This window comes from Bubalus kerabau, chromosome 4, assembly GCF_029407905.1.
Source record: "Bubalus kerabau isolate K-KA32 ecotype Philippines breed swamp buffalo chromosome 4, PCC_UOA_SB_1v2, whole genome shotgun sequence".
NCBI classification, from domain to species: domain Eukaryota; kingdom Metazoa; phylum Chordata; class Mammalia; order Artiodactyla; family Bovidae; genus Bubalus; species Bubalus kerabau.
The window spans coordinates 33,503,589-33,961,476 of record NC_073627.1 but is presented as its reverse complement, the minus strand read 5'-3'; the positions used below and the strand labels follow the sequence as shown (position 1 = coordinate 33,961,476).

Here is a 457,888-nt window from a genome sequence, read left to right as displayed (position 1 = left end):
CGGATTTGACTTGGCCGATGGGCTGACGGAATAGGCTCCACGGTCTCTTTCATTCACCTAAAACCGCATCACAGAAATCTTCTTAGTGCCTAAAAACTGCCTGCTCGCTCTCTCAGAGCCAGGGAGCTGCTGTGTCCATAAGCACAATAATGATTCTCTTCTGCCCGCTGGAACTCACTGGTCCCCACTGGGTGGCCCTTCTCTCTGCTGACTCCCCTGTGCCCCTCCCCCAAGCCCCAGGACCTGGCAGGTGTTCCCTTCCTTCAGCTGCCGCCCCAAGGTTGGGAACCCCGCCCCTTTCCGGCTGGCTGACCCGCCCACAAGGCCCTGCCCCGCCCCCAGCCCTAGAGTCCATCCCTGGGTTCTCTGGGGCTTCCCTCTGGTAATTCCAGAACAGAGTAGGGATGGGGTGCAGGGGCTTTTGGGGTGGCTCTCCCCAGCAACCCAATGATCTTCACACTTCCTCCAGGCCTCCAGGTCTGTCTGAACCGTGACCTGCCACTCTGGCCTGCCTTCCCCTCCCTGGCTCTTCTCCCAAGAGGCTCTGCCCCCTGGCTCAAGAGCAGCTGTGGGGAGGCCACTGTGACACCTTGGGCCTCGAAGGCTGGTCATTCCTCTAGCCCAGGGCTCCCACCACATGCACCAGGCAGGACAGAGGCGCTGGCTACTAGGTGGACAGCCCAGCCCCAGGCAAAGGAGGACCCCAGGCGGTTGTTCTGGTTGTTCTGCACCTCGACCTCTCCACTCTCTGCATCACTGACTCCCCACCCCACGACCCCCGGCCCCTGTGCTTGGCCCTGTCTCTGTTTAGAACCTGCTCTCTGCCAGTTTCCCCTCCTGCCGCCACCCTGTCCCCCTCGCCCCACATCTCCCATCTTCCTGCAGCTTCAGGACTCTCTCCTGGCTGCTGCTTCTTTCTCCAGTGTCTCCTTTGGATCTACCTGACAGAGACCAATTAGCAGACGCAAATAATGGCACTCCAGGCTATTGGTCTGGGGGCTAACTGGGTACCTCCACAGTGCTCCCCTGCAGGGGGCGTCCAGCCTCAGGCACATCCATGCCCTCAGCTCTGTTGGGGGGTTGCCCCCTCCCCCGCAGCCCATCTCAGCCTCTTCTCTGCCTCCAAAGGGTGTGGGGGTAGGGGGGGTAGGTGGGGTGGACAGGGTGTGGCACCCCCCTGGAGAGCAGACAGTGAACAAAGTAGAATCTACTACCCAGAGACCAGAGCCTGGTCGGGGGTGGGGGGGAGAGAAGGCTCCATTCTCTGGGCCAGGATACCTCCCTGGGCTGAAGCTGGGGGAACTGGCTTCAGACTATTGAGCAAAGGTATAATACTACAAATATGACAGCCGCCACAGTCAGACTCCAAAAGCAATGACTTTAAACTAGCTTTTAGATTCCCCAGTTCCGCATACAACATGTATGACCCTTTAAAAAGCAGGGGTGGGGCAGGGAGAACACCCCAGGGTCAGCCCTGGGAATTTTTAATCTAATCCACAGAGAAATCAATTGACTGATTCCTCCTACTTTTTCAAGAATTCCAAAGCTCTTGTCCTCCCCTCCCTACCACAGTGCTCACCATCACATGAATCACGAGGGGGACTGAGGCTGGGGGTGATGGACACTGCCCTGAGGTCCCCAAGGGAGCAGTGTCACTGGGGCTGTGAGGCTGTGAGGTCAGGGATAACTCTCTGCTTCCCTTCTTGACAAACACATAAACCGTCTCAAGGGCTGGTCCCTAAGGGTTTATGAAGAGTTTGCTCCAGAAGATGAAACTAAGAGGGCTGGGCTGGAAGGAATCAGCTACTCCTGGAAAGGAACACGTGTCTGTCACAGCCGCTCCCCTCTGCCCACTGCTCTCTAATCCAGTCCTTGGCCACTCCCCTTGAAGGCTGGTGCAGAGCGGGGAAAGGAGGTGGGTGGATGTGAATCTGTACAAACATAGACCTGAACCAGAAACTGGTTCTCATTCATGTCTGCAGCATCCTCTCTGCACCAAGTTCTCCAGCCCTCAGGGCAATGATGCTTCTCCCTAGCCCTGTGTGTCTGTCTGGGGTCTGTTTGGTAGGTTGATTCTGAACCATTTTTCATCCCAGTGTTCCTGCTACCCAGTTTAAAACCTCTGGTTGTCGGCTGGATCAAAAAATTTCTATCTGACCCTTTACTTCTTTGTAATGATTCTTCTGCTTCACCCTTGAGTCTGGAAGGAGGGAGGGAAGGAAGGAAGAAAATAAGAGAAAGAGGTCTACAGACAAGCTCCAATTCAGTCCCCTCATTTCAGGATCTATACAATGATGTCTTAACTGGGACACAGCAATATCTTATCAGTTGTGCCATCCATGTTTGTAGGAAGAGCAAAGCTGCATTACTGGACAAGTTCTTTTAGCAGAGAGGAGAGAGTTCTGGGGCTGGAACCCAGGTGTCCAGACTTTCAGCACCACCAGGCTGGTGGCCGCTACCCCACATGGAAGTGCTGGCCCTTCCTCCACAATGGAAGCCCTGCTCTCCCACTAAGGGTAGCCCCAAGCCTGATGTTTCCCTCGGCTTGTCTGGCTCTCTGAGTCTCCATTGCTCTGCTGGGGAAACACTGGGGTCTGCATGGGTTCTCTCCTGCCCTGAAGGTTTGTGCTGGTCAGCTTGGCCTTTGATGGCAGCTGAGCCCTCACTGTCTGTCATGCCCTTCCACCTTTCCTGCCTCGCTTCCTCCAGTGAACTCCTGGCTCCGGGAGCTCGTAAGTCACAAATGCTTTCCCAAGAATTCCTTTAATCCCCTAAATGGACTTTTACCCACAGGGCTCCCCAGTGTCTTGGGTGATGGCCTTGCCTTCTACAAAGCTCCCATCCCTCTCTTCATTCAGATGTCTCCTCCCCTCTTTCCACTCCCAGCCCAAAACTGACCTCACTCTTCCGTGCCCTTCAGCCCTTCCTCCTCTCGTCTCCCTGGCCCTGGTCTTCTCCATCCCCAATTTCTTTTCCCTGGTCCTGCTGCACTACCCCCGTGGTTCTAAAATGTGGAGCTCTCAATGAAGACAGTCCCAGAGTGAGATTCTTCAGGTCTCTGTTGGCCTCATTGGTTTATCCTTCACCTCCTACCCCCATGAGATAAAGGATGGAAGCTACTCTGTCAGAGGCATCATGGGCAAAGACTGGCTTTGGTTCCTGCAGCTGGCACATCCCTGAAGCCCCTGCCCCAGCTTGCTGCTAGCCCAGAGGCTCCTGCTCTGGCCAAAGATTCATATCCTTGAGGGCTCTCGGCCACTATTTCATCTCAGTTATGCCTGTCCTGCTTATGTGTATCATAGACCTCCCTTTGTCTCCAAAAGATGAGAGAGGCTCATGACTGTCTGAGCTTGGAGAAATATCCATTCCAGTAAGCCCAGTAACCCTACCACCAAACAGTCTACTTTCTTCAGAGATACTCTGTCTGCCCCAGCCTTCTGCCTCAGATTCCAGTCAGAGGCAACTGTGAACATGACCTTCAGGTACGGCTGGTGAACAAGATCCTAGGAAGCACCTGCTCTATTCCCCACACACTTTCCTCCACCCCCCTCCCCAAATCTGGGAAACTTGGCTCTGGAGTATTTTCTAGGAAGGTCATTGCGCTTCAATGATGTATCTTTCAGGGTTCCTATGTATTTTTTTAATATATATAAATGCAGCATTTTAGTGACAGATTTGATACGAGAGCTGTGTCTTCCTGCACTCTGTATTTGATTTCTGAAGGCAGCATACTACAGGAGGAAAAACCACGGGGCTGAGGCTCTTGGAGATTCAGCTTCTGTGTTGGCTTTGTCTCCGTCTTGCCATGTGACCGAGGACCAGCTGCGTTCTCCCTCAGCGCCTCCTTTTCCCATGTGTAAAGCAGGGGCTTTGATCAGATGAGCTCTTCAGTTCTATCCCACTCGTACATGTAGGGCTCCCATTCCCTGTTAGTACCCCCTCCTCTCAGCACCCCTCCCCTCCCAGCTGGGCTGCACACACCCCATTCCACGTGCCCCATGGCAACATGGTCAGGTGCCCTGGGCAGTCTCTGTACTCCTTCCCAGAGCCTGGGGTGGGCCCCGTGGTCACGGCTACCCCAGGACACTCTCCCATCTGAAGATGGAGGGGCCCACCCGTTCAGTGGGCTACCAACTGTGTGTCCTGGAATCCATCCCCACCCCATATAGACACACCCGTATCACCCCAGGTGTCTGAGTCACTGGGGAATTCTGAAGTGCTCATCTTGATGTGGTCCTTAGAGCTGGAGGGAGGCTGTTCTGATTTCTGAGATGGCATGGGCTAGAGGGGAGAGATCCAGAGGTGGGCCCACGATGGCACAAAGTCTGTATCTGCTATCAGCTCGGTGATGCATTCCAAGCCACGGGGGAGACAGAATGCATTGCAGGGACTCTGCAGCGATGGGTGTCACGTCTCCCACCAGAACCTGTGTCCTGAAGACTGAGTCCGGACACTGTGCTCTGCACCACCTGGAGGAGGGGGAGGCACCCCCCTGGGCTGCTAAGAGGTGGGCACCCACCCCATCCTAGTACCTCTCTAGCCCCTCCTCTCGTGACACTACCATCCTCCCGGTGAAAGCCTGAGAAGAAGCCAGAATTGAGAGTACAAGTGAGTACCACCGAACCCATCTTGTAAATCGGCAAACACATCCACCATCCATCAGTCAGAGAAAGGACATCCTGCGTTTCCTTAACGCCCTCCCTCCTGGGGGAGAGGAAGACCCCTGCTCCTCTCTGCTGCCCACTCCTGCCATGACCTTTGAATGCCACTCCCTGGGAGGACTCAGTCATTTGCTTCGTAGTGGCAAATATTCCTCTAGTTCTATAACTTAACTAGACATTTTGTAGTAAAGAATTCTTAAAATTCTCTAATTAAAAAAAAAAAAAGCAATTCTTACTGTAATATTTTTAGTTTGGGGACACAATTTCCTAAGGGGGGATTAATGAACATTTTTATGCATTAGCCCAATTTATGGATTCCATGTTTATTACATATGGTAGTACTGACGAAAAGTACCTTTCTATCTGTACCTTTGCCCGTTTCTTCATCCTCATAAGTAAGCTTCATGGTGAGCAGTGCTCCTGTAACTGCCGCTTCTGTACAAATCTCATCGTTCTACTTACCCATCAAAGCACATTCTATATGTACTGTAAACAGGTATCACTTTAGTAAGATTTAGTCTTAAGGATTTTTCCACTTTTGTCAGTAACAGATATTTATGGATTAAAAAAACAATAAAGCCGTTTCAACATAATTTATGTCTCTTAAAATAGCCAAATAGTTTGCTCCTTCAAACACAGAGCCAAAGGTAATTAAAAAAAAATCACAAAAGGATGTAGACGATCGTTGACGGGAGAAGAAACAAGGACTGACCGCGGGAATGAGGGAAATTTTAGGGCGATGGAAGGACTGTAAAACCTGATTATGGTGATGCTCACAACTGTATAAATGCACTAAAAGTCATCAAATTGTATAATACAATGGGTGAATTGTATGATGTGCAAATTAGACTTTAATAATACTTTCAAAATGGTGAACAAAAGAAACGTGGGAAGGCAGGCTTAGGATAAATGCCAGTGGATAAGGTGCACCAACTCAAAACAGAATCAGAAGCTACAGTCTTGTCTGGATGTCCCTCGTGGTCCAGTGGTTAAGACTCTGCACTTCCACTACAGGGAGCGAAGGCTGGATCCCTGGTTGGGAAACTAAGATCCCACAACTTTGTATCCATATTCATCTACTCTAGCCTTATTATTTTTGGACATTAGGTCTTAGTTTGCTTTTTAGTTGACTACAAATCTGTTTACTATTCTCATACATAATAACACATAACCACACGTATTCTAAAGCCTCTTTTGCTCACTATGACAATCATTATTAGGGTGGAATCCATAGTTTTAGAGTTAGTGCTTGCAGTTGCCATGAGTGACCAGAGTAAAGGTGGCTAAACATCCATGCCATTTTAACCAAAGAATCAGACTGTACAGTGAAACTGATCTAGATTTGGAGTCTTGCTCAAGACCTCTTTCTCTGGACTCATTTTCTATTTTTATTTTCTTTGGCCCATATTCGCTTTTGCTGCTAAGGTCATCTGTTGTTCTGTTTTTCTGAATTTTCTCCATAACCTAGATACTGGTGGGCTCTGCTTCAGCAAACAAAATATTGCCAAACAGGACATGACTTTTTGCCAACTTCAGCACCTCCATATTTCCTAGAATTCACAGTCAGTCATACTCACTTACCAACTGCCTGATTCCTTTGTAATCAAAACCCTTCTCCTGGGCTGTGTTGAGCTTATATATATATATATATATATATATATATATCTTTATTGGGACTTCCCTGGAAGCCCAGTGGTTAAGACTCCGCCTTCCAATGCAGGGGTACAGGTTCGATTCCTGGTCAGGGAGGTTAAACCCCATGTGCCTTGCAGTCAAAAAACAAAACAGAAAATGGAAGCAATACTGCAACAAATTTAACAGAGTTTTTAAAAATGGCCCTCTTTAAAAAAGCACAAAAATCCCTTTATTATCTCCCACCAATGGCGTTCTTTACCTAGGACAAAGTTACAAATCTGCTTACTATTCTAATACATAATAACACATAACCACACATATTCTAAAGCCCGTTTTGCTCACTATGCAATCATTATTACAGGGGATTATGTCTGAAGTCCTGGTGTCTCTAAACCATGATGACACACAGCAAGCACACGCACATTATAAGTTTAGCAAAGCTTCCTTACTCTAAGTTCATTACTGGAAGGAAACCCAAGGGAAAAAAAATTATGAGATGGTGAAAAAAATTTTTTAGAGACATGAAATTTAATTACAATGTTTACACATACATGGGGTTTCCTGGTGGCTCAGATGGTAAAGAATCTGCCTGCAATGCAGGAGACCTGGGTTCGATCCCTGGGTTGGGAAGATCCCCTGGAGAAAGGAATGGCTACCCACTCCAGGATACTTGCCTGAAGAATTCCATGGGCAGAGGAGCCTGGCAGGCAACAGTCCACGGGGTCGCAAAGAGTCAGATATGACTGAGCAACTAACACTATACTACTACCTCACATACCCAGAAGGGTTAAGTTAGACTATCAACATGTTCCCTCAGAGAAAAATCACTGGAGACCTTCCCTACTGAATAGGTAAGAATAATGTGCAATTAATATAAAAACAGTCAAAACATTTGAGTCAGAGAGTTCTTAACATAATGGTGTTTGAAGGATTCTTCTCTTAAACTGGTTAAACATCCACTTTTCAAAAAATTTTATTTTATTACAGTTGATTTACAATGTTGTGTTAATTTCTGCTGTACAGCAAACTGATTCAGTTATACATATTTATACACACATTCTTTTTCATATTCTTTCCATTATGATTTTATCACAGTATATAGAATATATATGTAAGAGATTAAGGAAAAAATCCAAACTTTTTAGCCAACCCAATAGTTCCCTGTACGATAAAGTAGGATCTTATTATTTATTCACCTTATATAAAATAGTTTGCATTTGTTAATCTCAAACTCCCTTTCCTTCCCTTCCCAACTTCTCCTCCCACTTGGCAACCATAGCCTGTTCTCTATAAATAACCACTTTTAAATATCATTAAACATGAACCATTTGTTCAAATTCTCCTCTTTGATTCTCATAGATAAACCTCAGTTTGGCCTCTATCACCATTGTCACTAATCCCAAACTGGTGAGATCTATAAAAATGAGATAAAAATGAGGTCTTAATATACCATCATTAATAAGCTAAGGCCAGAGAAAACTCATGTTGGAAGCATTGAGATGCCAGGGGTCTCAGTCAGGCTTTCACCTTCCACATCACTTTGAACACTGACCTTTCTCCTCTGGCTGAGTGTGAAGGAAGCACAAAACCTCTAGGGAGGAATAAGAAAGATTTTCCTTCAAGATTCTAAGAAGAAATCCAATGGCACTAATGGTTAGGGCTACAAATGTGTCAGGAGTGGAAAAGCCAGAAAGAGCAGAGGTTGGAATGAATGCTTAGAAAGTTATAGAATGAGTGAATCAGTAACTTTTACACCAGGGGTATGTGGCCCAATGTCATCACTGGTCCTTGGTGTCCTCATCTGTAAAATTTAGGATATTAGATGAACAAAACAAAATGAAACAAAACCATGTCTGATACATTCTATCACTGAATTAGCACAGCACAATACTCAAATTTCATCTGGGCTTCTTGGTAGCCCAGTGAACTTGTAAGTATCCCATCCTGCTTGGCCTTGCCATCTCAGCTTTCCCATCCCATGAGACTAGAGTGCAGTCAAAGAGTACCAGACTGGGTATCAGAAGTTCTGGTTCACTGTATTAGCTCTGCCAGCATTTTGCTGTTACCTTGAAAGACATCTTTCTCCTCTCCAAATCTCAGTGTTCTCATTTAAAACAAAACAAGTGGTCCAGACTGCTCTAAATTTCTAAAAATCCTTCTCATCTTTTTTAGCCTGTTTCTGTGACTTTGTCAAGACTTTGCAGGGAGCTGGTAAGCTCAAGTAGCATTAGTCTCAGCAGAAGGGTACAGTGGGAGGGCAGAGTGATGGGATGACAGAAGAGAACCCCTGGCAGGAACCATCACTTATGAAATAGCATTTCCCCAGTGACAAGCATGGCTACCCTGCGTCAATGAGACGGCTACGGAGGAAAAGAACATGTTAAGCTTCTGGAAGAATGAGGTTCTTAGAAAGCTGCCTCTTCTGTTTAACTTAACTTATTGTGATTTCCCAAAACCAGCAACCTGTCTATTAAAAGAAGAAAATCCCAAAGAATGCATTTCCACAGAAAGTCCTCAACAGTTCACTATTTTTTTGTGTTTGCCCATGGATACACAGCTCAGATGTGTGTTTCAGGACAAGGGCTCGCTCCGAGACGAGAAGTTGTTTCGCCTCCAGCTTCAATCTCAACCCCAAGGCCAAGTTCTGGAGATACGCATCCAGTGTAGAATACTGGGACCACTGTTCCCCAGTGTGTGTACACTAATGATTCTTTCTTGGGCCATGGATAAGAACTACTCCTGCTGGTTCACCATGGCAACCATGGAAAAGACCTCCCCCACTACCCAAATGATATTAGTCCATACATCGGTCTTCATTTCAGACGTGGAGAAAAAACAAAACACTGTAACTTAACCCAGTGTGTCCACAGCGACATCAGTACCATCAGGAGCTCATGGCAACGCACATTGCCAGTCCTTCTCAAGAACTACTGATTCAGACTCTCTAGGTGAGCCCCCAGAGTTTGCTTTTCCACAAGATTCCTAGGTGACTCTATGCACAGTAAAGTTTGAGAAGCCCATTCTTGGCATTTTTTTTTTCAGTTTGAAATTCTATAATCCTATGATAATAACAAGTTGGAATTCAGGGAATCAGAGCAGCCTTGATTTATGTAGCCAAACAATTTCAGGCAACCAGCTTCAGCGAAGAGGTCAGAACAAAGATGAGTTTACACAAGCATTTACTGTACAGCACAGGGAACTATTTAATATCTTGTAATAACCTATAATGGAAAAAAAATCTGAAAAATACATACATATAACTGAATCACTTGGCTGTACACCTGAAACTAATACAATAATGCAAAATAACTATACTTCAATCTTTTTTTAAAAAATGAATTTATAGAGGATTAACTATTTGGGAAGTAAGAAACGGAAGCAGGGTGTATAAACTATCTGTGCATGCATGCATGCTAAGTCACTTCAGCTGTGTCTGACTCTTTGCGACCCTATGTACCATAGCCCACCAGGCTCCTCTGACCATGGGTTGCCATGCCCTCCTCCAGGGGATCTTCCTGACCAAGGGATCAAATCTCCATCTCTTATGTCTTCTGCACTGGGAAGTGGGTTCTTTACCACTAGCACCACCTGGGAAGCCCAAAACTATTTGTAGGAAAGTTTAATAGAAGAACAGATAGGTTGATGAGAAGTTTTCAAGACTGCACAAACCTGCTGCTGCTGCTGCTAAGTCGCTTCAGTCGTGTCTGACTCTGTGCGACCCCATAGACGGCAGCCCACCAGGCTCCGCTGTCCCTGGGATTCTCCAGGCAAGAACACTGGAGTGGGTTGCCATTTCCTTCTCCAATGCACAAACCTGAGAGTGTTCAAATTTGAAGAGAAAGGAGAATCAGGTGAGGATGGGGACCCAGGACCAGATCCATTCCCTGGGGTGTAGGAGGAGCAGAGGAGGAAGAGCAGCTCCTCTGGAACTTCTTAAGGAAGCAAGACAGAGGCCACTGTGAAGGAAGCAGGAGGGGCTGTGCGGGGAGGTTTCCCTGGAGGGTCCCAGTCTTCTTGGCTATGGATGATGCAGAATCATCCTATTCTGCTATAGTGATAAACAACTCTCAATTTTCCCTCATCAAAAAGTTATTTTCTGCTCGCACTCTGCTGCAGATCAGCGGGTGCTTCTTTCTGTGGTCCTGCCCTGTCCTTACTCGAGGGCTCAGCAGCAGCTGGAGCCCTTACTATCTGTCACGTTCCCCGTCCCCCCCAACCCCCCACCACCTTCCAGAGAGAAAAAAGAGAGCTGTGGAAGGTCTGGCCAGGATCCTTAAAAGGCAGCCAGAAGTGACACATATCAGTCCACTATGGTCTGCTTACACAGTCTCACCCACCCCAGAGGAGCCACGACGTGTGGTTTTATGACCTTCCAGCTAGAGGAGGAGCAGGAAGTATCCAGTGAGTAGCATCAGTGACCATCACAGATGCCATGCTGTGCTGACAGCCAAAGACTGGGAATTTACAGAGGCAAATGGTCCTCCTCTGTGGCAAAACCCTCAAAATGTTCTCAGGGTTAAAGCAGGTGAAACTTTCCTGCAGCAGATTTATTCTATATAAAGCCAGTGGCATGTCCATTGTTGTTTAGTCCCTAAGTTGTGTCCAACTCTTTGCGACCCCAGGGACTGTAGACTGCCAGGCTCCTCTGTAAATGGAATTTCCCAGGCAAGAATACTGGAGTCAGTTGCCATTTCATTCTCCAGGAGATCTTCCCAACCCAGGGATTGAACTTGCATCTCCCACATTTGCAGGTGGCTTTACTGAGCCACAAGGGAAGCCCAGTATGTCCATAGCCATTTCAAATTGGTTAGCAGATGTTTTAATCAGGAGTCATTTGGTTATAAGAAACAAAAAGTCACTGAAATTAGTCAAGGCAAAAGATGATAATATTATTTTAATAGTAGTAATAATATTTAATTTAATAATGATTATTTATTACACTAAATGAAAATAAATTTAATACTAATTATCATTGTTAGATATAAAAGCATCTCACAGGATCTAACTCTTGAATGTATCAGTCAGTTCAGTTCAGTCACTCAGTTGTGTCCAACTCTTTGTGACCCCATAGACTGCAGCACACCAGGCCTTCCTGTCCATTACCAACTCCCGGAGTTTGTGCAAACTCATGTCCACTGAGTCAGTGATGCCATCCAACCATCTCATCCTCTGTTGTCCCCTTCCCTTCCTGCCTTCAATCTTTCCCAGCATTAGGGTCTTTTCAAATGAGTCAGTTCTTTGCATCAAGAGGCCAAAGTATTGGAGTTTCAGCTTCAACATCAGTCCTTCTAATGAATATTCAGGACTGATTTCCTTTCAGAATATATAAGTGGGCCTATTCAAAGCTAAGAAGTTGAAAGCCATCCAGGGACTTCCCCAGCAGTCTTGTGGTTAAGACTCTGCACTTCCATCTCGGGGGTGTGAGTTTGATCCCTGGTCAGAGACTTAAGATCCCACAGGCCCAGCTGTGCAGCCAAAATGTAATAATAATAATAATAATAATAATAATAATAATATACTAGCTTTCAGTGAACTTCTTTGAAAAAGAGACAGAAAGTCATCCAAAACCATAGCAACACTCTCTCCCTATCTCATTTCCTTCTCTCTGCAAATTTCCATTCCTCTCACGTGTTTCCCTTCACACATGGCTGAACCTGACTCAGGCGACATCTGCAGTCCTATCTGCATAATCTCCTAGGTCTAACCCATGTAGCAAGCTGACACAGTCTCTTTGTACCTCAATTCCAAAAAGTCTGGGAAAAAATCCAAAAAATCTCTATAAACGATTCCCCTTGTGTATTGGTTATCCACTGCTGCATGACAAAGCTCCCCAAATTTAATAGTGCAAACAACAATTCTTTACTGTTGCAATCCCTCATGGTTCTGAGGGTTGTGTGAGATCAACCACACAAGACTCACTAAAGGGTCCCTTATGTGGTTGCTGTTGGGTGGTGGCTGGGATTGGAGGCATCTCTGTGGTTTCCTCACTCACCTGTCTGGCTGTTAGGTACTGGTCACAACCTCAACAGGATTACCTATTGGAACCCTTACATGCGTCCTCTCCATGTGGCCTGGACTTCCTTACCACATGGCAGTTGGGTTCCCAGAGCAAGTATCTAGAGATAGGATGAAAGAGAGGGAGTAGGCATAGGGAAGATATGGAGAGAGTAAGTCAGGTAAAAAGCTGTAGCATGTCATGTGCTGTAGCCTCAGAAGTTACATAGTATACTCTCTAAGTCATGGAGTTCTGTCCAGGTTCAAGGGAGAGGGGACACAGATTCCACTACCTAAAGAGACTGTAGCAAGGTTTCATTGTAAGAAAAGCATGTTGATGGAAGGGACGGCTATGACCATCCTTAGAAAATGCAATCTGTCACCTTTTGGGTCAAGAGTCTATCCCTGGTCCCATCACTGTGGTCAGGGAATCCTGGATCACATACTCCACCACCCCTGGAGTTGTAGACAGCTTTCTGAAAAAGAAGCGGAGGATGAGCCCATACCCTGAGCAGTGTCTTTACAACTGGACATTCTTGAGATATTAAGAAAGCAGCCCACAAACATAGTATCTACTCCTTAATTCCAACCTTAAGACTCCAGAGAAGACAATGAACAGGATGTGATAACAGTGAATTCTGTGAAATTGCATTAAAATATTTCCTGACAACAGAGTGATGATTTTAAACTGATGGCTCCCCCCCCACCCCCCGCCACCACCCGTTTCCTTTTACCCCTACTCTATCTCCCACCAGTCCAAACAACAGTAACCCACCACCTCTCTGCTCCTAGAGAAAAGCTAGAGACCAGAGGCAGAAGGCTTGTTCAACCTTGACTCTCAAAATTGACTTTTGTCAAGCTCACAGGAGCAAAGCTTGTCATGTAATTGCAAGAGCCACAGAGTGGAAAGAGAAATTGTTTCCTATGATATTGAAAGCTGACCTTTAAGTATCAATGAGCCCTGCTTGATAAGAAACCACAGTAGATTGCATATAGAATGTGGAGGGAGAGTCCTTCCCGGCTGTACAGGACAGAGAGAAATACCTTCCTGCATCAAGAGAAGAGATTCAGGGAGAATCACAGAAGACAGCAAGAGAGCAAGACACTTGTATTTCTGAGGGTCCTGATCATCACCACTGGGTGGGCTCCTATGGATGGGGGGACAAGGGTGGGGAACAACAGAATCCTCCAGACAGATTGGATGATCTGAGGTCAGAATAGACTTCTGCTCAGCTTCGGGGAGGAAAATTCCTGATAAATATGGCAGGTATGGCAGCTTGGCAATGGTAGCAAGACAGATCTATATAGAGCAAACCCTGCCCAAGCAAGCCCTTCCCCCACCTTGAACACCAGGCTCCCACCTCTCAGAGGCACTCAGGTGACAATGAGTGCCCTGGCTAGGAATCTGAAGGATATGTCTGAAGATTAGGAATTTCAGATCCCACAACAGCATGGAACCACTGTTAGAGAGAAAAGAAGAAATATCTGTATTTCTGAGTTACAGTCATGAATTTTAAACCTGGGACACCCATATCCTGAGACCCAACATCTTTCAAGAGTGGTTCATTTTTTACCTCTTCATTTTCTTAAGAAGGATTGACATATATACAGTACCACGTGTAAAACAGCTAGTGGGAACCTGCTATAAAGCACAAGAATCTCAGCTCTGTGCTCTGTGTGACCTAGCGGGATGGGATGGGGAGCTAGGAGGGAGGTCCAAGAGGAAAGAAAAAAAAAAAAAAAATATATATATATATATATATATATATATATATATATATAAAATAGCCAATTCACTTCATTGTACAGCAGAAACTAACACATTTTAAAGCACTTATATCCCAATTTTTTTAAAAGTATTGAGGATCCCAAAGAACTTTTTCTTGGGTGGGACATATCTATATACATTTATTATACTATAGATCAAAAATGGAGACCATTTAAAAAGTTATATATTAAGTCTTTTTAAAATAAAAACAATAAATCCATGATGTGTCAACATAATAACACACTGCTGTGAGAAATAACTGTTATTTTCCAAAAATACAGTAACAAGGGTGGAATTACTTCACTCTTTTGCAAGTTTCCTTGTATCTGACTTATGAGAAGATATCTAGATTTTGATATGTGCTTCTGCAGTTATCAGATACTTTATACACCACCCCTCAGAGGTAGGGGAGGTGGAGGATTGACATATATGTACTCCCATGGGTAAGACAGCTAGTGGAAACCTGCTTTAAAGCACAGGAATCTCAGCTCTGTGCTCTGGGTGACCTAGAAGGATGACCTCACCCACAGAGGAACTGGCTGGAAAAGCTGCCCCTTCTCCACTGTCACTGGTCAGCCCCTCTCTTATCAAAGGGACACTGACAAACCCCAGTATACCTGAGCTTAGGCCAGGAAGATGCTTTAGTGTCGCATTAATTTGGAATTGTTACTGTTCTAATGAACTAGGCATATTAATTATTAAGCTGTGAAGTGACCAAATGACTTCTTATTTTCTAAGAATAACCTGGAAAGTAGGGGACAGAAGGAAGGGATTAAGTTGTAGGACTTACTTGCTTGATATTATATAAACAATGTAATGATTATATAGATAAACACATCTGGCGTGGGACCTTTGCACAATGTCTTGAATCAAAGTAGAGGAAACATTCATGGAAAAGCCTCAAAAGAGGATCATAAAGCTGTAAGAAGGAGAAACCATGACATCTTCAATGGGCTACAAGAAGACAAGGCTTTAATGTCAGGAGCAGGAAAATCCTACAGAGAGCTGGCATGGGAAGGGAGAAGCTGGCACACAGATATGTGACTCTTCGCCCTCCATCATCCTGGCCTCCATGTGGTGCCCCACACGCCTCTGGGCATTAGACACCACCACATGCCAACTCGCAGCGCAGGTGCATAATGCAGACCAGACCAATTGAAAGTGAAAGTGAAAGTCAATTCAGTAGTGTCCAACTCTTTGCGATCCCATGGACTATACAGTCCATGGAATTCTCCAGGCCAGAATACTGGAGTGGGTAGCTGTTCCCATCTCCAGGGGATCTTCCCAACCCAGGGATCGAACCCAGGTCTGCCACATTGCAGGCAGATTCTTTACCAGCTGAGCCACAAGGGAAGCCCTCACCAGTCCGATTCTTTCATTTCTAAACCAAAACTTAGAGAGAGAAAATTCCCTCCTTCTCAAGGAATGGGTCTTGATATGAATTTAGGGCTATGAGTACCCTTGTCCCCCACAGTATGGAGAAAAAATGCAGAAAAGAAGAACAGTGATAGTTGGCAGTAAGTCAAGGCATGATTCCCAAGCACTGGGCATGCAGTAGTTCCTGCTCACGAGGAGACAACAGGAAGGTTGAATGAGTTAATATATGCGAGGAGACAACAGGAGGGTTGAATGAGTTAATATATGCACTTTGCATATATTAACTCATTCAACCCTCCTGTTGTCTCCTCTTGAGCAGGAACTACTGCATGCCCCACTGTTAAGGGGTCTGGCCTTATCCCAAGAAAGAGATGGCACTGAAGCCCCTAGGAAGTATGGTGACAAGATCAAGGCTCTATTTCAGAGGGATCCCTAGGACTCTACTGCAGGGAGGGATTGGAGGACTTCATGCTGAAGGGAGGGAGACCAGGGAGACTCATGTGGATCCTGTGCTGAACCGGAACTTTCACCCTGTCCTCAAAATTTCAACTGCACAGGGCAACACAGGGGTCTCTTGAGGACTGAGTCATTTTCTGATGATTAAAAACCATACTGAGTTATCCACATCATTAATGTTTTTTACAAAAATCTATAGATTAGGACTTATGTGGTGGTCCAGTGGTTAAAACTCTGCCTTCTAGTGCAGGGGGCACAGGTTTGATCCTTGGACTCAGGATCCTACATGCCACACAGTGAGCCAAAATATATATATATGTGCAAACAAGTATACCTGTACATATATGTATACATACACATAAGCTAATAAACTACTTGGCAGTAGCTAGTATTTGTCACAAGTCCCCCTTTTCTAGTCATCGTTCATCTAGCACTGTGATGTTTATATAATACTTTAATAAACTCTGAATCAGATGTATGTATAAAGTGCACAGATAAAAGAGTAAGTAAATAATAGCAACAAATCAATTATCACTAAGTGGTGGGGACTCTATTTGATTTATCGTTATTTCTTTAAATTCTTGATAATTTCTAGTTTTCTATAATTGGAAAAGACACTGATGCTGGGAGGGATTGGGGGTAGGAGGAGAAGGGGACGACAGAGGATGAGATGGCTGGATGGCACCACTGACTCGATGGACGTGAGTCTGAGTGAACTCCGGGAGCTGGTGATGGACAGGGAGGCCTGGCGTGCTGCGATTCATGGGGTCGCAAAGAGTCGGACACGACTGAGCGACTGAACTGAACTGAACTGAATGAGCATACAGTACTTTTATAATCAGAACATAATCAGCATAGGCAATGTTATAAACATCATAAGATCATTCTGTATATAAATGTATCTCCGTGTGTGTGTGTGTGTGTGTGTAGCAAAATGACTGGAAGAAAGTTGCTCTTAACTATTAAGAGTGAGTTACTCTTAACTATTGGTGGTGAGTCTAGGTAATTTTTAAATTTCCTTTTACTTGCATGCATCTTCCCAATTTTCCATAGTGAACATGCATTCCTTTTATTATGGAAAAAGTAAAATTTATCCTTTTAATTTTTAAAATAAGTGGGGCTGGAGGACTCAGTTGGAATAAAGATGCCACATGTTTCCAGAAAACAAAGTAGCAAACATAACCATCCTCCAGCAGAACCTCCTCTACAAGGGAGCCCCAGTGCTCATCCAGGGTTTGGCTTAAACGTGGTAGATTCAAGCACCAAAGGGAGAAGGTGTACTGGGCACACACCTTAAGGGGAAGAGTCGAGCATCACCTGCTCTGACCTTTGCCCCCCTTTTCTTCCTTTCCTGGACCCAGCTTTGACAGCTCTCTGATAGGCAGAGTCCATCAGTCCCACTCGCAACTGAGGAATTGGTAAATCGACAGTTGCCACAGGGGTCGGGTGGGCAGAGTGAGTGGCTGCTGTTCCCCTTGGAAAAAGCACACCCTCTCTGGTTCTCCTAGTCCCCCTCACTCCCTGCTTTATCCCTTATAAGACAATAACTCCTTCCTTCAAGGAGACACAATTTCTAGACTATCTGTAATGTCGGCCCAATATAGACAAGTGAGACCCCTCAGGAGGGAGAGATGATTATGAAACCAGACAGCACAGCACACCTCCAGTGAGTTGCTATGACATAAAAATGCCGGCCCAGAATGGCCTGTCTTTAATACATTAAAGAATGAAAAGTACACTGATTTTTAAACGTAGCAATTCATTTAAAATGAAAACACTCTCTGGGCCAGTGTGTTCTGGCTAAACACAACATGTCTGTGAACCATGGTTTGGTTGCTCAACTGAAAATACAGAAGCTCCAAGTCAGTTAGTCAGAGCTGGGCTTCCTTACCCTCATACATCTATGGCTTAGCGTAATGGCTTAGTCACTAAGTCATGTCTGACTCTTATGACTCCATGGACGGTAGCCCACCAGATGCCTCCATCCATGGGGATTCTCCAGGCAACAATATTGGAGTGGGTTACCATTTCCTCACCTTGGGGTCTTCCTGACCCAGGGATCGAACCAAATGCTTGTCTTCTGCGTTGGCAGGCAGATTCTTTACCACTGAGCGACTGAACTGAACTCTTTACCACTGAGTCACCAGGGAAGCTCCAACTCATCTGTCCAGCTCAGTTCAGTCGCTCAGTTGTGTCAGACTCTTTGCGACCCCATGGACAGCAGCACACCAGGCTTCCCTGTCCATCACCAACTCCTGGAGCTTACTCAAACTCATGTCCATTGAGTCGGTGATGCTGTCCAACCATCTCATCCTCTGTTGTCCCCTTCTCCTTCTGCCTTTAATCTTTCCCAGCATCAAGGTCTTTTCAAATGAGTCAGTTCTTTGAATCAGGCAACCAAAGTATTGGAGCTTCAGCTTCAGCATTAGTCCTTCCAATGAATATTCAGAACTTATTTCCTTTAGGATGGACTGGTTGGATCTCCTTGCAGTCCAAGAGACTCTCAAGAGTCTTCTACAACACCACAGTTCAAAAGCATCAATTTTTCGGCACTCAGCTTTCTTGATAGTCCAACTCTCACATCCGTACGTGACTACTGTAAAAAAAACCACAGCTTTGACTAGACAGACCTCAATGTAACCCCTTGGAAAATTCTTCTTGGGGATATCTGTTATATCCTAGAAGTAACTTGGCCCATCTAGTTTTGTGTCTCCTGTTAGGAAGGGCGTTGTCCCCTGAAGAAGAGGAAGAGAGTGTAAAAGAACTAAGAACTTCCTCTTTCCTGGAGAAAAATCAGGAAAGTTATCTTTGCATATGATAGCAGATAACAATGAGATAAAGAATCAAGGATCTTTTCTCTTCTCCTTAGTTCCAGGCACCATGAAGAATAGACTTCATTTTCTAATCACAACTCTTTTTTAGCCCCCTCCTCATTCTACACCCACCCACATGAGCAGCTCAGGGGTGAACAGAAATTTTCAGATGTTTGATAATACATGTCCTACTTCATTTCATGATGCAGTCACGACTGAAGATATATATTTAGAAAATATGTAATCACCCCAGCGGAAGGGTTAGCACCCCAGGCATCTGAAATATACTATTTCTTTCAAAATCAAGAGGCTCATAGCCGAGGACTAAAGTGAATGCCAAGCCCTAAGAATCCTTGCAATCACACACACACACACAAAAGAGCTGAGAATGTGAGCTTTCTGCAGCTTTCCTTGTTCTGCCCACCTGTTTCCTGGGGTGGAAAATGTACAGTTACACTCTATAGATTATTATAATTAAGTGGTGTGCGAAATTCGTTTCTTTAAAAATAGCTTCATCGACTCTTCACGGCGTATTTCTGTGAGACAAGTCTACATGAAAAACAAGTGAGGATGGTTATTGTTCAGCACGTTTAATTAAGTAAGTATTTCTTTCACCCTTCTGGGAATTAAACATTGAATGGTGAATAAACACAGGGAAATGTGCCCGTGTTAATTTCTGGTTCACTGCCTCGATTTAAAAGCAGGGTGAAAATCAAGAACGGAGTCCGTGATCTGGAGTCCTTATATGACAAACAAAGCAATTGAAGTTTCACCCTTCACGTGTCCCGTAGGAACTGTTCCAGGAAGAGGCCCTTTTGTGTTTTCTCTCCTCAAGTGTCTCCCTGATGGATTCCAAAATACATCTCCATCTCTCCTCTTTCCTGGAGAAATGTTTCTTTCCCTGACCGTTGCTTCAGTTGTGACTCATAAGTAAGAGGGACAGTAACTGGCTTCCTGGGGAGGGGATGTCTTTGCTCACGTCACTGAAGAGTCCAGTGTGGACTCAAACAGGGTTGTCAGCAACTGCTTTCTCTTCTCCATTTCTTTCTTTTTAAAGTTTATTGCTTTGATGGGCATCCTTTGACAGGCTTTTAAAAACTGTTTTAATGCTGGGTTAACAAACAGGCAAAATAGATAAGTACATGTTTTAAAACTCTTTATTTTATACTGGAGTATAGCCAATTAACAGTGTTGTAATAGGGATTCATGGCTGAATCCCTTTGCCGTCCATCTTCATTTCTTGCTCCATTTTCCTTTTTCTTTTTAAAAATTTTTTAACTTTTTGGCTATGCAGTGCAGCATGTGGGATCTTAGTTCCCCGGGGACTGAACCCATGGCCCCTGCTGTGGAAGTGTGGAGTCTTAACCACTGGACCCCTAGGGAATTCCTTTTTGCTCCATTTTCAGATGACTCTTCCCCTCATGGTACCAAGGTGGTCCCATTCAAATCAGTTCAGTTGCTAAGTCATATCTGACTCTTTGCAACCCCATGGACTGCAGCATGCCAGGCCTCCCTGTCCTTCACCATCTCCCGGAGTTCACTTAAACTCATGTCCATTGAGTCAGTGATGCCATCTAACCATCTCATCCTCTGTCCCCTTCTCCTCCTGCCTTCAATCCTTTCCAGCATCAGGATCTTCTCTAATCAGTCAGTTCTTCCATCAGGATCTTCTCTAAAGAGTCAGTTCTTTGCATCAGGTGGCCAAAGTATTGGAACTTCAGCTTCAGCCTCAGTCCTTCCAATGAATATTCAGGATTGATTTCCTTTAGGATTGACTGGTGTGAAGCCCTGCCCTTATCCTTCTAGGTTCAAGTCCAAGAGGAATTAGAAAGACATTATTTATCCCAACAGTCAAGCCAAAGCCTTGGGTCTGACTCTGCTCTTTTGATGGAGTCACATGTTGTTTAGTTGCTTAAGTCGTGTCTAACTCTTTTGCTGCCCCATGGACTACAGCCCACCAGACTCCTCTGTCCATGGGATTTTCCAGGCAAGAATACTGGAGTGGGTTGCCATTGCCTTCTCTGGGGGATCTTCCCGATCAGGGGATTGAACCCACATCTCTTGTGTCTCCTACATGGGCAGATGAATTCTTTACCACTGAGACACCTGGGAAGCCCCACTGGGGTCATATGTCCATTGCAAAACTGGTGACTGCCCCGAGGGAATGGAATAATCCTGTTAGCTTAAGCCAAATCACATAGATTCTTTACCCATTGAGCTATTGGGGAAGTCCCCCTACTCCAATCCTAACAAGAATTCTCATTTCTTTTTTTTTTTTTTTAATTTTATTTTTAAACTTTACATAATTGTATTAGTTTTGCCAAATATCAAAATGAATCCGCCACAGGTATACATGTGTTCCCCATCCTGAACCCTCCTCCCTCCTCCCTCCCCATTCCATCCCTCTGGGTCGTCCCAGTGCACCAGCCCCAAGCATCCAATATCGTGCATCGAACCTGGACTGGCAACTCGTTTCATACATGATATTTTACATGTTTCAATGCCATTCTCCCAAATCTTCCCACCCTCTCCCTCTCTCACAGAGTCCATAAGACTGTTCTATACATCAGTGTCTCTTTTGCTGTCTCGTACACAGGGTTATTGTTACCATCTTTCTAAATTCCATATATATGCGTTAGTATACTGTATTGGTGTTTTTCTTTCTGGCTTACTTCACTCTGTATAATAGGCTCCAGTTTCATCCACCTCATTAGAACTGATTCAAATGTATTCTTTTTAATGGCTGAGTAATACTCCATTGTGTATATGTACCACAGCTTTCTTATCCATTCATCTGCTGATGGACATCTAGGTTGCTTCCATGTCCTGGCTATTATAAACAGTGCTGCGATGAACATTGGGGTACACGTGTCTCTTTCCCTTCTGGTTTCCTCAGTGTGTATGCCCAGCAGTGGGATTGCTGGATCATAAGGCAGGTCTATTTCCAGTTTTTTAAGGAATCTCCACACTGTTCTCCATAGTGGCTGTACTACTTTGCATTCCCACCAACAGTGTAAGAGGGTTCCCTTTTCTCCACACCCTCTCCAGCATTTATTGCTTGTAGACTTTTGGATCGCAGCCATTCTGACTGGTGTGAAATGGTACCTTATAGTGGTTTTGATTTGCATTTCTCTGATAATGAGTGATGTTGAGCATCTTTTCATGTGTTTGTTAGCCATCTGTATGTCTTCTTTGGAGAAATGTCTATTTAGTTCTTTGGCCCATTTTTTGATTGGGTCATTTATTTTTCTGGAGTTGAGCTGTAGGAGTTGCTTGTATATTCTCGAGATTAGTTGTTTGTCAGTTGCTTCATTTGCTATTATCTTCTCCCATTCTGAAGGCTGTCTTTTCACCTTGCTAATAGTTTCCTTTGATGTGCAGAAGCTTTTAAGGTTAGTTAGGTCCCATTTGTTTATTTTTGCTTTTATTTCCAATATTCTGGGAGGTGGGTCATAGAGGATCCTGCTGTGATGTATGTCAGAGAGTGTTTTGCCTATGTTCTCCTCTAGGAGTTTTATAGTTTCTGGTCTTAGGTTTAGATCTTTAATCCATTTTGAGTTTATTTTTGTGTATGCTGTTAGAAAGTGTTCTAGTTTCATTCTTTTACAAGTGGTTGACCAGAGTTCCCAGCACCACTTGTTAAAGAGATTGTCTTTAATCCATTGTATATTCTTGCCTCCTTTGTCGAAGATAAGGTGTCCATAGGTGTGTGGATTTATCTCTGGACTTTCTATTTTGTTCCATTGATCTATATTTCTGTCTTTGTGCCAGTACCATACTGTCTTGATGACTGTGGCTTTGTAGTAGAGCCTGAAGTCAGGTAGGTTGATTCCTCCAGTTCCATTCTTCTTTCTCAAGATCGCTTTGGCTATTCGAGGTTTTTTGTTTTTCCATACAAATTGTGAAATTATTTGTTCTAGCTCTGTGAAGAATGCTGTTGGTAGCTTGATAGGGATTGCATTGAATCTATAGATTGCTTTGGGTAGTATACTCATTTTCACTATATTGATTCTTCCAATCCATGAACATGGTATATTTCTCCATCTGTTAGTGTCCTCTTTGATTTCTTTCACCAGTGTTTTATAGTTTTCTATATATACGTCTTTAGTTTCTTTAGGTAGATATATTCCTAAGTATTTTATTCTTTCCGTTGCAATGGTGAATGGAATTGTTTCCTTAATTTCTCTTTCTGTTTTCTCATTATTAGTGTATAGGAATGCAAGGGATTTCTGTGTGTTGATTTTATATCCTGCAACTTTACTATAGTCATTGATTAGTTCTAGTAATTTTCTGGTGGAGTCTTTAGGGTTTTCTATGTAGAGGATCATGTCATCTGCAAACAGTGAGAGCTTTACTTCTTCTTTTCCAATTTGGATTCCTTTTATTTCTTTTTCTGCTCTGATTGCTGTGGCCAAAACTTCCAAAACTATGTTGAATAGGAATGGTGAAAGTGGGCACCCTTGTCTTGTTCCTGACTTTAGAGGAAATGCTTTCAATTTTTCACCATTGAGGATAATGTTTGCTGTGGGTTTGTCATATATAGCTTTTATTATGTTGAGGTATGTTCCTTCTATTCCTGCTTTCTGGAGAGTTTTGATCATAAATGGATGTTGAATTTTGTCAAAGGCTTTCTCTGCATCTATTGAGATAATCATATGGTTTTTATTTTTCAATTTGTTAATGTGGTATATTACATTGATTGATTTGCAGATATTGAAGAATCCTTGCATCCCTGGGATAAAGCCCACTTGGTCATGGCGTATGATCTTTTTAATGTGTTGTCGGATTCTGATTGCTAGAATTTTGTTAAGGATTTTTGCATCTATGTTCATCAGTGATATTGGCCTGTAGTTTTCTTTTTTTGTGGGATCTTTGTCAGGTTTTGGTATTAGGGTGATGGTGGCCTCATAGAATGAGTTTGGAAGTTTACCATCCTCTGCAATTTTCTGGAAGAGTTTGAGCAGGATAGGTGTTAGCTCTTCTCTAAATTTTTGGTAGAATTCAGCTGTGAAACCGTCTGGACCTGGGCTTTTGTTTGCTGGAAGATTTTTGATTACAGTTTCAATTTCCGTGCTTGTGATGGGTCTGTTAAGATTTTCTATTTCTTCCTGGTCGAGTTTTGGAAAGTTGTACTTTTCTAAGAATTTGTCCATTTCTTCCACGTTGTCCATTTTATTGGCATGTAACTGTTGATAGTACTCTCTTATGATCCTTTGTATTTCTGTGTTGTCTGTTGTGATCTCTCCATTTTCATTTCTAATTTTATTGATTTGATTTTTCTCCCTTTGTTTCTTGATGAGTCTGGCTAATGGTAAGAATTCTCATTTCTCCTTTTAAGGAAATCTGCTTATCAAGTCACCACTGGCTTTTATCCATCTACAGCTTAGCATTCACATTCTAACCTCTCATTCCTCCAGACTGCCCTGTGTATTCAAAGCCGAGCTCTTGGAATTAAACCAAAGGAGCAACACAACATAAACCTTTTCTCCTCCTTAAGTGCTTGGCTTTCACAATAAAAGAAAAGAAGTAGCAGGGCTTTCATCGCTGCTGTCTCTGCTCTGTGTTTAAAAACGATTGAGAAATTCAATGGACTGTTTCAGGCTGCGGTCACACTCCCCGAGGCATTAAATGTCACTAACTCTCCAAGTAAAAGAGCCGCAGGGCAACATCCAAACACACAGGAATAGAAAACCTCAATTAGTATTTCAAAATGCACCCCCTACTTGCAATTGTTAGCACACGCTATCAGTTTCCATGATCAGAAAACCAGACCAGAGAGTGCCAACGGACTCAAAGATTCCCTGCAACAATAAATCGTGCTGTGAAGAAACCCGTCATTATGCGAACCAAACAGGCTGTCATAATTTCAGGCAAAAATCCATTCAATGGGACATTATCTATATCCTAAAACATTTTTAAAAATCACAAAACTAAAAAGGGAGGACAAAAACTTCCTTAAACAATCATGTCGTTTCAAAATGTTACCTACAAAGGATCAAAAATCAAGCTGGCTTCAGAATTCTCTCCAACAATGAGTTTTAGGAAACTGTGGGATAATTTCTATATAGCTTTGAACAGAACACGGGTATTATCCTACAATGGTATACCTCTCTAATTCTGGGCTGGAGATGTGGGTTTGGGGGCCATTAGCAAGGCAATGGCACCCCACTCCAGTACTCTTGCCTGGAAAATCCCATGGACGGAGGAGCCTGGTAGGCTGCAGTCCCTGGGGTCGAGAAACGTCGGGCACAACTGAGCGACTTCACTTTCACTTTTCACATTCATGCATTGGAGAAGGAAATGGCAACCCACTCCAGTGTTCTTGCCTGGAGAATCCCAGGGATGGGGGAGCCTGGTGGGCTGCTGTCTATGGGGTCACACAGAGTCAGACATGACTGCCGCAACTTAGCAGCGGCAGCAGCGGCAGCAGCAGCAGCATAAAGGGAAGAATTGCATACAAGTTCATACAAGGAGAGATTTTAAAGTGAGAGGACTAGGAGCTCTGAGAGATGCCACAGCAACACCTACATGGAAGGGATGGGCAAAAAGAGAGAGTACGAGAGGAAGTGGCTGACAAGAAGTTGCTGTTATGGAAGCAAAGAGATCAGTGAATCTGGAGTCTCCTGGGTTGAACGGAGCCAAGAAGTCAAGTAAGATAGATCTGATGAGAAAGAAGTCACCAGTAATAGACCTAAGTAAAAATTTGTAAAATTGATCAATTAACGTTTTAAAAATATTTGATATTTAATCTTAGAAATCTAATGAATTATAAGCATTTATTCCCAAAGTCCCATGGATAGAGGAACCTGGAGGGCTACATACAGTCCATGGGATCGCAAAAGAGTTGGAGACGACTCAGCAACTAAACGACAACTGAAATGAACTGCCCCACAATGCTCAGAGTACAAGAAATGACACATCCTTTTCTATTGTTTATAATTGTGAAGTATATCATACTTACAAAGAAGTAAAGAATTATGATGTACAGTTTACGTAGAATGATAAAATGAAAACACGTAAGCCAGGTTAAGAAATAAAACATTACCAGGAACATAAAAGCTCTACTATCCCATGTCTCTTTGACCCCAACAAGAAGGGATCAAAATCTAAATTTTGTGATAATCACCCCCTTCCTTTTCTCTGCTGCTAAGTCGCTTCAGTCGTGTCCAACTCTGTGCGATCCGATAGACAGCCCACCAGGCTCCCCTGTCCTGGGATTCTCCAGGCAAGAACACTGGAGTGGGTTGCCGTTTCCTTCTCCAATGCATGAAAGTGAAAAGTGAAAGTGAAGTCGCTCAGTCCTGTCCGACTCTTCTCGACCCCATGGACTGCAGCCCACCAGGCTCCTCCGTCCATGGGATTTTCCAGGCAAGAGTACTGGAGTGGGGTGCCATTGCCCCTTTTCTCTAGATGACTACATACATATATCTGAAAATACATTCTTTGTTTCATTTAGGTTGAAACTTCTAATAAATATACTCTAATATACTCATCTGTAACTTGCTTTTTGTTCAACATCATGCTTTTGAGATTCATCCTGTTCATGCGTGCAGCTATAGTCCATTCATTTTTACTGCTCTGTAGTACTTTATTCTATGAATAGGGCGTGTGTGCTCAGTCACTTCAGTTGTGTCTGACTCTTTGCGACCCCATGGACTATAGCACACTAGGCTCCTCTGTCCATGGAGATTCTCCAGGCAAAAAAACTGGAGTAGGTTGCCATGCTCCCCCTCCTGAGGATCTTCCTGAGTGAGAATCAAACCCGCATCTCCTGCGTCTTCTGCACTGAGCCATGGGGGAAGCCCCTATGAATAGTATACCATAATTTATTTATACATTCTATCATGGATGAACACTTGGTTTGTTTCCCCTAATTTTGCTATTATGCACAGCATAACAATCAATATTCTTATATGTATCTCCAGCGTGGAGCCCCAAGTAGTCTGGACTCTCCTTCTGTATGTATCTAATATATCTGGCCCACGACTGTCTGACATCTTCACTTAGGGCATTCAAGGTGGCTGGGAGGAGACCATTCTAACAAGGCACGCATGTTCTTTGAATGAAAACAGAATCATTACTTTCAAATATTTGATACAGAAAGGTTGATTTAGATTCAGTATCCACTAGCAGCACACAGGAAATCTCAACAGAACATTTGTCAACAAAGAAAAGGAAGAGCTGTTAGATTATGTAAATATAACGTCACCTGTTCACTTTCGAATAACTCTAAAAGGCTTTAAATTTTGCATTACTTGCTTGCATGAAGAAACCTTGTCAATGACCACTATCCAGAATGTACAGAGATCATTATTTAAAAGCGTTACACAGGAATTGTGCCCAGCCATTTCAAGCAAAATATCTGATATACAAAATGCAATGCCTACTGAAGCAAGTTCAAGCCTCTTAAAGAAATGACAATTATTTCATGTGAACAATTACACAGATTCAATATCTTCCTTAATACCTTCATAGTGTCCAGCCTCTCAAAGAGCACCCAGTGGTTCTTATGCCCTGGTATTCACATCCTGGTGTGGTTCTCTTTCACGGGGAATAGGGTGAAAGTCTGTAACTAATGGGATTATTGTAGAAATGACAGTGTGGGACCTTCAAAGCAAATCATTAAGAGACACTGGGACTTGTCTTGCTCTCAGATCACCAGGGCTAGGGGAAGGCAGCCAAGGTGTTACGAAGACATTCAAGCATCCAGGGGAGAGCGCCACATGCTGAGAAACTGCAGCCTCCTGCAGAGAGTTAGCACTAACTTGCCAGTCATGGGCATGAGGCATCTTGAAAGTGGTTCCTCCAGCCCCAGTCAAGCTTTCAGATGATGTAGCCCCTGATGTCATCTTGTCTGAAACACTATGAGACATCCTGAGCCAGAACTATCCAGCCAAACTGATCCCATATTCTTGACCCACTATAAACTGTGTGAGATAATACAATAGTCTATGGCTATTTTAAGATGCTACCTTTGGGGGTAATCTGTTACACAGCAACAGATAACTAACACACTTGTAACTTTTACTTTTCATACCATAATTCCACAATAGAAAGACTATGTTGATTGTTTTCAATAAGTCCCATACAGACGTCCCCCTCAATCTCTTTCTAAAATGGAGACAATGTAATGTTGAACAGAAAAAAAAAAAAAAAGCAAAACCTGACACCGCCAGTGTCCTGGAGCCTTCACTCTCAGACACTTTTGAGTCATCACCACAGGCTTCTGTGTCTATTATTTTATATACTGGGGCAAAGGGACATAGAGAATGAAGGATAAAATGGGTCATGAAGGGGGAGGGGGAGGCAGGAATTTTGTCTGAAGAGTTTATAAGAACTTAATGGCCCTAAATTCTCTCTACACACAAAGCATGAGCAGGACTCACATCTGGAGTTGCCGAGCATGAAAACAATAAGGATGCCTTTCTATCTGAAAAATTAAAACCCAACTAAACTATGATATGTGTAAGAAGCCCCCAACATTTCTATTTTTCCCTAATGCTTTTTTCAGAAATGTCAACTATCAAATCCATTTTAAAAATTGTTTCAGTGCTTCTGCTTTGCCCATTCACTCTTGGTTGGTCTGCCTACTGTTTAATCCAGCACTGAGAAAACACACTCTACAAACTTAAAGATTCATGGTGTAAAGTGGACACTCTTAATCACAGCACCTTCCATGCCCCAGTAATTATTAAATCAATCATTTTACTTTCCGGCCACTGGCTTTTCCTGAGGGGCTCTTATTAGCTGAGCCTCCTTGAATAAGTGCTTCTTCTGCTAATAATCCTTGGAAGCCCATTATAAATGTTCTTTTTACTCAGAAAGTCTGCATTCTCAGATTGGTGACTAAAGTTAGGCTGGCGGGACAGAGAGGGACTCATTTTAGACCTGCAGGCCTCCAGCTGCACAGGTTGTCCCCTTCCTTGTCCCATTCTCACCTAACAGGCACACCACGGGCCAAGCTCTTTATATCCTGATCATGGAGGACTTGGCAGGTGACAAATGCTAATTTCTGAGGTCAGGGGAGGTGCTTCACATTATATCTTTCTGAAGACAAGATCCAGACATAGACAAGATCCCCATAGGATGGGGAGGCCCTGAAGACACTACATATGTAATAGTGCTTTGCTGCATTTACTGATTGCTGGGACTTGCCTAGCGGTCTGGTGGTTAAGACTGCATGCCCCCCAATGCAGGGGGACTGGGTTCAATCCCTGGCCAGGGAACTAAGATCCCACATGCTGCACAGTGCAGCCAAAAAAAAATTTTTTTTGAAAAGAACTAACTGCTGCCATACTCACGGAAATTAATGTGATGTCAGAGTTCGAGGCCCCATTTGTCAGATTAAGCACACACTTAAGAAATGAACAAAGCAGGACAGTAAAACTATTTTACTTTTTCATAATTGGTATTAGAATTCTAAAGCTAAGCTGCCTAATATGACAGCTCCTAGCCACGTGTGGTCATTTCATTTTAAATTAATTAAAATTAACTAAAATGAAACATCCAGTTCCCCAGTAACACAGCACATTCTAAATGCTCAGTAGCCACACAAGCACTGTTATAAAACATTTCATGGAAATCTATAAAAATTTGGCTGAATTCCCTTACATTTGACATTGTTTTACCTTTGCATTACACATTTTGGGAGCAGGTGGGAGAACCATAATACTTTCAGTGACTGGAGACCTCTAAAGAATTTAATGTGACTTTAGCCAGCAGCCTCCTTTACCAGCATTTATACCTTTGATCGCGCCTCCACGTACCTCATCAAAAAGCCATTGCCCTGGACAGTCACACGCGAGCACCTGGAATCCGCTAGATTAGACTGGAAACGAGCCCCTCAGATGGTCTCCTAGCAACAGAGACGCGACCCCGCCCCTTTCCTTGCCGAGCCTCTCCTACCTTATTGGCCTTGAGGGGGCGGGACCGGGAGTCAAGTGTCCAATAGGAGGGGAACGGAGGAGGGAGTCCTGGCCGCGTCCCCGTCGCCCGGGAAACCGCGGCATCCTGCTTTGCGCGCAATGCCGAGCGCGGAGGAGCGGGCCTCGCAGGCTGAGGACAACGCGGACGGGGAGCCCGGCGCCGACCCAAGGCTGCGACTCCTGGGGACCTATGTGGCCCGGAGCCTGCGGCCGCCCGCGGGTGCCTGGGAACGCTGCGCGGGCTCGGCCGATGCGGGGCAGCTGCTGCACGCCTTCCTGGGACAGGGGGCCGCGGAGGGGCCGCGACCGCTGCTGGTGGTGCGGCCCGGGCCTGGGGGCCTGGCGGTGCGCATGGGGCTGGACGCGGGACCCGAGGCCGGCCCGCCTCGGGCTAAGGGCCTTTTTTTCCTGCGCACCAGGCCTGAGCCGCCAGGCCCCGGCAGCCTCCGCGGGGCAGTGCTGTGCGGGGACCTGCCCGCCGCACCGCTGGAGCATCTGGCCGCGCTCTTCTCAGAGGTGAGAGTAGGCCCACCGCCCCGCGCTGGCCGCCGCTGGGGAGGGGGACGGGAGCAGGGGGCAGGGCCGGAGAACCGGGGCGGGGCCTCGACAGCCGATGGGAGCTGAGTTTGAGGAGCCGCGAGTAAAATAAGATGGGCGGGGCAATGTTGGAGGGGCGGAGCTGGCGGGAAACTAGGACCCTGGGCTGAGCTTGAAATGGAAGCTGGGGGAAATCTGAGCCGGGGTCGTGTCGGAGTCTGGACGTTAGGGAGCTTGCTTCATTCCTGGTCTGGATTCAGGCCAAAGTCAAGGGGAGGCTAGAGTCGGAAGAGGGCCTGGATCCTGACCTCTTTTTGAGGCGCTATCTCTGAATCCCCCCTGTATAAACTGGCATCGCAAATGATAGGGAATATTAGACCCAGGGGCACCTCCTATGGATGAAGGGAAAGAGTTAAAAAGAAGAGGTGGTTTGGTTTTGATTTTCATTTCATTCATGAACCGGAGGTCAGCCCTGTCCTCAGGTAAGCAGCTGAGACATCCAGTATATGAAATGCCCAGCAGGCATTTGGATGGGTCCGCCTGGAGCACAGGGAAGGAAGAGCTCCAGGGATTGGATTACGGGGGCTTCGGTGGCACCACAGCAGAAGACTCGAGAGGGCAGGGGTGCCTGGGAAAGACTTTGGGACATTTAGAACTTTCTGGAATGTGAGTAAAAACTTTCCTGAAAGTGAAGTGGATGTGCCTCTGGAGGCTTGATCCCCTGTTGTATCATGTTCCCTGTGATAGGTACTGTGGGGAGCACCAAAGAAAAATGACAAGATCCCACCTGTGGACGTCATCATATATATAAAATATTTAAAGCTAGTAGACTTCCCAGGTGATACAGTGGTAAAGAAGCCAACTGCCATTGTAGGAGTTGTGGGTTCAATCTTGATCAGGACAATCCCCTGGAGAAGGAAATGGCAACCCACTCCAGTATTCTTGCCTAGAAAATCCCATGGACAGAGGAGACTGCCGGACTGCAGTCCATGGGATGGAAAAGAGTTGGACACAACTGAGCAACTAAGCGCGTGCATGCACGCGTATACACACACACACACACACACACACACACACAAAGTTGGCCTCAGTGCTTGAACTGGGTACTAGAGGCTCTCTGCTACATCAGGTGTTGGGCCTTTGGTTGCTCCATTAGGAAGCTGTGGGGAGCAGGAGTTCCAGAAAAGGGTCACGGATGACCGAGGAACTCAAGGGGACTTGGGGAAACTAGATTGTTCAGTAGATATGGGAGTATTTCAATATTTTCTTAACCCAATGGCTTTATTGCTGTTTGTTTTCTGAACATTATCCATCCCTGTAGGAATCCAAGCTTGGTTCATAACCCTTCTTGAACAGTGATGATGGGAAGAAGTGCATGAAAATGAATTCACCGTTACCAAATGGGAAAAGGAGGAGGGATAAATTAGGAGTTTGGGATTAAGAGATTAACTATATATAAAATAGATAACCACCAGGGACCTAATGTATGGCACATCGAACTATACTCAGTATCTTATAATAACCTATAATGGAGAAGAATCTAAAAAAGAATATATATATATATAGACTTCCCAGGTGGTGCTAGTGGTAAAGAACCTGCTAGCCAATGCAGGAGACATAAGAGACCCGGGTTCAATCCCTGGGTCAGAAAGATCCCCTGGAGGAGGGCATGGCAACCCATTCTAGTATTCTTGCCTGGAGAATTCCCATGGACAGGGGAGCCTGGCAGACTACAGTCCATAGTGTCACAGAGTCCGACATGACTGAAGCAACTTAGCATACACACATGCATATACATATATATATATATATCACTTTGCTGTGTACCAGAACAGAAACTAAAACAATATTGCAAGTCAACTATTCTTCAACAAAAAGAAAAAAAAGAAGATAAACAAAATGCAAAATAGAGGAATAGATTTTTAATTTACAGAATAAAAAAGGTTTACTGATATGGAAAAAGAAGTGCTGTTGGGTTCGTATGACAGACAGATGCATGTGGTCTGAGAGCCCTGCGTGTTCACCTCCATTGCTGAACTGGCTCCTGAACAAGGAAAAGGATTAGGATAAACAGAGAGCAGGGTAACTTGAACAAAGGTTCAGAGATGGAGCTACACCTAATGTATGTAGAGGACAGCGGGTCATGGCCAAGGAAATGCAGTCCAACCGGAAAAAGTAATTTTAAGATACTTCAGACTCTTAGGGACTTGCGGTCCAGTGGTTAAGACACCATGCTTCCAGTGCAGGCAGCACGGGCCCCATCCCTGCTTAGTGAACAAAGATCTCCCATGCATGCATCGTGGCCAAAAAGTAATAAAAATAAAATACTTCAGACTCTTAAATGTTTGAGAATTTTTGTTGGTGAATTGAAAGAGGCTGGAAACAAAGAGTGTTCATCTGTGAGATACTGGGTGAACAAATTAGGGTCCATCTATAATTAAAGGGAATGACTGATATGAGACAGCCCTTAATTTTCTCTTTATTGTGAAAACATTAAATTCACTCTCACAACAATTTCCAACCTCATACCCAACACTGAGCAACAAATCTCCATCACCCACCGATTGCGCATGGCTAAAAATCTCCAGTCATGAGTTACTCCCACCTCCCCCACCCTCAGCCCCTGGCAGCCACGTTCTATTTTCTCTGTCTGTTAACTCAGCCTCTCCAGGTGCCTGGCAGAAGTGGAATCAAGTAGTATTTGTCCTTATCTGACTGGCTCATTTCACTCAGCAGACTGTCCTCAAGGAGGTTCATTCTCAAAGTAGCACTGTGATGGACTTGCTTTCCTTTTTAAAGCTGAGTAGTATCCCATTGTATGTATATATACATTTTCTTTATCCCATTCATCCAGGGATGGACAGTTAGGTTCCTTTCACCTCCTGGCTATTGTGGATAATGCTAAGATTTAAGAAAAGTTTTTAAAGGTGCAGAAAGGTATGCTACCATTTCTGCTAAAAAGAGAAGAGAGGGAGGGAAGAAAAAACCTTCATTTAGAGAGTAATCCCTAGGTGGGAGGAAATGGGCAACACAGGGAGGTACAGGGATAGACTGAAGACTTGATTTCTACTGTAAAGCTTTAGTACTTAAAAAAATTTACACCATGTAAATGTGTTATCTGTTTTTAAAAATCTAAATAAAATATTATATTTTAAAAAATATCTCAGGCCTTTACTTGAATTTCTCAAAACCTCATAACAGCAGTCCCTGGGCCACACAACCCACCCCCGACCAGTCTACTTCTTTCACACTCCCCAAAGAGGATCCAGGGCTAATTCAGGATCTTGCTCATCTCAGTCTCCTGAGCCCCTTCTCCCCTCCCAGCTGTCCTGCCCACTCTCATCTCCACCTTTGGCTATGAGCTCCCCTTTCCTAATACCTTCCCATAAAACTGCACTAAAAGCCAAAATGTCTCCAAGCCATAAACTGTAACTTTGTCTTTGCCCTATTACACCAATATAAGGTAAAAAGCAAATAACATTCAGGAAGCGTTTGGAGAAAGAAGTGAGGGAATATGGTAACCAGCCCTCCTGCTCCCCTTCTTCCTCCTCTCTGGCCCTTTATTCACTGCAGCCAGCCAGGTTTCCTTTCCTAGGGCCCTGGCGCTCGGATACTGTGTTGTAAGTATGTGGTTTTGGAGAGTGAGTGTTACCCATCCTTTCCAACCGTGTGTCCAGTCGGGTGGACCTCCAACTGGGTCCTTCCCTTGTCCAGTGCCGGCTAGTGCCAAGTAAAGGAAAACAGGTTCAGCAGAAGTGGGAGAGGTATGGCTCTGAAAAAGCCCACGTTCTCTCCAGGTGGGAAGTGGGGTGTCCCGCACGGCGCAGGGTGGACAGCGAGGGCGGGGCTGAGTGAGAGGAGCAGGCATGCGCAGAGTCTCGTGCGTGGTGGACGCATCGTGGGTGGCGGCCCTCGGCCGTTTTGGACTTTTCTGGTTCCAGTAGTTTCTGTACTTTTCTCCCTGGCCATTTCTGGAGATTCTGCCCTAGTTCCTGTTAACTCATTGTTGACTGGGGGATTTTTGAGGAAACTAATGCCCGTGGCCGGAAATTTTATTTCAGCAGGCCAAAAATTAATTCTGTCATTTTCCTCTCTGTGGGTTACTATATTCAGTATAGGCACACCTTTAAAGTCTTCTGATTTTCAATATCGTCTTCAGTCCACTGTTCTGTAGAAGCAAAGGAGCGTCCTCCAGCACCGTGAATTTCATTGTTACTTTCAGTATCAGAATCAATCACTAAGGTTTTTTGTTGGTCTTATATTGACATCGTGTGAATCAGAACTATATTCTGCAGAGCTGCTATTTTCAGAGACACTATTATATATGTCGTTCAGATAGTCAGGGAGCGTATATGCATAAAATTCACCGAAAAAATTCCTCTTCACTCACAATTTCGCCATGCGCCATCTTTGAAAATTTCACATTTAGAATATACACAAGATTGGAACAAAGAACTAACGGAGCAAAATGTGAATGATAACGACATTCATAAGTTGTATCATGAACCCTTAATCAATTTTAAGCTCTTAACAAATTCACTCGGTGATGTTAATTGTATCACTCTCTAAAAACATACTGATAGGTTTTCGGTCAATAACGTTTGGGTAACAAAAGACATGTTAATACGTCTCTAGTCAGTAATGTGTTAAGCAAGTACAGCTGTAGATGAATGGGTTGGGAGCCAGAAAGGGGAGGCTGTAGGTTGGTTTTCTGTAGAAGTGTGGGTCTCCCGTGGTCTCAGCCTGCAATGATTTGGAGCAGGGCTTGCGTTCCCCGCCAGAGCCTGGGCTGGGTCGTGGCAGTGAAAGCCCCAGTGGTCAGTGACACTGGGCCTCTGACTTTGCAGAAAAGAATTCCCCAAAGACCGTAAGTAGTGAAGCAAGTAAAGTATTTACTAAGAGGAAAAGAGTACAGTACATGTGGATAGACACACTGGTGGACTCAGGGAGAGAGTCGCTGAGTCACACCCTCGTGGCAGTTTGGATTAACTTTTATGGGATATTTCTTCCAGGTTTCCCTTGGCCAGTCATTTTGATTTGACTGGTTCACTGCCCATATTTGGTTTATCTCAGGATCCTCTCATGTCCAAACATCCCTTAGCCAAGATGGATTTTACCGAAAAGGCATGTGGGTAGAACATCCCTTGCCTAACTCCCCTTTGGGCTCGAAGGAGCCTTTTCTGCGCACGTGAGGTCTGGGAAGTTGCCTGACTTCCAGAAGAAGAAATGTATAAATCTGTGCAGGGTCCAGCCTCCTCCCTTAATTGCCCTGCTGTTCTCATCTTGGAGTTTCAGTCCACAGGAAATGAATCTCCAATAGCTTTACCCCCACTCCCCCAGGGCAGTGGGTGGGGGGCATCTGCCTTCTGCCTCAGACCCTTTTCCGGAGACAGGAGCATGGATTAGGAGTCTGGGGGATCCAGGTTCCAATCCTTGTTCCGTCAAGTTTCTGCAGTGTGATGTGAGCTCCCCTCAGTCAGAATCAACACACCTTGCAGGCTTGTCGTGAAATTCAAAATAATTTATCAAGACACTTGAAACAGAGTATGTTAGCATCCCCAAATCCAAGCTCATACTCCTTGCCACACGGCAGGCTGATAAATCAAGAGAGAAGACACTGGGGCAAGGAATAGTGACTCTATTAGAAAGCTGGCAGTTTGAGATGATGGACTGGCAGAACCCGTTTCCAAGGGAGAATTTAGGCTTCTTTCTACTAAAAGGGGAGGGAGTGTGGCTGTTCATTGCAAATTTCTTGGTGCCCGAATCCTTTATTCTTGCAGATGTCCAAGTGGATCTGGTCACATTGTAAGCCTCCAACTGGACAATTATTATTCTCTGTTCTGCATTTTTTTATTATACCTTGAAAGGTCAGGCTTGGGAGGCAGAGCCTTGTGAATGGACTGTCATGTGTATTTCTGGCTGTGGGCAACCTCCTTTTATTAATACAAAGAGGCAGAGCCAACATGACTAAGACAGGCAAGAGAGTACAAAAATAGAGTAAAAGGAACTGATCGCACGTAGAGTCAGGATTCTTCTCTGTTACATTGGGCTTCCCAGGTGGTGCTAGTGTCAAGAATCCTCCTGCCAATGCAAGAGAGGCAAGAGATGTGCATTCAGTCCTTGGGTCAGGAAGATCCCCTGGTGAAGGAAATGGCAACCCACTCCAGGATTCTTGCCTGGGAAATCCTCTGTCCAAGGGATTTTCCTCTGTGGGAAAGACTGGTGTCTCAAAGAGTTAGATGTGACTGAAAACAAGTTGTTACATTAGTTGCAGGTTTTCCTTACAAATGACAAGAATTATTGTCACTCTACATCCCACTTAAAAGCTTCCTTACTTCTCTGACCCCTCCTTGTCACCTGCTCTAACCCAAACTCATCTCTTCCCAAGGATTCATCCCTTCTACCTCTGAGCCTGGAGGTGGGACAGGTAACCTTGCTCCTACTTGCTGCTTCTAGATTCAAGTCAAAAAATATCCAGCTTGAAGCTGATGCCATTAGACAAAGCTACCCTCTCCCCCCGTTGCTGTGTCATAAACTAATGGCACTGCCTTCATTTCCCCATGATTGGGCTCCCACACACTGTGACTTTCCTCAGCTTGCTCCTGTATTAACATGTGGCTATATCAATGGATATCGGGCTTCCCTGGTGGCTCAGTGGTAAGGAATCTGCCTGCCAATGCAGGAGATGAGGGTTTGATCCCTGGTCCAGGAAGAACCCCTGGAGAAGGAAATGGCAACCCACTCCAGTATTCTTGCCTGGAAAATCCCATGGACAGAGGAGCCTGGTGGGCTACAGTCTATGGGTCAAAAGAAGAGTTGGACATGACTTAGCAAATGAGCTCATGTGCGTGCGCGCACACACACACATGTACACACACATACACACATTACCAAAATACTGATATAACAAAATATAGTAATAAAGTCTAAACTGGCAATAAAATAAGCAGATAAAATAAATACATAAATAAAATGGTCTCTGAGACCATCTGTAGACAGAAGATCATGCTTACCTGCATTTGTCCTGCTTTTTTTTTTTTTTTTGCCTCTTGGCCTTTGTGACAATTTCAGTCACTTATATTCACCCTGTGATGAGGAAGGGATTCTTGCCCTAGGGTTCTGGACATGGCTGAACACACAGCACTGGACAGATGACACTGCTCACAGGTTATTATCAGAGATACAGTCCAGAGGAGGAGGACCCTGTGCCAGGCAGGGCCACATAGGGATTGCATGTGGGAACAGAGTGAACGACCAGGAAGTGTGGGAGACAAGCTTTGTACTCTCCAGAGGGTGTGGGGCCCACTGGTTCCTGGAGGAGGATGGGATTGGCTTGGGGGAATATTCTGTTGGCTGGCAAGGAACTGAAGCCCACTCCCCAGGGATGAGAAGCAGACGTGCCTGGTGCCCTTGATAAACAGGGATGTTGGATGAGGGACCTTCTCTGCAGGAGCAGAATGGGTAGGGAAACTTGTGACTGGTTATTGCAGCTGCCCCCCACCCCCAATTTTACCAGATGTCAAGGCAGTACATGATGTTTATTTCATAATGTTAGGTATTAGCTGTTAGGTCTTAGCAGACAGGGAGACCTGCAAAAGGTTGTACATAGCTCTCTCGACCTTTCTCAGAATAGTCTTCGTTTTAAAAAAAAAAAAATTATTTTGTATTGGGGTATTATAGCTAATTAGGGCTTCCCTGATAGCTCAGTTGGTAAAGAAACCACCTGCAATGCAGGAGACCCCGGTTCCATTCCTGGATCAGGAAAATCCACTGGAGAAGGGAAAGGCTACCCACTCCAGTATTCTTGGACTTCCCTTGTGGCTCAGCTGGTAAAGAAACCTCCTGCAATGGAGGAGACCTGGGTTGGGAAGAACTCCTAGAGAAGGGAAAGGCTACCCACTCCAGTATTCTGGCCTAAAGAGTTTCATGGACTGTATAGTCCATGGGGTCGAAAAAAGTCAGGCATGGCTGAGCAACTTTCACTTCATAACTGATTAACTGCTGAAGCTTCAATACTCTGACCACCTGATGTGAAGAACCAACTCATTGGAAAAGACCCTGATGCTGGGAAATATTGAAGGAAAAAGGAGAAGGGGGCAGTAGAGGATGAGATGGTTGGATGGCATCACTGACTCAATGGGTGTGAATCTGACCAAACTCTGAGAGCTAGTGAGGGACTGGTTAACAATGCTATGATAGTTTCAGGTGGACGGCAAAGGGACTCAGCCATACATATACATGTATCCATGCTCCCTCAAGCTCCCCTCCCATCCAGGCTGCCACGTAACATTGAGCAGGCTTCCCTGTGCTACACAGTAGGTCATTGTCGGTGGTTATTGTTTAGTTGCTAAGTTGTGTCCAGCTCTTTTGACCCCATGGACTGTAGCCTGCCAGTCTCCTCTATACATAGGATTTCCCAGGCAAGAATACTGTAGTGAGTTGCCATTTCCTTCTCCAGGGGATTTTCCTGATGCAGGGATCAAACCTGTGTCTCCTACTTGGCAGGCAGATTCTTTACCACTGAGCCACCCGGGAAGCCCCCTTGTTGATTATCCCTTCTAAATATAGGAGTGGGTACACATTGATCCCAAACTGCCTAACTTCCCCCGCCCCAGATAGTCCTTCTTTAGGGTTTCAGAAGTTGCCCACCTTTGTTTCCCGTGCACATCTGTTCCAGGTTGTCATCCCTGTCCTGGCCAATGAGAAGAACCACCTAGACTGGCCCCATGTGGTTTGTCAAGATGTCCAGCGGCATGCCTACAGCCTCCAGGGTGACCTTCTGGTTCTCCTTGAGCAAGCGAGGGGAAAAACCCTGCTGCCCCTTCCAGTCGGCTCAGAAAACATGGGCTCTGAGGGTTCTGAAATCGAGGCCACGTAAGTACCGCCAGGCTGGCCATATGGGCCTCGGAGATAGGGGACATGCTGGTTTATCTGAATGTTTTCTCTACGACTTTTCTGTCCCTGACTCTGCACGTCTCCTTCTTTTGCACATGAGCCCACTGTTGGCCAGCATTCTCAGACTGTGTGTTCCGTGCTGATTACCACCCTCACCAGTACCCCCACCCAAGTCTCTCAAGGCTGTCACGGCAACGTGGCCTTCTTTCCACCCAGAACTATCTGAGGACTGAGGGCAGCCACACTGATTCCAGCGTTTCCCTTATCAGGACCGTGTCTCATCGTTGGCAGAGACCCAGGTCCAGTCTGGGAGACAGCACGCCTCTTCCCAGCATTTACTCAGCACATCGTGTCGCTGTCCAGACCCTCTACCAGCAGCAGCTGGAGAGTGTTTTCAGGTCCTGGGGACATTTTTTTTTCCCCCAAGTAGAAACAAATCAGCTTTGTCGAAGCTTGAGATCCTTGCCTTCTGTGACTGGAGAGGCATTAAACCCCATGGCCCTTCTCCTTATAAGAGTGATACCCACGGTCAGCTTCCACTTACCATTCCAGCCCTGAGCTATCTTTGCTTCTGTTCTGTGGGGATTTCCTTCTTTTTCTTTAGAGTCAGGCTATGTACCTAAAATAACATGTATATTTTTTAATTGTCTTCTAGTAAGCCTTCTGTATGTTTGTGGCAACGCTTGCCTTCACGCGTTCAGTCTGCACATTGCTGGGACTTGCCAAACGTACTGTCTGTTCAGGGCCCATGATTTGATCTGCAGAATGAGTGATGCATGGGATAGAAATATACTTTACAGTGAGTTTTTTTCATACTGGAAGTAATTTGCTATGTATATAATTTGAAGCAATCCCAGTTAACTGGAAAACTTAGAGTGGCTTCATAAAAATATACAATTTTCAAAATAAATACCTTCAAACGACCCTTCTTCTGTTCCTTCTCTCTTTGAATATAACAACATTCAGTGTGAGTGTATAATCATTGTGGTGTTTGTCTCCCTTTGTTCAAATTTGATAATTTCCCAAGAGGCTGGATCCTATTACTGGGAGGTGAGTATATTCTGCCTTTAACATCATCCATAATCACTTGTGCCATATCATTGCTTAGCAAATATGAACTTAATTAAATGAAGCGAAGGTGGATTTCTGGCATGAAAAATGCAAATGACAGATTCTGTCTCACCCGTGTCCTGTGTTCTCGGCATGCCTGTGTGTGTGCTAAGTCACTTCAGTCGTGTCCAACTTTTGCAACGCCGTGGACTGTAGCCCTCCAGGCTCCTCTGTCCATGGGAGGCTCCAGGCAAGAATACTGGAGTGGGGTTGCTGTGCCCTCCTCCAGGGGATCTTCCCCACCCAGGGACTGAACCCCTGTCTCTTACATCTCCTGCATTGGCGGTGGGTTCTTGACCACTAGTGCCATGAACAGCTGTCAGTTCAGACTGTATGAAAAGGCAAACCAGAATGTATTTTTGATTTTTAATCCTTTCCAAACATCCCTAGTTAGTTTTTTTTAAAGATGTATGAGGGAGAACACATGGGAATTCCATCTTCACTGGAAAAGTGAGGACAATAGTAATGTTCGGACATCTGACAACTTGCCTGATGGAGGAGGAAGTAACCTATTTCTTCTTGCTGAGGCGGTCAGAACTGAGACCAGATGAGGGACTAGCAGGGAGATGAACCTGGTCCTGGATAGAGACGAACTCTTTCCCAAGGACAGCTGATCTTCCCAAAGAATGCACTGACTCATCAAGCAGGGAGCTGGCTGGCATTGGTGGGACTCAAGTAAGGGTTGGGGCTTCCCTGGTGGCTCAGAGGGTAAAGAATCTACCTGCAGTATGAGAGACCCGCATTAGTCCCTGGGTCCCGAAGATCCTATAGAGAAGGGAATGGCTACTCAATCCAGTATTCTTGCCTGGATAATTCCACGGACAGAGGAGCCTGGCGAGCTACAGCCCATGGGGTCACAAAGAGTTGAACACGACTGAAATGACATAGCCCATAGAGTTAAGCTCTTCCCTGCATCCCAGGAGACTTGTCTCTTTCGCAGCTTGGATTCTACGGACAAGTCCATCATCTATGCCATTGAGTCTGCAGTGATCCAGTGGAGCCACCAAATCCAGCTGGTGCTCAAGAGAGAGTCTTCGCAGCCGCTCCTCCAGGGGGAGAACCCCACCCCGCAGGTGGAGCTGGAGTTCTGGAGGACCAGGTGGGCACAGAAACGCCTCAAGAAACGAGGCATGACTGTTGAACCTTGGCGAAAGTGTCACCTCCCAGTACACAGAAGAGCTGCCTTGACTCAAGTGACACTAAGCTGTTGGCTCTAGGGCTGATGAGAGAAGCCTGGGGGTGGGACCGGACTCAGTAGCCACCTCCCCCAGCCCATTTCCACAAATGGCTCCAGCCCCATTTGTGTCCCATGCCGAGATGCCCCATCCTCTTGCCTGGTTTCCTGACCACTCTGCTGCCCTACTGTGGGGCCCTTCTCCAGCAGCCTTGCTCTGACAACACCCCACCCAACACCTCACTGTGAGAGCTAATGACCTCCAGCTGCTGAGCTTCTGAGCTACCAGATGGTCAGCAGTGTTCCCTGCTGTTACCTCCTACAACTGCTCCTTTGAACCTGTGTCCAGACTGAGGCTCTTGCCCTTGCTATTCGGGGAACAGAGGCCCCGGCTCTTTGGACTAGAGCATGGCCTCTGTGGAAGCACCCCAAGGCAGACCTCCTCTCTCCGTCTATCTGAAGGCCAGTCATGGCAGCATGACTGTGTTCCCTGACATTGTTCTGGACTGATGCTTCTCCTTGTGTTGCAGGTGTGAAGATCTGGAATACATTTATAATCAGCTGAGAATGATAAAGAGGAGGGGCATGGTGGGACTTCTGGATAAGCTTCAGAGCAGCTACTTTCCAGCTTTCCAAGCCATGTTCCGAGACATTGGAGAAGGTGAGGATCCACAAGTATTTTCATACTTTCATACTCAGCTTTCTTATTTAGTGCCGGATTATCTTCCTCTCTGATTTCAGCAGCTGCTAGTCCTCGCAGCCCTCCGACCTGAGATGGTTTAGCACATTGGCAAGAATACCAAACCTAGAAGCAGGAAAGTAGCCACCCTGTGCTATATTTGCATTTCTAGAGCTCTGAGACCCTGGCAGAGTCACCTAACCTCTCTGAGCTTTTGCGTGTAATGCATACGCTTGCCGCCTGCTTCCCTGGGCTGCTGGGAGAGGATGTAAGTGTGAGTTCTTTGCTGACTGTAAATCATAATCCCTCACCTCTGGAGTCCATGTGCTTCCACCCCCAGCTCCTTGGAAAGTCTCTGTTCCATTTCTACCTCCATTCTGCCTTTTCTGTTCCTACTTGTGTCAGAGGGGACTGCAGTTTCCTGGTCATCTGAGCACCAGACAAGATCGGCCCTCGTCAAAACTGCAAATCCAGCAGAGTCTATACTTAGAAGTAGGTAAATCCTTTCAGGGCTCCCTCTCCCCTCATCAGTGCACTTCACTTCTTTCTCCTCTCAAACCTCCTCCGGGCTTTTGGGTATTGTAGGTTGAAATGTGCTTCTAAGGGTGTTTGCAATTTCATGCTATTTAAGATTAATCTCCAGAGAAGGCACTAGCACCCCACTCCAGTACTCTTGCCTGGAAAATCCCATGGATGGAGGAGCCTGGTAGGCTGCAGTTCATGGGGTCGCTAAGAGTCGGACACGACTGAGCGACTTCACTTTCTCTTTTCACTTTCATGCATTGGAGAAGGAAATGGCAACCCACTCCAGTGTTCTGGCCTGGAGAATCCCAGGGACGGGGGAGTCTGGTGGGCTGCCATCTCTGGGGTGGCACAGAGTCGGACACGACTGAAGCAGCAGCAGCAAGGTTAATCTCAGCAGTGATTCTCAAGTGCTTTTTCTCTATCAGAACTCTTTCTTTAAATGCAATCTCCTGTGTCAATCCAGAATGTAAAACTTACCAAGGTGTATTTGCTGTGCTAAAGAGGGAGTGTCCTGTGTCCAGAGCCCGCTGGTGGAACCCTGTCCCACTTTCTCTTCCTTATGGTGTGGGGTTTGGAAACCATGCAGATGAAGGAATAAAAGTACCAATGGTGGAGTTTCTGACTTGTGCTTTATAACAGAATTTATAACAGAGAATAGCTGGCTTAAGGAGCTAGTCTCTGGGGTCCTTCTGGACCCTAATTTCTCATCCCAGAGGCCCTCTGCCAGCACCTAGAGCTGGCTTGGAATGGGGTTCCTACTGGGGCCCCAGTCTGTTGCTTCTCTGAGAGGTTTTGTGTCTCAGAGCAATCAAATGTTGTTCCCAATTTATACTCCAATTCAAATGAGGTAGTGTCCCCAGAAGTGATCTGTGAACCACTGTTAGTATGAGAGAGAGCTGGGGTAGATGTCTGGGCAGGTGTATTTTATTTTTTATGTTTTAAATTTAATTTAATTAATTTATTTCTTAAATTGGAAGATAATTTCTTTACAGCGTTGTGTTAGTTTCTGTGTTCAACATGCATCAGCTGTATGTATACATATATCTCCTCCCTCCTGAGCCTCCCTCCTAACCTCCTCCCCATCACACCCCTCTAGGTCATCACAGAGCACCCAGCTGAGCTCCCTGTGCTGGACAGCAGCTTCCCACTAGCTGTCTGTTTTACACATGGCAGTGGATATATGCCAATGCTACTCTCAATTCATCCCACCTTCTCCCTCCCCCACTGTGTCCACACATCCATTCTCTATATCTGCATCTGTATTTCCTGCCCTACAAATAGGTTCATCAATACCATTTTTCTAGATTCCATTATATATACATTAATATACGATATCTGTTTCTCTTTTTCTGACTTTCTGTATGACAAGCTCTAGGTTCATCCATATTTTAAAATATGCAAAAGAGTAACTCCTTTTTTTGGCATGTAATGAGAGATTTCCATTTATGGTTTTATAGAGATTTAATGGTTTCATTTTATATGATTTTATTTAGGTTAAAATTAGAGTCAAATTAGGGAAAGGTATGAGGTAATACTACAGGTTGTAGGCAGTGATGACAAATATCATAAAGGGGGTATGCCAAGGATGGAAATTTGAGGCTCTGGAATAAAACATAAAAAAAGCATATTTATGAGTTTATTATTTAGAGCCCCAAGTATATTTTTCACATTAAAAGATTAATAGAGTACAATCATTCACATTGATTAATAGTAATAAAAGATTTGGTTCCCCAGACCGCCTTCTAAAAGTTTTTTGCAAAAGAATATATTATGGCAATGAAAAGAAATTAGAAAAAAAAAGACAATATCATCATAATTGTCTCAGAGAAATACCACTGTAAAAATAGAAATCCTTGAAATATATAACTCAATCCAAATAATGGAAGAAGAGGAATTTTGATCATAGTTGCCAGGTACAGACTTGGTCAGAAATTTTATTGGGATCTTCAGAGAATAAAAATATTTTAGCTGGCACCTGATTTTCCTCATTTCTAATTTAATTTCAGAGTTTTTGTCCTTATTCTGCAGATAGTATGTGCTTTGCACATACTGTATGTCATGATCAGGGTAGTTCTTTGGCTCACAGATGGACAGAAGAGAAGGGGAGGAAAAGATATAGTCCTGGATTGGTGGGCACATGGGGAGTAAAGAAGGAGGTTTAAAGAACGTAGAAAAATGTGTGTGAACGAGATTTTCTGAAGTGCAATTGATTGGGCAGCAAAGAACCTTGGGAACAGTAAGGGTACCTGGGAAAGAAAAGACCAGGGAGGTAAAGACCAAGCAGGGAGTTCCTGCCTCTGGCCGCTAGGAGGCAAGGTTGGCACAGTGCGGACCAGTTGCCAGTCCAGCATATTTGTGGGTAGAAGCGTGTGGAGAAAAGGGCTTCCCAGGTGGTACTAGTGGTAAAGAACCTGCTTACCAATGCAGGAGACATAAGAGACATGGGTTCTATCCCTGGGTCAGGAAGATCCCCTAGAGGAGGTCATGGCAACCTATTCCAGTATTGCCTGGAGAATCCCATGGGCAGAAGATCCTGGTGTGCTATGGTCCATGGGCTTGCAAAGAGTTGGACACGACTGAAGCTACTTAGCACGTGTATGTGGGGAGAGAAGTAAAGTCCAGAGGTTTTCTGGAGCTGCCATGAAACTGGCTCTCAGGTTCCCATGAGAGCCCATCGCATGCAACCCTTGTCAACACCCACTCCCCAGCACTCAGTGACATCAAGTTAGTAGCTTGAGATCAGACACGGTGGAAGATTAGGAGTATTTACATCCCAGAAATTGGCAAATGCTAAAGGCTTTTGGGATCAAGGCTTTTGTCCCAGAAGAGCTTGTGGTTAAAGATTTACCAGCAAACCACACATATTTCTGTACAACTGGGGTTTATATTTGAATCTGTTTGGTTTGGTTTTTTTGGCCACATTGCCCGGCCTGTGGGATTTTAGTTCCCCAACCAGGGATCAAACCCAGGCACTGTGCAGTGGAAACACGGAGTCCTAACCACTAGGCCACCAGGATATTCCCTATATTTGCATTTTTTAAAAGCTGTTAACCAATGGCACCCCACTCCAGTACTCTTGCCTGGAAAATCCCATGGACGGAGGAGCCAGGTAGGCTGCAGTCCATGGGGTTGCTAAGAGTCGGACACGACTGAGCGACTTTACTTTCACTTTTCAATTTCATGCATTGGAGAAGGAAATGGCAACCCACTCCAGTGTTCTGGCCTGGAGAATCCCAGGGACGGGGGAGCCTGGTGGGCTGCCGTCTATGGAGTCGCACAGAGTCGGACACGACTGAAGCGACTTAGCAGCAGCAGCAGCAGCAGCCTAACTCTGTATCTTTCTTCATCTGCCTTGTGAGCCAAGATGACTGCACCCTGGAGTAGATGAGCCAGCCCTCAAGTGTTGAGCTCTTGAAAATCAGGGGAGTGTGTATTTGTATGATTAAAGGAGATTTTTCTTATTAAAAAGTACAACATGAAAAGGAGGCTCCCGTGGTGTGATGCTCTTGTTTCTCTTCCCTCAAGGCACAGATGAAAGCCTGAGCATGTGCTCATTGGAATGATTGTTGGATTCTGACACCCCCAACCCTACAGTGGTTCTGATACTTCCATAAAACCCTCCCATTTAAGAATTGCTGTTCTAGTTGATTTACCATGACATCTGTCTTTTAAAAATTGGGTTCATGTAGTCCTTCCCACAACTCCATTTGGGGTATAAAGCTTGATATACATCCCAAACCTTGATGTACACACCCCAAACTCCCATGTGTAGTGAGCCCCACAGCCATCAAGCCAGGGGTTCAATATAATAAACTCGGGTATAATCCTGCTTTTGCTCAGCCGGGCAGGGCTGACCAATTAACTGGTAGACTCAAGGCAGGTTATTTAGGTCTTAGTTGTTGTTGTTTTTTTGTTTGTTTGTTGTTTGTTTTTAATTTTCAGCAATTTTTATTGGATGGTACAGTGGTTTTATTTACTTATCTATTTATTGGGCTTCTCTGCTAGCTCAAGTGGTAAGGAATCCACCTGCCAATGCAGGAGATGCAGGTTCTATCCCTGGGTCAGGAAGATAGATCCCCTGGAAGAGGAAATGGCAACCCACTCCAGTATTCTTGCTTGGAGAATCTCATGGACAGAGGAGCCTGAAGGGCTACAGTTCTTGTGGGGTCCTGCAGAGTCGGACACAACTGAGCATGCAACAAATTACAAAAAATTAGAAAAAGAAATTTGTTATTTTTTGGCTGTACCACGCAGCATGCAGGATCATAGTTCCCTGACCAGGGATTGAACCCATGCCCCTTTCATCAAAAGTGTGGAGTCTTAATCACAGGACAACCAGAGAAGTTCCTAGGTCCTAATTCCTTTGTTTACAAAGTGGAAATAATGAAGCTACCTCACATGATTTTCTGAGTTTTTCTATGAGTGGGATGGTGTTTGGTATATTGAAACTGTTTACTAAACAGTGTATATATTTTGAGTTTCTTTTAGGATGAATACAGAGCTTCATCCACATAAAATAACCCAAGACCATCTGCTGTCACATGACAGTGCTGGGTTACCTGCCCAGGAAAGAACCAGCCTTCCTAAACACCCGTTTCTGGGTCTTTGCATCCCCTCTAAGTGGCTCTGCATAATTAGCACCCAGAGCTACGGTTTTCCTCCTTTCCCCTCTCAGCCACCACAGGACGGCAGATGGAAAGTGCTCTTTTTCCTCGGCTTCATTCAGTGGAAATGGCAGGAGGTTTTCCTGGCTTTGAAGACCAGCAGAGCCTTGCCATAATCAGCCTGAGCTATTTCTCTATTCCCTGTGACTTGTCCTCCGTAAGAGCTCAATGAGATTCTTTATTGGCAAATATTTATTAGAGATGTGATCGTGCATGCAACACCTCCTTTGGTACAAGCACTGAGCTAGCCATCTTTGCTGCCTTCACAAGAACCCTTTACATGAGTGACTGTTCAGCCTGTTGTTGAGATTCAGACAGGATAGTCATGCCTGAGGTCACACATTTGATGTATCGGCATTTGAAGGCAGATCTTTCTGACTCTTAAAACCCGTCCTCTGTCATCCATCCCATATTACCTCAGAGGTAATACCAGCAAACAGTCACCGAGCATTTTCTACACACACAGCACCAGAGGGCCTGGGCTTGGGAGGGCGAGGAGGCCGTCCAGATACAAGAATTCTGTAAGAGAGGCTCCTCAGACCCCTCTCCCAGCTGCCCAGGGCTCTTCTGATTTCAGTGTTTCCTCACAAAAGCTGGCCAGCCCTCTCTGCTCCCTCAGCCCAGGAAGAGATCACAACCCTTGTTTTCTGATCCTTCATGCCCAGGCCCCAGGGCTCTGTTTGGCGGGTGTGAGCCTCAAGCTGGTACTGTGATGGGTTGTCTCCCGTTCCTTCCAGCTTTGACGGAGGCGCAGGACATCTACACCTACCTGGCGCCACTGCGTCGTCAACTGGAGGACCTCGAGAGCCTGGAGTTTCCCGACGTGAAGCCCCGGCTGCGGCCCCTGCTGCACGTGGTCTGCCTGATCTGGGCCACGTGTGAATCTTACCGCTGCCCAGGGCGGCTCACAGTGCTGCTGCAAGAGATCTGCAACCTTCTGGTCCAGCAGGTGGACACCCAGCAGTCCCCAACCCCACCCCGGGGGCTGGATGGTCCAAGTCACAAGAAGAGTAGAGTGTGCACCATTTTTTCCCAGAGCAATAATGAGGGCCCAAAGCGTTCTCCTCTGGTGGCTCAGATGGTAAAGAATCTACCTGCAATGCAGGAGACCCAGGTTCAATCCTTGGATCTGGAAGATCCCCTGGAGAAGGGCATAGCTACCCACTCCAGTATTCTTGCCTGGAGAATTCCATGGACAGAGGAGCCTGGCAGGCTACAGTCCATGGAGTCGCAAAGAGTCAGACATGACTAAAGAGACTTAGCAGAGGATTCTCAGACTTGAATTGCTTTATCATCATAGCCAGTAACTCCCAAAACTGTTCTCAGTCCTGCTGGGGTACTTTGGAGGACCTGGGTTTGGGCACAGGGTAGAGATGGTGAATTTCAACCTCCTGAAGGATCTTTATATATGTATATATGATTTTGTTTATATATTTATCTGGCAGCACTGGGTCTTGGCTGCTGCATTCAGGCTTTTTTTTCTACTTGCAGCAAGGAGGGGCTACTCTCTAGTTGCAACGCACGGGCTTCTCACTGTGGTGACTTCTCTTGCTGTGGAGCACAGGCTCTATGGCACACCGCTTCAATAGTTGCGGCCCCTGGGCTCTAGAGCACAGGCTCAATAGTTGGGATGCACTGGCTTAGTTGCTTCTCACCATGTGGCATCTTCCCGGATCAGGGATGGAACCCGTGTTTCCTGCATTGGCGGGTAGATTCTTACCATCTGAGCCACTAGGGGAGCCCAGAAAGCCAGTGAGTCACAACAAAAACCTGGAAAGGATACCTGTCCAGCCCCAGCTGTCCCAAGAGAAGTCTGACTGTGTTTCCTTGTCTCTGACTGGTCACTCGCCATCCCTGAGCCAGTCACTGACCGTGGCTAGAACCCAGGTCCCAGTCCCTCTGTGGGACTACAGAATGGGGTCTGACGTTTCCTGTATTAGGCTTCTGGTAAGTTTTGCATGGGCAGTCGCTCAGTGAAGAGCTGTAGGCTGGGCAGAGTTGAGGACCATCCTGTACCTGCAGCCAGACTTAGTGCCACTCACCTGTCTGCCCTCCAGGCCTCTGTTTATCTCTGCCCAGAAGACCTCCTGAGAGGTGAGGTGGAAGAAAGTCAGAGGAAACTGCATGTGGTCGTGGACACCCTGAGCTTCTTCAAGCAGCTGTTTCAGGACAGAAGGGAGAATCTCCATTCTTACTTCAAAGAGAACCAGGAAGTCCGCGAGTGGGATTTCCAGTCCTCTTTGGTCTTTGTGCGACTGGATGGCTTCCTAGGGCGACTGGGCATGGTGCAGGTGAGTGTTCTCCTCCCGTCAGGCCCCTGGTTCCTTGCAGGAGGGAGCAGCCTAGGGATCCAAAAAGTAGCAGCAGCAACAAAGAATGAAATGTCATCATGTGCAGCATCATGAAGGGATCTAGAGAGTGTCATATCGAGTGAAGTAAGTCAGGCAGAGAAGGAGAAGTACCATATGATATCACTTATGTGTGGAATCTAAATAAATAATACCAATGAACTTATTTACTACACAAAAACAGACTCACAGACACAGAAAACAAACATGATTACCAAAGGGGAAAGAGAGGTGGGGAGGGATAAATTAGGAGTTTGGGGAGTAACAGTATACACCATTATATGTAAAATAGATAATCAGCAAGGTCCTACTGTATAGCACAAGGAACTATGCTCAATATTCTGTAATAACCTATATGGGACAAGAATCTGAAAAGTATATGTGTGTATATAAGCCACCAGGGCTTACCTGGTGGCTCAGTTGGTAAAGAATCTGCCTGCAACACAAGAGACCTAGGTTTGATCCCTGGGTCAGAAAAAAATCCCCTGGAGAAGAGAATGGCTACCATTCCAGTATTCTTGCCTGGAGAATCCCATGGACAGAGGAAGCTGGTGGGCTACAATCCATGGGTTGCAAAGAATCAGATATGACTGAGCAACTAAACTACCACTACCATATATGTGTGTATGTAGATATGTGTGTATGTAGCTATGTGTATATATATATATATATATGTGTGTGTGTGTATATATGTGTGTATATATATATGCATATATATCTGAATCACTTAGCTGTACACCTGAAACTAACATAACATTGTAAAATAATTTTTAAAATAAAGTGTAGTATTTAAGATTTCAAAAAAAGAAAAAAATGAGGAAGAAACAAATATTTATCAAATTAATTAATTTTTAAGAATAGCTGCCTTTCAAGGTATGTGGAAATCCTATTTTATTCTCTAATGGAAATTAAGTTTTCTCTTATATCTAATTTTCATTACATTTTATGTATGGAGAATGCAGTAAGAGAATTATAGTGTATCTGCAATTCCCAGGCTATGTCATTAGGTTAGCATTTGGCCTTTTCTTTATTCACGTCTGTCTGCCTAAAGGTAGGATGACCAAATAAAAAGTGAACAAGTGAAAACCAGCAAAGCGCAGAGTAAGAAGAGGTCCGAGACAACAGGGTGATCAGCCTCGCGTTGGCTGGAAGAACCCGCGATTCAGTAACTTTCTTAGAATAGTCATCATGTGGTGTAGTTCTACTAGAAGTTTAGGAAATTCTGATCATAGTCTCAGGAAGGAGTCTCAAGGAATCTGTTGACAAATTCAGTTGGTTTTCAAATTACGCATAATCTTCTTGCTAGAGGTCTCACAGGAAATGGCCAGTGAGCTGACCTGGATGCAGCTGGCCATGCCCACAAAGCCACTACCTTGAACTTCTCCACTTCCCCACCATCAAGGTGGCTCCAAAAACTACATGACTAGCATGAGTGCTAAGTTGCTTTAGTTGTGTCTGACTCTGTAACCCTGTGGATGGATGGTAGCCCGCCAGGCTCCTCTGTCCGTGGGATTCTCCAGACAAGAATACTGGAGTGGGCTGCCATTTCCTCCTCTAGGGGATCTTCCCAACCCAGGGATCAAACCCAAGTCTCCTGTGTCTCCTGCATTGGTATGTGGGTTGTTTACTGCTTGCACCACCTGGGAAGCCCAAGACTAGGACGAATCCCTGTACAAATGAAATACGACTTTTACTCTTCTCCCCCAGTTGTTTAAAAGTCAATGCAAACGTTAGTTTAAGGACCAAGGTAAGAGTGTGATTAGTGTGATTACCATGTGTTTTCATGCTTTGCAGCTCTGTATTCACTGATGAAACTTTGCAGGGAGAGTAGTGGATATGACAAAACAAAATACATACTTATCCTAAAATTAATTTGGGAGATGCAGGGTCAAATTCAAGATTAGGACAATAGCCAAGGAGTCTGAGAAGGAATCAGAAGCCAGGAGACTGAGAAGGAATCAGAAGCCAGGAGACTGAGAAGGGATCAGAAGCCAGGAGACTGAGATGGAATCAGAAGCATGTTTCTATCCATGATCAGCAGAGATTTGGGGTGAAGAGAAGGGCTGTGTTGAGAGGAGGTAGTGATAATCGCATGGCAGAGATCATGCGATTATGAGGATTAGAGAAGATAAGACGGAATCTCTTCACTTCAGGCCCCAAAGCATAGTTCCAGCACTGCCATGCTCTAGGCACCATGCACCAGGCTCTGAGCTGGGGCCCCGGGGGCAGGACGGTGCCTAGGATACAGTTTTCCCTGTAAGAAGCCCACGGACCAGAAAACATGAAGAAGGCAGAGATTGATGGAGGAGATCCAGGGATGGGAAGACAATAAAATCTCGAAGCTTCACTGAGGTGTATTAAGTGCCATGATAAAAGCAAAGTGTGTGTGTGTTAGTCACTTAGTAATGTCTAGCTCTTTTTGACCCCATGGACTGCAGCCCACCAGGCTCCTCTGTCCATGGGATTCTCCAGGCAAGAATACTGGAGTGGGTTGCCATGCCCTTCTCCAGGGGATCTTCCTGATCCAGGAATCAAACCCAGGTCTTCTACATGGCAAGCAGATTCTTTACCATCTGAGCCACAGGGAAGCCCAATAAAAGCAAAACTGGTGTGATATTGGGAGCAAGAAAGAGGGGTTCCTAACCCAGAGGGCCTCTGAGAAAGTGGGGAGTACAAGAGGAAATAAATTTAGAAACTGGAGTAGGAATTCTCTGGGGAAACGAAGACTGGTGAAGGTGGGAACAGAGACAGAAAATGTATGAGCCAGAAGGCCAGACCCTAGATCTTATGAAAGATGCACCTTAAATCCTTCTCTGGGATCACGGAGAATATAAATAATTGATGCCTAGCTTTTTCCTAAATGCTTTGTTTTTGGCACCATTTCCACTACAGCCCTTGAGGAGCAGCCTCTCTTCCCCTTCTTCTCCATTCCATCCCTCTCCTCTCCAACACCAACCTGTTCACTCTCTTTTAACTGGAGGTGACAGAGATTCTCTCGCTCCTGCCTGCCCCGGGCACCGTGGGGACCAGGGCAGACAACCGCCTTCACAGTCTCCCTAGCCCCGAGGATGGTCCTCGCAGTGGAAGCCAGGGAGCAACGCTCAGCTCTGCAAGGCTGTTGGGCTGTGGCCTGGGGCCCTGCACACACGTTAATGATGTGACTTTGCATATAGACAGCTATCCTGAAGTTGGGCGCCTAATCTGCTGGGTTTATTCAGTAACCACATGCGGCCCTGGCCACTAGCCTCCCCAGAGTCATTACCCTTGCAAGAGTCCACTCTCTGGTTGCTTTTTCCTTCTGAATCAATGCACAGATACATAAAAAGCAAAAAGCAGTTGCCCCAGTTTAATTAGAAGGTGAGTTGAATGTCACCTGGTCCTGCTCCTGTTCCTCTCATAAGTTTTCTGTCCCTGGCTCTGGTTCACTTGTCTGCTCTTAGGCCAAATGCCTCCACTTCTTTTGTCCACTCATTTTCCCTCTTCCTTCCTCTTCCCTCTTCCTTTTCTGCTGGTCTCGCTCCCCTTCTGTTTTCTTCTTTCTCTTGTTTAGTTTCTCTTAACTCTGTTCACCCTGTGTTTCCCTGATTCTGCCTTTTCCTGTGGCTGTTCCTTTCCTTCGTCCGGGCATTTCTCCTTCTTTCATCTTTCATCTCCTAAACATTTGCTCAGATATGCCCCCTGGCCCCTGTCTTCCCTGTCTCTTCCCCACTCAGCTCAGTGCAGCAAGACACAGGCTATCGATCGGCTCTGGGCATATTTCACATCGCCCTTTAGTTAACATTCTGTGTATCTCTGTGATCGATGCCTGTTTGAGATGAGGTTAATCTGTTTCTCTCCAGCAAGAATTAGCATGAACCCAGCCTTATTCATCTTGCCGTTCTGTATACTTTGTGGCCCCTAAAACATGGGCAGCTGCAATTAATAAATACATGAAGCCAAGTTAATAAAATGATTTCAGTGCATTTCCCTCTCTGCCTGCTCACAAGAGTGAGGTTGTTTAGGGCTGGTTTTTAATCTCCATTGTTCTGTTTTCCCTTCTGATTTGCCTGGCCTTTTTTTTTTCTTCGCTCTTTGAAACAGGAAAGTTTGATTGTGCATATGGATGTTTCTCCTCTTTTGCCATTCAGTCGCTCAGTCATGTCCGACTCTGCAACATGGACTGCATGCGGCACGCCAGGCTTCCCTGTCCTTCACCATGTCCCGGAGCTTACTCAAACTCATGTCCATTGAGTCGGTGATGCCATCCAACCATCTCATCCTAGATCGTCCCCTTCTCCTGCCTTCAGTCTCTCCCAGCATCAGGGTCTTTTCCAATGGGTCAACTCTTTGCATCCGGTGGCCAAAGTATTGGAGCTTCAGCTTTAGCATCAGTCCTCTGGGCACCTGCTAAATGAAGGTGAGGGCAGGACTGCTTGGCCAGAGGTCCTGACTTGCTGAGCCATCCTGCAGGTCTGTCTGCAGAGGCATGTGGAGTAATTGCATTCTCTGCAAACCCTGTCCTCCTCCTCCCCTTCCTCCTCCTCACCATCCATGATGCAGCTAATCTCTTAGAGAGCCAACCCCTGGGAGGGAAAGGAAGAATAGACCAAGAAAGAATTAACGTCTTTCAAGAGCCAATCTCATGTCAGAGCTGCAGCCTTACAACCTTGGAAAGAGCTGGGTATCAGTACCTCTAACAAATGAGCACTGTTACGTGTGACACAAAAATGAACTTGCCCAGAGTCATAGGCTCAGCAAGGCTTAGCTGGGATTCATACCCCAGGGTACAGGGTTCCAAGCACTGTCTTTCCACCAAACGCAGACGTCTCCCAGCAATTATAAAGATCTGTTCCCCTGCCTCCCTCCCTCCCTCCCTTTTGAGAGTCCCACATTGGTTTTGTGGTTTTCTTCTGCCCTGACACACTCTATTCTGTATTTGCACACACTATTTTTACCACATGATTTCTCGGTCTTTTTTTTCCTGAATAAGTCATTTGGGTAAAATTATAATTCCCACTCCACGAAAGGGCCTTACTAAGGAAATCCCGAAAGTATATACAGTCTTTGCAATTTAAAGGAACAGTCAAAAATCAAATGGAAAAGTCTTCCGCTGCCTCTGGGTTTGTTTCCCCACCCTGCCTTCCTGCAGTGTGCTTCCGTGTGCACCTGTGCACCCACACATGACACACACCATACATACAGACACACAGTGCACACACACGCACACCACACTATGCATGCATACACACACATACACACCACACTCACACATACAGACACACTGCTCATAGACCCACAACACTACACATACAGACACACACTGCACATAAGCACAGCACACTTCACACATACACACCACACTCACACATACAGACACACACTGCACATAAGCACAGCACACTACACACATACACACCACACTCACACATACAGACACACACTGCACATAAGCACGGCACACTACACACATACACACCACACTCACACATGCAGATACACACTGCCCTTGTGCACACAGTACTACCCATGCATTACATGCACCACACACACATTGCGCATACACACCACACACACATGTGTGCATACATACACTGTGTACATGACGCTGCAGGCAATACGTGCACGCACACACACATACAGTTTGTTGTTGTGCCGTAACATTGCAGATTCTGCAGCTGCTCTGTTTGTGTTTCCACCCCCAGCCTCTCCCCTCCAACAATGCAGTAAGTAAGCAGCTTGGGGAGAACCCCCATCTCTTTCACTATGAAATTGCTGTAAAGCTGTGATTCTCTTGAAGATGGGATGCTTTCTTGCTGAGGCTCCATGCGCAGTGATTAGCAGGCAGTTAGGTAATAAGCTGACCTAATCTACCACATTTCCCTTGCTCTTTCCACGTCTCCAGCCCCTCCGCCAGCTCCTTTCATTCGGTCTAATTGGGCTGCTTCCCTTTCAGCCAGGCCTGAGCGCTCGGTCGCGTAGACCATTAGCTGCATAAGGTCGACCGCCTTCAGAAGGTAAAGAAAACAGTCTTTTTCCCAATGACCTTTTGAGATTCTCGTCTGTGAATGTCTGCTTTGTGTTTGCCCATAATGAATTCTGAAGACATTTCTTTTAAGATGCGCGGCCTCTCCTGAGAACAGGCTTGCTGTTTGTGGGGCCACATCACCCCATTAAAGGTTGCACAGTTTTCAGAAGAATAGGGCCCAATCAATCCAGCCAGCTGCCCGGAACCCCTCTTTGTGGCTTCCACCTGGAAAGCAACACCTGAGTATCAGCTACTGTGCACATCTCGTAGCCACCAATCTGATCTAATGACATTGAGGTGATGCTAATTAATTACAGTGCCTACTGTTCATTGAGGGCTTCCCTGGTGGCTCAGATGGTCTGCCCACAATGCAAGAGACCCAGGTTGGATCCCTGGGTTTGGAAAATCCCTTGGAGAAGGAAATGGCAATCCACTCCAGTATTCTTGCCTAGAGAATTGCATGGACAGAGGAGCCTGGCAGACTACAGTCCTTGGCATCACAAAGAGTCAGACATGACTGAGTGACTACACTTTAACTTTTTTTTTTTTCCCACCATTTATTGAGGGCTTCCCAAGTGGCTCAGTAGGTAAAGAATCTGCCTGCAATACAGAAGTCACAGGGGATGCGAGTTCAGTCCCTGGGTAGGAAAGATCCCCTGGAGGAGGAAAGGGCAACCCACTTCAGTATTCTTGCCTGGAGGATTCCATGGACAGAGGAGCCTAATGGGCTACAGTCCATAGGGTCGCAAAGAGTTGGACATGACTGAAGTGACTTAGCGTGCACACACACCATTTATTGAAGTTGTACAAAGGCACTTCCCATGTAACTCTGTAACTCATATGCAGATCAGGAAAAGGAGGATTAGAAAAATTAAGTGTCTTGCTTAAAGTCACGTAGCTGGTGAACGGTAGAACAGGGCTGTGTGAACCCAGGGATCTGTGCCCCAGCACTCCTCCCATGATGCCCTGTGTCCTACCCCTGACCTTGACATTTTCAGCCTGAATACAGTATCATGGATTTTGTGTGTTTACAACAGTGATGGATAAAAATGAATATTTTAAAAATTTAATCTAAACCTCTCATGGGTTTAAATGGCCTTTTATCTGTTTTGTGAGGACTTCTAAATAAACAATGGAAAGAGCTTACATTTAAATATTTTAAGAATCAAAGATATAGTCACCATGATTTCTGTAAGTCTGTTTCTACGATTGTAATTCAGCTTCCTGCCTGATGCAGGAATCTTCTTTATGATATCTCTGTGACATGACATCAGACTTTCAAAATCCACCTAGAGGGACTTCCTGGCGGTCCATGATTAAGACTCTGAGCTCCCAGTGCAGGGGGCATGGGTTCAGTCCCTGCTTGGGGAACTAAGATCCCGCATGCTGCATGCTAAGCCACTTCAGCCATGTCCAGCTCTGGGCAGCCCTATGGACTGCAGCCCTCCAGGCTCCTCTGTCCATGGGATTCTCCAGGTAAGAATACTGGAGTGGGTTGCCATTTCCTCCTCCAGGGGATCTTCCCGACCCAGGGATCGAACCCACATCTCTTACATCTACCTGGGTTGTCAGGCAGGTTCTTTACCACTGGCACCACCTGGGAAGCCCCCATGCTTCATGGTGCAGCAGAAGAGAAAAGAGCTGTGAAATCCACCCAGATCTGGGGAGCTTAGCACCTCTCTTAGCAGCCCAGTGTATGGCTGGACCTTTCCAGGCATAAAATGGTTGTGTTCCATGGAGTAGAACCACACAAAACTGCCATTTCTTGTAGGTCAATATGGTCAAAAATCAGAAATTTTGTAAGTTCAACCAGCAGGTTGACCCCAAATCTTCTGCTTTGTCCTTTTCACTTACTTTCCTTAGTTCTGCCCTCACCTCAGGGCCATGCAGGGTTCTGCCTCGCACTTGACCACAGCTCATCAAACGTTCAAAGGCACAGTTTTGCCTTGCTTCCTAATTCTCTGTTCTTGTCTTAATTCTCTTTATTTTATCCAATTGCTCTGAGTCCAATGTTCCTAGAGTCTCTACCACCCTGTCACCTCTCCTGGAGGTCCTGTCGCTAAGTCCAAGGTCAAAGATGACATCTTCCTTCATTCAACAAATATTTCTTCAACATCCGGGACTCTTCCAGGGATGGAAAATACAATGGGATCTCTGGGGTGTTTACAACCTACTGAGAAAGGTGGATAGGAAATAAACAATATAATGTAATCCCAGATAGTATATTATAATGCCAGAGAGTGATTAAGAGTTCTGAAGAAAAGCTTATACAGAAGAAGGGCATACAGAGTGTAGGAGAAAAGTAGAGTAAGAGTCTCTTTTATTTGGGGGAGGGGTAAGGAAAGGATTAAGACCTTGAACTGAACCCTAAATAAATGTATTGCCCATCACGTGTTTGTTAAGCAACATAAATATCCATTGTTTCTAGTGACCAGAGTTTCTCCAAAAATAGAATGATTATGTAAGTATTCTTTTGGGGCTTGCCTGGTCTCTCAGTGGTAAAGAACCTGCTTGCCAATGCAGGAGATGCAGGTTTGAACCCTGGGTCTGGAAGATCCCCTGGAAAAGGAAATGGAAACCCACTCCAGTATTCTTGCCTGGGAAATCCCATGGACAAAGAAGACTGGCGGGCTACAGTCCATGGTGTCACAGAAGAGTCAGACATGACTTAGTGACTAAACAACAATATCTATGATTTACCTGTTAGATTGAAAATGAAGCAGCTTTCAGTGACCACCCAGGACTGTGCTTCAAGAATTCTTGAGAAATAAAATATAACAAAATTATCATCTAGTTTTCTGACATAATCAAACACATCGAAATGCATCTGTCTTTTAAAATGGTTAGAAGGTACCTCCTAAAAATTGAAATTAGCATCCACAAACATGAAAAATGGGTTCACATGACATTCCACAACACAAACACAGTACATTTCTCCTATCAGAATGACTCAAATTACTACTAAAGTCCATTTCATTTGAATCAGGTTGATTGCTATTTCCTTCCTGCATACAAAGTCAAACGTGTGTTTGAATAAAGCCTACCCCCTTTCCCCATCTTTGGGAGGATCTCCTGGTTTGGGTATACGTCTTCCTTCAGTTGGCTGTTTCTTCCTCCTCCTTTCTCCCAGTTCAGCCCCTGACTCATCAGTTCAGTTCAGTTCAGTTCAGTCACTCAGTTGTGCCCGACTCTTTGCGACCCCATGTACTGTAGCATGCCAGGCCTCCCTGTCCATCACTGGAGTCTACCAAAACTCATATCCATTGAATCGGTGATGCCATCCAACCACCTTATCCTCTGTCATCCCCTTCTCCTCCTGCCTTCAATCTTTCCCGGCATCAGAGTCTTTTCATATGAATCAGTTCTTTATCAGGTGACCAAAGTATTGGAGTTTCAGCATCAGTCCTTCCAATGAACATTCAGGACTGATTTCCTTTAGGATGGACTGGTTGGATCTCCTTGAAGTCCAAGTGACTCTCAAGAGTCTTCTCCAACACTACAGTTCAAAAGCATCAATTCTTCAGTGCTCAGCTTTCTTTTTAGTCCTACTCTCACATCCATACATGACTACTGGAAAAACCATAGCCTTGACTAGATGGACCTTTGTTGGCAAAGTAATGTCTCTGCTTTTTAATATGCTGTCTAGGTTGGTCATAGCTTTTCTTCCAAGGAGCAAGCCTCTTTTAATTTCATGGCTGCAGTCACCATCTGCAGTGATTTTGGAGCCCCCCAAAATAAAGTCTGTCACTGTTTCCATTGTTTCCCTATTTATTTGCCATGAAGTGATGGGACCAGATGCCATGATCTTAGGTTTCTGAATGTTGAGTTTTAAGCCAACTTTTTCACTCTCCTCTTTCACTTTCATTAAGAGGCCCTTTAGTTCTTTGCTTTCTGCTGTTAAGTGTGGTGTCATCTGCATATCTGAGTTTATTGCTTTTTCTCTGGCAATCTTGATTCCAGCTTGTGCTTCCTCCAGCCCAGCGTTTCTCATGATGTACTCAGCCTAGCTGAGCAAAAAAGGGACTTAGACGGCTGTCCATGGCTGTAAGGATGGGTACCCACCTGAAAATGCAGGAAAAGTCAGCCACTTTTTACAACTTCCCAGTGCCTCTGTCTCTGCTGCTGGGCTTGGTATCTTGGTGAGAAGCAAGAGATGGGCTGCCCTCTCCTATCCTGATGGGTTAGTCCAGAGCAGTGGCCAGTGATATGGGCATCCCCTGGAATGATATCAAGACCTGCTGGGTTTCCAGTCTTGGGACACTTTTCCCTCTTCTTGCCTTTTAAATCTCCTCAGGGTGGAGGACTGCCTCCCAGGGATCCCTGTCACATGTTTGCCAAAATGACACAAAGGTACCCCAGTCTCCCTCTTTGCTGCTGAAGAGCTAAGCACACAGATTGGAAGGTACAGCAGGAAGCATGCCTTGATTTAGAGACTTTGTGATTTTCAACGGGTAGTTGTGATAGATCAGTTAGATGCAGAGTTAGATGTGTTCTGAAGGCTCCTATCCTATCAGAAGTGAAGCGTCCTTGATGGACTCAAGCAGCATCACCGCCCCCGCCCCTCCACCAGGGCTCTAGGTTGTATTGTCACCTGTCACTTGATCCAGAGCCCTGCTGGGAACTGCCACGTCAATGGTGACAGTAACACATACTCACTGCCTATTTACTGGGTGCCATCCTGAGCCTACACTGACTTGATTCACTCACTGTTGTTATCCCAATACAAAGATGTCAGGTCATCACCCACCAACACCCAGCTGGCCACAGGGTCTACAGTCCCAGGTACGCTCAGCAAGGGGACCCCGCAGATGTCTTTTCTTGGCAGAAGTCGTTGCTGAGAATGTTGGCGCCACCTCTGAGCTTGTCCTCAGGACTACTCAGAGGATCCACTTTCCTGTCAGTTCCTTCCAAGACAGCCATCATTCTGGAACCACACAACATGGTCCATTTAAAATTGGTTTCTTAAATGGGAATAAAGCCACCGGCCATGTAAATAGTGTTATTATTGTATTTTATTATTTATGAGAGAACACAGAAAGAGGTTGAAGCATAAATTTGGTTTTTGTGTGCGAGTAAATTTTATTTATTGGAATTTTCTCTTTGTTATCGCATGTCACCAAGAGTTATTTATATCAGCCCAATCTTATAAAAAGGTTACAAAACTAATCAAGCTTCACATTTTCCTAAGCAACCGCCACCCCCGTATAATTTCCAGCCCTTCCTGTACCAGTTTGCGCATCATCCGCTGTTGTTGTCATCCTCGTTATCTTAATTCCATTGCAAATTGTCTTCACAGGATCTTCTGAAGACAACTTTGGATTTCCACAAACTGGAAAAGCTTGAGTTCAGTGGTATCAGAGGAAGTGCCTTGAGCCAGCAGGCCCAGCAGATGTACACCGAATTTCAAGAGATGTACAGGGTCTTCTCAGACTCTTCCTACGACTGCTTGGATCTCCAGAGTGTGGTAGGGCTTGGAAGAGCTACCTTGCGAGCTTTGTCTCTTTTTCTCAGATGCCTGCAGCCTCTAGCCTGGGTATTTACTTGCATTTCCCCTGTGCGTTTTCTTTGGCTCTGTGGTCCCCATGGTTTTATTGGCAGAGACCACAATTAATTATCCTTTGTGTCAGGAGAGAAGTCAGGGGAGGGTGTTTTCCAACTGCTGACTTCTTCGGACTGAAGATACCCAGGGTTTCAGAGATGCTGAGATGGAGATGGGGTGATGGTGGAGGCAGCAGCCACTCTGCAGCTCCCAAAGCTTTAAGCTTTGAGCAGCATCTGCTGTGTGAAGGCCAGGCACACCCAGGCAGAATTTCATTAGTGGCCCGCAGAGGGGTAAGTGACGCAGTAGCCCAGTTTTCTGATCAGACTCTAGTTCCCTAGAGAGACCTCAGGATGAGGCAAGGGCCAACATTGCATTTTCCAGGATCAGGATACGGGAGTCCACATCCCACCTGTAGTGCAGGAGAGCTGAGACCAGCAAGTGCAAGACTGCAGGAACCAAAAGAAGCAAAAGGGTTGGTACAGAAACAGGGAATGGAGTTCCCGGGAAGGGAATGGCTGGATTACTGGAGAAGGAATTTTAGGGCATTTGAGGGAAAAGGAAAAAGCAGTTGAACAAGAATCTGCTCTGAGCACCCTCCACTGTCTGCGTTCATGCTCAGTCATCACTTGTGTCTGACTGCAGTCCCATGCACTGTAGCCCACGAGGTTCCTCTGTCCTTGGAATTCTCCAGGCAAGAGTTCTGGAGTGGGTTGCCATTTTCTCCTCCAGTGGACCTTCCTGACCAAGGACGGAACCCGCATCTCCTGCATTGGCAGGTGGATTCTTTACCACTGAACCACCTGGGAGCCCCCTTCCATTGTCTAGGGGGATCTTAGCTGGCCAAACCCAGGAAATGGAACTTTCTAAAAGTTCCATTAGTTTAAAGTAGGGAAAAAGTTGGCTTACAAAGCAGGATCTATACTGTATGTTTTCTACCATGTGATAAAACAATACAAAACAAAATCCTGTACATAGAGAAGTGTGCTCCAATGTTAGTATGGTTGGGTTTGGGAAGTAGAGAAATACTACTATGTTTTCCTACTTTTCTTTATCTTTTCATAAAAGTATGCATAGCTATTGTAAAGCAATAATAAGAGATAATAATTTCACAAATTAGAGATGTTTCTCTGAAAATCAATGTTCTCTGTAAATTGCTACATTCGAAGAAAGACCATGCTCTGTGTTGCTGAATAAAATACAGTTAATTGGGACAGGCTTATACTAAAAAAAAAAAAAATTCTTTGTTGATCTGAAATTTAAATTTAACAGGCGTCCTGTAATTTTATTTGCTAAATTTGGCAACCGTGGGGACAATGGCTAGCTGCTGTCTTAAGCAATTAAGTGTAGTTAGAATAAATAGTGTATAGTTGTTAAATTAGCTTACTTTTCTCCTAATAGCCATATCAATTTGTTTACACTGAAAAGAACAGGATTTTCACTTGAGGGAGGAAGGGAAGTCGGGGGTAGTGATGAAGTAGCCCCATTGCTGGGGCTGTTGCTGCCAAGGTGGCTTTCAGGGTGGCCTGAACTGGTGCCGCAGGTGAGAGAGAAGGGGCTGCAGGAGCTGGAAGTGGGGACGTAGAAGAGAGGGACAGGGTACCAGCCTCACCTCCTACTCTTTACCATTTTGCCTCGAGTGACTCACACAGTAAAGAATCCACCTGCAATGCAGGAGATGTGGGTTCAATCGATCCCTGGGTCAGGAAGATCCCCTGGAGAAGGGAATGGCTAACCCACTCTGGTATTCTTTCCTGGAGAATTCCATGAACAGAGGAGCCTGGAAGACTACAGTCCATGGGGGTCGCAAAGGGTCGGACACAACTGAGTGACTAGCACAGGCTAATACCAGAGAGTCTAGGAGAAAAATGCTGCAATAATAGGGCAACTGTCTATGTGGATAAACACTGAGGCACACCATAGTGAACTGTAGAAAATCAAAATATATCCTTGGTGTGACAGAATAGGAAAAAGCATTCCAGGATTGTCCTTCAGAAAATCATGTTTTCTTATGTCCATTTGCTGTCTCTTCAGGAATTTGAAAATGACATCTCTGACTTTAATCAGAGAGTAGAAGACCTTGACAGGAGGCTGGGGACTGTCTTTATTCAGGCCTTCGATGACGCCCCTGGCTTGGAGCATGCCTTCAAGGTTTGTACGGGAAGGGGAGCTACCCCTCCTTTCTCACCAGTGCTGCACTCTCCCTGCCCTCTCAGACAGGGATAAGCATACACTTCCAACTGTTTTGTTCCTGCAGAGAGGAATTGTTGCTGTTGGTCTAGTAGAAGCAGTACTGTGTGTGTCCCAGGGCTAGGGAGCCTGGAGCCTGCAAAACTGGGCTTCTCAAGTTGACAGCTCAGGCTTTTCTGCAAACTTGATGGTATAAAAATACCTTGTAATTGAATTTCTTCTGGATTGCTGTCTTTGGGCCTTACCTGTACCCTGGGTGCCTATTAAAAGTGAAGAAGCCTGCTGTGGTCACCAGGGCTGTTTTGATGGCTGCTATCAGGTCAGTTCAGGCTGGAGCAAACCACTGAAGCATGAGTAACTAGAATAAGATGATGTGGACCCTTGCCCTAGGTTGCCCAGATCAGATGGTGCAGGGCTGTGCAGGAGGAAGTTCAGGATGATGAGTAGATAAATGACTACAGAAATGAGCAGTCTAGGTCCTGAGACCTGAAAGCTTAGGGAGACAGAGCAGGGCTTCCATAAACTATGAAGAAACTTACTCTGTAAAGTCTGAAGGATTAGAACCAGGACTAATCAGGTTACCAGGAGGCAGAGTTTGGCTCAAAAGAAGAAACAGATCTCTGCTAATGCTATTTAAAGATGGAATAAACTTCCTTGAGAGGTAGTTAAGTTTTTAGGCGCTGAACATGTCCAAACATAGACTGGATAACTGATGGGACAATCGCAGAAGAGGCTTAAACCCAGGATAGTGAGTCCATGATGTTCTAGAACACTGGATACAAGTATATTTATTTCACTCAAGAATATACATATGTATTACATACCTGCTACTCCATAACTCACATAGGAAGCATTTTAGAATTTCTCCAACTATTTAATTTCAAGAGAAGGGCTTATATGAAATAATAATAATAATATTTGCCATTATGTCATAATCATTACTCCCATGGACTTCCCGTGTAGTGTTAGTGGTAAAGAACCCGCCTGCCAATGCAGGAGATATAAGAGACACAGGTCCAATCCCTGGGTCAGGAAGATACCATGGAGGAGGGCATGGCAACCCATTCCAATATTCTTGCCTGGAGAATCCCATGGACGGAGGAGCCTGGCGGGCTACAGTCCATAGTGTCGCAGAGAGTTGCACATGACTGAAGTGACTTAGCGCTAATTGGGATGTTACCAATTCAGGTAACTGGTGATTCTGGAACCCCATTTCTACCTTGAGGATGTCCAGCCCCATCTCTTTGGTAAATCCCTGTGCACCGCGAATTTCAAGATGTCTTCAAGGGTCTCACATATACTCTCAAGTTGCTCTGTCTTTGACATCGTCTTTGTCTACAGTCTCCCTTAAAAAACGTCCTCTGCCCAGGAAGGTGCTTTCGGGATCTTATTATTGCTGTCCTGATGATCCCCACCATGACAGCATTTCTGTTTATGCCAAGGGCATGTTTCTCTGGGTTCCCAAAACTCCAGTCCTTGCCCATCGTGATGGAGCAAGATTCTGGGCAGAAACAGAGAAAAGCCTTTCCAACTTTGCACACCCTTTACTACCAGGTCCTGAAGCAGCATTGCTCACACCCTGAGTCTCAAAGGACCCTCACAGGAGCAGACCCTTTTTCTTTGGGCTCTGACACCTCTTCTCAACAAACTCCCCCCCAGCCTATGGACCTTGTAGGAGAACTGTAACCATTCAGTCCCTTCTGCCTGCTTGGTTTTTCTCTTTGGAGCCATCTCACCAACAAGAAACCAAAGCCCTTCCTTCCTCATTTAGCCCAAACAAGAGCTCCTGTGTTCATAGCTTCAGGCAAAGAAGTGCCTTTTCAGGTTGTGTAGGGACTGAGAGATCCCCTGAGTCCAGATACCCCGTTACTGCTGTAAGACCATCCGACCACTAGGTGTGCCTCAGTGGATGTGACCCGAAGCAGTATGTCAGGGTCAGAGAATCCGAGCTGGACGGTGCAGGCTGGCTGCAGTGGTCCCTCAGCCCACCCCTCCCAACAGGATGTTTGAGCCAGAACTTGGTGAAAACCACTTGCTTATGCCTCCGTGGAGGGAGAGCTCTTTTCTGCTGTCTCCTGGGATCTGGGTGATTTGGGGTTGGAAAACAGGGTGGTCCCAGAAGTCATGTATTGTTGTATCCTAAACACAACTGAACTCATCCACTTTTCCCTGACCTTGTCTCAGGGCAGCATCACAATCAGAGAAACAGTCTAGCAACCAGGAGAAGACGAAAAGCACTTCAGCATTTTGATCCCGTTGTTCCCACCAAGGGGGCAGGGCAGTCATGATGCACAGAAAACATCTTCAGAGGGTCCTCGAAACCACTGCCTTCTGGGGGCAACTGCTCTCTGAAACTCTTTTCTTGCCCCTACTCTCAAATTTTAGCCCTCCTGATTCTCCCCAACAGCCAGCCCACTTAGCTTCTTGTTTCTTCTCCATCATCACCCTCCATCTCTGCATCGGGTCTTTATGATGTATGTCAGCTTACTCTTTCTGATACCTCTCATTTTCTCTTTGTGTTACCCTCTACACAACTTCTCACAACACGAGAGGAGGGTCCAGTAGGTCATTCAGCACACAGGGATCCCTCCTTCAGAAACAAAGGTGAGATGGACAGGCTATGAATATCTGCCAATTCTGTTTTTTTTTTTTCTTCTGCTGATTCTTAATTGTCCATCCATGACCCTCTTACCTTGGAGGACAGACGTATGAAGGAAAAAACTGGGCTAGAGGATTAATGTAACGATGGAAAGGTGGGGTCTGTGACATTTCCTCATCTTCCTCTGCCTCTTTTGCAGCTGCTGGACATGGCAGGAAGCCTCCTGGAGAGACCAGTGGTAGCATGGGATGCCTCTGAAAGATACCTTGTGCTCATCCACATGTTCAGCGAGGATCTGGACGCTGTGAGGCTGATCCACAGTCAGCATGTCCAGGAGGAGGCAGAGCATGGTAAGCTTGCTTCCAGGAGACTTGGATGGGGGCGTCTATTAGCAGAAAGGGCGCAGGTCCTCTGGTTACACGTCTGCTGTGGCTCTAGGACATTCTCCAAAAGCACAATCTTCTTGCTTGAAGATCCAGACCATCTTGTGCGATAGTTGAGTTCACTGAACTGTGCATTTCCCCGTGTCTGGGGAAGGTTTGGCAGATTTCACCCAGACCGGTGAAGTCCTGACTGCTGCCTCTGGTCAATGGAAACCTCAGCGTAATGTATAAGCTGAACCTTGATCCATACCGCCACACTGATTAATCTTCAACATACCTCAATTCCACAGTAGATTTGCACATGTTTGAGAAAAGGTTCTCATCCCTTTCAGTGCCATACCAACCATGCTTTCGGAGGGAGGAGCCATTAGGAGTCTGACAGTGGGCAGTTACACACCGAGGTGTGGCATCTCTGCTGTTATTGCAATTCTTAGATGCCCTGCCTTGTCTGTTTGAAAGTCAACCAGTTCAGTTCAGCTTTGCAAACATTTCTTAAGGCCATGCTGTATGCAAGGTCCATTTGTGGGCACTGCATGCAGAGGCCGACCAGGATAAGGGAGAGAACAATTAATCCTAAAAGGTGGTTCTTCAAGGAACACAATTGGCATAAATGGAGTTATAAAGAACTATAGCAAGGGACTTGCCTGGCAATGCAGTGGTTAAAACTGTGTCCTTCCACTGCAGGGGACATGAGTTCAATCTCAGGTGTGGGAACTAAGATCCCACGTGCCAAGGGGCACAGCCAAAAAAAGAAAAAGAAAAACAACAAGAAAAAAAGATAAGGTAGCAAAACAGGATGAATTGGGCTGCGAGGTGGGAGGAGAGTTAATGGAGATGGGGGCCTTGTGCTGGACCCTGAAAGATGGGGAGATGGACAGCCAGAGAGAAGAGGCCATGCCTTGACTAGTTGGACCTGCCCATAACCAAACGAGGCGTATACAGGGAGATCATGTCAGCCATTGAGCTTGGGATCAGGTCGTGAAGTTCTCTGAACACCCTATTAGGGAATCCAGAATTCATTATTCAGGCAATGGGAAATTTTCAAAAGTTTTAAGTGCTGGAGTAACAGGACCACTCTATCTATAAACAGGTTTCACAGTAAGGTCATTAAGGATGGAGTTCCCTGAGGAAGTCATCCAGAAATTCTGTTGGCCTCAGCTTTACATGGACCTTGCATACATGGGGCTATCCCCAGAACGTTTGGGACCATCCCTAATGTGTATGGGACCACCTCCATGATACAGGGGTTGTTCGTGAGCAGAGCAGGGCTCAGGGCGAGAGCCACGCTTCAGTCTGCTGTGCCCTGTTCCCAGGGTTCTCCTCCGTGCACAAGAACATGCCCACTGTGGCCGGGGGCCTCCGCTGGGCACAGGAGCTGAGGCAGCGCATCCAGGGTCCCTTCGACAACTTTAGAAGCATGACACACCCGTGAGTACCCCATTCTTGAAACGCAGGTTCATTTCACACTTCCGCTGTCTCTCTGATTTTCGAGCATCATTTCGACTCACTTCCTTGAGGCACAAAGATCATCTTCTTTTCTTTCCATTTCCAACAATCAGCCAGTGTCTTAGTCCATTAAGAAATACCATAGATTGGGTGGGGGGGAGCTTATAAATATCAGCAATCTCACTTTCTCAGTTCTGAAGGCTGGGGAGTCCATGGTCCAGGTCCCAGCAGATTTGGTGTCTGTTCAGGGGGACCTGCTTCCTGACTCACAGATGGCCATCTTCCCACTGTGTCCTCAGACTTGGCAGGAGGGACTCAAAAGCTGTCTGAATTCTCCTCATACAGGCACTCATCCCATTTGTGAGGGATTTACCCTGTGACCTAATCTCCTCCCAAAGGCCTCCTTTAGGCTTCAACATGTGAACGTGGGGAGGACACAAACATTTAGTTCATAGCAGCCAGGTAGCTACTGGCCAAGGGCTTCCCTGGTGGGTCAGTGATAAAGAATCCACCTGCAGCACAGGAGATGTGGGTTCAATCCTGGGTCAGGAGGATTGCGTGGAGAAGGAAATGACAACCCACTCCTGTATTCTTGACTGGGAAGTCCCATGGACAGAGGAGCCTGGCAGGCTACAGTCCATGGGGTCACAAAGAGTCAGACAGGACTTAGCGACTAAATGACAATAAACAAACCAGGCTGGGGTCTGAAGGGGGCCTCCACCACACCATCTAATGCCAAGGAGAAACAATGCAATGTGAGAAATCTCTCAACTGTTGGAAAGAAGCTGAAAGCCCGGAGGTCCCTGTAGATTCTACTTCAATTCATGGTGAGGAGTCAAAACCACTTTCAGTAGCCAGTTCATAAATATATTACAGAGTATACACACAAATGTGAGTTCATGATCAAAACAAATGGGAATTTTGTCTCACAAGCGTGAGACACCCAGCTTTAGAACCAGCAAGTATTCCTCTTTTTTTCAAACTCAATACTAGTCAAGCCATCCAGGGTCACATCTGCCTGTAGGTCACATCTGCCCACTGGGAGATCCATCTACTTCATCTTCACTGTCTGAGGGAGTGCTTCATTTTGCAGACGGAGACACTGAGGCAGAATAGAAATGAGGTGACCTGCCTGGAGTCCAGAAAGAACAAAGGCAGAAATGGAACAGGCATCTGGGACTCAGGGGTCCTTGCCCAGAGCTCTCCCCGGGGGCTCCCTCAGCCACAGGGAGCTTGATCCAGAGTCCAGCTGAGCCCTCATCTTCTCCAATATGCTCCCCATTTGGAGGTGGGAGGGAGAAGATATGAGAATGGCCAGGGAGGGTGGCAGGGCTTTGTCTGGGAATGTGTCCTGCGGGAGCTGTCCTGGTCTAGTTCCCTGGGGCAGACTCCAAGGCGTGTGTGCAGGAGTTAACAGGGATGCTTTAGGGACCAGTGCCTGGGGCAGGGTGTCAGGGGGATACGAGGAGAGGCGGGAACCAGGCAGAGGAGGAGTTGAGCTGTAGCACAGCTGCATGCAGGCCTCAGCCTGCCCAGTGGGGAAGTCTGACCCTGTACGGTTGCCTGGCCTTTGTCCCCCTACATCAGCTGGTCATTGGAAGTGGCTGTGGGGTGTGAGGGGGTGTGGCCTTGGGAGAGGAGGCAGTTCTGTCTGGTCGGCTGAGACTGTTCCCAAAGAGGGAGGTGTCATCAGCACCCGGAATTCTTGGTGAAGGGAGATTGGGGGTGGTGGGTGGTCCCCATGAGGGCATCTGAGTGGCACCGCACCATATCCTCCATGCCTCCCATGAAAATACCCACTTATTTTAATCATGAACTCACATTTGTGTATCTGCTCTATCATATGTTTATGAACTCATTTGTCAAGTCTTCACCATGAAGTAAAGCAGAATCTACAGGGAGTTTGATGCACTTATTTCTGTGGCTTCTCTAGCCTGCTAGGGGAGTCACAGGGGCTGAGGTGTGAGAAGCCACTCTTGCCTCTAAACTTGTTCCTTTTATTTTTTTAAATTGGTGGCTTTACACTGCTGTGTCAGATTCTGCTGAATAGCACAGTGAATCAGCTATGGATATCCATATATCCCCCTTTAAAAAAAAATTGTCTTTCCCATTTCCCTACAGAGCACTGAGTAAGGTTCCCTGTGCTACACAGTAGGTTCTCATAAGTTATCTATTTTATACACAGTATCAATAGTGTATGTATGTCAATCCCAACTTCCCAACTCATCACACCACCACCCCCGCCCCCTTGGTATCCATACATTTGTTCTCTATATCTGTGTCTCTATTTCTGCTTTGCAAATAAGATTATCTTTACTATTTTTCTAGATTGTGCATATGTGCATTAATATTCAATATTTTTCTCTTCCTGACTTCATTCACTCTGGGTGATAGTCTGTAGGTCCATCCACATCTCTGCAAATGACTCCATTTCATTCCTTTTTATGGCTGAGTAATATTCCATTGTGTTTTTGTACTACATCTTCTTCATCTGTTCTGTTGATGGACATTTAAGTTTCTTCCACATCCTGGCTATTGTAAATAGTGTTGCAATAAACAATGGGGTGAATATATCTTTTTTTGAATTATGGTTTTCTCTGGGTATATGCCCAGTAGTGGGATTGCTGGGTCATATGTAGCTTCATTCTTTTTCAGGTAGAAACTGAGATCTGGGGTCAGGAGACTTGTGGAAACCCCAGGGCTAGTGAGGGGAGGGCTGGTCTGAACCCACCCCCTGGTCCTCGCTGCCCTGCAGACACCTCTGCTCCTTCACCAGGAAAGGGAATCGAGTGACTGGGAAAAAAGCCAGGAAATCCAGTGCTTTCTCTGCAGGCATGAAGGCATTTATCGAAGCTCAGGGGAGCTTGTGAAGAAATCCTGTGTTGGCTTAAAGAGCAAATGGGTTTTAAAGAATCTTTGCAATAAGCTGCCTCGTTTTGCCAGCAGAACAAACAAGATCCTCCAACACAGTTCGTGTGAAGGTTTCTGAAAATTACAGACTCTTCAGCTTTCCTAGGAGCTGGACTCTCTTTTTGTGTTGTAAACAAGCGTCAGAACCAGGGAGCAGGTGTGGGTAATAGCACCTCTGTGGTCCTCAGTGGACCTGGAGAAGCTTCTGAGCATGTGTCTGCCCACGTGAGCATATGAGTGTATGCACGTGTGTGTCTGTGTGCATGTATGTGCGTGGTGTGTGCTCAAGTTTGGGGATGCAAGAGGTGGGAGGGGCCCTCATAGAACATGGCAGGGCTTCCCTGGTGGCCAGTGGTAAAGAATCTGCCTGCCAATGTAGGAGACACGGGTTCGATACCTTGTCCAGGAAGATCCCACATGCCTCAGAGCAGCTAAAGCCCTTGCACCACATCTACTGAGCCTGTGGCCTAGAGCCTGCGAGCCACAGCTACTGAAGCCCACGCGCCCTAGAGTCTGTGCTCTGCAACAGGAGAAGCCACTGCAAGGAGAAGCCTGTGTGCCGCAACTAGAGAAAGCCCATGCGAAGCAACGAAGATCCAGTGCAACCGAAAATAAATAAGTTAATAAAATAAAGAACTCACAAATCACCTCCGCTCACCACCACCCCCCCAAAAAAAACCATGGCAATGAGTAATGAGCAGAATTTCCCATTACATGTCCTAGATGGATTTCAGAGAAGAGAAAATAAGTATATATTCAGTTATGTGTATAACAGTGCTTAAATATGTGGGGATGTGTATATAAATAGTTGTTTTATATATGCATTGTTATATGATATACATGTATATAATGTTATATAGTTTTTGTTATAATGTATAATGTTATATACAATTTTGTTCTTAAATTCAGGAAACTGCAGCACCTAGAATTTTTCTTTCGTGTCTCAATCTCCCGTTAAGTTCTTGAAGGACTTCATTTTCCCGGGGCACGACTGACTGGCCAGGGCGAGGGGGCTGGTGGATCCCTGGAGGAGAGGGGCAGTCCTGTCACCTGACCGGCTGCCTGTATTGGGGGAAGCACACCTGCCCTCTAGTGGCCAATGGAGGATGTTCAGGAGGAAAAGCGGCAGGCTCATTCAGGGGCCTTTGCCTTGGGAAACTGGACCGGAAGGTAGTCAATCTCTACTTTACAGGCTGGCTGCAGTTGGTCACTCAGATCATTATTTCAACTTCTAACTCGATGTCATTTTTTTCTCCCTCTTTTGTACGGGTAGTTGCATGGAATCTGCCGAAGCAACGCGTATGATACAAAAATACGAAGACACGCTTTCATTGCTGGAAAAGTAAGCCGCTTCTGCGGTTGGATCTTTTTGTAAACTGAAGCCCCCTCCCAACACCCGTACCCCTCTTCGCCCCGCCCCCCGCCCCGCTCTACCATGCCCCGTGCATTCCCGAGTGTGTCCATGTTCCCCAGCAGCGGCGAAGCGTCACTCCGTGTTTTATGTTATAATCGCAATACCTGTGAATACAGTGCTTCTGGGTCGCAAACACCAGGTCTCCGGGGGGACGCGGCTCTAGTCTAAAAACAGCTGCTTTTCCAGTGTAGTTTTGAGGGGAGTGAGTTTCCTAACTCGGCAGAATTAGAGGTGCAGTGCTCCCCGTGTCACCCCGAGATCAGGGTCCCAGGAAATCAGTCGCTGCTCGCTAAGCAGAAGGTGCCAGTTGGCACCGCACGAAGAGACAGTAGGTTAGAAAAAAATACTGCCCAAGTCCTTTTATGGAGAAAGTACAAGAAAGAAGCTTTTACATGGGCTCACAATTGTCTGGTCTCTTGAGGGGACAGGGTCCAGATACAGCCCATGTCTTGCTGCTTCTCTCTGATACTGGCTCGTCTCCTGCTTCAGGAGAAGAGGGCTGCAGACATGACAATTATAATTATAGTTGTGGTCACACTTAGCATCGTGGAGACGCATTAGCTGGGCCATCCCCACCTACCAGGCCACCCACGTTCTGTCCCTTCGACTTCCTGAATTCTAGCTTCCAGTCTGCCCCCTCCTCTGTGTCCCCACCCCCTACATCTTCAGCAGAGACCAGAGCATCTTGGGCCTGAGCTGCTGCAGCAGCTGCTCCGAGCCTCCCTGCTCTGAACCTCTGTCCCTCAGCGCCCGCGTCATCATCGCATCCCCTGTCCCCACACCCCGTGTCCCCACACGCCCCCATCTGGGAAGCCTCTCAGTACCTCCATCATCTCCTTAATGTGAAATGAGAAGTGCTCCCTGGGGACGTCCCTGGTGGTCCAGTGGCTGGGACTCCACACTCCCAATGCAGGGAGCCCCAGTCCCATCCCTAGTCAGGAAACTAGATCCCCCATGCCAAAACCAAGAGTTCATATGCCTCAACTAAAGATCCTGCATGCCACAGCTAAGACTGGGTGCAGCCCAATAAATGTTTAACAAGAAGGCAGAAGTGCTCGCTGATGTAGCCTCCCTCTCCAGTCCTGGCCCTCACCCCCTCCTCCCTCTGACCTACCATCTACTCACTGTCCCCAGCACGCGGCGCACAGCCTGCTGCTCCTGCTGTGAACACTCACTCCCCCATCGCTGCCCAGCCACCATTCATCCTCTGAGACTCAGCAGACCGTCACTTCGGCCCCTCCTGTGTGAGGCCCTCCCCGGCATCCTCTTTATCACCCCTACCCACTCACCTTCTTCTGCCACTTGAAGCCTGCTGCCCTGTACACTCCCTGTGTCCTCCACTGACCTGGGGTGGTAGCACTAGCTACATTTGTCGTGGGGTATTTATTCATCACTTCATCTCCCAAGCCTAATACATTAGTGGTGTGAAATGACTGAATAGTGCATGTCCATGAGCTATGTGAAGATTAGTATCGGAGGAAACCTTACTCAATAACTTCTTCCAACGTTTCCTAAGTCTGATGGCCACTTCCCTTATCCCCCCAAGGTCACATGGAGCCTCTCTTTCCACTCTCCCATGATTTAAGTTATGCCACCTTTAGAAACAAGGGGTTACATGTAGAAGCTGCCGTGCCTGGCGGAGTCAATGACTCTGACTTCATAATGTACTCAGATGTTTTACAAATTAGCATCTTCAATTCCTGAGACATACGTCTTAAAAGATAGATATAGAGAGTTGGCGTCCCTGGTGGTTCAGTGGTAAAGAATCCTCCTGCCAATGCAGGAAACGCTGGAGATGCAGGTTTGATCCCTGCGCCAGGAAGATATCCTGGAGAAGGGCATGGCAACCCACTCCAGTATTCTTGCCTGGAGAATTCCATGGACAAAGGAACCTGGTGGGCTATAGTCCATGGGGTCACGAAAGAGTAGGACATGGCTTAATGACTAAACAGCAATGATAGAGATGCTATTTTATATATACATCTATCTATGTAGATATATCTTCAGTTAATCATTGCCAGATGTTGGGAAGCTGGGAGGGTGTGTATGAGGTGCCCGTTGTCTCTGATCTCACAGGTATGAAACAAGACTTTATGGGGACTGGTGTCAAACAGTAGCAGAGAAGTCCCAGTACAACCTTTCACGGCCACTTCTGAGACGTGACCCGGAGACAAAGCAGATCACTGTCAACTTTAGTCCACAGGTAAGTCGATGGAAGGAACTTCCTTTTGGTCTCTAAGAGTTGCATTTTTGACTCTGTTGATTTCAAAGGCCAGCAGGCTTTTTATAAGAATATGCAAAAGGTGGTCCAAAGAACTTGCACCCTGGATTTCATTTTTGGGGGGAGTGAATCCTAGGGTATAGTGTTTTCTTAAGATGTCTACTCTTCATGTTTTCCTCCAGGGTCCCCCAGTGAATTTGCTCTGATGTCACACAACAGAAAGTACTGCAAAATACCACTGATCTTTTGGTATCAGAGTCAACTGGGCCCACCTTATCTTTTATTCTGTGGGTGTACATTTGAAACGACCCTCTCTACTGCCATATTATATAAACAGTCCACACTTTTATTCATTTTTTTTCATTTTTTACATTTAAAATTTTAATATCTATCTTGAGCTTATTTCAGTATAAACTAGGAGGCTGAGGTCATTTCCCGGCTAAAGGATGAGCCTTTGTCTCAGTTTTGTCAGGACAGCAATGAGAGCTGGCCCAGAACTACTGGAAGGAGAACTGGGAGCCCAGGAGTCTTGATATGGAGGTGGGGCTGGGGATGAGGGGAAGCTGGCTAGCTCTGTATTTTGTCATCTGTCCTTATATGTATCAATCCTCAATCAACTCCGAGATAACACAATAAATTAGCAAGGGATGAAGAATGGGATGTCTGGAAACCCCGCCAGAGGCCTCTGTCTTTTGCACGGGACCACATCAGCTTGGCTTTTCCCTTCTGCACTTCCCACTAAACTCAATGCCTCCCCTCAAGAAGTTCAGAGAGGCCTGTGTGACATCTATTTCCTGACCCCCTAGTATATTAAGCCTTTAGAATAAGGCTTCCCTGGTGGCTCAGATGGTCAAGAATCCACCTGCAATGTGGGAGACCCAAGTTTGATCTCTGGGTCAGGAAGATCCCCTGGAGTAGGAAATGGCAAACCCACTCCAGTATTCTTCCCTGGAGAATTCCATGGACAGAAGAGCCTGGTGGGCTACAGTCCGTGGGGTTGCAAAAGAGTCAGACATGACTGAGCAGCTCTCGCTTTCACTTTAGTATATTAAAGCACAAAGCATGCCAGGAAAGAATTACAGAAACTAAGGGATATTTCCAGTAATTGTATTTCACAACTAAAGTTGTAAAACACGCACCTCTTCTCAACTCTGCCAGTGTCTGTGACCTTGTGGGGAGGAGGAAGATGGTCTTCATGCATGTGGGTGATCCTAATCCTTCCCCTGACCATCCCCCAGCCCCCAACCCCCGCCACAGAGCATGGCTCCGAAACCAGGGACCAACTGTTCTCATCATGGAAAGTGATAGTCACTCAGTTGAGTCCGACTCTTTGCAACCCATGGGACTATAGCCCACCAGGCTCCTCTGTCCATGGGATTCTCCAGGCAAGAATACTGAAGTGGGTTGCCATGCCCTTCTCCAGGAGATCTTCCTGACTCAAGCATCAAACCCAGTTCTCGTGCATTGCAGGCAGATTCTTTACTGTTGGAGCCACCGTGGAAGCCCCTGTTTTCATCATCCACATGCCCAAAAGCATCAAGCTAGAGCCCTCCTTGGCTATCTCTGGCGTCTTCTTTCTCAGGTTTTCCTCTTCTTACTCTTTGTGATTTACAGATTCGGTAAGTCTTAGTGCTTCCTGACCATCTTCCTTTTGCCTAATACTCAATTTTCCCTTGCAGAGAAGATTTAAGGAACTAGTAGAAGTAAAAAACAGACCCAGAGGCCCTCTGGGGTTTCCTGGTCCTGACCTATGTTGCTGCTATTCAATACCACTGAACTGCAGGAAATCATGTCGACTCTTTCCTCCAGCTGGTCTCCGTGCTGAAAGAAATGAGTTATCTTCAACCCCAGCAAATGACGCACATCCCTGAGACAGCAGCAGCCATGTTCTCCTCCAGAGAGTTCTACCGGCAGCTCGTGGCTAATTTGGAGTTGACGGCAACTTGGTACAACAAGGTTATGAAAACTCTGCTTGAGGTGGAATTTCCATTAGTTCAGGAAGAGCTGCAAGATATCGATCTTTGCCTGAGAGCTGCAGAGGAGACTCTGAACTGGAAGACAGAAGGTAATAGGCCTCCACCAGGAGTCTGGGGAAAAGGCTGAGAGTCAAGATTCTAATAAAGTTGGTAGAACCTCAGTTTACTCCCTGGTTAACCTGATTCGGGTTTGAAGCATGGCTCCATGCTCTCGGATATGCATCCGAAGCAGAGAGGACATGGAGGAATGGTGTCCCTCTTCTGCCTCCTCTGTGTGGCTAGGAGGTTTGGACATCTTTGCTACCACAGTCTGGGGAGTTTGCATGAACTCACCCGTAGTCTCCAGCATATACCAGGCACTCCATGGAGGAGGAATTACAATGTATTAGGTGGCACAGTGATAAAGAATCAGCCTGCCAATGCAGGAGATGCATGACATGTGGGTTTGATCTCTGGGTCAGGAAGACTCCCCTGGAGAAGAAAATGGCAACCTACTCCAGTATTCTTGGGAAAATCCTGGGAAATCCCAGGGACAGAGGAACCTGCCGGGCTACAGTCCATGGAGTCACAAAAGAGTCGGACTTGACTGAGCGACTGAGTGCAACAAAGTACACATCATTGTAACCCTCTCTCTCTCTCTTTTTCTTTTCCAAGTAGTAGAATTCTGGGTGATTTATTTTTTTCTTCTTTCTACTTGCATTACTTTTTCTTAGAAAGTGAAAGTGAAAGTCACTCAATCGTGTCCGACTCTTCGCAACCTCATGGAATTCTCCAGGCCAGAATACTGGAGTGGGTAGCCTTTCCCTTCTCAAGGGGATCTTCCCAACCCAAGGATCGAACCCAGGTCTCCCACATTGCAGGCAGATTCTTTGCCAACTGAGCCACAAGGAAAGCCCAAGGGAAGACTTTTTCTTAACTGGACCATAAGTATCTTAAATAAGGGAACTATGCCCTTACTTTTCTTATATCCTCCAGTTCAATTCCATAAACTTTCATTGACTGATTAATACATGCAGGGTTCCATGTGCAGGACTGTGGGGGAGACTATGATCTGTGAGTTTTAGGGGAACACCACCCCCACCCTCAAAGAACATGTAACCAGGGTTAGCGTCAGGGGTGGCTTAATGATATTAGCTAGGATGGGAAAAGCTCTGATGATAACAAACTAGCCTGTTCAGAAAAGTCTTATAAAACCCACAAGTATGAAATCCCTATCTTTCAGAGCAATCACACCTTTTGCTCTGCCACTATAAGCTATTTCAATTAATGCTGTTTCTTTTGGGGAGCAGGTATTTGGGATTATGTCATTCAGATCACCAATAGTATTCATGATCTCGAACAAAGAATTCAGAAAACTAAAGACAATGTGGAAGAGATTCAGAGCATCATGAAAACATGGATGTCACCAATGTTTAAGAGAAAAGATGGGAAAAAGGAATGCCTTCTCTCTATGGATGATCAGCATGATCGAGTGGAAAAATATTACTGTCACATCAAAGAATCTGGCCTGAAGATCCATGCCCTTGTGCAGGTAATAACCCGCCTCTCAGGCACACATCCCACCAGTCCAGGAAGAGTGCCAAGGAGAGTGTCTGGGTGCTAGAAGTGATTTGGGAATTAGAACAACCAATAGGTGCTGTGTCTTCTGCAGTCATTTATAGAGGTTAAAACTGATAGCAAAAGAGCTAAAACTAATGGATGGAGAGAGTGCCAAGTCACATTCTGGTATCAGTGTGCCAATGTTAAAACTATCTTAATAGTGACACCACTTAGTTGCCACATACCTTAACGTCACACACAAAACCCCAACAGGTAGAAGGAGATGCCAAGTGCAGAATCCTAAATTATCTACTGCACTAACCACCCCGAACTCATCCCCACAACATAGTGCGGCCCTCCAGCATCGTCTTCATGACCTAGGCCTACTGAGCCTGGAGAGACACAAGATGCATGCGATAAAGAGAAGGAAAAACGCAGAGCACTGCTCTTCCCCGGTGGCTCAGAGGTGAAGAACCCAGCTGCCAATGCAGGAGACAGAGGTTCCATCCCTGGGTCAGGAAGAGCCCCTGGAGGAGGAAATAGCAACCCACTCCAGTGTTCGTGCCTGGGAAATCCCTTGGACCGAGGAGCCTGGTGGGCTACAGTCCATGGGGTCGCAAAAGAGTCGGACATGACTTGGCAACTGAGCGTGCATGCCCTTCATGCAGTAAGGCTCTGCCCTGCATTGTGAGCAGGGAATCCTTGTGTCTTATCACCCAAAATGGACAAAGGAAAAGAGCTGTAAGTCATAAATGGCCACCAGCTCCACTCAGTCCTGCTGAGGCCGTGGGGCAGTTTTCATGCACAGTCAGTAGTGAATCAATCAAATGTTGTACTTTTGACCTTTTAAATTTTCTTTATCTGTTTTCTAGTTTACTAATCTATTCTTTATCATTTCTTTCTTTCTAGTCGATTTGGGACTACTTGCTCAATCCTTCTTTTCTAGCCTATGAGGGTAGAAACTTAAGCATATTGATTCCAAGCCTGTCTTCCTTTCTAATACAAACATTTGACGATATAAATTTCCCTCATACTACTTCTTCAGTTGCATTCCCCAAATTTGTTCTGCCTCATTCTCATTTCAATTTTAAACTGTTTCTCTTGTGATTTGTTCTTTAACTCAGTGGTCACTTAGGAGTATATTGTTTAATTTCCATGTATTTGGAACTTCCCTGGATAGGTTAGGCTTCCCAGGTGGTTCAGTGGTAAAGAATTGGCCTGCAATGCAGGAGATGCAGGTTTGATCCCTGGGTCAGGAATATCCCCTGGAGAATGAAATGGCAACCCGCTCCAGTATTCTTGCCTGGGAAATCCTATGGACAGAGGAAGCTGGTGGGCTACAGTCCATAGGGGTCTTGAAGAGTCAGAGACAATTCAGCGATTAAATCACCTCCACCACCTGGGTTCAGTTCACGTCACTGAGCGACTGCTCAGTCTTGTCTCACTCTTTGCGACCCCATGGACTGCAGCACGCTGGGCTTCCCTGTCTATCACCAACTCTCGGAGCTTACTCAAACTCATATCCATTGAGTCGGTAGTGCCATCCAACCATCTCATTCTCTGTGTCCCCTTCTTCTCCTGCCTTCAATCTTTCCCAGCATCAGGGTCTTTTCAAATGAGTCAGTTCTTTGCATCAGGTGACCAAATTATTGGAGTTTCAGCTTCGGCATTAGTCCTTCCAATGAATATTCAGAACTGATCTCCTTTAGGATGGACTGGTTGGATCTCCTTGCAATCCAAGGGACTCTGAAGAGTCTTCTCCAACACCACAGTTCAAAAGCATCGATTCTTCTGCGCTCAGCTTTCTTTATAGTCCAACTCTCACATCCATTGACCACTGGAAAAATCATAGCCTTGACTAGATGGACCTTTGTCGGCAAAGTAACGTCTCTGCTTTTTAATATGCTGTCTAGGTTGGAAGTGATTTTGGAGCCCCCAAAAATAAAGTCTCTCACTGTTTTCTTTGTTTCCCCATCTATTTGCCATGAAGTGATGGGACCAGATGCCATGATCTTAGTTTTCTGAATGTTGAGTTTCAAGCTAACTTTTTCACTCTCCTCTTTCACTTTCATCAAGAGGCTCTTTAGTTCTTCACTTTTTGCCACAAGTGTGGGTCATCTGCATATCTGAGGTTATTGATATTTCTCCCGGCAATCTTGATTCCAGCTTGTGCTTCATCCAGTGCAGCATTTCTCATGATGTACTGTGCATATAAGTTAAATAAGCACGGTGACAATATACAGCCTTGACGTACTCCTTTCCCAATTTGGAACCAGTCTGTTGTTCCATGGCCAGTTTTAACTGTAGCTTCTTGACCTGCATACAGATTTCTCAGGAGGCAGGTCAGGTGGTCTGTTATTCCCATCTGTTTAGAATTTTCCACAGTTTGTTGTGATCCACACAGTCAAAGCCTTTTGGCATAGTCAATAAAGCAGAAGTCGATGTTTTTCTAGAACTCTTTCTCTTTTTCAATGATCCAGTGGATGTTGGCAATTTGATCTCTGGTTCCTCTGCCTTTTCTAAATCCAGTTTGAACATCTGGAAGTTCACAGTTCACATACTGTTGTAGCCTGGCTTAGAGAATTTTGAGCATTACTTTGCTCAAAGTAAGCTACCACCTGGGTAGCTTAATGAAATTGATACTGTGTAATTCCATTGTGGGCAGAGGAAATAAACAGCACACATGGGAACGTGGCAACAATTCAAACTGCCCAGCCATCTTTTGTAGTGTTGCTGTATATATGCATGTGTGTGTATAAGATATACCCCACAATAGAATATTATGATTTTGTTTTAAACTGTTAAATTTCAGTTATTAGGAATTAATCAATTCTTGTTTTATGATTTAGACTATAGTCTATCTTGGGCTTCCCTGATGGCTCAGACAGTGAAAAGTCTACCTGCAATGCGGGAGACCGAGGTTTGATCCCTGGGTTGGGAAGATCCCTTGGAGAAGGGAATTGCTACCCACTCCAGTATTCTTACCTGGAGAATTCTTTGGACAGAGGACTCTGGCAGGCTTCAGTCCATGGGGTCACAGAGAGTCAGACAACTGAAAAAGTAACACTTTCACTTTTCTGCATGGCCTATCTTACTGGGTGTTCCTTATGCAATTGACAATATGTTTATTCTTTAAATGTTGGGTGTAGTGTTCTATAAACTATCAGCTAGTTCAAAGTGGTCGATAGTATTGTTCAGATCATCTGTGTGACTCCTCAGTTTTTTTCTCTGTTTGTTCTGCCAATTACTAAAGGTAGAATGAATAATGAATGGGCAAAGAGTCAGACATGACTGAAGTGACCTATCACAGCACACAGTACACGTGGGAACCTGGCATCAATTCAAGCTGCCCAGCCATCTTTTGTAGTGTTGCTGTGTATGTGCATGTGTGTGTATAAGATATACCCCACAATAGAATATTATGATTTTGTGTTTTAAAAACTTTTGGGGGAAAATCTTTATAGTGTTTTGTATTTACCCACATAGTCACCATTTCCAGGCTTGTTTTCCACTTCTGCAGAATTGAGTTAACATCTATGGTCATTTCTCTTTGGCTCAAAGAACTTCCTTTAGTATTTCTTGCAGTTCAGCTATGCTGATGACATGATCTCTCAGTTTTTGTTTATCTTAAAGTGTCCTTCTTTCACCTTTGTTTTTCAAGAAGAGTTTCACTGAATATAATATTCTGTGTAGACAGTTCTATTTTCCTTTCGGAAGTCATTTCATAATCTTCTATCCTTCAAGCTTTATGAGGAGAAGTCCGCAAAATGTATATCTTTGTCCCTTTATATATAATATATTGCTTTTCTCAGGTTACTTTCAATAGATTCTAAATGGATTTTTTTTAATAAATTCTTTGTGTTTTTTTTCATTTAACCATGATGTGCAGAAATAAGTTTTCTTTGTATTCAGGCTGCTTGAAGTTTGTGATATTTTTATCTGTTTTTCACCAAGTTTGATGAGTTTTTAATCAAATTATAACATTCTCATCTACTAATTCCAACATATATTTTATTTTCTGAGTCTTTTTTAATGTGAAAGAAGTTTATTTTTTTCTCATAAAATAAGTCTAAGAAATAAACATCCCAAGATTGGTATACCAGTTATTTTCTAAGTCTGTTTTTACTGATTATTTTCTCTCTTGGTTAAATGTCACATTTTCCTGCTTCTCAGCATATCTAGTAATTTTTTATTATGTTCTAGACATGTTGGATGCCATTTTGTAATCTGGGTATTTTATTTCCCTTAAAGAATTGGTGGTTTTGTTTCAGTACGCAGTTATCTCACTAGTGGTCAGCTTGATCCTGTTGCAGCCTTATTTTAAGCTTCCTTGGGGAGAATCTAAAGAAGCCTTACTCTAGAATAGAGCTCTAATCCTAAAGCATTGCATTTCTGGGGTCTCAACTGAAGTCCTGGGTTATCTGTTATCTTTTCATTATTTCTGATAAAACACTAACATTTTCCAGCACTATATGACCTTCACAAACCCATTCAACTTAGAGTCTCCAGTAACTGTTCTCTGCCTAGCCTTGCAGAATCTTGCCCTAAATACATACAGCTTAATGCTCAGTCAGAGACCCAAGAGGACTCAGCAGCCTCAGCAAATCCCAATTTCTGTCTTTTTCTGTCCAGCAGGAAGGGTGCTCTAATTGATGTCCACTTCTCTATGCCATGCTTTGGAAAGTGCCTCCAGGTAGAAAGTCAGGTGGTTATGAGGCTCACCTTGAATTTTCCTTTCTCTTAGAGATCATATCCCAATACTGTTATCCAGTTACCCAAATAATTATTTCTTGTATCCAGTTCTATAGTTGTTTGTAGCAGAAGGGAAAGTCTGATCTCATTCTTCTGTCTTAGCTAGTATCAGAAACTTGAGCTATTTCTTCCCGGTTTATAGAAAAGTCCAACATGTTTGCTCCTTGTACCATAGTAGACTTGATGTAGGAAGGTACAGTTAGCCATCTTGATATGGTGACAGTAGAAAAGATATAGAACAGCTCTACAAGGCAGTTATAACAACTACGAGTTTTTAGCTGTAGAAGCAAACAGACGTGAGCATGTTAGTCAGACCTCAGAACAAGCCTGCATTCTCACTGTACTGTCATTTGCAGATGATGGACTCCCACTAAATCTTTAAACTTCTTAGGAAGCAATGGGGTAGGTAATGCATTTTAGAAAATTTTAGAGTTTTGACATTTAAAAGCAGAAAAATGAGATTTACAATCTGGCAGTGTTTCCTAAAGGGGTAAGTGTGAGTCACCTAGAAAATTTACTTTTGCAAAGTGGTAGCCACTTTCTTTGAAGATATAAGATAAATGGAAAGTTACCGTAAAAAAGGCTGAATGATGAAAATGATGGTGAGTAAATGGGACACCTAGCCTTGCCATACTGCCAGGTCGGAGACTGTACCATGTAAAAAGAAGGAGAGAGAGCCTGTGTGTGTGTTTCTGTGTGTGCATTTTCCAAGTCACTCAGTATGATAAAAGTTTTTACTTAAATGCCAACAATACTCTCCAACTCATTTCTCTTTCTATTTATTTTATTGAAGTATGATTGATTTACAATGTGGTAGTTTCTGCTTACAGCAGGGTGATTCAGTTATATGTACACATTCTATTTCATACTCTTTTCCATTATGGTTTATTACAGGATACTGAGTAAGTTCCCTGTGCTGTACAGTAGGACCTGTTGCTCATCCATCCTGTATGTAATAGTTTGTACCTGCTAACCCTGAACTCCGATTCATCCCTCCCCCACCCACTGCCCCTTGGCACACACAAATCTCTTCTCTGTCTGTGAGTCTATTTCTGTTTGGTAGATAAGTTCGTTTGTGTCATGTTTTAGGTTCCACATGTAAGTGATATCATATGGTATTTGTCTTTCTCTTTCTGACTTATTTCACTTAGTATGATAATTTCTAGGCTCATCCATGTTGCTGCAAATGGCATGATTTCATTCTTTTTTATGACTGACTAGTATTCCATTATAAATATGCACCACATCTTCTTTATCTATTCATCCATCAATGGACATGTAGGTTGCTTCCTGTCTTGGCTATTGTGAATAGTGGTGCTATGAACATCGAGGTGCCTGGATCATTTCAAATTAGAGCTTTGTCTGGATATATACCCAGGGGTGGGATTCACTCCAGTTTATTTCTTCTTAGAAAGAAATATTTCTCCTTTTCTAGGGAATGCTTTACTTGCTTGAACCTAGATTTCTTATGTCTTGAACTGTAATGCTCTTTACCTTTAGTATTCATTCTTCTGCCCACCCTGCCTTCTGCTCTGATGCAGTTTCCTCTGCAATGTCAGTCAGCATCTATGAGGCACACGCTGCCTCTGTCAGCATCCCTCCTGAGAAGCTGGCCTGACCCCACCCTCCTTTCTCAGGGAGAGGTTGCAACATCATATTTCCATCATGGATTAACTTTGTGTTCCTTTCAAGCAAGGGTTACATGCATTAGATAGGAATGGATCTGATACACATATACAGGCATCTCTCATTTCATTGTGCTTAGCTTTATTGTGCTTCACAGATACTGCATTTTTTTTTTTCAATTGATGGTTTATTGCAGCCTTGCAATGAGAAAAGTCTAGCCATGCAATTTTTCTCTTGTCAAATTTTTGGCAATTCTTACAATATTTCAAACTTTTTCATTATCATCATACTTTGTATCTGTGATCTTTGATACTATTGTGAAAAGATAATGATTTCCTGAAGGCTTGGATGATAGGTAGCATTTTTTAGCAATAAAGTATTTTTAATTAAGATATGAATATTCTTTTTGTAGACATAATATTGCACACTTAATAGACTACACTATAGTGTAAACATTACTGGGAAACCAAAAACTTTGTGTGACTGACTTTATTGCAATATTGGCTTTATTACAGTGGACTGGAGCCAAACCTGCAGTATAGCCAAGGTCTGCCTGTAATAGAAGACTCTTCACAACAGTGCAGTTTTTCTCTGTGTTGTCTTCATTCCCATTCATGATGATAAGAGCAGTCCTTGCATATTATTAAACATGGTTTATATCTGCTCTTCTTTATTTTGTAGGAAAACCTGGGTCTTTTTTCAGCAGATTCAACTTCTGATATCTGGAAAACGTATGTTAACTACATTGACGATATGTTGCTGGATGGATTCTTTCTTGCCATTGAGTGTTCCCTCAAGTACCTTCTGGAAAATACTGGTATTTAGTGGCTTATGGATGTGGGTTATAACTGGGAAGATAACAGTCATAGCATCTGTTGAGTTACAGTGAAGTGCCATTGAGTGCTTGGTGACTTTTCCCAAAAGGTGTGAACACTTTGTGAAGTGTACGCAGTAAAATAGAAAAGGCATTGTGCCTCTATAATTGTTCAAAGATAAAACACTTCTCCCTCTCCAAAACCCAGATGCTAAACCAGGCTCTAACACAGTGAAACCCGTAGCCAGGGTGAAAACACAAAAGCCGATTTACTCTAGGGACCTCCCTGGAAGTCAGTAGCTAACACTTTGCACTTCCAGCGTGGGGGGCATGGGTTTGATCCCTGCTTGGGGAACTGAGACCCACACACCTTATGGCATGGCCAAAATAAATAAATAAATTTCATGGTTTAAGCCAAATGTACTCTATCTCCGTGGCCTTTTGAGAACACAGGGAGTTTGTAGCAGCTGGCTTATGTAGAAGAAACAGATGTTTTTCTGTGTTAAAAAAAAAAAAAAGAGACAAGAAGCTGGGGATGAGATAGCTTTAAGAAGGGAAAGGTATATTAAGGAGGCAGCAGGCATTCTTTGAAGCTGTTAAAAGATAGCTAAGGGCTTCAAATTTATGGTCACAGGGCCAAAGATTTTATAGTAAAGGCTAACCTGGTTAGTAAATTATGGGATGGAAAGGGGAGAAGAGTTCAAAAATAAAGTTGAATTAAACCTTTCACATTCTGGTAGATTCTGACATGCTCAGCAAGACTGAAGGAAGAGGTGAGGATGAGGCGAGATGAGAGCTTAAGGCGCTGAGTAGAACCCAAGGAGAGAAATTAAATGCAGAGTTAGAATAGGTGGGCTGAGACCAGGTCTGGGTATCCAGCCCCTGTAAGAAGCTGACGACGCAGAGAGGAGCAAGGCCAGCGCTGGGGTAGCTCCACCCCATGGTCCTGGTAGGTGGAGTGACTGAGGTCAGAGGCAGGGTCTCTGCTTTCACAGTACAAGGAGACACAGAAGCAGGAAATGGGCTCAGGCCTAGTCAACAAAGTGGGAGATCACCTTCTAGAACCTCGGGCAGTGAACACAGGTGCTGAGACTGGAGAGCTGGTTCCTAGGGATCAGTGCCAATGGCACTCATCTTAGTGAACTGACCCAACCTCGTCTGATAGTGGAGCTCGGAGACTCGTCACTCAGCTCTCCTCTGGAAGATGCTTCAGCCACACTTGAGTGCAGACACTGCCCAAGGGACTTGCCCCGGGTCAGTGTCTGTCCAGCCTTCCGGATCTGGGCTGTCTGATGTGTCACTTGTCCTCCTCTCATGGAAAGGAGAGCCAGGGAGCAAGAGGGTGAGGACAGGGGATGGTAGCCAAAGTCGTCTTCCCTCCATGGAAGTAGGAGGAAGGGAACACACACCCTCCACAATGTATCAGCAGTTAAGGGGCAGGAGCTGGCCTTAGTAGCCACCTGAGCTATGGTTGAAATGAAAAGGCGCTGGTTATCAAGGTGAGGTGAAGGAGCCTGAAGAGAACAGCCTTTAAGAGGAAAGCCACCGTGACCCTTCACCATAGCCCAGCTGGACAACTTCATTCTCCTGGTCTACCTTACTGTCTCCACCTCTCACACTTGAGCAAACCAGTTCAGTACCATTCCCATGGCTTGGTCTGGCTTCCCAGCCACCTCTCAGAATCCAGACCTTGCCTGGGTTAACTGCTACCCACTCCGTCTGGAAACATTCTTCCTCTTCTCAACTCTTAAAGAGATTCGCTTGTGCCAAGGATGTGGAACCACCAGGGCCATCCAGTTTGTACGGTAATTGTGTTGGTATTGCATCTGACATAGGGATTATGGTTTCCTGTGGAGTTTCCCAGGTGGCGCTAGCAGTCAAGAACCCACTTGCCAAGCAGGAGACGTAACAGATGCGGGTTCGATCCCTGGATCAGGAAGATCCCCTGGAGGAGGGCGTGGCAGCCCACTCCAGTATTCTTGCCTGGAGAATCCCGTGGACAGAGCAGTCTGGTGGGCTACAGTTCATAGGGTGACAAAGAGATACGGCTGAAGCGACTGAGCACACACAGCCCTCGCCTTCTGCAAAGGCCCAAACTCTGTGGACTGTATTTCTCTCTAAATAGATCTACTTCTTGAGAAGAGGGAGGCTCATGAGGGAGGGGAGATATAATTATATAAAATTATGACTGATTTGTGTTGTTGTATGGCAGAAGCCAACACAGCATTGTAAAGTGATTATCCTCCAATTAAAAAATTAAAGAAATAAATCCACTTCTTACCTAAAATATATATGTATAAGAAAATAAGTGGTTATTAATAAGAGTCTAAGCATTTATCTTGTACTTGGAACATCTTGTTCCATATTATATTTTGATTTAAATTTAGCAAGGCAGTTTAGTCTAGCAAGTAATCAGGAATTTGTTAATTATTTATACTGTTTTTAAAAATTTTATCACTACAGGACTACAGAATTAAAACAAGTCCTGTTTTTACAGAAAAGGAGCAGATGGGGAGGGATTGTGACTGCCCTTTTTTTCCAAGCCTACACGACCTTGGACAAGCACACCCTTGTTCCCCTAGTGGCTGCCGATGGAATTGCCTGGTTTGTGCTCAGGATGATGTGCACAGCTTCCAAGAAACTGGCTTTGCAAAACCAACACCTTCTCAACCAGAGGCCGTATTGCCCCATGGGAAGCTTTGGGAGTGTGGAAGCGTTCCGGCTTGGGTTGATCAGTCACAGGACGTGCCCTCTGAGGACAAGGAGAGTAAATGCCCTACCATGCCCTGATGCCAAAGCTCCAATACTTTGGCCACCTGACGTGAAGAGCCGACTCATTGGAAAAGACCTTGATGCTGGGAAAGATTGAGAGCAGGAGGAGAAGGGGACGACAGAGGATGAGATGGTTGGATAGCATCGTCGACTCAATGAACATGAATTTGAGCAAACTTCAGGAGATAGTAGAGGACAGGGAGGCCTGGGTGCTGCAGTCCATGGGGTCACAGAGTGGGACACAACTGAGCAACTGAACAACAAGAGCAGCAATTCCAGGACAGCCGTGAACAGGGAATTGGCCTGTTCAGAATGCCAGCGGTCCATCCCCCTGTTGATCAACACTCCAGGACTGCCACCTTCACCTTTTCTGGGGTTTTAGCAAAGTTTATATTTTTATTTCCTCAGACTGGAACAGCAACTCTAAAGGAAAGAAACGCTCAGAGTGCTTTCAAATCAGTGTTATGTTTTTGCCACTTACCCACTCTCTTCTGTTTGTTTTCTTTGTATTTCAGAATGTAAGGCAGGACTCACCCCGATATTTGAAGCCCAGCTGAGCTTAGCCATCCCAGAACTGGTTTTCCATCCGTCGCTGGAGCCTGGCGTGAAGGGCGGCTTTTACGACCTGGTGGAGGGTCTCGTCACCGGCATCTTTAGCATGGCGTCCTTGGTGCCCCGGCTTTCTCCTGAGAGTGGCTCTCCCCACTATCAGGTACTGGCTCTGCGAGCATCTCCCCCGCCCTCCCACCAGCCTGGAGGCCCCTGTGAAATGCTAGTGTTACCCATCCACTCCATCTTGCTCCCCCAGGTGGACTTGGAGGCCAGGGCTGACCTGGCGGGCCTGCGGGCCGAGCTGATGGGGCGGGTGCAGGCCATGATGGCCCTCTGCAGCGACTACCGCAGGACCCTCAGCCAGTATTCCTGCCTCTACACGGAGGACCGGAAGGAGGCTCTGGGCCAGTTTCTGCTGTACGGCCGCGTGCTCACAGCCGAGGAGGTGGAAGCCCACGTTGAGGACGGCATCCCAGAGAATCCTCCCCTCCTGCATCAGTTCAGGACACAGATTGACTCCTACGAGAAGCTCCATGAGGATGTGTGCAAGCTGGAGCCCATCCGGGTCTTTGACAGCTGGATGAAGATCGATGCGCGGCCCTTTAAAGCATCTCTGCTGAATATAATAAAAAAGTGGAGCCTCATGTTCAAACAGCATCTCGTGGACCATGTCACTCACAGGTAACAGAGTCCTTCTAGCTTTCCTTCCAGCTTCCTGGGCTGTCGGGAACACCATGTTTTCAATCGATTTGACATTTTCCCCCATAGGTTCACTGGTTAAATGAAGAGTTAGAACAGCTAGATGGAGGTTCCAAGCTTTTGGACACCAGCAGTAACTTTAGTCCTGTCCTCTTGTTTGTCCATCAGACCTGGCCTCTTCCTGTTTTGTTTTCTCTCCGGTGCCCAGTGTCCAAAAGGTGCTCAGTACGCAGTAAATACTGTTTGAGACAATAATAGCCGGTCAACCCTCCCTGCACAACTCTGGCTGCGAAATCTCTTTAAGCCTGAGAAGCAGAGGGTGTCTAATGGGCCTCTTAGATTTTATTTCTCCCATTTACTCCTTGTCTCAGATTATCCAGCTGTGCAGCATGGAAGTCCCTAAACCTACATGCCCCGATGGTGTTTTTTTTTTTCCTTATAATTTTATTTATTTATGGCAGTGCTGGGTCTTCATTGCTGTATGGGGTTTTTCTCTAGTTGCGGAGAGTGGGGGCTGCTCTCTGGCTGCAGTATGAAGGCTTCTCACTGCAGTGGCTTCTCTTGTTGCAGACCATGGGCTCTAGGGTGTGCAGGCGTCAGTAGCTTCGGCTCTGGGGCTTGGTACATCTGGGTGATGAGCTGCTTCACCCCATGCAGGGTGGGGTGGGCACACGGAGAGGGATCCAGCCAGTGATGGTTCAGGTCAAACCCCATCAGAGAGCCCCTGTAATTGCCCAGGTAGACACTATCAGGGTTGAGCATGGGTGTGACCTTGAAGACCAGGTGCTCCCATAGAACATGAGCAATAGAGTGCTGGCTTATGAGGAAGTCAGTGATCCCCTGACAGACAAATGAAGAGGGTGTTTCTCCTGGGTGGACTTGTCCTGTGATGAATACTACCTTCTGCTCCCTCCCAAACATTGTCCTTCTCGGAACTCTGGCTGTGCAGCTGACTGGATCTGCAACTCTGCCTGTTCCCTCGTGGACTTGGACCCCCTCCCAACTCCACCAGCCCAGAACTAGACTCTCAAAGCCTACTGCTGGGCCTAAAGGTAGATGAGATAACACTTGCCCTTCAGTATGGCCTCCAGACTCTTCCACCCCTGTTCTCTCTCAAAATCACCATCTCCACTGAGTTCTTCCAGATGGTACCGACTGCCACCTGTCTCGGCTGCAGTCACTGGCCAAGCTCTTAGTCATGCCTCCCCTTCGTTGTCCGGCTCAGTCTCCCTCTCCCATCCTTCTGCTGATAATCATGCTCAGTGACTCAGCATCCACAGGGTGTCTTGATCACACCTGCCTCTTGTTTTCTCGACCTCTCTCTCCAATGCCTTTCCCTCCCCACCCCTCTGTTCTGTGCTGTGCTCTCGGTGGAGTGGAGGGAAAGGTGAGAAAATTCACGCTTCCCCTTCAAACTCTCAGGATGAAGCATTCTGTCCCCTGACCACCACCTGGTGTCTTTCCAGCTCTCTTACTTCGCAGTGCTGCTGTGCAAAGTTCTTCAGACCCATCAGTGTTCCCAATCCACTGTTTCCAACACTTGATCAGGACAGCTCAGTGTTTATCACCCTTGCTCCCCAGCCCTGTCCCCATCTTGTAAAACCCCGACTGTCTGAACTCAGCACTCCATGTCTGTACCCGAGCAATTCATCCTGATGAAGGAAAAACACGCCAGTATTCTGACCAATCTCAGGTTAAATTTATGAACATAAACTTCAAGCAAGCCCTGAACATTTTCACATATGCTTCCTGACTCCTCCAGATGCTTTTTCTCCTCTCTTGCCTTAAGCCTCAAATATCTTCTCTGCCCTTTTAGCCTCGCCTCTCATTTCCCTGGAAAATGAGAACCAATCACCAGAGAACTAACTCAGCTTTTCACCAATAAATCTACCAACCTACCTGCATTTGAAGCCGTATATCCAACTACCTCTTCTCTTACAGTGAATAAGCTGCTTTTCGAACTGTAGCCTCCTCTTATCTACTTGAAGACTGACCTCCTTAAACACTGCCTTCATTCATTCTCCCCATCATGCAAATATATTGTCCTATCTGGCCTCTTAAAAAAAAAAAGAAAGAAAGAAAGGAACACAGTCCCAGGAGTGCTCCGCTATGGCACCCTTTCTGTGCACCCTACTTCACAGCACAGTTCCTCAAAAGGTGTCTCTATACTTGATCCCTGAACTTTTTTTGTCTTCCGTCCTCTCTCTTCAAGAAGTTTTATTATAAAATGTAATATACATAAGATTTAGAGAAAAATATTAAAACAAATACTCAGATTTTCTTTATCCAGTGAAGAAACAGGACATTAGCTATATTTTAATATTCCCTTATGGAAGGACTTGTACGCACTGCTGTATTTAAAATGGATAACCAGCAAGGACCTACTGTGTAGGAACTCTGCTCAATGTTATGTGGCAGCCTGGATGGGAGGGGAGTTTGAGGAAGAATGGATACATGTATACGTGCAGCTGAGCCCCTTTGTTGTTCACTGAAGCTATCACAGCGTTATCAATTGACTATAGTGTGTGTTAGTCGCTCGGTTGTGTCCAACTATTTGTGACCCCATGGACTGTAGCCTGTCAGGCTCCTCTGTCCATGGGATTCTACAGGCAAGAATACTGGAGTGGGTTGCCATTTCCTATACTCCAATACAAAATTAAAAGTATAAAAAAAATAAAAATTAAGTTTTAAACAGTGTGAAAAATAAAATTCCCTTATGGACTCTTCCCTGATTAAATCCCTCTTCCTCCCTGCCAGTTGTTAACCCTGCCCTAAATGTAACCTAATTCTTTTTTCATGACTTATATATGCATATATATGTATATATATTTGTACACACATATACACATATATTGAGATTTGCATTTTAAGGCTATAAAAATGACACTTCTGTGTCCTGTCTCTCTCGCTCAGCGTTGATGCTTGAGATTCATCCATGTTGAGAGTGTAGCAGTAGTTTCTTCATTTTCACTGCTACAGAGTATCGCATCATCTGAATATGCCACAATTTATCTATCCATGCAGTGGTTGACATGGCTGGTTCAGATGGTTTCCTCCCAACAGGATTGCCATGAGTTCTCATCTACAGATATCGCAGTGTACTCAAGCCGACATCCCTCTAGGGTGTATGCCTGAGAGTGGAATTGCCGGGTCAGTGCGTGTGATGCCTGCTCTCTGCCAGGTGCCTCAGCCATGTGTGAAGGTGCCTGCAGCCCCACACCCTTGGCACCTTTTGATACAAACTGTTTAGTGCGGGCCCTTCTGGTGGGAGCTTAGTGGTATCTCATAGTGATAAATACCTTACATTACTCTATGAATAAAGTAGCTCATCTTTCTGTGTTTTGGGATGAGTCATTGTGTTTCCTCTTTGGTTATTCATAGCTTTTGACCATTTTTTATTGGACTATATCTTTTCCTTTTTCATATTTGGAAGTAACACATATTTTAATTCTTTGGTAGTTGTATATATTGCAGATTTAGTCTCCCATTTTGCAGCCTGTCTTCCCTCTGCATTTATGGTATATTTTGATGAAGGGTTCATTTTTATGTAACCAGATGTGTTCATCTTTTCCCGTGTTGTCGTCTTTTCTCTTGTTAAATCAACCCTTTCTTGTCCTGAGATCCTAGTGATACTCTCCTATGCTGCTGCTGCTGCTGCTAAGTTGCTTCAGTCGTGTCAGACTCTGTGCAACCCCAGAGACGGCAGCCCACCAGGCTCCCCCGCCCCTGGGATTCTCCAGGCAAGAACACTGGAGTGGGTTGCCATTTCCTTCTCCAGTGCATGAAAGTGAAAGTGAAGTTGCTCAGACTCTTCGCAACCCCATGGACTGCAACCTACCAGGCTGCTCCGTCCATGGGATTTTCCAGGCAAGAGCACTGGAGTGGGGTGCATCGCCTTCTCCGATACTCTCCTATATCCTTACCTAAAAGTTTTACTTTTTGTGTTAAGTAGCTCTTTGTCTGTCCCTGCCTTAATATGAAACTGTCCTAATTATCATAGCTCTGAAATAAATCTTAGCTTCTCAGGTGGCTCAGTGGCAAAGAATCTGCCTGCCAATGCAGGAGATTTGGGTTTGATCCCTGGGTCAGGAAAATCCCCTGGAGAAGGAAATGGTAACCCACTCCAGTATTCTTGACTGGGAAATCCCATGGATGGAGGAGCCTGGAAGGCTATAGTCCATGGGGTGGAAAAGTGTCAGATACCACTTAGCGACTGAACTACAACAATAAATCTTGACATCTGGCAGTGGAGTCCCCACCTTTTTCAGTTTCATTAGGGATGTCTCAACTTGGCCCTTACTATTTTACATACATTAAAAATCAGTTTGTAGAAGAGAAGATTCCATTGAGATTTCGATTATATTTGCTGTGACTGTAGATCATTTTGAGTAGAATTTTCTTCTTTATAGTATTGAGTATTCCTAAGAACATATTATCTCACCATTTATCTTCTTTAATGTCTTTCAATGAAATTTTATAATCATTACCTTTAAAGGCATTTTCACATCTTAAGATTTATTCCTTAATATTTTATTTTTTGTTTCCTAGTATAAATCATATTTTCCACAGAAATGAATTGATTTTTGTATATTGATTTTGTATCAAGCAGCTCTACTAAGTAGCTTGTTAATTCTAATAATTCATCTGTGTACTCTTCGGGATTTGCCATGTACATAATCATCATCTACAAATTTATGGAAATTTTATTTTTTCCTTCCCTTTTGTTTTTAATGCATTTATCACTATTTATCTGATCACCCTGACTAGGATTGTGAGTATAATATCGGATAAAGTGATAATAAGTCCTTGTCTTGTTCCTGTTCTTAAAGGGGATGCTTTCAACATTTCATTACATGGTATAATATTCTGTGAGGTTTTTTTTTATGGATTCTCTTTATCTGATTAAAGATGTAAACTTCTAGTCCTAATTTGTTAAGAAGATTTAGCATAAATGGTTATAACGTTTTCTCGAGTGCCTTTTCTAACTCCATTAACATAATTCTGTTTTTTTTCCCTCAATATGTTAAAGTTGTGAATATATTTTTTGGTTTCTAATACTGAACCAATCTATCGTTACTAAGATAAGCCAAACACAACATATTGTCTTTTTCAATATATCCATTGGTTGGTTTTGTTTGCAGATGTTTTATATAGCACTGACATGTCTGTGTTTGCTGAAACTGGCTTTCAGTTTTTCCTTTCTATATTGTCTTTGATCTTGCTCCATGGTTTTGCTAGCTTCCTAAAATGTGTTAGGAAGTAATCCTTCTTGTTTATTCTCTGTAAGAGTTGGTGTAAGATTGAAATTCGCTGATCCTTGAAAGTTTGATTTAAATCTCCTAGTGAACCATCTGGCTTGGTGTTTTCTTTGTGGCAGGATTGTTACCTGTAATTTTTCTAATGTTTATAGAAATATTAAGTTGTATTCCTAAGTCATATTTTTCTAGGGTTGTATCCATTTCATGTAACTCTTCATATTATTGTCATGAAATTTGTATTATTCTCTTACCTGTTTATGTATTAGGGATGCTCCTCTTTAGATTTCTATTCATTTCTATTGTGCTTTCTGGCTTCTTAATTAATCTTCCAAGTGATTTACAAAGAGTTACCTAATGAACCCATTGATCTTACTTATTATAATTTGATTTTTATTTTGATAAGCTTTTCTTTTGTGTTTATTATTTCCTTCTACTTTCTTTGGGTTTATTTTCTGTCCTTTGACTAACTTAAGATGTTGCTTATTCATCTTGAGTCTTCATCTTTTTTCATGTAACACTTAAAGTTATAAATTCCCCTCTAAGTACAATTTTATCTACATCTCACAGGTCTTAGTATGTAGATTTTCTTTATAATAAAGCTCTAAACATTTTTAATATCCATTAAGATGTGCTTATACTTTTTTAATCTTAAAACATGGATTCTTCTAGTTACATTTCTGTTATTAATTTCTAACAATTTCATTGCAGTCAGATAAAGTGATATAGTTAATAGAAAGCTTCTGAAATTTGTTGAATTTGGTCAGTTTTTATAAATATTCTGTGTACATTTTAAAAGAATATGTATTCTATAACTGTTGGGGGTAATGTTCCATGCATGCTTATTGGATCAAACTTGTTTTCTTCAAATCCACTACAAACTCACTGCCATTTTTTTGGTCTGGTTAATTTATCAATTACTGAGATAACTGTTAAAAAATCTTCCACTTTGATGGTAGAATGTCAACTGCTTGTACTTCTGCCACTTTGTGTTTCATTTATTTTATGTTTTATGATCATACAGAGCTTGACTTTTTATATCTTCCTGGAAAATTGAATATTTTTAGCCACACATTAAAAATCTTTTATCACTAGCTATATTTCTTGTGTTAAAGTGTGTTTTGTCTTGGGTATTAATGAAACAAAACCAGTTTCCTTTGTATGACATTTGCCTGGTGTCTCTTACCTTACCCTCTGGCTTTCGATCTTTCTGTGCCTTTGTATTAGAGGAGATCTTCACAATCGGCATGGAACTGAATGTTTTATCTACCTTAATATCCCTCTGGTAACTGGAGGGTTCTCCTCGTTAATGTCTATTATGCTGTATTTGCATTCATTTGTACCATTTTGTGAGCTTTTGTTCTTTTTATTTTTCTTTCTTGCCTGCTTTTGGATTGAAATTTTTTTCATGTTTTCTTTTTCCTTTTTCCTATTCCATTTTTTCCCTTCTGCTAATTTGGATGTTGTGCTATCTAAGTCTTCTGTTCTAATAGTTAACCATAGCTATTCATAAAAACATTCTTAAAAGAAATAAACTAATCGGTACCGTTACTCTTTTCACAACCAATACAAGGACTTCAGAATGGCTTGATCTCTCCTGTTTATCCATAAAATTATATCCTATAATTCTAAGTAATTTCACTTGTGCTCTATTACTTATCTAAATTCCACAAATTAGACTTTATTTTTATACACTCACTGTTTATTTGACTTTACCAACACCTTTGCTCAGTCCATCTTCCTACATTACTGACTTGCTGTCTGAAGCACAACCATCAGAAGGCTCATTGAAAGGTTCTTTTGGTGAAACTCTCATTCTTTCTTTGTCTGAAAATGCATGTATTTTGCCTTCATTCTTTAAAAAAAATCAATTTGTGGGAGAGAGAATTCTAGGATAACCTATTTTCTGTAAATTTATTGACAATATTATTCCATTGTGTCCTGGGTTCATTTTTGGTCTTGCATGGTCAGCCACCAGCCTAGACTTTTTTTTTTTTTTAATAAAATTCTGTCTTTGCTCTTCAGCTAATTTTAATATTTTCTTTTTCATTTTTGGTAATCTGCAGTTTCATACTGAAGTACTTATGCAGGGTTTTTAAAAAATATTAATTTCACCTTGAGTTGGTTGGGCTTCCTTGGTATTACATTTGGTGTCTTTCATTAATTCTAGGAAATTCTCAGTCAGGATCTCCTCAAAGATTGCTTCTTGTCCATTTTCTCTATTATATCCTTTTGGCCCTCTTACTGCACTTTTAAATATCCCCCATGTCTTTGAACAATTTTCAAAGTTTTCTTTTTTTTTTTTTGTCTTTCTTCACTGCAGTTGAATAACTTCTCCACTTTTTTCAAACAGCAGTCTAATTCTCTCTTTTAGTTTTGTCTGAATCTCCTGTTTAATCCATTCATTGAGCTTTAAATTTTCATTATACTTCCCAGGTTTAGATCTTATATTTGGTTATTTTACAGTTTTGCTTACTCATTTTAATACCCTCTCATTCTTTGCTCAAATTCATTTTTAAAAATTATTCATTTTTCGAGTTTCAGAATACATTTACTAGATTCATGGTAAGGAATCTACCTGCCAATGCAGGAGATGCAAGAGACATGGGTTCGATCCCTGGGTTGGAAAGATACCCTGGAGTAGGAAATGGCAACCCACTTCAGTATTCTTGCCTGGAGAAACCCCATGGCCAGAGGAGACTGGCGGGCTACAGTCAATAGGGTCGCAAGGAGTCAGACTATGATTTATTGATTAAACAACAACAAGATCTTAAGATAACTTTTGATTTGTCAACGAATAATGGTTTGTTTCTTCTTGCCATAGATCAGAGTTAACATAAAAGCCTATGTAAAATTATGTGCTTCTTTCTCCTGTAATTGCCCACCAACATAGCATGATGTGATCATTTTTGCATTGCTAGAACACATATTAAAAGCTTCTCTTCATGAAATAATGTCATCATAGGCCATAATTTTCATGTTATCTGCTTCAGTAAGTTTTGTCACTTCTTGAATCCATCAGTCAATACGAGGGTCCACATATTATCTCAGATTCTGGGCATATTTGAAAAGCCACTGAAGTTGTTTGCATTCCTGACCCTGAGACAATGCTGAATTTATGCTTGAACTTAAAGGCAGGTTGGGGCTGGGGTAAGGGTATGGTGACCTGTTGAGAATGTAAGAGTTCATCTAGGCTTCTGAAGGGCAATTCCTGAAGAAATCATTTCTGTACTAACTGATACATTATGCTTAAAAGGAAGAAATTGTTTTTCTTGGTCAATCTAGAATAGATGTCTGAGAAATAGCAGGAAAAGCACTTGTTCCTGGTATGTGGGTCAGAAACAATAAAGCAATCACCTAAATAAGAACTCTTTTGTCCTTTGACATATCAAATGTCACTAGTTTATATTATGCACCCAAATTCCAATATCTAAAATCTTCAGAGGTTTAATACAGCTGTTTCTGCTGGTTCCCACTCGTGGTGACCTCTTTCCTTGTGCATGATGTAACTTTCAGTTATAAAATCATGTTCCTTGGAGCTTTGTCCTTTGAGGACTGGATTCTTTCTTCATTCCTCCAGAAAGGATGTTCATTTTTTAATTAAATCATGAGTCCCATCTAACTCTCACTATAACCAGTGAGAAAGAAGTGATCTTTCTAATCTTACAGATGAAGAATCTGAGGCTCAGAGATATTAAGTGACTTGGCCACACATCTAGTAAGTGTCAAAATTAAACCCAAGTATGTATGATCCTATAGGCCATAGTATTTATTTTCCACTTAAAAAAATAATTTCAGATTCACAAAATAATTTGTAATATATTCACTGTGAGATTACTTCACTTTGAAATGATTTCACTCTGAAATAATTTCAGACTTACCAAAAAAGCTGTAAAAGCAGTACAAAGACTTCTCTTTTACCTTCACTCTACTTTCCAAAGATGTTACCTCGGTAACATCCAAGGTAACCATGGTACAGTCATTAACACTGAAGTTAGTATTGATGTAGAAGGTGTAACTAGTTTGCAGAGTTATTCACATTTCACCAGTTGTCATAATAATTCTCCTTGTCTCCTGTGTCTCCTCCATCATGGAAGGCTCAGTCTTTGTCTTTTGTGACCTTGACACAACTGAAGAGGGTTGTATCTCTTCATCAGGCTACGGAGAGCTTTCCATAATAACAGCTATTATGTTGGGGAAATAAATTCTTTTGAGGAGTGGAAGGGGAATGGCCGCTCACATTCTGTTTGTTCTCCATAGCTTGGCTGACCTTGAAGCATTTATTAAAAACAGCGAGAATGGCTTGCTCAAGAAAGTCGAAAAAGGAGATTTCCAAGGACTGGTTGAGATTATGGGGCACCTGATGGCTCTTAAAGAACGACAGAGCAGCACCGATGAGATGTTTGAGCCTTTAAAGCAAACGATTGAATTGCTGAAGACCTATGGACAAGAATTGCCGGAAACAGTGTTTGAGCAGCTGGAGGTCAGTGCAAAGTTTATGTTTTCCTAATAAAGGAAATAGAGGGAAAGTTTGGGGATTTCCAAGTGAGATGAACACGGTGAAGTCAATGAAAAACAGGGCTTATGATAGCTCAAGATCCATGTTTTGGAAGTAAATGTGTATAATATGTACCACTGTCTTAACACTCACTAAATATGAAACACTGTAACACTGGAGAAATATGGGAAAACTGATGTGGATGAAGTGTGTGTGGTCTTTTTCCAGAGTTAGGGATGAGCCAAATTTTGATTCAGAGAGGGGGGAAGAAAAGGGGGTTTGAGGAATGTTATGATGATCTAAGAGGAAATGTGGGGCATACAAGAAAATAACCAGACACTGTTGGAAAATACAGAAGAGGGTGAGGCTTCCTGGGGCTTCCTGGGTGACTCAGGAGTAAAGGATCTGCCTGCAGTGCAGGAGATGCAGGTTCGCTCCCTGGCTCGGGAAGATCCCCTGGAGGAGGAAATGGCAACTCCCTCCCCCTCCAGTATTCTTGCCTGGGAAAGCCCGTGGAAAGAAGAGCCTAGCGGGCTGCAGTCCTGGGCTGCTGCAGTCCTGGGCTCGCAAAGAGGCGGACACGACCCGGCAACTAAACAACAACAACTAAGTTTACGGAGGAGAAGTCGAGAGCGAGGAGGATTGTGCTGGGTCAGAAGCAGGTGACCGTCGGGAGAGCGGGCAGCTGGGGAGCCCCGTCAGGGAAGGGGGCCGTTGTGGACGACGGCCAACAGTGCTACCGCGTTTGTGGGCCAGAGACTACGATGTCTGAACAGTCCAGCCTCGGGTCCGGTGTCGGGGGGAGCAGAGTGGGGTCTGACCACGCCGGGTCTCCTTGGCAGGAGCTGCCTGAGAAGTGGAACAACCTTAAAAAGACGGCGGTTACTGTGAGGCAGCAGGTGGCCCCCCTGCAGGCAAATGAAGTGACCCTCCTGCGCCAGCGGTGTGCGGCCTTCGAGGCGGAGCAGCAGGCCTTCTGGGCGCGATTCCGCAGAGAAGCGCCCTTCAGGTAGGGACCCAGGTCGCCACCACGGCCCCCTGTCCTGGAAACACAGCAGCATCTTACGTCACGGGTGACCGCCCCATGGAGCCTGTGTATTTTCCTAACAGAAGACCGGTTACTCTTCTTCCCTCCCGTTTAGGTCCGCTGGTTAGACCCGGTGCTCATGTTCACAGAGTCCTGTTGTGGCCCGTGTGGGATGAACAAAGGCTGTACAAATACTTAAAAAAATATATCTAGAAGCGTCTATGTCTCCAGGTCTATAAAGGGATTGTGTGTAGTAAAATTACTCATCTTTTACTAAACTGTTAGTATTCTAATTTCTCCCAGACTCCTACTATTCACTGAGGGAATTTGAAAATAATTTGGGGGGACTTACGTGGTGGTCCAGTGGTTAAGACTCCACACTTTCAGTGCAAGAGGGGTGGGTTCAATCCGTGGTCAGGGAATTAAGATCCCACATGCTGCACAGTGTGGCCAAAAAAAAAAAAAAAGAATTCAAAAATAATTTTGGAAGGCATTTCAGTAGCCTAACGGCAGGATTCAAGGTGACAGATTTACTTTAAGATGTCCTTTCTCTGCTTAGCAGTTAGTGCTCAGACTGCTCCCTGCTTGTGGTCAGGGATCTTTACATAAATAAAGAAGGTGTAGGGTGGACAACGCAACACCATTCACCATTCACATGGGCCCGCGTGCACACACACAGTCCTTCTTTCAGGGGCTCCCTCCCCTTGTAGGGAAGCCTATGGGGTCTGCTCCTGGTCTGCTGCTCAGGGTCAGACGCTCCAGCTAGGGGCCAGTTCTGGTGGCCCTGTGTCTACTGACAGGCCAGCTGAAGCAGACCCTCTCCCCTCAGTCCAGCTCCAGAGTTTGCTTTCTGTTTCCCCAGCTGGGCTTCCTGCTGCATCTCCTCTCTGTAGTTTTGTGTAGACATGCCTGGAAGTCTCCAGACTGAAACATGCTCTGTGTAAGGAACCAGGAAGCTTTTTATTTTCAGGTTACTTACAGAAATATGACCTTAGGCGATACATGCTAAAGTGACCAGTGAAGCAAGGAAAGAAAATCCCACAACTTTATCAGGAGTTAAGGCGACATAATGGTTAAGCACATGGACCCTGGATTTAGCAAGCCCTCTTAGCAAGCCCACTACTCACTTGCTGAGTCAGGGCAGTCACTTACTCCAGGGCTGTCACTCCGTGCTCTGTGTCCTCATCTGTAAAGTGGGGGTATTAATAGTATCTACCTCGGAAGGCTGTTGATAGGATTAAGCAACACATCTTGACAAGCTTTAGCACAGGACCCAGCACCCTGGTAACCAGCCATCTTGGTTTACCTGGCCCTGTTTTGGTTTTGGCACCAAAAGTCACACATCTAGGGAAGCCCCTCTGTGTCAGGCAGACTGAGACCCTTGGTCACCCCACCTGGCACACAGTTAGGGCCTAACTCTTTTTATTATTCATCATCAAACATATATGAAGCAGCTGGTCTCCAAAGCATCATACCTGGGGCTAGACAGAATGAGATGAGTATGTCAAGAGACAGGGAAAGGGACTTCTCTGGCGGTCCAGTGGTTAAGACTCCATGCTCCCAGTGCAGGGGGCATGGGTTTGATCCCTGGTCAGGGGACTAAGATCCCACATGCTTTGTGGCCAAAAAAATTTTTTTTAATTAAAAAAAATAAATAATGAAGTACAGAACTTGAAAAGTCTCATACAGATTTATTTTTAAAAAAGAAGACAAGAGAAAGGAAAAATGTATAAACTGTGTTTAGGATAAATGTACAACATAGCACTCTAAAGCATTAAAACCACCTGGGAGATTTTAAAACTTCCACTGTCCAGCCTCTCCTGCAGACCAACTAAATCAGACACTGGGGGTTAGACCGGGCATCAGTAGTTTTTAATGCTCCCTGGGTGACTCTGATGTGCAGCCAAGTTAGAGACAGCCACCCTAAGGGAAGAAACTGGGCCCCTTTTAAGCAATCACACCAGGGCGCATAACTCCAGATGACTCGGCATTCCTTTAGATTTACAGCAGTCCACAACCTTTTTGGCACCAGGGACCAATTTCTTGGAAGACAGTTTTCCGCAGACTGGAGCTGGGGAGAGTGGTTTCGGGGTGGTTCAAGCACATCACCTTTATTTCCAATTACTTTATTTGCACATTACTTTATTTCCAATCTAATGCCATCAGTGATCTGATAAGAGGTACTAGTCCCCAGTCCGGATGTTGGGGACCCCTGCTTTTAGAATAAGCACCTTGGGAGCTATGCCCTTGTTCCAAAGAAGCATCTATTGTGCAAAAACATTTGTGGAACTCCTTTGGGGACTCTTCCTTCCAATTCTGAAGCACATCCCTTTGACTCTCCTTTGGATGTGCAATTGAGCACAGGATCAAAGCTGGTAAGGCAGGCGGGCAATGAAGCTGGGTATTTCTGGGCAGTGCTGACGGTATCCACGCTAGGGCAACAGCCGTGAAGGTAATGACACTGATACCTTTACATCATCTGTCTCTTTTTAAAAAAATTTCAAAAAATGAATTCCAAATATCTGTGGTGAGATGTCTTTCCAAACAGGCTCCCAAGACTGCCTGAACAGAGCAGCACTCTTTTTGCTGCTGTGTTTCTGTGTGTCTGTCGGAAACCTTGATCTCCCCTTCCTAGTTATATCACACCTTGTGTATTGATCAGCTCTTTTTTTTTTTTTTAATGTGATAGCTGCTTTGGTTTTTCTCTCTTTGCATTTGTATCTATCTGCTGGCTATGAGGATATTACTACCCTTAACCGAGTCTTTCAAATTCACATTTTTTTTTAAATTGGAGGACAATTGTGTTACAATATTGTGTTGGCTTCTGCCATACAACGGCATGAATCAGCCCCAAGTACACATATGGCCACTTCCTCCTGAACCTTCCCCCACCCCCTACCCCATCCTACCTTCTAGGTTGTCACGGAGCACTGAGTTGAGCTCCCGGTGCTGTACAGCAGCTCCCCACTGGCTATCTATATTATACATGGTGATGTATGTACATCAGTGCTACTCTCTCAGGTCATCCCACCCTCTCCTTCCCCTGCTGTGTCCAAAGTCCGTTCTGTATGTCTGCCTCCCTCCTCCTGCCCTGCAAATAGGTTCATGAGTACCATTTTTCTAGATTCCGTATATATGTGTTAATATACAAAATTTGTTTTTCTCTTTCTGACTTCCCGTCACTCTGTATAACAGACTCTAGGTTTATCCACCTCACTAGAATTGATTCAAATACCTTCTTTTTTATGGCTCAGTAATATTCCATTATATATCTGTGTGTATATATGTGCCATGGTATCTTTATCCATTCATCTGCCGATGGACATCTAGGTGGCTTCCATGTCCTGGCTATTGTAAATGGTGCTGCTATGAATATTGGGATACATGTGTCTTTTTTAATTATGGTCATTTGTTTTTCTGGTATTGAGCTGCATAAGCTGCTTGTATACCAAATTCACATCTGTTAATTTAACATGCAGATGAATCTTGGCAAGAGACTTCTTTGAAAAGAACTGCTCACAGCAGTGCAGAAAGTCAAACATGACTGCAATCTTGATGTATTCCTCTTCTTGTCAAGAAGACTATCAAGACTAGAGCAGAATCATGGATTTATTACTGAGGGCAATCTTTGTGGGTGTCAACACATGGGTTTACTTCTTAAGTTTCGTGTGCACGAATGTATGTGTTTAAAGTGTTTTAGACGTTGTGTGTGGCAAATGAGTTCTGGTTCCTTTGCCTTCAGATCACTCACAAAATTCTAAAATGCATCTTGCTGAAGGCAGGTCTCGCTTCCTGATTAGATTACAGGAGAAATGTTGATCTTGTCTTTGGGAAGAAAAGGAAAGTGTGAGTCTTTATGGGTACAGGATGAAGTCAGGTCCCTAGGGGTGAAGTTCTTTCTCCATGTTTAAGTTGAGATTTTCTTCCTCCTTCTATTCTTAACTTGAAGCTATGTCAGCATATTCCTAGCTGAGCTCTCTCAGTAATCAGCTAGATCACTGTAGCCAGATTCAAGCACTTCTCACAACTCTTGAAATTGGAGACTCATTCTCCACGGTTGAGTGACAGGGATGCTCCAGGCTTCTAGCAGCTCTCTTGTTCAGGCTTCCTGGCTTTAAGAAATGGTACCGTGTCATCCAGTTGGCATACCCATATCAAGACCAGGATAATCCAGGTCTTGATAAAAGCATTTGGTCCCTCTGAGCTCCAGCTCATTGGAGGCCATCAGTGTTTCTAGCTGGCCAGTCCCCAGATTCTATGAATGGTGGGAAGGACTGTCTTGAAGACACTCTCCCATTGGGTGCTGCATGACAAGCAGCAAATCAAGGCTTTCCAGACAGTGTAGCAAATGTGCCTTCATCTTGCTCTTGAAGGGTCTCCTGTCCCTTCAAAAGCTGAAGGAAAGGGCAGTATTAATCATTGAATCTCTCAGGGATGTATCAGTATCCTCAGACACGTCATTAATTCAGTTTGACCCTGTTCTTGCAATTGATATGACTCACTCACATGGTTCAGGCTTCCATAGAGCAGAAGAGGTGTGTTCTCAGCATGAAGTCAGCAAAAAATGACATGTGCTAGGATATTCAGATAATATGGATTCCCTGATCTCAAGGACTGATAGACTCAGGGTCAGTTTCAAAAATGAGTAACTGAGGACTTCCCTGGTGGTTCAGTGCATAATACTCTGTGCTTCCAAGGCAGGGGATGCAGGTTCCATCCCTGGATGAGGAACTAGGATCCCACATGCTGGGAGGTGCAAGCAAAAAGAAATTAATAATCAGACATGTACATTGGGCCCAACTTTGATGCCCACTGGGGAGGCAGTTCACAAACCCCACAGAAGCTGGTGCTTCAGCCAATGGACAAAGGAGAATTAGCCATTTGGAAGAAGAGAAGTGGAAAGCAGTGGTATTCCAGGCAAGGGAAGCAGAACATGGAGAGAGACAGGGGGATGAAAACATAACACACAGCTGGAGGACTGCACATGTGTGTGAGTGGGATGCAGGATGCGGGAGGTGAGGAGCGAGAGGTCCAGATGACCAGGCTTAGACCATGAATGAGCACTGCGGAGTCCAGGCCTGGGAACAACATCATGTAGACACTACTCTTGTGACTGCAGAGAACCAAGTGGATCAAGGTAGACTCAAGGCAGGGGCTCCATGGTGATGGGGGGCAGAGTGATTGCAACAGCCCAGGTGAGAAGCAGGAGGCCTGAACTGAGGCCATTGCGGTGAGCATGGAGAGAGGAGGATGGATGTGAGGGACCCTCAGGAGGGAGAATCAGGAGGATTGAGTCAATTATGGGAGCTGGAAGAATCGTCACTCAGTTGTGTCCGACTCTTTGCAACCCCGTGGACTGTGACCCGTCAGGCTCTTCTGTCTATGGGATTCCCCAGGCAAGAATACTGGAGTGGGTAGCCATTCCCTTCTCCAGGGTTTCTTCCCAATGCAGGGATCAAACCTGGGTCTCTTGCATTGCAGATTCTTTTACTGTCTGATCCACCAGGGACAGATCCAGGCGTAATTCTCTGTCTTCTGTCCGGACCAGTAAGTGGAAGGGGGTATGTGTTGCTGCTCCTTAGATGGGACCATGGGATGGGAAAGGTCACCAGGTCAGAAGGAACAGGCTGAGTTACAATACCCTTAAGGTTTCAAGCACAGGTGTGTCACTGCTCCTTATATGTGCAGTTATGGGCCCGAGGTTGATGGTTTACCAGCTGCTCACGTCCCAAGAAATCATTTAAGTCACTTATTCCTCTTTCTGTCTGTGCCCACATCTAGGGCAGGCCCAAATCCTTTTTTCCAAGATCACACACATGAGCACCTTATTTCCATTTCTCTTAATTATAGCTTTGCTCATCCAGACTTTCTAGGCATTTCTCTTTTAGATTAAAATACTTGTGCATTATTATTTCAATTTCAAAGACTAACTACACCCTTTTCCCTCCTATTACTTTCTTGTTCTCACATTGTATTGTTCCCCCAGGCTTTGGAGAAGTGCTTCAAGTTTATTAGGTGCATTAATCAGGTCTGTGAATATCCTGACAGTTTGCACCAGAGCTTTGAAATGGGAAGCGGGCTATTTGCTCCCCTGTCTGGAGGTTCCTTTCACTACTTAGGTCAAATTAACTTTTATATGCGTTCAGCTATAGGGAATGAATGTCAGCAGATTCAAACCATAAACAAAAATTATGCCACAGGGCAAATGAAGTTTGGAATAGGTTTGACAAATGATCACCTCTTACAAATATTTGAGGATCCAATATTGATTCAAGGATGTTCGTAGGCACTGTGGAAAGAAACATTAGGAAGATCATTTATTATCTTCTGTGCCTACCCCCCAACACTCTGATAACTCCTGTCTTACCTACTATTTCTGAACAATACTCTGTTAATAAATTAAACAGAATGTGGGCTCTTAGAATCTGTCTGATATATACTAACACCAAGAAGCCAAGTTCACTTTCCACATTCACTCTAGTCAAGATAAAAGGTAGAACCAACACGTTCCAACAATTAGTCTTCGAAAGAATGTGCGGAAGGAACCTTCATGCTGGGTAACCTTTCCTGATGGCTCACTTGCCGTGAGGATGTTACCTTCCTTTCCTTCTAATTCTTTCTCCACTGCTCTCATAGAGGAGAAGGCTCCTTGCCTATACAGACAGAGGGTGCTCTTCAACTCTGAGAACTCCAGGCCCTTCTGAAGCCCTTGCTGGCTGGACAACAGTGAAGATACACAACGGTATTCAGTCTTAAGATGAAAATCCACCACCAGAGCATGCCAGCCAAAACTATTTAGATGGAACAAGTGGGAATCAAACATAGCAAGCATCAAAGTTAATCTGACACTAATTTAATGGTATGCATAACTGTTATTGTGTTGCATGGCAATTAGGCTTAAGTGGTGAGCAGTTCAGGTAAATGACTTTAATTAGGATTACTTTCCATCCGTCAAGTCAAATATTTCCAGAGACAATTGAGAGAAGAGGCAGTTCAAGGAAAGTTTCTTGCATGTCATCATCTTCCCACCAAACAACACACACACAAACACTCACACACACACACACACACACACTCACACACACACACATGATTGCAAGAAATGGCCAATTCTCTAGTCATTCCTTTTCCCTCTCAACTTCTTTATATTGGACTCCACAATTCCTTATTCTAATTTTAGAGAAAGATGGTGTTCACACTTAAGTCATGGTATCCCCAATATCTGGGGCTTCTCAGGTGGCACTAGTAGTAAAGAACCTGCCTGCTAATGCAGGTGACGTAAGAGATGCAGTTTCGATCCCTGGGTTGGGAAGATCCCCTGGAGGAGGGCATGGCAACCCACTCCAGTATTCTTGCCTGGAGAATCCCATGGACCGAGGAGCCTGGCTGGCTACAGTCCATGGGGTTGTGTGGAGTAAGGCACAACTGAAGTGTCTTAGCATGCACATATGCATCCCCAATATCTAGCTACCACTTAAGCACACAGAAACAGGAAGACCTGAGACTGGTGATGGGAAGAAAGGATACAGGGAGGCTAGGGAAGGAAAACCAGAGGCTCCTTGAAGGTTGTTCTGGGTGCTCCTGACCCACATGGGAACCTGTGAATGAGCAGTTCTTACATCAAAGAAGAGGTTCTGCCAGGAATGTGGGTTGAAGGGGCCAGAACATAAAGGGGGTTCATGGGGTGAGGACCAGGAGCAGCAGTGGGAGTCCTGAACATGGGGAGAAGAGGAGGAGGAAAGATGAACTTGAACTGTAAAGTTTGATGTAGCCTTTATAGGAGTCAAGTGCAGAGCCAGAGGCCACTGCAGGACACAAGCGGAGATGAGGCCACTTGAAGGAGGAACTTGAGAGACGTGGGGCCTGATGGGAAGCACACAGTTCGGGAAAGCCATGCAGCGCAGGCCTGTGGTCAGGACTTTGTGCTCCTGCTTCAGGGTCCCTCTCAGTGGTTCTCCCACCCAGAGGCACTGCTTCCTGAAGGTGATGCAGGCCGTTAGCGTGAACCTCACCACAGAGAAGGAAGCCAGCCCGGGGAATATGAAAAATGCTGGTACCTGCTATTTACAATAGCCAGGACGTGGAAGCAACCTAGACGTCCATCAACAGATGAATGGATAAAGAAGCTATGGTACATATAAGTGTTAGTTGCTCAGTCATGTCTGACTCTTTGTGAACCCACGGACTGTAGCCTGCCAGGCTCTTCTATCCATGGAATTCTCCAGGCAAGAATACTGGAGTGGGTAGCCGTTCCCTTCTCCAGGGGATCTTCCTGACCCAGGGATCAAACCCATGCCTCTTGTGTCTCCTGCTTTGCAGGCAGATTCTTTACCACCTTAACCCCCAGGGAAGCCCCAATGGAATATTACTCAGCCATAAAAAGGAATGCATTTGAGTCAGTTCTGGTGAGGTCAATGAACCTAGAGCCTGTTATACAAAGTGGAATAAGTCAGAAAGAGAAAAACAAATATTGTATATTAACGCATATATATGGAATCTAGGAAAATGGTACTGATGAACCTATTTGCAAGGCAGGAATAGAGACCCAGACATAGAGAATAGATTGATGGACACAGCCGGGAAGGAGAGGGTGGGATGAATTGAGGGAGTAGCATTGAAATACATACATTAACTGTGTGTAAAACAGATACCTCCTGGTGTGACCTTTGCCTTCACAGCCTCTGCAGTAACAGGACAATGCTCTTTTGTGTCAAGTGGGCTGGACACCAACAAGTGAAACAGAGTCTAAAGGGGGCTCAACCAAAGGGTTATTCCCCCACTGGACCTGGGGAGGTGAGGAGTATTTTTATTATCCTCTCGGATGTAGAGGGCTTCTCTGATGGTTCAGTGGGTAAAGAATCCGCCTGCAGTACAGGAGACACGGAGATGCAGGTTCAGTCCCTGATTCCCTGGAGTAGGAAAGGGCAACCCACTCTAGTATTCTTGCATGAAAAATCCCATGGACAGAGGAGCCTGGTGGGCTACAGTCCAAAGCGTTGCAGAGGCTTGGACATGACTGAGCGCACATGGATGTAGAACACATCCAGACAGGATGTTCCTCTCGCGTCCTCCTTCCTCCTGCTGGTTATGCTCATCCCACTCCTACCTACCCTAACTATCTTGCCTTCGCAAGCTTTGCTGAAAGTCCCTGCTCTTTGCTAAAACACTGAGGATTTAAAGGTTCGAGCTGCCGTGGCTCTGGTGATTGTAGGAGATGGTCCCTGAGTTCTCCACTGATAAAGGAGAAACATTGTCTTGTCTTGCAGGTTTGATAGCACTGGCCCTCATCAGACGTTGGATGCCTGGCACCTGGAGACCCAGCAGATGGAGTCCACCATGGCCTCCATTTCCGCGTCCGCCAGCTTGTTTGAAGTCACCGTCCCTGACTATAAGCAGCTGCGGCAGTGCAGGAAGGAGGCGTGCCGGCTGAAGGAGCTCTGGGACACGATTGGGATGGTGACCTCCAGCATCCATGCCTGGGAGACCACCAGGTGGAAGGATATCGACGTGGAGGCCATGGACTTGGAGTGCAAAAGGTTTGCCAGGAACATCCGGAACCTCGACAAGGAGGTCAGGAATTGGGAGGCCTTCACAGGCCTGGAGAGCACTGTGCTGGACACCCTGACCTCCCTGAGGGCTGTGGCCGAGCTGCAGAACCCGGCCATCCGGGAGCGGCACTGGAGGCAGCTGATGCAGGCCACAGGCGTGACCTTCACCATGGATGAGGGCACCACCCTGGCCCACCTCCTGCAGCTGCAGCTGCACCGCTTTGAGGACGAGGTCCGGGGCATTGTGGACAGAGCTGTGAAAGAGCTGAGCATGGAGAAGGTGCTGAAGGAGCTGCAGACCACCTGGGCTGGCATGGAATTCCGGTACGAGCCCCACCCACGGACCTGTGTGCCCCTGCTGCAGTCCGACGAGGACCTCATTGAGGTTCTGGAGGATAACCAGGTCCAGCTTCAGAACCTGATGGTGTCCAAGCACGTTGCCTTCTTCCTGGAGGACGTGTCGGGCTGGCAGAAGAAGCTGTCCACCGCCGATGCCGTCATCTCCATCTGGTATGACGTGCAGCGCACATGGTCTCACCTAGAAAGCATATTCATCGGATCTGAAGATATCCGGGCTCAGCTGCCCCAGGTACCTGCTACAGAAACCCTGCTCCCTCTGTTCCCAACTCCCAGTCAAGGGACAGTCCCCCAGCCCCTGCATACTCTACACCATTCCTTATCTGCCTCCCTGCCTTGGCTTCACCCAGGGGTATCTCCGACAATCATAGACCTTTCAAAACACCAAAAGCCAGGCATAGGAAAAGAGAGAAGGTAAAACGCCTGCCAGTCAGCTTGTTCTTGGGCTTCCCTGGTGGCTCAGTGGTAAAGAACCCACCAGCCAAAGCAGGAGTCCCAGGAGACCTGGGTTCAATCCCTGGGTTGGGAAGATCCCCTGGAGGAGGAAATAGCAACCCACTCCAGTATTTTCACCTGGGAAATCCCATGGACAGAGGAGACTGGTGGGCTACAGTCCATGGGGTCTCAGAGTGGGACTCGACTTAGCAACTAAACAACAGCAAACAGTTTGTTCTTAGATGGGTAGGAAAAAGAAAGGAGAACCTGGTTTAAAAAACAAAAGAAGTGTACCAGAGAAAGGAGGTCAGAAACAGGAGCTGCTCTTGTGTTGCTCTACACGTAATGACAGTGCGGGTACCGACTGGGAAGCCAGTGTCATTTCCAGGCAAGCTGAGTTCCTTCCCTGCAACGAGCTATTCTGCAAACCTCCGGCCTGTGCCAGCAGGCTCAAACACTAGTCTTCAGCTAAGTGCTAAATGAGGAATTTCTCTAAGATATGCATTCTTCTCATTACTACCGTTCTAATTTGTTCGTCCCTTCTAATTGTCCTAATTAATGTACCCCCTCTCTCAGTGGACTCTAATCCATTTAAAAAAAGATTTTTGCAAACTTATCCCATATCCCACTCCAGTATTCTGGCCTGGAAAATTCCATAGAGAGGAGCCTGATGGGCTACAGTCCATGGGGTCGCAAAGAGTCAGACACGACTAAGCGAATAACACTTCCGTATCCCTCAGCACAGTGAGTTCTTTGCTTGCAAATTAGTTTGATTCCAAAATGTCACATGTTATCCAGACCTTGTTTCAGAGTTAAAGCACATTCTATCAAATCATTTTTCCACCTCATCCCACAAAAACACATTTAGTATAATGATGCAGATTAAAGTTTGTACATTTGCAATGAAAAATAACAGAAAATAATTCCACTAAAGCTACTGTCATGAAACTAAATCAAATAAGCCAGATTTTATTCGTCTCCAATGCTAATTGATTGAAGAAGGGCAGGTTTGATGAGAAGCGGGGGAGAATGTAGGTGGAGACTTTTGCAGACATTTTTAAAAGAGGCACCTGAGAATTTACAATAAAAAATAATAATTCATATCATTAACTCCTCAGGTTTATGTGTAAAATGTGTAAATATATTTGTCTCCTTTGTAGTGACAATATGGTAACAAAGACAACTCTGAAATACGACAAATCAGTCATCATGTTACACCCTAACTAGTAAATATTTTCATTCACTATGAATATTTTCCACCTTTTGTTCACATATATACATGTTTTTACACAATTGCTCTCAGGGTAATTACAATTTTCCAGTCAGTTCTTTGCATTTCAAACATTTATGTCAGATATTTCTGATGCGTGTGCATGCTCAGTCCCTCAGTAATGTTCTGACTGTTTGTGACCCTATTGACTGTAGCCCGCCAGGTTGCTTTGTCCATGGGGTTCTCTAGGCAAGAGTACAGGAGTGGATTGCCATTTCCTACTCCAGGGAATGTTCTTGAACCAGGGATTGAATCTGTGTCTCTTATGTCAATTGCGTTGGCAGATAGATTCTTTACCAGGAGTCACCTGGGAAGCCCCTTATTTCTGATCCTTCCTTTCTATTTATTTATCTTATTTTTGGCTGTGCTGCGCCTTCACTGCTTTGCTTGTGCTTCGTCTAGTTGTGGTGCACAGGTTTCTCACTGTGGCGGCTTCCCTGGTTGCACAGTATGGGCTCTAGGCATTTGGGCTCACAGGCTTGGTTGCCCCGAGGCACGTGGAATCTTCCTGGACCAGGGTTGAAACCCGTGTCCCCTGCATTGGCAGACAGACTCCTATCCCACTGTACCACCAGGGAAATCTTCTGATGATTCTATAATCTTAATAATTTTTCATTTTTAACTGGTGAAAGATACCTCACTTAAGGAATCGTAATTTAAGTCTTGATAGGAGAGAGGCATGGGTCACAAAGGTCCCAGTAGACTAGGGCCAGCAGCCCAGGCTTGAGTCCCTCTCAAGGACCTTAGGGAAGTTACTTGAACTCTCAGTGCCCTGGTTTTCTCATCTGTAAATTGAGACTAAGCCCGGTCCCTACATCCAGAAATTCATTAAAGCTGAATGTTCAGCACATACCATTATGATTGTTGTTATGTAATCGTAACCACACAAGCTCTCACCAGGTACCAGGTGTTGGGCTGAGGTGCTTTGCATTTAGTATTGTCTCAGTCATTTCAACAACACTGTGAGAGTGTGTGTATTTGGGGAAAATGATAATATTTAATTACTTTTGACATCATGGGCTTTCCCAGTGACTCAGATGGTAAAGTGTCCACCTGCCAATGCAGGAGACGTGAGTTTGATCCCTGAGTCAAGAAGATCCCCTGGAGAAGGGAATGGCTACCCACGCCAGTATTCTTGCCTGGAGGATGCCCTGGACATAGAGACCTGGCAGGCCACAGTCCTTGGGGTCACAGAGATTTGGACAAGACTGAGCAACTGACACTTTCACTTTCATTTTGACATCATAATAGCACCTTTGCTGCCGAAATGCTTACTTTGGTTATAGAAACTTTTGCTTGGGCCCAGAAAGCACATAGGATCCACCATCTGCCTGACTTAGGAATTATGTAGTTTATGCTAGCAGTTCTCAAAGTGTGGTCTGAGGGGTCCCTGAGACCTTTCCAGGGGATCCTCAAGGTCAAAACTATCTTAATAATAGTACTAAAATGGCATTTGCTGTTTTCACTCGTTCTTCTATTAGCACACAGTGGAATTTTCCAGAGGCTACATGTTGTGATATCACAATACACTGGTTGCAGAAGCAGGGAAGAGAATCTGTCCATCTTCTAAGTCAGGCATTAAAGAGATTTGGCAAAAAAAAAAAAAAAAAAAAAAGTGCAGTGATGCCACTTTTTCCTCTAAGTTATATTATTTTGGAAAATATACTTATTTTGAATTAAAATATGTGTTATATTAACATAATATGCTTATTACTGTAATTTTAAATGAATTGACAAATATTTTTTTAACATTTCTCAACTTTAGCTTCTAATGTAGAATATGCATTGATAGATATAATATTACCGCATAAATGAAAGCTCTTTGCACTCCCCAGTAAGTTTTACAAACATAAAGGGGTTTTAAGATCAAAATGTGTGAGAACCACTGATTCAAGCTAAAGGTATTTCCTCCTTTGGGCCTAATCTCTGTGTTATACAACCTAGGAGCAGTTTTCAAAAGCAGGCTTGGTACATGAGGGTAGCTTCTTGGAGTTGAAAGGAGTGGGGGTTAATTTTTTCCACACTTTAATTTGCAGGATTCTAAAAGATTTGAAGGCATCGACATAGACTTTAAAGAGTTAGCTTATGATGCTCGGAAAACTCCGAACGTAGTGGAAGCCACCAACAAGCCAGGTCTTTACGAAAGGCTGGAAGATATTCAGAGCAGGTGACGGCCGGTGTGCAGCTGCCTTTGTAATGGAGAGGCTTTGTCTCTGTTTGTCTCTCAGGTCCTTACCTTAGTTAACTGCCCGAGTGAGAGAGTAAGCGTGTGTGTCTGGTCGGGTACCTTGATTTGCCTGTGTGCTTGGGTAATATGGGATATTGTTAGAGATGTTTATTCTGATTGAAATGTACTAGTAGGGGTATATGCACATGCCCACGGATGTTCCATGTATACATCACTCCTGAGGGTAATCCACAAGTCACACTCGTTTGCATTTAGGTAACAGCCACATGCCTCTGGATCCTGATAAACCTAACGAGGAAATTCTCTGTGCCCTCAGGCTGTGCCTGTGTGAGAAGGCCCTGGCGGAGTACCTGGACACCAAAAGGCTTGCCTTCCCCAGGTTTTACTTCCTCTCCTCTTCTGATCTTCTAGATATTCTTTCCAATGGCACAGCCCCTCAACAGGTAAGCGGGGAAGTGCTTGTAGAAAGTCAGAAGGATTGAGATGCTCCAGCAGGAGAGTTTCAAGTTCCCCATTATGCCCATTAAGCAATGTATCCATTTGACCTATGTTGCCATCAGCACGGTCCCTAAGCTCATCTCTGGCTACCCGCTTTTTTTTTTTTTTTCCCTTAAACCTTTCTAGGTAGCCCAGTTTATTTCCAGTTGGATCTCTGTAGAGATCAAAATTTAAATTAAATTTTTGAAAATTTCTATATGCTTGGATGCTTGCTTTATCGTTCTCTAACACATGATGAGGTGTTTGTTCCCTTTCTGAAAACTGGGGCTTTCACTATCTTGGAAACATTTTCTTTCAGTATACTTTTGCATAATATTTCTTTTTTTTCTTAGTTTTTTTTTTTTTTAATATGAACCATTTTTAAAGTCTTTATTGAATTTGTTATGATATCGCCTCTGTTTTACATTTTGGTTTCTTGGCCATGAGGCATGTGGGATCTCAGCTCCCTGACCAGGGGTTGAACCCACACCACCTGCATTGGAAGGCAAAGTCTTAACCACTGGACTGCCTGAGAAGTCTCTACATGGTATTTCTATTCCGGTTATGTGGATAATTTTTTCCCTCTGAGTCATCATATTTCCGTAGGTTGAGATTATTATCTTCATCTATTCATACATTTTTGTACATACTTATACACTTCTTTCTCTCTCAGTCCTCTTCCTTGGCATTCTTCCATGTCCCTCAGATTTATCCATGTCCCTCAGATTTATCCACCGTATTTAAGTTGTGTGTTTTTATTTGGTCCTTCTGTGTTGCTAACACTGTTAAAAACCACACTGCACCATTTGTTTTCTTTATTTTTCTACCTCTACCAATTCTTCTTATCTTCTACCTCAAATTTTATAGAGTTCATGTTTCTTTCATTTAATTGAAAGCAAAACAAGGTGATATTTTTTCAACACTACTTCTGTTTCCTGTATTAAGCTTCTAATATATATATATGCTTTTACTCTATTTCTTGAGTCTGGCTTTCTCCTTCTTTTAAGTTGTGGGATAATTTCACGGGTCTTGTGTTAGTTGTGTTTGTTGCTTTAATACACTATTTGTTCTTGTATAAAGAAAAGTCTTTATCATTTGTTCCAAGTCCCTGGGTGGGATCTCCTCCAGCACCTTCAGTTTACTTCAATACTCTTAGAATCTCTCCCGCCATCTCATAAGTGAGAGAGCTCATGGCCATAAATGTAAGGGTTAAAACTCACAGTTCTCAGGAGGCCCCTGTATTTCAAAAAAGCTCTACCTGGGGCAGCTTCCTGTTTGTCATTTCTTCACCTGCTGTTCTTCTCACTGCAGGACCACAGCATGGTTCTGTCTGGCACCCTCCTAGGATTACGGCCCAAGGCATCACTGCCTCCGTATCATGAGATGCCATGCTTGGGAGAAGCTCTGGCACAACCAGGCTTTCTGCCTGGTGTGAGTTTGCTGGCCCTTGCTCTGGACCCTCCAGAGGCTGGTCTCCCGCCTCAAAGTGGTTCCTACATCTGAGTGACTTCTTCCACAGGCCATGGTCACCACTGCCCTTGATCCTCCAGATTTGGGCATGTTAGCAGCAGCAGCAGCATTCATCTGTAGACTCTCCTGTGCCTACCCTCCTGCAGCACAGTAGTGTTTTCTTAGGAAGAGGGCTTATGAATTAGTTATTGCTCCAGTCTGTTCCCATCTGTAGTAGATCAGGCAGAAATTACTCAAACCTTTGTGGCTTCGTTGGTTTGTAGTTAACGCGTGTTGCCCACTAGATCTGTATTCCCTTTTATTCAGTCCAGCTAAATCCCATCTTCACATCTTCATCATTCCCTAGCTTCCTTCTAAACGTTTGGTACCCAACACTTTAATGGTTGTCACAGGGTAGCCCTTTAAGCAATACAATAATAATAAGTAGCTTCTAAGCAATAATCATAAGTGACTTCCTGGACATGCTCTCCACTTATAGGTTCAACGCCACCTTTCCAAACTCTTTGACAATATGGCCAAGATGCAGTTCCAGCTAGACGCCAATGAGAAGCCAACCAAGACCAGCCTTGGCATGTACAGCAAGGAAGGAGAATATGTGGCCTTCAGCGAGCCCTGTGACTGCAGTGGGCAGGTAACGCGTGCCTCGCTCTCTCAAGTGTCTGCAGTCAAGCATCAGCCTTCGGAACGGCCTTTGTGACCTTGGACCAGAACTGCTGTCCGTGCCTGGGGCCTGCCCAGTCCTCTGACTTGAACCGACATCGGAGCAGCTTGCAGCGCCCACTTCCCTCTCCCTGGGAAGGACACATGTCAATACCTATATATCTTCCTCACTCAAAGTCCTGTGCAGAGAGCAATAAAATGCACATAAACAACTCCCTGAGTCAACAAGAAAAGGGTTTGGAAATGATTAGCGGCACCAGGAGACTTTAACATGACAAGCCCTGGGGCACCCCACTGGGGAATCTGGGTCACTGACACCTTCCCCAGGAGAAAATGCCCTTTAAAATCAACCATAAACCTGAGCGTTCACTTCTCTGTACACATACACCTCCTGCAGCCCTACCCCGTGGAGAGCCCACTGCCACCCTGCTCCAGAAGCTCCACATCTCCCGGCACAGTTCAGGAAACACACAACAGGACACCCTTCTCCCCTTAACCCCCCGACCCGTCTTTCACCATCTTCACCAAAGTAGACAAGTCTTTGTTCATTATCCTACTGCATTTTCCTCCTTTGCTTCTTTTTTCTCTTCTCTTTCTTTCCCTTCCATTTTCTCTGTGCTGTTCTCAGTCATGTCCCACTCTTCGCAACCCCAAGGACTGCAGCCCTCCAGGCTTCTCTGTCCATGGGATTTCCCAGGTAAGAATACTGGAGTGGGTTGCCATTTCCTACTCCAGGGGATCTTCCTGACCCAGGGATCCAGCTCAAGCCTTTGAGTCTCCTGCATTGGCAGGTCGGAGAAAGCAATGGCACCCTACTCCAGTACTCTTGCCTGGAAAATCCCATGGACGGAGGAGCCTGGTAGGCTGCAGTCCTGGGGTCGCCAAGAGTCGGACACGACTAAGCGACTTCACTTTCATTTTTCACTTTCATGCATTGGAGAAGGAAATGGCAACCCACTCCATTGTTCTTGCCTGGAGAGACCCAGGGACAGGGGAGCCTGGTGGACTGCCGTCTATGGGGTCACACAGAGTTGGACACGACTGAAGCGACTTAGCAGCAGAAGCAGCATTGGCAGGTGTATTCTTTACCATTAGTGCCACCTGGGAAGCCCCCATTATCCTAAATATCCAAAGAAACATGGTCCCTGGGGTGCTAATCCAGTCCAGAGTAAAGCCTGGAGAAAAGATCTTCTTCAGAGTTCCACATTCATCCAAATGCAGCTTGGAAAGCAAGTCTAGCATCTGAAAATAGACATTCTCATTTTTATGAAACAGACATTGGGGTTTGAGTCAAACCTTGGGTGTTCTTTCTGTAGACTCAGAAAGCATTTAGTTGGAAAATATAATCCATATGCGCTGTGGACAAGGTCATGAGAATCCACTGACTTATTTACACCCCTGGGTCAGGAAGATCCCTTGTAGTAGGAAATGGCAACCCACTCCGGTTTTCTTGCTTGGGAAATCCCATGGACAGAGGAGCCTGGTGGGCTGCAGTCTTTGGGGTTATAGTCAGACACGTCTGAGCATGCAAGCACAATCCAGATGAAGATTTCCCCCTAATCTCTGGTCAGTAGTCTTGTCTTCCCTAAACCTGCTCCTCTGCTCTGTGGGTCCCAGTGGGCACACCGCCCCCTCCCCCGTTGTTAATTGAGCCTCGGTCTCAACTACCATTGCCCTGCATTGCACAAACGAACAGTTTCTCTGTGCCTTCGGGCAACCATGTGGGGTTGCACATCTTGCCTGGGCTCATCTTCCTCAGTGCCTCCGTCTGAGTGGAAGAAAATGTGCGTCCCTGAGCACATCTTAGGAGCCCTGAGTCTAACCCCGAGCTCTTCTTCCAGGTGGAAATATGGCTGAACCACGTGCTGGCTCGCATGAAGGCCACAGTGAGGCACGAGGTGACAGAAGGTGTAACCGCCTATGAGGAAAAGCCCAGGGAACAGTGGCTCTTTGACTACCCAGCTCAGGTATCCTCTGATCCATCCTCAGGCGCTCTCCTCCTCCAAGGCCTCTGTCAGCCTCCTGGGGCTGCCAGGCTCACCCATACTTCAGGGTCAGGAGAGGCTGGTCGGGAAGGGGTCAGCAGGAGGGACCAGGGAATTGTTAGCCATGACGCAATTCAGCTGTTACCTCGGGGCATTAAGGTTGTCCATTTTACTCCATTAGCTGCATAGAGCAGGGAGAACACATAGACAATTCAACTCACTGAGCCAGCTCTCTTTGTATGTGCCAAGCTCCCTGCTGAGCACAGGAGACACCAGCAGGAAACAAGACAATGTAATCCCACCCTGATGGAGTTTACAGACTGGCGTGGAAGTCAGCCACCTAAAGATGGGACCTGGTGTGATGGTAAAGGAAAGTCGGGGTCCTCTGGGAGCTGGTTAATGGGGTCTGGGGACGACCCTCCTGAAGACATGATTCTAGGCTGAGGTTTGAAATAGGAGTTGCAGGTGAAAGACAGAGGGAAGAGCACCCAAGTGTGGGAAAGAATGTGGACAAAGGCTCAGATGCAAGCAAGAGTCAATGTGTTTGAGGCATGAGTAACAGGTGGAGGGAGCAAGGGGCAGCAGATGGATTCGGGGGAGGAAACTGGGACACAGTTCTTATAGACCATGCTTGGGAGTGATGTGATTCCAAGATATATCTAAGTCCTTTCCTGGGATCTCAGGAGGGTAATGAAAGAGGGGGAGCTAATGAGGTTACTTTTTAATGACCTTGGCTGCAGTACACCACCCCTCCCTTCCCTGTTAATGTCTAGTATTGGGCTGGCCGAGAAGTTCATTTGGGTTTTTCTGTAACATCCTACGGAAAAACCCAAACAAACTCTTTGGCCAACCCAATACTACTGCTGGGACATTTGGGGGTTACAGATATCTAGTGGTGATTGAAGCCATAGGAGTTAGGTAAGAGTGTGTAGACCAAGCTGAGGCTGCAGATCAAACCCACGAGCATCATCCAAAGGCTGCATAGGCAGAGAAACCAGGGCAGCAGAATGAGAAACAGTCCCTTTTCTGATGGAAGGAATACCTGGGAATGGTAATCACGGAAACTAAAACAGAAGGCGTTGATAGCAGGTAAGAGGTCAGTTATGCCACACACGTATAAGAGGTCAAGGCAAGTAAAGAGGCTAAGGAACATCCATGACCTTGGTGAGGCCATCTTAGTGAAGTTGTAGCGAAGAGATCACACTGCCGGTAGTTGAGAAGGGAGAAGAAGGCGGGAAATGTTGACAGTGAGAGTAGACAGAGCAGAGAAATAAGCCAGTGCTGCAGAAGGAAAGGGGCCTCCCAGGTGGTGCTAGTGATAAAGAACTCACCTGCCAATGCAGGAAACATGGGTTCAATCCCTGGTCCGGAAGATCCCCTGGAGAAGGAGATGACAGCCCACTCCAGTATTCTTGCCTGGGAAATCCCACGGACAGAGGAACCTGGTGGGCTACAGGAGTCGCAAGTACAATTGCACATCACGTTCAGACCATTCTGACAAGATCACACTGCAGGAGGAACCTCTAAAAAAATCCAAACATGTCCTAAATCCAAAGGCAAAAAAAGAACAGGTAAATTCAAGAATAGTACTTTTTACTACAACAGAATTCTCTGCTCCATGAAGTGAATAATTCCCACCAGGATTCCTTGTTTGCCTGAATCAGAATTTTGAGGCAAGAAAATGTGTTTCTTCCTGCATTCTGACAGATTCATCTAGAGCAGTGTCTCCTGAGCCAAGTGGGACCACAGAGGATCCATGTCTCTAAATTCTTCACCATGCAGAATCAAAATTATGCATTTTCCGTATTAAATCTTCTGTTTCTCAGCAAGCAGAAGAAAGGTTCATTTAAATCACTTTTTCCATTTATTTATTTTGAATCTCTGAAGAATACAAATCAAAGTGTTGTTGTTGTTTGGTTGCTCAGTCACGCCCAACTTGCTGCGAACCCATGGACCATAGCCCACCAGGCTCCTTTGTCCATGGGATTTTTTAGGCAAGAACACTGGAGTGGGTTGCCATTTCCTTCTCCAACAAATCAAAGTGGCCACACCGAATTTCAGTGTCATCTTTCCTGACCTGCGAAGAGTAGACCTTTTAAAGTTAGAGACACAGATGTAAGAACGGACATGTGTGGACACAGGGCAGGAAGGGGAGAATGGGGAGATGGGATTGCCATGTATACACTACCATGTGTGAAATAGGTAGCTAGTGGGAAGCTGCTGAATAGCACAGGGAGCTCAGCCCTGTGCCCTGTGATGACCAAGAAGGGTGGGATGTGGGGTCCAAGATGGAGGAGACATATGTATACATATAAACTGATGATTCACTTTGTTGTACAGCAGGGACTAACACGTGTTGTAAAGCAATCAGACTCCAATTTAAAGAAAGAGCAGGCTTTTCAAAGTTAAAAGTTTGAAGAGATTTTTAAAGATATAGTGTAAGTACTATGGGCAAGAAAAAAATCTGCCACACATAATCAGCAGTGGCTCACTCAACTACAAAACTTCAACTGTAAGGGTTTCCAGAAGAACAGAGCAAAGACTGAGTATCATTGAGATGTCCAATCAAGACTTTGTTATCCTCCCAGGCACAGGAAAGGTGCTGTGGCCTGAGAAGCAAAAACAGAAAGGTCAGTGTAGCAATTTCTAAAAGCAACTAACATTGACCTGAGTGAGCCTTTAGCTGTTCTCAACCAAATGGTACATTTTTCAAGAGCAGAAAGGACTCTCCCCACTTGTGTTGTACCCACTTTATATCTCCGAGGACTTAGAAGCACATGTTCAAGGGAACAGTGCTGGTGGAAGAGGGAGGGAAGGGATGTCCATCACCCACACGATTATATTCTCAGCCCCTGCTGTGTGAGAGTGGGCTGGTTTGAGAGACAGTCCTGGTAATGGCTTTCCTAAGCAACTCTTGGTGCCATAGGTGGCCCTGACCTGTACCCAGATCTGGTGGACCACAGAGGTGGGCATGGCATTTGCAAGGCTGGAGGAAGGCTATGAGAATGCCATGAAGGACTATTACAAGAAGCAAGTGGCCCAGCTCAAAACCCTCATCACCATGCTCATTGGCCAGCTCTCCAAGGGGGACCGTCAGAAGATCATGACCATATGCACCATCGATGTCCATGCCCGGGACGTGGTGGCCAAGATGATTGCTCAGAAGGTGAGTCCCGGACTTTCAAGAGTACCACTCTTTGTGGGTAGCTATACCACAAGTATTGGGATTTGGGAGAAGCTCACATGTGGCCAAAACACAGGGGCTCCAAACTCTGCACCAGTCGGGGATCTGGGAGAGGATCCAGGTGGCTGCTCCTACCGTAAAAACCCCAGCAAAACAGCAGCATCCAAGCGGCTCGTGCTTTCTGTGCCATACCAGGTAGTGTGCTGCTCTCCTGAGTGGGCACAACACCCGAGCCCCATGGATCCTGCGGCCACGGGGCCACCTCCTACCTATTGAATCTTGTGATTCACCAACCTACTCTGCCACGCCCTCTCTAGGTAGATAACGCCCAGGCCTTCCTCTGGCTGTCCCAGCTAAGGCACCGATGGGATGACGAGGCCAAACACTGCTTCGCCAACATCTGTGATGCCCAGTTTCTATACTCCTATGAGTACCTGGGAAATACCCCTCGCCTGGTGATCACGCCCTTGACAGACAGGTGAGCACTAGCATCAGCCACTGACACAGGAGCCTTCTGCTGTCTGGCTCTCACCATCCACGGTCACTTGCCATTTGTCTGTGAGGCTGCAGGGGGAGGGCCAGACTTAACCCAACAGATGCAAAATAAACTGAAATGGCATAGGACAGAACCCTGATCAGAGCAAACCCCAGAGCAAATCAGTGGGCCACGTTTGTTTGTTTGTTTTTAATTTATTTATTTGGCTGTCTTGGGTCTTAGTTGTGGCATGCAGGATCTCTCATTGTGGTGCACAGATTCTCTAGTTTTGGCACACAGGCTCTGGAGCGCATGGGCTCAGTGGTTACGCCAGGCGGACTAATGGTCACTGGAAATGCAGAGATCACTAAAACTTAAACTCCAGTTTTGTTGAGGGAAATAAGACATGTGTAGATAAAAATTTCAGAAGTATAAGGGGAAGGATTTCCCTGGTGGTCAAGTGGTTGGGACTCTGTGCTGTCAATGAAGGGGGCTCAGGTTTGACCCCTGATTGGGGAACTAGGATGGTGCATGTTGCACTGCACAACCAAGAAAAACAAAAGTTTAAAAAAATCATGCCGAAGAAATGATGCTTTTGAACTGTGGTGTTGGAGAAGACTCTTGAGAATCCCTTGGACAGCAAGGCGATCAAATCAGTCAATCCTGAAGGAAATCAGTCCTGAATATTCATTTTAGGGACTGATGCCTAAGCTGAAGCTTTAATACTCTGCCACCTGATGATAAGAACTGACTCATTGGAAAAGACCCCGACGCTGGGAAATATTGAGGGCAGGAGGAGAAGGGGATGACAGAGGATGAGATGGTTGGCTGGCATCACTGACTCGATGGACATGAATTTGAATAAACTCAGGGAAACAGTGAAGGACAGGGAAGCCTGGTGTGCTTCAGTCCATGGGGTCGCAAAGAGTTGGACATGACTGAGCAACTGAACTCACTGAAATAAATAGCACAGGGAAAATGTGCAAGGTCATAGTACAGAATAGGGCACAGAGCCACTCACTACAGGCTTCCAAGTAAGTGGCCTCTGAGCACAGAGGATCTCAGCCACTGTAGGAAGAAGAGGACCAGGAACACTCCAGGGAAGACAGTGTCTGATCTGGACCCTGAAGGCCCAATAGGACTCTAATAGGATTTCAGTTGGTTTTCGGATGACTGGCAGGCTATCCATGAAAAGCTGTGCACATGTCACCTTTTCTACTGAAAAGATACACTGTTGTTGTTCAGTCCCTCAGTCGTGTCTGACTCATTGTGACCCCAAGGACTGCAGCATGACAGGCTCCCCTGTCCTCCCCTGTTCCCAAGTTTGCTCAAATTCATGTCCATTGAGTCAGTGATGCTATCTAGCCAGCTCATCTTCTGTCACCCCTTCTCTTTTTGCCATAAGTTGGATCTATAGCATCCATTAATTGTTAAAGTGGTCTGGGATGCCCCAAAGTTGAAGAACTAGGGATTAGCGTTCTGGTTGGAATTTTGTGGGCAAAGATGTGGATATAGGAAAATTTAAAGCATGTTCTTGGAAGAGGGACTTTGGGGGAAGTAGTCAGGAATGAGCCTGGTAAGATAGGAAAGAGTCTAACTGTGAAATGTGAAAATCATATTCTTTATCCAGTAAGGAGTGATCAACTATTGAAACTTTTTCATCAGAGGAGTAAAAAAGGACGAAAACTTGTAAAGATTCATCTGACAAAAGAATGTGGGCAAAGGACAGAGAGGACAGGGAGATAAGGTCATGATCCGTGTCAGAAATGGTATATTAATTCTGCAGAGATTTCTATAAATTCTGTTAAATGCTGGTGCCCTTTCCCCTTATAATTCCACTGAACATTAAATCTCTTCTTCTGCAAAAAGACCTGCGTATGAGTGACTGGCTTACCCAGAATAAGCAAACTGTAGGTAATGAAGACACATCGTAAATTGTGATGGTTAAAGTGGCCAAATAGAATCCGTGCCATCTTCTACTTAATTTTCTCTCTGCCTATTTTAAGTATTATCGCCTGTATTCTGGCTAAATCCTCAGATATATTTCCAAATAACAATTAGTGAAATTGTAATCACTCTGCTTGAGGAACGAATAGGGGTGTGGGAACTTCAAAGTCACTGGAGGTCCCAGCATCATCCATAGAGGAAGACCTCCTGGTCCATCTCCCCCCATGCTTTTCATTTTTGTAATTCATCTTCCACCCAGAGTCCCGCTCAAACCACTCATTTGTTTACTCTTGCATCTCTCTGTTTCATGGGAGCTTGTAGAGGTCACATCACTGTCTCCAGCTGCTCCCCACCACATTTAGACTAAAATATGAATTCCTTGTGGAACATCGTAATTCCTGCCAACCACCCTGAGGCCTCACAGCCTGCAGTCCAGCCACACTGGCCTCCTCTGTGTTCCTCGATCCTTTTAAGTTCATTTCAAGGTACAACCTTGAATACGTGTGGTCCCTTCTGTCTGGACTGCTCTTCCCTATGCTTTCTGCTCCACTGTCATCCTCTCATCCTTTCTTGTTCTGCTCTTCACTCTGAGGAGACCTTCCATGACCACTCTTTCTAAAAGACAACCTCTCCCACCTCTCAAACACAGACACACACACACATACCCGTACACACACAAATAACATTAAGGATCCCCCCATTTATCCTCTCTCTAAGGGCTTCCCTAGTAGCTCAGCTGATAAAGAATCCACCTGCCATGCAGGAGACCCAGTTTGATTCCTGGGTCAGGAAGATCCACTGGAGAAGGGATAGACTACCCATTCCAGTATTCTTGGGTTTCGCTTGTGGCTCAGCTGGTAAAGAATCCGCCTGCAGTGCAGCAGACCTGGGTTTGATCCCTAGGTTGGGAAGATACCCTGGAGAAGGGAACGGCTACCCACTCCAGTGTTCTGGCCTGGAGAATTCCATAGACTGCATAGTGCATGGGGTCACAAAAGAGTCAGACACTACTGAGCAACTTTCACTTTCACTTTTCAGCATCTCCCACATTCTGAAATGAGCTTACCTTCTGCCTTCTTGGCAACAGTACCCTTTGGAATGTAAACTTTTTCCTCTCAGAGATCTTTGTCTGTCTCATCTGTTGCTATTTTTACCAATACCTAGTAGATGTTGAGGAGAAGGCGATGGCACCCCACTCCAGTACTCTTGCCTGGAAAATCCCATGGACAGAGGAGCCTGGTAGGCTGCAGTCCATGGGGTTGCTAAGAGTCGGACACAACTGAGCGACTTCACTTTCACTTTCCACTTTCATGCATAGGAGAAGGAAATGGCAGCCCACTTCAGTGTTCTTGCTTGGAGAATCCCAGGAACGGGGGAGCCTGGTGGGCTGCTGTCTATGGGGTCGCACAGAGTCGAACACGACTGAAGCGACTTAGCAGCAGCAGCAGCAGCAGTAGATGTTGAATTACTATCTCTAAGTGAATGAATTTGGAGAAAGCAGTGGCAACCTATTCCAGTGCTCTTGCCTAGCAAATCCCATGGATGGAGGAGCCTGGTAGGCTGCAGTCCATGGGGTCACTAGGAGTCAGGCACGACTGAGCAACTTCACTTTCACTTTTTACTTTCATGCATTGAAGAAGGAAATGGCAACCCACTCCAGTGTTCTTGCCTGGAGAATCCCAGGGACAGGGGAGCCTGGTGGGCTGCCGTCTCTGGGGTCACACAGAGTTGGACGTGACTGAAGCGACTTAGCAGCAGCAGCAGCAGCAGTGAATGAATGATAGTTCATTGTTGAAAACCCAGGTCGTAAGAATGACAGAATTGGGAAGAGGGGATTGACTCAAAGGAGGGGTCCACATGGGACTCCGTCTATGCCTTGGCTCCCAAAGAAGAAGCAGACCCTATGCTCTCTCCTGCTCTCAGCTGGGCACCCACCCTGCTCCCTGCCCCAGCTGAGGACAGAAGGCAGACAGCGTCAGTTCAGGGGGAGAGGCAGATTCCTCTGTAGCTGGAACAGTAAAGGCAGCAGCAACTCTGAGGGTTCGGGTGTCTCAGGGGTTTTACTAGGGCTTCACTGGATCATGATCAGTTGGAGGGGCTCATTCGCTGTGGGTACAGGGAAAAGCTTTCCTACCTGGAATTTGATTCACAGGGGACCCTCTCACATGTCTTTGCCTTTGTGGTGATTCTCAGCAAGACACCTGTTCTAAACAGGAAGGGCATCCGGAAGGGTGTTCTCTCTGACAGTGAGGTTTTTTTTGCCTGCCTTGGACTATGAGCTAACAGTTTGGGAATTTATATCACTCAGAGCAGAGAAATGAAGCTATTATATGTTTGAGCAACTTGATTAATGTCTGTCTCTAGCTTTGGACTCTATGTTCCACAAAAGCATTGACTTTGATTGGCTCACTGCTCCATGGTGCCCCAGGACTCAACATCATGTCCAGCAAGTAACAGGCATTTGAGAAATATTCATTGTGTAAAAGCAGTGAAATGATTTCTGAGGCCTGGGTTGATGCATTCAGCTCCCCATACCATTCAGAGTATTTCCTTCCTCTCCCCTGGCACATCAGACGTTATTCCAAGTAATAAAAAGTGCATGACTTTCCTTTTCCCTGGGTCTTCACACCTAACCATGCGTTGAAGGCGATGATTGCCTCTTTTGGAGTTAGAGATCTCTGGTACTCTAATGCTGAAGGAAATGGCAACCCACTCCAGTGTTCTTGCCTGGAGAATCCCAGGGACAGGGGAGCCTGGTGGGCTGCCGTCTATGGGGTCGCACAGAGTCGGACACGACTGAAGCGACTTAGCAGCAGCAGCAGCAGTAGTACTCTAATGCTGAATGCCTCCTAGAGGGACGGGGTAAAGTTTGGACAATGACTTATTACCAAAATAGGCATTATTACCTCTCCTATGGAAGAATGCAAATAGGAACTTGATTTACTGCAAAGATCGGTGAATACTGTACAGAGCTTGACCTTGTTCTGCACATGAGATGCTCTTCTACTGTGGAGTGCATACTTATACGGCAAATTCCATTTTCTCATTGACTTCCATTATTATCTCAAGAAATGTCTTGGCCAGAAAAAAAAAAAAAAAATCGGCCTCCACCCAGAAAATTGCATTTTAAAGAGCATTGAGTTTTTGCTGGTGTCCTGCTTAAGTACATTTAATTCTCTCCTGCCAGAGGAATTAATCAAATGGACAATTGATCCGCACAGCCTCTGCACATTCATTCAAGGCACAACCACATTACTGCACGTCCGACTGATTATGCCTGTTTCTTCGGAACGTCCCACCGCCTGGATGGGACCAGAATGTATAAGTAGGTACAATGGCTCAGCCGCTGTCCCAGGACTTGAACACAATGCTAAGTTGAAGGGCTAAATGGAGATCCTTTTTCATGCTGAACAAAAGCTGTTCTCCTAGGTTGCCTCTTCATCTTTGGAGGATCTCCCGCTTCACTCCCCTTCCCTCACCTTCACACACAGCCCCCTACTGGAAGGATTGTCTTAGTCAACTGCTTATCCATTTGCAGAACCTCTTGATTTCTTAGGCACTAAGGCAAGTGGGCGAGATATAATTGATGCAAGAGTCTGACAGTGATTTTCTGAATAGGCCACAATTACCAAAGTCATGGTCTTCCCAGATGGCACTAGTGGTAATAACCCATCTGCCAACGCAGGAGAAGCAAGAGACGCAGTTTCCATCCCTGGGTCAGGAAGGTCCCCTGGAGAAGGAAGCGGCAACCCACTCCAGTATTCTTGCCTGGAAAACTCCATGGACAGAAGAACCCGGCAGGCTACAGTCCGTAGGGCTGCAAAGAGTCAGACACGACTGAGCACACACACCCATAGCAAAATGATACCCTCTGTTTTCAAGTTTTTATTGAAACATAGTTGATTTACAATGTAATATTAGGTTGGGGTATACAGCATAGTGATTTCAGTGTTTTTATAGATGATACTCCATTTAAAGTTATTGTAAAATATTGGGGGTGGGGTGGGAGGGAGGCTTAAGAGAGAGGGGATATATATACACATATAGCTGATTCATTTTGTTGTACAGCAGAAACTAACACAACACTGTAAAGCAATTAGACTCCCGTAAAGTAAATAAATAAACGTGCTGTGCTTAGTCCCGCATTGCAGGCCGATTCTTTACCATCTGAGCCACCGGGGAAGCCCAAATAAATAAATACATTTTTAAAAAGTTGTTATACAATATTGATTCTATCCCCTTTGCTGTACATCACATCCTTGTATCTTATTTATTTTGTACATACCAGAGAGGCAAGTCTTAATCCCCTTCCACTATATTATTCCTCTCTTCAACCCTCTTCCCACTGATATCTGCTAGTTTGTTGTGTGTATCTGTCTGTTTTGTTATATTCATTCACTTTATTTTTTTGGATTCTACATAGAAGTGAAAATGTACAGTGTTTGTCTTTCTCTGTTTGACTTAACTTCACTTAGCATTATACCCTCCAGTGCCATCCATGCTGTTGCCAATGGCAAAATTTCATTCTTTTGAAAACCTTTGCACCATGAAGGAAACCATCAGCAAAATGAAAAGACAGTGTACTGAGTGGGAAAAGATACTTGTAACCATCACCCTATTCAAAGCTTTGAGTCTATCAAATTGCCTCAGCCTATCTGTTCTTCCTCTGTTTCATCATTATGTTCATCCATCTATATGCTGTACTTTTTAAGGACTGCAGCTGTATTGTGGGTTGTAATATTTTTATAGCAAGGTATCATCTATTTGCATTTTCCTTTTTTTTTAAGCTCTTCCTTTCTTCCTTCAAATGAGCTTTAATCATTTTGTCAAGTCCCAAAATATAAATGATTAGGGTTTTAATTGGTGAGGCTTAAAACCTTCAAATTAATTTTGAAAACATGGCCTCACATCTTTGTAACACGTGATCTATTTCTCTTTGTTCATACCTTTGTTAGGGGAAGCACACTGACTGAAACCGCCCGCCCTGGCCAGGCACCATAGTAACCATCTGCATGAGTTGTTTTATGACAGGAGGTCCTGGCAAGGAACACAGAACTAATAAGCTACCACCAACCGAAAGTGTTCGGGAAAGGTCAAAAAGGGACCCCACATGTCTGACCACCTCCCAGAATCCTCCTCACTGGCCTCCATCTTGGCTGAACAAGGTGTGCACCACCAGGAAGGACTCTGAGTCAGAATGATTGGCTAAGGACAACCCGGAAACTAATCCCATCACCATAAAACCCGAGGTTGTGAGTTGTGGCAGAGCAGTTCTCCTGGGTTCCCTTACCCTACTGCTCTCCACCCGGGTGCCCTTTCCCAGTAAAATCTCTTGCTTTGTCAGCACATGTGTCTCCTCAGACAATTCATTTCCGAGTATTAGACAAGAGCCCAGTTTCGGGCCCTGGAAGGGGTCCCCCTTCCTGCAACACCTTCAGTTGTGTTTCTTAGAAAGGTTTATAAACATCTTCATATAGATTTGAGTGTTTCTTATTGTTACCTCTGCTGCTGCTGCTGCTGCATATCGTTACCTCTAGGGAGCTTTAAATTTTTTATTCCTATATAAGGTTTTTTTATTATATATATATATAATGAAATTTATATATATTTAAAACAACTTATTGAGCTTTCTTTTATGTCAAAAATTTTACCCATCCAAGTGTATAATCAATGATTGTTAGTAACTTTATCAAGTAGTGTAAACATCACCATAAATCAATTGCAACATTTTTATGCTCCTCAATAAGATCCCTCATGGATCCCTCATGGCCATTTATAGTTAATCCTCATTCCCACCCACAGTCCTGTGCAGTCACTAATCTATTTCTATCTCTATAAATTTGCCTATTTTGTACATTTCTTATAAATGGAATCTTACAGCATGTGGTCTCTTGTGTCTGGCTTGTTTCATTTTATGTGATGTTTGGGGGTTTTTCCTTATAAAATATGTGTCAGTAATTTGTTACTTATTATCTCTGAACAATAATCCATTTTACAGATAATGACATATTTTGCCTATCCAGTTATCTTAGGTAATTTTTAGTTTGGGGCCATTACAAACAGTGTTTCTGTGAACATTTGCTTGCAAGTTTTTGCATGGACATTGTGTTTTAATTTCTCTTGGGTTAATACCTAGGAGAGGAGTTGTTGGGTGGTATGGCAGTTTTATGTTTAACTTTTTGATAAATTATTTTCTGAAGTAACTTGATTGTCTTATATCCCCACCAGCAATGTGTGAGGCTTCCCATTTCTCCACATCCTTGACAACATTTATTATTATGTCTTATAATTGTAGCCATTCTAGTGGATGTGAAGTAGGATCTCATTTGAGTTTTAATTTGTATTTCTGTAATAATGATATTGAGCATATCTTCATGTGCTCATTGGCCATTTGTATATATTCTTTGGCATAATTTCTGTTCATATCTTTTGTCTATTGTTTGATTGAGCTGTTTGTACTCTTACTGAGTTCTCAGGCTTTTTTGTATATTCTGGATATATTGCATATGTGTTTGCAAGCATTTTATCCCAGCCTGTTGCTTATCTTTTCATTTTCTTCATGGCATCTTTTGAAGTGCAAATGTTGTTAATTTTGATGAATGAAATTAAGCAAAGATGTCTTAGTTACAACAGCAAAAATATAGTCCATAAAAGAAAAACCTGAAAAACAGAATCTCATCAAAATTCAGTTGTGTATAGGAAAAAGTTGGTCTTTGTAAATTTATCTCCTATTCTGCCCATCTACTGCCTTGCAGTAAAAATTCTTTAAAACATTCCACCGAGGACCTCAGTCCTACAACTGGTAAAGCTTAATTTGGCCAAGAATTCAAAGGAGACTGGAAGCAGGTTCTTTCCCCAAGAGGGTCCAGGTAAGAGTCCAGTCAACTGGTTCCTTGATTTTGACCCTGTGAGACCATCAGTAGAGGAGCCACCTGGATTCCTATGTATAGAAATGAGATTATAAATGGGTGTTTTTTTTAAAAGCCTCTTTGTGTGTGTGTGTATACCAATAGGAAATGAATAAAATCAGCTGTGATTTCACCAACTCTAAGATTAGCCAAACCACATGGCTAGAATAGCCTCAAGTCTATTCATAGCTGAAATCAAGATATAGCACCTTTGATATTTTCTTTAATCTGCCATTTGAATGAGTGTATCAAAAAAAAAGAAAGAAAAGGGAAAGCTACATTTCCTGTATTTATTATCTTAACAGATAATACCTTGAAAGTGGATCAGCTTTCTACTTTCCAAGGCACTGTCTTATCTCTTGTCTCATCTTGTCCTCACAAGAGCCTGGTGGGTCAGATAAAAACAAAGCCGGTAGACATCGCTTGCCCGAAGAAAATAAAACCAACTTTAGCTCAATACTAGGAAGGCCTTTCAAACAATTAGAACCAACCCATGGTGGAAGGGGCCAGCTTCTAAAATAATAAACCATGTCTTACTGGAAGACAAGGCTGCATGACAGTATTTGAAGGGTTTAATGGGAGGCAGCGTGGCATGGTTAAAGAGCCAAGCCTCTGAGATCTCTTCTAACATTAAAAATCTGTCTTCCAGATAAGCAATCAAACTAAATTAATGCATATTCATGTTGGGGTTAGTCAGTGATTCCCTGCCATTTTCATAATTGCAGTTGTTTTATTTTTGTTTATTTTAAAGTTTGTTTTTTAAATGTGGACCATTTTTAAAGTCTTTTTATTGAATTTCTTACAATATCACTTCTGTTTTTTTTATGTTTTGGTGTGTTGGCCAAGAAACATGTAGGATCTCAACTCCCTGACCAGGGAACAAACTCACACCCTCTTGCTTTGAAAGGCAAAGTCTTAATGTACTGGACCACCAGGGAAGTCTCTGCAGTTGTTTTTGAGGCAGCAGATCTATCTAAATTCCTTTGTGCAAAGAAAATCCTGTATGATAGACCCTCAGTGACACATTTTTTCAAAGGCACCAAAGTTTATTAACCTGGGAGGATTTCACAAAGGCTTTGCAGTAGAGGCAAGCTTTGAAGTTAGTATGTCTGACTGCTGAGTCCTTGCCTTGAACCACAACAACGTGATCTGCCCTCTCAGTAGGAAACAGGAGCAGATTGAAGCAGCGACTTAGACATTTAAAGAGATGGACAGTCTAATGAGACTGCAGACAGAATCTTGGAGGAGGAGTGTGTGTCCCAAAGAATAGGACATCCTGTTGGCTCAGTGGCCCAACCATAATGCCAGTGCCCCCCACCCCTCCCAACACATACAGAGGAGAGGAATACTCTTTTCTTTCCTTTGTGTTTTCCTCATGGCCCAAGCTAAAGGCCCACTGTCCCTGCCTTGGTTACTAGAACTCCTTAGACAGCCCACCTTCCCTCCCTTAACCTCAGTCTCTTTGCATTGTGCATGCCTGCTCAGTCATGTCCAACTTTTTGTGACCCCATAGACTGCAGCCCACCAGGTTCTTCTGTCCATGGGATTCTCCAGGCAAGAATACTGGAGTGGGTTGCCATTTCCTCCTCTAGGGGAATCTTCCCTACCCAGGGATCAAACCCATGTATCCTATGTTTCCTGCATTGGTAGGTGGATTCTTTACCACTGAGCCATCTGGGAAACCCACAAATCTCAATCTATCCATCTGTGATTTAAGGGGATTGGATTAGTTGATCTCAGAAATTCCTTCCAGCTCCAGAGTTCCTGTTATTATGGGCAATTATATATATATAATTGCCCATAATATATATGAGCAATTGCCTATATATATACACACACACATGCTGCTGCTGCTGCTAAGTCGCGTCAGTCGTGTCTGACTCTGTGCAACCCCATAGATGGCAACCCACCAGGCTCCCCCGTCCCTGGGATTCTCCAGGCAAGAACACTGGAGTGGGTTGCCATTTCCTTCTCCAATGCATGAAAGTGAAGTCTCTCAGCTGTGTCCGACTCTTAGCAACCCCATGGACTGTAGCCTACCAGGCTCCTCCATCCATGGGATTCTCCAGGCAAGAGTACTGGAATGGGGTGCCACTGCCTTCTCTTAAATCACACATACATACACACACACATATGTATGTATGTATTTTGGCATTTTCCCCCAAGTGCTTCTTCTGGAGATACTCAGAAGCTCAGTAGATGCTCAAAAAGAGATTGACACCCAGATCTGAGTATTTGTTTTGGGAGATTCTTGAGTTTCCTATGAGATTTCTATTTTTGTGGAACCTTGTTCTTCTGGGCTCTCAGATTCCTTGAGAGCTTTGCTGCTGCAGCAAGATGAGGTCTGTGTTGCCCCCTAGCTGAGAAGAAGAGGCAGCCATGGGACAGTAAAAGGTTGGGAGAGTTGGCTGGGGGCCAGGATTCCCCTGTCCAGGCAGTTGCCATTCGTCCTGGGGATACTCAGGGCTACAGGAGGTCTCAAAGGTCTGGAAGAAGCCTGAGACTGGCAGAAATGGAAGGCCTTGGGGCCAGTGTGGAGGCAGAGCTCAGCCTAAGAGCATAGGTTTGGTTAAGGCTGCACGTAGAACTCTGAGGATGTAGCTATCAGTGTTGGAGAGAAGCGTTGCCAAGTGATCACAGTGACTGAGGAAGGTGAGGTGGGACCTAGCTTTTCACCTTAACCCTGACTTGCCTTCCCTTGTGGCTCAGTCAGTAAAGAATCTGCCTGCAGTGCAGGAGACTTGGGTTGGACCCCTGGGTCGGGAAGATTCCCTGGAGGGGAGAGCATGGCAACCCACTCCAGTACTCTTACCTGGAGAATCCCATGGACAGAGGAGCCTGGCAGGCCACAGTCCATGGGGTCACAAAGGGTCGGATATGTCTCAGAAATGAACACTTTCACTTTCTGACTCACCTCACCTTCTGGCCCACCTCACAGATCAGGAGCTGTAGGGCTTCCCCCATGGCTCAGTGGTAAAAAATCTGCAGTGCTGAAGACATGAGCTCGACTCTTGTGTTGGGAAGATCCTCTGGAGAAAGAAACGACAACCCACTCCTGTATTCTTGCCTGGGGAATCCCATGGACAGAGGAGCCTGGAGGGCTACAGTCTATGAGTTTGCAAAGAGTTGGATGTGACTTGGTGACTAAACAACGACAGAAAAACAACGTGATGCAGTTGCATGAGCCCAGCTCCCCAGGGGTTAAAGGCAGCCGGCCCATCCTCTACCTGGGCAGACTGCCTTCCTGGGTTTCTTTGTCAAAGGCTGAAGTAGCTATGGGAATTTCACACTGAATTAAGGGAGAATTCAGGAACTCCAAAGCTTTTCAAAGCAATTTTGGTGGCAGTGGAGGTGCACTCACCATCTGGTGAGAAAAGTGTTAAGTCAGAGATTCTGGTCAACTCTAGCATCAGATTCAGAACCAAAGAGTTCATTTCAGAGACACCCCTTTCCTCAGACAGCCCCACCCCCCATCTACACTGCAGGTTGAGAGCTTCTGTATTGATTTTCTAGGTATTAAAAAAGCCAATGCCACAGTTTTAAAAGCTCTGTTGAGATACAATTTACATGTCTTAAAGTAAGACACCCATTACAAGTGTACAAATCAATGATTTCTAGTGAATTCTTAGACTTGTGCAGCCGTGATCACAATTTAGCTTTAGAATATTGCTGTCACCCTGTTTGCAGTCAGACCTCACTCCCATCACCCTCCCTAGGCAGCCCCTGATGTGCTATCTCTGTGTCTTCTAGACATTTCATAAATGGAATAGTATGGGATCTTTTGCATCTGACTTCCTTCATTTTAATGTTTTTAAGGTTCATGCATGTTGTATGTGTCAGTACTTGATTCCACTACTTTGTTAAATAGCATTCCATTGCGCAGATATATTGCATTTTGTTTATCCATTCATGGTTGATGGACACCTGCGTTGTTTCCAGTTTCTTATTGTTATAAATATTGCTGCTTTGAACATTCCTGCGTAAGTCTTTGTGGGATCTTTTAGTTTGGGCATTTGAACTCTTAGGTGCAGCATGTGGGATCTAGCTTCCTGACCAGGGATGGGACTCGGGCGCCCTGCTTTGGGAGCACGGAGTCTTAGCCACTGGACCACCAGGGAAGTCCCTTGTCATTAACTCTTGAGTCAGCTCTTTGAGGCTCAGGGGGAGACCTGGGAGACTAAAGCAAAAGCCATTTATCTTAAAGGACAGGGACACAGGGACTTGTATGCACACGGTAGAAGGGACAAAGGATTGTTCGGGATCCCTTTATTAAGGCACGAAGTCCATTCATGAGGACTTCACCTTCATGACCTAATCATCTCCTGAAAACCCTGCCTCCTAATACCACAATCTTTGGGGAGTTAAGATATGGTCTCAACATATGGATTTAGCAGAGACACTAACATTCAGACCATAGTGCTGAGCAAGTGAGAATACCTCTTCACAAATGAACTTAAGAGTACTTGGGGTGGGGCAGTGGGGACGATGGTGAGAAGTGAGCTACAGAAATAAGCGAGGGCAAGGTCAAGACAGTCAGGAAGGTGCCATTTAGAAACCTCCTCCCACAGCACAGAGGGGAGCAGACTGGTGGGGTCTGGGCTTTCCTTTACAGAAGCTGTGTCAAGCCTCTTGTGGCCTTGAACCTCAGTCCTGTCTCACTAGGACCAACCTCCTCTGCCTTTCTGTGTTTGGCAGGTGTTACATCACCCTCACCCAGGCCCTGCACCTGACCATGAGCGGGGCTCCAGCAGGACCTGCAGGCACAGGCAAGACAGAGACCACCAAGGACCTGGGCCGGGCGCTGGGCGTCATGGTCTACGTGTTTAACTGCTCCGAGCAGATGGATTACAAGGTACAGGCCCAGCCTTGGAGGGGCTGGGGCTAGGTGGTGGCCCAAACCATTGATCAGCTTTATCCATGCCGCTCTGGCCAAGCTCAGAGACCCAGACCAGGAGGTCTCTGCTTCTCCACAGGAGACATGGGAACCCTTGGCCCTGGGAGCTGAGTGACCTCCTGTTAAACCTCACCACCGTGGAATCCACTTCCTCTAATGAGCTCTGCAGCCACAAATGGGTGACTTACCCTCTGAGACCTTCCTTCCATCATCTGTAAAATGAGGAAGCTGAACATATGTCCAAAGGCCTAAATTCACTACTTGACCCAGAACCACAGAAAGGCTCATAAGTGGTTGATAATGAAAGTCTTCACATAAAAGCCATAGATGTGCTCTTCTGTAAAAGTGGGCATTTTTCTAGAATTTCTCAAGGACACAATACTCTACAAGGGCAGATTTGGCTTCTGAAGACAGACTAGAATAACCTCTATTCTTTTTTTTTTTTAATTTTTGGCTGCACTGGGTCTTAGTTGCAGCACGTGGGCTTTTCTTGCTATGGTTGCGTGCAGCGTGTGGGATCTTAGTTCCCTGACTAGAGATGGAGCTCCCGTCCCCTGCATTGGAAAGCAGAATCTTAACCCCTGGACCACCAGGGAAGTCACAGTAACCTCTGTTCTTAGCAAAAGATACATAAAAGACAAGTACAAGGCTAATATTCTTCATTCAGGCACGCTTCATTTTTACATTATTTTAATATCAAATATATTCCAGGCACTGTGTCATAAAGAAAGGCAAGGGAAACAAGACAACCATTAGGTCACCTCTTAGCAACATTCTGCTTACAGCTAGACCTTATATAGATTCTTTGTTATAAAAGCATAATAATAGGTTATCTCACTGTCTCATTTTTTTTTCATTGTGTGTATTTTTGTAGACTGCCAGAAGTCCCTTTTGAAAATAGGATGGCATTTAAATAAATTTAGGGTGGAAAAAGAAAATAATTAAATTAAGTAGATCAAATATTTATAGGTATAAATGATGTGATACATTGATTGCAAAATAAATTCAATTTTAAAATAGTTTTAGAGACTGCAAGATAGCACTTGCAGTTACCCTATACAGAACTCTTTAAATGGGATTGATCTGCTGCAACTTTAATCATTTCTCTTGTATATAAAATTTTGCTGCACAGAGTTGCAGAATCCTGTAGCACTGTGTTTTCTCACAGAAAGCAGACAAAATGAGGATTCAGGCCCAAAATAGCTGTGCTCCCATAGTCTATGCACTAAATTTTAATATGGTTGCTTTTATTGATGAACTCATAAAGATAACGTTTCTCTTTAAGCCAGGTTGGAAGAAGAAATATTTTTCCCCCTTTAAAGAAACAAGCTAAGCTTTAGGAATAAACTTTCTAGATTCTTCTAGAGTTAAGCAATGGCAGCATTTCTGAGATAAACATACTCTCCCAAGAGGAACATTCTGGAGGACACACTTATTTAGATATGGAAGACCTTGGATGTTGACTGAAGAAGGAAAGGCATATTTCTTAAAGTCACAGCTAACATGGGAAACAGGAAGAGATGAGTTGGCTCCATGGTCAGAGGTCACTAAGGCCATTTTACTCAATCCTTTCAAAACTTGATTACTGAACTCTGACCCCCACCAATTCCTCTAAGAGTATGGGATGAGAGGACGAGTCTGCCCTCAATTTGTTTGAACCATGTGAAAGTTCAGCCATGTGTGTCTAGTCCAGACACAGATCAGAGCAAGAACAGTAAGTATAGCTGTAGTGGGACACAGCGAAGGTAAGGTGACCACTTCCTGGACACCAGACATCCTTTGTAACCAAGCAGCCTCACTAAGCAGCGTCAAACCCCCTCTTCCCTTTCTTGTTCAGCTATTCAGATAGAGGAATGGGCAGATGGATAAATGGAGATGGAGAGATAGATGATTGATTAATCAATAAATAAATGATAGAGAGATTGGTGCTTCCCAGCTGGCACTAGTGGTAAAGAACCCGCCTGCCAATGCAGAGATGTAAGAGACGTGGGTTCCATCCCTGGGTGGGGAAGATCCCTGGAGGAGGTCATGGCAACACACTCCAGTATGCTTGCCTATGGACAGAGAAGCCTGGCAGGCTACAGTCCATGGGGTCACAAAGAGTTGGGCGTAACTGAAGTGACTTAGCATGCACGCAGAGAGATATATAGGTTAGATGTATGCAATGGTTGTTGTTGTGCAGTTGCTGGTCATGTCCGACTCTTTGCAACCCCATGGACTGCAGCACGCCAGGCTTCCCTGTCCTTCACCATCTCCTGGAGTTTGCTCAAACTCATGTCCATTGAGTCAACAATGCCATCCAACCATCTCATCCTCTGTTGTCCCCTTCTCCTCCTGCCTTCAATCTTTCCCACCATCAGAGTCTTTTCCAATGAACTGGCTCTTCCCATCAGATGGCCAAGTATTGGAGCTTCAGCTTCAACATCAGTCCTTCCAATGAATACTAAAGATTGATTTCTTTTAGGATCGACCAGTTTCTAACCAGTGGTCTTTAAGGAACCAGGAGTTCTATAATAAAGGGGATAGAAAATTATCAATACTTAGACATGTAATGGTAAGCCTAGCACGGATGGTAATTTAATCTCTGTACATCTCTTTGCAGTCTTGCGGCAACATCTACAAGGGCCTTGCTCAGACTGGTGCCTGGGGCTGTTTTGATGAGTTTAATCGAATCTCTGTGGAGGTCTTGTCAGTGGTGGCGGTGCAGGTACAGGGGGGCAAAAGTTGATGGGAACATGTGGTCTTCATGCCAAGCACTGAGGACTTCTGCATCCTCTTGATTTCACCCTCTCCTCACCCTTCCCCCTGTTGCCTTTCTTCTATCCACTTAAATCAGGCATGGGTGCAGCATAGGGTATCCACAGGGCCCTACCAATACATTTACTGGCCTTGATTCTCCATTTCCTCTTCTGTAAAATGGGAAGAAAGAACATCCATGCACCTACTTCTTGGGGATGAGGAAAGGCTCAGCAAGATGGCAGAGCCCAGCTCCTTAGAAAAGGCACAGAACTGTCTGTCATGAATACTCACACCCATGGTGGTCCAGTGCAACACCTAGTACTAGAGGTTACCAACAGGCTGTCTCCATGTGTCCCTGCAAGGAGCCAGGGGACAAAAGGGAAGCAGTGAGAGACAGATAGACCAAAGTCAGCAGAGGGTTAGTCTTGGGCTCCAGAGATTATATGACCAAGTTCCACATATAGCTGGGATTGTGAAAGAAGCAGGTTCTTGTAGAGTTAGCCAGACAAGGCAGGGAGAAGTGGTTACGTGTGTCGGCTCTGAAACCACACTGCCAGTGTTCACTTCTGGTCCTGCCACTTACTAGCCATGTGCCCTTGGGCAAGTCAATATCTCAAATTCCACATCTGTAAAGGGAGTTAATAATAGTACCTACTTGTTCTGGTTGTAATAATTATTGAATGAGTTAACTTAAAGCCCTACACATAGTGGGCACACAATAAATGTCAGTCTCTGATATGATGGTGACGATGGTGGTGGCCATGGTGATGGTGGTGGTGGTGGTGACGTGATGGTGATGGTGGTGATAGTGATGGTGAGAATGGTGGTTGTGGTCATGGTGATGATGATGGTGATAGTGGTGACGATGGTGATGGTGGTGATAGTTGTGATGATGGAGAAGGTGGTGGTGGTGATGATAAGGGTGATGATGATGGTGGTGGTAGTTGTGGTGATGGTGATAATGGTGATAATGGTGGTTGTGGTCATGGTGATGATGGTGATGGTGGTGGTGGCGATGATGATAAGGGTGATGATGGATGGTGGTGGTGATGCTGGTGATGATGACAATGGTGATGATGATGGTGGTGGTAGTTGTGGTGATGGTGGTGATGGTGATAATGGTGGTTGTGGTCATGGTGATGATGGATGGTGGTGGTGATGATGATAAGGGTGATGATGGATGGTGGTGGTGGTAGTTGTGGTGATGGTGATAATGATGATAATGGTGATGGTGATAATGGTGGTTGTGGTCATGGTGATGATGGTGATGGTGGTGGTGGTGATGATGATAAGGGTGATGATGGATGGTGGTGGTGATGATGATAAGGGTGATGATGGATGGTGGTGGTAGTTGTGGTGATGGTGGTGATGGTGATAATGGTGGTTGTGGTCATGGTGATGATGGTGGTGGTGGTGATGATGATAAGGGTGATGATGGATGGTGGTGGTGGTAGTTGTGGTGAGTATGGTGAAGGTGGTGGTGGCGATGATGATAAGGGTGATGATGGATGGTGGTGGTGATGCTGGTGATGATGACAATGGTGATGGTGATGGTGGTGGTGGTGATGGTGGAGTGGCGGTGATGATGATTACTCTCATTATTACTTGAACCCTGAAGGAAATGGGCTGAAGAAAGTAGAAGGTTGGAACACACAGGACAGGGAAGAAGGGTCCACTCCCTAGTGTCTCTGGTCTCCTCTACACCCTTCACTCCTTCTCAGCTGGCCCAGGTCCGGCTGTCTTAGCAAACTTAGCATCCTAACTGATGAGGCAGTGCCCAGCAGCCACTGTCCCCAATGTATAACAGACAGATACTGAATTTGCCTAATTTTGAAACTGCCCAACACAAGGGCAGTAATGAGGTCTCCAAGATCAGTTGCCTTTTGCTTCTGGAGTTAAATGAAATCAATTCAGCCTGGAATTCCCTGATGCTTTCACATTCTCATCCAGGAATATATCTAAGGACACATTCTCAAGAAAGTGGTCTGACAACCACCTGGGCAAAAGCTGAGCTACTACTGTTTAAAATCATAGACCCCAGAGGGGAAAATTGCACTGTGCTCACGCCGCAGTGCAGGTTGGCATGTTGGTGCAGAAGCCGCAGCAGGTGTGACAGTCCCCCGCCCTCCCCCTCCTCCCTGCCTCTCCTCCTCTCCGCTCCTCACACGTCCATGTCCCTCTTCCCAGTGACTTCTACAAAAGTGAGCATGCCTCAGTGTCCTCGTGGGTGGAAGTTTTCATTTCTCTGTCAGATTGGTTAAGCAGAATTACGTATCCAACTGGGAAAGGTAAAGCAATTCCAAGAACAATTATTTTTTAAACATATAAGATACTACTTGCCTTTTTTCTGGAATTTTGCCACTACTTTTGCAATCAGCTCCCTAGGCTTTGGGTTACATGGGCCAGCCATTAACCTGCGCCTCCAGCCGGGGTCCCCTCCATGCTCCCTGATCAGATTCAAGCCCTGACTGTGTGTTGGGCTGTGGCTGGAAGCAGTTAGACACAGCAGAGCAGCTAGCAGGGGCTCTAGAACCCAGCACAGCAGTGTTTCAAAAATTAACGCACTGAACAAATAGATGCTAGTGTCTCAGAGCTAGGGGAGCTCCCATGAAACACCATTTATAGAGGAGCCTGCTACTGCTGCTAAGTCGCTTCAGTCGTGTCCGACTCTGTGCGACCCCATAGACGGCAGCCCACCAGGCTCCCCCGTCCCTGGGATTCTCCAGGCAAGAACGCTGGAGTGGGCCTAAGGTCTAAAGTAAAAACACAGAAACATTTTTTAAAATGTAAAATGTGATGAGTGGGTTGCACTTCCCAAAGAAAGCAGACTTCAATCTGCCCCTAGAGAGAAGCAGGGAGTGAGCCAGGCAGGGTTTTTGATTTTGACTTTTTAATTTTGTATTGGGGTATAGCTGGTTCACATTGTTGTGATAGTTTCACCCCACATCCCTCGTTGGGTGATGAGGGCGATGAGGGGCCCCAGGGCAGAGTGGTGCTGTGAGCGCCATGGGAACCAGCAGAGTCTGGGCTGTTGGGTCAGCGTGCCGGTCTCTGGAGGCCACCTCGGCCAGGATGCGTGGACATTCTGTGCATGGAGAAGAAGTTTCAGTCTCAAGCTAATTGGTGCGAGCTCAGCAATTCTGTCATTAGATCTTCACTTGGGAAAGCAGCTGAATCCCAGTTGTGGAACTGCTGGGTGTTCTGGCAGAAACTGCCCTTCTGGACACTGACATCCTCATCCTTGGGGGATGGTCTGCTGCCTCCAGCCCCTCTTCCTGTCTCTGTCTCCGTCTGTCTGTGTGTCTGTCTCTCTGGTCCAGCTGTCTGTCTGTCTCTCTCTCTTTCATAAGTGTTCCAGTTCTGATTCTCTCTCCACCTCTCCTCTGTCTCTGTCTTGTTTATGATCCAGCTGTTCCTCTCTCCTGTCTTATACACACTCCAGTTATTTCACTCTGAACCTCTTTCTCTCTCTCTCTCTCTCTCTCCTTTGTTTATGATCAGCTCTGTTTCTCTCCCTCTGCTTCTCCCTCTGGTATATGGCCCAGCTCTCTGTCTCTCTGTTATTTATAGTCCAACTCTTCCCCTCTCCTTCTCTCTTATATACACTCCAGCTGTTTTGCTCTCTGTCTCTCTCTCACACACACATATTCAAACACACATCCCTGCAGCCCAACCTCCACGGAACCCTTGACTGTTCTAAACACCTGAGTGCAGCTGATACACATGAGGTTCATTCAAAACCTTTCACTGGCCCCGACTTCCCAGTTCTGCAGATGTCCTAGGGCCTGGCTGGACAAGGGAGGCCCTTTTGCCTTCTCTCCTTCTGCTGCTGATCATTTTTGTGCACATTTTCCCAAAGCAGCAGGTGTGGAAATAAATAGGTGAATTTCATTTCTGTCTCTGCTTCACTGCTCTAAGAATGATCTAGAATCTACATCTGACCAGGTCAAGCTTCAGCGTAAATCCCCTCTGGCTCCAGACCACATTTAAGAAAAACTCTAATCTCTTTAGAAAGACAGGACTAGCCCCTGGGCATCTGGCCCAGCCTCCCTTTCCACTGTAGCTCTTTCCTCTCCTCACCAGACACTCCATCCCTGCTGGACTCACCTGTGCTTTCCAGGTCTGTTGTAGAAATGTAGATGGGGGAGGAGCTGAGAGACTTAAGACCAGATAAGGACCACACTGCAGCGATGGAGGACAGGTTAACAGATTCCTTGTTAGTTGCTGTTGTTGAGCACCTTTGTGTGTGTGCTAAACTCCTTGTGGACTTTATTTCACTTGCTGCTTAGAGCAAGCCCGGGCAGTAGGTCCTGGTGTTCCTTCTTTCCATCTTGTAGTAGCTGAGAGCCCAGGCTCCAGAATCCACAGGTCTGGATCTGATGCAGATACCAGCACTGAGCAGCTGTGGAGGGCTCAGCAAACTACTCCCCTTTTGGTGTATCCAATTCTTTACAGAGAAAGAGGATGATGGTAGTAAAGAGCTCCCCTCAAAGGATCCTGGTGGGGATCCCACGACTTAATCCAAAACTGCTCAGGACAGCAGTCAGTATGGGGGGAAGGAACCAGTGTTCAGAGCTGTCCATCTCCAACCTTTTAGGCACCACGTGATAGGCATGGGCATGGGGCTAGGGGCAGCCAGATCCTTTAGACACACACTCAGTGCCCATTAGTAAAGGGTCCAGGGCTCAGGCCTCAGGCCTGTCCTTCAGTGTGACCCTGGGGTCCCAGCCTTAGCCACCATCTGACCCCTGGAACACAGAGGGGGCGTTTTCCCATGACTTGTTCACCAGGTAAAAAGCATTCAAGATGCAATTCGAGACAAGAAGCAGCGGTTCAACTTCCTTGGAGAGGAGATTAGCTTGAACCCATCCGTGGGCATCTTCATCACCATGAACCCAGGCTACGCTGGTCGTACAGAGCTGCCCGAAAACCTCAAGGCTCTGTTCAGGTGAGCGTTCACTCTGCCCTGGGCATACAAGGACCCCAGAGACAAGCTTCTTTATTCTTTCCACTGAAAACATATGACATATATGCTAGAAGAAATGTAGAACATATATTAAAAAGTAGATTATATAAAACACATTTAATGCCATCAGCGGTACAATGGTTTTTTTGCCGAATTGTGCTCTGCTCTTCTTTACAGGCATGGAATTTATGCATTTGTAGTGTATGTTTGTGGTCTACACACAGTTTGGCATTGTTCTTTAATTTCATAGTTTATCACAATCCTATCATAAATAGTTTCTTCTTCTGTTAAATATTCTTAAGAAATCTCATTTCATGACTGTGTTTTATTCTATCAAGTGCATGGTCCGCAATGTAGTTAGCAAGTCCCCTGTAGTTAAACGTTAAGACTGTTTCTGACATTTAAAATAAATTTATGCATCATGGTAAAATATACACAAGTAGTTTTTTTGTATGCATGATTATTTTCTTTGGCTAGGTTCCCAGAAATGGAATCACTGAGTTAAAAGGGAGAAACATTTTTAAGGCTCTCGACACACATTGCCAAGTTGCTTTCCACAAACAGTAGTGCCGAGTGACACTCCTGGAAATGATGCATGGTTGTTGTTCAGTCGCTCAGTCGTGTCCAACTCTTTGCAACCCCACGGACTGCAGCATGCCAAGCTTCTCTGTCCTCCGCTATCTCCTGGAGTTTGCTCAAATCCATGTCCATTGAGTCAGTGATGCCATCCAACCATCTCACATTCTGCTGCCCTCTCCTCGTTTCGCCTTCAGTCTTTCCCAGCATCAGGGTCTTTTCTAATGAGTTAGTTCTTCCCATCAGGTGACCAAAGTACTGGAATTTCAGCTTCAGCATCAGTCCTCCCAATGAATATTCAGGACTGATTTCCTTTAGGATTGACTGGTTGGATCTCCTTGCAGTCCAAGGGGCTCTCAAGAGTGTAGCATCAGTTCTTCACCAATCACTCTTCTTTATGGTCCAACGCTCACATACATACGTGACTACCAAAAAACCAGAGCTTTGACCATACAGACCCTTGTCAGCAAAGTAAAGTCTCTCCTTTTTAATACACCATCTAGGTTTGTCATAGCTTTCCTTATAGAGAAATGCAATTAAAGACACATAACAACTCTAAGCTCCTATTACATACCTAATAATTTTAAAATTAAGTAATTGTAGGGACTTCTCTGGACTTCCCAGGTGGCATTAATGGTAAAGAATCCCCACCAATGCAGAAGATGTAAGAAACATGGGTTTGATCCCTGAGTCAGGAAGATCCCCTGGAAGGGGGTACGACAACCCACTCCAGTGTTATTGTCTGGAGAATCTCATGGACAGAGGAGCCTGACTGGCCACAGTCCATAGTGTTGCAGAGTCGGACGCAAGTGAAGCGACCAAGCACAGCACAGCACAGTGCAGGGACTTGTCTAGCAGTCCAGTGGTTGAGACTTCGCCTTCTGATGCAGTGGGTGGGATTCAATTCCTGGTCAGGGAGCTAAGATTCCATGTGCTTCATGGCCAAAAGCCAAAGCATAAACCAGAAGCAATGTTGTAACAAATTCAATACAGACTTTAAAAAAAAAAGAAAAGAAATACAAGGGAAAGAAATTCTTTAAAAACTACGTAACTGTAAAATAAAATGTTACTAGAACTAGAAGGAAAAATCACAGTAAATTCTTATATACAGATAAAAATTCCCTTCTGTATTCTATTTCTCATTTTGTGGCAAGGTGGGGTTAACAAGTACTGACTTCAGTTCTTGGCATTAGGCATTGGCATTTGTATGCAAATAAGTGTAGAATAATCTCTGAGGGTCTGAACTTGGAGGAGACAAGTTTCTGGATGAGAACTAGAGAGATCAGAGAGACTCGGTTCCTCAACAGTAGCCCCAAATCTGTGATAATTTGGGGCTAATTACTAACCTGTAACCTGCTAATTACTCAGGCTTCACTAATCTGTGCCTTGTGTAAGGCACACTAGACTTAGCTTGTAAGACTTGAGTCATAGCTCCAACTCTGTCCCCATCTGATCACATCATCCATCACCTTGAGTGGGCAAGTCCACTCCCTGTTTACCCTTATTAATTCATTTTAACATTGAAAATCTTCGATGAAATCATTGCTAAGGTCTCAGTTTCCACCCTCACACATGCCTTCATCTATGATCTCAGCCAGTGTCTCTTGTCTCACAAGCTCCCGTCCAGGCGTGGCTGGGGACCCAGTCAGCCCTATGTCTCCCTCTCACAGGCCTTGTGCAATGGTTGTCCCGGACTTTGAGTTGATCTGTGAAATCATGCTGGTGGCCGAAGGATTCATCGAGGCACGGTTACTAGCCAGGAAGTTCATCACCCTTTACCAGCTGTGCAAAGAGCTTCTCTCTAAACAGGTAACCCTCCCTGGTTACACCAGGTGACCACTCAAGTGTGATTGTCCCAGCTCTGGATGGGTTCTGGAGCTGGGGTATTAGGGAGACATAACACCTTCTCATAATAGATTCTTTACTGTCTGAGCCACTTATCAGACTTCCCTCTATGGGCCTCCCTCATAACTCAGTTGGTAAAGAATCCGCCTGCAATGCAGGAGACCCTGGTTCAATTCCTGGGTCGGGAAGATCTGCTGGAGAAAGGATAGGCTACCCACTCCAGTATTCTTGGGCTTTCCTTGTGGCTCAGCTGGTAAAGAATCCGCCTGCAATACGGGAGACATGGGTTTGATCCCTGGATTGGGAAGGATCCCCTGGATAAGGGAAAGGCTACCCACTCCGGTATTCTGGCCTGGAGAATGCCAAGGACTATACAGTCCATGGGGTTGCAAAGAGTTGGACATGACTGAGTGACTTTCAGTTTTTCAGTTTCATAATAGATAGTCACTGTGCCCATAAGCATATTCAAAGCTCTGCAGACTTCTATAATAAAGATACTTCTATAAATAAACTATAACAAGGAAACTTCTGTAATAAAGATACATGTTTATTATCTTAGCTAAGATAATAAAGATACATGCTTATTATTAACTAAAAATTTAGCTTAGCCCAGCATTTAAAAAATAAACCTGTTTGGCCATAGCGCTCCATTTTTTAATACAATACTTAGTAACACCTCGTAGACTACCAGTGTCCCATAAGAAACATTGCAGTGGCCAGTGAAAGCCCTTGGAGGGAGTGGTCTCTGCCTGAAGGAACATGAAGAAAACTGGGGAGAGAGAGTCAGACATCAAATGGCACCCCAGTGCTCTTTGCTTCTGGCCCTTAAATGTGGCTTCTTTCCAGGCCAGACCAGAAACTAGGAACCCAGAATCTTCATCTGCTGTGTCATAGATCTTTTCTTTTGCCCCCGCCTTGACCTCCTAAGTGACCTAGTAGTGACATATGTCATTCCGCTGACACGAGCCTGAGCCCGTGGGTCCCGCGTTCCAGCACCTCTGGTCTCAGCAGCCCCCTTCCCCCAGGATCACTACGACTGGGGCCTGAGGGCCATCAAGTCTGTGCTGGTGGTGGCCGGATCCCTGAAGCGAGGAGACCCTGACCGGCCTGAGGACCAAGTCCTGATGCGCTCGCTGCGAGATTTCAATGTCCCCAAGATCGTGACTGACGACATGCCAGTGTTCCTGGGCCTGATCGGGGACCTGTTCCCTGCCCTGGATGTCCCTCGGAGGAGAGATCTCCACTTCGAAGCCCTGGTTAGGAAGGCGGTGATGGAGCTGAAACTCCAGGCTGAGGACAACTTTGTGCTCAAGGTACATGGGGTTTTTCCTCCCTCCCGAGATTTGTTTCTTAATTCTTTTCTTTGACAATGGGTTACACTTCGTCCTTAATCCAAAGGGCTGCTCTCAATGTACAGATATTCACCGACTTTGCAAAAACTCAGTTGACTTCACTAGCTCTTTACAGGGGCTTCCCTGGTGGCTCAGGGGTAAAGAATCTGCCTACGATGCAAGAGATGCGGGTTTGATCCCTGGGTCAGGAAGATCCCCTGGAAGAGGAAATAGAAACTCTCTCCAACATTCTTGCCTGAGAAATCCACTGGACAGAGGAGCCTGGCGGACTACAGTCCATGGGATCTCAAAGAGTTGGACGTGGCTGAGCAACTAAACAACAGCAACAGCTCTTTAGAGGGACACCCACAGTGTGGAATGTGTCTTAGGAATGCAAGAGAGGGACAGAGCCTCTACCGTCGGGGGTTCACATTCTCACAGAGGAATGAGACAGGCTCAGTTATATCATGTTCCTTTCCCGTGAATTACTTCATGCACCATAATAACATTGATGCATCTCAGAAATGTTACTTTCTGCAAAAGTGTTCAGCAAAAATAACAGGGCAGATAAGGCTTCCCTGGTGGCTCAGACGGTAAAGAATCTGCCTGCAATGCAGGAGACCCAGGTTTGATCCCTGGATGGGGAAGAACCCCTGGAGAAGGGAGTGGCTACCCAGTCCAGTATTCTTGCCTGGAGAATCCCATGGACAGAAGGGCCTGCAGGACTCCAGTCCATGGGCTCCAGGGTCGCAAAGAGTTGGACACAACTGAGTGACTACCACTTTCACTCAAAATGTACAGAGTATTGTACCCAAAGCCCTAAAAACTCAGCAATGTGTTATTTCATCAAAAAGCCCTGGTTTGAGAAGGCGTCCTGCAGTCTTTTAAAAGTGATAATATTAACTTGGAAATAAAAGGAATAGTCCCATGGAAGTGTGAAAACTGGGAAGGAGATATAACAGTAAATTTCTGGAAAGATGAAGAGAGGATGGAAGAAGACTGACAGATCAAACAGAGCAGAGGGGGTTGCAGGTGTAGAAAGAGCTCAGGGGACGAGGAGCCAGGAGGCAGCCAGTCTGCCAAACAGAACCTCGGAGCAGCTCTGGGCTCAGAGCAGGTAGGAATGAGGAAGAGAAGTGAAAACAGCCAGGAGGGGGGAACATTAAGACACATCATAATGGGATTTCAGAAGTCAAGGGTCAAGAGGAAAAAATGAAGGTTTTGTGGCTGGGTGATGGATTGAGGTGTACAGGTGACCCATGAAGGAATGAAATTCAGGATGATGTCAGAACCTCTCACCAGCAATATCAGATAGTACTGGACAAGGAAACCATTCCTTCAGATTCTGAGGGGAAACGATCTCAAAACTCCATTATGTACCAGATTATCAGATATTTTCAAGGAGTTACAGATTTTATTAATATTACACAGGCATCCTATCTGATTAAGCTATTTGAGAACATACTACAACAAAACATGGATGAAAAACAAATGTCATGGGATTCAAAAATTCAAGAATCAAATAAGGGAAGTCTTTGAATTATTGCTGTCAGCAGACCTAGAAAGCAGTTAACCCAAATCAAGGCAGCATTTCCATGGTCTCTAAGAAAAAGGACCTCAAAAGTAGACAAGGCATATAAATGGGAAAGAGAATCACTGAAGAGCTTCAAGCAGTCATCTACCTGGTATGTGTGTGTGTTGAGGGATGAGAGACAAAGTTAGAAGCTGATTTGGGCCAGATTGCAACAGGGCCTTGTAAACCAGTGTAAGGATTTGGGATTTCATCACCGAAACTTAGGAGAACCACCGAAGGGACAACCTGATGACAGGATCACATTTTCATTCCAGTAAGCATACAAGAGTGTAGAAAGGTGAGCCTGAAGGCAAACTACATCAGGAGTGATGATGCCTCCCACGCAACCACTGTCCCCCAAGGAGCTCCTTGACGCCAGCCTCATCAAGCCATCTGGTCAACCACATCATGCTCTGTCATGCCACAAGCCTTTGTGCTGTTTCCTCTGCCTGGAATATCCTTCCCGTTCATCTTCTTGGCAAACTCCTACCCACCCTTGAAGCCCCAGTTCAAATGCCCCATCCCCTGTGAAGCCTTTCGTATTCCCTTTATCTATATAAAATCCACTGTTTCTTCCTATCTGTTGCCATAACATTCATGTTGACGGGGTTCTCATGGCAAGAACACTGCAATGTGTTGCCGTTCCCTCTTCCAGGGATGGGTTGATGCTTTCAAATTGTAATGCTAGAGAAGGCTCTTGACAGTCCCTTGGACAGCAAGGAGATCAACCAGTCAATCCTAAAGGAAATCAACCCTGAATATTCATTGGAAAGACTGATGCTGAAGCTCCAATACTTAGGCCACCTGATGTGAAAAGCCAACTCATTGGAAAAGATCCTGATGCTGGGAAAGATTGAAGGCAGGAGGAGAAGAGGGAGGCAGAAGATGAGCTGGTTGGATGGCATTACCAATGCAAAGGACATGAATTTGGGCAAGCTCCAGGAGATGGTGAGGGACAGGGAAGCCTGACGTGCTGCAGTTCTTGGGGTTGCAAAAAGTCAGACATGACTTGGCTACTGAACAGCAACAACAGTCTCTTTTCACAGCATTTAGTAAATACATCAGCCATAGCAGTTACGCCCTTCTTGCATGTGTGCATGTGCTCAGTTATGTCAGACTCTTTGCAGCCCCATAGACTGTCACCCACCAGGCTCTTCTGTCCATGGGATTCTCCAGGCAAGAATGTTGGAGTGGGTTGCCATTTTCTCCTCCAGGGGATCTTCCTGACACAGGGATTGAACCCACATCTCAATTATCTCCTAACATTATAGCAGTTTGTCAATATGACTTGCTTCTCTATCAGACTATGAGATCAGGGAGGGCTGGAGGGTCATCTCTAAATCTCTCTCACCAGACACACTCTCTAGCACTTAGTGGTTACTAATAATTACTCACATGATGAATAAGTGAATACATGAATCATGTTGCCCCACATTTAGGACCCCATTATATCCTGGGGGGAGTAACCCTTCCTGTGTTGACCTCAGGTCTCACTTCAGGCATCAGACTGGCTCACAGGGGAGTGGTGGGGATGTGGGTGAGTGACCAGCGGTCCCTCTGGCCGAATTCTGTGTCTCCCAGGTGGTCCAGCTGGAGGAGCTCTTGGCGGTGCGGCACTCCGTGTTCGTGGTGGGCAGTGCAGGAACTGGCAAGTCGCAGGTGCTGAGGTCCTTGCACAAGACCTACCAGATCATGAAACGCCGCCCTGTCTGGACTGACCTCAACCCCAAAGCAGTCACCAATGATGAGCTCTTTGGCATCATCAATCCAGCCACACGCGAATGGAAGGATGGTAAGGGCGGGATGCTTCTGTCTTAGATACTTGGGCTGATGAGAAGGCAGTGGGGAGGGTGTGGAGGAGGGAAAGCTGAGCTGATCAGTTTGGGGTGGGAGGAGGTGAAACGAATCAAAGAAACTGATTTTGGCTTGGAGAGGAGCCTCATCCATTGGGGGTACTTTCTCTCCTTGGGGATTTTTCAGCTTGTCGAGAGGATAAACAAGGCAGGCCTTCTCAGCTGCAGTTCCATGATTCTGGACTGCAAGTCATGGGGTTCCCACATTGCCTGGCAGAGGGTGTGACATGGGTCAGGCAGGGAAGCCCACCTCTCATTCCCAAAGGAGCAGGCAGTCTAGCGTCCCACAGAGGGTACCTCCCTGTCAGTACCACCCCAGGAGTGATGGGGAGGCTGCTACAGAAGACTCGTCTCAGGAGCATCCTGGGACCACAGGAGGAGTGTATAGGATGGGGCGTCCCAGGCGGCTCTGTGGTAAAGAATCCGCCTGCTCTGCAGGAGGCATGGGTTCAATCCTTGTGTCGGGAAAATCATCTGAAAAAGGAAATGGCAGCCCACTCCAGTATTCTCGCCTGGAGTGTCCCATGGACAGAGGAGCCTGGCCGGCTACAGTCCATGGGGTCCCAAAGAGTGGGACAGGACTTAGCGACTGAGCACATATGCATGTGTGCAAGTGTATAGGATAATGCAAACACTGTTCCCTTTTATATGAGATCTTGAACATCCATGGATTTTAGTGTCTGCAAGAGTTCCTGGAGCCAAGGCACTGGTCCCTTCTACAGTGATTCAGATTGTCCCAAACCGGTGCTCACTTGGGGCTGACCTCAGCGTCACCTTCTGAGAATTGAAAATTGTGATAGGTGTTGAAAGGGTATCCTGTCACTGGGAGAGAGCAGAAAAGAAAATGGAGAAAACTCTCCACAAGCTGATCAGATCTCTTTCCAAAAGCAGTGTGGCCTCCTGAATGAGGTCATCTCAGGTCCCTCCTAACATCCCAGTGACTACATCAGGGTATACTGCCTGTTGTTGTTGTTCATTGGCTCAGTCGTGCCCGACCCTTTGCAACCCCATGGACTATATAGCACGCCAGGCTTCCTGTCCTTCACTATCTCCCAGAGTTTGCTCAAACTCTTGTCCATTGAGTCAATGATGCCATCCAACTGTCTCATCCTCTGTCGCCCCCTTCTCCTCCTGCCCTCAATCTTTCCCAGAATCAGGGTCTTTTCCAATGAGTCAGCTCTTTGCATCAGGTGACCAAAGTATTATAGCTTCAGCTTCAGCATCAGTCCTTCCAATGAGTATTCAGGGTTGATTTATTTTAGGATTGACTGGTTTTTTCTCCTTAATGGCCAAAGGACTCTTAAGAGTCTTCTCCAGCACCACAATTGGAAAGCATCAAATCTTCGGCACTCAGCTTTCTTTATAGTCCAACTCTCACATCCATATATAACTACTGGAAAGACCATAACTTTGACTATACAGACCTGTGTCAGCAAAGTGATATGCCTGGATTCCTCTAATTTAGGGTCTTCCATCAGAGGCCTTGAAAAATGGGACTTAATGAGTAGCCTCTCTAATTTTTATTTCACTATTAATGAGGCTTAGCATCTTTTCCTTCTTAGCGGTCTTAGTAATTGGCTCTTTTGTAATTTTATTCCTCCTTATTATATTCTTATCAGTGTATAAGTGTTTTTTTTAATACATCAAAGACATTAAACTTTTATCTGTTATATGCACCACTAATGGTTTTGATCTGTCTTCCATTTGTCTACAGATACTTCATGACATGTTTGCCATGTACTTTAGAAAAGGAAATTATGTCTGTCTAGTCTTTTTAGCATCTGGGATTCCTATTTAGTTTATGATTCTTTCTAATTTTAGAGGCATAATATCATAAATTTGGACTTAAAGATTCTTTTCACATTAACATTTTTTACTCATCTGAAATTTATTTTGGGGCTCAGCTGGGCTTCCCAGGTGGCACAGCAGTAAAGAACCCACCTGCCAATGCAGGAGATGCAGGTTTGACCCCTGGGTCAGGAAGATCCCCTGGAATAGGAAATGGCAACCTGCACATAGTCAGACTTGAATGATCACAAAGTATGAGGTGAGGTAGAGAATCAGCTTTATTTCCTCCCAGATGGATAATTGACTGTGAAATTTCCATTTATTAAGTAAAGTATCCTTTATCTCTGAATCTAAATTCCAACTTTTCACATGTGTAGTTTTCCTTTGGTATCCCTGGGATATTGGTTCCAGGAACTCCTGCAGACACTAAAATCCACAGATGCTCAAGATCTCATATAAAATGGAGTAGTATTTGCTTTATCCTATACATACTCCTCCCGTAAACTTTAAATTATCTCTAGACTACTTATAACACCTGACACAATGTAAATGCTGTGTAAATAGTTGCAAAAACAATGCAAATGCTGTGTAAATAGTTGCTGCTGCTGCTAAGTCGCTTCAGTCATGTCCGACTCTGTGCGACCCCATGGACTGCAGCCTACCAGGCTTCTCCGTCCATGGGATTCTCCAGGCAAGAACACTGGAGTGGGTTGCCATTACTATTGTTGCTAGAATATGCATGTTGCTAGAATATGCTAGAAATAGTTGCTAGAGTATGGCAAATTCAAGTTTTGGTTTGGGGAAATTTCTAGAATTGTGTTTTTTTTTTCCCGAATATTTTCAATCTATGGCTGGTTGAATGCACAGACTTGAAATTCGCATATTGAAAGGGAAAATTGTATTGACATCTGATTCTGGGTTTTCTATTCTATTCCATCACCTATATCTAATCCTGTACTAATGTCATTCTATCTTAATTATTATCATTTTATATCATTTTCCTGCCTGATGAGGTAAATCCCTCCTCAATACTTTTCTGTAATTTCTTTGCTAGTCTTAGATACTTCTTCCACCTTAAATTTAAGCTCACATAATATAATTCAAATTTTAAAGTGTGAGAATTTTAAAGTTTTATTAAATATACTCATTAAATATGGAGAAATCTACAAAAGTTTATAATAATCATAAATCTATGTTCCCTAAACAAGAGATCTTCCAAGTAAATGGAATATAACTTTTCAAAAATTTTAAGAATTTGATAAAAAATAGAAATACAGTGGTTTATATTAATACATGGAGAAGGTAATGGCAACCCACTCCAGTACTCTTGCCTGGAAAATCCCATGGATGGAGGAGCCTGGTAGGCTGCAGTCCATGGGGTCGCTAAGAGTCGGACACGACTGAGCAACTTCACTTTCACTTTTCACTTTCATGCATTGGAGAAGGAAATGGCAACCCACTCCAGTGTCCTTGCCTGGAGAATCCCAGGGACAGCAGAGCCTGGTGGGCTGCTGTCTATAGGGTCGCACAGAGTCGGACACGACTGAAGCAACTTAGCAGCAGCAGCAGCAGCAGCATATTAATACATATTTTTCAATATTAGAAAGATTCAATAGACAGAAAAATAAGTATAGGCAAAAAAGAATTAGGAAATGCATCATCAAACACAATGTAACACAAAGATATAGAACTTTGCATCTTGTAACTAGAAAATATTCCTTTCTTGGTAGGTTCATGGAACATTTCCAAAAATTTAAAGTTTAGCTGGGCACAGAAGAAATTGTAATAAATTCAAAAGTATCCATTTTTCAGGCCACTTTGTTGGATACTAATACAATAGAATTAGAAACAAATAGCAAGAAAATGACCAAAAATAATTTTATTACTTGCAGTCAAGAAATACCAAGCTCCTGGATTAATGGGAAAATTTAATTGTAATCCTTCTTGGAAGCAAAATAAAGAATGTTTATACAGAGACCTCTGGGACACATCTAAAGCCAATAATGAAAATTTCTAAACTCTCATTATTACAGAAGATAGGCCAGAAAAAAAGGAAATCAGTATCCATTTTAATAAATTATTCAAAAAGTAATAAACTAAACCTGAAGAAAGATGGGAAGAAACTAATGCAAATAAAAGCTGAAATTAGTGGGAAGGAACAAAAAAGTATAGGAAAGATAAATAAATATAAATATCAGTTCTTTGTAAAGACCAATAAGTCCATCGTGAGCATGATTAATGGGAGTAAGAGAGAGTAAAAGTAGACAAGATAAGGAGTTAGAAAGAAGATATAACAGTAGATATAGACAAGATTAAGAGAGACACAATTAGATCATACATATTTGAAAAACTGAAATAGATGATTCCCTAACCAAATATAATTTTAACAAAATTTACTCAATGAGAAGTAGAAAAAGTAAACTAATGAAATGAAAAGTTTTTGAATAGTAGCTGAATTAAGAAAAGATAATTCCAAAATCATAAAAAGCACACCTCTTGTTTCATTTTGTGAAGCCAAAACAATTTTGATACCAACTTTTGTGCAGAACCAAAAAGAGTAGCCCAACTTCCATTAAAATTAAGAATAAACCAAAGAGATCTATTACCAACATTATTATTCTGCTTTGTCTGTGGAAGTCTAGAAAATGCAGTTAAAACAATAAAATGGAATACGTGGTATAAACTGGAGGAAAAAGACAATTATTAGTTTGATGATTGTACAGCTTTATATCTAGAAAATTCAAGACATTATTGAAAAATCGCTAGAATCAATAAGAAAAAGTATTAAAGATAACTCAGTATAAAGTGAAGTACACCAAATTTAGAAGCTTATCTCTGTACTAACAGTAGCCAACTAAAACTGAAAATACAGGGGGAAAAATTCCATTCACAATAACAATAAAAACAAATGCTTAGGAATACATTTAGCCAAAGAGATACATTGAAAATGCTGTAAAAATTTATTAAGGAACATAAAACAATATTTGAACAAATGAAAAGACATACCATATTATTGACTGGGAAGGCTTAGTATTATAAAAAATCAATTCGATCCAAATTAAGATATAAATTTCATGTAATGCCAACTAAAATCACATCAGGCCTTCTCTCAAAGCCTGCATTTGGCGAGATTTTCCTGGCCGCAGTTTCAAAGAATGAAAACCTTACCTAAGAAGGTTTCATGTAATTCCATCATGTCACAGTTGCCTGTTGAAATGATTTGCTCAGTCCCTTGTCACTTTACAACCTTGGACCATTTTTTTCTCCAGGGGATCTTCCTGACCCAGGGATTGAACCTGTGGCTCCTGCATTGACAGGTGGATTCTTTACCACTGAGCCACCAGGAAGAAGGGGATAAATATATGTAATTATAATTGATTTGCATTGTTGTATGACAGAAAGCAATGCAACATTGTAAAGCAATTTTTCTCCAATTAAAAATGAAAAAGAAAACAAACAAGGACCATCAGGTTTTCTTCTAGTTTTGCTGTTGTCATTCTCATAAAAAGATTGGGACACAGAAAGAGCAGAACCTTGGGCATGATCAGATTTTTGGTAGAGTAGGAGAAAAGCCCAGTTCTGACCTGAATTTCCTGTGTACACCTCCTTCTGAAGGTTGTAGCTGATAGGGAAAGTTTGTGTTAAGAGAAAGAAGATTGATGGTGATCTGGAAATTGAGATATCTGTGGTTCCTCTTAGGACTGTTCTCTTCTATCATGCGGGAGCTTGCCAACATCACCCATGATGGGCCCAAATGGATTTTACTGGATGGTGACATTGATCCGATGTGGATCGAGTCTCTGAACACTGTCATGGATGATAACAAGGTACCAAGGGGGAAGGGGAGCCCCATGTCATCCCCAGTCATCAGTGAAACCAGCTCCCCAGGCACATTTGAAAGCCTGGATTGCACAGTAGGGCTGGCTCTGAGTAAGGAATTATTACTGGTGTCTTTTAAAATTTTTGGGGGGGCTTTATTGAGACAGTCAACATATAACATTGTTATAATTGATATAAAACATTGTGTACGTTTAAGGTATACAACCCGATGATTTGAAATACTTGTATATTGCAAAATGATTACCACAATAAGGTTAGTTGACAACTCCATCACCTCCCATAATTACTTTTGTGTGTGCCTGGTGAGAACTTCTAATATCTATTCTTTTTAAATTTTCTTAAATTGAAGTACAGTATGGAAATTCCTTAAAAAAAAAAAAAACTAGAAGTAGAACTACCCTATGACCCAACAATCCCACTACTGGGCAGATACCCTGAGAAAACCGTAATTGAAAGAGATGCATATACACCAGTGTTCACTGCAGCACTTTTTACAATAGCTAGGACCTGGAAGCAATCTAGATGTCCACTGACAAGATGAATGGAAACAGAAATTGTGATACATATATGCAATGGAACATTACTTGGCTATAAAAAAGAATGCATTTGAGTCAGTCCTAATGAGGTAGATGGACCTAGAGCCTATTACACAGAGTAAAGTAAGTCAGAAAGAGAAAGACAAATATTGTATATTAACTCATGCACATGAAATCTAGAAAGATGGTACTAAGATCTATTCTTTCAGCAGCTTTCAAGTACACAGTACAATATTGTTAGCTACAGTCACCATGTCTTACATTACTTATTCATCTTATAACTGGGATGTTTATAATTGCCCACGCAATACTCCCATCCCTGGCAACCACCAGTTTACTCTGTTTCTGAGTTGTTTTTTTAAGATTCCATACATAAGTGAGATTATCTATTGTTTGCCTTTCTCTGTCTGACACTTCATGTGCCATAATGCTCTCCAGGCCATCCATGCTGTCACAGATAGAAGGATTTCCTTCTTCTTATGGCTGAATAGCGTTCCATTCTGTGTGTGTGTGTGTGTGTGGCATCTTCTTTATCCATTCATCCACTGACAGACACGTAGGTTGCTTCCACCTCTTGGCTGTTGTAAATAGCACTCCGGTGAGCACAGGATGCAGATAACTCTTCAAGATCCTGATTTCAGCTACCTGTAAATGGCAACCCACTCCAGTATTCTTGCCTGGAAAATCCCATGGACAGAGGAGCCTGGCAGGCCACAGTCCATGGGGTCGCAGGAGTTGGACACGACTCAGTGGCTTTCACTCTCACTTCATCTTTAACAGGTGTCTCAGAACTGATTCATCCCATACAATAACTTACAGTTATTTCAGAGCCATGCCATCACTCCCGTGTTTTTAGCATTGTTGTAATTTCCTTTAGAATCTTCCACATGTAGATCAATTCAGTATTTAGAGCTGCAAAGAATCTTAAATCATTTATTCAAATCTTTTTTCTAAAAGGGATTTTTGTTTGTTTATAAATAAAGGAAACTGATGATCAGAAACATTCTGAGCCTGTCAAGTGTCCTCAGTAGTGGTCAATCTTTATTTTATTTTTTAATAAACATTGAAAACTGACTGCCAATAAAGAGGCTGTAAAGTTGGTAGCACTTAACTTGTTTGGGAAGCACACCCAGATTAGAGGTTTTACGGTGGCTTGAACATGTACGGAACATACTCTTCCAGAGGGAGCCCTTTAAAAGAAACAGTAGTTACATGAAACCTGAGTTCTTTTCCTTTAATTATCAGTTTTTTATAATATGGTGTGTTGTTGTTATTGGTCATTCACGAAGTCATGTCTGACTCTTTGAGACCCCATGAACTGGAGTATGCCAGGCTTCCCTGTCCTTCACTATCTCCTAGAGCTTGCTCAAACTCATGTACATTGAGTCAGTGATGCCATCTGACCATCTCATCCTCTGTCACCCTCTTCTCCTCCTGCCCTCAATCTTTCCCAGGATCAGGGTATTCTCCAATGAGTAGGCTCTTCACCAGAGAAGGCAATGGCACCCCATTCCAGTACTCTTGCCTGGAAAATCCCATGTACGGAGGAGCCTGGTAGGCTGCAGTCCATGGGGTCGCTAGGAGTCGGAAACGACTGAGCGACTTCACTTTCACTTTTCACTTTCATGCATTGGAGAAGGAAATGGCAACCCACTCCAGTGTTCTTGCCTGGAGAATCCCAGGGACAGGGGAGCCTGGTGGGCTGCCCTCTCTGGGGTCGCACAGAGTCGGACACAAGTGAAGCGACTTAGCAGCAGCAGCAGCAGGCTCTTCACATCAGGTGGCCAAAGTACTGGAGCTTCAGCTTCAGCATCAGTCCTTCCAATGAATATTCAGGACTGATTTCCTTTAGAATTGACTGGTTTGATCTCCTTGTTGTCCAAGGGACTCTCAAGAGTCTTCTCCAGCACGTCAGTTCAAAAGCATCAATATGGTCCAGTTCATTCAGATCACTGACATCACTTAAACTTTTCAGACAGCTTATTTCCTGACTCAGTACACAGGGATGGTGATGAAGAAGCTACAGAAGGAGAGACAGAGGACTTTGTAGAAACTTTCAAAGATACTTATAATCGTAATGCCTATCAGGAATAAAAGCCGAACTCCCCTGAGCTGGCCTCACACCCTAACTCCTCCCTGCCTGCTGTGCCCCTCCCCCGTGTCCAGGTGCTGACCCTGGCAAGCAATGAGAGGATCCCTCTGAATCCCACCATGAGGCTTCTCTTTGAGATCAGCCACCTGCGCACAGCCACGCCAGCCACTGTCTCCAGAGCAGGTATGGACCACGAGAGGGAAGAGGCGCATACCTACTCAGCTGAAAACAGGTGCCTCTAGTGATACCTGTTTCACTGGCTCTGACCAAAGCTCCAAGCAGGAGTCAGACATTGACCTTCCAAAACTCTGGCCTAATCCTCAGCCCTAATCCATACCCATGAAAGTGAGCCAGTGCTCTATAGCCAGGATCAGGTGAGTCTCTCAATTCAGAAATGTTTACGGTAACAGAAAGAGGAATAGCCCCTGAGCTGGACAACTACTGTCTTCTGCACAGAAATGCCTCGAATTAGGCTACTTTCAGGCCAGTTCTAGCTTCCATGGAGGCTAGTGAAGATGATTGAGCATTACAAGTTCTCACTGTATCTTGATGCAAAAAGACTTTATACCTAAACTTTCCTGGTTAGGACATGGACTTGTCCTTTTGACGGGCTTCTCTGGTGGCTCAGTGATAAAGATTCTGCCTGCCAATGCAGGAGACATGGGTTTGATCCTTGGATCAGGAAGATCCATTGGAGGAGGAAATGGCAACCCACTCCAGTATTCTTGTCTGGAGAATTCCATGGACAGGGGAGCTTGGCAGGATACAGTCCATGGGGTCACAAAAGAGCCAGACACGACCGAGCAACTAAACAATATCCTTTTGTGGGCCACCATGAATGTGCACACTTCCTCACCATGACAAGTGTTGCTGATCAATCACAGTCTTCTTTCCTCCTGAGCCTGGATTTGGCCTCAGGATCTTTCTCAACACTGCTGTCCATCAGCTATTATCGGGCCATCAGAGCTGACCCCAATAGCAAACCTTCTCAGATCTCAGCCAGATCTCTGTTATTTTCTTTTTCAAGATTTTTTTTTTTTTTTCCTGTGGACCATTTTTAAAGTCTTTATTGAATTTGTTACAATATTGCTTCTGTTTTATGTTTTGGCTTTTTGGCCACAAGACATATAGGATCTTAGTTCCCCAACCAGGGATCGAACCTGCACCCCTGCACTGGAAGACAAAGCCTCAACCACTGGACTCCCAGGGAAGCCCCTCTGTTCTTTTCAAGGCCAGTCTTCTGTACATTTTTTTTTAACAGAGAAAATAACTCTAGGGTGAAGAATATCCTGAGCTCTATGGACATGTCACTAAGCCATATTCTCTATGCTCCCAGGGATCCTGTACATTAACCCGGCAGACCTGGGCTGGAACCCTCCTGTGAGCAGCTGGATCGACAAGAGAGAGATCCAGACAGAGAGAGCCAACCTAACCATCCTATTTGACAAGTACCTTCCGACCTGCTTAGATGCACTCAGAACCAGGTAGGCCAAGCAGTGAGGAAGGCGAAAAATTAAAGCAGCAACCAAGAGCCTATTGGCTCATACCTGGTGTCCTGCTGATGTTCTATCCTGTCCCCAAAGTCAGACATCCCCAGGCAGTCCCCTCCAGGTGTGGCAGACGGCAGAGGGAACATACATTAGGATGGAGTTGAGATGCCTGTTGTCAGTCCAGGCAGGAAGAGAGGTGCGTGAAGAGAGGGAGATTTAAAGAGCCTTCTGTGAGTGCTGTGCAGGTGTATCTGGAGGAAGGCGCAAGTTGTAGTTGTTGTTCAGTTGCTAAGTCATGTCCGATGCTTTGCAGCCCCGTGGACTGTAGCCCACCAGGCTTCTCTGTCCACGGGATTTCCCAAACAAGAATAGAGTGGGTAGCCATGCCCTCCTCCAGGGGATCTTCCCAACCCAGAGATCGAACCCATCTCTCCTGCATTGGCAGACAAGTTCTTTAACCCTGACCCATCTGGGAACCTAGATGGCTTGCTTATCAGCCACCCTGGGCGTCTCTAATACCAAAGCTTTTGCTGCTGCAAAGCCGCATGAGTTGTCAGATCCACAGACACCAGCAAATTTCCATAGTCGTCCAACAGCACCACTAGGATGGAATAGTCCAGTGTTTTAGAACATATCTGGGTCTCTCTCTCTTCAGATTTAAGAAGATAATTCCAGTCCCAGAGCAGAGCACAGTCCAGATGCTGTGCCACCTTCTTGAGTGTCTGCTGACCGAGGAGGACATCCCCGCAGACTGCCCCAAGGACACCTACGAGCTTTACTTTGTGTTTGCTGCCATCTGGGCTTTTGGCGGAGCACTGGTCCAGGACCAGGTAAGAGGGTGTGTGCTGAGGCTAACACCCACGCTAGCCAGCCGAGATTTGGTAGACGGAACAGCTAAATGTCAGAATTAACATGGGGGCATCAAACCATTTAGTTATGTCTCCCTGATCCTGCTGAAGACGTCAGCCCCCTTAGGAGAGCTTCCTGTAGTGAGACAGATGAGACTGAGCTGCGTTTTGTTGCTTTTTGATTCAGTGAATGTGTCCCTAATTTCTTCGACAGTTGTTGATTGAATTTGAAAAACTAGAGGTGTGAATACCTTACGTAGAAAGATGTGTGTTTTAGGTGGAATGGTGCTGTGCTGTAGAGGCTTGAGTAGGAAGATTCCCTTCCTAAAAACCTTCTAGAACAAGCATGCACCACTCTGTACCAACCATCACATCTTCATCAGCCCTGAAACACAGAGCTGTCCATAGAAGGCTTCTGCTGTTGTTCAGTTGCTACGTCATTTTTTACTCTTGATAACTCCATGGACTGCAGGAGAACACTATGCCCCCCTGTCCTCCACTATCTCCAGGAGTTTGCTCAAATTCATGTCCATTGAGTCAACGATGCCATCCAACCATCTCATCATCTGTCACTTACTTGGCCTCCTGCCCTCAATCTTTCCCAGCATCATGGTCTTCTCCAGTGAGTGGACTCTTCCCATCAGGTGGCCAAAATATTGGAGCTTCAGCTTCAACATCAGTCCTTCCAGTGAATATTCAGGGTTGATTTCCTTTAGGATTGACTAGTTTGGTCTCCCTGCAGTCCAAGAGACTCTCAAGAGTCTTATCCAGCACCACAGTTTGAAGGCATCAACTCTTCATTACTCAGCCTTCTTTGTGGAAGAAGAACCATGGAAAGTTAGACCAAAGGTTAATCGACATCTACGAGTATAAAAACGAAGTGGTATTTATCTCATGGTGTTTACTGCTGTGGTTTCAGGCTGTTTGGGATCCTGTTCTCTAAGCTTTGTGTATTCTCAACCTTTTACTTTACCGAGTTTTCTCCAAATAAAAGGTACTTTACCTGGAAACAACATAATTGAGGTTAGGCAGACCAGTCTTTTACAACTGACTCTAGCTACCAGGGTAGCTTAGCAGTAAAGAATACACCTGCCAATGCTGGAGACACGAGATTGGTCTCTGGGCTGGGAGGATCCCCTGGAGAAGGAAATGGCTGTCCACTCCAGTATTCTTGCCTGGAGAATTCCATGGACAGAGGAGCCTGGTGGGCTACAGTGGCGGGGTCGCAAAGAGTCAGACACGACTTAGTGACTGAGCATGCGCCAGCTACCAGGCAACATCCTGTAGAGGCTGAGAATGTGGACTCTGGATTTGAATTCTAACTCTGCCACTTGTTACCTGGGGACCCTGGACAAGTACTTTAACATCTCTCTACCTTAATCTCATTACTGGTACAAAGAGCTAGAAAAATTGACCAAGTGTCTTTATCCTGATCCCCAAAACTTTGGGTACAAGGGCAGTGAAAGTGACGATGGTGGCGCCCACTTCCTAGGACAGAAGTAGGGGTTAAATGAGGGGTGCTGCTCTAACTGTCCACATGTAAAACGCCTAGAATACTGCTTATGATTAACGTTCTCCTACTCAGGGCTTCCCAGGTGGTGCTAGTGGTACCCACCTGTCAGTGCAGGAGACGCATGAGACACGGGTTTCATCCCTGGGTCAGGAAGATCCCCTGGAAGAGAGCACAGCAACCACTCTAGTACTGTTGCCTGGAGAATCCCATGGATAGAGAAGCCTGGCCGGCTACAATCCATAGGGTCGTAGAGAGTTAGACGTGACTGAAGCGACTTAGCACGCGTGCACCATAAATATTCAATTTTATAGCAAGTATCTGATGCTTTTCTCACAACAGGGGATTAAGCCAAGCTGCAGTTTTTGGAAAGTTATGATTTACTCTTTCTGGTCTGGGTTGATTATGGGCTCTTCCAAAGAAAACGGTAGGGGCTTCCCTGGTGACACAGTGGATAAAAATCCACCTGCCAAGGCAGGGGACTTGGGTTCGATTCCTGATGCAGAAAGATCCCGCAACCAAGCCCCTACACCATGACTACTGAGCCTGTATTCCAGTGCCCGCGCACGGCAACCACTGAGCCCACGCTCCTGGAGCCCACGCTCTGCAACAAGAGAAGGCACCGCAACGAGAAGCCCGCACACCGGAACTAAAGAGTAACTCCCACTCACCACAACTAGAGAAAAGCCCACGTGCAGCAACGAAGACCCAGCACAGCCACAATTAAAGAAATAAATAACTTTTAAAAGATGCAGCCCCTGACGTTTTGGCTGCTAAAATGTCAGCAACCACTGCTGGGCTCCTCTCTTCCACTGGTGCCGAGCAGGCCGTGGGGTATCAGGATAAAGACACGTGGTCACTTTTTTCTATCTCCATGTAGAAAAATTTAAATCCACTCAGCTCTTTTTAAAAGCCCAAGAGAAAGCCTCCCTCCAGACATCCTGGGCTCTGGAGCACTTGGAGCTGTCGGAGGCCGTGCTGGCCCTGGGGGGTGGGGGGAGGCAGAGCACACAGTAGAAAGCTTTCAGCAGCAGGGACTGTCCAAGACCCCCTCACAGCCTGCATTCAAGCCAAACACGAAATAGCGCTGTAAATAGAAAAGTATGAAGGTAGCCAGAATATTCACATTAGGAACACCCATGGTGCTTATATTGAAAAAGCTGTTAGTAACGAAAAGCAGAATAGAATACAAAGCACAGCCCATACCTGGGTAGACATTCCAATAAAAAGAGGGAGTGGGCAGGTGGATCCTGGCTAAATACTTTGCAGCAATCACAGGAAATTCTCTCTCAGAAGCAAATGCTTCTCAGCGCCCTATTGGGCACCTGGGTTCAACTCCCAATTCTTCTCTTTAAAAATAAATAAATAAATGAACTTTTTATTTTATATTGAAGTACAGCTAATTAACAATGTTGTGATAGTTTCAGGCTGAGCAAAGGGACTCAGCCATACATATACATGTACCCATTCTCCCCCAAACTCCCCTCCCATCCAGTCTGCCCCATAACACTGAGCACAGTTCTCTGTGCTATACGGTAGGCCCTTGTGGGTTATCCATCTTAAATATAGCAGTGTGGACATGTCCCTTCCAAACTCCCTAACTGTCCCTTCCCCCACCACCATTCTTTCCCCTGACTCCCAATTCTGCCATCTGCTGCTAGAATGTAACCGCTGGGCTTTTGCTTTTTCATGCATAAAATAGGAGTAATTTTCAGTAGCCAGGCTGACTCAGAGCATCATGAAGATCAAACGAGGTGATACCGTGCTTCCAAACTCAGCTACATTGCACCACACTGTATGTCAGCCTTCCTGTTGTCAAGTTCAAAGGGCAGGAAGAGGACCAGAGACTTGTTGGAATCTAAAGGACCTGGAGTTCAAAAGGAGCCCCTTCACTGAGGTCGCTCAAAGAGCAGAGACACTCAAAGAGTCAAACTGAGAAAAGGCCGCTGGATGGCCCAGCAGAGGTGACCTTGTCTTTCTAGAGTCCAGTCAGAGTAGAAGGTTAGGTGTAGCACCAGGCTTCAGGAAGCCAGACAGAGCAGACCAGGGAATGGCTTGGCTGAGAAACTGACCGGGTAGCTCAAAGTGGAATTGAGAATGAGGAAAGAGGGTCCCCCACCAACCTCCTTCTTTCTAGAGTTGGTCTGTGTCTTGGGTTCTCCATATAAACCTAAAATCTGGTTTTCATTAGGAAGCCAAACGTCTTCAAGAATTTTTTTATCCAAAGGTAGACAACTGTTACGTTTCCATGAATAAATACTGTCAGCCAGAAAACAGTTGCTGTCAGGTATGACACATTTTTTAAGCTTTGTTTTGTGTTTTCTTTTCACTTAATTTTCATTGGGAATGGTTTTTCAGTAGCACTCTTAGTTCTGCTTAGGTGTTTTACACTTTTCCATAGTGTAATTCCATTTAAGAGGTTGCCTAAAAATCGTTTTAATTCATAGGAAGATTTTAATATCTGAGAGTACTCAAACTAAGGATGTAAAATTCCTGTGTGTGCATGTGTTACTTGCTCAGTCGTGTCTGATTCTGTGACCTCATGGACTGTAGCTTGCCAGAATCTTCTGTCCATGGGATTCTGCAGGCAAGAATACTGGAGTGGATAGCCATTCTCTTCTCCAGGGGATCTTCCCAACCCAGGGACCAAACCTGAGTCTCCCACATTGCAGGCAGATTTTTTTTTACCATCTGAGCCACAATGGAAGCTCATAAACTTCCCATATCTTCCTATTATGATGAAAAAGCACAGAAAGCACAACCCTTGAAATCATATAACATTGGTTATTTCTATTTTTTGCACCTATTTTAAATTCTGTTAGTGTATTTAAGTAAGTCAGTGTTAGTCGCTCAGTCGTGCCCGACTCTTTGCAACCCCATGGACTGCAGCCCACCAGGCTCCTGTGTCTATGAGATTTTCCAGGCAAGGATACTGGAGTGGGTTGCCACTTCGTTCTCCAGGGTATCTTCCCAACCCAGGGATTGAACCTGGGTCTCCTGTACTGCGGGCAAATTCTTTACTGAGCTAGTGTATTTACTTCATTGTAAATATTTTTGAGGGTACCTTTGTATTTTGCTTTTGATCTTGGATCTACAATTTGGATGTCAACAACTTCCCTAAAAAGCACCAGTATGTTAAGTTCTGATGTCATGATCCCGATCTGGATTATTCATCTTTAATCTTGTTTTCAGTCTCTATGTTCAGCAGTATTTTTAATAAAGAATTACAGAGGAAAAAAAGAATTTCATCCAAGGGTCAAACATTGGGATTTGTTTCCCCTAACATTTCTGATTGCAGAGGACAGATATTAGGAAGATATTTTTTCCCCTTAATCTGAATTCACATCAGAATAAGAAGAGCAAACAAACCTGTCCTTAGAGCCTATTTCCATTCTCTTTTTAAGGTGCAAGAATTCAATCCTATTTACCAAGTAGGCAGCAAGTTCAGTTCACTTTAGTTCAGTTGCTCAATCGTGTCCGACTCTTTGCGACCCCATGAATTGCAGCACGCCAGGCCTCCCTGTCCATCACCAACTCCCGGAGTTCACTCAGACTCACATCCATCGAGTTGGTGATGCCATCCAGCCATCTCATCCTCTGTTGTCCCTTCTCCTCCTGCCCCCAATCCCTCCCAGCATCAGAGTCTTTTCCAATGAGTCAACTCTTCACATGAGGTGGCCAAAGTACTGCAGTTTCAGCTTCAGCATCATTCCCTCCAAAGAAATCCCAGGGCTGATCTCCTTCAGAATGGACTGGTTGGATCTCCTTGCAGTCCAAGGGACTCTCAAGAGTCTTCTTCAACACCACAGTTCAAAAGCATCAATTCTTCAGCCCTCAGCCTTCTTCACAGTCCAACTCTCACATCCATACATGACCACAGGAAAAACCATAGCCTTGACTAGATGGACCTTTGTTGGCAAAGTAATGTCTCTGCTTTTGAATATGCTATCTAGGTTGGTCATAACTTTCCTTCCAAGGAGTAAGCATCTTTTAATTTCATGGCTGCAGTCACCATCTGCAGTGATTTTGGAGCCCCAAAAAATAAAGTCTGACACTGTTTCCACTGTTTCCCCATCTATTTCCCATGAAGTGATGGGACCGGATGCCATGATCTTCGTTTTCTGAATGTTGAGCTTTAAGCCAACTTTTTCACTCTCCACTTTCACTTTCATCAAGAAGCTTTTGAGTTCCTCTTCACTTTCTGCCATAAAGGTGGTGTCATCTGCATATCTGAGGTTATTGATATTTCTCCTGGCAATCTTGATTCCAGCTTGTGTTTCTTCCAGTCCAGCGTTTCTCATGATGTACTCTGCTTATAAGTTAAATAAGCAGGGTGATAATATACAGCCTTGACAAACTCCTTTTCCTATTTGGAACCAGTCTGTTGTTCCATGTCAGTTCTAACTGTTGCTTCCTGACCTGCATATAGGTTTCTCAAGAGGCAAGTCAGATGGTCTGGTATTCCCATCTCTTTCAGAATTTTCCACAGTTTATTGTGATCCACACAGTCAAAGGCTTTGGCATAGTCAATAAAGCAGAAATAGATGTTTTTCTGGAACTCTCTTGCTTTTTCCATGATCCAGTGGATGTTGGCAATTTGATCTCTCGTTCCTCTGCCTTTTCTAAAACCAGCTTGAACATCAGGAAGTTCATGGTTCACGTATTGCTGAAGCCTGGCTTGGAGAATTTTGAGCATTACTTTGCTAGAGTGTGAGATGAGTGCAATTGTGCGGTAGTTTGAGCATTCTTTGGCATTGCCTTTCTTTGGGATTGGAATGAAAACTGACCTTTTCCAGTCCTGTGGCCACTGCTGAGTTTTCCAAATTTGCTGGCATATTGAGTGCAGCACTTTCACAGCATCATCTTTCAGGATTTGAAATAGCTCAACTGGAATTCCATCACTTCCACTAGCTTTGTTCATAGTGATGCTGTCTAAGGCCCACCTGACTTCACATTCCAGGATGTCTGGCTCTAGGTGAGTGATCACACCATCATGATTATCTGGGTCGTGAAGATCTTTTTTGTACAGTTCTTCTGTGTATTCTTGCCACCTCTTCTTAATATCTTCTGCTTCTGTTAGGTCCATACCATTTCTGTCCTTTATCGAGCCTATCTTTGCATGAAATGTCCCCTTGGAATCTCTAATTTTCTTGAAGAGATCTCTAGTCTTTCCCATTCTGTTGTTTTCCTCTATTTCTTTGCATTGATCGCTGAGGAAGGCTTTCTTATCTCTTCTTGCTATTCTTTGGAACTCTGCATTCAGAGGCTTATATCTTTCCTTTTCTCCTTTGCTTTTCCCTTCTCTTCTTTTCACAGCTATTTGTAAGGCCTCCCTAGACAGCCATTTTGCTTTTTTGCATTTCTTTTCCATGGGGATGGTCTTGATCCCTGTCTCCTGTACAATGTCACGAACCTCATTCCATAGTTCATCAGGCACTCTATCTATCAGATCTAGGCCCTTAAATCTATTTCTCACTTCCACTGTATAATCATAAGGGATTTGATTTAGGTCATACCTGAATGGTCTAGTGGTTTCCCCTACTTTCTTCAATTTGAGTCTGAATTTGGCAATAAGGAGTTCATGATCTGAGCCACAGTCAGCTCCTGGTCTTGTTTTGGTTGACTGTATAGAGCTTCTCCATCTTTGGCTGCAAAGAATATAATTAATCTGATTTCAGTGTTGAGCATCTGGTGATGTCCATGTGTAGAGTCTTCTCTTGTGTTGTTGGAAGAGGGTGTTTACTATGACCAGTGCATTTTCTTGGCAAAACTCTATTAGCCTTTGCCCTGCTTCATTCCATATTCCAAGGCCAAATTTGCCTGTTACTCCAGGTGTTTCTTGACTTTCTACTTTTACATTCCAGTCCCCTATAATGAAAAGGACATCTTTTTTGGGTGTTAGTTCTAAAAGGTCTTGTAGGTCTTCATAGAACCATTCAACTTCAACTTCTTCAGCGTTACTGGTTGGGGCATAGACTTGGATTACTGTGATATTGAATGGTTTGCCTTGGAAACGAACAGAGATCATTCTGTCATTTTTGAGATTGCATCCAAGTACTGCATTTTGAACTCTTTTGTTGACCATGATGGCTACTCCATTTCTTCTGAGGGATTCCTGCCCGCAGTAGTAGATATAATGGTCATCTAAGTTAAATTCACCCATTCCAGTCCATTTCAGTTTGCTGATTCCTAGAACGTCGACATTCACTCTTGCCATCTCTTGTTTGACCACTTCCAATTTGCCTTGATTCATGGACCTGACATTCCAGGTTCCCATGAAATATTGCTCTTTACAGCATGGGACCTTGCTTCTATCACCAGTCACATTCACAGCTGGGTATTCTTTTTGCTTTGGCTCCATCCCTTCATTCTTTCTGGAGTTATTTCTCCACTAATCTCCAGTAGCATATTGGGCCCGTACTGACCTGGGGAGTTCCTCTTTCAGTATCCTATCATTTTGCCTTTTCATACTGTTCATGGTGTTCTCAAGACAAGAATACTGAAGTGGTTTGCCATTCCCTTCTCCAGTGGACCACATTCTGTCAGATCTCTCCACCATGACCCACCCGTCTTGGGTTGCCATACAGGCATGGGTTAGTTTCATTGAGTTAGACAAGGCTGTGGTCCTAGTGTGATTAGATTGACTAGTTTTCTGTGAGTATGGTTTCAGTGTGTCTGCCCTCTGATGCCCTCTTGCAACACCTACCATCTTACTTGGGTTTCTCTTACTTTGGGTGTGGGGTATCTCTTCACAGCTGCTCCAGCAAAGCACAGCCGCTGCTCCTTACCTTGGATGAGGGGTATCTCCTCACCGCTGCCCTTCCTGACCTTCAACATGGGATAGTGCCTCTAGGCCCCCCTGCGCCCACGCAGCCACAGCAAAGTCAGTGCCATTTCTTCCAAGTTCAGATTCATTGTCATGCGCCCAGCTCCCTGGTCTGTCCTGCTCTGCAGAAGCATTTCCTAAATTGCCCATTCTGAACCTCCTCAGGACTTTTCCTAGGTCTGTGTGTTCAAAGAGTGGGTTGGCTCCCCAGGAAGGTAGCCAGTAGCAGTGGGCATTTGTGTGTACCTGTGTGGGGGTGTGCTGTGGGTGGCGTGGGTGTTGCGTTTCGGTCTGAAAGAAATAGCCTGAGTACTCAGGTGCTCAGCCCTGTCTTAGGGGCTCATGCTCTAATATGGGTGCATGTAAATACCGTGTCTCTGTCTATTCCTTCTGTCATATATATATAGCTTGTCTCCAACGCCCCTAGATTTGAGGATTTTTGCTCTGGAAGGAAATTCAGAAATACTCTTTTCTAGAATCCTCACTTTATAGATGAGGAAACTGTGACATGAGAAGACGTGACTTGCTGGTGGTTATGTACTCCACTCCCCGCTGAGATTCTTATCGCTGTTTCTTCCTGTGCCCCCCATGTGTCTACAGTCACATTTTATTTTTTAAAGATTTTTTTTAATGTTGATCATTTATAAAGTCTTTATTGAAGGTGTTACCATATTGTTTCTGTTTTATACTTGGAGTTTTTTGGCTAAGAGGTGTGTGGGGTCTTAGCTGCAGGACCAAGGATCAAACCCACACCCCCTGTCCTGAAAGGTGACATCTTAACCACTGGACTGCCAGGGAAGTCCCAACAGGCACCATTTTATTCCTTCTGTCCCCGACTGCCGTCCTGGACATGGCTCAGAGTCTCGGGAGTCTAGGGGGATGTGGTGGATCGGCCTCTGAGAGTTCCTGGCTGCACTTGCCCTTCTTGGGGTCTCAGGATCCCTCTCCCCTCTGTGTTCGTATACCTCCCTTGCTCCCTCCCCTCCACCTGCCAGGGCTCTGAGACTCACCAGGCCCGGGCGACCCAGCCCCGGGGCCAAGCAGGTGCACACATATGCACTCCAGAGCAGTCCCCGCTTCACTGGGCCTGGTCCGGGCTGGTCTCGGGGGACAAGGAGGAGCCGGCTGTGCTCCTGGGCCTGACCTTCTGCCTGATGCAGGGCAGCCTCCCCAGACTTCTCGTGCTCTGCTGAGCCTTGACTCCTGACTTGCTTTGTTTGGGCAGCTCGTGGACCACCGGGCAGAGTTCAGCAAATGGTGGCTCAGCGAGTTTAAGACCATCAAGTTTCCCTCCCAAGGAACCATCTTTGACTATTACATAGACCCAGAGACCAAGAAATTCGAGCCTTGGTCCAGGCTCATCCCGCAGTTTGAATTTGACCCTGAGACACCTCTGCAGGTGAGTGTGACTGAGCGGCAACCAGGGATATGTAATGTCCCCAGAATCTGCGGTGGCTCTCGTGGCAGCCCCTAATGGATTCCCAAAAGGTTTGACCTCATTAAGAATTAGCTCCTTTTCTTTTCAGAGGAAATTAGAGGTTCAGTATAGTGATGCATGCGTGCGTGCTAAGTTACTTCAGTCCGACTCTTTGCGACCCTATGGACTATAGCCTGCTAGACTCCTCTGACTATGGGATTGTCCAGGCAAGCATACTGGAGTGGGTTGCCATGCCCTTCTCCAGGGGATCTTCCTGACCCAGGGATCGAACCTGTATCTCTTATGTCTCCTTCATTGCAGGCAGGTTCTTTACTGCTGAACCACCTGGGAAGCCCTCAGCATAGTCATAATATCTCCCCAAGCCTAGGTAACTTAATTAGCAGGCCCCCCTGCAGGCATGCTGAGACAAGGCAAGTCGGGGTTGACCAGGCAGAAGGCTTTAAAATACAATCCAGAGGCCGCAGGGAGGCAAACATCGCTAATAGAGGGGGATGGGCATGCCCTCTAACCACAGCATGAGTTACCGGGAGGGTCTCTGTCGGTAACGGGGCCCTCCTGCCTGCAGTAGTGAGCCCCCCAACCCCAGCGCGATTCCCTCTCCTGAAATGCCCCAGGGTGCTCTGACAGCATGTGAGTCTCCCACTAGCCCCCAGTTCGCTCCTCCTGTCTCCTGCCACACCTGCCCCGTCTCCCCCGACCCCAGGCCTGCCTGGTGCACACCAGCAAGACCATATGCCTCTGCTACTTCCTGGAGCGGCTCCTGGCGCGGCGGCGGCCTGTCATGCTGGTGGGAACTGCGGGCACTGGCAAGTCGGTGCTGGTGGGGGCGAAGCTGGCCAGCCTGGACCCCGAGGTGTACCTGGTGAAAAACGTGCCCTTCAACTACTACACCACATCAGCCATGCTGCAGGGTGAGTGTCAACACATCAACAACCAAGTGAATCAGCTGCTCCTCACTGCTTACAAAGTCAGGTACTCACTCATCAACGAGGGAAGAGAAATGGGCCTTTAATCAAAGTGCCAGCAATCTGGGGAGACGGTGGATTCAGTGTCTCCCAAAAACTACTTCCCAAGACTGCTCCATGGTGAAAACGTTTAAACAGAAACAAGTCATCTCAGTTAATCACTGAGATGAGGATGGGGGAGGTCAGAGTCATGGCCATCTCCCCACTGCATGCAGGCTTGTCAGTTCCAGAGATCTTCTTCTAGACCAGGGTCTAATGCCTGATGATCTGAGGTGGAACTGATGTAATAATAATAGAAATAAAGTGCACAGTACATGTAACACGCTTGAATCATCCCGAAACCATCCCTCACCCCTCAGTCTGTGGAAAAATCGTCTTCCAGGAGACCGGTTCCTGGTGCCAAAAAGGTTGAGGACCGCTGCTCTAAATGTCATCTTGTTCACACAGTTTGATTTGTTTGCAAGATGACTGAAGAGGAATCTTGGGAGAGGTCTGGTCATCTGTTAATTCGGTTCAGTTCAGTCTCTCAGTCATGTCTGACTCTTGGCGACCCCATGGACAGCAGCACGCCAGGCTTCCCTGTCCTTCACCAACTCCCGGACTTTGCTCAAACTCATGTCCATCGAGTCAGTGATGCCATCCCACCATCTCTTCTTCTGTTGTCCCCTTCTCCTCCTGCCTTCAATCTTTCCCAGCATCAGGGTCTTTTGCAATGAGCCAGTTCTTCGCATCCTTTGGCCAAAGTATTGGAGCTAATGCCCCAGCATCAGTCCTTCCAATGAATATTCACGGTAGATTTCCTTTAAGATTGACTGGTTTGATATTGCAGTCCAAGGGGCTCTCAAGAGTCTTCTCTAACACCACAGTTCAAAAGCATCAATTTTCGGCACTCAGCTTTCTTTATGGTCCAATGCTCACATCCGTACCTGACTACAGGAAAAACAGCTTTGACAATATGGACCTTTATCGCAAAGCAATGTCTCTGCTTTTTAATATGCTAAGTTGGTCATAGCTTTTCTTCCAAGGAGCAGTCAATCTATTAATTGCTTGTTTGCCATTTCTACTTCTTTGATCTACGGGAAGAACTGACAAGTTAGTCCAGGTATTGCGTGATGAAGGGATTTGAAAGGTGTGCTCAGGTCAAAGGCAAGTAGAGCATGGGGGTGCCTGGTTTAAAAAGTGAGTTGCAGTATGTGTTTGTGTGTGAGTTGCTCATCATGTCCAACTCTTTGTGACCCCATGGACTGTAGTGCTCCAGGCTAGTTACACTATAGCTTCACTAAAGAGACAAGAAAAGGGGCTTCCTGCTGAGGGCGATTTCCTGCAAGGAGCTGCTCACATAAAGGGCCCAGGGGGCATGGAGGAGGGGACCTGATGTCCTCCACTCTGAGCTGAAATGGAGGTCAGGCACCTCCCCGGCTGACTGCCCTCCCACTCCTCTCTTGCCTGTCCCCTCCCCTGTCTGTCCCTCTCTCCAGCACCTTAGCAAGGCTCCCCTTTCCCATCCTTTCTCCTGAAATGCCTCCCCGGCTGCTGAACTCCTCCAGGGCAGGAGTTCCACACAGAGCAGGTCAGTGCCTTGATGACAAAGAAAACAGAAAACCCACTGAAAGATTTCCATGGGCTTACAGACTCCTGGCACCAGAAGGGTCTCTAGAGGTCATTTCATGCACCCTTCACACCTTATATGTGGGGGAACTGAGGCTCGGGTTCAAGTACGTGGCTGCCTAAGGTCACCATGGTGCGACAAGGCTGGTGTGGCGCTCCAGCCTGCTGAGCACGCAGAGTGTGCGTGTCACAGGCATTTACGTGCTGGGCTCTCAAGCGGACGGGGGCCCTCAGGGATCCCAAGGGTCACTGCATGTGCCTCCCCAGCCCCAGCCACTTTCTTCTTGACCTTCACTGACTTAAGTCTCCTTTTGTTTAGAAACACTCCTCACACTGACCCTAGAAGCAGCCTCCTTTTGAAGAAGTGCTAAAGCCAGTGTCCCCACAAGAGGAGGGTAGTAGCCGGGCTGGGGAGAAACCCCCCTCTCACTCCTCACACTGGAACAGCCTCACCCCACCCTCTGGAGTCTTAACCACTGGCTCACCAGGGAAGTCCCCAAATCATTTAATCTTGTACAAACCTGTGAAGTAAGTCCTTTTATCATCCCCATGTCGTAGATGAGAAAACCAAGGCACAGGGAAGTTAAATAAGCTCCTTGAGGCTACACAGTGAGTGGGTGGAACCAGGGTTTGAATCCAGAGAGTCTGACTTCAGAGCCTGTGCCCTTAGCCACTAGGCTATACCTCCTCCCCTGAAAATAAAACGCTTTGGAAATTGAAATAAATATTTGATAATATTACTCTTACCCCTAGCGACACTATTTGAGTCTAGAAAGATTATTTTCTAGAATCCTATTGTAATGATTCTATAACGTAAAAAGTACTTTGACTAGAGAGTAAACATTCATTGCCAAGAAAAAAGAGATGAGTTTCATATCCTTGATTCTGAAAAATGCCAGATTCCCTTACTTGAAAATTCCCATCCATCACTTTAGTCACAGTCCAAACAAGTTTGTTCATTTGGCTTCTTAGCTGAAAACATTTCAGAAGTAACAAAATGGCAAGAGGAAGGGTGCTTAGCAGTTATAAAAGTTGGAACAAGAAAGCTGGTACCCAAGGGGAAATAGAAAACGGTAAAAAGGAGATGCAGGAACCCACAGGGTGGCTGCTCTGACGTCAGACAAGATGCAAATTGTCCCCCCACAGCAAGAGTCCATGTCTCTGTTCTGGTTTTGGCCATGCGGCATGCAGGATCTTAATTCTCTGACCAGAGATCGAACCCATGCCCTCTGCAGGGTAAACACGGAATCTTAACCACTGGACCTCCAGGGTTGCCCTCCATCACTCCTTCTGAAGCCCAGCATTTTTACTGCGGTTTGTGGTTAAGACCCTATGGAATTATGTTGAATGTGATGTGGTACAGTCTGCTTTAAAAGGCAGGCAGTAAACCCAGACAGATGTGCAGAGTGAGTGTTTATAAGGTAATGAATGTAATGATGGCAAAAGACAGGAAATAGCCCAGTTATCCATATGATAGAATGCTAAGTGTTACTACAAAGAATGAGGACATTCTGTATGAATTAAGCTGGCTCCGTTTCCAAAATCTTTGTCAAGTGAGAAAAGCACAATACAGAACAGTGCGTATAGTATGCTCCAAATTATGTCTTGTTTAAAAAGAGACATATAAAACGTTGCATACATATACACTCGCACATCTATGCTTATACATCCTAAGAATATCTCCGGAGGGACACGCGAGCAACAGCATTTGCCCTTGGCAAGGGGAACTGGATGCTAAGAGCGGGGATGGAGAATGACTCAAACTTTTTTAAAATTATGAACTATTTCAAGCATTCGGAAAAGTACAGACAAGAGTATAACAGATGCCCGTGTACCCACCACCCAGACTTCACAGATGTTAACATTTCTGTCATCTTGCTATGGATCTTAGCATTTTAAGTACAGCTAATGCACCACCCCTCCCCCAGCCCTTGCCCCATCATGCCCTTGGAAACCAGGCTAGGACCACTACAGCTGATGTGCCGTCATTCCCTAGTTACGCTTTTGATATATGTATGTAGCCGTGAAATACACGATGTTGTTGTGTGTATTTAAATTTTAAGTATGTATCATATCATAACTTCCTTTGGTAACTTGCTTTTCTCATCCTTGTCTGTTTTAATGTGTGTGGAGCGCTTCTTCACTGGTTTTCACTGCTGCATAGAATTCCCTTGTGTGACTAAATCACAGCTCATTTACCCATTCTCCTACTAAAATGCAACATAATTTTTCAACATTTTCCATTTATAAAATATTTTTTTAGTTATAATTGACATATAATACATGGTATGCATTAAAGCACACGATCCAATAAGTTTTTAAATATTTACCCACCATGAAACCATCACTATGATTGAAATAATGCACACATTCATCACCTCGAGAGTCCTTCACCTCCCTGGTAATCCCTCCCTCCCTCCCAACCGCCACCCCCCCAACCCTGCTCTATGTCTAAGGCAACCACTGATCTGTTTCTGTCACTATAGGTTAGTTTGCAATTTCTAGAATTTTATATAATGGAATCGTCATACAATAGCCCTCCTTTTTTTTTTTTTTTTGGTCTGGCTCCTTTCACTCAGCTTGATTTTGAGATTTACCCATGTTGTTGAGGGTACGACAGTTCATTCTTTTCATTCCTGAATAGCAAGACAAAATAAGTAAAACACTCAGAATGATTCCTAGCATACAATAAGTGCTCAGTAAATGGAAGCTGTTATTCTAGCAATATTAAAAATCCTTCTCAAATTTAAGTTATAAATACTATACAAAAATCCCTGAGCTGCAACTGCCAAAACAAAAGGAGCATGAGCAAACCCCTTTTGCTTGAAAAAAAGACGTTTAGCATAAGCTGTGCTAAAGCAAAAATAATGTTTTTGGAAAAAATGTTCCAGCTTACAAATGGGCAATAACTTCACCCAGCAGGTCAATTCACTGAGGTCTCCAGAGTAGTGTTTTACAGCTCACTCATCCTGCTAGTCCATCGGATGCCATTTTTCTCAAATCAGATGTTCTTTTATAGAGAAGGCAGCTGCTTGATATTCCCTGCATCTTTCCTCTCTTATCACTTTCAGCTCTGGGGTCTCCATTGAGTACTTTTCTAAACAGATTCAAAACTCCTTCAAATGCAAACAGGGCTTGTGTTTCAAGGCATTCACATTGCTTATCAGTGTGGATAGCACATGCTTCATTTGAAGTTTTTACTATGCCAAGCCCCTGTATTATCAGTAATGCTTTTGACTTCAAGCAGCAGACAGCGTATTAAAAAGCGGAGACATCAGTCTGCCTACAATGGTCCATATAGTCAAAACTATGCTTTTTTCAGTAGTCATGTGGATATGAGAGTTGGACCATAAAGAAGGCTGAGTGCCCAAGAATTGATGCTTTCATCTTGTGCTGGGGAAGACCCTTGAAAGTTTCAATGCTGCTGCTGCTAAGTCGCTCAGTCCTGTCCGACTCTGTGCCACCCCATAGACTGCAGCCCACCAGGCTCCCCCGTCTTTGGGATTCTCCAGGCAAAAACACTGGAGTGCGTTGCCATTTCCTTCTCTAGTGCATGAAAGTGAAAAGTGAAAGTGAAGTCGCTCAGTCCTGTCCGACTCTGTGCGACCCCATGGAATGTAGCCCACCAGGCTCCTCCATCCATGAGATTTTCCAGGCAAGAGTACTGGAGTGGGGTGCCATTGCCTTCTCCGGTTCAATGCTATTGAGGCTATAATATCTATTATTCTCTTACATACTCCCTCAGGGTAGCAGAGTCTCTGCTGCTCCAGCCATCACATCCACATTCCAAAAAAAAAAAAAAAAAAAAAGATAAAGGTAAGAGTTAGTGCCCTTGTCAGGAAATGATAGCTCTCCAGGAATCCCACTGATTTATGTGTCTGTTCAAAATTGTGTCACATGGCCAGGCTAGCTGGAACACAACTAAGGAGAAGGAAGACGGAAGTGATGTCCATCACGGATCTGATGACAGTCTCTATTTTTACAAAATGAGAAAATGAGGCTTAGAGGTCATAAGTGACTTCCCTCAAAGTTGCATAGTGATTTAATAGCCAAGCTGTCTTATTTCATTGAGCTACTGTGTCCATCCACTTTGATAAGTCATGCGTCTACATTTCCATAAGAGAATGCCAACTTTGCTTCCACTTGTCTAATATCTGGAGCACATGGGTGTCTCTGCCTTTGACAGTAAGTAAAAGAGGCGCTTCACTTGTTCAGTGAAACTCTTAGACTTAACCTGACCACTTGCCAGCAGCTGCACCAATCGCAGGTTAATAGCTCTGGCATCTTGGCTGAGGAGGTAGATCTGTGTCTCTCCAGCTGCTCTGAACACCACAGACCCAGGCCCACTACTTCCTTTCCCTTCACTGAGTTATCATCTAATGATCCACTCTTGGATGTTGTTGAAGGTTAGGATGATCAAAGATAATTTAAATTTTTAAAAAATACCTCCTGTAAAAGCCTAGGTTGAAGACCATGCCCATTTTGCAGCCCAATACACCTTTTATAAGTTTCCAGGATACATGCCTTTTAGAATTGAGTGCCTAAAATTTGTTTTGCTACAAAAGTAGAGATGGGTTTGTATCAGTGATCTGGGATGGCATGGCTACTGTAATTAAACACAGATTGAGTTCTAAGCTTTCAAAGAGTCAGTTCATAAAGGACAATGTGGCCATTCTTATTTCATTACAGTAACTATATCACCCATGATTAGTGGCTCAAATAAGTTTCTTCTACTATATAGTTTGGAATCTCTTTTTATCTTTTTCAATTGGCCTGTTTTATGTCTATTGAAATAGCTTAAGTCTTTTCTCATTCATTTTGGAAATACAAGTGATTTTTAAGAACTAAAGGAATTTGCAATGACCCATCATCAGGACAGTTTAGAAAGGGAAAAAGAGGAGTAAAGAACTGGGTCATGGCATCGAAGGGCTTATATTTGCAGTGCAGTGAGAGTGAGCCAAAGCAATGCTCATCACAGTCCCAAATTCTCCTGACATCCAACTGCGACTTGAAGTATTAACTCAACAAATATTTGAGTGCGTAATTACACTAATTAGATGGGAGCTCGGGTGTCTGAGTCTTTGTGTAAAACAAACCCATCACCTGTTCATTAAAAGTTAAATCTGGACAAGACCTTGAAAGATCTGATCAAACTCTCGACCTCAAAGGAACATTACATTATCAGATAGATAGCGCTCAGCACTTGCCTGAATATCTTCCGAAAAGGAGATGCTGTGCTGTGCTTAGTGGCTCAGTCGTGTCCAACTCTTTGCAATCTCATGGACTGTAGCCTGCCAGGCTCCTCTGTCCATGGGGATTCTCCAAGCAAGAATACTGGAGTGGGTTGCCATGCCCTTCTCCAGGGGATCTTCCCAACCCAGGGATCGAACCCAGTTCTCTTGCATTGCAGGCAGATTCTTTAACATCTGAGCCACAGGGAAGTGCAAGAATGGATAGGCTACTGAAATGGGTAGCCTAGCCCTTCTCCAGGGGATCTTCCTGACCCAGGAATCAAACCAGGTTCTCCCACATTGCAAGTGAATTCTTTACCAGCTGAGCCACCAGGGAAGTCCAAAAGGAGATGACACAGAATTAAATCATCAAAGACTTACCTTCTAGTAGGCAAGATGCTCTACTTCAAATGGGGATTCAAAGCATAAAGAAATTGAAAACAATGCATTTAAGACTATAGGGAAATCATCCCATAAATTTTAGCACCTCCAAATTATGGAATGCAATGCAGCAATTAAAAATCATGTTCTAGTAGGCTAGGTATTATCATATAAAAAGGTTTATAATACATGAAATGAAAAACAACATACACAGGCAGAATATACAGTATAATTCTTATTTTGTAAAGGAAAAACATCTAACAGAGCAAATACACTAGAGTGAAATAGACCAAAATATTGAAAGTTACGCTTACTGCTAGGTGATAGAATTATGGGAAATTTTCATTTTCATCATTATGATTCTCTATGCTTTCCAATCTTTATATAATGAGTATGTATTATTTTATAATCATGCAAAATGTGTTATTTTTTGAAAGAACAAATGAAGAGCCCTTACAATATAACTAAAATGCCTTAACGTGAAAATTCGGATAATACTAAGGAAAAAGAGTTCAAACACAGAAACACAAATCAGGCCAATGCAAAGTGAAGACATGATTAATTATTAACCACCTCTGTCAAAAAACTTGGCCAGGAAGCGTGTTAACTAAACCAGCGATTTTTGAAGGACAGGAGCCAGGTCATAGTAACGTTTCAGAAGCAGTGTGCTATGGTGGGTACATAAGTTTCCATAGTCAAGGAGAGCTGGGTTAGAATCCTGACTTTGTCCTCAGTAGCTGGATGACCTTGAATAAAGTCCCTTTATTTCCCTAAAGCTCAGTTTTCTCTTTTGTTGAGAGATTTTTTTTTTTTATGTGAGATGTTTTTAAAGGTGATAATAATACATGCTAGGGCTGCTCTGAAGGCGCAGTGATATGGTGCATGTCACTTCCTCCGTACAGACCCAGGTCCCTAGTGATGCCCAGCAAATGAATGACTGCAGGGCTCTGGTGCTCAGAGCCTGGAGGAATCCTGGGATGAGTGAGAAGGGCTCACAAGGTCTCTCTTCCCCAGCCATGTGAAAGAAGCATCGGGATCAGTATCAAGAGCCCTGGGTTCTAATTCCAGCACCACATTTAGCCTGTGTCAGCCTCTGATTCTTTAGTTACAAAGAGGGTATGATAAACCTTTCTTTGCTTATTCATGGAGTTTACCATCATATAAAGCCATGTATTCATTCATTCTTTAATCAGTTTTTGAATACCTTCCTTCGTGATAAATAATATCCTAGGTGCTGGGGTTATGACAATGAGGAAAAAAGAGAAAGATTCCTGGCCTTTTAGAGTTTATAATGTGGAGGCACTGAGATAATAAACAAGATGAATAAGTAAGATATACAGGATATTAAGTGGTAATAAGTGTTAATGGAGGAAAATGAAGTCAGGGCCAGAAATAGGAGGTTGGGGGTGGGGGGCTTTAATTTGTGCTCAAGTGCTAGGGAAGGGCTTCCTAAAAAGATGGCATTTGAGTAAGTAAATGCCTGATGTAAGTGAGGGAGCAAACTTCTGGCATTTAGGAGAAAAGATTGCAGACAGAGGAAGCAGCCAGAGCAAAGACACCATGGCCATGGGTGACTAGTGAGCCAGAAACAGGATGGTTGGAGCAGAGGGAGTGAAGGCAGGAGCAGTGGAAGAGAAAAACCAACACGGGAGGTTTGCCCAGGTAACCAGACAGGCTTTTGCTCCAAGTGAGATGGGACGCCACTGGGGGGTTTAAGCATGGGACTGGCACAGTGTGATTTACATCTTACAAGGATACCTCTGCCTGCTGTCTTGAGAACATAGCGTAGGAATCTAAGGGCAAAAGCAGGAAGATCATTTGGGAGGATGTCATGGACACCAGGTGTGAGAATCAGTGGACAAGGATGGTAGCAGTGTTGTTGTTCAGCCACTCAGTTGTGTCTGACTCTTTGCGACCCCATGAACTACAGCAGGCCAGGCTTCCCTGTCCTTCACCATCTCCTGGAGCTTGCTCCAACTCATGTCCATTGAGTCACTGATGCCATCCAACCATCTCATCCTCTGTCACCCGCTTCTCCTCCTGCCTTCAATCTTTCCCAGCATCATGGTCTTTTCCGTGAGTCAGCTCTTTCCATCAGGTAGCCAAAGGATTGAACTTCAGCTTCAGCATCAGTCCTTCCAATGAATATTCAGAATTGATTTCCTTTAGGATTGACTGGTTTGATCTCCTTGCAGTCCTAAGGACTCTCAAGAGTCTTGTCCAGCATCACAGTTCAAAAGCATCAATTCTTTGGCACTCAGCCTTCTTTATGGTCCAACTCTCTCATCCATACAATACTGGAAAAACCATAGCTTCGACTATACTGACCTTTGTAAGCAAAGTGATGTTTCTGCTTTTGAATGCTCTGTCTAGGTTTGTCATAGCTTTCCTTCCAAGGAGCGGATGTCTTATGTAAACCCACTTCTGTTCTTCCAGTTCTGCCTGAAAGCAGAACTCAGTACTGTTTCATTCTAGATAAGACTTGGAGCAGAGGTCAGCCAAGAAGGGATCCAGTGTGTGTGCCTTTCCAGGGGAGGCCTCTCTTTTCTTAATCATCCTTTTGAGATAATCTGGTGTATTCCAAGCCCACTTCTTCCTAACTGACATGCTTTTCTCCTCAACCCTCCTCAAGTAGCATAAAAAGCTTAATCAACCCAAATTACAGGGTCTGCTTAATTCCAGGAGTTGATTTGAATATCATTGCTTCAGGAGGAGGAGAAACAAGTCTTCCTAAGGAGAGAATTTCCTATTAGAAGGACTGTTCACAAAAGCGTGTCCTTGGCAGCCCATTAATTATATTTCATTTTGACAGATCTCGTATATAGTTGTTATGTCTTAAGGGGGGTTAGGAAGGTGTTGGGTGATTAATTGGTCGATAGTATATGTTAATTGCATGCTAATTAAATTTAAATTTAATTCCTATTTGGAACACTGAATTTAACTCAGGACCAGAAAATTAGAATATTCAAGCTTTTTTAAAGGAACATGTCTTTCTATCTGTCACCTTCATATGTCTGTTGACACTTCCTTCTTGTTTACAAACTTGTTTTTCAAGAAAAGGGATGAGACGGTTCTTAGAGCCTCTAGCCGTAATAGTATTGGTTCTTGCAGTACATAAATATCTAATTGGTTTATTGAAAAAATATATATATATGTATACCCTGTTCTTAGATTTGCTCTGAACAAGTTCTGTCAGGCTGGGAAAATGTACTCTTTGATTCCTTCCCTCTGGCTGGATAATTGAAGATGCAGCTCAGGACAGAGTCTGTACTTAGTTTCTAGAAAAGCACTAAGATGCTCTGCTACCCCAAGGCAGAGGGCAGGGCATCCATGACACTGGGGGCTTCTGGGAAATTCCCTGGGTCTGTTGTTTCTTCTCTCCCTCAAGGAAAACCCCAGGAGGGGAACACTTTGAGAACACTGTTGACAAAATATCCAGGATTTCCTCTTTTACAGTCCAGGGGCAGGAGGGGAACCACATCCTTCCTCTCCTCCTCTGTCCTAGGTAGAGAAGGTGTGTGTACGTGTGTGTGTGCACGTGTGTGTGCTAAGTCACTTCAGTCATGTCCAACTCTTTGTGACCCCATGGAATATAGCCCCCCAGGCTCCTCTGTCCATGGGGTTTCCCAGGCAAGAATACTGGAGTGAACTGCATGCCCTCTTCCACAGGAAGCCACACAGGTGCCACCTGGGAAGTCCACCTAGGATCTGGTTGTTTGCAGATTTCCTTGAGGGTAGAGTACTAGGCCTTGGGACTTCTGTTTTTAGCCTGCGAAGAAAGCCGTGGACCTCAAGTATGGTAGAAGGAACATGGGTTTTGAAGTTTAACTGATTGGGATCTGTACCCTGGCACTACCTTAGACAAGTTAATTCATTCTTCTGAGTCTCAGTTCTGTCATCTGTGAAAGGGGTGATGGTTCTAATCTCGCAGCACTGTTTTAAGGCTTCAGTGAGACCATAAATGTCTGTGCAAACCTAACACGTGCACAGTCAGATGGCCAAGGCCTGGGCGCTTCTGTTGCCACCCCTGGCTGGTCATCACCCGCCTCCCCTCTGGTCCCGTGGAGCTGCCTGCCCCTGGACGCAGCTCTCGCGTGCACGCTGCGCTGTGGCTCGTCCTTGACACTGGACTGTCTTAGAACTGGGCTCTGAGCTTTGACCCTCCTTCCCTCACTAACTGGCTCTCTCCTCAGCTGTCCTGGAGAAGCCTCTGGAAAAGAAAGCCGGCAGAAACTACGGTCCCCCAGGCAACAAGAAGCTCGTCTATTTCATTGACGACATGAACATGCCCGAGGTGGACTCCTACGGGACTGTGCAGCCTCACACGGTCCTCAGGCAGCACCTGGACTATGGCCACTGGTAAGCGAACACACGGAGGGACTCGGCTGGGCGGGGGACAGGCCCAAGGCCGATTTGTCCTGCTGGAGCTGCAGATCTGAGCTCAGTTCTGGCACCAGAGAAGGCGCTGGTCAGAGAAGCTACTGAGCTCTTATTTAAGGGGAAATGCCTATCCTTTCTTTACCACTTATCTCTAAAGTTACCTTCTTCAAGCTTCCAAAGCATGATTAACCAAGACCCCCCTACCCCGCTACCCACACCCCACCTCCCACTGTGGTTCTGTCGCACTGAGCAGGGCCTTTGATGAGAACACCTAACATATGCCTTAAATCAGTTAATTAATTAAAAAAAATTTTTTTTAATTGGAGGATAATTGCTTTACCATATTGTGTTGGTTTCTGCCATACATCAACATGAATCAGCCATAGATATACATATGTCTCCTTCGTCTTGAACCTCCCTCCCACCTCCCACCCCATCATACCCCTCTAGGTTGTCACAGAGCATCTGATTTGAGCTCCCTGCGTCATGCAGCAAATTCCCACTGGCTGTCTATTTTATACACGGCAGTGTGTACGTTTCCGTGCTGCTCTCTCAATTCGCCCCACCCTCTCTTTCACCCACTGTGTCCATAAGTCTATTCTCTATATCAGCCGTTGTCTCTCAGAACATCGCACAAGCTCCATTGTTATCTCCTGCAAGTGTATCATTTTTAATGGCAAAAGGTCTAAACTTACCAGAAAGAAAAAAAAAAAGTCGGTGATTTGAGACAACTCTGGCTTACCATCCTACCTCACACTGAATCCAGTAAGACCTTTCTGGAAATTCTACTGCATGGCCTTCATATGGTCACCTTTCTGCTCCCAGAAATACCCACTTCATGCTTCTCCTCTCTCTCCAAGCTTGCCACCCAGCCTCCGTGGATGACCACACTCACTGCCTCCATCTCTAGCTTCCACGTCTATACAACTTACCTGCCTCCCTGTGCCTCCCCCCACCACATCTTCCCTGAGGCTTAACCGCCCACCAGCATCTTTGTGTCTACTCTTTCCGCCTCTGAAATCTCACTTCACCTGTTAGTCCTTCCTGATCACTTCCTTCACATCAATATTTAAACTTGCATGAATTTACCTAGTGATAGTGAAAGTCGCTGAGTTGTGTCCGACTCTTTACGGCCCCATGGACTATACACTTCATGACATTCTCCAGGCCAGAATACTGGAGTGGGTAGCCTTTCTTTTCTCCAGGGGATCTTCCCAACCCAGGGATCGAACCCAGGTCTCCCTTGTTGCAGGCGGATTCTTTACCAGCTGAGCCACCAGGGAAGCCCAAGAATACTGGAGAGGGTAGCCTATCCCTTCTCCAGAGGATCTACCCGGCCCAGAAATAGAACCGGAGTATCTTGCATTGCAGGCGGATTCTTTACCAACTAAGCTATCTGTGTTCAAAAATACCATTTTCTGACTGCTGCTCTGTCTCCCTCTGTGTTACCAGATTCTCTCCCCAGTTTCCAGTTCCCTATCTCCCACTCACTCCTCCAGCCACAGTGATTAGGTTTCTGTCTCCCCCACTTTACTGTTCTTACTCAAACAGCTGTATCTTTACTGTGACGTCCTGCAGACCCCATTGGGTCACCATCTTTCTTCTTCTCCGTACACACTTGATGTGGTTGACTGCTCTGTCCTGGAAGTCCTGGCTTTCTGGGTACCACACAGCCTTGATTTCCTCCTACCTCTTTGACCATCTCTGTGGTCTCTCCTTCCTGTTCTACTTCCACAGACATGGTATCCCTTAGGGATTTGTCCTCAGCTCTTTTATCTTCTCAGTTTCTACCAGTGGGTCTAGTCTTTTTTTAACCTCTCAAACACATGAGTGATTGGGCACGTCCCAGCTCAGCTTCACAACACGCTCCCCTGCCTGAGCCCTCTCTCACCTGCGGCTTCTGACTGTCCCAGGTATGATCGAAACAAACTGTCCCTGAAGGAGGTCATGAACATTCAGTATGTTTCCTGTATGAACCCCACCGCGGGCAGCTTCACCATCAACCCCCGGCTTCAGGTAAGGGGGGAACTGTGACCTTGGAGTCCTAAACATCACCTTCCAGACCAGATGTTACTGGTCTCTGTGGGAAAATTGGCTCTCCACCCATCCAGCCTCTTTACATGGTAAATCATACAGGATGTGGACTTGCATTTCCAGGGAGACAAAAAAACACCTCAACCCAGACCCCCTGAAGCTTTTTTCTTTTTTTTATAATTAACTTTCATTGGAGCATAGTTGATTTGCAGTGTTGTGTTAGTTTCTGCTGTACAGCAAAGTGAATCAATTATATGTGTGTATACACACACACACACACACACAAATACACACACACACACACACACACATCCATCCTTTTTAAAATTCTTTTCCCATATAGGTCATTACAGAGTATTGAGTAGATTTCCCTGTGCTATACAGTAGGTTCTTATTATCTGCTTTATATATTGGAGTGTGTGTATGTCAGTCCCAATCTTCCAATTTATACCTCCCTCCCGTTCCCCCCTCAGTAACCATGAGTTTGTTTTCTACATCTGTGACTCTTATTTCTGTTTTGTAAATAAGTTCATTTGTACCACTTTTTAAAGAAGCTTTTCGAGCCAGATGGACTCATAGGGTTAGTCTAATTCAACTTGGCCTTCAGAATGAGAGAACTTCAGAGGGGTGAATGACCCTGCCAAGGTCACATGCATTCTCAGTATCATGATCAGATTTGGACCCAGAGTCCAGGTTCCCTTCTCCTTCTGCTATGCCACACTGACATCTTTGATCAGAGGTCCAAAGCCCTTCATTCATTCTAGGCTCAACTAAGTTTGGGTTTAATGTGAGAAGTGTGGCCAGAATGTAGAATTCAAAGCCCTCCTAAGAATTCTTGACCACTGTATCCAAATCCAGAAGAGGTGATTTCTGTTCTGTGACCACAGAGGGTAACTCATGGCCTCCTCCCTGTGGCTCTGTTTTCCCGAGCAGCGTCACTTCAGTGTGTTCACCCTCTCCTTCCCGGGAGCAGATGCCCTGTCCTCCATCTACAGCGCCATCCTGACTCAGCACCTCAAGCTGGGGAGCTTCCCAGCAGCGCTGCACAAGAGCGTCCCCCAGCTGCTCCATCTGGCCCTCACCTTCCACCAGAAAATTGCCACCATGTTCCTTCCCACAGCGATCAAATTCCACTATATCTTCAACCTCAGGGACTTCGCCAACATTTTCCAGGTGAGTCCGACATCTCCGAGACACCTTTGGAGGCTTGACAATGACCCTGTTCCCTCCATCCTTGGCCAAACTCTTTGACAAAGGCAGAGTTCTTATGGGATGATGAACATATAAGTAAACAGAGTACCGTAGGATCTGTGTGGGTCTATTCAACAGAACAGAGTTCCGGGGCTTTCCTGGTGACTCAGTGGTAAAGAAGCCACCTACCAATGCAGGAGACACATCAGTCCCTGGTCTGGGAAGATCCCACATGCCTCAGAGCAGCTAAGCCCATGCACCACAACTGTTGAGCCCAGGTGCCACAGTGCCCTAGAGCCTGTGCTCCAAAACAAGAGAAGCCACCGCAATGAGAAGCCCAAGCACCTCTACTAGAGAGTAGCCTGTACTCTCTGCAACTAAAGAAAAAGCCCTTGTAGTGACCAACATCCAGCACAGCCAAAAATGTTTAAAATATAGAATTCTATTAGTCGATTGAGTTACTTCTCAGTAAGCCAGATGCATTTTTTGAGTTGGTTCCTTCAAGCTGAATGCGGCTCAGCATTTCAAAGATAATGTTATGTAATGATTTCAGCCTAGGAAAAGAGAGTGGCACGGAAGAAAGATAAAAATATTTTGCACGCCCTGTTGGTCCACCCATCTTTCTTGAGTTGCAAGAGAACGTCCCCCAAACCATGCAGGAGGGCTCTGCCTCCTATAGAAGCCATGCGGTGCTACTCCTAGGAGACCATCCTCCAGCCTCTGGGATGCCTCAGTCCTAAAAACTCCGGGTTATTTCCCAGGTCAAAACCATTTCAAAATAGTGATGCTCTTCTTTTTTTTTTTTTTTTTTTTTTTAATTTTATTTTATTTTTAAACTTTACATAACTGTATTAGATTTGCCAAATATCAAAATGAATCCGCCACAGGTATACATGTGTTCCCCATCCTGAACCCTCCTCCCTCCTCCCTCCCCATTCCATCCCTCTGGGTCGTCCCAGTGCACCAGCCCCAAGCATCCAGTATCGTGCATCGAACCTGGACTGGCATCTCATTTCATACATGATATTTACATGTTTCAATGCCATTCTCCCAAATCTTCCCACCCTCTCCCTCTCCCACAGAGTCCATAAGACTGTTCTATACATCAGTGTCTCTTTTGCTGTCTCGTACACAGGGTTACTGTTACCATCTTTCTAAATTCCATATATATGCGTTAGTATACTGTATTGGTGTTTTTCTTTCTGGCTTACTTCACTCTGTATAATAGGCTCCAGTTTCATCCACCTCATTAGAACTGATTCAAATGTATTCTTTTTAATGGCTGAATAATACTCCATTGTGTATATGTACCACAGCTTTCTTATCCATTCATCTGCTGATGGACATCTAGGTTGCTTCCATGTCCTGGCTATTATAAACAGTGCTGCGATGAACATTGGGGTACTCGTGTCTCTTTCCCTTCTGGTTTTCTCAGTGTGTATGCCCAGCAGTGGGATTGCTGGATCATAAGGCATGTCTATTTCCAGTTTTTTAAGGAATCTCCACACTGTTCTCCATAGTGGCTGCACTAGTTTGCATTCCCACCAACAGTGTAAGAGGGTTCCCTTTTCTCCACACCCTCTCCAGCATTTATTACTTGTAGACTTTTGGATTGCAGCCATTCTGACTGGTGTGAAATGGTACCTCATAGTGGTTTTGATTTGCATTTCTCTGATAATGAGTGATGTTGAGCATCTTTTCATGTGTTTGTTAGCCATCTTTATGTCTTCTTTGGAGAAATGTCTATTTAGTTCTTTGGCCCATTTTTTGATTGGGTCATTTATTTTTCTGGAGTTGAGCTGTAGGAGTTGCTTGTATATTCTCGAGATTAGTTGTTTGTCAGTTGCTTCATTTGCTATTATCTTCTCCCATTCTGAAGGCTGTCTTTTCACCTTGCTAATAGTTTCCTTTGATGTGCAGAAGCTTTTAAGGTTCAAAAAAATAGAAATCATTCCAAGCATCTTTTCTGACCACAATGCAGTAAGATTAGATCTCAATTACAGGAGAAAAACTATTAAAAAATCCAACATATGGAGGCTGAACAACACGCTGCTGAATAACCAACAAATCACAGAAGAAATCAAAAAAGAAATCAAAATTTGCATAGAAACGAATGAAAATGAAAACACAACAACCCAAAACCTGTGGGACACGGTAAAAGCAGTCCTAAGGGGAAAGTTCATAGCAATACAGGCACACCTCAAGAAACAAGAAAAAAGTCAAATAAATAACCTAACTCTACACCTAAAGCAACTAGAAAAGGAAGAAATGAAGAACCCCAGGGTTAGTAGAAGGAAAGAAATCTTAAAAATTAGAGCAGAAATAAATGCAAAAGAAACAAAAGAGACCATAGCAAAAATCAACAAAACCAAAAGCTGGTTCTTTGAAAGGATAAATAAAATTGACAAACCATTAGCCAGACTCATCAAGAAACAAAGGGAGAAAAATCAAATCAATAAAATTAGAAATGAAAATGGAGAGATCACAACAGACAACACAGAAATACAAAGGATCATAAGAGACTACTATCAACAATTATATGCCAATAAAATGGACAACGTGGAAGAAATGGACAAATTCTTAGAAAAGTACAACTTTCCAAAACTCGATCAGGAAGAAATAGAAAATCTTAACAGACCCATCACAAGCACGGAAATTGAAACTGTAATCAAAAATCTTCCAGCAAACAAAAGCCCAGGTCCAGACGGCTTCACAGCTGAATTCTACCAAAAATTTAGAGAAGAGCTAACACCTATCCTGCTCAAACTCTTCCAGAAAATTGCAGAGGATGGTAAACTTCCAAACTCATTCTATGAGGCCACCATCACCCTAATACCAAAACCTGACAAAGATCCCACAAAAAAAGAAAACTACAGGCCAATATCACTGATGAACATAGATGCAAAAATCCTTAACAAAATTCTAGCAATCAGAATCCAACAACACATTAAAAAGATCATACACCATGACCAAGTGGGCTTTATCCCAGGGATGCAAGGATTCTTCAATATCCGCAAATCAATCAATGTAATACACCACATTAACAAATTGAAAAATAAAAACCATATGATTATCTCAATAGATGCAGAGAAAGCCTTTGACAAAATTCAACATCCATTTATGATCAAAACTCTCCAGAAAGCAGGAATAGAAGGAACCTACCTCAACATAATCAAAGCTATATATGACAAACCCACAGCAAACATTATCCTCAATGGTGAAAAATTGAAAGCATTTCCTCTAAAGTCAGGAACAAGACAAGGGTGCCCACTTTCACCATTCCTATTCAACATAGTTTTGGAAGTTTTGGCCACAGCAATCAGAGCAGAAAAAGAAATAAAAGGAATCCAAATTGGAAAAGAAGAAGTAAAGCTCTCACTGTTTGCAGATGACATGATCCTCTACATAGAAAACCCTAAAGACTCCACCAGAAAATTACTAGAACTAATCAATGACTATAGTAAAGTTGCAGGATATAAAATCAACACACAGAAATCCCTTGCATTCCTATACACTAATAATGAGAAAACAGAAAGAGAAATTAAGGAAACAATTCCATTCACCATTGCAACGGAAAGAATAAAATACTTAGGAATATATCTACCTAAAGAATCTAAAGACCTATATATAGAAAACTATAAAACACTGGTGAAAGAAATCAAAGAGGACACTAACAGATGGAGAAATATACCATGTTCATGGATTGGAAGAATCAATGTAGTGAAAATGAGTATACTACCCAAAGCAATCTATAGATTCAATGCAATCCCTATCAAGCTACCAACAGCATTCTTCACAGAGCTAGAACAAATAATTTCACAATTTGTATGGAAAAACAAAAAACCTCGAATAGCCAAAGCGATCTTGAGAAAGAAGAATGGAACTGGAGGAATCAACCTACCTGACTTCAGGCTCTACTACAAAGCCACAGTTATCAAGACAGTATGGTACTGGCACAAAGACAGAAATATAGATCAATGGAACAAAATAGAAAGCCCAGAGATAAATCCACGCACATATGGACACCTTATCTTCGACAAAGGAGGCAAGAATATACAATGGATTAAAGACAATCTCTTTAACAAGTGGTGCTGGGAACTCTGGTCAACCACTTGTAAAAGAATGAAACTAGAACACTTTCTAACACCATACACAAAAATAAACTCAAAATGGATTAAAGATCTAAACGTAAGACCAGAAACTATAAAACTCCTAGAGGAGAACATAGGCAAAACACTCTCTGACATACATCACAGCAGGATCCTCTATGACCCACCTCCCAGAATATTGGAAATAAAAGCAAAAATAAACAAGTGATGCTCTTCTAACTAGGGATGGCCTGTGTCTGCCTGGTGCTTCCAATTGCTCGGCTCCTCACTATCAAAACCTCCAGAGGGCAGTGCAGCAAGCCCGGCCCCTTCTTCCCCTTGCTCAGGTAACCTGCCCTCACATCATGGGTCCATAGCCCTCCCATCCTGGAGGAGAATCTGCAGAAACTACTTCTCAGAGGGACCCCTCTCCAGGACAGCTCTGAGCCATTTTTGAGGGAAAGTGCCTTTTATACCAAGCAGAGGCCACACCTGTAGGGAAATGTCAACTTGACCAGGGAGCAAGGCTTGACCCTCCATGGGGAGCACATTGATAATTACCCAGGGTGAAGAGCCGACTCATTGGAAAAGACCCTGATGCTGGAAAGCACTGAAGGCAAAAGGTGCAGAGGGTGGCTCTGGGTGGCAGAGGATAAGATGGTTAGATAGCATCACCAACTCAATGGACATGAATTTGAGCAAACTCCAGGAGACAGTGGAGGACAGGAGAGCCTGGTGGGCTATAGTCTACGAGGTTGCAAAGAGATGGACGTGACTTAGTGACTGAGCAACAGCAACACTCAGGGCACTGCCTGTGCAGGTAGGACTCTGGGAAACCTCAGACTAGCAAAAGTCCAGGCACTGAGGCCATAGGGCTTGCGGGTTCCATGGTCATAAGGAGCAGAAACCCACTGAACATTAGTTCAGTGATCTGAGAGTAGCGTTCCCAAAAGGCTCACCCAGAGGGTGGACCACTGAGCCCCACAGCCAGGCCAAGTCTCTGAGCGCACGTGTGACCTGACCCAGGATGGTGCTCCTGGGTCAGGTGCCTCCAAACATTCACTTATTAACTTATAAATGAGGAAACAGACGCACAGAGCTTTCACTGATTTGCCTAAGAGCACACAGCCAGCCAGGGAAGGAACTGGACTAGAACCTAGGTCTTCAGGTCCCCCCTCCAATATGCCATTCTGTCGTCATCCATCCTTTTGATGAAACAGCCTAAGACAGTTAAGGCAACAAGAAGGACCCAGCCCCGTGGCCCTCAGACCTGGACAGTGGCAATGTCTGTGCATCTCCACCCTCACCTCCCATTTATCAAGTATTCATTGAGAAAGACTTTTAAAAATTTTATTTATGTATGTATTTATTTTTGGCTGCTCTGGGTCTTCATGGCTGCACTCGGGCCTCCTCTAGTGGTGGCAAGCGAGGGCTACTCTCTAGTTGCGGCGCACGGGCTTCTCATTGCGGTGGCTTCTCTTGTTGCTGAGCACAGGCTCAGTAGCTATGGCACACAGGCTTAGTTGCCCCACAGCACAGGGGGTCTTCCTGGACCAAGGACTGAACTTGTGTCTTCTGCTTTGGCAGGTGGGTTCTTAACCACTGGACTACCAGGGAAGGCACTTTTTCTTTTTTTTAATCACACAAGCCATCTCTTAAATCTCACCGAAGCGGGATGAGACACAGGTGTCACCGTCTGCATTTTCCAAATGAACAAAAAGGAGTTAAGTCGTTAGATCAAATTCCCATTGCTCGTAGTGGCAGAATGAAAGGGAAAAGAGGCATCAGGTCTCCCTCACACGATGCCCTGAGCCGGCTCCTGCCTGGACAGCACCTTGTCACCTGCGCGACCTGAAATTCATACTCTAGACAGCCCTTTGGGACACACATCGTTATCCCAATTTAACAGAGGCTGGGAGACGTTGCGAGCTCGTAGATGACAGCGTGAATGCTCGGGGAGGTAGAAGAGTACACACGGTGTCGGTGGAATAACACATAGGCGGGAGCAGGCCTCGTAGACGTCGCCAAGCCACAAGATCGGGCAGGGAACTTTGAGACCAGAGAGGATCTTTGTAAAAGGTCCAGCTTCAGTCTGTAATAAAGCTGGCACTTATTGAGCCCGTCCTATGCCCTCTGCATCTATTAGCTAATGATTTAATCCTCAAGACAACCATTTCAGGTGCAGCACTGATCACTTCCAATTTGGAAATGACAAAACTGTGTCACAGACAAGTCAGTAGCTCGAGTGTGTTCGCGTAACTGCCAAGCAGAAGCCTCCTACCCCAGATGAGTGGGGGGGTCAGCTCTCTTGTGTGGGGATTCAGGCTGCCAAGGTGTCGTGAGGAAAGAGGGTCCCAGTCCAGCCTGTGTTAGCTCCTCCCTAGTCAGGGAGGAACTAGGAGGAGAGGTATGGTGTGGGGCTAAGTCTGTTTCTTTTCCAGAGTCAGCCAGCCTGAGTAGCAATCCCTGGGCTCTGTGTCCCAGCCCTACCTCTGCAGCCTGCCAGCTGTCAGCTCCCAGCCCCAAATGTGGGAAGTGCACCCCCACTGGAGAACCTGCCTCCGTCCATCCACACAGCCCCTCACCCTCCTCCTCCAGAACAGAGTTTTGAGCCCACAGCTTGGCTACAGCTTCCCCCTCCCTCCCCTTTCCCAGCCTGCTTGCCTAAAGGCCTGACAGGAGAGCTGTAAGGAGGGTTGAATGCCCGCAAGGAGACAGGTGCTGTCTGGAGAACACGCCGTTTTCCTCCATCCAGCTTGATCCAAGCTTCCATCATTCAGCCCTTCTCTGAGCTTCACTCACTCTGTCCAGGATCCAGACATCAGGACAGAACTTGATCGTGCTCTGAGCAAAAATCATTAAGCATTCCCATCTCAGTGCTACACAAAACTGTCTGAGTTGGTGCAAAGTTTGCCCTTGACACACTCTCATCGACTCAGCCCTTAATTGTCAGTCAGCCTGAGCATCTGGCTGTAACGGGGCTTGTAAACTTGAGCTGATGGCTCTCCTCGCTCCCAGAGTCAGCACTGGTGGCGGGGCTCCTTCTCCGCTGTCCACACCTCACACAGGGCTGGTACCCAGGAGATCCAGGAAGCAGACAGGGGCCAAAGGGACCTAATGAGATTTCTTTCTTTCTCTAAAATAAACTCTTTTAAAAGTCTCACATCCAAGCCGAAAAGCGCCGAAGTCATGAACACACATCTCAGTTAATTGTCACGAAATCATCACAGCTACATAACCATAGCTCAAGTCAAGAACTACTTTCCCAAAAAATACATTTTTTTAAAAAAGAAGTACGTTCCCAGCATCCCTGAAACCCCTTGTTTTTCTTCCTTCTGTTCACTCTTTAAAAAAAAAAAAAAAATGAAGCTTTTCTTTTCTTTGTACTTCCCTATTTATTTGGCTGCATTGGGTATTTGTTGCCGCAACTTCCCATTGTGGTGGCTTCTCTTGTTGTGGTGCGTGAGCTCCAGGTTGTGCAGGCTTTGGTAATTGTGGCTCCTGAACTCTAGAGCCTGGGGTCAGTAGTTGCGGCAAACCACCTTAGTTGACCCGTGGCATGTGGGATCTTTCCAGACCAGAGACAGAACCTGTGAGTCCTGCTTTGGCAGATGGATTCTTAACCACTGGGCCACCAGGGCAGTCCTCTGCTCACTCTTTTCTTCTTCTCTCAGAGCTAAAATACTATCTGGACTTCTAGCCCCATACGTTATTTCAGCCTATTTTGGGACTTTATATGCAAATTGTATGGAAAATACGCTTGTGTACTTTTGTTCAATATTATGTTTGCACCTATATACACAATCATGCCATTGGTAAAAATGAATCATAGTAACAATTCCTTTCTTTCTGACCCTTAAGTCTTCCCATTGCTTTTTCTTGCCTGCCGCCTCAAGGAAGAGACGTAGTGAGAGTGGCCTTTCGCAGCATTCCTAATTTTAAGGGCAAGTGTTTACAATAGTTGGCTGTTAAGTGTGATGCTTACTATAGATTTTCGTGGATGCTCTTTACCAGTTTAAGAAAATTTCTTTCCGTTTATAGTTTACTAAGAGTTTTTTTTTTTTTTATCATGAATGTATGTTGAAACTTAAATGATTTTTCTATATCTGTTGAAATCACTGGTATTTATCTTTTTCTCTTTTTTTTCTGGAAATGGGATAAATTACATTGATTATTTTTTAGTAATCAACCCAACTGAGTTGTTAACATGGTGAACTTACTTGATCTTCTGGATTCCACTCATTATTTTTTTCTCTATAATGTTTGCACCTATATTAATATGATTTTCGTATCATTTTTCTTTCTTCCAGTGTTCTAAGGTTAAGAAGTCCTCATAAAATGCATTGGGAACCATTTCCTCTATTTCTACTCTCAGGAAGAATTTTTAAGACACTGTATTGTACCTTTATTAAATGTCAGAAGAATTTAATGATGAAACCATCTGGAGTTTTTTTGTGAAAGATTTTCCATTATAAATTCCATTTTTTAAATACATATTAGGCAATTCACATTTTCTCCTTCTTTTTGCATCAGTTGTGGTCAGATGTCAGTGTCCTCAGCTTCTAATTTATTAGCATAAAATTGTTTATAGTATCCTGTTGTTATCTTTTAAGTATCTGTTTTATCCGACATGTGCTCTCTTTTTTTGTTCTGGCTATTGATTATGTGTACCTTCTCTGTTTTTCTCTTTTTATCTTCAATCAGCCCTGCTAGAGAGTACGGCTAATAGTGCTAGTCTTTTCCAAAGAAACTGAAAAAGAGACGTATGTCAATATTATGTGTTTGATTTTATTGGTTATCTCTATTTGATACATTTTTGTATACAAATTTATTAAAATTTGCTCTTTTCTTTATAATCTCTTTCTTCCTACTTACTCTAGGATTGAGGTAAGTTTGTTCTTGTTCTTGTCTCTTCTTGACATGGTTACTTAGATCATTAATCGTCAGCCTTTCACCTCTTGTTATGACTGGATCTTCATGCCATGCAGGTGAATCTGAGCATCATTCTGTCTGTAGCAAAAGTGTTAGTTGCTCAGTTGTGTCTTGACTCTGTGACCCCATGGACTGTAGTCCACCAGGCTCCTCTGTCCATGCATTTCTTCAGGCAAGAATACTGGAGTGGGTAGCCATTCCCTTCTCCAGGGGAATCTTCCCAACCTAGGGATCGAACCCAAGTTTCCCTCATTGCAGGCAAATTCTTTATTATCTGAGCCACCGGGGAAGCCCATTCTGTCTGTAATGACGTACAATTAAAGGACTCCTTTTCTTGTAAGATAAGACAGAAGTCAGTGAGGGCAAAGAAGACATCGATGAGCTTTAAGTTATAGGATTTGAAATTGTCAAGAGGCTCTGACCTCAGTGGTCTCCATTTTTCCATAAAGGAGGTTGGAGCACTGGCGAATAGTAACAGGGAAGTGATGGAAATTTGAAAAGAATAGTAAATATTTAGAATGATCCCTGAGGTATATAGGAAGAAGAACTTACTAGAGGTGAATAACTAGATTGCTGACCTGTAAAAGTTAGCTATATTCCTTCCAGCCCTCTGTTGTCCTTCTGATTTGAATTAACAGTCATCACCCAGATTAGCTTTCACAATGGCACTTGTAGAGTTGAAATGCAGCCAAGAAGCCACCTCACCCATTTCTGTGGTGATTTGGAAAGTAGTGGTTGAAATTCCAGGATCTCAGGTCAGGCAGACCTGGCTTCAGAGCTGTGTGGTTTTGAACTAAGGCCACTTATTACCCTATACCGTAGAGCACGCTTGCTTTCTTTCTGAATCACACCCTTCACCTTATGCTGAATAACTATTGTAAAAATTACTTTGTATGTATATCACGGTGGTTAAGTGAGCTTTGTCCGGTGCCTGTTGCATAACTGGCTTCCATCAATAGTAACTGTTGAAGTTTTAAGTTGCTATTCATGTTATTTTTTTTTTTTTTGCTGTTTATTCTCCTTACAGGGTATTCTCTTCTCCTCCGTGGAATGTGTCAAGTCCACAGAGGACCTAGTAAATCTCTATCTGCACGAATCGAATCGGGTCTACCGGGATAAGATGGTGGAAGAGAAGGACCTTGATCTTTTTGATAAGATCCAGGTAGACGCGGTCAAGAAAATTTTTGATGTGAGTATTGCCCTGTGAATTTCTGCTTACATCTGAAAAAGAATGGTGATTATGCAAGGATCACCAAAATGATAAAAATCTAGCCCTTAAATTGAAGAAAATCATATTTAGATAAAGAAAGAAAGTCTGTCCTTAGTGTTACAAAGTGGAAAATTCTGGGGCAAGAAGAGAACCATAGAATCTCGGTCTTGTGAGGTCTGTGAAGACCATCTGACCATATCCTTGTCCTTTCCCCAAATTGGTCATCCCAGCTGACACACCAGCATCCTTGGAAATTCAGAGTCTTGTCTCTGCAGAGCCAGCCACTTTGGAACTGCTATTGGCTGGAAGTTTGGAACAAGTCTGAAACTTGGAACATTTGGAACAACTCTAGAGACTGAAGATTTATTTAAATAGTGATTTAAAATTTATTTCCTGGGTTATGCCCCTGCTGTTGAACAGCATGCTGATCACCTCTTCCCGAGTGAGTCCTCCAGTCTGAACCTTAGAAGGAAAGAGTGGCAGGTGGGAACAATTGCTCATGCTGACATACACCCCTCCTGATGCATTAGAAAGCCTGTTCTTTCTTGGACTCACTTTCATAACAATCTCCACCTCTCAAAATCTCAAATATTTGGGTTTTTATAAGTAAACAATTCCTTTCTGGATTAAAAAAAGAATAGCTGTCCCTTTGAAACTTCAAGGATGGCTTGGTAGTGATGAGACAAAGACCCCCTGTCTTTTAAGTCAGGTGAGTGGTACTGGGTATTTTATCTTCTTATACCTAATAAGGTTTGTCTCCACTCTGTGTGGAACCAGACCCAAGAGTCGGTCAGGAGGGTCCTTGCCCCTGTGTCTCGTCACCAGGACCTCGGAGAGACTGTGGAGCAGACCCAAAGCCTGAACGTGTATTGCCATTTTGCACACGGTATCGGGGAGCCCAAGTACATGCCCGTCCAATCGTGGGAACTTCTGACCCAGACGCTGGTGGAGGCCCTGGAGAGCCACAATGAAGCCAACACGGTGATGGACCTGGTGCTCTTCGAGGACGCGGTGCGCCACGTGTAAGTGTGCTTCTCTCCTTGCCTTTCTTCAGCGGTCTCCCCTTCCCAGTGTCAGGCCTCACTGGGGCATTTGAGGACACCTAGATAAAATCGGGAAAGCAGCAACTGCTTCTGCCGTGAAGGTCGAGATGGCAGCTGGTAGAGCAGCTTCTGCCACTGACCTTGGGGGGCAGTGTCGTGTTAGACTCTGGAGGAACAGGATTTGTGCACATGGTTGCCATTCACAATCCTGGTCCTGACCACAGTGACACCAGGGGAGAATGGGAGGTCATCAAATAAGGCAGCAGAAGGCCTGAGGACCTGTATTCCCAACCCACCCTAGTCCAGTGAGATCGAAAGTTTTAAGTGCACACGTTTCAAAAATCAACTGTCCTTTTAAGTCTTGCTCCTGTCAAGTGAATGGGATTCCCAGGTGGCTCAGTGGTAAAGAATCACCTGCCAGTGCAGGAGACACAGGTTCCATCCCTGGGTCAAGAAGATCCCCTGGAGAAGGAAATGCAACCCACTCCAGTATCCTTGCCTGGGAAATTCCATGGACAGAGGAGCCTGGTGGGCTACAGTCCGTGGGGTCACAAAGAATCAGACATGACTTAGTGACTGAGCATGACCTAGGCACACAGGCTATCAAGTGAACCATGGAGAATGGTCTCCAAACCTCCCAGACAGTATGTACTGACACCTGAGCTGCATTTACCACCCTTCCTGCCTTCTACAATCACTCCACCCTGCCCCCTGCTGCCCAGGGTCTCCAACAGCAAAATCCGCTTGGTCTTCCACTTCCGAATTCTTACTGAAACCTAACTGATCCCTGGGTTAAGGAACGTGTGTTTTTTCTTCCCCCTTCTATATGCCCCAGGGCCTAGAAAGAGGTAGGGACCCTCCTTCTCCCCTCACTCCATGCCGGTGGCATTTCTCTTCACCAAACAATATAGTGAGAAGCACAGATAACTAAGCTTATGGGCAGCACTGCACACAGCGCCCAGGATGGAGTCTGTACACACTTTCCCAGGAACCCACAGGCCCGGCTGAGAGCCAGGTCCCAATTCAGGTCCTCATCCTGCCACTGATGGGTAGTAGTACTGCGCAAAGGACACAACTGCCCCAAGCCTCAGTTTGCTCCTCCAGAAAGTAAGGATTTTTAAGGGTCCTGCCTGTCGAGGGCTTTGTGCTGCATAAGAGTCCCTGAGATTAGAGTCTTTGTCTTTTCGGCATTGTTTTCTTTCCCTCAAAGCACCTTTTCCCTCCTACCAAGTTCCTTCACCATTCCAGCACATTCTCCTTCTGCTTCTTTGGAAAGCTTCGCACTAGATCGTTCCTCCTGCTTTTGGCATGATCTTTGTCTTTTTCTTTGTTCGTTTGCTCCAACGTATGTTTTTCTGCCTCCTCCTCTTCCTCTTAGAATCACTTCATGTTTATTAACAAAAAAAGGAAATTCTTTCATGCCCCTTCTTTTGTGCATCTTATTGGTTCTCTCTCTCTCTCTCTCTCTCTCTCTCTCTCTCTCTCGTGTGTGTGTGTGTGTGTGTGTGTGTGTGTGTGTGTGTCCAGTCTTCAATAAGCCAGTTTCCTCCAGCTGTGCTGTGGTACATCTTCAGCTTTTGTTTTTAATCTCCCAGAAGCTCAGTAATGGGCTTAACTCAGACTGCCTTGGTTTTCTAGCCCAGGCACCCTTTAGAATATTGATCTTCCTTTCAGATTTTGTGATTTAAATGCAGAGTCCTTTGCCCTCATCAGAGGTTGTTAATGAACCCCCAGCTGGCGTCCGATGCTGACAGTTGCAGACTTCACCATTCTTCTTTGAAAGCTTCAGCTCTAACGATGCATTTCCATTTAGCGATAGAATAGCATGGACCATGCTGAACTGACTTCAGGCCTTCCAGAATAGAGCTGGGTGTTGGGCGGCCCACCAAACCTACTTGAGTTTTTCCTTCCCCTTGCCTGCCTCTCTCCTCATCACTTCATCCCTTGTTGCTGTTCAGGTGCTCAGTCGTGTCCGACTGTTTGTGACCCCATGGACTGCGGCACTCCAGGCCTCCCTGTCCATCACTGTCATCCTGAGTTGGTTCAAATTCATGTCCATAGAGTCAATGATGCCATCCAACCATGGCATCGTCCATGGTTGTCATCCCCTTCTCCTCCTGCCCTCAGTCTTTCCCAGCATCAAGGTCTTTTCCAATGAATTGGCCCTTTGCATCAGGTGGCCAAAGTATTAGAGCCTCATCATTAGTCCTTCTAATGAATATTCAGCATAGATTTCCTTTAAGATTGACTGGTTTAATCTCCTTGCTGTCCAGGAGTCTCTCAAGAGTCTTTTCCGGCATCACAGTTTGAAAGCATCAATTCTTCGAAGCTCAGTGTTCTTTAAGGTCCAACTCTCACATCCATACATAATTTCTGGAAAAACCATAGCTTTGACTATGCAGACCTTCATTGGCAAAGTGATATCTCTGCTTTTGAATATGCTGTCTAGGTTTGTCATATCTTTTCTTCCAAGGAGCAAGCGTCTTTTAATTTCATGGCTGCAATCACCATCTGCAGTGATTTTGGAACCCAAGAAAATGAAGTCTGTCACTGTTTCCATTTTTCACCATCTATTTACCATGAAGTGATGGGATCAGATGCCATGATCTTTGTTTTCTGAATGTTGAGTTCTAAGCCAACTTTTTCACTCTCCTCTTTCACCTTCATCAGTTCATCCCTGCACCCCGCCCCTCTTTTTTTGAATCTGAAGAGAGGGCCTGCACATTTTTGCACCACTATCTCTCCTTTTGTCACCGTAGGCAACCCTTTCTCATATAGACACAAAGCAGATGACTCCTTGCAACTTCTTCACCCCCAAATGTGATGCTTAGGATAAGGTCTTGGGTGTTCTGCTTCAATTTAACAAAAACTTCTTGAATCCCTTCAATGCGCTAGCACCATAGAGAAAGTAAGCTGGGAATACACACTCTTCAGATGTCTAGAAACTCTGGTTTAATAACGGATCTGGAGAAGTATACATCTGTCTGGTACAAGACAGAATATCAAAACTGAGTAATTATAAATGCAAAAGTAAAATCATAAAATGAGCTAAAGTAGATCAGTGAAAATCTCCTGAGTGTTTGCTGTATTGTGTGCTCAGTCACGCCCAGCTCTTCGCAACCGCATGGACTGTAGCACGCGAGGCTCTTCTGTCCATGTGTGTGTCCAGTCTTCAGTAAGCCAGACTCCTCCAGCTGTGCTGTGGTACCGCTTCAGCTTTCGTTTACTTGCCTGCAGTTTTCCAGGCAAGAATAGTGGGATGGATTGCCATTTCCTTCTCTAGGGGATCTTCCCGATCCAGGGATTGAACTCCAGTCTCTTTCCTCTTCTGCACTGGCACACAGATTCTTTACCACTGGGCACCTGGAAAGAATATTTAGGGGAATAAAATGTCACTAGATAAATGTAGTGACATACGACCTGTTCACAGTGGCTGCATCACTGTGCTATCCATCCCCAAACATATGGGCTTAACTTTCAAATTCAACTCATACAATCTGACATGTTCTTATGGTCCAATATAGTAGACTCAACTTTTGACTACTTCCACCTAAGAAGAAATTAGTGCCACCATAATGGGGTGGTGGAGAAGGCAATGGCACCCCACTCCAGTACTCTTGCCTGGAGAATCCCACGGACGGAGGAGCCTGGTGGGCTGCAGTCCATGGGGTCGCTAAGAGTCAGACCCGACTGAGCGATTTCACTTTCACTTTTCACTTTCATGCATTGGAGAAGGAAATGGCAACCCACTCCAGTGTTCTTGCCTGGAGAATCCCAGGGACGGGGGAGCCTGGTGGGCTGCCGTCTATGGGGTCGCACAGAGTCGGACACGACTGAAGCGACTTAGCAGCAGCACCAGCATAATGGGGTGGGGGAGTGCAGTTTTTCAGCATTTATCAAAAGCCGTGAAAACGGTCTCACTAGGAATTCATCCTGTGGACATAATTAGAGATATAACCCCAGGCCCTTCTTGTTGCCATCACAAACCCCTCCTGGCTGCCTTGGGCTCTTCCTCCACCACCTGTGCTTCACCAGAGGCTTTGGCTTAACGCAGAGTAGGGAGACTTTAGTCCACTCGGGCCAGAGGCGAGGCCAAGCTTGGGGACCATTGTCAACTACAAATTGGCGCTTGCCAAGGGCATTTGCTCTCTGCCTTTGCAGAGATTGAACCCTGTTCTGCTACAGCTGTGGACCTTCAACACCCCCTGAAGAGAGTCCAGGTTGGAGAGTGAGGCACTCTGTGCTCCAGGAAACTGGTGGAACAGGTCTTTAGATAAATATTTTCAGAAACTGATTTCATGCTCCCAATCCTTGCATCACCTCATATCTAGAAAAGCACTGAATCCCTTCACGGTGACATCAGCTCCTCAAGACTAGCAGAAAACCTTGGATTACTCTGAACTCCCTCTTTACCAAAATCTTATCTAGCGATCTTTCCCCATGACCTCTTTGGAGCAGCCTCTCAGAGGTCTCTGCGCTGCTGTCTCCCAAGCTGCAGTCCTCATTTTGCCCCAAATAAAACTTAACTTGCAACTCTCACCTTGTGCATCTTTTCTTAGTCAACCTCTTAACTGAGTCTTCCCAAGCTCAGCCCAGGATGTGCGTGCAAGGGTTCCAGGTCCCCCAGACCATTCCACCTGCTCCTGACGGAGGGGAATCTGATCGAAGCCCTGTGTCTCTGCTTCTCTCTCAGCTGCCACATTAATCGCATCCTGGAGTCCCCCCGGGGAAACGCTCTGCTGGTCGGCGTTGGGGGGAGTGGCAAGCAGAGCCTAACCCGGCTGGCGGCTTTCGTCAGCTCCATGGACATATTCCAGATCACGTTGCGGAGAGGCTACCAGATCCCGGACTTCAAGGTAGGAGGGTCGGCGGCTGCAGGAGGAGACCTAGCCTCTCCCTAGCTGCCCAGCTCCCTGTCACCCTGCGTTAGCTCTTCGGCTCCCTCGCCCAGAATCTCCTCTTCACAGTCTGTCCACCTTCTTCTTAGACTCTGGGCTGGTGGCTGGAGGGGCTCATTAGACCCTGCCTGAGAACCTGGCCTTCCCAAGCTCTGTATCTGGGAGACCTCCGCTGCTTTAGTGACATCTGTAGAGCCTCAGCTCTCACCCAGACAGGAAGCATATCTATTAATACATCAAAGTCAACAACAACAAATTTTCTACCAAATGATTGTGTGTGCATATGTGTGAGTGTGTTTGTGTGTTCCCCCATGTACATATATTTTTTGCAATACAAGTCTTTTCCTGGAGCTAGTCATAAAAACACAAAACTCTGCTATCATAAGATATAGTCATCTGCCCAGGCCTGGAGGTCCAAGTACGTGGTGACTCTTCTGTCAGAACTAAAAGCGTTTGCTTCCCTCCTGGGGCAAGTCATTCACTCGTGTGATGATATAAGTTAACACAGGTGAACAGGGGACCATCCTTGTCTTTGGAAAGCTCATGTCTCTTGGCACAAGGCAGGAGTCCTAGAAACTCATTCAGGAGCCACGGTGGTTGTGTGAATTAAAGATCATCACTATTTATTCCACTTTTCCATCTATGGGATCAAGGCCTGGGAATGAGGCATATTTTTCTGCCTGTGAGTTCAAAGTCACACTCCTCCTTCCCTCCCATTGCCATCTTTCCTTATTTCCTGTGAGAACAGACAAGAAAGCGGTCCCGTTCCTAAAAAGTGGGTGGGGGTCTCTTTTCAAGGAGGCCCTCTTCTCAGAGGTCTCTGCCATGGTTTCTGCAGGCGGACCTGGCAGGCTTGTGCCTGAAAGCCGGGGTCAAGAACCTCAGCACCGTGTTTCTCATGACCGATGCCCAAGTGGCTGACGAGAAGTTCCTCGTGTTCATCAACGACCTCTTGGCATCTGGTAAGAGACTCTTTGCACTTGAATATCTCTAATGAATTCCTGCTGGAGTCAGAGTCATTCCCAGGTGGAGGCTTGGTTCAAGGTCAGAAGAGCAAGGCCACAGAAATGAGGGAGAAAACCAATACAGGGGAGACTTGATTCATGAAGGTCCTTCGAGGACTGGTGCTGGGCCTGCCGGCTTTCACTGTCCTTACACTCCAAACAGACAGTATTCTTGGGGCTTCCTTAGGTGGGACCAGATATGACAATAGGAAGAAGAGCAGCTGAAGGGCCGGCTGACCTGCTGAGTCCAGAGAGAAGGTGCTGTTCCCTCCTACACCCAAGACAGAGGAGATGGAACGTGTGCAGTATTTCAGGGAGGTTAGGTGTTAGCTGCAAGATACACAGAAAACATGCACCCACAAAACTTAGACAATAGGGCAAGGTTAGGTTGGCAGTTTAATTCACCAAGGACTCAGAACTTGAAGCAAACAAAGTAGAAGCAGAAACGGACAGAGGATGGTTTTCTTAGATTACAAAGAACTTGACAAAGGCTGTCTCAATGTCCCTGTGACAATGTGAATGCAAAATAGGACTTCACTGGGAAGTTCAATTCTTGATACTTTGCTGTCCTTATTTCTTTAGGGATTCAGGACTTATGTCAGCCATTCAAGAAAAAAAAGTTTATGTATACATATATATGCATCTATAAACATACTAATATATAAAAATATGTACATATGCATACCCAAGATATAGATAAGTGTGTATATATATATTTAAGGACTTCTGTGGTAGTCTAGTAAGAATCTGCCTTACAAAGCAAGGGATATAGGTTCAGTCCCTGGTTGGGGAGCTAAGATCGCACATGCCTTGGAGCAATTGATGGCAACTAAGTCCAGATGCAGCCAAATAAACAAATATTAAGTGTTAGGAAAAAAATTTAAGGTATATGCATATCCAAGAAGATAAGACAATATAGTACAAAAATTATGCATTTTCAGAAATTTGGGGGGAGATGTATATATTTATATTAATTAAAAAGAGAACATTATTTCTTGACTCAGTCCAGATTTCACATCTACAAAGCCACCTCTTCATCTGCGCTGATAGAATAGTCTGGGCACAGGTGTTCTGAGCACAATTTCTGCCTCCAGATTTCCAGCACTTCAGAAAGCCTGTTTCTCCCCACCTCCAGGCTCTCTGACTAAATCTTCCTTAGTCTATAAAGTCCAAGGACCAAGATCACCGTGTGATTCTCCAAAGTCTGTTCCATGTCATATAAAATACCTTTCAGGATGGCTCCTCCCATGCGGTCTCTAGGAGCTTCACAGCTTCACAATCATTGACTGCTCCACATTTTGTTCCCATGTACCCAGGGCCGTTTTACTGTCACTTCCACGATGAGCCCTGTCCCTGGTTTGGACCATGCACTAGCAGGCTCTGGGAGAAGACTTTGGCTTCTCCCTGACGAGGACCAGAGTCCCAGGTTCCTTGCTGTGATGGTTCCAACCATTACACCGACTCCACATTCTCATTTCTTTCCCAACCTGCCTGATTTAAATTACCTTTCAGTCCAGGAATTTGTTTATTAACTCTTACACCTTTCCTCCTCCAATCCAATAAGTGGTTCTTTTCTCTTTTTTATAATTTATTTTATTTATTTTTAGCTGTGCTGGGTCTTTGTTGCTGCTCGGGTTTTTCTCTAGTTGCAGCGCACAGGTTTCTCCTTGTGATGCGTCTCTTGTTGTGAAGCACGGACTCTAGGGCTCTGGGCTTCAATAGTTGCAGCATGTGGGCTCAGTAGCTGTGGCTCCCAGGCTCTAGAGCATAGGTTCAATAGTTATGGTGCATGGGCTTAGTTGCTCCCAGGCATGTGGGATCTTCCCAGACCAGGGATCGAACCTGTGTCTCCTGCATTGGCAGGCAGATTCTTTACCACTGAACTACCAGAGAAACTGAAAGGGAAAGTCACTCAGCCGTGTCTGACTCTGTGCAACCCCATGGACTGTATCAGTTCAGTTCAGTTGCTCAGTCGTATCTGACTCTTTGCGACCCCACGAACTGCATTCCGCCAGGCCTCTCTGTCCATCACCAACTACCAGAGTTTACCCAAACTCATGTCCTTTGAGTCAGTGATGCCATCCAACCATCTCATCCTCTGTCGCCCCCTTCTCCTCCTGCCCTCAATCTTATGCAGCATCAGGGTCTTTTCAAATGAGTCAGCTCTTTGCATCAGGTGGCCAAAGTACTGGAGTTTCAGCTTCAACATCAGTCCTTCCAATGAACATCCAGGATTGATCTCCTTTAGGATGGACTGGTTGGATCTCCTTGAAGTCCAAGGGACTCTCAAGAGTCTTCTCCAGCACCACAGTTCAAAAGCATCAATTCTTCAGTGCTCAGCTGTCTTTATAGTCCAACTCTCACATCCATACATGACCACTGGAAAAACCATAGCCTTGACTAAATGGACCTTTGTTGACATAGTGATGTCTCTGCTCTTTAATATGCTATCTAGGTTGGTCATAACTTTCCTTCCAAGGAGTAAGTGTCTTTTAATTTCATGGCTGCAGTCACCATCTGCAGTGATTTTGGAGCCCAGAAAAATAAAGTCAGCCACCCTTGCCACTGTTTCCCCATCTATTTGCCATGAAGTGATGGGATCAGATGCCATGATCTTCGTTTTCTGAATGTTGAGCTTTAAGCCAACTTTTTCACTCTACTCTTTCACTTTCATCAAGAGGCTCTTTAGTTCTTCTTCACTTTCTGCCATAAGGGTGGTGTTATCTGCATATCTGAGGTTACTAATGTTTCTCCCGGCAATGTTGATTCCAGCTTGTGCTTCCTCCAGCCCGGTGTTTCTTATGATGTACTCTGCATATAAGTTAAATAAGCAGGATAACAATATACAGCCTTGACATACTCCTTTTCCTATTTGGAACCAGTCCGTTGTTCCATATCCAGTTCTAACTGTTGCTTCCTGACCTGCATACAGGTTTCTCAAGAGGCGGGTCAGGTGATCTGGTATTCCCATCTCTTTCAGAATTTTCCACAGTTTATTGTGATCCACACAGTCAAAGGCTTTGGCAGAGTCAATAAAGCAGAAATAGATGTTTTTCTGGAACTCTCTTGCTTTTTTGATGATTCAGCAGATGTTGGCAATTTGATCTCTGATTCCTCTGCCTTTTCTAAAACCAGCTTGAACATCTGGAAATTCACGGTTCATGTATTGCTGAAGCCTGGCTTGGAGAATTTTGAGCATTACATTACTAGTGTGTGAGATGAGTGCAATTGTGTGGTAGTTTGAACATTCTTTGGCATTGCCTTTCTTTGGGATTGGAATGAAAACTGACCTTTTCCAGTCCTGTGGCCACTGCTGAGTTTTCCAAATTTGCTGACATATTGAGTACAGCACTCTCGCAGCATCATCTTTTAGGATTTGAAATAGCTCAACTGGAATTCCATCACCTCCACTAGCTTTGTTAGTCCATGGAATTCTCCAAACCAGAATACTACAGTGGGTAGCCTTTCCCTTCTCCACGGGATCTTCCAGTTAGGTCTCCCACATTGCAGGCAGATTCTTTACCAGCTGAGCCACAAGGGAAGCCCAAGAATACTGGAATTGGTAGCCTATCCCTTCTCCAGTGGATCTTCCTGGCCCAGGAATCAAACTGGGGTCTCCTGCATAGCAGGCGCATTCTTTACCAACTGAGCTATGAGGGAAGCCCTTGAAGCCCTGTCCTTTTCTTAAATACTGTCTTCTTAACATCCCACCACCTTCTACAACAGTACTTCAGCTCCAACACTGCCTCACCTTTTATTATTTTACCAAATAATGAGATACGGGTCTAACTGCCCTTCCACCCTGAAGCTGTGCCCTAAAGTCTAATTTCTAAAACAATCAAAAAGGTTGAATTGTGCTTCTTAAGACTTACAGCTTTGAAGATGCCAGGCAAGTTGCAGACTCACTCTGTATCTCATTTGGCTCCAGTCCAGCCGGGTCACCTTCTCCTATAATAATGTCTGAGACAGGAGACATTACACTTTTACTAATTGAAATTTTATTCCTCAATGAAATATTTTTAATTTTGCATTTGGAAGACAACTTGGTTCAAGTTAAATGAATTTCTGAAACCCTGCCCAGTGAAAACTTACTGCAGTCAATCTGCTCCAAAGTCATGGAATTTCAAGCTCATATTTCTTTTGTATGGCTTTTAGACAAAAACAGGATTTGCGTTAAAGATGTCTATATGGAGATACAGTGAAAAGTAATACTCTTCTAATCTTCCTCCCTTTTTTCTTACTGTTTTGACAGGGAGAATTGAGCATATCTGAGTTATAATTTTCCCTGTCAGATAATTTCTGACTAGAAATTAACTTACTGCCAATCCAGGTAGAGTTACAGAGGTTCCTCAGGGCCTTGTCATCCCCCTAGTTTTTTAATCTTATGAGATTGTGCAGTCAGTCCATTCTTGGATAACACAGTGCATGTGTGTGCATGCTCAGTCATCAGGTAATGTCTGACTCTTTGTGGCCCTACGGACTGTAGCCCACCGGGCTCCTCTGTCCATGGGATTTGTCCAGTAAGGATACTGAAGTGGGTTGCCATTTCCTAATCCAGGGTATCTTTCTGACCCAGGGATCAAACCCACGTCTTCTGCATCTCTGCACTGGCAGGTGGGTTCTTCATCACTGAGCCACCTGGGAAGCCCAGATAACATAGTGTTGTCAGTCGCTCAGTCATGTCCAGCTGTTTGCAACCCCGTGGACCGCAGCATGCCAGGCATCCCTGTCCTTCACCATCTCCTGGAACTTGCTCAAACTCATGTCCATTGAATCATGATGCCATCCAACCGTCTCATCCTCTGCCATCCCCCTTCTCCTCCTGCCTTCGATCTTTCCCAGCATCAAGGTCTTTTCTAATGAGTCAGCTCTTCACATCAGGTGGCCAATGTATTGGCGCTTCAGCTTCAACATCAGTCCTTCAAATGAATACTCAGGATTGATTCCCTATAGGATTGACTTGTTTGATCTCCTTGCTGTATCTCAAGCAAGGGACTCTCAAGGGACTTGAAACTCTAAAGAGGGACTCTCAAGAGTCTTCTCCAACACCACAGTTCAAAAGCATCAGTTCTTCAGCACTCAGCCTTCTTTATGGTCTAACTCTCACATCCATACATGACTACGGGAAAAGCCATAGCTTTGACAATACAGACCATTGTGGGCAAACTAATACCTCTGCTTTTTAATATGCTGTCTAGGTTTGTCATAGCTTTTCTTCCAAAAGATAACAAGTAGAGGCAAGGAAACTACTAGAAAACTATGCATTGGGCTATCTTGTCATCAGCTCATCTCTCTCTAGTTATCTATAAATCCTGTTAGATTGAGGATAAGGTACAGTGAGTGAATTCCACTGATTTAACACTCCAGTGATTCATCTTCCTCAGTGACTTAAAGTGGGCTCAGTGGGCTATCTGCTTTCCTCCCACACTTCTTTAGCTCACTCTTTCATCCCTTGAATTCCTGACACCATTTCCAAGATCAAACTGTATTTTTAATTCAGCACTTGATTGGTAAATCCCACTTCTGACACTAGCCAAACATTTCAGAACCCATCATTATGCCACTTGCATCTCAGATTGGTTGCAGACTGACAGTAAGAAATCCTACGCTCAAAGTTAAAATTTAAATCAAATTTCTGATTCAATTAGCAAAAGCCATATAATTGTATAAGAAGCAGGGTGGCTACACAAATCAGACTGAATGAAGCCTTTCAGTTTCTTTCTTTGGCTGCCAGAGTCCTTAACGGGGCTCTTGAAGCTGCTGGTGAAACGATGCATGAAATATTGGCCCTTGCCGAATCTGAAAAGTTCAATTCCTACTATGTCCTTGTTGTCCTATATAATAATTCCTGAATAATATACATTGACCATCAAATCCAGATATTTTAAAAGTCTACAAAATTTGTTCTCTCTTGGCCCTTGAACCAAACTCAGCATCAGCAAAGCCTCTGCTGCTGCTGCTAAGTCACTTCAGTCGTGTCCGACTCTGCGTGACCCCATAGATGGCAGCCCACCAGGCTCCTCCATCCATGGGATTCTCCAGGAAAGAACACTGGAGTGGGTTGCCATTTCCTTCTCCAATGCATGAAAGTGAAAAGTGAAAGGGAAGTCGCTCAGTCATGTCCGACTCTTCGTGACCCCATGGACTGCAGCCCACCAGGCTCCTCCGTCCATGGGACTCTCCAGGCAAGAGCACTGCAGTGGGGTGCCATCGCCTTCTCCACAGCAAGGCCCCATCTTAATCTAAATGGAGAAAATAGAATATTTTCCTGGCTTTGGGGGAGCGTACCTCTGCCTGCAGGTTCCAGCAGTCCAGAAAGCCCATTCTACTGCAGCCCTAGCTAAGAGACCTGGTCTGCACCAGGTGTGGTGTCTTTTCCTCTCCTTCCTTTCCCAGATTTCGTACTTAATTTTACTTCAGGATCTTGTTTTGGAATTTCCCTTTTGCTTTTCAAAAGGTTTAATTGTTCACTCAAAAACTAATGCTTCTCTTCCGTGGCTCAAATTAAATCACTTTGCATCTACTCACATATTCAAAAATCATTTTTTAAGCGTCCATGTTCTAGTCAGTAGCCTCTATGTGGTCTTTTGAAATAGTTTATGAACAATTGAGTCCCCTCTCTTGCAAAGCCACGTGCCTCTTCATCCCTGTCCTTTGTACATGTGGGCCAAATCTCCTCTTGGAATATATTGAGTTGGTCAAAAACTTTGTTTGGGTATTTCTGTAATATCATATGCAAAACCCAAATGAACTTTTTGGCCAACCTATTAAAACATGAAGAGATTCCCCTGGTCTTCCGGGTGGTCTAGGATTAGATGCCGGGTTGATGCATTAGTGATCTGCGCACATCCCATGAGAATGTGGAGTCTGGAGGTTTTTGTAACGATATTGGCACTGAGTTCTTCTTCTCCCACGAGCAGTTGGAACTGGATTTCCTGATGGACCATCTGTGTTTTATACAAATCGTATTTGACCCAATTTCCCTGGAAGGAACAAAGACAAAGTATAGGGCAAAAGAGAAGCTGTCAAACACGCACCAGGTCTTCTAAACATCCTTTCTGGTCTCAGTGGATCTATTTATAAGGTGCATCCACCCCATAAGCCATGGAAATCTAAACCAGCACCTGGTTGGCTCCAGCTGCCAAACAAAAATGCCCAAAGGATAATGCAAAAAGATGCTTGAGTAACCAACCTGTCTTTAATTCATGTGGTACTAAATCCTCATACACATTGAGACCAGGTCTCTGTGCATTCTCCTACATTACTATATTCTCCCTCACCACCTGTACCCAACAGGTAAGCAGTTGCCACCAATTTCAACCCCTGTTTCTGAATCCATCCTTCTCTGTCATGGCTACCACTGGTTTTTTTCATCTCTTGCTTCAACAAATGCCGACACGTCTTTTTCTTTTTAAATTATCTTATTGAAGTATAGCTGGGCTTCCCTGGTGGCTCTATGGTAAAGAATCTGCCTGCCAATGCAGGGGATCCTTCCTGGGTTGGGAAGATGCCCTGGAGGGAGAAAGGGCTACCCACTCCAGTATTCTTGCCTGGGAAACCCCACGGACAGAGGAGCCTGGCAGGCTACAGTCCACGGGGTCTCAAAAAAGTCAGACACGAGTTAGCAACTCAACAACAAACAACAGAATAGTTGATTTACGATGTTGTGTTAGTTACCACTGTACAGCGGTAATTAGCAATCTAGATATATATACATTTTTTCATATATATATATATATTATATTCTTCCATTATCATTAATCGCAGGATACTGAATACAGTTCCCTGTGCTTCACAGTGAGTGTGTGTGTGCATGCTCAGTCATGTCTGACTCTTTGCAACCCCATGGACTGTAGCCCACTAGGCTCCTCTATCCCTGGATTTTTCCTGCTAGAATACTGGAGTGGGTTGCCATTTTCTCTTCCTGACCCGGGGATTGAACCAGTGTCTCCTGCACCTCCTGCAGTGGCAGGCAGTTTCTTTACCACTGAGCCACCTGGGAATCGCCTGTGCTATACAACAGGACCTTATTTATCCATCCTATATATAAAAGCTTACATTGAAGACACTTCTTAACTCACCTCCCTACATCCCAGGGAGCTCCACTACAATCCATTCTCCTCGCTGCTTCCAAAAAGGTCTGTTTAAACCATAATTCCTTCATTAATTCCTAAGTGAATGCAGGATAAGCTGTCTTGTACAGAAAGGCAAAACAAAACAAATCCGCCTTTGACCTGCTTGCTTCCTTCCTTGCTGGCTTACCTGCCCCTTATAATGTAGCAGTTCCTACCTCCTTGAAATAACATACTCTGCTGTACCCTGACATCCTTACTGACTCACACTGTTCCTTTTGAACCTCGTGCCCTTCTCCTTCTTTGTCTAGATTAACTGCTACCCATAGTACAAGACTTATCTTGGGTGTTCTAATATCTCTCTGGGAAATCTTCACTAATCCAGTGTCACCTCAAGAACGAGAAACATCCTCATGTGTCCCCCTGGCACTCCGTGGTTGCACACACCACCGTTGTATTGCACCGACATTGCAGACTTATGAAAGGCAGAGACTGTGATGTCTGCTATTGGTGCATTTTTTGTTATGAAATAATCCAGAGATGCAAAATATAAGGATTAAATACTTACCACTCAACTTAGGAAGTAAAAGATGGCTGGTGTAATTATAACCCTCTGTAAAGATTGTTATTGTCATCATTTATATTGTCAGTTCTGAACAGAACTCCTGGCCCTTAATTAGCACTCAAGGGGTATTTGTTGAACGACAGTGTATAGTATCAGAAGGATGCTGTGCCGTGTTATGTATTACTTTTCATTGTTTGGCTCTGCTAAATCGTAGTTGCCCTGTAGCATGTAGGATCTTGGATCCCCATCCAACATGTCTTCTGCATTGGAAGCACAGATTCTTAACCACTGGACCACCAGGGAAATCCCTAGGTATTATTTTTGGACACGTGCTTTGAGAAAGTTTCCAGCCACGTAGAACAGAGGGCCAAGGGTCCTGAGACAGTCACCACACCCCCTATGTTTTCTCCCTTGAAACCAGGGAAATGTTTTGAAAAATATTATTCCTGGGTGGGGTCAAAGACCTTAAGCCAGTGCAAAGTTGACTGGTTCACAGACAATAACCCTCAGCTTTGCCCTTTTTTATCACCAAGCTCCAGACAAGATCCATCTTAAACTATCATGATCTCCTCCCCCCAGAGCAGTTGTGGGCTCTCCAGACCACACAAAAATGATGATGAGTCTGACCTGCAAAATATCAGGACATGTTAATGACCGCATGGAGCCTTTCTGCACTTGGTGGCAGAAATAAGGCTTCCCAACTTTAGGTCTCAGGAGGAAACTTTTCAAATATTTAAATAGCCTCTGCCTCTGTTGACATCACAAAATCCCCTCTGGCAGTTCAGTCTCCTGCTTTCAGCATGACTACCTACATCGCACAGTAAGTGACAGGAATGTTGTCAGGAGAAATTGGAGGAACAAGCCTGAAAACGCAAACTTTGCTCCCAATTCAGAGGTGCGCAATTCCATCTGGTGCTCTTCTTAAGGGATTTTGGGAATCACGTGGCAATGGCCTGAGTGTTTTCAATATTTTGGCACTTAAAGGTATCACAGAATACAAATGAACTTAATCTCCGAAACAAAACCAGACCCACAGACATAGAGAACAGACTGGCTGTCAGGGGGGAGGCAAGGGGAGGGATGGACTAGGAATTTGGAATTAGCAGATGGAAACTATTATACACAGAATTGATAACAAAATCCTACTGTAGAGCGCAGATAACCATATTCAATATCCTGAAATAAGCCATAATTAAGAGAATATGAAAAAGAAAGTATATATATGTATAGCTGAACACTTTGCTATACAACAGAAACTAACACAGCATTGTGAATCAACTACACGTCAATAAAATAAATTTTTTAAAAAACGTATCACATAAACCTGGGTGAGCCTTAGAGAAACACGTTTTCTATAAAGGGTCAGAAGGTTAACATTTTCAGCTTTGCAGACCATATGGCCTCTGTCACAAATACTCGGCTCTGTCATTGTAGTGGGAAAATAGCCATGGACAATATATTAACGAAGGAGTATGGCTGTGACCAATAAAACTTTATTTTTGGACAGTAAAATTCGAGCATCATGTAATTTTCATGTCATTAAACATTATTATTTTAATTTTATCAACCATTAAAAATTGTAAAAACCATGCCCAGCTTGAGGGCAGAGACAGAGGTTCAGATTTAGCCTATAAATCATAGTTTACCACCTCAATACCCAACGTGAAGGGCTTTCCTAATGGCTCAGTGGCTAAGAATCCACCTTGCAATGCAGGGGACGCAGGTTTGATCCCTGCTCAGGGAAGATCCCACATGCTGAAGGGTAGCTAAGCCCATGCACCACACCTACTGCAGCCCATGCACCTAGAGCTCCACAGCAAGAGAAGCCACTGCGGTGAGAAGCCCGGGCACTGAACCTGGACAGGAGCCCCTGCTCCTGCACCTAGAGAAAGCCCATGCGCTGCAGTGAAGACCCAGCGTAGCCAAAAATAAATAAATAACTTTTCGAAATACGCAGCATGTTATCCACAAAACACCAGAGGACATAAATTCTACCTATGTTAAATAATAGAAAGGTGAAGAATGCACACCAAAGGCAATCCAAGTTCTCACTGGAGGACTATAACACATTTACAGATAAGAAAATGCAGACCCTCAGAGGGACACAGGAGAAAGAAATCCAGGCCACTGCGGGCAGTCAGCCCCGCAAGTAGGAGTACACTCACATCGATTCCATTTAAGTATTTCTCTTTTTAAAACTTTCCTGGGCTCCTCAGCTCTCGCATGAGTGTGTCGGTCCCTTCAGTCGTATCCAATCCTTTGAGACCCCATGGACTGTAGCCTGCCAGGCTCCTCCATCCGTGGGATGCTCCAGGCAAGAATAGTGGAATGGGTTGCCATGTCCTCCTCCAGGGGATCTTCCTGACCCAGGGATGGAACCTGAGTCTCTTAATGTCTCCTGTATTGACAGGTGGGTTCTTTACTGCTCACACAACTTGGGAAGTCCCCTTAACTCCCAACACATGCTAAGTATCATTTCATTTCTCTAGCAGTTTTCTCTCACCCCATATTTTTATCAAATCAGGCTGAAATGGATTATTCCACTAATAAGACCTCGATTTTGACAAGTTATAGCACTGGTTATTTTATATGCATGCTATGAAATATCTTAATGAATGGAAATTAAATCAAATTTGTCCAATTAAGGGAAGAAAGTAAATGATCATTTTCATGATAATTCTTTTTTTTTTTTTCATTTTTCCCATTTAAATAATTAAGCTTAATTAGTATGAACTACTACCCAACTCCTGGCTGGATTAGTGTTGTCAGACTCTAAAGACCAGAAATTTGTTAAAAAGTTGGCATGAGTTCCCTCCAGATACATTAGTTCAAGGAAGTGCAGCTGCATCTGTGGCAAATATTCATAATTTCCATCAGTTAGAGAGGCTTCCCTGGTGACTCTTTGGTAAAGAATCCCCCTGTCCCCCTGCCAATTCAGGAGACAGTAAGAGACATGGGTTTGATCCCTGGTCTGGGAAGATCCCCTGGAGAAGGAAATGGAAATCCCACTCCAGTATTCTTGCCTGGGAAATCCCATGGACTGAGGCGCCTGGTGGGCTACAGTCCCTGGGGTTGCAGAGTCTGACAGGACTTAGCAATTCAACAACAGTGGGGGACTAGGGTCCTACATGCCCTGAGGCGAGGCTGAGAAAATTAAAAAAAAAAATTGCCAGCTGCCCTCCAGTGTAGTTGTACAAACTTACTTTCCACACAGATAGCTGTTTCTTCCCAACCTCGCGGAAAGTTGGTCCATCTGACACACCAGTTTTTGCCCGGGAGGATGAAGTGGGATCTCAGTCTGGTCCTCTCACTTCCCACGTGTGACACTGGAACATCTTTTCAAGTGTCTCTTGGCCACTCATCTTGTTCCTTGCCTTTTTATGTAGTGTGCTCTTTGGGGCTTTCTTTTTCTCATGGATTCGTGGGAGGCCTCTGTATTTTCTGGATACCTTTGTTCATTATACAGTTGGTAAATATCTTTTCCAAGTCTGCTCCTGACCTTTGTCAATGCTGATTTAGTTTTAAATGTTGCAAAACAGTCTTTTTGTGTTTCATGCTTTTTGTACTGCTTCAGAAATCGCATCCTAGCCAACACCATAAAAATAATCTTTTGTGTTTCATCTTTAAAATACTACGACTTCATATTCATGTCTTTAATCCACCCAGCATGTATTTTCGCACAGTACTCTAATTTTATTTTTTGTTATTAGTATTGAGTTATCCTAACATGCTTATGGATCTGCTCATCCGTTTTCAGCATACTGATTTTGAATATGAATTTCCTGTTTACCTCTGGGTCCATTTCTAAGTGATTCACTCACAGTTCTATTTATTTACCCAAGAACCAATTTCACGTTTTTAACTAACATTACTTTGCTGCTGCTTCAGTCGTGTCTGACTCTGTATGACCCCATGAACTGTAGCCTGCCAGGCTCCTCTGTCTATGGGATTCTCTAGGCAGTAGTACCAGAGTGGGTTGCCATGGCCTCCTCCAGGGGATCTTCCCAATCCAGGGATCAAACCTGGGTCTCCTGCGTTGCAGGCAGTCTTTACTGCTGAGTCACCAGGGAAGCCCTAACATAGCTTTATAAGGAAACAATTTCTGACACAACAAATAAATCCCTCCATCCTGCTCTTCACAACTATCTTTGCTGCTCTTTACCCTTTGCTCTTCATATAAATTTTAGAATATGATTGTCAGGATGGTAAGAAACCCATTTATTTATTTTGGAATTGCATCTTTATGATATTGGTAATACTGAGTCATCCACTCATGAACATTACGTTTGTTTTGGGTTTTATTTATGCCCTTGAGTAGTATGTTACAGTTTTCACATCAAGATTTTGCATACTTTATTTATTATTGCCTGTCTTATGATTGTTGTTGGTATTCTAAAGTAACTTTTAAAATAACTTTTTTATATGCTAAAGCACAGAAGTGCCGTTTTATTTCCAATGTTGATTTTGTATCCAGCAAGCTTTTGTTTAACACACTAATGAGTTCTGTTATGTGTATATTCTCTTCGATTTTCTATATGGAAATTTATATTTTGATGATAATAGCTTTATTGTTTCCTTAACTATCTGTATACAGTTTATTTGTTTTCCTTGACTTTTAGCCTTTGAGGTTCAGTTGCTCAGTCGTGTCCTACTCTTTGTGATCCCAGGGACTGCAGCATGCCAGGCTTCCCTGTCCTTCACCATGTCAAACTCACGTGCATTGAATCCATGATGCCATCCAACCATCTCATCCTCTATCACCTTCTTCTCCTCTTGCCCTCAATCTTTCCCAGCATCAGGGTCTTTTCTAATGAGTTGGCTCTTCGCATCAGGTAGCCAAAGTATTGGAGTTTCAGCTTCAGCATCAGTCCTTCCAATGAATATTCAGGATTGATTTCCTCTAGGATGGACTGGCTGGATCTCCTTGCAGTCCAAGGGGCTCTCAAGAGTCTTCTCCAACACCACAGTTCAAAAGCAGCAATTCTTCAGCATTCAGCCTTCTTTATGGTCCAACTCTCACATCCAGAGATGACTACTGGAAAAACCATAGCTTTGGCTATATGGACCTTTGTGGGCGAAGTAAGGTCTCTGTTTTTTAATATGCTGTCTAAGTTTGTCATAGCTTTTCTTCCAAGGGCAAGCGTCTTTTCATTTCATGACTACAGTCCCCATTTGCAGTGATTTTGGAGCCCAAGAAGACAAAACCTAGGACCTTTGTATAATGTTGATTAGAAAACATGAATAGCTTAGAAAACAAGACAAGTCATGCTTGTCTTGTTTTCTCTTTTTTTAAACTATCTACTTTATAGGACTATAGTGAGAATTTATTTATTTATTTACTGCACTGAATGGCATGTGGAATCTTAGTTCTCTGACCAGGGATCAAGCCTGGGCTTGATCTTTGCAATCACAGCGTCTTAATCACTGGACTACCAGGAAGTCCTCCTTGTCTTGTTCTTGATTAAAAAAAAAATATTTTAGTATTTCACTAGTAGACAGATGTGATGTTTGCTTTGGTTCTGCTATAGATACCTATGATCCAGTTAAAAGAAATCTCATTTATTTATAGTTTGCTAACAAACTAAGTTTTCAGAAATTTTGTGCAACTTTTTTGATGATTGTATTATTTTACTTCTTTAATCCATTAATACAGTAAATTTTTCTCACAGATTTTTCTTAACCATCCTGGCATTTCAAAGATAAACATTTCTAATTGATTGAAATTCTAATTGAAATAATTCTAATTGCATTTCTAATTGATCATCATACATTTATCTTTATATATTAAGTTCAGATTCTTTAAAAATATTTGTCCATTATATACTGCCTCACTAATAACACTAGTTTATCTACTTTTCAGAACTTAGCCAACCTGGTAAAAAATAATAATAATAATAATAATTAGGCATCTGTGCTCCGACTCTTCCTAGGAGAGATCCCAGATCTCTACTCTGACGATGAGGTTGAAAACATCATAAGCAACGTGAGAAATGAGGTCAAGAGCCAAGGTCTGGTTGACAATAGAGAAAATTGCTGGAAGTTTTTCATAGAGCGAGTCCGACGGCAGCTGAAGGTATGAGAGTCTGCTGCTCAGGGTGCAGAGGACAAGAGATGACTCCCAGGAGCCTCTGTGAACATGTTGGACACAGCAGTCCTTATTGGCCACCTTGGGAGTTGGGGAAAGGGGGATGCAGTTCCCTCTGATCCCGAGCACCTGTGTGAGGATGCTCTTCTCACCTGCTGCTTCCCAGCATTCCTTTTTGCTAAATAATTTTAGATTGGAGTGTAATTGCTTTCCAGTGTTAGTTCCTGCTGTACAATGAAGTGAACCAACTGTATGTATACATATACCTCTCCCTTCTTGAGCATCCCTCCCACTCCACTCCCCATCGCAGCCCTCAGATCATCACAGAGCACAGAGCTGAGCTCCCTGTGCTAGACAGCAGCTTTCCCCAGCTCTCCATTTTATGCATGGTGTGGTTATGTATCAGTGCTACTCTCCCGTTCTGTCCTCTCCTCTCTTTCCCCTGCTGGCTCCATGTGTCCATTCTCTATGTCTGCATCTCTCTTCCTGCCCAGCACACAGGCTCATCAGTACCATTTTTTTAGATTACACATATATGCTTTAAAACACAATATTTGTTTTTCTCTTCCTGACTTACTTCACTCTGTATGACAGACTCTAGTAGGTCCACCCACATCACTATAAATGACTCAATTTCCTTTTTTATGGCTGAGCAACATCCCATTGTATATGTGTACTGCATCTTCTTTGTCCATTCATCTGTTGATGGATGTCTAGGTTGCTTCCATGTCCTGGTTATTATAAATATTGCTTCAGTGAATATTGGAGTGCATGTGTCTTTTTCAATTACAGTTTGCTCAGGTTATGTACCCAGGAATGGGGATTGCTGAGTCCCAGTATTCCTAATCCCTTGGCTAGAAAGGCTGGCTGAGAGTTTACAGATATTGTCTCTGTTGATATGCCTCCCAATGTCCTGGGAAATAAAGAATCCAAGGCTGTGTGGATCTCTCTCTAAGTACCTTCTGGGTTCTCCCCATCTTTCTGCCTTCTCAGGTGACTCTCTGCTTCTCCCCGGTGGGGCCCAACCTGAGGGTCCGCAGCAGGAAGTTCCCCGCCATCGTGAACTGCACGGCCATCGTCTGGTTCCACGAGTGGCCGAAACAGGCCCTGGAGTCTGTCAGCCTCCGCTTCCTGCAGAACACGGAAGGCGTTGAGGTGAGAGGGCAGAGGAGACACCCCTCATGCTCCTCTCCACCTCAGCGAGCGAGGGGTCCCCCATCTGGCCCATTGAGCCAAGTGGGCGGTCACCTGCCATCAGCATGGCCAGATGACCTCTTTATTCCCTGCCATTTGATTCTAGACCACAGTCAAGCCATCAGTTAGTGAGTTCATGGCTTTTGTCCACACAAGTGTCAACCACACCTCCCAGTCCTATCTGAGCAACGAGCAGCGCTACAACTACACAACACCCAAATCATTCCTGGAGTTCATCAGACTCTACCAGAGCCTGCTGCGCAGGAACGGGAGGGAGCTCAGGTCCAAGATGGAGCGGCTGGAGAATGGGTTGCTGAAGCTCCACAGCACCTCTGCCCAGGTAAGCCGCGTCCTTCCAGTCCTCCTGTCCACAGCAGGCTCGGAGGGAAGGAAGGGCGGGCAGCCCCTTCCCAGAGGACGGAGACCACAGTCACACTCTGAAGACCACGCACGGTTCTCCAGAGGCTCCAGCGCCATCAGACAGTGCCTGTGGGGCCTGAAAAGCTTTATCAAAAGTCCAAGCTCTTGTTCTGTGTGCTAAGTCTCTTCAGTCGTGTCTGACTCTTTGCGACACTATGGACTGTAGCCTGCCAGGCTCCTCTGTCCAAGGGATTCTCCAGGCAAGAATACTGGAGTGAGTGGCTTGCTGTACCCTCCTCCAGGGGATCTTCCTGACCCAGGGATCGAACCTGTGTCCCTTATGCCTCCTGCATTGGCAAGCAGGTTCTTTACCACTAGCACCACCTGGGAAGCCCCAAACTCTTGTTCAACTCATCCAAAAGAATCTGGTCTAGGAACACAAAGGCAAAACACATACACACACTGAGGAGCAAAGAGAACAAAGAAGCAGTTTGTTCAGGGCAGAAGCAGAAGCTACACACTCAAAGAAGAGTTCAGGCATGCTCAGAGTGAGGGGTACACCGCAGGGTTTGTTGATCCCCCTTTTATTTTTAACCCTTTGACTAAGTGGGTCTCTCTGATTAGGGGTGGAACAGTCGTTGGGGGAAGGTCGAGGAGTGGCCTGGATTGCATCAGGTGGCATCAGCTGCCATGGTCCTGTCCATTCATCTCCTGAAGTCACTATGCCTGCATTCAAAGAGATGTTTTCCCTTCAGTTCTACGTACTAGTCAAGCACCACACATAGAAGGTCGTACAGGGTCATCAGCAACCTGTGTGTGTTTTTATTGGAATATAATTGCTTTACAATGTTGTGTTAGTTCTTGCTGTACAATGATGTGAATCAGCTGTATGTATACATATACCTCCTCCTTCTTGAACCTCCCTCCCACTCCACCCCCCATCCCAGCCCTCAGATCATCATAGAGCATCGAACTGAGCCCCCTGTGCTAGACAGCAGCTTCCCACTATCTGTTTCACACGTGGTAGTGGATACACGTCAATGCTACTCTCTCAATTCGTCCCCCAATTCTCCTTCCCCCACTGTGTCCACAAACCCATTCTCCATGTCTGCTTCTTTACTCCTGTCCTACATTTTTATTTGCATGTGTTCCACAGTTTTCATGGTCGATTTCCTTGCTCAGATGCTCCAAGGTTTCTGTTTTAGATGCCACTTCTTCAAGCATCATGGCCTCATTAAAAGCAAAACAAAGAGGTGACGTTGTTGTTGTTCAGTCGCTAGGCTGTGCCCGACTCTTTGTGACTGCATGGACCACAGCACACCAGGCTTCCCTGTCCTTCACTATCTCCCGGAGTTTGCTCAGACTCATGTCCATTGAGTCAGTGATGCCATCCAACCATCTCATCCTCTGCCATCCCCTTCTCCTCCTGCCCTCAATCTTTCCCAGCATCAGGGTCTTTTCCAATGAGCTGGTTCTTCACATCAGGTCACCAAAGTGTTGGAGTTTCAGCTTCAGCATCAGTCCTTCCAGTGAGTATTCAGGGTTGATTTCCTTTAGGATTGACTGGTTTGATCTCCTTGCAGCCCGAGGGACTCTCAAGAGTCTTCTCCAGGTGACACTGACTCTGCCTAAATGCCTGGTCCTGTCTTTCCTGCCTCACCATGAGCCCGGGCTGAGCTCGCTCTTGGTGGAAGTACACACCCTCAGCTTCAGTTTGGGAGGTTCCCTCTCACGGATACCAAAATCCCTGGAAATACTCCCTTTTTTTCTTTATCACATGTTCATTTTCCTCTACTTTCTTTTAGTCTCCTACCCACAGTCTCTTCATCTTCAAAATCCAAACAGTTGAATGGCTGGGAGCAGTGGTTGCAGGGTTGGGCCAGTTTTCTTTGATTTCTTGCATCTTACGATGTTCTCTATCAAAGAGCCTTTGCAACCGAATTCCTTAAACAAACCCTGTCTCGTGTCATGCGTGTTCCTCTATGCTCCTAAGTGGTTATACCTCAGAAGAAGACCCCTGTCATCCTGTCTTTGTTTTATTTTTCTACTTACTCTTCCAAATGGAACAAGTCCATTTCAGTTGTTACTTTACTGTTGGAGAACTGTGGATGACTCGGGCACCTCCTCTGCCCTGCTCATACCCATCAGATACTGCTGGGCCCTTGATGGCCCTTCTTTGTTCTCTGTTTCCCAGCAGCAGACCCAGCCTCTCATTAAGGTGGTGGAATTTCATGCATTTTCACAATTAAACTAGCATTGTAATCAATTTAATTCTTAATTTAACTCTGCCTTCAGAATAGCTCTGTTGAACTTCCTCCTGACTTGTCCTTTTTCTCCACTTTCTTTTTTCTTTTCTTAAATTTTTTTTAACTTTTAAAATTTTTATTTTTAAAATCTGTACTTATTTACCTATTTATTTTGGTTGCACTGGGTCTTCGTTGCTGTGCACAGGCTTTCTCTAATAGTGAGGCACGGGCTTCTCACTGCCGTGGGTTCTCTTGTTGCAGAGCGAGGGCTCCAGAGCTCAGGCTCAGTAGTTGTGTCGCACGGGCTTAGTTGCTCTAAGGCACGTGAGATCTTCCCAGACCAGGGATCAAACCTGTGTCCCCTGCATTGTCAGGTGGATTCTTAACCTCTGAGCCACCAGGGAAGCCCTCCACTTCACTTTCTCAATTCATATACGCAATACATCTAAAGGATTGCAGTTTATTCAGTGGGATGCTGTCAGCCCTTGCAATCTATACACACAGGATTTTTCCGCTCAGGAAATTTTCCTCCTGTGATGAGGTTTAGCTCATTTGGTCGGGCCTTTCCTGCAGGAGCAGTGATGAACTGGATAGGTTCTTTGCACTTCATGTCTATTGGCTTCTCCCTCATTGCTTTCCTTCCCTTTGGCCTTTTCCTCTACATTCTAGGAAGTTTATCCTCAATGATACTAATCAAATTGTGGGCAATATTGCTTCTGCTTCTTACGCCTCCAGTGAAGACTTTAATTATGCTATTACATTTTCAATATCCCCACAGACCTTCCTCATCTCATCCTTTCCCCTTTCTAACATTGCTTTTGTATTTCAGCCTATTTTTCTGCAACCGTATATCACAGGAACCATTCTACTGATGATGCCGAACAGCTTTCTCGATGTCTTCTCTAAATCCAGTCATGGGTCGTTTTTCAGTTGCATTGTTCCTCTTAGTCTTCTGGATGCTCTTCCTTCCCTTGTTCTGTATTTATGTGAAGACCTTCTTACCCCTTTGTTTACCTCCAGGCATGATGAGATCTATTCAAACTCAGTGTTTGTCAACAAATGGTGTGTGACAATTATCTGCGATGCTACTCTCTTTCTACTATGTTCTTGTAACCAAAACTCCTTAGAGCTACAGTTCAAAGCAGCTTGAGGTACACAGTGTCCCCAGCAGCTTACTTGGTCATACCTTTGTTGCAGTAAGGTAGTGTCTTCTCACTCCAATCACTTTCTTATTCTCTCCATCTCGGAGCCTCTAGAAAACAGAGTAAGATAGACTCCCAGAATGCAGTACTACCAGATTTATTTCGCCATCTCTCACCTCTTCCTCTTCCTGTCTCCCCCCCACCCCACCTACAGTGCCCTCAGAACATCCTGTATCCCCACTCGCCCCTGTTCTGCAAAACACCCATCTCTCCTCCGGGAATTGCTGATCATTCTACACAAAAGACCGTTGCTGGGGAACCATCAATGGGACGTTCACAGAGCAGCACCCAGTGTTCTGTCCTGTACCAACCCTGGGTGTCTGAGCAGATGATAAAGACAGTCTGTTCTCCTGCTTTAAGCAGTCTCTTTAATATGAAGAGGACTGATTATACCATTAGGTGAATCCAGCTCTCTCTGCCCACCATCAGTGGGGAGTCCTCCCATGTCCTGGCATCCTCCCATGTCCTGGCATCCTCCCATGTCCTCCCATGTCTGTTCTTCTCCTTCTATTTTCTCTGCTTCAATGAATAATATGTCTATCTACCCAGTTACCTAGCCCAGAAACTACAGTGTTATTTTATACACCTCCTCTTCCCTCACTGCCCACATTTAAGCCTTAACAGCTTCTACAGGTTTTCCAAGTACCTCTCAGGGGCATGCCTTTCATTATGTCCCCTATTTAGACACATCTTACCTGGATTATTTCAATAAACTGAACCTTCAAGTCTCTTACCCACCCCAAGCCCACTTCACCCACATCCTCTCGTCTCAGCCAAAATCTTCAAAGTCACCCCCGACCCTGCTCATGTCTCTCTTTCTCTCACTATCCACACCTGGAGCATCAGAAAATCACAGGGGCTGTAGCTGCAAAGATGCCCAGAATGCCGTTGCCTTGCACCTCTTGCTACCACCCTGCTCTGAGCCACTGACACCTTTCCTCCTGGGTAGCCACGGTACTCTTTCACTAGTTTGTCTGCTTCCCTCTTGTAGTCTGTCATCAGCTGAGCAGCCAGAGTGATCGATTTATTTATTTGTTTATTTTTGGCTGCATTGGGTCTTTGTTGCTGCATGCAAGCTTTCTCTAGTTGAAGTGAGTAGGGGCGACTCCCTAATTGGGGTGCTTCAGCCCCTCATTGCGGTGTCTTCGCTTATCATGGAACAGGGGTCCTCGGGAGTGCAGGCCCAGTAGCTGCAGCTCCTAGGCTCTAGAACGCATGCTCATTAGTTGTGGCACCTTGGCTTAGCTGCCCTGCGGCATGTGGAATCTTCCTAGACCAGGGATTGAACCCGTGTCACCTGCATTAGCAGACAGATTCTCAACCACTGGACCACAAGGGAAGTCCCAGCACGATCAATTTAAAGCATAGATATGTCACTTTTTCACTCCACAGCCTGAAATAGCCCCTACTTCCCTCATTACACTGAGTCTCCTTCCCAGCCCTGTCCTGTTAACTCTGAGATCTCATCTCCTACTGCCCCGTCCCCGAGGCATGCCCCCTAAACCTCGCTGCGTCTCTGTCCTTTCCTCAGACGCTCCAGGCCGTTGCACCAGCTGTTCCCCTCCCTGGAATGCTCTTCCCTCTAACATCCCCAAGGCTTCATCTCTCATCTGCTTCAGTTCTTTATTTCAATGTCACCTTCTCAAGGAGTCCTACCCTATGACCTCATTTAAAATTGCAGCCCCCACACCATTTCTGAGCCCCTTATTCTGCTCTACTGTACCTTTCCCCCATAAGATTTACCCAAACAGCAACCCACTCCAGTATCTTGCCTGGGAAGTCCCATGGACGGAGAAGCCTGGTGGGTTAGAGTCCATGGGGTCGCAAAAGAAACAGACACAACTTAGCGACTAAACAACAACAAACATGTTCCATGGGCTTCCCTGGTGGCTCAGTGGTAAAGAATCTGCCTGCCAATGCAAGAGACACAGATGTAATCCCTGGGTCAGGAAGATCCCCTGGAGAAGGAAATGGCAGGATTCTTACCTGGGAAATTATGGAAAGAGGAGCCTGGCAGGCTGCAGTCTATGGGGTCACAAAGAGTCAGATACAACTTAGTGACTAAACAACAGCAACGACATATTATATAATTTACTTATGTTTATATTTTGCTGTCTGTCTCCACCTGTTGGATTCAAGCTCTGTAAGAAAAGGGATCCTTGTCTGTTTTGTTTGCTGATGTATTCCAAGCACCTAAAACAGTGCCTGGATGGAGCAGGTACTCAATAAATATTTGTTTAATGAATTAATAACATTCTACCTAGTCTCCCTAACTGTATTCTGGCAGCACTCTATACCAGCACTGCCCAATAGAAATAGCCTGCAAATCATAGTCGCAAATCTAAATTTTCTAGGGAATTCCCTGATGGTCCAGTGGTTAAGACTCAGTGCTTTCACTGTTGTGGGCCCAGGGTTCAACTCCTGGTTGGGGAACTAAGATCCCACAAGCTGTGCAATACAGCCCCCCAAAGAAGTCCAAATTTGAATTTTCTAGTAGCTGCATCAAAAAAAGTATAAAAGAAGTGGATTTTATTTTATTTTAATCATATATTTTAATAGTATATAATATCACATAATTTAATAGCATTTTATTTAACCCAGTATATTCAAAATATTATCATTTTAACATGTAATCAATGTAAGAAAAATGTTGTTTAAGAAAGTTGCTCATAAAATATTTTCCCTTTTTTCCTACAAGGCTTTAAAAGCTTGTGTATACAATTACACTTACAGGGCATCTCAGTTGAGACAAGCCATGTTTTAAATGCTTTCTGCCGGGAGTGCTGCCAGAATACAGTCAGGGAGACTAAGCAGAGAGACCGAGTAGAATGTTGTATTTTAAAGTACGTTTTAAGTGGTTATTAACCACGTGTGGCTGGTGGCTGCCAAACTAGACAGCACAGCTTCAGACCAACCTGTGTCCTGCTCTTAGAAGGACTAATAGCAGTATTTCACGATGCATGCAAGAGAAGTGATCATCTTTGTTCAAACCTCAAGTCTGAGTATTCACTTGAGTAAGCCTTCATGATCTTAGACATTGCCATTCAGATTCTCTAAACTCTTCCAGAACTTTTAAAATTGCTTATAACTCCATTCTCTTCTTCCTCTTTTTGATCACACTGCACCCTGAAGTCCAACAGCACTATTTGAAGTTCTCCCCAAATAGTTCTCTCTCTCTCTCCATGGCTTGTTCACATCTCTGTGTCTTCACATATGTCCCTACCTTGTCAACTTATCACTGTCAGGACCTAAAAAAGTTTCCTACCCGCCTGCCCACAAGCCCTCTCTAAGCTCTGAGCAGTGTACATTCCCTTCTCTATGTCCCTTGAATTTTTCATCCATTTTTAAAAAATTGAAGTATGGTTGATTTACACTGTCATGAATTCATTCTTACATTTCTTCTCTTGCATACACGTGAAATACTGCTATTAGTCCATCAAGGGTAGAAATCAAGATTTATTGGCACATAGTAGGTGATCTATAAATGAATAGCTCGGTAGACAATGAATAAGTAGATTGATAGATAGGCAAATGAATGAACAGGTTCAAAAATCACCTACAAGCTCAGAGAGGGGATGGAGAATGGGTCTTTTGAATGGAATGATCTGAGGTGCCTAACTCTGATATAAACCCTTCATCTGGAACTATTCCTTTGATAGAAAAGGACTGAAGTATATCTCACCGTAATCTTGGTAAAAGAATGATGACTTTAATTATTAATATATTGTATAGTATCTTCTGCTTGATTATTACAGCTTTTGGTGTACATAATCTGGTAGGAGTAAGCTAAAAGGATCTCACAGCTTGGACTCAGACAGATTTCCAGATTAGCAGTTACTTCCCAGGTGACTCAATGGAAAGAACCCACCTGCCAATGTAGGAGACAGTTCAACCCCTGGGTCAGGAAGATCCCCTGGAGAAGGAAATTGCAACCAATTCCAGTATTCTTGCCTGAAAAGCCCCTTGGACAGAGGAGCCTGGTGGACTACAGTCCATGCGGTTGCAAAGAATCAGACACAGCTTAATGACTCAACAGCAACAAGTGGTATTAGAAGTAGTAGTAATGACAATAATTAACAATTGGGTGGTAACCTAAAGTTAAACAGACTTTAGACTTATAATTTCATGCTTTGACTCAGCTAGTCAGAATATAACTTTCTTTTTCAGTAGCTGAATTTAACTTGGCCCTGGATCCATCTTTTTTCCTTTAAGAGTAGAAACCTCTTAACCTTGCATTTCAGGTTGAGTTGGTCATATCATGTTAAAAACTCAGTCTTTGGAGGGCAGTCAGTTCCCTGTCTTGACACAATCAGAGTCCCCCGCCCTGCCTGGGGTCTCACTCCTCTCACTAACAACCTCAGTTCTGTGTTTAATTCAGGTGCGATCATGAGAAAAAGGGACTGTTGGATTTAATCCACAAATCTATCAACCTGGAAACCTTTATTTTTAAAAATATTTTATTTAACTTTTTATTTTATATTACAGTATACCTGATTAACAATGTGTGATAGTTTTAGGTGAACAGTAAAGAGACTCAGCCAGTTGCCAGCATGAAGGATAGGGGAAAGGATAGTTAGGGAGTTTCAGATGGTCTTGTACACTCAGCTATATTTAAAATGGGTAACCTACAAGGACCTACTGTGTAGCACAGGGAACTCTGCTCCGTGTTATATGGCAGCCTGGATAAGAGGGGAGTTTGGGGGAGAATGAATACATTATATATATGACTTGGAAACTTTTAAATTCAGTTTATCCTGGGGTTTAAAATAACCTCAAGTCACCTGGAGTTGACAGTTAACATTTATGATGGTGTATTTGTCAAGACGTTTTTGTTTGCAAATGAAAAAGAAAACTAACTCAAATTCACCCAATGAAAAGAAAAAAAGTGGAAAGTGAAGGAGGGGAGGGAGGGAGAATAGGAAAGAAAATTTTGAGATTACATTAGATGTTTATCAGAACCCTTTGATGGCAACTAACCAAAATCCAACTGAAGTTGATTAGACAAAACAAAATAAAAAGGAGTGGATGAATTCATATCCCTGAAAAGCGAAGGATAGGGTTTAACATGGATAGGACTGGAGTTAGATATTCACTAGATGTCCTTGTTCAGGCAGGCAACCCCCATGGCTCTGAAACCTCAGACAAGTATTCTGTCTGCTTTGCTCCTTATTTATTGTATTTTTGGCTGCTCTGGGTGTTTGTTGCTGCTCTCAGGCTTCTCTAGTTGTGGTGGGCTGGCTTAGTTTCTCAGAGGCATGTGGGGTCTTAGTTCCCTGACCAGGGATCGAACCCTTGTCCCCTGCATTGGAAGGTGGATTCTTAACCACTGGACTGTCAGGGAAGTCCTTGCTTTCCTTCTTTTCCAGTATTTTCAGCCCAGTTCCTGGGCTGGCTCTGAGAGAGCTTTTTAAGGCTTTGGTTCGCCCATATTGAGCCAATCTATAATATGGACCCTTTCATTGGCCAAGCCAGGGTCCATGACAACCATCGAAGTCAGCCCCACCCAAAATACAAGGACTTACAAAGGCAAGGTCTCTAAAAGAAAACCAAGTTGTGTTACCAGAACATACTTTTTATATTATAATTAATTGTTATATAATTATTATTGTTAGGCAGGCAAACCTAACAGATGTCTACTCTAGACAGAAAACATCTGTATCTAAGAGGAAAGCCTGCTTGAAGTCCAACAGTTTCACATCAGAAACTGTTAGAAGTTTTGACTTCATCCCTGGCTCTAGGATTGGATTTGTAACGTAGGCATAGGTCTCAGAGACATTTGGTCTTGAGTATCTTTCAGGTATGGACCCATGACCTCAAGTGATTGACTCAGGCATACTGATACTAATTCTAAGATTCTTTTCTTCCTTTACTTTCTGTGGTTGGAGGTATGAGGATATAATCCCAAGTTCTTGGCCATCACCTTGCCATCCTGATGGGAGTCACTGACTAAAAGTGTATTCACTTTAAAGTACAACGATGTTGAGAGACATGATGTCTGTGTTCTAGGATGAGGCTGTATCTGAAGCCAGTATAGCCCCAGAATTAAGTTCTATAAACTATTAAATCTTCATTTTGATAAAAAAGAGAAAGTGTTTGGTGACTCCATGGATTCTGAGTCAAGAAGGAAGCTATCTCTAGGCCTCCAACTTTCGATGGAGTGTTATTTGTGACTGATTATTCTGGATTCCTTCTCCACCTTCTGGAGCTCTGGGGACCTCTTTGTGAACATCATGTGCCTGGACCTTGAAGAAGGGAGGGTCTCCCACCACCATCTTACCCTTGCTGGACTTGGTCAGTGTCCCCCCACCTCCAAGAGTCAGCATCGATGGTCGATACTCGTGGGGAGAGGGTCTCATCAGTGTTGGTAACACCTCCCCTCTTGATCTTCCTATCCAAGTGTGGGAGTGTCTAGGTGACAAGAAACCCAGAGTGTAGCCTGAATGCTATGAATAAGGGGGAAAGGGAAGAGAAAATATTTAAGTCACTTACTTCAATGTCCTGTTCTACTGAAGAAGAGCCATCAAATGACCCTGAGTTCTGCCTTGTTGGTAGCCTACATCTGATGAGCTTCCCAGGTGGCTCAGTGGTAAAGAACCTGCCTGCCAGTGCAGGAGACACAGGAGACATGGGTTCAATCCCTGGGTCAGGAAGATTCCCTGGAATAGGAAATGGCCACCCACTCCAGTATTCTTGCCTGGAAACCCCACGGACAGAGGAGCCTGGTAGGCTTCAGTCCATGGGGTCACAAAGAGCTGGACGCGACTGAGTTACTGAGCAGCTACAGCCTACTTTTGGCTGGCTGGCCCCTCGTGTCACTCCGTGTCACATCTTAAGAGTTATAAAGCTTCCATCCACAGCACTGGTGATTACTTACCCGGGGCCTGAGGTCATAAGGCAAATCTGCAAGCCATAAAACAAACAACAATAACAACAACAAAAAAAACCCACTTCAATTTTCTCAAATCTCCCAAGATTTGGAAAGGAACACAAAGTTACTGGTGTGTTTGCTGACTGGAGTGATTATGTGGTTCAATCATTTTGATTTACAATTGCATCTTTGTCCTTGTAGAAATTACTCTGCAGCTGAACAATGGGAGATGGAAAGGGATTAACCTTCCAACACAAGAATACAAGACCCATTCTAGGGAGCAGGCCTCCATCTGAGGTTAAGCAAAGTCTCCGATTTCTATGAATACACAAAATTAAAGCACATTCTTTTTTTCTTCTGCCTTCATTTTCTTTTCTTTTGATCTGCCATGAAAAGGGAATTATCAGCAACGTCTAAGCCCCCATTTTATTTTTGCAGCATAAAGCATTTGAATCTGTTTGACATGTTCTAGGAGCTCTGAAGTAATCTTTGGTGGTTGCGTGAAATAGACTTCAGAAAACTGAGAGACAAGAGGTCATCTTGGAATGTAAAGTTTATCCGCCATATTGCAAATACAATTGACCTTTTTTTTTTTTTTACTTTCCAGAAATAAACAGATCTGAGTCTTCTCTTTGCATATGAACAGGCCTTGAGTTAGGCCAGTGATTCTCAAACCTAGGTGGATATCAGATTCACCCAGAGGACCTATTAAAACACAGATTGCAGGGCCCCACCACCAGATTTCTAATTCAGTAGGTCCAGAGTGGACCAGAGAACTTGATTCCTTTTTTTTCCTTTTTAAGATTTTATTTATTTATTTTATTTTATTTATTGGCTGTCCTGGGTCTTCACTGCTGCATGTGGGCTTTCTCTAGCTGCAGTGAGCAGGCTTCTCATTGCGGTAGCTTCCCTTGTTGCAGAGCACAGGCTCCAGGGCACATGGGCCTCAGTAGTTGCAGCACATGGGCTCTGTAGTTCCGGCACACAGGTTTAGTGGCTCCACAGCATGTGGGCTTTTCCTGGATCAGGGATGGAACCCATGTCCCGTGCTGTGACAGGTGGGTTCTTTACCACTGGACCACTGGGGAAGCCCCAAACTTTGCATTTCCCAGGTGGTGCTGATGCTGGGTACCACCTCCTGGGATCTGAGGACCACATTCTGAGAACCATCACCCCCTACTGAGCACATAGAAAGCCATTCACCTCTTCCCAGCTGACTGGAAACATAGGATTCCTAGGAGCCAGTGTTCCCACCACTCCAACGTCATCCCCAAATGCACATGGACATAGAGGTGGGCAGAGAACGCAGCTGGTCTGGACCATCGGAATCCATGCTGTTCCACTTCAACCTGGTCATCTACTTCTTGAAAGGACTGTGGGAATAGATGAAGTCCAACTAAATGAGGACAAGCAAAGTCTCTTTATTCAGAGCTCACTCTAGCAAGGCCGTCAGCCACCATCATTTGCGCTTTGGTAGAGACGTTAACAGGTTTCCCTGGTGGCTCAGCAGTAAAGACTCTGCCTGACAATGCAGGAGACACAAGTTCAATCCCTGGGTTGGGAAGATCCCCTGGAGAAGGAAATGGCAACACACTCCAGTATTCTTGCCTGGGAAATCCCATGGACCGAGGAGCCTGGCGGGCCACAGTCCATGGGGTCACAAAGAGTCAGACACGATTTAGCGACTGAGCAACAATAACAAGAGACACAAAAGCAGGCAGAGGAATGGGAAAGCTAAATAGTTGGAAGAAAGGCATTCCCAGATGGAGGCTGTGGGCCATTGGGAGGCAGAGGACGGCAGATCAGAAGCTGGGCATCTTGTTTAGGGGTGGGTGTTTGAATTTCTCTAATTTCTGGTCCTTAATTGGGATAAAATTAAGAAAGTTGTCAGTTATTAATCAAGTCCTGGCCATTTTGAACTGATTCTTATAGAGGTTATTCCCTGTCTTTATGGACTGTTACTTAGACAGTAGACTTGTTTCCAAACCAAGGTCCAGTCACTGGCTGCTCAAAAACCAATAAGGAGGTCAGGTTGGTGGAAAGGAAAATCTGCTAAATGTGGATGCTAGCAGCTGGTGGGGAGAGCGGGTATATGTCCAAAGGCTGACTCCCCCACCCGGTAAGTCAGTGGGCAAGAGGTTTTGTAGACTGAGGAAGAGGGCTACATGCAGAAACAGCACAGCTCTGACAGTCAGCTTGAAATTGGTCATCATTGGTGTGACCAGCGTCATCTTTATTAGGTATTCAATTCCAAGGTCAGTTCATTCCCATTTCCTTGAGGCCAGTTCTCAGAATTATGGCAGCTTATGTCATGGCTGCAGTCTGGTGGTTATATGGTTGACTTCTTCACCTGGTAGGGGTTTCTGTATCTACACAGGATATGGCTCAGAATATTAACTGTAGCCCTTGAGGAGGAACCAAATGTTCTTGAATATGTTTAATGACTATGTTATTATTATTTGGTTTCCCTCAGCTGTTTTCCTTTGTTTGTTCATGTTCTCACTTCTCTGATTGAATTTATTTTTTGGCTAGTTTTTCCACCAACAAAAGGCAGGCTGAGGACATTGCAGGGGCAAGGACATAGGGTCCTGTTCCATTTCAGTCTGACTTATGGCAGGCTGGCTTTCTCAGCTGGTTGCTGTAGATAATGGGCTGGTCTCCTGGGCAGGTTGCTGTAGGTTCTAGGTCAGAGTTCTGCTTTTATGGCCCGGCCACTGTCTGTTCATATATTCCATCTTACATGATACCCAGTGGACACTCACTTTTTATAGTTTGCTAAATCCTCGGTGCATTCCAGACTGGCCAAATTCAATTAAAGGATAATTGTTGCTTATTAAAGCCCTACTATGTGCAAAGTGTTATATTAGGCCTGTGAGGTTTTTACAAGACACAGACACCAACGTCAGTGAGAAGCCAGCTTTGTCATTTGGGCATCAAGGAGAAAGAAAGTTCACAGCCTCCGTTGCTTAGAATCTTCCACCACATTTGCTGCAGAGGAGAGAGGAAGAGGGCGGCCAGGGCACCTTTCCTTTCCCAGGTCAGGGAGCTTGGTCCCAGCTGAGAGCTCAGCTTTGCACCTTTGCATCAGGAGCTGGTGTTCTTCCCTGCCCTGCAGGGTCAGACCCCACCATGGTTCCATCTGAAAAAACCTGCCACTTCTCTGCTGCAGGTGGATGAGCTGAAAGCCAAGCTGGCCACCCAGGAAGTGGAGCTGAGGCAGAAGAATGAAGATGCCGACAAGCTGATTCAGGTGGTGGGCGTGGAGTCGGACAAGGTGAGCAGAGAGAAAGCCATTGCCGATGAGGAGGAGCGGAAGGTGGCTCTCATCATGCTGGAGGTGCAGCAGAAGCAAAAGGACTGTGAAGAAGACCTGGCCAAGGCAGAGCCAGCGCTCACGGCAGCCCAGGCGGCCCTCAACACCCTCAACAAGGTAGGAGGAACGTGTGTGTGCTTGCTTATCCCTCTGGGGAGGAGCAGCCTCTCCTCTGACCCAGAGGCAGCCCACCACGCTGGTGTTCCAAGGGACACAAGGGTACAGTCCAGAGGACTTGGCTGGGACCAGCTGTCACTGGTTTATTCATTGAGCAAGCAGACATTTACATACGCTGAATATATGTCAGGATGCACAGGCTACCAGTGAAATCCCAGAGATGTGAGTCCCAAACATATCGGGACAGGAGGGGCCAACTCTCCAGCCTCCTCACTTCACTGATGAGAAAGCCAGAGCCCAGAGTCACAGGCCTCAATGTTAGAGCCAGACTTGAACTCACATCTTCAAAATGCAAGCCCAGAGACCTTATGGCTATGCAGTCCATGGTCATTTTACTTCTTCTGTGCTATAGGTCACATGGGCCTCTTACAGGCTTCCCTGGTGGCTCAGGTGGTAAAGAATCTGCCTCTAATGCAGGAGAGCTGGGTTCAAACCTTGGGTCAAAGCTTCCCAGTTGGCACTAGTGGTAAAGAACCCACCCCAATGCAGGACATGTAAGAGACTTCAGTTTGATCCCTGGATTGGGAAGATCTCCTGGGCATGGCAACCCACTCCAGTATTCTTACCTGGAGAATCCCATGGACAGAGGAGCCTGGCAGGCTACAGTCCATGGGGTAGCACAGAGTCAGACATGACTAAAGCGACTTAGCACGTGCATGCGTGCAGGCCTTGTAAGGCCCTATGAAAATGTTTTAAGATATGAGACTAAAGTAAGATGTCTCCAAAGTAAGAGAAAAAAATCTACAAAATCAAACTGGGCAAGTCCTCAGTTGTTGACAACATGTAACTGTGTGTCAACTAAATTCAGCTCATACACATGACCTTTTACTGGAACAAGCATGACTCTTGAGATGTGTTCTTTGGGAGTTGTATTTTGGCTCCCTTTAAAGATACTCTGTGTGTTGAGAGGTGCCTGTGGTTAGTACTTCTTCCTTTTATAGTTTTCACATTAACTTTCTTTCCCATTTGGATGACCGGGGCTGAGAGGCTAAGGGAGGAAGATGGAAAGCAGGGCAGACAGACTCAGGTCATCAGGAATTGGTATCACAGAGGAAAGCTGATGTTTACTTGGAAGCTCACGTCATCTCTTTGCAGACGCTCCACCAGTTCCTCTTTCTGCTGAGAGTCTAGATACTCACTTGCCCCTTCACAGGGGCCATCTGGTCAAGGTCTCAGACAGCCCATGCCAGGTGGGCCATGCCAGCAGCTCACCTCTGCTCCACAGGCGACACCTGTGCCTCTTTCTTCCAGATGGACTCTGAGAGTGTTGGCCACCCACGTAGGAAATGCCCCCCAAGTTCCACTGCCAGGGGACTAGCCTGCCATTCGCACCCTGTAGATTTCTATAAGTTAGAACCCCAGTCCGGTGTCATTCAAGTTGCATTTAAGCTCTCTCAGTGGTCTCCTGGTGACCACTGAGTCACCAGGGAAGCCCTAGCTGCAACATTGAACTCTTAATTGCAGCATTTGGGATCTAGGCCCCTGACCAGGAACTGAACCCAGGTTCCCCTGCTTTGGGAGTGTGGAGTCTTAGCCACTGGACCACCAGGAAAGTCCCTCTGAAGCTTTCCTTTATGGATTCTGTGTAACCAATGCACACCTTGCTTTGGAAGGTAGCATCTCTTGGCTTAAGTCCTCAGCACATCTGAGACTAAACTGAGAACATTGGAAAATCCTGTGATGTATAGTTATGTATAAATTGTATTAAATGTGAGATATGAGTGCATTTTGGTGTTTTTATGATGTGTGGTGGGAGGTCCCTAAAAGGAAGGACCTATAAAATCCTTAAGTGGGCCTCTACCTCACATTCATAGAAAAGACAAGATTTCTCCAGGAAAATTTTGGAAATTATGGATAGACTGGGGAGTGGAGGTGTAACCCAATTATGCCACCACTTCTCAGCTTGAAAGCTTTTCTTTCTTCTTGAAGCTCTTTCTATTTTCACTGGAGGAAAATTGCTCTACAGTGTTGTATTGGTTTCTGCCAGACAACAATGCAAATCACTTCTTGCCAAGAAGATGAACGTCTTTCATAAGATTTTTTGACACAGAGATTATATGTTCTAAGATGAGCTGAGTCCAAATTCTGGCTGGACTATTCACTGTGTGTGACCCTAGGAATGACTTTATGTTCTCCGAGTCTCTGTTTCCTCACCTGTAAAGTAGAGGTGGTAGTAATATAGTCCCCATCAGGCTGTGAAGGACAGGGAAGCCTGGCGTGCTGCAGTCCATGGGGTCGCAAAGAGTCGGACATGACTGAGCAACTGGACAGCAACAACAGGTTGTTGTAAGGATTCAGTTAGATAACGCATGAAAAGTATTAATAGCTAACAGATGGCAGCCACTCAGTTTGCTGTAGTCGATGATGTCTTTATAGAAGTGTTATCTCTTCTGTTTCCACAGGCTGGAAACAGTGAAAACCCCTGAATACTCTTGGTTAATTTTATGGCTGATTAGTTAGGTGACCTTTACTGGTAGAAATGAACACATAGAGGTGTAACTCATGGAAGTGACGGGATCGGATTCAGAAAAAAGCACTGGATTTGAGCCCTAGTTACCTCTGCCACGAAGAAAGTGAAACTCATGTTTCTAAAGGAATGAAGTTTTCTTAATAATTTTATTTGTTTGTGTATTTTAGTCCATGCCGGGTCTTCATTTCTTCTCAGGCTACTCTAGTAGAGGTAGGCAGGTTTCTCACTGCGGTGGCTTCTCTTGTTGCGGAGCACAGGCTCTAGGGCAGGCAGACTCGGTAGTTGTGGTTCCTGGGCTCTAGAGCACAGGCTCAGTTGTTGGGGCTCATGGGCTTAGCTGCTCCCCGACATGTGGGATCTTCCTGGATTAGGGACTGAACCCATCTCCTTCATTGACAGGCGGGTTTCTTACCACCGAGCCACCAGCAAAGCCCATGAAAATCATTTTTCATGAATGCCTACTATGTATGGTAGCTCAATGGCAAAGAATCCACCTGCCAATGTAGGAGTGAGGATTCTATCCCTGGGTCAGGAAGATCCCCTGGAGGAGAAAATGGCAACTTGCTCCAGTATTCTCGCCTGGACAACCCCATGGACAGAAGAGCCTGGCCAGCTGCAGTCCATTGGGTCACATGGACTGCAGCTTAGAGTTGGACACAACTTAGTGAACTAAACAACAACCACTGTGTGCCAGATAACAGGACGGGTACTGTCTTCAAACGAGGTGTGGAGCCTCACGTGCCAGCCACTGAACTTCTTCATCCCTCACAATGGCATGTAATGTTATCTTAGCTTCAAGTGTACAACATAACGATTCGGTATATACAAATATATTGTGAAGTGATCACCACACTAAGTCTGGTTAGCATGTATCACCATGCATAGTTGCAATTTTTTCTCGTGTTTTGTTTGCTCTTCTTTTAAGATTTACTCTCTTAGCAACTTTCAAATATACAACACAGTTAGCTATACACTACATCCCCAGGACTTATTTATTTTAAACCTGGAAGTTTGTACCTTTTGAACCACCATCACCCATTTCTCCCAGCCCCCACCCCCTGCTCAGAGAAGTAGAATGGATCAGATTGTACCACACAGAACAGGGGAGATGTTTCTTCACGAACACAAGGACCCCTTGAGTATCCTCAAATTTTTTTGCATCCACAGGACTCTGGTATTTAAGGACCGCATTCCTATTTTCTCATCATTTTCAAAGTTAACAATGAAGCTTTAGTTAATACATAAAGAACACCTGTAAATCAGAGCATAGTAGTAAGTCCATGTACATTTTAAGTCTCTGCTTTGGCAGTTTTATTTCACTTTTATAGCTAAACTGAAGCAAATCCAGTATAGCTTTTCCTGCCCTAGTTGAAGAATGGTTTTGCTTACAATTTCATGGCTTCTTTTTTTCTCCTTGCAGAGTTACTTGAAATTTTCTATTTATTTCCTATGCGTTTTATCCAGTAAACTTATTTTTTATTATACAAATAACATATAATGGCATTTTTATCATTACAATAATTCAAAGAGTACAGAATGTACAGGATGACACATAAAGTCACCCTTCTTTCCACTCCACCCCCAGTCCTCTCCTAAAACAGCACTCCTGGAAAAGCTTGAGCTGTATCTCATCCAGAAATTTTTCTATGAATTTATATCTGTGCAAATACACATATGAAATACAGTAGGTCTTCCCTGGTGGCTCAGACAGTAAAGAATTCACCTGCAATACAGGAGACCCAAGTTCAGTCCCTGGGTCGGGAAGATCCCCTGGAGAAGGGAATGGCAACCCTCTCCAGTATTCTTGCCTAGAGAATTCCACGGGACAGAGGAACCTGGTGGGCTGCAGTCCAGTGGGTCACAAAGAGTCGGGCATGACTGAGGGACTAACACCTAGGGCTTCCCTGGAGGCTCAGACTGCAATGCAGGAGATTTGTGTTTAAAGCATGATATATTTTATATGCACTGCATTATATGTTTATATGCATATAAAATATATCATATTTTAAATACAAATAGATAATGACAACTTACTCTTCCTCATGAAACAAGACTGTGTCACGCCAATACATACATTGAAACCATATTCATTTAATGCTTTGTAGTAGTATTCCAGGCTATAACATACTCTATTTCTTTTAGCTATTTACTCTTGAGTGTCTAATTAGTTTCTTTTTTCTCTAATACAAATATTCTTGTGCATACATCTTTACTCCACATGTTCACATATTTCTCTGGGCCAAATAAGAAATCCACTTGTTTGAGAGAACAACATGGCAGGTTGAATCTTACCTCCTCCACCCCTCAAAATACCCACATCCTAACCTCTGGAACCTGTGGATTTTACTTCATATGGTGACTCGGTGGGCATGGTTAAATCAAGGATCTCACAGTAGGGAGATGATGCTGGACTATCCAGTGAAAGTGAGAGTGTTAGTTGCTCAGTCATGTCCACCTCTTTTTGACCCCATGGACTGTAGCCCACCAGGCTCTTCTGTCCGTGCAATTCTAGAGGCAAGAATACTGGAGTGGGTTGCAGTTCCTTTCTCCAGGGGATCTTCCCCATTCAGGGGTCAAACCTGGGTCTCCTGCATTGCAGGCAGATTCTTAACCATCTGAGCCACCAGGGAAGCCCCAGCTGGGTCCTAAATGTCATCACAAGGATCCAACAAAGAGGGAGACAGGAAGATCAGAAGAAGAAGGCAGCATGGTGGTGGGAGAAGAGCGGGCAGACACAGCTGATATGATGTGGAACCTTGAGCCAAGGAGTGAGGCTGGCTCTGGAAACTGGGAACAGAAAGGGTCAGACTCGCTGCTCCAGCCTCCAGAAAGAACCAGCCTCTCCAACATCTTCGGCTTAGGAATCCTGACCTCCAAAATAGGAAGATTGTACGTTCACGTTGAGTCACTGTGTTTATGGTAATTTCTTACAGAAGCACTGTGTGTGTTCAGTTGCTTTAGTCCTATCTGACTCTTTGCAACCCCAGGGACTGTAGCCTGCCAGTCTCCTCTGTCAATGGGAGTCTCTAGGCAAGAACACTGGAGTGGGTTACCATGCCCTCTTCCACAGGATCTTCCTAACCCAGAGATTGAGCCCCTGTCTCTTATGTCTCTTGGATTAGCAGGTGGGTTCTCTGCCACTAGTGCCACCTGGGAAGCCCCACAGAAGCAATAGGAAGCTCTAACAATAATTCTCTTTTTTATATAAGTAATGCTCAATTTCTATCCAAAATAGCTACTCTTCTTTATAGTTGTAAGCACTGCTTTCCCCCACATCCTTGCCAGTCTTAAGTATTTTCAATCATTCTAATTTTTCTCATTAAGAACACAAGAATTTTTTCATTTAAAAAATTTGTGAATGTTAGATTCCAATACTTAGATTACTTCCTTCATTATTTGCTCAAATTCTTTGTCCATTTTCTGATGAGATAATTTCCCTTTTCTGTATTGATTTATAGGGTTTTTAAGATAAATTTTTACTATATGTCTTGTTATATATGTTGTAAATATTTTCTTCCTGTCATTTGACTTGTAACTTAATATTTACAAGTTATTTATAAAAGGTATATTTTATAATTAAATGATTTTGAGAATTCTAGGGTTACAGAGTTTAACAGACTTCTTTCCTACAGGACTTTTTAAGACCTTTATTATATGACAAGCTTGATACTGAAAGTGATAGAGATAGCACAAGAAAATAAAACCTCAAATTATACAAATTTATGAGTAGTGATTTAAGATATCCATATAAAATGCTGGTAAATCAAGCCTAGCAATTTATTCAAACAACAGTATGCTACCGACCGAAGTTTTGCCCACGCAAGGCTACTCCTGTAAATATACCCAACCATCGATCAAAGGATAATAGCTTTAGGGGGCTTCCTTGTGGTCCAGTGGTTTAAGACTTCACTTTCCAATGCAGGAAGTGTGAGTTCGATCCCTGGTCTGGGAGCTAAGATCCCAAATGCCTCAAGGCCAAAAAACCAAAACATAAAATAGAAGCAATATTGTAACAAATTCAGTAAATACTTTAAAAATGGTCCACATAAAAAAAAAAACTTAAAAAAAAAGGCAAAAAATTCTGTAGTTAGAGAAATGTCAAAAATGATACCTAACGCAATTCAACATCCTTTTCTATTAAAACTCTCAGTATAGTAGGAACAAAAGGATATTTGAATAATTTGCTAGCACATAGCAATCAATCCCAGTCCAAGAATGAAACATCCTAACGGTCGAGCATTAGCAGAATTCCCATTAGCAAAGAAAAAGCACAATAATGACCCCCTTTGCTTCTATTATAAAACAATTGCCCTAAAGTTTCTAGCCAATGCAATGATAAATGAAAAATGGTAATCGTCCAAATGTTGTAAAGTAGCAGACAAATGTATTATTATTCATAGATGTCATAAAAATATAATAAAACAAATAAAAGGGGAGGGTTAAGGGCCCATTACGAAATTTAATAGCTTTCCTAATATCAGCACTAGCCAGTTAGAAAATATAATATTTTCAAGATAGCAATCAAAACTCTCAGTATAAGTAAACATAAATAAATTTATTGAAACTATGTGAAGAAAACTGCACATCTTTGTTGAGTAGTGTAAAATAAGATATGAACAGGGAAATAGATGTACCAAGTTTGTATAAGGCAAGATTTAATATTTTAAGGATGTCACTATTCCTCACATACTTTACACATTAAATCCAAGTCTAATTTGACTCTTATTTGGGGCTTGCTTATTTCTAATTTCATTAAAAGTTCATATCATTTAAGCAGCTATTAAAAAGTTAATAACCTAAATACTTAACAATATGGAGTTGGCTAAATTATGGCTCATCTAATTGAGAGAAAATTGCACATACTTTATCTAAAATCATATTTTGCAAAAATAAGTCATAGCATGAAAGAGTTTAAGATACAATTTTCAGTGAAAGCCAGATTCAAAAAAATAGTGTAATCTGATTATATAGGTATATGTGTATGTATGTACATATATGTATGCATGTGTGTGTGTTAAGTCATTTCAGTTGTGTCTGACTCTTTGTGAACTTATGGACTGCAGCCCACCAGGCTGCCCTGTCCATGGGATTTTCCAGGCAAGGATACTGGAGTGGGTCGCCATGCCCTCCTCCAAGGGATCTTCCCAATCCAGGGATCGAACTCGCGTCTCGTATGTCTCCTGCATTGGCAGGTGAATTCTTTACCACTAGTGCCGCCTGGGAAGCCTACATATATGTATATGTGTATATAAATGAATGAGCCAGACATACATCACATTCATATATATTCACACTATATTCACTCATTATCTTTCTTTTCTGTGCCTCTTTGTTAGTTTGTTAATCATATATAATGAAACGTACCAGGACAGTGTTTATCTCTGGATAGTAAAATGATGAGTGAGTCTGGTTTTCATCTTCATCTTTGCTAAATATTTCACAATAAATATGTATTCTTTTACTACAAGGACTAAGTAATGTAATCTTGTAAACCAGTGAACAGTAAGAAAGAAACTGTAAAAGAACTAGAAAAGTTACTATAAGGTCACATCATCTTAATATGTATGAAAGACCCTTCTTACCATAAAAACGAAGGATGATAGCATGATGTCATCTGGAAAAGGATTATTCAGTTTGGCTGTAGGAAAGCTGAATTTCTACCTGTCACCGAATATCTTAAATTTTTTTAATTAAAAAAAGGGTATTCTCACGTGTGTGTGTTTGTGTGTGTGTGTGTGTGTGTGTGTGTGTGTGTGAAGAGCTCTTATAAATCGTGCTGGAACTGGCATTTGTGCCTGCCCTCACCCCACTCATTTACTCTCTGCCCTTCCCCTTCCTGAAACATCAGGTTCTCTAAGTGGTCCTCCCAGAATCCCCTCCCTGGCCAAAGTGATACCATCAGTCTTCAAGAATCCACTAGCCTACTAGCCCTGCTTTTTGCTTTTTTTCAGAGCATTTCTCACTCTCTAACATACCAAAGATTGACCCTTTTGTGGCCGTCCCTCCCATCTGCGTGAGCAAAAGGACTGACTTTTTTATTTACCACTACATCCCCCCTTTGCCAAATGAACGACTGTGCAGACACGTTTATTCACTCAGCGGAGACTCCCTGACTGCCCTCCATGCCAGACACTGTTCAAGGTGCCCGTGATGCCTCCATGAACAAAGATTCTGCCTCTATGAAGATTCTGTTTAGCACTGGGCAGGGGCGAGAGACAATGAGCATCATGAAAAAGCACTATATACAATGTGTGTGTGTATACATATATGTATATATTTACATTTAGATATTCAAAACACTAAGATCATGGCATCCAGCCTCCTATCACTTCATGGCAAATAGATGGGGAAAAAATGGAAACAGTGACAGACTTTATTTTCTTGGGCTCCAAAATCACTGTGGATGGCGACCGCAGCCATGAAATCAAAAGACACCTGCTCCTGTGCTCTGCCACAAGAGAAGCTACCACAATAAGAGGCCTGCACACCACAACTAGAGAAAAACCCTTGTAGCAACAAAGGCCCAGCATTTCCCAAAATTAAAAAAATATATATATATATAATTTTTTTTAAGTTCGAAGGAATTACATTGAAATATTAACAATGATATATCTAGGTTATAGAAATAAATTTCATCTGTATCCATTTTTATCTTTTCTTAATTCAGTACATTGAACATACATGCTCAACTTGAATGATATTAAAATTGCGTGGGTTTTGTTTCTGATTGTATGTTCCCTCTGTGTCCTCTCTGGCTCAGGGGAGGCCACTAGGACAGGTATCCAAGCACAGCTGCCACGCCTGTGCTGCCCTTCATTCCTGTCCATCGTAGACAAGACTGTCAGGACTCAACGTGCAAACCGGGGCAAGAATAAATGGAGCGCCTTCCTGGGTGCTTCCATGAGGTCCTAGAAATAATTGCCCTCCTGTTTTGATTTCCAGGCCTGAGAACACCCCCAAATTAATTTGGCACAAGGATCTAATCTTTGAAATAAAGATTTTCCCTGTTCACAAAATCAGCCTTGAAATCAAGTGCTTTTGAGATTACATGTTCCTCACTGTCAGTCACAACAAACCTTAAATCAACTTTATATGCATTTCTGACCAAATTTCACTTGCAGATTTACTGCTCCCAACCTACAGATGAAAACACTAAGGCCTGAGAAGTTCGAGTGGCTTTTGAAGGTCAAGCCTTTCAGCCATATCTTTCTAGAGCAAGTGAAACTTGTAGCAAAACTCCAACCCCTGTCTAGGCAGAGGCAGTAACAGCACACGCCGTGCCTGGCTTTCTGTCTGTGTTATTTCTTGGCAGAAAATACCACTTTGCTATCAGGACGGTCAGCTGTAGTTAGAACAAGCTCATGGAACAAAGCAGTTTAATTAAAGAAAAAAATATATAGTTGGGTTACACTGCCATTCTTTTCAATCCAAGATGGAAATTAATTTATAATAACCTTATCTTTTATTCATGGCACGCTGCCTATTTCAGAGCATGTTGGCATCCTTATACGTTTCAGTTAAATGTGAAATAATTGTGTGTTTTTGATGGGCTGCAGGTCAAAGTGCTGAGAGAACCTCACTGAGTCTCGACTAGCCATTCGGAGCAGTCTGGAACCACTGGGGAGTTCTTGGTTCCCTTCTGATGAATCATGATATTTAAAATTCCGAGGGCACCTAAAGGCTTCGAAATGGCCCTCTCAGTTCGCTCTGAGCCAGCCTCCCTGAGTGGTCGGTGACAAAGAGAGCCCACGCGTTTTCCTCTGACAATGTGCCTCTCTCTTGCAGACCAATCTGACCGAGCTGAAGTCCTTCGGTTCCCCGCCGCCGGCGGTGAGCAATGTCAGCGCAGCTGTGATGGTGCTCATAGCCCCCAGGGGCAAGGTGCCCAAGGACCGCAGCTGGAAGGCCGCCAAGGTCACCATGGCCAAGGTGGACGGTTTCCTGGACTCCCTCGTCCACTTTGACAAGGAGAACATTCATGAGAACTGCCTCAAGGCCATCAGGCCATATCTGCAGGACCCCGAGTTCAATCCGGAGTTCGTGGCCACCAAGTCCTACGCGGCCGCAGGCCTCTGCTCTTGGGTCATAAACATCGTGAAGTTTCACGAGGTGTTCTGTGACGTGGAACCCAAGCGCCAAGCACTGAGCAAGGCCACCTCGGACCTCGCTGCTGCCCAGGAGAAGCTGGCGGCCGTTAAAGCCAAGATCGCTGTAAGTGACCCCCACCTGAGGCAAACAGCCCTCTCCCCCAGGCCCCAGCGCCTCGGACCTGACTTTTAAAGAAAACCAAATTGTTATGGAAAATCTTAATTTTTCAATAGAGGAAACTTTTAAGTTTTCTTTCTCAAATACCGTGTAGTCCAAACAAGATAGATCCACTGGGCCATGGGTTTAAGCTTTGGTCCTAAAAGGTTTTTTCCATCTCCTCCAAAGAAAGAAAAGATGACAGACGGATACGTATAATAAATGAATGGTATTATCCATGGAACCAGCTGCTATCTTATTAGCCACAGGTGAATCTTTTTGCACATCTGATAGTTAAGAACAAAAGATCAGAAAAGGGAGATTCTTTAATTTATGGTATTGAAGTATAGTTGATTTACAATGTTGTTATTTTCTGCTGTGTAGCAAAGAGATTCAATTACACACACACACATATATATTCTTTCCATTATGGTTTGTCACGGGTTATTGACTGTAGTTCCCTGTGCTATGCAGTAGGACCTTATTGTTTATCCATCCTATAGATGATAGTTTGCATCTGCTAATCCCAAAACTCCCAGTCCATCCCTCCCCCACCTCTTCCCCCTTGGCAACCACAAGCCTGTTCTCTTGTTTGTGAGCCTGTTTTGTAGATAAGTTCAAAAATGGGAGACCCCTTTTCCTCTCTGAGACATAGTTTTTCACCACCTTTCCCCACCTCATGCATCAGGATCTTCCATTCTGCCCACTGTCCGCCCCCTTGCTCTCATTGCTGTGGACATGTGGGCCTGTGGGATGTGTTATGCCACCTGCATGCCTTATAGAAGTCTGTAAGAGCAGACTAGCATGTTGTGGTTTGGGGTGGAGGTGGTCCCTTGGCCATAAATATATAATTATTAGCCTCTTATTGATATTTTTGTTGTATGTCCCTCACCCAGGATTGGGGGATGGAGGTGACCTTGGATTCACCCCTATTTAAGACAGATTCCCCTTGAACTTCACCTTTGCCATTAAAATGACATGTGTTCACGTTCAGTCTTGTCTGACTCTTTACGACCCCATGGACTGTAGCCCGCTAGGCTTCTCTGTCCATGGGATGCTCCAGGCAAGAATACTGGAGTAGGTTGCCATTTCCTCCTCCAGGGGATCTTCCCGAGCTAGGAATTAAACCTGCATCTCCTGCATCAGCAGGCAGATTCTTTAACACTGCGCCACCTGGGAAGCCATTACAATGGGTATCGCCAATGTGAGAGGTGGAAATCAGAATCCTGCGGAATGACACGGCAGCTAAAACCCCTTCCAATCCACGCTGCGCTGTTCACCAGTGGGTGACATATAGAAAGGGCTTTCAAGTGCCCAAACTTCAGCTTCCTGACATAAAATGGACACAGTAATAGCTCCAAAATCACTGCGGATGGTGACTGCAGCCATGAAATTAAAAGACACTCCTTGGAAGAAAAGTTATGACCAACCTAGATAGCATATTGAAAAGCAGAGACATTACTTTGCCAACAAAGGTCCATCTAGTCAAGGCTATGATTTTTCCAGTGGTCATGTATGGATGTGAGAGTTGGACTGTGAAGAAAGCTGAGCGCCGAAGAATTGATGCTTTTGAACTGTGGTGTTGGAGAAGACTCTTGAGAGTCCCTTGGACTGCAAGGAGATCCAACCAGTCCATTCTGAAGGAGATCAGGCCTGGGATTTCTTTGGAAGGAATGATGCTAAAGCTGAAACTGCAGTACTTTGGCCACCTCATGCGAAGAGTTGACTCATTGGAAAAGACTCTGATGCTGGGAGGGATTGGGGGCAGGAGGAGAAGCGGACGACAGAGGATGAGATGGCTGGATGACATCACCAACTTGATGGACGTGAGTCTGAGTGAACTCCAGGAGTTGGTGATGGACAGGGAGGCCTGGCATGCTGCAGTCCATGGGGTAGCAAAGAGTCGGACACGACTGAGCGACTGAACTGAACTGAACTGAACTGAACTGAATAGCCCCCACTTTGTGAGTTTGCCGTGAGGATCAAAGGAGAGAAGCAGGTAGAACAGAAGCCTGGAGCCCAGCGCACAGGGACACAGGGAGCCGCTGCCACCACCAGGGCTGCTGTGACTCCTGACCCTGCATTACCTCCACCTGCTTCTCCATCAGCTGCATGTGTCATCATGTCTGTGTTCACGCCCTGGTCACCACCAAGGTCAAGCTCAAGCCGCAACTTTCCCTGGATCTTTCATTTCTACATGTGCATTCTAGGCAGATAAAATTCTTACTGCACATTTCTCATGATGATAAAAAGGGTTTTACAAATTATGAAAAGCAAGATTGCAGACATGCTTCATGCTTCAAGTTTCACAGGATGGTTGATCCATAGATTAAATTCCTCAGCTAAAGACTCCAGTTCAAAGACCCTTGCAACCAGACTCTCTATAAAAAAGAGATGCTTTGGCAAAGCAAAGAATCTCCCAGTATGTTTGCTCCCGGATATTCACGAGCCAGATTACTGATAATCAACCTCACAACGGCCCTCTTGAAAGAACACCAAGAGCAAAACATTCTACCACCCTGTTGACTGCTTCTAGGGGGGAAAAGACCTTCTGATCATTTTCATATTTTTCAGTCTCTCTCAGAAAAGTGTTACAGGAACTACATTTTCAAAGCTCTCCCTCTCTTACTCAAGTTATTTTAATGAAAGGAACATTTGGTGCGAAAGGAATGTTTTCAAAATGTTTATACCTATTCAGTTAGCCAACACGCACATGATGGGCTCATTCAACCTGTGAAAGCAATCAGAATATTTTTAAAATACTTGGCTACCTTAGGAAGGCACTTCTCTTCTGCCAAAATATTTTTTGAAATTAAAAAGATGCCTTCTCGCTTTGAACAACCTCCTCTCCATCCTTGCTCATCCACATGCCTATCAACATAGGCATGACACTCACCTACTAATAACAGGAGGGTGGACTGATACCCATTGCGCATATGGATGCCCACCCAGGCAGGAAAGTGCCTCCCTCTGTGTCACTGAGGCCGCAGCCAGCCCTCTTCAGTTGCATCCCCCCTTCACCAAGAAGAGGATGCCTGTTTTTAGGATTTTAGCATAATTCCAAGTAAAGAATTTTTTAATAAGAGTATAGTTTCTTTATAATGTTGTATTCATTTCTGCTGTACCAAGAATTTTATACTCATGATGCATAAAGCAAAAAAAAAAAGGCATCTTTCAGAACACATTCTACAAGGTAATTTCAATTTGATTATATATATAATTAAAATCCCTGGAGGAGGAAATTGCAACCCACTCCAGTATTCTTGCCTGGAGAATCCCATGGACAGGGGAGCCTGGCAGGCTACAGTCCATGTGGTTGCAAAGAGTCATACACAAATTAGCAACTACACAGATAATTAAAATACACACCAATATGAATAGTGATGGTTATCTCCAAGTAGTAGATTTTGGATGTTTTTTGTTTATCTGTATTTTCTTTTTTTCTGTCACAAACACATATGAACGTGACAGATTAAAAAAATAATAGCAGTAAAAACAAGGAAGGCATCTTCACCGGGCATTTACTCACTCATTAAGTAAAATAACAGAGAGCAGAGAAGAGCTTCGAGTGAGTAATGACAGTCTCCTGACCTTTTCATTCTTTTGTCTGTTTCTACTGATTGTTGAGCCATAAAGAAAGCTGAGTGCCAAAGAATTGATGCTTTTGAACTGTGGTGTTTGAGAAGACTCTCGAGAGTTCCTTGGACTGCAAGGAGATCAGACCAGTCCATCCTAAAGGAAATCAGTCCTAAATATTCATTGGAAGGACTGATGCTGAAGCTGAAGCTCCAATATTTTGGCCAGCTAATGCTCATTGGAAGAACTGACTCGTTGGAAAAGACCTGATGCTGGGAAAGATTGAAGGCAGGAGGAGAAGGGGATGAGAGGATGAGGTGGTTGGATGGTGTCACCGACTCAATGGACATGAGTCTGAGTAAGCTTCAGGAGACAGTGGAGGACAGGGAAGCCTGGAGTGCTGCAGTCCATGGGGTTACAAAGAGTTGGACATGACTGAGCAACTGAACTGAACTGAACTGAGCTGAACTGATTGTTGATGCCACTCAGAGCTTGCAACCCAATGGCTTAAATGTCTTTTATCTGTCCTGCACATACTGCTTGGAAATGATTTAACTGGTGGCCAGTATTTAAAACAAAAAAACTTGATTTCTGGCCAGTTTTATAACAATCACAAGATTCCTGAATATCACTGACTGACTCTGGCCTTAAGCAGTGGCTTCCCACTCGAGCAGGCAGTTTTGCTGCATTTTGTCACAGTCCCCACCGGCCCCTATTTCTTTTAACATTAGACTCATCTGGCTAGTTTGCACCGTCTTCCTATTCTGCGCATCTGAATTCCTGAGCCCTGTCTAAGTGCTGTGCAGCATCCATTTGTCATGTATCTTCTTTAGACAGTTGACTTTCTGCTCCAGGAGGCTGGACAACAATCATCTCCTATCTCATTACAGTGACTCTGTTTCACCGACGTGACCTCAATTCCTTGTTCAATCACATAGAGGCCACTTCCTTGGAGCTCTCATGTTCAAGATGGAGTTAGTGCTCTTGCCTTTAGCTCACCCGCCTCCCTCCTACCTCCCACTTCCCTTATCATTACTTATCGTTATTTGGTTTTTGAATCACCAACACTGAAAATCCCTACATTGTAACCAAAATCAGTTGTCCCAGGCGCTCCCCATTGACTGATTCAAAAAACTGAAAGAACAGTAAATTATATTTATATTCTATGAATCTGTCTATATTGTTCATAGCAGATCAAAGTACAATTACATTTCCTTTTTAAAATACCTTTCCCCCGGGAATTTCTACTTTCTCCTTTTCTCTCTCTCTTTCAATTAGTTCCTTTGGGGGAAAAAAATAAAAACCTCTCTAGGTCCTTCCCTGGTGGTCAGTCGTTAAGACTTCACTTTCCCACGCAGAGTGTACAGGTTCCATTCCTGGTCAGAGAGCTAAGATCTCACATGCCTTGTGGCCAAAAAAAAAAAACAACTTTTTTTTTTAAAAAAGAAATATGGTAACAAATTGAATAAAGAATTTTAAAAAATGGTTCACATTAAAAAAATCTTAAAAAAAAAATTAAATCTCCATCCACTCCAGTGTTCTACTGAGCCTGCCTTTGTTCCCAAGACCTTTCTCTCTTGTTTCCAACTCAAAGCTCTAGTGATGGAGAGTAATCACATTCACCGCTCTCTCCAGCTCACTCCAAAGACTTCTGGACCCCATGGCTTCTTTCTTGATTTCTTCTCTTGTTTTGCTTTGGCTCATTCATAAATAACTTTTTCAGAAATGTTACATAAGAGATAAATTATCTAATATTCTGGTCTGGACATATCTTTCTGTTTCTAAACGGAATTGACAGTTTCACTGAGTTTTAAATTCTGATGCTAATACTTTCCTCTTAGAACACTGAGTGCTTTATCTTTTGGTCTGGTGAGAAGTCTGATGAACAGTCAGGGTCCCATTCCTTTGTGGATGCACTGTGTTTCTGCCTTTCTGGAAGTCTTTCGATTTTTTTTCTTTATTCTCCGTGTCTGAAACATTACATTGGTGTACTTAGCTGTCATTCTTTTTTTATTCTTTGTGCTTGGCCTGTAGAGACTTATTTTCTTCAGTTCCACAAGATGCTTTGTAGTCTCTCTTCTGTTTCTTTTATAACCTTATTTCCTGAAATGCATATTGATTCGATATCGGAACTTCTCAAAGTAAAGAAAGTGAAAGTCGCTTCAGTTGTGTCCAACTCTGCGACCCCGTGGACTGTAGCCCACCAGACTCCTCTGTCCATGGATTCTTCAGGCAAGAATACTGGAATAAGTAGCCATTCCCTTCTGCAGGGAATCTTCCCAACCCAAGGATAAAACTCAGATCAAATCTGCATTACAGGCAGATTCTTAACAGTCTGAGCCACCAGGGAAGCCCATTGAAACTTCTGATGGGTCCTCTACTTTCTTTTTTTTTTTTCACTTTATATTTTCTTACACTGTCTACATTTCCTCCAGTTCATGTTTTAATCCTTCCCTTGAATTTATTCCCTTGTGGCTCAATCGGTAAAAAGTCTGGCTGCAATGTGGGAGACCCAGGTTCAGTCCCTGGGTTGGGAAGATCCCTGGAGAAGGAAATGGCAACCCACTCCAGTATTCCTGCCTGGAGAATTCTATGGACCAAGGAGACTGGCAGGCTACAGTTCATGGGGTCACAAAGAGTCAGACATGACTGAACGACTTTCACTCATGATCACGTTAGAGAAGTCTTGGGAAGAAGAGGAGGCAGAAGAATGTGGCCAGCCTGCCACCATTAACTGGATGCCTCACCACCTCCCGGTTAAGCTGCTTGGCTGTATAAGTTTGGCTCTTCATTTCTTCCTCTTGTAACTTGGTGATGATGGACAGAGCAGCCTGAAGCCCTACTGTGACACAGATGCGAGACTTATCTGGAGGTGTCTTCTATGCAACTAGGTGGCTTTGCGGATGCAAACAGGCATAGTAGGGTCAACAAAGACTGTGCACTTACATTCTAAATTCTTAATGCATTTAGAAAAACTGAGAACCATGTCTTTAAAAAAATGTTCCTCTATTTTGGTATAATTGGAGAGAATGGAGGAGGTTAGGTGAAGTCGTCTTATACTCTTGAGACCTTGAAACAAGGAGAGGACCCAGGTTGCAGACCAACTCCAACCTGCAAACCAACTGCAGCAGACAGTCTGGCTCCTCCCTGCACCCCCACCCCCGATCCTGGAATCCTTCTGTCCATTTCCAGGCCTCCCCAGGCTCCAGTGAGCTTCTGCTTCTAAAAGCAAAGCAGCGCTTTCACTTTTTTCTCAGAGTACTGGAACCCATTTTCCCCAGTACAGAGAGAAACAGAATTTAAGTCTATCTCTCCTGGTCCATTCCTTGGGTCAAGAAGATCCCTTGGAGAACCCACTCCAGTATTCTTGCCTGGAAAAGTCCATAGACAGAGGAGTCTGGTGGGCTGCAGTCCCTGGGGTCACAAAGAGTCAGACACAACTTAGCAACCAACATTTCATTTCATTTCTCCTGGTCCATCACCCCCTCCTGCTCCTGGACCATTGACTGGGTGAGAGACATGAAAGTTGGGTTCTCTCGCTTGGATCAGGACCCTTTGGACTCCCACGGGGATCTGCCCGAGAGCCCCCCAGCTTGCCTTCCTTCCCTTCCCTGCCCATTTCCCCAGTCCCTCACAGCTTCTTCCGGGGAGCATGGGGCTTCTTTAAAAACTCCCTGCACGTGGACCCTTATCTCTGAAGGACTGGAATTACTGACAGACCTTGCGTTCCTTCATCAATAGCACCTTAATGAGAACCTGGCCAAACTCACGGCCAAGTTTGAGAAGGCAACAGCCGACAAACTCAAATGTCAGCAAGAAGCTGAAGCGACCGCAGGCACCATCTCCCTTGCAAACCGCCTGGTAAGTGTGAGCCTCCAGGGACGGGGCGGGGGAAGAGGGGGGATTTAATTATACAAGCTGAGCTTGTTGGGTGCCTCAGAGGTACATAGTATATGAACACAGCTGAGCCCCACTTTGACAATAGTGGCAAGAAATATTAAAATGCTCCAGGCTGCAGAGGCTGACTCCTGGGGAAAGTATGAATGCACACCCTGATCTGGTCAAAGGAGATTTCCTACAGGGATGGTTGGGAGGAAGGGGTGTGGGATCCATCAGGCAGCTTTCAAGAGGCATGACATGCTTACCTGTACCTGCAATGGCCATGGGAATCATTGAAGACAAACCGAGCCTTTGATAGGCAAACCCAGGCATTCTTCCCTGTGGACAGGATGAGGCGATGAGACAGAAGCAGAAAGGAGCCAGACAGACAGCTGACTCGGAGCATGGCCACCCATGACCTTGGTCTCTCCAGCAGGGTAGTCACCTACATGGCCACTCAGGGCTCCAAGAGCAAGTGTCCCAAGGACAGAAAGTAGAAGGTTCCATTCTCTTAAGGCCTGGGACCAAAAGCCAGCACAGCATCCTTCCTTGCATTCTACTAGTCAAAGCAATGTCAGGTCTGGGGAGAGGGACCACAGGCCCCAGCCCCTGACAAGAAGAGAATCACAGGATTTGTAGCCATTTTCATCCCCTGTGGCTTACATTTCTCATCGTGAATCATCAGCTCAGAGCCTGCAAAGCAGTGCCCACTGGACATGATATCTCTTTATGGAGGGCACTTACAGCAGCTCCCTCACCAGTGAAAGGAAGTGGAATCAATCCCTTTTCATACACGTCTATTCCAGCCACCATTTATGTATATAACAAAGCCAGGTTTTCCAGTTCAGGGACAGATGAGTCATAACCATCACTGAACCAGTTGCACTCCAGTGATGGGAGGTCAAGCCTCAGGTGTGTCTGAGCCCTTGTGTGTTGAACCTGCTGCTGCACAGCTCTGAGACCCCCAACCTCACTGAATGGTGGGGTGTAGAGGCAGCTCCTCCACAGATGGGCGGGAGGCAGTCAGGACCTCCCTTCCGGCCTGTCATCTGTTCACTCCCCTTCCTGGTTCCCAGAATTTCCCTTGGCCTCTCTCTGCCCGGTTGGAGACTTTTCTGCATTGGTCCTCACAGGAGGCAAGGTGGGGCTCTTCTCTAGGACCCAGAACAGATGGTCTCTGAAGCCCCCCCCCACTTCCACTGACTTTGGGGTTCTGACAAGATGCTGGGACTTTCTGATCTTTATCTGTGTGATCTAAGACGGGGTGAGGATGGTCAGGTGGGGTAAGTCCCTCAAGTCTGTCATCTCTGACATCCTTGGATGTCATCTTTCAAGGAAGAAAAAGCGACCAGTCATCACACCAGAGCACAGAGGGCTTTCCAGGTGACTCAAGCGGTAAAGAATCTGCCTGCAATGCAGGAGATCTGGATTCGATCCCTGGGTCAGGAAGATCCCCTGGAGAAGGAAATGGCAACCCACTCCAGTATTCTTGCTATAGAATCCCATGGACAGAGGAGCCTGCTGGGCTACAGTCCATGGGGTTGCAAAGAGTCAGACACGACTGAACATGCATGCATGTGCATAGCACAGAAGCCAAGCTTCACCGAACAGCCCGCCTCTTAGTCCTCCCATAGGGAGACGGTCTCTCCTCCAGAGAGGGTGCCTCTGACGTGGGCCAGCAGAGTCAGGCCCTGCTCTGCAGTCTTGGGACTTTGTTTCTGTGCATCTGTGGCTTAATGACCATGCCCATCCCAGCCTCTGTGAGTGATTTATAGTGCAATTGATTTTCTTTGATTTTCGTATCTTCAGTATTTGAAGAGAAGGGAGAGGTGCATGATTTTATGCTATGTTTTGAGTACCAGACATGACCCCAAGTGATGATCACATGCAGTCACACTAAGTCCTCTTCACGGCCCTTCGAGGCAGGCATGTTCATCTCTATACCTGTCAAGGGCAGAGCCCTGAAGCCTGCATTCAGACCCTGTCTCTCCACAGCCCAGCGTGTTCAGGACAGAGAACAGGGGCTCATTTGCTGCAGTGTTTGCTGTGGCCGGTGCAAACCCGCATTGATCACAAGGGCCACACAGATGATGTCCTGAGTCCCCTGCTGGGAAACGTGTGCTGTGCATTCTCCATGGCTGAATCGTGGCTCTGTGGCCCGTGGTATGACGTGCCTTCTTCCCCTCTCTGCTCTTCGAAATGGCAGGTGGGAGGCCTGGCCTCTGAAAACGTGAGATGGGGAGAAGCTGTGCAGAACTTAAAACAACAGGAAAGGAAATTATGTGGAGACATTTTACTCACTGCAGCTTCCATCTCGTACCTGGGCTTCTTTACAAAGCGGTACCGCCAGAGCCTCCTGGACGCGGCTTGGAGGCCCTACCTGAGCCAGCTGCAGGTGTGTCTGGCCCACATCACTCGTGAGCTCACGTGACAGTAACAATCCAAATCTTCTAGTCCCTTCCTGAGTTCTTCCTCCCATCACCTCCAGAGCATCCCCTAGTGACCTCCGGGATCCAGGAGGGAGACCTGGGCACCCATGTCCTTCCACACTTCCATGTACCACCATGCACTGCCCTCCAGGTCACCTGGGGACAGCGCCTGTCCTCCTTCTGGGGTCTGCGTGGGAACTCTGGTCCACCACCTCCATGCGGTCTCCTGACTCTTCTCAAAACTGTTAAACCCACGAGGCACCAAACACATCCTGTATTTCCCTCCAACCTTCCTGCTCTTGTGCCAAACTTAAGAGCAGCAGTGGAGGGCACGCCTCCTTCCCCAAATGCTGCCCCCTGGTCACTGCGCCCCAAGCACCACGTCTGTGTCTGTGACCCACAGACACCCCTATGAAGGCAGTTCATTGGCTTTGGTCAAACGTCCTCAGCTCTCAGTGTGAGTAGGTGGCTCTTACTCCCAGCTTCTCCCTCCATGCTGACATGACCTGATGGGGAAATGCCAGTTTCCAACTGAAGAGGACTCAGGGTGTGTTGCCCCTCGACACTCTCACATCACTCATGGTCCTCAACCCACAAATACTTGCCGAGTCTTCACCCTGTCCTACATGCCACTTGCAGGAGGCACAGAAGACAGTCCGTACCCGGGTGTCGGCGGGACGGTCTTAGTCCAGCGGTCAAGACGAGAGTCATAAGAAGCAGCTGCCTGAGAGCACAGAAGGATCACCACGTACAGTTAGGGTTGTGTTCCAGAATGCATTTATAGGTGTCTCCTTGGAACACAAAGCCCAGACCGTCTAGTGATGCTTGGCTTCTCAGATCAGCTCATAAAATCCCACCACCTGATAATTTGCTGAACAGTAGTTTAAAAACTGTTATAGTGCATTTCCCTGCTGGTCCAGTAGTTAAGACTCTGCGCTTCCAAGGCAGGGGGCACAGGCTTGATCCCTTGTTGGGGAACTAAAATCCCACATGCCACATGGCACAGCCAAAAAATTGTTTAAATTTTTTTAAAAATTAAAAAAAAAAACAGTTACAGTACTGGGAAATAAACAAAAAATTAAGCTGTTATTTATTCACTTTGAACACTTGTGGAAAGGAAATCGTTGAAAGGACAACCATTAGCTGAACAAATGAAGGCAAGGAGCGCAATAGCAGGTTAATGAGGCGTTTTCTGGCTCTGCTTTGGGGATTCAAGTATTTTTGTGCCATGGACCCTTTTGGCAGTCTGATAAAACGGATGCATTCCTTCTCACAGTAATGTTTTGTAGCATGTAAAATGGAATGAATACGATTACAAAGGAAAACAATTCTATTGAAATACATTTCTGATGCCAGGATAAGAACCTCCAGTGTCTGGTTTTCCCTTTGAGATCTGCTCGAAGGTATAGAATTGGCCGTTCCTACTCTTAGCAGATATAATTAAAAGGAAAGGAGATGGTCTGGAGAGGCTTTCCTGAGATAACTGGGAGGACAAACTGCAGAGAAGAGAAGGATGGAGAGGTTAATATTAATAACAGTGAACCTCAAGAGCGTTCTGCAGCCAACACAAAAGGTCACACGTATTGCATGATTCCGTTTATGTGAAAACTCCAGAATAGGTAAATCCACACAGACAGAGAGCAGATTAGAGGTTGTAAGACCTGGGGGTAGCCGGGAATGGGGAGTGACTGCTCGTAGACATGCGGTTTCCTTTTGGGGTGAAGAAAATGTTTTGGAAAGAGACAGAGCTGACGGTTGCACAGCATTGTGAACGACTAAATGCCGTTGATTTGTGCACTCTGAAATGGCTAAGGAATGTGAAGTTTACCCCAATTAAAAAAAAAAAGTTTCTAATGAAAATGATTATTCTGAGAAGAATTAAATGAGCTGAAAGAGGTAAGCAGAAGAAAAGGTAGGGTTCCCAACAGGGACAGTGGACAGGTTTGCGGGACAAGGTCCTGCAAGCAGCCTTGTGTTGAGGGGGTTGGTCTGCAGCAGGAGAAAGGAGAGGGTCCGCAGTCCTTTGTGAGCTGGGCATTGGCAGCAAGTGGTGATGCCAGTGAGAGGAGAGGGTGATCTGTGTGTGCTGGTGTGGGGACTGGGACTGTGAAGCACAGAAATGCAACAGGAAATGACTCTGCTAACACGGGTAAGGAGGATGGAGACTGCTGTTAACATGCAAATGATACTTGGTTGCTCAGTCCTATCTGACTCTTTGCAGCCCCATGGACTACAGCCTGCCAGGCTCCTCTGTCCATGAGTTTATCCTGGTAAGAATGCTGGAGTGGGTTGCCATTTCCTCCTCCAGGGGAATCTTTCTGACCCAGGGATCAAACTTGCATCTCCTGTGGCTCCTGCACTGGCGGGCAGATTCTGTACCACTGAACCGAATCCACCTGCAGTGCAGGAGACAAAGAACACTCAGGTTTGATCCCTAGGTTGGGAAGATTCCCCTGGAAGAGGAAATGGCAACTCACTCCAGTATTCTTGCCTGAAAAATCCCTTGGACAAAGGAACCTGGTGGGCTAGTCCGAAGGGTTGCTAAGAGTCAGACACGACTGAGCAAACACACTTGGATTTTATCTGATTGATCTGTGGTAGTCATTTGACTTAGAAAATATACCGAAGAACCTAAGATGACAAGGGTGGAATTTCTGCTGCTGTTCATCCCTCAAGAGAAAAGACTATCAGGACGCTGAGGAAACATGCTCCGCAACACACAGCCGGGAAAACTCTCCTCAGGGAGATTTTGGTCTTGCTTTTTAGAGGGGTTCTGTCTTTTGAGTGAGCTGTGCCCCACCCCCTGCTTCCGTTCTGAGTGCCTGTGCCCTTTCTTTCCCACCAGGTTCCAATCCCGGTGACCCCCACCCTGGACCCCCTGCGGATGCTGATGGATGATGCCGACGTGGCCACCTGGCAGAATGAGGGCCTCCCTGCAGACCGCATGTCCACGGAGAATGCCGCCATCCTCCTCAGCTGCGAGCGCTGGCCGCTCATGGTGGACCCTCAGCTACAAGGCATCAAATGGATCAAGAACAAGTATGGCGAGGACCTCCAGGTCACCCAGATCGGCCAGAAGGGGTAGGTGTCTGCACACAGAAGTTCCTACTTTGCCAATTACGCAGAAGGGAAAAGTGTGATGAGCGGGTTTTAAATCACCGAAGATTGTTTCTACCCCGCTGGTCCCCCCAGGAGTTTTCTGCTGATTGTCCTCTCAATTTAAGAAATGTCTCAGCGAGAGATGCTTGGGTGCTGAGTCTCTGCTTTTCTTTCTTTTTATTTTTGTTTTTATTGGAGTACAGCTAGTTTACAATGTTGAGTTAGTTTCAGGTATACAGCAAAAGGGATGTTGTTGTTTAGTTGATAAGTCGTGTCTGACTCTTTGCGACCCCATGGTCTATAGCCCTCCAGGCTCCTCTGACCATGGGATTTTCCCAGGCAAGAATACTGGAGCAGTTTGCCACTTCCTTCTCTAGGGGAATCTTCCTGACCGAGGGATCGAACTCCATTGGCAGGTGGATTCTTTACCACTGAGCCACCAGGGAAGCCTGAGTCATTTTACTTATTTGAAGTTACCCAAATAAATAAATGAGCCCTATAATTCATCATTTTTTCCAGCACTCTCAACTTTTGGTCTGTGATATCCTTTAAGACTTCTTTCTACATATCTGTATTGTTCAAGTTATAGAAAATATTTTATTATCAGCTAATGTAAATCCCTCCTGTTATTCTTCATCATTATTTATTTCTTAAACTGTTCTTATTGTTTTCTTTTAGATTAACTTTAAGATTTTTGGTCAAGGTTTAAAAAATTATATTGTTATTTATTGTGTGAATTGAATCACATCAAACTTGTAAATCTATCTAGGCAAAATCAATTTTTTATGTGCTTATTAAACTCTGCATAACATTGAAAAATTAAAAATATACTAGCTTTTGGTAATTGATTGTTAAGTAAATTAAGGTGTATCAATACATTCTAATACATAAATACTGTTATAGAAGAATATGTAATGACATGGGAAAATATTTACAATACATTTGATGTACCAAACCCAGGTTGTAAATTAAATGAGCTGCATGGATAAAATAATAAATAAACATAAATACAAATGCAGACATAAATAAAAATATGAATAATACAAGATAAATAGAAATAGTAATAATAAACTTGAAAATATCATATATCCAGACATGAACATTCAACACCAGAATGTAAATGACACAAGGATTACAGTTAATTTCATGTTCTTTTTTGCATCTTGTTACTTTTCCTAAAAACAGATCACATAAATAGCATTTTTTAAATTGGAAGATAATTGCTTCACAGTGTTATGTTGGTTTCTGCCATACAACCACGTGAATCAGCCATAAATATACATATGTCCCATTCCTCCTGAACCTTCCTCCCAGCCCTCATCCCATCCCACCCGCCTAGGTTATCACAGAGCATCTGGTTGAGTTCCCTGTGTTATACAGCACCTTCCCGCTGGCTATCTATTTTACGTATGGCAATGTAAATGTTTCAGTGCTGCTCTGTCAATTCCTCCCACCCTCCCCTTCCCCCACTGCATCCACAAGTCTGTCCTATACCTCTCCATCTCTATTCCTGCCCTGCAAATTAGTTCATCAGTACCATTTTTCTCAAGTCCATATATATGCATTAATATATGATATTAGTTTTTTTTCTCTCTGACTTGCTTCACTCTGTGTAACAGGCTATTGGTTCATCCACCTCATTAGAACTGACACAAATGTCTTCCTTTTTATGGCTGAGTAATATTCCACTGTGTAGATGTACCACAACTTCTTTTTCTATTCATCTCTCGATGGGCAAGATCACATAAATGTCATTTTAAATAAAGAAACATGTGCCCCTGAAGTCATCCCAGAGAGCTGTGCCTCCAAGATGATGCCTGTGTTCCAGAGGCCACAGCCGCCTTGTTAAATTGCCTCAAATCCACAGCTTGCCACACTCTCACCTGCCCAACTCTCTCCTCAGCTACCTTCAGACGGTAGAGCGTGCTGTGGAAGCCGGGGACATGGTGCTGATTGAAAATCTGGAAGAGTCCATCGATCCTGTGCTAGGACCCCTGCTGGGGAGAGAAGTCATTAAGAAAGGACGGTGAGACCCAGCTGTCTGTGGGCCTTCCAAGGGGCTGGTCGGTGGCCTCTGTAGAACCGTGCACAGACCTGCTCTCCCTAGAGCCTCCTCTCCCAGCTAGCTAGCTCTCCCAAAGCACCTCCTCATTCTTCCGAAAGAGGGACACCCAACTACCCTCCTGTCCTAGAGAAAGTTTCCTGAGGAACTTCCATCAGCCAACTCACTGGCCTGCTTCCCAACAACCACAGCACACTCCTCTGGAGGAACTTGAGGGAACATGATGGAAAAGCAGGCTGACTCTTTTTTTATATATAAATGTATTTATTTTTATATTTTGGCTGTGCTGGGTCTTGCTTGCTGCTTGAGCTTTCTCCAGTTGAAGTGAACGGGGCTACTCTGCTTGTGCAGGCTTCTCACTGTGGGGGCTTCTCTTGCTGTAGAATACGGGCTCTAGGGCTTGCAGGCTTCAGGGGTTGCAGCTCCTGGGCTCAAGAACACAGGCTCTAGAGTTGTGGCTCACAGGCTCAGTTGCTTCACGGCATGTGGGATCTTCCTGGATCAGGGATTAAACCCATGTCTCCTGCATTGGCAGGCTGATCCTTTACCACTGAGCCACCAGGGAAGCCCCAGGCTGAATTTTTTTTTTTTTTTTTTTTTTTTAATGTAATAATGACGGTATTTATTTATTTTTATAATAGTGCCTGCTTTGAATTTTTTCTCTTAAGAGACTCAGGTAATAAATTTGGACTTTTATGATTTTAAGAAAGCACTAATGTTTATCTACAAAAAATTATGACTGAAAATAGTCTATGGATTGTCACATCAGGTGTGCAATGGTTTACCAGTTTATACAATTGAGACTTTCAAAAAATTGGTGACTGGTCCCAACAAATCAGAGTAAGGGTAAAATTTACTCTATATAATTGTTTAAAGAGTCTACTTGTAGCTGAAACACGTTTAAATTTTGCCTGGAGATGAAGTAGTCTTTTTTTCTTTTTTTTTTTTTTTTTTTTCCAGGCTGAATTTTAACCACAAGGATTTCATCTAAGCCAGCTGTCTGAGTTCTGAGAACTCAGGTCTTTGTCGATTCGATGAGTACCTGTTGCTTTGGGTGCCAGTAGTTGATCAGGGCTTAGTAAGGGTCTAGGAGAAGGGGGAGGAAGAGAGAGACAGGGAAGGGCTACAGGCATTTAGGAGAGGGGGTGAGAGTTATCGGGAAGGACTGGTTGGACCCACTGCTCAGACCTTAAGCCACCTTTGCATGTCCTTGTTTAGTCACTAAGTCACATCCTACTCTTTGTGACCCCGTGGGCCGTAACCTGCCAGGCTCCTCTGTCCATGGAATTTCCCAGGCAAGAATACTGGAATGGGTTGCCATTTCCTTCTCCAGGGGATCTTCCAGACCTGGGGATCAAACCCACGTCTCCTGCATTAACAGGGAGATTCTTTACCACAGAGCCACCAGGGAAGAACCCTTGCATGTCCTTAGGAGGCACTTAATTACTTAACTAAGCATTTTCTCCCATAGAAGTAATGTTCCACCAATCACGAGACAATGTAAGCTCTACTGCTAGCCCGCAAGTCACCTTTCTGCAAACTCTTAAGGTGCCCCTTCCTGCAAGTGCTTTACTGCCATCTGCTGGAAGCATTTTATAATGCGCTCCCATGTACGTGCACCACTAAGTGGATAGCTCTCCCTCCAGCCTTACCTGAGAAAATAAACACAATGGCCATGGGAGAAGGTCTGTCAGCCTCCACCCTGTTCCCTGCGTGAAAGCTCAGTCTAGACATGCCCGTCCATCTGAGTATGGCAATATCATTTGCTGCTGCTGCTGCTGAGTTGCTTTAGTCGTGTCTGACTCTGTGCGACCCCAGAGACGGCAGCCCACCAGGCTCCCCCATCCCTGGGATTCTCCAGGCAAGAACACTGGAGTGGGTTGCCATTTCCTTCTCCAATGCATGAAAGTGAAAAGTGAAAGTGAAGTCGCTCAGTCGTGTCCAACTCTTCCTGACCCCATGGACTGCAGCCTACCAGGCTCCTCCGTCCATGGGATTTTCCAGGCAAGAGTACTGGAGTGGGGTGCCATTGCCTTCTCCGATCATTTGCTACGACCTTGCAAAAAATCCCACGCGGATTCTGTCCCTAACTAAAGCTCCCAGGAAGGCATCCACCTTCACAGGAGCCTCTTTGTTCCAGGTTCATTAAAATCGGAGACAAAGAGTGTGAGTATAACCCCAGGTTCCGGCTCATCCTTCACACCAAGCTGGCCAACCCTCACTACCAACCGGAGCTGCAAGCTCAGGCCACCCTCATCAATTTCACCGTGACCAGGGAAGGCCTGGAAGACCAGCTGCTGGCCGCAGTGGTCAGCATGGAGAGACCCGATCTGGAGCAGCTGAAGGTACGTGAGGCGCCCACCCAGCAAAGGAGGGAGGAGGAAGATGCTCTGCTACCCGACTCTGCCATGCACCCTCCTCTGGGTGTGGGGGTGGGGGGTGTTCCTTCAGAAATTGAGCCGTGTGGTTCTTCTGGAGCTCGGAGGAGCGCCCACCCAGCAAGGGAGGGAGGAGGAAGATGCTCTGCCACCCGACTCTGCCATGCACCCTCCTCTGGGTGTGGGGGTAGGGGTTGTTCCTTCAGAAATTGAGCGTGTGGTTCTTTTGGAGCTTGGAGGAGCACCAACACCATGTTCCTAGAACAACATCATGTTCCTGAAACAACACCAGTTCCCTGGAACATCCCTTGGGAAGCAGAAGGTAGACCAGGCTGAAGACCAGGAAGCGGAAGGCAGCTGGGAGAAACCGCAGTCCCGTCCAAGACACTTTTGAACCTCTCATCACAAGTGTTCATGTGTCTATGTCCAGAACTAAATGGGATTCATTCCTGCAGGGGCAATAGAAATAGATTCAGCCGTGTTAGGGGAACATCTCAGCTTGAGCTGCCATCACAAAATACCAGAGGCTGAGTGGCTGGGACAACAGATATTTATTTTGTCACAGTCTGGAAGCTGGAAGACAGAGTTCAGGGTCCAGTTTCTGGCGATACCTCTCTTCCTGGCTTGTAGGTGGCTGCCGTCTCACTGTGCATTCACAGACGTCTTCCTTGTGTCCACACAAACAAGCTCTCTGGTGTCTCTGCTTATAAGGGCAATGATCCCACCACAGGGACCCCATCCTCCTGACTTCATTTAACCTTACTTACCTCCTTCTCTAGTTACCCCTATCTCCAATACAGTCGTGTGGTGGTAGGGGGGCAGGGGCTTAGGGCTTCAACATATGAATTGGGAGGGAACACAATTTTGTGTAGAGCGAGTACTGTCCTTTTTCCCATCACCTTAGATATGACTGGATTGTAATAGCAGGGGAATATTAGAGAGCCAGGGGGCTGATTTAAATTGGGAAGTTCAGAAAAAGATTCTATAAGCAGGTGGCATAAGCCTTTGGCATGGAGCACTCCCAGAAGAGTCAAGAGTGAATCCTGGTTATAAGGCCAGATTGAGGCATGTGGGTTTTCTTTAAGCTTTTTACTTTGCATTGAAGTATAACTGATGAGGGCTTCCTTGGCGGCTCAGATGGTAAAGAATGCGCCTGCAATGCAGGGAACCCAGATTCAATCCCTGGGTCAGAAAGATCCTTTAGAGAAAGGAATAGTAACCCACTCCAGTATTCTTGCCTGGAGAACCCCATGAACAGAGGAGCCTGGCGGGCTACAGTCCACTGGGTCACCAAGAGTCAGACATGACTGAGCGACCAACACTTTTACTTTTCACAAAGGAGAGCTATTCCTTTTGAGGACAGTAGAGTTATGACAGAGAAGTAAAACTTGACCCCATCCTCTAGCTATTCCCTAAAATAACTTCCATTTAATGACTAGACCATGTCCCAGCATTCTGCTAAGCCTTGCACAGCACTGCTATGTGTAGGGCCAGGTTTAACCCAGCTAAGGTTACTGTGAAAGGGGAATTCAGCCCCAGATCACATGATTAGTAACGGCTGCAGTTGGGGTTCAAGTCCTCAGCTGATCTGACGTGCTTGTGGTCCTGAGCACTCCTCTGTTCCACCTCCACTTTGCTAAGGGCAGGGGCCCCATAACCCTCTGTCTATTCAGACCTACCGGAGAACAGGATGCTCTGGGCTCCTATACCTGACTCTCCCTTATGTGATACTGCAGTCAGAGCTCACAAAGCAGCAGAATGGATTCAAAATCACCCTCAAAACATTGGAAGACAACCTGCTATCTCGCCTCTCCTCGGCCTCCGGGAACTTCCTGGGAGAAACGGCCCTGGTGGAGAACCTTGAGATCACCAAGCAGACTGCCGCGGAAGTTGAGAAAAAGGTAAGACCCGGCAGCCTGGGCTGGGGTGGGTGGGGGCGGGCAGAGGCCCTCCTCCTTGTCCCTGAGTCCACTGTACAGGGACAAATGTCAGAGTAAGAGATGGCTGATCCATTTTCCTGAGTTTCTCCTGGAAAGTTGAGCTCGACAGGATTCCTGAGATGAGCACCTCACTGCCTGCATGACAGAGCCCTCACTCCCTATAAAATGCTGTTCTGCAGAAGTGTGACCGGCACTTAGATCTGTGCAGGAAATAGTGGCTCAAACTGAGTACCTTAGTGAGTCCATGGAGTTGCCCTGAAGCTAAGGAATCACGCTGGTGTACAAGTACATGGCTGCACCCCCAGAAAACCCACAACCTGCAAAAATCTCACAAGTCTGATTTCAATGAGAAACTTTCAGTGATGTCCCAGTAAACTGAGCTCTCAAAAAAAAAATTTTTTTTAATTATCATCCTGCAAAATTTCTTAGCATATGTTTCCTTCCTTTAAGGGTGTGGAAAGGAAAGTGGAAATTAAGGAAACCCTTCCTGATGGTCTCTATGTGTGTGTGTGTGTGTGTGTATGTGTTAATCCCTCAGTCGTGTCCAACTCTTTGTGATGCCAAGGATTGCAGTCCGCCAGGCTCCTCGGTCCATGAGATTTCCCAGGCAAGAATACTGGAGTGGGTAGCCATTCCCTTCTGCAGGGCATCTTCCCAACCCAGGGATCGAACCCAGGTCTCCTGCATTGCAGGCAAATATTCTTTACCATCTGAGTCACCAGGGAAGCCCAACAGTCTCTATACAGTCTGTGAAAGCATGAGTCAAGCTCCTCTGCTGAGAGTGAGGGTGTGGTGTTGAGATAGGGGGCCTGGGGAGAGGAGTGAAGGTTTTCAATAGCTGTTGGAGGAGGCAGGAATGAAAGGGACACAGGTTAGTGGATAGCATGAAGGACCCAGGGACATGAAAAATATGAGTCAGTGAAAACACCAATCTGAGCAACTATGTGATTTCTATTCAGTTCCACTCTCTTCTGAGAATCTTTGTCTTTTAACTACTAGTTTAACCAAGTTTTGCATTTTTAAACATTACTGATACAATTGGATTTCTTTCTACTATCTTGATTTATACTTTCTATTAACAATCCTTTTGTTTATTTTTTCTCCTTTCTTGATTTTTCTTTATCCTCCTCTTTTATCCATTGCTAGTTTTAAAGTTATTTACTGCTTATTTTATTGATTAATCTTAATTTTTCATCAATATATGAAAAATGTATTTCATTTCATATGTGACTTAACAACATATATATTGACTTAACACAGTCTGAAATTAAGCACTATATCTAGCCTCTTTCAAAACATTATAAGGATACTAGAAACTTTGATTATTCTTTTCCATCTTCCGTTATTGTTTTATAGCATTTAGCTTCTACCTTGCTTTCATCTGCTACTTCCAAACTGGTCATGTTTTTTATAGTCTTTGTTATTTAAATTGACTGTACATTTAAGAAATTCTTGCATCTCACTCACTTCTTTTGGGTTCAATTTTCTTCTAATCAAAGAAAATAATTACTTATTCAAGGGCCTGTGGATAGTAAGTTTTCTTTGACATTGACTGCTTCTTCAAAGTAAAACCTCTGGTCTTTAATCAACTTTGGAAAATTCCTAGCCATTATAGCTCAAACATTGCTTCTCCCCTGTTCTGTCTGTTCTCTACTTATTTCTGTTACATACATTTTGAATCTTTTTATTTTATCTGCCAGGTCTAAGAACTTCTTTTACATATTTTCCAACTTTCTTTCTCTCTGAGCTGCTTTTTAAATGGTTTCCTCAGATTTATTTGTTAGTTTGCTTATTCTCTTTCAACTCAAGTTCATTATTTAACCAGTGTACTGAGTTTCCTATTTAAATAGCTGTATTCTTGTCTTTCGGAGAGCATTGGAGAAGGAAATGGCAACTCACTCCAGCGTTCTTGCCTAGAGAATCCCAGGGACGGGGAGGCCTGGTGGGCTGCTGTCTATGGGGTCGCACAGAGTCGGACACGACTGAAGTGACTTAGCAGCAGCAGCAGCAGCATTCTTGTCTTTGGAAGTTCTATTTAGTTCTTTTTCAGATAATGTCTGTTCTTTTTTATAATGTCCTGATTTTATACGTTCTTTTATCTCTACTGCTTTTAAACAGAATCAGTTAATGAGGTAGGTAGGTAGTCACTCAGTCGTGTCCAACTCTTTGTGACCCCATGGACTGTAGCCCACCAGGCTCCTCTGTCCATGAGATTCTCGAGGTAAGAGTACTGGCGGAGGTTACCATGTCCTTCTCCAGGGGATCTTCCAGACCCAGGTATCGAACCACATCTCCCACATTGCAGGCAGATTCTTTACCATCTGAGCCACTAGAGAAGCCCTAGTTAATGGTAGATCAATCATCTTCAGCTCTTGGGATGCTAATCCTTCTGCGAATTTTGAGAGGGAGGTCTTCTAATTATCCCGATAGGTAACACTTCCTCTTGAGCTTTGTAGTTGTTTATTGTGAGCTCATCTTCAGTAGGGTTTGTTTTTTCCTGTGGGCTTTGCATGAATTATCAGCAGTTTCACTCTATCCTGGAGTATAAGGCAGGTTGTACTGAGGTTATATTTAATAGGATATTCTTACAGAATCCTTCTCTGATGTTTAGGTCTTTTCTTATTTTTACCTCTGATAAGAAATTTTCTGAAAATAGACCTTTCCATTGAAAGAGATCATCTCTGTGAATTTACATGTTCATAAAAGTAAGGAGCACAGAAAACTGTGGACGTCTGTGATGGTCCAGTGGCTAAGAACCTGCCTAGCAACGCAGGGGACACAGGTTCCATCGTGGTCCTGGCGCCTGTGCTCTGCAGCAAGAGAAGCCCTGCAGTGCGAAGTCCCCAAACCACAGTTAGACAGAAGCCTCCACTCGCCACAGCTAGAGAAAGCAGCTAAGACCCAGCGCAGCCAAGGATTAATTAACTAACTAATCAATTATGAACAGCTGTCTGTGTAACAAAGAAAACAGAAAATTCGATTATGCTGCTTTTACTGGAGTCCTACTGCCTGGCTTACTTTTCAAGTTAGATATACTGATGTGTGTGTATGTGTGTGTATGTGTGTGCATCTCCCACTTGTCCCCAGCTGGAGGGGCTGACACGCTCACCTTTGAAGCACTAGGAGTGTGTCCTCTCTTCCTCACTCGAGCTTGGTTAGGGAAAATCACAGCAGCTTTCTGCCCTCCCTTGTTCCCCTCATCCGCATCCACCCACCCCACCCACAGGCACAAGGTGCTGACCCAGAGCGGCCACATTGATTCTCAGGGAGCCCTGGCTGGTTCGAACAATGGACTGCTCTTGATTTTTCTAACAGGTGCAGGAGGCCAAGGTGACCGAGGTGAGAATCAACGAGGCCCGGGAGCACTACCGGCCGGCCGCTGCCCGGGCCTCTCTACTCTACTTCATCATGAACGACCTCGGCAGGATCCACCCCATGTACCAGTTTTCTCTCAAGGTGACTTAGCCCTGGAACCCTCTGCACAGTCATAGCACAGCAGCGTGACATGCCCCGTGCGGCTCTGCACAAGGGCTTGTCTGTGGACTTCATTAGCCATGGCAAGTCTTTCAGACCAGATCCAGGAGAGCAGTGACTTGGCCTTACAGGCCTCGTCTCTCTAATTGGGTCTTTCATGACTCATTGGTTATTTGGCTGAAACAGAGGGAGAGGCCATGGCAGGTCCCAGCCTCGTTCGCTCAGCGAGTACTTACGATCCAGCCAGCACTCTGCTTCCTGACCGTGTGGAAGAGGAAACATCGGCAGGGAGCCCTGCCCCAGAGAGCTTCACAGCTAATAGGGCTGATCAAATGTGTGCCTCACTTGTATCTATTAAAACCAAAGCAGGCCATACTAATAGTCCAACTTTAAATTAGTGTCCCTATTACCCTAATGGGCTTCCCAGGTGGTGCAGCAGTAAAGAATCCACCTGCTGGTGCCAGAGACACAAGAGATGTGGATTCAATCCCTGGGCCGGGAAGATCCCCTGGAGGAGGGCATGCCAACCCCTTCTAGTATTCTTGCCTGGAGAATCCCATGGACAGAGAAGCCTGGTGGGCTACAGTCCAGGGTGTTCACAAAGAGTCAGACAACTGAGCACACACACACAATTACCCTAATATCCTCAAATCTACTGCTTTGTGGTTGCTGATATATTTCTAAAATCAAAGATGTTAGCAGATTGTAAGTGCTAACTAAGCTTATCTTACTCATGAAATAATAAAGACCTATAAATTTTAAGTACATCTCTGAAAGTATATCTTTCTTCCCTAAGGAGTTCTCCAAAAGACCACAGCTGCAGAGTCTGTAGCGGGCTCTGAACAACTTTTCTGGTTTAATCCAACAGAGAGGACACTCATATTCAGGGTGCACACCTCATCCAGCTGCCCCCTGGAGGCCAAGGTGTGGGGATGAAGCTGAGCCACTGAGAAGGAAGAAGGCTTCCACGCCTGGAACTCACTAGGCTGGAAATGGCATTTCATCCTGCCCGTATTCCCTCCCCTCAGCTCAGAGTCTCTGTAATATTGTATGTTTTTAAAAGAAATCCAATACTTGACATTATATTCAGGTCAAAGCCCCATGTGAAAGAAATATAAAGGATTTTAAAAAACAGTATAGAAGTTAATGTGATAAGCCTAGTAACTATGGAATCACCTCCCTAGTTTTGAGAGTAGTTGAAATCTACTGCAGTGACTCTTCCTGAACAAGGGAAATTAGATGAAGCCCATGAAAATATGTGTCCAAAAAAACACAAACAAACAAGCAAGAAGACTGGAAATCTGCCTAGCCAAAAATTGAAAAGACCCAATAATATCTTAATTTTCATTTTCTTTAAAGATTCATCCTTGACCTTTGTTTTCTTTAATGATTATTTTCTTTATTATTCATTCTTTAATGATATATTCATTCCTATTATCAATTTTTATAAGTAGTCTATATCTAAGTTTAAAATGATAGAAAATTGATTCATATGATCAGTATGAAAATGGATTCATATTATACCCATAATGTACAATTTTGAAGATGTAACCGATGCAGGCTATGCTCTCACAGTTGCAGAAAGTGTACATAAGGAAAAAAGCACATGTAAGAGGGCTCATCAAATGATGTGGAATTGCTAGAAAGAGAAACCAAGAACAGCTGATATTCTGATCATTACCAAAAGGAAAAGTAATTAATTAAACACATGTATACCTGTGGCGGATTCATTTCGATATTTGGCAAAACCAATACAATATTGTAAAGTTTAAAAATAAAAAGTAAAAAAAAAATATTCTGAGTACCTATTATGTGATTCATGGGGTCGCAAAGAGTCGGACACGACTGAGCGACTGATCTGATCTGATCTGATTATGTACACAGGTCTCTTTTAGAGAGCAAAGTTGTACAAGATGTTCATTCTACCATCGGGAATTTTATAATCCAAAGGATAGAATCACCCAAACTGGTTACTGTTCATTGTGTTCAGTTTCCAACAAAACTTATTAGATTTAATTTAATTATTTTGGTCACTGGACCTAAACAGTAGGCTCTTCACTGTATGCTTCATAGCTTGGCCCTCTTTGTGACAACATAGTAATTTATACGAGCAACTAAGACAGGAGTTTTCCTGTTGCCACTGGCCCTCCTTGGCAGGTTATGCTGGGAAGATAGTTCTGTGATTGGCAAATTATAATACTCACCAGAGGTAGGGCCACTAGTTACATACAGAGAGCCGTGTAAGCTACCAGTGTCCTATCTCCTGCCCCCAGGCCTTCAGCGTCGTCTTCCAGAAGGCTGTGGAGAAGGCGGCTCCTGGTGAGAACCTCAAGGAACGGGTGGCCAACCTAATAGACAGCATCACCTTCTCTGTGTGCCAGTACACCGCCCGGGCGCTCTTCGAGTGTGATAAGCTGACCTACCTTGCCCAGCTCACCTTTCAGGTAAGAGAGGATTGAAGACATTTCCAGAAAATAGGTCAATTTATATGCCCAACCAACAGATATAAAGAAACTTTTTTCTTTAAAAAAAAATTTAATATTTATCTATTTATTTAGCTGCTCCAGGTCTTAGTTGTAGCATGTGGGATCTAGTTCCCTTACTAGGGATTGAACCAGAGCCCCCTGCATTGGGAGCTCGGAGTCTTCCCACTGAATACCAAGGAAACTTGCTTTTTTTTAACGTCAGTTCCCATAGTTTGTGAAGATTATTGAGCTCTAAGCAGAGGCATCAGACAAGAAAATCCAGCATGGTGCACGCAGGCCATCCACTCCATTGTCCCACTCATGGCAGACATGCTTAATCAACTGTTATACTTTTTTGTGGTGATGCTGGATGAGGAAGATCCTCCTCCACAGGGCCCTCCAGCAGCCACTACCAATCAATCCAAACTAGCCCTGAGGATGAAACTGGATGGCCATACCACAGACTGGATACTTCCTGAGAGGCAGTAAGAACTTAAAGTATCCCTCATTATTTATGTACCTTCAAGGTAGCAGGTAGCACTAGCAGAAAAGAATCCGCCTGCCAATGCAGGAACCATAGGAGGCGCTGGTTCGATCCTTGGGTTGGGAAGATCCCCTGGAGGAGGAAGTTGGAGAACACTCCAGTATTCTTGACTGGAGATTCCCATGGACAGAGAAGCCTGACAGGTTACAGTCCAGGGGGCCGCAAAGAGTCAGGCACAAGTGAAGCAACCTAGCACACAGCACAAGGTTGCAAGTTTAATGTCCAAACCTTCCCCCGGAATAAGAAACTGCAAATGTCCTTCTATAGCTGCAACCTTGGTCTTAGAAAAGTCCTTAAGAACTCTGGTTCTCAAGTGCTCGGAAGCATCAGGGCTTCCAGGGTTAATAAGAAACCGTTGCATTCTTCTTATTCACAACATCAAAAAACCATGGAAATTGATTTCCTTGCACCTAACTCACTCTCTAGGGACTTTCTGGGTGGCTCAGTGGTAAAAAGAATCTACCTGCCAATGCAAGAACTTCAAGAGACACAGGTTCGACTCTTGGTTGGGAAGATCCTCTGGAGGAGGAAATGGCAATCCACTCCAATATGCTTGCCTGGAAAATCCCATGGACAGAAGAGCCTGACAGGCTACTGTGCATGGGTTTGCAAAGAGTCCGACATGACTGAGCGAGCATGCATGCATGCACCTAACTCTCTAACCATTTGAGAACTGGGATTTTTCCCGATTATAAATTAGAAGCACAGACTAGACTATCCTGTAGGACTCCACCGGTTCTGAAAGTCAGCTATTCTAAAATCACTTCTGCTCAGACTCCGTTTGCACATTCTGAAATCTGAATCCACAGAGGAGTATTAGCATGGCTTGTCCCTCTCCCACTGTGTGTTCCCCTCCCCGGCCGGATAACAGCTTGGCCACGTCAGAGAGAACATGAAGCCCCAGCCCCGATGAATTTTCCTCCTGCTGCTCATTTCCCCGAAAGCCCAAGGAGCTTCTGCTTCTGGCTTTCACTCTACTCCCCTCATAAATATTTCAACCTCATTTTACAAGGGCTGCTTCACCTCATCTGTGATTTCTAGCCCGTTTTTTCCTTAAAGACTTTTCCTCGAACTAATCAAATTATTTTTTTCTCTGTAAGTATTCCCATCTGTAACTTCTCAGCAGAGAACACCATTTGAAGGGGGAAGAACAATCTCCTGAGCGCCTCTCAGCATGAGCTGTTAGTTCTAACCCAGTCAAATGCTTTGCCCTCCCTGCACACACAGCACCAATTCCCTACCAAGCTTCTGCAGTTTCCACTGCCCCCTCCCTGGGAAGCCTGTCTAAATCTCACGCTCAGCTTCTCCAAAACCCAATTCAAAACCGCTTACAGAAAGTTCAGTCAAATGCATCTCCCTACCCTGCTTCCTAGCCACTCCCCTGTTCTGGGTCCCTCTTAGCAGTATTTTTTTTTTTTTTTTTTTTTGGCTGCATCACGTCTTAGCTGTGGCATGCAGGATCCTTCGTTACTCTGCATGGGCTCTCCAGCTGTGGCATGTGGGCTTCTGTCTAGTTGTCTGGAAGCATGTGGGATCCTAGTTCCCTGACCAGGGATGGGATGGAACCTGAGCCCCCTGCATTGGAAGATGGGTTCTTAACCACTGGACCACCAGGGAAGTCCCCTTTGGCATTACTCATTCACACATGCACTTCTGTTTTGCATACATTCATCCATTACTTTGACCCTCTCCTCAAATCATGTCATTCATCCGTGTCATCTTCTCTGTGAGATTGCAGGAATGCACTTCATGGCATTTAGGACTGATCCATCAATTCCTTGCTTGCCAAGACATAACATCATTCACTGTGTGCGCTTTAGTCACACTGGTGTTTGGGGTGAAGTCAAATGCACCCAGAGGTGATCAGCACAGATAAAGACTTTCTTCCCCTCCACCGGATTTCAACAACCAAAACAGAGGAGTGCATCTCAGGCGGTGGCAACTCCGAGGGGCTCCAGGACCCACGACTGCCACCAGGCAACACAACACAGTGCTGGGACTTCCCTGGTGGTCCACTGACTGGGACTCTGGGCTCCCAGTGCAGGGGACACAGGTTTGATCCCTGCTCAGGGGACTAGACTCTAGAGTAGGAAGTGGCAACCCACTCCGGTACTCTTGCCTGGAAAATCCCATCCACAGAGGAGCCTGGTGGGCTACAGTCCATGAGGGATGGCAAAGAGTCAGACGTGACTGAGCGTCTGAGCCCAGGGAACTAGGTCCTACATACTGCAGCTAAAGATCCCATGTGCCACAACCAAGACCCAGTGCAGCCAATAAATGAATAAGAACACTGTCCTTCCACATTGCAGATCCTCCTCATGAACCAGGAAGTGAGTGCGGCCGAGCTGGACTTCCTGCTTCGATCTCCAGCACAGACAGGAGTCACCAGTCCAGTGGAGTTCCTCTCCCATCAGGCCTGGGGTGGCATCAAGGTTGGTACCAGCCCCTTGGGAAAAAATAAATCCACCTTGTCCTCTCCTGGACTGCTGTTCTGATGGTTATCCCTAGGAAACCAGTGGGGCTGTCTTTGAGGGTTTCACCCTGAGCTGTTATTGGGGGCTTCCCCGGTGGCTCAGTGGTAGAGAATCTGCCTGTCAATGTAGGAGACATGGGTTCGATCCCTGGGTGGGGAAGATCCCCTAGAGAAGGAAATGGCAACCTACTCCAGTGTTCTTGCTTGGACAATTCCATGGACAGAGGAGCCTGGCAGTCTATGGCCCGTGGTATCCCAAGACAGTCAGACATGACTCAAAGACTAAACAACAACAATGTGAGCTGTGTTAGACGTCGGTGGGTCCCTCTGCTGGCACCCCTGCAGCAGAGCTCCCCCTTCCCGGGCCTGCTGCAAGGGCTCTGCCGAGAAGGAGCAGGCGCATGCTCATGCGTGGGCTCTGCCTCTGGGAAGTCGGGGAACAGAAGGAAACTGCAAGTGTCTTTGACTCAGCTGAGCAGCTTTCCTCCTGTCGGTGCTCAGGGCCAGCTCCTCCGTGAGACCCAGGCTGGTATGGAGATGCTGTGTCCATGGAGGGGACAGATACCAGGGTGCTGCCAGCTGTCCATCTCCACGTGAGTCCTAACAGCCACATTCCAGCCTGGGATTCTAGTGGTTAATAACAGCTCACGTTTACTAAGCACCTTGGAAGCACATTGTTGTTGCCTTTCAGTCACTAAGTCATGTCCGGCTCTTTGCGACCCCATGGACTGCGGCACGCCAGGCCTCCCTGTCCTTCACTATCTCCTGACGTTTGCTCAGACTCATGTCCATTGAGTCGGTAATGCCATCTAACCGTCTCATCCTCTGCCACCCTCTTCTCCTTTTGCCTTCAATCTTTCCCAGCAGAAATGCGTTCCCTTATGTTATTCTCATGTTTTCCTGGGCAAGAGGTACTGTTTGTGCTCATTTAACATGTAAAGAAACTGAGGTCACTCATTTTATAAGTAGCAAACCCAAGAATTGAGAATCGAATTCTGGTCTGACGGCAAAGCCCATTTTCCCCTTCCATGTTATTCAGCTTAGTTTCATTGGGATTCAGTGAACATTGAAAAGATCACAAGCGATGAGCTCCATCCAGTAGGGACCACGCCTGCATTCACATGGGCTGGTGCAATGCTGAGTGGTAAGCGTGTACTGGGTGAACATCAGCCCCAGAGTCCAGACTCTCTCTCCATGTGGGTGGTGGTTGGGTCCCCACCTGGAGGAGCCCCACAGTGGGTGCTGGAGCTGTGCGAGGACCAGCACCTACCAGCACAAAGTGAATCCTATTTATGACCTTCCTGTGTTTTTTGTTTTTGTTTTGTTTTTTGCTTTTAAAGATTTTTTTTTTTTTTTGATGTGGGCCATTTTTTTAAAGCCTTTATTGAATTTGTTACAATCTTGCTTCTGTTTTATGTTTTTTGGCCACTAGACATATGGGATCTTGGCTCCCCCAGCAGGGATTGCATCCGCACTCCCAGCATTGGAAGGTGAAGTCTTAAGCATCGGACCCCCAGGGAAGCCCCTCTGACCTTCCATGTTTGCCCCCTCTCCCACGTGTTTCATAGCACAAAGAAGCCTGAGTCTGAAGCGATGTGATTGGCTCTCTCTCTCTTTATATTTTTTTTTACTAAAAGTGTTTTGAGACAATGATTCACGTGCAATTATGTGAAATAGATTCTTTGCACTGCATCCCCTCAGCAGTCACATCTGGCTTTTCTGCAGCACGATGTCACATCCAGGAAGCTGACACGGATACAGTCCACTCTATTCTGATTGCTCCTGGTTTTCATGCACGTGTGTGTCTAGTTTTATCACACGTGAAGATTCATGTAATCAGCACCACAGTCAAGATCTAGAAAACTCTGGTGTGTAGGTCGCTTGTTATAGAAGCAACAACTTCCTCCCTCCCCCAACCTAATTCCTGGCAACCACTAATCTGTTCTCCATTTGTATAATTCTGTCATCTCAAGGATGTTATATAAATGGAATTATACAGTATGCAACCTTTGGGGACTGGCTTGATCACTCAGCCCAACTCCCTTGAGATCCATCCAAGTTGATTTACTTTAGAACAAAAGCCCAGCACATAATCATTTATATGCATGCCATCCTCTTCAAAGGAGTCATCTTGCGAAATGCTGCTGTGGCCCGAAATGTTTTTCTAACTTTTCTCAGAATCTGCAGCTCTTCTTTTAGTCATCTTTAGAGCTAGGTCTAAATCAAGAGACATCAAACATTTCCTGCAGAGGGCCATACAGCAAATATCTAGGCTTTGAGGGTCACACTGTGTCACAACTATTCAACTCTGCCAAAGTCATACACCATAGGTAAGCAAATGGAAGTGGCTGCGTTCCAATAAAACTTTATTTACAAACACAGCTGGTGGGCCAGACTGTCCCTGCAGGCCTCAGTTTTCTTATCCCTGATCTAAATAATAAAGGTGTGATTTGATTTTTATATATTAACTTCATTTGAAATTCTGAATCCAATCTGGCAAGTGAGAAGGGGAAGACTCTGTTGGGAAGGAAAACAGGGGAACTCCATTCACAACAGGAACCAAACCACAAAGTCACAAAATGCCTAAGAATAATTATAATGTGTCAAGCATATGTGTGGGAAATCAGCTTTTCTAAGCCACATAAGATATGAATAGACAAAACCTAGAGTAGTGCTGTGAAAAAGAAATAGAAAGCATTCCACGTGTGTCATCTAAATTTTTCTAGTAGCCACATTAAAAATGCAAAAAATAATGTAAAATGAAATCAACAAAAATAAATTTAATAATATATTTTCTTAACCCATACAACCAAAATAGTATCCTTTTAATATGTAATTGTTACAAAAATTATGAATGAGATATTTTACATTTTTGAAGTAAGTCTGAATCCCAGTGTATATTTTTTTGCACTTATAATACATCTCAATTCAGATACTAAATCTTCATCAGAAATACTTGGCTTGAATTTAGATTTTATAAAATTTAGAGTTACAGCAGTTGATTCATATACCCAAGTTATTTAAATGTACTCAAAAGCTCTCCAACTACTAAAGCAAGTTCCAGCTTCTAAATTTAAATTTTAAAATAATTAAAATGAACAAAAAGAATGTGTTAAATTTGTAAAAAAAAAAAAAACAAACTAGATCCTATGCAAAAAAAATCCACTATACCAGAAAAGAATAAATGCATTAAAATTTTTAAAATAAATATATACAATTAAAAGCAAATAAAAACCCTCTTCTTCAGTCATACTGGCCACATTTTGTTTGCTCAGTATTCAAACGTGGCCAGTGGTGTCCTTGTTGGAAGTACAGGTCACGGAGCTCGAGAATAATGGCTCGGAGTCTGATGCCCTTATGGGAAATGAATTCTGGAGAGCAGTTCTGAATACGCTCATTTGCTGAACTGGACCAATAATGGAGATAGACCAGTTGATGCAGGCTCTGAAGTCAGATGTTCCTGGGTTCAGTTTCAGGTTTGAGCTTGTGACCTCTGACAGGTTATCTTTGTTTTCTTATCTGTTATGTGACACACATAGATGTTCAGTAACTGGAAGCTGATTATCGTTATTGTATTTGTTTCTTAGAACATCCATGACAAAGTGCCATAAGCTGGGTGGCTTAAAAACACAGACGTTTATTCCCCCAGAGTTCTGGAGGTTAGGCATCTGAAATTAAGGCGTTGACAGGTCCTGCTCCCTCCAAAGGCTCAAGGAGAGCATCCTTCTTTGCCTCTTCCAGCTTCTGGGAGCCCCAGGCATTCCTTGGTTTGTGGCAGGACGGTTCCAGTTTCTGCCTCCATCTCTACAGTCCTTACATGGCCATCTTCCCTCTGTGTCTTTGCATCTCTTCTCTTCTTATAAGAACTTTAGTCATATTGGCCACCCTCCTGACCTCATCTTTACTGGATGAGGTCACATTCACAAATCTGAGAGGTTAGATTTTCAACCTATCTTTTTAGGGGACACAATTCACCTTATTGCAATTATGATTATTAATTACCCAGCTCTCAGGTATATATGGGCTTCCCTGGTGGCTCAGTGGTAAAGAACCTACTGCCAATGCAGGATACGTGGGTTGGAAAGATCCCCTAGGGAAGGAAATGTCAACTCACTCCAGTATTCTTGCCTGGGAAATGCCATGGACAGAGGAGCCTGGCAGGCTACAATCCCCGGGACCACAAGAGTCGGACATGGCTTAGTGACTAAACAACAGTAAGGTGTGTATATGCTGAGGCTGACATGGGTTGTGCCCGATAGAATTGTCCATCGAAGGAAAACCTTTGAGGACCTGTGAGTTGCCCAGCTGAGTCCAGTCCAGTTGCCTTTTCCTTTGTAATCCCGCAAAGCCTTCTGCAGCACAAGCCACAAAGAATAAGTGATTCGAGAGCACTCCACACTGCGTTCATTGTACATCCCTCCCCTCAAAAGCCTCTGCAATTTGCTCCCATTCCTCTTTTGTCTGGTCTGCTTTGCTTTTCTTCACTTTGCTTTTCAGTTTTGTTTTGCGAGCTAAGCTCATCTGGCTGTTCAAAGGCTTCTGCAAATGAGTGAAGCTTTCTCTTTCTCTCTCTCTCCAAGTTTTGTTATGGGAGCCGCTGCGTCCAGCCCCTTCCAGATCCAGCCCAGTGCAGGATGCGGGCTGGTGACGCACAATGCCCTGTGCAGCCTCTGACGGATGCTCTTTTTAAGTGTTCAGTTGAATTTTAGCCCAAAGAAACAAAAGAAGTAGAATTGAATAGGACATGATTAAACAAATAATTTTTAAGCATCCTATCTGATGAGGAAGATGCATTTCCTTGATTCCCCAGAAGGCCTAATAAACAGGTGATGAATGAAATCTGTGATCAAATACTGCTTTTATAAGTAACTTCTGTAAGGAGTTTCAAGGTCTCATCCAATGCTGAACTTTCAGGTAACAGGCATGTTATCATCTCCATCAGAAGGACCTCATTCGCGCTACCCAGCTTTGTAAGCCTCTGAAAAGGCCCCTCCTTTCCAGATGCCAATTTAGCACAGTTGTACTTTGGTACCCAGTCCAACGTAATTAGGTTAATTAGTCATTTCCATTTAGCTTATTAGAAGGCTAGAAATCCCTTTCCCTCATTTGGAAGATTAAACATTGCAATTGTGTTCAACCCAGAGCTTCAGGAAAGCGTGTTTCAGACCCAGCCACGCCAGCTGGGAGCCCTGATCACCCTGTAATGTCCTCAGTTTTGTGGTGACTCCAGAGGAGGGTAATGGGCCTGCAGGAGGGTTAATGGGGACACAAGCTGGGAAGAGGGGGGAAAGTGACCGCCTGAAGGAGGACGGAAGTTTGGTCCTCGGCACAGACAGAGCTAAGCACCACATCTGCAGCTTTGCTCAGCCTGCCAAGGGCCCTCCCAACAGCCGCCCAGATGTCCAACTTTTTTAATGCAGTGCTTCCTAAGTGCCAGGCAGCCTGCGAAGCCTGAGGCTACAGAGATGGCTCAGAATGTTCTTGCCCAACAGGAAACTCTCAATCTTGTGGGAGTCACAGACAAGCAGACCAGCAACTGCAATCTGAAAACATAGGAGCCCCCAAAAAGCACAAAGAGGGTCTTTACAGTCTTCTGAGCACCCATAGGTACATTACAGCATGAGCTAGGCAGACGATAATTACATGGCCTCATTTTCCAAATGAGAAAATCAAAGCCCACAAAGGTTTAAGAACAGGCTCTGAGTCAAAAGAGGCTCGTAAGAGGTGGCACTGGGACCAGAGCTCTCGTCTACTGGTGCCTCGACCACCATCATACACTCCACTCCCTGCTCCCCCGTCCATCCCCCACACTACCCCCTCCCCCACTATCACCCAAACTGCCCCTCCTCTACCACGCACCATGCTCCTCCTCCCCCTCCACTCTCCACGCCCCCTCTCCCCTGCGGCCCCACTCCAGTCCAGGTCATGTCTCAGCACCACAGGTGTGCCCCCTGCTCTGAGTGATCAGAGTAAAGTTGGGAAGCCAGAGAGCCCAGGTGATAGGGCACTTTAGACAGGACACATGTTCGTCCACTCAGGAGAAGAGCCTGGGCAAGCCCAGCTCAAGTGTATGTGTCCTTCTCCAGCCTGACCTTCCCCTTGTCGCCTGTCACCCCTCCACTGCAGTCACATGGCCTCTGCCATGGGCCATACCCTCCCTGCTTCAGAGGGCTCCGTGGATCCTTCCGCAAGAAATGCCCTTCCCTTCTCTCCACCTCTCTCTTTGCCCAACAGAATTCTACATCCCTACTAAGCCCTCCCTCATCTCTGTTTAGCTTAGGATTATAAGCACCTTGAAGTTATGTGTATTTGGGGGCTCGCCTTTGTATTCCCAAGTACTTGGCATGTAGCAGACATCTCATAAATACCAAAAAATGAATGAAAGACTTCACATAATGAGAATGCGTGGGTTCCTTAAAGTTCACAGCACTGTGGTAGGTGCCCTGGACCCAGTGTAGCTTTTAATCTCATTGGAGAGATGGAACCCACAGGCGGAATTGAGTGATGTGGAAAGGCTGCAGGTAGGCGACTGAGTCAGTGAGGTTCACCTGGGCACTCTGAAGAAACAGGATGGACCCCCATCTAAAATGCAGCTCCCATGTCCAGACTGATGATGCCTCGTGCATACCCAGAAGGCATGAAAGACTTTGTTGCTCATATAATGAGACTTTCTGGGCAGAGTAGGGGAGTTCCTAAGTAGCGTGAAAATGGCTTGGGAGAACCAAGAGAGGTGGTGTCTTGGGCTTTTTGTGGTTTTCGGGAGTGGGGCAAAGGCTTGCATGATACAACTTCCCTTTATCACGAAGGAAGGAGCACCCAGACTACCTACCAGGTTGCCTGGTGGAACAGAAGAGGAAGAGGGAGAGATAAGGCTTAAAAGTGACCAGCAGTCACACATCCGTAAAATGAGTCAGTCTTTATAAAATATATCGACTCTGTGAGTAGTTCTGCATGGTCCACAAAGGGGAATGGGAGGGCTGTGTGTTCCAGGTTAGAAAAGATGGATGTGAGTGGCTGATTTGGGACTGGACTTGAACAATTTGTTAGCAATTTGTAAAGGCTTCCCTAGTGGCTCAGAATCTGCCTGCAAAGCAGGAGACCCAGGTTCAATCCCTGGGTCAGGAAGATCCCCTGGAGAAGGGAATGGCAACCCACTCCAGTATTCTTGCCTGTAACCCACCAGGCTCCTCTGTCCATGGGGTCTCAAAGAGTCAGATGTGACTGAGTGACTAACACTTTTTAACAACTTGTAGAACCTTGATAAATAATTATGCCCAACACAAGAAAGGAAAGGAGTAGAATTTGTGGAGGAGAGGACTGCTCCCGTGATGCAAGAAGTGTGAACCAGATATCAATCTGGGAGAGCGCCTGGCACATTTCCACGGTTAAGTCAAATGTGGGTGGACAGAGGGGGAAGGATGTGGGCTGGGTGGTTAACTGAATGGATAGGAGGGAAGCCCTAAAGGAAGAGATTTGATTCATGTATTTGGACTTAACCCTTATGAAAGCAAGAGACATCTGGAAATTTTAGAGTTGGCATTAACACAAAGTCAATGATCCTAGATCCTAGAGACATCTTGAGGGATGGAACTGACAGGTGTTGCTGGCAGCATGAGAATGGGATTAAAAGGGAGGTGTCAGAGACTTCAGTACCAGAGCTGTGATCAGAAAACTCACAGCAGCCTCTTGTCCCTTTTCCCGTGCGGTACTGAGAGGTGCCGTGAGGTGCTCTCAGTCCCACTGCTGATCACTTCCCAAATGCTTTGTTTGCTAAACCTTACATATCCCTGGGGCTTTTGATGGAGGTGAGTTGATCAAAATCCTTCCTCTTCCTTGTGCTGGGGGGAAGATTCGAGACTCCAGAAAAGGAGGAGAAATGAGACAGAATTGTGTCTTTAAGACCATCCTGCTCCCCTACCCCCAGCGACGGTGCAAATGGCAGCTTTCAGGAGAAACTGCATCCAGAGCCAGGTTCCCTGACCTTTTCCAGGCACTTTCATCAATGGAAGAATTCTGTAATCTGGATCGGGACATTGAGGGATCCACCAAAAGCTGGAAAAAGTTTGTGGAATCAGAATGTCCTGAGAAGGAAAAATTCCCCCAGGAGTGGAAGAACAAGACAGCCCTGCAGCGCCTCTGCATGATAAGAGTCCTGCGGCCGGACCGGATGACCTACGCCCTGCGGTAGGGATGGGTGGCCACGGGGAGGCCAGGCGTGGTGAGGAGGCCAGGGGCAGCAGGGAAGGCAGGGCGAGTGTGGCCAGGCCAGCAGGGCTGAGCCCAAAGCCATGAGTTTATCATGACAGAAGTCTTTGTACCAACGTCCAGAATCCCACGAGGCCCATTGCTCTGTGTTCTTGAACACATGTATTGTCAACACACATGTATGGACAATATATTGCAGTATTGCCTTAAAATCTAAGTGACCCGTTTGGGAAGAGGTGCTCGTTGACATCTCAGTGGTAAAGAATCTTCCTGCTAGTGCAGGAGATGCGGCTTCGATCCCTGGGTTGGGAAGATGCCCTGGTAGAAAGGAATGGCAACGCACTCCAGTATTCTTGCCTGAAAAAAAAAAAAAAATCCCATGGACAGAGAAGCCTGGTGTGCTACAGAGTTGCAAAGAGTCGGACACAACTGAGCAACTAAACATACACACACAGGCATGGAGAGCTCAGGGATCTAACGTGTGCAGGGTTTAGCTGCTTTCTGAAGACGCTGCTCCTGGCAGTCTTCTGATGGGCGGTGGTGATGTAACAGGACATCTAGGTTCCATAGAGGAGTCAGCGGTGGCCTGGGTGGATGGGGATACAGAAGGAGCCCTGATCTAGGTGAGCAGGTGCACAGCTAGCAGTGTGGGTTGTGAGTGTCGACTTAGTGAATAGTGTTGGTGCTGCTCCCAGCTCTGTAACTGCCAAGCCGTGACCCTGAGTGCATCTTTCCATTTCCACAGACCTCTGTTGCTCATATGTTATCATTCTGTGACTGATGTATACCCATAGACCTTTTTTTTTTTTGTCCCCTGGCAGAGATTTTATTGAGGAGAAGTTAGGAAGCAAATATGTGGTGGGAAGAGCACTGGACTTTGCAGCCTCTTTTGAAGAATCAGGACCAGCCACTCCCATGTTCTTCATCCTGTCTCCAGGGGTGGACCCACTGAAGGATGTGGAAAGTCAAGGTATGAAAACCTCACCATGGAGCCAAGGTTGCACCGGCCCCATGCGCTGTTGCTCTGCCTCTGTCAGCTTCCGTTTTCCTGATTCAAGTCTCATTTTGCAATGCTTGATATTTGCTAAGCATACAGCGATCTGGGTCATTACTGAACTGACCCCAGGGGGTCACCACCAACTGGAGGACTGTTCTGGGGTATAAGGTAGCAGATTCATGAGGAGACTTTGTCTCACCACCCTCCCTGCCAGCCATTTCCCTGCTTGTAGTTGGAGCAGTGATTCTGAAATACAGGTGCAATCCTTTCACAGCTCCTATTGCATTCACGATAAAGTCCAAACTCCTTAACTGACTTATAGGGAGCTTCACGCTCCAGTCTCTCCCTGTCTCTCCAGCCTAGTTTCCATTAATCGTTTCCTGTTTCTTCTGTAGCAAATGATCACAAACTTAGAGGCTTAAGGTAACACTATTATTGTACAGTTCTGGAGGTCAGGAATCACAAATGGGGCTTACTGTCTACCTCATTCCCTCATAAGGACACCTACAATCAGGCTCACTCAGACAACCCAGGGTCATCTCCCCATCTGGAGGTCCTTAATCACATCTGTAGAGTCTCTTTCGCCAGGTAAAGTCACATCTATTCACCAGTTCCGGGACTTAGGACACGGACATCTTTGGGAGCTCCTTATTCTGCCTGTATTTCCCTACTGCCCTCTTTCTCACCCAACACAGAAGCCATTCCATTCTCCTGAATAGTCTGTTTCCCCTCTGGCCTCCCCTTCACCAGGCTACCTTTTACTCATCCTTTAAATACCCATTTCACTTGTCACCACCTCCAGGAAGCCCTACTGGACTTCCAAGGTGCTTGGTATCCTCCCCCGCCCATGTACTCTTAGAACACCCTTCTATCTGTATGTCACACTGTAATCGTCTAATGACTATGGTGTCTTTATGTGAGAATGAGAGCTCCCTGGGGATAAATGTCCTTTTCAGCATAGTATTCAAGTTCCTAGTTCTTCTCATATGATAGGTACTCAGTAAGTAAATGAAGGGGTGAGCAAATAAATGACTAATCAAAACAATAAAACTAACAAAATTGCAGCATGTTGCAAAGTTAAATCGAGACTTGATGGGTTTTTATAGAGTCCAGTCTTTATAGGTAAGACTACAGACCGAGTGCTACGCCTCCACAAGCAGCCTGTTATTCCATATGTAATGAAAGGAACAGGCTTTCCTGGTGGCTCAGCGGTAAAGAATCCACCTACCAATGTAGGAGACATGGGTTCAGTCCCTGGGTCAGGAAGATTCCCTGCAGAAGGAAATGGCAGCCCACTCCAGTATTCTTGCCTGGGAAATCCCATGGACAGAAGAACCTGGAGGGCTGCAGTCCATGGAGTCGCAAGAAGAGTATGACGTGACGTAGGAGACTAAACAACAGCAACAATGAGAGGAATATGTACCATATACCTGGTGTTTGGCTCCGAAGAGTAGATACCTGTTTAAGGGAGAGAATCATCTTACTCACTAACTTAATGTATGCTTTTGTGATCTCCCAGAAGTTCAAGGAACGTATTTTTTAAATACTGATAACAAAGAACTTGGAAAAGTGACAGTTCTCAGTCCAGCCCTCCCCACACCCAGTGTCCTTTCCCAGACCTTGGGCTTTTGCCTGTTTCTGAACTTACTCCTTCTGATAATTTCTTCTCTATTTCCTATTAGTGATTTACATCACTCCTTCTGAATTTATCAAGTTTCAGTATCTACTTATCCTGTGATATGAAAAATAAGAACTTAGCTCCCATTACTGACAATCAGTTGGCTTCATCCTAATTTTGCTAGCATAAGTCATCAGGAAAAAATCATGGGAAGTAAAATTTCTGAATCTTTGGGTGACTAAAAAGACTTCATTTTGGCCCACATACTCATTTGATGAGTTCTGCTAGGTCCAAGATGATTTTTGACTCAGAATGTGTCCACAATGCTCGATTGTCCTCTAGAACTCAGTTTTATTCCTATGAGACCATATGCTAGTAAGGTGTTATTCTTCCCTTGTTTCTTTTTTTCTAAGTATTTAATTTTTGGCCACATGGCATATGGGATCTTAGTTCCCTGACCAGGGATTGAACGCACGTCTCCTGCATTGGAAGCTTGGCGTCTTAGCCACTGGACCACAGGGAAGTCCCCTGCCCTTGTTTCTTTGTTGGTGACCTGTTTTTATTCCCTGGAAACTTTCAAGTCCTCTCTCTACCTTGTGTTGTGACATGTCATGAGCTGAGTGAGGTGCAGGCCTTTTTCACTCACCTGCTCAGCACTCAGCCTGCTTTTTTCATGTGGGAGAGCCATACTTCTCTTTCTCTCTGGAAATCATGCTCTGTCATTTTTTGTAACCGTCACCACGATTCACCAAGTTGCTCGTGTTAGAAACCTGAGAATCGGTCACCCTGGTCACCTTCTCCCACCCATGACACTTGGTCCTACTGATTCTACCTCCTGAATGTGTTTCAGATGGCTCTAATTGTTTCATTGTGCCTCCCTCCTCTGAGTCACCAAACTATCTCCTGGACTATCCCAAGAGCCTGTTAACATCCCTTTTCTCCTCCACCTGCATTCTTTTGCCACTCACAGCCAAACTCATCTTGCTAAATCTCAGATTGGATTATAATGCACTTCTACTAAAATCTCTCTAGTGGCTCCCCACTGTTCTAAAGGTAAGATCCAATACCACTGACATGGTCTCTGTGACCTGCAAGCCCCAGTCTTTCTGTCCAGCCTTGGATCTTTTGTTGTTGTTTAATTGCTCAGTCATGTCCAACTCTTCTTTTGACCCATGGACTGTAGCCCACCAGGCACCTCTGTCCATGGGATTTCCCAGGCAAGAATACTGAAGTGGATTGCCATTTCCTTCTCCAGGGCATCTTCCCAACCCATGGATTGAACGCACATCTCCTGCATTGGCAGGTGGATTCTTTACCACTGAGCCACCAGGGAAGCCCTCAGCCTCAGATCTTAACTTTCCCAAAACGCACACTAATGCTCCAGCCACATGGCTCTCTTAGGGCCATCACCTCATGACCTCTCCCGGCCCAGGGCATTTTCACGATCCATCCCTTTTATCTGAAATAATTCTCCCCAGTTCTTTGGTCCAGTGCCTGTCCGTCCTTCATGGATCATCTTCTCCTGAACTTCTCCCTGCAAGACCATCTGGGTCTCCCTTACACATGTATTTGCTTCAGAGTGTTTAATACAGTTCTTTTAAATGTGTATTATTTATTTATTTGGCTGTGCTGGGCCTTTGTTGTGGCATGTGGGCCCTGCATTGCTGTGTGCGGGCTTTCTCAAGTGGCAGCGAGCAGGGGCTACTCCCTAGTTGTGGCCTGTGGACTTCTCGCTGCAGTGGCTTCTCTTCTTGCAGAGCACAGGCTCTAGGGTGCACAGGCTTAGTTGCCCTGCATGGAGGCTCTTAGTTCCTGGACCAGGGATCGAACCCAAGTCACCTGCATTGGCAGGTGGATTCTTAACCACTGGACCACCAAGGAAATCCCGATACAATTCTAATTAAACCTTTCTTTTATCATTTTAACTTACATTTGCCTACCTACTTTTCACTAAGACCCTGGAGATAAAGGACCATATCATCTTGCTTAGGATTTTATCTGTGCCTTAAAGTCTAAGTAGCACAGAGCGGGGCTCAGTAAATATCAGTCGAATGAATTAGCAAACGAATGAACGCACATAAAAGAGCTGTTGTCATTGCTGAGTTGTCCCTGACTTTCAGGGGTTTTTTGGATAGAGTTCTGTATTCTTCTGTCCCGTGGGGGTTTTATTCCTTTCATATTAACAAATGGAGCCTCCTCATTTTTAGTCAATGTTTTCCTTTCTGGAAGCTTTCATATACCCTGTTTCTGAGCAATTTCCTCCTGTTCTTTGCCAAGTGACCTCCAACTATTTCATCATATAGATTGAAGCTTTCTGTCATTCCAGGCAAGCTGACCTGTCCCTGAACCATATTGGTTATTTGTCTCTGAATATATCATCTCAACCCTGCCCTTGGTTTAATCTTAACGCACATTTCCTTAGCAGAGGCAATATTGCTGCTCATCAGCTAGCAATTACCTACGCACCTGTGCCACTTTCTGGATGGCTTGACTTGTTTTCTTATGCACCCATTTAGAACATACACTCTGGGTTCATCATGCACTCCCCATCTTGGGTCTAATCATTTTGTCTGATGGACTCCTGTTCTCAGGTTTGGAATCCACATGACTGACTCAAATACTTTCCCCTGTGTCTGCCAGGCCCCTGCTTATAAAGGAAACTCACCATTTGCAGTTGGGCAGAATCTGTGCATCATACCATCCACTGCTTTACTCCACGTAGCCTCTTAGAAAGCCTGGGATCCTTCCCTGCCTTTGAGTGTGTGATCCATGCTCTTAACTCCTCCATGTCTCTATCCCTTTGTTTCATCGTGGCAGTTATTATTTATTTATTTGGCTGTGGTGGGTCTTCATGGCTTTTCTCTAGTTGTGACAAGCAGGGGCTACTCTCTAGCTGGGCTTCTTATTGCGGAGGCTTCTCTTATTGCAGAACGTGGGCTCTAGGGGGTGTGGGCTTCAGTAGTTGCGGCTCCCAGGCTCTAGAGCACAGCGCTCGTAGTTGTGACGCATGGGCTTAGCTGGCCCTGCAGCATGTGAGAGCTTTCCAGATTAGGGATCGAACCCACGTCTCCTGTATTGGCAGGTAGATTCTTTCTTTACCACTGAGCCACCAGGGAAGCCCCATGGCAGTTCTTAATATTGGGCTAGGCTTTAACACCCTGAAAGTCAGATGAGAGATTTTATTTCCCCCACCCTCACTCCAGCTCTTCTCCCAAAATGCATGAACCCACAGGCAAACAAAATTCTCTGTATGATCTTGGGAGTTCTCTAAGCTTCCAAAGCTCATCTGTTGACACTCGATTAAGAATGTGTGCTTTTCTGAGAATCTGAAAAATAAAAGATATATGTACACCTGAAACTGACACAACATTGTAAACCAACTATGCTCCAATATAAAATACAAATGTTTAATTAAATAAATTAAAAACAAAGAATCTGTGCTTTTCTGACACTTGTGTCTCCTCCAGGATTTTCCACCCTCAATAGAGGAGGAGGAGAAAGAGGAAATTCCATCCACTTTCTTTGGCCTCTGTTTTAACACGAACCTGCCACCACTCACTCACACCGCATTCCTTCTTGCCTTCACAGATCAGTCCTTTAACACTCATTTACTTTTACCCTCCTCTCTCTCTTTTCTCATCATGTCTCTTCATTCTATCTATTTTGGCCACACCGTGCACGGTGCAAGATCTTGGTTCCCTGACTGGGGGTGGAACCCAAGCCCCCTGCAGTGGGAGCACGAGGTCTTAACCACTGGCCTGCCAGGGAAGTCCCTCCTCTCTCTTCTCATCACCTTCTTCCTGAACGAGCCACACTTGCTTATTGGCACCATTGGTTTTGCTTCTGGGTCATCTAAAAGCAATCACCCATTGTTTCCCATCACCCCTATTACGTTCCTCCTAGGGTTGCAGTGAGGATGAACATGAAATCTCAGGTGTGAAAAGGCTTTGAAGCACTAAGACTACATGAGCATCATACGGCACTCTGATGACAACGATGATGCTCCTGCTCTTTGAGGCAGCTCAATTTGCTTTTCCTTTTCACCCTTTCCTCGCGTTCTTTCACAGCACAGCGTCCGCCCGGGCCTCCCCTTTCCACCCTCACAAGGCATCGTCTCTGGTCCTTCTTTCACTTGACTCGTACATGATGTTGCCTGGTCTCCGTCCTCCTTTGTCCAGTTATCTGGCGCTGACACAATGAATCCTGACGTCTCCATTTATCTACCACCTTGGTCTTCCACTGCCTCCTCTTTCTCTTTCCAATGTGCTGGTCAGAACAACGGGCTCATTTAGATTTTTGTCAGCCTGCTACTAGGGGTGTTCAAAGAAATGGTTTTCAATTCAGTGTCTTTGCAGCTAGATTATCAACACTTTGATTACAGTCTCTTTTTCACTGCTCCCGACGCCATTCTCTTTTCTTAAGCACCAGTTGAAGTTGGCCAGGTTGGAGCCTGTCCAGTCTCTACAGAGCAGCTTCAGGATCAGCAGAGTGTTGTTTCTGTGTGGAAAGGCAGTCCTCTCTCTGTTCTTATACTAGGGGAGTGGGGGGCATCTCTTCCATTGGGGGGGCTATGGACAGGAATGGAACAGGGATGTGGGCAGTGTCAGATACAACGGCAGTAATAGAAGGTGTTCTACCAGATGGCAGATCTTGCAGTAGAGAGTGGAGCCAAGTGCTGAGCATAAGAAGTGGGGGGCTCCATTAGGAAGTTTATTTATTTATTTTTAGATTCTTAAAAAAAAAAAAAGCTTTCTTTTTTTTACATGTATTTATTTATTTACTTTGCCACACAAAGCAACATGCGGGATCTTAATTCCCCAACCAGGGATTGAACCCTCAGCTGCTACAGTGGAAGCGTGGAGTCTTAACCACTGGACTGCCAGGGAAGTCCCCCTTCACCACCCTTAAGAAGCTTAAAGGCAGAGGGGAGTGGGCAATGTAGCAACTTCTGGACATGTGGAAAGATTACCAAACAGTCTCCTGAGATTGCGAAGTGTCAACTTGCCGTGGCCCCAGTTCACCCGGTGTGTTACTTTTCTCTTGTATTAACGCTCAGGTTTGTGCAGGATTGCGTGTGTATGTGTTTAGTCTCTCAGTTCAGTTCAGTCGATTAGTCATGTCCAGCTCTTTGTGACCCCATGGACTGTAGCATGCCAGTCTTCCCTGCCCATCACCAACTCCCGGAGCTTGCTCAAACTAATGTCCAACGAATTGGTGACACCATCCAACCATCTCATCCTCAGTCATCCCCTTCTCCTCCTGCCTTCAATCTTTCCCAGAATCAGGATCTTTTCTAAGAAATCAGTTCTTCACATCAGGTTGCCAAAATATTGGAGCTTCAGCTTCAGCATCAGTCCTTCCAGTGAGTATACAGGACTGATTTCCTTTAATATCGCCTGGTCTGATCTCCTTGCAGTCCAAGGGACTCTCAGGAGTCTTCTCCAACACCATAGTTCAAAAGCGTCAATTGCTCAGTCGTGTCCAACTCTATAAAGCCTCATGAACTGTAGCCGGCCAGGGTTACGGTTTCACAAAAGTTGGGTGATGCAGATGTAGAATGGACAAGAGTTAAGAGTCTTATAAGATCATGGCTCAAATGAAGGATTATTGGATCCATATTAAAAATAACAGGGAGGTGAAGAAGGTTAGGTTAAACAGAGGAGCCAACGCGCTGGGTGTTTTACTGATGTAGAATCATATGAGCAGGGAGCAGGGAGTAATAGATTAAACAGTCGGGGCCTCCCTGGTGGTCCACTGGTTAAGGATCTGCCTGTCAGTGCAGGGGACACAGGCTTGACCCCTAGTCTGGGTTTCCACGTGCTGAGGAGCAACTACTGAGCAACTATTAAGCAACTACCCTCGTGCCACAACTACTGAGCCCGCACGCCTAGATCCTGTGCTCTGCAACAAGAGAAGCCACCCCAGTGAGAAGCCAGAACACCACCACAAAGACCCAGCACAGCTAAAAGCAAACAAATAAATAAATATTTTAAAATAATATTTTAGACAATTTTTTAAAACAATTTTTAGACAAAATTTTTAAAACAATCTGAAAAAAAAATCTGAAGAGCAGGACATTATCATTGTGAATAAGTATGAAAGAATAATATATGAGACACAGGCTCATTCCTAGTGATAAAGTCCTTGGTGCAGCCTCTGAAAGTGGGTAGCAGAAATGGAATGAACTTCTTTGAAGATGAGGAAACGTGAGGCTGGGTGTCGACCGAGTCATCCACAGCGACAGCAAAGTTCACCAAGTTAATGATGAAGCAGGAAAAGGTGGAAGATTTTAAACCAAGTCCCAAAGCCTTAATAAAAGTGACTCTCTCTGGGAAGTTGATAGAAGGCAGAAAACATACAAGTTAGTAGGTAATATAACCGATGCATGTGCTTTAGAAGAGAAAGGGTTTTTCTACAAGAGTGGAGAAAAAAATAGTCTGCAAGTTCTAAGAGAAGGCTAGAAAAATGTTCACCTTCCTTCCAGCCCTGGGGCTGTGCGGAGCAAGGGACAGGGACACAGAAGTTGTCACGTCCTCAAAGAGACTGGCGTTTGAGGAAACACAGCTGCCAGGATGGTCAAGGAGGTTTTCAGTGGGACTCGGCTCGTGGTGACCCCACCATAAGGAGCACTGGAAGGAAGATCAGAAAGGGAAAGATGAGCTAAAGGTGAGGGGTGGGGAGGGGAGGGCTGGAAGTCATAGCACACAGTATTCAAAGTAATCTAAACCTAAGCCCTTTTTACCCCTTATCCTTTGTGAATAAAGAAACGAAATAGGCTCTTTTGTGAGCAGAAATGTCACTGAGACTATCTAACAGTCCAGCACCCTTATCCTAGTATTTTCTTTGGAATCCACTGTTTATATTCCCAGCTCTAAAGCTGACATCAAATCCATTGCCAGCTAAGATTTGTAGAGTTTAATAAGGGTTTTCTTGGGTTCATCTCTGCTGAATCTGTAATAACCATTCCTCAGTACAAAAAGTCATCATATGGCTTTGTCCTATACGGTTTAATAAAACTCCATATTTTTTTTTAGTGCTTTAAAGACACTTCCGATATTGACAGTGTTCTTTAAAATTTCTTGCAGAAATATCAAATTGCATCTTCAGTTTTAGTTCCCCTGAGACTAAATTTAAGTACAGACTTTTATTCTTTTTCTTTTTAAAATTTCTCCTCTTCTCTCTCATGTTCCTTACCTTCTGAGAAAAATTGCCCAACAACTCCTTCATGGTATTGCACACTTTTGTGATCCTTTGTCTAAAGAAAACTGTGTACTTTCTCTAAACTTTATTGGATTGGTGAATAGCTAGTATTCAGTCAGAATTGGTGTTCTTTAGTAAGGTTATTTCTTTGTGTGAAGTCTTTCTCAGGTTTGCAGAGCAACTCTTTTTCATTGATCTTCATTTTTTTAATTGTGATATAATTGACATAGAATATTGTGTAAGCTTCAGATGTACACCATGTTTTGCAACATGTATTGCGACATGATTATCACCGCAGCATTAGCTAACACCTCTGTCACACTACATAATTATTATTTATTTTTCCATTGCTTTTTTTAAAATCAGAGGATAATTGCTTTACAACGTTGTGTTGGTTTCTGCCGTACAACAGTGAGAATCAGCCATAAGAATACATGTATCTCCTCCCTCCTGAGCCTCCCTCACACTCCCCCATCCCACCTCTCCAGGTCATCATAGCATTGACATATATATACTACCATGTACAAAATAGATAGCTAGTGGGGAGTTGCTGTATAGCACAGGGAGCTCAGGTGCAGAGCAACTCTTGAGCATTCGCCTTGCTCCAGTGACACGGCTGTGACATGTGTGCTCATGTGGCTGTTCCCTGAGTCCACTCCTAACACCGAGATGCACAACATTCACACCCACACAGCCAGGCCCTTCCTTGGCATGCCTCTCTTCACTCTAATTCACGCAAGATGACGACAGTAAATGTTCTATGTGGTGGGAATAACAAGGAGGAGATTCCTGTGGAGTAAAGTACAGGAAGCTAAAACCACCTGAGTCCTGCCCCTTGGGGCCACACCTCCCAGTAGGTGTCCAGGGAAAATACGTATTATTATTAATATATATCAGGGGATCAGGCAAGCTAGACCCAGCCATACCCACACACTTGCAACTCTTTGAGCCTTTTCACTCTAGGACGGTGGCCCAATGCCTGGTCTTGGAGTGGAGGCTGCACAAAATGGAGGGGCATGTCTGTCCACTCTTGGGGGTGTTAACTGAAAAAAAATAGTACAACGTGAGAGTTGTGAGTTGAGTTTCAATTGGGGCACAGTGAGGCCTAGAGCCTGGGACACAGCCTCGCAGAGAGCTCTGAGGAGCTGCTCCAAAGAGGTGAGGGAAGGAGGTCGGTGTCTTATATGGTTTTAGTGAAGGCACTACGTGCAGCCGAGCACACGGTTGGCCGAGGATGGATGCTGGTCACGAGGAGTGATGTCTCCGTTAATGATTTCAGTGCTTTTCCAGATATGAGGAGATTCAAGAATTTGGGCTCATAAAATCTCCTGAAAATATCTAATTATGTGAACGTCTGTTCTGCCAGTTTTTCCCAGAGCACAGAGCATACCATTCCTGATCTCCATCCTGAACTCCTTTCAGGGAGTTTGGAAGGTCAGGAGCTCCAGTGGCCTTGTAGAAGCAGATGGCAACTGCCAATATTTAGTTGGCAGGGATTCAGTGAAGAGCACGGGGAGAGGTTGATTTGTCTCGACAAGCGTGCTGCTTTTTATTTGGGAACAAAAAGTTGGAAGATGTAGCAACCCCACCCTGGGAAGGAAAAGGGCCTGTGCATGAGGTTGGGGTGTATGGCTCCTGGCCGCTGGCGATGGGGGTGCTGTGTGGGGGTGAACACTCAGTGACATGAGAGGTGCTAATGACCACTCCATGCTCCTTTCAGGCAAAAAACTCGGATATACCTTCAACAACCGGAACTTCCACAACGTGTCTTTGGGGCAAGGACAGGAGGTCGTGGCTGAGGCCGCGCTGGACCTGGCTGCCAAGAAAGGCCACTGGGTTATTTTGCAGGTACGCCCACTCTGCCCTGATGGGGCCCATTCTTGACCCATCCCTGTGTGGACCTCCAGGGCCACCTTTCCTTCCACACCCTCCCCTGACTTCCTAATCTTCTCAGGATGCTGGCTTTAAGCTGGACCTTTCCAGCTGCTGATCTCTTCCCATGCCTTCCACAGAACTCTTTTCTGTTCCGCATTTCCTCTGGGTCATATGGTCCATGTTCTCCATCACATTCATGACTACAATGCCACACGTGCAACCAGAACTCAGCCTCTTCATTGAGAGCTCATGTTGGCATCTGGAGTCTGGAACACCTACTGTTGAGTTTCACTAAACACAGGAAGTAAAGGCTGCCCTTCTTCTGTCATGGCCTGTCTTCATTCCTGTTCATGCAACTTGCATGGATGCTGGGGCTGTGGCAGAGCGAGCGGCGGACCCTCTCTCCTCCCGTAGCACCCTGCAGCCACCTCTATGAGCGCATCCACGGCTCTGTAGGAACAATCCGCCATATGCCTGTGTCCTCCACTGCATTTTTTTAGGGAAAGAGACATCCCCATTTACCTTTGGCACCCAGCACACTACTTCCCTCAGATGCTGGCTCAGATGGTAAAGAATCTGCTTGCAATGCAGGAGACCCAAGTTCAGTCCCTGGGTCGGGAAGATCCCCTGGAGGAGGGCATGGTAACCCACTCCAGTATTCTTGCCTGGAGACTTCCATGGACACAGGAGCCTGGTGTGCTACAGTCCACGGGGTGGCAAAGAGTCAGACACAACTGAGAGACTAACACTTTCCCTCCTTTCACACTACCATGAACACAGTAGACACTCAACCAGAACCTGTTGGGTAAAAGAATCAGTGAAGAAAGCAACCGAGGAAAGAATCAAATGGAAAAGCCAGTCCCTCCCCTCCCATCTGACTTTGATTACCCAGAACTTCCTCTCTCCTGATGACTCAGTGAACACTTCATGCTGTTGGGTCCTCATTATCCCACTGTTTGTTTGAGGCTAGCAGCAGAAGGACCTGTTGTTCCCTAGGACTCCTTTTGCAGAAACAGGGGGACCTTAAGGAGGAAAGAGAATGACAGCAGGGTCCCTGCCTCCTCCCACTGGATCAGCTCAGTGATGGGAGGTATGACCTCCCCAGTTGTCTCAGGCTCATCTGTCAAAGTGACCCCGTTCTGGCCACTGGGTTTTCCCTGATGGCTTAGATGGTAAAGAATCCATCTTTACCTGCAATGCAGGAGACCCAGGTTTGATCCCTGGGTCAGGGAGACTCCCTGGAGGAGGGCATGGCAACCCACCCAGTATTCTTGCCTGGAGAATCCCCACGGACAGAGAAGCCTGGCAGGCTACAGTCCATGGGGTCACAAAGAGTCGGACACAACTGAGCGACTAACTTTTTCACTTCACCCTGGGCACTGACACCTCCAGGAACCCAGCCCCCTCCAGAGACAATGAGCCACACCTATCTGCTACCCTGGACTGTCACATCTTGTCCCGATGTGGTTTCTGAGAGATTTCCAAGATCAAACTCAGAAGCTGGGATTCCTGATGCAACGGCAGAGTTTCTCACTGGGGAGTGGCGGTGCTGCCCGGCTCACGGAGCCCCGGCTCTCTAGTCAGCCACCAACCTCTCTGCTCCAGTCGAGTGATGACAATGGAATTCTTTCCTCTAACAAATTTTCATCTTAGCATCCACTCCTAACTCCCGCATAGCATTTCACAGTATACAAAGCCCTCTTAAATCCATTACCTTTGGTTATTTGCAGCAACCCTGGGAAATGAGTATGGCATATATTACCGTTATTTCTCTTTTCATAGAAGAGAAAGTAGACCAGATGGCTGTGGCCTCAGCACTGTGTCCTGTGCTGACCTGTGTATTTAAGGTTCTGCAAGCAGGCTTCCTCAAATATTTATCAAGGAGCTTTTATCTGTGCATCATAATGAAACATATTGCAATGAAGCAAAGTGACTATCCTTGCTAGAGTGAAAAGTGCATGCTGCAAGGTGGTGCTAAGAAATTAATGTCGTTTCACATAGACAGACTGACAGATAGGAATCTCAGGGAGGAGGAGACAGGCTCAAAGACCGGAGGGGCTTGGGCATGGACGAGGAACCTTCCCTCTATGAGATCCGCAATGTCCCAGTGTGTTTTAGGAAGATAAGTTTGACAACAATTAGCAGAATGATTTGGAGAGGGAGGAGGAGGAAGGAGAGCTAGCTAGAAGTTTAAATGAATGCTTTTCAAGTCTGAACATGCAGACAAATCACTGGAAGATCTTATTAAAATGCACAAATTCAGTAAGTCTGAGTCAGCATTTCTAACTGGCTTCCAGGTAATGGTAACATCACTGGTCCACGGGCCCCACCTTTGAGTGTCAGCGGTTCAAAAAAATCCAGGTGTCAGCTGTGGGGATCTGAAGTTGGAGGGTAACCATGCATGAGGCACTTCAAGTGTGACCCCCAGACTGGGAGCAGCAGCATCACCTAAGGACTTGTTAGAAGTGTAAGCACTCAGGCCCCTCCATGGATCAGCCGCTCTGAGGTGGGGCCCAAGGACCTTTGTTTCAACAAGTCATCCAAACAAGGGGATTCCGAAGCCTCAAGGTCAAGCTTGAGATCCTTAGGACATGGAAGGATAGTTTGAATGGCAGGAAAAAGGGGTCCTCATTACTGAGAACCCCAAGAGTCTTGCTAGGATGTGATTTGTTTGAAGCAAAGGCCAGGTACTGCCCCCCACCCTGATCCTCCTTCCTGATCACCATTTAAGCAGAGGTTTGCATGGGGCGGGGGGCTCCTTCCTTCCCACCAGAACATCCACCTGGTGGCCAAGTGGCTCAGCGCCCTGGAGAAGAAGCTGGAGGAGCACAGTGAGAACAGCCACGCAGAGTTCAGGGTCTTCATGAGTGCGGAGCCCGCACCCTCCCCCGGGAGCCACATCATCCCCCAGGGCCTCCTGGAGAATGCCATCAAGATCACCAGCGAGCCACCTGCGGGCATGCACGCCAACCTGCACAAGGCCCTGGACAACTTCACTCAGGTAGGGCCCTGGAGGGAGGGGAGCAGGGCACCTCGCCTCGCAAAGAGCAGACCCCCCACCCCCACCCAGGGCAGGAGGAAAACACACTCTCTTGCAGGAGTCAGTGGCAGGGCATGCCCTGCTCGCCTGCCCTGAGGGTCCTGAGCAGAGACAGGGAAGGGGCGGCAGCTGCTTCAGTGGTATAGCTCCTCATTATTAAGATGATAAAACTATGCCTCAGTAGGTTTAGTATCATCTTGTCAGCCTCCCCAGGGGCCTTTGTCTTTGGACTTACTTCGTGCATGCCCAATGTCCAGTCTTAGTTATCGAGCAGTTGGGAAGTATATCCCAAGAGATGCTGGCTTGTCCTGGTTCTGCTGCGGAAGAATACACAACAGTTGACGTTTGGGACTTTACCAGCCTCTGCAGTAGGTCATTCGGAGGAACAGGGACAGATTCAGGAGTCTCTTCATTGCTCACAAGAGTGTCAATTGCTCCGTTCTGCATTTGCAAATGCCCGGGAAGAGTGGCCCGCTTAATACCCTCTAGAATTTACTCTGTTCCTCCAGAGCCTTATTTTCACTGTTTATGGGACAAATCACAGAATTGGGGTCTTTTCATTCCCTCTTCCCTGACCGCTGTGCTGTTTGGAGATGATCATTTCATTCTGACTTTCATTTGAGCGAACCGGCTGTCAACTAGCTTCACAAGTGTGGCTTCTCGTCTTTGTGCCTAAAGGCATTTTTCAGCAGGACTTGATTTTCCACGTGTGTCAGAGGTAACAAAGGAAGCTCCTTACACGTCCGCAGAGAACAGCTCTGTCCAAAAAGCCATTATTATAATAAGTTCCTGTTTGCATGAGGCAGTGACTTTGTTTCCTGTACCATCTCTGACCTTTCACATCCATATCTTCATGGCAAGCGTGGTGCCCAATCAAGGGACCAGAGAGAGAAACTGTGTCACGGGTTCACTGGGGAAAAAATCAGACCTACCAGCAGCTTAATCTCTATGGTCTTCTCTGCTTCCACTTATTGCTGTAAGCAAAGTCTAAGGTCCACCTCCTAGAAGAAATGCCAGGACTGACTGAACCCAATCTAGTTGTGTGAGCTTTATAAGTGCCTCTTGGGCTCTAGCTGCAGCATCTTGCTCCTTCCTAACAGAGGAGCTCACTCAGAGGACACATTTCCTTCCAAAGAATCCAGGGTTCACGTCCTAACAGCTGTTCACAATGCAAGTTTCTCCCTCCCCACCATCATCCCCATGCCCATTAACATCTAAGAACAGTTCCACCGGCTTCCTCTGGACTCTCTCTTGCTTCTTTTCTTCCATCTTCCCATCTTTCATCCTCTCTTCATGAGTCAGACCATTTCCCCTGCCTTCTGCGCTGCAGCCAGGACCCCTCGGGGGTCTTGCTTCTGCAGCCACGTGTCCGTTAGGATGTAAAGGGCAGGGCACCCCTCTGTGTCTTGTGGCTCCAATTCCCACCGCCCTCTGCTTCGGCAGTTCCCCCAGCAGATGAGCCGTGGGGTCGTCAGTCACACAGGCAGTAATTACACCTACTGAGACTCCATGATGGTCGAGGAAGCATGACAGGAAGGAGGGGAGTCAGAGATGATGCTGTGGGTGTCCCCACCCACACCCCAGCGCCGAGTGCCATCAACAGGACAAATGAAACACTTCTGTGGCCCCCTGCCCTTTTCTCTGTTGGCTACACTTGGGAACGTCGTTAGCATGTCCGTGTGTGCAAACTGCAAATGTAAGCAAGCTCTGTTATGGGCGGAATCTAAACTAAAGCCCAGCCCCTTTGCAAGGTCCTCTCAAACCTGACCCCATGCCTGTCTGCAGCGCAACCCACAGTCCTGCTGCCACCCGAGGCTCCGCGCCCGCGCGCCGCCTGCCCCGCGTCACAGCCACTCTGCTCTGACACTGGGCGTCATCTCCTTCCAGGACACCCTGGAGATGTGTTCCCGGGAGACGGAGTTTAAGAGCATCCTCTTTGCGCTTTGTTACTTTCACGCTGTGGTGGCAGAAAGACGGAAGTTTGGGCCCCAGGGGTGGAATCGCTCCTACCCCTTCAATACTGGGGACCTCACCATCTCTGTGAATGTGCTCTACAACTTCCTGGAGGCCAACGCCAAGGTACGGCTCCAGCCAGCACAGGCGCAGGTCAGGAGGGCGCCTCTGAGAAAGATGATGGGGCATCAGCATGGGGAGATGGGGTGTGCTCACTGGGGCAGGTCTACAGCCCCCCAGGGGGCGTGAGGAAGTGCAGGTTTGCTGCAGGGTCAACCCCAAGAGCAGCGTGAGGCCGAGGAGGAAGTACCATGAAGGGAGAGGGGTGTGGTAAGAGTAGTGAGAAAGCTCAGGAAACCAAACTATTAACCGTGACTCACACTTGGTGTCAGTCAGTCCCATGGGAGTCTGTCCCAGCCCCCTTGTGTACTCCCAGCATTGCTGGGGGTGGTGATTGGCAGAAAGAGACCCACCCTCATCTGCTACAAGCTCCCAATTTAATTCACCAAAGACGGAGACCTTCTTGTGGTGGTACACACAGCTCCTCGCATAAGCACCGTCTTAAGCATGGTCTTGCTGAAGCTGAAGAAGCCAAATGCTTCCTTCTTCCTTCACCTCGCCTCCTTTGTCCCGCCCGATGGCTCCATTTTATGAGCCACTGACACCAATGATCCACGCTCTTCAGTTTAGGGGAGACCAAACAGCCTCTGCAAGGCCTCTCCCTCTTTCTCTGGGGACAGTGAATCAGGCCCAGAAGCAATGCTCTGGCTCTGGCTCCAGGGTCCTGGGAAGTCCACCACAGAACACACCATCCCTTCACCTGCCTCGAGGACCCAGGCTTCCAAGTGGCTTTCCTGCCTAACGCTAACATTCATGAACTTGTGTGCTGTATTTCACTCACTCTGAACTTTCCAAAGAGACAATTAATTGATAAACTAATTAATGGCAGCGAATGAAAAAAGTACCCACGTCTTTGCTCTCCTCTACTTGACCTTCGCAGGTTTAAAGGACCCGTAGGTAGAGCCTGACTTCACTGCCACAGTTAATGACGGTGAACGAGGGCAGGCGTGTGTGCAACAGTGCCTGTGTCTTACCTCTTCTCACCCTTTGATCTAACTCTTCCCTCGTTTAATGAGCTCCCAGAGGTGCTCGCTCCCAGAGGTGCCTGACCTTGCTGGGTACCAGGGAAACACGGATGAATAATACTCTGCTCCTGGGACTTCCCTGGTGGTCCGGTGGTTAAGACTCCATGCTTCCAATGCAGGGGGGTACGGGTTCAACCCTTGGTCAGGGAACTAAGATCCCACGTGCAGTGCAGTTCAGTCAAAAAGATTTTTTTTTAAAAAGACGTTGCTCCTAATCTCCAGACCCACCACATCCTGTGGCTCACATCTGGTCGGCCCGAGGCCAGCGTGCAGGGCTTCCTCCCTTCCTGTCTCAGGTCCCCTACGATGACCTGCGGTACCTCTTCGGTGAGATCATGTATGGGGGCCACATCACCGATGACTGGGACCGGAGACTCTGCAGAACCTACCTGGAGGAGTTCATCAAACCAGAGATGCTAGAGGGAGAGCTGGCCCTGGCCCCAGGGTTCCCACTGCCCGGCAACATGGACTACAATGCCTACCACCAGGTAGGGACCTGGGTCTCCCTTCTGTGCAGCCCAGGAGGACTGGAGATGCCTGGGCAGGGCCAGGGGAGGACGGCTGAAAGAGCCGAGCTCACATGCAGCGTGGCTCCCAGCCTGCTCAATTTGAGGGCTCCTAGAGGACTTCTAGCCTCCAATTAATGACAAAATTGAACTTTCAGAGATCTTTTTATTCTTGACGTTCGGTTCAATAATTCTATTTGTTGCTCTTTTCTACGAACAACATCTCGGGCATTTACTTGATTGTTTTCATTCAGGATATTGACAAAACCATTAGGAGCAAAAATTCAGGTAAGAACTTAGCCAACTTTAAGTTTCTATTAGTGGTTCAGAATACCTTCAGAGGGACATGGTCTTGTGCAGCACACCACTCACCCCTCCTGCGCTCAGAGGCATGTACACACACACCAAGAGAACATTCTCATGGAGCTTTTTCATACTGTCACTGTGGGTTTTCATTTTACTGTTCAGTTCAGTTCAGCTGCTCAGTTGTGTCCGACTCTTTGCGATTCCCATGGACTGCAGCACGCCAGGCTTCTCTGTCCAGCACCAACTCTTGGAGATCGAGTCGGTGATGCCATCCAACCATCTCAAACCCTGTCATCCCCTTCTCCTGCCTTCAATCTTCCCCAGCATCAGGGTCATTTTACTTTTACTTCAGTTATTTTTAAGGTGTGCATCTTTGCCTATTTAGCCCACCATGAAAATGTATTAAAAGGCAATTGGAACAAACAAAAAGAACTTGTTTGTTGCTTGACTTTAAGATTCCTAAAAGAACTCTTGAATAACAAACTTAAGGGAAACAGTGGTCATAGGAACGTTAATTACAAGCTTTACACAAATTTTTAATTTCTAAAGTTTAAGAATATGTCATAAAAGTCACTCAATCCAGAAAACTAAGTCTATAAGAAGAAATTAAAAACAATAAGACTCTTGAGAGTAAATAAAAGGAATTTTTAAAATAAACACGTTGAAAGCTTTAGCCAAGAAAGTTGTGCAAGAGCATCCCCTACTGTCGGTCGACGGAACAACTTGACCAGAGGCTGGAGAAGGTGTTGGAGCATACGGTGGTTTGCAGGCTTCCCTCTCTGTAATCTGTCAGCTAATGGATGGTTACAGGGCACCTACCAAGAGTCCAGGAGCATGTACCGGGTGCTGGAAGAAATGTGAAAATAAACACGCGGATTTGCCTTTAAGTAATGAGCCATCTGTCACTTACACTCTGCTCTGTTGCTGTTGCATGCTCAGTCACGTCTGACTCTTGCGACCCCATAGACCACAGCCCACCAGGCTCCTCTGTCCATGGGATTTCCCAGGCAAGAATACTGGAGTGGATTGCCGTGTCCTTTGATCCCGACCCAGGGATCACACCCGAGTCTCCTGGATTGCAGGCAGATTCTTTACCAACCACTGAGCCACCTAGGAAGTACCACTTTGCTCTAGATGGGCCCTGCTCTGACCCACTGACTGCCCTGCAGAGGACGGGTCAGGTGAGAGAGGGGAGATACGTCTGGCTGGTTTTCAAGTGAGCTTGCCCTTGACTTTCAGTACATCGATGCCCAGCTGCCCCCAGAGTCGCCCTACCTCTACGGCCTCCACCCGAACGCTGAGATTGGCTTCCTGACCCAAACGTCGGAGAAGCTCTTTCGCACGGTGCTGGAGCTGCAGCCCCGGGACAGCCAGGCTGGAGAAGGAGCAGGGGCCGTGAGAGAAGAAAAGGTACGTGGAAGGCTTGCCCTAGATATTCTGGGGCCTAGTACTGCCCAGGGCGGCGCTTCTCCCGTGGGCCTCGATGGGATGCACGGTGCAGACCGCAGGGCGCACATCTTCCGCTTCCGCGAATGGTCCAGCATTGCTCTCCTAGGGCCCCGCCCCGTCAGGTGACCTGGTGGGCCCTCAAGTTACCTAACAGGAGGTACCCACTTTCGGTGTGTCAGTGCTTTGCCCATCCACCCCAAATAAGTGAAAGTCGTGTCCAACTCTTTGTGACCCCATGGACTGTAGCCCTTCAGGCTCCTCTATCCAGGGGATTCTCCAGGCAAGAATACTGGAGTGGGTTGCCATTTCCTTCTCCAGGGGATCTTCCCAACCCAGGGATCAAACCTCGGTCTTCTGCATTGCAGGCAGATTCTGTACCAACTGAACCACTAACCCCAAGGCAGATTTTATTCCCATTTGTCAACCCAAGTGAAGAAAAGGCAGGGCTGAACAGCTGTGGTTTGGGGACCTTGAAAAAGACCTTGTGGTTCCTTGGCAAACTAAGCAATGATGGGTGGGGAGCTGTTCTTAAACAGCCCACCCTCACTCGGCCAACTAGATGCTGGTGAACTCGCTCGTGTTTCAGATGAAAATGTGGTCTCTCTGTATGAATGACAGTCCCAGAGCCTCCTAACATACAAGTAAGTGCTGCTAAGCACAGCACTTTCCGAAACTAAAGGTAGATGGAGGAGAATTCTTGGGCAGAAGAGCAGAGGAGGGTGTGGAGTGGGTTTAAGGTGACCAGAGGCAACCTGGGCACTCTGTCCCTGATGAGGGCTGAGCAGAGGGCAGAAAAGGAAGGAGCTAAAGTGAAATTTGCCTGTGATGCTTCTCAGGACGAGGCAGCTCAGTTCCCAAAGGTCGCATCTCCTTCACCCCGCCTCCCCTCCACAGTCCTGCCTGGTTTCTCTTAGTTAGAGATTCTCTGGTACTTGGAAGATTATGGATTAAGAAACCCGGAGCTATCAAACATTTTGGCTCCAGAGACTGATTTCAGGAAAACAAACTGACTGATAGTAAAGGAGCTGGATGTTTGTTTAAAGGTATAGAGTGATGTCATTAAAATGACTCAAATGTTAATATGCCTCGGAATGAGCTGGGGAGCTTCGGATAGGTTCTCAGGTCTAGGGTGATGCCCAGGGATGTGCAGCCTTGCAATGGTGATGCTGGTGAACCTACTTGGAGAAAGCTGCTCTAAATCCCGCAACTCAGCCTGTTTGACCTTTTGACGCATAGGGTATAACTCGAGAAGCAAAGGAAGATAGGAAAGCTTATGTGGCTCAAAACTCAAACCACCCACCTAGTATCAATAATGTTCCTAGCTTCACCACAATAAAGAGTAGCCTCCACTCACCGCAACTGGAGAAAGCCTGAATGCAGGAACACAAAAAGACCCAGCGCAGCCAAAATATAAATAAATAACATTAATGAATTAATTTTTAAAAGTTCCTAGCTTTTTTAAAAATGAAAAGACTGGGACTATATAGAGTTGGACTGTGAAGAAGGCTGAGCGCCGAAGAATTGATGCTTTTGAACTGTGGTGTTGGAGAAGACTCTTGAGAGTCCCTTGGACTGCAAGGAGATCCAACCAGTCCATCCTAAAGGAGATCAGTCCTGGGTGTTCACTGGAAGGACTGATGCTAAAGCTGAAACTCCAATACTTTGGCCACCTCATGCGACGAGTTGACTCATTGGAAAAGACCCTGATGCTGGGAGGGACTGGGGGCAGGAGGAGAAGGGGACAACAGAGGATGAGATGGCTGGATGGCATCACTGACTTGATGGACCTGAGTCTGAGTGAACTCCGGGAGTTGGTGATGGACAGGGAGGCCTGGCATGCTGCGATTCATGGGGTCGCAAAGAGTCGGACACGACTGAGCGACTGATCTGATCTGATCTGATATAAGTGATAGGCTTAGGGTTCTTCGGGCAGCGTTCAAATAAGTTTCTAGTTCTTGTCATTTCCTTATCTCCTTCTTCTAACCACTTCAAGAAACAGTGTGTGTGTGTGTGTGTGTGAGACAGAGATGAATGAACTATGATCACTTGCCAAACTAGAAGAACTCTTTTGCAACACAGCTATCAGGAAGTGTGCAGATTTTTACTAATACACAGAGTTCTAATCTATGGAAGGAAAAGAAGGAGAGAGAAGAGAGAAAGGGGGAAAAGGACACAAAAGAAATTCACGTGATAATACAAATGGCCAATAAAAATAATAAAATATTCTCAACGTCACTTGTAACTAAATGAAGTTAAGTGAAATATGTTTCACACAATGGTAAAAAAGTGGTTTTCCATATTAGGAGATCCAGTGGTGACAGCATAAGAAGACAGGCATGCTCGTGCCTGTTATACGGGTTTACATTACGAAACAACTTGACAATAGCCACTAAAGTTTTAAATGTTCATGTGTGTTTCTCATAATTCTATTCCTTGGATTTCAACGAGTGGAAACACTCAAAAGGGCACAGATTTTATGATAGATATCTTTATTGCAGAGTTGTTTATAGTAGTAGAAATGATAAACAAGTAAACCAAATATCCATCAGTAGAGAAATGACTCAATAAATTATTTTGGCACATGCCAAAACAGTGAAATAATATATACTATTAAAAAAAACAACAAAAACAACAAGGAAAATCCATATGTACTAACAAGGGAACGTATTCAAGATCTATTCGTAGGTGAAAAAAGCAAGCTGAGGGACTTCCCTGATGTCCAGGGGTTAAAATTCTGATCTTCCACTGCAGGGGGGCTGGGATTGATCCCTAGTAGGGAAACTAACAGCCTGTAGGCCATGAAGAGCAGTCAAAAGAAAACAAAAACAACAGGCTGAAAAAGCTATGTGTGTTATGATTCCACTAGTGATTGATAGAGAAAGAAGTGGAGGGGAGGGGGGAGAGGAAGGGACAGAGGAAAGAAGTGAGGCAGGAAGGAAGGTGTGACGGACATGCAAAAAAGGAGATGGGCGGGTGGATGGTGGATGATGGATGGGTGGACGGACGGACGGACGGACGGATGGGGATGATGGGTAGATAGAGTTATATGCATTGAAGAACACCTGCAGAAATTATAAACAGATAATTCACAGTGGGTTTTCTTTCCCCCTTTCAGGGAAGAGGCAAATTTGGTGGAGAATTTTGCTTTTAGTATCAGATTAAATATTTAGATTAAAAATATGTAGCATTTAGATTTTCACGATAAGCATTTGTTATCAGAGGCGTTTGCTTGCAGAAATGAGGTAGACCACACCCCTGGGCACCCCCTGCTCCCATCTGAAGGGTGCACTTTATGTCTGAGGATCCGCTCCCTCCTCAGGCTGGCTCTCCAAATCCTCCACCACCTGATCAGTGACAGAGAGAACTCTGTGTCCCCACCTTCACCGTGTTTTGAAACAGTTAACTCCAGACTGTCCTTTCCTTCCTTTGTGAGTAATGTCCAAACGGCAGCTCGCTGATACAGGGCTTTCTCCCAGTTCAGCTCAGCAGACAGAGGCGTGATGTAGTTTTAGCCATTTGTCTTCTGGTCCAGCGGCAGCTTCCAGGTACCATTAAAATTCCATCCCAGTTTTCGCTGTGATAGCACCAGAGACCCATCTGTGACACGGCAATGAGTTTTTAACTTTCTTTTTTCTAACATCAGCTCTTTTCCTAGAGAACGCGTTGTATGTTAACAACACAAGGCAAAGTGAATATTAATAATCATGTACATATATAGAGTTCTTTCTAGCTCTCAGATGCCGCCACATTCATCAAACCTCTTTTGGTTTTGATCTCTTCACCAGCCCCGGGAGTTGGTGGGGGAGAAAGACACGGTGGTGATTTTTATAGATGAGAAAATGGAGGCCTAAATGACTTGCTTAAATTCACACGGGTAATACACAACAGCACTTGTTAACTCAGTCAGGGTTCTTTGGTTGTGAAGAACAGAGACCAATTTGGCTGAGACAGGCAAGAAATAGCTCGTATTGAAGGAATCCACCCAAGAAAGAACAGAAACCACAGTGACTCCGGGTCCCTCAGGGAAGAATGGTGGACCATCCCTTCAGAGAGCTTCCCTCCACTTTCTGCACCTGAATCCTGGCTTGAGGTTCAATTCTCACACTCCTGGAAAACATCATCTGATTGGCCCACTTGAGTCATGGGAGGGCTGGGCATGGACCGTGCAGCCAAACAGCGGGGAAAAGGTAATTTCACAAAAGGAGACGCGGCCCTGTTACAAGAAAAGGGGGATGAGATGAAGGAGCCAGAACGGAGTCCACCACACACGTCCACCCGCTCGCCTGACTCTGGGCTGGCACTGGCTCCCTGGCCCCTTCTCTTTACCCCCCAGCGCCCCTCTCCCTGCCCCTGCCAGCCACACGTTCTATTAAACCTGCACTTTCTCATTTTCCTTTGTCTGCTGACAGAGCTCCTAGGCCTACTTCAAAATGGCAGACTCAGCCTCCCCGAGTGTGCGTCAGTCGCTCCGTCATGTCTGACTCTTTGGTGACCCCATGGACTTGCAGCCCACCAGGCTCCTCTGTCCATGGGATTCTCCAGGCCAGAACCCTGGAGTGGGTTGCCACATCCTCCTTCAAGGGAGAAGCTGGAGCCTCGTCCTAACCACGTGTTTCCCCTTCTGGGGCAGGTCAAGGCGGTCCTGGAGGAAATACTGGAGCGGGTGACAGATGAGTTTAACCTCCCAGAGCTGATGGCCAGGGTGGAGGAGCGCACCCCCTACGTGGCCGTGACGCTCCAGGAGTGCGAGCGGATGAATGTGCTCACCAGAGAAATGCAGCGCTCCTTGCGGGAGCTGGACCTTGGACTAAAGGTGGGTGAAGCCAGGCTGGGGTGGGGCTCTGGGGAGCTGGAGCACAGCAGTCACAGCAGCCTCACCACCCAGGAAGGTGCCCCTCCTAGAAACGGAGTGTGGCCCGTCCACAGGGATGGGTGAGACAGGCTCCGGAGCCGGGAACTGGGCAGGTGGACTGAGCTGTGACGGGCAAGCTGCCCAGAGCCCACACGCTCTGAGCTCCAGGCAGAAGAGAAATCGACACCCAGTGTCTTCTGCTGACGTGGATGGCATTGCTTTCCCAGGAGGTAGAAGTGTGTGTGCTGCTGCATCGAAACACAGGGTCTAGACATCCCGGACCACCTCCCCGCTCTACTGCGTCCTCAGCGTGTGACCTCAGAGTGACTTAAGCCCCACCCCGTCCCAGTTCCTTTACCTGTAAAACAGGGCGAGTGGTCCTGCCTCGGGGGGCTTTGGGAAGGATTCAATAAATCTATTTGCATGGGTTTCCCAGTGGCTCAGTGGTAAGGAATCTACCTGCCAATGCAGGAGATGCGGATTCCATCCCTGGGTAGGCAGATCGCCTGGAGGAGGGCATGGCAACCCACTCCAGTATTCTCGCCTGGAGAATCCCCATGGACAGAGGAGCCTGGCGGGCTATAGTCCATGGAGTTGGTTGCAAAGAGTCAGACACGACTGAGTGACTAAATGATAACAGCGTAGAATGTTGTAGAACAATGCCTTCATGTGGCAAGCACCCAGAAGTGTAAGTACACACAAATGAGTTCCATTCCAAGAGCGCATTTATAAGTCCACTTGGCTCAGAAACCCAACAAAGTTAGCCTAGGGACCCAACTAACACAAACGACTATATAGCACTGTGCTGTAATAGGTTTATAATCCTTTTCACACCAGTAATGCATAAAAACAAACACAAAAAATAAAACATTCTTAATCTTACATCACAGTACCTTGAAAAGTACAGTCGTCCAGCACAACAGATGGCACACAGGGCTGGTATCAAGTGAACAAGGCAGGAAAAGTTACTGATGGAGGAGGGAGAGCAGGAAGGAGATGGTAGAGCTGAAGGGTTGTCAGCAGTAGGCGACGGAGGGCAAGCTGTAATGTCACTCATGCCTGACGTGATAGATGCCTGACACTGGCATCTTTGAAAGTTCACAATTTGAAGGTTCGTATGTAGGGGACTTACTGTATTATTACTGCCCCATCAGGGGAAGTCCTTCATTGGAAGGACTGATGCTGAAGCTGAAGCCCCAATACTTTGGCCACCTGATGTGAAGAGCCGACTCATAGGAAAAGACCCTGATACTGGGAAAAATTGAGGGCAGGAGGAGAAGGGGGCAACAGGAGTAGATGGTTGAATGGCATTGCCAACTCAATGGACATGAGTTTGAGCAAACTCTGGGAGATGGTGAAGGACAGGGAAACTTGGCTTGCTGCAGTCCACAGGGCCGCAAGGGGTCAGACGTGACTCAGCAACTGAACAACAATGATCAAAGGAAAGGAAAGAATTTTAATCTTTTGCAACCTCATGGTTATGTGAAGCGTCCAGGATGCTACACAAGCTCTGAGCAATGAGAGAATCCCTTATTTATACCACCAGTTATTAAGCACATCTACTTCATTCACCATCAGAAAATTCCATCAAGTGCCCAGCACAAAGCCTAATGGAAAAGCCCTGCTAAAACCATTCAGCTGGACAACAGGCAAGTGGGAGGGCCTGCTGCCATTTAGGAGCTGAGGGAGGCAGCTGCTGTCAGTTTACAATGGCACACTTATTAAGAGTTGTATCTCCAGGCAGAGGGAAAGGATGGACCCAGTTTCATAGCTGGAGGCGGAAGCTCAGTCCAGCCCTGAACATCCAGGGCTGTGATACGCTGCTGCCCTCACATCTGGCTCTTGGAGTTACATGACCACCATCGGGCATGCAGAGGACACTCAGCCCTGAGCGTTTTCACGTGTATTCACATAGAAAGAGTGAAGTAGGCTGAGAAACCTGAGTGAGTTGGTTTTTTTAATCTGTTAATTTGCCTTCTGCCCCAATATGGACAGACGGAAATAAGGGAAAAAGAGGGATGGGAAGAGATGCTGAAGATTGATGTTGCTCCATAATGTTTTAAAATTACACACCGGCTTGCATCCTGTATCAAAGGAAGTACAGAATTTCATAGAACAACCTCAAATGTAAATAAGGACCTTGGCTGTCATTTTATGTGGCTCGGTTCCTGAGATACGCAGGTTGATATTGGTAATTATCTTTAGTTGCTTTGTTGCAGTCTTAGTTTATTGAATCCATGCAGTTTACCCATCCAGCTTCCAATTCATTCTCTCATTTTTCTTCCAAGAGCTTTTGCTGGGGTTTGGTGTCATGAATTTCAGCGCGTGCCTAGGTGAGGATGAAGGGGGTGGAGAAGGAGCTGCTCTTTTCTTCCAGTCTAGCTTGAGAAGGCTGGTAGATGGGCAGCCTCAGCTCTCACTTCTGCCTGGAGGAGGCAGTGGAGACCGATGGGAGCCTTCCTCTCCAGACGGACAGTCTGGCGGGAAAAGAAACATAGAAAATGATCACAGTACCAGGCACGACTGATTGCAATAAGGTGGGAGGAAAAGGGAAGAGACAAGTGTGGGGGAGGAGAAGTGGCATCCAGGGGGCTTTGGAGGAAGGGTAGACTTATGACAGCTGATGATAAGAAGAATCTGCTGAGTAGCCCTAAGCCTGTTCTAAGAGTTAACTTGCTTTGGCTGGAGCAGAGAGTCCACTCAGATGAGTATGAGTGATATGGTAAACTTCAAAAGGAAGAAAAGAGCAACTCCTTTGCTACCCAAAAGGTACTAGCTGAACTGAGAGGCACAGCACTCAAACCTCTGAGAACTGTGGGAACCCCACAGCACACAGCACGCAGAAGTAACCCTCTGTGCAAGGTCCGCCATCCACAGCCATGGATTCCACAGAGAGGAATTCAGGAAAGAGTCAGACATCTGGCTCTCAGCCTTTCACAACGAAGAGCCAGGTCCTGTGAGTATACCAGAGCCGATTGGCCAAAGGCACTGACTCATATTAACCAAACGCACGAAAGCCTGATGTACGAAACTGTCAGCTGTTGCTTTATTCCTTTACAGTCAACTAGGTTATAACTTTCAAAGGATCTACTGATGGCAACTTGCCCAGAAAATCTCTGCCTATGTAAGAAAACTACAGGGGAAGCTAAATGCTTATGCACTGTCCAGGATAGTGGGCTTCTCTGGTGGCTCAGATGGTAAAGAATCCGCTTGCCAATGCAGGAGACCCAGGTTCGGTTCCTGGGCTGGGAAGATCCCCTGGAGATGGGAATGGCAACCCACCCTCCCTGCCTGGAGAATCCCCATGGACAGAGGAGTCTGGCAGGCTACAGTCCATGGGGTCGCAAAGAATCTGACATGATTGAGCCACTAAGCACACACATTCAGGATGGTAGCCGCGAACGGCAGGTGAGCACTTGAAATGTCCACACTGAGGTGTGCTGTGTCAGTCACATGCCAGATTTCAGAGGCATGGGGCCAAAAAGGGAAAATACCCCATTCATAATTTCTATGTTGATTGTATATTAGAATATTTGACATTTTATATATACCACATTAAGTAACATATTATGAAAATTAAATTCACCTCTTTTAAATTTTCTAAAGTGGCTACCAGAAAATGTAAAATTACACACATGGAATATTTTGAATTTTTAAAATATTGATTTTTTTTTTTTTACTGATTTGGCTGCATCCAGTCTTAGTTGCAGCACACAGGACCTTTGTTGCCTCATGCAGGCTTAGTGGCTCCGAGGCATGCGGGATCTTAGTTCCCCAAGCAGGGATCGAAACTGCATCCCCTGCTTTGCCAGGCAGATTCTAAACCACTGGACCACGAGGGAAGTCCCAATTTTGTGAATTTTAAATGTAAAATTACCCATTCACAACTTGTGTTACATTTCATTTGGGTCATGCTCTCGTAGATGGAGCCCTGGCCAGTCCAGTGTCTGGGACTGGGAGCTGTTTTTTATTATTCAGATGTGTGATGACATCAAACATTTCCCCCCTTGACCCCCGCACCCCACCCCCCACTATGCTTCCGTGGCTAATGCCCCTCCTGACTGACAGATTCTGTTTTTCTAAACGTGTGAAAGATATTCAGACGTAAAGCCCAGCACGACGACTTGAGGGACTACTCTGGCACTTTACTTTCTCCCATTGTCTGTTGACTTAATAGTTCAGCTCTTGCTCTGGCCATTTAGTGACTGATGATCACCACCACGCAGGCAGCTTCCCTGGCCCACATGCCTGCTAGAGTGCATGGATGGACCAGCTGCTGTCACCCACAGTCTGGGCGCCAGACTGGCCGGGGTGGAACCCACATAATTCCCCATCTTTCCTGCCCATCTCATCACCCCCTGCATCTCATACGAATGACAGCTGGTTGCAAAGACCATCTTCGTAGGGAAGGAAGGGAGGACCAAGGCTGACCTTCAGGTCAGGGGGCAGCCTGTAGCCCCTAGAGAAGGGCATTTTTGGGCATTGCTGTGAGCCTGTGAGCCCAGAGCACCAGCCACTTCCCACCCCCAAGAAGGGACCTTTTCTGGCCGTCCAGAGTCCTTCAGTTTGGACTGGAACCTGTGAATCTGCACTCTCCACAAGCTTCCTCACTTAAAGCGATGAAGGCTTAGAGGGAAAATCATGTTTTTATTTTTGTTGTTGTTCACTCATGTCCAACTCTTTGTGACCCCATGGACTGCAGCACACCAGGCTTCCCTGTCCTCTATCTCCCAGAGTTTGCTCAAATTCATGTCCATTGAGTTGGTGATGCCATGCAACCATCTCATCCTCTGTTGCCCCCTTCTTCTCCTGATATCAAAGAAAGACTGAAAACATTTATTTATAGGGACAAAATAAGCGCTTAAGGCCACATCCAGGTAGCCCTTGTACCTGTGATAAAGTACCCCCCCGTCTTCAGTTCTCCCCGGTTTCCCTGCAGTGTAGACAAGGAACAGGCCAAGCACAGGACCCAAAGTGTGGTGTCTTTTTAAGGATTTAGTGTTTTCTTTGTACATTTTCTTTCTTGACATGTGAGCAAATAAGCATTTGATTTAATTTAATGTAGTGTTTTCTTTGTACATTTTCTTTCTTGACATGTGAACAAATAAGCATTTAATCTGTGTTCCACACGACCCAGGCAGGAGGAGTTTGAGGATGTGGGGGTGAACAGATGGAAGCAGATTTCTCTATGCGGGTAGCTGGAATCTTCACGAAAGGCTTCCTTACCCACCATTTGGCCCCAGAGACTTCCTGGGTGCACCCACCCCTGCCCCCAACCCCCGCCTCTACCAATCTGGCCGTGCCTGAGGAGACGAATCTTTGTACACCTTTCAGGAAGTGCTGTCCCAGGGTCTGTAGGTTTATTCCTCTTCTTCTAAGAAAGAGATTTGAGTTACACTGCGCTAATTTAGTGTAGGGCTCTCTGGGTTCTTCTCGACCCCTCCTTTGAAAATGAGTTGTTTCTACTTCCACTCGAGGTCATGGGCAGATCTGAGTTCAGAACCCTACCCACCAGATGAATGGCTTCTTCTTTTCCTAAATTGTTCCTGTTTCACTCTCAAACAAGCAGAACCTAAGAGATGACACCTTCCTTAAGGCTCCATCACTCGCACATTCAATTAGTAAATGTGAACTCGCTGTCAGAATAACTTACAAGCAGATGTGAGGAATTTTTAAGGAAGCCAAGATACACATTTTGTGCTTCCCTGCTGTCAAAATGACCTTAGATTTCTGAAAAGTGTTAAAAATTAAGTATTGCATACATATTTTGTATTATGACTTTATTTTTTAGAGCAGTTTTAGGCTCACAGCAAAATGGAACAGAAGGTGCAGAGTGTTGCCATTTACTCCTCCCCCCATGCCCACCCCCCACCATGCACAGCCTCCCCACCATCAGCATCCCCACCAGAGTGGTCTGTTAGCTACAGCTAAATCCACACTTCCATCACAAGCCTCAGAGTCACCTGTGGTTTTTCTTAGGATTCACTCTTGGTGTTGTACATTCTACGGATTTGGACAGAAGGATAATGACATGGGGGCTTCCCATGGTAACTGGTGGCTCAGTGGTAAATCCACCCGCCAATGCAGGAGACACAGGAAATGCAGGTTCGATCCCTGTGTCTGGAAGATGCCCTGGAGGAGGAAAGGGCAACCCACTCCCGTATTCTTGCCTGGGAAATCCCATGGACAAAGGAGCCTGGCGGGCTACAGTCCTCGGGGTCGCAAAGAGTTGGACATGACTTAGCAACTAAACAACAACATAATGACATGAGCCACCGTTACAGTGCCTTACAGAAGAGTCTCACTGCCCTAATATTGCATTTATTTTATTCTTAAGCACATGACTTCTTCTTACAACACATATCAGAGAAATGAAGGTTTACAGGACCTCAGTTTTCAGAAGTGGCACATCTCTGTGTGAGACATGGTCACACAGAGCTAAGGGGTTGAATTGGTTAGAGAAGATAACCAGGCAATAGAGGACTTCTCCGTACCTGCAGATGACAGTGGCTGGCAGAGTCTAGGGCTCCGTCTGAGTTCATCTCTACCAGTCTGTCGGCCACAGCCCTCAGACGTGCCAAAGGACTGGGACATTTTCATCCTAGTTTTCCCAGTGGTGCTGACCCAGTTTTGTTAGGTCATGCTGTAGGATGAACCCACGGTGGGAGACCTTACCTTCCCATCGACTCACGACAGCATTCACAAGTACAACATACTTCCACAGATGCAGCCAGACTCAAGAGAACCCACAGCACTGTGGTGGAGAAGCAAATGTATTTGCTGTATTATTTATAAAAGCACTCTATGTGAGTGTATTGGCTGTTGAAAACTTAAAATTTTTATTTTAAAAGGAAAATTTAATACATCCTATATCTTTTTTTAAGTCTATTGGACTTTTTTTTTTTTTTTTGTAATGAATCCTGGTTTGTCTATGTATTTTTTTATGCACAGTTTAACAAGCATGTACTCTTATATGTCCATAAACAGGTTTTATTAAAACTGCAACATACAGGATTTTTAACACAACCCTGACAAAAACATACACAGTACAGTTTAATTAGCACACAGAAAACTAGGCCTTTCTGTTTAGAACAGTGCTGTCCAATAGAACTCTATGTGATGATGGGAAGATTCCACGTCTGTGCTAATAAGGGCACATGTGACTGCTGAGGACATGAGCTGCCACGAAGGAACTGATATTTAATTTTATAGTTCTAAGTCATGCATGCATACTCAGTCACTAAGTCTTGTCCAACTCTTTGTGACCGCATGGACTGTAGCCACCAGGCTCCTCTGTCCATGAGACTTTCTAGGCAGGAATACTGGATGGGTTGCCATTTCCTCCTCCAGGGGATCTTTCTGACCCAGGAATCAAACCCACATCTCCTACATGGGCAGGAGGATTCTTTACACTGAGTCACCTGGGAAGCCTCAATTTTAAGTCACTTGTGCTTAAATAGCTTCATTATACTGATGGTCATCATATCAGACATGAAAGGCCTTGTTGGGTACCCTATTTCCTGTGCAGAAACCACTGAAGTAGAGATGACACCTTCAAGAAACTGTAGATCCTTGGCATAACTAAGGTTACAAAGTTTAAAGACAGTTTTCAATGTTAATCCTCCATCACAAATTTCATCCAGCAATTGCAAGAGGGTCCCTAAAAGTTGGCTATGTCTCTAATAGCTTGGTTTCTGAAGGAAATTCTTGATTTGGGGGAATATAGATCCTCCTGGCTTTGGCTTCTTGCATTTCATGGGAGGTGCTCACTGGGACACCCAGGTAGACCCTGGGTGGGGGGTGGTGCAAAGTGCATCATCTGCAGGCTGATCACACACACATTGTCCCCTGCCCCCTGGCTGTTTGTCTTCAGGGAGAGCTGACCATGACCAGCGACATGGAGAGCTTATAGAACGCTCTGTACCTGGACACAGTGCCAGAGTCCTGGGCCAGCAGAGGCTGCTGCAGAGGCTGGAGGAGAACAGAGGAGCCCAGACGTTAGGCTCGGGTGGAATCAGTATGGGCTTCCCTGGTGGTTCAGTGCTAAAGAATCTGCCTGCCAATGCAGGAGCCACAGGTTTGATCTGGGTCTGGAAGATCCTCTGGAGAAGGAAACGGCAACCCACTCCAGTATTCTTGCCTGGAAAATTCCATGGACAGAGGAGCCTGGCAGCTTGCAGTCCATGGGGTCACAAAGAGTCGAACTCAAGTGAACAACTGAATCAGTGTGGAACCCACAGGTAGTTTTAGGTCCAGAGTAAACCTAAACTACCATCAGTGGATAGGAGTAGACTCTGATATCACTGGAGCAGGGAAAGTTTTAAAGGACTAGCCTCTATGAGACAAACCTACAAATCAAGTGCTAGACAGGGACCGTCGTTGGGTCCCCCACCTCTGTAGTCATCTCCTGTCTCCCCCAGCATCCCCAAGCCAGCTGTTTCCAGGGACCTGCCACCCCTCACCTTTTCCCCTCTGGCTATTTGTCTTCAGGGAGAGCTGACCATGACCAGTGACATGGAGAGCTTGCAGAATGCCCTGTACCTGGACACGGTGCCAGAGTCCTGGGCCAGACGAGCCTACCCTTCCACGGCAGGCCTGGCAGCCTGGTTTATGGACCTGCTTAACCGGATCAAGGAGCTGGAGGCCTGGACAGGAGACTTTGCCATGCCCTCGACTGTGTGGCTGACGGGCTTCTTCAACCCCCAGTCCTTCCTGACGGCCATCATGCAGTCCACGGCCCGCCGGAACGAGTGGCCCCTGGACCAGATGGCCCTGCAGTGTGACGTGACGAAGAAGAACAGGGAGGAGTTCAGGAGTTCCCCCCGGGAAGGGGCCTATGTGCATGGCCTCTTCATGGAAGGCGCTCGCTGGGACACCCAGGTAGACCCCGGGTTTGGGGTGGAGAGGCAAAGGGCATCACCTGTAGGCTGATTACACACACATTGCCCCCTCCCATAAAGTCCAGTTGCTAAAAGGGGCGCTCTGGAGACTTCTGTCCTGGATAACCTCTGCTTGAGGCTGTCAGCTCATTTCCCTGCAGCCACAGTCTGAAAGCATCAATTCTTCGGCACTCAGCCTTCTTTATGGTCCAACTCTCACATCCATATGTGACTACTGGAGGAACCATAGCTTTGACTGTATGGACCTTTGTTGGCAAAGTAATGTCTGTTTTTTAATGCGCCGTCAAGGTTTGTCATAGCTTTTCTTCCAAGGAACAAGCATCTTTTAATTTCATGGCTGCAGTCACCATCCGCAGTGATTTTGGAGTCCAAGAAAATAAAGTGTATCACTGTTTCCATTATTCCTCCATCTATTTGCCATGAAGTGATGGGACCAGATGCCATGATCTTAGTTTTTTGAATGCTGAGTTTTAAGTCAGCTTTTTCACTCTCTTCTTTCACCTTTATCAAGAGACTCTTTAGTTCCTCATTGCTTTCTGCCATTAGGTGTCATCTGCATATCTGATGTTATTGATATTTCTCTCAGCAATCTTGACTCCAGCTTGTGCTTCATTCAGTTGCATTTTGCATGATGTAATCTGCGTATAAGTTAAATAAGAGGGTGACAATATAGAGCTTTGACATACTCCTTTCCCAACTCTGAACTAGACTGTTGTTCCATGTCCAGTTCTAATTGTTGCTTCTTGACCTGCATACAGGTTTTGCAGGAAGCAAGTACGGTGATCTTCTGATATTGCTATCTCTTTAAGAATTTTCCACAGTTTGTTGTGATCTGAAGGACTTCCCTGGTGGCTCAGATGGTAAAGCGTCTGTCTACAATGTGGGGGAACCAGGTTTGATCCCTGGGTCGGGAAGATCCCCTGGAGAAGGAAATGGCAGCCCACTCCAGTACTATTGCCTGGAAAACCCCATGGAAGGAGGAGCCTGGTAGGCTACAGTCTGTGGGATCGCAAAGAGTTGGACACGACTGAGTGACTCCATACAGTCAAAGGCTTTAGTGTAGTCAGTGAAGCAGAAGTGGATGTTTTTCTGGAATTCCTTTGCTTTTTCTATGATCCAATTCTGCTGCTGCTGCTGCTAAGTCACTTCAGCCGTGTCTGACTCTGTGCGACCCCTGAGACGGCAGCCCACCTGCTCCCCTGTCCCTGGGATTCTCCAGGCAAGAATACCGGAGTGGGTTGCTATTTCCTTCACCAATGCATGAAAGTGAAAAGTGAAGTCGCTCAGTTGTGTCTGACTCTGAGCGACCCCATAGACTGCCAGCCTACCAGGCTCTTCCGTCCATGTGATTTTCCAGGCAAGAGCACTGGAGTGGAGTGCCATTGCCTTCTCCACTATGATCCAATGGGTGTTAGCAATTTGATCTCTGGCTCCTCTGCCTTTTCTAAATCCAGCTTGTACACCTGGAAGTTCTCAGTTCACATACTATTGAAGCCTTGCTTGAAGGATTTTAAGCATTACCTTGCTAGCGTGTGAAATGAGCATAACTGTGTGGTAGTTAGAACATTCTTTGGCATTGCCCTTCTTTGGGATTGGAATGAAAACTGACCTTTTCCAGTCCAACAGACTACCTCCCATTTTTTCATTACCTTGTTTCTGAATAATAATAAAACCAAAAATACCACCTCAAAGCCTATATCCCAGAAAGCGTTGAGCAAAAAGGGAAGGGTAGGATGTCCAAAGTTCCTCTTCTCCATAAAACAAGGGCATTGGCAAAAAGAAAAAAAAATGTATGTATTAGATATACCGAGGTCTGTCATCAGCATAAGGGGTTCAGGGTCACCTAGACAGAGGTGAGGGATCTGTGAATCTCTCTGGATGATCATCTCCCCAAGTGTGTTCGGAAGACACTAGCGATATGGGAGATGGATAGGTTGCAAGAAAAGGGTCCTGTGGTCAAAGTAAGTTTGGGAAACACTGGGATAAATAACGTGAAACTTTTTTCTTTACTGCCAGGTCTTCTTGTCTTCAGTGTGCATGGTAAAGCTTCAAGTACAGTGTATGATAATACCAGTAGGCTTTGTGTCTTGCTAACCTGAAGTCCCTAGCACCTAGCATGACATCTGGCAAATAGCTGCATTCAGCATGCTTACTAAATGAATGATAAAATAAAACAGAGATTCGAGCCCTAAAGAGATTCACTTACATGTGACATATGACCGCTTTAGGAACTCTGCTTCAAGAAGACATTCAGGCTGAAAACAAGTAGGAATATGTTGTGCACCCGCTCCAGTGCATGGGCTTCCCTGGTGGCTCAGTGGTAAAGAACCTGCCTGCTAATGCAGGAGACGTAGGAGACAAGGGTTGGATCCCTGGGTCGGGAAGATCCCCTGGAGGAGGACGTGGCAATGCATTCCAGTATTCTTGCCTGGAGAATTGCATGGACAGAGGAGCCTGGTGGGTTACAGTCCATAGTGTTGCACAGAGTTGGACACAACTAAAGCGACTTAGCATACACCAGTGCACGCCACCTTGGGTTGTTGAGAAAACCTTGCAAGGGGATGGGCCCTGGGGCAGCCTGGCCGTCCCAGTCTCTCTCTCCTGGATCTCCCGACAGGAGCGAGCCTGCCTGTCCAGGCTCAGGGCCTGACCTAAGAGGTGTTCTCTCGAATCCTTGTCCTCAGGCTGGGATCATCACCGAGGGGAAGCTGAAGGAGCTGACACCTGCCCTGCCTGTGATGTTCATCAGGGCCGTCCCTGCGGAGAAGCAGGACTACCGCAGCGTCTACCCCTGTCCTGTGTACAAGACCCGTCAGCGGGGACCCACCTACGTGTGGACTTTCCAGCTGAAGACTAAGGAGAAGCCATCCAAGTGGGTTCTGGCCGGAGTCGCCTTGCTTCTGCAGGTTTAGCTTCCTGCAGAACCCCCGAGGAAGCAAAGTTGGGCTGGAGGCTGCCCAGAGGGACTGGTGGGTGAGGGCTAAGACCACAGCCATAGAGAAAGATAAGAAATGGACAGTCACAGTTCTGAAGAGCTCCTTTGGGGAACTCGAGAGAAGTGGCTAAAGTGAGGTTGAGCTGGAGGAGTCTGGACCTAGGAACCAGAGTAGAAGAGTTTCCTAACACTGGCCCTTTCCTAATAAAGTGATTTGCTCTTCAACTGTGTTTGGCCCAGGCTCTGAGTGTTGCAGGGTCAGAAGTTATTGTGACAAGACCGAGAGAAAGAAGCCACAGATCCCTGAGCCCTGACATTGTTACATGACCCCACATCCAGTGCCCTGGTTTCCAGCTAGTCCGTGGGCCAGCGGCCCCAGGCTCACCTGTGAGGGAGAGTCTGTATTTTAACAAGTGCTGCAGGTGATCTACGTGCATGTTACTCTGGATCAGGGGGTCACCAGACTTTTTCTGTTAAGGATCAGAGAGCAAATATTTTAGGCTTTGCAGGGCATGTTGTTTCTGCACAACTGCTAGGTCTGCCACTGTAACCCCAAAGGAGCCACGGACATACATACGTAAGTGAGTGCGGCCACATTTCATTAAAACTTTTTATTTACACAAACGGGCAGTCAGCCATAAGGGAGGTATGCGTGCAATATTTGGGCTTCCCCGGTGGCTCAGAGGTAAAGAATCCCCCGGTCAATGCAGGAGACGCAGGTTCAATCCCTAGGTCGGGAAGATCCCCTGGAGAAGGAAATGGAAACCCACTCCAGTATTCTTGCCTGGAGAATTACAGGGACAAAGGAGCCTGGCGGGCTACAGTCCATGGGGTAGCGAAGAGTCAGATATGACTTAGTGACTGAACAACAACAAATATGCAATACCTATCTTCAGGTAGGCCCCACATGCGCTTATCAAGTGTTTATCTAACATCTACTTCTTGCTGGGGACAAAGCCACAAACAAGGTAGGTTGCTTCCTTGTCTCTCTGTCATCTTTCAGATCATTTAAGAGGGGCCCAGGGAGAAACCTTTCGCCTACAGCTTGCTCACGTACAATTTTCCTCGATTTTCCTACGGAACACATTCTCGCTGGATGCCCAACAAAATCTATGGTTTCCATGAGTTGTAAAGCTCCCTTTGGGGCTTGTTTGTTGTCTGGGCAGGCTCCCTGTTCCCTCTAGGATCTTTATTCCCATGTATCCTTGGAGAAACATTTTTTAATTAATCGCCACTTAGCAAAGTGTTTCTTGAGCAGGTATCAGAAGCCCCTGGAGGACTCGTTAAAACAAAGTTTTGTGGGCATCCTTCAGCGTTTGACTTCGTAAGTCTAAGAAACTGCCGATGCTGCAGATCCTGGGACCGCACTTTGAGAACTGCTTACTCCAAATGTAGAATCGCACCCTCCTGCAAACCTCTGCTATGAGAGGACAGAATCTAACGCCGACTCCACCGTGATCTCCCTGCTTTCTGCCTTGTGGTCTCCACACCCTCAAAAGAGGGCCCTCCCTCCTCATCTTTGTGCCAAAAGGGAGGTGATACATTCCTCCAGAATCCAGGGATTCCAATTTAAGAGTCATCTCTTCTGCATCAACCAGAAAAGTACTTTCTGCTCTTTGCTTACAGTTTACAGTTTCTTGCCTAGAGTTCTTGTTTCCAGGGAGTCAGCTCTGTCCTCATCAGCATCATCCTGCCTGCCCCTCACTGGGAACAGTACGGTAAGAGCAGGCAGAGGAGAACCAAGATGGAAGGGGAGTGGTCTCGCTGAACAGAGCAGGACACCCTGGGTCATGTCACTTTCGAGGACAAGGACAATTGGACAGGTTAGATGTATGTGTTAACAAACCTGAGTTATTGAGTCGCTAAGTCACATCTGACTCTTTGCGACCCCACAGACTGTAGCCTACCAGGCTCCTCTGTCCAAGGGATTTTCCAGGCAAGAATACTGGAGTAGGTTGCCATTTCATTCTCCAGAGGATTCTCCCCACCCAGGGATCGAACCCAGTCTCTGGCATTGGCTGGCGGGTTCTTTATTGCTGAGCCACCAGGGATCTAGACACTCTATAAATTGAATTGATGCTATTGATTTCTTCCTAACACAGACTAAACGAGATAAGGAAGATAATTTTACAGCCCAGGACACTTTGGCAAAAATGATGGACAGCCTAAGGGAGACATTGGGAGAAAGAGGGGAAACTGGAAGCCGCAGAGCAGGTGGGATGCAGGCCTGGGAGGACGACACTGGGATGCCTGGCAGTGGCCAGGCTCTTACCTGGGCACCAGGCTGCCATGTTCTTATCACTGTCCCTCCAATGGGAAACTTGGGGGGGGGGGGGGGGTTGTTCGAGCTAATCTGGGAGCTCGAGCACCACTGAGGGTTTGTGAGTTCCAGTCAGCACACGGTGCATGCTGCACACACAGACAAGACGGGGAATGACCACCAAGTTTATTGAAAGTTAGCTTTGCACCTGTACAACAGAGACCACATGTGAGCCCACTGGCCTTTTGCTCCCCCTTCTGGAACAGAAAACCTGCTCTAGGACCACAGTTCTGAGGGCAGATCCAGTGAAACTCTTTCCAGAGAACATTCCTAAAATGGGGCCTCCAGGTGACACGTCTTTCCCGAGGGGTCCGGGAGGACAGACGAGTGGAAAGAGGAAGACTTCTCTTTCTCCTGACGCAGAAGCAAGAAAGTCAGCCCGCGTGAGATCCAACTCAGAGGCTGAGCTCTCCTCCTCGTCTAAAGCCGTGTTCTGGTCTCTGCTCTGCAGTCCATGGAAGACTGGGAGGGCAGGGATGCTTCCTAAGGGACGCAGTTCCTTGGGATGGAGCCAAGTCTTCTTGAACGGACCAGGGATCAGAACGGGGCTCAGCGAGCCCGGCTATGGGCGGGGCTTCTTTCCCAGGTGGGATCTCTGATGCTTGTCGAGGCTCGAGCTCCAGCTGAAGCTCTTGCCGCAGCGGGTGCACTTGTAGGGCTTCTCGCCTGTGTGCACCCTCTGGTGCCGGTTGAAGTTGGACCTCTGGATGAAGCTCTTCTCACACACGGGGCACTTGTAGGGCTTCTCACCCGTGTGGATTTTCTTGTGGTAGCGCAGCCCCGAGAAGTCGCTGAAGCCCTTCCCGCAGTAGTCGCACTTGCAGGGCTTCTCCCCCGTGTGGATCCGCTGGTGCTTCATGAAGCTGGAGCTCCGCAGGAAGGCCTTTTGGCAGGTGGGGCACTGGAAGTACGTCTCCCGGCTGTGAGTTCTTTGGTGGAAAACCAGCTGCGAGTTCCGGTAGAAGGTCTTGCCACACTCCCTGCAGGTGGGGAGTCTCTGGGCCATGGGGGCCCTTGGCTGCCCCCGCGGGGCGGCCTCTCTCTTCTCCTCAGGCCATGGTGCAGGTGAATCCCCGGGAAGCGGGGGCAGCAGGTGCGGGCCTGGCTGCTTCCTGGAATTCCTCTCCCGGGGGCAGAGCTGACCCCCTGTCCCTTCACCCCGCAGGTTCCCCTGGGCCTCTGAGAGGTCCTCTCCTTCTCCAAAGGGTCTTGGCTCATCCTCACTGAAGAGGCTGCTCAGGGGAGCCTGAGGGGGAGGCTCTCCTGATGCCGGAGGGTCCTGGGCCCTGTAGTTCTCCAAGTTCAGGTTCTCTTTGTCATTGTCCCCTCTGTCCCCTAGAATGAGAAAGAAGATGCAGAATAGCTCAGTCAGCGGTCCGCCCTGCTTGCCAACCTGTGTGTCAGAGAAAGGGTCAGCACAAGACATAACGACTTCTCTTTACCAAGAAGAAGGAAAATGCTGTCGGACCTGAGCACCCGGCACCCACTTCACGTGCGTCCGGCTGGGACTCAGCTCTGGAAAGGAGGAGAACGAGTGACAGTGGAGGATGGCTCCCAGAGGCCACAGCGGCCTCCTTGGAAACGCAGCACCCAGCTTCCGAAGCCCAGGAGAAACAAGTCTAATATAGGAGAGCACTACGCTAACGAGTATTGGTTTTTATCGGATTATATAAAAAGGATAAATATGATCATGAAAAAATAACTTGAAATGCATATGAAAGAAAACAAAATCAGCCTTAATCATAGCACCCAGAGGCAACTACTGTGAGTGTACATTTCCTTCCAGTCTTTGATTTAAACATGTATGTTGGGAAGATACCCTGTTGAGGGGCATGGCAACCCGCTCCAGTATTCTTGCCTGGAGAATCCTCATGGACAGAGGAGACTGGAGGGCTACAGTCCATGGGGTTGCACAGTCAGACACAACTGAAGGGACTTAGCATGCACGCATGCACGTACACGTGTATGTTTTTTGCTGACACGACCAGTACCATACTGTATAAATAGTTCTCTACCTGGCTCTGTAGCCTTTCAATGGTAAAGGGTGGTGTTTATCAATTTCACATGGGTCCTCCCTTCCACAAATCACCCCGAAGTTCGTGTCATGTCCCTGGAGCTGTGACGCTCAGAGAAGCTGCCATGTGGAAGTCTGCACCCTTGGTCTGAGCAAGCATCCAGCTTCATTGGTGCTTCACTAACTTCATTAACTCACAAAACAGTTACATTTTGTTTTTCTCATAACTTGGGGTTTGGTTATTACTACTCAGGGACCCATGTGGTAAAGATCTTTATGTGGGTGGTAGAATTTATCTTCAACTTTTATAAATGACTTTATTCCTGTAGATCTGAAGGAGCTGTCTGCCCTTCTCTCTGCTATGTCAGTGTCTTTGGAGCTGTTCGCTCTTCTCTCTCCTATGTCGGTGTCTTTCACATTATCGGCTAGAGACCCAGGAATCTGCTGGAGCGCCAGACCAGAGCTTGTTAATTCAGAGCTTTAGAACTTGTTCCTCTTGGAAGGCCAAGGTACTCTCTCTTGTCTTTGAAGAAGCCTTTATAGGTATCATTTTAAAGAGCTGAATAACGGCTCACCATGGAGATATGATAATAAACACAGTAGACTAAAACAAGATAATTTATTTAAGACTTCTCCTACTGTGGGAATCTAAGTTGTTTGTTTTATTTGGCTACTGTAAATAATGACATGAGAAGCTTTTTTCTTCACAAATTCTGCCCACATTTCTGATCAGTACCTTAAAGTTTCCTCAAAATACAACTACTGTGTCAACAGGCATGAATGGTGTTATTTAAGGCTGCTGACACCGACTGGCAGATCAACTTCCAGAACGACGGTGCCATCCTCAGGTCTAAGACGCTGGGCAGAGAGGAGGCAAGGTTTCAATGCCTATTGACTGTCTCACGAATCTGTTGCTCAGACTGGTGGGAAACAGCTTCTTGTTGGTATAAATGTTAATTCTTTAGTTATTAAAGGATCAATTTTTTTTTCACATTTATGAGTTACTTTTCATACTCCAAAACTGCTGTCCATTATTTTTAAACTGGGAAAGTCACTTTTCTCTTATCAACTTGCACTCACTCTTTCTATTTTAAGAAAAATAGTCACTTGCCTGTCATGTCCATGAAAAGTTTTTCACCAGTTTAGTCATTATTATTTTGTTTGGGGTTGTGTGCTCTGTGGCTCAGTCATGTCTGACTCTCTGCAACCCCATGGACTACAGCCTGCCAGGCTCCTCTGTCCATGGGATTTTCCAGGCAAGGATACTACATCGGGTTGCCATTTCCTCCTCCAGGGGATCTCTCTGACCCAGAGATCGAACCTGAGTCTCCTGTGTCTTCTGCACTGAAGGCGGATTCTTTACTGCTGAGCCATCAGGAGTGGGGAGAAGCCCCTTGTTTGGAGTTATTTTTATGTGCAGAAGTTGTGGTTTCTTTCTTTTTAAATATAGTCCAGTCTGTTAAGCATTTACCTAGTGATTTTTTTCCTGTCACTTTATACTTATAAAAATCATCCCCAGCTTGACATGAGTCAAATATTTACCCATTTTCTTCCCTATTACTATTATTTTATTTTCATATTTGATGTCTTTTCCATCTGCTTCCAACTTATTTTGGTAGACGACACACACAAAGTTGAAGCAGATTACTCTTCCCGGAGTGTTTCCTCCTGATTCTGCTCAGAGAAGAGTGACTCATCCTGTGGACTTGCGTTGCTTCTTCCTTCCTCAGTCCCTTACAGACCAGCGTCTGGTCCCCAGCCCCCTCTTCAGTTCCACCGGCTTGTATTCTATCAGCATGGCACTATGTGAATGAGTTTACCTTCCAGAAATGACGTACTCTAAATATTTACAAACCCAACACTGATGAAACACTCTTCTTTCAAACCTTTGTACTATTCTTGCAGTATTCTTCCTGATAAGTGCTTAAGAATCATTTTTCCAAATACAGCTGACTCTCGAACAATGTGGGGGTTGGGGCGACCACCCCAGTGCAGTGAAAATCCAAGTGTAACTTTACAGTCAGCCCTCTGTATCCAGGTTCTCCACTTATGACTTCAACCAAACGTGGACTGTGTACAAATTTATTGAAAAAACTCGTGAGAATAAGCACTCCCGCACAGTCCAAACCCTTACTATTCAAGGGCCAACTGTATGTGTATAATTCTCATCCTTTGAAATTGTGATTAGAGGTATGAGTGTAAGACTTTTTGAAGCTCACTTCCCTGCTGACCTACTTTTCCTATGAGCTGTTCTTCCATGTGGTCAAACAGAAGAGCATATCCACTCTCTCCTGGGGCTTGTGTCCCCTGCTCTGAGCCCAGGTTAGGCTTCCCTGGTGGCTCAGTGGAAAAGAATCCGCTTGCCACTGCAGGAGATGCAGGTTCCATCTCTGGGTTGGGAAGATCCCCTGGAGAAGGAAATGGCACCCCACTCCAGTGTTCTTACCTGGAGAATCCCATGGACAGAGGAGCCTGGCGAGCTGCAGCCCATGGGGTTGCAGAGTCAGACGCAACTTAGAGACTAAACAACCACCGAATCTAGGTCTGGCAGGCCGTTAATTCTGGTAACCTTTGGGGCCAGACCACTCCTTTCCTGTCTTGTTATTACTGTCTCGTCCCTGCACACCTGGACTCCTGTCAGTGGCCCCCAGGACTCTCCTCCTTGGGGGGTACCCTCCCAGCCTGTCCTGCAGGTGGCTGCTTCATAAGTCTCTCTCCCCATGGATCCTCTCTCAAGAACCTATGATGGTGTTTCTTTGCCTTATCAAGGCAGGCTGGCTTTATACCCTCTCCACAGTCTGGTTCAAGGTAACATCTAACAAGACTGTTGTTAGAAAATGAGATGAAAGGGTGTGCGTGTGTTTGTAGGTAGGTAGGTAGGTAGGTAGGTTTGACAGTCGATTTTATGTAACTGCAGTGTTTTTAAAAGAATTCAGAAGGCAAAGGGTGACTGCTGTTTTACAATAGATCAAGTTCATATTTCTTTGTACCAACCTTAAAATACATGATTGATACGAAGTATTTGTTGTTGCTGCTGTGTAATGAAACTTGGGGTGCATAGAAAGTAGCTGAAACACGTTTTTCTGCTTGGTGTCTTGTTTATTTTGTTTGGAGTTGGTGGGTTACCATTTACCATAACCAGAGTCAAAAAAAAAAAGGTCTAGTTACTCTGGACGTTCTCCTTAGGAAGGATAACAGTAATCTGTTAGAGGATCTTTTTTTTTTAATAATAGAACTCAATCCGTATCTGACTTGCTCTCAGCCTGTACAATCTGAATTCTCTGAGGAAGAAGCCATCACAACCGGTTGGAGTGAGGCAGCATATCAGATTCAGGGTCCTTCGTCCACAATTAAACACGTGCCAACAACCTGACAGCCAGAGACGGGAGACCCAACCTCAGTATTCAACCTGGACTGACCAGGTCATGGCTAGTTATGACTGATGTAACAGAAACCAAGTCCTAACCTCTCCCCCCACCACCTCCAATTTAATGACTGGGGGTCAGAAATGGCCCCCGTCCAGAAATGGACAGGTCACTCACCTATGCAGGTGGGTCTTGGGATCTTCTCGCTGGCTTGCAGGTGTGGCCCTGCCAGCTCTACCCCATACCCGGCTGGATCAGTCAGGTCAGGCCTGGCACTGGAAATGCCTGGAACAGAGAGGAGATCTGTGGGCCTGGATAAAAGGGGAGGACTGGGGACCAGGCTGTACTGTTCAAAGGAGGACCATGCATAGACAGGGAACTGAGAGGCTCTAGACACCACTGAGGAGCCTGTCTTGGAGGGACACAGGGAACCTCGAAGACACCAGTACCCCCGGGATGGCTGGATGATGGCAAAGGCCACAAAAAGAAGGCTCTGGGTGGGAGGGGTCAGACCACCTGGCAGGCTGGTGCGCGGGTCATGACTGGGACCCCACCCGTGGTTGGCTGGACACAGTCGGCCACAGCCGAGCCCTGTTGTAACTCAACTCCTGCAAGCTACGAAACAGTGAGAAGGTGACTAGATCTGCCGCTCACTGTCACCATCTAACTGAGGGCACCCCGGCACCCACTTCACAGAGGAGAGGAGCCACCGTGGGGCCAGGCGCACGCAGCGTGTTCAATACACGGGAGCTGACACTGTAGCCCGCCCCCTCCAACTCCCCAGCGCCCAGCTGTGTCTCCAAGGGTTTCCGTCACCCGGAGAGCGCTGAGCAGAGTGGCCAGTCAGTTACCCCTAGAGCACACAGGAGGTGCCCCTTCCACCAGGCTGACCCACCTGCACCTCCTGAGACCATCTTCCCGTAGGTCTCCAGCATGAGATCCCAGTACCGCTCCTTCTGGGTGGAATCCAGGTGCCTCCACTGCTCCTAGAGAAGAACACAAGGCCTGAGTCCAGGGGAGGGTCCCGAACCATCTCTCCCTGCCTGTGCAGGGTTGAAGAGAAAGGAATGGCCTTAGGGTCCTGGCCATCAGAAGGTCTGAGAAACCACAGGAGGTGGTTCCAGACAGAGTCAACAGGCCCAGCCTCTGTACTTCTTGCCATGGAGCAGAAACATGTAGGTTTTAGGTCCCGTGTTCTCTTTTAAGTTGCCTGTTTGGGGAAGCCCTTTCTCCACTCGGCTTGTGTTTAACTCTCAGTGCACATTGGAGAGATCTTTGGGCAGAAGAAGGAGCCTGAAATTCCCAAGACATCATTGATGTCTGGAAATTCAGGAGGGAAAGGAAAGAAGTTTTAAAATGTATTTCTGATTAGCAGATGTTAAGCTTAAAAAAAGAGAAGAAAAGGAGGAGTTAAATGTTTTCGGGTGGAAGAAACTGCAAAGGTGAAAAGTGACCTCTATATGTTTAACTATTGATCATAACATTTTAAATATGGACTTTAATTTAAAATTTTATAAAGTAGGAATTTTTTACTTTGTTGATCTTCTGTGAGTGAAGTTACCTTAACAACCGTCTGGAAATAACCAGCTTGAGCAAACCCTGCTGAATGCAGGAGTCTTTGGTCTTTCCGGTCAGAACACACAGACCCCCTCTTCAGCGCTGGCAGTAATACCTGCGAGGCAGCCTGGCCTCCCAGACACATGGGCACCAAAAGAGTAGCCACCAAGATGCCGAAGTCATCCACCAAAACCCTCCGGGGCAACAATCGACCCTTTCAAAGCCCAGAAAAGAGTCTCTGAACAGCGTACCTCCAACCTTAAAGCCACAGACTTACTCGAGGAACTGCCAGAAGCCAGCGGTGCTTGAATGAAACCCTTGACTTAAGAGACAAGACGCCAACTACAGCCCTCCCCTCCCTCTCATTTTCACAAGAGCAGAAAAAAATCTAACTTCCTACTCTGGGAAGTATGAGATTTGATGGGGAAATAATCTGGATTTCATGTGGAAACAGCACCACCTTGTGGGTTTGTGGGGCACTGCCACAACTGACTTGCACAGAGACGTGTGGACTGTGTTCCCCTCTGGAGGTCTGAACACACGGGAACGGGCGCCACGCATCCCCGAGTCCGGGAGGCTCTGTCTCTGACTCAGTCACACGTCTGACACGTGGACCTCACACCCTGCCACTGTTCTCGAGGTTCCCAAATCAGGGAAGAGATTAGAGGACGTGATTCCTTACATTTAAACATTCCCTTCAGATATAAAAGACTTTGTTGAACATCGAGGGCCTTCTGATAGAAACAGGTGTTGTTAGTTTAGGGAGGGGCACCGGGACTGGGTCGGGACGGTCCGTCAGGGCTGAGCTGCTGTTCATCAGGCATCAGCTATATATAGGGAATTTACTTATACACTCTATATATTTATACAGGGCTTCCCAGGTAGTGCACCGCGGTAAAGAATCCACCTGCCGATGCAGGAGACACAAGTTCGATCCCTGGGTTGGGAAGATCCCCTGGAGGAGGACATGGCAACCCACTCCAGAATTTTTGCCTGGAGAGTCCCATGGACAGAGGAGCCTCGCGGGCTACAGTGTATGGGGTCACAGAGTCAGACATGACTGAGAACACACCACATATTTATTTATATACATACATACATATATATACATACACACACACACACACACATATATGGTGCTGCTGGTGAGCATTAAGAATCTCTGGACCTTGAGCTATCCAGAACAGGTCATGGACAATGTCCGTATATAAGTACTACAGAGCTAACAGCTAACCCCACTAGCTGAAGTGTGTTAATATGTACACCTTTCACAGGGATACCCTGTATTTACTGCAAAAGCAACAAGAGGCCTCCAAGTCTGCTTGAGATCCTTGGCAGAATACCCAGTTCTTTCCCCCCAAGCAGCCTTCTGCCTAACAGTCTGGTTCCTGAGTACCCTGAAAGCAGGAAGAAGGGTACTCTTGAGTCACTGAAAAAGGTATATCCCCCTGCCCACTCCCCACCCCCTACCCCAAGTACAATGCAAAGCTGGGACTCTGGTTTCTAGATCTGTGGGCCTGGAGAGCTGAAGCTCAGACCTGGCTTCACACCACGTTCAACACACATAGCCTTCCTCACGTTCACTCTAAAGGACCCCACAAGAAGAATCCTGAGAAGAGGAGTTCTCTAGAAGTTTGGAACAATGCTTTGACTAAAGTCTACAGATGCTTGAAAAACTTCATTTTTATCAAATGCAACTTTTCGGAGTCACTCTCCACATAATCAAAATAGATCTGTTTCTGAGACTTCTGTTTGTGGCCAGGATGGAGTGAGAGGGGCTGGGTTTACCTTCCTGCTGAAACCCTGAGGGAAAGGTTCTGGGGTCGAGAAGCAGGGGACCCCACTCACCTGAGATGCTGTGTGGAGAAGGGAGGCTCCGAAGTCCTGGTCCCTGACAGGCATTTGCTCGGGCTGGGCAGGCAGCTGGGTGGCGGCCACTGCTGAAGGCAGAGACAGAAGACTGAGCATCCTGATGTCCTTCTCGACTGCTCACAGAGGGCACAGGGACAAACCTCCCCCCCCCCGAGAACCTGCACTTGTCCCACCATCCACAAGCTCAGACCCACATTTACCTCCCTAACCAACTCTGGCTCCTCCAACCTTCCCGACAGCTGCCCCCGACATCTCCTCCCACCTTCCTCAGACCCCAGATCCGAAAGGCCTGGCCCTGTCATAAAGTGGCTTACATTGCAGACTTTGAATCCCCCATCGTAGTTGATTCCTGTAGGTGTACCCTGCTTCCCACACGTCCAGACACACCCCAACTGGAGCGGCCTGTGGGGTCAGTTCCCTCTTGGCCTGCTGATCACAGTCCCCCGGTTTCTCCAGGAGGCAGCACACACACACCACCAGGAACCGCCCCTCACCTAGACCTTGCTCCATGTCAGACTCCTCTTTCACCACACAGCTCAGTGGCTCCCCGGGCCCGGGGGCTGTGTTCTGGAGCCCAGGCTTCTGAGGTTCTTCAGCAGGAGACCCTGCGTCCCCCGCTGGGCAGCTCGCGGGTTCCACCTTCTCTGAGAAGACTTCCTGTCCCAGAACTTGGATGCTGATCTAGAGACAACACAGTGCTGATTACTGAAAGACCCAGATTGAGGGTTTCTGAAAAACACAGAGCTACCCTTCCAGAACGCATCCTAAGGCAGGCCTTAGGGACATGGTGCAGGGAAAGAAAAGGCCAGCATTTATTTCTGTTCCAGCAGGAACTGGGCAGGGAAGCATCCTGAGGGCAGCTGGAGGATGAGGCCAGAGGGAGACCTGGGAGCCCTTCAGACAGGCCGCTGGGGCTGTGTTTCTACTGGACAGCCTTCACCAATTAAGACGCAGGCGTCTTTGGGACAACTCCCCAAACACTCCAAAGATGGGATGGGAGGGGAGACTTTATCTTCGATCCTTAATGGCCGAAAGGTGTAGTGTCACAGGGAGACCTAGGATCAGGTGTGGCGTGGGGATACACAGAGGAGGTATAATGAGAAAAACACTGAGGAGATATATTGAGTCTTCGTCCCAGGCTCCTGGCACAGAGCTCTGAAACCCCTGGGATGTCCTGAAGGACAGGAGTGCCAGGAGCCACTTTGTGGTTCAGACGAGCCCCTCCCAACCGTCCCTGAGTTGGATCATGATAGGATAACTCTTGGTGGCCCTGGATAGCTTCAGGATGGAGGCCCGTTGTCAGGGGAACTAACCTGGTGACTGGAGGGCCAGAACATTCAGCCCCACCCCTCAACCTCTAGGGCACAGAGAGGGGCTGGAGCTCTTCAACCACTAATGGCCAATGATCAATCTATCATGCCTGAGTAATGAGAATGCCATAGTAACTCCTAAACTGTGGGGTTCAGGGAGCTTCCAACCCGGTGAACACATACAAGGGTCAGGAGGATGGAGTGCCCAGAGGAGGGCATGGAAGCTCTGTGTATCCCCCATATCTTCTATTTGGCTGCTCCTCAATCATATCCTTTAGAACAAACTGGAAAATGGAAGCAAAGTGTTTCCCTGAGATCTGAGTCATCCTAGCAAGTTATCAAACCTGAGGAAGGGGCCATGGGAACCTCCCAATCTGTAGCCAGCTGGCCGGAAGTCTGAGTGACCCCTGCAGCTTGTGACCGGTGGCTGAAATGGGGGACGTCTTACAGGACCAGCCCTTATCCTCTGGGTTGAGAAAAGCAGACCGCTGCTATCACAACTGAACTCAATAGGAGGACACCTAGTTGAGATCAGAGACTCGGAGAATTGGTTGTTGGTGTGAAAAACCCCACATATTCAGTGCCAGAAAAAAAGATAACCGCCTGGGACTTCCCTGGTGGTTCTATGGTTAACCACTTCCCTGGTGGCTCCAAGGCAGGGGACACAGGTTCGACCCCTGGTCCAGAAAGATCCCACATGCTGTGGGGCAACAAAGCCTGTGCATCACAACTACTGAGCCCGCACGCCCTAGAGCCAATGCTCTGCAACAAGAGCAACCACCGCAACGAGAAGCCCATGCACTGCCACCAGAGTAGCCCCCGCCACGAGGGTAGCCCCCGCCACGAGAGTAGCCCCGCCACGAGGGTAGCCCCGCCATGAGAGTAGCCCCCGCCACTAGAGTAGCCCCTGCCACTAGAGTAGCCCCCGCCATGAGAGTAACCTCCACAACTAGAGTAACTCCGCAACTAGACAGTAGCTCCCACAACTAGAGAAAGCCTGCACGCAGCAACAAAGACCCAGCGCAACCAAAAGTAAATAAATGATTAAAAAAAAAAAAGACACGCCCCTGCTGAGACCCCAGAGGACCTGGTGCTTCCCTCACACATCACAGCACTCTCTGCTCACCCACTGCCACAGCCTCTGGGGGTCTCCCTTCAAGCTCTCCACGAGGGTCACGGCCTCCTCCCCACTGCCTGGACACTGCTTCCGCACCCACGTCTGGATCTCCCCAGGCAGAATGCTCAGGAACTGCTCCAGCATCAGCATCTCCAGGATCTGCTCCTTGGTGTGAACCTCTGGCTGCAGCCACTGGAAACAGAGCTTCCGAAGCTGTTGGAGGGTTTCATGGGGCCCGGACATCACCTGGTAAGGAAACTGCCTGAAGAGCTGGCGTGCGGTCTCGGGGCTGGAGGGCTCCCCTTGGGGGGTGGCATCTGGGCCAGGGAACAGGAGCTCCTTGGCCTTGGCTGGCGGTGGCAGCAGGACAGGAGCCTGCCCCAACTCCACGGGCATCGTCTGGCGTGGCAAGTCCTTTTAGGGGACGTGCTTCTGGGACGGAGCTGTCCCCAGGAGAGCCAGGTCTTCTCAGAGCCTCTCACAGGGACCCTGGAGGGGCAGCAAGAGCGACATTACATGGGCTAGGGCGATGCACTTTCACAAAAGAACAGAATTACCTGCCCTGCCTGAGAGGTGAGGGAGGGAGTCGTGGGTCTTCTGAAATCAATGGATGCACTATTTTACTTTGAAATATGGTCAACTTGAAGCTGCAAAGCAAACTACTAGAACCATTGCTAGACTGTCACCACAACTCTGACCATTTTTAGTGTTCTCTCTTGGTCTTCAAATGGCCAGACCAAGAAGAATGAAATGCACCACGTGAAGCGTGTTCACTAGGTTTCCAGGTAAACAGCTCTTCTCCACAACACTCCGATATCTGCACCCATAGGTCTGCAGACCAAAACAGAGAGCCGAACAGAAACACTGATGGCCTAGGATTAAAGACTGAGGTTGAAATGACTGCGTGTGTGCATGCATGCTGAGTTGTGTCTGACTCTTTGCAACCCCATGGACTGTACCCAACAAGGGTTCTCTGTCCATGGAATTTTCAGGCAAGACTACTGGAGTGGTTTGGGTTGCCATTTCCTTCTTCAGGGGATCTTCCTGACCCAAGGATCAAACCCATGTCTCCTGCATTGGCAGGTGGATTCTTTACCAGTGCGCCACCTGGAAGCCCAAGGTTGAAATGACTAGATGCTTCCAAAATAAATATGAAGTTGAAGAGAACTTTTTCCCCAAAAGGTGCAATGAAAGTTCTAAGTGACCTCTTTTGAGTGCCATGTTGACAACTGGGAATTTATGAAAAATCTGTCATACTAAAATTTTCAACCCTAAACTGAAAAAAGTCTTAGAATAAATACTGGCTACCACAAAAACATTCCTACAGACATGAAGCAAGTTTTATGGCGAGTGGTATCAAAATTCAGAAGGCAGGAACTAAGACAAGGAAAAGAGAATTAGGAAATGACGAAGTTAATATTAAGATGTTTCAAAAGGAGCATGCAATATTTCTAGATAGCTTTCTTGCATGTAATCCTAATATTGGATTATAGGGTCTATCTTAAAATACTATAAAGGAGCTTGAGGTCATCATTTCTCCATAACATGAACCACAACAACCAAAAAAACACCCAGTCACTTGGGTGCCAGGGTTAATCAGAGATCAGTACAACACTCTAGCTTTTGATGGCTGCTTTGTCCTTGAGGGGGCTTCCCTGATAGCTCAGTTGGTAAAGAATCTGCCTGAAATGCAGAAGATTCCTGGGAAGGAAGATCCCCTGGAGAAGGGATAGGCTACCCACTCCAGTATTCCTGGGCTTCCCTTGTGGTTCAGCTGGTAAAGAATCTGCCTGCAATGCAGGAGACCTGGGTTTGATCCCTGGGTTGGGAAGATCCCCTGGAGAAGGGAAAGGCTACCCACTAGTATTCTGGCCTGGAGAATTCCATGGACTGTATAGTCTATGGGGTCACAAAGAGTCGGACACGACTGAGCGACTTTCACTTTCAATTTTTTCACTTTTGTCCCTGAGGTGTAAGAGCAATGTCTTTATCCCCATGACGTCACCCAAACAGTTCACTCTATATCACAACATCATTTAAAAATAAAACAAGCGGGAGATTGCTTCAAGATGGTGGAGTAGAAGGCCACGTGCTCACCTCCTCCTGTGAGAGTGCCAAAATCATAGCTAACTGTTGAACAATCATTGACAGGACGACACTGGAAAAAAAGGTACCCCATGTCAAAAGACAAAGGAGAAGCCACAACAAGAGGGCAGAAGGGATGCAATCAAGAAAAAATCAAATCTCATACTTGCTGGATGGGCAACCCACAAACTGGAAAACAATTATACCACAGAGGTTCTCCCACTGTTGGGAAGGTTCTGAACCCCAAGTCAGGCTTCACAATCTGGGAATTTGGCAAAGAGACTAGGAACCCCCAGGGAATCAGATGTTGAAGGCCAGCAGGATTCGATTGCAGGACTTCCACAGGACTGGGGGAAATGAAGACTCCACTCTTGGATGGCACAAAATCTTATGTGTACCAAGACCCAGGGGAAAGGAACACTGACCCCACAAGAGACCGAACCAGACCTGCCTGCTAGTGTTGGACTGTCCCCTGCAGAGGTTCAGGTCAGCAGGGGCTCACCATAGGGACGGGGACACTGGCAGCAGCAGTCCTGGGAGGGGCACGTTGGCATGAGCCCTCTTGGTGTTTGCCAATAGCCCTACCATCAGTTCAGTTCAGTTGCTCAGTCATGTCTGACTCTTTGCGACCCCATGGACTGCAGCACATGCCAGGCTTCCCTGTCCATCACCAACTCCCAGAGCCTAGTCAAACTCATGACCATTGAGTCAGTGATGCCATCCAACCATCTCATCCTCTGTTGTCCCCTTCTCCTCCTGCCTTCAATTTTTCCCAGCATCAAGGTCTTTTCAAATGAATCAGTTCTTCACATCAGGCAGCCAAAGTATTGGAGTTTCAATTTCAACATCAGTCCTTCCAATGAATATTCAAGACTGATTTCCTTTAGGATGGACTGGTTGGATCTGCTTGCTGTCCAAGGGACTCTCAAGAGTCTTCTCCAGCACCACAGTTCAAAAGCATCAATTCTTCGGCGCTCAGCTTACTTTCTAGTCCAACTCTCACATCCATACATGACTACTGGAAAAACCATAGCTTTCACTAGATGGACCTTTGCTGGCAAAGGTCTCTGCTTTTTAATATGCTGTCTAGGCTGGTCTACCATAGAGCCTATAGATTCCAGGGCTGGGTAGCCTCAGGCCAAACAACTAACAGGGAGGGAGCATAGTCCCACCCATTAGCAGATAATTGGATTATAGTTTTACTGAGCAAGGCCCTGTCAGAGCAAGACCCAGTTTTTCCCCAGTTCCTCCCATCTGGAAGCTTACACACGCCTCTTAGCCTCATCTACCAGAGGGCAGAGAGCAGAAGCAAGAACAACTACATTCCTGCAGCCTCAAGAACAAAAAGCACAATCACAGAAAGTTAATCAAAATGAAAAGGCAGAGGATTATGTCACACATGAAGGAACAAGATAAAACCCCCAGAAAAACAACTAAATGAAGTGGAGATAGGCAACCTACCAGAAAAAGAATTCAGAATAATGATAGTGAGGATGATCCAGGATCTTAAAAAAAAAAAAAAAAAAGAATGGAGGCACAGATTAAGATGACATAAAAAGGTTTAACAAAGATTCAGAAGAACTAAACCAGAAAAAGAAAGCAAAATTTTTTTGAGGGGATAAAATAGAAAGGTAAGAAGATTATGTTTCTTGTGTCACCCCACTAACTGTCCTTTGTGCTTACAAAGAGACCCATGTATTGGGCTGGTCAAAGAGTTTATTTGGGTTTTTCCATAACATCTTACAGAAAAACCTGAACAAACTTTTAGCCTACCTGATATTTCATTCATATATTCATCCAGCACCCAGAGGGCTACAGCAACATGTGCTCAATAATTCAGGAATTCTATTTCCTTTCATGGCAGCCTACCCACTGTAAACAACAACAGTACTGGAGAAAGCCTAAGAGGCCACTATTTTCAGGCACTGGACAACAGGTAGGCAAGAAAGGAATCCCTGAGAGAAGAAAAGCTCATGAGGAGGGTACCATGGTCATCATAGCTGTCTGCAAAGGAATGATTTCCAAAGCCCAGTGCAGGAAGCTGGAGCTCAAGCAGAGACCAGGGGCTACTGAAGCGGCTAGAATCATAAAGAGCAGGGCAGTGGGGAGGAGGAAGCTGTGGCAATGGAGGCAGACAGTTGTGGAGGGAGGGGGGGGTTTCCTTGTGATGAATCTTGGCCAAGGGTTGGACTGAACTCAGCATGGTGGAACTATCCAAGGTTCAACAGGGAGCAGTTGCTACCATGTTAAAAGAGCAAATGAGGGATACAGAAGGCCAACCAATGAGAGACATTTACATTTCCGACCACAAAAGTAAAGAAACATTCAATGCATCCTGAGTTATCTGACAGGTCCTGTTAGGAGTAAGGACCATGCTTGAGAGTAAGACCTACCTACTCTAAACATGCCCCCCAAAACCTAAAAATACGCTTCAACAATATCCACCAAGGAGGCCCAGTCTGTTGGTCTATTCTGATCCAGTTAGAAGAATTTGAGGGAATTCCTTGGCAGTCCAGTGGTTAGGACTCCATGCTTTCACTGCCAACAGCCCAGGTTCAATTCCTGATCAGAGAACAAAGATCCCACAAGCCATGCAGAACAGCCATAGAATAAAAGAATTTGGGAGGCACCTTGGGTTTTTGAAAGATCTACCCTAAAACCAAGCTGGTTATTGTTCAGTCACTAAGTCATGTCCGACTCTTTGTGATCCCACAGACTATAGCATGCCAGGCTTTCCTGCCCTTCACTATCTCCTGGAATTTTCTCAAATTCATGTCCATTGAGTCGGTGATGTTATCTAGCCATCTCGTCCTCTGCTGCCCCCTTCTCCTTTTGCCTTTAATCTTTCCCAGCATCAGAGTCTTTTTCAATAAGACAGCTCTTCACATCAGTGGCCAAAGTATTGGAGCTTCAGCATTAATACTTCCAATGAATATTTAGGGTTGATTTTCTTTAGGACTGACTGGTTTGATCTCCTTGGAAAGGTATGGCAAACCTAGACAGAGTATTCAAAAGCAAAGACATCACTTTGCCAACAAAGGTCTATATAGTCAAAGCTATGGTTTTTCTAGTAGTCAGGTATGGATGTGAGAGTTGGACCATAAAGCCGAGCACTGAAGAATTGATGCTTTTGTGTTGTGGTGCTGGAGAAGACTCTTAAGAGTCCCTTGGATTGCAAGGAGATAAAAATCAAACTAACACAACCCAAAGGTGATCAGTCAGTAATTGAACTGCCTGCTAGAAGAAAAATCAACACTCTTCAGAAGATAACAGAATCCTTAGTGTCTACAATGTGCCATCCATAATATCCATGATACGATCCAAAATCAAGGGGAAAGAAGTCAAGAGAATCCAGGCCCTGATGGCCTCAGGACTTAAAAACAATATAATTTTAATGATAGAAGAGATAGTGACTTTCCACAGAGACTAGAAATCATAAAGAGAAACAAATGCAAATTCTAGAAAATGAACTGTCAACCCAGAATTCCACAGCCAACAAAAACACCTTTCAAAGAAAGAATTAAAATAAGACATATATCAGATAAAAAAAGCCATGAAAATTTTCCCCCAATGATGCATACTGCAAGAAATGCTAAAGGACATTTTTCCAGTTGAAGGAAAACTCACATCTACAGAGAGGAATAAAGTGAAGTCACTCAGTCGTGTCCAACTCTTTGCGACTCCATAGACTGTAGCCTACCAGGCTCCTCTGTCCATGGGATTTTCCAGGCAATAGTACTGGAGTGGATTGCCATTTCCTTCTCCAGGGAGTCTTCCCAACCCAGGGCTCGAACCCGGGTCTCCCACATTGTAGACAGACGCTTTACCATCTGAGCTACAGAGAAGAATGAAAATCTCCAAAAATGGTAAGCACGTGGTGAATAAATGTAAGATACTATGCTTCTATTGCTTCTAACTTCCTTAAAAGAAGCAACTGACTGTTAAGCCAAAAATAGCACTAGTATAAGTAGAACATAAGATAAGTAGAAGTGAAATATATAAATACAGCACAAAGAAGGGGGTAAATGGAATTAATCTGTTATTAGGTTATTACATTTATGAGGTGCTAATACAAAAACATAAAATTGAAAGGAAGAAGTAATGTCAGGTGAGGTGACAGATGGAAAACGTAAAGGTGTTAAGTGAGGGGTAGGAAATGAGAAATGTGAGTTATAAAGTGGAACAATATTAAAGCACACTCTGATAAGTTAACCTTTGATAATTTAAGGATGCATAATGCTAGCTGTAAAAGTATTATACAGAGAGGTATAGCTAAAAAACCAAGAGACAAACAATGAAAAGCAGTCAATAATATACAGGAAAGAATTAAGAGAAGAATAAAAAGCAGAAAGATCAAGTGGAAAAAAAGACAATATGACAGCCTAACACCCAACCAATCAATAATTACATTAAATGTAAATGGACGAAACACTAGAATTATAAGGTACAGACTGTCAGATTTTAAAAAAGCAAGACCCAACTATATGCAATCTACAAGAGACATTTTATATTTAAAGACACAGATAGTTTGGAAATAAAATGGAGGAGAAAAGACATTCCATGCAAACAGCAAGCACATGAAAGCTGGTATGGTTACATTAGCATCTAACCAAGAAACTTCATGACAAAGAGAAAAGGAGGGACATTTTATTACGATAACTGGGTTAAATCACCTAGAACACAAAGCACCCTAAAAGTGTAGGCACCTAATATCAGGTCTAAAGGGAAAACTCCTCAATCATCATTGGAGATTTTAACACTGTTCTCTCAGTAACTGATAGAAAAACAGACCAAAAAAAAAAATATATATATATATATATATGAGTAAGGAAATAGATATCTACTACTGTGGTCAAGAATCCCTTAGAAAAAATCGAGTAGCCATCATAGTCAACAAGAGTCCAAAATGCAGTACTTGGATGCAATCTCAAAAACAACAGAATGATCTCTGTTCGTTTCCAAGGCAAACCATTCAATATCACAGTAATCCAAGTCTATGCCCCAACCAGTGATGCTGAAGAAGCTAAAGATGAACGGTTCTATGAAGACCTACAAGCCCTTCTAGAACTAACATCCAAAAAAGATGTCCTTTTCATTATAGGGGACTTGAATGCAAAAGTAGGAAGGCAAGAGATATCTGGAGTAACAGGCAAATTTGGCTTTGGAGTACTGTATGAAGCAGGGAAAAGGCTAATGGAGTTTTGCCAAGAGAATGCACAGGTCATAGCAAACACCCTCTTCAAACAACACAAGAGAAGACTCTATACATGGACATCACCAGATAGTCAAATACCAAAATCAGATTGATTATATTCTTTGTGGCCAAAGATGGACAAGCTCTACACAGTCAGCAAAATCAAGACCGGGAGCTGATTGTGGCTCAGATCATGAACTCCTTATTGCCACATACAGACTTAAATTGAAGAAAGTAGGGAAAACCACTAGACCATTCAGGTATGACCTAAATCAAATCCCTTATGACTATATAGTAGAAGTGACAAATAGATTCAAGGGATTAGATCTGATAGAGTGCCTGAAGAACTATGGATGGAGGTTCATGACATTGTACAGGAGGCAGTGATCAAGACCATCCCCAAGAAAAAGAAATGCAAAAGGGCAAAATGGTTATCTGAGGAGGCCTTACAAAGAGCTGTGAAAAGAAGAGAAGCAAAAGGCAAAGGAGAAAAGGAAAGATATATCTATTTGAATGTAGAGATCCAAAGAATAGCACAGAGAGATAAGAAAGCCTTCCTCAGTGATCAGTGCAAAGAAATAGAGGAAAACAGCAGAATGGGAATGACTAGACATCTCTTCAAGAAAATTGGAGATACTAAGGGAACATTTCATGCAAAGATGGGCTTGATAAAAGACAGAAATGGTACGGACCTAACAGAAGCAGAAGATATTAAGAAGAGGTGGCAAGAATACACAGAAGAACTATACAAAAAAGATCTTCACGACCAAGATAATCACGATGGTGTGCTCACTCACCTAGAGCCAGACATCCTGGAATGCAAAGTCAAGTGGGCCTTAGGAAGCATCACGACGAACAAAGCTAGTTGAAGTGATGGAATTCCAGTTGAGCTATTTCAAATCCTGAAAGATGATGCTGTAAAAGTGCTGCACTCAATATGCCAGCAAGTTTGGAAAACTCAGTAATGGCCACAGGACTGGAAAAGGTCAGTTTTCATTCCAATCCAGAAGAAAGGCAATGCCAAAGAATGTTCAAACTACTGCACAATTGCACTCATCTCAAACGCTAGCAAAGTAATGCTCAAAATTCTCCAAGCCAGGCTTCAACAGTACATAAACCATGAACTTCCAGATGTTCAAGCTGGATTTAGAAAAGGCAGAGGAACCAGAGATCAAATTGCCAACATCCGTTGCATCATTGAAAAAGCAAGAGAGTTTCAGAAAAACACCTACTTCTGCTTTATTGACTATGCCAAAGCCTTTGACTATGTGGATCACAACAAGCTGTGGAAAATTCTGAAAGAGATGGGAATACCAGACCACCTGACCTGCCTCTTGAGAAATATGTATGCAGGTCAAGAAGCAACAGTTAAACCTGAACATGGAACAGACTGGTTCCAAATAGGAAAAGGAGTACGTCAAGGCTGTATATTGTCACCCTGCTTATTTAACTTATATGCAGAGTACATCATGAGAAATACTGGACTGGATGAAGCACAAGTTGGAATCAAGATTGCCGGGAGAAATATCAATAACCTCAGATATGCAGATGATACCACACTAGTGGCAGAAAGTGAAGAACTAAAGAGCCTCTTGATGAAAGTGAAAGAGGAGAGTGAAAAAGTTGGCTTAAAGCTCAACATTCAGAAAACGAAGATCATGGCATCTGGTCCCATCACTCATGGCAAATAGATGGGGAAACAATGGTAACAGTGACTGACAGACTTTATTTTGGGGGGCTCCAAATTTACTGTAGATAGTGACTGCAGGCATGAAATTAAAAGACACTTGCTCCTTGGAAGAAAAGTTATGACCAACCTAGACAGCATATTACAAAGTAGAGACATAACTTTGCCAACAAAGGTCCGTCTAGTGAAAGCTATGGTTTTTCCAGTAGTCATGTATGGATGTGAGAGTTAGACTAGAAAGAAAGCTAAGCACCAAAGAATTTGATGCTTTTGAACTGTGGTGTTGGAGAAGACTCTTGAGATTCCCTTGGATTGCAAGGAGATCCAACCAGTCCATCCTAAAGGAAATCAGTCCTGAATATTCATTGGAAGGACTGATGTTGAAATTGAAACTCCAATACTTTGGCCAGCTGATGTGAAGAACTGACTCATTTGAAAAGACCCTGATGCTGGGAAAGACTGAAGGCAGGAGGAGAAGGGGACGACAGAGGATGAGATGGTTGGATGGATGGCATCACCGACTCAATGTACATGAGTTTGAGTAAGCTCGGGGAGTTGGTGATGGACAGGGAGGCCTGGTGTGCTGCAGTCCATGAGGTTTCAAAGAGTTGGATGCGACTGAGCAACTGAACTGAACTGAAGGAAATAGAAAATCTAAACAACACTGTGACCCAAGTTGATACAACCGTCATTTAAAACAACAGCTGCAGAGTACACATTCATTTCAAATGCATAGGAAGCACTCATGAAAACAGAATATGTGTATAATTATGTTTCAAAACACTAGAATCTTAAAGTATAGATTCTCTGATCACAGAGTAATTAACTAGAAAACAATAAGATACCTAGAATATCCTAATATATGGAAATATTAAATAACCTACTGTCAAGAAAAAAACCAGATAGGAAATTAAAACATTTTTTTCATATTGACCGATAATGAAAACACAACATATTAAAATTTGTAGGAAATGGCTAAAGGCTGCTTAGGGGGAATTAAACAGCTTTAAGTAAATATGTTAGGTTGGGAACTAAGTGAATTGCAAAAGGCTTAATCTGCAGGGCTTAATGCAAAGCCAGAGGAGGAGATACTTTTACAGAAAGGATTAGAGTTAACTTTTCCAGGAATGTCTTTTATAAACAAATTATTATTAGTGGAAGTACTTTGTCTCATAATTAAACAACTGCTGAGTGAATTTTACTACTTAATTCAGACGCTGAGAAAAATAAACTAACCCTATTGAAAATAAATAAACATGTTAAAACTTTTAAATATATATGCATCCTTCACTAGCTAGATATGGCTCCTGAATTTCAAATAACAAGTAGCAAGATTTTAGATAGCAAGAGACTGATCTGTGGACTTATTCATATTTATTTAGTTCCTGAATTAGGATAGCAGTTTAGATAACACCTAGGGAAAGCGACTTTCAGGGAAAACTGTCTCATAAAATATTTAACTCTGATTTCAGCTATTATACTTTCACATAATGGTAGGGAAAATGCCTCAAGTATTCATAATTACTTTATGGGCTTCCCTGGTGTTTCACATGGTAAAGAATCCGCCTGCAATGTGGGAGACATAGGTTCGATCCCTAGGTTGGGAAGATTCCCTGGAGGAGGGCATGGCAACCCACTTCAGTATTCTTGCCTGGAGAATCCCCATGGACAGAGGAGCCTGGCCAGTTACAGTCCATGGGGTCACAAAGAGTCAGATACCACTGAGCAAGTTAAGCACAGCACACACATAAATGGCTCATAGGTTGGTACTGCAAATACTTCATGAGACTCTACTCCTGTTAGTTTTGAAAAAAAAAGTAAAGTTCTCCCAAATGTATAGTTGTTATTAAAGCTATAACAAATTAGAATGCACTTTTAAATGAACATCTAGGTACACAGATACTTATCCATTCACATATGAGCAGCCATTCGCAGAGCACAAAGATGGTCTCCTTAAACTTCAGTCAAGCTTCTGAGTCATCTTTTTGAGTAGGGCTGGCCCTTGGACTCTGTCCTTGGCCCTTCTAGTCTAGTTTAGCAAGAATCTTTCTGACTCCAGTTTAGGGAAAATCCCCTACTTTTGAAATTTGATCAAATTCAACATCCCTTGACCATCCTTGGTATCTGACCAAATTCCCTATGGCCCTGACCTGCCTTCAGCAAAGCCGGTCAAGTTAGTTTAGCCAGAATGACCCCCTTAAGCCGGACGTTTCCTCTTAGTAATTTTCCATCCACTGACCCCACCCCACCCCTTGACTATAAATCTCGACTTGTCCTTGTTGTATTCAATCTGTCCCTCTCACACCTCAAAACCCCATGGGAGTCTCCCTGAATACTGTCCACCTTATTGCTTTTAAGGAGTGTCTGAGTAACTTTTTTCTCTATCAAGTTCCATGTTAGGCACGGTTCCAGCAGATCCTCAGAAATGGGCTTCCCTGGAGGCTCAGCAGTAAAGAACATGTCTGCCAATAACGGACAACGCAGGTTCCATCACTGGGTGGGAGGAGATCCCCTGGAGAAGGAAATGGCAATACACCCCAAGTATTTTTGCCTGGAAAATTCCATGGACAGGGGATACTGGCAGGCTGCAGCCCATAGGGTCACGAAGAGTCGGACACGACTTAGCGATTAATCAACAACCCTCACAAATACCCAGCAAGGCGAGTATTACACTGTACAGGTCTGAAATCTCTGAGGCTCACCGAGGCGGCCAAATTCAAACCCAGGAAGCTCTAACCGCCTGTGCCTTTGGGAGGAGAGCGGCAAACCTTTGGTAACTTGAGTGGGGGAGGGGCGGAGCGGGCGGCCTTAGGAGCTGTCACAAACAGCTGGAGAGGAGGAGGAGCTACAGGCACTGTGGCCAGGGAGGGGATCCGGCCCTGCCAGGCGCCGGGCAGCGCTGCCCACTGCGCCCTCCACCCTCTGCCCACGACGCCGACCGCACCCAGGAGCCAGGCTGCGGGCATCAGCCCATTACGGGTTCCCTCTTCCCGAGGCTTACTTCCAGCCTTCTAGGGGAGGCAGGAGAGAGGCCCCTTCTCGTCCCAGGCCAGAGACGTGGCTGGAGAGTCCGGCGGGCCCCACAGGCTCAGGGGCGCTAGCCCGGTCGGGGTACCTTGCCTCCACTCACAGCCCCGCTGCCCCTCCCCCCACACTCGCGGCGTCCCGCGCGCGTCCAACGGCCGGACGCCGCTCCCGGAGGCCCGTCCGAGTCCGGCGCGCACGCGGGCAGCGCCATGCCCGGCCCCGTGCTGCAGCGTCCAGGCCACTCCAGCCTGCGTGCGCTCACCTCGGCCCGCGGCGCCGGCTTCGGGCGCACTTCCGGGAAACGGACGGCTGTAGGCGACTCTGGGTCCAACGTTGGGGGGCACCGGGGCGGGGCGGGGGCGGGGCTGATGCCCAGGCTCTGATTGGCTGTCCGGATAGCCCCGCCCCACTCGCGCCTCTGAGGCCGCTGTGCGTCACGCAGCGGGCGGGTCTCTCATTCATTTGAGCTCCGTGCGGTCGCTGAGTCCTCACCTGGACCTTTAGTGAACCCCAGGTCTGGATCGGGCACTGGGCCAAGCAGTGCGAGGGGTGCAGAGGTCGTTGTCGTGTCTTTCCCAAACCCTTCGGCCCCTAACCCGGCTCTTAACCGCAGTCTCTCCTCCTTGTTGTCCTCACCTCACTTAGAACTCCCAGGGGCGTTTGATTTGCCCTGACCTTTCTGTCAGGCTTCTCCAGCTTTCACTGACTCTGCGTTTCCTCGGCTCTCTTCTTCCACTGTCCCCCTTTCAGTGTTGCAGTTCTCTTCCCATCTCGTCTTGTCTGTCTGCCCCCGCCTCCCCACCCCACCCGCATTCTCACTCTTTCCAGATGATGTCTTCCTTGCCTCCTCCCTCCCCTTCTTCCCTTTCCACTTGACAATAATCTCCAAGTCCTAGGATTTTACCGCCTTGTTCATCTCTCCGACACCTTTCCCCTCTCCATCCTCTACCCCTACCTCCTTCCAAGTCATTTCTAACTAGGATAACAACTGTCCATTTCCAGGTCATCCTGCACTCTACCACTCAGTCATCCTGTGTGTTTTTTTAGGTCCCAGGGCCTGAGTGAAATCCACTGTGTGAAAACTACTATTTCAGCTTAACCCATGTGGGAGTTTCTGAAGTTGACTTGTATAACAATGCTGTTTTTTTACTTCCTGGGCAGAGCGTGGTAGCAATTTGTCAGAGATGTAGAGTGACACTTGCCTAGGGTGTTACTCCCAACGCCAAGGTGCTTTGCTTCTAAGAAAGTCAAGAGGTGAGCTGGTTTGGAAAGGGAGGATGATAGATTTCTATCATCAACATGTTAGTTTTTAGCTGATCAACATCCAAGAAACGTAACAGTAATTTGGAAGCTTTAGTTGGGTCACAGAGCCCTCTTGAATCTGATGGAAGGTATAAATCCGTCCCCAAGGAAAATATACATACATCTCTACACAGAAAATTTTGCACACAAATTCAGGGAGTTCACAGAACCCTGAAGTGCATTCTTGGAACTCATGAATTTCAGGTTGAAAACTCTTACTCTGGTAATTGGTTCTTGATAAGGAAGTGACACTTGGCAGTTTAATAATTTCTTTATAAACTGGCAACTTGCTCCTTGTGATATAGGATCTTCATTCCTGCCCAAAGTTTTGGCAGCTAACTAGGTCAGTTAGTTTGTTGAAGTATGAGTCAAGAAACAATTATTTATTATTATGCTTAAAATTATAGATTATCAATTGTGTATTGTAATGCTTCTCCTTAGACCACTGCCAAAAGCATCATCTTGGCAGTTTGTAAAAAATTGTATTTCCAGGCCCCACTTCTCAAGAGCATCTGATCAGAGAAGGCAATAAATCTGGCTTAACGTGCCCTCTTTATGAGTCTGATGTGTAGCCACATCTCAGAAACCCTGGTTTAGAATGGTGGTCACTACACTTTTTAGATCAAGCACTCTTCACCAGTAAAACTATTTTGAGGTTAGAGAGCCACTAGTTGTATGTGTATTTATTAGTAAGTAACATACATGTATTATTTTGCCTACATATTCTATATAATAAAACATGTGAATGTAACAGTTAAGAAAGACAGATATAAGAATGAAGAAGTAATATTTCAAAATATTTATTTTACTTATTGAATAAAGTTCCCATTTAAAATGAGATTTGATAGGCCTCATTATGTGAGCAAATCTTGATTTAATACTCTAGTTACACAGAGATTTTTTTCAGGTCTGGTTCTAACTTTAGTTAGTTGTTGTGTTTTTTTTTTCCCCCCAGAACTTAGTTTTTATGGTTTTCATAAATGAAACAAAGAAATGTTACAAACCTTCCAAATAGAAAAAGTACATCATTGGCAGAACATATTCATTTTTCAATGCCATCTGCTAATTAAGCAATTTTTGATGAAATGTGGCTACTAAACAACTCTGTAAAGTACCTGGTAGGATACTGTATGATGTTACACATCACTGAAAATTACCTTCATGTTCTGGATAGGATTTCAACCACACAGCCTAAATTTCACTGAATGCCAGGGTCTCGACGTCATCAAGAGTCTCCGTAACGTCAATCTATCTTTTGTTGATGCCAGGAAAAGAACTCCTGCCTTTAGGTACAGATTTGGAAAGCTTCTGAACTGTATAGATCATTTTTTTGTGGGTTTTTTCAATTTTATTGAAATATAGTTGATCTACAACATTGTGTTAATTTCTGCTGTACAGCAGAGTGATTGTTATACATACACATACATTCTTTCTCATATTCTTTTCCATTCTGGTTTATCACAGGATGTTGGACATAGTGCCTTGTGCTGTAACAGCAGGACTTTGTTTATCCATCCAATATATACTAGTTGGCATCTGCTAATCCCAGACTCCCAATCCATCCCTCCCCAACCTTCCTCCCCCTTGGCAACCACAAGTTTGTTCCCTATGTCTGGGAGTCTGTTTCTGTTTCACCACATGTGTTGATTTGTGCTGTATTTTAGATTCCGCAAGTTAGTGATATCATGAGGTATTTGTTCTCTTTCTGACTTCGTTTGCTTGTATGATGCAGAGATGATTCTTTATCCCATTAACTGACCAGGGGACCTTTAAAGCTTGGAAGGTTCTATCTGGTTAGCAATTTTGGAGAGATTGACGGAGAGGCCTCAGACCCCCTCAAACATTCTACCATCCAGAACTCTCCTTCTTTGGTCTTTTAGGTGCCTCACCTTAACCCTCGTTACTGACTTCCACTTTCCACATGGTCACTTCTGACCCCGATGGGCCTCCTTCAGTTCAGGTTGCCTGATCCCTTGCTGAGCTGATGACCCTGCCAGCTTTGGACAGCCAGTCCCTGCCCTTGTTGAATCTGTGACATTTCACTCTTCTTGATGGCCAGGGTTCCTGAAAACCCACCATCATGGAGCAGTGGGAGGCCCATCTGTCCCTGCTGTTGGATGCGAGGGAGGCTGGACCACTGCCCAAGCCAAGCTTCTGTCTGCACTGGGGTTTTCAGATTGAACTTTCCTCTCTCTAACGGAAGCTTCCAGGAGCATGTGGTGACTCTTGAAGGGCTTGAGATCAATAAAAGAAGCAAGCGTTTCTTTTCTTCCTCTAGGGAGCCAGCAAGATGGGTGAGTCATCTGTCACTGCTAATTAGAACGAGGGGTCTGAACGTCAGGGAACACATGGAGAGAAAAGGTTTGGGATGAACCAGACATTGGGGTTTAAAAGAAAACACACAAAAAGCTACTTTCCAGAGTACAGTCTATTCATGATGTGGTGTTAGGAGAACACAGAGAAAATTAATTGGCAGCAGTAGTCTATTTTAGGAAGACTTGGAGGGCCATTAAAGAGAGATTCAGGCTGCCCACGGAGAGGTGCAAAAGAAGTAGCACATAACCAAAGGCATAGAGCATAACCTTATCTTGGAAGAAGCGTGGTCACCAAGAATCAGGCATACAGTGTATTCATTAAAGCTTGCAGGATTTTACCCATGATCCCTTCTTGCCTCTTATGCTGCTATGGACCCTCCAAACCAGGAGCTGGAAGCATGTATTTCATTTGGCCAGCACAAGTTTTGAAATTCTCATTTTGAATACAAATGCCTTTTACATTCTTTTTTTACTCTAAGTGACATCATTTGGAGCTGATGAAGCAATGATGAGGGTCCCCCCGAAGTCCCTGGAGCATCCTGTGCATCACCAGCTGCTACCCATCTCTGTGTAGTCATACTCTCCTGAGCTTTTAAGATCATGTCTCCTTGATCCAGCATGCCTGAGAGGGAAAGAAACAAGAAATCCTTTAATTTTGCTTCCTGAAAACCACTGAACTATACCAAACTGTCTAAAAATAGATCTTGAATTCTAACACACAGACTCATGAGATGGTAGGGAAGAAAGATTTGCTAAAATATGGTTTATATATGTAACATCAGGAGAGAGTGGTTTGTTGTTGTTCACTCGTTGTGCCCAACTCTTTGAGACCCTATGGACTGCAGCAGGCCAGGTTCTTCTGTCCTCCGCTATTTCCTGGAGTTTGCTCAAATTCATGTCCATTGAGTTGGTGATACTAAGCATCTAACATCTCATCCTCTGTTGTCCCCTTCTCCTTTTGCCTTCAGTCTTTCTCAGCATTGGGGTCTTTTCAGTGAGTCGGCTCTTCGCATCAGGTGGCCAAAGTATTGGAGCTCTAGCTTCAGTGTCAGTCCTTCCAATGAACATTCAGGGTTGATTCCCTTTAGGATTGAAATGATTGAAAGACTATTCCCTTTTATTTGACTGCACTTGTGGCTTGGATTTAATAAGGCATAAAACACCAAAAACAGGGTGAGAGCTCTAGAGTAGTACCTGTCAAGAATAGGTTACAATCACCAGAGAGAAATGGGAGGGTGGCTTAACAAAACCTTTTTTTCAGACTTGAAGTGAACCAATAAAGACTGTTAAGTAGAGATATTCTATCAAAAATTTTACTCTATTGATCTAGTAAGAAATGTTCACTGGATAAATTCTTACAGGATTTATCATCTCTGTACCTTGAAATTCATTGCTATTCAAGTAGCATCTGAGCAGAGAACAGAAACTTGGTACCTTTGTTTTCTGTTCAACAGGGTGAAAAAAAGAAACATTCTGTGTAAGTAAAATAGAACATGGAAGGAAAAAGACGTGTCTCTTTATAAGACAGACTTTTCAGACTTAATTTGTTTCTGATTAATTTTTAAATGAAGCTGCTTACAAGAATATAAACATACAGTAATATTTTGTTACTTATAAAAGAATGCTTATTACAATAACAAAAGGACAGCTATCATTCTCAATTTAGCTACATATTACTTTTCATTTAGATATTACATTCATAATATTCACAATTCATAAGCTACCAAAGGTTTATTATCAATAGACTTTCTCCAAATCCTGCTGCCCAGCAACTTACGTGGAGAAAGGAAAGATGAATAAAACAGATAAGAAGTGGTAAAATTCTAGTTCTTTATGAAATTTTAGCTCTTTATAACAGATTTTGATGCAGTATTATGTGAAAGTCTTACAACTCAAAATTGATATTGGAATGTACCTATGTTTTATGAGCTATCAGTGGCCATCTTTATCTAAGAGCTAAGACAAGATCAGGGAGAGAATGATTTTCAACAAATAACTGAGTTCAGGTTAAGGCAACCTTTCTTCAAACTAATGGGAGCTTGTGTCTATATGTACATGCTGCTGCTGCTGCTGCTAAGTCGCTTCAGTCATGTCCGACTCTGTGCGACCCCATAGATGGCAGCCCACCAGGCTCTGCTGTCCCTGGGATTCTCCAGGCAAGAACACTGGAGTGGGTTGTCATTTCTTTCTCCAATGCATGAAAGTGAAAAGTGAAAGTGAAGTCACTCAGTCGTGTCTGACTCTTCGAGACCCCATGGACTGCAGCCTACCAGGCTCCTCCATCCATGGGATTTTCCAGGCAAGAGTACTGGAGTGGGGTGCCATTGCCTTCCCCGCTATATGTACATAGGGCCTTTTTGTTTGTCCATTCTGTATACACTAGTTTGCACCTGCTAATTGATCGCTCCCCCACCCTCTTTCCACTTTGGTGACCATAAATGTTTATGTCTGTGAGTCTATTTCTGTCTTGTAAATAAGTTTATTTGTATCAGTTTATATTCCACAATATACTTACTCTTTTAATTCAACTTTCTTGAATGAATTTCCTAGTTTGAATGTTTTCCTCTAGGTTTATTTGTTACATATATTTTTCATATTCAAGTTCATTAAATTGTATGAGGTCAATGTTTTTCTTAAGTTTCTATTAGAGAAATATGTATAATCGGAAAAGGGGGCTAGTAATGCTTTACATACGACTGTAAGTATTATCAGTGGTGCACAGCAAAGAACAGGGGAGAGATGCTTGCGGTACTTATTGGGGTAGGGAGATGAGAAGTCCTCCAAGCCATTTCTTGGTACCATTCCAAGACCCAAGGAATTGCAAGTGAAAAAATGAGATAACATACACAGCAGTGACATTTAGACCACAGGGACTGGTTGTGAAACCTACTGGCAGGTACTGGAATACAGTGTTAGAAAATTGCTCAAATAGAACTGTTTGGTGTCAGTAACCCTTCATCTGGAGTCTGATGATGACATTTGGATTGTGTGCCAGGAAACTAGGAGGCTGTTGATGCCTTCCCCGTGTGTGTTAAACAGGCCAAGTCAATGGAAATGCAAAATTAGCACAAGGGTGGAGGTGGGACGGGATTCCTATTTTTTTTTTTCCATTAGCATTTTTTGCTAATTGTTGGCAAGTTTTGTTGATGTTTTGAAAGATGAATTTCATTTGATTTTTGATACTAACCTCTCGAGTACTAAAATATAAACCCCAAAGAAAAGAAAGCCATCTTCGAATCTGTACCCCCAAAGAAGAGAGTTTAGGGAGCTTCAGCGTGTCCTCTTCTCTGCCCTTTGTTGCTTCTCTTCCCATCAGCACCATGCCAAGGATGCCAATAGAGTATTTAACCTTCACTCTGGGCTAAACAGCCTGGATGGGGGACTTTCCATCTAGCTTCTGATTAGGATTTCCCAGGACTTACAAGAGCAAGCTGGTATATACTGATTCCCAGATGGGAATTTGGCAATGTTTATAGTGACCTGGAATTGGAGATACTGCTCCATCTGCCAGGCCCTTGGAGGAGAGTTCTGGAGGGCTGGAAATGTGAGGCTCTCCACTTAGGCACACCCACCTGTTCTCACCTTCTATTTGCCTTCACTTAACTTTCCCTACGGAGAAGGCAATGGCACCCCACTCCAGTACTCTTGCCTGGAAAATCCCATGGACGGAGGAATCTGGTAGGCTGTAGTCAATGGGGTCACAAAGAGTCGGACACGACTGAGCGACTTCACTTTCACTTTTCACTTTCATGCACTGGAGAAGGAAATGGCAACCCACTCCAGTGTTCTTGCCTGGAGAATCCCAGGGACGGGGGAGCCTGGTGGGCTGCCGTCTATGGGGTCGCACAGAGTCAGACACGACTGAAGTGACTTAGCAGCAGCAGCAGCAACTTTCCCTACGCCCTATCTCTGGGGTTTCCCAGGTGGCTCGGTGGTAAAGAATCTGCCTGGCAGTGCAGGAGATGCAGGTTCAATCCCTGAGTCAGGAAGATCCCCTGGAGGAGGAAATAGCAATCCACTCCAATATTCTTGCCTGGGGAATCCTATTGATAGGGAAGCCTGGCAGGCTACAGTCCATGATGTCGCAAAAGAGTTGGAGACCACTGGATAACTAAACCACAAGCCCTATCTGTACCCACTGTGTGCAATCAAGATGATGGCTGAGGGTGGTTTTCAGAGCAAGAAGGCAGGTTTCTGTTGATGGGGGACGGATTACCAATATGCTAGGAGGAAGTTCCAGCACAGATAAGGTCTGCTGGAAGGATGTCCTGGTACAGATTGCTCAATACTTCCAAAGGGCAGGAATCATCTGGCTCCATGGTTCAGATTACCTGGTATGTTGTATAGCTGGTCATTCTATGTATAGGCAAGACATACCTCTGCCCAGAGATCCATACCTTACCATCACAATTACATTTCTGTTGGTCCACAAGCCCCTAGTCTCATAAGGGACTTTTTCTTTCTTTCTTTTTAGCTGCTACCTTCCTAAAATCAGTCTGTGCCAAGCATTGGAAGAAACCTGATTTTGTTCTATGAGGTTACCATCTTATATAATTAATATATAAATTACATATTTCTATAGCTGGTCTTATAAGGTGTAGAGGAGGTGAGGGAGAGAACCCAGTGTGTATTTAGGGGAACGTGGTGATGTGTGAGCTCAGTTGCTCAGTTGTACCTGACTCTGCGACCCCGTGGACTTGAGCCCGCCAGACTCCTCTGTCCATGGGATTTTCCAGCAAAGAATCCTGGAGTAGGTTGCCATTTCCTCCTCCAGGCGATCTTCCCAAGCCAGGGACTGACCTCTTGTCTCTTGTGTCTCCTGCATTGACAGGCAGATTCTTTACCACTGAGCCACCTGGGAAGCCAGATGGTGATACAGATGATGAGGTGGTGCTAGTGATAAAGAACCTGCCTGCCAATGCAGCAGACTTGAGAGACATGGGTTCCATCCCTGGGTCGGGAAGATCCCCTGGAGAAGGAAATGGCAACCCGCTCCAGTATTCTTGCCTGGGAAATCCCATGGACAGAGGAGCCTGGCAGACTACAGTCCTTGGGATCACAAAGAATCAGACAGGATTGAGCGCACACGCACACACACATTTTGGGAGGCCAGGAAGCTTGGGTGCTGACGGTACTGCTTTCAAATTTAATGTGCATGCAGATCACCTGGGGATATTATTAAAATATAGATTGTGATTTGATCTTGGGGTGGGTCCATTGGTAGTACTTTCAGTAGCATTCTCTAGGATCTTCCTTGGCAGTGTAGAGGGTTGGGGTGACAGGCAGGGCCTAACAGGAGCTCCATAGCTCAAGTCAACTCCCTTCTGGAAGTGCCATGCCAGAGACTGGACAAGAAGCACGACCTCCGTGACCCGGTTTCAGTTTTAAGATTCTGATTTTAAATTCTGAGATTTCAACAACAGGCTTCTTGAACTTTCGGGGTCACAGACCTCTGTGGGAATGATTAAAACTATGTACCCTTTTATCCCCCAGATGCACACACTCTCAGACCGCTGTAGGCCCCTCAGCGGGCCAGCAGCCCCGGATCAGGACCTCTGCCGGTCTCTTGGGCCGGGCACCCGCGACCTGAGCGGCTCTGCGGCTCCGCATCTGGTGCGGCTCGGCGTCAGGCGCGGGCGGAGGCGTGCCAGGGGGCGTGCCCGGAGGCGGGACCAAGGCGGCGCTGGCCCCGCCCCTCGGCCGTGCGAGAGGCCGAGCTTGCTGCATTGCAGCCGCCGCGGCGCCGCTCGGCTCCTCACTCCCAACAATGGCGGCTCCGAGCCCCAGCGGCGGCGGCGGCGGCGGCGGCTCCGGGGGCGGCAGCGGCACCCCGGGCCCCGCGGGGTCCCCGGCGCCCGGCCACCCGGCCGTCAGCAGCATGCAGGGTAAGGAAGGCGGCGGCGCCGAGACCCCGGCCCCCCCGGCTCTGCCGTCCGCGTCGTCGCGGCCTGTCTCCGCGCTGCGGACGCCCCCGGACCCGGCTGAGGAAGCGGTCGCGCCGCCCGCCCCGGCCAGCCTCCCACCTCCCCGGCCTTCCCGGGCTCGGCCTGGCTCCCGGCGGCGGGCCGCGGCCTCCACCCGCGCCCGCGCGGCCCGGGGCTCGCCCCGCCGCCGGCCGCCGGGCCCACCTAGAGTCCGACCCGCCCCCGCGGCCGCCCCGCCGCGGCCCCGCTTACCTGGCGCGCCCCGCCCGCCTTTCCGGGAACGCGCGGCCGGGCGGCGGCTGGAGGCGCCCGGGCCTGGCCTGCGGTCCCGGCTGCTGAGGGCGGCGGCGGCGCCCCGGCCCTCTCCCCACCGCCGTGGGGCCCGCGCAGGGCCATCTTGGTCCCGCGGGCGCCGCCGAGCCCGGCAGCCGCGCTGACCTCTGCGCTTCGCGCGGGCCCTCTGGACCCTCGGTTTGCAAACTTTTGCAGGGTTTCCGCGCGCCGGACTGGGCGGGGGGTGACTCCGGCCTGTGCCACCTGTGAGAGGTAATGAGACAGCCCTTGGCCCGGGAGCGGCGATTTGTTTCGGGCCGGGGGTTTCTGTGCTAGCGTTGCATGCGGACCAAATAAATTAAAACTGGGAATTGGGTTTAAAGGGAGAGATCCGGGACCTCGAAAGGCTGGGGTCAAGAGTGGGTCTGCGTGGGGCCTACGCACCTGGAGCTGCCCTCCTCATCAGTGACTTGCCCCACCGGGAACGCCTGTGAGCTCTCTGTAGCCCTTGACTGGCGGTGTTGTTAAAAAATACTAGGCCCCAGCCCATCAGGGACCGTTTCCTTGAGTTTACTGGGGAATTTTGAGCAGTTACATTATTTTCAAAAATAGGGAATCTCGGAAATCTCCTGACAACTTTCGCAAACTACTTGCCTTCTTCAATAGCTAACAGAATCAGCGGGGTTACCCTTCATGGTCAGTGTGGCCATGGTTACTCTTGGATGAACATTTACCTAAAGGGCTCTAAGATCTGTCTTAGGCCGTGTGTCTAGTTAGGTTTGATATTTATTGAGTCTTTCGGGTTTATGCGAGTGTGATTCAGGAAGCGGAGACGGGGGGATTTTTGTCATTTTTACCTCCCTGTCCCCCTCCACCTGGGATATAGGTAAGGAACAGAGAGGACACTTTCTGTGCAGGTCCTCAGATGATAAGTTGGAATTAGTTCCTGGATGCCACTGTGTTGCACAGTATACAGATGAATACAGGATGCATTTCCTGATCTTTCCGTTGGTGGTGGTGAAATGAAACAGTAAAATGACAACTTTAGATTGTATTGCATATCCAAAACGAGTGACTTAATGAGCTTATAAATATGCAAGTTTGGGGGGAGGGGGCTGAGGATAGGGAGGCTGATAGTTTGAAAAAGCTGTAGACATTTATTTTCCAAAAAATATTTATTGAGCATCTGTTTAGTGCCGGGCATAGTGCTCCAGCTCATAGTGCTGTTTATAGGAAAGAGTGAATCAGAAAGCCTCATTCTTGATGGAGCTTATTCTTCAGGTAGGATTGGGGAGGGAAGGCTGTGCAGATAAATAAGAAAAATTGCTAATTGAGAAAAGGGTAATGAAAGTAACAGGCTGGGGTAGAATTTGATAGGGGAGGGGGCAGTCTGCTTTGATAAGGTGGTCTTAGAGGACCTGTCTGGTAAGATGATTCTTGTGATAAAGAAGAGGGTTCTAGGCAAAGAGAACCATACATGTGAAGATTCCAAAAAGTGGAAAAGAGCCTGAAGTATTCTAGGAACTCAGAGAAAGGCATCATGGTTAGGGGTTACTCTGATGCTCTCCATTCTCCTCCTCCCAACCCCTGGGTTTTTATATCCAGTCAGCTGACCTTTCTAATATGCAGTTTTGTTGTTGTTTAGTCATTCAGTTGTGTCTGACTCTGCAACCCCATGAACTGTAGCCGGCCAGGCTTCTCTGTCCATGGGATTTCCCAGGCAAGATCCTGGAGTGGGTTGCCATTTTCCTTCTCCAGGGGATCTTCCCAACCCAGGGATTGAACCCGAGTCTCCTGCAGCGCAAGCAGATTCTTTACTGCTGAGCCACTGGGGAAGCCCCTAGTAAGCAGAACCCAGTTTAAAAGGGAGAGGGAGGACTTTAAGACTTCTCTTTGAACTCCTGATGAATTTTCTTTTGTCACTGCTGTGTGTAGCCTTGATTGATTCAGGAACCTGTTGGTTATATCTTCTTGAACCGATCTCGATTACTCAGAATGAAGAGAAGCACTTGAAGCTCTCAGGATGGTCTCTTGTGCAACCCGGGTTACAAACCATGGGCTTAAGCAGCTGGGTAGGATCTTCACTTGTCTTGTGATGTTAGAGCCTCACCTCCCCACCTTCACCTACCAGATCTTTGGCTTTAGGTCAAACTTGTGATCCTTGGTTGTTTGGTAAATGCCACTCCTTCCCTCACCCACCCCCAAACATGGTCAGTTGCCACCCTAAAGTACTGTCTCTCTGGAGTTGTTAATGACTGTGCTCATTCCAGTAATGGGGTTCAGTTGAGGGGCCACGTGGAATATACATCATCTAACAGACGTCGCGGTCGATCTGTGTGATGAGCATTGTGCTGGACACTGGATCACTCTGCACACTTTTTTATGGTCTGAGGTTTGTGACCCAGGAGTGGTCTCAGTTGAGAATTACTGTTTTTTAATATAATGCTTAAGTTAAGCCAGAGCTCTGGAGTCCTGGATTTGAATCTCTTCATCAGGATTTACGAATTCTGTGATCTTGGGCAAGATACTTAACCTTTCCAAGTGTCAGTCTCTCCATTAGAAAGTAGGAATACAGCTTACTTTACAGGAACTTCTAGAATGCAGATACAGCGTGGGCCTGACATACAGTTAAGTATGTGATCAATACATATTAGGCATATCAGTGATATTAGGCATTATCATTGTTAATAGCAACAATGCTCTTATTATGGTCTAATTAATTGTCTCTTTCATTATTAGCAGATGAGTTCCTAACCCCTCATCGTGGAGTTTCTTTAGCTTCATTATCATTGGGTTCTACCCTTTTCTGTGAACTGTTTATTTCCATTTTTCATTATTGAGCATTTCTGTTCAGAATGTTCTCGATGAGTATTCTTCCTGAGTTCAGGTAACTGCTCTGCCATGTACAAGCTCTGCGACCTTGGCAAAATTACCAGCCTTTTCTGAACTCATCTGTTTTCTCATTTGTTAAAGTAGGGATAATACTTACAGGCCTGTTGTGAGAATCACATTATTAGATTAATGCTTATGAAAGTGCTTTGAAAATTATAAAATCTCTACATGTATATAAAGGGCCTTCCCAGGTGGCACTAGTGGTAGAGAACCCATCTGCCAGTGCAGGAGGCTAAGAGACCCAGGTTCTATCCCTGGGTCGGGAAGATCCCCTGGAAAAGGGCATGACAACCCACTCCAGTATTCTTGCCTGGAGAATCCCATGGACAGAGGAGGCTGGTGGCCCATAGGGTCATGAAGAGCTGGACACGATTGAAGCGACTTAGCATGCACGCACACATACGTATATAAGGATTGTTATTAAACATGGTTTGTTAAATAGTAGCCCCTTAAAAATGAATACATTTTAAAAAATGAGAAATTTATTATGGAAAACTTAAAGCAGGGAAAAATAAAACATCTTAAACTTTACTTGGGTAGCTGAGAAATGTCAGTTTTTAAAAAATGGTTAGAATAGTTAGAATCTGTAAGTGTGTGTGAAAAACAGAGACATCTGTAAAGTACTTGTTACAGGAAGTGGTTATAAATTATATGTTATAGGTGCCTCTGATTCTGTTAATGTGCTTATCTAGGCAATTTTTCTTTTTTTGAGTCTCTTATAACATGTATAATACATGTATAACATGTATGTATGTATAACAGAAAACTTATAGACTAGCCCATTCCTTACCCATTTACCCTCAGCTGAACATTTTACAAATGTCAATTTAAGTAAAAAGATAACTTGATTCTGCTTTTAAAAAATATACAAAATAACGCACAGCATAGCAACCATAGTTAATAATATTGTATTGCATATTTGAAAGTTGCTTACAGAGTAGATCTTAGAAGTTCTCATCACAGGAAAGTTTTTTTATGTATGATGATGAATGTTAATTTGACTTATTGTGTGGTGATCATTTCTCAATTTGTACAAACATCGAATCTAGTTGTATACTGGAAACTAATAGAACGTTATGTCAATTATACCTCGTTAAAAATTTTACAGAAAGAAAACACAAACACACACACAAAACTTACAAGTGTAATGAAACATATCTGTTGAGGAAAAGTGAAAATTTGAATCAGTATACTTTTTTCTCCCAGTAATATTTGCATATACAAAATTAGTATGAAATGCCCTAATTGTGATTCTATTTGACTGTCTGTCTTTACCATTTACCAGAGGAGTGTGCCTCAATCCTAATTTAAAAACACTGAATGGTGCACAGGGATAAGGTTCCAAACTTTGGAGTGGGTTGCCTTTCCTAGTGTGTTGGAACACACTTTCTCTCACCGTTTATTTGACATGACCTGAAAAATAAAACTCAGCTCAGGAAATTGGTGCCCCCTCAAAGCACGTGATGTGTTTCTCTATGTTCCTTAAAAAGGAGAGTAACCCTAGTATTAAATTTAAGAAAGTAGAAAAACATAATGCTTTCAAGATACTTATTTTCTCATGTTTTCCTTAATGTCCCTTATCAGACTGTATATTGACACGTGTTTAAAGTGATGTATTAGAGAACCCTGTATTTTAAGTCATGTTTCTTTTTTTGTAAATTTCTCTTTTCCTGTTCTGTTTCTGTTACCTCATTTGAGAAGCTTGAATTGACTTGGGCCATAGAGTTTTTCTTATTTTTAGGGGTCTGGAAATCAGATCAACTCCATTGCGCATAATTCAGATGGACCTCTATCACTTGGAGATCTGGACAGCCCACACAATACAATCTGAGGAAGTATAATTCAGATTTAAAGTCAAGAAGGGAAACTAATAGTTATCACAGCTCTTTTTCCACCGTCTTTACTTAAGTTGATGCTCATAAGCTCTCTTTAAGGGTAGGTGAGCATGGTCCCCTTTCTTAGATCAGGGAATAGACATTTATACTGAGGGACTTGCCCTGGTGAAAGTGGGTTTTAATCGACCTGGTGACAGGCAGCCTTTGTTCTTCTTTCCTAGGCTTCCTAGCATGAGGTGAGATGGTATTTCAGCGCTTAGTTATAAAATCGGAGTCAGTAAGGTAGTCACCAGCCACAGGGAGGAAAGGAACTGGGCATATGGGGACTGACAAGATCCTGAATGTTAATTGTGAGTGACTAGTTCTGAATGATGCAGATAACCTGGAGTTACTCTATTAAGGTGGGTTCCTTTGCAATTTGAGAAAGGTGAAGTCAGGAAAACTCAAGGAAGTAACCCAGCAGGAAATCTGTGGAACTCTGTCTAAGTACATTGCAAAAACAAGGTCTGGATAGGCTTAGATAGGTGCTTAGATGTTAGAGCTGCCATCGTGTACTGTGAGTGACTTTACAGTTGAAGGCATGCGCCAGAATTCTGAGGTTGGAGTTGTAAGGAGACCTGCTGCTGGCATCTTCTGCTGTGTAGAAGGAGGGTTTGGGTGCTTGGTCTGTGGCCTGACCCAGGAAGCAGGCAGCTGTGATTGTCTTTATGTCAGGTGGGCTTTGTACTGTAGTCATCATCCCTTTTCAGCATTTCTAGAATCCAGGGTGTCTGGAAACCATAAGGTGCTTCTGAGGAGGTGGGCAACTACTTAGACCCCTCCCCACCCCCCGCCCCATTGTACCCCCGCCCAGATGAAGAGAAAGGGGATGGTTGCTGTGCCCCATGAGGGCCATTTGACAAGCAGCTTTACATGTGGGCATGCTGCTTCAAATTCTGAGATCTCTTGATGTTATTGTTAATCGTATATATAAATGAGGAAACTGGGCTCAAGTGAGATGACTTGTTTGAGTTTCACAGTTGGAACTAGAACCTGGGTGTGACATTCTTTATTTTGTTTTCTACTTTCTTAAACACCGTTATGCCTTTGGTTTTAATGTACACTCACACACATCCTAAGCAGCCTTTTAAAGTGTTGCAGACAAGCTCACTTTATCTGGTAAGTACAGTAAATTGTAGGTTTCCAGTTATGGCCAGTTAAGGGCTTCTCAGGATTGGGGCTAGAGGTTGAGAATGAGGGGAACATGCGGGAGAAGCCTGCTGAGAAAAAGGAGAGGAAACCCCCTCCTCCACCTTTATTTCTTTTGTGGGCTTGCTAGCATCCTGCCCTGTGTAACTCTGTGTTTTATCATTGGATGTCTGAGATTTGGTGAAAAGAAACTTGGTTGGGGCCAGATAAAATGAAAAGGACTCAAATTTGAAGCAGGAGATCAAGTAAAACTAAGGCCCTGGGTACAGATACTAAGTTAAAGAGTGCAGCACCTAAGATTTTGAAAATTTAACCTGTTACTAGCAGTGGGTTCAGCTGCTACGCACTACTCTCGGAGATTCAGGGCTCAGAGTATGTGCATGGAAAGACAGAATTTAGATGTAATTTGTGAGCAAGTGAGACCTCAAAAATTGAATATATGTGAATGAATATTAATGGGATAATTACAACAATCACAAACTTGCTTAAGTTGAGGATTTTGGAAGTTTTCCCCCCCATTTCTTTCTCACCATCTTTCTCTTTTACAAGGTTGGTGGTGGCTCCCTTGGCCCCGCCCTGCCCTTTGAACATCATAAACTTTCCCTCATCTGTACTGTACTGTAAGCACCAGTTCTCTGACCTTGGCGGGTTCTTCTCCATATTTATATAATCTTTCTATATATAGGTTCTCTCTCTCTACATATGTGTGTGTGTGTGTGTGTGTAAGTGTTGTATATGTATACATGCATGTGTGTATGTGTAGTCTTAGAGGTCTAGAAAGATGTACTAATAACTTTTTTTCTGACTTCATCGGTAAGATGACATGGAATTTCAAGGAAAAGACAAGTCGTTCTGTTCCAGTTTCTCTAGCCCATGCTTGCCCGTGAACCCCAGGTCAGTTAGCAGATCTTTTCTGAATGAAGAATAATGCAGACAGGGAAGTAAGTATGAGTCCTTAGAGTCTGTTCACCTGGTCACTTAATCCATAACTAGGTTAGTCTGTCCCCACTCCAGTACTCTTGCCTGGAAAATCCCATGGATGGGGGAGCCTGGTGGGCTGCAGTCCATGGGGTCGCTAAGAGTCGGACACGACTGAGCGACTTCACTTGCACTTTTCACTTTCATGCATTGGAGAAGGAAATGGCAACCCACTCCAGTGTTCTTGCCTGGAGAATCCCAGGGACGGGGGAGCCTGGTGGGCTGCCGTCTTTGGGGTCGCACAGAGTCGGACACGACTGAAGCGACTTAGCAGCAGCAGCAGCAGGTTAGTCTGTAGTTTTGCTTCGAGAATTTTACCCGCTCTGTTTTTAGTTACATGCATGGATTCTGTACTGATTATAGAACTTCCAAGTTTTTAGAACTTTTTAGCATTTAAAAGGCTTAACTTCTAATGTGTTCGGAGAGTAATTGGTGACATTTCTAACATTCCCAGTTACATATGCCTTAAATTTTTTCCTATTAAAGGCAATGGCACCCCACTCCAGTACTCTTGCCTGGAAAATCCCATGGATGGAGGAGCCTGGAGGGCTGCAGTCCATGGGGTCGCTGAGGGTCGGACACGACTGAGCGACTTCACTTTCTCTTTTCACTTTCATGCATTGGAGAAGGAAATGGCAACCCACTCCAGTGTTCTTGCCTGGAGAATCCCAGGGACAGGGGAGCCTGTTGGGCTGCCGTCTATGGGGTCGCACAGAGTCGGACACGACTGAAGTGACTTAGCATATAGCATATACTTTTACTCTGTGACTTATTTTTACTACAACCATACAGATCCTTCTCATTCTTCTTCACATACCTTTCAGATTTATTTTTCCTGCTCCTTTCCCCATTCATATTGCTGTTCAGTTCACCTCTTCTCTCCCCTTTCATTTTTGCTACCTAGTAGCAACTACTGACTGTATTTAGAGCTAACAAGAGAATAGTAACTATCGAATTGTTTCAGTGTTTTACCAGCTTCCTCTCCAGTCTGCAGGTGAATTTCCCCCTCCCTCTTCCAGTGGTGAGGGTGGGAGACGGGCCTCTGAGCTCCTCCGTGTTCCTTTTCCACAGTTGCTTCCAGAACGCCCGCTGCCAGCTCCCATTTCTCCTGACTTGTGCCTGGTGGATGCTGGCTGGCTTTTAGTTGCTTAGGTTCATAACACCCACAGAATCCTCCCCGCGGCACACCGCGCCCCCCCCCCCCCACCGCTCCTTGAAGAGTGTTTCTAGACTTTTAAGATGTGTGGCGGAAAAGGCAATGGCACCCCACTCCAGTACTCTTGCCTGGAAAATCCCATGGATGGAGGAGCCTGGTGGGCTGCAGTCCATGTGGTCGCTAAGAGTCGGACACGACTGAGCGACTTTCCTTTCGCTTTTCACTTTCATGCATTGGAGAAGGAAATGGCAACCCACTCCAGTGTTTTTGCCTGGAGAGTCCCAGGGATGGGGGAGCCTGGTGGGCTTCCGTCTATGGGGTCGCATAGAGTTGGACACGACTGAAGTGACTTAGCAGCAGTGGCAGCAGCAAGATGTGTGGGCTTCAGCAGTTATGGCATGCGGCCCTAAAGTACAAGGGGCTCAGTAATTATGGTGCATGGGCTTAGTTGCTCTAGAGCATGTGGGGTCTTCCTGGACCAGGGATCAAACCCATGTCTCCTGCATTGGCAGGCCATCTCCTATCCACTGTGCTATCAGGGAAGTCCTATAACTTAAAATCCTAAGAATTTTGATAGCTGGATAGGAGAGATAATCCTTTTTTTTGTCCTGGCTCTTTTTCCTACAAATTTTGATTGAATTTGTATAAATGCATTTGAGCAAAACTCATTCTAAATTTGATTTCTCCATTTTGTTCCCCAAAGCAATAAAAAACAGAGGTATAGGTAGACCACTAAGAAAACTGGAAATTCACCTAATAGACTGAGGGCAAATGAATACATATTCATTTGTATTTTGGAAGGCTTTTGTTTTGAACAGCTCATTTGGGTGCATTTTACAGAATTACATCTATCTATATAAATGTATGTGGGGGGAATCCCCGGTGGCTCAGAGGTTAAAGCGTCTGCCTGCAATGCGGGAGATGCGGGTTCGATCCCTGAGCTGGGAAGATCCCCTGGAGAAGGAAATGGCAACCCACTCCAGTATTCTTGCCTGGAGAATCCCATGGAGGGAAGAACCTACTAGGCTACAATCCACGGGGTCACAGAGAGTCCGACACGACTGAGCTACCTCACTTTCACTTTCACTTTCAAATGTATGTGGAAGGTATAACCAGACCTAATTGAATTTGGAAATATGTTCATGTATCTAAGGAGAATTTACAGGTTTTCTTCCTATAGCTCCTATAGTGCGGCTTATCATTTCTAGGGGCATGGTCTTTTTTCAGGCCTACTTTAGAGAATTTCAGCACCTCTTTAGTAGTTCACTGTCTTATCATTTGATGTTAGCTCATTGGCAGAATGTTGCTATGCGTGTTTAGCTTTTACAATTTATCAACTACCAAAGCTTTCGAATCAGGGGTAGTAGTCAAATAGTTTCGAGTTTGTAATTTGAGTTAATAAAATGTGATATGTTCTGAACTTGTAGATTGAAAAAATCAACAAAACTGTCTTAAAAGTTACTATTAACTTCTAAGGGCTAATAGCTATTCTTTTTATTGAATAGATGCGAAAAGTAAGGGTAAAGACAATGTAACTCTTATAATTTGAACTTGATTTCAGTTCCATATAATTATAAAAGTACATCTACATCAGAAAGAGCTGAGTTTTTAAAGAAAGCCCATGTGTTATAGTTATCTCTGTGATGGTGGAGGTTATGTGCTTTGAACTGTTCTTGATTGTAATATAAAAATGCAATGTCATGTTCTAATTTTGGTTTGTTTGATTTGCAGTAAATGAACTGGAACTTATCTCTTTTACTTTAGGCTTTCAGATAAACTTCTGTGAAAAGGCACAAAGTAAGCTACAAGTTTTATGATATTATGCTACTTACTTTTTTCATATCCATCTTGGTATTGGGAATGTGTCCACTATTGTTTCAACTAACCAACCATAGCAGTTTTACTTTGAAGGAGCTTCCATTTTTCATTAGTTTCCCAAATTAAAAAAAAAAAAAAAATCTGTGTTACATTCTTGATTGTAAATTGTTCTTGCTTTCACTTGGATTGACCTAGGAGAAACATATGTAGGTATTCAAATGTATGTAAGTATAGAAAGAGGTATATAGATATAGACATAGACAGATATACTAGATTTAGAAAGATATACATTCATAGTATATAGTTGTATAGAAAGATGTATATAGATATTTGGACTTAGCCAATTTAAATCACAAGTTGAAGAAAGTTCACTTTTACGATTGGAGTGCAAAAAAGTATATAGTATAACTGTACTCTGAGACTTCATGCTTTAAAGTTGACTTATTTTAAAGCATGCATTTAATGAATTTTAAATTTTTTTCTTTAAAAACAAAGCTTTTTTTCTTTCTCCTTTCCACTCCCCTCAAAATAGACCAGGGTTGTATATTAGAGCACCAGTCTTCATAGACTACCGAATAGGTTTTCTATAGGAAAGCAAAATTTCTAAAGCTAAAACAAATAAATTTTAAACTTAGATGTCATTTGTATAAAATGCAATATAAAAAAGTCCCAATTCAAGAAGACTGTTCTTTAGTTACCACAAATATATCCCAAAATACAATGTGTTCATCTTCTGCTTGTTGTTTCATAGAGTGGAGAAGAATAACAATCGTGCTTTTTTTTTTACTTTTTGGCTATGCCATTTGCCAGGATATCAGTTCCCTAATTGAATCAGTTCCCGGATTGAACCCAGGACCTGGCAGTGAAAGTGTGGGCAACTGGGCAACCAGGGAACTCCATGGCCACTTTTTTATATATACTGTTCTCTTTCCTCCAGCTTTGTGAGACGTAATTGATACATGTCACTGTGTGAGTTTAAGGTACATGCATGATGGTCTGATGCTCTTACATATTGTGAAATGATTACCACAGTAGGGTTAGTTCACACCTCCATCACCTCACATAACCAAGAGTGAGGACCTTTAACATTTACTCTCTTAGCAGCTTTCAAGTATATAATACTGTGTTGCTAGCTATAGTCACCATGCTGGACATTTTAGATCCTCTGATATGTATCATTTTTAAGTTAGTTCAAACGAAATAGTTTAACCTGGAGAAAACATTTCTGCTGTTTTAAAACTTTCTGATGGAAGTGAGTGAGTGAAAGTCACTCAGTCATGTCCAAATCTTTGTGACCCCGTGGACCATACAGTCCAAGGAATTCTCCAGGCCAGAATACTGGAGTGGGTAGCCTTTCCCTTCTCCAGGGGATCTTCCCAACCCAGGAATTGAACCCAGGTCTCCCACATTGTGGGCATATTCTTTACTAGCTGGAGTGGATAGCCTAACCTTTCCCAGTGGGTCTTCCCAACCCAGGAATTGAACTGGGTTCTCCTGCATTGCAGGTGGATTCTTTACCAACTGAGCTATCAGGGAAGTCAATGGAAGCAACATACTTAATTTCCATTGGTTGAACATTATGACTTCCTTGGAAAAGTAGTTAACAAAAATTTATTTCTTGAGTGGTTTTCCCGTGATATAAATCTATAATGAGTAATAGAGTATGCTAGACCCTAGGATAAATATTTTTTAATTGGTCCATATTGTCATCCTTGTCTTACCTTAAACTAAAAATGGTACCTGATTTCCTGCTTATAGGGAACCTACACATATGATACATACTTCCATGTAATGAAGTTACAGCTTCTAATTTATGCTAAGTTTTAAATGTATATGACACATTTATTGCAACAGTTTTTATATTTTAACATAAAACATTGTTCTGATATTTAATGTAATTTAAAAATATTTATTTATGTATGGACATAAAATCTAACTTAAGAAAAATGTTGCCATTTAAAAAATTTAGAATTGCATTTACACTGTTGTTTTTTTCTCTTAGTCCTTTGGTGGACTATAGAGAATAGTCCACAATATGAGAGATATTGATTGTATTAAGTTTAAATCATGTATACAGCGACTGTAAAGCTCTTTAGGTAAGATGCCTTCAGACTGTCTAAATGGTGCGGTGCTGTCTCTTTCCGTTTGCTGTGGAAATACCAGGTTTGAGGTGTTGCACGCTTTACTGTTGCGACAGAACCCAACTGGGAAGTGTGTATATGCCCACCTTTGGTTGCTTTCACCACTTCTTCACACTGACTGCGCTCTCCCTTTTTATTTCTCCATCTTTGTTTGGGAGGTCTCCTTTCAGTTTTCTGGCTTTTGAAATTCCCCAGTGGCTCCGTGGTAAAGAATCCACCTTGCAGTGCAGGAGCCATAGGAGACCCAGGTTTGATCCCTGGATCGGGAAAATCCACTGGAGAAGGAAGTGGCAACCCACTCCAGTATTCTGCCTGAGAAATCCCATGGACAGAGGAGCCTGGTGGGCTATAGTCCATGGGGTCACAAAGAGTTGGACATGACTGAAATGACATTAGCGTGCACGCATGCACAGTTTTGTGTATTCATTCACAGAGCACATGTTGGACACTGAGGTTCCATCCAGTGATGGAGATTATTGGGGCAGAAGTGAATAGAACAGGTCCCTGCCCCTGGCAGGCTCTTCTTAGTGCATAGAAGCTGCTGTGTCCCGGGCACCTTTGCTCCCACTGTTCTGTCAGGAGAGAGAACCAGCATGAGGGCTGCTGTTGGAGACCATGGCTCAGAGGTCCTACAGTGGCCTGTCCTGCCGTGGCGTCAGGCAGAGCTGTCTGTGCGGGCTCGGACCTCAGAGGATGTCTCGAGGAAAGGGAGGGTGGGAGCTGGAATGGTGGTGCGGAGGCCAGCTCTAAGTTGACGGCTCTTGTTTTTGTACAGTTGGTACCTGTGTTTTAGGGTAAGTTTTCAGTTGTTGACATCTGTTAACACTTTTACCCAAGACTGGTCCTGTGATCTGTGTAACTTAAAATTTATAAGTGGAGTTTGGTAATGTTTGCAGAGAATCAGTCTTTCAGTTTGCTCTGGAACATAGCCATTAACTGTATGTTAAAAGTAGCCACTCATTTCTTTGCAAATGAAGGGCTTGAAATCACCAAAGCAGCACTTTCTTACTTATTAGGGTATACTCTAGTGCCAGAATCTCCAGTTTCATTCTGAAGGTGTTTCAAATGATCGGAAAAACTATAATTTAATTCATTAAAAATAATTATATAGCAGACAGTAGTTGGAGGAGGGAATGGAGTACAGAGAACACAAGTTCATTTTGTTAAAAGTCCACTAAGTGTGAATGCTGCTTCAATATTCAATTCTCCATCACAAATCAGAAAGACTTATTGTAAGATGGTTCTGATGACTAATGGAAGCTCTGAAGGATTAATTTTTCCCCATTGTTTGACTTACACATAGTTTTTGTTTTTTTTTTATATTGCTATATCACTATTCCAGTAGTTTATTACAATTGCCTGTTAAAAGTTAGTGAAGTTTTATTGGTGATGTGTGTGTAGGTTTATAACACACACACACACGTGTGAGATTGCATATTTAATTTTGGAACCAGATTTTTATAGAAATTCAATAAAAATCCACGTTATACCTCATGATCTTTGATCAATTATAATTTCTGCCTTTATTTGGTTTTTTTAAATATATACAAGAATATATATTATCTTATTTATCTTAAGATAAATAAAGGTATTATTTGAGACAACAGTGTTAATATTACTTTTTAACACTGTTGAATTATTGAATTTTTCTAAAGTCTGAATGTAAGACTACATCAGGGGAAAAGACTTTTTTCCGATGTAGAGCTCCTACATTTAGAAGATTGATTAGTTCATCATTTATTGTTTGGAGATAATGATTTTGTACTTGTAGATATGTTTATGTGATTTGTGAGCAAGTTTGATATCTCAGTGACTGTAATGAGCTAACTTGTAAACATACTTCTTTAAAATATAATTTGCCTTGCTTTATAAAACCAGTTTTTCTTTGGATGGGGGGAGCAGGAGATTTGCTCGAAACAAAGCTTTTGAGATATGGTTTTGTGAGTGTTAAATTTACCTCCATGTGTCCGCATTTTGATTTTTTTATTTCTATGAGAATTTTAAGACCCCAGGGCATAGGGATTTTCCTCATAAAACACATAATAGAATCCTATGCCAATCAAAGTGAGAGCAGTTGGGAATCTGGCAGATAATTTCACACAGGAGCACTCTAGCTCTTTTCCCCACCACGTGCTGCAGTGTATTTTCAGCCACGTCTGGAGAATTCTTGGCGGCTGAAGACAACTCCTGGGAGCGCTGAGCTTCTGTACCTTTGCCTTTTGTACTTTCCGTAGCTCTGAAAAGATTCAGTGGCTTTAAAAAATTGTTTTCCCTGAGAATGTTTGCATAGCAACAAGATGCTTATTTAGAAAATTTCATGTTCCAGAGCTGATTGTTATCCTTGAAGTCAATAGTAGAAACTACATTACTATTGATTGCTTTGATTAACACTGCACAGCTAAGTATTTGGGGGGAAATGGCGATATCCTAATGACAAATTTTCCTTTCATTGTGAAACTATTCTTTTGAATAAGTACCCTGGATTGTTTTAAAATTGGTAATAATAAGAAAGAGCCCATGAAGAGGAGAAAGGATGTTTTGTGAGTCTTCCCAGAAGTTTGAGGAAGTCCTTTGTAAGTTTACTGACTTGGTAAGTTCTGTGAAAGATGATGTTTCCCTCAGGAGACTATTTGACTCTTTCGGAGGTGGAGTGTAGAAAACAGGTGAGCAAGCAGTACGGGGAGGGTCAAGCCCTCCCGCATTTAGAACTAAGGGCTTAGAACACTTGGTGATTAAGCTTCTAATCTCCCACTTTATGTAGCAAAAGTCTATACTCACGACTAAAATTTTATTGCTTGAAATTTATTAAACTCAGCCATTCTAAGAAACAGAATGACCACATTTGCTACGATTGGAGGTTAAGATGGGTTATTTAAATTTACATATATGCTGAAGTTAGTTGAAAAATGAGACTTTTGTAGGATTTGCCACAAGTCCTTAGGACTAAACATCTATTCTATTCATCACTATCTTTGTGGACCCTGATTAACTGTCAATGGAAAGCCCTTCTGCTTAGAAACTCTTTTTATACTAATTGAAGCCCATGAATTGTAGTCTTGGCAGAGTCAACTTCACATGTTCCCTGTAAACCAATTACCATTCCAAGGGGAATGTTACCTAATTATCTCTGGTCTTGGGAGTGATGGGAACATTAATCCTTCCTGAAAATGGTTTTGTTGCTAGAAGAAGAAAGGTTTCAAATACCTATTACACCTTAAAAATCATTTGGAGAAGCTTACTGTGTGTTTTTGAATGAGAAAAAAATGGGTGGTTCTCCCACACTGCAGGAAGTCTCCCTTCATCTTCCAGTCCAGCTTTACTCTGAGCAATGAGAGCATATTTGACAAGACTTTTATGAGAAGTTTCCAGAAAGTATTCCCAGCTAATTCGCCAGTTAATCAAAGTGACTTTCAATTTAGTTTATAAATTTAGGGTGATGGTTTTTAAACCAGGTGCAGTAAATACTTGAATTCTTACTGCATGACTTTGAGTGCTTTGAAAATCCAGACACAAGTGTCTAGATGAAAAGATATTCCAGAGGAAATTTGCAGGGGCCATGTTGGTGTTCATCTTTCATTAGGTAGAATTCAGTGAATATTACTCAGAAATGAAAATGAAGTGTATACATATTTACTCCTCTTTAGAGAACCTCTTAAAAAGGTTAAGTAAACAGAGGCACGGTGTAACAATAAATATGTATATGCCAGTAGTGGTGAGAGGCACCGCTGTCTTTAAAGATGGATTAAATCTTGAGCCTACTCTGAAGAAGCTTATGTTCTTTAAGAAATTGCACAGGTGGAGGCAGACCACGTGGTAGAAATAAATAACAACAATAGGTAACTCACTTAGTGCTTGCCAAACCCTGTTCTAAGCTTGTTATTTCTTACCTAATCTTCTCTATCACTTTAAAATTACTTACATTATTAACACTGTTTCTTCCAACAACCTTTTGAAGTAGGTACATAGATGAGACTGAAGCCCAGAAAAGTGAAGGGCATTTTCCAGTCATGCAGCTACAGAGTGGCCGACTGTGTGATGCTGGCCTGGTCACAGGTTACATGCTGTAAACCGTAGCATTTTATTGATTCTTGAAAGAAAGCAGTGTGCACTCATAGGAAGGATGCTTTAAACCAGATGGGTTTTGAGGGGTTTTCAGTTGAAAATGGTCGTGAGATCTGGACTTATATTTATATAACTTTTGATTTTTCTTTTTGTCCCCAGAGAGTTTCAAAATGTTATCTATAAAGTCTGACTAAACATTAAGTGGAGAGATTCCTTCTTGCGGCTCTGAATGAAGGGACAGCAGGGATCTACCACTAGGGAAGAAATGGTTAATGAAAACTCTAAATTCTGACCTAGACAGATGCAGAGAATGGAGTGCTTTGGGTGGGATTGTGAGGCGACTTGTTTGCAGAACAGCTGACAGAGATGAGTAGGTCAGGAGACTGGACCTATTCCACCACAGTCGTGGTGCAGCCATGTGCTGCTTGAAGACAGACTTGTGTACAGGCTCTCGAAAACCAGCTGATGCTTTTAGCAAAAGATTTATGTCCCTCCTACATTCTTGTAATGAGAGGTGGGAGAAAGAACATTAATTTTTAAAAAACTTTTGATGATAGATGTTTTCCAACTTAGAATAGTATAATAAACCCCATGCACCCATTACATAGCATCACTGATTACAAACTTATGGCCAACTTTACCGCATTTGTTGTACTTCCCTCTACTAAAACACTGTCAAGCAAGTTCTAATTATCGTTAGTTCATCCACAGATGTGTCAGTCACACAGCTTCTAAGTGATAAGGGTTAGGCTCCTATAACTTCAATGGCTTATCACACTGTTAAGTAAACAAAACAGTATTATCAGACAGCCACTCAGTGTTCAGATTTCCTCAAATGTCCTACAGGTGCCTTATTCACAGTTGATTTTTTCCAAGTTGAGCTCTCAACAAGGTCCACACTGCATTTGGTTGATATGTCTCTTAAATTTCCTTAAAGCAGCTCCATCTTCTCTTCTCTTTTCTCACCACTTATTCATTGAAAAACTTGGGTCGTGTGTTTTGTAGCATTTTGTACACTTTGGATTTGACTGATTACATCCCTTTAGTAATTAGTGTCTCACATGTTCCTCTTTGCCTGCATTTCCTGTTACTTGATAGTTAGCTACAGAAGCTTTGATCCTGTAGAGCTTCAGGTTTTGGACAGGAACACTTGATAGGTGGTGCTGTGTGCTTTTTGTTGCCTCACACCAGGAGGCACGGGATTTCTGGTTGCAGCTCTCCTGAGGACTGATCGGCGGGTTTCGGTGCTGGCAGTGTGATCGTGTGGAATCAACTTCCCCATCAGCCTTTCAGCTGATGCTTCTGGCTGCCATCAGTGGTTTTCATCTAGACTAATTCTTTCATTTGGGACTGGTTAACTTGCATTTCTAAACATTTGTGGTTTTCTGCAAATAGTTGCTGTCTTCAACCAACAAACAGTTTGTGTTTGGGGCATATTGTCGAATGCATGTTACTGCACTGATCATGTATGACTTAACTGCACCAGTGCTGCTGGATGTGAGGTACATGTGTATATATGCACACGCATGTACACAAGCCCTAATTGCACTTTTCTATACTCCAAGAGAATTAGAACTGGACATCTGTCTCTTCTTCTTACCCTGGAACATGAGTTAATCTGTTTCCTAACCAGGGTTCTTTTCAACTTTTTTTTAAAGAGCTCTCAATCTCTATAGGTAATAAAAAGCCATGTCAAATAATAATTCTTGTCTTTTTTTTTTTTTTTTTTTGGTGAAGTTGAGGAACCAGTGGGCATGTGAGACCAGTTCTGCCAAATTAAGATCAGTCCTGAACCGATGCCAGCTTTGCTCATTAATTGATATTCAGCACTTAAGAGTGCTCAGCTCCTCCAGGCATTCCCTTCCCAGGACTTGGGAACCAGGATTAGTCATCCAAAGTCAGTTTAGTGAGAATAGAAGGAAATAGGAGTTCTCATCCAAGATATTAAAAAAAAAAACCACAAAAGACATCAACACCCTGTGTTCCAGTTGGCAGTCACCTTCTCAGTGACTGGTTTATGCTTGTTCAACACGTGTCGTTATTCACCTTTCATTAAAATGACAGTTTCTTAAGTGGCTTTTACCTGTCACTGTCCCTGTTCAGTCACCCATCTTGTAACTACAGGATGAATGTCTCCCTGTGGTGGTGTTCTGATACGGCTTTGACCTTGCACAGTTGTGAATAACAAACCCAAGAAACCTCCATCAGATGTCTAGGGTAATGCAGCGCTGAAATGGAAGAAGTTGGTTGAGTGTATAAAAGATGATCACAAATCTTGCAACTGAAGGCAGTTAAAAATGCCAGTTGTTTTTTTTAAAGCTGGAGGATGGTGACTAATGCTTGTGTCATAAAGTTCTGTCAGTTAGGTGCACTTCTTTAGTTAAAGTTTGCTGGCTAATTTTTTTTAGAGAACCTACCTAACTTCTAGCTATGCTTCGTTTGATTAATGTGAAGCAAAGAAGCAACAGATTAGATCTATCAGGAAGTACGGACAAAGCCCCCAGTTGAGACGTCTGAGTGAAGCTATTTGTCCTAAGGGTGTTAAATCAAAACTTGAGCTCGGATTATTCATTTATTCAAGAAATATTTGAGTTCCTGTGATACGCAGATGCTATTATGAAAAGTCACCAGAGTGCTAAATCTAATTTCCAGTGGTCAGAAGTCATCCATATGAGTATGTAGGTTCTGAGCGTGAGAATGCTTTTGTTCAGATGTTGACCGTGTCCCTGAAGAAGCAAGGGGTTGTTATATAATAAATGAGGTATGCTCTTGAGGACTAGTTTAACATTATATGTTGTAGGCCTTTTGGCCCCTCCTCTAACTATGGATGATATTTTAGAATTGGAGAAACTATCTTTGAGATATAGCGTCCCTTCTGCTTTAGGTGGCACAAGCTGCAGGCTTGCTCACAGGTTTGGGTAGCATAAAAATATCAATTTATAAATACTGGTGAAAATAAGGAAAGATTTACTTCTTGACGTTAACTTCTTTTGCCTTTAGGAAATCTTAATATTCCTCACTTTTCACTGTTTCGCATTTTGACACTGAGGTATTTTCTGACCCTACACAGTCTTCCAGCATCAACTGTGCAACTCAGTTCTGACACTGTCTGCCTGGGGTTAGCATCACATCTCACAGGTTAAAGGGTTCAGCCCCATAAAGTGGCCCTGACTTCAGATCCAGCTGCAAATGGGTTGCCCAGGCTGCACACATTTCTCCCTGGCTGACTGCATGTTACAGGGTTTCCTTAGCACCATACCCCCACCCCCCCGCCAGGGTTCACTTGTTTGCTAGAACAGCTCACAGAACTCAGGAAAACACTTTACTTATGTTCACCAATTTATTATAAACCTGTGTAACTCAGGAAGAGCCAAATAGCAGAGGCTAGGGCAAGGAATGGAGAGAGAGGAGGGCATAGCTTCCCTGCCTATCTCTTCTGTGTGTTTGCCAACCAGGAAGCTCAGAGCTAGTTTTAGGGAGTTTTTATGAAACTTTCATTGCAAAGGTATGACTGATTAAATCGTTGACCTTTGGGGATTGAACTCAGTCTCCACACCCTCTCCCTTCTGTGGTGGTTGGTGGGTGGGGCTGAAAGTTATCACCCTCTGATCACTTGACTGGTTTTTCTGGCCACCAGCGCCCCCCATTCTGAAGTCCTGTACGCCCTCCCAACCCTCCATCTAATTAGCATAAACCCTGATGTAGTGGAAGGAGGCTTGTCATGAATAATAAAAGATGTTTATTAGGAAATTCCAAGGGTTGTAGGAGCTCTGTCCTAGGAGCCTCAGACAAATATCACATGCATTTTTTTTTTTTTAATTATTGATACACCACAGATAGTGTCTGTAGCAAAACCGCATGCATACAGCAGACACATAGCTTTGAATCAGTACAGTTTCTAGACAGGCTAATCTGGAGTTACCTGAAAGGAAGAGTGGGTACCCACTGTCTCTTTGGCCATTGGATAGTTGATTTTCTGTTGTGAAAAGGATCAAGATGTCCTGTCTGAGGACTGAGTGGTACCTCCAGTGTGATGCTAAATTGTCTGTAAAAGAAACAGCTTCCTTTATCCTAATCTACTTGCTAACTTATAGGATTAGTTGAGAAGAGTTAATTATTTATGACTGTGCGGGAATCCTTATTGGTATTTTAGGCTGATAAGGAGAGAAATTAGTTAAAGGAAGAAATTAACAAAATGACAAAAATCTGGCTTTGTTGCATGAAAGTCCCTTGAACTGCAAGGAAATCAAACCAGTCAATCCTAAAGGAAATCAGTCCCGAATATTCATCGGAAGGACTGATACTGAAGCTCCAATACTTTGGCCACCTGATGCAAAGAAATGACTCATTTCTTTGCATCAAAATGATGCTGGAAAAGATTGAAGGCAGGAGGAGAAGGGGATGACAGAGGATGAGATGATTGGATGGTATCACCAACTCGATGGACATGAGTTTGAGCAAGCTCTGGGAGTTGGTGATGGACAGGGAAGCCTCGCAAAGAGGCAGACACAACTGAGCAACTGAACTGAACTGATAATGGTATTATTCTAAGTAAACTATGTAAGGAGAAGTCAGATCTGGTTTTTTTAGGAGCTGCCCAGTCGAGTTCCTGCTGTTGGCTGAAATGGTCACCTCCTTAGCCCTGTGGCCTGGAACCACTCACTGGAGCTCTAGGTCAGTGGCACTTGCTTTGCCTTCATTGTGTCATGCACATGTACTTTTCTTAGCACTGTGGTGCATATAAAAAATGGTGTGAAGCACTGATTGGAAAAATACTGACTGTATTATTAGAAAATATGGTGAATTTGCTTGTTTAATTTATAGGTGGTGGGAAGTTAAAATGGTGATGGTAGGATGTTGTGGGTTTGCCACACAAGAAAAATAAATGTGATATAAGACCAGGGGGCACTTTGTTACCTGTTAGAGCTCAAGCATACCGTTGTGAGAACACCTGCACCTCTGCCTCCACGGTGAGGCTGGTGGAAGCTTCTGCCTGGCCTCAAGGTGTTAGAAACTGAAACAAGCCCTGTGACTCTTTTTGGCACAGTTTTCCTAAGTTTGCATATTATGTGACTTGTCCCACTAGGAGGGCCACTGTGGATGGTTTTCCAGAAATCCTAACAGATTGGTGCATGCTGAGACAGTAACTTCAGACTTTGGGAAACCTGAGGGGTCTGATGGGGAGGCCTGCCCATCTCAGGAGAAGGGAGCTGTCTAACCATCAGCGTAGAAAGTTTTGTTGGAGTTGATCAACACGGTATTTATGTCTCACTTGTCTCCATGGGGCCCCTGTTGGTATGTTCACACGTTTGAGGCTTGAGAGCAAAAATGCCCTGTGGATTTGGCTGAGTTTGGGGGATTACGTGGATTTCAAGTGTTCTGCTGCCTGGACAAGGTGCTGGGAGCCGTTACTGACTGGTGTGCCATGAATGTTCCCCTCCCTAACCAGGGTTCTCAGCGTGTGTGGCCACCGAGCTTCTGTGTGGAGGGAAGTAGGGTAGGTGTGTCATGGGCTAGGCCTTTTGTACGGGGACCGTGAAGGATGAAGGCATAAAGGAGATGCTCAGTAAGCTGGAGACATGTGAGGGACTCAGAATTCTCAGCGCGTCTGTCTGCCTCTCCCTCCGCGCTGGGACAGAGGTATGCTGACGGCCATGGCTGCCACCACTCTGCATCCATTTGGAACCTTCTCAAGGCAGGTGCGCAGCTGGAATTCCCACTGTTAGGGTCCCATGGCGGCTGTGCTTGCACGGCCATTGGAGCACGGCATTGTGGAGGGAAGGGATTGCCTTGGATAGCGATTCCTGTTTTCTTGGAGATTAAAATATTGTTAATTTAGCTGATTCCCAATCATTGGACCACCGGGGAAGTCTGCATACTTATATTTTTAAGGCCTTTTTTTTTTTTAACGTGTTCTCTCGGCCTCAGCAAGGTTAGTTTTAGAGAATAGATAGGTCGCTTTTAGAAAGTTCTGGTGTCAGGAGCAAGGAAGTTATAATTAAAATAGAAAAGAAAAGAAAAAAAAATCCCTTAGTGTAGAAAAACTGAAACAGAAAAGCAGAAAAAAATTAAAAAATCCCTGATGATTTTAGCACTATGAATCAATTACCAGTGATGTTCTGGAGAGTATGTATATAAATTATAGACACATGTGCTTTAGTAAAACGATAGTTTATTAGACACATTACACACTGCCTGATTAAAAGGGGGAAAAAAAGCCCTTAAACTATTAACGTTAGTTCTAATGTTAGTAGTCTTTTGTGGTGTGTTTTCTTGGTGGTAGTGTGGTATTCCCAATGTGGGTGTACCATAATTTTTATAACTCATCTAACACAAATATCTCTGCTTTGGATAACTTTCTCTGTGTAGTCTTTAACTTCCTAAAGGACGGACGCTTAGGGATGGAGTTATTGGCTTAGCCATCAGGACACTTTGAGGTGTTCTGTAGGTATCGCCCTCTAGAAACTGGGCCAGTTAACATTCATTCACAGCAGCACATCATTTGTTCTTTCGTTAGTCCGTGTTCGTCTGCTGACTGAAGAAGTGTTGAGGATTATGTGTCTGGTGTAATCCTTAGGCCACTGAGGCACATGAGAAGTAGTTTCTGCACTGCTGGAGCTGAGGTGGGTAAGGGACACCATCTGTCTACACACAGCTGTGAAGGTGCAGCTGTGGTAAAGTCCCTTGGGGACCGCTGCGTGTCATACCTTCGTGAACTTTGATATTAGGGCTCTCTATTTATATGTGGTATTTAAGGCAAAAATTGAATTTTATTTTTTTGGATGACTAGAAGAATTTGAAAATTTTTTTTCATGTTAATGGCTTATTTCTATTCTATTTGTATTCTGTCTTTTGTTAATTACCCATTCATGCCGTTTGTGTATTTTCTAATGGGGATATTTGCTGTCATTGATTGGTAAGGCCCTTATACCCTCTCCTGGTGTGTCATTGCAGAAGGTAGTGGCTTCAACTGAGGCTCTGCAGTTCAGACAGAGGGCTTCCCTGTTTGCCTCTCAGTGACCCTGGGGTCCTCACAGCAGAACTTGGGTATGTGGAGGTCCAAAGCCAAGATTCTGTCTGCATGGTGGTGTGGACAGGCTTCTCAAGTCCTGCAAATTTTAGTAGAGCCTGGACATTTATGCTGTACTGGTGATCCTGGGAGGGTCTTCCTGAACTGGCTGGCTTCCTGGGTATTTTTGAGGAGTTTGGACTAATCAGGATTTGGCCAGTTTAGTTGGAGGAGTTGCATTTGTTTGCTGGTTATTGACATCCCGCCTGTGTTAGTCCTTACCACAGCAGTTCTGACACCTAAGGGACAGTTTGTAATCTTGGTTTTACAGATGTGTGGATTACTAGACCACAGAAATATCCCTCTTTTTATCTTCATCAGTATTTCATTGATGCTCACTTAATATCTAGCAAAAGTACTTTTCTTCCCTATCCCTACCCTTTAACTTCCTCCCACCACAGTCCCTTTTAATTGTGGCAGGATACCAAAGACACTAGTCTTTGTGGGTAGGTTACTGCTTTGTCCTTGTGTCCCCTCTGCCTGGCAGACTGGCTTGCATGTAAGTGTGACATTTCTGCACCTCTGGCTACATAACTTCTTTCATTGGACTTCCCTCAAATCCATCTTACACACACAAGTGTTAAAATGTGATGAAGGGGCTGTTGGTTTCTTAAACTCAATTGTTTTATTGATGAGAGCTCAGAGTTCTAAGTGAGATCTTATTAATTTTTGGATGTTTCTTACCCTTATGTACCAAATTCTGGAAGAGGAGGAAGCAATGTAATGTTAGCTGATAGTGGCTCGTTTAATGATTGGAATGCCTGGGACTGTGAGCCTAGAATGGACAACATTGCCCATTTCTCCTGATTCCAAGTCAATGTCCTTCCTCTCTTACTCTCTTGAGTTCATGATATAAGAGAGAGCACTTGTCACGGTAGTAATGGAGGCAGAAAAGGGCATGAAAGTAAACTCTGCCACTTTATTTCCTCATTTCTGAAGTTGTTTGAGGTTGCATAGTTGCAATTGTCTTCCTCTTTTCCGGTGATTACAGATAACTTGAAAAATTACTCTGGATATTCTGTTTTGCAAATGGGGTTACTCAGAGCCAAGGGAGAAATGAGAATTTAAGGCAGTTCTTTTCCCCCACCCTTGGTGGGGTGCTCTGAACACGTGTAGATCAGTCGCTAGTGTTCCTGGAGGTATGATAGGAGTGCTCTGTTGTAGTTAAGGTTCCCACCTACTCTTGGCCTTGGTTCTGGGAAGTCCCCTGTGGTAGCAGGGTGCTTCCTCCAGAGAGACTGATCTGATCACCTTTCCATCATTTCTGCCAACTCCTCTGGCATGTGAATAGTGGCTTAAAACAGCAACTGTTTAATTCTTCATGATTTTGTTTGTTATTCACACGTCTGTGTTCAGCTCGTTGGTCTGCTCGGGCTGCTTCAGCTCAGCTGGACTGGCCAGGCCTTCAGGCCTCCCGCTCCATGTGCTCCTTCATTGTCCAGGAAGCTTGACTGACCTGCTTTCCGTTTAGACTCAGGAACTCTGCAGGAGGGTGAGAGTGGAACCGGCAAGGGCACGTCCCAGGCCTGCCTGGAGTCAGGAGGGGGACACAGATTCCACCTGCGATGGCAGGAGCAGCAGAGTCACGTTGCAGAGAGGCATGGACACGGAGCTGTGGTTCATTGGTGGCTATTTCTGTAACAATCTACTACAGAAACCACAGATCTGAAAGCTGAAAGATGTCTTCCTTTCAGCCTCAATATTCAGAGTTGTTCTGTGGTCAGAATTAGAGCAAAAGATACTCCTGGGCCGTAGTGAGTATGGATATGCTTGGACAGGTCCTCTTGCTTCAGAATCGCTGTTCTGATTATTCTTGAAGATCCCATGCTTGGGAATGCTCCTCCCATGAGAACTGTGAGGAAGAAATTGTAGAGTGATGATACCGGAAAGGTTGTGTAAATGTCACTGGCATCCTCTTAAGGCAGAACTTTGAAACCAGAATTTCAAGCGTGACGCAGAAAGGTTGACCCCTCTGTCCTTGGAGTGGCTGAGTAGGGCTTGAGGCTGCTGAACCACCTCGGCCAGCTTCGGGGCCTGCTGTGGTTCTCATTTTCTCCCTGCATTGAACAGATGTCCTCATTGTCATATAAATTACGGCATGAAAAAAGTCAGACAGCCTTGCCCTAAAGGACACAGCAGCGCTCTGGGAATATGACTGGATGAAGACACATACTGTTTTCCTTATCAGTCAGGGTTTCTGGGTGCAAACAGTAGAAACTGATTCCAGCTGATTTAACCCACGCTTTTTGTTGTCTGGGTCTGTCCGTGTCAGATTTATTCCCAGATCAGTAAACATGTGAACCTATTTTCTATATCAGGCACTGACCTTGGGTTTCAGGTATACAAAGACAGTCTTCTCGATGGGAAACTCCTTCAATATAAATAAGGTGTTTGACCTGCCTTGTTTCTATCCTACTGCAGATAAAGGGGGAGGGTCTGTTTATTTCTGTTGATTGGTTAGGAATTTATTATTTGGTGACAGTCTTACCAAAGGGAGGATTATAATCACAAATTTATAGTCTTTCTTGATAGTGACTTTAAATTACTTGTAAAGCTATTTTAATCCCTGTTAGCTTCTAAAAATCTCCACTAGACATCTATAGTATCCTTATACTCTTTTCTGCCTATTGCAGGCAATAGAAAAAAAAAATCCATGTTGATCCAATTTCCTGTTTGTTTGTAGTTTTGTCGAAATATCTGAATACATGGTGACAGGTTGCCTTTAGGGTTTAGTTTTTTGGGGCCCTTGAGAAAGAGAGGTAAAGACAAAAAAGATCAGAACTAAGAAAGGTTCTTACTTAGAGAATGAATATAGAGGAAGAGAAGCTTAAACAAGCAAACAAAAAGGCTCATGCCTACATTCAGAAATAGCCCTTAAAGTATTTTAGAAGCTGCCTCTTTATGCCTTACCATCCACCTCACCTTTGATGGCCTTTCTGGGGTGTTCATTGTCCTCTTAAATGTGGGGTGCACTGCTGAGAATGGGTCATGTAACTCAATCTCAGACTCTGAGTCATTGCTGCTTATAGATACTTTGAACTTTTATAGAACTCTTTAGTGTATTTTGTTGGTGAAAGATCAAAATATATACTTGGACTGTTTTTAAGGTAGCTGCAGATGTTTCTGAAGTAGAGTGTGTTTAAATCTCATTTATGTAAGTTAAGTCACATTCTGTTCCTTGTGTGCATGTTCATTTATATAGTAAATGTCCTTTAAGGACCCTAATTTATTTTTGTTTAATGTGAATGCAGTGTGAAAAGGAATCTGTGTGTGTGTGTATGGTTGTGTGTGTATTATATAAAAATATTTGTTTTCAAAAGAGCAGTTTGAGTAAGTTTTAATTATAGTCACATGTTTTATTTGCCTACAAAGGTTAGCTACTGTCCTGTCAAATTGGGCTTTTGCAGAGAGGGCCAGTTTTAGTGTCTTTCTTTGGATAGTTTTCACAGTGATTCTGTGTTCTGTTATTGTCCTTAGCATTTAATCTCTTATCACTTTTTCACCCTGCAGAGAATATGGGTGATGTAGCAGTCAGTTTCAAACACACACACGACTGGTGGTGTTCAGTCTTTGATTTGGGGAGCTTGTAAACATTGAGCTAATTCAAATTTATGATCACACAGGTTCTTAATTTGCCATATAAGGTATCATTCATAGATGCCAGTATTTTGGGGGCCACCTTTACTGCCCACTACCATCTGCCTCTGGTCCCTATGTAATTACATCTGTCCCACATGCAAAATACATTCGGCCTCCTCAACATTTCCCAGAAGTCTTGGCTCATTACCAAATCAGCTCAAGTCCAGACCTTGTTTAGACATCGTCAGCTCACCAGTCCCAAATCTCGTCATTGGAAGCATCTCAGTCAGGTATGGGTGAGGCTCTGGAGTATGATCCATCATGACACTAGCTTCTTCTCCATCTGTGAACCTAGTAACTAGATGATGAATTATCTGCTTCCAAAAAATTTACAGTGGTAGGTCAGGCAGTGGGTAACCGTTAGGGAGATTTTCATTCAAAAAGAGAGAAAACTGAAGGCAGAAAGGAGTGAGCAGGCAGTCACAAATAATTTCAGAATCTAGCAGGGCCTGCGAATGGTCCTCCACCTTTAAACCTTCCTTAAAGACAGTTTTCAGGACATGAAAGAACTTACTCATTTAAAGCTGCTGCTTGTTTGCTGCTGAACCTCTTCCCAAAGGTTTTTCTTCTACCAGCACTGTATTTTGCTAGTGATTCTTTTACCTAGTCATCTGATCACCATATTATCATTAAAAGGATAAATATATGTGTACAAAAATAAAACCTCTAAACTTTTCCAGTTTCACATGAACAAAAGTTTTAACTGTTTTTGATGTCACTAAGTACCTTTCATAATTTTATCTCAGTTTTGTGTAATTTTTCGTACCCTTGCCATTTTTTGTATTTTTTTCTTGATTTGTGGGATGTTATATATAGTTATATATAGTTAGTTTTTGATTTTATATTGCAAGAATTTTCCAAGTCTTTATTTAATTTTTTAAAGTTTTTTTTTTTTTTGCTTATTTAATACCTTTTGCATGTATAGTTTGAATATCCCTTCTCTACTTGTGATTAAATTAAAAATTATTATTATCTTTTTTTAAAAAGGCACCCAATAGGACAACTTCTGTGGAAAATTCACATTGTACTCTGCTTATTTCTGACAGTGGGCTCTTAGGAACCACTGTTATCCTGTATCAAGGCATGTCCCTGGGAGCCGCTCCTGGAGCCCCATAGGAGCCCCGTGCTCCTGCCCTGTGGTCCTGTCCTGCCAGCGTGGTGCTCTCAGCCTTCCAGTCTCCTCAAAGCCCTGGGCCGAGTGGGTTGAGCCCTCTGACCCCTCTTCTGAATCCACTGAGGCAGGAAGGGGTTTGGATGGGAGAGATGTTGTTGGAATAGGTAGATCTGTGTATGATACATTGTGAAAAATGAATGTTGTAAAATGTATCCTTAATGTGCACATGCAACCAAGATGTACTAAAAATGAGGAAAAACCCAACTCTGTTACAAAATTTCCATATAGTAAACCCCTACACTAATGATTTTGTAAGATTTATTGACATAGGAAAAAAAAATGCATCTGTGATTAAAGCATGTTGCAAATCAGTACTGTGGTCTGATTTTGATTGTAGAGGGAAAAAAAATATCTCTGTAGAAAATAGTCTGCAATAGACAACGATTATTTTGGGATAATTGGACTTTTAAGTGTATATACAAGTTTTTAAAACCCTATATACTTATAGGTGTATATATACTATTATATATTTTTGTTTATCTTTTCTGAATTTTCTGGCTTTTCTGTAAAGGACTTTTTAAAAAGTAATATAACATAAAACATTGATAATTTCTCCCTCCCCAAGCCAAATAAATTGCCCCAGAGAAATGATGGTTTGGCCCTTGCCTTTGTTATTAACTTGAAATTGACTGTTCCATGATGTTTTTAGCATCATGGTTGTGAAATGCTTTATATTCTTCACTCAGTTGTTCATATTGCATTTGAGGGGAAATGATTTTTATTAAACTAAAGAATTAAACCGTAACACTGGAAAGATACTGATATTTTAGTATTTTTCAATATATCTGCCGAGGAAAATGATTCTTATAGTGGTATTTTTACATGCAAAAGCCTTAGCACCTCTGAACAATATAAACTGAAAGCACTGAGTGCTGTTTTCTGTTCTTTTGGAGACAGTGAGTGATTTGTGGTTAGTAACAACGTTGGATCATTTTTATTTACTTTTTCTTAATTCTGAGAAATTCTTGGCCACCTCTCAAAATATTACATTAACTATATGTTAAAGCAAAATTTCCTTTGTCTTGGTGTGAATTTCTTATGCCCTCAGAATCCTACCTGTTTTATAGTACTTGAAACTTTTACTTTTTATTTGTTATTTCTTAGGTAAACGCAAAGCACTGAAGTTGAATTTTGCAAATCCACCTTTCAAATCTACAGCAAGGTTTACTCTGAATCCCAATCCTGCAGGAGTTCAAAACCCACACATGTGAGTATTCCTGGTAATCAAATAAAAGGCTCAACTCAAGCAAAGGTTTTAAAGTTATTGTTATTTTATCAATTTTTGCAAGTCGAGGGGTTGTTATTTCTCTTATTTTATGGGCCATTTGAAATATTGCTATTTGGACTTAGAAAAGCTGTTGATCCTGTAGTCTGAAGTAGGCAAACACAATTTTCCTTTCTAAAGTTTTACTTGAAGAAAAGAGCTGAAGATTCAGATACTTTTATACTGTTTTAATTTCTCTCGTTGAACACTGAGAGTATTGTTAATACCCCTCCTTCTGGATTTCCAGTTGAGTTGTGAGTAGTATTCAGAAGGGTGGAGATGTGCACAAATCACCCCCACTCACAGGTGACAAAGCTGACGCCCATTCTGAACATACCTAGTGCCCGTCGGATTTCCATGCCATAGTAAGTGGAAAGAGTATGTACATGTCAATGTGCAGGTGTTAGTGGTTCTTTAAAAACTGAAAAATAGAAATGACATTATATTAATAGCACTTCACTGAAAAGTATTAAAAATATATTGGTTAATGTAAAACATTCTTATTACAATAATATTTTACAGAAACCTTTGAATCGAAGTGAAGTGATGTGTTAAATAATAGTGTCTTCTCCTCAAACCTGGCAGGAACATGAAGGGTCAGAGCCAGCAGATTTACATTTCTACTCATGTCCAGAAAGAAAAAAATTTCACCCATTTCTAGTATTGAGAACTATAAAGCAAGTGGTGGAGGACACAGTTAAAAAAGCTGTCAGATGCATTAGTTTATAGCTTTGTAATAATTCCTCAACAATTTGCATTCAGACTTTATTAGACTCCAAATACGTTTATTCTTCCCAAAGAGGCGTGTTTATTGCTGTTTTCTTTTGAAATTGGGCATGCACAGTATTTGCACACAGTTATACATTGGTAGAAGAATGTCTTGCAGTAGGGATGCTGAAATTATTTTTAAAGCATCAGTGTCTAGAAGGAAGGAATATATGTATGTGTATGCTCTTAGGCTTACACCTGTTACCTTAAGGGAAATGAAAGGTATTTTAAATGAAAACTGAGTAGCAGTTTATTTGGCTGGGCGTGGTGTCTGTCAGCTTTATTAGACTACTTTATTAGACTGCTGTTCCCAATGAGGTTTCTTGTCAGAGCTCAACCTTTTTACCTTCTCCGAAACATATTGAGGAAGGAAATTCTTAGTATTGCCTAATTAGTCCAAGCTCCAGCAGCAAGGAAACACTCAAAAGAACCTCCTTCCTCTTTTCCTAGAATTTCTAGTGAAAGCTAGTACAAAGCTAATTCCTGAACAAAGTCCATTTCTGTTACCTTGGTTGCTAATTGAACCTCATGTTTGACATCTGAGAAAGAAAAGGTATGTAGTAATCGCCGAACTTAACAAATCTTTCTTTCATTTTTTTTTTTTTTTAAAGCCCCCTTGAACAAAGAGAAAGACAACCTGATTTGCATTTAGAACTTAGAAAAACATTCCCATATCTGTACTCTCTTCTCTCACGACTTCTTCATGTCTAGGGGAATTCATGGACAATTTTTTTTTTTTTTTTTAAACAGTAAACAGTATGAAAGTAAACATTCTTCCAAAATTTAAGTCAATCAGGTTCCTCCTTCCCCTTAGCCCTTTCTCTTTTTTAAACCTACTACTTCATAGTAGTCCTGTAACCAGCTAGGTTTCTTTCTTGTCTCTTCTCAGCAGGTGTTAAAAGTTAGAGAGGACACAGTAATAGACATTTTTACTTTGTGGTAGACTCATTGGAACTTGATTCTGGTATGTACACGATTTAGACCCTGCTGTTGAGTTTTGTTATTGGCACTGGTCTGTTACCTGGATTGGGAATAGGCAACTACCAAAATTGATACTCGTCAAAGACAGTTTTTCCCTGCTTAGTGGACTGGCATATCTCCTACCTCCCACCCACCTCCGTGGGGCTCCTTCTGTGTCATCTCAGGGCTCATCACTGTTCAGGATAAGTTTGCAATTAGAAAATACAGCTTGCAGTAGGTAGGGGCTTTGAAAAAGATGCTTAGCTGCTCAGTCGTGTGTGACTCTTGGTGAGTCCATGGACTGTGGCCCACCAGGCTCCTCTGTCCATGGGGTTTTCCAGGCAAGAATACTGGAGTAGGTTGCCATTTCCTCCTCCAGGGGATCTTCCCCACCGAGGAAAGATAGCACCTCTCTGCCAAAATGTTTCCTTCTCCTAAAATATCCTTGCATTCAGTGTTGTTTGTTTTTAACTTTAGTTGTAGATATAAATATAAACTTTAAAAATGAACTTAGAGCAAGATTAGATGAAACATGAGCAGCTAATGAAGTTAAGCTTCGTCCCAGGCACTAGTTTCAGGCCCTTTTTGGCATTGTGTGGGTGCAGGATTCTGTGGAAGATTGAAAAAAACAAGACCGTGGCCTTACTTTCTGAGAAATAGCAATTTAAATAAAATTTCAAGAAGACAGCACTTCAAGAAGTAAGGCATGGGGTAATACAGATCAAGTGTCAAATGAACGGTGCAGGAGGGGCAAGAGCACTTCCAGATAAACAACCTGGAGAAGTGGCACCAAGGACCAAGGTTTGAACTGGGTTTTGAAAGCCCCGTGGAGGAGCTCAGGTGGAGAAAAGGGGGAGGAGGGCATTCTGGTGAGTGTCGGCACACGGTCAATTTGAGGGAGCCATGCTAGATCCGTTTCACTGTAGCCAAGGTGCTACTTGCAGATGACATATTCCTCTCTCGCTTTGCGCACTTTGTCCTTATTGTTGGTGTTCTACAGTTATATCAGAGTATGCTTAGGTTTGGGTCACCCTTCTGTGTACTGGATGAATGGTTTTAGTCTGAAGATTCTTGTTCTCTGTTTCCGAGTTACTGCTGCTTTTCTTTTGAAGATTCTTTCATGTTTCTCCTGTTCTCTCCTCCTGAAATGTGTGTTATTTCATTTCTCTGAATTTGTATTCTGAATTCATATCCCTGAATTCCCCGTGTGTTTGACTTTTCTATTTTTTAATCTTTGTTTTCTTGCTTTATATCCCAAGAGATTTAAAAATTTTTCTGGCCCTTCTATAGAATGTGCTGTTTTGGCAATTGACTTTTATGTCTAAGAGTTGATTCTGGCTTTTTTCTTGGTATTTTATTCTTAATTTTTGGATGTAAAATCTGAAATTTAAAAATTCTCTTCGGTTCTCTAGGTAATCTGTTTCCTCAAGGGACACTGTTTCTTTTGTCTTTCTCTTTCATGTTAGCTTTTTTCCACATGTCTAGTAATTCTTGCTTGTCCATTGATAGTTAAGGATGAGGAACTTAGAAAGCTTATTGGAGGCTCTGATCATAGACGGTCAGCTGGTGGGCTTGTCTTGACTTTTCTGTGAGTGGTTTGAGTACTGGTTGTTAGGCCAGGAATATTCTAGATGCCATACTGAAGAGGCCAACATTTGCCCTCGTAGGCTTTGTTTTTTTCCAGATATCATGTTTATTTTCCTTAAAGACATGTTCTCTTTTCATTTGGTGTTGAATGTGGGGGGACAGGAGATGCTGGGTAAACCTTTCTTTTAGAAAGAGTTTTAATCAGCGCTTGAGTTTCTGGGCCTTCTTCCTGCCCAGCTGTGGTTCCTTTCTAAGGTCATGTTGGAAGCACTACCTGCCTCTTGTCTTTGCTCTGTGCTCCTCTCTTACCATGTGTTGTGGGTGGCGATTTTCTATATTTCAGTTTTTTTTAAAAACTCTTATTATGGAAAGCTGTAAATATATCCAGAACTGGGATGTGGTAGATGAATCTTTATGTATTTATCAATCAGCTTTAGCAGTTAATATGGCCACTATTATTCCTCTGCCCTCCCTAGTTTTAACCAAACCTCAGACATGTTATTCCATCTACAAACATTTCAGGATGTGTTTCTAAGAGATAAGGACTCCTTTTAAAAAACACAATTATAATATTATCATTTTAATATCAAATAAGTGATTACTTCATCACTTTTTTTCCCCCAGTAGTTTGAAGCAGGAGCTTAACAAGGTTTTGTACTGCTCTTGGCTGATAAGTTTTTGAAACTGTAGCGTCCCTTCTCTTGGAATTTGCTAGTTTTGCTTTGTCTACATATTTCGGTGTGCTTCAAGGTATTCAGAAATTTGCCTAAATCTCTGTTTCTTTATTTCCTTCTGTTTTTTTAAGTCATTCTTTTCATGTGTGTCTTTAAAGAATAAGATCACCTGAACAAGAAACCTTGGCTTTTAATTATCATTGGTTAAAATTATAGTATTTCCGACATACACACACAAAAAATGAGTGGTATAGTAGAGATTCTTGTACCTACAGCCTAGATATAACACATCTTTAACATTTTGCCCTTTGGCTCTTTAAATGAAAGATTAAGCTGTAAAATTATGGCGTACATAGGAAAATGAAAGGAAAAAATGTATATCTGTCTTCCTTTACATTTCTATCAGGATTGGATCATACTCAGCACCGTACATGTTTCTGATACCCCAGGGGTGGTTTTACGAATGTGGCAGATGTATGCTGAAGTCATATTCTGTATATAAAATTTGACAGGAACAGAAGTAGGTGCTCCACTGCCATGGCCTGTGCTTTCATCGCGTCACATCTGAGTGACGTGTGAGTGCTCTCAGTGTGCTGAATCATTTGGAGCGTACCACATACCATTGTGATTCTAGAAAAACAGCCCTTTTATCTTCACAGCATAGCAGTATTGTAAAGAAGAAACACTAACCCAAAAGCTAATGTTGGAAATAAATAATGATGAGTAAAGATATGTTTGGGGGTTTAAGCTAAACATTTTGAAACCATATGTTGTAAATTTAAGGGGCTCTTTTTCTGTTGAGACCAAGAGGATCTCTAGGATCTGATTTATCTTTGTTACATTGGAACAGAAAAAGGCTCACTTGTGCCCTGGAATATCTAGGAAGTAATTTTAAAAGAAGTTTTGAAGTCACCAGTTAATCACTAGTGTTAATTCCATGCTGTGCCTACTTAATAGAGCTGCATCTTAGAATGTAATTATAAATGACGTAGGCTCTTATTCCTGGTTAAATTGTGGGAGCTTTATCTTTTCAACTTATTCTTTATGTTCTCAACTTATTATCTTGGGTCAACCTTTTCATTAATGTGGGAGTCCTGGTTTCTGCCTCAGCATCGTCATGGTCTCTGTGACCATCCGTGTGTCACTCAACTCTGATCTCAGTTCGGGCACTGAATTAGGGTAATGACTTACATTATTTTATATGGTGAATGGCAGGGAACAGGGGAGAGAAAATGAATAGGAATCAAGCCAGTTTCATGCTCTTATCTCGAAGTAAAAATCTCCTGCATGAGCCTGACAGGCTGTTTGTGGAGGTGGGAGAGGCTTCTGTGGTGGTGTCCACCTTTGTTCCCCAGCGTAGTCCCATGACATCAGCGTGAGCATAGAAGGGCTTTTCTCCATTTGAAGTTTTTAATGTAATCACAGTCATTTGGAATCTCTACGTTTCTGTGGTGGGTCTCTTTTACATGATGGCAGAAATACTTATAGGTACAAATCAGTGCATGTTCAGTCGCTAAGTTGTGTCTGACTCTTTGTGACCCCATGGACTGTAGCCCACAAGGCTCCTCCTCTGTCCATGGGATTTCCCAGGCTGGAATACCAGAGTAAGTTGCCATTTCCTTCTCCAGGGGATCTTCCAGACCTAGGGATCAAACCTGCATCTCCTGCCTTGCAGGTGGATTCTTTTTTTTTTTTTTAATTTATTTATTTATTTTAATTGGAGGCTAATTACAATACTGTGGTGGTTTCTGCCATACATTGACATGAATCAGCCTCGGGTGTACATGTGTCCCCGCTGTCCCAAACCTCCCACCCATCCCATCCCTCTAGGTGGTCCCAGTGCACCGGCTTTGAGTGCCCTGCTTCATGCATTGAACTTGGACTGGCAGTCTGTTTCACATATGGTAATATACATGTTTCAATGCTATTCTCTCAAATCGTCTCCCCCTCGCCTTCTGCCACAGAGTCCAAAAGTCTGTTCTTTACATCTGTGTCTCTTTTGCTGTCTTGCATATAGGGTCGCCATTACCATCTTTCTAGATTCCATATATATGTGTTAATATACTGTATTGGTGTTTTTCTTTCTGACTTAATCCACTCTGTATAATAGACTCCAGTTTCATCCACCTCACTAGAACTGATTCAAATGCGTGTTTTTAAATAGCTGAGTAATATTCCATTGCTGTGATGTGCCACAACTTTTTTATCCGTTCGTCTGCTAATGGACATCTAGGTTGCTTCTGTGTCCTAGCTATTGTAAACAGTGTGCAGGTGGGTTCTTCACCACTGGTGCCCCCTGGGAAGCCCATGCCCCTCTGTGCTTCATCGTGTCCAGTGCTCCGTACCTCCACGGACTGTAGCCCGCCAGGCTCCTCTGTCTGTGGAATTTTCCAGGCAAGAGTACCCCCAGTTAAAAAATGCCAAATGTGTCAAAATCTGTGGGGTAATCTACTTATTTTTTGCTGGCTTAGATTTACTGCAGCAAACTTCATTTTTCTTACTGTAGCAAAATATGGATAACATAAAATTGAGCATCCTAACCATTTCTTAGTGTACAGTTTAGTAGCAATAAGTGCACTCGTGTTGTTGTGTATCCGTCACCACCATTCATCTCCAGAGCTCTTTTATTTTCTCAGACTGTAACTCTGTGTCCATTGAACACTGACTCCCCATTCCTCTTTCTTCTGGTCTCTGACAGTTACCGTTTTAATTTTATTCTCTGTCTCTATGAATCTGATCACTGTAGATACCTCATATGAGTGGAATTACACAATACTTGTTCTTTTCTGTCTGGCTTATTTCACTTGACATAATGTCATTATACTCCATCTGTGTTGATACGTGTCAGAATTTCCCTCTGAGGGCTGAATGATATTTTATTATATGTATATATAACATTTTGTTATCCATTATCCATCGATGGGCATTTTGGTGTTGCTGACTTTGTGGTGAATAGTGCTACCGTGTGAGGTAATCTTTCACAGCATTCATTGTGGTACATCTCACAGTTCAGAGGGGTCTGATCTCGTCCTCCGTCCCCCACTCCACCTCGGCCGCAGTTCCCCTGGCGGTTGTGGTGCCTGGAGGGTCGTGCTGCCAGGCTTGACTGAGCTGGTCCTCTGTTCCTCTCCACCCTGGAGAGTCACTCGTGTAATCTTAAGCCGGATGTTTATAGCTGAGGCATTGGATGTTAATTCTGGAATATTTTTTTAAAGAAACAAATATGATAAATGCTGTTGATTTGCCTGTCTCCTGAAAATGAATTTCATTTTGGTGTTTAGTTTGGTGTTCCCACTAACTAAACTAAATCCCTGGTGGTTCATATGGTAAAGAATCTGCCTGCAATGCAAGACACCCGAGTTTGATCCCTGGGAGAATGAAATGGCAACCCACTCCAGTATTCTTACCTGGGAAGTCCTATGGACAAGAGGAGCCTGGCGGGCTTCAGTCCAAGGGGTCACAAAGGGTTGAACACAACTGAGTGACTAACACTTTCTTGGTGCTCCCACAGCATGGAAGGCTCTGGCAGGTTAGAAGCAGGTGAATGACAGAATCTGACTTATGTTCTGCAGTGATGATTCTGGCTGCTGTGTGGAGTGTGTTGGAGAGAGGTTAGAACAGACTTAGAGAGACCCAGTAAGACTGCACTGGTGTAGCAGAGACGTAATGGGTGGTCATGATGTTAGGTGGATGACAGGCGAGGTACAGGAAAATGGACAGATTCTAGAGATTGGGGGAGGTAGCATTCATTAATGAAATTGGTAATAATTCGAATGTGGGTTGTGAAGAGGGGAAGGCTTTCATGGTGACTTCCAGAATTCTGGCTTGAATGACAGGTTCACTGGTTGTTCCTGGGATGGGGACCATTGGGTCTGGAGCTTTAGGGATGAGGGAGCACAGACAAGCAGGAGTTCAGCTTGAGGTGTGTTAAGCGTGAGCTGCCTGCGAAAGCTCCCAGTGGAGATCCTAAGGAGGTAAACATGACACGCACTCTGGTGTTGAGACTAAAAGTGTGGTGCTGAGAGGGAAGGGTGCAGGTCGGGGGTGGAAAGCGGGGAGCTGCCGCCAGTGGATGAGACTGTCAGTCCAGGGCTGGACCCTGAGGAAACGTGGCGTTCAGAGGTTGGACAGGAGGAGCAACAGGCTGAGATCGGAAAGACCCTTGAGAGGCAGGAATTACATCTGTAAAGTGTGATATTCTCGGAACAGAGCATTGTTTCTGGGGGTGGGGGTGGGAGTGGGGGTGGGGGGTCCGCCGAGCCTAGTGTTCTGAGGGTCCTGGGAAGGCTGTTTCTACTGGTAAAGACTCCTGAGGCGCAGTTTTAACTTATCCTGCTTGGAGGGATGGGGTATTAGCTGCCAGTGGAGATTGGAACCCAAATAGGGAAAGGATCTTACAAAAATTTGTAACCTGCTGGTTTAGGGCAGCCTTCCTAACCTTTCCTGTAAGGAGCAGAGCCCAGAAAAGCCATTCCAGTAATAAGCCTGAAGTACAGCTGACAACGATCAGCTCTTAGGGGATGTGCAGCAAGATGTAAATGTGAACGTCTGTTGCATTCTATTACTCTCTTCCTTTGTGACTAAAAACAAAGTACTTCTACTTCATAAATCACTACTACTTCAAAATGCTGCAGACGTGTACAGTCAGTACTTTCTGTTCACTGAATATGAATATCAGAATTTGAATGTTTATCTTTGGATTGTTTGAGCGATTCTTCTAGAAATCTTTCCTTTTTCAGCTTTTCCTTTTGCCTCATCTTGGATCTTAGCAAAGATACTCATTTTGTTAGTAGCGCCAGGAAGCAGGCAGTTTCCATGGCAACCGACAGATTGCGTTTACTGTGGAAATTTCCTGAATTAACAGAGCTGCATTGCAGAAGGATGCATAAAGCAGTGTTCATCTAGAGATCCTAAGAGCATGGACACAGAAGAACAGTTGCAGTGCGGTGCAGGGTATGTGTTCCGTTTGTTTTCCTGTCTGAGGACGCTTACGCATTCTATCTATTTATATGCTGAGGAGAGAGTGAAACAGCTTGAGGCATTTTAGTGTGTGCTTGCTAAAATCAAGGAAGCCCTGGGAAGGAGGTGGAAGGGATAATTTGGGAAGAAAGAAATGTTTGACAGCATCCGGAGGAAGTCAGGGTAACAGTAAATGAAGTAGAAGAACATGATAATGAAATAAAAGGAGAAAACACATATCCAGCTGATTAGATAATAAAGGGGTCTTATGAGAGGTAGCTGTGGACACAAGAAGATACTTATTTATCAGGGGAAAACAAGCAGGCCTTGGCAGGCTCGGGGAGTCACACTTTCCCGTGCAAGCAGGAGGCCGCTGCTGAGGTAACGACTGCCGCTGGAAACCCTGCCACTGTGAGGGCACCCAGGCCAGGTGGCATGTGCGGCCTCGTGCCCTCACCGCCCTGCACAGGGAGAAAGGGGGGAGCCATAGAGGGGTCTCTCCCAGGGCATCTGGGCAGGCTTTTCCAGAAAAAGCAGGAAGTGTATCTCAAGATTAATTCCTGGAAATAAAACTATAGGATCTGGGTAGATAATTGAAATTTCTTCTCCTCCAGAGCATAATTGTAAATTTGAAAGAGAAGCAATGTGAGAAATGAATGGATAGGACTCAGATCATTTAAATGATGAGTGATATTTAGCCGACTAGATGTCATTTAGATTACGCAGTCAGCAGACTGCAGTCCATGGGCCAGGTGTGGCCTGCTGCTGTGTTTTTGAAAATCAAGTTTAATTGGGATGTAGCCACACCCATGTAGTCATATATTTGCGGCAGACACTTGTGTAGATGGCAAAGCCTGACGTATTTATTGTCTGTCCCTTGACAGAAGAAGTTTGGTGGCTTGTGATTCAGACAGCATGTGGGATTCCTAGGGCTGCCGGCACAAATTACCACAGACTTGGTGGCTTCAAGCAACAGGAAGGTGTCCTCTCAGGTTCGGGAGGCCAAAATCTGAAGTCTTGGTGCTGGTGGGGCTGTGCCTCATCCAAAGGCTCCAGAGCCCACCTCTCCCCCCACCCCGCCCCCAGTCCTGTTTCCAGCTCTGGGAGTTCCTGGCATCCCTCGGGTTTTGGTTGCACAATTCCAGTTGCCGCCTTCCAGACCTCCCTGTGCCTCTCTGTGTGTCTCTGTTTTCTCCTTTTCCGTCTCTTATAAGGACACTCATCCTTACATTTAGAGTCCTCCCTGCTCCAGGACAGTCTTCTCCTGAGACCATTTTCCTACTCACACGTGTAAAGATACGGTCACCTTCTGAGGTTGCAGGGGGACATGTCTTCTGTTGGAGCCATGATTGAGCCCACTGCACGTGGTGCTGCAGAGCTGAGCTTTGGCTTCTTGGACCACGTGCTGCGTTACGAAAAGCCAGTTCCTGGCAAGTTTCCTTGGGAAACCTATGAGGCAGATACTCTGAAGTAGACTTGTTGACCTGCTGGAGAGGACGTTAAACTAACTTTTCAAGGACAGGACACACAGGCGCAGTTGCAGTCACAGCGCACGGCCTCTGTGATGCAGACAGAAGCAGCTGGGCGGAGGTGGTCCCGGAATATTCACAGGAGAAGTGCTAAAACATTCCTGGGAAACCACGAGCATCATCTGCTGTTAAACATCGCCATCCGTCTCTCCTCAACTGCCACCCCCTAGAAAACGGCAGAGTGAATCTGGAAATGTATTGAGAGGTGGTTGGAACCAAAATAAGAACCAGCGTTTTGAGAGATTAGACTAGATTGTGACAATGGGAAGTGTGTACATGATTTAAAATAAGTAAATTTCATACACGAGCAAGTGAACAGAACCATTAGTTGGAGGCTTGACTCTGGTTGGAGAGCCTCTGTGTTGTCAAGAGAGCGTATAGGCTGTTGGCCTGGGCAGGTGAGGCCAGTGATGTCTCCTTTACCTTCTGAACACATTTATGAGCCATGGTCGTGATGGTGGATTTCTGTCCCTTGAAGCCTCAGTCAGCGTGTTTGGGTCTATTTGGAAATGTTTCAGCCATGACACTTGCCTGTAGTGAAGAATCAAATGTAGACAGGGGATTCTACTGAGAGTGGTGGAGCTGCAGAGAAAACTCCCTTTGCTCTCTGATCTCAGGAACCCCCACCTAGTGCCTGCATCCTCACCTGTGTACCTGAAAATGAGCCCCTGGTGTAGACTTGATGGACATAATCACGGAATTAAACAGAACTAAGCAACGATGGTTAGAAGTGGATCCAAATTAGGGTTCACCAAGAATAAGCAATACAAGCCAGCCTACTATGTAGGTGTGTCTTGATCTCACCATATGTGGGCACAGAGGAGGAACACTCAGCCCGTTCCAGGGCTCTCAGGCACAGTTTCCTGAAGGACGAGACTAGATGAAGCTCATATTTTCTTTCTAATGGGATTCTGTTAGTATGTGACTCTGGATCTTGAATACCAAACTGAGAAGTTAGGAAGCAGTAGGAATGGGAGTTCTCTTTTCTTCTTCCTTTAACAAGATATTTTATGTGTTAAGTGCCAACCATGGTGAATTGTATGCTTTAGAGAAGAATTCGAACCCACTACAATGACTTTAACTTTTGATGTTTCTTTTGGTACCTAGAGTATACATAAGGAAATAGAATGAGATAAGGTTTAAAGCACATAAGTTGTGATTAAGCTGGTTGATCATAGTTTACACAAGCTAACAATTTAACACTCCAAGGTTCAAAAATACACTAGGTTTCAGTAGATACATAAAATACATGCTAAATGTGTCTGCTAATAAAATTTATTTCTATAAAATCTTTTTTCTCACTGGCTTATTTGGATAAACGCTCCCCCCAAATATTAAAAGCTTGAGAATATAGTTTCATAGTTATGTGTTTAAAAGACAGTTCACATAGTAGTAGTGTCAAACATTAGCTATAGGTTAGGAATGAAAGTGGTTCAGACTCTTGGTTCATATTTGTTTGAGGAACTAAAATTCTGATTTTGTAAAAGTAATTTCATATTTGTAGTACAAAATGATATGTGAGTAGCAGCCACCTGCTAAAACATTTAAGAAACAAAGGTGAAAATATGAAACATAGAAAATTAAGACAACTTCATGCTAAATGCTGTCTGATCACTAATAACAGTAACAGGGTAAAGAAAAAAGGTACTCAGGGTTTCTCTTCCAACATTGCTGCAGAGACTGCCTGTGGTAGGGGACCCCCCCTGAGCCTCTGGTCTCAAATGCAGAGAGCATCTTCAGTCCCTTTTCTGTCCTGCCCCTCCTTGGTAACCACAGAAAGTAACTGGGGAGGGGTGGGAGGAGGAGGAGACATGGATGCTGACCTGTTCTGCTGGGTAGTGTGGTCATTCTGAGATGTGTTGCAGGTGGATGCAGGGAAGGATTGGAGCAGCAGATGGACTGAGAGAGGTAGTTGGTTCGTGCTGCTGTCAGTCGAGAGCACAGTGCTGGAGAACAAGGAGACTGGGGGTGGTCCATTTGCCTTGGGAGCAGCCAGTGTTCTGATTGGTGATGCGCTGAGCCCTGGGTGCCTCAGCTGTGTGCTTTCAACTGTAGACATGTGACAGGCACACCCCTTTCACACAGAGTGGGATCCAGGGAAGCCAGTCTGTCTCTCTCCCTCTCCACAGTTTTATCAAGGGGTAATGGACACAGAATAATCTGCATGTATGTAAAGTGTACGTTTGCTAGGTTTTGCTGTGTGCGCCCATGAAGCCATCACCACAAGCAAGAAGGCAGACATGTTCATCATCCCCAGAGTTTCCTCCTGCCCCCTTATGGTTTTTACATCTAGACATTTGATTTGGTTCTTCTCTCCATTCTTTAGTTTCTTGAACACATGGAATGCAGTCATAAGCACTGTTTCATTGTGCTTATCTGCTCATTCTTGTCTCTCTGTCATCTCTGGGTCACTTTGAGTTGATTGCTTTTTCTCCTTGAGATGGTTCCTAGTATCTTGCTTCTTTGCATACTTGATTTTATATTGCGTGGCAGATATGGAGTGCTGGCTATTTTTATATCTTACGTATTTTTGAGCTTTCTTCTTTGGTTAAGTTACTCAGAAATACTTGGATCCTTTTGGGTCTCACTCTTTAGCTTTGGTAGGCGAGACCAGATCCTTCTGTGTGCTTTCTCGAATTCCCCATGAATATGGAGTTTTCTACTTTGCAGGCGGGGATTGTTGTATGAGCTTTGGTATCCTTCCCTGTAATGCTTTTGGGTAGCTCTTTCCTCAGGCTTATGTAGGTTCCTCATAAGCTTGTGCTGATCAAGGGACCCCCTCCTGCGTGTCTCTGGGGTTCTTCTGTGCAGCTCTCTTATCCAGCACTCTGCCTTGAGAACCCAGTCTCCCCAGATGCCCAGACCCAGTACCTTCATGTGAGGGTCTGCCTGCATCTGCCCTCCCTAATTTGCAGTCTGTGCAACCTTCTCTAGGCAGTAAGTTGGGGTGCTCTAGGGCTCACCTCATGTATTTCCTGCTTCTCAGTGCTCACTGCCCTTTGCTGCCTGCTGTCCAGGGTCTTCAAGACCTTTCCATATATTGTCTGATTTTTTAGTTGTCAGTCTGTCTCCTGACGCTCCATAGTACGCTGAACACAAGTTTCATAAGACACTCATCGTGAGATGGGAGGAGAGGTATGGAATTAGGGAATCATATCTTCGATGCTTCGAGAAAGAGCATCTCTGAATATGATATTGCACAGCATTCAAAATCACTTCTCCCATGGATGATTAGCATTTGTAATAAAGTAGAAGAAATCATGGCACTTCTTAAAAAGGATTGGAAAGTATTGAGGAGAGAACAAATTTGGATAAATAGGCAACAGAATTACTGAAAAGGGTGATAGATGAGAAAAAAAAGACAGTGCTAGGAAACTGAAAATGCAGTGGTGGAGTGAAATCCATATGCATGTGGAAGTGAACTTAGGTGGTACTGCAGGATGCAAAAGGATGTGGTGGGAATGATTAATTCTAAAATGCCCCAGTTACTGCATTTTTTGCATGTATAATTTCTTAAATGCAATAGGAAGGTAAACAGCACCGTGGAGAAATATGTGTAGTACAGAACAAAGGGTTGATAAGGATGTTAACAGAAAAAGAATTTTTTAGCAGAAGCAGTGGACTTCCCAGGTGGTGCTTGTGGTAAAGAACCTACAGGTGGTGCTTGTGGTAAAGAACCTACCTGCCAGTGCAGGAGATGTAAGAGACGAGGGTTTGATCCTGGGTCAGGAAAATCCCCTGGAGGAGGGCATGGCAGTCCACTCCAGTATTCTTGCCTGCAGAATCCCATGGACAGAGGACCCTGGAGGGCTACAGCCCATGGGGTTGCAAAGAGCTGGACACTGCCGAAGTGACTTAGTACAGCATAGCAGAAGCAGCAACAACAAAACAAACACCGGTGTGGGGAGAGCTCTGCTTAAGGGGGTGTTATCTCAGGTGGTTAACCAAAGAAGCAGCAGTTGTTTACCGAATAGCTAAGAACATCAGACTCTAAGAGTAATAGATCAAAATGCCTCTTACGAGTGATCTAGTCACTGTTCAGGTTGGCCTGAGAGAAAAGGTGCGTGGGCCTGGCTCAGGGGGCTCCTGCCCCTGGTCCTGTGTGGTCAGTGCAGACAGACTCCTAGGCAGTGAGATGCAGCCACGTGGCTCGTGTAGTTGCACTCATGTCAACAGTGCATTCAGTGACATCTATAAAGCAGGAAGTGTGACAGGTCACTGTGTAATAGTATAGGAAAATGCGAAAGGTGTACACTGAATTGTTCATAGTGCTTTTCTCCCCTTATGATCGATTTCCTTTCTTAAATTTCTCTTCTGCCTGTGTAGCTGCAGGAGAGATTAGGATTGGGTAATCCGGTTGGAAGAAGGGATTCAGGTGCTTGTCCTGCTGCTGAATTTGCACAGCAAAGCCCTGTATGTAATAGACGTGGCGGTGGTGGGGGGTGGGGCTAGAGCCATCCCAGGTCACTTTGGGTTTGCCATTCTATGTCTTTAAAAAACAAGCCCACCCTCCTGTGTACAAAGCCGCAGGCAGCTTTATTAGACACATTAGATAGAAATAAAACTTTTCTCTGTGCCCAGTCTGATTATGTTCTGGAACATTATGTCACAGTTCTTTTACTTTTTAGGTATCAGTAGGATTTCAGAAACTCATAGATTAGTCTGGGTCAAAGGAACAGTAATTAAAATACACTAGTGATGATTCAGTATTACTGGACAAGTTGCTCATTTCTGTCCCAAAGAACAATTATCAGAGAAAATACTCAGCCATATAGATGGCCAACAGGCACTTGATTTCAGATGCTCAATATCACTAATTACAAGAGAAACACAAACCCAAACTATAATAATGTATCACCGACCTGTCAGAATGGCCATCATCAAAAAGTGTACAAGTAGTAAATGCTGGAGAGGATGTGGAGAAAAGGGAATTCTCGTACAATGTTGGTGGGAATGTAAATCAGTGTCACCACCGTGGAAAACAGTATGTTGATTCCTTAAAAAACTAAAAAAGTTACCATATGATCTATCAGTCCCACTCCTGGGTATATATCTGGAGGAAAAGACCCTCTCATTTGAGAAGATATGTGCACCCTAGGGCTCATAGCAGCACTATTTACAATAACCAAGACATGGAACCAACCCAGGTGCCCATCAACTGGTGGTTGGCTTATTCAGCCATGACAGAGAATAAACAACTGCGATTTGCGGAGCCATAAATGAACCTAGAGAATATTATACTTAGTAAAGTAAGTCAGACAGAGAAGGGTAAATATACACATCTAAAGACATAATACAAATGAATCTATTTACAAAACAGAAACAGAGTCACGTAGAAAACAGATGTATGGTGCTGACTCCCCCTGCCTTGGGGATGGCATCACGTAGCATGTGTTCCTGTGATTTTCACAGCTCTTTTCCTGTCTAACCGAGAAAGTGGATCTCTGGGTAAAAATCACGTTCTCCTGTTTATCTTTTTCTTTCAGCAGCTTTATTGAGGAGGTATCACCCATACACCATACAACTCACCCATTTAAGCTGTATGATTCTATCGCTTTGAGTATATTCAGAGTTGTACATCTATCACCTTACTCAATTTGTGAATGTTTTCATTAGCCCAAGAAGATAACCCACATCCCTTATCTGTCAATCTGTTCACTTTCAAAAAGAAAAAAAGGAGCTTATCTAGAAGCCATACAGCAGGTCTACAGTAAGCTGAACTGTTTGCAGAGATATTTATAATTCTAAAATTTGATCTTTGTGGCAGTATTATAACTGTTGTTTTTGTGTGACTTTATGTAGCAATGAAATATTCATTTCATTTCTCAGGAATGCTAATGGTAAATGTTATGTGATACAGTGTAATCATGAGTGATAGCCTTTGCTGTATTCTGTTGGCTGGAAACAAGCCACGGGTCCCTTCTGTGTTCAAAGAGAGGTGCTTACATAGAGATGTGGATACTAAGAAAGTGGAGGTCACAGGCACCACCTTAGAGCCTGTCTGCCATGACCCTCAGCAGTAGGCCAGTGCTGACTGTTTCACCAGTGATTAAACTGAGCCATAGAGATTTTCTTGTCAGTGGTCATAGAACAGTAGTCATTATATATGGAACTTCTTTATGTTAGAGTAGTTCCTGGCTTAATCTCTCTACCTACTTCAATGGAAAAGTAGGTAGAGACCCACTTGCTTAGATCTGATTCCATCTTAGGCAGTTCAAGCTTCACACCTGAATGGTCACTTATGCCACTGGTTTCTGGGCTTCCTGTGACTCAGGATGCTAGGTATATATTAGTACTGGTGAAAGTGTTTTGTAAACTGAAAAGAACTTGTATGGATGAAAGCTGGTACTGTGACTTATTAAAGTTATGGTTTGAGAATCTGACATTTGGAATGCTGGTTTACTAAGTTTTTATTTAGACAAAGTATATTAACTTTTTAACTATAACCTTGACTCAGATGTTATTGATACTGGTATAAATGTTATTGATACTGGTATAAATGTTATTGATACTGGTATAAATTCTGGGAGAGTGATTTTAAAATTCTAAGTACATGAGAAGCTCAAAAGTAACTATAAAAAACAGTCGTGCTAATCTGAGAAAACTTCCTAAATTTTGGAAGAAGAAATAGATAACTGATCATGTTCTTGCTTGTATCACGAGATCAAGTTTTTAAAGTTTCTGATCATTTAATATGAAATGGAAAAACTGTAGATAATAGTCAGTGGAGTCTTTTTCTTTATGTCTGCTGCACTCTTTGATACAGTTCATTCCTACACATGGGTGTGTGTGCAAGAGAGAAACCGAAAAACACGATTGATATAACATTTTTCATTGGATTTGGTGTTTTACGAAGTATGGTTAGAAGTTAATATTTGATCTCTGGCTCACATTTTGGAGGTGCTTTTTTTATTTAATGAAAATCTGTAACAAGTGAGTTCTTCTGTCCATGAAGCTTTTTTTCCCCCATCCATTGCTCTATCTGCTCATCAAGGACTGAGAGGCTCACGTGGCAGTGTTCCTCTTGGAGCCAGCTGGCTAGCTGTTTAACTGTTCTCCCTCCACAGCATGGCGTTAACAGGAGCAGGGCAGTACCCTGAGGTGCTAGCTCCCAAACTTTGCTGGCATCACCTGGGTGTCTTAAAATACCCTGTTTTCTGACCTCTGTGCCCACATATTCTGATTTGATAGCCATATGATGATGCCTGGGCGTTGGGAGTGAATACATATCCCCAGGTGCTTCTGCTGGATGGCAGAGTTTGTGAACATCTAGCTGTACTAAGGACCGAGGACCTGGAATAATCCATGTTGGGTCAAGCAGCATAAGAGATTTTTGAAAATGAGGTTCGTAGCACCTGGGATTCTGCATTTGATAATGCAGTTTTGCAAATTCTGGAAAAGACCTTGTATTTGGAAATGAAACTGTGTGCAGTAGGAGTTTCTCCCACAGATGGAAGTCTGGCTTATGAGTCCCATTAAAGCTGTTGGTCAGCTCCCTGAGTTTAGGCCTGTCTTAACTCTGTGTGTGAGAAACCAAAATGGCACAAGCAGATGAACAAACAAATCCCAGAAACTCAGACTGTTTTAGTAACTAATGACGAAAGAAATTTTCCCATGTATTAATCAGTGCTAGCTAAAAAAGAAAAAATAAAGTCAAAACCTATTTAAAATGTGGAAAAATTGCTTCCTAATATCTTAACAGAGAGAGACTGAGAACACACAGCATTGAGTCGTCAGGAAAACTGAAGATCTCCCCTGAGCAGCACTGGGATTTCACTGCAGAGGACTTGAAAGACCTCGGAGAGATTGGACGAGGAGCTTACGGTTCTGTCAACAAAATGGTCCACAAACCCAGTGGGCAAATAATGGCAGTTAAAGTAGGTGATGCCCGCAATTATTCTGGGTACTTTAATCCGTGAGGCGTGGTGTCTGGGCGTGGCAGTGCCACTGTTCTGTCCCTGCTGCCCTGGTTACACGTGGGGCTCACACAGCTCTTCCTCCCAGTTCTTCTGCGCGCGGTGTTCTTAACTGCTGGCATGTTTTCTCCCCTCTGGAAACATGAATTGTGACCTGTGCATGTTCCTTGCACCCCTGGCATGACGCATTAACGTGTTTTGAACTCCAGACCCTTCCTCTGCCAAGGTGAGTTCCGGTTGGGTGGCCGCACCCCGGGGACCTGGGCGGTGCTGCGGGGCGCCAGGCGGGAGCCGGACGAGGAGGCTGCGCTCTGGGTTGGGCGGGGTGCGGGGCTAGGGCTAACAGCAGGCTCACTGACGGTTTCCCGGAAACCACGCACATGCTGTTGCCACTAACCTCAACCTTACTCGGTCCTGACCGGCTCGGCTGCTCTGTGTGTATGTCGTCTCCACTCCGTAGGGCCCCGCGCCCAGGGCGTGCTGACACGTGTCCTCTGTGATGGTGCTGTCGCGTCTGTCAGTACTGTGACTGTCGCGAGTGGCCACACATGCAGATTGGCCCGCACACCGTACCTGGCAGGCTGACATTGGCACCTGGGAGGAGCCGATAGTTTCCACCTGACTCCCCATGTCCGTGTAGTTTGTTCATCTGTTCATTCAGATGTTTAACTGAATGTTTCCCCTCTGTAAGATATTTCAGGAAAATTGATGATGGCTGGGGGCAATTTAAAATGCAAAAGGGAAACATGAGATAAGGCCACACTCTCATCGAACTTAAAATTCTTATGGGAACAAATACTTTCCCAGTTTGTAAGAATTGAGAATGGATTTGCAGACAGACTAAGCGAATCATCTTCCTGTTAGCCCCCTGATTTGAAAGGTTATCAAAATGACTTGATGAGAGGGGTTGCCTGTTTCCTGCTTGACTTTTGGGAGTGGATTTGTGTCACATTAATCTAAAAACGCTTCCTGTATTGAAGTTTATTGTGAGTGAAGTGTTTCTCTTTTAGCCTCCTTCACTGTTGAGCAGTTTTCTTTGCTGGGTTGTGTAAAACTAATGAAAAATTAATGGTGGGATGAAATTGTAGGATTCTCCCTATGGAGCCTAACCTGTTTTTGGCCGTATTTCTTTTACAATGTGGTGAGAACTAGAGACTTTTTCTTGGGAAGATACTTACATAAAACATTTTGCATGTAACCACAGATCTGTCAACATGCACAGGCTGGAACCTCTGCTTTGGATTATCTGTTGAATTAAAATGTTGTTTTCCTTGGAATGTAAAATAACTTCTCTTTATGCTGTGCACTGTAGTGTAAGTGGAAAGAAAGTCATTTTATGTAGATTGCTCTGCACAAGCATTGCATTGTTCTTATGTACTGTCCGTGCATGACACTCACTTTTACGTGGCAGAGGTTGAAGGAAAAACTATCCTGTAAACTGAAGTTCTAGACTTTTCTCCCAGATGCCAGGGAAGGTACTTTTAATAATTATGTCCTGCTTTTTTCAGTCTGTGCTTCACTCTGTTGATCAGCAGCATAATCTGTTTTGGTAATATGGATAGACTGTAGCCATGGTTAATAAGTTTTAAAGGTAAACAAAGAAGTTCCTTCATTTTGATATTGAAGATTTTCATTTTAATTTGCTGACATTTGCAACTGTATAATGCTTACTCACGTTTTGGAAGAATTTAAGAGTGAAAATTGGAAACTCTGCCGTCCGTCATCTGACTGAGAAACGCTTCTCAGGCGGTCTTGGGACCTGCAGATGGATGCCTGTCACATCTGTACTCACCAGCTGACACTGTCTCTCTATCACCTTGAATTCTCGAGCAAGCATGATAGTTTAGCATGGGGGCTGCTGGGAGGGCAATTTAAAAAGAAGGAAAAAGTGAGACATGGCCACACTCTCGTTGAACTGGATGATGCGCCATTCCAGTCAGGGTATTGATCGGGTATAACGATTGGAATCCGTGAATTTGAATAATGATGGAAGCGTAGGTGTTTGTGCATTCATGTAATTAAAAATTGACACCCGTTTGATGACTGATACATGGCCATAACTGCACATTTTGAATGTATTGTTGTTGGTCTCTTTGAAAATACTTAGCTTCTCCTCACACCCGAGAGAGTCTATTTGCTCTTCATTTCGGCTCACAGACCAGATCGACAAGTACAGATACACAGAGGCATTGTGTGATTAAAGATTTAGGTGTGACTTTTCACAGGGACGGCTCTATTCCTGATCAAGCGCTGGGTTTAGCTCTGAGATACGGAGATTTAAAGGAACTGTGAGACAGTGGTTCACACTAGGGAAATGAGATGGCCACTTGAAGTAACTCCATACTGTCGTCTGACGCACTTTGGGAATGTATTGCCACAAGGTCTTCTAGAGGTCAGGAAGGACATCCTCTGACACTGGCCCTTCGGGCTTGGATCAGCATCCTCTGCAATAACATTTCATGCCCCAATGTGCATGATGGTGGAATAACCACTGGATGAACACATGAGACACGCAGTCACCATCCTCTGGAAGGGAAGTAGGTGTGTGCTTAGCTCTCTGGCAGGGCTGTTGTCATGAGGAAGGAGCCCAGGGTTCAGACCAAACAGTTGAGGAAGCAGTCAGGGTTAGAGAAATTCAGATCAGGGAGAAACCCCTAGCGGAGTTAGTCCCAGATGATCAGAATCTGATCCAGGCAAATCCAGGGACACAGGAGGGAAGAATCAAGAAGAGCTGTCTGTGGCTGGAGCAGGGAGGGACGACTAACTAGGATTGCCACCCAAGGGCCGGAGGAGCGACCTCATGCAGGCCTGGACCACTGCTGCCCTGTTGGTAGGTCCAGATTGACTTCTTGAAGGAGACTGCCCAGTTCTTGTTTGTAGGGAGAGTAGGAAAGAATGAAAATGGAAGGGAGGGGGAATAAAAGAGAGTGAAGATGGAAGGCAGTGGGGTTAACAGGGGAGTCAGGTTCTCATCTCAGTGGAGAATGGGCCTGATCTGACCGTTGGGTGGGGTAGGGAGGTGTAAGGATTGTCATTGTTAAGATGAGCTTTGAGTCTTCTAATTGAGAAGTTATCTGGGTTGATCGGGAAAACAGACCGGCTCTTTGAAATTTGCTGCATAGGCCACACCAAATTAGTGATGTGACCGTACATACATTGAAGGGTTTCAGGTGTTTCCATTTCTTGGTGATCTGCCTGACTTGTTCCTTCTACCCTCAGTGTTTTTCTGTACTCTTCCAACTTTCCTGTTGCATTGATTTAATTGTTCCTGATCCTGAGCTGGTAATCTGATCTTGATTGCTGCATTCTTGCCTCTCCTTGGTATTTGGATCTTGACGCCAGTGTCCCTGACCTAGAATTGAGACCTAGGTTAACCCGATGGCTGCTGGGAAGGGCCAGAGCCTCCATGTGCGGTGTCAGCACCCACAGCCCTGCCCTCCCTGGGCCACATGATCTCCTCACTTGCAGGCCTCCTGTGTGGACAGGGCTGCTGTGGGAGGAGGTGGGGGTCTACAGAGCAGGGCTGAGTTTCATTTCCCTGCCACTGTGGGTAGTTTTGTTGATTCTCAAAGGCCCACAGTGCTAGTATTTGATTATCCAGATCACCTGTGGGATGCAGAAGCCATGGCTATCTTTTTTTGAATTGAGACTGAATTCCAATGTCTTAAGGTCTCATTTGGCTAGATCAGGGGGCTTATTAGGAAGACCAAATGGATAGCCCCATATGATTTCATGTTGCTAATGTTGCTTAAGTGTTGTGAGTGAAACATGTTGTGGAGCACTTCCGGGGAGGGTGGATCCCAAGGAAGTGGCAGGGCTGTGCGCCCCGCCCCCCCAGTCCCTGGTGCTGTGGGGCTAGAACTCCTCGTGTGCATGGTTTCTTTTGTTGTTGCTCCTAGTGTTTTGCTGACTGTGGGTTCTTTCTGTTGACAGAATTGTATGTAAACCCCAGCAAATACAGTAGACCACATTAGTGCTCTTCTGGTTGTTTTGATAGAGTGGAGTTGTGATGTGTTTGTGCTCTTCTGGTTGGTGTGTGTTGTGATGCCTATCCATGTCAGAAGCCCCCGGGGCAACAGCTCTGAGGAACCTTTGGTGTCCAAGTGGGATGGTTTGGAAATGGTCGCTCTAGGTGAATCTAATCAGCCCTTCAGTGTTTCTGAGGACTCTGGATACCTAGTTTCTGAAAGCCTTTGTCTTCACTTGACTGACCCAACTGAATTGTGATGTAGGACTGTATCCCAGCTTGTATGTAATAGTTATTTGGAGAAGCGCCTGTCTTACCACACCTCTCTCTTAAGTGAGAGAGATGTTTGATAAACACCTTTGCACATTTTCTGCCATTCTTTGTTGTCTCACAACCATGCCTCTGAAACTGTGTATCAGATTTCTCTCTTGTCTCACTGTATTGTTGTGGCTCTCAAAGTGGTGATCTGTCATTTATGATCTTCAGGCCCTCACGTACTTCAGTGCTGAGGTTAACAGTGTGCTCTTTACACGTGGGTGCTGTCATTAGTGAAGGGGAAGATGATAGCACACACTGGAAATAGAACTGCCTTATGATCCAGCAATCCCACTACTGGGCATACACACTGAGGAAACCAGAAGGGAAAGAGACACGTGTACCCCAATGTTCATCGCAGCACTGTTTATAATAGCCAGGACATGGAAGCAACCTAGATGCCCATCAGCAGATGAATGGATAAGAAAGCTATGGTACATACACACAATGGAGTATTACTCAGCCATTAAAAAGAATACATTTGAATCAGTTCTAATGAGGTGGATGAAACTGGAGCCTATTATACAGAGTGAAGTAAGCCAGAAAGAAAAACACCAATACAGTATACTAACACATATATATGGAATTTAGAAAGATGGTAACAATAACCCTGTGTACGAGACAGCAAAAGAGACACTGATGTATAGAACAGTCTTATGGACTCTGTGGGAGAGGGAGAGGGTGGGAAGATTTGGGAGAATGGCATTGAAACATGTATAATATCATGTATGAAACGAGTTGCCAGTCCAGGTTCGATGCACGATACTAGATGCTTGGGGCTATGGGGAGGGAGGAGGGAGGAGGGTTCAGGATGGGGAACACATGTATACCTGTGGCAGATTCATTTTGATATTTGGCAAAACTAATACAATTTTGTAAAGTTTAAAAATAAAATAAAATAAAAAAAAATAGATTATAAGGACTTGGATGGGCTTCCCAGGTGGCGCTAGTGTAAAGAACCCACGTGGCTATGCAGGAGATATAAGACGCCTGTTCAGTTCCTAGGTGGGGAAGGACTTGGATGGTTTTGCAATTAAGAAGTAGTATTCTTTCTTCCTGCCTTAGTAAAAGCGTGTGTTTTCATAATTTAAAACAAATGATTCAACACACACAGTTTGTTATTCTTTGGCATTAAAGGCAATTTTGCATTTGTGATCAGCATTACAAATACTTTTTTTTTTTTCCCCTTTTTTAAAAATGGTTTGTTTTGGCTAATGTTGCCATCTTCTTTGACCTTATTAGTGACAGTATTGTGAGGTATCAGGGACATTTTTGTATGTGATCTGTTTAATAGACTCTAGCAGCGAAGGCTGAGATTCTTGCTGCCTCTGTGGGGCAGAGAATCTTTGTTTTGAAATGAGGAAACTAAGAATGCCTAGGATTTCCTATAGCTCAGAGGAAGAGGGCAGCCCACAGATGCTCTGCAGTGGTTTCTGGGGTTTCTGCCTTTGCATCTGAAGTGAATTCTAGACGTTGCTGCTGGGAAAGCAGCCTATTTCTTTGTAAGGAGCCAATGTTTGTAAGAATCCAGGGGGCCTTGGGGCCTGAATGTGATCCTTGCTCCCCTAGCCCCCACCTCACTAACTGAGGTTGATCTGAAGTCAGCCACTGACTGGCAGGGGAGTCTCCTTTGTGTTTTATTCTTAGATACTAACTTTAGGAGGAGTGTTTGGCAGGGAAAGCGTCATAAACCAGGTTGCATGTCTGGCATAGCAGTGCTGGTATTTGTGGGAAGTGGACACTTTGAAAATATATTTATTACAATTACATTGATTAAGAAATCCTTATCCTCTTCATTGTTAGATTTTAAATGCAATGCTGTCAAACCGTCACTGTGTCCCTCTTTAGTTTCTGTGGAGGAGTCTGCCCGAGACCCCGTGCCTCGTGCGTGTGGGGGCCTCAGTTCCCCGACCAGGCACTGGACCTGCACACCCTGCAGTGGAGGTGCAGAGGCGTGCCCGCTGGACCACCAGGGAAGTCGTGCCTTATCTAACTTTAAGTTTCTGATATCAGTAAATGAAAATTTCTTGTAACTTGAGGCATTTATCAGCACATTTGATTTCTAAACATTCAAATTATAAGAGAAGTTAGGTTGGCTTCACCTCTGCTTGCATTTCCAGCGTCCTCGTGAAGGACAGCTTTATAAGGGGAGGGAAGTTTGTTCTCCCTGACATGCTCCACTTACTTATTTCAAATGAGAGAAATCTTTTCCATACACATTGCTTTGATGTTCATTTAGAAAAACTTTCCTGGTAGGGACTTTTATTACTAAGTATTCTGTCACATGACTCACTGATTATTTAAGTGTTCTCCAACGTGAATCACTTACTACTGAATTATGAAAAAATCATTAATTGGAAATCATTAATTAACTAATTAATTAACTAAAATCATTAATTGGAAGCTACTGCTGTTGTAGGAGATGTATGCTTATAGTTAATCCCCTCTTTGAGTCCTTTAGGCCTTTTGAATTAGTTTATTTTATTAATTGCTCACATATAACAAATGTTGCAGTGCGACCCTAAAGCTTCAGTATAACTGAGAGCTAGCTGCTCTTGGTCAGTCTCAAAGAATTGGGATATAATAGCAGTCGCTCCCTTTGCTCTGCCCGACACTTGGACGAGATGTTCAGAAAGTGTGCAGAGGACAAGTGTCCAGGAGCAGAATCTGTTTCATGTTTGAGCAGCAGGCTCTGCAGCGGCCACAGGCTCTGTCCTACGCTGGCAGTAGTGCTCAAGAATATTTTACAGATGAATAGGTTTTCCTCCCATGCTCACAGTCTCAAATTACAGCTGTGCCAGGAGCTTTGTCTCCAGTTTGGTTAGTAATAATCTTGTGTATCAGTCAGATACTGGGGCTTCAGTTAGGCCTGCAGTTCAGTAGTAACATGTATCCTTTCTGCAACAGCAACAGCATTTCTAGAAATTGGTCCTCAAGAGCCAAATATTGATGATAACTACTAAGGTTTATTGTAAATTTAGAAAGCCATCTAACCACTGTATGGAAAGAAAAAACAAACTAGCAAGGAGGGCATCTTTTAAAACAGTGTTTTGTAAGTGTGTGTATTAGTATGTTTACACTTGTAAATATAGAAAAGTAGAAAAAAATAGTGAAAGTGAAAAAAAAAAATCTTTAAATCTGTTAATAGTGACAATTCTTCAGTAGATCAAAATCTTTCCCAACCAGAGGGTCATTTGCTTTTTCTTTCCTATTTGTTTCTAACTATCGGAAAAGGCAATGGCACCCCACTCCGTACTCTTGCCTGGAAAATCCCATGGACGGAGCACCCGGGTGGGCCTCAGTCTATGGGGTAGCTAAGAGTTGGACACTACTGAGCAATTTCACTTTTCACTTTTCACTTCCATGCATTGGAGAAGGAAATGGCAACCCACTCCAGTGTTCTTGCCTGGAGAATCCCAGAGACGGGGGAGCCTGGTGGGCTGCCGTCTCTGGGGTCACACAGAGTCGGACACGACTGAAGCGACTTAGCAGTAGCATTACTTCTTTGTCCTTTAAATTTAGAAACATAGGATTGTTAAATGTTTTTTAAAAGAATTACTTTCCCAAATTAGTATTTCCACAGCTACACTTTTAAAGTAAAGTGTAAAGCGTTAGTTGCTCAGTCATGTCCCTACTCTTTGCGACCCCATGGACTGTAGCCTGCCAGGCTCCTCCGTCCATGGGATTTTCCAGACAAGAATACTGGAGTGGTTGCTATTTCCTTCTCCAGGGGATCTTCCCAATCCAGGGATTGAAGCCTGGTCTCCCGCATTGCAGGAGACCACCTGAGCTACCAGGAAAGTCACACTTTTAAAAGTTATATTTTTAAAACAGAGTTAATGTAATTTAAATGTTTATAAAAATTATCAGTGTTTTGAACAAATATAAATTACATTTCTGGACTAACTTGACTTTTCAAAAATATCTCTTTTGAGCAGACATTATGCCAGTGTTGATATAAAAGCAAGAATATTATTCTCCAAATTATGAAAATACACAAATGGAGGGGGGGGTGCGGAGTTTCTTAATTTTAAAAGTATCAGTGTTACTTGTTTTTATTTTTCATTCTTTCTCTTTTTTTCTTATTTATCTCGGCAGGACATTCAGTGTGAGAGTTTAAAATCAGTATATACAAGATGAATTTTAATTTGTAAATTTTATTTGGTATGAGGTACTATAGCTAGCAAGCAGGCTATAGATTTTAAGTTATAAAATAAAATTTGTTTGTATTTGGAATATATGGAGTTCTTCATTTAGTGTGGAAAAATGAAAATGAGAGACCTACTTCTTTTCCTTATATACCTGCTTATTGTCTTGTCATGTGAAATACATCTTGTATACTCTGCCTCTGGCTTCTCTTCTGTAAAATGCACTCAAGAATTGTAATTGACTGCCTTCATCCCTTTTGAGAACGAGGACACGTGCTTGAAGTCTTTGGAAGACTAACTGCCACCTTGTGTATTTTTGTATACTAACTTGCCTTGTAAGTATGTGCTGTGTATTGTTCACAGTGGTGCGGTGTGACATTGTAAACTTTTTTATGAGAACAGCAGCTGTTTGCATGCCTCCACGTGAACCTGTAACTTTGTTACTGTTTCACACTTTCTGAACCCGTTTCTTTGCTGTCCGTAGTGGGAACTGTCCTCTGAACATCTCCATGTTCAGCACAGATCCTGGGTGGGCGACGGGTGGGCGACGGGAGGTGGGGTCCTGGTCTTCTGTGGCTGTCTGCTGGTGTTGTGCAGAGACGGTACTGAGGGGGCGTGGGAATGGAGAGGGACTCGTCACCTGAGGGGCAGACAGACAGCCTTCTGCTTCCTCACTACCAGGTTTGCTTCCACACGTTATGTGCCCTGCAGTCTGAGTCATCGGTTGGAGGGTCAGGTAGAACTTTGTTTCTAACATACAGAAAGTGGGGTCAAGGGGGGATGCCAGTATAGGGTTTGGGAGACTCTGGTTGTAGTCTGGGGGCTGGTTCTCGCTTTTACCTGTTCTGGGCTTTTTTCCACGTGTAAAGGAGGAGGCGGCTGGGCATAAGGACACAGGGGGAGCGAAGGGGGCTGTTCTTGCACTGAAAGCCTTGCTACCATACGGTTCTGAAATGGTGACTAACAGTATGTAGAGTCCTCAGAACTCCTGAGGATTGTTCCGTGTGAACTGGTTCAAGGCTGGCTCCTCAGGACGTCCTTTGTTTTTACATGTGGGGCTGGTTTTCAGTGCCCCACAACTTGGTTGCATTCCTCCAGCGTGATCAGAGAGCACTTGTGGTTAAAAGCCTGGGTCCCTCAAAGCATCCCTAAGGGCTGTACTGTGCAGGTTTTTTTCCTAAGTGCTATTGTGTTTTTCAGTGATAAATTGTTCTTATAAGGAAGATTATAATTTTTGTGTGTGGTTATTTAGTATTTGTGAAGTTTGCTTGGAAATTTTCAATCTTGCAGAAGTGGCTTTTCTCTAGTTTGTCATTTTGTGTTTTTGTGATGTCTTTTGTCCGTCTTTTTCAGAGAATCCGGTCGACAGTGGATGAAAAAGAGCAGAAGCAGCTCCTCATGGATTTGGATGTAGTGATGCGGAGCAGTGACTGCCCATACATTGTTCAGTTCTATGGCGCGCTCTTCCGAGAGGTAGGAACAGGCCATCTGGGTCTTAGCTGACCAGTGGACAGCTACGTGGAATAAGTAAGAGAATGGCAGCATTTGATTCTCATCTTCAGTTAAATGCCTTACATTAGTAATATGTTGATTTCTCAACATTTTAGTATATCACCGTGGTAATTTACTCTTAATTTCTGCAGCTCGTGTTCCTTGGGTTGGGGGTGAATTTCATACTTTAGCTAGTTAGTTAATTATTTTTTGACTGTCATTTGTGAATGCCATATTTCCTTCTTCATTTATAAATGTTTTCTGTTTTTTAAGAACCTGGCACATCAGCTGGCTTCTAAATATGTTACTGTTTTTAGATCTATCTCTTTTTGTCCTTGAGCTCCCTCAGTAACCCCCAATCCCCTTTTTAAACCTTTATTCGTTTCCATCGTCAAATGTTATCTGCCTTTAACACAAGCATTTATTTGTGTCTACCCACAATCCTGAGTAAAATCCATCAGACAGGGAAATTAACAGCTATGGTAGAAATCCTTTCATTTTATTCCGTTTTCTAGATTTTTATATAGAAACCAGAGCTTCAATTTCTTGGTTTCAGGATCGTGTTTCTCTTTTGGCCTCTGCCTATTCTATGTCCTGATGTAGGTTATCACTTCTGCCTCCAGCTCTCAGCATACTTACTGGCTTCCCGTCACCTCGCTGCCTAAAGCAGGAAGTGAGTTAGGTCAGGAAGTAGAGCTGGAGCTATCAGTGAATACATGTGGTGTCCTGGACAGTTGTCACACGCTTGTGATGTTCATTTAGAAGAATGGGACTTGAGCTGAACTCTTAAGCATTTTAAATACTCATTCTCATTTTGAAAATGTTAGGACGAGCCGGTACCTGCAGGTTTATTATGAACTGGTGAGAAAAAAATGTGTCCCACCCCTTCTCCTTTTTGGGTCTGGGTCACAGAGAGTATAGTCTTGGTTTTGTTATTGTTATTGACTTAAAAAGTACTATGTTGTAAGACTGAACTGAATGTTACACTGAATAGAAGTATGTACTAATGGAAATATGAACTCTTACAATTAGAGAAGACCTTAGAGGTTCGACAGTTAATTCTTCGCTAGTCCTGAAGTTTTTATGTATTTTTCTGTACTCTTGATAGATGATGATAGTAACTTGTAGCATTCTCCTTCGTGATACTGCCATCCCTTTGTTGAATCACTAAGTTAATCACTAAGAAGTTCTTTCTAGACTTCCTTAGCTGCTTCTCCTACCCTTGTACTTTTGACCTGAGTGTTCATTTTTATGACCAGGTCTGTTGAATTTGTTCACTTTCTTCCCCATTTCACATAGTGTTACATCAGTCACATCGGCACACATAGTCAAGTATACAGACACAGAGCTGCACCCTGCACTGAAGTATTATACACTGGCATTCTGTTTGCAAGATGATGAATCTGGAACTTTGTTCATGTTGCACAGGTTATGTAAGCGGCAGTGACATTGGCTGAATTTAGCCACCTCCTCCCTTTCTGACCCTACTTCTGTCATATCTTCTACCTTTCCTTCCCCGCATCTCCCCACTGCCCCCAACACACACACACACACGTTTTCAGTGTAACTATGGAAGTAAAATTGACAGTTGGCTGCACTGTGGGATTATCACCATAGTCAGGATAGTGAATGCACCTGTCTCTCCTCAGCTTCCTTGTGGCCCATAAGTAATGCACACTTCTCTCTACTCCACTGTCCTCAGGCAACCGCAGGTCTGCTTTCTGCCATGTGAATTGATTTGCATTTTCTGCAGTTTTGTGTAAATGGAACCATACAGCATGTACCACTCTTTCATTTGTTGTCTTTCACTCAGCATAATTGTTAATATTTTGCAGTTCAGTTTCTTTCAAAGAGTTTTATTCAGGTTATCTGTTTCTTCTTGAGTGATACTTGGTTGTTTGATTATATTTTCAGAAATCTGTGCCTTTTATCTAACCTGTCAAGTTAGTTGGTATAAAGTTATTCATAACAGCTCTATACTATCATTGTAATACCTGTGGAATCTTTAGTGATGTTACCTCCCTCTCTCTCTCTCACTCCTGATATGATTTGTATCTAATTTATTTTTTCCTGATTAACCTGGCTGGACGTTTTGCCTCATTTATTAGATGTATTCCCAGCTGTTTTTTCCTTTCCAAATGAGTGGTGTCTTTTTAACCATTTCATTTTCTAGGTGCTTCCAGTTGGTATATAAAAATTATGTTATTGGTTTTGTCTGGATATTGTCTCTGAAACCCTTATCTTGATCTTAGTAGCTAAATTTCGCTAACCTCCACCTTCCTGTTCAGTAAATCCACATTCAGTAATTTTTATTTTTGTGTTTCAATTGTGTGGTCATCCTGTGTTTTGCTTGAACATGGAAGTAATGTTGCTGTCAGTGCCTTTTGAGGCAGCTCTGACTATTCCTCTTTTTTTTTTTTGTAAACGCAGCTCATTGCTGCTGTCCCCAGTTATGGCTCAAAGGAACTGCCAGGAGAAAAAACATTTCCATTAGTTATGTGCCCTAGAAACTACGAGGATTTCTCCCTCGTTCCATGATCGCTCTTTGTCTTTTGGTTGCTTTCATGTTTTCCATCCTTTCCCCCTTTCCCCTCATTTTCTTAACTCTTGTTTTTAGCCCCTGCTGGGCACTTTACTTTGTGCTTTACATAAGTTAACTCATTTGGTCTTCATTAGAGTCCACTGAGGATGGGGCTATCCCATTTCATAGATGTGGAGTTGACGGGGCCCAAGCTGATCCAAGTAGAAAGTGGGAGAGCCTGAATGAGTACATCAGGCCTTCCCACTCTTAACAGTGATTTTCCCACTTCACTGTTACTGCAGTTAAGCTCCCTCCTCACTGTTTTTCTAAGTAGGTGGGTTAAATGTATTTTTTCTCGAATTAAAGAAATTCTAGTAAATCTGTTGAAATGGTGTCTTTAGATAAAAATAAATTCAAGTGTGTGTGTTAGGTTAATAGTGTTAGTTTCTTGTGAAGGCCGAAGAGCACTGAAAGGAGAAAGAGACCTCAAGAGGAAAGTTTGGAATAACTATAAGTGCAGGTTCCCTGTGTCAGATATGCTTTACAAGGTGTGGAGCTACGTGACTGTGGTAGCAGACGGTTCTGTTTTAAGAGTGAGGTTGTTCATCGCAGCAGTCATGGCCGCATGTGCGCTCTCTGCATGTAAATGAGGTGTCCTGCACTGTAGGTGTTGTTAGGAGAGCGGAGTTAAGTCAGCTGGATTCTGTTTACGGCTCTGTCACTGCCTAGCAGTGTCGTTCCGGACAAGCCGCTTTACTTCAGCAGGCGTTGATCTCTCAAATAATCCGGGCCAAGTGTTGGGGTGGGAGGTCTGTACGAGAAAATCTCTGAGGATACATCTGGATTCAAAAATTAGTAACCACACGCAGAATTTTGTAAGGGTAGTGTTTGCCATCATCCCAGTATCTCTGTCCATTCTCCAGGTGCGTCGCGGTCCTGTTTACATGTGCACACGCTGGCAGCGCTGTAAACATGGTGTTTGCTCACGTGTCCCAGTGAGCTGTACGCCTTTCAGAATAATTGTATCTAATCCTTTTAATAATGTACCACTTTTTCTTGTGAGGTTTCTAGTTTGTTTTTGTTTCTTTTTTCCTTTTGTAATTTATGAACTCTTTAAGTTAGATCTCTAGTCAGGGAGTGAGCCTATCAAAGAGTATAGGCACTTTTATTTCTCTTGTTTTATTGTCAAATTGCATTCAGGCTGGTTTAAAACACCCTATAGCGCTGCCAGTAGGTTTTGAATGGTTTGGTGTGATTATAGCCAGCATTTGTTCATTTAAGGCGTGTTTATTGAGCCCTTGTCCTGGTGGAGTGTGTGTTCCAATAGGAAAGATGAGTGAGAAACATAAGCAGAGAAGAATGGTATTTTATATTAGAAGATGGGGAGCACTCTACGAGTAGAGCAGGTAATGGGATGTGAGGAGGATGACTTGCCCTGGGAATCAGGCATCTTCAGCCTTGGCCACTGAGAAGGTAGTGTTTGAGCAAGGACTTTAGGCATTGGGTTCGCTTTATGTATATTTTTTCTTTCTTTTTTATGAATTTAAGAAGCTGACATAATATCTCAAGATTACTGTAATCTGTTTACTTTCTTAGTGAGAACAGTTTCCCACATATTTTCTATTTTTATATTTAATTTTGGCAAAGTTTGAAAATTTCATGAAAATCCAAAGGTTTTCTATGTAAGACTGTGCCTGTCCTTAAAATTAAGAGTGGAGAAAATTGGGCAACTAAATTTGTGTTTGAACATGAGAATATTCAGTCCAGGGCTTTAATAAGGAACAAAAATTACCACTCATTTAAAGTTAAAAAAAAAATTCTTCTCCCTTTGTATTTCTGTTTTAAGTGAAGGAAAGGTGTGCTTAATGTTAAGCTGTGTAAGAGTGACTCGTATCTGTTATTTTGTAGGGTGACTGTTGGATCTGCATGGAACTCATGTCTACCTCGTTTGATAAGTTTTACAAATATGTATATAGTGTATTAGATGATGTTATTCCAGAAGAAATTTTAGGCAAAATCACTTTAGCAGTAAGTACCTGGTTTTCAAATTGTTCGGGCTATATATACTTGCATAAAGGTGCTGCTGGAGTTACGAATGTCCTTCACAGAATGTTATTGACCTTCCTGGAAAATCATTTGTAATAGGAAAAGAGACAAAGTCTCTTCTGTGGGGTCATTAACAAAATAAGTCATGAGAACAATTTTCACAGTACCGACCTACAGATACTTTTCATTGTTGAAAAGTACATATTGAAGTCGTACATTTCAATAGTAAATACTGCAGTGTTCTTGTCATTAAAATCATAGTGAGCCATAATAGATTGTGCTGTAAATAAGGCTAGAAAAAAGCAATTTTCTGTTCCTCTTTCCCTTGTTACTTTAACTATTTTTAAATAGGTTACATTATTACAGTTCCCCTTAAATTAATTAGAATTGCAGCAGTTTCCCTGAAGTTCTTTAAGTGAAACTCTTAGCCCAAGTCTGTTTTCTTTTGCTTTAAGATTTGGGCTGTTCTGTCTAAACTAAAATTGTTGACCAGCAATTTCAGTTACCAACATTACTACTAATTTGATAAAGTAACTTTTACCATAGTTCAAAAAAAAGAAAAGAAGTACTGTTTTGCTTATGTATTTATAGTTTTGAAAGTGAATTCACGATCATTTTCTTTCTTGTTCTTGTAGCTAACAAAGGTCATTCACAATTTTTTCATAAAAAGTAAAACATTATTTTTAATAGAATATAATTAATAAGATTTCTTAGAAACCCCTGAGAATCTGAATTAATGGTGACCTGGGTTAGTGGATGTGTAAACTAAACTTTATAGGAAACTGTAAGATAGGTTTTCTGGTTTCATGTAATCTCCTCTTTCTTCCCTGCCTCCTCCACATCCAGTATGGTCTGCTGTTAATTGTCAGTTTATTTGCTTAATCACTAAAGGTTAATGTTGCAGTATATAGATAGCCTCTGAACTGTTTTTTAGTTGTAAGAAATGTGTGTGTATAATTGGGCTTTAAAAAGTCAGATTAAACCTAGTCATTATAATATTAAGATTCATAGATCCCATGTTAATATTTTAATTTATTTATCTGAATTAATGGTTAATTTAAATGTTTTATGAGCTAAATGTTAAGATATATACCCTTTCATATAATTTTATAAAAAGAAGCTGTCTAGTATAAACAACCTTATACTAGAAACTTGTTCATTATTCAGACAGGTATATGAAGTTTTCTGTTGTTCAATTTAGTCATCTCTCCAATTTACCATACCAAGCTTTATTTTGGAGCTTGTTGCTATTCATAATTACTATAATAGAATAACAGTAGAATAATAATAGCTTATGGTTATTGAGTGTTTATTTGTGTCAGGCCAAGATCTCATGACATTTTATGTTCATAGCAACTCTCAGTGGTAAATAGTGTAACCCCCTTTTTGCAGATGACAGATCTAAAGTGTGAAGAGTTTAAGTACTTAATTTGCTGTGAAATTCATACATTTGTAAGTGTAAATGATTTAAGTCCAGGCAGCCAGTCCCTAGAATGCAGCTGTTAAGCACTCTATAACAGGATGATCTAGAAACTGGAAAACATAAAATGATTTTATCCTATATTACAATATATGTAGTATGTACTAATAAATCATTTATTACATATTTGCCTGCGTTTCTAGACCTGGTGATCATCTTTTATATTAAGCACAACATTCAAAATTACTTTGTGTTAAATCCCTCCTTGCTAGTTAAAAACCCCTTGAACAAGCCTGGCTGTGTGAAACATTTGAGCTTGTGTTTCGCTCTTCTAACCCTTGATGGCTTGATGGCAGTGGAGACTTGACCTTCCTAATGGTTGGCCAGTTTGTCACTTCTCTTTTAGTCTGAGACTGTAGAAATTTTAATTGAAGTCTGTTTCCTCTATTCTTTGAGAAATCTTTGATTTCTTGATCATGAGCAGTGATCAAACAGTAGGATAAATTCTGGCTCTGCAAACATAACTTTGCAGGTTCCATATCCAGTGAGGGTGAGTGAGTGTGAGAGTTTGGAAAAACGTGCTAAACAGGAACCATGACTATGGGATCCTTTTGTATTAAATATATTAATATCTATTCTTGAAAAGTTCGATGGTATGAGAAAGATTTTATAGCTTTTTAATGACTCATTTTAAAATTGGTAAGTTACCTGTTTTTTAGTTGTCAGAGAAGAGTATATAAAGAAAGCTAAGTTTTCACATCTAAAATCATAATTTAGCATCTTTGGTTAACATAGAACGGGGACAGGATATTGAAATACTCAGCTTAAAAGAAGCCGAGACCTATCTGTGCTGTAACTTTATGACCAACTGCTATGCTGTTTGGTTAGAAGGAAACTGATGGCTTGTCCTGTCTTTCTCTGTTTTTTCTCCCTAGACTGTGAAAGCACTAAACCACTTAAAAGAAAACTTGAAAATCATTCACAGAGGTGGGTATGACTGTAGCAGCCTTTTTACCAACTAGGGTCAGTTCGCTTTTTTGCTGTGATTAGAGTGCTTTTGATTACAAGTAATAGAAAAGCCCGTTAACTGGCTTAAAGTTCAAAGAAACTCATTATCTGTCATAGTGAGTCCAAAGGCAGGGTGGCTCCAAGCACAGTGGTTAGGCTGAAGCTCTCTCCATTTGGCTCTGCTCTCCTTAATGCGTCGGCTCCATTCTCAGGGGAGTAACAGCTGAAGCAGGGCCTGTGTCACATCCGGACGTGTTGGCTCCTTGAAGAAGCAGCTTTCTCTCCTCATGTGGCTGTCTTAGGAGCAGAGAAATCTTCCTTATGTCTCTCTAGTATCTTCTCTTGTCTCATTCACCCGAGTTTCCTCATGCCCTCACCTAAATGAGTCCCTCGTGAGAAGCATTAGTCTACCCTGATAAGCTCAGGCCAGTCAGGGCTCAGTGCTTGGAGGTATGGGTGGACCTACACTGGAGGCTGGAGATCTCAGTAAAGCCGAAGTCCCCAGAGTAAGGACGGCCTGGTTAGCGGATGCTTGATAGGCAGTCAGCTGTGTCAGTGATAGTAAGTGCTCTTCTCTGGAGTTTTTGGTAGATCACCCTCTGAGTTATAGACAGATACTTTTGTATTCTATATTTATTTTTATCCTTACTTTTTATTCATAGAGCCATGACAGTGACAATGAAATGGATTGAAAGATTGAGAAAGGTACAGAGAATTAGTGAGTGAGGGGGAGAATTGGCCAACTAGCTGGTTTGCACCGACTGGCCAAATTAGTTGATGGTCAGTGAGGAGAAGGTGGTAACCTAGGGGCCATTGTGGCCAAATTGTGTAAAATCTGGTGAAACAAATGAAAAGAACTTAGCTTTCCCATGTGTGCAGAAAAGTGCACCCACTCTGTAATAGGTATTTTCCTTTCCACAACCCTGTTAGGAATTGTTGCTTATATTTTGTAGACAAGGGGATCATGGGTGCTAAGTGAGAGTTCAAAAGCTTGCTCTAGGTAGAGTTGTGAATATCAGACCTAGGGCTCACACCTTTGCTTTTCTGACCCCAGAGCTTGTGGTTTGATGAATGTACTGGGTTGGATACTCTTCTTAGTTAGATAAAGCTCTGCTTAAACAAAATTGTGGGTTTAAAATTTGTGTACTTTGCATTTAGTTGTATCATCTTTGACATGTATTTTAAAGTAGCTTGGGCTTCCCTGGTAGCTCAGATGGTAAAGAATCCACCTGCAGTGCAGGAGACCTGGGTTTGATTCCTGGGTTGAGAAGATTCCCTGGAGAAGGGAACAGCTACCCACGCCAGTATTCTGGCCTGGAGAATTACATGGCCTGGAGAATTACATAGTCCTTGGGCTCACAAAGAGTCGGACATGACTGTGCAACTTTCACTCACTCGCACTCATAAAGTAGCTTAGTATTGTGCATGTTATGACTGTTCAGTAATGAATCTGAAACAAGTAAATGAATATGTCTCTTGATGAGAACAAAGAAAACTTTATAGAATGCCTAAATTTAATATAAAACATTTTTTTTATAATGTGTTTTTAGCATTCAGAAAATTTTATCATCTTCTTATCTATCTGAATTTTACAGACTTGATCACTTATGTTTCCTAACATTTTTCCAACATTTTTCCTTGGACTTCTTCAAAATGTAGCTCATTTGATTAATTACTTGAACGTTGAATGACATCTGTGTCTTGCAGATATCAAACCTTCCAATATTCTTCTGGATAGAAGTGGAAATATTAAACTCTGTGACTTTGGCATCAGTGGACAGCTCGTGGACTCGATCGCCAAGACGAGAGATGCTGGCTGCAGGCCCTACATGGCAGTAAGTGCAAGTCCAAGCCTTCTTGCCTGACAGTCATTGCACAGAGAGCCTGTGCCCTTTGGTGCTGTACTTGCAAGGAATCCGCTTTAGTCACGCAGTTTCACTATACTAGAGTATTTGCCTCTTCCACGAAGACCAAACTCAGTTCTAACTTTGCTACGAAACTTGTCAAAATTTTCCCAGTGAACTCCTGCTTCATGATCTTACTCTGTTCCTCTTGCCTGGCACTTAGCATATATGGTCTTTTCTGATTATTGTTTTTTCATTATATTCTAGTTATTTCTCCAAAGGCCTCTTTGTGTTTCTAGACCAACCCTCCCCCCATGTTGTCTCGACTGTAGGGGGTGATACTGTAGTAGAAACATGGGTAATATAAGTGGTGCTATTTCCAGTTAGAGGAGAATGGGAATACAAGTTCCTCCCAGAACTCAGTATGTTTCATAGAGTCTTTAGGGGTGGAGGTAGCTCACTGACACTTAACAAGGGTGAAGGCCTCAGGGGTTTCCCAACCTGGAGCATCACAGTACCTGCTGATACATAGGGAAGCTGCTTACACTGATTGGTTTATTTTATAACCAGCTAAAATACTCATACCTTTTTTCTTAATAGGTTTCAGATGGTACTCAAGATACCATTCTGTAATCATTTTTGCCTTTGCCTTCTTCATATTTATTGATCTTTTTCATATCTATCCCTCTACCTACCTATAATCATATATATGTGTGTGTGTATATATATATGTATTTTTTTTTTTTTTTTTTACTTTTCTTGTGTTTATTTTTCTTGCTTTGCCTAGAATTAGATCATTGTTGATTGACAGTGGTGATAGTTGGATTCATCTGTTGCTTGACTTGAAGGCAAATGTCTTTTTCTGGTTTACTAAGTATATGTGTCTATCTGTGAGTGAGAATGTGTGTGTGTGTATGAGAGAGAGATAAGAAAGAATCAGGAAGGGCTGTTAGATTTTATTAAATGCCTTTTTGGCATCATTCAGTATATGATGAAATGTTTCTGTGTAGCTGTTGACATGACACATCACAGTAACATATTTCCAGTGGTTGAACCATGCTGGCATTCCAGAGGTGATCCCTACATGGTTCATATTGATATGCTTAATATGTTTTTACCTGTGCCATGTTAATATTTATGATTGCTACACAAAAATGTTTGAGATTGGTTTATAGTATACATTGTAAAGGTATTAGATGGGTTATGCTAGTTTTAAAAATCAAATTGGGAAAATTCTTTTCTCTTTATTCATACATTAAAGTATTGATCATCTAGTGATCAAAGACGTAACTTTGACCTCCTTGAGCTCAGGAAATTTTCCCCAGAGCTCAGAAGCATTGTGCTAGTGTAGTCTTCTGTTCTTTGAGGCTGAACCCCATCTTGGCCAGGTGTCTTTGGGGAGAGATACCTAATTATATGAAAACTGAAGTTTTACTGTTTCCTTAGCATCACACATGTGTGTGGGTGCATGTGCATGTGTATACATATGCGTACTTTCCATTTCTTACTGTTTTAAGTGTCAGAGCTGTTCACTGAAGTGTTTTAAGTACCAAGTATGTGGTAGTTTAGAGTCTGTCCAGTCTCTGTAAATACTCCTCCCTTTGAAAGGCGGTGACTAAGTGCAGCGTTGAGTGTGGACTGAACTCAGTGGCTCACTTCTCATGAACTGTGTGTGGCAGCAATGAACACATCCCTCTGAGGACAGGTCATAAAGAGGCAGGTGGCTTCTTTTCTGTTTTCTTTCTTGGATAGCTACTTGCGGGGAGCCCAGCTGCCATGTTGTAAGGACTTGAAACAAGCAGCATTACAGAGACACTCATGTGCTGAGGAGCAGGGACTCCCTGCGATAACCGTGTGTAAGCTTAGTGATGCGTCTTGCAGCCCCGGGGAGGCCGACAGCCCTGGCTGACTGCTTGACTGAAGCCTCGTGAGAGACCCTGAATCAGAACCCCTATCACAAACACTCGCTGATGCCTGACTCACAGAAACCTGAAATAATAAATGTCTGTTGGTTTCAACTATTAAGTTTTTAGGTGCTTTGTTACACAAATAGCTAACTAGTACAAAGTGATTCATGTTAATCTTCTTGCTTATTCCTTGCTTTTTTTAGCGTGTACGTTCCTGCCTTTTGGCACATATTAAAATTCTTTTTTTTAGCATAATAAATGATCAGTTAAAAAAAGAAATATTGGAAAAGGTCTGTTCTATGTTACTAATTACATTTGTTCAGCATTTTTTGCCTCTTTAAAAAAAATTGAGTTCAAAATTTGATAACATTGTCAATTTCTCCTTATTCCTTTGTTTTTATTTTATATACTTTAATACTGAGTAACTTGAGTTGTATATTTATTATAAATTATATGTTTTAGATATAAAATTGTTTTATCTATTACTTTTTTGTTGTTTGGTTCATGTTACAGACCCTATTCTCTAAGTTGATATTTTCCTATTGAGTTGTTGTTTTTCAATCACCAAGTCATGTCCTCCTCTTTGTGACCCCATGGGCTGCAGCACACCAGGCTTTTCTGTCCCTCATCATCTCCTGGAGTTTGCCCAGATGTGTTAGTTTTAAAAAGCTTTTTGTTTTTCAAACCCATACTTCCTACTTAGTTTTAGGATATAGGATCTTTAATTCGTTTCATGGATCTTAAGTGTCTTCTCCTCTCAAAGAATACTTTTCAAAATTTTAAAAATATTACACATACAAATAAAGAATGAACATGTATCAAGAATGTATTTAACTCATTCATGAGAAAACTGGACAGGCAATTTGGTGAAACTGGCTCAAAGAATGTTTGCATAATTCAGTATTTACAGTCACTAAAGAAAGAATATTGGAATGAAATGTCTAATGAAAATATAAAATTGCCAGTTATCTCCAGGTCAATGAAATAACTTTTGGGGGTTGTTGAACAGAAACATGTGCATCCCTACCTAACAAAATCTGCAGGTTATTTTGTAACTTAAGGGTCTTGGCCCTAATGAAACAAGTACACTTTCACTGATTACTTCACTTTGTCATTTTATTTTATATAGTTCAAGATATTTTAAAGCTTTTTCTTGAGACTTCTGTGATCTATGTGTTGTTATTTAGAAGTGTGTTGTTTAATCTCCAAATATTTGGGGATTTTTCAGGTTTTCTTTCTGTTATTGATTTCTAATCTAATTACTTTGTGGTCTGAGAACATGCCTTGCATGATTTCCGTTTTTTAACATAAAGTGTGTTTTATGTTTTAACATAAACTAACATAGTTTATGTTAGTGAATGTTCCATGTGAGTAGGAGAAGAATGTGTATTCTGCTGCTGTTGGATGGAGTATTTTCTTTCTTGATTGACTCTCTGGGATTATTATGTAATATGTATGTTATCAGGTAAATACATATATTTACAACTAAAAGTAAAAGTGAAAAGCTTCCAATGAATATTTATGTGACATAGTACTCATGTCCAAAACAGAATGCATAGGTTTCCAAACGAACTGTTGCCGACAGGCAGAGAACATTACACAGTGACTATTGTGCTTCCCTGGACATTTCTTTCGACAGCAGTTACTGTCAGTCTTAGTTAAGGCTCTATTGTCAGCTCTGTGCTACTGACACCCTCTCTCTCTTTTCTTCTCCATCCCTGACACTCTGTGGATAATGGTCCCTTATTTCAAGAAAATGTAAAGATGCTCCCTTCATAGAAATTACTAACAGTGACTTTTGCTGGTTTTATGGCAGGATCATATACTGTACTACTGGCAGTGCCTTAATTTGTTTAACAGTTAGACTAGTTGCACAAATATCTTTATTTGATAGAAATACAAATTTAACTTCATGGTGAAGAGTGAGTAGAGCAATTATAATAAATTTGGCTTGTATTTGCTTTTGTGTCTCAAATATATTGTAGTGTATCCTTATTCACTGAAGCAAAGAGGGATAAGATCCGAAGACTTACTCTTTCCCACCCCCCACCCCCCGCTTCTTTTTACCATTATTGACTACTAATCTGGCCCCATTGTAATTCTTTGTTTTTTCCTTTTCTTCCCCTTTCTCCCTTCGTCTGTCCTCAGCTTCAGTTTTGTAAACCCCTGTGAATCCTTAGGGGGAAGAGTTAGCCTTGTCTTCCCTTTATGGAGGAAGCCACTGAGTTGGGTCTTCCCTTGTTTGTTTTCAGTGTAATGTTGACGTCCTCTTCCTCCCTGTCTGTCCCTGGGCATGGGTTCCTCGAGGACTGTGCTGGCCTTCTGGCTGCCTACTCAGCCCTGCTTCCCTTACCTGCGCCTGGGGTGTGTGCGTCGTGAATGATGTGGCTTCTCTTTGTGTTTCAGCCGGAACGAATAGACCCAAGTGCGTCACGCCAAGGCTATGATGTCCGCTCTGATGTCTGGAGTCTGGGGATCACATTGGTAAGTTCACGTTGACTCTGCCCTGTTGTGCTAGTATGACAAGAAATTTAGAAACGAAAGAAAAGTTAACCAGTCTTCCACCACTCTTAAGAACACATCCCGTGTCTTCCAGTCTTTGATTTTTATATCGCTGTTTCTTCCTGTCCCCCACCCCTCACCCCATGGCTGCAATTGCAGAGACTATATTTTCTAATTGTTGAGAACAAGTTTTTACCTTAAAAATCAAGCTAGAGTTGATTGTTTCCCTCATGGCTCTGTGAAGCTCCTGGGGGTCTTGAATGCAGTCCCTCTGGATCTCTTGACCACAGATAGTTGGAGTCAGAACTACGCTCAGAGCAGGAGCAGGAGGCCAGCTCACTGGGCCTTAGAACAACCAAGAAAGAACTGTCTCACTTCTGGGCTATATTGAAATTTCGGTTCTATTTTAAAAATATATTTATTTGCTGATTTCCCTATACCAAGATTTGTTTTGAAGTCTCAGAATTATTTTCTTGTGCGTGTTGTTTTACCAGGGCTGAGGGGCAGTTTTCTGACTTCAGACAGAGAGCTTCTTCCACACTGGATGTGAATTTTCTATCACTCAGGGTAGGGAGGTTGCTATATCCTTTTTGGTAGGCAGCCCAGAACTTATCCTGCCATCTCCCCCCCATCTTCTTAAGACCCCAGAGCACCAAGACCACAGGTTCAGGGCAGGGGAGTCTTCCTGGAGCTTGTTAAGCAGTCTCCATTTGTTCACCAGCACTGTATGTACTCAGGCCCTCTTACTGAGGCCCACACACCCTGTGAGCTGTCCTTGGTGAGTCATGGCACCACACCTACTGAACTGTCTGTCTAGAGACATGCAGGCTGGCGGCTCAGCTCTGCGCAAGACTCCATCCGGCTTCCCTTGTGACCAAACATGGGGGACACCTCCAGGAGTCTTTTCTCAGCATGAAGCTGCTGACGAAAAGGATTCCTTCCCAGTTACTCAGGAGAAAACACGGAACTTGGGACTCTCTTAGGTCTGGTGACTGGAGCAAGACTTGTAGTTTCCAACTGAGACAGCTATTTGCATAGAAGGATGCAAACAGCTGTCCATTGCATAGAATAAGGATATTCAGTATTCAGAAAAATTCATCAGTGTCCAAGCCAGTTATGCTTAAAAGCAAGTTTTTACTTTACCGTAAGTAAAATTTTTGTTCTGTGAAAAGTTTTAACATAGGAATTTTTTTTTTTTTTTTTTTTTGGCAGTTTCCCTTAATACATCTGGCTAAACTTTGTTTAAAAGCAAGGCATTCAGTACTTATAATTGCTTTATAATTTACTTTTAATAGGCATTATTCTCATAATTGTGTAAAAAGGATGAGATGAAATTAACTTCTGAGATCTGAAGTCTTTCACCTTATAACATGCATCCTGCTCTTCCTTCTCTTATTAAAACCTGTTCTCAGAAATGAATCTAATGAAGTTATTCCCATTGCTATGAATGGTTAGTGAGGTTTGCTTCTTCCCAAGCATTTGTATTTTCATCAACAAGAAACCACAGGTGAAGGAGTAGATTTCTGTGTGCCTGTGTGCATGCCCGCCGGCCTGGTTCCCGAGGCCCTGTGTAGAGCGGACAGTGCCCAGCTGGGGGAGCATCTTTTGGGGAAGAAGGCTTTTCTCGGCGGCTCCCTTTTGGAGGGTGGCTTTATGTCTGCTTGATCACCTTGCTTTCATGGTGGAAACTAGTACTTTTGACATTCAACTGGACCGACAGAATCAAATCTCAGCCGAGGAAGCCCTGAGCCAATCTTCTCAGATAGCGCACCCTCTCACGTGCTGTCTCTGATGAGCTTGGGGCCATCTCTGCATGTCAGTCACCTGTCAGTGCACATAAAATGGGGTTCATTTAGGCCACGCTGCAGATTTAAACCTAGTTCTTAGGAAAAGCACACAATTTCTGGGTTTCCATTACCCTCCAAACAGTGGAAATGAGAACACAGTTCACAAATGTATATGACCTGGGGCAGGTGAGGACTTGCCATCCTGATTTCTAAATATCACTTCCACTTGGCTGTAGACATTCTGAAAGCTCATACCTCAACCTTGCCTTGATTTGATTCAAGCCTTTTTCAGGAGTGTCAGGAGTTTTAGAATTGTAATGTGAAGTAACAAATAATGTCCAGCGTATTTTGTTTTTTCCTCTGTGTTTTCTTTAGTACGAATTGGCCACTGGCCGCTTTCCTTATCCAAAGTGGAATAGTGTATTTGATCAACTAACACAAGTCGTGAAAGGGGATCCGCCACAGCTGAGTAACTCTGAGGAAAGGGAGTTCTCCCCAAGTTTCATCAACTTTGTCAACTTGTGGTGAGTATTTGACTTATGAATACTCAAAACCATATGGTGAAAGGGCGGTGAGGTAATTACTTTCTCTTAGCAATGTTGGTACTTTATACTGGGGAAGGAGGGCTTATTTGTATCCCTGTGTCCTCTGAGCTGGGACTCGGGTCACCGTGGCTGCGTGGAAGGTCCCAGCAAGCCTGGTGGTGCGTCACTCTTATTCTGCTACTCAGGCGCCAAGGAAGAGCAGCTGTGGGTAGTGGAGCAGCTGCTGCCTCCAGATTCCTAGTACCTTGTACAAGAGATACAGCCTCTGGAGACTCACCCTCTTACTCTGGTGTGCTTCTCACAGTGAACTTGTACCAGAATCACGTGGACACTTTTATCAAGTTAAGATCCTACCAGGTCAGACTTTCAGGAGTGGGTCTCTGCTGTGACATAAACACATAACATAGTCGGGTCAGGCCCAGAGCTCGACTGGTAGAACCATACATTGGCTCAGGGAGATCTTATGCCAAGGAACACATGAACCCCATGCCTGATGTTTTTGTGTATTCATCTTTTAATGTGTGGGGGTGTGTGTGTATGGCACGTAAGGATAAATACATACTGATGTGGCAAGAGTACAGTTGTGCCTTGTACTATTTCAATCTATATTTTAAATAAAACCTGTTTTGTTATCATTTGAATGTTTTTGATAATTATTCTGTTTATCTGACTTGATTTAGAAGTAAGATATGTTTGTGAGCAAAGAGCTAGAGCGTTTTGTATATTCTTCTTTTCATTCTTGAAAATGCTTTTCTTTTTCTCAGTTTTTTCTTCCTGGGAATGCTGCTTCTCTCTATTCTTTTTAGGTCCTATAAGACTTTAACATTTCGTGGTGCAGATTGCTGAAGTTTTTCTGTCTTTTATGTTTGGCAGCTTGGCTGCTTTGTGACTTTGTATCTGAAGGAAAAAAAAATATCTGACCTATTGTGATGCTTTTGCTTGTGAAAATAAAAATACTCGAGTAACTGTGTCTCCATTTTAATGATGTTAATTTCTGTGTTATTTTAGCCTTACGAAGGATGAATCCAAAAGGCCAAAGTATAAAGAACTCCTGGTGAGTCTGAGACTTTGGGGCTAGGAGGTGTTTCCTCACACTTGACCCCTCCAGGACGCAGGCTCACTGAGCCAGCCGCTGGCCGTGCTGCTTGACCTTCTGAGTGTTTTTAAAGATGTTTTAAAAACAAGGAGATTTGGAAGGACAAAAGTTGTGTCTGATTTTCCTACTAATATACTAGCTGGATTCTGATGGGAAATTTTGGCTTCAGCACGTTATAAAAACTACCCCCAAGGAACTTTAACCTTCGCTTTCAGGAGCTATTTCCCAGCCTGTGTGTGTGACAGAGACACATCTGTAACCATTTATTGTGTTCATATTGCCTTGACTAAAAGCTCTCATGCAAATTTACGCCCAAGGCCCGTTCCCGGTTCTTTGAAAGTTCTCACCCTTGTATAGAACTGGGGCTTTTTAAGCAGTACCAGATCTGGCCTTGGCCCTGGGAGTGAAGAAAGTTACTGTGACCTAATACTGTGGGAATATTTTAGGAAAAAACCCACTTGTCACTCTTAGCGCCTAGCTTTTCAAGGATATTAGGTGAAACTCTGGTCCACCCCAGCACTGACTAAGCTTACTGAGTCAGTGTACTTAGCAAAGCTATGGAAGAAAAACATCGCTGGGGTTGGAGGATGAAAAAGGGGGCTTGGGAGGCAGATACGCAGCCATGGCATTTGGAAGGTGCAGGCACAAGCACACGGGAGGAGGAGCTGCTGCTGAGCCTCTTTGAGAGTTGGGGGGAGGGTCAGAGGATCACAGCGGAAACTTTGCCGTAAGGTCCCTCTGCTGTTCACGGGGACATCCTGCATCCAGGAGGAATGGCAACTGGGGTTCATGCAGTGCTTCTGAGCTCTTGGAGGGCAGTAGAGGCTCCAGCTCTGATTTGTGCTGAAAAACACAGGGGCCCTGATAGGCAGATAAGCTTCCAGACCCCACAGCCAGGGGTGTGGGGTATACCAACACAGCCATACCAACACCGTGTATGGTATCTCACTAACCTGTGTGTGTGGAGCCCAGCCTGGCTTGCCTCACTGCAGGCCTTCACAGCTCAACCTGGCTGGATCCTGCAGAGCTGGATCTCTACAGGAACAGTTCCCTCTGAGCTCTGATGTGAATCTTGATCACATGTCTTTCCTTGTTTTCCATCCTCTTGCAGAAACACCCCTTTATTTTGATGTATGAGGAGCGCGCCGTCGAGGTCGCATGCTATGTGTGTAAAATCCTGGATCAAATGCCAGCCACCCCGAGCTCCCCCATGTATGTCGATTGATGTCGCTGCTACGTCAGACTCTAGACTAAGGGCTGAGAGGAAGCAAGACGTACAGAACCTTCACCCCTACCACAGTGTTTTTATTGCTCGCCAGACACCATGCACACCACGACTGGCGTTTGTTTCCATCCCGTCTGTATACTCCCGCCACCCCGAACGCGCATCCCCGTGTGACCCGAGCACCCGCGCAGCGTCAGTGCCGGTCAGAGACCTCGCCTGCTCTCCCGTGAACGTGGATGTCAGTACGATCAGCTTGCTGACTGTGATAAGACCACATTGTAAACTCATTTCTAGACTCGAAGCCTGGAGACGCAGCTGCTGGAAGGGTGTTTCGTCAGGCTTCCGAATGCTGGATGGATGCGGTGGTGGCCACGCTGTGTCTGAATGCAGGCTCTGGGCTGGAGCGTGCAGCAGGCACAGCCGGCGAGACACCTTGCCTTCCGGAGCTGGGAGACGGAGGAGGGGTAGACTTTCTTCACCAAGTGCAATAGGTTGACTGATTGGACCTTCTGTTGTTTGACAGTCACTGTCCACGCTTGGGGATCCATGTGCTCAGCCAAATTCCCTGTTTGAAATATCACGTTAAATTAGAGCACGTTTATCTTTACCAAAAACCGTGCTGCGTTCAGAGAGGAGAACGTGAAAATGCCGAGACGGAACAGAACATGTTCTTTTCTCCCCCGCCCACCCCCAGTCCTCTGCCCTCCATCAGGGAGACTCAGGAGTCTGCCACACGTCAGAGAAGGTGCTGATTCTCAGAATTCGGTGTGCTGCCAATTGGATGTTCCACCTGCCACAAACCACCCGGGCTGAGAAGGGAAGAATAGGGAGGGCAAAGTTTACAGATGTTTTTAATCCTAGAATCCTGTCTGGAACAACTCGTAGCAGCTATGTATTTCCCCTGGTCCCAAGCCTGATGCTCTGGCCACCATAACTCACTGACGGGGAGAAGTAGCTGGTAGCAACGTGCCTTGACTGATCAGATAAAGATGTCTTTTAGGCAGCAAAAGACCAGATCTCAGCTGTGTGACATGACTGGTCCAGGTCTGCAGCTTCTGCGTCTCTTTCCCCACCTGTGTGGTCTGTTGCCCCTATGTGACTCTTGCTTGATCCAGTATCTCACCTTTTTCCCTATAACAGAAACCTTTATGATTACCAGGGATGTTCCTTACCAAGAATTTGTACAGCCCCCAGTGTATCCCATGATCTCAAGTTTAAAAGGCTGAGAAGGCGGGGCCCAGCTGATGTGGCAGGTGATGGAAGAACATCTCTTCTAGAGATAACACTTGACCAGAGGAGGATTTCTTTTACATGAGTTCCTCACCTACAAGACTCGAGCAGGTCACCACATTTCTTAGGATTGGAGTTCTACAAAAAACAAGCCTAAAACCAAAAAACCCCCAAAGAGCCCCAGAATAGTTCTAGGAGGCCGTTGAAATTTGCATCTTCTGCTGTCCTTCCTCCCTTCCCCGCGAGCCGGGTCTCCATGGTCTCCCTCCGGCCCCCTGACGCCCTGCGTAGGTGTGATGGTGAAGTCTGTCCAGCAGCGCCCTGAGCAGCTCACGCCCACTGGAGCGTAAAGCGGCCGAGGTCTGAGACGCGGCAGATGCCGTGACGGAACCAAACAGCGGTGGGTGTCGCTGTGTCTCCTCCCAGGTGACAGTCACGGACACTTCTCAACAACAAAGGGAGAATGGTGCTGTTTACAGTTACATCCTGTCAATTTCTGAATTTACCAGTGGTTTCTCGCTTTGGTCCACTCGCCTGATCTTCCTGTTTTCTCTGCCGTGGCATCGAAACCCCAGATTTCCCAGCCTCGGAGGGGAAGCCCTGCAGCGCCTGCCCCTGACCATGCCAAGCCATCGCCCCCATCCCCACGGCTCCCGGGGACTCAGGAGGACTCCGGATCTCCGTGGTCACCCTTCTGTCTGGCTCCGCGTGGGGTCACTTTGCCATATGCAGATGGAGAGGAACACAGTGCTGACCGTCCAGGAGCTGATCTGACCATTCTCTCATGTGGATGACCACATAAAAAAGGCAATTTTAGTGTATTAATCATAGATTATTATAAACTATAAACTCAAGGGCAAGGAGTTTATTACAGTGTATCTTTATGAAAAGGGTGTACAGTGTTCACACTCTGTAACAATAGTGTAAGAACTGTACATTGTGAGCTCTGGTTATTTCTCTCCTGTACCACAGAAGCATATTGTATAAAAACTGTCGGAAAGCTGATGTGAAGGGCTACTGCCTTATTTGTCTGTAAAAAGTGCAGCTCAGTCACATGACTGCTTCCTGGAGCTTGGGAATAGTTTATCCTGTATTCTTGTTTGAATTCTCCCTCTATTTAAGATGTATCCATGGAATCGAAGTGTCGATGTAATAGTTCTCTCCTCTTGCCTGCAGGTCAGTTGTAATAAATCTAGGATGTGATGATGACTTTGTAATTCGATTTTCTGAAGTCAGACCCTGAGAGGGGAAAATCAAGTAAATTCCATTAAATTATCTGTGCATTTCACATTGGGAAAAATTCTCTTGTTCTGCAAGTGTTTATGGCTTCTTTCTTTTTCTCCCCGCTTCTCGTGGTTGCCTTCTCTCTGCTTATTCTTCTTGGAAGAAAGCTTTGCTTTCTGTTGGAGCAGGCGTGATGGGGTCTTTCCAGATTGATTTCTTTGTTGGTCTCCCTGACCTTCCCCACAGTGGCAAAGAACCCACCTGCAATATTGGAGACACAGGAGATGCAGGTTCGATCCCTGGGCTGGGAAGATCCCCTCAAGGAGGAAATGTCAGCTCCATTCCAGTGCTCTTGCCTGGAGAATCCCATGGACAGAGGAGCCTGGTGGGCTACAGTCTGTGCGGTCGCAAGGAGTCCGATGTGACTGAGCACAGGAGGACCTGCCCCAGCTGTCTGCTGCTGACAGCTGAGGGTGCTTGACCCTGCGTCTTGGTGGAGAGACAGCTTGTAAGAAGCCGGCCTGCCTTGGCCTGACGTCTGACCACCAGGCACTTGGTCTGCTCCTGGCGCTGTGACTGCCAGCTGGAGGTGAGAGGTCAGCTCAGATGTAGCCACTCACTGTTTCCTGAAAGACGGGGGTAGGGAGATTGGGGGGTGGAAGCCCCACAGAAGTCAGACTGGGGGGCTTGTGGGTGGAGGACATGGGAGTGAGTGGAAAGCCATGGAGGCCTGGGAACTAGAAGAACCTGGGGCACCCACGCCAGACTGACCTGTCATGCTTCCACCTGTCCCTCGTTGTTATATCCTGACTCCCTGAGCATAGACTAAGCCAGCACCTTACCCTTCTCCTGCGCCCACTGCCAGCCTGGTCTCAGATGCAGGAGATGCCATTACAGGAGCAGTTGTGATGAGTAATCAAGCACTGACCTAGGAAGGGCATGGCTAGAGGAATCCTGCCCCTCCAGCCAAGCCTTAGCTTCTGGGACAGAGACCCCATAGAGTTGCCAGGTCCTGGCTGAGCACCAGCTCTGTGCAAGACAGAGCATCGTAGATGGACCATGCACACCGCACTTTGTGGACACTACCTGTGTTTGCTGATCTTATCTGATCGTAACTGTAGCCTTCCAGAGTCAGGTGTCAGTGGCCCTTTTTAGAGGTTAGAGGAAAACCAGGCTCAGAGCTCTGACAACAGAGGGTGGAGAGTTGAGATTCATCTCCAAGGCTGTAGCGCTTACTCTGAGAAATTACATTGATTAATACCGCTATTGAGGAAATGTTGAGCACTGGGAGAGTGAGCCATGCCTGGGGAGTGCTCTGCTCACAAGCCTTACCACGGCCTGCTGTGCTGCCTTGAAGTCCGAGGTTCTGGGGCCTCAGAGGGGCTTAGTGGGCACTGTGAAGGCAGTTGTGGAGAAGGGAGTTTTTTGGAACTAACCAGAAGACTCAGAGCTGATTTTCAAGCATGATGTGAGAAGCCTTGTGATGATGTACTGTGGCCCCGTCACTGTGGCAGGACATGGACTTGACATGGCTCTTTTAGTATTAAAATGGCCTTTCTTTTCTCAGTTCTATCCATCTTAGATGCAGGAGGATAGTTTAGGGGTGCATGAAGGCTTGAAAGCACCCGGACACTGGCTGCTGGTCTCGGAGGCCCAGACGGGGCTTGTGTCCCAGCTCTTGGCCAGAGCTCTTATGCTCCAGTTACATGCATACCATCGGTGCTTGATATCTGAGAGGTAAGGGGTAGAGAACCCAAACACCTTTGGTCTTGAACTTGTCTCCCTTAAATACCTTGTTAAGTGGCTTGAGGGCAAATGCAGTCAGTGGTGACACCCTTCCGAGGGTCCTTGTGAGGTGTCCTGAACAGGTGGTGGTAGTGTGGTGTAAGGAGTTCCTCTAGTCTGAAGCATCAGGTTCCATTACCTCCTAGGGATTTCCTGAAGGCTAAAGTGACATATTGTTTGGTCTTCCCCGTCTTCCAGGTAAATGGATATCTAGGAATTGTCATCTCAAACCTTGAAATCATTATACAGGTCAGTAGTTCAATATCCTCAATAACAGATTTCTTTCCTGGTGCTATGCCAAAATGTGTTCGTATTTCTTGAATGTAAAATGTGATCCTGCTCTCTAAAATTGTCAACCCATGTAGAGCATGAAGTGTAAAGTTAAAACTGAGCCATCCCAGTGCGCAGTGAGTCAGATTTCCATCTGCATGTGAAATTTCTCTCTACCTACACATTTTGCTGAAGAACCATGAAAGAGGACCTCCAGTTTTTCACAGCACTACCCACGGATTTAATGTGAAGACAACTCTCTGAGGTAGAAAGTTGCCTCAGTCCTACTCACTGGACACCAGTCTGAAATAGGTAATTTGCTTAATGTCATAATTATGTAGGGAATTGCACATCATGCCACAGATGGACTCTTTTTTTTGGTACGTGAAAAATTTATTTTAAGCTTGCTTTATAAAAGATACAGTGTGCGTGCATGCATGCGTGCTAAGTTGCTTCAGTGGTGTCCAACTCTTTGCAACACCGTGGCTGTAGCCCACCAGGCTCCTCTGTTCATGGGATTCTCCAGGTAAGAATACTGGAGTGGGTTTCCATTCCCTCCTCCAGGGCATCTTCCTGACCCAGGGATGGAACTTGTATCTCTGCGGCTCCTGCAATGCAGGTGGATTCTTTACCACTGAGCCACCAGTGAAACCCTGAAGCTGGGGCATGGCTATGTAAAATTGAAAATAGAAATCTGTTACCCAGATAGCAAGCAGGTTCCATGATGCTTGTTGTCTCTTAAGACCCGATTTTGAAGTCTTGGTGGCAATTCTCATAACACCAAGAACACATTTGACGTTTTTATATAAATAAGAATGCACTGAGTTCTGTGTTCAAAGATGGACTTTTATCTCTTAAGTGATTTTAAGCAGGGAAGTGGCCTGATCTGATTGGTCCTTTCCAAAAATCATCTCAGTGACTGGGTAGGCTGGAATGGAAGTGGTGGACCTGAAGGACAATCGAGAAACTTGGACTATTCTGCACAAAAATTGGGGGGAGGTGAAGTAGTGGAATGGAGTGGATTTAAGAGTGAGCTTGGGAGGGGTGAGCTGACTGGCTCCTGATGAGGGGTAGAAGCATGTGGGAGGCCTGGAGGAAAGTTGTCTTCTGGCTTGAGAGATTCGGGTTTCTGTACAGAATCTGTGCCGTATTCACAGCCTTCCGTGGTTTGCTGAACCTGTTCTGCTCTGTCATGCCTTCTTCTTGGTGCCTAAACCGGCCCCTCCATGTGGAATTCCTTTCTTCACTTGTCTTTTGAAAACACCTGCTCATTCTTTAAGACCTGGGTTAAATGTCACACCCTCTGGGAAGCCGTTCCCAACTCTGTCCTCTGAGCTGTAATCACGTTTCTTTTTAAACGCAGCCCTATGCAGCAGTTAATCGTGTTTCATGAATTGTCTCTCTCCTTCCTTGTCTGTGAGTTTAGTCGGCCTCAGGCATCTTGGTGGCCCAGTGGTAGAGTTGGTTTCCAGGTGCTACAGTGATAGTCCTTTTCAGTGAAAAAGGACTTGTAGGCCTGACGTTTTCACATCTGACGGCAGCATCTCATCCTGTTTAGCGTAACTGATTGTTTTCCCAGAACCACGCCAAATAAATTGGATTTACATAACCATTGGGTATTTCTGCTAAAAGCAAGGAGGTGAACGCGGACTGTGGTCATGGAACCACACACTCAGTAGTGAGGAACCCAATTTTAGGTCCTGTGTAAATAGAAGTAGTCAGCTGTCATTAATGAAGTACTGGTGACTTCTGTCTCTGACCGGACATTAGCTTGGATACTGTTAACAGTACTCCTAACTGCAGTAACTACACTGGTAATCACAAAATAAAACTATTTTCAAATGCTTTCCCCCAGGTTGACACAAAAGTAAGGAATCTCTGAAGCACCCTCACCCCCAGCCCCCATAAATAGAAGCAGCAGGAACTCTTGATTCCAACCTTTATTCTGTTTCTAGAAAGTAATTCCATTTTCAAAGAATGAAGAGTTGCTTCACTTGAGAACAGAAAGTGTTAAGAACTTGCCAGGAGCAACTTTTATTCCTGAGAGTGTTCGGGAACAATGTGAGGACAGGTAAGTCTTCTTTGCTGAGTTTTGAACCTCGAGCTTGAGCTTTTGTATTTAAAATTATGCGGGGGGTTCAGGGCTCAGGATGTAAGGCGTGGCACCAGTGCCCCAACAAGGCTGAGACCTTGAAGGGCTTTGTATGAAGTCTTAGGCAGACAAATGTCTGCCAAGTGGTGGGAAAAGAAATGGAAACATACTTGTCTTCATCCTGGCACTGGATGCAGGAAAATTTTCAAGATCTCCAAGAAGCCATAACCACAAGTCAACTTCCATGTGGGTTCATGGTCTGAATTCCCACTGTGGTCCCAGAACCCCAAGCAGAAGGTTTAAATTAAACAGACCTGGTGTAGTATCATCCCCAGGTGATTGGCAGAGGCCAGAAGTAATTTTCTCTGGTGGAAGTCTTCAACTCAGGTTCAAAGAACTACCACGGGTAAGGCTCAAAGGAAAATGACTAGTTCACAGTCAAAAATGTACGGCTGATGGATGGGAGGGGAGTTTGGGGACAATGGATACTTGTATATGTAAGGCTGATCCTCTTGCTCTCCACCTAAAGCTGTCACAGCATTGTTAATCAGCTATACTCCAATATAAAACAGCTTAACGTCTCAACAGACCTATATAACAAGTGAAATAAATCACAAACACAAGCAACATGCTAAATGAGAGCCATCAGAGACCATAAGCAGTGTGAACTACTTGAGCTTATCAAAGAATATAAAATAAATGTTTAACATGTTAAAGAAATCAAGTGGGAAGATTGAACATATGAGTCTGGAAATAAGAGACTATCAGTGCTATTAAGAAGAAAAAAAGGATCAAATAAAACTTGTTGAACTGAACAATATAGTCATTGTCCGTCAGCTGCGAAGTCGCGTCCCGCTCTTTGCGACCCCGCAGACTGCAGCATGACAGGCTTCCCTGTCCATCACCAACTCCTGGAGCTTGCTCAAACTCGTGTCCGTTGAGCGGTGCTGCCGTCCAACCACCTCATCCTCAGTACAGAGACTGAGCTAGCAGAGCAAGCGGTGCAGTGGAGACTGCTCTCCATCCTCCCCAACCCCACACCCAGAATCTCTTCTCCTTTCCTTCCTTTTAGCCCTAAAAACATGAGTTTTACTGGGCATGTGGTGGCCTAGCTAGTGAGTAGTTTCCTCCTTACTTTATTTAGATGATTGGCTATTACTATTTTTTGGGTCACACCTTGTGGCATGTGGGATCTTAGTTCCCCAACCAGGGATTGAACTCATGCCACCTGCAATGGAAGGTGGAGTCTTAACCACTGGACCACCAAGGAAGGCCCTAGATAATTGGTTATTAACTAACAGGAATATAATGGAAACTCTTGTGAAAATAAAACTCATAACTAGAAATAACCTGTATCTAACCTCACCTTGAAAGAAAAGTTATGACCAACCTAGGTAACATATTGAAAAGCAGAGACATTGCCAACTAAGGTCCTTCTAGTCAAGGCTATGGTTTCTCCAGTGGTCATGTATGGATGTGAGAGTTGGACTGTGAAGAAGGCTGAGCACCAAAGAATTGATGCTTTTGAACTGTGGCATTGGAAAAGACTCCTGAGAGTCCCTTGGACTGCAAGGAGATCCAACCAGTCCATTCTGAAGGAGATCAGCCCTGGGATTTCTTTGGAGGGGATGATGCTAAAGCTGAAGCTCCAATACTTCGGCCACCTCATGCGAAGAGTTGACTCATTGGAAAAGACCCTGATGCTGGGAGGGATTGAGGGTAGGAGGAGAAGGGGACGACAGAGGATGAGATGGCTGGATGGCATCACCGACTTGAGGGACATGAGTTTGAGTGAACTCCGGGAATTGGTGATGGACAGGGAGGCCTGGCGTGCTGCGATTCATGGGGTCGCAAAGAGTCGGACACGACTGAGCTACTGAACTGAACCTCACCTCACAGTTACTATCACATTTCCCTGCCTTCCCTGACAACATAATCCTTCTCTTGAAGTCCCATGTTGGTTGTTCACTTGCTCTCTTTTGTCTTCCCTGCTTCCCTCTCCTCCTTTCCTTCCCCTTCTTCCCTTCCTTCCATAGATAGATAGAGCATATTTCTGAGTTTAGGTCTTATATCAAAACTTCATGCTGTTTATACTATTTGGGGATTTTTCCTCCTAATATCTGTATTGCTGTTTGATTGCTGTGTAATATTCCATTGCATTAAAAAAAAAAAACATTTTCCCATTCGTGGGCATTTTGTTTATTTCCAGATTTTTCTCAGGTGAATAGTACCACTGTGAATATTCTTGTTCTTGTGTCCTGCTTCACAAGGGCTAGAATTTCCTTTGGACCCATGCTGGAGTCAAATTGCTAGATCGTAAAGCATGCATTGAATGTTCAATTTTGAGAGATAATACCAAACTGTTTTCCAAGTAACTGCACTAACTTACTCTCGACATCTTCTCCAGCATTTGATATTTCAGACTAAGGTTTTTTTCCAATAGAAGAAGTTTAAAAGGTGACCTTGATATGACAGTCGCTAATGATGAGAGGCCTGTAGACACATTTACTGGCCAGATGTGTTTCCTCATTCATGTCTCTGCTCGTTTTCTCATTGGGTTACTTATGTCTTATTTTTAGTTATTGTCATTTCTATATTATCAATCCAAATTGCTCCTGGGTGTGTATACTGAAAATACCTTCTCTTGGTAACTTATTTTTTTCACTTTTTAAAAGGTATCTTGATGAACAAATGTTACGAACATCAGTTATTCAGACGGACATCAGTATTTTATAATTCATGGTTTTTGCATCTTATTTGAAAGACTAAGATTTTAATCACAAGGTTTAAAACTGTTAACTCTGCATCTTATACTAAGAGTTTTAAAGTTTTACTTCAGACGTTCAAGTTCTGAACTCATTCGGAATTGATTTTTGTAAATGGTGTGGGGTAGAAATATAATTTCACCTTTTCCTTGTGATGATCATGGCCTTTTAGTCTGGGAGGGGATCCTAGCCATCAGGGTTCATGTTGCAGGAGGGGAGCCCACCTGTCTTGATCACACTCATCTGGGACTTGGCCCAGGTGGCTGTGGGCAGCATGGGAAATTCGTTCAAGTCCTACTCTTTGTTGAAGAAAGCCATCTAACTGGGAACCAGGGAAGAGGGACCCTGTGGCCCTGGCTGCAGCATTGTGCGGTGGAGTCTCTCCTTTGTTGAACTGTGTTGGGGGAGGGGGTGGTGAACAGGTTTTGGTTCAAATACCACTGACTCACTTTTCTTGCTGAATTTTTGTAGGTTTTCCTGATTCATGTTTGTGTGTTCTTTGTCTTTAAGACTATTTGCAGAGGCTTAAGATAGAAAAGTGGAGAAGGCAATGGCACCCCACTCCAGTACTCTTGCCTGGAAAATCCCATGGACGGAGGAGCCTGGTAGGCTGCAGTCCATGGGGTCGCTAAGAGTCAGACACTACTGAGCGACTTCACTTTCACTTTTCACTTTTATGCACTGGAGAAGGAAATGGCAACCCACTCCAGTGTTCTTGCCTGGAGAACCCCAGGGACGGGGGAGCCTGGTGGGCTGCCATCTCTGGGGTCGCACAGAGTCGGACACAACTGAAGCGACTTAGCAGCAGCAGCAGCAGCAAGAGAGAAAAGAAAATAATTTTCACTAGTTTTGTTAGGGAGGGGTCATTGGAGCCCATCTTGATGTTATGCCGGGTGTTGATCTCTTCTCTGATTTTAGAATGATCTCATCAAGTTCTTTGAAACTTCTGTTTGCATTCTTACTGAATTGCAGTGAATGCATACATTAGTCCTCAGTCACTTTAGGTCACTGCTGCTGCTGCTGCTAAGTCGCTTCAGTCATGTCTGACTCTGTGTGACCCCATAGACGGCAGCCCACCAGGCTCCCCCGTCCCTGGGATTCTCCAGGCAAGAACACTGGAGTGGGTTGCCATTTCCTTCTCCAATGACTGAACAACAAAAAGCAAGTTGCATTCGTTCCATCGACCACCTGGGGGAGCCAGATAGCTGAAAACAAGCAAGTTACCAGCAAGTTAAGCAGAGGATCTCTCTGAGAGCAAGAGTTGAGGCTCCTCTAGTTTCAGGCTCTTATTTTCACATTTCGGGAAACAGAGGCTCAGAAGAAATGATTTGCTCACTGTTGTGCAAGTAACTGGTAACTAAAGATGAGATGCTTTTTACTTACCAGGTCATTAACAAATCACTTGGAGAAAACCAACTTTAGTCACAACCCTACTAAGTTCTGAGCATGGCTAAGTCTGTGCAGAGTTGAAAATCACCCCACCCTTCTCCATTTCTCAGCTGATAGCTTTCCTGGGTTGGGAAGATGCCCTGGAGGAGGGATAGACTACCCACTCCAGTATTCTCGGGCTTCTTTTGTGGCTCAGCTGGTAAAGAATTCCCTGCAACGTGGGAGACCTGGGTTCAATCCCTGTGTTGGGAAGATCCCCTGGAGAAGGGAAATTCTTCCCACTATAGTATTCTGGCCTGGAGAATTCCAGGGACTGTATAGTCCATGGGGTCACAAACAATCGGACACAACTGAGCGACTTCCACTTTTACTTTCATCATAAACATGATATGTCTTTCCATTTGTTTAAATCTTTAATATGTCAATAAAATCATGTTTTCTAGAGGTCTGCACATTTTAGATTATTACTAGGTAGTTGAGATTATCTGGTATGATTATAATGTGATCTACTGTTTAAATATATTTTTATTTGTATATAGAAATTAATTATGTATGGGCTTTACAGGTGGCTTAGTGGTAAAGAACCTGTCTGCCAATGCAGAAGATGTGGGTCCAATCCCTGGGTCAGGAAGATCCCCTGGAGAAGGAAATGGCAACCCACTCCAGTATTCTTGCCTGGAGAATTCCATGGAGAGAGAAGCCTGGCAGGCTATAGTCCATGGGGTCTCATGCACATGACTGAACACAGAAATTAATTGAATTTTGATATATTAATCCTACACCCATCACATTGCTGAACTCCCCCCTTTTCCCTCTGATCATTGGCCTATAGTTTGTTTTGAGTTTTCTGTTTAACTGGTTATAACATCTCCAGATAATGAATGTCTTACTTCCTTTTTTCCTTAAACCTTAATTTCCTTTTTATTATCTTATTATACTGGTTATAACCTCTAATCCCACAGTAAACAGTATGGGGATACCAGGCATGTTTGTCTTATTCCTTACTGTAATGAGAATGGAGCTAACATTTCCCCGCTTAGCATGACCTTTGCCCTGTTTTGTATGTTGTTTTGGTAGATATTCTTTCACAAGTGAGAAAGTTTCCTTTTATCTAGAATTATGAAGAGTTTATTTTGGTTAGTAAATGAGGTTAAAGTTTATCAAATGATGTGTATGCATTTGCTGAGATCAGTATTGATTTTTCTTTTTTTCCCAAGCTGTAAACTTTTTATTTTATATTGGGGTATAGCCGATTAACAATGTTGTGGTTGTTTCAGAGTATATGATTTCTCTTATTTAATCGATTACTGTGGTGAATTACTTATGGATTTTTCTAATATCCAACCACCCTTTAAGTGAAAGTCGCTCAGTCGTGTCTGACTCTTTGCGACCCCATGGACAGTACAGTCCATGGAATTCTCTAGGCCAGAATACTGGAGTAGGTAGTCTTTCCCTTCTCCAGGGGATCTTCCTAAACCAGGGATCGAACCCTTTAAACCATTATTTAATTTAACCACCCTTTAAACAATTATTTAGTTACAAGAATAACCACAGTTGTATGTAAAATTTTCACATCCGTAGTCCAGTGATACAAACCTGCAGTCTTCAACTTTCTTCCAAGATTTTTCCCGCTGCTGCTGCTATTTCCTCTTCCCCCTCCCCTCCCCCCTCCTCCTCGTCTTTCTTCTTCTTTGAGTTATGATTGCCTGAGAGAATGAACTGGGGAGTTTTCCCTCTCTTTTCTCAGACTGCCTGGGTTTGGATCCTGGATCATCACTCACTGTTGCCACATTGAGCCCTGTCTTGGTTTCCTAGTATGCGAGCTAAAAACACGGGAAATCACTGCCTCCTAGTGTTTTGGTGAAAACTTTAATGAGAAAATGCATCCAAAATGGTAATCACAGTGGTTGACTGGGGCTGTTCCAAATCAGGAAAGGAGTGCATCAAGGCTGTATATGGTCACCTTGCTTGTTTAACTTGTATGCAGAGTACATCATGAGAAATGCTGGGCTGGATAAAGCACAAGCTGGAATCAGGATTACCAGGAGAAATATCAATAGCCTCAGATAAGCAGATGATACCACCCTTATGGCAAAAAGCAAAGAGGAACTAAAGAGCCTTTTGATGAAAGTGAAAGAGGAGACTGAAAAAACTGGCTTAAAACTGTACATTCATAAAACGAAGCTCATGGCATCGGGTCCTGTCACTTCATGACAAATAGATGGAGAAACAATGGAAACAGTGACAGATTTTATTTTCTTAGGCTCCAAAATCACTGCAGATGGTGACTGCAGCCATGAAATTTAAAGAAGCTTGCTCCTTGGAAGGAAAGCTATGACAAACCCAGACAGCATATTAAAGTGTTACTTTGCCAAAAAATGGTCTGTATAGTCAAAGCTATGGTTTTTCCAGTAGTCATGTATGGGTGTGAGAGTTGGACCATAAAGAAGGCTGAACGCAAAAGAATTGATACTTTTGAACTGTGTTGTTGGAGAAGACTCTTGAGAATCCTTAGGACTTCAAGGAGATCAAGCCAATCAATCCTAAAGGAAATAAATCCTGAATATTCATTGGAAGGACTGATGCTGAAGCTGAAGCTCCAAAACTTTGGCCACCTGATGCAAAGAGCCGACTCATTAGAAAAGACCCTGATGCTGGGAAAGGTTGAAGGCAGGAGAAGGGGATGACAGAGGACGAGATGGTTGGATGGCATCACTGACTCAATGGACATGAGTTTGAGCAAGCTCTGGGAGATGGTGAAGGACAGGGAAGCCTGGCGAGCTGCAGTCCACGAGGTCGCAAAGGGTCAGACACGACTGAGTGTCTCAACAAGATGCAAGTTGCATTCATTCCACCGACCACTTGGGGGAGCCAGATAGCTGAAAAACAAACAGTTCCCAGCAAGTTAAGAAGAGGTTGTCTCCGACTGAGAGCTAGAGTGGAGGCTTCTCTAGTTTCAGGTTCCCATTTTCGCATTTTGGGAAACAGAGGCTCAGAGAAACGAAATGATTTGCTCACTGTTGTGCAAGTAACTGGTAATCTAAAGATGAGAGTCTTTTTACTTACCAGCTCATTAACGAATCACTTGAAAAAAATCAACTTTAGTCACAAGCCTACTAAGTTCCGAGCATGGCTAAGTCTGTGCAGAGTTGAAAGTCACCTCACCCTCCTCCATTTCTCAGCTGATGAATTCGTGTTGTACTTTTCATTAAGATCTGTGCTTACAGAGGAGTAGGTTACCAGATATTGTTGAATACATCTCATTCCCTGATATCCACAGTTCTTACAGCATACAGACAATCGGCACTGTGAAAAAGAAACATACTGACACACAAGAATAAGGACACGCACACACGCGCGCGCACACGCACACACACACACACACACAGTCTTGGCGAGCTCACCCAGTTTCCAAGCTTTAAGTATGCCCTGTAAGTGGATAAATCTCAACTTTATATTTCCACCTAGATCATCCTCCTGGACTTCAGGCTCATTTATCTAACTTCTTACACAACATTTCCACTTGGGAGCCTGTGAGGCATCTCGTGTTCTTGTTTAAAACTGAGCTCCTAATCTCCTCCTGTCCTGTTCCTCCAACAGACTTAGTTCAGGGCAACCGCATTCTTCCGTTAGCTCAACCAACCTTCCCGTTGCCTTTAAACCTGTTCTCTCATTCTCCACACTGAACTCACCAGCAAGTGTGTTGGCTGTGCTCTTCAGGATAAATCCAGAATCCGACCACCTCTTCCTGCTTCCGCAGCTCCCGTCGTGGCTCGTGCCACCATCATCTCCTCTCTGGCCGTCGCCAGGGCTCCTCCCTGATCCCCCGCTTCTGTTCTTCTGCAGGTTACTCTCTGCAGAGTGGCAGAGGGCTGCTGTTACAGATCTCAGTAGTGTCACTCAGTCCCCGGCTCAGGAACCTCCCCTGTGTCCCACCTCACCACCCTTCCGGGGTGTCTCCATATGCCTCTGACTGTGTCTCCTACTCGTTCCCCACTTAGCCTCTCAGCTTGGCCGCGTGGACCTCTTCACTGTCCACTGACTATTCCAGGAAGCTCCCACTCAGCCTCTGTGTCCGTGACCTGCCACGCTCTGACCCCAGATGCCTACAGAGCTCCCTCACCTCCCTTCCTGTCTGTACCCACATCACCCTTCGCCACTCTTTCCACAACTGCAGCACCCCACCCCACTTGCTTTCCTTCTCCCATGACATGTAATCCCCCAGATTCTACCTATTCCACTTATTTTGCTCAGGGTCTGTCTCCCTCCTGGGGAACGGTAGCTCCACGCGGGCAGTGCTTCCTGTTGTTTATTTCCAGCATAGAGCAATGCTTAGTGCATTGTTGGAATGAAAGACACAGACTTCAGAAGCTAGGCTGTGTGAGGCAAAGGGCGCTAGGATAGGAATAAAGTGATTTTTACCTGCTTATCCCTGAAGTTACTGAATCCCTTTTGCTGAGGCCAGTTGCTCTGTCTTTGATCTTACATATGAGGGTGCGAGGGTCCTTTTTGTTGTTGTTGTTCTAATATGTCAATGGAATGAGTTAAGACCCTGCAAATGTTGATGAACTGCACTCAGACCCTGCAGGGCCTCTGGTTATTATGAGGTAGGAGGCAGTGCTTCCTGGCTGGAAAGTCGCTGGCTATGAGACAGTAAGATGTGACGAAGCAAACAGTGATCCTTTGTGCAGGAAGTGTTGAGATGGTGGAAGACAGGTCAGACAGCGGCAGAAGGGTCCTTGAGGGGTGTGATGGGAAGGACATCTAAAAAGATAGGTCGAGGCTGTGTTTGCAGAGATTTGTCTCCAGGTCAAAGTCCAAACTCCTTAGTCTTGAATTCTGTGGGTGAGGCATGACTGATCTTGAGCAAGAGAAGACCCAAAAGGTCTGGAAAGATTTGTCTCTCCAGGATGGATTAGAGGGAGGTGATTCTGAGTCAGGAGGTCATTAAAGATTTTTAATCTCAGATGGTGATGGCGTGGACTCTCAGAGGAGCAGCAGGAATAGACTTGGAAGAACAAGGGAACATCAGGACAAGACTTGGAACTAAACAGCTGCAACTAAAGGAAAAGGAAAAGAGAAAATTCACTAAGATATGTAGACAAAGAAAGGAAGAAAGGAAGGCCAGAGAGGAAGCTAAATTGTGGAGGAAGATGAGCGTTGCAGGGTCTGTCTTAGTGACTCCAGGGGAACTTCAACCACAAACTTTTCTCTCTCACAGTCCTGGAGGCTGGAAAGTCCAGGGTCAAGCCGACTCGTTGCCATGGCCACCTTCTCTCTGTGTCCTCAGGCAGAGATCTGTGTCGTCTCCTCTTCCACCAATCCCACCAGGGGGCCCCACCCTCACAATCTCATTAACCCTCATCATTCCCAAAGGCCACCTCCAAATTCTCTCCCACTGGGGATGAGAGTTTCAACACATGGGTCTTGGGTGGACACCAACATCAGTCCACAGCATGGATGCTCAGCACTCACTAGGTGAGGAGGGTCAGGGTTGAGTTCCCTTTCTGGGTGTTCAGGAGCAAAGGATGGAAGTTTGAGAGAAGATTCTTGTCCACATAGGGAGATCTGTGATTATTTGAAGGCAAAAAGGAAGAAACCAGGACAGCGAGGAGAAGATCAAATATGCCAGGTAAGGAGCAAGATGGAGAGGCGGTTCTTTCCAAGGAGAGAGGTCTCTAGCTTGCTGAGGCCAGAGGGAATCTTGGCAGGCTGGAGAAAGAGAAAATGTTTGAAGGTAGAGATAAGGAAACCGGAAGGAGCTTACTGCTCATGATGCTTCTGGGGAAGAAGGAAGCACAGTTCTCTGGCAAGGGCAGGATAAGATGCAGAAGAGGGATCAAGGCTTGCTGAGGAGGGTGTGGAACCTGGCACTTGGATCCCACAGACCCATCCATCCGTTGATCTTACCATCTTCTCACTGTTCCTCACTCCTTTCCTGTTCTTGCTTCCTTTAGAACCTGCTTAAAATCCGTGGCCAGTCACTGAAATCATCGTCTTGCCCCTCTTCACTGTCCATGTGGTTTCTGAACCATAACCCTGATATAATATCACTCTTTACCCCACCCAGGTCTTGACCCGTTCTGCACCCACATGAGCTTATGTGATACAGCAAACCTGTGTGCAATAAAAAATGTGCTTACCCTTTCTGCAGACCAGGATGCAAAGTCTGTGGGTGATGTCCACTCTTCTTGATGTCCTGTATCTTAAATAATGTGATGTCAAGTGAGTTGTTATTAATATATTATATTAGATGATAAGGAGAGAAGAGAACAAAAATAGTTGATACATATACATAGACATATTCATAACAATAAGGAAGATGGATGTGAGAGTTGGACTATAAACAAAGCTGAGCGCCAAAGAATTGATGCTTTTGAACTGTGATGTTGGAGAAAAATCTTCAGAGTCCCTTGGACTGCAAGGAGATCCAACCAGTCAGTCCTAAAGGAAATCAAACCTGAATATTCATTGGAAGGACTGATGCTGAAGCTGAAACTCCAATACTTTGGCCACCTGTTGCAAAGAAATGACTCATTGGAAAAGACCCTGATGCTGGGAAAGATTGAACCAGGAGGAGACGGGGATGACAGAGGATGAGCTGGTTGGATGGCATCACTGACGTGAATTTGAGCAAGCTCCGGGAGTTGGTGATAGACAGGGAAGCCTGGCATGCTGCAGTCCATGGGGTCACAAAGAGTGGGACACGACTGAGCGACTGAATGACTGAACTGAAGGAAGATGCACTCCATAACAATGATAGTTCTCATAACAATTATAGTCCTCACGTCCTGAGATTGTAGCTGATATCTATAATACCTTCTCCCACTATTCTTATTTCCCCCTGGTGGCTCAGACGGTAAAGAATCTGCCTGCAATGCGGGAGACCTGGGTTTGATCGCTGGGTTGGTAAAATCCCCTGGAGAAGGGAATGGCAACCCACTCAGGTATTCTTGCCTGGGAAGTGGCATGGACAGAGGAATCTGGCAGGCTACAGTCCATGAGGTTGCAAAAGAATCAGACACGACTTAGCAACTAAACAACAACAATTTATATTAACCATTTCTTCTATCAGTTTTGTATATCTTGTATTTTTCCAGGAATTTACCCATTTCATCTAAATTATTTAAGTTTTGGGTCTGTGGTTGCTCAGATTATTCACTTACAATCCTTTTAATTTTGGTAACATCATTAGTGATACTGCTTCTTTTAGTTCTGATTTTTATTCAAGTATTTTCTCCTTCATGCTTGGTCAGTTTAGTTAAAGATTTGTCAATTTTGTCAGACTTTCAGAGGGCCAGCTTTCAGTTTCATTGATAGTCTCTGTGGTTTTTCTACTCTCTTCTCTTCCTCAGAATCCCCAGCAGAGTTCTCTCAGTGGCATTGACCACTGGAGCCTGAGATGTTGGCAGATAGCCCTTTGCCAGCAGGTAGGATCCATTGGTTCTTTTTCCTGCTTAACATGAGGCTGGGGAATTAACAGCATTGAAATCACCTATGAGTCTATTAGACCCACAGGCTCTTGGGACCCCATCCCAGTGTCCTGATCCTAAATCACAACCTGTATGTTAACAGCATCCTCAGGGAACCGTTTGCACATTCAGGTTTGAGAAGCACTGTGTCTGATACCTTCATCTTGCAGGTGAGAAAATAAAGGGCTTGAGAGGCAACATACCCCCCAGAAGGGGGTTCTCGTAGGAACACTAAGAGATGACAGGGAGGGTGGGGAGGGAGAGGAAAGGGAATACAAGGGGGCAGGAGATGAGAAAACATGAACCAAGAGCTGGGATGTGGGGAACTGTTAGCGGGCAGGAGGGCCTTGCTCATCTAAGGCCAACTGGGGGACATCTTAGCCATGAGAGTACAAGGTATCTCTGTGTTCTCGGTGTCAGGCTTGAACGTGCCTGTCAGAAAGCACACCCAGGTTTCCGTAAACCCCCAGTTCTTCTGACAGTGAAAGTCACTGTTAGGAAAAAAAAAAAAAAACAGAAAATGGAAACATCTGTTACGGGCTCTCAAGATGCCCAGGTGTCAGAGTCCTGGGCCCAGCTGTCCCCCCCCAGGCCTGCTCCCTGGACCTCCCGCAGGCCACCGGCCGCCGCCCTGGGCCCTTCAGACCTGCTGCCATAAATCTGCAGTGACCCTCCCCTGCCTGCACGCCCAGCTCCTCTCCAGGGCCATCAGAGGTTATTTATGGCAGCCCACAGCATTCTCTGTAAGGTTTCAGCCCCAGATGCAGGAGACGCATGTTCTATTTCTGTTTGACATCCCGTGTCAGGAGTGAGCCCTGGACGAGGTGAAAGTAATTCCGCATTATATACAGAGGGTGAAGTTATGTGGTGATGTATCAACACCGAGCCCTGGAAGTCCTTGGAAATCAGGAGAGTATAATTTTAGAATGAACGTAATGAAAACGTTAAAAGAAGATCCATTTTTCTCCTCTACCGCTAAGCTGGGCTAACAGATAACTGGGAGAATTTTCCAAGGGTGGATGAATGCCTTCTGCTGGAGTTGTTCCCAGGAGGAGGCCATTGAGCTGGGAGATGGGGCCTCCCTTGCACCAGCCCTGACCTCTCTGGGGTTCAAGACCAGAACTTCTTGCTGCCTCTCAGATGTCTTCCCAAGAATGCCCTGCCAACAGCAACTCAAACCCAACCCATCTGAAACAAAACTCCTGACTTTGCTTCCAAGTGCTTCCTCCTTCTCTAGTCCACATCTAGGTTATAGGACCATTTAGTTCCCTCTTACCCAAACTCCAAGAAGTTTCCTCTTTGACTTTTCCTGGTCCTCAGCTCCTCCTGTCTGGGAGTTGGCTTGTTGTTCAGTTGCTAACTCCTGTCTGACTCTTTGTGAGCCCCTGGACTGCAGCATGCTAGACTTTCCTGTCCTCCACCATCTCCCAGAGTTTGTTCTAACTCATGTCCATTGAGTCAATGATGCCATCCAACCACCTCATCCTCTACCCTTAGGGGTGCAAGTCTAACACCCCCTCTCTAGTGGAGTCCTCATGCCTTCCCAGGCAGACCCCCCAGGCAGTGCCTAAGTGCTCCCCTAGACACACACTCTGTCCCGCCATGGGTGGACACATCTTCCTCTTTGGGTTGAGAGTTGCAGCTTCTCATATTTAGACAGAGGCATCATGTAGGAAGGTGGAAGTTCCTGACACACTCCACACACACAGTCCTCCCAGCTCCAGATGGTCCCAAGACATCACATGTATGTTACCTGACTCCCTCTGTAGAGGCTTGATATGGGAACCTAGTTCTAAACTACACATTTTCAAATTTTTTTTTTTTAGAAAGAAAATGCTTTTAGAAAGCAAGTGTTGCTTTAGTTGAAGGCAGAGAGAAGAGCCAGGAGCCCCCTAGACCCTTGCGTCCACAGTGGGAGCCTTGGTGCTCTGCAGGGCACACACTGAAAGGCCCTGCCCCAGCCCCTGGTGGTCTGTCTACACTCTGATCCTGCAGCACCTGCTGATTCTAGCCTGATCACCTGTAACCACAAACAGCAACAATCAGGCCTCCAGACCTGCCCGCATCCCCCCACCCCAGCCCCATCCGGCCCATGACACTCTCTTTCCTCTGCCTTGTGTGATCACAGCCCTGTGTGTCTGGAGCCCCACAGCTGATGAAGTCAGCGAGGGACTTGCAGGGGACACTTCTGCAGGACACTCCACTGCTTTTTGTGTTTCCTCCAGCATTTTACAGAATTGTTGGCTTTCTTGGGGCCCTCAATCCCCAATATAATGAATTTTAAACAAATCAGGCAAAAATGAATCAAATACTCAATTGATTCACTCAATTCCCTCATGAGGAAGTGTTTGTAAAATAGTCCCCATCCTCTTGTTTGCTAAATATTTGTGATTCTTCTCGCCTAACAGTGAGCACACAGATGTAGAATGTGAGCTTGGAGAGTAAGAAAATGGCCTTCTCTTGCACTTAAGATGTGTTGAGACATACACCCCCACACACACCCTCCACGAAGCCCTGGCTTTGGTTTGTGTTCAGACAGTGCATATTGGTTAGCTCTGTACTTCAGCTCTGCCTCATCTTCCTAAAGGAAGTCATAAGAGGACAGATGACTCTTTTGCTACATCCCACATCACATGTGCCCAGGGGTCCTTCTCATTCTCATCTTCCTCCCAGTTTGGCCTAGAGGCTGTGGGAGTGCACACTTGTCTGACCACTCTGGAAAACAGTTCACAAGTCCTTATGAACATTGTCCTACCCTACGAACAGGGCTACCCAGGTGGCGCTGCTGGTAAAGAACATGCCAGACGCAGCTTTCATCCCTGGGTCAGGAAGATCCCCTGGAGGAGGGCATGGCAGCCCACTCCAGTATTCTTGGCTGGAGAATCCCATGGGCAGAGGAGCCTGGTGGGTACAGTACGTGGGGTCACAGAGTCGGACGCGACTGAGCATGTGTACACACAGGATTGGAGTGGGCGAGAAGGTTTGCCTGCAGGGGCGGCCTGGCCGCTGGGCTCTGGGGTTTTCTGCGCCCTCCTGAGGTGGCTGTGTTTGGCACTGACCATCGACGGAACTCATTTTCAGCAGGTTTAACTGTGGCGGGCCTGTCCTGTTCTTCAGTAGCAATGAAGCAGCAGGCTGATAGAGTTGTGTGTGCATGCGTGTGTGTCTAATGCTAAGTTGCTTCAGTTGTGTCTGACTCTGTACGACCCCAAGGACTGTAGTATGTCTAATAAAGCTTTTATTTTACAGCAGTTTCAGATTTACAGAAAAGCTTCAGAAATAGTGCAGAGGGTTCCCATGTACCCCACATCCAGTGACCCCTTACAGTAACCTCTGACCTCCGTGGGGTGTATTTGTTATAATCAATGAGCTGAGGTGAGAAAACTGTAGGGCGTGCGGTCGTGAGCAGGGCCTTGGCAGGCGGGGTGAGGACCGAGTGCCCCAGGAGAAGGCATGGTATGTGGATAGCCAGGGAGTGGGCCTGAGCGGGGTGAGCTCAGGGGACATGGGGAGCCCAGTGGGGCTGGGTGTAGGCTGACGGGGGAGGCTTTTCATGCAATAGGCGATTGTTTCGGGCACACAGGTGTGGCTCTTTTCCAAAGGGCTCTAACCCACATCCCTGACTTCTTCTTCGTCACTTTTCTGACGTGGGGAAGGAGATGCCCTTTGCTGGACCCACCCTGAGAATGTGTTCTGTATCGCTTCTCATCCTTTTGGCTAAGATCAAGTGTAGGATGTGCCCTGTAGGAGCTTTCCTACACGGACGTACTCTGGTCTCACTTGTCTCTGTAATCAGGAACCCAATCTATTTCTCTCTTAACACAGAGGTCTGTGGGATTTATGGGGTTAATAAAGGATGCAGCTTTTACACTTATTAGAAATCACAAAGTCCTCCAGATGCACCATCCTACCAAAGTTATATTACAGTTGCTAAAAATACCCCACGACCACGGGTGAGCTCAGAGCAACAGATAGCCCACAGACTAATTTCATCCTTGGCAGAAGGCCACGCAGCCTCCAGACAGGATCAGAATCAAGCTGGGGGCTGCTAAATATAGAAATATAAATTTGGGTTTGTTTGGAATCATTTGAAAACTGAAAGAACACATAAGGCCATGATCAAGCCTGGTAGCGTCTTCCAAAGGCAGAGCTCACCTTAGTGTCGGTTGGTCCTGCACCCCCAGCCCCATTCTCGGCCCCTCAGTGGAAATATGAGGCAGTCTCTGGGTCTGAAGTCGTAGCAGACTCTTGAAGCAGCCCGGGCTGGATATAGACGCAATACCGTCATCTACTCCCAGGGGCTGCGCTGAGGCCCCGGAGGCCGACTGAGTTCAGAGGTTACTTCACGCTCCTTGGAGACCCCAGGCTCTCTGATCTCATGTATCTGCCCCTTTCCAGTCCAAACGGAGGACGGGGGTCTATCACTTCCCCTTGAAGTTTCACCCAGCACCGGGGTCCCACTGGGCAGGACTGACTGGGAAAAGGGGAGAAGGAAAAGAGCTTCCTTGCAAGCATCCTGTCCTGTATGTCCCTCTTGTTCAGTGTTTATGGTGAGAAGGTTCCTCAGAGCACAAACACACCTGCCCAGAGGAGCTTTGGGTAGGTGGCAATGCAGGTGAAAGATGACCAGGTCAGGGGAGGAGAGTGGGGGGCTCACTCGTGATCCTGTTTGGGCACCCCCTCTAGATCCATCCCTGAGGGAGTCAGCACCATCAAGTTAAAGGGCTCTGGAGAACATGCTAGGACAGCCGGCCAGTTTAACTGGCCCAGAGTTTCCCAAGTACTTTCAGGCCCCACACACATCTGTCCTCTGGCTGCCTCCCTCACCTCCTCGGGACCACTCTCCTTGCCCATGTGCTTCTCTCACTCCAGCCCTTTGTCCTTCAGTTCAGTTCAGTTCAGTTCAGTCGCTCAGTCGTGTCCGACTCTTTGCCACCCCATGAATCGCAGCACGCCAGGCCTCCCTGTCCATCACCAACTCCCGGAGTTCACCCAGACTCACGTCCATCTAGTCAGTGATGCCATCCAGCCATCTCATCCTCTGTCATCCCCTTCTCCTCCTGCCCCAATCCCTCCCAGCATCAGAGTCTTTTCCAATGAGTCAACTCTTCGCATGAGGTGGCCAAAGTACTGGAGTTTCAGCTTTAGCATCATTCTTTCCAAAGAAATCCCAGGACTGATCTCCTTTAGAATGGACTGGTTGGATCTCCTTGCAGTCCAAGGGACTCTCAAGAGCCTTCTCCAACACCACAGTTCAAAAGCATCAATTCTTCGGTGCTCAGCCTTCTTCACAGTCCAACTCGCACATCCATACATGACCACAGGAAAAACCAAAGCCTTGACTAGACGGACCTTTGTTGGCAAAGTAATGTCTCTGCTTTTGAATATGCTATCTAGGTTGGTCATAACTTTCCTTCCAAGGAGTAAGCGTCTTTTAATTTCATGGCTGCAGTCACCATCTGCAGTGATTTTGGAGCCCCAAAAAGTAAAGTCTGACACTGTTTCCACTGTTTTCCCATCTATTTCCCATGAAGTGATGGGACCGGATGCCATGATCTTCATTTTCTGAATGTTGAGCTTTAAGCCAACTTTTTCACTCTCCACTTTCACTTTCATCAAGAGGCTTTTTAGCTCCTCTTCACTTTCTGCCATAAGGGTGGTGTCATCTGCATATCTGAGGTTATTGATATTTCTTCCCGCAATCTTGATTCCAGCTTGTGCTTCTTCCAGCCCAGCGTTTCTCATGATGTACTCTGCATATAAGTTAAATAAGCAGGGTGACAATATATAGCCTTGACGAACTCCTTTTCCTATTTGGAACCAGTCTGTTGTTCCATGTCCAGTTCTAACTGTTGCTTCCTGACCTGCATACAGATTTCTCAAGAGGCAGGTCAGGTGGTCTGGTATTCCCATCTCTTTCAGAATTTTCCACAGTTGATTGTGATCCAACAGTCAAAGGCTTTGGCATAGTCAATAAAGCAGAAATAGATGTTTTTCTAGAACTCTCTTGCTTATTCCATGATCCAGCGGATGTTGGCAATTTAGATACCCCCAATCCTGCATCTCTGGACCTTTGCCTTCTGCCCCCTGGGAAGCTGTTCCATCGGGTGCCTTTACAGCCTTCCTCTTTTCACTTAGAGGTCAGTTCAAATGTCACCTACTCTGAGAAGCTTTCCTGAAGCCATTCCACAACTGCTCTTTTAAATTTAATACCATCTCCCTGCTTTGTCTCCTTTGATTTAACTCATTACTACCTATTATAGATCACATCACACCATATTATATCTTTGTTGTTATCTATTTTCCCGATGACTCAGAGCTGAAAAGCAAGAAGAGCTGGTCTCCCAACGTGGGGAAATTGTAGAAACACCACCATCAATTAATGGAGCATGGATGTTCATTTTTATGCACAAGAAAACAACCCAGTCTTATGTGTAACTAAGCCTAAAAGAATGCCTCATAATAAGTATGACAACCATTCTCAAAAAGAATGTGTAAGAAGGCATAGCATCAAAATTCCATGGGCAGAAATTTGTATTTCTTTGAATCAAGATTGCCGTGAGAAATATCAGCAGCCTCAGATATGCAGATGATGCCACTCTAATGGCAGAAAGTGAAGAGAAACTAAAGAGCCTCTTGATGAGGGTGAAAGAGGAGAGTGGAAAAGCTTGCTTAAAGCTCAACATTCAAAAAACTAAGATCATGGCATCCAGTGTCATCACTTCAGGGCGTTTGCCCCTTGTGTTTACAAGGGGAGAATGTGGAAGCAGTGACAGTTATTTTTTCTTGAGCTCTAAAATCACTGCAGATGGTGACTGCAGCCATGAAATTAAAAGATGCTTGCTCTTTGGAAGGAAAGCTATAATAAACCTAGACAGTGTATTGAAAAGCAGAGACATCACTTTGCCAACAAAGGTCCATATAGTCAAAGCTGTGGTTTTTCCAGTAGTCATGTATGAATGTGAGAGTTGCACCATAAAGAAGGTTGAGCGCTGAAAAACTGATGCTTTCGAACTGTGGTGCTGGAGAAGGCCACATTTTGAGAGTCCCTTGGACTGCAGGGAGATCAAACCAGTCAATCATAAAGGAAATCAACCCTAAACATTCATTGGAAGGGCTGATGCTGAAGCTCCAACACTTGGGTCACTGATGTGAAGAGCCAACTCATTGGAAAAGACTCTGATGCTGGGAAAGACTGAAGGCAAAAGAAGAAAGGGGCAACAGAGAATGAGATGGTTAGATAACATCACCGTATCAATGGACATGAATTTGACAAGCTGCAGGAGACAGTGAAGGACAGAGGAGCTTGGCGTGTTGCAGTCCATGGGGTTGTGAAGAGTCAAACACAACTGAGCAGCTGAACAACAACAGAGTTATAGAAAAGAATCCAGAATCAGTGAGATCTTGGATTTGATGGAGTATGATGAGTACAGTGAGTGTGAAAGTCTGAGGGTGGAGCAGCACCAGGTGATGGGGACAAGTGGTGGGGGCACCGGGGTCGTGGGGGGAGGGCTGGGGGTCCCGCAGGAGCAGAAGTCACTCAGGAAGGGACCGCTCCTCCCAGCTGGGCTCCTCTCCGCAGCGTCACTGCGCTGTCATCGTGACAGCCCTCGGGGCCACTTAAGCGTAAGAATTACTTTGCTACCGACATTGAGAAAAAACACATGGCAGATAGACCCAATTCCCGCTCTCCAAATTACCCCAAATAAACAGAAGAATGTTTGAGGCCCCCGAGGGATATATAGGGAAGAGAAAAAGGCAAGTGCGAGCTAACAGCTGTGGCTGGGGAGGTGGGGGAGCCGTCTGCCCAGACGTTGCTGCATTCTCTCTCCGGGTCAAGCAGAAACTGCAAGCAGTAAATGCAACTGTCCCAATTTGTTTTCTCATGAAAATGTCAGCTTGAGCTCTTGAAGGAATCCTTTTCTTATGGCCCAAGCAAAGAAACCTTTTTTTATTGTGTGGCCCCTCAGGACAGAAGAGGCTTTTTGATCCTGTTCCATGTTTCCAGATTGCTGGTATCCTTCAGATTGGCTTACCCAGGGGGCTGATATAAATTTTCAGGTGGAGAAGCGCGATGCTGACACATTTGTTTGGTTTAAGCCAGAGCTGTCTCCAGGGCCCAGGAGGGATGGGCTTCTTGGCTTCCCTTCCGCCTGCCCCCCAGGTGAGACCCATGGCCGCAAATGGCCCTTTCTTGGCAAGACAGTTTAATGGCATGGGGCATGAAAGGGATATGGCTGCATAATTCTTGTTAATAAATGTCTTATTTAGTTACCTCATGTTAATTATTCACTAAGCAGAGGCAGTTGTGACTTGGAGCTCTGGTTTGAATGCTCCTTGAGCTTTTTCTTTCTCCCTTCGCTCCCCCTTCCTCCCCCTCCCCACCCCTCTGGACAGCTCTTCTCCAAAGAAGAGAGCTGTTGTCTGGCTCCGGAGAGAACCAGCAGCTATTACAGCTGGACAGGATGTCAGAGATTGCAGAGTCGGGTGATTTCCAAACCACTTTGAGGGGTCTGAGGGTTTTCATGCTCAGCCTCTGGGATGGGATGGCATGGCTTGGTGGGCAAGGCCCCTGCCTCGCTGGTTCAGCTCCTGTGCCCTGATCCCGGTTCCCTTTGCACGTGTGCAATTTCAGCAGCAGGTTTTATAAGGAGAAAAAGATTGGAACCCCGGAAAGGTCTAAAAACCACTGATGCAAATCAGGCCTCTCATCTACAGGTGAGGATGCTGAAGTCCAGAGAGGTAGAGTGACTTTACTGGGTTGCACAGCTTCTTAGTAAGGGAGTCTGGACTAGGAGGCCTGTCCTCTCCCTGTTGCATGGCTTGGGATGGAGAGAGGAACCCAGAGAAGAGAGAGAAGGTGAGAAGGAGGAAGGTGGTCAAATGTCCCTGTCTCTCTTCTGGCATGCAGAGCAAGATGGCTTCTTGAAACACCTCTCTGGCTACAGGCAGTGATGTCTTAGTGCACTTGCTGAGAACAACAGTGCAAAAGTGGCCTGCCTCTGGGATCTGTCTAATTACTGGGTGAACACAGGCAGTGCCTGCTCTTGAGGCTTCAGGGTTTGTGGTGTCAGACCTGAGCTGGCTGCCAGTTTCACTGTGAATGAAGTTCTCTATTTAAAAACAAATGTATTGTTATTTTGGGGGTGGATTTCTGGGAAATATTTATGAAAATGGACACCAATTTTACTATATTTACTATTAGAATGAATTTAGTCTTTGAGATGGAGTTATATTTAGGTTCTGTTGACTTAGGGTAAGTTTTACAGTAAAAAATTAGACATAAATAAAAATGTTCAGTATATTTTTGAAATCATTGCCTTTGTTACTCTTATTAAAACAAAACAGAATTTTCAAGAGTTAATAGAATTCTGTGGTTAGAGACTCTGGAAACTCACCTCTGCTCCTTGATAGCTGTGTGTGTTAAGTCACTTCAGTCGTGTCTGACTCTTTGCAACCCCATGGACTGTAGCCTGCCAGGCTCCTCTTTCCATGGGATTTTCCAGGCAAGAATACTGGAGTGGGTTGGCATTTCTTTCTCCAGGGGATCTTCCTGACCCAGGGATTCAGCCCGGGTCTCTTACATCTACTGGGGTGTGGGTTCTTAACCACTAGCATCATTTGGGAAACCTCCAGATAGCTGTGTGACATTGGGCAAATCACTTAACCTCTCTGAGCCTTGAACATCCCTCTCTGTAAAATAGTGATAACAATAACTTCCCTTGTGCGCACTGACTGTGTTAATACATAAAGCCTTTACAACAGCACCCAGTGGGATTCGCTGTGCTTCATGAATCTCTCAACAATTTTAGAAGACTCTTGGTCTATATTGTTTTAAATATTGTCTCTTCCCCATTCCACTGGGCCTTTTCCAAGACTCGGAGCATGCCTTTTATGTTTCCATTTCTTTGTCTTTAGAAGGTCTTCTGGATAATGTCTTTGGTTCCATCCTTCAGCTCACTGAGATTCTGATGTACTCCATCCAATATGCTTTGTAACCCATTCGTGATGGAGACCACTAGCTGTATGCAATAAATCATTCTCTCCTTTTGTGTTAATAGGACTGTGGTTGGACACCTGCCTCCTCAACTCTGCGGCATTTCCCAGACAGCTTTGCAGTTGTGTGGCTGGGTCACTAAGCTGCATTCAGTTGATGCCAGTGGATGTGGTGTGGACAAGGGGCACGTCTCTTCCACAGCCTGTCTCCTCTTTGTAAGACAAAAAGTGTGTAAAGCTCCACGGTCCATAAACTCATGACTTACAATGGGATTAGTTAAAAAATGGAGGGGAAAGCATTTTGACCCTTTATAGCAGTTCAGCCTTGTCACAATACCTAAGCATGTAATCATTTTTCAAGTCGTTCATTTTTGGGGGGAGGAGGTATTTTATAGAAGTAATAGTTTAAAAAGGATTGGAAGAAAAAACGATTCTGTCATCTGTGCCCGTGACCAGATGATGTTAACGTCTTAGGGGATGGATGAGAAGCAAGATGGAGGGGACCTGTGACCCTGAATAACTGCATGGAGCAGAGCTGCCTCCCAACATGGAATGCTCAACTCAGTCTATGACATCAGAGCAAAATGCACCCTCCTCTTTTTCAATGGATTGAATTATTGTCAGATCTCTTCCTGTGGCTGTTGAGCCTTACCCAGTGCATGTCCATCATGTTTTTCATTCTAGTGAGTCTACATTTGACTTCTGGAAATTATATTTCATTCTTTTTTCAAATCTCTTTGGTTGTTGTTTTTTTTTTAACAGGTTCTTATTCCTTGATCATGTCTGAAAACCTCTGTTGTCTTTTAATCTTTCAACATTTGCTGAAATAAAGTCTTCAGCATCAAGATACAGCAGATACAAACTTTCAGACAGAGGTGAAATATCACCAGATGCAGATACCCATCAGGAATTTCTAAGAACTTGTTCTGCAACACTTAGATTCTTTCAACTACTTAAAAAAATTATTTATTTATGTTTGGCTGTG

General features: G+C 44.8%; 3 protein-coding genes across 14 annotated transcripts; 2 read left to right on the top strand and 1 right to left on the bottom strand.

The window, feature by feature from the left end:
• Positions 1–29,728: 29,728 nt before the first annotated feature.
• On the top strand, positions 29,729–318,311 carry DNAH9 (dynein axonemal heavy chain 9). The gene is made up of 69 exons (XM_055576493.1): positions 29,729–30,145; positions 38,844–39,040; positions 41,112–41,270; positions 41,876–42,006; positions 47,951–48,162; positions 49,271–49,504; positions 60,862–61,029; positions 63,139–63,255; positions 66,093–66,243; positions 67,590–67,704; positions 71,906–71,974; positions 74,123–74,249; positions 76,077–76,332; positions 77,533–77,774; positions 84,842–84,977; positions 88,262–88,458; positions 88,555–88,979; positions 98,513–98,735; positions 99,593–99,759; positions 109,044–109,914; positions 113,424–113,554; positions 113,892–114,018; positions 116,001–116,153; positions 118,024–118,149; positions 121,094–121,333; positions 121,669–121,829; positions 135,377–135,533; positions 138,178–138,282; positions 143,105–143,262; positions 145,527–145,665; positions 146,727–147,014; positions 150,187–150,397; positions 155,946–156,073; positions 158,789–158,897; positions 160,051–160,198; positions 160,860–161,034; positions 170,614–170,787; positions 171,530–171,737; positions 183,205–183,370; positions 185,305–185,407; positions 186,359–186,598; positions 196,664–196,825; positions 197,672–197,868; positions 202,583–202,745; positions 203,626–203,749; positions 218,359–218,501; positions 219,507–219,668; positions 219,814–220,047; positions 233,553–233,813; positions 244,129–244,554; positions 251,905–252,024; positions 254,249–254,437; positions 257,317–257,552; positions 259,474–259,596; positions 261,773–261,977; positions 263,747–263,911; positions 267,266–267,406; positions 269,698–269,868; positions 272,743–272,865; positions 280,897–281,090; positions 281,933–282,081; positions 292,647–292,774; positions 295,575–295,802; positions 297,729–297,920; positions 299,236–299,427; positions 300,991–301,161; positions 305,831–306,013; positions 314,543–314,932; positions 317,637–318,311. The coding sequence occupies exons 1-69, from the start codon at positions 29,729–29,731 to the stop codon at positions 317,862–317,864; spliced, it is 13,461 nt and encodes a 4,486-aa protein (XP_055432468.1). The 3' UTR covers positions 317,865–318,311.
• Positions 318,312–320,316: 2,005 nt separating this feature from the next.
• Positions 320,317–343,820, bottom strand: ZNF18 (zinc finger protein 18). 5 transcript variants are annotated; one of them, XM_055576494.1, is made up of 7 exons: positions 343,698–343,820; positions 331,452–331,931; positions 329,510–329,696; positions 328,992–329,083; positions 326,482–326,572; positions 325,764–325,871; positions 320,317–321,542 (listed from the first exon to the last, which is right to left on the bottom strand). In XM_055576494.1, the coding sequence occupies exons 2-7, from the start codon at positions 331,836–331,838 to the stop codon at positions 320,770–320,772; spliced, it is 1,638 nt and encodes a 545-aa protein (XP_055432469.1). In that variant the 5' UTR covers positions 331,839–331,931; positions 343,698–343,820; the 3' UTR covers positions 320,317–320,769. The 5 variants fall into 5 exon arrangements, with proteins under 5 accessions (XP_055432469.1, XP_055432473.1, XP_055432474.1 ...); XM_055576498.1 differs by having other exon boundaries at positions 328,992–329,080; XM_055576499.1 differs by having other exon boundaries at positions 331,689–331,931.
• An 8,960-nt stretch (positions 343,821–352,780) lies between these two features.
• On the top strand, positions 352,781–457,639 carry MAP2K4 (mitogen-activated protein kinase kinase 4). 8 transcript variants are annotated; one of them, XM_055576486.1, is made up of 12 exons: positions 352,795–352,937; positions 363,030–363,095; positions 382,306–382,408; positions 400,645–400,819; positions 410,642–410,761; positions 415,209–415,328; positions 417,702–417,753; positions 419,482–419,609; positions 423,932–424,009; positions 426,190–426,338; positions 456,969–457,131; positions 457,378–457,639. In XM_055576486.1, the coding sequence occupies exons 1-12, from the start codon at positions 352,820–352,822 to the stop codon at positions 457,411–457,413; spliced, it is 1,308 nt and encodes a 435-aa protein (XP_055432461.1). In that variant the 5' UTR covers positions 352,795–352,819; the 3' UTR covers positions 457,414–457,639. The 8 variants fall into 8 exon arrangements, with proteins under 8 accessions (XP_055432465.1, XP_055432467.1, XP_055432461.1 ...); XM_055576488.1 differs by having other exon boundaries at positions 457,360–457,639; XM_055576491.1 differs by lacking the exons at positions 456,969–457,131; positions 457,378–457,639 and adding exons at positions 427,368–427,413; positions 428,567–431,119 and having other exon boundaries at positions 352,805–352,937; positions 363,063–363,095.
• Positions 457,640–457,888: the final 249 nt, after the last annotated feature.

Bases quoted from the DNA above. Each gene is read 5' to 3' on its own strand.
- ZNF18 (XM_055576494.1), bottom strand. From the start codon at position 331,838: ATGCCCGTGGAGTTGGGGCAGGCTCCTGTCCTGCTGCCACCGCCAGCC. The intron at 326,573-328,991 runs GTGAGTGGGGTC...GTTCTTCTCTAG, and splicing joins TTCTCCACACAGCATCTCAG to GAGCAGTGGAGGCACCTGGA. The intron at 321,543-325,763 runs GTGAGTGACCTG...TTCTCATTCTAG, and splicing joins CCCAAGACCCACCTGCATAG to GGGACAGAGGGGACAATGAC.
- MAP2K4 (XM_055576485.1), top strand. From the start codon at position 352,820: ATGGCGGCTCCGAGCCCCAGCGGCGGCGGCGGCGGCGGCGGCTCCGGG. The intron at 363,096-382,305 runs GTAAGCTACAAG...GTTATTTCTTAG, and splicing joins CTTCTGTGAAAAGGCACAAA to GTAAACGCAAAGCACTGAAG. The intron at 426,339-426,544 runs GTGAGTATTTGA...TCTGCTACTCAG, and splicing joins ATCAACTTTGTCAACTTGTG to GCGCCAAGGAAGAGCAGCTG.
- DNAH9 (XM_055576493.1), top strand. From the start codon at position 29,729: ATGCCGAGCGCGGAGGAGCGGGCCTCGCAGGCTGAGGACAACGCGGAC. The intron at 161,035-170,613 runs GTAAGAGGGTGT...TTGTTTGGGCAG, and splicing joins GAGCACTGGTCCAGGACCAG to CTCGTGGACCACCGGGCAGA. The intron at 185,408-186,358 runs GTAAGGGGGGAA...TTTCCCGAGCAG, and splicing joins CCATCAACCCCCGGCTTCAG to CGTCACTTCAGTGTGTTCAC.